This window comes from Cervus elaphus, chromosome 24, assembly GCF_910594005.1.
Source record: "Cervus elaphus chromosome 24, mCerEla1.1, whole genome shotgun sequence".
NCBI classification, from domain to species: domain Eukaryota; kingdom Metazoa; phylum Chordata; class Mammalia; order Artiodactyla; family Cervidae; genus Cervus; species Cervus elaphus.
In genome coordinates, this window is record NC_057838.1 from 49047953 (window position 1) to 49602569 (window position 554617).

General features: G+C 40.5%; 2 protein-coding genes, 1 long non-coding RNA gene, 1 other non-coding gene and 2 pseudogenes across 6 annotated transcripts; 2 read left to right on the forward strand and 4 right to left on the reverse strand.

The window, feature by feature from the left end:
- Nucleotides 1-22507: 22507 nt before the first annotated feature.
- Nucleotides 22508-22614, reverse strand: LOC122683401. Its single transcript, XR_006337738.1, has one exon. It is a non-coding gene; the product is annotated as a U6 spliceosomal RNA (small nuclear RNA).
- A 60674-nt stretch (nucleotides 22615-83288) lies between these two features.
- SNTN (sentan, cilia apical structure protein) lies at nucleotides 83289-97606 on the reverse strand. The gene is made up of 4 exons (XM_043886436.1): nucleotides 97480-97606; nucleotides 95990-96024; nucleotides 87685-87824; nucleotides 83289-83482 (listed from the first exon to the last, which is right to left on the reverse strand). Exons 1-4 carry the CDS (start codon nucleotides 97587-97589, stop codon nucleotides 83324-83326), a joined length of 444 nt encoding a protein of 147 aa, XP_043742371.1. The 5' UTR covers nucleotides 97590-97606; the 3' UTR covers nucleotides 83289-83323.
- Nucleotides 97607-113275: 15669 nt separating this feature from the next.
- On the reverse strand, nucleotides 113276-397255 carry SYNPR (synaptoporin). 2 transcript variants are annotated; one of them, XM_043886751.1, is made up of 6 exons: nucleotides 397015-397255; nucleotides 396825-396890; nucleotides 232239-232363; nucleotides 164612-164810; nucleotides 119309-119500; nucleotides 113276-114947 (listed from the first exon to the last, which is right to left on the reverse strand). In XM_043886751.1, the coding sequence occupies exons 1-6, from the start codon at nucleotides 397030-397032 to the stop codon at nucleotides 114690-114692; spliced, it is 858 nt and encodes a 285-aa protein (XP_043742686.1). In that variant the 5' UTR covers nucleotides 397033-397255; the 3' UTR covers nucleotides 113276-114689. The 2 variants fall into 2 exon arrangements, with proteins under 2 accessions (XP_043742686.1, XP_043742687.1); XM_043886752.1 differs by lacking the exons at nucleotides 396825-396890; nucleotides 397015-397255 and adding an exon at nucleotides 273430-273728.
- LOC122683153 lies at nucleotides 186059-186648 on the reverse strand (annotated as a pseudogene). The gene has a single exon (XR_006337640.1). The product of XR_006337640.1 is annotated as a high mobility group protein B3-like (transcript).
- On the forward strand, nucleotides 212577-212689 carry LOC122683387 (annotated as a pseudogene).
- Nucleotides 397256-397312: 57 nt separating the features above from the next.
- LOC122683154 lies at nucleotides 397313-432591 on the forward strand. Its single transcript, XR_006337641.1, has 3 exons — nucleotides 397313-397522; nucleotides 416847-417081; nucleotides 432262-432591. It is a non-coding gene; the product is annotated as an uncharacterized LOC122683154 (long non-coding RNA).
- The last annotated feature ends 122026 nt before the right edge of the window (nucleotides 432592-554617 follow it).

Below are 554617 nucleotides of genomic sequence, written 5' to 3' on the forward strand. Positions count from 1 at the left end.
CAATGGTGCTTTTTATAAAAATGGAAAAAAGTAATTCTAAAATTTCATATGGAACCACAAAAGACCAGGAATTGCCAAAACAATCTTGAGAAAGAAGAATGAAGCTAGAACTATCTCACTTCCTCATTTCAAAATTCTTTACAAAGAAAATTAAAATAATATGGTACTGCATAAACATTGATGTGTAGACCAATAAAATAGAATAGACAGCCCAGAAGTAAATCTATTCACAGATAGTCAACTGATATTCAACAGGACTACCAAGAATACACAATAGGGAAAGAAAAGCTTCCTCAACAAATGATACTGGGAAAAAATGAAATTGGACTCTTACAACATACACAAAAATCAACTCAAAACCAATTAAAGACTTGAATGTAAGAACTGAAATGGTAAAACCCCTACAAGAGAACATAGTAGAAAAGTTTCATGACATTGATCTTAGCAATGATATCATAGATGTGACACCAAAAACATAAGCAACAAAAGCAAAAATAGACAATGAGGACTACATCAAGCTATCAATAAAAATCTTCCGCACAGCAAAGGAAACAATCAAAGTGAAAAGGCAGCCTATGGAATGGCAGAAAATATTTGCAAACTACATACCTGATAAGTGGTTAATCTCCAACATATATATGGAACTTCTACAACTCAATAGCAAAAACCCCCTGATAATGCAATTTAAAAATGGGCTAAGTACTTGAACAGACATCTTTCCAAAGAAGACATACAAATAGCCAAAAGATGTTTAATAAAATGCTCAGTGTCACCAATTATCAGGGAAATGCAAATCAAAATCATAATCAATTATCACCTAATAATAGTCAGGGTAGTTATTATTAAAACAAAACACCAAAGACAACAAGTGCTAGCAAGGATGTAGAGAAACTGAAAACCTTATACACTGTTGATGGGAATGCACAATGACATGGTCATTATGTGAAACAGTACAGGAGTTCCTCATAAAATTAAAAGTAAACTACCATATGATTTCGCAATCTCATTTCAGGGTATTTATCCAAAAGATTTACTTCTGAGTTGGCCTAATGACCAGGCCTTTAATCCTAACTTAAAATTCACCTCTTTGTGACACCAAGAGAGAGGGGGGAAACAATTAAATCCTACATTATGACATTCTTGTCACGCTCTTGTATATGATGAAATATTTAGTTTAGGCATAGACTAAATAAACTTGAGAGTCAAGGCAATTATCTGGGTTATTCAAGCTAAAGAATAATTTTACTTATATAATTGGGGGAAAAGTGATTTTAAGAAAAATTTTAATTACTTAGAAAAAAATCTGTAGTTCCCCACATGAAGGACAGATATTTGGAGAAAACCACCATCATATTTTTAATAAATATTCTTTGGGAGTACTTACTTTGTAATTATACCACTTGCACCATCCTCCAGAAGATGGCATGCAAGTTTTGTTTTGTTTTGGCATGCAAGTTTTTAACATACTTTAGCCAGTAGTTTTGGTTTTGCTAAATGATCTTGTATCAAGCAATAACAATGAATCACATCACAGAATAAGTTTTTTTTTTTGCCTTACAAATTGCAAATATAAACATTCAAACAATGTTTTCTATAACTAAAGACCATTCCCTTTCAAAGATACGCATGAATAGAAATCAATATCTTAAGTCTATGGGCTTCCCTGGTGGCTCAGTGGTAAAGAACCTGGCTGCCGATGTGGGAATTGCGGGTTCAGTCCCTGGGTTGGGAAGATCCTCTGGAGGAGGAAATGGCAACCCACTCTAGTATTCTTACCTGGGAAATCCCATGGACCTCTGGCAGGCTACATCCCATGGAGGCACAAACAGTAGAACACTACTGAAGCACCTTAGCATGGAGCATATATAAACAGCAAACAAAGTTTTGACTATGACTAGCCTATTCAAAGTTCACGCTGTATTGAATGTTCAAGACAAGACAAAACAAACAAAAGTGTTCTGCTATTCATGTTTGAAAAACACATGTTTATGAGAGTAAGAAAGGAATTATGAATAAAATATTTCATTTTTGGAGAATTTATTTGATTATTTTAAAGTATGCCTTAAAACACTTCCTGGGACAACTGGGAAGTAGCATGTTGATTTATCTGAATTATTACTGTGGTTCTTTACCTTTGTGGAAATAATATGGTCACTTAGGATGCTTTAATAAAAAACAGATGCCAGGCTCCCTCCTCAGATTAAATTAGAATCTCTGGAGGTGGGATCTAGGAATCAGCATTTTTTAAAAACCTACCCAGGCATTCCAGTGATACTTCAGACGTCAAAGTTCTCTGATATTACCTACTGTGGAGGGACTTCCCTATTGGTTCAATGGCTAAGACTCTGTACTCCCAATATAGGGGGCCTGGGTTTGATCCCTGGTCAGGGAACTAGACCCCACAAGGGGCAACTAAGGGTTCACATGCCACAAATAAAACTCCTGCGCCACAGATGAGACTGGGTACAGCAAATGAAATAAAAATTAATCATATATTTTTAAAGTAATCAAAACCATTAAAAACTTTTTTTTTTAACTACTGTAATTGCGTTCTCATTTGCTTGTGGCAGGCATCACTGATCAAATATGGCACTTTTCCAACCAGAGTTCACAGTCTTAAAAATGCTCTGGGAAGCTCTTGCCAATCAATTCAGAGTTGATATGAATCCTACTTGATATCAGAGTTATCAAAGGATATGGGACAGAGTGAGCTGTTCCGTGGAAGGCGACGGGTTTCTTAATGTGGTAACTAACTCCACTGTCTAGCATGAGTCAGCCAAACAACTGTTTTCAGCTACTTGTAACAAAGGACATTTCAGAGACTGTAGGGGATAATATCCATACACTTACCATATCTCCTTGGAAACCTTGTACCTCTTCTGCCTGAGGCTCCGCAGCTCCTACCAGCTTCAATGTGCTTCTGCTTCCTTCCACACGAGGAGGGCTATCCTTGGACTTTTCTTGCACTTCAAAGGGCCGGAAGTGCCTGGAAATTTCCATCTCCCTGGGGTAGTCCTTAACCACAGAATGAGGGAGAGAGAGAGCAGGAAAGCCCCGTCTCCCTTTCTTGGAGAGGGTAAAGCTCAGAGGTGTGAGGTCCCCTCGGCAGCTCCCCCGGGGGATCGGGGGATCAGGCTGAGACTGCCTCTGTGGGCTTTGGAGGGAGCAATTTGCTTGGCTTCCTCGCCTTCTCTCTTCTGTTTCCCTCACTTCCACCTTAGTTTTCCTGGAGTACTTAGTTAATAAATCTCTGGCTCAGAAATTTTCACTACTAGGTCAGTTTCTGGGGAATCCCTGCAACAGAGGCTGAAACCTAAGACTTCTAGGCTCTAGGAGCAGCTCTACAAACCAGGCTTTGCATCATGCAGAGTAGCCCATCTGGTGGAAACATGTGAGTTTGTGTGATAACAAACTCTGCTTTCTGGCACGAGTCAACCCAACAACTGTTTTCAGCTGCTGTAACAAGGGAAGATTTAGAGACAAATATGAGATTATAATCCTAAAGGAAATCAACCCTGAATATTCATTGGAAGGACTGATGCTGAAGCTGAAGCTCCAATACTTTGGCCACCTGATGCAAAGAGCCAACTCATTGGAAAAAGACCCTGATGCTGGAAAAGATTGAGGGCAGGAGGAGAAGGGGGTGACAGAGGATGAGATGGTTGGATGGCATCATGGACTCAATGGACGTGAGTTTGAGGAAACTGGGAGATAATGAAGGACAGGGGTGCAGTTCATAGGGCTGCAAAGAGTTGGACATGACTTAGCAACTAGACAACAACAACGAGATAATATCCCTGATCTTCCCAAATCCCCTTGGAAAACTTTATACCTTTCAGTCCATGAAAAATGTGGGACCTGAATAGACTAGTGATGTATGAGAAGAGGTAGGGTGTGCTTGCTGTATCAATAGATCTCAGATGTGTTGCACGGTGAAGTTATCTGAAGAGTTTTGTATAATATAGATGCCAAGGTGACACCTCTAGTGATTGTAATTTCATTAGTCTGGGATGTGGTCTGGACATTGGCGTGTTTCAAGCTCCCCAAGTGAATCTACTGTACAGCCTAAAAAAATCAGCCTCAGAGTACTGAAAATTCCCTCTGGTCAGCCTACTTTAAATTCACATTTCCAGGCCTCCCTGCCCCAAGTATTCTGAAACAAGTACGTCTGTGTATCTAATAAACAATTATGGAAATTTCGTCTGTATATAAAAGTAGAAAGAACAGTGTGATGAATACTCACTGAATCTCTGCTTCAATAATTGACTCACGGATGGAGGTTCCTAATGTGTAGGTGCTCTCTAAGCCACAGGTTGAGAAACATTGCAGATTGGTTGTAAAGTTAGCTTTTTAGATGCTGTGACTGCCACCAGGTATATAATAAATACCTGGCTAAGTCCACTGGGAATGTCTGACTTGGTCAGGGATGGCAAATCAGTTTCAACTTGCATACCTTCTTTGATGGATAAGAAGGATTCTGAGGCAGTCTAGGTTCAGCCGGCAAAGATACTATGATCAGCGCTTGATTAAAGGTCTTTAATCTTTAGCTAGCCACTGAGACAGTGTATTATACATGGTTAATAAAGCTTTATTTTAGAAAGAATGAGGGCGCTAACTGCCCAGTAAAACTGTATAGGTAGCAAACTATGCCCATTGTTTATAGGGTGAATGTAGCAGAATGCTCTAATAGGATTAAAATGCGGGGTTATCCCAGGTGACTAGTGGTAAAGAACTCACCTGCGAATGCAGGAGACATAAGAGACGTGGGTTTGATCCCTGGGTTGGGAAGATCCCCTGGAGGAGGACATGGCAACCCACTCCAGTATTCTTGCCTGGAGAATTCCATGGGCAGAGGAGCCTGGTGGGCTACAGTCCACAGGGTTGCAAAGAGTCGGACACAACTGAAGCGACTAACACACATACATAATTAATGTTTAGTCTAGATCTGTGTTTATGGTTTGAAAATACTTTCCTGAAAATGTATCTCTCCTATAAAAAGGTTTCACAGGTGATCTGTGATTAGCCAGGATTTGTGCTTTAAGAACATCGAGAATGTCTTGTTATGTAAAAAAAACTTATCACAGATCATACTTGCATACACATTTCCTTCAAGAAAGTATCATCTTAGGACAAACTACCAAATTAGTCTTTCAGCAAAGAGCTCAGATTCTAATGTCAGATAGCCTAGGTGGATGTTTAGGCTTTACTATGTTCTGGCTTTGTGACCTTTGGCAAATCTCAACCTCTCTGTGCCTCAGTTGATTTGTAATGAGGTTAATAATAGGATCTACCTCAGGGTGATTCTGAAGATTAGATGAGGTCATACATGCAAAGGCCTTAGAACAGTGCTTGACAGATAGTATTCAGTAATAGATAATGTTAAATTCTTCTTAGATAATAAACTCTTTGAGCTATTCTCTTATCCTTCAGCCTACCCTGATTTTCTATCCCTGCTCATCCTCCTCCTGTTAGATCTTCCAGTGTTTTTCTGGGCTTCATCTTAGTCTTCCCTTGCCCTCTGCTCCTTTCCCTCCCTTATTTCCCTTTAAACAGTAACACTGAGTTGTTGCCATTCAGTTGCTAAGTCGTGTCCAGCTCTTTGTGACCCCATGGACTGCAGCATGCCAGGCTTCCCTGTCCTTCACTATCTCTCAGAGCTGGCTCAAATTCAGGTCCACTGAGTTGATGATGCCATCCCAGCATCTCATCCTCTGTCGCCCCCTTCTCCTCCTGCCCGGAGTCTATCCAACCTCAGGGTCTTTTCCAAAGAGGTGGTGGCTCTTCATACCAGGTGGCCAAAGCATTGGAGCTTCAGCTTCAGCATCAGTCCTTCCAATGAATATTAAGGGTTGATTTCCTTTAGGACTGACTGGTTGGATCTCTTTGCTCTCCAAGGGACTTTCAAGTCTTCTCCGGCACCACAATTTGAAAGCATCAATTCTTTGGGGTTCAGCTTTCTTCATGGTCCAACTCTAGTGTCACTGTATCTTCATCTGCGTAAACACTTTAAATCTCCACCCTAAATATTTAAAAACAAGTTTAAATATAATGTTTTTTTTTTTTTTTTTAAAGATTTTGTTGTTGTTGTGGGCCATTTTTAAAGTCTTTATTGAATTTTTTACCATACTGTTTACATACCATTTCCTGTTTTGGTTTTTTGGCCACAATGCATGTGGGCTCTAAGGTCCCTGACCAGGGATAGAAAGTGCAATCCCTGCATTGGAAGGCAAAGTCTTAAGCACTGGACCACCAGGGAAGTCTCAATGGGAGCCAGGCAGTATAACATGATGGTCTGAAGTCAGAAAGATGTGGGTTTGAGGTTCAGGTTAACCATGGATTAGTTGTGTATTCGTGGATCATTTCCTTGACATTTGTACGCCTCAGCTTCCACATCTGTAAGATGGGGCTGAGCAGAGTACCAATCTCTTAGCATCATTTTAAGGATTAAATGAGACAGTCCAGGGAAAAAGGCTAAGCACAGAATCTGAGTCAGAGTAGAGGGTAGCCATCACTGTTCTTTCCATGAACACGGAGAAATCCAGAAGAACCCTGTCACTGCTCTTGAAGCATAGAAGCCCTAATTCTCCTTGCTGGGTTTGGCCTGCAGTCTGGGCTCTGACATTTCTGATTCCCAAGCATCTCTGAAAGCAAATAGTCATGAACAAGGCTTTCAGAGAAGAGAATAAAGTGGATTTGGAAGCTAAGTCCATCCAGAAAGACATAAAACTCCCCTTGCTACACTTCCCCCTGTGAGCTGTTGAAATAATTCTCAACTTAGGAGTGAGGCTACCATTGTTATTCTTTACTAGTTGATGGTGTTATTACAGATAAAATGGGGAGAAATGAATCTAAGTTGCCTGGTCCCACAGAGAGTTAATTTCTCATCCCTTGGACTGCCTTCCTGTTCTGGGGAGCATTCACTTAGGTGGTTTTCCCAGTGATGGCCCTGGCTGCCTAGCAACCATCAGCTCCAACCTTCTCTGAACAGCGGCAGGAGTTGTTCATATCAGTGCTATCAATTTTTTTTAAAGACTATCTCATTTTATGAAAAATTAAACCTCATAAAAATGCAGTTTCCCAATATATGTTGTTCCCAAACAGTGGTTGACAACTCTAATACAGAAACTGAATTGAGAACTGCAAATTCTTGAGTGGTTAGGCACATAAATGTAGGTGTCTTTTAAAAAATCATATATATTTTTTATATATAACCAGTGCTTTTGAGCACCCTCGAGTAATATAACCACCAGCCATCCTTCGTCCTCCCACCATGAAATGGGGATCATTATTCCTGTGTTTGCCCTAAAAGTAGATAGGTGATGGATTCTTCTGCAGTTCCTGAATGCTAATTTCTACAACATTGTTCTACAGCAAAAGTAGAACTCAATTCTATCTTATTTATATGTGTAGAAATGGATGGTGTGAATTTAAATTAATCAGAACACCGTGATGCATCAGAAAATCAATAAATTAAAAGGTCACAAATTTCTCCAAATGATTTTTAGGCTGCTTTGCAATCCTTCTGGGTTTAATCTTCTCTATTAAATTATCTCCAGGTCTACACAATTATTAAGCCAGTAGTGCTCGGTTTAATTAACTCCTGATATTAATCCTCCCATGGATGATTTGCCTGAGCTTTTTCTAATAATTTCTTACCTATTCCAGAAACGTGAATCTCACCCTACCCTCTTTGGCAAAGCAAACAAAACAACAACAACCAAAACCCCCCAAGCCCAAGCAAGCTGTCTTAGTGATGCAGTGTGGTAAGTAAAGAAGCATTATGAAAAGCTCAGCTCTTAGACTGGAGACACACCGCTTGAATTTTCTAATCTTCAGTGTTCCTATCTGTGAAATGGGGAATAATATCAGTAACCTATGGCAGAGTTGTTATGATCATTAAAACACAATGCATTTGAAGCATTTAACAGAAAGCTAGAAGATAATATAAATGAAAGTCAAGGAAAAAAGACAACTTAAAGTATTGCTTGTACCTGTGTGTTGTGTGTGCTTAGTCGCTCAGTCATGTTTGACTCTTTGTGACCTCAAGGACTGTAGCCTGCCAGGTCCCTCTGTCCATGGAATTCTCCAGGCAAGAATACTGGAGTGGGAGGCCATTTCCTTCTCCAGGGGTCTTTCTGACTCAGGGATTGAACCTGGGTCTCCTGCATTGCAGGCAGATTCTTTAGTCTGAGCCACCAGGAAAGCCCCTGGTGGTACCTACACACATAAAATTAGATGAACAGACATCTCAACATTCCTGTTTTCCCCCTCCACAGCTCTCTGTCCTCTCAGCCCTCCCTGAAAAAAGTGTACCTTCAGCATCACCAAGTGAACAGAAAACAGTCTGTCAGTTTCTCATTAAACATTCAGTATTCTTTTCTAAATGTAACTCCTTTGCATTTAACTTTAGCTTTCATTAGAGTGTTGTGAGACATACGTGCTCAGATAACATACTGAATATAACAGATTAGGAAAATCCATTTTTAATATTTAAGGGCAAATGAACTGGCTTGAAGTTGGTTAAATGGAGTACAATTTCAAATAGCATCGTCATAGGCAGGCATGAGCATGTTCACATGTGGTGGGTGGGAGGGGGGTGGCCCAGAGTACAGAGAGATTTCAAGACTGGTTCTTGGAGGTGTATGTCATCTGGTTATTTCAATGTCTCTGCAATATTTTGCTTTCTCTTCTTGTCCAATAAACAGTACTTGCTTTCCCTAGAGGGCTCTGGCTTCACAATCGACAGCATCAGAATAATTTCTACATCAGCCCTTTTGGATTTTGAGAGTGAAGCTAGAAAGTAAATACTGCTAGTGGCTTTTCATTTACTCAAAATGTCTACCCTTCGGTCCATAGTTTCCTTTTCCAGAGGATTTCACCCCATCTGGCTTCAATGTGCTCCCAAATGAATGTGCTTTTGGCATTGCCTTAGATATGAAATCATCATCTAAACTGTAATTGCACAGTTATTGGTCTAGGTACTAGCTGTGGCTATTAGGGCCCTTCTCTTCATCATCCACTTTCTTCAAAGCCAGGCATCAAGGTGATTTCAGTGATGGCGTTTGTGACCTGCCATAGAAGGCAGTGGGGACTTCTCCCTGGATGGCTGGGGCACAGAATTCATTCCCAATGTAATCCAGCAACTCTGAAAAGTTAATGGACTGACATTTTCTCCTGATTTCCTCCACATCTGCTGTAGGGGGTCGGTTCACAGCTCTTATTTCTATTTTTATAATGGTTTTTATGACCACCCTTTTCAGTCTTATGTTCTGCGTCAAAGTGCTTTACAGGGAAATGAAATAGACCTTTAAACCATTCTAGTCAGCTTGCTCCTGAATCTCATAAGGACATTCTTCATGATTATGAAAGTTGAAGATGCAATATATCCTGGGTTAGCATCTTCAGTAAAATAGATTGAGGATTCAAAAATGGGATGTCACTGTCCCATATATATATATACACAGATGAACTTACAAAACAGAAAGAGATTCACAGACTTGGGTGCCAGGGGGTGAGGTGGGAGGGGAGATAATTAGGGAGTTTGGGATCAACAAGTACACACTGCTATACTTAAAATGGACAACCAACAAGGACCTACTGTATTGCACAGGGAACTCTGCTCAATGTTATGTGTCAGCCTGGATGGGAGAAGGGTTTGGAGGAGAATGGATACATGTATATGTACAGCTGAGTCCCTCTGCCGTCCACCTGAAACTATCACAGCATTGTTAATTGGCTATACTCCAATATAAAAAAAAAAAGTTTAAAAATGGGATGTAACTGAAGTCAGCAGGAGAAGCATGCTCCTAAATCTGTATTTATCATTATTTGGGAGGTAGAAATTGCCAGAATCTTTACACTCTCAAAATCTTCTGTCCCCATGTTTAACTGATCACATAAATAGCTTTGGAATAATCTTCTTTGTATTTGGAATAATATTTGTTCTTTGGAATAATCTTCTTTGTATTCGTCAGTCAGTTTTCCATATTGAAAAGTCAGTGTTTAAAGGTAAGAGCCCATACCCATAGCTCTGTTTGCTCTACCACACTAAGGAATTCCCTTCAGTTTTTTATTATTGATGGGAATTAACAGACTTCTCTAAATTCCTGCCTGTCCTTTCAACAGATTTGACTAATTTGATTCTTAACCATTGCCAACTGTTAAAATAACTGGTTTGACTGACATTTTAACTAAATGAATCAATTGTTTTCACTGGTCAGCTAAAGTGAAACAAATTCTATTTCTGTGAAAGCCTGTCAGTTACTATAAAATCTTAGCTGTTTTTCCTGTGGCTACCCTTTCAGTTTCTCAGTAGTTATTAAAGTGGTTGATCCTGGAGGACTGTTTATTGCTGGGAATCTAGAGATTTTCCTCATCAATGTCAACAATAAGGACCCCATTCTTACCTGCAGGTAAGGAAATAAAATGTTTTCTTTTAAACTGGTCTTGAAAATTGAATATAAAATGTAGTCTCTGAAATTCATTAGTGAAATTTCCATTAGAATGAAATAGCTTTTCCTCTTTTTCTCCCCTGAGAAGGAAAAGAAAAAAGAAAAAAAAGTCAGATGTAAGCAATCTATTAAGTTTTCAAAGAAAAGGCTTTCTTAACAACTGAAAGCAAAGTAGTTTTTTAAAGCATAAAACCTATTGAAATTGCAATAGAATTAGGTATTAATGCAATATATTCTTAATATCTGATGAGTTGAATTCTCTCTTATTGCTCTCAAGGAAAATTCTGGTGAGAATTATCACCAAGAAGTTTATAAAACCATAATGAAGGGACAGCATTTCTAAAAAACTAGTGCTTACACTAGGGAGCTAAGAGCTCAGTGGTTTAGCATAGTCTCTAGAGCCAGATAGCCTTGGGGTCAAATCCTTTCTTAGACACCTTGGTATTTACTTCTGAAAGTTACTTACTTTCTTAAAATCTGTTTCCATATCTGTAAAATGGTACCTACCTCCTGGCACTCCTGTGAGGAATAAATGAGGAAACACAAGGAAAGTGCTTAGCATTGAGTCTAAACTCTAGGAAAGTATTCAATAAATGGGCTAACTCCAAGGTCCATACTTTCCACTTTCATCATACTACCTCTAGCCTCAACCCCTCTACCACCAAAACAAGTGGAAAACAACACACACCAAACCATTGCCACTCTGACAGTCTTCTCTTTTAAATCAAGATCTTTGAATATGGAGAATGCTATTTTGTGTGTTTCCTCTGCAAATTCAAGTCTGCACAATGAAGTCAACATCACACTGGATGAGGAAATTCCAACTGGGAAAACGGTTGCCAGGCAGCCGAAGATTACTTGGGTAACTTAACCTTTGAACTAGATTGAAGGAATGCATACTTTGCAGTTGACAAAGGTAGGTTGAGAGTGTTCTCAAATTCTCTCCCTTATTTTCTACTATTATTTGTATTATGTCTCATTCGCAAGACTGAATTCCTTGAGGGTAGATATCAGATTGTCTGCATTTTCAGAACACCTAAAGAAGCACATGGTAGGTCTTAATGTCAGGCGAGTGTATGCTCCTCGGTTCTTTGTCTCGTCACAACAAAAATTTGGAGTGACAGACATTAAAGCCCCCACGGCAGGTCACAGCTCTCGGGTCTTGGGCAGACCGTGTTATATATAGCTCTCAGTTCTCAAACGGACTGTGTTATAGCTCTTAGACAAATCAGTGTTACAGCTCTGTGTTACAGCTCTATTTTATTTAGATAATAGCAGGAAAATCCATCTTCGAGGTGTGAGGATGGATCCAAAGACGCAAAGAAAAGAGCGCCCCATCGCACGGGGTTGGGGGGAGGGAGAGATGGAGGGAGGGAGAGAAAGAGCTTAGGCACGCGTAGGGGAGAGAGAGAGAGAGCCCTCTGGCTCCTCTTTTTGTATGTTTTTTTCTTCCCCCTGGGCCTGGGCTGAGGCAGGAGCGCTGTTTGAACTGAAGTCTTCACTCCGGTCCTCGGACCTTCCTCTGACCTTCCTCTGCTCTATTTTCGCGGGCTTTTCCCTTCCTGTCTTTTAGCCACCACCAATTTGGACTCTTTTTCCCCTGGTGGCTCAGAGGTTAAAGCGCCTGCCTGCAATGTTGGAGACCTGGGTTCGATCCCTGGGTCGGGAAGATTCCCTGGAGAAGGAAATGGCAACCAACTCCAGTATTCTTGCCTGGAGAATCCCATGGACGGAGGAGGCTGGTGGGCTACAGTCCATGGGGTCTCAAAGAGTCAGACAGGCCTGAGCGACTTCACTTTCACTTTCCACATTAATATGCATCTCTTGCATAACTTTTGGCAAAACCTTGTCTTTTCTCCACTTGTGAGCTAAGTTGTGGGTCTTCATGGCTGCTACAGAAGGATAGCTCTCCACTCTTTCGATCTTCTAGCACATCTTTTTAGGCCTAAATCACTTCTCTCTCTGCTCCATGTTCACATTTTTGTGAGAGAGAATCTCTTTGGACCATCTAGAATTCATCACTCCCTTCTTGCCCAATCATGTTGGAGGTAGATCAGGTTATGTGGGATGTAAGACTTCTTGCGGGGCTGAACAGACAACAGAGGTGGTCTCTAGCACATCTGTAAGCTTAAGCCATTGTAGCAGATGCTGTCTGTGTCTTTCCAGGCCTTAACATTTTTGTGGCCTGACTTGCAGCTGCCAGGATCTGCATTTCTTTGCTTGAGGGATTATTTGGGGTCTGCCCTTCTCCTCCTCTGCAAAGAGCAGGTTAGAAATGTTCGAAAAACACTACCTATCCCCACAAGCTTTCAACAGATGACCAAAGAGAACTGATGTACAAATATTTCAGCTTTTTGCCCTTGGAGACACAATTCTTTCTTTCTTTTTGTCCTGATGTGGACCATTTTTAAAGTTTTTATTGAATGTGTTACAATATTGCTGCTATTTTATGCTTTGGTTTATCGGTCATAAGCCATGTGGGATCTCGGCTTCGCCCCCAGGGATCAAACCCACACCTCTAGCATTGGAAGGTGATGTCTTAACCACTGGACCACCAGGGAAGTCCCTGGAGAGAAAATTTTGAGTGCATGCTTCTCACTGGCTTCCAGAGTTCCCCAGTGGTATTAAACTGTAAGTTGCCCACAGTGGTAACCTGCTCGGTAATGACTGCACTTTTTTTATTTGCAGCCTTTCCTTTCCTGTCTCACTTCTCCCATCCCCCAGTGCTCCAGATCTGTTCCCACATAAACTACTTGCACTCAAATTCTCATCTTGGGGGCACCCCAGTCAGGGCAGGCACCATCCCCTCCAACCTGAATTTCTGCATAGATATCTTAACTGGGCTTCTGATGAGCAGAGCCGCTACAGTGAATTTGTTTAAAAGTCAAGCTGGGGACTTCCCTGGTGGTCCAGTGGTTAAGATGCTGGACAACCCCTACAGGGGGTGCAGGTTCAATCCCTGATCAGGAAGGTTCCACATGCTATGCAGCACAGCCAAAAAAAAAAAAAAAAAAAAAAAGGAAAAATAAAAAGTCTAATTAGATCTATATAAAATTATCCTGTAATTTTCCTTTGCCCTTGGAATGCAATCCAGTCTTCTGATCGCATCCCCAAGACCTTGCTTTCTCTGGCCCCTGCCTCTCCCTCCAACCTCATCCTGTTCCTTGTCTTCCTTTGTCTATTACACTACCGCCAAATGACTAAGGCCAAATGACCGACTGCCTTAGGATCTCTGGCCTTGCATTTTTCAGGACCTCACCCTTAGACATGATTTTTAATCACATCACAGTTTTCATTTCCTTATTGTTGCTGTTCCGTCGCTAAGTTGTGTCCTACTCTTTTTCATTTCCTTAAGAAAGTCTGTTTGAAATTCTTTTCTTGTTTATACTTGCTTAGTGTTGGCCTCTCAGCCCAGATTGTATATTCTATAAAGGAAGGGATTTAATTGTGGCTCATCCAGTATTCAAGACAGTTTCCAACCCATAGTTGGCATTCCATATATACTTGTTCAAACTGAATGAATGGATGGATGGACTGGGTGGAAGGAAGTCTGATAAGTTATGATCTCCTTACTCTGATTTCATGTATGATGTTCTCTCTGCTGGGAATGATCTCCATTTGCCATCCTTTCCTTATCTGACACATCCTTCAAGGCCTAAAATAAGGACTACCCCTTCTAGAAAATCTTCCCTGTTCCCCTAAGCCAAAAACAATTTTGTTTTGCTACTTACTAGTAGAATAACGAGGGTATTTTAGTGATAAACAATTACACACTATATCTACATTTTGAATCAGCTTCTTAATTCTAATGAATGGGGCATAATTCATACTTTATTTTTTCTATCACTATGTAATAAAGTAATTTTGAAAATGACACACGGGCCAGTTTGCAGCAAGAGGTGCTGTTTTGTTGCAGAGCATGGAACAGTGGTTACTACTTCTTGCCTTGTTGTGGAGAGAGCTGAATTCGCACGTGTCAGTCCTTCTCCAGTTAAAGCTTGTGACGGTGATTGGCAGTGTGCGGTCATTCTGGTGACTGTCTATATCTGTGGCATGAATGACAATGTACCTTTTTATGATCAGTATCTGATTAGGTGAGCTGAGACGACGGGTGGCTGAGGTAAGAATTTCAAGTGAGTGGAGAGCAGAGGTATTGCTGTTTATTGGCTCAACCAGACCCATGGTTGATCATCACGTTGACACTTATTGAGTCTCATATTATGGTTATGAGAAATGACTTGTTGAAATCCAGGTTTTCTGGATCTGACAGTAAATTGTTAAAAGCTTAAGTTTTGGAGTCACAGACCTGGATTGGATTCCTGGTTCTATCACTCAAGAGCTCTGTGATCTTGGGTAATTTACTGAAACCTTCTGATCTTCAATTTCTTTCTTTATAAAATGGGATGACAATAGTACTTGCTATTTAGGGTGGGTACTCTTTAGAATAAATGGGATAATTTATATAACATTCTCAGCATAGTGCTGAGCATGTGGTGTGAATTTCATAAATGCTGTTTATCACAGTTTCGTAATCCCTTATTTGAAAACCTTTTGCTCTGGCTGTATTTCAAGACAAAGACTTTTTTAATTTTAGAAAGGTAATATGGCATGTCTACTATATATTATGCAATTACCCACTATTCAAATTCATGAATATCTCTGCTGTGAAACACAGGAATACTCAAACTAAGTGGAACAAAGAAAGATCTGGCCTGTCAGGTTAGGTCAGGCTTTGATGATCTCAGTAAATTATGAAACAGTCTTGTTTCAGGCTTTTGGAATTTGGATATGGGATTATGGGGTTGGGTTTCTGTCAGTATGGCTCTTTTTATTATTTGAAGCTCAGTTTCCAAACCTACAATTTGTGACTTTCTTTGTCTCCCCTCCCCTATCCCAATCAAACTCCCAACTACATGTAATACAGTTGCCCCCCAGCCCACCTCCTGTTTCCTTATCTCTGATTGTCTAATGATAAATAAACCTAGTTTCTGCTAATTACTACTCATGTGGTTTTGTTTGGGCCCCAATTACTCTACCTTTCGAATGAAGATGATAATTGCACCTACCTTGTTGGAGAAGACTCTTGAGAGTCCCTTGGACTGCAAGGAGATCCAATCAGTCCATCCTAAAGGAGATCAGTCCTGGGTGTTCATTGGAAGGACTGATGCTGAAGCTGAAACTCCGATGCTTTGGCCACCTCATGAGAAGAGTTGACTCATTGGAAAAGACCCTGATGCTGGGAGGGATTGGGGGCATGAGGAGAAGGGGACAACAGAGGATAAGATGGTTGGATGGCATCACCGACTCAATGGACATGAGTTTGAGTAAACTTTGGGAGTTTGTGATGGACAGGGAGGTCTGGCGTGCTGCGATTCATGGGGTTGCAAAGAGTTGGACACAACTAAGCGACTGAACTGAACTGAACTGAACATAGCAATGCTTAGAATTTGTTCTGTACAGAGGGTTGGCAGTCACTAAATGATACCTTCCTTTTCCTTTTCTTGCTCCTCCTCCTCCACCCTGTTTCTCCAGGATCATAGTTAATCAAATACCTACCCTATGATGAATCCAGTCCTATAGCCCCTGGAGATGATAGGAGTATTCGCTACGGTCTTTAGCTGTAAGAAGGTTGTCTCTTGTTATGATGATATGATGAATACATATAAAGCAAAAAAAAAAAAAAGATTTAATATTAAATTATATGTGTGGTGATTAAAAGAATAATACACAGGACTAGAGCATTCAGGGGAGCTTCCTGAAGGGGCGAGGTCTACCTGAGTCTTTGAAGAATGACTAGGATTTTAGAGGGTGAAGGCTTAACAGTGAGCATCTGGGGCAGAGGGATCCCAGTGAAGACATGCGAGACTTTACAGAGATGGAAATAAGTCCAGTGTAACTACCGGGTAAAGGTTGTCTCTCTTGACCACACCATGTAGATGTTCTAGACTCGGAAAATCTTCAAGAATTATCTGATTCCAACTCACGCCTTCTCCACTGAGGTGACGTCCTTGATAGCCTTCTAAACAAGTACCCGTCTGGGTGGAGAAAAGAAATACTCCCAGAGAACGAGCAGTCAGATCACATTCATAGCACCTTTTGGGAAATGACTCCCAGATGATGCTCCAAAGCAGAACCGTCTGTCCCAGGATAAGTAGAGCTGTCACATGTGTACGTTATCTGAACTAGTGGATGTTTATGAGGAAAGTATTACCTTTTAAGACTATCCATTTTTAAAGCATTTTCCCCCCTCCTTAAAAGATAAAACAGATACACAGGCTAAGAGATGATCGCGAAAGACACAGTAATTGCAAAAGTCCAGTGTCATGACCTTGATGAACCTCCTGATACAATCCATTATGCTCTGAGCTTGGGTCCAATTGGTTCTGGACAACTCTTTGAGCAAGTGCCAACTGCTGGAACTTTCATCCAGGTGAGCACCAGGTGCTGCTTCTCCAGGGGTTTTTCCCGAGGAGATGGAGTCATTTCATGGCCACAGTGTGGTTGATGTGGGTGCATTCAGCAGTGGGAGCTGGGACACAGCAGAGAAGGGTCTGGAAGGCATTCTGGCAAGTCCTTCAGTGTTTTGCTACCGGACACCATCATCTCCTTATCATGAACACAAAATAATTGACTTCCTGTTTAGCTGTGGAAATGAATCAGAGGCTGAAATAGATGCTGATTTTCTCAAAGATAAGTCTGTTTGACTACATGTGCGATGATGGCTCATCCTTCTGGCATTGGGAGTGAGAGATCAGCTTCTTTCTCCACCCTTAAGAGGTCATAAACTTTCCACTGGCAGAGGGAGGACGTAGTAAGTTTTTTTTTCCCCCTTTGCAAGATTGAATTGTGCTTTGGGAGAATCTTCCTTCTAACTTCTAGTTTCCACAGGTCTATTGTTTTTTTTCTCTCCAAAGTTCCAACCCCTAAAAAAAAAAAAAAAAAAAAAAAATATTGATCCCAGTTGGATTGGTATAATTGTTCCTTAACCAAAGCATCACCAAACACTCCTTCTCAGCCAAAAGATGTGAGTGAGAAAGCCACTGATGATCTTTCTCATTTTTTGGTCCAAACCCACCCTAAATTTTCTGGAAAACTCCACAAGTTACAAGCTAAGTGTTTGCATATGTTGTGAATTTGTAAGATTAGCCACTGAGCCAAGAGGTTTCCTGAGTTGATGTTCATTTTGAAATGCAATGCAAAACTGTCATTTTAAGAAGGGAGTTTGGAGAAAGATGGCAATTTTGTAAACACAATGCTAACTAACATTTGAGCCTTTCCATATGCTTGCTCTGCTTCTGAACAACTCCTTCCACCTGTTGCCCACCTCTAATTAAGTTCTATATTTTCATAATTATCCTTTGGGTCTTAAATGTCATTTATTCCTGAAAGCTTTCCTTTACTATCTTAACTGGCTAAGTTCTCTTACATATGTTTTTGAGTCATTTATTTCTGTGTTTCAATACCTTCCATAGTGCTTGGTACATAGTGCGTTCTCAGTATAACTTAATGAATGAATGGATGATTTAATGAATGAGATATTCAGTTTAAAAATGTAGTTAAAACATTTTTAACCTGGGTCCCGAAAAACCTGGGCACTTGATGTCATGTTGGCCAATTCCACTTAATGCCAACTGAAATTCATGCCAATACTATTACATGAGGACTGTCTTCAAGTCTCTGTTGTGGGATCATATTGTTTATTGCTATATCCCTAATACCTACAACTGTACTTGGCACTTAATTAATACTCAGTAAATATTTTTAAAATGGTGAGTGACTTGTCATAATAGGAGTAGTTATATTTATTAGTATGCTTTATCGCTTCCAAAGTGCTTTCAAAACATTTTCTCTTTTAAAATATTTCACTCAAGATCGCACAATTAGTATGCGATGAAGACAGGCTATGATCCATAGTTTCCTTCTACTATGCTAGGATGCTTTCTCCAAAAATAAGCTACTCTGGAAGATCAAAGATGTCCCTTTGTTCCACCAAAATGCCTACTTCTGTGTATCAGTTTTGACCAGTGTCAAGAATATTCTAATGCTATTGTTATTAAATGAAAATGGCTGTGCCCTTTCATTTTCCAGAATGATCTATTACATAAAATATGTACATTAAACAAAAAGTCAGTCATTTTCTCTGAAATAATGTTGTTCTACAAGGTTGTAAAAGAATTGGATTATGAGGACTCAGACATAATTCCAGCTGGCCATATCTATGAAATGACAATTTCAGTATTTGATGACTTACATCCCTCCTGTACAGGTAAGCTTGATAAATTTCATGGAGCACTAACTGGCTTTTCTTTAGACTGTGCACTTTAGATTTTAAAATGTAAAAATTCACTATATTTGGGACAGTTCCATTAAACTAGACAAAGGAGAAAGGGGAGACTTAGATTCATGTTGGAAGTTATCATTAGGTCTGCAAGTGTTGTTCATCTCTTAGCACACCTTATGCAAAACACAATTCTTAAATGCAGCTCTGGCTAGAGATCCTTGGAGCTGCAAGTGGGGTGTGTTAGGGACACGCAGAGCCCAATCCTAATGCTTGTTACCGAAACAATTTTATGTCAGTAGTGTCTCAGTCCACTTCAGACTGGGTGACTTACACATAACAGAAAATTTTTTCTCACTGTTCTGGAGCCTGGCAAGTCCATATCAAGGCACCGTCAGACTTGGTGTCTATAGAGGGTCTGCATCCTGCTCTTAGATGTTTGTCTTCTCACTGTGACTTCACATGGCAGAATAGGCAAGAGGGGCTCTCTGGGGTGTATTTTTAAGAACATTAATCCCATCATGAGGGTTCCACCTTTATGACCTCTCCATCCTAGTACCATCACAGTGGGAGAATAGGTTTTAGTATATAAATTTTGGAGGAACATAAATATTCAGTTCATAGCATTTAGTAATGCCAAACACCTCTTATTTGGAAAGAGCCAGATAGTGGGTCACATGTAGTCCACACATATGAGTAATAGGATTTTCTTTGGGGGGGGGGGTTACCTGTATCATTATTTTACCTGATACAGGTAGAGCCATTTTTAATGCAAACAGTGGGACAGTGCCAGATTCCACAGCTCATTCCCTTTGTGAGGCCCTTGACATTTGTGGATTTAAGAGTCCTGGTGCTGCTAATTGTAAAACACCCTCAGGCACAGATTTAAATTGTGTGCTGTGGAGCCAGAGCAGAGTGCCTAGCTGGTGAAATGAGCTTAGCCAATCACCAGACACCTGCTTCTCTGCTAATTGTTGTACAAATGAGAACATACATCAAGTGGCTCAATGGGTCATTTATGTGTTCAACAACATGTTATCACATTTAAGAGTGAATTTGTAGCTGTAGCGGTAGTTGTGAAAATAAGGTTGCACAAGTTTGCAGATACTTCTATTATTAATGACCACCGTCTATTTTATATAGAAAGTATGGTAATAAGTGACCTAGGAGGTGGGTTGGCATCAAAGATATCCAAAAAGAAGTGAGTGTTTGGGTGGAGAACACAGGGTTACTAGTAGAATGTCAATGCTTGCTACGGGAGAGCCTGCAATATGGACAGTGCTTGTGTTTCATGTTTCATCTCTTGTGCCATCTCTAAGTAATTGGTGGTGGTCGCCTGGGTCATTGAATTGAGAAGGATTCTGAGGTTGCCTCTGAAAGCAGTGCAAAGAGTACTGTGTTATGGAATTAAGCAGGTGGCATCATGGCGCATCCACATGTTTTGCAACCAAAAGAAATTTATTGCTGAACTTTCAGCAACAGGTCTAGAGCTCTTTCAATGCCTCTTGACTCCCTGATGTAAGAGTTTTAATAGGATTCAGTTTACAAATGTCATTTGTAGACTTATGTGATCCAATTATGTGGATAAACGATCTGTACAGGGCAGGGACACAGCATGACAGTATGCCCAGAAGTTTTCTTAGGTCTTCTCTGCTCCCCACTGGTGGAGTTTCATTGGTTCATGCAAAAGCCTGTAACATAGCCCAACAAACCTTTTAGGAAAAATGCTTTTTCTTGTAGTTACTCATCCTGATGGCCTCACAAATCAAAATAGAATCTGCCCTTTTCACCAGAGCTGAGCCTTTTTCCAAGAAGAAGAGAAAAAAAAAATCTCTCATGGTAATAAAGCCACATCTCTGGTCCCCACACCCCAGTATATTCCCAGCAGCTGCTCATAAAGAATGCTTGTAACACTCCACATGTGGTTCAGTCTATTTTTATAGGCCAATCAATTAGCACAATTTTGAGTCTTTATGGGTGCAATAAAAATTATAGTATGGCAAAGCTATAAGTGGCATCTGTTCTTATGGCACATAAATGGAGTTTATTGAGGGAAATATAGAGGCTTTCACATAAATCACCTGTCTCCACGCAAAAGTGTTTCTTACTTTTTCTTGGTGGTCATACATACCTTTGAGATGCTGAGAAAGCTATAGACCCTATACCTAGGAAAACACACATAATATATACCAAAATAAAAGGAATGAGACAGATTCTCTGAAATCAAGATTCTATGGGTCCCAGATTAAATGTTCTTGTTTGAAAATGCATGGCATAGACTTTCAAGAGAGAAAAGATACAAGCATTCTTCAGAGCATAGTTTCTACAAGATGATCAACTAGAAAAAACTCCTTGGTCAAGAACATTTGGGAAGTGTCAACTACAAATTGGCACTTGCCATTGGCAGCTGCCATCCACCTCTGTAAGGATTAAAGCCGATTTTCAACATGCCCTGAAAGGAGTTCAGGGTGGAGAGCAGAAATGAGGCACTCTGTACTTAGGGAAAAGCTGGCAGGACAGTCTTCAGATAGATATTTCAGGAGCTGATTTTATGAACCCAGTTCCTGTATTTCCTCATATCTAGAAAAGCATTAAAATCCTTCATGGTGACAACCACTCCTTGGGACTAGCAAAGCTTCACAGGACTAGCAGAAACCTTCTGGAAAAATAAAAAAGTGCTTGATTGCATGTACTCCCCTTTCATCAAAATCACATTTATATTGACCTTGCCCCTGCCTCTTTGGAGCAGTCTCTCAGAGCTATCTGAGGTGCTGTTTCCTAGGCTGTAGTCCTCATTCTGCCCCAAATAAAACTTACCTCACAACTTTCATGTTGTACACTTTTTTTTTAAGTCTACAGAAGCAATGCATAGATGGAGATTCAAAATACAGAATGACATATCAGAAATCCTAAGAAGTTTTGCCATAAGGCAACCTTTTAATATTTGTTTAACTTGGCATTTTACCTTTGATTTTGGGAGATGTTGGCAGACTCAAGTCGATCCAATACTTGCTTAGTGACTTACTAGGGTTTGTGACCTTTGGCAGAGAACATGACTCTGTGAACCTCAGTTTCCTCTTCTGTGAAATAGAGACAGTAACACTATCGCTGAGTCAGCACCTTGCACAGTACAGGTTAATTATTACTTTATTTTTAATGCTAAAAATCTCCTGGTTTGAAATTTGCTGGCTTTTGTATTTGAATATTTTTCTTCTTTTTTGACAACTTTCTGATAGGTTAGTTTGAGCTTGGTCTGAAAAATAGAATTCCTTTTCTATAACCTGTGATATACAAACATCTGCCTGAGAGGAATAAAATTAAATAACTACATTTCACTAACCTCTTATGGGAAAAAATCTTGGGCATGATCTCGTTTTTTTTTTTTTTTTTAAATTTATTTATTTTTTTTTTATTAGTTGGAGGCTAATTACTTCACAACATTTCAGTGGGTTTTGTCATACATTGATATGAATCAGCCATAGATTTACACTTATTCCCCATCCCGATCCCCCCTCCCATCTCCCTCTCCACCCGATTCCTCTGGGTCTTCCCAGTGCACCAGGCTGGAGCACTTGTCTCATGCATCCCACCTGGGCTGGTGATCTGTTTCACCATAGATAGTATACATGCTGTTCTTTTGAAACATCCCACCCTCACCTTCTCCCACAGAGTTCAAAAGTCTGTTCTGTATTTCTGTGTCTCTTTTTCTGTTTTGCATATAGGGTTATCGTTACCATCTTTCTAAATTCCATATATATGTGTTAGTATGCTGTAATGTAAAAATATGGAACGCTTCACGAATTTGCGTGTCATCCTTGCGCAGGGGCCATGCTAATCTTCTCTGTATCGTTCCAATTTTAGTATATGTGCTGCCGAAGCGAGCACTGATCTCGTTTTTATACACTACAAAATAGAAGATTGAAAGTGGTGAAGAATCTGGGCCTCTGAGAAGTTAAGCTAGTTAAAGGCCACTCAGCATGTCATAACCAATCCTTGGACATGGGTTTTCTGAGTCTTTTTCCATTCACCTCCTAGGATATATTAAATGCGGAGTGTAGAAAGTCATAAGCTGGGTTGAAAGTAACACCCAAATAAACACTAATGGAAGAAATCATACACATGAAAGATATAATAAACTCTTGAATAAAATGTATATTAAATATTCATATATTATATATAATATGTATATATCTATCTATCATATAAAATAAAATATGGAATGCACCACATTATATATCTTTAACTAATTGCTTTGGTTAGCCTAGAACTCATGTATGTTCCTTAAGAATGCAGAGTCTGGAAACAGGAATCAACTGGGAGCATGGAACATCCCCCCATAATTTCAAATCCTCCCCTAAGACTGTTCCTGGGGACACATTTGACTGGTGTCTAGAATAAAGCCTCCACCACTGCAAAGCATTTATTTACTATTTAATTTTTCAGTAACAGTGATGATCATTGTAGAAACTGCTCCTGCCAATGATTTCAGCCCTGTATTCAAAGCTGTGCACTACTAATTTCCATTCCAGAAACTTCAGGAGGTAAGAGGTCTCTGTATTTATGTGAATATATATTCACAGATACACTTAAGAGCACTTAACATTACATTTAACATTCTATTCTTTTTTTCCTCAGAGAGCTGGTTGTTAAACATCGGCCAGCATATCATTGGGTGGAACCCATACTACTTCAAACCAGTTTATTTCCTTGGCAGGCAAATACATTCATTAGACAGTTGTTTTGAGGCGAGACTAGGAAATAAAAAACCCACATATTTGGATTTCAGTTCTTTGTGTCATCATGGAGTTTTGGACAAGTCCTTAACCTCTCTGTAAAATAAATGCACACTTATTTATATTCTAGTTCTGGAAATATAACACAGTTGCATCTTACAATATATGACCAGACAATTTCAGAAGAAAATGCATATAAAACTATCACAGGATTGATCCTGGTTTCTCCACCATGGACTTTTGCTCTTTTTTCAGAAGTACTAAAATATTGATTTCTGAGCAATGAGGAAGGCTCATTACCATAATTCCTTTCCTCCATTTGCATTCTCCCCATTCTGTGGTGGCCTTCTAGCTCTAGGGAGGTCTAGAGTCAATGGAACATTATGATGGGTCTTTATGCAGAAGCTAAAGAGTTGATAATTCTCTAATTATCTCTTAGCTTATAAATTGTGAATCTGGACCAGAGGGTCTGAACATTGACTTGGAGGGTCCCTGAGGGAAAAGATCCACAGCCTTCATGAGACCATCAAACAGATTCTATAATCCTCCAAAGTTAATGACAATCAATCTAGATTTTAAAATAGAGACTTGCATTTAAAAAAAAATAGACTATAGTTTAGTGCAGTTTAGGTTGACAGCAAAATTAAGCAGAAGATAAAGAGATTTCCCATATACCCTCTGCCTCCATACAGGCATAGACTCCTTCACCATCAGTATCCCCCAGCAGAATGGTACACTTACTACAGTTGAACCTGCATTGACACATCATTATCACCCAAAGTCCACAGTGTACACTAAAGGTCACTGTTGGCACTGTACATCCCATGGGTTTGAACAAACGTATCATGACATGTATCCACCATTATGGTATCACACAGAATACTTTCTCTGCCCCAATATTCTTATGCACCAGTCATTCTTCCCTTTCCCCTAAACCCTGAAAACCTCTGCTCTTTTATATCATTCTCTATAGTTTTGCCTTCTAAGACTGCCATTTAAAAATACAGTTGCTTCTCTGCTCAGTGTTATGTGGCAGCCTGGATGGGAGCGGAGTTTGGGGGAGAATGGACACATGGATATGTATGGCTGAGTCCCTTCTCTGTTAGTCTGAAACTATCACAACATTGTTAACGGGCTATAAAGTCAAAGTGAAAGTGAAGTCGCTCAGTCGTGTCCGATTCTTTGGGACCCCATGGACTGTAGCTTACCAGGCTCCTCTGTCCAGGGAATTCTCCAGGCAAGAGGACTGGAGTGGGTTGCCATTTCCTTCTCCAGTGGGCTATACCCCAGTACGAAATAAAAAATTCAGAAGAAAAAAAATACAGTTGCTTTATGGGAATCAACTGTTTTATGTCAGTTTCTCTTCCAACTATTCAAAGTTTTCTGAAATGTATATTTGGAAGGTAAAACTTTCTAAACATATTGAACACTTCTACATTTTCTTTTTTTTTCCTACGTTTTCTTAAGGAAAATTTCATACCTTAATGATGGCTGAAGAGAAGGATTTAGGTTTTTCAATTACAGCATCACTGATTTGGGAGGACTGGAAAAATTCAACCTCTTTGTTTTACTATGAGAAAAATTGGGGCTGGAGAGAGAACTGGGTCACACAGTTAGTAAATGGCAAGGTGATAGCTGAATGCAGACTTCCAAATTCCTGGTCCAGTTCTCCATTTAGTATTCCAGGCTGCTTTTGGGGATGGATTTTGATGACTGAGGTCTCCAGAAGTCTGAAAACAAGTGCTGAGAGTTCATACAAAAAGATAAATGAGTCATTCCTATGTGTACTATTCTCCAAGTAGCTGGCTTCTGACCTGCTCCACTAGAGAGAAGACTTCTAGGTCTTCATAAGAAAGCAATGTGATGTAACAGAAATACTATGACAGTCAGAGTCAAACAGAACTGGATTCAAATTCTGCATCAGCCACTGTCATGTAAATGACTTTAGGCTAGTCCCATAACTTTCAAGTATGTTTGAGTTCTCATTGGTAGAATGGAGATGGTAATAATTACATCATGGAGTCGAGATGATGATAAACTGATCATTGTAGGTATGTAAACTACACGATACATACTTAACAGTAGCCATGACAGCATTGCCAATAATAATAATGATAAAAACAACCACTGAAATTCATTGAGTGCCTACAATGTGCTAGAACCTTTTCCTTGCTTTTTAAAATTGACCCTTGATCTTCCCTACCACGGTAAATAAAATTAGGAGAGGGTTAGCGTTTTGAGGTGATACCCATTAGAGGAGACAAAAATCTTCAGAACTCAGTGGCAATTTGCTTTAAAGGAGGAAATTGGAAAGTTAATACTACTCTGAAAACCAACTCATCTCAGAATATCAAACATTTAGCCTGTACACCTTGAGGATTTTAAAAATCTATTACTGTGGAGGTCTTTTTTCATGCTGTGTTGATTAGCACAGAGGATTTGAGTGTTCCTTGAGGACTACATGAAGTTTTCCAGCTTGAAAAAATTATGAGAGTCTATCATCTTTAAAGTAAAAAAAAAATTCTCATATGTAATGAATACATGAATCTCTTATTGACAAAAAGATTCTGGAGAGAAGGAGGCATAGGCAAAAAAAAAAAAAAAAAAAAAATCCTTTATCAGAACTATCAGAAATGACTGAGGAGAAAACACATGAAAATTAAATCACTCTGGGTTGCAAGTCATGAAGAAAAACATGTTTGATTTCTAGTAGTGTTTTGATGAGGAAGTTTGGCAGAGTTACAGTTTCATAATTTCTCTATTTTAAACTTAGCTAAAATGCCCAAGATAGCTTTTAGTTTTACTGAAAAGTAAATTTTTCACCTATAGAAGAATAAGCTTCCCACTATACTTTGCCAGCTGTTAAATGTGAAAATGGCTCCCTCTTTGCCCAGCAATGTAAGCTGGAGATGGCAAGGTCATCTGTAACCTATTTTACATGGTCCTGTATCAGTCACAACACCCTTCTCTAATAGTGATGCTTTCACTCAGCAATACGTGAACCGTGAACTTCCAGATGTTCAAGCTGGTTTTAGAAGAGTCAGAGGAACCAGACATCAAATTGCTAACATCCACTGGATCATTGAAAAAGCAAGAGAGTTCCAGAAAAACATCTATCTCTGCTTTATTGACTATGCCAAAGCCTTTGACTGTGTGGATCACAATAAACTGTGGAAAATTCTGAAAGAGATGGGAATACCAGACCACCTGACCTGCCTCTTGAGAAACCTGTATGCAGGTCAGGAAGCAACAGTTAGATCTTGACATGGAACAACAGACTGGTTCCAAATAGGAAAAGGAGTACGTCAAGGCTGTATATTGTCACCCTGCTTATTTAACTTATATGCAGAGTAAATCATGAGAAATGTTGGGCTGGAAGAAGCACAAGCTGGAATCAAGATTGCCAGGAGAAATATCAATAACCTCAGATATGCAGATGACACCACCCTTATGGCAGAAAGTGAAGAAGCACTAAAGAGCCTCTTGATGAAAGTGAAAAAGGAGAGTGAAGAAGTTGACTTAAAGCTCAACATTCAGAAAACTAAGATCATGACATCCAGTCACATCACTTCATGGCAAATAGATGGGGAAACAGTGGAAATAGTGGCTGACTTTATTTTTCTGGGCTCCAAAATCACTGCAGATGGTAACTGTAGCCATGAAATTAAAAGACGCTTACTCCTTGGAAGGAAAGTTATGACCGAATTAGACAGCATATTAAAAAGCAGAGACATTACTTTGCCAACAAAGGTCTGTCTGGTCAAGGCTATGGTTTTTCCAGTGGTCATGTATGGATGTGAGAGTTGGACTGTGAAGAAAGCTGAGCACCGAAAAATTGATGCTTTTGAACTGTGGTGCTGGAGAAGACTCTTGAGAGTCCCTTGGACTTCAAGGAGATCCAACCAGTCCATCCTAAAGGAAATCAGTCCTAAATATTCATTGGAAGGACTGATGTTGAAGCTGAAACTCCAATACTTTGGCCACTTTATGCGAAGAACTGACTCATTGGAAAAGACCCTGATGCTGGAAAAGATTGAAGGTGGGAGGAGAAGGGGACGACAGAGGATGAGATGGTTGGATGGCATCACGGACTCAGTGGACATGAGTTTGAGTAAACTCTGGGAGTTGGTGATGGGAGGGAGGCCTGGCATGCTGCAGTGTATGGGGTCGCAAAGAGTTGGACACAACTGAGCAACTGAACTGAACTGAACTGAACATTTATTTAGCCCACGAGTCTGAGGATTGACTGGGCTGTCCCTATGGTTGTGGCTGAGCTTGCTCAAAATTGTGGGAATTTGTTGGCTTTTTGCTTATCTACCTTGGTTCAGTAGGAGTGACTGGATGATCCGGCTCCTCTCTCCTCCTCGGACAGGCTAATCTGAGCACTTCTCAGGGCAGAGGAAGAGATGCAGGAGTAAGGCAAGCCTGGGTACACAAGTGGTTTTCAAACTTGGTGGTGGCCGGTTTGCTTCTGTCGTCCCATCAGCCGAAACAAGCCACGTGGGAGGGCACCATAAGGTTATACAGTAGAAGAGCATGAACTTGAGAATAGTAAATAATTTGAACACATTAATGCAATCCACCTATCACACCCATGTTTCTTCTAAAAGATTATTTGGGAGAACTACACACTGGACTTAATAACAAGTAATTTTTTAAATGTATAGATTTGGCAAGTACAGATTTGAATCCTGGCTCTATCTTTAGTAGCTCTGTGACCTTGGGCAAGTTAGTACAACTGGGCTGTGGTTTCTTATCTATAACATTTGGACAGTGACAGTACATACATCATAAGACTGTTGAGATGTAATGAGATAATGTGTATAAATAATACCTAATTCTTATGTAACATTTACTATATATCAGGCTCTGTTCTATGTGTCTTACGTATTTCAACTTATTTAATGCTCACAACAATTCCATGTGGTAGATACTATTATTATTATTGCTGGTTTGCAGATAAAGACTGTGAGGCCCACAGAGGTTTCAGAACTTTCTAACGAGTTATAGCTGGTGAGAGTCAGGGCTGAGATTCGGAACCTAGGCAGTCTGGTTTCAGAGTCTGTACTGGGAACCATTATCTGATGCTAATCTTAGCATAATGCCTGTTAGAAAATAAACACACAATGTTTCAAACTATTATCTTTATAAAGTTATTGCTAACTGATATCATTTGACTCATGCCATGTGGCTTAAGTGGACCATCTATAAATCCACTTTCTGACATGTAGAGTTCTGCTTTTCAAACACATTGCATTATCCAAAAAGATTCAGGTGGACCCTTTGAGAAATCTATGATACTATCTGGAAGACAAAGACACATTAAGCTTTTTAAAATGGTGCAGCTGTATGACAAGAATGAATCTTAATATAAATATTATTGGCAGCTTTCTACAAAGTTGTAAGAGTGACCGCCATTGATGCCACCCAAAATTGTGTGACGTAAAAGATAACCAGTGCTGACATCCAGGTTATACAAAGATTCCGGATTTACCCACTCTCTGGAAGGATTGAACTCACCACACAGCCAGGCTACAAGATTGTGAAGCAATATAACCTCACTGATACCTCACTGTGGAAGGTGTGGACTGTGGCAAATATCATCCTTGCACAGCGACAGCCCTGGTAAGAAGAAAGCCCCAGGTTTTTCTCTTTTCTTTTCAACAGTTAAAAAAATCTATTTTTGGCTTTGCCATATACAAAGCATGTGATATCTTAGTTCCCTGACCAGGGATCAAATCTGGGCCCCTGAAGTGGAAGTAAAGAATCAATGGCAGTCCCTAGAAAGTCCCATGTTTTGATGTAATAGAGATGATGTGTTAGCTTTTAACTTATTACAATTGAAACTGTCAAATAATAACAATAATACTCATGAGATTAAAGAATTATAATAATAGCCAGCATGTCTCTAACACTTGTGCCAGATCCTGTTGTGGGTAATTTCATATCTTGATGTAGTTAATATTCACCTTTAGTCTTCAAAGTAGACAATACTATCATCATTTCTACTCTATAGATGAGGAAACTCGGGCACAAAGTTTGGGAAACATATGTGAAGTGACGCAGGGCTTGTAGAACTGGACTTACACTCAGGCTGCCTCTCATTAAGAGATGATGTTGACAACATAGGTAATTACCCATAATGTGTTTTTTCCACATCATAACAGGAGGAAGGGTGGAGCTCTAAATTATTGTCACAATATCAAAGGACTCTTGAAAGACCTTCAGAGTGGATACTGCTGTATTGATGATGGGGAATGTGTTTTTAATGACTGAGGTTTTGTCATCAGAGAAGAGAGGTAGGACTGAAGAATTTTTAGGTCCTCATTTGGCCTGATGATTCAGGGTCTACTTCCTCTTCCTGTACAGAGCCCCCTGGCTTGCTGCTTGGGCAGTAATTAGACTTCCTGAGTGTGTCACTGTGAGGAAAACACCAGGTCCATGGACATCAACAGTCAGAATGACTTTCACAGGGACTGAATTCCAGTCATGTGGGCATGATTAAGTGGTTTGATTGTCTCAGGTAGGTACCTATGAGAGTGATCTTTAGACCTAGGTACCTGTGGTAGTTTTTCCTGTAGAAGTTTATGAGCTCCTCAAATTGTATAGGATGCCATTCACTTGGAACTATCATCCACCTATTACAAATGCTAAGAGGCGAAAGCAGATAATTAAAAAAAAACAACTTCAAGTGACTCTGATCTTACAAACAGGGTTTCTAATTTAACTAAAGCAGGAACTTCTTCATTTCCTCTTCTAACTAATATCTATTAGATGTTTTCTCTGTGCACAACTTCCTGGGTTGCAAAGACATGTGCGACAATATATGGCTTCGGGTAGCTTAAATTTTTAACATGGGTAAAGTTAAATAGTATATAGCAGGTATATTGATGATATAGATAAATGTGACTTTTGAGTTCTGAAAAGGAAGATGGTTCTTTAGATCCCAAATTATAGGAATCTGTCATCATCGTTGTCACCATCATCATCACCTACCCTTTATTGAGAACCTACCTAGGAGATGCAGTGGTAAAGAATCCGCCTGCTAATGCAGGAGATGCAAAAGTTGTGGGTTGGATACCTGGGTCAGGAAGATCCCTTGGAGAAGGAAGTGGCAATCTGCTCCAGTATACTTGCCTGGAAAATTCCAAAGGCAAAAGGAGCCTGGCAGGCTACAGTCCATGGGGTCACAAAGAGTCGGACACAACTGAGCATGCAAGTACAATAAAAGGCAAGACTATGAGATCTTGTTTAGCCTCAATCCCAACCATGAGGTAGCTACTGATACTACTTTTTATAGGCAGAAGAATTTCATTTCTAAGGTTTAGAGGTTAAGTAACTTATCCAAATTTATTCAGCTAGAAAGAGGTAGAAGGATTAATTCTGGGCACTTAACCACTACTGTGTACCTTAAATTATCTCTCTGATCCATCAGCAAATCCTGTTGTCTCTTCTTTCAAAACATATCCTGAATGCTGTCTGGTTGTGCCACCATTGCCCCTTTCCTGGTCTACGGCAGTAGCCTCATAACTGGAATCTCCCCTTCCACTTGTGCTCTTTACAATCTACTCTTCACAAAGGAGCCAGAATGATTCTTCCAAAAGGCAGTTTACCCTCTTCCTCAAAACTCTCCAATGGCTTCCCATCACACTTGGCAAAAGCTCCAAGTTTGCTTCCAAGGTCTGCTGTGCCCTGTGTGATCTGGACCCCAGATCTTTGTGTTCAGCTCCTCTGGCTCTTTCCCTCTTATTTCAATCCACTCATGTGAATTTCTTGCAGTGTCTTCAACACACCCGAAATGTTTATACCTCAGAGACTTTGCCTCAGGCTGGAATGCTTGTCTTCCAACCACATGACTCACATTCTTACCTTAATCCTATTTTTACTCCAAAGTAGCTTGCTCACAATGCAGGGCTCACGGGTTCAATCTCTGGTCCACATGCCTTAGAGCAGCTAAGCCCTCTAGCTGCCAGTACTGAAGCCCTTGTGCCTAAAGCCTGTGCTCTGCCACAAGAGAAGCCACCGCAGTGAGAAGCCCATGCACTGCAATGAAGAGTAGCCCCTGCTCACCACAACCAGAGAAAAGCTGGTATGCAGCAGCAAAGACCTGGTGCAACCAATAATAAATAAATAAGTAAATAAAGATTAAAAAAAAAAAACAAAGACCAGATCTCCCTCCCCCTAAAGAAAGAAATAATAAATTAATTTTACAAACAGCAACATGGAAAAAGCAAGAAAATATGGCATTGAGTGAGAAAAGTGGGAAACAGGAAAGATCTATAGCACAATCAAAATCATGTCACCAAACACTAACATGCTGCAAGAATACATTCTTGCTTAAGGACATGTATCCAATATAGGGGAGGAGGAAGAAAATAGAGGGTTCAAAGAAAGCCTTTCTTTCATGACTTTCTTCTATTAAAATAGTTCCATCAATTTCGCTATCTCCTTTTTTTTTTTAAGAAGTCAATTAAATAAATTAATTTCATGCTTAGGAGTATACTTTTGTCTAGAACTGAAAACATTTTCTTTTTTCACAGATGCTATAATCACTGAATAGACATATACAAGTGAAGGAAATTGTTATAGATGTAAAATCAACACCATTTTGGTTTGCGGTGATATAATCTGGGTTGGTAGTCTGTTGTCTTAGGGAATCATGTACATCAATGCATGTCAGACAAGTTTGAAACATTTTGAAAAGATATAAAGAGTATAAATAAAACTATTGTGATGGGTACTGAAAGGAATTTCTTAGAAAAATCTCAAATAAACAGGACATTAATGAGAATGTTGTAATAAAGCAGTGGACTGGGCTTATTCTCTTATCTCCTTAACTGCAGAGCACCAATTTCCATATGACAGTGCCTACTATACAGTCGTGTTGACTTGCTTATTGCTTTACCTCCTCCTTTAGAATATCGACTGCGATAGAGAGGGACTTTTTATCTTCTGTGTTTAGACCAGTGCTTAGCACATAGTGTTAAATAAATATCCACCGAATGGATGAATTTATCCTCCCAACAATCCTAGGAGTGGAGGAATGGAACTCTCCCTTTTGCAGATGAGGAAAATGACATTTAGTCCCTTGTATCAAACAAAAGATCTGCCAATCGGAAGGCCCAAGGTTTTTATAAAGAGTTCTGATTCCAAGTTCTATGCTGTTTGCTTTACAACACAGCAATCTTCCTAAAATCATATTAAATAGAACACACAGCTTTATTCAACCTATAGAAGTAGCATTAAAAATGAATTGTTCCCCAGGAATTTAGCTCTGTTGTTAAAACATTTCATAAAACATTTTTAAAAGGTAGTGCTTGCAAATAGGAGAACCCTAGAGAATCTTTTGTGAATGTTGCTGAGAAAGTTATTACTCATCTAAGAGGTGGGCAGATAACCTTTCTAGGCTGACTGGCATTTGATCACTGACATTTTAAAATCCTTGATATTTTGATCTTTTCCCGTGTAAATCATAGTTTCCCAGTTCACGGTATTTTAATTAAGAAAAAGGTTGATAAAGGCCCCTAATTAAGGTCAGAGCATATTTTGAAGTAATCATATTGTTACTAAAAAATTTATTGTGCCTGAGTGAATGGTGCAGAGGAGGCCCCTAAGTTGAGAAGGAGGAAGCTTCTCCTCCTTTTAGGCTATGTTTGCCATTAAGCATAGATAGTTAAAAGATTCAAGGGATTACAATTTTTAGAGGCATCATTCTCCAGCTTTCCTTTTCTTACCATTTATGTAACTCATGAGCTTTCCACTAGCTCTTCCAACAAGCCCCAAACTCTCCCTATTGGCCGCACTGAATGTCACAATTAACCCAGGAATGATAAGGTGATTGGCAGCCAGAACCCACATCTGCAGAAACATTTCTTCAAATTCCAAATCCTAGACTCTTTATTTAATAATTCTAAATGATCTGTCTCTAGCCAGATGCTTCTTGCTGATTCTGTGTATAAATAGTCACATGACGTGGATGTGACGCTTCTTCCTCCCTCACTGCTGACAGGTCACGGTTGACATCTTAGACAAGAGTGATGAAGCTCCTCTCTGGACACCTTCTGTATGCCAGGCAGTCATTTTTGACAATGTTGTTGCTGGGACAAACGTCAACGGTTTCCAACTAAACTGTCATGACAGAGATTCACAGGATTTTGAAATGTGCTTTGAGATGGTTTCTGGTGAATCATTTTATTCTTTCTTGTAATCGTGAGCATGTGTCGAATTGATAAAACCTCTCTGACATAAATAACATAATCTTAGAAATAACTCTGTTTACAAAGATTAAACTATTTCCTATCTATGCTGCTAGGTGTCCTCAAGGAATCTTTTTCACTTCCATATGTCCTGTCTAATTCCTCCTATGGTGGAATAATCTATGACTTCAGTGATACTTGATAATGAAGGGACTTTGGATCAGCAAGATGAAGTTACAAGTAACTAGGTCTGCTATTCATGGTACTGGCTGAAAATAGCAGCCATTTCCCATGTGATGCTAATACTAGGATAGATGTTTTCTACTGTATTATTATTGGATTTTCACAGATCCATGTCAACTTCAGTCATATCTTAGGACATATGGAAGAAATTTATTGAAGATCATATATGTGCCAGGAGGAGGGTACACAGTATTGTACAAGACAGATGTGGACCTTGTTTTCATGGAATTCACAGTTCATTAAACTAGTAGTAACATCAACAGTTATAAAACTGTAAAGCATGGCAAGTTTTATTAAGGAAAACTACTAGGTATCATGAGAGGGAAAAAGAAGAAGCACTTAAAGTATGGAGGTGAGACCTGTTGTCATGCAATTGAAAGAATGGGACCATGGACATGGGTTCATGTTCCCCAATAACTGTACAGGCTGGTTCAGTGTCTGCTTGTCTCACTAGTGTGCATCTTCTTAACAACAGGGTCTCCAGGGCCACTGAAATGTGACTTAAAATTTAGTAGGAACTCAATAGATATTTGTGGTCTGACTGGCCTATTTGATATTGATCCATACTACCCTGAAAGTGGGAATAAAATCCTCTGAGTAGGAAATGAAGGAAGGGAACACATTTAGGCGGAATAATTTGATAATAGTGTGAAGCTTGCTGACCACATATGGGGATCACACTCAGGATCTTAACCTTTAGAACAAATTCTTTTCCAGCCAACTGAATTTTCTGCTTACTTGATTTCCATTTTACTGTAAGCCTTATATATGTATAAGGAATCAGAAAATAATAAAATTTATATTTACTTACATTTATCGTGTTTAAAAAGCTGTGTAAGGCAGCTTGAGAAAACCTTTCAATGTACCTTAAAATACTTCTAATTTTCGATTTCTCCCTTTTAAAGGAAATGTGAACAATCATTTTGGATTTGACCCAACTCGGGGTTCAAATACTCTGAAATTAATTGTGAAGAATCCTTTTAACTTTGAATCTGGAGCTAAACTGCAGCAGCAGTACCATCTTGTAGTGCACATAATTGATGACAACCTGAAATAATGGCAAAGCCACCAAGCCCAAGACAGGCACCACTGTTATAGATATTTATGTGACAAGGGCCAATATGCCACCTCCTCCAACCACCGGCTCTGAAGTAAGGAGTTATGGAATTTAATTTGGCTTTGTGTGTGGGAAATGTCCTATTGCAAATTCAACTTTCATCTAAAAAGGCTAAAAGGCTACTCAGGCAGTACCTTCATCCTTAGGCCTTTTCACCTGGGCACCACCCCATCCAGCCACCAGGCCACATTTTAGAATGTGCATATCTGAGAATCCACTGTATAGGGGAGAGAGAATTTGTTTCATTACTGGGGAAGCATAAGGATGCAACTGATTGTATCTAAATGATCCGAGAGTCCTGCCCACCAGAAAGACCCATTTGTTAATGAATTCTCTCAGTTAAACACCTCTCAAACTGGACACTTTGAAACATCATTCTCTAGGGCCATGTCTTTTACAGTAATGGACACCAATCCTGTGCCAGGCACTGTGCTCTAGGGCTTACATTCTTTGTTTCATCTAATCTTCAATCTAATCCCATGAAGTTGAGCAGACCCTTCAGTAGTTTGTTGTTTCAAAAAATAGATATATAAAGCCTCTGCAGAACTCCAGAATGATTTCTGAGTCACCCAAGAATAATGTCTGTTCAGAAGACTTTATGGTTAGTATATTTTACTGTCTTCTAGCCTTTGAAATAGAGGCATTTTAAAAAACAACATGGATGATAAATCTTTCCACCAGGATATTTGATTTTCAAGAAAACACGTTCTCTCACGCTGCACAAAAGTGTTTATTCTGCATCCAGAGGGTAACAGAGGCATAAAGAACCTCAGGTGTCATCTAGTTCAACTCCTTGACTTTACGGATGAGAAAACTGAGGTCAAAGAGGAGGGATGGTTTTATTCAAGTTTGCAGAGCAGTTATTGCATTGAGCTCAAGTCTTTAGATGCTTAAATTGGTGCTATCTCCAGGCATGTGTCTTTCATACTATCGCATGTGGTATTTAAAAATTCCTTGTGTCTGAGTCAATACCCTACTGTCTGTAGGACCATCACTCTATACTGATGCTATTATGTGTAAACAGATGCTCTCTAAAAACTGAAACTAATGCTCCATTTTCTCGGAAATAATTTTTCCCAGCAAAGAAAAGTTCTGACCATTGTGTACACAGCTATCAACACATACAAATCCAGTGACTGGTACCTTCCTTTCGTCTTAAGTCTGATGGCTATTTTCTTTGCTGGGTTAGTTTCCTGGATATGTTTCCTGCTTTGGAGATATGGAAATGCTACACGATGCAGTCAGAAAATGGCCAAGGAAGTCTCTGTGACCAAACCCATGTAGATGATTTTTCTTTCTAAGCTTCTGTGGTCAAGAGTTGAATCATCTGGGGTTTGGCAATCTTACTCTAAAAGCTTCTGCCTAATTTTGCCAATTTTGAAGGACACAGAGGAAGTATTTGGGGTACAAAACTCGATGGTGCCTTTCACCTTTGCTCAAACCTATACTCAGAAACAGCTGGAGAGCTTTCTGTAAAAAGCGCCAACAATATAGTTTTGGGTTCTATCTCAGAGCTTCTGAAATAGATTTTCCATGAGAATAGATTTTAAACAAATCAATTTGTAAGCAGACAAACCCAACGACTCCCCAGATTGTTCTGATACATGGGCAATGGTTGACAACTACTGGGAGCTAGCCCAGAGGCAGGTGAAGAAGCCAGGTACCCTGTCTATACTTGTTTTGAATCTATGTGAAGCTGGGCAGAGAGGCCAAAGAAATGGGTAACAAATGCAGCTGCTTTCATCATTATCTGAAAATAGTTCTTCAGGGTGCAGAATGCCATAGCTTCAAAAATAGAGTTGGATATGAATTTTTATTAGATAAGTAGAGACAATTTATGATTCAGAGTGTGTATCAAAGGTAGTGATGGTTAATGAGATCCGTTTATTATTCCCCACAGAGCATTTTTTTAAAAAATAGGAGTGGGAGAAGACTGGATAATAGTCATGTGCTGTGCAAAGTTGAAATTCTTCTTTTTTTGCCACATATTAGCATAATGAAGCTGATGTTTTGTCAAATTTTCTTTTTCTACAGAGAAATAAAGTATATGGCAGGTAAGATCCGGCTTGCTAGTTGTCACAAGATTATTCTGAATTGTGTGATTCTAAAAAAAGCCATTTGTCTGATAACTGCCCTTTATCTATTTACTTTTTGAATAGGAGACAGAAATCAAAAGGAAATGGTTGTTACTGGAAACAGAAATAGAAAACTAGAAGTATTAACAGTAAGTACATTTTTGTGATCCCTGCCCAGAAGAAGAAAGAGCACTACACTGTCTCTGTAACCATGGCCCCATGGAAAGTTCCTCCATATTAACATATGGTCAGTCTACTCAGGCATTATAAAAATGAGATACAATCCTTTCAATTCATCTGCTTCTGCTGGATTTCTGTGTATTAAAAACCTGGGATTTCAGATCCAATCTTGGAATTTGGCTTTGGTCAAAATTTGCTATACACATTTTATGTGTATTCAGCAAAAACAACTCTAGACAAATGGAAATCCAGCCTTATCCACCATTTCTTAAAGATAAGATCTAGATTTGAAAATAGGTTATTTGTTTCATAGAGCTGTGTGTGTTCTTCAACCCTGGCGTTCCTTAGCAGATGGTGAAATCTATAGCTGATCTCCTGCATGAGTTCACTCAGGCTGCCAGGATAAAGTGCCACCCGCTGGGTGGCTTCCACAGCAGACATTTATCTTCTCTCGGTTCTGGAGGTTAGAAGACCAAGATGAAGGTGTTGGCAGGTTTAGTATCTTTCAAGGTCTCTCTCCTTGGCTTGCAGATGGTGCTTTCTTCCTGTGTCCTCATTTTATTCTTCCTAATCTGTGTTGTCTGTGTCCTAATCTCCTATTCTTATAACAACACCAATCATCTTGGATTAAGCCTCATCCATGTTGCCTCATTTTTCTTTAGTCACCTCTTTAAGGTCCTGCCTCCACATTCTGATGTACTGGGGGTTAGGGCTTGAACATGTGAAATTTAGGAGAATCCAATTTGGCCCATAACACCTCCTATCCAAGTAAGAGACTTCACATCAATACAAAGACCTGAGTTCAGGGAGAGTGTGGTGGGCAGACTGTGGGATTTGGGACTGGGAGAAGATAAGAAGAGCAAGAAGTCTGGGGATGCTAGGTTGCTAGCCTTCTATATGCTAGAGAGATGAGGTAATTTAATCATCTGCTCAAAGTTCTCAATATATGTCAAAACTAATTTCATCAAGTTGACTTTATTGCTAACCTTTTGTGCTTTTTAAAAGGAAACCATTGTGTATGAGACTGTATTTGATGGAGAAGCTGTTGATCCAGGTATGGTGCTTGACTTATCTTTTGAGTGTAGCTCATTTTGTCTATTTGGATGCAAAACTGTGTGAACGGATTACTTATTCATTAGGCTTTGCATAATGGGACTCTGTCCTAAACCAAATCATTCAAGGGCTAGGCAGGTAAAATAAATGACTTAAAGGGACCTCCTAAGACAGTAAGTTCTATCATCAATAGCAACTGATACTTGGGGGACATGGTTATTACTCGACTCCATCAAAGTAGTGTATCTATTTTATGCACATTGAAACAGAGGCTCAGAGAGGTTAGGGAATATGTTAAGGTTCATACACCTTTCTTTCCTTTCAGAGAAAGGAAGGAGGAAAGTTGGTGGAACTTTTGGAACAGAGACCGAGTCTTAACTGTGGTAGAAGAGAGGCAGATGGATGGAGACAGGTGGGTACTTGGCTATAAGAACAGTGGAAGGACTGTCATGTGTCCACAGCTGGTGGAGGCTTGTGTACCAGACCTCTAGGTGCAAGAATGGCAGAGTGGTCTGCAACAGACCTCTGGGCTCTTCTTCTGTTCCTTTTATTATTATCACTAAAAATAATAAAAAATTACTATATGCCATTTCTTCTTTCCATCTAAAATCATTTAAAATGGTATTAATATTATTTAACAAACACCTATTTTAGCACTTTCAGTGTATCAGGCTTGTTCTTAAGAACTTTGTAATTACTAAGCTACCTATTTTTTATTCTGTTAAATATACATAAAATTTTCTATTTTAAGTGTACATTTCTGTGGTATTAAGTACATTCACACTGTTGTGCAATCAGCACCACTATCTATATCCAGGATTTTTTTTTTTCATCTTTCCCAACTGAAATTCATGGAACACTAGCTATTTTTTACACGTCTTTGTGTATAGTCCTATGATACTTAATCACCAATATAGATTTAACTAACTATGACCATAGTCAAGATAAAGAATTGTTCCCTCACCATAAAAGTGCTCTCTTGCACAAAAGAGGCAATGTTTTAATGCATATGGAATCACATGCTGTGTCACATTTTCCTTCTAATTCTCCTTTTGGTAACAAAGCAAAACTTGAGAAGATCAGCAACTCATCACTAGGTTGGCTATAGAGCAAAAGCTCAGTAAAGACTTAGTGGGATGAATAAATGCTTTGCGAGTTCATTATCATTCACTTTATCTGTTTGCAGTCCTTCTCCCCACAGTTTCTGGGAATGTGTAGGAATATAACAGCAGAACAGGTGTGAAAAGGTGGAAGAAGCCCCCCCAGACACCTGGAGGGGGCCTTGGCAAACACATACTGCCTCCCAGAGGCCCATCCTTCTGAAGAGTCTTCATTCTTAAATATTCCTATGCAAGGGCAGCATTCTCCTGTGTCTCTGAACGACTGCTTTTTTGGTGTCTGTGTTTATAACCCTCTGTACTCTTCCAGTTCAGTGCTGACTGAGGGCAGCAGTGAGGGGGGCGGGGTGTCAACCTTGAGTCTCTGAGTATGTTTTGCTGAAATTAGAGACTAAACTGATACATGTCCATTGTCTGACTTTGCCCAGTGGAAGATATGCTTGTTATGACTAGAGACTTTGTTTTGCTTACTGCTTAGCTCCAGCATATGCTTGGCACACAGTGGGGCCTCTATGAATACATAGTGAATAAATACATTTGAATACATAAATTCAGATCTCTTGTGTTTAATTCACATTACTTGTTTCTCCTATGACTATGGAAAAGAAATGGGAATTATCTTTAGAAAAGAATTTTCTTGGTTTCTGAAGTCATAAAAAATGCAGGATTTTTCTCAGCGTTTTTAAAAAGCACAATTGATCTCGCTTTTAATTTTCTTTTTATAGCACTCTGGAGAATGACCATCTGAAAACTTTACTTATTAATAACTTGCCAAAGAACTGTTGGCATCCATCATTTGAGAGCTATGCACTTAGACAGGTAGTTCTTAAATACTAGGAACTCTCTGATGATCCTCCTCCGTTGTAGAAGATACACTGACAGAAGAAAAGATTGTTGATGGTAGAGGGTAAATCCACACTTAACCCAAAATAGAGCTCAAGTTGGGATAACTGTTTTAAAACAAATCTTATTGCACACCAAGAGCAAAAGAAAGTGAAAGTGTTTGTCACTCAGTCATGTCCAGTCCTTTGAGACCCCATGGACTGTAGCCTGCCAGGCTCCTCTGTCCATGGAATTCTCCAGGCAAGAATACTGGGATGGGTAGCTAGTCCCTTCTTCAGGGGATCTTCCTCACCTAGGGATCCAACCTGGATCTCCTGCATTGTAGATGGATTCTTTACCATCTGAGCCACCAGGGAAGCCCCCACGAGCAAAGAACTAATACATATTTGAGTCAGAGGATAATGGGTGCTTGAATGCTCAGAAATATCAGCCTTCATATGTATTTATGTCCCTTTGCACGTGTGCACACATAAGATTTCTTTTCAGTACAAGAATACCTCACTTCCCAACAAGAGAGAGCACCTGAAGATAAACAGGCTCATATCTTACTCACATAGCTCAAATGGGTTGATCCTCAGGAGGTGCTGGTGTGGAAGACTCCAGTGAATGTGAAGTCTGGAGCTTGGACAAGTCACATCTCCTCTTACAAATTTGCTTTTCTTCTTTTAGAAAATGTAAACTGTCATTCCTGGCCCATTTCAATCTCATAGTTCTGTTGTGAGAAACAACATAAAACAGTTGAGATTCTACATTTGGCAGCTCTTTTTGAACTGTAAGCACTATTTAAGTATAAAATAGGAATCGTTTCATTAAGTCAAAATTGGCTGCTCAGAGAGCAATGACTTGGAATACAGAGATGGTCTTTGTATTTTTCTAAGCCAGTCTATGTTGGAATTGGTTGATAATTAGCTCCACAACTTCTGTGAAAGGAATATATTGCCTTGTTCCAGATGGCATGATAATTCTTCACCAGGGGAGAGACCAAATACTGTCTGGGAAAATGCCATCCCCTCTCCAGCAAGGCTCTCACTGGATCAGTTATGCTCAGATGGAAGTAGATATGTGACTCTCTATCTGCCATCACCTGAGTTTTTGAAGAAAAAAAAGAAGCATTTATAAACTTCCTTTTCAAAGTCTGGAATGGATCAGTTAGTACTTAATCTGTCTCTGCCCAAACCAAGAAAAATTGGAACATGGCAAGTTGAGTCTTTACTTTCTTCTGTTGAGCTGTTTTGGGTTTCAGTTTCAGACTGGTAGCTGTTGTTTGGTCACTAAATTGTGTCTGACTCTTCGACAACCCTATGGACTGTAGCCTTCCAGGCTCCTCTGTCCATGGAATTCTCCAGGCAAGAATACTGAAGTGGGTTGCCATTTCCTTCTCCTGGGGATCTTCCCGACCCAGGGATGGAACCCAAGTCTCCTGCACTGTAGGCAAATTGTTTACCACTCAGACATGGCCAAGAAAGAATGTCTGAGTTGGTGACCATAAAAGGAGGGTTGTTTGGGAGGAAGCTAAAGAGGGCTGCTTTCAGGGGGCATGACTCTGGAACCTGATCTCTCTATTGGGTCAAGATCAACTTGCCTCCAAACTTGAGATGTTCTTTTCTCCTGCGGTTTAATAATGATTGCATTAGTTTGCTGAAGGCTGCCATAGCAAATCACCAATAAACAGTGGCTTGAAACAACAGAACTTGATTCTCTCACAGTTCTGGAAGCTAAAATTCTAAAACTGAAGTGCTGGTGGTGGCCTCTTCCCTCTGGAGGCTCCAGGGGAGCATTCTTTCCTTGCGTCTTCCAGCTTCTGGGGGCTGCCCTGGCCTTCCTGGGTTTGTGGCTGCAGCTCTCTCCTCTCTGAGCCTGCCTTCATGTTGCTTTCTCTTCTAGGTGTCTGTCAAATTTCCTGCTGCCTCACTTTTTTTTTTTTTAATTGGAGGATAATCACTTTACGCTGTTGTGTTGTTTCTGCGGTACAGTAATGTGAACCCAGCTCTATGCATACATATATCCCTCCCTTGGAAGCCTCCCTCCCACACTGCCCACATCCCACCCTTCTAAGTCATCACAGAGCGCCGAGCTGAACTGCCTGTGCGACAAGGCAGCTTCCTCCTAGCTATCTATTTTACACATGGTAGAAACATATGTTAGTGCTACTCTGTCCGGACTCACTCTCTGAGCACATTTGTTACTGGATATAGGGCCCAGCCAGACAATCCAGGCTGATCTCCTAGATCCTTAGATCTCTAGATCCTTAACTTACTCATATCTGGAAAGACTTTTTTCAAATAAGGTCATCTTCAAAGGTTCTGAGGATTAGAACATGGACAAATGTCTTTGAGGGTTATCATTCTACAAAAGACAATAATTTTAAAAGTCTTTAATACAGTGTATATAAATTGATACACTCTTTCTGGTGAACAGTATGACAACTGTACTTTAACAAATATTTGAGTACCTACTGTGTGCCAGGATTGTTTCAAAGCCTTTAATCAATAAAAATGCAGATGCCTTTGACCTGGTAGTTTTTACTGATTGGAATTTTCTTACAAACACCCTTACAAAAGATCTACAAAAAATTTTTTTTGAGAATTGGTGGTAGCATTGTGTGTAAGAGAAATACAAACAATATCAAAGTGTCCATTCAAAAGGCATTGGTTGGGAAAACCATGTCATATTCAAATTCATATTACAGAATATATGTTGTGGCTGTTAAAAAGAAATAGGCCTATACTGATATGGAAGATACATAAAGTGATGATGTTGGGCAAATTACAGATTCTTATTAACATACATAAATAAAAAGTAAGCATCTGTGTAGATACATATGTTGGTGGGCTGCCACTTCCTACTGCAGAGGATCTTCCTGCTCCAAGCATCAAACCTGTGCCTTTTGCATCTCCTGCACTGGCAGGCAGATTCTTTACCACTAGCACCACCTGGGAAGCCCCAAAACTTTAGGGGGCAGTGACGAATCACAGGGAACTCTAGTGTTTGTTTGTTTAGAGAAAGTCTGGGGGAAGGAAATGCAGAGGATGAAGGAAATATCGTAGTTTTATAGTTTTATGAACCACTGAATTTTCTAACCTTCTATATATTATTTTTATTTTTTAATAATGTAAATAGGTATTATCTGGTGGTGAGAATTTAGGACATTCATTTCATTTTTTTAATACTTTATTCTGGGGTTTTATAAGAAGTCTGAGGCTTTTCTTTCCAATCAACTTGAAACTAGGCTTGGGTCTTTCTTATTGCCTGGGATATTTTCTTCCTTGATTTGTATAATTATTGTTGCTCTTCTGTCTGCCTTTTTCTACTTGTGAAACTGATTATTCTTCTGTTAGGTCTCCAGGATTTAGCAGCTAATCTCTTCTTTTCCGCTCATGATTTCTAACACATTGAATTATTGCTCTGCTGTTTCAGAGATTTTTTTCCACTTGATCTTCTGGGTCACTTGGGTCTCACCAGTGACCACTCAGTTTCAGCTAATCTACTGAATTATAGAAGTTTCAAAATAATATTTTTAGTTCTAGAAAGGGGTGTGTGTGTGTGTGTGTGTGTGTGTGTGTAGGGCAGGTGTGCACACATGCACATTATTCATGGAACCCAAGTCTCCTTACTATCTGTTTATGCTGCAATTGTCTATTTCAGTAGAGGTATGCTCTGAATATATCTTCTTCCTTAAGGTTCCTGGTTTCCTGGGGCTCTTGGGTCCCTTGGGCTTGTTATTTTCCTCTGTTTGCTTTGGGGCTGAGTTTGAGTTGCTGTGGAATTTTCTGAGACCATGGTGGAGCCACTGTTCTCTCTCCAGGCTAGGCTGATGGTACAGCTGAAGCAGGTGGTTCAGATCTGTCATGACAACAGAGCTTCCTTTGTTCAGAGACAGAGGACCTTCCTTTAGACCTTTTCAATGCTTTCATAGGTTTTTGGGGGTCAGGGAGACATAGCATGTCTCTATTGGTTAATGTCTCATTCTCTCTTGTGATGGAGGGGTGGGGGGTGTCCAATGAGCTTTAGCTCCAAAAACGAAATCTTCCCTTTCAGAACCTCTGCGTGTCCTGTGGCTCTCTTTTGGTTTGAAGGGGAGAACATCTTGGCTGACCTTCAATTACTTCCTCCATGCCTTACCCACACAACATCCATAGCCGCCCCATCCAGCCAAAGTCCAGCCTCAAGCAAGAACCCCAGCACTTCTACAGACGCGTGAGCCTATGTTAAAGGAGCAGAAATGCCCAGTTAAGGCTAGCCTAGATTGCCTAACTTTTAATCCACCCTCAGACATGAGAACTGCAACAGTGAATGAGAGTTGATCAAAGCCATTGGTTTGTTATACAGCTGCAGCTTACTGATTCCAGAAAGAGGTGGGATGCTTTCTCATTTTTACTTTTTTTAAAAAGTCAACAAATGTGTGTTGTTTAAAAAAAAAACAACAAAGAAAATATTTAACAGGTGGAAAAGAGAGATCTGATATAAATGCACTAAGATGAAGTTGTAGAACCTCAGAGTTAAAAATACTGGACTTAAAAAAGTACTGAACTTATTTTGTTTGACTATAGGGGACTACAATCAAAGTTCTGTTTCACAGCCCCTGACCCAAGAGAAGGCTTCCCTGGGGGCTCAGATGGTAAAGAATATGCCTGCAATATGGGAGACCCAGGTACAGTCCCTGGGTTGGGAAGACCCCCTGGAGAAGGGAATGGCTAAAGGGGCCAACAAACCTTTATTAAATAAATCACCCTTGAAAGAGTCCCAGTGAAATCTTTATGTGAGAGACTAATTAAGAATTTCCCCCATTGTATTTCCATTGTTGGTCCTGGGTCTGCTTAACTATCTTCCTGACAGGGAACTCACTATCTAACAGCTCTTTCTTTTGTGGCACAACAATAATTATTGGACTTATTGTGTTGAAGCAAAGAAGAAATCGAGCTGACAGTGTGAAATCTAAATAATTAAAAAACAGGAGTTTTTCCCTCATTAAGAAGCCCCCTCAGACAAAATGGGCATATTTTCACCGGCTGATAAAAGAGTTGCTATGGATCAGAACAGCTGCATAATAGCTTCCATTTAGCATTGTTACCTTAAATTCCATCCAGCTCCAAAATTACACTGCTTCATCTATAATAAATGATTTACTTTCAGTTGGAAAAAGCAAAATGATCCCTTTTGGATTAAAATTACCTACAAATGTAATTAACAGCATCTCATTTTGTTAGCTCATCATCTTAACTCTCTACAGATGTCTTTAAATAGGAAAAATTGACATTTTTATTGTGTTCTTGATACATTGCAAACATTGCTTACTAGTACACACAGTTACCGGGCCAGTCCAGACACTCTGTTGGATTGAAAACAAATTTAATTTGTGTTTACTGTAGTGAGAAATAGCATTAGATTTAAACAGTTCCTATTTCATGTTACATAGTATCTTAATATTCACCGACCTGCCTGAATGTAAGTAAGGCTCAAAGGCAGAGACTATCAGCTAAGTTCTCTCTCTCACTCATCCTTTTGGAAGAAGTCAATATGAAAGTCTTTATTCAATTTATATCAAATGATCAGTAAAATGATGCCAGTGATAAAGAAGCCGTCTGCCAATGCAGGAGATGTAAGAGATATGGGTTTGATCCCTGGGTCGGGAAGATCCCCTGGAGGAGGGCATGGCAACCCACTCCAGTGTTCTTAACCTGGAAAATTCCATGGGCAGAGGTGCCTGGCAGGCTACAGTCCATGGGGGTGTAAAGAGTTGGACATGACTGAGCGACTGACCACACACACACACAAACTATCTAATGTACAGTGTTTGAGAAAAGACTTCAATTGTATTGAATGTTTATCATAATAACTATTACTAACCAGTAGTCCTGTGGTTTTTCTTAGCTTTGTGAACTTTCTAGATCATCACACAATATACTGGATCCTCAAACTCTTCCCTACCAACAATGCATTCTCTTCTTTTCAGACAGAACTGGGCTGTTTTAATCTAGTCCAAGAAATAACTTAACTATGACAATAAACCTTTTTAGCTGACTTCAGAGGTCAAAAGCTTGTGGAGACTTGGTGAAGAGGGCCAGGAAAAATCCCAAAGACCCTGTTATAGTAGTGCTGGGCTCTCCTAGCTCAGGCTGTAGAGACTAAGGAAACCCATGGGCTGATGGCACAAGCAATTAATTGGATAAAAGCCAAAGTTAGCAGGCAGGAAGTGTAAGCCTGACAACTTAGGGGTTAAAATCATCCATTACTTATGGCTAGCTCTTCTCTGTTGTGTTCTAGCATTAAGCAATATGCTTGGCATAGTGGGTATTTAAAAACAGAAGAAGGTGAGATTTCTTATCAGAAACCAAAAGAATTTTTCAATCCGGGCCAATTGATAGTTAACTACACAGCAGGCAGTTTCCAGTTTGGGGTTTTCTTACACATCCAGTGTATTTTGGGGTATCACCATGATTTGCAATTATAGGTCTTACCTATTGCCCCTATTACTAATATGTCTCACATATTTGGCAAATATGCTGCTATTCTGCACATGGACCATGGCAGACATTGCTAATGGATTGCAGCACTGTATTTTTGTTGAGCATGGATGCACTCCATGGCAGACATGGAGATATGCCACCCAGATTCCCTTTCAGGAAGGCTCTGCCATCCAGCTGCAGGGAGTCTGGTCGGCAGACACTCCAGCTATTAGCATCTTTGAGGTCAGCTTCAGCTGCAGAGTATCCCCTGCTTGGAAGTCTAGTTCTTCCCAGAACAGATTTCACCTAGGGACTGAGCCATGTAAGTGGCTAGGAGAGGGAAGGCAGTGTGGTCATAAAGGCCCAGCCATTCCAGTGCTCTGCTGGTCAACTCTGATGGAAAAGGCCAGCTCCAGAGCACTGCTCATCTCCAACAAGAAGTTGGTTGAGGCTCTCTCAGGCTTGCTTTGTGCTTTATTTTCTCCCTCTGCCTAATCCTGCGTCTTTCCCTTCTCCTCATAGATGTCAATCCCTAATAAACATCTCATACTCCAGACTCTCAAGGTTTCAGGGTCTGTTTCCAGAAACCCCAACCTGGCAGTCGCCATCACTAGATTAGAGCTGGCATGTGGAATTAAGTCCATTTTCCGTGCCTGTCCTTCCTAAGGCCAGTGTTCACTGGTGATACAATCAAGATTCTCAGATCATTCCAATAATTCCTTAAAAACAGACAAGTTCAAATCCTTCTTTGGCCTGCACGACATGGAGGATACAGCTAGTTATTGCAGATCTGATTCATTTCAGCAAAAACTCATGCCTTCCTTCAAAGCATTCAAATAACAACCTTCCTTGTCTGAGACAGGGTTTCTCAATTGTGGCACTATTAATGTTAGGGGCTGGGTAATTCTTTGTTGTAGGGGCCTTTCCTGTGCTTATAAGATGTTTAACAGCATCCTTGGCTTCACCCACTAAATGCCACCAATAGCCACCTCCCACCAGTTGTGACAGATGAAGGTGTCATCAGACATTTCCAAATGGCTCCCAGGGAACACAGTCTACCTGGTTGAGAACCACTGGTTTCAGAGTTCTACCTTAGGAAGCAGCCTCCAGATAAGGGACATGAAACCCTTGTTGTCGTTCAGCCACTCAGCCGTGTCCAACTCTTTGTGACTCCACGGACTGCAGCACTCCGGGCTTCTCTGTCCTCCACTATCTCCTGGAGTTTGCCCAAGTTCATGTCCATTGAGCTGGTGATGCTCTCTAACCATCTCATCTTTTGCTGCATGTTTCAAATGACTCCTCTGTGGGCCTTGATGGCCAACTTGAGTTCTTTTCTCAGGAGAGAGAGGGCAACGGCTCTTTGAATAAGTCATCACCAAGCCAGAAGAAAGATGGGTAACTCCCCTGTTTCCTAGTTAACAGGTTGAATATCAGACAGGCCTGCTGTGCCAAATCTCAGACCCAGCCTCTGACTCTCTCACTCTGTTCCTTGAATAGCCTCTCACTCCAGGTAACCTGTAGGTGAGTATCAGTTTGTTTACACACCGAGGGAGGCTGCATTCCTAAGGCCCTTTGATATTGTTGGTTTTCTGTCTCTAGGATTAATTTGAGCATGAGAAAGGCAAAATCATTTACTTAAAACTAAAAATATGGGTTCATGGGAACCTCCAAAAGTTATTAGCACCTAAACATTGTTGAAACATTTGAGATCATAGGTGAATGTATGTATATGTGCATAAACTTATTTAAGTTTTCATTTTTTCACTCTTACCCAAATACTAAATATCCATTGAAGAAAATTAAAAATTATAGATCAACGAAGAGTAAAGAAACATCACTTGTAATTTTACTACTAGTGATAACTGTAATTAAGATTTTGAAAAGTAATCTTCCCGATCTCTTTCTTATAAATAGATAAAATATGAATTTCATAATGAAAATAGGATATTGTGATATGTAACTCTCTTTGTTCTGCTTATAAATAAAGGCTGAGCCAATATTTTCTGCATCTCCACTGTCTCTCTTTTCATTTTTTGGTGATTATTGTCCTTTCATTTACAATGAAAACTTCCAAGGGAGGGAGATTTTTCTTAGGAGGACGCTAATTCTGATTTTTGGAGGGATAAATAAGGGTTAGGATTACGAGCTATGCTGACCGTGTTCTCTGTCATCTCACTCCTGCCCACGGGTTCCCCACCTCTGCCTCCCCTGCCCCTCCAGCTGAACCTGGGGATGGAGTGCTAACTCTGACTCACTTCGCAGCTTTGCCTGGAGAAATTGAAGGCTGAATCTTGAAGGAAATCTCCACTGATAACATAAGAGCTGTTCAGAGGACTTCAAAATACCATCTCCAGCAGTCAGTACCTCACACGTTAATGCCGCTTACATAATACCTATCCATCTATAGGATTTACAAGGGAATAGAAAGAAAACTTCTCTCACAAAATCAAACTTTCTGTCTTCTAAGGTCAAGTTTTAGAGAAAAATGCTCTGGGCTCACCTTGTGGAGCATATATGTACCCAGTGGGGAAGATTGGCCTGAGTGATGCCTACAGTTTCCAGGAGGTGCTGGGGCTGCACAGCTCCAGATGAGGGCTGGCAGTGGTTTCCTATTAATTAGTGCTATGACCCTGGGGTCAATCCCTTCCTCTCTCTGGGCTTCCCTTTCTTCTTCTGTACACTTATTCCTTAAAAAAAAATAAAAAAAAAAAAATCAAATACTTACTTGGCTTACTTTGAGTCAAGCATAGTCTGGCGCTGTGGATAGAGCAGTAAGGCTACTGTGGTTCTGTGCCCTCAGGGAGCTTACTGCTTACAGCTGAACTGTCTATGATGACTGCCACGAGACACACATTGCTACTGAAGTTGAGATGTGGCCGGTTCAAACTGGGTTGCGCTGTAGCTGTAAAAAAAAACATAAGATTTTGAAGACTTATCATGAAAAAAATCTAAAGTGTACCTTCAATAATTATTTTTTACATCGGTAACATGTTGAAATGGTAACATTTTGGATGTAGGGCTAAATAAAACATATTAGTACAATTAATTTTATCTGCTTTTCACTTTTTAAAAATATGTTGCAAGAGCTTTTAAAATGACATCTATGACTCCCATCATCGTGGCGATTTCCTTCAGGATTCAGCATGTTACTGCACCCCCAAATGTTAATGTTCTCTGTTAAGTAACATGCTTAATCTTCCCATAAATATTCACTGAATACTGTTAGTTACCGGTGGGCCAAGAATCAGAACATAGGTTGGTCTAACTCCAGAGGCGCCTGCTCTTCATATGTGTGTGTGATCAGTTACTTTAGTCATGTCCAACTCTTTGTGACCCTATGGACTGGACTGTAGCCCACCAAGCTCCTTTGTCCATGGGATTCTCCAGGTAAGAATACTGGAGTGGATTGCTATTTCCTTCTCCAGGAGATCTTCCCGACCCAGGGATCGAACTGGCGTCTCCTGCATTGGCAGGCAGGTTTGTACCACTAGTGTCACCTGGGAAGTCCATACACATATTGAGAAAGAGCAGGCTAATAACAAGTTTTTCTTTTTTTTCATTTTAAGAGGCATTTTAAAACTGGCATTCATCAAATGTTTAACATGTGCCAGTCAGTGGTGTCCACTGAGCATGAGCACAGAAGCTATAACCAGACTTCCTGGGTTTAAATCCAAGCTCTGCCACGGGACCCGTGTCTCAGTCTTCCCATCTGTGAAATAGGAATGACAACAATAGCTCCTTCCTCAGGGCTGTGGTGAGGATTAAGAGACCTTATTCCTGCAACGGTGGTTGTTAAATAAAAAACATCTTATTTAATTCTCACCATGACTCTAGTCTGTCCATTTTCTCCTTGAGTTAAGCTTGTTGCCTAGGGTGGAACATGGCAACATGGTAACTAAGTGTCAGGGCCAGAATTCAAATCATGGTCTAGATGACTACAGTGCCTGTGCTGCTTCTTGGATTGAATCCATGTTTCCTGTCTTCTCAGAGGCTGACTTCCACTATCCTTCATCCGAATGTTTACAAATAAGTGTGAAGTGCCCCTGCCTATCCTCCCTCCTTTTGCCCATGGTCAGACCTTTCTCCTCCCCACAAATATGGTGGATGATGCTTTTGCAAATAGTAGTATCCAAGTCAAAGTCACCCAAACTTTAAAAATTCTATGTTCCTTCTTTCCTCATCTTTTTCCTGAATCGCCACCTGAGTATAACTATTATGTGGGAAAGACTCATGTGAAGCAAACTACGGACAGTTTGAGTGATGGAAAGACCTGGAATCTGAGTGGTGGTGGCTCAGCTCAAGTCATTGCTAAGCTATAGCAGAGACCAGAAAAAAAGATCATTAAGACTATTTAAAAAAAAAATGAAGATCTCATTCTAAAACTTTAATCCTCTCCCCAGAAAATGAGGCAGCTTGTATGGAGAATGGCAAGAATAGACTTCAGTTCATTTGCACAATTTAATTGTCTACTGCAGAGCTTTGCACACTTTTCTTGTAAAGCAGGGATCCCCAGCCTCTGGGATCAAATGTCTGATGATCTGAGGTGTAGGTGATTTAATAATAATAGAAAAAAGTGTGCACAATAAATGTTTTGTGCTTGAATAATCCTGAAACTATCCCCCTGCCACCCTGGTCTGTGGAAAAACTGTCTTCCACAAAACTGTTCCCTGGTGCCTAAAAGACTGGCAATCAGGACCGTAAGGGCCAGAGAGGGAGGTATCTTAAGCTTTGCGGGTCATTGCAGTCTTTGGCACAACCCTTCAGCTCTGCCACTGTAGTTCAAAAGTAGTTATAGAAGATACATAAACAAGTGGGTATGGCTATATTCTAAAATTTTGTGAATGCTGAACTTTGAATTTCATATAATTTTCACTTGTCTTCTTTTAATTTTTTTCAGTCACTTAAAATGTGAAAACATACGTAGGTCATGGACTGGATTCGGCAAACTGGCCACAGTTTGGCAGCCCCTTGTTTATTCTGTACCAGGAGCAATGTGCACAAGCAATGTGCTTTTACTCTGTCAGAGTTTACATGATATTTCTGAGCTCTCTCAATGTGGGTTCCTTGGAACACACTTTCATATTTTACCAAAAGTATTATCTATGCTCAAGAATGTTTGGGACAGATTGAATTCAAGCAGAGTTTCTTTACTATAGGACTTCTCAGAGACTTTAATTTGCTCATGTATACTGTAAATTTCCAAGAGGGGGGTATATGCCAAGAGAAACTTGCCAAGCTGGACTTACTTGACTACAGAATCTTTTTACAAAATGGAACACTGTTCACAAGTGGCGTTTCATGGAACACACTGTGAGAAGACTCTCTTCTCTTTCTATACGAGAAAATGAAGTCATTTGCCAAGGTCTCCCAGGTGCTGGACTGAAAGATTTGTCTGAAGCCGAGGTCTTCCTCCTTCTAGGGTCATCCTCTCTCTCCCAGAGGCCAGGCAGTGTTTTAGAAGTACATTCACTCTTTTGATACAAAGATGGAAATAATCCAGAGAAAAGTCCATTTAGTTATTTCCTAAAGCACATGATGCTACTTGTCATTTGGCTATGTAAACCCTGGGATGATTGCTTTGCTGTGTCTGTGACTCTCAGTCCTCTTAAACTCAACCCACCATCAGCTGCTGGATTCAATTCCAATTTCACTCTTCTTACTTGTATAATTGCTGCTTTAATAATTAACTGCAAAGCCCATCTGACCCTAAGCTCCTTGGGGTCTGTGCTCCCAGTGCCCCAAATGAGATGGGGAAAAGCTCCTACACTTTACAGCAAGGTGTGAGTTGTTTAAAAGCAAACATGAACACTAGGATTTAGTGGGCCAGTTTCGATTAGAATCAGAGAGCCTTTCAAGAAACTCATGTAATATGAATGATTCTTGAGCCCGCAGGTGCTAAAAGACTTAAGAGGAGAGTTGTGTCTTATGTGGGAGTTAGGGTTTAAAGTTGGCACATAAGGCAGAAACTGTGTAGTTCAAACTCACCCCTTGAAAATCTTTTAGATTATCAATAAACAGTCAAAAAGCCGTGACTCTATGTGTACTCAGTAGTATCTCAGTCTAAAAAGCTACAAAGCAATTTTCCCCCCTCATGTTTATCCACAGATGAAGCAGTTGGCTGGCATTTAAAGGCCTTGCTGGACAGAAACAATCTCGTCCTCTTTGGTGGTTGAATTTCCCTGAGAGACCTGCACCTCTGATGTGGCCTGTTTGCCCTGAAATGTCTTATCATTAATGACTTTACATAAATCACACTGGGAAAATGTGGTTTTATTTTTCATCTGTCCTCCTTGGAGGGTCCCAGATTTCTTTGAAGTCCATTTATCTCTGTCATAGTGTCCTTGGCATTGTTGTGGTTCTGTCCTCTCAAAGATCCTGGCTGGATGCTTTACTTACTCCTGAAAAAAGATCCTGAAAAGGACATGGGTTAAATGTAGCAGGCATGAGTTTGAGCAAACTCTGGGAGATAGTGAAGGACAGGGAAGCCTGGCGTGCTGCAGTTCATGGGGTTGCAAAGAGTCAGACACAACTGAGCGACTAACAGCAGCAACAAGGAGATATTATTCTGGATTGTCTGGGTTGGCCCAATGAAATCACATGTTCTTATGAGTGGAGGGGAGAGAGAGAGGCAGAAGAAGGAGAGCCAGAGAGAGGGCAGTGGGAGGCAGTCAGGGGTGGGCTCAGACTGACATTTCTGTCTTTGAAGATAGAGAAAGGAGATGCCGGCTGAGGGACAGAATAGCCTGCAGAAGCAGGAAAAGGCAATAAAATGCATTCTTCCTGGGAACTTCAAGAAGAGATACAGCCTAGTGAGACCCATTTCAGATGTGTGACCTCCAAAAATGTAAGGTAATAAATTTGTGTGGTAGAAGCCACTAAGTTTGCAGTAATTTGTTAAAACATTAACAGGAACCTAATGTACTGTCTCAGGAGAGGATGCACACTCTGTAAGGTGGAACCTGGGAGCCTCCTCAAGTTCTTAATAGTCATAGAATCTTGGGTAAATTACTTCATCCATTAGGGCACTTTCAGTGATTGGAACTTTCTATAATGATGAAAATATTCCAGATCTGTGCTGTTCGGTGTGGTGGCCACTCGCCCCGTGTTGTCTGTTGGGCCATTGCGACTGAGGAAGTGAGTTTTTATTTTAAATTTAGATTTAAATTCAAATAGTCTAGCGAGCAGCATCATTTCAGAGCCTTGATTTTCACTTATAAAGAGGAGGTAATAACAGAATGTAACTCATAGGGCTGCTATTTGTTAACGCATGTTAGGTAATATAAAATAATGTATGGGCTACTTTCAGTAAGAATGAAAGTATTTTGTATCTAGGTATGTGAGGACGTCTCATTTTTTGTAGGATTGGAGTTTTGTCTCACCTCTTTGAAAAACAGAGCAATTTGGAATAATCTTCCATGACTTTTCTCTTTGGCAGGTTGAATAAATTTGTTACTCTATCAATGTTTTTCATATGCCTGTTTCTAACCTTGGGTTTCCCTGGTGGCTCAGTGGTAAAAGAATCTGCCTGCCAATGCAGGAGACATGGGTTTGATCCCTGGGTTGGGAAGACCCCCTGGAGAAGGGAATGACTACCTACTCTAGTATTCTTGCCTGGATAATCTCATGGACAGAGGAACCTGTACAGTTATAGTTCATGGGGTTTCAAGAGCCAGACACGACTCAGCGACTGAACAACAAATCTATCGATTATTTTTTTGTACGCCTCTTTTTAACCTTTTAAGTCACATGAACTTCTTTTCTAACCATGTGCAACATTTCCAAATTTCTCTAAGGCAGAATCAAGGTCTATCCAAGTTAATAGTCATGTTTGGCTGCCAGTCACAGGAGGCAGGGCATCCATGGCTTGGGTACCAACTCTGGCTTCACGAGGTTCTCGGTCTTCCAGGCTCCTGGCCTTGTTCTGCTCCATCATCTCCCACACCTCATCCTCCTTCCCTTTCTGGGTACCTGCTGCATTTCCGAGGGTATGAATATCATTAGCTCTAATCTGATTTTGCCTCCCTATTTCTTATTCTGTAGATATTCTAGAATGAAGATCTTCCTTCTTGATAACACATTGCTGGCTCCTAGGGCCATGGTTTTTGCTGAAAATTCAGGTGCTCCATCCTTATTTCTCAACATATGTTTGAATTTTAACTTTTAATAGAAGAGACTAGGAAGAGAGGTATAAACTCTGGGTCTAGGACTGGACTTGACCTTGTCCTGATAAAAATATAAGTTGAGAGAGAGTAGTAAAGTAGTAATTGCTCTGTCTCTGTCTCTCTCTACACAAACATACACACATTCTGATATAACTCTCCTCCTGTATTGGTAGTTCCTTCAACTTGTTCAATATTTATTATGTTTCTTTATTGGATGTTACTTGTAATTGTCTGGATATTTCCCTCCATGTAGACACTTCAGAAACATTAATCGTCACATTTAATAAGATCAATAGCCTCAGTGTTTGGGGATTTGAAATGAAACATGACTCTATTGCTCACGCTGAAAAAAAGACTCACCTTCAAGAAATGGTAGAATTTAATTTCATTTGGCTGAGCTTGTGTGTTGGAGGATTGTAGGAAATATTTTGGAAATTAGATTTTGCTGATTTTCTGGGGAAAGAATACGCATTCTCTAGGGCCATGTGTCACAGGAAAGAAGTGATGCTTTTTGAAATGAAGACAAGCAGAGCCGTTCATCCTGGGCAAATCACAAACTATCAGGCAGCTCCCTGCATTCAATTAGATTTGTCACGAGTCTGGTCTAGTAGGAGAAGAATTTGTTATCCCCTGAAAGCCCTCCAGATTCTCTGGGTTTGTAGAGTGCTGAGTGTTCCTGAACTTTTAGGCCGAGAGGCTAGTTAGCCGCTTGGTGTCACGTGATAGAATCACACCTCCTCTGTGCTGGGCACTGTTTCTGCTCAGGGGATGTGCAGAGAGCTGGAAGTAGAGGTTGCCCATAGTCAATGCCCCAACAGTGCTGCTTTAGGGATGCCCAGCTCCCTTGCTTTAAGCAGGATAGACTCCAAGGTGTATTCTGCCTTCCGGGGGCTTCCTAAGGGATCAGGCTGAGGCTGCAGCTTGGCTCAGATACTGCAGCCTAATTAGCCTTTTCTCTTTCTTCTCGTGCTTTCCCTGTTCCCTCCTCCAGCACTCCTGGGAGCACTTCCTTAGTACATCACTTGCAGATGAATCCCTGTCTCAGGGTTTGCTTCTGGGGAATTTGACCTACGACAACCCGTGATCTCTGGCATCATCACATTGTTGAATTATGCTGTCATATGTGACAGAAAATTCTTAAGGCAAGGGAATCCCGAGGGCCAGATATCCTACTTGAGACTGGGAGAGGAGAAAATTCAGGGTGACCCTTTAACACTGCATCTTCCGAGCAAACAGTTAGTGAGAGGCTGCTTATTTCAACCCTGAGTCAGAAGGAGGATGTGACATCTTGCCTTTGCCATAGGGCCATTACATCATCAGAGATGGAGAAGTGACCTCTCAAAGGCAGAGAGGGATTGAGCTAGGAGCTTCACGGGCTTCTGGGGGTGTACCGAGAGCTCAGATTTACCCCACAATCAGGGATAACCCCATAAGGCCACAGTCTTTTCAATGAATGGAACCAGCCCTTCTCAGAAGAGGCCTATTTCCCTTTGATGAGGAGTAGCTTCAGAATAATGAGAGGGACTTCCCTGGTGGTCCAGTGATTAAGACTCTGTGCTCCTAATGTGTCTCGGTTTGATCTATGGTCAGGGAATTAGATCCTATGTGCCACAACGAAAAGATCTAGCATGCTGCAACTAAGACCCAGCACAGCCAAATAAATAAATAGTAATAATAATACCAATAATAATAATGATGATTGTACTCTGGGCCTGTAATGCTTACTGTGCATACCTGAATGCTGTCTGAAGGGCTTATATTCTACTCCAAAGAGCTTTTTACTTTTGAGTTGTTCAAGGAGGTCACAGACAGGAATAGAGAGATAGAGGAAAAACAAACAAACACAAAAACCCACTAAATCTTACTTCTTAACACAGCAACTTTAACTAGGAGATAAATTGGAATTGAAAGTATCACTGGTAACTGGCTGCCTGGAAGTTATCCCTGCTTTTAGTTCTTTATCCAACTTGTTCCAAGGTCTTTTCTGTTCCATAAATAGTCATGTTTTCCAGGATTTAGTCCCTGGCTGTGAGAGGCAGAACAATGCTCTCCAAAAATATCCACGGCCTAATCCTCAGAGCCTGGAATATATTACCTTAATGGCAAAAGGGTCTTTGCAGATGTGATTATGTTACTGTTCTGGAGATGGGGGGATTTTCCTGGATTATTTGAGCAGGACCGATGAAATCACAAGGGTCCTTATGAGTGAAAGAGGGAGGCAAGAAGGTCAGAGTCAGAGAACAAACTATGATGAGTGAAAAAAAGAGGGAAGTCAGGCCAGTGCTGGGGAGCAGCCATGAGCTAAGGGATCAGGCAGTTGTAGAAGCAATAAAAGGCAAGGGGCAGACAGATTTTCACCTAGAGCAGGGGTCTCCAACCTCTGGGATCTAATGCCTGATGATGAGAGGTGGAGCTGATGTAATAAAAGCACAAATAAGTGCACAATCAATGCAGTGTGCTTGTATCATCCTGAAACCATATCCTTACCTCGCAACCCATTCCGTGGAACAACTGTCTTCCATGAAACTGGTCTCTGGTGCCAAAAAGGTTGGGGACCGCTGCCCTAAAATTTCTAGAAACAATGCATCTCTGTCCACACTTTGATTTTAACCTCGTCAGGCCCATTTTGGACTTCTGACCTCAAGAACCAATGGTTACATACATTCATGTTGCTTTAAGCCACCATGACTGTGGTACTTGGTTATAGCAGCAATAAAAAACTCATCAACTGGCTCCTGCTCTTCCTTTTCAGCGCATGCTCACCCACGGAAAGCCTCCTGACTTCAGTTCCTAGCTGTATACCAAGGACTCTCAAACCTTCACGTCCTGTTATGGTTGGGGCATAGCTCTACCCAGACTCCAGGGACCTCCAACGTCCCTGGAGCTCTTCATGACATGACTGGTCGGCCAGATTGATTTGATGAAACCACATTTCTAGCAATGTGTGTTGCATGAGATACTTTCAATGGCTTTTGAGGATTTAGGGGGCTTCTTTTGGGGAAGAACAGCTTATCTGTATTTTTAAATTTCACGTGAATTCCAAACCGTGAATGGCATAGAGCTTCATGAATGCATGCGTGTGTGTGCTTCTTGACGAGTTTGTTTTCAGTGAACTGGTGGCTTATACGCTGTGCTGCTCCCACTAGAAATCTGGGTATTTCCCTCAACTCCTTACTTTCAGCCACCCTCCATATTCAGTGTCCAAGTTCTATTAATAACAATTGTACTTTGTGCATATCCCTTGCATCTATCTCTTCTCTCTTCTCCATCACTTCACCCTCTCTAGAGGAGGCCCTAATAATTGCGCACTGACCTCTGAGCAGTGGTCTTCTCTCTGACCTCCCAGTCAGTCCCCTCTCGGGAACACACTCGGGAAGGAGCTTCCCCTTCCACCTCCTTCCTTCCTGCCCCGCCAGGTTCTGTATGTGTCTCCATTTCCTGCACTTGTAAGCTTCTTGCCTCCTTGCCTGTGTTCATGCCCTTGCCTCTGACTTCCTTTCTATTCCTACTTATCCTTCAAGACAATGAGTTTGGGTCCTTCAAGAAGCTGATGCGAATATAGAGTTATATTCAATAATTTTTTTTTTTTTTGGTAAGGAGAGATGTTCAAATGAAAAGAAATTGGGAGAAGTTGGAAAAAATTGGGAGAGATGTCTGACCACAAAGCAAAGAGACAGGAGAGAAGGCTGAATGGAAGCAACTGAACTGCCACCTCGTCTAAGAAAGACTCAGCGGTTGTACGGAGTCAAAGGCCCGTGGAGCGTGGCCGTGGTCTCTAGGCTGGGATGGGTTTCAGAGCAGCAGCAGCTGCAGCCCTCGCTCAGCCACCCTCACTCTAGTGGAGGTTTGTCTGCAAGGGATGTTTGCATAACCACCACTGAGATCAAGCTTCTGTAATCTCTTTCTTTCCCCACCTATTTCTTTCTGTTGCTCTCTTAGCCTTAGGCAATCGCCTTTGCTATAACACCATTTACACTGTATTGTAATCCCTACTTACTTGTCTTCTCTACTAGATCAGTCAGTAAGTCAGTTCAGTCACTCAGTCATGTCTGACTCCTTGTGACCCCATGAATAGCAGCACGACAGGCCTTCCTGTCCATCACCAACTCCTGGAGTGTACTCAGACTCATGCCCATCGAGTCAGTGATGCCATCCAGCCATCTCATCCTCTGTCATCCCCTTCTCCTCCTGCCCCCAATCCCTCCCAGCATCAGGGTCTTTTCCAACGAGTCAACTCTTCTCATGAGGTGGCCAAAGTATTGGAGTTTCAGCTTCAGCATGAGTCCTTCCAATGAACACCCAGGACTGATCTCTTTTAGGCTGGACTGGCTGGATCTCCTTGCAGTCCAAGGGACTCTCAAGAGTCTTCCCCAGCCCCACAGTTCAAAAGCATCAATTCTTCGGTACTCAGCTTTCTTCACGGTCCAACTCTCACATCCATACATGACTACTGGAAAAACCATAGCCTTGACCAGACGGACCTTTGCTGACAAAGTAATGTCTCTGTTTTTTAATATGCTATCTAGGTTGGTCATAACTTTCCTTCCAAGGAGTAAGCATCTTTTAATTTCATGGCTGCAATCACCATCTGCAGTGATTTTGGAGCCCAAAAAAGTAAAGTCTGACACTGTTTCCACTGTTACCCCATCTATTTGCCATGAAGTGATGGGACCAGATGCCATGATCTTAGTTTTCTGAATGTTGAGCTTTAAGCCAACTTTTTCACTCTCCTCCTTCACTTTCATCAAGAGGCTTTTTAGTTCCTCTTCACTTTCTGCCATAAGGGTGGTGTCATCTGCATATCTGAGGTTATTGATATTTCTCCCAGCAATCTTGATTCCAGCTTGTGCTTCTTTCAGCCCAGCGTTTCTCATGATGTACTCTGCACAAAAGTTAAATAAGCAGGGTGACAATATACAGCCTTGACGTACTCCTTTTACTATTTGAAACCTATATGCAGGTCAGGAAGCAACAGTTAAAACTGGACACGGAACAACAGACTGGTTCCAAATAGGAAAAGGAGTACGTCAAGGCTCTACTAGATAGGAAGAACTTTTAAAACAAGGACTTAATCTCAGTTATCTTTCGATTCCTAGCTGTACCACAGGAAGTCAGGGCTTGTGAAAAAGCTTTACAGTCAGAGAGATATGTTTCTGAACCAGGTTCATTTTGCCTGATGCTCAGCAAGCCAAAATGTTGAGATGCTGATGTTTGTGGCAGAGATACTTTTTGTAAAGTGACCATGGGTGGAGACCAGAGACCAAATCTCCACCGCATCCCACTGGAAGGCAAGGAGCTGGGAGGAGGACGGCATTTATGGGATGAGGAATGAAGCAGCAGGGTGGATCTGAGGTACAGCATGGGGAAAAGTGATTGGGAAACAGTGCAGGAATCCTCGTTCTGCCACAGGCCTCTGCACAGGCAGTTAGAGGCACTTAGAACGATAAGATGGTGGAGTTTTCACCCCTCTGATGCCAAAAAGTCACGAATGGAGTGGGCACTGCCATATGCCCAGTTAGAGGGTCAGTGGTCCTATCCAGTCTTAACAAGCTCAACTGAAATCAGACATAGCTGACTCCAAGTTTCTGGAAAATAACTCAGGCAAACACTGTTTAGGCTATGTGCTATTTGGAGGGCATGCAGGTCTAACAATGACCTTGATTAGTGAAGGCAGGTAAAATGGATTTGAGTAACCATTATTCAGAGTTAGAAGGCATGCAGACATCATACCCATTTCACAGATAAAGAAACTGAGGTTTGCTGCAATGAGCGACTATGCCAGGGTTAGTGTGGGGTGCACTGGGGATCTGAACATAGGTTGCCTCACTTTACCCCCAGTGAAGAATGTAAGGGTGACCGGGAGGCATCACCAGCTTTTCTTTACCAAGTCATTCTGCTCTGGGATCTTGAAAAAGGCCTCCCAACAAGGAACTACATTGGTTCAAAATGAAATAGACTTGGGGTTTATCTAGATATTCTGAATAAATAAAAAACACAACAAATTTCAAATTTCTATTGTTTGCTTCTTTATGTGTATTAAAATCCCATTCTTCATTCAAGGTTGGAGCGGATGCTCTCGGTACCTGACCTCCTTCCCCTGCCCCTCATTATTTCTCAGCAGTCATCTCTACACATGGAACAATCCTGACTGTTGTGAGTGTCTGCAGTCTCTGCCTGAGGGTTTTTTCCCGGCTGCCTGAGCTTGCTTGGCCCTGAACAAGCCGACAGCACCATCAAGCTAACGTCTCAGGAGGGATTCTCAATCAGGGCTGAACAGGGAGCCTGTGGGTGGACACTCCAGCTTCCTCACCCCGCAGCTGGGATGACCGAAGCACCTGTGACACGGTCTCCCGTGGCCCCCTAGCAGCACTGAGTTCCACTGTCCGTAGTAATATCTGCTTGATAACACACCCCTCATCTGCTATCTTCCATTCCCTGTCTCACTCCCCCACTCCTCTACCCACATCACTGGTCACCCCACTTACAGTTAAGGGACTTCTGAGGCTGTATTTAATTTTCAGAAGGAAAAGAAGCACCTAACTCAGTTGGAAACATTTATATTACATACTTCGTCTCACTTTTTCTGAGCTAGCAGTGTGGCCAGTTTAGAGGGTCTCCTGAAATTGAGATTCACACGTAAAAACACTGTCTGGAGAAACCTTGGTGGTACCTCTCAGAGTTCTCCATAAACATTCCTCTTTGCAATAGCCAGTTTCAATGTCCTAGACAATGGGAATTTATTATGTTTTGGACTGCAGTGTTCCTAAATCTAGTTTCTATGTTTGTTGACCTAAAGTTGTTCATGTAGTAGTAGTACATGCATGCTCAGTCATGTCCGACTATATGACTCTATGGACTGTTGCCCGCAGGCTCCTCTGTCCACTGGATTTCCCAGGCAAGAGTATTACAGTGGATTATCATTTCTTCTCTAGGGGATCTTCCCAACCCAGGGATCAAACTCACGTCTCCTGCATTGCAGGAGGGTTCTTTACCACTGAGCCATTGGGGAAGCCACAAAATTGTTCATCATACTCTCTAATTCTGGGTTAGGCTGAGAGAGTCCAAGCTGCAAGTCTGCTGATTGGTTAGGTAATTCTTCATTGTGTGTCTGTCACCATATTAGGACCAGTAGGCCAGCTGGGGCATTTTCCTCTCCTGGGTTAGGCAGAAGCACAGGAAAACAAACAGAAAGTTGCTATGCCTTTTAAGGTCTGAGGTTGGAATTGGCACACCACCTCTTCCACCTTCACGCCATTGGCCAAAGCGAGTCAGACGGCCAAAGTCAAAATATAGGGAAATATTCTCAGCTCACACCAAGGCCACAGAAAAACTGTATATGCTGGGACTCTGCCATATTTTATACTCAGTTTATTATGAAGTTCTGTTGTTAGCATATTCATGATTATTGTGTCTTCTTGATAATGAGTCAAAGTCCTTTAATCATTATGAAGCATACCTCTTAATATTGTTTATATTGAACTGTTTTTAATCTATTATTAATATGGCTACTCTGCCTTTTTACGGGGGCTTCCCTGGTGGCTCAGTGGCAAAGAATCCACTTGCCAAGTAGGAAACGCGGGTTCAATCCCTGGGTCAGGAAGACCCCCTGGAGAAGGAGTTGGAAACCCACTTCAGTATTCTTGCTTGGGCAATCCCATGGGAAGAGGAGCCTGGGGGCAACAGTTCATGGGGTCACAAATAGTTGGACACGGCTAAGCAACTACCTTTATATGCTATTATTGGCACTGCACATATTTTCCCACAGTTGGACACGACTGACTAAACACACACTTTTAATCTACTTGGATCTTTATATTTAAAGTGTGTCTCTTGTAGGTAGCATGTAATTGGATCTTAGGATCAATCAGAGAAAGCCAAACATGGTAATTAACTAATCACACAGGATGTCCTGCTCCTAGGCAGCCTTATTTCTATCTTTCTTCTGCCAATGGCCTCCAATCAGGCGTGCCTATAGTGTTCCTTTTTTCAACTACGAAGTTTTCATTCCTTTTGCCTGCCTTTCAGTCTCTACCACATGCAAATGATGGTGGCCAACTCCCTTGCACAGCAAGCTCTGAATACATGGTCTTAGCTTGTGCATGGCTGGGCCACTTTTGGTGATTTCCATACCTGTTGCTTCCAGGTCAAGAAGCAACAGTTAGAACTGGACATGGAACAATGGATTGGTTCAAAATTGGGAAAGGAAAAAAAAAAAAAAATTGGGATAGGAGTACGTCAAGGCTGTATATCACTACCCTGCTTATTTAACTTATATGCAGAGTACATAATGTGAAATGCCAGGCTGGATGAAGCACAAACCAGGATCAAGATTGGCAGGAGAAATATCAATAAGCTCAGATATGCAGATGATACCACCTTTATGGCAGAAAGTGAAGAAGAACAAAAGAGCCTCTTGTTGAAAGTGAAAGAGGAGAGTGAAAAAGCTGGCATAAAACTCAACATTCAAAAAATGAAGATCATGGCATCCGGTCCCATCACTTCATGACAAATAGATGGGGATACAATCAGACAGTGACAGACTTTATTTTCTTGGGCTCCAAAATCACGGCAGATGGTGACTGGAGCCATGAAATTAAAAGATGCTTGCTCCTTGGAAGAAAAGTTATGACAAACCTAGATTGTATATTAAAAAGTAGAGACATTTCTTTGCCAACAAAGGTCCATATAGTCCAAGCTATGGTTTTTCCAGCAGTCATGTATGGATGTGAGAGTTGGACCATAAAGAAGGCTGAGCACTGAAGAACTCATGCTTTTGAACTGTGGCATTGGAAAAGACTCTTGAGAGTCCCTTGGACTGTAACAAGATCAAACGAGTCAATCCTAAAGGAAATCAATCCTGAATATTCATTGGAAAGATTGACACTGAAGCTGAAGCTCCAATACTTTGGCCACCTGATGCAAAGTGCTGATTTATCAGAAAAGACCCTGATGCTGGGAAAGATTGAAGGCAGGAGGAGAAGGGGACGATAGAGGACGAGATGGTTGGAGGGCATCACCGACTCATTGGACATGAGTTTAAGCAAGCTCTGAGAGATGGTAAAGGACAGGGAAGCCTGGCGTGCTGCATTCCATTGGGTCTCAAAGAGTCAGACACAACTGAGTGAGTGAACAACAACAACAGTGTTATCAGCCATACCTTTTCCTATGGATAGTTATTCACCACATGTATTTTATCATATAGATAGGCTGTATTGTGCAGTTTTGAGAATGTGTTAAGAAACATATTCAGAAAGATGACTTTTAAATAGCCGCATAATAATTCATCTTATGGACCTTTCTTCGGTTAACTCCTGCTCTGCTGTTTAGCCATTTAGCCTCTCTTTGCTTATCTGTAAAATGGGAATACTAATAGCAATCCTATAGGGTAGCTGTGAGAATAAAATAAAACCTAATCTGTGCAGCTTATAGCAGAATATCAGACACATAGGAGACACACCATAAATGTGAATTCCCCTGTCAGGGAAACAGAATGCTCATGGGAACTCCATCCCTCTTCCACTCCCACCCACCTTTGCTGGGTGCCTCTGTAGGATCCCAATCTTCCCCACTGCAGTCGAAATAATTCCATTGCCTAGGGAAGCAATCTGGGAGTCAGAGATCAGCTTTTTTGGCTTTATCCATAGGTAAGAGCTACTCATACAGGGGCTTCCCTCATGGTCCAGTGGTTAAAAATCTGCCTTGCAATGCAACGGACATCGGTCTGATCCCTGGTCTGGGAAGATCCCTCACGCCGTGGGCCACAAGTACTGAGCCTGCGCTCCAGAGCTCAAGCTCCACAACAAGAGAAGCCACTGCGATGAAAAGCCCACGCACTGCGACGAGGAGTAGCCCCCGCTCACCACATCTAGAGAAAGCCCAGGTGCAGCAACAAACACTACAGTCAAATAAATAAATAAATAACTCTTTTAAAAAAGAACTATTCAGAGAACTTGGTGATGAGTAAATATAAACCCCAATAGGGTCTCTTCCTGTTGACATGGCAACCTGACTACCAGCTGTCAAGCAGTCTTGTCAGGCTGCACATTTAGGGAACTTTACCACCCATACCTGATTAACAATTCTCAGCTCAGGGAGGGGAGTGGCGGATTTAAAAAAAAAGACCTTGTCCTATGGCCTCTTTCAACCTCCCCACCCTACCAAGCTAAACAAATCCCTCTTCGAAGCTTCATTTAGGGCGCACTTCTTACTGTCTTCCCCCATCCCCAGCAGCTGCTTAACCCAAGACTGCAAATAATATCTGCTTGAAGACCTTTTGTCTTCAAGTTTCCGCCTGGCTTGCTTTCAAAAGCTTTTCCAACCCAGCTTCAGCCCATCCTTTGCAGGCTCATTCTGTAAGCAGAGTTATAGGAGGACACAAAAGGCAAGAAACAGCCAGTTGTTAAAAACACAAGTGACTAGAAGACAGAAATCACTTCCTTTAAGAAGCAAGTTCCTGCTCTCGAGTCAGAGGTGATTTGGATCCCAGGTACCCTGGACATGTGGCACAGGGGGCCTAAGACATCTGATGCAGTTAGATTCATCCTCTTTTATCCCTTCAACTCCAGACAAAGGGTCTGACTTTTTCCCCAAAGGGTCAGACAGTTGCCCTAGGGTGGCTCTGTATGGTGGCACAGGTTGTACACTGCACAAAGCTGCCTGGAGGCGGGGCCAATAGGGGCTCCAGTCTGTGCATCACTCGCCACTCTGGCTTGTAGTCCCAGAGTGGGAAGCTTTCTATACTAAATAAAGGCTCTAAACAGGCTCACAGTGGCTCTGGTGAGGCTGTATTACTTTGTCAAACTCTATCATGGAGAAAAATGGATTTGGAGGTGGAGGTGAGGGAGAAGAGGAGAAATTTTTTTGCCTGGACCTCACATTTCCAAAGGGCATTTCCTCAAATTTAGACTTTTTTTCCATGAAGTCCAATTGAGTATCTAAATATAGCACGGAATTGGACAATAAAATAGCACACAGTCTTTACAATGTGGTTTGGGGAAGTTTCCATTTTGTAGTACAATAGACGCCTCTAGGTGTGAAAGAGGTTTCAGCCTCTCTGGGAGGCTCACCAGGCTTAGATGGCCAGTCCGAATTCCATCCTGCAAAATGGGTAGGGATGTGGTTAGGTGGTGGGTGTACTCACATTGCATTAGAGTGAAATTTGCCCTGTTGACTGTTTGTACTCTTTCTTTGACCCTGGAACCAACACTACTGTTAAAGAAAACAGGCCCAAAATGGAGTCACTTATGCGAAGCCAGCACTCACCAAACCAAGACTTCATTTAATTCAGTTTGTCTCTCTCAGAAATGGAATCTTAAACCAGTCAATTAGAAATTGCCAGATCAGTTTCAGTTAGGTCATCTGCCTGTAGACTCCTACCCTCCCCTAAAGGAAAGAAACCCTGCCATAACCCTTCTGCTTTTTGCCTAATACAGCTTCCCTGTTCCTGCTCCCTTCTGCCTATAAAATCTTTTGACTTTGTTAGATTTGATGTTGCTTGATTCATGAATTACTGAATAAAGTCAATGAGATCCTGAAAATTTACTCAGTTGAATTTTGTTTTTCAACACTATCTACTTCACTGCTTTTAGGCAAATCTGTTGACTTGATAGTTTGGTTCCTCCCCCTCCCCCAAGCATTTTCTCTGGTTGCCCTTTTGCAGGTCTTTTTGTGTCCTCTGCCCAAGGGTGGGGGTAAAGGTGGGTGGGTGATAGTGTGGACCCTGAGTCAAGAACAAGATTAATGGGTAAAGGCACCCATCTTCCTGAAGAGCATCCCAGCCTCATAAAACCAAAGATTTTGTTTTCTTCACTTTGGAACCTTCATTGCCTGGCACCTATTAGGTTGGGAGATCAACTGTCTTAGCTTGCCTGGAATTTTCCAAGTTGTAGTACTAAAAATTCCACATCTGGGAAACCTCAGTTCCAAGGAATCTGGAATGGCTGGTCACCCTACAAAGCTTTGCCAAACAAACAAACGGATGCGTAAAGGACTTCTGTTTTCCAAAAGTCCGGCCTCACTGAACAGATTGTGTTAAGTTTCTTTGAGGACAAGAGGCGAGAACAGGAGTTGGCTAGCTAATGACCATGCACCAAAGCTGGCCTGCTGTCTATTTGTTTTTGCTTTTCCTTAATGTCCTGAACACTAAGAATGGTTTCTCAAAATTCATTAAAAAATATCAAATGAAGAATAAAATTGTGTGACATATGAACATTTTGTGAAAATGAAGTTTGAGAGTCCATTAGTCAAAGGTTGTAGGGACAAAGCCCCTTTCATCCATTTATACCTTGTCCAGGGCTGCTTCCTTGATAGTTCAGCTGGTAAAGAATCCACCTGCATGGGATGCATGAGACAAGTGCTCAGGCCTGGTGCACTGGGAAGACCCAGAGGAATCGGGTGGAGAGGGAGGTGGGAGGGGGGATCGGGATGGGGAATACGTGTAACTCTATGGCTGATTCATATCAATGTATGACAAAACCCACTGAAATGTTGTGAAGTAATTAGTCTCCAACTAATAAAAATAAATAAATAAATAAAATAAAAAATTTAAAAAAAAAAAAAGAATCCACCTGCAATGCGGGAGACCCTGTTCAATCCCTGGGTTGGGAAGATCCCCTGGAGAAGGGAATGGCTACCCACTCCGGTATTCTGGCCTGGAGAATCCCATGGACTCTATAGTCCGTGGGGTCACAAAGAACTTTGAGTTTCACTTTCACTTTTCAGGGCTGCTTTAGTGCTAAGATAGAGCTAAGTGTTGTGACCGACGTGGCACAGCCTGCAAAGCTGATAGTAGTTCCTGTCTGGCCATCTGCAGAAATCATTTGTAGAGCCCCAGAACAGAAGGAGCTGCTTGGACTCATGAAGAGATCAGAGTCCAATGTTGGAGGGTGGGAAATAGTGGGATGATTACATGGCAGAGTGGCTGTACCTCCCAGGGCAACCGGACACTGATGGGGTGGCAGGACTGAAAACACCCCGGTTCTTGGCTTTCAAAGAAGCTGAACACTTTTGAGAGTGAAAGGGACCACTGCCAGCATGGACCCTGAGGACACTGGTGATGGCCATGGGGGAGGAAGTTTGGGGTGCTTTTTCTATCTTCTGGGTACCATGAAGGTCTCTGGGATTCTAAAGTGACTCCCAGAGAGGTAAATGCTCAATGGTGACTGAGATGGAATTTCTACCCAGCCTGGAGGGGGTCAGGAGTTTGATTAAAACAAAAAAACATCAATGTCCTACCTTTGAGCACGGGGGCTAAGACCATCATGTTCTATGAAGTATCCTGTTAGAGAAGGTGAAATGTTGGATTCCATACTGCAGGATCTGAGTGTCTGTATTACCTGAGAAGTACACCTAAGCCGAGCAGACAGGAAGAATGAGAAACAGGAGCTAGGAGAGAGAGAAGCACTTTCAATGTCCATAGGCTTGTCTGGTCTCTGTCCTCCAGTGATCAGTGCAAACCTAGCATGTAGTTGGTGAGAAATAAATGCTTAATGAGTAAGCAGTGTGCTTTCTGTCTTTCTGCTAGCCCTTTAGAACCTGACAGAATCTGATATGGATTGTTTCTAGCTTAGTATAAATTTAAATACATGTTATGCCTCCTAGATATTTACAGTTAAGCCTGATGTATATTCGTGGAGTAAAAGCCAATTCTCCCCTTCAGTTCAGTTCAGTCGCTCAGTCGTGTCTGACTCTTTGCGACCCCATGTATCGCAGCATGCCAGGCTTCCCTGTCCATCACAAACTCCCGGAGTTTACTCAAACTCATGCCCATCGAGTCGGTGATGCCATCCAGCCATCTCATCCTCTGTCGTCCCCTTCTCCTCCTGCCCCTAATCCCTCCCAGCATCAGGGTCTTTTCCAATGAATCAACTCTTCGCTTGAGGTGGCCAAAGTATTGGAGTTTCAGCTTCAGCATCAGTCCTTCCAATGAACACCCAGGACTGATCTCCTTTAGGATGGACTGGTTGGATCTCCTTGCAGTCCAAGGGACTCTCAAGAGTCTTTTCCAACATATGAACATATTGGTTGGGGGAGCAGGTGACCCAGAGACCCTTCCAATTCTCTTGAAATCAGAACCCCAGGTGTTACACAGACACTTACTGTGCGCCCACTAGGTATCAGGTTCTCGTGTCACAGTCCAGCTCTTTGTTGGACTGTCTAGTCCAACTGGACAGTCATGTCCAACTCTTTGCGACCCCATGGACTGTAGCCCACCAGGCTCCTCTGGCCATGGAATTCTCCAGACAGGAATACTGGAGTGGGTAGCCATTGCTTTCTCAAGGGGATCTTCCCAACCCAGGGATTGAATCTGGGTCTCCTATATAGCAGGCGGATTCTTTACCATCTGAGCCACGAGGGAAACACTTTAAATGAATTGTCTGGAGTCCTCACAGAACTGCAACGTAAGTATTCTTACTGGACAGATGGTGAAAATGAAGTTCAGAGAGGTCAAGAAATGAGCTCAAAGTCACACCACTACTGTTTAGCATTCTCAGCCTTCTAAGGACTCTGTCGAAAGGCAAAGGCTGGGGAGGTGGGGGTTAACCACCTGGAAGGAAATGTTTAGCCACCATTTTCTAGAAGAGTAACAGGTTGCTAGGACTAGTTGCCTAGCCTTTTCTTCTATACATTGAATCTTCAAACAGTAGCAATTACATAGCCGTGACAGGCTCAATGCTGGAGGAAACATATTAAGCTTTTCTCCCAATTGTTTTCCCAGTTATTTGCAGCTGATTTTTCCATCAATCATCTCGAAAGAAACGTAGATAAATCTCTACTTCATTAGCTTCATCTGAAGCCTGGGGAAGTTTAGCCAGAGAACTGCGTGATTTTGAGTAATCAGCTTTCTGCCTTAGCATTTCCTGTGTGTAAGCAAGTACCTGGATTAGATTCCTGTGTCTGCCCCTGATTTATATACAGGGAAGTCTGGCTCATGTGGAGTCCAGTTCAGCGATGTTTCCAGCAATGTAATGCAGTGTGAATGGAGGATTAATTTCTACCCCTGTTACTAGACCTATTACAGAACAGACTTCCAGATCCAACTATAAATCATAATGCAACGTAACCTATTCTCACCTCAAGTCACCTCAAGGACTTGAAGAGATGATTTGCCTGGGAGTTATTTACATTTATTGCTTCTTGTTTTCATAATGCCGAATACCTCCTATTTATTAAGGATTTTTAAAAAAACTGAATTGTTGTGCCAAAGCTCCCTGTGTTATCAGTTTATGGAAATAAGGAGCTTGTTTTTTCCTAGGGGGACATAGGGTTTGTCCAGGAGGGTACATCTCAAAAAAGAATTTGTAAGGGGCCCGCTTTTTATGATTTCAGAGTATTTTGGCATTTGTGGAATTCTGAAGACTCAGGATTCCTAAAAAATTAAATTTTTTTTTGGATATAGCCTACAAAACATAGACAACTTGAAAAAAATTAAAATGTTTACGATGACAGCACTATCAACATAGGATTTGGCATATTTATATGTGTAGTATTTTTTTTGGTGCCAAGCACTACCCATGGTGTAGTCAATCCTTTTAGTCACCTCAGGAGATGAACAATATTATTATCTAGTAATGAATATTATTATTATTATCCACATCTTATAGGTGAGAGAATGGGGACAGAGAAGCTAAGTAATTTACAGGAGGCTGCTCAGAGGGAGTAAGAGGTAGATGAGGGATTTAGATCCACGCAGGTAGTCTGAAGCCATATCTCAAAATCTTTAACACCACTCAGGGTAGTATATCCATGTCATTGTTCAAAGATGTTATATTAATGGCCATATATATGTTTACGTTGTTACTTACACTGTATATGGGCTTCCCAGGTGGAGCTAAAGAATCCTCCTGCCAATGCAGGAGACATAAGAGATGCAGGTTTGATTCCTGGGCTGGGAAGATTCCCTGGAGAATGGCAGCCCACTTCAGCATTCTTGCCTGGAGAATCCCATGGACAGAGGAGCCTGGCAGGCTACAGTCCAAAGGGTCGCAAAGAGTCAGACATGACTGAAGAGATTTAACCCACACACACTGTATATACAGCTTAGTGTTCCTCCTTTTCTTTTACTTAACTTTCATCATAAGCATTTCCCCTTGTCATTAAATTGCTAACAAATTTTTTTTTAAGCTGTGGCAGGCTTAATTGGCTACATCTGCAGAAAATGCATATTTGTACATTCGTAGAAAACAAAATATTGATGTCTCATTTCATGTCATGTTCCAAAATAAATTCCAGATGGATTAAAGATGTTTCAAAGTTCTAAAAGGAAAATTAAGAAAAGGTAAGTAAATCAGGCTCATCAGAGTTCAAACTGAAGTCCAGTTGGAAGCTCTGTGACTTGGGAAAATTACTTAACAACCTCTCTGAGCCTCTGCTTCTTAATCTGTAAAAATAGAAATGACATCTAATTTAGAGGAATGCTTTTAAAGGAATAAATGAAGAGTTTAACAGTGTACCTGGCATTTAACATGTTTCCAGTAAATGCTAGATATTGTTATACATAGAACTAGAAAACTTTTGTCCAAAATTTCAGGGAGTAAACAGCTCTCACCCTCGCCCTAAACACTGACTCTTAATAAACTAACCCATCTAAGTAACCAGATCCCCCCAGCCTCCACGCCATCATGGTAAGAGAGGTTTGTTCTAATTGGTATGTAGGGAGGAACTGCCTTTAGTCTTATCTGTGGCTCAGAGTGTGTTAAGTTAGTTTCAAATTAAGTTCAGAAATGCAAATGTTGTCTTCCCTTCTCTCAGCTTCTTCTCCTTTTTTTTTTTTTATCATAGAATCACAAGCGAGAGGTTGGAGTATGAGTCTGCATATTTAGAAAAGACACAAATGCGATTTCCATAACCAGCCTCCAGTCTTCAAGGGGAAAAAAAGCTGGCATAATTGCTAAGCAGAAACGGTGGATGAATTATATTTCAGAGCTGCAGTTTCCATTTAGCCCAACCCACTCACCCAAGTAAAACCAGAGCTGTTTGCAATTTAATATCAGGTCGTTGACACTTAACCATGTTTAATTTGTTTGACATCCTGGATGGTAAAATCTGCACGTAAACTCAGTGTTACGCTCTGCGTGTTTAGGTCTGGATGATAAAGCTGGACAGTGGCATTTCATCATAAAGTATGAAACAACAGGTGGGAGATTAATGAAGCAGTTGGCACTTCCAAAAGATTCTAGAGCGACTGTTTCAGCACCGTGTCCTAGGGTTCATAATCACCTTTGAGACATGCAGAGTTGGAACAATAGACTCGTCACCAATCTGTTGACTGCCTGACAGAGTACTTGAAGAGGTAGGAAAACCACTGTTAAGAACAGAGTCATGTGAGAACAATCTAAAACTTGTTGAATATTATTAGTGTGACAAGATATATAAGGAACAACGACAAGCAAACTGGGATAGGTTTTGTTGAAAGCTGTTTTTAGTTCAAACACTTATTTGGTTTAGAATACATATATATAGCAAGAGAAAACATGGAATATAAATACATACATCATATACATATACCACACATACACACATATGTAACATATAAATATACAAATAATTATAAATACATAAAAATATATCCTCCTATCCTCATGTTTTAGTTTTTCGGTTTAAGTTGGCATCCTTGGTTAACTAGCTCATCTGGGGACTTGTGTGGGTCCTTTAGGCATTTTGTGGTCTTATTTCTCCTGGGCTTAGATTTCTGTATGATCTCCTTCACACTCTTACTGAGGTTAGAAATGTCCTACTTGGGAACAACGCAAGTCCTCCTGTCACCCTCCCCTCAAGAAGTGTATCCCTTAATTATGTGCTTTGCAGAATTATAAAATGGCACTTGTTGCTTCAACAGGTACAAACGCCCAGTGCGATGGAAGACTATTAGACAAACAGTGGGGTGAGCACTAAGACAAACACACCACAAACATAACATCCCTAAAACAAATATCTAGTGCATGTATCTGCGGCAGACTTTGTGAGCTGTCTCCCAGAATCCATTCATTCCTTGTGCTTGAGTAACAGAATCCGCTGTTACTAAATCCCCTGCACTACAAAGTGCAATACAGCAAAGCACAGTAAAATGAGATCTGTCTGTAATCGTAAGAGCAAAAACCGAAATTAAAAAAAAAAGTGAGTGAAAAACAAACAAAAAATCAGATCATGGGAATGATGCAGTAGTATGTTTAGATAATTCCAGTTTTCCAAATGTTGTCACTTTTCTTCTTTGAGCCTTTGCACCACCTGGTTGGGAGAGTCAACTCCAGTTTTCTCACCTGTATATTGTGGACAGTCTGTCTACTCTGGAAGGGGTACCAGCAGCTCCTACTATCACTCGGTCTGGGGTGCTACATCACCCCTTGTTGCTTTCTCTTAGCCTGTCCACACTTCTGTAAACGGTTCCTTTGTTAATGCCTCCTCGGCTAGCCTGCTTGTGTGTGTTAGCTGCGCCATGTGGGGGCCGTGATTGGCACAAAAGCATGTCCAGTGGTGGGGAGTGTGCAGTAGAATTGGTCCCCCAAACCAGGTGTTTCTCTGGGCAGAGCCCTGCCTCATCTCCTCCCAGCATGTCAAAAGGGGTTGTCAAATAACAGTTGCATGAGTCTTGCAGTGTGTTGGCCAAAAATCAGCAGGAGAACAAAATGAATTGCAGGCTATTTATCACCAGTAGGCGATGCAATCAAGCCCCTTCATGATCTGTAATACAAAGTAGGCTTCCACAGGAAACATTTATTTTAGCTTCATCATTCCTTCCTCCCAACGATGTTTACTCTGCAAAATGCCTCTCATAATTTCCTATTTTTTTTCTTTTTTGGCAACTGCATCCTCTTGTCAGTATTCTCTTTCGTGCCAAGAGCACACACAGCCTCAGAGATTCCAATTTTTCCAGAAGAAATATAACTCTATTAATTACTCTGTGAAATGAGACTTCTGAAACTCAGCTATAGAACAAAATAAGAACCTGAGAAACATCATAGGAGGATGAATGAAAGATTTTATCCAAACAGATGCTAGAAAGTCAAAGTCAACATACTTTCCTAAAGGCAACATTCAGAGGCCACCAATCCCATCCATCCATCCTTCCTTTTGTCCACCCATCCATTGTATATGTATCAGTTGCTTGGGTATTAGACTGGGGGTCTAAAGAAGCAATAGTGAGCAAGACAGACCTGGTTTCTACCCTCCCAGAGCTTATGCTGCAAACATGCATCTTTATAACATCAGCATCAAGCACCAAGGCTGGCTTCATGGGTGTGACATACTCAGCGCATAATGCTTAGAAGGCTTCTTTACTTAGTTTAATGCTCTGCTGTCATCATTTTGAAATTTTTAATAATTACTGAGAATTCTTTATAATCAATGAGCAAAGTAGGCATTTAAAATGTGCTCACTGAATGAAATAATGAATGCCTGGCATTCATTAGGAGGTCAATAAATTCAAGTTAAGTGGGCATATCAGGAGGGACTATTGTCCTACCACCTTCAACTTCAAAAGTAAAGAAGGGGGAGTGGGGTCTTGCCACCAGGACCACTCCCCTTCTTCCCCCAGTCTTCACACCTCTCTAGGCCCTTGATCAAGTGTGGGTAGGACTTGTTTATTTCAAGCTGCTATTTATTTTTTTCTCTTCCTGTGCTATGAAAAATTCTTGGCATCAGGCAGCCTCAGGGCAGCACTATTTTTATGTCCCCAGCAGAATAATTAAATTCAGACTCAGTTGATTTTCCCCAGCAGAGAGGCTGTGGGCAAAACGGGATGAAGAGGCTGCTACAGAGGGCTGGTTGGAATGGGTTCCAGAGGGACTAGACACAATGATCTGAGTCACATTTACTGTGGATCCACATAGGGAGGAGGGAGCGAAGGCTTTGCTAAGATCACTCAATCAGACCCTTTTGCTCAGCAGGACAGCCACAAACCTGTCTTAGAACCTTAGAGCTGGATGCAGCTGTAGGAATGATCTAGGCTGGGGGTCAGTAAACCATAGTCAAGGACCAAATCTGGCTGGCTGCCTGGTGTTGTAAATGAAGTTTCACTGGACCGTAGCCATGGCCATTCATTTGCATATTGTCTATGGCTGCTTTCAAGGTACAAGAGTGAAGATGCTGTCACAGACCATATGGCCTGCAAGCCCAAACATATTTATTGTCTGGCCCTTTATAGAAAAAATGTATTGACCGCTGATCTAGACAAGAAATGCTCACAATGTATAATGTGGGTGCTACTAGTCTTCCAGGATTTTCTATTCAAAAGGATGTTGTGGTCAAATACATTGGGAAAATGCATGAACCTTACCTCCCCTCTTAGAACTTCACAAACCCCAACACCCTATCGCAACAGCCCCTGTCCACACTGTGTCCACAAGCACTGCACACTCTGACTTCTGTACATACCTATGGCTCTTGTCCTAGGTTCTTTTTATTATTAGTTGTCTTTGCCTCCTGACTCAGGGAGCAGGACAAACTGGGAGTACTGGAGAATTAATGACCTTGAAAGCAGACTTCAGCCAATGATGGACAATATAAGGGAGAGAATTTCTCAGCTTCCTTGCCTATTGTTGTGAAAACTCTTGAGACATGATCTACACTGAATCCCAGAGCTCCTCTGTGGGACCAAGTCCCCACTGCCCACAGGGTCAACCTGCTCATGAATGTACACTTTACTGATGGGCCTCACTTCCCCAAGTGGAGTTCTTTGAAGTCACCTCCCAAATGAACTCATTCTAATTCTTATCTTTAGGTTGTGCTTCTGAGGGAACTCAAACTAAGATATCTACCAATTAAAGGCTCTGAGAAGTCCTGTAGTAAATGTATACATGCGTACTTAATTTGGTTTTCAAGGCTTTTTTTTTTTTAATCTGGCTTCTACCCTTCCTAGCCTAATTTTTCTCAAGTCTCCCCCACTTAGCTCTTTTTTTTTTTTTTTTCAATTTCTGATCCCACTGTATTCTTAATGATGTTACTGTCCCCTAAGGTGACAGAAGAACTCATGTGTACTGAGAAGATACATGCCTAGCATAAGCATCATCTGCTACAGAGTGACACTCAAAGCCTATAACTCATATGACATGTGCCTAGATCAATGGGCATAGATGCTGGTTGTGAACATGGGTGTGTACATGCCAATGAGTGCAATCAACCCATCTTCCTGGGATACAGACGTGAGTAAGAGCCTCACTTCTCAGGCTGAGGTACTCCAGGTATAGTTAATAGGATTTCTGTGATGACATCCTCTTCCAGAGTTTTGGCATCAGCCTGGGGGCAGCTCAGGCCCGTTGAAATGAAGATCAGAACTGACATCGTGAGCAAGCTGGCTTTGTGTGTAGGCTCAAGGTGCTAACAAAAGCCCCCCTTTTCTTCTGAGCCCCATCACCTGCCTCTAGCTTAATTCCAGAGGGGTTTCCAGAGTCAAGTTCCCAGTTCATTCTTACATGCTCTCCCAGAGATTAGAAGTGATTTCCATTCTTCACCTCTCCTCCCTTTCTGACTTCAGGGAGGGCATGGGTGGAGGAAGTCCAGCATGGACAGTTCATGAGCGATGAGCCACACTGCTCTGGCATTTAATGTCTTCACTGTTCCAAGCATGCTTTTCAGGGGTCAGTCAGAGCTCCTCCATTGAAGACCAGAGTGTCAGGAAAATCGAAGTTCCCCTTTTCTCACTTTTAATTTCATTATTGATTTTCATTAAGCCCTTCAGAGGCCCCTGGTACCTCCAGCCTTCTTCCCTTCAAAGAGAGAGATTTAGAGAAAGCAGCCAGTTTCCAGCTTTCAGAGACTGCTAGAGATGCTGCTGCCTCATGACTGTCCTGCTCCTGAGGTCCTCTGCTCTTTACCCAGTGAAGGGTGCAAAGGTTACTTGGGATTAACCTGTTGTTTAGTCACTCAGTCGTGTCCACTCTTTGTGACCCTATGGACTATAGCCCACCAGACTCCTCTGTTCATAGGATTCTCCAGGCAGGAATACTGGAGTGGGTTGCCATTCCCTTTTCCAAGGGATCTTCCTGACCCAGGGATCAAATCTGGGTCTCCTGCATTGCAGGCAGACTCTTTACCATCTGAGTCACCCACTATGGACTGCAAATCTGCCTCAGGTCAAAGCATAGCCTTTTAGTGAAAAAAAGAACAGGAAACTATAATGCAAAGCAGATGAGGCAGGTGAAGTTGCTAAGAATATAAACATAAATCATCGAATTTTGAAAATGCTTTATCTTATTAAAAAAAAGGCTTCCTGGTGGCTCAGTGGTAAAGAATCTACCTGCAATTCAAGAGACACAGGAGTCCTGGGTTTGATCCCTGGGTCAGGAAGATCCCTTGGAGAAGGGAATGGCAAACCACCCCAGTATTCTTGCCTCGAGAATCCTAGGGACAGAGAAGCCTGGTGGACTACAGTCCACAGGGTTGCAAAAAGTTTGACATAACTGAAGTGACTGAGCATGCACATAAATGGCTGAGGTCCCCAAGTCAGTAAGACACAGAAGAGGTTGGAGTGCACCTTGGGGCTCTGCCCCCAGATAATCACACCTGGAGGTGGCTCTGAGGTCTGAGCTCCTCTGTCTTGTTGGACTGTCCACTCTATGTGGGGTCCACTGGCCCCAAGATAGTGGGCATGCTTCACTCTCTGTCTTTGATCTCGAGAGTATTCTCTGCATGGCTGATTTGCTGGTTCTGAGCTAAGTTAAAGCAAAAGCAATCTTAAACTGAGTGTAGATCTTCATTCTTAACAATTTTTATTAATAAAAGTACCAGAGTCTTTGTAATAAGACCCAGTTTGCTCATCTGCCAGGAAAGCACATCATGTTTTCTTTTCTTCAGCAAGACATTAACCTGTGTCCAAGCAAACATCTTAATGTTCCTCTTTCCCACCTCTTCTGTTTGAGAAGGACTCATTCATTCATTAATTTGTTCATTTCATATTCATCAAGCACCTCTTTGGTGCTATTCTAGGTGTTGAGGATACTATACAGACAGGCAGGGCTCTTGCTTTTAAAGATGTTACTGACAAGCCAGTAAATGGCCACATGAATTATGTGACTTATGTAGCACTTTCAAAGCTGATATAAATCGTAGCTACAGATTTTAAATCTACAAAGCACTGAGAAATCATCAGTGTTTCTTTTTTCTTCTTACTCTCTAGGATACCTCCTGCTTTCTGACATTTAGCCCTTTGTGTATTGGGCTTATACCACAGACTGCCAAGGTCAAAGTTAGAAAAGAGGAGTAGAAGAGATAGGATTTTAAGTGATTAAACTTTGTCCATATACTCACTGGCACTTGTTATGATTTTCTTAAAGTCTTGGTTAATACAAAAGATTATTTCAGAATGGGAAGGGATTTGAGAACATCTAGTCACAGAGCCCTTTCACTAAGTAAGGAAGAATCTGAGACATGAAAGGAGGAGAGCAGGAGCAGACCTGGGAGGAAAACTCAGGGTTCTATCCTCCACATCAGCACTTCCATTCCTCCACCTACATGTGCATGTTGGGAACAGACTCTTTCCCTTCCATGGCCTCCCTCCTGTCGTTTATACTTTCTTCAAGCAAAACCATGAGCTAAAGGTCACAAAGATTTTAAAATCCCATTGCCTTCCCCCAAAGGAAAAATTCCCTTCTTGAATGACATAGAAAGGCAAGGAAAAGGAAGTTATATTGTTGTTGCTTTCCCCCTAATGCTTCTTGATTCCCTGTGGATTCCGGAAATGTGAGCTGCTGCTGCTTCTCTTCCTCTACCTCCTCTTCCTCCTCATTTTGGAGAATAACGTACTGTGATCACGTATAAGCCTTAAGTCACGGCGATGCTCTCCTTTGGGTAGTTTTCGATCCACTTGCCATTACAGAAGGGAGCCGGACTGCGGCACAGGAGAGATGTGGGTTGGAAACCTGGGTTTTATCTGCCGCTTACTGCTCTGTGACCCTGGTAAGTCACTCGACCTCTCTAAAGTTCATCCTCTTTGATAAAATGGAGATAATAATACCAATCTCTTAAAGTTATTTAGGGAATTAAGTAAAAGGCCATCTAGAAATATTTGAGTGTAGTAGATGCTCTATTAGGGGGAGCCATGGTCAAGAATAATGATAACGACCATTTGTCCAGAATGAGACAAATTAGAGTGGATATGAGACATGTACACAGGCCCACTTTATATTCCTGATTTCTGTGCTTCCTTAACTCTCACAGTGACTTGTCTAAGAAAACAGGCCCCATTCTGACCCCAACTTTAGATCTGGAAAAATATGAGGCTCACTCAGAAAAGGTGTAGGGCTTTCTCAGGGCCCCAGAGCTGGTGGTGGCAAAGCTGGGACCAGAGTCCAGCCCTCTGCCTGGTTCTCTTCTCCAGGCTAGCAGTTCCTCCAGTGGCGTAGCGCTCCCATCCATACCATCTGAATGCTCATGTGAAGTGGAAAAATTCAAAACCACGAACAGCCTCTAATTAGTTAGAGTTCATGTTTTGTCACCAAATGAGTAAGAAAAACTTGAGCGTTCACGGTTCTTAGATTCAGAATTGTGGATGAAGTATTGAACACATGGGGCAGAAATGGAGTCCTCGTGCGCAGGAATGGAAACCACGCCAAGAGCCCACTTTACACTAGGCTTTGCTTATTTCAAAACTGCAACCCCTCTTCCCCACCAAAGGATCAAAGAGATCTGAAGCCACGTGTCCTAGATTGCAATTAGAGAAAACTGGCACAATGTCTTCCAGGCCTGAATTCGCTGGGTTATGGTTGCCTCTTGTCCATGGGCTGGATGGACCTTTGCCAGATTCTGGAAACTGGCCTTCCCGGCCTTTCTCAAAGCTCAGAATTCAGCTAAGAACTCTCTTCAGCTCTACCAGCACCTAAGGTCAGCTGATGTGCAGGACTCCTGTTGGTTTCTTTCCAGCCCTTTCCCTCTTTCTCACAAAGGGACTGTTTAAAGCACAATTCCTGGTCTCATACTGGGACCCTTTTTTAGATGCTGAAATAAAGAAAATTAGGGGTTCTAGGACTGGGTAGGTTTCTGTCATGCTCACCAAATTGCAAGCGTGCTCACAGCTCTTGTACAGGAAGATCTTAACTACATTTAATCACAGGAAACTTCCCAGGGAGGCTCAGGTTACCTCCTTTTACACAGTGACAATGCAAGAAAGGTTTCACTTGGAATAACAAAGGAGATTATTCCATCAGTTCTCATGTTTGCTGAGCCTGTGCCTGACAAGCAAATAACACTGCCCTGTTCATCCAAGTTATGGATTTTGTATCAGAGATTCTTATAATTTCCTCTGTCAGTCATTTCATCCCCAGCTCCTCCCTCCCTTTGAGAACCTGTCCATATACTTTGCAGGGTGAGTTCCCACAGGCCCTGCTGAGTGGGCATGTGACTTTCACCCCTGGTCACAAACAACTTGATCTGGAGTGGTCCCTACTTGAATTCAGCCAATCAGGTTCTTGTTCCCGGGGGTTGGAATTGGATTTCTGAGATGCTAGTGAGTGTTGGCTAAACATTTAAAGAGAGAAGTCAAGTCAGTGATGTGAACTTTGTGTTTGGCTTTTGGGCCAAGAATCAGGAAAAAAGGCTAGTCAAGAAGTAGAGATAGAAACAGAGGTAGAGGTAGAGATGAGGGAGAGACCACATGCAGACAGAAGCAGAGATAAGAAACCAATTCATTTAAGATACACTAAAAGCAAAACCTTGACTTTGCTTTCCATTGCTGTTTCCAATATTTTGTAGACATTCATTGCATACTCTGCTCTTTATTTATTTGCCACTGGGCTTTGTAGATAAATACAACCTGTGCTGTTTTCCTTTATGTGTGTGTACATGTACATGTGTATGTAATTCAGTGGGCTTTGTTGTTTGCAATCAAGGGATCTCATGACAGATTTGCATCCATAATCTCACCTGTGATGACCAGTAACATTTTCAAGATGGAACCTTTGCTTGAAGAGTAGAGATCATGGTCCTGGAACTAGAACCAAGAGGTGAGGTTTCTGTGGATCTAGTGTCTTAGCACAGTTGTTCAGTTGCTAAGTCATGTCAACTCTTTCTGACCCCAAGGACTGCAGCATACCAGGCTTTCCTGTCCCTTACTATGCCCTGGAGTTTGCTCACACTCATATCTTTTGAGTAAGTGATGCCATCCAGCCATCTCATCCTCTGTCATCCCCTTCTCCTCATGCCCTCAATCTTTCCCAGCCTCAAGGTCTTTTCCAAAGAGCTGGCTATTCCCATTAGGTGGCCAAAGTATTGGAGCCTCAGCTTCAGCTTCAGTCCTTCCAATGTCTTAGGGTAATGCTCATCAATTTGTCTGTCACTGATGCTTCTCAAGGTTTTGCTCTGCTTTCATTCTTTGCATTGGACTAAAATAGATTCTATAAATGATTTTCCCCTCAGAGGAGAGTAATTTCCCATCTGGAATGGAGTTTCAAAAATCCTTACGGGGAGCCCCAGGGTTGGAATGGCTCCAAGATTCTTCCTCACACCACTGGCCAGGGTCTCTTTTTTCCTTCTCTGAAAGGTGTGAATTTGACCTTTTGATTGGTCACCAAGGTTGTCATATCCATCTACTTTTGACTAAGATACAAAGGACTTGGATGGAGTGCAGCCCACAGATTCTATTTGAGGAATGCCAAATGGCTCTCCAGGCCCCGGTTGGTACCACACTCTCTCACACAGTGTCTGAAATGTGCAGTTATTTTTGTTGAATTGTAATATTATTGCTCACGATGAAGTCTAATATTAAAACAAAATTGACAATGCCCACAAGGAGGGCAGAGAACTCAGCAATCTGCCTGCTGTGTGACTTTGGAAAAATCAAAAGTTTGGTGCTTCGGTTTCCTCATCTGTGAGATGATAATACTAATACCAATCTCAGAGGGTTATGATGGGAGTTGAGTTAATATTTACGAAGTGCCTGGCACAAGAGTCAAGTCCTGTTGAATGCACATTCCTTCTATGAAAATGGTGACAGAGGGTAAAGTCTGGGGCTTTCCCTAACAGGGAAAACGTATAGACTTTTGAACTTAGACTAAGGTTTGGAAAGTAAGGAGGGCTAAGGAACCTGGTCTTGGTGTATTTGGAACACTACAGGATGGGAGAACAGGCTTCCCAAGTGGTGCACTGGTAAGGAATCTGCTTTCCAATGCAGGAGACACAAGAGACATGGGTTTGATCCTTAGGTTGGAAAGATCCCCTGGAGGAGGAAATGGCAACACACTCCAGTATTCCTGCCTGTAGAATTTCATGGACAGAGGAACCTGGTGGACTATGGGGTTGCAAAGAGTCAGACATGACTGAGCACACATAGGCACGTGCATACATACATACATACACACACAAAGGATGAGATAACACTTCTCCAGACCAGGGGTGGAGGTTCTCCTTCAGAAAGGCTCCCTTAACATGTGCCTCTGAGGCTTACAGTGTTGGGTTGGAAGGGAAAGGGGAGGTGGGGGAGGTAACTTAGGAAGCTACAATAATTCTGGAATAAATTAAAGTCTTGGTGAAAGTCTATCTCAAAGACTTAGGCATTGACTGATGTGTGTGTGTATAATTTAAACTCAGGAATTCAGGTATAGCCACAGGGAATGTGTCTCCTGAGGACATGACCATTTTTAGATCATCTTCTCAAGGAATTGTTGGTTAAATCATGGCCAGAATTTACAAAGATATTGGGATCTAGGGGGTTGTAAGTCATATATAGGTAGAATTCACATAAAGTAAAATTCACCCCCCTTTTGTGTGTGCAGTTCTAAGAGTTTGACAAATGTGTGCAGTCATGGACCCATCACCACGATCAAGCTATGGAACATCTCCACCCCGCTAAAAGTGCCCTCTTGCCCGTCTGTGGACAACTCCATGTCCTACCCACAGTCCTGGCAACCGCTGATCTATTTTCTTCCTCTTACAATTCTCCCTTTTGCAGAAGGCCAGTACAGCTTCTCTGACCTTTGATCCCAAATCACGTGATAACAACTTTTTCAGCCCTGTAGCCCTTATCACGATTATAATTATACTGTATAAGAAACGGATAAAATGTTCACAGTCTGTCTCTTCTGCTAAGACTCTGGCAGGCATGTCTGAGGGCAGAGATTGGTTCATTACTTTGTCCTTAGCGATACCATCAAGTAGAAGTGCAATACACACTGTTTGATGAATGAATGAGTGAGGGGCTCAGTGATTATAAGGGAAGTGCTCTAAGACATACTGACACAGCAAAAGCAATGCAATATTTGGTGGTATCAAACCTATTATATTATAAAGCATCAGAGATTATATCATATTATTTAAACATTCCTGAAGAGTGAGCACTGATTTCTGTAGTGACAGTGGGTCTGAATATTAGAAATCAGACTCACCCTAGGCAACCCCAGGTGCATGATCAGTACCTTCAATTGATCAAAAATAAAATGAAAAACTTTTAAATCATTTAACATTGTCTTTTGCCATTAATTTGCCTAACTATATATTTAAAGCTGATTATTGTGTAATTTTTACACTCCATATATTTTGGAGCAAATCTGACATTATACTGATGCTTAACAGTAAGACCATGAAATCCTCAAAATCCAGCTTATTCTCTGTGTGTTCGTCAAGTTCAGAAAGGAGGTCTTTGTACCTTGCTTTGGTTTCTTGTCCCTGTAAGAATGAAAAGTAAAAAGCCTAATTCATTGTGCTGCCTTGGTTTTATAGATAATAAGCAACAGTAAACATGTTATTAACAATATGCCATGTTGCTACCAGCACTACTAGTCAAGCACTGTGTTAAATCTTTTCATGGGTTATCTGAGTGCTAACAGTGACCTTATTGAATATGTATTATTTTCCCACCCTACAATGCAAGGCCAGAGACTCAGTGAGAATAAAGTAATTTGCCCCAAACTTCCCTGGTTGCTCAGATGGTAATAGAATCTGCCTGCAATGCAGGAGATCCCTGTGTTCTATCCCTGTGTCAGGAAGATCCCCTGGAGAAGTGAATGGCTATCCACTACAGTATTCTTGCCCAGAGAAATTCATGGACAGAACAGCCTGGCAGGCTAGAGTCCACGGGGTCATGAAGAGTCGGACATGACTGAGCAAATAACACCACATCATCACAGACAGCTATGAGCGTGGAACCAGGATTCATTGCATTGGCTACCTGATTCTGGAGTCCTCACTCAACCACTAAGCTATACTACCTCTCTACAAATACAGTTACTGTTATGCTTTCTAATTTTCAAATTACAATCCCTTTGTCATTGGAGGTATCCACTATGTGATCTACTGAGTTTGATTATCCAGAAAAATGAAGTAAAATATGCTAAAAGAAAGTATGTGCTTTGAAAGATTGTTCAGCGCTTAGCTTGATCATAAATCAAACCAAAGTTCATCAAACCTCAGAAACAGATTGAAGGAAAACCTGTGAAAAGCACATAAATGGAAAAACTTTTCAGTTCCAAGAACAGCTTGTGAAATATCTTCCCAAGTGGCATAAAAAAACATTAAGGTCATTTGATTCACTGCATTTAGTTTAACCCCAAACCCTCACCCATGTGCTGGCTGTAAAAAAGCTCATTGCAGCAATGACTAAGGCACTTCAGGAGTGATGATACATTCCTCTCACAGGCTGAAGACCTTTCATGTTTTCTAGGCTGCTCCTCAAGAGGCGACACCTACCAGTGAAGGTGAAAGGGCCTAAGTCTGCCTCTCTCAGAGCCAGCAGCCCTTGACTAGCGTGAAGCACACTGTTTACCCCCAGGTCAGAGACGGCTGGAGATCCTCTCTTCTTGCTGTGCATTTTAAGAGCACGGAGCTGATGGAGGTCCGGTCTTTTTGGGGCCTGACCTGCCATCTTGCTTTTGTATCTTCTTAGCAGTGCATTTAGGTGCTCAGTTTTAGTATCTCTGACTGACTATAGGGGGAGAAATAAGATCCCCCAAATTATGTTTAGGCTTATGAGGAAGGACATGTTCCTTTCAGACCCTGGACTCAGCCAAAAGGTCCAGCTCAGTTTCCCAGAGAACCCTGTGTGAGGATTTAGGAGGAGGCCCAGTTGGTTATGGAGACTCTTACACTGCACCTGCTTTTGGCACTCTCACGGGGCAGAGCAGGGAAGTTGGGCCAAGACAGCATTCTGCCATGACGCTGCGTGTCTGGCAGTGGGACCGCTCAGTGGGACCGCTGAGACTGAGGGGGGTAGGGATGAGCATTCCCCCCAAGCCCCTGAAATATGTCTTTACTCTCTTCTGGAGGAGAGGGTGGGAATGCCCTGTGATCTGGCTGAGTCTGCTGCTAGAGAGCCTGGAATCGGTTGCCTTTCCTGGGTTTAGTTTGCACTGAGGGGCACGAGGCTGAGATGTCTTTCCTGGAGACTTTGGTTTTAATTCTTTTCCTCTGATGCTCTCAGAGGGATAGTGGATCACATTAGGATGAGATTCATCCACTAGGTCCTCATTCTCACACTTGTCAAAAGCTCACTGAGGACTTGCTTAGTACATGCAGTGTTCTTTTTCTCTCTGAGATTTGTCATTTTTTTTTGGCCTCTGATGCAAACTGATGATATACAGTTTGCTCTCCCACCCTCTCTGTAAAGATTCCCCAGAACTTTGGATCTCTTGTCAAATCTTATCTGATGTTTCTGGCTGAAAGAAAATAGCTTTTTAAAAAAAATTTATTGCAAAAACAATATGTGTTTAATATTGGACATACAGGGGAAAAAAACCCAGAAGAATGTAAAAATAACCCTTTACCCTATTACCTAAAGATAGCTAACCTTTTACCCTATTACCTAAAGATAGCTAACTATTATTAACATTTCTTTTCAGTCATTTTTCTGTGTCTCACACGGGAGTCTCCGTCTCCCTTTCACACACACACACATGCACAAGCTCTTTTTCTACTTTATTGTGGAACAATGACAAATATAACCATATATATTTAAAGTGTACAATGTGATGATTTGATACATATGCATTGCGGAATGATTACCAAGATCAAGATAATTAACAGATCCATCTCCTTGCACAGAATTAACGTGTGTGTATGTGTGTGGTGACAATGCTTAAGACTTACTCTCAGAGACTCTGAAGTATGCAGTACCTTATTACTAACTAGAGTTATCACACTGTCAATTAGAGCTTCAGAAATTATTCTTCTTATAGCTGGAAATGTGTACCCTTTGACCTAAATCACCCCTTTCCCCCAGCTCCTGGCAACCACCATTCTGTTCACTGTTTCTATGAAACAGGCTTTTTAAAAAATCACTTATTTGTGGAATAAAAAAAAAAAACCAACCAAAAAACACTTCACACATACTCTTTGGAAATAATCCTAGGAAGCTGTACCTTTGACCCAGACTTCCCAGTCGATGGCACCTTATGTAACTATAGTACGCTAAAATATAATATACATATTTATATTTTAAAGGAACTTCTCTTTTATGTATTTCAGAATACACAAAGAACCTGAGAGACTGTTTCCTTTTAGGTTTTTTCTCTCTCTGCCTACCATTAAATGTTGGTGGTTTAGGTTCAGCATGAGGCCCTCTTTTCTTCTTACCTGTTGTCCCAAGGCTACTATTTTCTGAAGTTTGAACTCGTACTGCTGATAGAATGTAACGTGATTTTAGCTGATGTGAGAATAAATATTAGATAAGAATGTACAGTCATCTATGTTTTTTACTATCTTCCACTTCCACTCACTGAATTTGCATTTAGAAGAGTGATCAAATGTCTTTATAAAATAATTTTAAGTAGAGTGTTAACTTAAAAAGTTCTAAGTAAATTTTAATACAGGCTATAGGCAGATACAGGAAAAACATTGAAGATAGGGGACTTTCCTGGTGGTCCAGTGGCTAAGACTCCACACTCACAATGCAGAGGGCCTGGGTTCAATCTCTGGTTGGGAAACTAGATTCCACATGCTGCTACTAAGACTTGGTGCAGCCAAATAAAAATAAGTACTTTTAAAAAAAGTACTGAAGAGAGTATCAAGTGACTGAGGTTTGAGAAAGATGCCTCTAGATGATTTAGGTCCCTCCCTCTGGTCACTCACTTAATACAGATCTCTATTCTGACCATTCTGCTCACACATCCTATTGCTGTCTGAGTTTATCAACTTTAAAGTTTCAAGGACACTTTAAGCTTGACCCAAGCTGACAGAACTCATCACCTGCCCCCACCTCCCAGACCGCCTCCAATCTGATTCTTCTCCAGTCTTTCTCTTCCCTGAAAATGGATCCACCACCCATTTCTTCCCAGTCAGAACTGACATATCATTATTGGCTCCCCTCCCCCACCCCCTCCCACCCCCGTTCAACCCTCACAGCAGATCCTGTTCACTCCACCTTCCAAAGGCCCCTTATACGTGCCACCTTAGTCCAAACCAACATCTTCTTGTGTTTGGATTCCTTCCCCACAGTTCCTCTCTTCTTTGCCTCACTCCCCACCCTCATGGAGTCTCACCTCCTACTGCAGCTGGTGTGATTTCTTTCTCAGGAATTAAGAAACCATCCCTGGCTTCCTCATGCCCACAGGCTATGCCTTTGTAAGACACAACTTCTCACCACCTGCCTGGCTTCCTCCCTCACTGCTCTGACTTCCCTCCTGCTTCTCACTAATACTGGACCTCAGATGTCTCTGACATGCTTTACATCAGATTCCCTACTTGGAATGCCATCACTCCCCGCCAGCCCTCACCCCTAGATCACTCTTAATCTCATTTTTCAGATCACAGCTATACCTTTATTTTCCAGGCGCTCTTTTTTGACCACCAAGCCCAAAATGGTCCCTCTGTTTTACTCTTTCATGCAAGCTGTCATGGTGTGGCTCACATTTCTTGGTGCCTGTTAATTGTCTTACCTCTGTGAAACTCTTAAACTGGGTTTGTAGCAGATTTTTGGCAGTAGCTTTTCCAAGTCTACCATCAGGGTCAGAAGAGTTTCTGAAAACCAGAGCGGCGGTGGCGATGGCTTTTTCCAGATCTGAGCCCTTGCGTAGAGCTGTGACAGAAGAAATGTACAACCGTGTAGCCTAGGTTAGAAATGACCCTCCCAACCATCAGGCTCCTCCTTCCAGGGGAACCTGGGGAACAGCGCTGGAAGCTGTGTGTCAATGTGATCCTGACCTTTGGCTTTTTGCCACCTGAGGGTGGAATGCATCCAGTGTTTGATCCTGGACCTTTACACAATGGAGAACAAAAGTCCCTTCAGTAGCAAATAAAGTTAGTAGAATCAGGATGAGATTTAGCCCCTGCTTGCCATATGACCTTGGGAAAACACCTGAGCTCTCTAAGCCTTGATTTTCTGACGTGTAATTTCATTTAGTTAGTCAACAAATATTTACAGAGCATCTACTATGTGCTTGGCTTCAGTCCCTGGCATTAAGACACTTCACTGAGTAAGACAAAGTCCTTCTCTTGTGGAGTTTATATTCTGTGTCAGAGCATCACACAGGCCAGTGTGGTAAAGGAGAATGATATCCAGAACAAGTTCTCTGATATCACAATAGATAAGGGATCTCTTTGAATCACGGCCTCAGTCACAGTGATCTTCCCAGCTGGTTTCTCTGGTTTAAAGTGTGGTGCTAACTCAGTCCTTTCCAGTGGGGAACACACAGTGACACCTGAGAGCTACATAAGGTTCAGTGAAGAAAACTCTCAGCCTCTCTGTTCCCTCAGCCCTTGTGCATCCTCTATTATAGAACTTCTCCCACCTTATATTTATTGCATGTTTGATCATCTTTCTCTCAAACTGAAATGCAAGCTCCATGAGGCCACAGATCATATTTTTTTTAATCGCTATACTCCCAGTGACCAGCAAAAATGCCAGCTATGTAGTAGTTGTTCAGTCGCTAAGTCACGTTCGACTCTTTGTAATCCCATGGACTGCAGCATGCCAGGCATTCCTGTCCTTCACTATCTCAGAGTTTACTCAGATTCCATTGCATTGGTGATGCCATCCAACAATCTCATCCTCTGTTGCCCCCTCCTCCTCCTGCCTTCAATCTTTCCTAGCATCGTCTTTTCCAATGGGTCAGCTCTTCGCATCAGGTGGCCAAAGTATTGGAGCTTCAGCTACAGCATCAGTTCAGTTCAGTTCAGTTGCTCAGGCATGTCTGACTCTGCAGCCCCATGGACTGCAGCACACCAGGGCTCCCTGTCCATCACCAACTGCCGGAGTTGACTCAAACTCGTGTCCATCAAGTCGGTGATGCCATCCAACCTCCTCATCCTCTGTCGTTCCCTTCTCCTCCTGCCCTCAATCTTTCCCAGCACCAGGGTCTTTTCAAATAAGTCAGTTCTTCGAATCATGTGGCCAAAGAATTGGAGTTTCAGCTTCAGCAGCAGTTCCAATTAATATTCACGACTGATTTTCTTTAGGATTGACTGGTTTGATCTCGTTAGAGTTCGAGGGACTCTCAATAGTCTTCTCTGCAGGTGCCAATAAATGCTGTTGAATGAACGAACAGGAAGAAAAAAAGAGAAAAACAAAATCCAATAGCTTTTTGCCCAGGTAATGTGCAACAATTGTAGATTCAAAGAAAAATGACCAGTCTGAACACTGACTTCTGTATGGAGCACTTACTGTGTTCCTGGTAATTCCTGAGCTGCTCAGACACAATCAGAAGTGGCCTCTGCCCTCATTGATCTCATAATCTAGTGGGATAAGAAACAGTAATCAAGAGGATATGGATGCACACATATGGGTTTGTTTTATATATATATATATATAGATAATTGTTTCTCTATATACACATATATGATGCACATTTACAACAGATGATATATAAGGCAAAGAAGGTATAAAGACAGAAAAAAACAGAAAATTACAGAGTGGGTCTGGGAGAAAAAATACTGATATATACAGGTGGTCTTGAGGCATCTCTAGGTAGATTATTATTTAAGCTAAGACCAATATGAGAGGAAGGACCTGTCAGTAAAGGGTGGAATGGATCAGCCTGAGATAAGGGTGGTGTTCAGAGTTCCAGGCTCAGGAAGCCCCACATGTGAAGGCTCAGGTCAGGAGTATGGCACTAGAGGAGCTGAAAGGACAGTTGTGACCGAAGTCTAGAAGCTTAAAGTATTTGATTAGAAAAGTGGGTAGGGGCTAGGCCATGCTGAACTCCTAGGTGATGGAAAGGAATCAGGATTTTCTTCAATGGTTAAAGAGAAGGTATTGAAAATTTTAGTTTTTTTTTTTCCCCCAATTAAAGTCAAACGGAAGGACAATAGTTAAGAGGAATGGGTGAAGGGAAAGAGTGTGTGGACCTTCTCAATTTTTACTGTATCTCTGAACAGAACTCAGACCAAATGGTGAAGCTATAATTTCTGTCCATAAACATCTGCCAAACACGCTAATATAGGTATTGGCCTCCACTGCAGAATATCTTGGATGTTTACAGTTTTTGGCTATTATAAATAAAACTTGTAGGAACATTTGTATGCAAGTTACTATATAGACACGATTTCTATTCCCTTGGAAAAAATGCCCAAGAATACAATTGCTGGGTTATATGATAGGCACACTTCTTGTTTTTAAGAAACCATAGCGCCAAAGAATTGATGTTTTTGAACTGTGGTGTTGGAGAAGACTCTTGAGAGTCCCTTGGACTGCATGGAGATCCAACCAGTCCATCCTAAAGGAGATCAGTCCTGGGTGTTCATTGGAAGGACTCATGCTGAAGCTGAACTCCAGTAATTTGGCCACCTCATGCGAAGAGTTGACTCATTGGAAAAGACCCTGATGCTGGGAGGGATTAGGGGCAGGAGGAGAAGGGGACGACAGAGGATGAGATGGCTGGATGGCATCACTGACTCGATGGACATGAGTTTGGGTAAACTCCGGGAGTTGGTGATGGACAGGGAGGCTTTGCGTGCTGCAATTCATGGGGTCGCAAAGAGCCGGACACGACTGAGCGACTGAACTGAACTGAAACTGTTTTCCATAGTGGCTATACCATTTTACAGGTCCATGGGCTTCCCTGGTGGCTCAGATGGTAAAGAATCCACCTGCAATGTGGGAGGCCTGGGCTTGATCCCTGGGTTGGGAAGATACCCTGGAGAATCCTCATGGACAGAGGAGTCTGGTGGTCTATATATAGTCCATGTGGTCACAAAGAGTCAGACAAAACTGAGTGACTAAGCACACACATAGCAATGTATGAGGGATCCAGCTGTCCTTTATCTTTGCCAGCAATCAGGGTGGTCACTATTATTTTAGCCATGCTTATATATGCATAGTGACATCTCACTGTGGTTTTAAATTGTATTTCCTAATGGCTAATGATGCTGAACGTCTTTTCATGTGTTTATTTGCCATCTGTATATCTTCCTCAGTGAAACATTTATCTGTTCAGATATGTTCATGGATTTTGCTCACCTTCTAACTGAATTAAAAACTATTTTTGAGGTTTGAGAGTTTTAGTTTTCAAGATACAAGTCTTTTTTAGGATATGTGATATGCAAATATTTTCTCCCTGTCTTTATATTGTGTTTTTACTCTTCAATGGAGTCTTTTGTGAAGGAGAAGATTTTTTATTTTTATCAAGACAAATTTATCAATTTTTCCTCTCCTGAAAGATTTGCCCTAGGTATAATTAAACATCTTATAATTTTGTGTTCTACATTTAAATCCATGATCCATGTTCAATTAATTTGTGTGTAAGATATGAGACTTGGGTAGCGGTGTATTTTTTGTAAGCTGTGGATGACCAATTGTTTCAGTACCAACTCTTAAAAACTCTATCCTTACTTTGTTGAATTATTTTTGCACTTTGGTCAAAAATCAGTTGAGCATATTAGCGTGAGTCAATTTCTAGGTCCCTTATTCTGTTTCACTGAACTATGTATTTATTCCTCTGTCAGCCTCATACTATTTTGATTCCTGTAGCTATCTTGTAAGCCTTGACACTGAAGATTCCTCCCACTGTCTTCTTTTCCAAAATTATTTTGGCTATTTTAGGGTTTTCTCTTTTCCACATAAAGTTTAGAATAAGCTTATCTGTTTTCAAAAAAACCCTGAATTTTGTGGCATTTCATTGAAGTTAGAGAGCAACTTGGGGAGAACTGATATCTTCATGAGGTTGACGCTTCCAACCCATGAACACAGTGTGTCCTTCCATTCATTATACCATTTTATAGATGAAGACAGGATCTGATCTTGCTGAGGACATGCTAATAAGTGACAGTTGAATCTGATTTCACGTTGAAGACATAAGCCTCATGAAGACAGGGATGTCTTACCTGTGGAATCTCCAGCACTTAGAGAAGTGCCTAGCATACAGGAAGTGCATCACAAATATTTATTCAATAAATGTCTGTGGAATCTGTATCCTCAGCTTCTTTTGCCTTGATTTCCTCTTTGGCTTCTGATCCTCAGTCTCATTCTGACCCATGGCTTCTGTCTGCTGATCCAGTGGCTGGCCCTTCATCTAGCCTCAGAAAGTTCTCTGTGTCTTTGGGTTCTATGTGGAGCTCGTTCTCCTCCTACCTTATTCGGTTCTTCCCTTCACTTCTGCCACATCTTGAAACCCATTTTTAAAACTCAGATTGTCCTCAGTTACCCAAGATTTTCCTGCTCATCAAAACACAAAGGAGATGGCATATTTCTTGTAGCTCATGTCTGCCTTTCCTCAGTAGAGATGTATGTGTTTGAGTGGGTGGGGAGCTATACTATGGTAATCTTGAATTTAAGTGGCTAAAAAATAAACTCTGTGTATAAATAGTCTTGTTTTTAACAAACAAATTGTTTAGAGGAAACATCTGAATTCCTTAAGAGGTAATAGCCCTTCTGTAATTTTTGCCAGTTGAGGTTTTTATTAATAACTCGTAATAACTAGAGAGGGCTTTAATATGAGCTGTTCTACTGGGTCTGAGACTTCTCAGGGGACACAATAACCTCTTCCTCTCCTGAATGTGCCCTTCTGGCAGGGAGTGTGAACTTCCAAGCTGTGAGTGAGCTTGAAAATAATGACGGGCACTTTTCTTGTTTACTACGTGCCAGATGCCTTTCTAACATAATCTTATTTAATGCTCTGTAAAGCCAGAAAGGTAGGTGCTATTTGTGTCTCACTTTTGCATATTGGACACTGACACATGGAGAGATTAAGAATCTTAAGGTCACACTGCTCAGGAGTGGCAGGGGAAGATTTCAAAGTCTGTCTGCCTTCAAAGGCCACAGAAAGATCTGCCAGTTTGGAATAAGTCCTTCTAAGAGCATCGCCACAGAGGCTGTGGAAACCAGACACTTCCCAATCCGCTGATGAAGTTCAGTTCTGCCTGTATTTCAGAGGGAGACTCCATCTGGACTAGCCCACTTCTTTCCCTTCTCCTCCATTTTTTTAAACACAGCATGGATTTCCCCCTAACTGTAAAATAACATATGCTCGTAGTAAAAACAGAACAAGAAAAACATTAAAAATAAAAGATAACAAGGAGCTCCGGTTATCCTACCGATACTGGTGATACTTTGCAAGGCTTTCTGGTTCCCTGTTTTTATGGTAGAGTTCTTTCCTTAGTAAAACTCAGCGTGTTGCCTCCTAATTCCTGTCCTGTCTGCCTCATGGAGTTGTGAGCGAATATATGAAAGCATATTGTGAAGGGTGAAGTGCTATTGAAAATGCAAAGGCTCAATGTTTGTTTTTTGTAATCTTTTATCAGCTCTTGCCTTTGGAATGGAGGTGGTGGAGAGGGCGTTAAACCAGGCACTTCATGTCCATCTCTCCTGTTAGTTTCTATCTCACTTTTACCCTTTAATGATACTAATCTGTCTGTAGTTTCTTATAACCTTATCTTCCCAACAAGTTCTTATTGCCCGGTTCTGTCCTAGTTCTGGGGAGAGAGCAGTAAGCAATATTAAGAGAACAATCCTGGGGTTTGAGTTCTTAGGGACAGTAGTAATGAATGAGTGGATTCCATGCTCTGTATGCCAGCCACTCCTTTATGGGACATATATGATTCGACTCATTTAATCTTTACCTCTGTCCGTCCGCTCAGGTGGTCCCAGTATCATCTCTGCTTTATGCATGAGGAAACTGAAGCACAGAGAGATTAAGTAGCTTGCTGCAGGTCACACAGGCAGTCTGGCCCCTCACCATGATGCATACAGCCTCTAGACGTTGTTTTTCCGGCAGTGTATTCTCAAACCGTGGAACTGGGCTACATGCCCCTCCTTTGTGCTCTACTTCCCTAAACATAAACTTGTCTGAACCCTCACATTAAAACACTCTGTTTATCTGTCTCAATTTCCTTCTACATCGGTGCTGTCCAAAAGAAATATAATACAAGCCCCAATTATAATTAAAATTTTTCTAAGTAGCTACATAGAAACATTACAATAAAACAGATAAAATTATTTTTAAAATATATTAGTTAACCCAGTATGTCAAAATATAACATCAGCCTGTGATCAACATGAACAAAGTATTCAGATGTTACACTTTTTTCCCCTACTAAGTCTCTTACATCTGATATGTATTTTACACTTACAGCACATTTCTATTCAAACTAATTGCATTTCAAGTGTTCCATATCCAGGTGGCTAGTGGGTATCATATTGCCCAGTGCAGCTTTAGAATATAAGTTCCCTGAGGGCAGTCATTGCATCTTATTTATCTTTGCATTCATTCCCAGGCCCTAGCATGTTGTAGGCGTTAGCATATGTGTGCTGGACTGAACTGACTTGAACTTGAGAACCATCCCTGCCTCTTTCACCTCAGCTATTCTGGAACGTGGAACCCTAAACATGAAATATTTCATTTCGTGAGTTCCTAATATTTTAGTGTAGTAGAAACACAACTCTCATTTCTGTAAGGGATCAGAATGACCTTAGTTTAGAACTCCTACTATTACTTATTTTGCAAATGAAGAAGATCTACAGGAGAAAAGTGGTTTATTCAAGTTTGCATCAGTTGTATATGGCAGAACTAAAAACTGATCTCTGCTCTTTTCTTGCCAGATCAATAGTTTTCCCAATACTCCAGTACTTCTCAAATTTTTGACTCTAAATCTACTTTGGATGCTAGAGGGAAATACGTGTTCAACCGTCATTCCACCTACCTTCCACAAAAGGTCAAGGGCATAAGTAGCAGGAAAAGAAAATGTGGATTGGTACTGACTTCTATTCCATGATCTAGTCCTGTCTGATTTCACCAAATAAAGCTTAAAATTACCAATGAATAAAACAAATTCTGGCAAGATGAGCCCTATTTATCCTGTGTTTTCTTAAGGCATGAGAATAAATGTGACCCAATGGTCTACTGTAAGGAGTCTGATAATAGGAATGATGTGTGTGTATATGTGTGTGTGAGTGTGTGTTGGAGGGCAGTATGGATGATAGAATTACAATCCCCCCTTAACCTCCCAGAGAGGATTGTTATGTGAGAAATGTCATGCATATTCATCATGTCATGGACATGATATTTTGTCACTGACAATTATCAAAAAGTGCCTGAAGTTGTGAAACAGAAATCATGGATAACTTGTGCTACAATGATATAAAAATAATATTTTTGTCAAGATGAAGACTTATTTAAATAAAAATATTAAGTGTCTCCTTTGGAGAAAGAGACCAGCCATCTAAGAGGGAAAATAACTACAATATAGTGGAATCCAGCTGTACTTTGTTATTCTGTAAACAAGCCACATGTTCTGGAATAAGATAATGATCCAAGTATATGAGTGCATCTTTTCTTTCATTGTTATTTCCATGACAATATTGTTCCCTCTAAAGATAGTTTACCTATAAAGTGAAATTATAAAGGCAAATGTTTACACCTCAGGAGTTTGGCACACTATATTTTGCTCAATCAACAGAGGCAGTTGGGGATTGACTTCGTCCTGAGTACCACTGAACATTCATGCATCAGATGCTGATGGTCTTGCTCTGGATACACTGAGGATGCCACCTATGGGGAGCCATCTGGCCACGTGGGATGAACACTGAATTAGGAGTCAAGGATTCACGCACCTATTATAGCTCAGCCTTTAAATTTGGGTGAGTTAATTCCTGTCACTGGATCTCAGTTCCCAAATGTTTAAAAAGGACATTATAAATGTTTTATGATTTATCTATAAGTTTTCTTATATCACTGCCCTATTAGTTTTAACTCTTGGCATGCTCTTCTGGTAGAGAAGCAACGCATACATCTCCATCACCCCAGGCCTTACCTTTTATTGAAGCCAGCTGTTTGGATATTGAAATGCTGCCAACAAAACGAAAGAAACATAATGATTCAGGGAGTTCGGGTATTGATATCAGCATCAAAAGTAAGGTAATACACTGATTTAAAGATTATTTTCAGTAAATTTGCACTGAGTGTTCTGACAAAGCACCTGCTTGTCTTTCAAAATCCTTTCTCTCCTGTCACATGGTTAAGAAATACTTGGCAATGGCTGGCTTACGTAGCCTAGTCTTTTGTGTAGTCTTGTGAGCATGTGAGCAAATGCCCTCTACTGGAAAAAGAGAACTGACCACCTTCTATTCAGGCTTTTCTGTGCCCTTTCCTGTTTCTAGCCAATTAATCCAGAAATTATCAGGAGCGCCTTGGAAGCCTCATCTTGAAGCTACATCAGCCTGGGGCCCTAGATGGTGGCATGGAGTAAAACTGCCACAGACTTTGAATCCCTACTCTGAACTTTCACATGAAAAAGAAAAAAATATAACTTCTTTTCTGTAAAACTTAAGGGCTTGAAAGGAATTTGACACTAAGTAGTCAAGAGACTGTGACCCTTGGGCCCTCAAGTTTCTGACTTATAAAGTTAGGAAGCTGGACTCTGATATCGTGGAATTTTTATGGTCTTCTCTACGAGATACTCTTCTTTTTTTATAATTTATTTTACTGCGGACAATTTTCAAAGTCTTTACTGAATTGGTTATAATATCATTTCTATTTTATGTTTTGGTTTTTTGGGCCACAAGACTTGTGGGACCTTAGCCCCCTGGCCACGGGTCGAACTGGCACCCCCTGCATTGAAAGGCAAAGTCTCAACTGGAGCACCAGAGAAGATCCTCCAAGATTTTCCACTCTTGATTTTCTAAAAACTCTGCATCATCATTATTCTCTTCATAGGATAATGTGACCTTCATCCTATGTACACTTTGTACAACATACACTTGCAATACAGCTTGTGTTATTATTATTTTGCCACGATCTCCTCCATAAGTCTGTGAGGCCCTTGAAAACAAGAGTTCTGCAGATTCTCCATATCTTCTACCCTTGGCCCTGTGGAATACCTGGCACCTATTAAGTGTTCAACATTTTTTTTTCAACTAAGTAGGTTCCCTAAAGAGAATTACATAAGGAAGATATTTTTTCATTTATTAGCCATAATTCCACACATTCGAATGATCTGAAATCATTTCCTTCTCTCATGGATACTTGAAACAATATGTCATACAGCAAAATCACTACCAATTTTGATTTACGAATGTTTTTCAAGAGGCAGTCAAAGACATTTGTGTTAATTTTATCACCTTTTCAGTTTGCAATCAACGCTGCAAATTTGTTCTCTTTAATTTTCCAACTCAATTTACAGATGTATTGAAGTGGGTAAGAAGCACCACACTTGCACAATCTTGGCTGCCAGGTCATGGACGTAACTCTTTGGAAATATACCTGCAAGCCTAAGTGAAACTCAATAAAGGAGAGTCAACTGACCTTTTGGGCATGTTCTTAGGTGCTAAGGTAGATGTTGGGGCTGCAGGAGGATTGGGCTCCCCTTCCAAGTGGAGTGCTTGGTCCTGAGTACTGTGCACACAGCCACACATACTCTGGTCTCCTGTTGTGTGTTGGCCCTTCCTAAGCAACAGTTGCTTGCCCACTGTTACCAGTGTCATTCACTCCATGACAACTAAACAGTGGCTCCTGTAGAAGAGCTGTATTCTATTGTTTATTTGTAGGCAGACATTAAACCATGCATGCAGTCAACAAATATTTGAGTGCTTGCAGTGGGCCAGTCACCCTGCAAGGTACTGGGGACCCAATAGTGAGAAAATTCAGACATGGATCTTGATTTCAGGGATCTTAGTGGGAAAGACTGATATTAACCAGGTAACACACAAGAAGTCACACGTATGACAATACTGTGTATCCGGGATTCTATGAGATTGGCATCAGTCAGGGAAGTCAGGGAGGCAGCCCTAGGGAGTTGATGGTTGATGCTACTAAGTAGGAGTGAGGAGGACATGGTAACCCACTCGAGTATTGTGGCCTGGAGAATCCCCATAGACAGAGGAGCCTGGCAGGCTACAGTCCATGGGGTAGCAAAGAGTCAGACACGACCGAGTGACTAAGCGACTAAGCACAGCACAAGTAGGAGTGAAGTAGGTGAAAGGGCAGGGGACCCATGCTATAGACAGACAGGGGACCTGGTGCTAAACCCATTGACAGGAATGATGGTGGTGATCAGGAAGGACTGAACAAATGCCACAGTGGCTGTACCAAAGAAGCTGACGGGGAGAGAGGCTCCAGGTAAGGATGAGGAGAAGGCATGGTTGCTAGATTACACAGCAACTGACAGATCACGGTAGGGAATTTTCACCTTATGTCAAGAGACTAGGAAACCCTTTGTGAGCTTTAAGTAAAGAGGCTGATAAACTTAGATTTACATTTTGGACACATCATTCTGGCTTCATTGTTCATAATGGTTTAGAGAAACGAACAGAGTTAATTCAGGAGGCTCAGTAGGGAGGCTATTTCACTTGTGTTAGCTTAGAGCTCCTTCTGTAAAAGCTGGGGGATGTCAGCTCAGTCAAATGAGTCTGGGTCAGGGAAGACACGACCAGCAATTATTGAGATCACTGGTGAGTTGATGGGTGAGAGGAGTTAGATCTCAAAAGAGGCTAAGAATAGTCATTACTGTCATTACTGCATCACCAGTCACTGCTCCAGCATATGGCCATGCCACTCACTCACTGCCTGTTTCTCTTTATGGTTTTCTTTCTCTCTCCTTCCTCTACCTCTTGACTAATTTCCTTAGCATTTTTCATTTAAAGCAGAGGAAGAGAGAGCTTGATTGGCCTCCCTGATGACTGTTGCCCATGCTGGTCAGAGTTTTAATGCCAGCCTGCTCCACTGGTTGTCCATTAACCTACGCAATTAGCTCCCTTGGTTTGGGTGATGACCCCATGCCAGCTTCACTGCCCACATTAAAACAGACAGCTGGCTTCCTCAGCAGAGAGCTCTGAGAAGGTTTCTGAGAATCTGGATTTGTAGCAAACACGCCAGAGGATTCTGACGTGGACTGTGTTGGAGAACTGTTGGCAGTGGTTTAAAAAGAGATTCTAGAACAGTTTGAATTCCGACTCTGCCACTTACTAGCTGTGTTACCTGGGATAAGATCTTTCAGATGGCTAAGTCTATCTTCTCATTTGTAAAATAATAACTTGCCTTCTGAATAGAGCAGTGTCTGATACATGAGGAACCATCCATAAATAATAGTCACAGAGATGATGACATGGAGATGATGTGTCATCAGGGTTCTGGCAGGACCAGAGACACCCATGAAGGGATGACTTGGTTAGGAAGATAAACATGGGTATCAAGGCACCCAGAGACTAGAAACAATGGGAGGCTTACCACCCTTATCTTACAGGGGCAAAGAGAGGAACACAGGATGATGGAGCACAGGCAGAGCTGGATTCCTGGAGCAGGGGCCGTTGGACAGAATGCTTGGTTGAAGGGAGGCAGCCCGGGCTGCAAACCAGGAAGAGAATGGGGAAGAAATATCCCCCCACCCCGACTCCACTCTCTCATCTCCAGCCTCTGTCTCCCAGTGACCAAACCAATCAGGAAACCAGCAGGAAGGAAGCCTGGGAGGTGGAGTCTGAGGAATCAGCCTCCTGGGAGCAGAGAGAAGGGCAGAGACTGGAATAGGAGGGAAGGGCAAACGAATGGGCAAGAAGCAAGATGACGATGACCATGACAATGGTGCTGATCGAGGCAAAATACTGGGAACCAGGCTTATTGATAACTTCCTCCTCAGGACTGAATCAAACTTAGGATTCTCAAAACAAAACAAAACGTAGTAGTATCTACAGACAGTTCAGGTGATAAGATATCATCTTTCCTTGACTAGAATCTCAAAATATCATGGAGCATTTAGGCTATTTGCACATAATGTCAAAGCATCTGGAGGAAAAAAACATTTAAAAAACATCCCTTGGCCAGTCGAACCCTTTGACATACAAGGATGCCATTTGGGTGTGCTGAAGTAGGTACAGCTCGAGGAAAGGAAAAGTGTGGCTGGTAAGCAGGAGTTTGACAAACGACTCCATGCGGACTTAAAGAGTAGCGCACCAGACCACCTGCCTGATGGCTGTGGCCGCGGGGCTCAGCGGCTGAGTCAGCAGAAGATTAGTACTTTATAAATGGTGCTGTTTGGTAAACTGCCTGAGTGAGAAAAAATGTAATCACAGGAGAGTTTTTTTTTTTTTTAAATCAGGTTTGCTCTCACACTTTGTTCCATTCTCCTGCTGCTTATTGAGCCCCAATTAAATAGGGAGTCATAGAAGTCAGGTTCTAAGACATTGCCTTGGATGGTTCGGTTTATGATCTTTTCAGGGGCTCATTTCTTCACTGGGGACTCTGGAAGTTCAGCAACTCCAGGGATTACATTCTGTGGAGTTTCAGAACCTCTTGGATCACGCACATTTTTTATGCAGGTGTGCATTTTCCTGGCTGAACGGGCTGCTAGAGTCCCTGAGTCTCATAACCACTGTAAAAGTCATGACAATAAGCAAATGTCCCAGGGTGGTCATTGCCGTTGCTGTTTTGAGAAGAACCCAAAGCCTCACTCCAAGAAGAGCAGTGTGCGGGACTTTAATTTCTCACTCAGTTAACGTGACTGTTAAAATTTGTGTAGTGAGTAACTGGTATTGCCCTAAGTGTGTGATAAATATATTTTTTATCCTCAATACCATTAGAAATAGGAATTGTCATCGTTTATAAGTGACAGAATTGAAGCTTAGAGGGGTTAAATGACTTGTCCAAAATCCTCTGGTTAATAAATGGATGAGCCTAGATTCAAACTTAAGGCAGGAGGGTTTCAATCTTGATGCTCTTTTTATTACATCATGTTGCCTCTCACTGTATTATTTCATCATTAATGTTAGAGCTGCAGATCTTGTTTCCTGAGCTGACACCCAACTCTCTATAAATCCTGTAAGACATCTTACCAGAATTTTCTAGCACATATTAGCTTCTTTCTCTCTGTATCCCCAAAGCTCAGTTCACCTCTTTTCAAATGTCCCTAATGGTCTTTGTAATTAGTTGATGTCTTTCCTCCTTACTAAATTGTGAACAAATGTAGTAATAGTACAATAGAACAATAATAGTAATAAATAACATTGATTTAAAACCTTGTAAGTGCCAGACATGGTACTATGCACTTCCCATGCATCTCTTAGAACGCTCTTTAGCAGATTATGGCTTGTATTGTGCGATGCCTTACATGGATGAGGAGATCAGGGCTTGCTGAGAGCACACAGCTAATAAGAACTGGGTTCAAGCACACGTTTTTCTGATTCCCCAAGACTCATGCTCCCCACCACTCTTCCCTGGACAGGGACTATGTCTTAATTATCTTCGTATCTACCTCTCAGGGTCTAGTATCATGTTCAGGAAATGTTTATGAAATTGGACACCTCTTGATGACTGTGTGACCCAGAATCTGGAATGTGATGTCTGCTGGGGAAAGCTGGCAGGTATCCGGTACTGGGCGGTCCACAGTGTCCCCTGCTCCTTCCTTGCTTCATTGTCAGGAACCTGAGAATCAAATGAAATCCCCAAGGAGAGGGTGTCAGGCCCACTGAAAGAAGAAATGAAAAAGACAGAGTGTGTTTTGCACATATTAGGCCCTTAAAAATGATTCATCATTGTATACCACAATTTGTCCAACTGATGAGTATCTGGGTTGTTTTCAGTCTTAAACCATTATGAATAAAGCTGCCATAAACATTTTTATAACAGTATTTTTGTGCACATACACACTCATTCCTCCAGGTATATGAGTGGAATTCCTAGTCATAGGGTAGATTATGTTTAATTTTCTTAGAAACTACCCAATACTTTTCCAAAGAAATTGTTTCATTTTACACTTCCACCATCATGTATTAGAGTTTTGGTTTTTCTACATCCTCAACAACACCTGGCATAGTCAATCTTTTAAAAATTTATTTCTTTTGCAATTTCCAATTTGCATTTCCTTGATGACTAATAATACTGAGTGCTTACTGGCTACTGGGTTTTCTTCTTTGGAATACTACTCATTAATAAAAAGAGAACAAACTACAAATAGGCATAAGAACCACATACTGAATAAAGAAGCCAGACACAAAAAGAACATATATGCTGTAGGATTCCATTTGTATGAAGCTCAAGAACACGAAAAACAAATCTATGGTGATAGAAGTTAAAATATATGCATGGGGGAGTGGTAGGCACAAACTACTGGCAGTAAGACAGGCTCAATGATGTACTGTACAACAGGGGGAATATAGCCAATATTTCATAATAACTATAAATGGAAAGTGGCCTTTAAAAATTATACAAAAATATAAAAATTTAAAAATAGATAATTTTTATTTAACAAATAAAATAGTGGCTACCCTCTGAAAGGGACAGTGATTGTGAAATAGCTTGAGGGGATTTTCAGGGATAATGAAAATGTTTAATATCTTGATCTGGGAGGGAGTCACCTGGGTGTATACATAAACAAAATTCTACTTTAGTAAAGTTCATTAAAATGTTTGGTAAATGAGTTATTCGAGAAAGACGAAGTTCAGGAGACTTGGATCACCTCTGTTTGCAGCCACTATCGAGAAAGGCACTGATGGTGCTCTTTACTCACACACCATTGTGGTCCCCCAGCTAAGGGAACATTGACATTGAGTGCTCGTGGGGCGGTGATAAGTGCTCAGCTCTTATCTTCGAGCATTGTCACTTCTCCCACTAGGCAAAATACTCTCATTCTTAAGAACTTACTCCTCCAACTAAATGTGTCATCAATTCTGTTAGTAAAGATGCTCCTTTCCTTTTCAATAGGAACTTGATGGGAATAATTTAGTTTACTGAGTTCTTCTTCAATTTTGTTGTCACAAACTCTGTTAAATAAACTACAGAGTTAGGCCCCGGGCACTGGGATAACAGGTATTGATTTTTTTTCAGGGCCTAATCCAATTCTGTTATTCTATAGCTAGCTCTGTTCTTTTTTCTGCAGTAAAAGGAGACCAGCAACTTAACTTTCTTTCCTGCTGAGACAGTGTGTTATGTGGCCAGGCAATAGCAGTCTAACTTTGAGATGGAAAAATCATTGCAGCCTTTGACACCCTCCTTTTCCTTGGCTGAATTTGCCAAGCTGGTACAAAAAAACTGAGAGACCTACTTCTATAGCCAGATCTTCTTTTGTCAGCCATAATTATAGACAAGAAACACAAGGTGGTTCTGCTATAAATTTTATATTCTATCTCTGTACTCTATCATTTAATGAGTCTTTACTATGTTGTTGATATGGTGCAAGGTACATTTTTATTTATTTTAAAGTTTAATCTATCTCACTTATTTCTTTAAAAAATGTTACTGCAGTATAGCTGCTCTAAAATTTTGTGCTAGTTTTTGATATACAGCAAAGTGAATTAGCTGTGTATACATATATCCCCTCTTTTTTGGCTTTCCTTCCCATTTAGTCACCACAGAGCACTGAGTAGAGTTCCCTGTGCCATCCAGTAGGTTCTCCTTAGTTATCTATGGAGGCATGCTTTTATTTTATAAAATTATGGTAAAAAAACTAACAGAAAATTCACCATGTTAATCATTTACAACGTACAGTTTAGTGGCATTAAGTGTATTTACATTCTTATGCAACCATCACCACCACCCATCTCCATCCATCTCCATCTCTTTTCATCTTGCAACATGAAACTCTACCCCTTGAGCAATAACTGCCCTCTTCCCCTTTTCCTCACTGTAAGTATATACCACCTTTCATTTACCCATCCACCCACAAGTGGACGCTTCTCCCTTTTGGCTGTTGTGAATAATTTTGCTTTGAATATGGTGTACAAATACATGCCTGAATCCTCATTTTCAACTGTTTAGGGATTTATAACCAGGAGGGAAATTGCTGGGGCATATGGTAATTCCATGTTCAATTCTTTGAGAAGTCACCAAACTCTTTCTGAGGAAATACCATACTGTTTTTCACGACAGCTGCACCATTTTACATTTTTACCAACAGTGCACAAGCGTTTCTACTCTCCACAACCAATACTTTCTTTTCTCCTCCCTCCCCACTTTTTTTGATAGTAGTCATTTTAATGAAGTTTATCTCATTGTGGTTTCAGTTTGCATTTCCCTAAGTGTGTGATGTTAAATGCCTTTTCATGAGTCTATTGGGCATTTGCATATTTTCTTAGAAGTATTTATTCTAGTTCTTTGCTTAATTTTAAGTCGGGTGGTTGTTGTCTTTCTCTCTCTTTTTTTTTTTTTTGTTTTTTGCATTGTAGGAGTTCTTTATATATCTTAGGAAAGCTGTGTATATACTCAAGATAATCTTCATAATAATATGGAATAGAAGTGTCATTACCTTACCTTTGTAACTAAGCACAGTGCAATACGCACAGAAAAATTAACTTGCAATTCATTCCCCAAATATTTACTGAGCCCTTCTGTTAGTCTGACACTACTGAAAGTAATGAAGACACAAGAGTGGAAAGACCTAACAAAGAGCCCTGCCCTCCTAACAGCACACATTCTAGTAGGGAAACACACAATAAATAAAATAAAAACGTCAAATACAAAATACATGATGTTTAGAGAGCTTCCTTTAACTTTTTTTCAAAGCAGATCTGCTGGCAACAAATCCTCTTAGTAGGCATGGGGAGGGTGCCTCAGTACTACCAGGTGAGGTACAAGCCCAGGGTTCCTACACTGTCTCCACCACCACCACGGCAGGTAAGAGGAGTTATTACAGCCTGTGGAGGATCAAGGTCCTGGCCTACTCTTCAGCGTCCTCTGACATCCCCTGATGTGGGGGTTGGGGACCCTCATTACAGCCTGGAGAGGAAGGGAGTCTAAGCTCATCACTTGATCTCTGTTGGTGTGGGTGTAAGTGGGGCATAGCTGTAATGGTGCCCGGCTGCAGAATAATAGTTATTTTCTAAATATTTTCTGTCCTGCTAGGCTGTCTTTCCCCTTTCCCTTTGTAGATAGAGAGGGTAAGCTTTTGTTGGGGCTCATAGTGTTCGTGCCCTTGGTATTTTGGGTGAGTGGCACCTAGCGTGGGACATATGAGGGAAAAAGAAACCCTAGGGAATTCGGTGGCTTGTGCTTTGAGTCTTGAAGTCCCTCACAGTCTCTGTTCTGTCCATTTATTAGACTTGTTTGTTTTATATATAATGTCCAGGGTTTTCAGTTGTACTAAGCAGGAGGATTAGGGAAGATATGTCTACTCTTTCCTTCCAGAAATGGAAGTCCCTGAGTAATTTTAGAAACATTAGCTGATTTTAATACTTGCAGTCTAATTATGAACAGGCTCAGAGAGGTTAAGTAACTTGCCAAAGGATCCTGTTCTCGGACTTGAAACCTACAGTTTACTCACTCTCACCAAGCTTCCCAGCCTATAATGGCACCCACACTGATGGAATTCCATGCTTTCTGGTCAGTATCCCTGCTGCTTCCACATATGGTATAGATGGTTCCTCATTTATCTTGCCTGTCTAATAACTTTTATATCTACATTTTTAACTTTTTTTTTTTGGTATGTCCATGCTGTTGCAATCTCATAATCGTCTGCATTGGGATGGTCCTATCTTTCTAATGGGACTTTGCCACTAAACCTTCATGCTGACAGCCAGCACACACTCCCACAGATGGAGAGAGATTCAGGTGTCCTGAAAATACTATTAGTGCATGGCAGAATTTGACCCTCATATGCTATATATTTTACATATATATATGTATATATATATATTTTTTATTTACATATAAATCTTTTCAGTTTGTTTTCAATCAAATGGTTCTTTTGGATTTGTTATCCAGAAGCCTGCAGGCACTGGGGCCCCTAGACTGCTGATAGTACAAAGGGCTCCCTTGTCAGACCCCTTTCTTCTCTTTGGCTGGTCACTATTGGCAAAATCACAGAACAAAAAAAGGCCTGGCTGGTGAAGCTGCCAGCAGATGGCTTAAAGCTTTTAACTGCCTGTCCTGATGTAGTGGAAATTGAATTTCAGAATAAGAATGCTGGACATTTTATTGGTCTGGGCTTTAATTATCTTACAATGTAATGGGAGAAAAAGCGAGAGCCTTTCATTTTCCACTGGCGACTGTCATTTTGCAGACCTTTCTGATGTGTGCTTAAGGCAGGGGAGGAGGGGATTGGTTCTGGTGGTCACTGGAGCAGTCTGTGGCCCCTACATGAATAAAACATGCCAGGTAATTGCTGTGACGTGGCTGACACACACATGTAAAATCAATGCTTGTTATCCTGTCAATTAACGCAGATTTTAATTAAACAAGACTTTAAGCTCTGTGATTGTTGGAAATCCCTCACTGATGAAGAGGGTCTCTAATCTCTTTGGTTAATCCTTGGGTTCTTAATTTAGGATTTTAATGCCCACAGGGGGAAGAAATCAGGTGGGAAGGCTCAGCTCCATAAAATATGCTTCAAGAGGTTTGACAGACTGAAGGATTGTTCACCCTGAAGACGAAATGCTTGCTTGCATTTTCCTGAGATGGTAGCTTATGTGAGGAAAAGGCTGGCTTTTGAAGTCATCTGAAAGTGTTTAATGATATACATGCAAACTTTTAACTTATTTTTGAATAAATATCATATTTCCAGGCTTTAAACTAAACATACAAAAGGCATATAGTGAAATTTTCCTTGCTATTTCTGTGCCACATTTACCCTGTGTTTTTTCTTCCTTTCCCTCACAGCCACCTCCATCTGAATTAGTTAGAATGTCTGAATTTTTGTTTGTTTGTTTCAGAAAAATTGCATGAGTGGTTCTCATAGAGAATTGAGACTGTCTCACATCCTTTAGAGAACCAGCTATAGAAAAAACGAGGACATAAATCCTGAACTATAAAAGCAGGGACCCAGAGGAGACATGATAGACTGATGTTTCCCCCTTTTTCTTGCTACTGTGGATCTTTCGGAGGCTGTGTGCTGCCTGATTTCTAACAAGCCACTTTCTGTGTTTCTGAGAGTGGGAGAAGTCATAGAACTGCTCAGCTCAATAAATGGGAGTGTTTTGAGCCTTTGCTAATGTCCTGGTGGGGATCTAGACTGTCCTCTCCTGTTTCCTTTATTCTTTTTTCCCCCACTTAAAAAAAAAAATTGAAGTACAGTTGATTTACAATGTTGTGTCAATTTCTACTGTATAGCAAAGTGATTCAGTTATCCACATATATATATATATGTGTGTGTATATATATATATACACACACACATTCTTTTTAGGTATTCTTTTTCATCATAGTGTATCCCAGGATATTAGTTCTCTGTGCTATATAGTAGGACCTTGGTGTTTATCCATTTTACCTATAATAGCTTACTTACCTACTCCTGTCTTTCCCCAGGGAACTAGAGGGCTTGACCTTCATTCAGACCTTTATTTTTCTCAGCTTATGTCTCCAGCACATGACTTTTCAAATTCAGTGGAAGTTTTTTTTCTAGCCTGGTATCAGAGTTTGAGACTAATCTGCACTGAAGAAGTAAAACAGAATATGATATAAATCTCCACTGCTGCTTCTGTGTTGAAGAGAATGTGATTTAACCTGGAGAGACTTGAGTTCCCAGAATCCCAGCAAGATCTATTTTCTTTTAGCACTTTTGTTTTATTCTATTTTAGATTATGTTCTCATTGTAGTGTGTATATGGGTTTAAATATATGGTTCTGATAAAACTTCCCTTTAAAAACTTGAAACAGCTGGCAATATGTCTTCCTAGTGGCATGTTTGAAATTGTACAGATACAAATAAGCATAACCAAGTTGTAAACAGAAATAGCCAGTCTTGAGCCCAGCAGGGATATTGATACACTGAAGAATCTATTTGGAGGGTTCTAATTTCCGTAACAAAATCTATTTCCTCCTGTCTCTGAGTTTGGGAAGTAGGGTATCAGCAAGTTGCCTTGAACTCCTAACACCTGTCATGATGATAAATTGTTATATGGCACCTCTGCTTGAGAAAATCCCACTACCAATTTTAAGTTGCTAGGTTCTTTGTAGGATTCACAGAGCACAGAGTAGACCTAAAAATAATACCCAATAAAAATGAGCTGAAACCTCAGTTAACTTCCACCTGACTGTCACCAATACCACTGATCAGTAAGAATTCCTATCTCTTCATATTCTCTGAGATTACTTCTTTTCAAATATATAATTTAGGACAAGTGTTACTTTTTGAAAGGAACACATTTGGGAGCCATTTCTTTATAGTTGCGTGAATTAGAAGAGATTCTTGCTTCCAAGTAGCATGTTTGAAATTGGATGCATACAAATAAAGATAACCAAGCTGTAAACAGAGATTGCCAATGTCGAGCCCAGAAGATATTAATACACTGAGGAATCTATCTGGAGGGTTCTAATCACCCTAACAAAATATGCTTCGATGGGCCTTTTGTGATCACCTATAGTTTTCATATATTGATAAATGTCTCACCCTTCCAGGAATCCTCTATTCCATCCCTCATTTTCATCCCCTCCATGGTTTATCAATACTTGCAATTTGCTTACTTGTTACTTAATGGGGGGCAAGAGCTGCAGAGGGACAGGAGGATGCAATGGATAGTCCTTCAGATGTGGGCTTCAGGCCTTTCCCGGCTTGTGATCTGGGGGTGGTACAAACAGGGTAACATGAGTCAATACAGGTCAAGGGTTTCAGGGAGCCATTTCTGGGGCTCACTGTGAGCTATCTGTAAACATGCTGGGCATTTTTCAAAGGAGAGTTAAGATTCTTTTTCATTCTTGGCAAGTCGGTATGTTTTATCATCTGTAAGTTTACATATTTTATGAACAATCTTTAACATAAGAGTCTGTATAACGTATCACATTATATTTGTTCAACCACTATTTATTGAGTGCCTAGTATATTCCAGCCACTGTTCCAGGTGTTGAAGACACAGGTGGGCACCAATCTAGTAAACAAAGTTTCAGCCCTTAATGAAGTTTATATTCGAGTGGGAGAGATTTAAAGTACAAGTAAACAAATGAATACATAATGTAATTTCAGGTCTCTATGTAATCTTTCCCACTGGACTCTAAGTACATTGAGGCGCACTGTATTTATTCAGTTGTTTCTCCAGTCATCGCTAGACTGAAAGAACTTTTGGTACCTCAAGAGTCCAACTGTAAATGATGTGTTTTAATTTCCTTGAGCACTTTAGCAGGAAATGTGATAAACGTTGTCTACCCGACTGGGAGTGCTGTCAAAGTTGGTCTCTCTGTACATGAGTGCTGACAAGCCATTGTTCACCCCATATTAATGCTACAGGTTGGGGGTGATTTTCTCACAGTTAATGCTATTGATTGGAACAACTATCAGTTTTAATCATCATTATCAGCTTCTGAGCACTCTGACTAGGCAGATCTGCTATGAAATTTGCTAACTTTATATCATTTTACTCTATACTGGTGGCACAGGGTGGTAGGTAGAATGCTACTCCCCTCACTGGCCCCAAGATGCCCACGTTCTAATCTCTGGAACCTATGGATATGTTAGCTTTTGTGGCAAATGGAACCGAGGTTGCTGATGGAAATACGTTTGCTAATCAGTTGACCTTAAAGTCAAGAGATCATCCTGGATTACCCAGGTTGGTCCAATGTAATCACAAACTTCCTTAAAAGTGAAAGAGAGGGGCGCCAAGAGGAGGTCAGAGTGATGCAACATGCAAAGAACTTGACCTGCTGCCACTGGCTCTGAAGATGGAGAAAGAGGACCATCAGCAACAGCTTCTAAGAGACGGAAGAGACAGAAAAATGAGTTCTCTCCTGGGGCCTCCAGCAGGGAACAGAATCCTGTCAACCTTTTGATTTTAGCTCAAGGAGACCTCTATTGGGTTTCTCTATCCTTCAGAACAGTATGATAATAAATTTGTGTTTTTTACGCTACTAAGTTGTGGTAATTTGTTTCAGCCTTCAGAGAAAACAAATAGAGATAGATATCCTTATCTCCAGTTGTAGGGATCACAGTCTGAGGCTCAGAGATGTTGGGGCACTTTCCCAGGATCACACAGCCTGGTTTCAATGATGGAACCAAGAAAGGAATCCAGGTCTATCTGACTACAAACCGATGCTTACACTTGCTGCTGGAGTTTACACAATCAAATAACATTGATAAAACTAATGACAACATCTATCATTGCCTAAGAAGCAACCTAGGTCTTAGCTCCTAAGACACAGATATGAACCTCAGGTCTCATTTGAGACAGCTGTGCTTGAAAACACTTTCCTAGTGAGTGTGTGGCTCCATGCTGCCAAGTTCTGTGGAAACATATGTCATTACTCACTGTAAAATTTTCATAGAAGGTTTAAGAGCTCAGAGAGTGCAAAATTAACAACCGACTTGAAAAAAAAAAAGAGCAGCAACATTCAGGACAACACGTAAGCTAAGGAATGTATCACGTTCTAGAAGGAACATGACAGTGGAAATCAATCAGAAGAGACCTGAAAGTCTGAAGAGACCAGGGGAGAAAATATCCAGGATAAACGTCACAAGCAAGTTCACAAGCAAGAAGGGAAAATACTCGAAATAAGGAGAACTGCTGAGTTTGTATTTTTGTTTTTGTCTCATTCACCAAAAGAAGCAATGTTACATGAAATTGTTCCTAGTAAGCAGGGAGATGACTTGAGTTCGTATGAGCCAGTGAGTCTAGTTCACAGCATAAGCCAATTAGACTCTTAAGCCCCAAGAGGTCAGGTAATGAAAATATGAATAAAATAGCAGAAGCTCAAAGGCAAATCCTTTTTTCAGCCACCTGGAAACATATCTGACTCATTACAACTTCCATCATGAGTTTTCTTTGATAAACCAGGGGGCCTGGCCCTTTAAGGAAAATACGCCACTTGACTTAAAATATTTTCCACAGGAACACAGGACTTTCAGGAACCCTTTTATTTTCATCTTGGCCTTTTAATGTCCAAATTCCATGGCGTCTCTGGTGGCTCAGATGGTAAAGAATCTACCTGCAATGTGGGACACCCAGGTTCAATCCCTGGGCTGGGAAGATTCCCTGGAGAAGGAACTGGCAACCCCACTCCAGTATTTTTGCCTGGAGAATGCCATGGACAGAGGAGCCTGGTGGGCTAGAGTCCATGGGGGTCACAAAGAGTCAGACATGACTGAGTGGAGTGACTAACAGCACAGCAGTCCACGATTCATGGAGGTGCAAGGGGTCAGGAGGAACCAGGGCTCTTCTTAGAAGTACCTGCTGCCAATGGGCTCCGAAGAGCACTCAATTGAGCCTGAAAAGCCTGTAAAGCCTTAGACCCCAAGTCAAGCATGTTAAAAAATAATTCTTCATTCAACTGGACTATTCACAGTTTTTCATGACTTAATTAAACTTATTCAGTGAATTCAGTTGATTTTATTCATATTGGTAAATGATTCTGCCAAAAGCTACCCTTATATCTATAAGAGACTCAGCATCTCTATGGAGAGTCAAATGAAGCACATGCCTTCAGGCTGTGGCTTCAGATAAGTCCTCAGGTTTTGGAGAAGGCGCAGAAAAAAGGACAGGTGAGTAGACAGCAGGTGGCAGGATCTCAGAGCCCAGCCTTTTTACTTGGATGTGTCACCTCCTCCCTAGGAAATGAAGGCTCAGGAATATGCAGTCACATCTTGAAATACAGCTAGTGAGCAGAGACACCGCTATGCCAAATGAGCTCTGCTGGACACACAGACCTGAGGCCTCCTACCACACTGATTACTCTCCTTTTAAAAGGCCAGATCTAACTGCTCTTTTCTTAAAGCCAGAAGGAATAAAATCAGCTTAATGAAATCCCCATTGGATTACAGCAGCATTTTACTGTAAATCTGCAGTGGACTCTGGAAGCATGTCTCTACCTGGACCAGGCCAGGCAGTGCTTTCCATTGATCAGTGCCTCAATGTATTTTGGGACTGTTGAGGTTGGTAAAACAACATGGACAACAAAGGCTGGTTCTGAAGATTTCTCCACTTTGGAGAATTCATGGAAGTGTAAGAATCAGAGGTCACTCTGTCCCTCTGGATAGAGCTGAAGAAAGCAGACCAATCGAGCTTCTCTTTCAGGAAATCAGAGGTGGATGTGGGGAGAACTCATGCCATTCTCCTAGCCCACTGCCTGATGGGTGCTAGGTCAAGGCTATTTCCTATCTCCAGGATGTCCTCTGCTCTATCCTACAGCAACCAAGATTGGGATTGACATATATACACTACTGGGTAAAGAATAGGTTCTAATATACACACATATACACTACTTTGTAAAAAATAGATTCTAATAAGAACCCACTATATAGCATAGGGAACTCTACTCAATGCTCTGTGCTAACAAAGAGGGGACACAGGAGATGCAGGCTGGATCCCTGGGTCGAGAAGATCCCCTGGAGGAGGAAATGGCTACCCACTCCAGTATTCTTGCCTGAGAAATCCCATGAACAGAGGAGCCTGTCAGACTACAGCCCAAAGGGCCACAAAGAGTCGGACATGACTGAGCACAGAGACTAAATAAATTGTAAAGCAACTAAATCCCAAGTAAAAAAAAAAGAAAATACCTCATTGTGTCCTTCTTCTGCTTAAATACTTCAGTGCTTTCCTTCAGCTTCTTTAGGATAAAGACAGAATTTTTGATCCTGGCCCCCAAGTGGGATTTCCCACTGCCTCCTACCCAGCAGCAGCTAAACCCCTCTCCAAGCCCCCCCTCACACCTCACGCTCTACAAATCCATCCTGCCTCCTGCCATCTGAGAGTTCTGTGAGGCTCCTCTGCCTGGGATACTCTTCCTCGCACCTTGTCTTCACGAAACCTTACCGTCTTGAGGCAGATTCAAGCTTCTTCACTTTCCCCTAAGCAGCTCAAGTCCCTCTGATAAGCATTCTCGTGGAATCCTGAGTCTTTCTTTCTCACACACAGTGTAGATGGGGTGTGATTATTTTACTCTATGTGTGATTACACACTCTCTGTGTGATTATTGTAATCACACACTCTCTGTGTGATTATTTTACTCTATTTACACCCCAAATAGAGTGTCAGCTTCCTGAATTGGGGCATGCTTCTGTATTTCTAGCCTATCCCCAATGCTGTGCATAGCGGAGGGTACACAGGAGGCCCTAGAACTACAGAATCAATGAATGAATAGCTCTGAGCTCACAAAATAAGGACAGGGTGAGAGACTGGACAGACTGTGCGTTTACCCTTTGTTCTCTTATTGTTCAAGTTCAGCAGGTTCTACTGCTGTAATTCTCCATTTTCCAGCCAGCATTGTATGCAATAACTTTATTAAGGTCAAAGAGATATCACATACAGATTTATCCAACAGGATCCAGAAACAGTTTACAGATATCATCTAAGACACGCGGCTCTTTTGGACTAAAATGTTTCCAGCATCACAGATCACACAATGAGTTTATACATCAATAACGACTTTTATCTGGAGATACAGATGCTCAGCTTGCCTTCACTGTGGGGCCTTGGTGTTTCCATTGAGTTAAAACAAAGAGGCAAAGATTGATAATGCATACATCCTAGGAAATATTTAATGAGATGACAGACTGCTTCATGGAAGTCATTTTCAATTTATGGGTAACATACAAATCAGACTTTGTAAGTTGAGCTGAGACTTGAAAATTTTTAGTAATTGGATCTAGGACTTAATTAACTTTACAAATAAATAGGATTTAAACATTTAGCTGGTGGTCTAGGTTCTCCAGAATATCCTTGATAAACTAATATGGCAGCACAATATCTTGACTGTGGTGTCTGACACCCACATCTTCATCATTGTAAGGAAACAACACTCCACCAACACTCACAGCTATTGGGCCCATTGTTCATGGCCCATAGGAGAAAAGCCACAAAACACCATAGAAAGTTACAAGAATGTAAATATTTAGCTAACTAAATAGAATAGATATCAGGCAATTACCATCTACAACACTGAATATCTACTGATCAGGGAGGGAAAAAACTCCAAACCTTACTCACAATGCATTCAGGGTTAGATAAACCCGGAGAGACAAACCTGCAAATATACAAAGTAGTGAATATATTTCTTTAAACGTCCATTTAACAAATTCGTGATGCAAACTGGAAAATTTTCATACAGTTCAAATGTTCATTTTGTGAGGAAATGCTTTCATGCACTAAATAATATGAGCATTGATTCATCAAATTAAAAAAAAATACAGAGTAATTGTCTGAAACCAATACTTAGAGACTTCACAATCCTACAGGGCCTGCAACTAAAAAATAATAATACATGCACATTGTGATGTGCCAAACTGTCTTAGAGAAATCATTAAAACATCTTTCGCATCAAAAAGCAAAAGAAAATTCAATGCTATTTAATTTACTTTATGCATATTACATACTAGAGACTTTAAGCTACAAAATGGTTCCACTATCTCAACACGCATACAAAACAACCATAAAAGTATGTGTATATAACAAGGTACTCTCCAATTAGCCATCTGTAATGAATAATATATCTCCTCATGTCATCTTTAAATACCATTTATCACGACCCAGGCCTTTCTGCTTTAATGAGGACGACAGATCTCTGATTTACATTCAACACTCTCCACATTAATAATTGATTGAAACTCTTAAAAAATTCTTCTGCCACTGACACAGAATGGGGAGAAACGATTTTCAGAAGAATGCCAAAACTACCCTGTTACATCTGATTGGTAAAAGAAGCAGGGGCAGCAGACTGTTGGCCAAACTCATCTGAGGATGGCCCCAAACTCGCCTGCTGGTTGTACCCACTGCTCGACCCATAGCTGTCTTGGTTGTACCCGCCTTGGTTGTAGCTACTGGAGTGCTTCTCCATGGGGTCTGAAAGATATCTCTGGCTCGAGGAATGCCAGCCGGTCTCCTTGAAAACAAACCAGATGTTTCCAGCCCAGAGGATAAAGTTCAAGAATCCAAAGACCTGAAGGAGGATCAAAGCAAGTGAGTGGACAGATTGGAGAGAAAGCTCAGAAAAATCTCAATTTCAGAAAAATCCTTCAAACGCAAAAGGTCACTTTTCACCTCCATGCAGAGGCTTCTTCCAGTTTCTGGTGTGGTCACTGTTTCATTTAGAATATATGACTTTTCATGAAGGCTTACTATGTGTTTGGCAGACAGAGGATGAGATGGTTGGATGGCATCACTGACTCTGTGGACGTGAGTGTGAACAAACTTTATGAGATAGTGAAGGACAGGGAAGCCCGGCATGCTTCAGTCTGTGGGGTCACAAAGAGTTGGACACAACTTTGTGAGTGAACAACAACAATGGAAGGGCTTTATTGCATCTATTCATTTAGTCATGGAAGGTGCTATTATACTCATATTAAAGATGTGAAAACAGGTTCAGCAAAAAGATAAGGAGCTTTTTTATGGCCACATGACTGGTTAGTAGCAGACCTGGGATAAGCCCTGTTCCACCTGACTCCACAGTCTGACCCTCTATCTAATCCACCACTATCTCCCCAAATGAGGTAACCCTCATGGTGTAAAATATCTTTAGGGGACGTGGGGTTATTTTCATTTTAATGATGGACCATTAACTTATAAGGTTACCTTCATTTTAATGCTAGAGATACTGCTTTTCCATTTATTGAAATGACAGAAATAAAATGAGTCAACTTAAAAAGTACGGAGGAAGCAGTGGTATAGGTGGTGTACAGACAAACACATGCATGGTAGTGCACACAGAGGTTGTGCTTTGAATATTGTATATTCTGTGCATCTCAGTCAGAGGTGAATGCCCAAACAATACTCTGAAGTCCAGGTTTCAGAGAAGTATGAAACATTTTCTCAACAACTGAATGTGAGACTTGCCTCACATGGAATCTCCTCCCTCTCTCCAGAAGCATGCCCTTGGTGAGCCAGAGGACTGGGTGTCACTTCCCTGGGTCCTAAGTGTTTTATGGAAACTGAGCTGTTTGTTACTGTAAGAGGTCCAAAGAGAACAGTTGTTTTGCAGCCTCTTCCAAAGTGGGTCAGTTGACTGCGAATTAAGCACAGCCAGTTGTAGCAGCCCCCTCTCAGAGACGGACAATGAGAGTGTGTGACAAAGCTGTGATGACATTAAAGTATATGGAGTAGTCACTCCAGCAGGATGCTGAACAATCAGGATGAACTTGGGCAGCAGTCACAGCTCTGGAGTGGGCTTTCAGAAGTTCCTTGCTGCGTCCAAGTAATTTATCCCTTAATTGCTGGATGGTGGGACGCCACAGAGTCACCTGGGGATGGGAGTGGCAGGTTAGGGAGTCAAGATGAGGGATACTGGGAGCTTGGAAAACCAGCTCCAAGCTTCATGATTTTAGCAGCAGGTGGGTCAGGGCATAGTATCTGAATCTCAGCCTTGGAGCCATCCCTTCTGGCTTCAGAATCTGAATGGCCTGGGCTCTGCAACTTTTTGCTTTATGTCTTTGGGCAAGGCAGTTAGCCTCTGAACTTCAGCATTTACAAAATTCTATGAAATGAAGACAATTATTCCTTGGTGGATAGTTGTGAGGATCAAACAGGGCGTATGTAAAGCAGCTAGACAGTGCTGGACACTGATCTATAAATTATGCTTTGAATCACTTTCTAAAATATTTCCACGAATTGCATTTGACTTTTCCTGAGACATAAACTGAATCAGGCTTTTTGATAGTGAGGTCATGTTCTTGAGGTGTCAAGATCAAAACTGAGCATCTAGGGGCTTCTCTAGCAGGACTCCCCATTTCCAGTGCTTCCACTACAGGGGGTTGTGGGTTCGATTACTGGTCAGGGAACAAAGATCCCAAGTGCCATGTGGTGTGGCCAAAAAATGAAATAAAATAAATTGATAGCACTATTTTAAAAATATGATTGGACAGTCAAACCTTAAAATACAAAACAAAACAAATGACACTGCTAGACTCCTAAAAGATCTCACTGAAAATTAGTTTATCCGGACTTCCTTACCTTCCTCTCACCCTCCTCCCTTCCCTCCTTCCATCCCTCCCTCCAACCCTCTCCCAATCCCATCTTTCTTTTCTTCCTTTAATGTTAACCGAGATTTATTTAACATTGTGTGCCATGCTCTAGGCTCCTTGCTAAGGGAGATACAAAACATAAATGAGGTATTTATAGTATAATAGTTGCATGATCAAAATGAACTAGGAATCACTGACACAACTCTAATTTACACACAGGAGCCTTTAACCATGTGTACAATAACTAGGGTATTTTCCCTCAAGGGGGAGATCTTGATTAAATTACACCTCTGAAAGTATAGGTTGATATGAGTAGAAAAAACTATCGTGGAATCTTTTCAGATATGAAGGGATGGTTCTACCCAGGACTATAATTTTATCTGTTTTCTATTCCTTGATCACTTCCTTTCCCCTGATGCTACTTCATTTCTAAAAAAGAGATGCCTGAAAAGAACCTAGAAATCAGGGGAATGCAGCTTTAAAGTAAGAATGTAAACAAGGCATTGCCATGGGCCTATTTAAGGAGTGGTGATGTCTTATTCTTACATCATAGAGGTAGACATCTATCACTATTGTAATAGGTGTCTTACTCTATTGTCATCACAGAGGTATCACAGACTTCTTGGCTGGCACATTTTAGGGGCACATGGGCCCTTGAATCTTTCCTTGTCATTTTGTTGCAACTGAAGTCAGAGTTGGCATTTTTATTCTAGCCTAGATGTGGGACAACAGAAAGAGAGGCTGAAAGAGACAGCACATAATATGAAAAAGAATGGGAGAGGACATTTAAATGATCTGACAAGATGTATCAAGATTGCACTGGTGGAGAAACAGAAGTAGAAATTATGGATGATTTGTCACTTTCTGTTACTTGCAACCCAATCATCACACCTCATATAGACACTGGTACCAGAATTGGGCTACAAGGAACAGACTTTACAGATAAGGAGACTGTTTTGGTTTAGCCAGTTTAGGTGGAGTTTTCTGCCACTAGGAACTGGAGGACACTGACATGGATAACTTATGGATAACCTACAACAGCACCAGACCCACCCCTCCACACACATGACATGATTTGCTTTCCATCCATTATTCTTTTGGTTTTTAAGACATATGTCACATGGTTTCTCATTCAAAACTTCCAACGCCTTGTTGGAAGAGACATCAGAAGCGGGATTACATGGACTATGGAGGATGTCATCATTTACTAAAAGAACTAACAAACATACTGAATGATTTCATCTTTGCTCTCTTAGATTCTGAGATCAGGGTTATAATAATTTTCATTAAGCACTGCCTGTAAACAAACTATAGAAGCAGTAGAATATATTTTAACATATACCTCAAAGTATTCACCCACAGGTATGGCTAGAAATAAGTAAAAATTACTGTGAGATCCTAATAATAGTTTATTTCAATGTTATTATCTTATTAATAAGGCAAGATTCACAGTCAAATCATCAGCAGCCGATGAGCCAATCTTTTTCCCTTTTCATATGCCTTCTTAAATTCCAGAAAGCTGTAGAAACATAAGTTAACCTTGAAGGAAAGATAATTATTTTTTAAAGGTTGCTAAAGAATGTCGATCCTTCAGTGAACACTGTTGGCCCTTCTATTCTTTGTAACTACTACTTTTTGCTGTCATTATAGTTTCTGTCTCTCAGATATAGTTTCCCTCTTTGGAATAACACAAGTTCTTACACTCATGAAGTAAGAATCCAATTTAGTGGCTCTGCTACCTGTCAGACGTCCTGTCTCCCAGTAAGAGTCATATACTTGATGATAATACTGGACTTTGTTCAACTAATATAGCTCTGCTTTTCTGAAGTTATCAAGCAACTAAACCAAGAGCATGGAGAAGATTAAAAAATTACCATAACTATTATAGGTATTTTTTATTCTATGATTTCTCTCTGTACCTGACTGTGTCTGTGTATTTTTCTCTAGACAATCAACTGGGTATATTCTATGTGTGGCTTGAACGAAGTTTTCATCCCAGGAAACCTCTAAGCTATCAAATATTCCTTTTAACTTCTGGCAGACTTCAGTCTTAAAGTTCAGATTTTATATCTGCTTCTGCCTTAGAATTCTGACTTGACCGTCATCCAAGCAAAAGCTGTCTGAACCTGCTGGGCTCTTGTTAAGAACTCCGTAATTGGACACATTAAAGTCTATGGGTTCTGACAATAGAAAACTTGAAGGCCAAAGGATCATCTAGCCCATAGAGTGAACCATCACCTTTTAGACTAGACTCCATTCAGAGGCAAAACATTTCCCAGATGACTCCTGGGACACTTTTCTGATTCCCATGATTGGCAAATGAAGATCTGAGAGGGAAACATACCACAGAAGTGTTTAGGCTGGACATCACAGGGCTGTGGACAGCCGTGCATTTGTTGGATGGCTGTTTGCAAGCTGACATCAGTAACAATACTTCTTTGGGATCTGTAGCGACCTTGACATCAGACAGTCCTTTTGCCCAAGCTGATGAACCCACCAACCACAAGAACGAAAAGACTACAGTGACGATGAAGTCCTACAGGAACAAACAGAAAGAGAAAATAGGAAGAGAAAAGTGAGTTCTAGAAACAAATCAATTGGTTTGCCTTTTGAAAAATTCCAAGATCCCACAGCATTGGAACCACGTTGAAAAATGAGTAATAGTTATCTGATATTAATTTGTATCTCCAGAAAATAAATAATAATAGTAACACTAATGAATGATTACTGTGTTTCTGACAAGGGGAGGGGGCGACTTGTCCTAACTTTCTTTGTGACCCTCCCTCTCTAAAGAGGGTGGGACTGGGAGGCACTCCCAAGACTTCAGCAGATCATGTTCTAACATAAGACAATCGTGCAGATTTACTGTATTTATGTTTGACTACTAGAAAGATGTTGCATCCTATTTACCTATTTACCTACTGATCTGGGAAGGAAAATAGTATATTTAATATAGCAACAGGAATTATTTTAAATGAAAAATGCCTCAAGTAGAAAACCTGTTTCTTTCCTATCTGAGGCCATGGTGCTATCACTTACTCTGGTTAGCCTTCCCTCATGCTGTGACTGAATTACTCTCCATCAAGATCCTGAGGAGCACTTACATTCTAAAGATGCTGTTGTGGATATTTGTTAGGTGTGACTTTTGGAAAGGGTCCACTGCTAAGACTGAATCTTCTGAACAACTGGTCTCTTTCCATCCAGGGGTCATTGTAAATTATGTAACTCACCAATTGACCATTTCATGTTGCCTTTAGAAAACTTAGGGCCAATTCGTTACCCACTTATAATGTGTTTTTTTTTTAAATAAAGTCTGGCTATTTGAACCCTATTCTGAACTGTGTTTTATATACCCATCCTGCCTTTCCTGTCTTCTTTCCTTCTCATTTGTAATTAATTTCATCCTGAGTTTCATATGTCCTTCTAAGTCATTTGAAGGTGTTTCTGGAAAGAGATAGGGGTAAAAACAAAAAGGCAAACAAACATAGTATCTATAGTTGTTTCAAATCAGAAAGACCATTTGGAATAGAGAAACTCATGGGTTGGGGTTTGAATTAGAAATTGGAGGAATGGTTATAAATAAATAAGCCAGATTAACTGTATCAAATACAACTTCTATTCATGTTCAATCTGGTACCTTTATTCAATTACTCCTCCATCTACTCAGACAATTTTTGAGTCATGCACCAGGTCTTACAAGGGTTTACAAATGTAAAATATGGACTTTTCTCTCTTGAGATTACATAGTTATTAGTGGTCATAGACACTCTGTAATTCTAAGACAGTAGCTGGCATTATGCTCATCATAAATAGAAACAGTTTTATTGGAGTATAATTGCTTTCCAACATTGTGTTAGCTTTTGCTGTACAATGAAGTGAGTCAGCTATATGTACACGTATATTCTGTCCCTCTTGAACCTCCTAGCCCCATCTCATCCCACCAGTCTAGGTCACCACAGAGCACCGAGTTGAGCTACCTGTGCTATGCAAGAAATAGACTTTTAAAAAGGCTGTTAGGATGGGGAAATGCTGAAGAACAGAGTCAAGTGAAAACTCTCAGTTGGAAATTATAGAAAATAATAAAGTTTTCAGACTTATGTATTAAAATAACAGTAATACTACCTAAAATTTACTGAGCAGTTATCATGTGATTCCAAGTTTACATGTATTAATTCCAAGTGTACATGTATTAATTCATTTAATCCTGACAACAGATCTATGAAACAGATGCTAATCCTGTCCTCATTTTACAGTTGAGGAAACTGAGGCCCAAAAAGTTAAATAAAATTCTCAGAGTCAAGAGTTAGTAAGTTGGGGAGCCAGGATTCTAAGCCTGGCTGTCTGCTTCCAGAACCTGAGAGCTTCACTATTCTATATAGCTTTTCATGTCTGCTTTAAGGAATACTTGGCTTTTTTTTTTTTAATCTTCTTTCTTTACAAAAAAAAATTATTTGACTGTTCAGGCTCTTAGTTGTGGCATGCGAACTCTTAGTTGCAGTGTTTGGGATCTACTTTTCTGACCTGGATGGAAGCTGCATTGGGAGCACAAGTCTCAGCCACTGGACCACCAGAGAAGTCCCAGGAACATTTATTTTTTAATTTAAAATAAGTGCATTAAGAAACTTAAAAAGTAGTAATGAATCACTTTCGATATAAACTTTTTGACTGAAGTCAGGACCTATGTCCTTGGAGTTATTTTGGGAAGCCAATCCAACCCTTTCCCCGAGTACCATTTCATAAAGAGGGATCAGTATATTGTATACAATATCTCAATACTAATTAAAAGCTCAGAGTCTGTCTTCAGATTGACCTGGGACTGAATCCTGATGTTTTGACTTACTTGAAGCCTGAATTCTGCCCTCTGTAAATTGGGCTAATAACAGTATCTGTGTCATTGGATGGTTGTGAGAAGTGAAAATGTGCAGGCTTGCCTCTTTTCCAGAGTAAGATGTCAGCTGAATGAGGGCAGGTGCTTTGTCTACCTTGCCTATTGTTGGGTCTTGGCAGAAAAGGTGTTAGCAACATTTGTTGAGAGAATGAAAGAAAGAAAGAATAAATGAACATACAAAATAGTCTCAATCTGGTTCTATAAACTTTTATATAGGAGTTTACCAGGTGGTATGTAAGCTTGTATGTTTTTAAACATATTTTATAATTAGATCAAATAAAAAGAGCATGGCAATGTGATCAAGGCACTGACTGATTATATCAATAGCTGTCCCAGACAGAACTTCAGGTGCCCTATTTGTACCAGGATTTATAATTAGACCAAACAAAAAATGTCATTAGAATTGAGTTTTTCTATTAAAAAAAAAAAGCAGCCTCAAATGGTTTTCTATAACTAAGCAAAGCGTGACAACCAGGAGACTATTTCAAAATTCTAGCTTGAGTATCAATTAGCCTGAACGTTTTTTGGACTTTGGGTATAATCTAAGTTTTGAAGCTACATTCAGGGAGAGATTTGGGAGCAAACCTGACCCCCACTTTCTTCCCATCTTTTAATCCAGGGGTCCCCAAACTCCAGAATCTGACACCTGATGATCTGAGGTGGAGCTGATGTAATCATAATAGAAATAAAGTGCACAATAAATGTAATGCACTTGAATCATCCCAAAACCTTCCCTGCCCCCACCCCACACCACCATCCATCCTCCCCCTTCCCCATCCCTCCTCTCTCTTCCCCCACTCCTCCTCCTCTCCCCTCCCCCATCCCTTTTCCCCTCTTCCCCTCTTCCCCCGAGGAAAAACTGTCTTCCATGAAATCAATCCCTGATGCCAAAAAGGTTGGGGACTGCTGCTTTAATCTACTGAACCAGGTTCATTTTGCTCAATGCTCAGCAAGCCAAAATCCTGACAAGCCTAGGAGTGCAGCAAAGAAAAGATTTTTTTGCAAGAGAGCCAAGCGAGAAGATGGGAAAACAAATCTCACATTTGCCCCAGAGGGCAAGGGGTGAGATATTTATGGAATACGGCAGCAGAGCGGGTTTAGGCAAAGGGAGTGTGGGGAAGGGTGATTGAAAGAAGGTGCAAGAATCCTCGTTCTGCACAGGCATAACTAGGCCTAGTAGGTCTCCGCTCTTGGAGTTTTTCTAGCCCACTGATGTGAAAAGGTCAACTAGCAGACACTGGTGCATACCCAGTTGAAGGTTGTGGGTTCTATTCCATCTTCATCAGATTAGTTGAAACTAAACACAGCTGATTCCAGTTTCCTTCTCCTTGGAGGAAAGGTAAGTCTTAAAATAACTGTGATTACGGAAGGTAGGTGAAATGGACTTAAACCGTGGTTTCACTTCAATTGGCCAAACCCACCTGGAACTCGCTGTGATTCATGCAAGTCACCTCCTGGACACAGAACATGGTAGAGAGGGCAGAGGGTTCGTTAAAAACTGTCCCAAACTAGTGGCTGTCTTAGGAAACAGCTGCTGTCACGTGTGTGCTGTCACATTCAGAGTGTTCCCTGTATGCCAGGCACTCTGCTAACCACTTGCAGACGTCATTAACCCTGTAGCTGAGGTCCTTAGGTCAGCCCTGCTTTGCTTAAGAGGAAACTGAAGAACAGACAGGACAAATGCTCTCCTGATAACTAGTGCCTCACTTGACTGCTATGCCATATCATGAGCTTTCTTCAGTGCATTTTAGGAAGATAGCTATCTTAGTTGATGCTCTCTAAGCTTCAGTCATTTGGTACTACCTGAACAATTCTGATTTTATGTGCATATCTCTGGTGTTACTGTTCAACATTTCATTTAAAGCAAATTACCCTTTTTACATAAATAAGGTTATCTTAGAAGGAAATTATATGTGTACAATAAATGTTAAACCAACCAACTTTTTATAGGTAGAAGAAAACTGCAAACATAAAGGCTATACAGTGAAAATACTTTAAATTCTAGCTGGGGATGTTTGCACAAGGCTTTGGGATCTAGGATCTCTGTTAAAAAGGAGATTCATGAGTGTTAAAAGGATATTAAAGAAATACTAGCATGACCTAATTAGAAGGCTTAAACTAAATATGGAGCAACTTTTCACTCATCTTACTTAATGCCATGTTAATGGTCCACCTAAAATAACCTCTGTGCCAGGAGAGATAAATGCCTCGTACTTGAGAAGTGACTTTCTTCTGATGGTGCAGGCGAGGACCCAGTTTTTACAAATGCTATACCTCGTTTATCTAACAGAGATAAAGTATGCATGGAAGAAACTCAAGACATACATTTGTAACATCTACCGTTAAGTTACCAGGATGCACATAAAAGGTATCTTCTGCTAGCTTGGCTTGTGCTACTTCCTCTCATAGAAAGGAGAGGCTGCCATTCAAAAGGTGCTTTAATGTTTCCCCCAAACTCTCAGTGTATGTATGTGGCCCCTATAAGACCCCAAAAAGTAGCCAGAGCAGACATTACTAGCTCCATACTGTAGACGAAGAAACTGTGACCATGAAGGCTGAATGATGTGCCCATGGTCCATTAAGTGGTTTATAAATTTTGCTCTGAGCTACTGGTCTCACTTTTCCAAAAGAACATGGACACGCTATGTGGTTGTGTTTCTGCAGTATGTGCTAAGAATCTGCTCAATGATCCAAGAAAACAGCTTCCTCAGCAGAGGGAGCAGCCTGGCTTCATGCTGCCTGGGTGGTTTGTTTCTATTTTGTTGGTTGGATGTGTTTTTGTTGCCCCCAGTTCTCCTAATTTACTGTTAGCAAGCTCATTTTTACTAGAATGTAATTTAATATGTTAAAGATCCTTGTCCTGGATCAGTCTGGGGAATACAAAAGGGAGTCATCTTTGGTGACAGAAAACTTGGTATTTTAGAACCAGGTAAACCTGTCTGGCGGCTCAGTGGTAAGGAATCGCCCTGCAACACAGGAAATGCAGGTTTGAACCCTGGGTTGGGAAGATCCCCTGGAGGAGGAAACAGCAACTCACTCCAGTATTCCTGCCTGGAGAAACCCAAGGACAGAGGAGCCTGGCGGGTTAAAGTCTATGGGGTTGCAAAGAGTTGGACACGACTTAGGGACTAAACCACAATCAACGATAAGAACCTATCTCTATTTCTCCCTGATGATGGCACACTGCAGCTCCACTGGATATTGGTAAACACGGTCAATTTCACATGTCTGTTAGCAACTATTCACAAAATGTCAACTCCAATGACTTAATTATCTATCCTATTTGATGGCTTTGCTCTTTTTACCATGGCTGACACCTACATTGAGAGCCTACACTAGAAACTGGGTAATCCAGTGGGTCACCCTCATCCTCAGTATAGCTGGATTCACTTTTCTCAGTCAGCTTTCAGGAGTCCCAGAATGAAGCTGTGAATGAGGAAACACAAAAATCAAACAGCGTGAGAGAGGCTCTGATCAGGGAAGAGATTTGGACCTGTCTTTGAAGAGACAACTGCCGAGCAGTGGGCTGAATGGGATAACCTTCTGTTCTCTCACAGGTTTATTTCATTATTTCATTTGAAACACTAATAAAAATGACATCTGACTTCTGGAGAATGTCTAGTTTTTAACATGCTATGGCAGAAGATGCTTGTGGCCCAGTTGGTAAAGAATCCGTCTGCAATGCGGGAGACCTGGATTCGATCCCAAGGTTGGGAAGATCCCCTGGAGGAGGGAAAGGCTACCCATTCCAGTATTCTAACCTGGAGAGTCCATGGGCTGTATAGTCCATAGGGTCACAAAGAGTCGGACACGACTGAGCGACTTTCACTCATGGCAGAGATCATTTGATCTACATAATCACTGAGTGATGATGAAGTTAATTATACTCATTTACAGATCCAGGGAGGTTAAATGATGTGTCCAAATTGTCATAAGTAACTGAGAGTAGAATTTGGGCTGCATGAAAGTGAGTAGTTTTCCATCATGCCCTGCTGTTCTGAAGTTTCAGCTACCTAATTGTGGGAACACAGATATAGCAAGAAATTACACTAAGTTACAAAGAAAAAAATGACTTCTCCTTCACAATTCTCTTTCTATATGGACAGTAAAGGAGAAAGTCTCAGATGGCTGCTAATATGTCTCTAATACCTATTTAATAAACTTAATATCCACCTATTAAAGAAAATCAGCCCTAGGCTCAGAGCCGTCAGGCAAACAATGGTACTTGGCTGGAACACAGTACTGTTTATTTTCTATTGATTCACTTCTGGGTTTATCTTCTAATTATGTCGAATAACACTAGACTTCTATATTCAGGAGTGGTAGAGTTTTCTTCAACAATAGATTTTGTTGAAGTTAAAAAATAATTTAATTTAAAGAACAACAGTAAATAACTTGTGGCCCACATGACAGAAGAAGGGCGGAGAATGCCTGAGGTTTTGAAAGAACTGCATGGCCCCATTCTGGGCTGGAAACACCGAGATTCTAACCCAGTGCTATCTCATAGAAATAGAACGTGAGCCAGAGTTGGCTGTCACATATGTAATTTTATGTTTAATAGTGACCACATTTTTTCATAAAAAAGCAAAAAGAGATTTGTGCAATTATAGTAATACATTACATGCATTAATATAATATAGCTCAATATTTAAAAATATTATCATTTCATATATTATAAAATTATAGATAAGACAGTTTACTTTTTTTGGTATTAAGTCTTTGAAATCTGGTGTGTAATGGATACCTACAGTACATCTCACTTTGGTGTCAGCCACATTTCAAGTGTTCAACAGTCAATGTGTGATGGGACAGTTTAATTCCAGTCTACAATTAACAAGTGGAAGCACATTTACATTCAGGCTCCACTGACAGTGATGCCCTTTGTTTTGTTTTGGGTCACTGAGGTCACAATTTTTCTTGGAACTTGAGCCTGAGATGACGCTGGAAGCCATTTTTTAGCTTAGCTTTTACAAGGCCAGCATGCCTTTTGCATCCGTCCTGGCCTATAGGATTTCTTACATGGATTGAGGTGATAGCCTGAAACATTGTCTCAGTGGTCTGGTGGAGGGCTGAAGGAAGACCAATGACCAAAGGGAGCCTTAGGTTTTCAATACTGGCAGTCAAGGGAGAGACGGACCACAGGAACAGCCCTGCCAAATGGGAGCCACGTTTCAGCTTCAGAGTGGGGGCAAAGTTTGAGGTGACCCCTCTATTCTCAAGACATATGCCAAGATGGTGGCTGGTGAAATGGGATGACACAAGGAGTCCCATTTTACAGATGGGATATATTACTTAAATCCGCTTGAAAGATGCAGAGCCAAGATTCAGACCCAAGGAGTTTGGCTCCAGAATCTGTATGCCTAATCTATTATAAAAGCACTCTGTTGCTTTTAAAGGCCAGCGATTTTATTTACTCATGATAAAAATTAAGTTGCAGTATTTATACTTATGGCTGTCATTTAGAGATCAGTTACTATGTACCAGACACTGTACACAGTGTATAACCCATGTATAGCGCATTTAGTTCTCATAATAACACTTCAAGGTGGCTATTATTGACTCCACTTGACAAATGAGAAAACTGATGTTCAGAGAGATCAAGGAAGTTGCTGGAGAGCTCCCAGTCACTAAGTTGGCTAAGTTCTGCCTGCGACTATGGTTTGTTGAGCTTCAAAGTCTGTGTTTCTTACTGGAAGCTGAACCTCATTGTATTCCAAACCAGTTTTGATGGGGGGCTTGCTATGTGTCAGGCATGCTGTCGATGTGCTTCACACATTTCCCCTCGGTTCAGTCTTACTACAACCTTATGAAGTAGCATCAGCTTTTCCATTTTACAGATGAAGAAGCTTAGAGAAGGTAAGTAATTAGAGGAATTGGGCCCCAAACTCAGATCTAACTCCAAATTCAATGGATTCATTCATTTGCCCATCATTTTACTTGTCCCTTTTTTAAATCATCTGTTCAATACTTATTATTTTCCCACTCTGGGCTGGGTTCTGTTCTAAAAATGGGGTGTGTATGTGTGTGACAGTCATGTCTGACTCTCTGTGACCCTTTGGACTGTAGCCTGCCAGTCTCCACACCAGCCAAAGACCTGTTCTTGGCCCACCAGTGGTTTACATCTTTGCCTGCTCTGCACTATCTGGGTTGTTTCACATTACTACTGTGACAATACACTATCGCCACACTGTCAGCTACTCAGAACTGTGCAGAAAGAAAGATGCAGAGGGTGGGGATGCTCTTTCATGGAAGGTAGGTAACAATCAATCATCTGGTTCCATGTGTGAAGAATCTGGCTTATGCTGGAGAATCAGTGTAGGATTTCATTTCTTTTTCTCTTAAGTTAAATTTGATTATGATTGCCATACTGCACTTTTCCAGTCTGTTCCCAGAGAACTTTATCCATCGATTTGTGGTTGCTCAGATGTGGAACTGAACCTTCCTGCTTCTTGTTTCAAATGTTTCTTATGAAAAAAAAAAAAAAAGATCTCCTGCATTCCTCCCTATAGCTCAGTCATAGACAATTGATTTCATAATCTGGTTGCAAGAAGGAGGTGTTCTTGGCTGTTTGGCGTTTTTGGAATGGAAACAAGGTCTTCAGTAGCTTGCTGCAATGCTGTTGTAAATCATATGCTAAAAACACTCCTTACAACCTGCTCTGGTTTCCAATCGATTCAGCCAAAGCTTTTCATTACAAATAGCACAAACATTTCTGAACAAGTTAATAGTAATATAAGAAAATTAACTACTGTTTTAAATAAATTACTAGAAATAATAGTAACATTACTAGTAATAGATGCTATTGATCTAGTGCCTACTGTAAGTCAGGCCCCATGCTAAGACCTTTACAAACACTATTCCACTTAATCTTTACCAAGGATTTGTGAGGTAGGTCTTATATACAGACTTTTAGAGAAAAAAGTATTACCTAGTAGTACAGTCTAGTCTTTGTAATCAGGTAGCCCTGGGTTCAAATCTCAACTCTTTCTAAGTATCTCTGGGACCTTATTAAGCCTGTTTTCCGATCTGTAAAAAGGGACAATAGTGACATATATTTTCACAGGATTTTTGTCAAGAATAAATGAGTTAACTCAATAAAATGCTTTGCTCAGTACACAAATATATAATTTACACAAACATATTCTATACGTAATAATTGAATATATAACAGTCTAGAAAAATCCATTGGTATTATCCAGTGGGTTTTGATGGTAAAATAAATCAGGTGGTTCATTCACTTATTCAACAAATCTCTAGTAAGAACTGACTAGATGCCAGGTCTCAGGAATACAATACACTATCAAAAACAGACATGATCCTAATATCCATTCTTTTGGAGGAGAGAAACCTTATGTAACCACAGAAGAATTTGTAATTGAAAATGGTGATAATGGATTTTCAGGAAAGAGACCTGGTGTTCTTAAAACAAACAAAAATGCATGTGGGGCATTGATCAGTTTAGCGGGGGACAAGGAAAGCTACACAGACCTGGTTGTATCCAGAATTCTTTCAGGTTTGTCCCTTGGGTGGTTCTCCAAGCAGACTCATGTTGAATAATAAGCACACTGTGAAATGACTTATCTGGAAGGCCCCTGAATTAGCATGCAGAGGAAGCTTCGGGCTTCTCTCTGCTACCTGCTTAATCAAGGCCCAAGAAGGATGCATGTTCACACTGATCAGGACCAAGAGGGAAGCTGAAGTGTGAGGGGAAGAAGCTTGTTTATTGGGGACTTTGGGGGCCCACATGTCTGCTGAGGCTATCAGCTCTTTGCACTTGTAACTCTCTCCCTCTAAGAAGGCCAAGAAACAGAGTGAGACCCGGGGTAAAGAGACCTGAGATGGGTCTGTTTATATATCTAAATGTTGGCAGAAGAGTAGTCCTGCCTTTCTGGACCCTTGCACTCTACAGGGTTATAAGCCTAGGGAAACAACCAGCGCTGTTACTGTTTCTAAGTGAGTTGCTAGCGTGTGCAGAAAATGACACTCTTTCCAAATACTTGGATACTGGTTTTGACACATCTACCAATAAGTACAGAAACAAGTAAGATGCCTAAGTCTTAGGCTGCAGATGAGGCAACTGTTGAAATCAATTTAGATGTCTTAAAAATAATTGGGAAAAATCACATCTATAGAGTTAGTCAAGGATAAGTCTGGAAATTTGGAAATGATGCTTATTGAGCATCTTGCCAATTTTTTTAAATAAATTTTTCTGTATTATTTAGCATTTCTAAAATATTTTTTGATCTGCCATTGAACTAGCTAGATGAAATTTGTCTAAGGTTTAGACAATTAACCACCAGCTTTGTTTACTTGACAATAAACATCTGGGTACTGTAAACATTTCTGGAAAACAACAGATGTCAGGCAGCATATAGATGAAACATCTGGAGGAAACACAGTGTATAGGAGATATGACAGGAGGCCAGAAGTCAAGAGCAGCCATATTTGAACTTTACCACTCACATGTACCCTGGGCTACAATGTTCTTACATTGTAGGAACAAAACTACTCCATCACAATGATACATATATATGAATATACATAGATGCTTCCCAGGTGGCACAGTGGTAAACAATCTGCCTGCCAATGCAGGAGAGGTATGAGGTGTGGGTTTGATTACTGGGTTGGGAAGATCCACTGGATGAAGAAATGGCTACCTATCCCAGTATTCTTGCCTGGAAAATTCTATGGACAGAGAAGCCTAGTGGGCTACAGTCCATGTGGTTGCAGAGTTGGGCAAGACTGAATGACTGAGCATGCACACACATAGATAAACAGCTCTCTCTCTCTATGTGTATGCATACACACACACCTCACACACACTTTTTGAAAAACAGATAACACACAACTACGTTTTTTCCTCCATACAACGACACACAGTAGAGACACGAATGTTGAAAATACCAGGCAATCTAAAGAAATTTCCTAATTGGTCTAAGTAAATTTAAGTTGCCTCCCCCACCAACCTATATTTAAAAATGGACGCATTTTATAGAAAATCATTTCAAGTAAGCTACGCTGAGAAACTGTGACTCTGAAAATGACAGTAGACCTCTCCGGGGCCACCTTCTGAACCCTTCAGGTTCCTCTTTGAACTTTGCTCTGTGCTCTCTTGCTATCACTTTTCTTGAAGCTGGAAAGACGTGCATACCTTCCTTCTCCAGAATTACGTAATGTTAGAGTGGGAAGGAACTGCCGACGAGATAAATCCAGGCTGTCAAATACTCCTTTGAAAACATAATCCTATTATTAACTTACTATTCTACACTACTGAAATCTCCAGATAGGACATGGTATGCATGGTTGGAAATAATACAGTGAAGAAAACTTAATCACAGATTTAAAAACTCTCTGGGCTTCAGTGTTTACATCTGTAACATGGAAGAGGAGTGCCTGACTTACAAGGTTGGTGTGAGGGTTATAAATACAAATGTTAATCATGGGGACTGCAGTACTTTCACTGATGCATTAACAGTTGAGATAGTGACCTTGGATAAGAGGATGAAACCTTCAAGAGATATGGCCTGATTTTGTCATGGTCAGTGACAGTTGACAATGAGTTCAGCAATAATGACTTGCTTTTTTTTTTTTTTTAAACTCTATATCCTGGTGTTCTTTTAAAAATAGATTCATCCTGCTGAGGTTAAATTCACATAGCCAAAATTTTTTGTTAATAGTCTAAACTTTGGGCCAGTGGTTCTTTGTGGGGAGAGCATCAAACCTATTTGGTAACATCCAGGAATGTGTGTGTGTGTGTGTATGAGTGTGGGACATTTCATCTGGTGACAATGCATGATTGAAAAGAACTGGGATAATTGTGTTAAGATATGTAAGGCCATCTAAAGAAGTTCTGCCTGGAGAATGAGCCACTGCTATGATTGATGGACATGTTGGTCTTTGCTACATTCTCAGAAGGCACATAATACGAGCTATTTAAATTCTGTTCATATGTTGACCTCATTCACTGGAATGTAAGTTCCTTGGGGACGCAACAATCTTAACCACCTGTGTCCCAGTGCCTAGCCAAACGTCTGGCATGATTTCTCTTCTATATCCACTGAAGAAAAGAAGAAAGGGGCTTCACATTTGGCAGAGTAGAAATCATTTGGGTTTCAAATATCTCACAGTTCATAAATTATTTCAAAGGTATAAGAAACTCAGAACACTGGCTGCCTATAAAAAATTAAATGACTGGAAGAAGGGTTTGGGGGTTTGTTTTTTTTTTTTTGCTATTTTTCTTTATATCTATCCTCCTGTATACCCTTCTAAATAACTGAATTTGAAAACTTTAGCATCATTTTAGAATAGGCATATTTTATTGGATTTGACCTTCGGCAACTGTGAGAAACTTTCTGTTTAGGGGAACGATTATGATTATATTTCACACTTCCCTCCCACCGACATTTTTCTTTTTTTTTACAAGTGAGCAAGCGGTGTTAGCACAGTTAGGTTCATGAAAAGAGCTGCTATTTTTCAAGCATTCCTTCTGCCTTCCTAGAATTGAAGACCTATTATTCTGTCACATATCAACCCATCTGTCAGCCTGCAACAGATGGTTAAAACGAAGAACTTCTAAAATACCAGCGAGGAAATTATCCTGCACTTCACCATCCACAGCTTAAATTCAGCCTGACTTTAGAAAATTCCTTTGCCACTTGCCTGCTCATCATACAAAATGGAAGCGAAGGAAAATATTACATTTGCATTACAAATTAGAAGCCATTTCTTCAAAAGATGGTTATTGGATTCATCAATGTTGGCTTCACTGTGTCAGTTGGGAAGAAGACAGACCTGGATTTGAGTCTTGGTCATAGTTGGTTCTCAGTTGCATAGCCTTTGGCTGATTATTTCCCTTGTGGGTCTTTATTTCCTCAGCTGAAATAGTAGACAGTTAATGGCCTGTCTTAGAGAATTATTGTAAGAACTGAAAAAAGAATGGCTAATTGGTGAGACAATATCATGCACAACTAGGTACCCAATAAATCACAGGTATTATTTTTTTACCATCGGTTCTTCCTTCTGCTCTTATCCTGTTTCCCATAAGTTTATTCCAGATTGAAGAGTCTGTGTCTCTGGCAAGCACGACTTGAGCAGGTGCCTCAGGACAGAAGGAAGGCAAGCACGAAAAAGTGGCAAGGTGTAGATGAGTCTGAGAATGTGTCTGTGTGTCTGTCTGCAATGTGTGCTATGTGCAGAGTGTAACTTGTGGAAACACAGTGTTGTTTGGGGGTGTGTGAGGAGAACGAAAAGGGAGATGCATGGAACTGAAAAGTCATTGCCTTCTGCAGGAATCCCCGTTCTTTTTGTAAATCTGAGGGGACCAGGAATTTCTGTCCAAACCCTCCCCCAAAGAGTCATCATATATTTTCTTGGTTTTTGTTTCCAGTCTGGAGGAAATAAACATTTGTTGATTTGTACCCCGTTGAGGCATAAATATTAATGGATCATAACTTATGTTTCTTGCTTTACTTAGCTGATTCTACTTATTTTTGTCAGTTCTATCATATTCCCAACAAGGGATTGTGAGACTGTAACACTCGAAGATTTTAGCAGTGGGAGTTTTGGGGAGGAGGGCTTCCCTTTTCCCTGGTGCTATGCTGTTCTAAGTGCCGATGTGTATGAGAAAACAGCACACAAGACTGAAAGCTCTGAGAAGCAAGATGTGTCTGGGAGCAGGGCTTCTCTACCTGAGGTGCCGTGTACCACTTGGGCATCTAGCTGAACTGCAGATTCTGGTTCAGATGGTCTGGAGGAGGTCTGAGGCTCTGTTTTTGTAACAAGCTTTCATGTGGTACCAGGGCTGCTGGTCCAGGGACAAACTTTGAGAAGGAAGACCCTAGCCTATGTGGAAATTTCCCCCATAAAAGCTTCCCAGTCCTCTCCAGCATCCACAGCTCTCCACTCCTGTTCTCAAGGGCTTTCCCACACTATTTTGCACACATTGCTACCCTGTCACATTTTCATAGGTAGGTCTCATTTTCCCAATTTGATTTTAAGATAACTTTCTTATTTTCTCTCTTCTAGCATTTATTAATTTCTATCTGGTGTAGGCACTGTGCTGAGTGTTAACCTCATTCAATTCTCAGTGATAAGGTAGGTACTATTATTCCTATCAGGCTTCCCAGGCAAGAGTGGTAAAGAACTCACTTGCGAATGCAGGAGACATAAGAGAGACGTGGGTTCAACTTGGGTCGAAGAAGATACCCTGGAGGAGGGCATGGCAACCCCCTCCATTATTCTTGTCTGGAGAATCCCAAGGACATAGAAGCTTGGTGGGCTAAAGTTCATATGGTTGCAAAGAGTCAGATATGACTGGAGTGACTTAGCATAGCACAGCACACATTACTCCTATCAATTAGTAAGTGAGGCTATAGAGGCACAGTGAGATGAATAAATCACCCAGTGCCACCCCGCAGCCTTGACTCCAGAGCCTGGACCCTCAATCATTATAGCTCTGCTTAGATTATGTCTTACCGAAACTGCTGAATATATTTTTATAACTATTGCCTCACTGAGTCCAGGGTTCTTTCTAATAGATGCAAGCAGAGAGAGCAAAATCTATTATACAAATGAAGAAGAAACACATATGCTCTTTTTCCCTTTTTTTCTCCCCAAACTGACTGCTTAATGAAACCTATGAAGCTGAGTATCAGGGGATTAGGACTAATATTATCAGACAAAAGTCCAATAATAGGCATTTAGCTAAAACTGCACATTATTAGAATCTGGTCTTGAGCAGTTAGCTATGTGGGCACCATTTGACCTGTGGTATATTAAAATCTTATAATGAGATCTCATTATATGCCATATTGTATCCTGTTGATGAGAGGAAGAAATGAACTATTAAAAAAGTGAAGGTTCTACATAAGATATTCTTAGTCACAAACATGACCCTTTGCAGACAACTGTGCAGAAATTAGCTGAAGATATAATAATCTCATACCAGTTTGCAGAGCTGTCCCAAGTGCCACTCATAATATCATTTCTTTTTTAAAAGGAAAACCTTGTCTTCACTATTACAAAAATGAAACCAAACAGAGTCCTTTTTTTGAGCACAAAGAAAGCTGCACCCTGTTTTGGAGGTAAGTATATGATGTCCTGGTTCCAGATTTCAGGAACCACCCTCATTCCATTTACACACCATGGCAAACAGTATTGAACCTAGTGGAAAATTCTTGGTAAACAAACATTTTGCAAGTACTTTGACTGATGATTTGGAAAGAGTCTGAAAGGAAAATTACAGTACCTGTGAAAGTAACTATGTGCAGCTGAAGGTAAAGAGAAATCCATAGCTGCAATACTGACTTTTTAAAATATGTTGGAAATGTGATAGTTGAATCATGCATAACTGCAGATGGGGTCTAAGACTTTTTCTGTAATAAGAAAATCACCAAGAGTATAAATACTCTTTGATAAACCTTTCAAGTCTCTCACACAGCAGTGTCCTTGCTTCTGTGTATGCATAAGATGGTGGGCCTGTGTTTGGCGGGCATGTATGAGACACGCGAGCCCTGGAATTGCTTCAGTTCAGGGAGAAACTCTGAGGACCAGGAGGGAGTGAGGGGCAGTATATTGCTGTGTTGATGTTTCCTGGTTGAATGGAAGACTAAGTGTCAATAGGTTGGAAATGTTCTATGTTTTTACATATCTTTCTTATATATGGGCACATATTTTGCTAGTTTTTGCCTTTTTAAAAAATTGATCATGGAATGATCATATGTCAAGTGAACAAAGAGTGCTCTCCACTATGTTATGGGCTTGGAATGGCCGTCAGGTCTTTTTTGTTGTTGTTTGATTCTGTTATAGTGACAACCTACTACCCCTACCTTACCCAAAGGTTTAAAAATCTCAACTTAGTGCTCCCTTGAAACAGTTTGTGAAGTGTCAGCTTGGAGCCAAGTGACCTTAGGGGTCATTTTTTACCATTTCCCCAACTTCTTAGCTTTCATTCTTTAAAAGGGCAGGAGAGAGTAGGGGTTAATTGCCATACTTCTGAAGTCAGTTCTGGATTCTTCATGGCTGATTCACTGTGTGACTTTAGACTTTAGTCAAGATCCCTGAACCTTCTCAACCTCAGTTTTCCCATCTGTAAAATGGGACAATACCTATCTAGCAAAACTTTAGTAAGGATTAAAAGAGATGTCACACATGAAACACTCATCACAGGATGCCTGACTTTCTGTAGCTACTGAATAAAGATTAACTGTTAGAATTATCCCTTCCAGGTAAACTAGACACAGGCTAGAATTGTTTGACAAGGAGACCCACTTGTTAAGAATGAATTTTGGAAGTGAGATTGTGGATGCTGGATGCCAACCCACTTAACCAGAATTAGAGCCACCCATTGGCTTTCAAGACTAGAGACTGACTGAGTGTTAACTAAATCTAATTAGTTTTGATACCACTTTATTTTTATTTTTAGCCTGTACCGTAGCATACGGGATCTTAGTTCCCCAACCAGGGATGGAACCCGTGGCCCCCGCAGTAGAAGCGTGGAGTCTTAACCACTAGACTGCCAGGAAAGTCCATGACACCACCTGAATGAAAAGGCTGACATTGACTTTGGTTTCTTGAATGATCAGCAGCATATGCCCAGCTGCATTCCTCCCTCAGAGATGCCTGTACTGCACCATTTGCCTGGCTTTTTTGGGTATTTCTTTCCACCTTATACTGAGAACAACCCTGCCTTTTAACTCCCCCCAGGCCATGCCTGAATTAGGATTTGTAATGCTACGAGCAAAGAATAGTTATTATTTTTTGGAGTCACATTAACAGTTGCCCCAGGGCACTTAATTCCATGAATCTGGGGAAGAAATGCAATCTTGCTTACAGATACTGTTGTGTTTGCTAAACTACCTGCATTTTATCAATACACATACTTTCCACGAGGCAAGTAGTCTCACAACTGTGAGTTCTGTCCTAAAGAGGATTTGATGTACTTGGCTCAAAAATAAGTAGTGACATAGATTTCTTTTTCTAATATTCCCCAGTTTCTTCATTTCTAAATACAAAATGGATGTGAGGACTAATTTCACCTGTTATTCAAGATCACCTACCTCCATTGGGTCATATAATATTTACTTATGAATTTAATGAATGGGAAGACCTTGCAAATGAAAGTTCCTAATTCATTTTCCATAATTTTAAATGCAACAGTCCTCAACCCCACCCCACGCCAACCAAGTTTGGCATTCAAAACTAAAGAGAAATAGCAGAGTGTTCTTCCTTAAAACAACAGGCAAATTCTCCATTTGTTTTTGTAGCTAGATATGAGAAAACAACCACAAAAGTAATTTGAAATTATTTATTCATTTCAAATGAGAACTAGGAAAATTAACGAAAGCTAAATAATCCAGGACTATAAATGAATAAAAGAACCAAAAAAAAATCAGTAAACATCATTGATTATTCACTTACTTGCCACCATGTCTAAAGTGGGCTTCTAGATCCTGGAAATACAGGAGTGGACAAAAGCAGACAAAAATACCTATCTTTGTAGAGTGTGCTTTCGTGTGGAGGAGACGATGAGCAAGGTAAGTGAAGTTATGCAGTAATTTGGGTAATGGTGTTATTGGAGAAAAAATAATGCAGGGAAGAAGGGGAAAAAAGGATGTGGTGGGAAAGTAGATGCTGAAATTCTAGCAGGGATGGCCAGGGAAGTCTTACTAAGAAAGGAGGCTACAAGTAAAATCCTGAAGGGAATAAGGGAGCCAGGCATGTGGACATCTGGGTAGAATCTTCCAGGCAGAGAGAAGAGCAGGCACAAGGGCTCAAAGAGGGGAGAGAGACTGGTGGGTTTACCAATCTATATAAATGAAAGCACGCACTCATTCACTTGAAATGACTTGAACATTGTTTCTTCACCTTTTCAGGGTCAGAGACCTTTTATAAGGATGCGATAACAAATGTACATATATGGCTCTAGGGAAACTGGATCTGGAGGAAGGATGAGGAAGAGGAGTAGGAGACTGTGGTCACAGTTTCAAAAAAAAGTGACAACAGTCTCTGATGGCTCAGTGGGTAAAGAATCCACTTGTGATGCAGGAGATGTGGGTTCAGTCCCTGGGTTGGGAAGATCCCCTGGAGAAGGAAATGACAAACCACTCTAGTATTCTTGCCGGAAAAATCCTATGGACATAAGAGCCTGGCCAGCTAAAGTCCAAAGGGCACAAAAGAGTTGGACATGACTGAGAAGCTAACCTAACTCTGAATTAGGGGCGTGGCAGTTGGAGTCAAGCAAGATATAATCAGGAGATAGATTTAATGGGATTTGATTTGGAGGTGGAGAGAAAGTGTCATAGAAGATAGCCAAGTTTCAGGCTGGAAAAGTCAGAAGTCCATTTATTGGGGATTCAACCCTGAGAATCTCTGATTTCAGGTTATTTCATAATAGCAAATTCTACCAGCTTAGTACATTGGCTTGGTGGACCTACCCTGCTGGACTCAGTAAGTTCAGGGGTGCAGGCAAGTCAGGCTCTTGGATGGTCATTTAATCAAGACACAGGTTTGGGCTTGGTCTACCCCATAAAAAGTACATGAAAAAGTATCACTGTTCTCTTTGAATAGGGATGGTTCAGAAAAACCTCTTATTTATTCATTTCAAAATCTTTCAGATGGGAGATCTTCTGATGGTCAGTTCTGTCACCTTAAGTTCTTGAGAGTTCTCTTTGAGAACCCTTTTCTTGTTTATCCCTAAAATAAGGGAGTTTGTAAGGTCATACCGTCAAGATGCTTGCTCCCTGGAAGGAAAGTTATGACCAACCTAGAGAGCATATTAAAAAGCACAGACATTACTTTGCCAACAAAGGTTCGTCTGGTCAAGGCTATGGTTTTTCCAGTGGCCATGTATGGATGTGAGAGTTGGACTGTGAAGAAAGCTGAGTGCCGAAATATAGATGCTTTTGAACTATGGTGTTGGAGAAGACTCTTGAGAGTCCCTTGGACTGCAAGGAGATCCAACCAGTCCATCCTGAAGGAGATCAGTCCCGGGTGTTCATTGGAAGGACTGATGCTGAAGCTGAAACTCCAATACTTTGGCCACCTCATGCGAAGAGTTGACTCGTTGGAAAAGACCCTGATGCTGGGAGGGATTGGGGGCAAGAGGAGAAGGGGACGACAGAGGATGAGATGGCTGAATGGCATCACCGACTCGATGGGCATGAGTTTGAGTAAACTCCGGGAGTTTGTGATGGACAGGGAGGCCTGGCATGCTGCGATTCACGGGGTCGCAAAGAGTCGGACACGACTGAGCGACTGAATTGAACTGAACCGTCTCTTCTCACTCCCCTCATTCTCATCCACTGTCATGACCTTCCCTGAATTTCGGATCCATATCCCATTTCTTTGCTACTCTCCACAGATGGATGGATGTCTTACACTCCTCCAATTTAATTGGCTGGAAGATGAATTTCAAGTCTCCTTCCCTAAACCTACTTCTCCATCTGCAGGTATCAGCTTGGCTGAAGGCAGAATCTCCTGTTACATGGGGAAGCCTTCTTAAGCCCATCCTCCCTAACCAACCCTCCCGGCTTCCTTGGATGGTGTGGGGTTGGGGACTGCCAGCCCAGGCCCTGGATCAGACAGACCTGGTTTAACTCCTGGCTCAGCCATTCACCTGCCATGTTACTACCCTTGGGTCTCTCTTGACATGGGAATAAAAATACTTAGCTCAGGATTTCTGTGAGCTTTAAATGAGTCATGCATGTGAAGCCCTTGATTTTAGGTCTGGTACTCAAGAAAAGTTGCTCAGGAAAGAGTTGATGTTACGTTTAGACTCTTATTGCTATTCAATTGTTAACATAAACTTTTTTTTTTCTTTACAAATTTTTAACTTTTTTTTTTTTTTTTTTTTTTCCTTCCTGCATGGCGTGTGGGATCTTAGTTCCCTGACCAGGGATTGAACCTGGGAACTTCCCATTGAGAGCATGGAGTCCCAACCATTGGACCACCAGGAAATTCCCTACATAAACTTTTTAAAACACAGGTTTGCTAGTCCCTTTCTCCAGCTGAAAACTTTCATTTGCACAGATAAGTGTATGAGAATTCATTCTACCTCTGGGGGAGTTGGGGAGGGGGGAGTTCTTTTATAGACTGTAAATCTAGGCTCCGCAATTAGGCTCGTCCCACTTCTGATAACCTCTTATCCTACTAACCCACAGTTAAATATACTCACCCTCACTCGTACACACTCCTGGCTGCTCTCTTCTCTGTCTGATCCCTCACTCCACTTGTCTCCTCTTGGAAGAAGCTTCCCACTGTATTCACTCACGGAAGCCAACCTTTGTTCCCTGCTTTGACCCACTTCTCAAAGACAGCTTACCAAGTCTGTCTGGTTGAAATCAACCCCTTGTTCGTTCTTTCTTCTCCACTGCTTTTCCCTCATTTACTTTCTCCTTATCAGAGCCCTTGGCAGAGTGAACCAAAGAGCCTTAAAGCCAGGATTCTCTATACTTCAACTTTCTCAGAACCTAGCACAATGTTTTGCACATAACGATTTCCCAATAACTGTTTGTTGAATTCAATTAGGAAGATTTCAGCTTCTAAGAGCTAAGTGTAAACATCCAGACAGCATTTAAGCACTGCCGTTTCCCCAGCCACCTGCTGCTGCCTGGTTCACAGTTTACCTTACAATCGAGTGTGAGAATCCTATTTGCATAGCCATCTGTCTTACATGTTGCCAACAGGCCCGGATTCACCCAGTCTTTGCATCACTACACCTTACATTTAGTTCCCCACCAGTGAGCCTGTCTGGTGATATTTGCTACCTGACACTTTAGACTAGAGATTAAAAACTGGCTCGTCCAGTTTGACTCTCTAAAAAAAGGGTACTGGTTAGGGAGAGAGGGAATGTGCAAACTGGCCACAGGTTTCTGAAGCGCACCACTGTCTTGGTCAATATGTTTATTAATGATTGGGAAGAACATTTACATACCATGTTTTCTATGCATGGAATACTACGATCTGGCCTGACATACTGTTGGGCATAATGATAGCACAGTTTTAAGAAAATCAGACAGCTGCTTTTTGAAACTTGGAAAGTCATTTCAACTGAGAATTCCCTTCCTAATTTTGGGTGAGAGAAATGGCCAAGAACTTTCTAAAATTAGCACCAATTCCCTTATCTTTATACAAATTACCAGTTGGTGTTTGTTTCATGTACTCAGGAAAGCCAACTGGAATACAGGATATCAACTGCCAGTAACATTTTATTCTGAAAGGTCCACCTGATACAAAGTTGTGAAATCTCTAAATCTGTACAAGGATGATTGCTGCTGCTGATTTTGTGTCAAGGAGAATCTTTTTTATCTAAGGTAGGAAGAGGCAGTGCATTACAGTCTCAGGTAGGGATTTCTCTACCACAGTCGTATATCAGATGGACTACAGAATAAAGGAAGTGATTTCACCTAAAGTTAAAGATAGCAACTTTTCCTTTAAGATTTTTTTTGGTTTGTTTTTCGGATGTGGACCATTTTTAAAGTTTTTTTTTTTTTTTTTTAATTGAATTTGTTATAACATTGTTTCTGTTTTACCCTTTGGTTTTTGGCTGTGAGGCATGCGGGATCTTAGTTCTCCAACCATGGGTTGAACATGCACCCCCCTGCATTGGAAGGTGAAATCTCAGCTACGTGACTGCCAGGGATGTCCCAAAGATAGTAACTTTATTGTCCCTAATCTTTGCTCTGATATTATGATCCAAAGTGTCATAATAAAGTAGGTGTTCACTTTCATAATTACTGCACTAAAAATTATAAACAATTGGTTTTTATTGAACCAGAGTTTAGTATAAAATCAAAATAAAAATTTAATGGGAAGCCTCAGTGTCTTTCTTTCAAAGCTTAAGGTTTGAGAAATCACAAACTAAACTCATTATTTACTTGACTCTTTAGCAAGTTTCTATGTAAGATCTTCCTGATCTCTCAACAAAGAATGCTTACAGCTCAAGGTAACTCTACTCACCCAGAAAGCAGCAGGCCCAGATCTTTTGTCATGTTTCCATGTCTGATGATGTTTCCATGTCTGATGATTAAATTTTCTTTGAGTAAACTGACAACAGAGTCTGTTTGAACATTATTGTTGTTGTTTAGCCACTAAGTCATGTCCCACTCTTTTGAGAACCCATGGACTGTAGCCTGCCAGGCTCCTCTGCCCATGGGATTTCCCAGGTAAGAATAGTGGGTTTCCATTTCCTACTCCAGGGGATCTTTTGAACTTTGTATCTTCTCTAAAGCTCCCTCCCCCCACCAGCTCAATTCTAGCTAGTGTTAACCTTGCCCTTCTGTCCATAACCACAGTATGACAGAAACCCCAACTGTATCTTGGAGCCATGAGAACCACATCTTATCTGGGAAAGGTTACTTTAAAAAAAAATTCATTTTATATTATAGTTGATTAATAACATCGTGTTTGTTTTGGGTATTCAGCCACTTGATTCCATTATACATATACATGTATCTACTCTTTTTCAGATTCTTTCCCTATATAGGCTGTGTGTATGTGTGTATTAGTTGCTCAATCATGTCCAGCTCTTTGCGACCCCATGGACTGTAGCCTACCAGGGTCCTCTGTACATAGAGTTCTCCAGGCAAGAATACTGGAGTGGGTTGCCATTCCCTTCTCCAGGGGATCTTCCTTACCCAGGGATTGACCCATGTCTCCTGCACTGTAGGCAGATTCTTTACCACCTGAGCCACAAAGGAAGCCCTCCATATAGGCTATTTCAGAGTACTGAGCAGAGTTCCCTGTGCTATACAGTAGGTCCTTGTGGATTATCTATTTTATATAGTACTGCGTGTATGTTAATCCCAACCTCCTAATTTCTCTCCCCACTCCCACAATATGAAAGGGTACTTTTATTTATGATCTCCAATGGGTTCCTTTGCAGAGAGGACTCCTCGGTGACTGAGCAAGGCTAATGGGTGTGCAGATGCAAGCTGAGAGACAGCTACATGTTTGTGATAAAAAGGAGACCAGGGAGATCATGGAAGGCTGGGGTGGCTGGTAGGGGAGCTTCAAGAAATGTAGGAGACAGGTGCTGCACCTGGCAGAGGGTGGGCAAGAAATGGGGGCCTGGAATGAAGACCAAGCCTTTGATAAGGATTTTATTTATTTATTTGTATTAACTTTTTGTTGTGTGACATGCAATGTAAACCTCTCCAGCAACTCACAACATCTTCCATTGGTTGCATCCCTCGCTCAGGCACGTGGTTGCAGATTCTGTGAAGCATCAGTACCTGCTTCCTCGTGGGTTCTCAGTACACGTGGGCTGTAGCTAGTGTTTCCCGTGAAGGTGCCGGATGTTGCAGTGTAGGCCTGATGAGGAGTTTCACCTGTCACCCTGCCTCAAATATTTGAAAGTGCTCCCTTCCATTCTCAAAAGTGTACCTAGCAATCCCACTTCTGGGCATACACACCAAGGAAACCAGATCTGAAAGAGACACGTGCACCCCAATGTTCATCACAGCACCGTTTACAATTCCAGGACATGGAAGCAACCTAGATGCCCATCAGCAGATGAATGGATAAGGAAGCTATGGTACATATACACTATGGAATATTACTCAGCCATTAAAAAGAATTCATTTGAATCAGTTCTAATGAGATGAATGAAACTGGAGCCCATTATACAGAGTGAAGTAAGCCAGAAAGATAAAGACCAATACAGTATACTAATGCATATATATGGAATTTAAAAAGATGGTAATGATAACCCTATATGCAAAACAGAAAAAGAGACACAGATGTACAGAACAGACTTTTGGACTCTGTGGGAGAAGGCGAGGGTGGGATGTTCTGAGAGAATAGCACTGAAACAAGTATACTATCAAGGGTGAAACATATCACCAAGCCCAGGTTGGATGCATGAGACAAGTGCTCAGGGCTGGTGCACTGGGAAGACCCAGAGGGATGGGATGGAGAGGGAGGCAGGAGCGGGGATTGGGATGGGGAACACATGTAAATCCATGGCTGATTCATGTCAATGTATGACAAAAACCACTACAATATTGTAAAGTAATTAGCCTCCAACTAATAAAAATAAATGAAAAAAAAAATGAAAAATAAATAAATAAATAAAAAATAAATAAAAGTGCAAATAGTCATTATAAAGCCATATAAATATTTTAGATTTCATCAGCCACAACAGGGAAAGAAAAGAACCCAGGTTCCAAGAAGGGGAAAAAAAAACCCTGACATTCAACTAATGACTTTATTAACTGACGCACCCACCTGGCAGCTTGAAACCAAGTGCATCTTGGAAGTAAATGTTCTTTGCAAAATACAGTTAAATCTGTCCCAACTTTGGTTGAGGCATTTGTCCCCTAGTTGGCTATTGTTTTGATGTAAATGAAGACAAAAAAAATCACAGTACAACCCACATATTCCTTTCACACAGCCTCTGCCCTCACCCAGACTGACATGCAATAATGGGACAGCACAGCTGATCTGCAAGACAGGTTTGTTGCATATGTTGGCCTGTTTTCATGGACTTGGACATACTGAACAACAACGGAGCTTTCCAGAACAAGCTATGTGACTCCAGGCAAGTGACAACTTCTCTGAGCCTCTATTGTTAAGACAGCGCACAGAAAGCAGTGATTTCAAAGCTGCTCATAGCTCTCATTAAGATTATATTTATACTTTTACATCCTTAAAGATTAATGGAATTGAGAGGTTCACAGCATTAATTTTGATTTTTGGGGTGGGGAAGGAATGTTAAACAAAAGTCAGCCTGTCAACTGTCCTGACACCCTTCCTTAAGAACAGTTTTGTGATGTCAAAACTGCAGTGAGATATCATCTCACACTGGCCAGAATGGCCATCATCAAAAAATCTACAATGCTGGAGAGGGTGTTGGGAAGACAGAACCCTCCTACACTGTAGGTGGAAATGTAAATTGGTGCAGCCACTATGGAGAGCAGTACGGAGATTTCTTAAAATTTAAAAATAGAGCTACCATATGAACCAGCAATCCCACTCTTTAGCATACATCTGGAGAAAACCATACTTTGAAAAGATACATGCACGTCAGTATTCACTGCACTACTGTTTACAATAGACAAAACATGGAAGCAATCTAAATATCCATCATCACATGGATGGATAAAGAAGGTGTGGTATATATATACAATGGAGCACTGCATTTGTGCTAAGTCGCTTCAGTAGTGTCTGACTCTTTGAGACCCTATGGACTAGGGCCCACCGGGCTCCTCCGTCCATGGCATTCTCCAGGCAAGAATACTGGAGTGGGTTGCCACTTCCTTCTCCTTCCTTCCTTCTCCAACAATGGAATAGTACTCAGCATAAAAAGAATGAAATAATGCCATTTGCAGCAACATGATGGACCTAGAGATTACCATAAGTAATTTGGAGAAAGACAAATATCATATGACATCACTTACAAGTGAAATTAAAAAAAATGATATGAATGAATTTATTTACAAAACAGAAATAGTCTCACAGACATCAAAAGCAAAGTTACAGTTACCAAAGGGGAAAAGGTGACAGGGAGGGAAAACTAGCAAGTTTGGGATTAAAATATACATACTACTATACATCAAACAATAAACAAGGTCCTATTGTATAGCACAGGGAACTCTACTCAACCTTCTATAATAACCTGCATGGAAAAAGGATTTGGAAAAGATTGGATATATGTATATGTTTGACTGAATCACTTTGCTATACAGCTGAAACTAACACAATATTGTAAATTAACTGTAATATAATATCATATAAAAATAAATTAAAAAACAGTGATGTGACATCTGATGAAAACTTACGGAACAGAGTTCTGAAGATGGCAGCCACAGAGAATAAATGGGCATTAGGACTTGGTCAGTCAGAGCAAGCTCCTAGCTCTCGCCTAGTTGGTTTTGAGTTGACCATTATGGTGCCCATGGACCAGAACAGGATCCAGCTGGTAGCCATGGACTTTTGGCTAACAAATCTCTAGGAATTTTCTGAAACCTCTTCCTTCTCCCAACGTAAATATTCCCAGAGACTACAAGGAGACCCACTGATGCTATTTAGAAACTGCAATTAATAATATTCTACTCCCCTACCCAGAGGAATTGGTTGTCCACCTAATGGGCAAACCATCAGTTCTTTGCTGATTCCCAAAAGGGTCATTTTATTCATAGCATTATTTTTCTTTTTTATTCATAGCATTCTTAAAGCATATACGAAACCCAGCAGAAGAGCCGCTATTTTTATAATTACACCTTTTCATGCATACAGTTCCTGGAGTCAAATCAGCTTTGATTTAGGCTGATTTAATATAGTCTTTCTAATTTAAATCTATCCCTTCACTTTCTACTTAGCTGTTGTTCATTTTTAGATGGGAAAAATGTGTTCTTATTTTCTACTGTCACAAACCAATAGGATTCTGTGAGTCTAAACAAGAGTGATGAAGTAGCATTTAATTTCTGACCTCTTTCCCTAATTTGAGAGCTTTAGGGAAGGAAAGTATTTCTGTTTTGGAGAGATAAACTATTAACTGAGAGGCCAAAGGAGAATGGAGAGACGTAGGCTTAGGTGATGGTGCCAGCACAATGCTTTACTCAAAGTCAGCAGGCACTAATCTTTGTTGCAAGAACAATGTGTAAGATAGGAGAGAAGGCTGAATAATCTCAGAGCAATGAGGCAGCTAAGAGCACACACAAAGAAAGCATAGTTAGAAATGGAATTCTGATGAAAGCGAAGGCCTGTTAGAGTGATTTGGTTCAGTAAGTAGAGAAAACACCAACTGGAAAGACTTAAAGAGTTGAATTACAATAGAAAGAGTCATTTGTTCTGCTAACCCAGGACCTATGGTAACACAGAGAACTTTCAGATAGATGTATGGTTGCCTTAAAGTGACAGACAAGTGGATACGGGGGTTGGCATTCTAGTTAAAGGACCATGAAAACACACATCAGAGCTTGGAGTTCATTCCTTTAGTAAGCATTTACTAAATTCCTGCTCTGTCCCAGTTAATGCCGGTTCTTCAGAGATAATAAACTCAGTCCTACCTTCAAGAAGCATAGGAAACTTACACAGAAGCAGACAACTGAAAATGTGGCATTGTCCTGGGATCAGAGATGTGGACAGGGTCTCCCTGTCCAGCCAGGAAAAAGTTATCTTCCAGGGAATTTCATTTGTTTCAGAGAAATAAACTGACTTAATTTCCACTGACCCCAGTAATCCTTTCATATATATTCTATCACCAAATTACTTTATATCAGCAAGATTATAAAGTCTTGGTGAATTAGCTTTATTTTGTTAGGCATAACAGACAAAACACTTCTTTTATTTTATAAGCATTTGGAAACTATTTGAATTCTGCAGATAAACTATCACCAGTTCTCTACTTCTTATGGAGAAATTTTATATCTGACTCTAAGAGTATCGCTATTATTCAAGAGCAATTCTTTAGTTTTCTGATTACACATTTCCCAAATAATCCCCCACAAGCACAAAGCAGATAGGCATTGGTAAACAGTGGCAGAAAGAATGCTTCAAATGTTGATAAATTTGAATTTGCCTTGATGAAGCACAATGATAAATACTGCTTTTAAATGAATGGTATGAATTAAGGCCAAATCTAACATTTTCAGAAAGGAACAAGAGGATAGAGATGCTAGTGTACAATATTGTGATTCCATCACAAAATGCCTAATCAGAGGGAAACAAACGGCAGAGATACCTTAAGATCCTTTGGTTGGTCAGTCTTCCTGTACATTGTAGTATGCATGTTGTAGGCGGAATCTGAGAAGAGCTAGGTTCCAATATTTTGAAACAGCTAGCTCAGTTTTTTCTGAGCTGAGGGACTGTCTTAATAACAATGATGCTTATTGTGATTTCTGAAATGCTGTTGAAATGTAAAACAGCCCCAGTGGATACTTCCAATATCTAGAGACCCAGATCTCAATAATGCTATATTTCTGGCAGTTCTTCCTGCGTTTCTCTTGAAATACATATTTTCTGTGTGCAGCCGCTACTAACTACAGTTCCTGGCACACAGTAGGGATTCTCAACGAATACATGTTGAAGGAATGCAAACAATAGATCCTATTCTTGATAACCAACTTGCAAGATCATTAATCTCACTTTCATACCAACTTTAAAGAACTACAGCTAAGTTAGAAATAGCCCATGCCCTTCAGATATTTGATGTTTAGTCATGGAATTTGACAAAACAACATCTAATTCAAATACAAAGCAGTAATGCTTTCCATACAGAGAAAGATTTCACATAGAAGTATGGAGGTGTGAGGAAGGAGAACTCAGATACCTGCTGGAGGAAGGATGGGAACGATGAAGAAATACTGCAGGGAACAGTGTGTTGGAGCCAGATCTTTGAGGATGAGTCAGATTTTGATACACTGAAATGGAAGAGGAGAGGAGAACCTTCAAGGAGGCAAGTTTTCACTAACTGTTCAGAAATAGGCCTGTAAACAGCATGTTCACGGAATGGTGAGTCGTCCAGTTTGGCAAAATCATGGTATATATGGAATGGTAGGAGATGGTTTTGGAGAATAGGTGAAGGGTCATGGCTTAGGAGGGTCTTGAATGCTGGAGTGAGAAGACAGTCTTTCTATGAGATAGAGATGGCCCGTGGCATCAACACAGCTGTGTTTGGAGTGATGGCTGGAAGAACGGAAGTCAGGAGGTAGGGGACCACTTCATGAAGAGTCTCCACAAATACCACCTAATACAAATCGATTCTCTTCTTTCCACAGCCCTTCACCTAACCTCCTCCCCCACCATCTGTTCCCTATAACTCTGCCAGTCCTCTTGGTCTGAGGGTTTCATAAAGCTCAGAATAGAATTTTCAGCAGCCAGATCTTCTAACCAGGGACATGAATCCCATATAGTTTGGCCTTGTTTCTTTTCAATCCTGAATCAACAACTTACAGAATGGGTAGAGGGGAAGGAAGGCTGTGGGATACAGCTTAATTGGGGTTTGAAAGAAGCCACCAGATTTATGCAGGAACTCTTGGGAGGGACTGCAGCCGGCAGGGATGGACACAGACGCCTGCTGATCCTGCTGCTCCCCAACCATCTGCTGTCTTGCCACACACAGAACTGCAAGCATAAAAGACATGCCAGGATGAAACTATAAAGCATTTTATTATTTTAAAAAATCATCACATGTGACTTCTGTATGTTTGTTTTCTTCTTCCATCTGTGGCCAGAGCAGCAGTTAATGATCTTAAATTTCACTTACTGAGCCTCAGTGAGAAAGGAGACTGTCAAAGCGAAAGGTATGCAGAGACCAGCTCCGGGGCCAGGCTTACGCTGCCATGCGGGTTAATGTCCATCGTGGGGATTCTCCCCAGTAATTAAAGCCTGAGCTTCTGCATACTTAAACTTGGCTTGAATTGAATTTTTGCTGTTCCTTTAGTATCCCAAGTTTCAAAGCAAATATTTCAGTGGCAGCCTCCTTAGGGCAAATTATTCTTTGATTTATTTTTTTAGAAGAGAATATTCTCTTTGTAGATCTTTTTGGGAGAGCTCTTCTCCAATAGCATGAGACTGCTGGGTCTATGGCAAATTTAAAACCTGAAATCTAAAATTTTCACTGAGATCAGAGGTTCTTAGGGATATATTTTATATGGACTTAAAATATAGAAACTTTTGCCATAGAGGTCAGGAAAACAATTCATTTCTGGGTTTTTATCCTAAAGAAATTATTTAAAATACATGTCAAGATTGAAGTACAATCAATCACAGCTGATTATCACAGCATTGCTTAAGAGAGAAGAAAAATTCAAAGCCATGAATAACTCAAAATCCAACAATAAGAGGTTAGATAAATAATTCATATTATCTCCAGATAATGGAATATTATGCAGCCACTACAAATGGAAATAAAGAGTTAAATAATGATGAATATTAAAGTACTGTCAGAGTTATTCTGTATTATTCTTTCTTGGTCCTATGAATAAACAAACTATTTTTAAGCATTTACTATGTGCTTAGCACCTAACTTCCCTGGTGGCTCAGATGGCAAAGCGTCTGTCTACAATGCGGGAGACCCGGGTTCGATCCCTGGGTTGGGAAGATCCCTGGGAGAAGGAAATGGCAATCCACTCCAGTACTATTGCCTGGAAAATCCCATGGACAGAGGAGCCTGATAGGCTACAGTTCATGGGGTCGGTGCAAAGAGTCGGACACGACTGAGCGACTTCACTTTAGCACCTAACCATCATACTAGACATTTGTTGTTTAATCTTAGTCAATATCTTTGACATACAGGTTCTTAAAACTTTTTTTCTTTTAATAGAGGATGCAGAAATTATGTATAGGTCAAGATTATTTCATTGGCAAGTATGAAAAATCCAAAACTAGCAAGCGCAAAGGCAAATTCTAGAGTGTGATGGCTTCAGGTATGGCTAAATCCAGGTGTTCTTTTTTTTTTGGTTTGGTCACTCTGTCTCTCTCCACCTTTCTTTCTCTCCATATCTAGGATCTGCTTATCTCTACTCAACTTTATTCTTTTCACATATTTATTCCACATTGTGGGCAATGTGACCACTATCAGCTAGACTCACATCTTTCTAGCCTAGCAATTCCAGAGGAAGAATTTAACAGATAAATCCCAGAGGAGACTCTGACTGCCTGGTTTGAGTCCCCTGACCATTTTATGTTATCAGCAGAGGCACCATGATTGACAGTTCAGTAGGGCTGTATGAGTTAACGAAGGCAGCTGGAAGGCCAACAAAACTGTCTACTATCATATTTATCCTTACATTCTTGCTCAAGCCATTCCCCTAGTCAAAAAGTCCTCCCTTCCATCCAGCTAGTCTCTATTCTTTGTCAAGTCTCACAGACTCCATAAACCTTTTTTGATCACTCAAGCCAATAAACAGCACTTGTTCTTTCCCATTGATTCCTACACAATGTCTCTATCACTGGCAATAGTAAAATACACTTCTCTTGTGCTTTTATCATGGTGCATCTTTGTCCTGTCTTACTGACTTGACTGTCAGTTCCAACACAATGAGGGCTTGTGTATTTCATGTCACTACAGTCCCCGTAGATCTTGAACCTAGTAGATGCTGAATAGGCTGATAGATTTTTTTGGATTTTCATTTTCTTACTTTCAGGTAAAACCAGGGTGGTAGCAGCATACCATGGTTAAGAGTGTGTCTCTGAAGCCTCACTTTCTGGGCATCATAGTATAAGTTACTTAACCTCTGTAAATATGATCAAATGGGCACAGTAATATCTGCCTCAAAAGTGTTTGGTGAATTAAACAAGGTAACTACTATCTTATTTAATTTCTGGCCTCTGGAAAGTGCTCAGGAGTAAATGGCAGTTCATATAGCGGCATTTTAGCTTTCATCTCCCTAGCCTAAACTGCAATTTTTCTAAGTTCTTTTGCAATCATAATAATTTTTTTGGGGGGGGGTCTTGTAATTTCTGGATTGTCATTATTTACATATTTTTCTGCCTATAGATGTGGCTGGTCAATTGTGTAGTGGACCCACTGGGTCATGAATAAAACTGTAGTACAGGCTGAGTTGTTGTTGAAATAGTATATGGCTCAATTAGCTGTTTCTTGGACATTTCAGAATAAATACAGACAGATTCTAAGTTGCACATATCAGATAAGCAGGTGTTTGAGCAAAGGGGGACTCACAGCTTAGCCAAGCTCTCAGGTATTTTCAATTTATCATGTCCCTCATAAGGGATCCAAGCCAGATTTACCTTGAATCACATCCTTTGTCTTCCCAGGGCAAATTTTGAAGCACTTTTGAAGCACAGAGCCTTCCATGGCTCTGTGGCTTTGATTAGAGTCCTGCTAATAAGCAATGGAAATGAAGATGCCCAGCTGAGAGAAAGGGCTAAAAGGGCTGCAAAAAAAAAATCCAAGCTCTGGACTTTGTGCCAATTATTTGAAAGTTTAATGAACTGTGGGTATTAGTACAAGACATTCTCGAACTGTTGAAAGCCCCAGTGAATCCAGAGCTGCATGTGTGAGAGTCTGCTCGTTCTAGAATCAAAGAAATAAACTTAGCAAAGAGTAGGATATTTTTGCCATCATGGGGGCGGGGTGAGGTGGGCGATATTTCACCACTTTCCAAAAATGATAGGAGGAGGGTAAAAGTCTGAACCTAGTTTTTCAGTTGGATGCTCCCAAACAATCAAAATTTCCAAGTTTCTTCCTGTTACACTATTGTGCTCTTCACACTCTGCTATTTTCAGACTTACCAGCTGATAAGGGATTCAAGCACCTGTTCTCTGGAGCCTGGTTTATTTAATGGAACTGTGTTCTTTCCCTTCTTTCCCTAAAGTGTGAGAGCTGAGTGCTGGGGGGCAAGGTGTCGGGGCAGAGCTGAAGGGAGGGGCACCAAGCAACGACAGAGTGACCCATCTAGGAGCTTACAGCATCTGTCTCTAACGACAGCAGCTTATGCTGAATCTGGAGGCTCTAAAGAGCAAAAGACAATACCGAAGAGCATTTGATGTCAAGAGTGCAACAAGAAGCCTTCCAAAGCATTTCTCAAGGTGATAGTCAGTGGAGTTTGTACTTAGCACTTGTTTTTCAGCCAATGAGTCCACTGAAATGTAATGAACTCTAGCTACACAGAAAACACAGTATGGACACCAGGGTAGATGATGAAAATAATGGCTTGATCTACGAGCACCGATCTTGTCCTAAATGCTTTGTGTGCAATCATGCATTTAATCTGATTCATGACTTTACAGGCTGGGAACCAAGTTATCTGTATTTCACAGGTGAAGAAAGGCAGGTACAGAGAGGTTCTATAACACATCCAAAATCATACAGGTGACAGACGGCAGTGCTGAGATGAGGACAAAGCAGTCTTGGTACAGAGCCTGAATTCTTAACTGCTGGTCCCCTACTGTCTTTCCATGGGAAGGGTAAGAAGATCAAGCAGGGAGCTTGAGGCCAGGAGCTAAGTCTTACTCTGCACTGTGTCCTTAGAGCTTGGGACCCAGCAGGACCTAGGTAGCCATGATCATTACTCTTGAATCCAAGGAAGAGCTTTGTCTTGTAATCAAAAAGGAAAAACCACATGAACTTTGGCCTGATTGGAAAAACAAAAACTAAAACCCAGTAATATCTGAGCATACTAGAAGGAAAACTAGAACAAGAACAACTTATTATTATTTTTTAAATGTAGATAGCTCTCAAATGAATAGGGAAATATCTTAGCCCCCTTTCTTCCTGATTTTATACTATTTTGGGAGTCTTGCTGAAATGATTCGTAGCCCTGAGTTTAAACTAGTGCCCTGAGCTGCCTGGAAACATTTAAACTGGCTCTAATGTCACAGTTAGAGATGGATTCAGGAGCACCTGAGGTCTTCTGGGAAAATACAAGGATTCTTTCAGAGGTAACATCTAAGACTGGTTAAAGAATTGGGCATTGGCACAATTTTTCTTTCCAGTATGTCAGCTAGACAGAAGGCAGAGCTTGGAGAAAAAGACTACAAAGTTGTGATGTTCAGACTGTGTGTGTGTCTATGTGTGTGTGTGTTGGGAGCAGCCGAGAGAGGGGACACAAGAGGACCAACTGTGCACAGTTTGCTCTGGGTATCCTGGTCCACGGAGCAGACATAGTTCCCATTTCATGTTGTTTTTAAATGTAAAAAAAGAAGCACGCGGGAAAGGCACATCCGGGGCTTTGTCAAGTTTCCACTAGGCCCTGATTTTCCTGAGTGATGAGATCCCTGGAATGCAAGGAAATCTGACAAAAAAGGACAGGGTTCGGACAAACACTCTCTGCTAGTCTTCTGAAGTCACTGGCTCCAACACAGGACAGGAAGAGCTCTGGACCCTTGAATAATTACTCTAATTCCATTAGCAGTTCACTGCCTTTTTTAAGGCTACTGGACTACAGCTCATCTCTTCGTTTAATTAGTGAATTGGAGAAACGTATTTCCGACTATGGTGGGAATTAACAACCCTCATCTAAATTGTAATTAAGAATCCACTAATCATAAGAAAGGTGGGAAAGACCCGAGGGTGTAAAATCTGATCAAACGTGTAGACTGTGTGCTGGGAACATTTAAAGTGGTTTAATTTATCTGCCTTCATCTGTGGTGCTAATTCTGGAACAATGTATTTGTGATGCAAAATACACACTAGTTTAGGTTAGCAGTTCACTTAAGGTTAGGTCCATGCTTTTTGGTATTGCTAACACTTCTTGGTTTAAAGAATGAGAAGTGGAAACTAGACACACACACACACACACACACACACACATACATATCTTACAAGTCGGTGTCAGATTCTGACGGGTATAGTGAAAGTATAAGTCGCTCAGTTGTGTCCAACTCTTTGAGACCCCATGGACTATACAGTCCATGGAATTCTCCAGGCTAGAATACTGGAGTGGGTAGCCATTCCCTTCTCCAGGGTATCTTCCCAATCCTGGAATCGAACCGGGGTCTCCTGTATTGCAGGTGGATTCTTTACCAACTGAGCTATCAGGGAAGCCCTAACAAGTTACACATTTGGGGGCCTTCAAATGATGTTGTTCTTTTTTGTATCAAATACATTATTCTTAGAGTAGAACTTCAAAAACAATCTCCATTTATCTTCTCAACAAGCATCAGATGATCTGGAATTGTCTCTAATATTAGCCCAGCCCAACTGGGAGGGGGTACCTTGGCTTCTAAATGGAGGTATGCTTCCTCCTCTAGGTCACCAGAGCCCATCTACATAACCTCTAGGAGGTCATCAGTAGAAGAACCATAATTATTAAGTAGTTTTCCTCACCAGACTGAATGCTTTTAGATCTGTATATGCACAGTGCTTGGCCTGTTGAAGATACTATTATATTTAAGTGAAATACACTTAGATGTGAAGCATAATTAATATACATATTAATTAATAATATGATGAGAGAAGAGAAAGGGAAGAAAGGAGAGAAGAAAAGAGGAAATAGGCAGGGGAAATGGGAGGAGAGAAAAGAGGAGACAGGGATTTCTCCATAATTTCTGAGTAGCTCGGAGACTGTAATTATGATTTTTATTTCTGATGATGGCCAAGAAAGCGGAAGTTGATGGTGGGAACCTGTGCAAGATACTCTGAGTATCCAGCTCTGTGCCTGCCTCCTGTTCTCTCAGTGATGCCCTCAGCCTGTATTTGACAAAAAAGTGAAAGTCACTCAGTCATGTCTGTTTGCAACCCCTTGGAATTCTCCAGGCCAGAATACTGAAGTGGGTATTTCCTTTCTCCAGGGGATCTTCCCAACCCAGGGGTTGAACCCAGGTCTCCCACAATGCAGGCGGATTCTTTACCAGCTGAGCCACAAGGGAATCCCACAAAGAAGAGCCTTATTTTGTTTGGAGGTTTTAAAAAAAATAAACCTTCCAATCATCCAATAGAGTGGGGTTCCAGAAACAGAAAGGTTAACCGGATGGCTCAACCTAGCAGTTGCATCTTAGACACAGTCCTAATTCAAGTGTGATCCTATGAGACCTGGGGGAGAAGAAAGTGCCTGGGGTAGGGGGGTCTGGAGGAAGGAACTGTGAGAGCTGCAAGCCATGAAAGGAAGGTGTTTTTAATTCCCCTTTATGAGGCTAAGGTACCACTTAGTAAAGGGCAGGAGAAAAATTAAAATGAAGGCTAACAACAGTGCTGCAGTGAGATACCATGCATCCATCACGCATTGGTCTGCCTCTCTCTTTGCTGAGAGCTTTGCAGGCATTAACTCTTTCCCTTCTTACAGCAGCCCTGTGACTTGTATTATTATCAACATCATCCTATAGATACAGTTCTAGACTTTCAACTGATCAGCAGTAGGTCATTCAGGGGAATTAAAATCCAGGATGCTATAGTTTAGCCACTACCCTCAAGATCACTGGCTGAAGAATTTGAGTCCTTGTTCTGCCATGAACTTGCCTGACCACAGGCAAGGTCCCTAACCTCCCAGAGACTCATTTTCTCATGCCTGGTGCTACATAAAGAGGAGTTAAATGGAATCTGTAGAATGAAGCTGACTGTAATTGTGCCACTTCTCTCTCAGGATTCTTTGGGGGCTGATGGGAAATATGAAAACACTAGAAATGCATCAGGCATAAAACAAAGGTGAGTCATGGTTTGCATGCCAGCAAACATTTCGAGTCCCATAAACCACCTCTGGTCAACCTGGTCTCCTTCATGGGAAAAGGAAACCTTGAACAACACAGCTTCTTCCCTTTTCACAAAATCTTCGGGTGAATATTGATTTTCCTTAACATTAAATTGAATCTCTCGTGACAAGGATTCACCAAAATGTGGGGTGGTGTTTATTAGGTGCTCATTCTGAGAGCACTTTGTCAGCCCTGTAAGGTTAAGCTGTTTTTTTAACTGACTTTATATTAATATTAAAAACAAAAACAAAAAAACCCTAAAGCCTCACATTGTCACTATTTGACATGAGATCTGAAAATGGTCCAGAACATCCTGTCTCAGAAATCTAGGCAGGAGATTGGCTTTAAAACTGTACTGTAGGAAACATGACAAAATGATATAACCAGAGGTGACATTTCAATTCCACAATCATGCACCATTCAGGTGGCCACTTCTGCTTTCTGAGAATGGTATTTATTCATCTGTACAAGAAGGCGAAGGCACTTACTATAGTGACGTACAGTAGCTGGCTGGTTCTTTTGGTCTGATTTTCTTGCTATTGTGTCATTAACAATTATGTTTCTTCTAAAGATATTCATATTCTCATTTTCACTTCAAGGTGGGCAATCTTGTCAAGCATATTCAGTAGAAAAATATACCTTAAAAAATAGCCATTGATAACTTGGCTCTGGTCTGCCTGAAATTGCTCACACTGCTTGCAAATGTACAGGTATCAGTCCTGATAGTCTCTGATTTATAACAGCCATTGATCTTGGCATTTTAACGCTTGTTTCCTATTACTGACAGCCTCCATGTACAACAGAGATAAGCAGGAGAACACTCTAGTGATCCTTGCATCATGGCAGTCATTCTGTAACTCCACATGGATTCTGAAGGCAAATTGTAAAAATCCTCTATGACAGTCAAATGAGCAGAAAATTCTAGGGGATCTAGGGTTTGGTTCCACTACAGCCAGAGCAAGAAAATAACAGGAGCTGTCCAGGTGTATAGAACAATTTGTCTTACCCACCTATGCCCCTCTAAATTGGTAGCATATTGCCTATTAGGATTTTGCACCCTCTTGCATGGTAGCTGTGAATTCAGACCCTTGATCTGGGGAGACCTGGGTTCAAACTACCCTCTGACTATTAGTGATGTGACCTGGGAGAGTTAATTAGGTAACTTCTCTGAGCCTCCCTCTCCTCATCTATAAAAGTGGATAACAATACAAACTAGTTGCTTTGAATATTAAATCAACTTTAAACCGTATAAAAAACTCAATCAATACCAGTTGATAGTATTGTTATTATAAACTCCATTACCATCCCCATCACTTTCCTCCACTCCAATATTATCTATGCATGTTGTGTCTTGTCGTGTCCTAGAGATTACAGAAAATCCTGCACTAAAGAATAAAGGGGGGAAAAATGTGTTTTGTAGAAAACAAAGCAACAACAACAACAAAAAATAGCACCAAGGTCAGAGAGGAACAAGTATCGATCAGGAACTATCTTTTTTAATAAATAGCGTTGGCTTTTTAAAAAGTATAATTACTGTTAGCTCAGTATTTGAAGGTTTTCTTAGGTATGAACCACCCTGTTGAGATCCTGCTCATGCTGTGGACTGGCCTTAATCAGCTGACTCAGTTAAAGGTGAGGCCTGTCGTGGTGGGATTAGAAATGGAAAGGCTTGCCATTTGCAGCTGCAAACGGTCATGCTGACTGTCTACACTCATTTTGTCTCTGTGACTCTTAGGATTTGGGCTAACTTTTAAATTAACTTTCATCTGCTAAGTAATGAGCATATTGGTTTTTTAATATCACCGAAGTTTCACCTAGGAGCCTTTTCCTTTTTATTACTAGAATTATCTCTCCACTCTTCCCCTTCTTCTACAATCTAATAAAATAAAGCCTACTCAATGTAGTACACAATTCAGGATTTCATTATATCCTGCTTGATGGGAAAGACTATTTACACAGAGATAAAATAGCATGGCTTCACCAAGATCACTTCGTATGAGGAGAATGTAGTTTCATATAAAAAAACAGATCTTTTCCCACTTTACGGGCAAACCAGCTGAGTCAGTTTCTTCTCTGTGGAAGTCAAGAGTATTTCCTTAGACTTTAGAATTCTTTGAGAGTGTCTACATGTATCCAGGAATGGGTACATGCATGTTAGTTTTATGGTGCATACACACACACACACACACACGCACGCACACACATACCTTGACCTCTTTGGTGTATCTACCTGCATATCAGGGAGGAATAAGCCCAAGGTGGGTGATACTGTCAGAGATATTTTAAAATCATTAAGACCAGTAGCTCCAATTTGGGTACGGGGAGACATTTGTCCAGGGGCTCGAGTTCTGCTGATTTACTCTTCTTTTTCCACAGTAACACACTAAAGTGCTATAAAACTGATCTTTCCCTCAGTCCTTTAAACTTAAATCATGACATTTTACAAATAGGGGTTTCTCCCAGTGACCCTTCAAAACATGTTTACTTTAAGGCTTTGGTCTCTATAATATATAGATTCTTGTTGTTTAGTTGCTAAGTTGTGTCTGACATTTTTGTGATCCCATGGACTGTAGCCTGCTAGGCTCCTCTGTCAATGGAATTTTCCAGGCAAGAATACTGGAGTTGGTTGCCATTTTCTACTCCAGGTGATCTTCCCGACCCAAGGATTGAACCTGTGTCTCCTGCATTGGCACGTGAATTCTTTAACACTGCACCACCTGGGAAGCCCTAATATATAGATGAGAGATCTGTAAAATTTATTTCATTTACATACTCCTTAAAAGAATTTGTAAAAACTCCATTTGGATGAAGTTGACATATGATTTTTCTTTTTATTAAAAGTCTAAACAGTTGCAAGAATGCAATTTCTGGCATAAATAATGATATTTAAAAATATCCTCTATTGTATCCATTTTTAGATAAATTGTTAGTTGATACTCTTTATTACCCATTTAAAATTTAATAAACAAATACCTCTTTAACAGTTGGAAATTTTACATTTCTTTTTGTTCTCTTTGAACTTGTATTTCCATTATACTTCCTACACTGATTCACAGCTTCATATAACATGTATTTATTTTTTTATCTTGGGAAGGATTTTATCAGTCATCCTGTTGTATTTCAAAAAAATACATATCTAAATTTAAATTACTTTTGATTACCCATAACCCTAATGCTTTAAGGATCAAAAATTTCTTTTGAGTTGGGCAATCACTAAAAATATTATTAATGCACATAATAATCCAAAACAACATAAACGTATTATAAATGTTAATAATTATTAAATTTTAAAAGTAAAATTTTTACTAGAATTATATGGGCTTATTTTTTCTTCAACTAGTTTATGCATTTTTTTTTTTAGTTTATGCATTTTTGAGGGACATATATTATTTACTTCTAAAATAGGACATGATTAAGCATAAATTTTATTTCTAATTTTTGTTGTATAGATGTGTTGAGAAGGCTTGCTGGCATAAATGAGTAGATGAGAATGAATGGGGTTTTATTATAATGATGCCATCAGTTTCTCTGAATTTATTCTGAGTAATATGTTCCAGATCACATAGTGATCTGTCATCAAAAACTATTTTTTAATGATCTATCCGTTGATTGGTAGATTAAGACTTTCTATTTTACTGAAAGGAAAAAATTGGAAACCTTCTTACATGCAAAAGGATACATAACCTAGGCATTTGAATCGGTCACTTTTGTCAGTACAACACCAATACTTCAAATTGTCCATTTTTTTTTCAGCGCCTCCAATGTTTTGCAACCTAACAATGTACCACGTAGAAATATTTGGGATGTAAAAGAAGGATGTAAAATTTGGGATGTAAAAAGGTCCAGGGTCAGGAGTGGCAGCCATGAGGAGATACCCCATGTCCAGGGTCAGGAGCGGCGGTTGCGCTTCACTAGACTGGCTGCATGGAGAAACCCCACGTCCAAGGGCAAAGGAGAAGCCCCAGCAAGATGGTAGGAAGGGCAAATTTGCATTTAGAATCAAACCCCATTCCCACCAGAGACGCTCAGAGGGCTCAAACAAACCTTGTGTGCACCAGGACCCAGGGACCCCACAGAGACTGTGCCAGAACTGTGTTTGAGCGTCTCCTGTGGAGGTACAGGTCGGTGGTGGCCTGCGCAGGGGCAGGGGTTCAGGGTGCAGCAGTCTTGGGTATGGCATAAGCCGTCTTGGAGGAGGTCACCATTAACCCCACTGTAGAGCTGCCAGAACTTACACAGGACTGGGAAATAGACTTTTGGAGGGCACAACAGAACTTTGTGCACCAGGACCCAGGAGAAAGGAGCAGTGACCCCACAGGAGACTGTCCCGGACTTGCCTGTGGGTGTCCGGGAGTCTCCGGCAGAGACGTGGGTCGGTGGTGGCCTGCTGCAGGGTGGGGGCATGGACTGCAGCAGTGCATGCATGGGGTCTTTTGAGGGAGGTCAGCATTATCTTCATTACCTCCACCATAGTTTGGCCCCAGGTAAATAGCAGGGAGGGAACACAGCTCCACCCATCAACAGAAAATTGGATTAAAGATTTACTGAGCATGGCCCCTACCAACAGAACAAGACCCAGTTTCCCCTTCAGTCAGTCTCTCCCATCAGGAAGCTTCCATAAGCCTCATCCTTCTCCATCAGAGGGCAGACAGACTGAAAACCACAATCACAGAAAACTAACTAATCTAATCACATGGACCACAGCCTTGTCTAACTCAATGAAACTATGAGCCATGCTGCAGAGGGCCGGCACCCAAGACAGACAGGTCATGCTGGAGAGTTCTGACAAAATGTGGTCCACTGGAGAAGGGAATGGCAAACCACTTCAGTATTCTTGAGAACCCCATGAACAGTATGAAAAGGCAAAAAGATAGGACACTGAAAGATGAACTCCCCAGGTCAGTAGGTGCCAACATGCTACTGGAGATCAGTGGAGAAATAACTCCAGAAAGAATGAAGGGATGGAGCCAAAGCAAAAACAACACCCAGTTGTGGATGGGACTGGTGATGGAAGCAAGGTCCAATGCTGTAAAGAGCAATTTTACATAGGAACCTGGAATGTTAGGTCCGTGAATCAAGGCAAGTTGGAAGTGGTCAAACAGGAGATGGCAACAGTGAACGTCAACATTTTAGGAATTAGCAAACTAAAATGGACTGGAATGGGTGAATTTAACTCAGATGACCATTATGTCTACTACTGTGGGCCCTTAGAAGAAATGGAGCAGCCATCACAGTCAGCAAAAGAGTGCGAAATGCAGTACTTGGATGCAATCTCAAAAATAACAGAATGATCTCTGTTCATTTCCAAGGCAAAGTATTCAGTATCATGGTAATTCAAGTCTATGCCCTGAACAGTAATGCTGAAGAAACTGAAGTCAAACAGTTCTATGAAGACCTACAAGACCTTCTAGAACTAACACCCCAAAAAGATGTCCTCTTCATTATAGGGTACTGGAATGCAAAGGTAGGAAGTCAAGAAACACCTGGAGTAACAGGCAAATTTGGCCTTGGAGTACAGAATGAAGCAGGGCAAAGGCTAACAGAGTTTTGTGAAGAGAATGCACTGGTCATAGCAAACACCCTCTTCCAACAACACAAGAGAAGACTCTACACATGGACATCACCAGATGGTCGACAACGAAGTCAGATTGAATATATTCTTTGCAGCCAAAGATGGAGAAGCTCTATGTGAACTATGAACTATGCCTGATGAACTATGGATGGAGGTTCGTGACATTGTACAGGAGACAGGGAGCAAGACCATCCCCCAGAAAAAGAAATGCAAAAAAGCAAAATGGCTGTCTGAGGAGGCCTTACAAATAGCTGTGAAAAAGAAAGGAAGTGAAAAGCAAAGGAGAAAAGGAAAGATATACCCATTTGAATTCAGAGTTCCAAAGAATAGCATAGAGAGGTAAAGCCTTCCTCAGTGATCAGTGCAAAGAAATAGAGGAAAACAACAGAATGGGAAAACAATAGAATAGGACTAGAAATTGTGTCAAGAAAATTAGAGATACCAAGGGAACATTTCATGTAAAGATGGGCTCAATAAAGGACAGAAATGGTAGGGACCTAACAGAGGCAGAAGATATTAAGGAGAGGTGACAAGAATACATAGAAGAACTGTACAAAAAAGATCTTCATGACCCAGATAATCACGATGGTGTGATCACTCACCTAGAGCCAGACATCCTGGAATGTGAAGTTAAGTGGGCCTTAGGAAGCATCACTACAAACAAAGCTAGTGGAGGTGATGGAATTCCAGTTGAGCTGTTTCAAATCCTGAAAGATGATGCTGTGAAAGTGCTGCACTCAATATGCCAGCAAATATGGAAAACTCAGCAGTGGCCACAGGACTGGAAAAGGGCAGTTTTCATTCCAATCCCAAAGAAAGGCAATGCCAAAGAATGCTCAAACTTTCACACAACTGCACTCATCTCACACACTAGTAAAGTGATGCTTAAAATTCTCCAAGCCAGGCTTCAGCAATATGTGAATCGTGAACTTCAGATGTTCAAGGTGGTTTTAGAAAAGGCAGGGAACCAGAGATCAAATTGCCAACATCTGCTGGATCATTGAAAAAGCAAGAGAGTTCCAGAAAAACACCTATTCCTGCTTTATTGACTATGCCAAATCTTTGACCGTGTGGATCACAATAAACTGTGGAAAATTCTGAAAGAGATGGGAATACCAGACCACCTGACCTGCCTCTTGAGAAACCTGTATGCATGTCAGAAAGCAACAGTTAGAACTGGACATGGAACAACAGACTGGTTCCAAATCGGGACAGGAGTATGTCAAGGCTGTATATTGTCACCCTGCTTATTTAACTTCTATGCAGAGTACATCATGAGAAACGGTGGACTGGAAGAAGCACAAGCTGGAATCAAGATTGCTGAGAGAAATATCAATAAACTCGGATATGCAGATGCAACACCCTTATGGCACAAAGTGAAGAACTAAAGAGCCTCTTGATCAAAGTGAAAGAGGAGAGTGAAAAAGTTGGCTTAAAGCTCAACATTCAGAAAACTACGATCATGGCATCTGGTCCCATCACTTCATGGCAAATAGATGGGGAAACAGTGGAAACAGTGGCAGACTTTATCTTTTTGGGATCCAAAATCACTGCAGATGGTGATTGTAGCCATGAAATTAAGAGATGTTTACTCCTTGTAAGGAAAGTTATGACCAACCTAGACAGCATATTAAAAAGCAGAGACATTACTTTGCCAACAAAAGTCTGTCTAGTCAAGGAGATTGTTTTTCCAGTGGTCATGTATGGATGTGAGAGTTGGACTATAAAGAAAGCTGAGGGCTGAAGAATTGATGCTTTTGAACTGTGGTGTTGGAGAAGACTCTTGAGAGTCCCTTGGACTGCAAGGAGATCCAGCCAGTCCATTCTAAAGGAGATCAGTCCTGAATATTCACTGGAAGGACTGATGTTGAAGCTGAAACTCCAATAATTTGGCCACCTGATGTGAAGAGCTGACTCCTTTGAAAAGACCCTGATGCTGCATAAGATTGAAGGTGGGAGGAGAAGGCGACGACAGAGGATGAGGTGGTTGGATGGCATCACTGACTTAATGGGCATGAGTTTGAGTAAACTCTGGGAATTGGTGATGGACAGGGAGTCCTGGCGTGTGCTGCAATCCATGGGGTTGTAAAAGAGTTGGATGCAACTGAGTGACTGAAGTGAAGGGAACTGAGCTGAAAAGGATACTTTCCTTTTATAAAAGGGGAGTAGGTGATTAAGAAAGATATTTTCAGAAGCAGGCCATTCTCAGTAAGATAAATGTTAGGCAAATGTACATATGAAGGCTGAGAAATACATTTCTTTAAAGTTATCTACACCATGTACCCCTCCAGGGGTTGTGGCATCCCCCGAGGTGTCTATGTGTCTCTTACCCACTAGTTTGGTTTCACCCAGGAGAGTCCTTGAACTACTGTGTAAGGAAACAGGAAGTAGGGTGGTTTGGTGGTATGTGCATGCTAGGTCTTTTCAGTCATGTCAAACTCTTTGCGAACCCATGGACTGTCTGCCAGGCTCCTCTGTCTATGGGATTCTTCAGGCAAGAATACTGGACTGCATTACCATGCTCTCCCCCATGCGATCTTTCTGACCCAGGAATCAAACCAGGGTGTTTCCTGCATAGCAGGCAGATTCTTTACCATCTGAGTCACCAGGGTTGGTGGTGGAAAGAGACAAGATGGGGGAGAGAAAGAGAGATTGAAATTCAGAGACAGAGAGCTACATCTTCAAACTAAAGCACTCTATGACCAGTTTATCATATACTAGAGGAACAACACATTTCAAGTAAGTACAAGTCATGCTGTCTAAACAACCAGTGAGAAAAAAATGATCGATTAACTCTGTAATACTGGAGTTACCAATAAATCTGCAGCAAGCCTCACTACTCTTTCCATGACCTCATGAGATTTCCAACCATCTATTTCAGAAGAGTTTCTAGCAACTCTAATGATACTTCTCCAGTACAGGGGCACAAAATATATGACAGGCATCATATTTCTGTTTTAGATCTAAGGGATCTGGATGAAAAAGAACGTGATTGCTTTTCAAATACCTGCCCTGAGGACTCGGGTAAACCCTTGAAGCATTGGAAGAAAGAAATTAGAAACGACAGAAAAAATCATTTCATAAAGCAAACCACTTACGATGAGTGGACCCCGGTTGTTCTCTCGATACTTGTTCTGGAAGAAAATGTAAACGACAGTGGCGGCCAAGGAGTAGAGGAAGGCGAAGACAGCGACGGTGACGAAGAACTCTGCCGAGGATGAGGAGTCCCCAATCAGGGACACCTTCTGTCGTTCCTTCCCCTCGCAGGTGGGCACCTCGAAGGTCACCTGGTGCAACCTAAAGTATCAGAGATACCAGAGAGGGGAATCATTAACATGCCAAGGAGAGAACGCGAGAATGGCAGTAAGTGAGCTTGAGGACTTTCCTGGTGGTCCAGGGGTTAAGACTTCATCAGCAGGGGTTTGATCCCTGGTTGGGGAGTTAAGATCCCACATGCTTCGGGGCCAAGAAAACCAAAACATAAAACAGAAGTAATATTTTAACAAATTCAATAAAGGCTTTAAAAATGGTTCATATCAAGAAATCTTAAAGTGAGATTTGATTTGGGACCTTACAGTGGCAAGCCTCTGTGACACTGAGAACTTATAGAGGTTACAGTTGTGATTGTGGCAGTGGATACTACAGTTAAATATCATTCCACTGGGCTCCACAGTAGCTAATTACATTAAAGACAGGGAGAAGGGAAGGGGAAAGTGAACCTGAAATCGATGACGGATTAGATTATGACATTCTCTCCCTGAAATTCTCCAGTGCTTCCTTATCATACTTGGACTCATACCCTAACTCCTAAACATGACCCATCAGGGCCTGGTTTAGGGTCTTTTCACTGACTCTTCTCTTTTCCTCAATCACTCTGTTCCCTGACATTGCCCATGGCTGGTTCCTTTGCAGCACTCAAGTGACAACTCAAAATGTCATCTCCTGGGAGAGTCTTTTCCTGACTATTAATCTAAAATAGCTCCTTTCCCTTAGACATTTCTATGATATCAACCTGTTCAATGTCATTCATAGCACTCAATACCAGCTACATTGCCTTGGTGATGTATTTTCTTGTTTGTTTTTGTTTTTTCCATCTTTCCTGGATTTGGGATCTTGATTTTCTTCTCTGTAAATCACGAATCCCTGACTCTGGTTAGATACTCAGTAAACAGGACTTGGATAACTAAACGAACATTCTTGATTCTGTAAGATGATTGATAGACCCTAGTTTGACTGAACTTTGAGACTTTCTATTTTAAAGAATAAGATCTATCAGGATAGCATTCAGGATCATAGCAGCTTATTGTTGTTGTTGTTCAGTCGCTAAGTCATGTCCAACGTTTTGCACCTCCATGGCCTGCAGCATGCCAGGCTTCCCCATCCTTCACTATCTCCCAGAGTTTGCTCTAACTCATGTCCACTGAGTTGGTGATGCCATTCAACCATCTCATCCTCTGTCGCCCTCTTCTCCTCCCCTTTCTCTATTACTTAATAGAGAAAAATAAGATTTGGGAGGGTAGTAGTATAGGAGCCAAAATTAGGTTTCTTCAGAAATGCCTAAATCATTTCTTGAGTATTGGAAGGAACTTGGAAATAGAAATGAACAAGAGTAAGCAATATCAGTAAAGGATCATCTGGAAAAATAACCTACAAAAGTAACAATGATAATAAAACCATTGATAAACTCCCAACTTAAGCTTAAGGAGTATTTCTCTTACTAAGAAAAAGCTAATTCCTTTAAACAGATTTGTTGTGTACATTCCCCTAGATAATACAAAAATAATAAAAGAGTAATACCAATATAACTAACATACCCAAGCATTTATGTGCCATATACTATGTTGTATATGTATTATTTCATCTGATGCTCACAAAAAGCCTTATGATGTAGGCACTTAATTGTCCATTCCCCCTTTATACATGAACATACAGGCTTAAAAAAGATTAAATGATTTGTGCTAAACCACAAGGCTAGTAAATAGGGCCAGAAAATTTTAAACTGTTATGTCAATTTGCTTCTGTTGATTACTGAAAATATTAACTAGGATGAATTTTTTAAAAAGTGGAGCCCATGGACAACTAGCATAACTATAAGTCCTGCTAAAAATGTTTATTCTGGGGTCTGTCTCAGAGCTACTGAATTGAAACTGTTAGAAGTGTAGCCTAGTTGACAACCAAAACAGGAAACGCCAATCCCCCTTATGTCTCAGAAATCTATTCTTTTTCATTTACTCTTTGACTTTAAAAAAATAAATAAATAAAATAAAATAAAATACAAAACTGTTTACATTGTCCACTTGATTTTGCTTATTTATACTGAGCCTCCTCCTGTTTCTTATAAACCAGAAAAGTGTACAGCTGCAGTAAAACTCAGGGAAATAGAAGCATTCATCATGGTTATACTGTAGAGACTCTTTCTTTCCCTTGCCAGACATACTAAAATATTTCTCAGTAGTTGAGTCTGTGGGAATGCTGAAAAAGGAAATAAATTTAAAAGGTAATCATGCCAATTATTCTGGTAGAGGTGATTTTCAGATAATGAGCCCCCCCCCCCTTTTTTCTCACTGTTATGTAATGGATCATTCATTCAACTCATTTTTAACAAGAAGCTTTGTAGTTCACACAGTGTCTAGATTCTGGGGATAAAGTAGGGAACAAAGATATATGGGCTGGGCTCTGTGCATGTTGAACTTTGAGTTTAGAGGGAAAAAATGGCTTTTCTGAGAGGAGCCCAAGACTAGTTTGGGGATGAGGTGGTCAAGGTAAGATTCCTTGTAAAAGTGATTATTTAAGCTGCAACTTGAAAAGTGACTAGAAAACTGTCTAGACCAAAAGTGGAGAAAAAAGCACAATGAAATAGGACTTCAGAGCCAGTAGGATGGTTATAATCAAAATGATTATAAAACTGGAATGAGACTGGAATAACAAGATAGGATTAGAATAGGAAATTCCATAATTTGGAAAACAGTCTTGCAGTTCTTCAAGTGGTAAACACAGAGCTATGGCATGGTCCAGCAATTCCACTCCTACATATTACATATCCAAGAGAAATGGTAACATTTGTCTGTACTAAACTTGTACTAGAATGTTCATATCAGCATTATTCATAATAGCCCCGAAGTGGAAACAATCAAACATCTTCAGCTGATGAACGCATAAATAAAATGTGGTATATACTCATAGGGTGGAATAGTATTTATCAATAAGAAGGAATAAGTACTGATACATGTTACAGCATGGATGATCCTTGAAAACCTTATGCTAAGTGAAACAAGCCCGTCGCAAAAGACCATAGATTGCATGATTCCATGTAAAGAGAATGATCAGAATAGGCAAATTTATGGCAATAAAAAGCAGGCTAGTGTTCACCAAGGGCTGGCTGGTGAGAACTGGGGATGATGGCTAAGTGGTACAGGATTTCCTTTGGGGGTAACAAAAACACTTTAGAATTGATTATGGCGATGGAGCCTTATGCTGTTAAACATTACAAGTCATTCGACAGTACATTTTACATGAATGAATGCTATGCTATGTGAATTATATTTCAATAAAACTGTTAAAAAATAGAGATGAAAGAGCATGTACCAAGACTCTGCAAAAGCAAGGAGCACAGCACATGTAAAATGATGAAATATGGCTTGAAATTGGAATATGGCAGGAGAGAATATGAAAGTTGTAGGATGAGATGGAAAAGTAGCCAGAGACCCTCAGTGCTGGGTCCTGTGGGTCAGATTATAGACTTGGGTCTTTTATCTTTTTTATTTTTCCTAGTGATGACAACTTTAGGGTTTATTTCCTTAACTTTCAGATATAACATATAGTATGTTTATCATATTTTACATTATGTCCCTAGTATTTATTTATTTTATAACTGGAAATTTGCACCTTCTGAATGCCTTCATCCAATTCCTCCCTCACCCCCAGTAACCACAAATCTGATTGCTTTTTTCTATGAATCTGTTCATTCATTTTTGAAGTGTAAGTGACCTACAGCACTATATTAGCTCCCATTGTACAACAAAGTGATTTGATATTTCTACACGTTTCAAAATGATCACCATGATAAGTCTAGTCATGGTATTAAGATATAAAGATATTATATAGTTATTGACTATATTCCCCACACTGTACATTTCATACCTGTCACTCTTTTTTTTTTTTTTTTTTGCAACCTCTTAATCTCCCTCATTTAGTTCTCTCCTCCTCCCACCCTCCTTCCCTCTGGCAATCACCTGATTGTTCTCCTGTTCTCTATATCTATAACTCTGTTTCTGTTTTGTTATGTTTGAGCATGTTTTGTTTTTTAGATTCCACACATAAGTGGAAATCATGTAGTATTTGTCTTTCTCTGTCTGACTTATTTCACTAAGCGTAACACCCTTTAGGTTCATCCATGTTGTCGAAAATGGTAAGACTTCATTTCTTTTTTGGCTAACTTTCCATTACACACACATCTTCTTTATCCTTTCATCTATTAATGTGCACTTAGGTTGCTTCCATATCTTGGCTATTGTAAATAATGATGCAGTGAATATGAGGGTGCATATATCTTTTCTATTTGTATTACTATTTTCTTTGGATACATACTCAGGAGTGAATCTTTATCTGAAGACCAATATTGGAAAGATTCCCTTATAATAAACAACATGTAAAACAATAACAGGCAGGACCACATCACCTGTGGTGACTATTTAGAAACATGCACACCTCCTGTCCAGGTGTCAGGATCTGCAACGCTTCTAATACACCAGATCCCTCAGTTCACGTGGAGACATTGGGTCTCCAATTTTTGAGTATACAGAGAGCAGCAGGAAGGGGGAGAATAAAATAATTTTTTTCTATGCAATTCAGTGGAATACCAACATTTTCCTCATTGCTAACTTACTGTATTGATTTACAGTAAATGTTAATGGTGCTTAAGCACAAGGCAAAAAAAAAAAAAATCACTAACAAATTTGCTGTGCTTATTAACATCAATTATCTATAGCTTGGTACTTAGCTTGAAGCCACACGGGTAAAATCAGGACCAAGGGGAAACAGAAGTGAAGCTGTATGCTGGTGCCTGTTCTGAGGAAGGGAGTGGGCATCACTCATAAAGAAAGAGCATGTCAGCTGAAAATGGTCTGAGCACAATAATTCATGTCACTAAACACTTTGAATGCTATGGGATGGCATTTATTACTAAACATATATATTTAACCAGAAAGGTTCTTCTAGGCAACAGTTACATTTATACACATAAGTTTGTATGCTTTATTTTGGAGAGAGAGATTTTAGAGTCACCATATGTTTATCAGTTATAATAACCTTGGAAGCAAATATCATTCATTCAGAACCTAAACAATGGGGAAACTCTTCTGTACAGATAGTGTCAGTTGATGGAATCTGAAAGCTGATGGCCTACCTCTGTTCTTGTGAGGGACTAGTCAGGAAGCAATCGCTGAGACTGCAAAAGGACCAAATCCAATTTGTTGATTTCAAATGTCTAATGCCCTTCTCGGCTGGCCTGACTCAATCAAGAGGTACTTGAATTTCACTGGGTTTTACTACATTGTGCCTATCCACAAAAAAACCCCATGTGAGAGTAGATTTTTCCTTTTTCTTTTTAAAAACTTACCAACACTTAAACAGAGCCTTTTAAACATTTCACTCCTGCATCAATTAAATTAAAGGAACTGCTGGGCACCCACAGTTTTTAATTCTATTTGTAGGGTCTGAAAAAGTATTAAGCAAGTTGGTGTTACTTTATTAATAAAAATATTTATGACAACCAACAACAACATTTTTCAACCTCCAGGCATTGTATTAGCTTCTTTACTGCTCGTGTCTCACTTAAAGATCATAACAGCCTTCTCAGGTAGGTTCTATCTGCCCCCATTACACAGATGAGGAAACTGAGTCTTGAGGTAGGTAGTGAGCTTACTGGAGGTCAAACAGGTAGTGAAGGGCAGAGGTGAGTCTTGGATGCAAGCAGATTAGAAAGAGCTATACTAGTAAGTATGACACTTTCTTGCCTCTCTGCTTCAAAAATTACAGCATCCTTAGATTTCCAGCCAAATATTTGTATAAAAATGACTGAGCCAGCTTTCCCATGCCCTCTAATCTAATGGTAGACAGATAGTTTACACTGAATAAGATTCTAAACCAATATTCGTTCTGCTTCCACCTCACAGCACTTGAATTAGGCATCGTTCAAGGTACCCAGCAATGACAGAGTTGAATTCCTTTAGGCCGACCAACAGGAAGTCATTAAAAGCATCTGAGTTTCCAAATTTTGTCCTGGGTTATCCTAACATTTGCTTTATAAGTAAGCAGAGGGCAATGAACCTGACTGCCTCAGGTACTGAAATGATGACCATCATAGCATCTGTGGTTCTTTATAGGAGGAGAGTAAAGGACAGCACAGATTCATCTTCAGATAGCACTGTGCCAGTAAGGGCATCTGGTCATAAGACTTTTGAAATTGTGGACAGTATGTTTCACCAGGTGCGGAACAAAATAGGACTTAAGCTCCTAACATTATACCTGGGGGTGGTTCAGTGCAAGACAGTAATGACACATCCCAAGGGTGGTGACCCCACCCAGGAGTAAATGCAGGAAGCATTAAGGTATTGGGGAGAAAGTAGCTGCCACAGAATTTCTGACAGCCAGGATTAAAGTGGCCAAGCGGAGATCAGAGGGCAACCGGCAAATCGTGGTGCTGAGCACACGTCTCCTCACAAGATAATTTTCTGTAGCCCCTGTTTCAATCTTTGCACCAGTTGATAAAGACTCAAATCCTCTTGCTCTACTTCTTCCTCTCTTCCCACCAGGAAATACTGGTATTTGCCTGGTTTTTAGATTTTCTTTTCCTTTGCTAGTCATACGTGTGTATGTGTGTGTATGAGTGCATTTATGTGCACATTTGCAGACACCTCTACTTGCTCAGCCTGTATAATTTGCAATATAAATGACTACAAGATCCTGTGAGTTTACATACACTTTTAAACACATCTCATTTTTTCTTCCCAGCAACCTTCTTCGTTTACAGATGAGAAAGTTGGAGGTCAGACAACTTGAAAGAATCACCGAAGATCACCCAGATGGCAAAGAGAAGATGCAAAAGTCTGCTATGCTCAAGTCCTCTATTCATTCACAAGGGATTTGTTGAGCCCCATGCGCCAGTCATTAGAGAAGCTAAGATGGGATGGCAATGAGTTGTGAGGAATTATGGTTGTGGCATGAGGTGTGGCAATGAGGAGTGAAGATTATACAGAAGGTTGAAAGGGACAAGTCCCCTCTGACTGCCATTTCCCCTGGTTTTCTTACTGAACCTGAAGCATGGCATTTGGTGATGCTACTTAGGACAGTGATGGTGAGCCCACCTCTCCTACTGCTGGGTGCTGATCACCAACTGACAACTTCTTTGAGCACATACTAGGCCAGGCACCAAGCCAAAGGCTTTCGTGTATTATCTCACACCTTCAAACTAGATAAAGTGGGTACTATTTCCCTTCTTTTTAGTGGAGAGGAAAGTGAGGAGCACAGCGGTAATTCAACTTACTGAAGCAAGGCCTTCAAACAGAGTGTGTGTGTGTGCTGCATTGCTTCAGGAGTGTTCAGCTCATGGGCTTTAGCCCACCAGGCTCCTCTGTCCATGGGATTCTCCAGCAGGACTACTGGGATCCATACTGCCTTCCCAACCCAGGGATCAAACCTATGTCTCTTACGTCTCCTGTATTGGCAGGTAGGTTCTTTACCACTGGCGCCACCTGGGAAGCCCAAAACAGAGTGTACATGACCCCAAAGCTTTTACTCTTAATCTCCCACATGAAAAAAATACTATTCATTGTTTTTTATCACTCACCTATTTACTGACTTCCCACAGCAAGGCTGCCCTTTCTGAGAGACTTCTTGCAGTCAGTCATGGCTCAGATGGTTGAGAATCTGCCTGTAATGCAGGAGACCTGGGCTGGATCCCTGGGTCGGGAAGATTCCCCTGAAGGAGGAAATGGCTACCCAATCCAGTATTCTTGCCTGGAGAATTCCATGGATAGAGGAGCCTGGCTGGTTACAGTCCACAGGGATGGAAAGAGTCGGACACGAATGAGCGACTTTCACTTTTCACTTTCCCTCTCTCTATTAATCTCCTCTTTAGGTTGTTTCTTAGCAGGAGAGTGGTCATGGGCTGAATGTCGGAGGATCTGGGATCTGTGATATTCTGTTCCACGTTTCCTGGGCTCAAATTGTTTCTCAAGACTCACACATTGATTATAGCAAGGATTTCCTTTATGCCACCAGCACCTCTCAAAGTGTATTTTTATGCTGTGGTCAAAATCTGGGGAGTGTCTGACTTCATGGAGCCTTAGGTACAGGATCTATTTAGGGTGGAAAAGGCAGAAGACAGGTACAGTGTGAGGTCTGAGAAGGGTCTTGGGAAACATGCCAGTTGCAGTTGAGAGCTGAGAGGAGGCTCCAGCATCTGCTCTCTGGTTGCTAAAGCTGGACACAAGTTTGAAGTCCTCATCCTGCAAAGGAACCTGGAGAGACTCTGTCTGAGACACAGGACTCTGATCGGAAGCTGAAAAGGATCCGCTTACCTGGAATGCCTCTGTGGACAAAAGGGGTCATTACTAAGCGCTAACCAATGTCAAAGAAAGCAAAATGAAGACAGTTCAGGTTACAAATATCCTTTGAGGAGCACCTCAGGGATTTTAATGATGCTCTCTGTTACCAGGAAGGTCAGTGGACCCGCAAGTGGTACCCACACTCCTGTCTGCTAGACATGAGCGCTGATTTCCAGCTTCCTTATTTTCAGGTAAGAGGCATTGCTTAGGCAGCCAGAACCACTTTTGCAGATGTTTTTGCCCTAAGTTTGAATCATCTCCAAGACTTGCAAAAAAAGCACATCAGGAATTCACTAAAAATATTTTCATAAAAGAAGAAAACAAAACTAAGGGAAAGAAAAAACACTGTATATATTTCTGCTCTTAAACACAAGGGCTTATCTCCTTGATGTGACTCTGCATTAAATGAACTAAAGCTTATTGGTTTCCATCGGAGAAACTTTCTATTACTTTTTTCTGTTCTTTACCTTACCATTAGGGAAGATACTTTTTTTCTTAAGGAGAATATTGGGCAGAGAGAACTGAGCTAGACATTGGAAAATGCAATTAAGGTTATTGCAAAGAATACTCTTTTCTATATAATTTGCTGTGCTTGTTCACATGAAGATAAGGCTGGAAAATGACTGGCTCTCCCCGCTAGTATGTGCATATCAGTTCCATGGGCCAGAAAGATATTAATCCAATTTACTGAAAGTGCACTATGCTAGAAGGATCTTTTCAAATTTCATCCCCCCTCCACAAGTTTACATTTGTATAGATTCAAAGTAAAATGGTAGACTCCAAGGTGATTAAAAAGAAATGGATCTGTGGAAGCCGGGGCATGGCCTGGAGTAGGACTGAAAGAAGAAAAACTCTCTGAAACCATATAATGACTTGCAAAGAGGCACTGCCATTCTCATAAGCTATGATTTATTAATTTTAGTTTCTTCAAATAGAGTTTGAGTCATAGGGAACTCAGACTGCCACTACATTGTCAAATTAAAATAGATAATGAGGTCATTATCTGTATATTTCAGGGAAATTTTTTTTTCCCCTTCTTGTTTGCCTTCCCTGAACTATGGTGCTATACTCAAGTGAATTACGAAAGAAGTCTCAGAGTTTTGTTTTTTTTTACACTTGAATGTCCAGGCAACTGCCTCTCTCTGTCCATTTTATCTAGTTAGTATAGAAATAAACAATTTCAAGGCTTCAACTAAAAGATTTTTATATTTGGAACACATACAGGTCACGTGGGAGAGGACTGCAGAAATCCATCTGAGCTGACCTTTTGTTTAGAGTTTAGGTCAAACTGATTTGATTTATTAACAGTCAAAATATGCTATGTATAAAAGTTCAATCAATACAGAAATGATTAGAGAAGGAAAATGTATGGTTTCTCATAATTTCATTTAGTATTAACAACTTAAAAGATGGAAATCAAACAGGGTCTTTAAACTGCTATTTATTACCTAATAAGATGACCAGCAAATACCTTAACTTTTTAGGAAGAGCTACCATATTCTTAAGTCTTATAATATACCTAAAGATCCCTGGGTTGAATATTTTCAACCCAGAGATTGAACCCAGGTCTCCCACATTGCATGCAGATTCTTTACCGTCTGAGCCACCAGGGAAGCCCAATATACATACAGGATATATGAATTATCATATTGTATAGAATGTCCTATATTAGTGCACATCACATAATATTTTTCTTAATGGTCCTCCAGTGGTGGAAATTTTATTTCCCATCTTTAAACACTGAAACAATGCCTTGAACATGTATCTGTGGGTATCTGTGTATTCTTTGGATAAATTTCTAGAAGCAGAACTGTTGGGGAAAGGATTTGTTTATTAGTCAGGGTTCTCCAGGGAAACAGTATTAATAGGATATATATCATAAGGAATTTAAGGAATCTATTTTAAGGAATTAGCTCATGTGAGTGTAGGGGCTGGCAAGTCTGAAATGCACAGGGCAAGCCAGCAGCCTGGAGATCTAAGTAAGAGTTGATGTCACGAACTTGAGTCCAAAACCTGGAAAAGCAGAATTTCTATGTTGCACTCTGAAGGCAAAATTTTCCCCCCAACACCCCCCTTTTTTTTGTACAAGAAATCTCAGTTTTTGCTCTTCACATCTTCTACTGACTGGATGAGACACACTCACATTATGAGATAATATATTACATTTATTGTAAAGAAAGAAAGAAAGTGAAGTTTTTCAGTCCTGTCCGACTCTTTGCGACCCCATGGACTGTAGCCTATCAGGTTCCTCTGTCCGTGGGATTTTCCAGGCAAGGATACTGGAGTGTGTTGCCATTTCCTTCTTCCTGACCCAGGGATTGAACCCAGATCTCCAGCATTGTAGGCAGACGCTTTACCATCTGAGCCTCTAGGGAAGCTTTATTGTAATACTTGCATGTAATTGGCAATTGCAGTTGCTACTACTAGGTAAACTGCAAACAGTTTCCAATTCTCAAAATTCAAGGCAGAAGTCTAATTACTAAAGTTGATTTTTTAAAAATCCAAATGCTTTCAAAAAGAAGAATTCCAAGACCTAGAAATACAATGTGTTCTATTACTATACTGCTCTGTCAAAAAGTCACTCTTATCAGGCAGTTATTTGGTCATTTTCTTCTTCTGCCTGCTGTCATTTCATTCTTCACATAATAACAACCTCGTTGAATGTTCAGGATAGGGAAACTAACAGAATCCTTGCTGGGAAGGAAATTCAATATATCTGCCAGATTATAATAAAATAAGCAGGAATCGTTTATACGTATAGAACAAAATGCAATCTCCTTTAAACCACTGAAAAGCCTGTCAAGTGGCTGTGAAGTTGTAAATTTCCAGTTCTTCAGGTTGTTAATATTACCACAAATACACAAATTCTTTTTTGCGGGGGAAAAAGTCTAAGGCATAAGGAAACACTGTTCATCTTAGTTAACTAAAGACAGTTTGTCCAATAAATTTATCAGCTCAGGATGGAAACTGCTCTTCATTGTCAGCAAATATAATGTCATCCATGTTCCTGATGCTTTGCCAGCAACAGGGGATTAATCATACTTTTTTCAAGTTGCATTGAAACATGACATCTAAGAATTCATTTTCCACACAGCAACCAGAAATCTCTTACATAAATCAGAGCATTTCACTCTGTGGCATAAAGCTCTCCTTTAAGGCTTCCCCTCCCACTCAGGGCCAGATGTAAACACCTCATCATGGCTTACAGGTCTAACATCATTTGGATCTTGCCCACTTGTTTGCTATCATCACACCCACTTGATACGCTCTCTTTCCGGAACACAACTCCCCCGCCCACTGGGGCCTCTTAATTGGCCTTCAAGCTGTCCACCGTCAGCTTTATCTCTTCATTCAGATCCTCATGGCAAGTACCACCACCACTGAGAGACCTCCCTTGACCATCTAATCTAAAGGGCCTGTCCATCCCATTATCCTACTTCACTGCTTAATTTATTTTGTTTATTGCTCTAGTGCCTGTCTGAAGTCACACTGCTTATTTGTGAACCTGTGTTTTGCCTATCTCTCCTCCTAGGCTCTAAGTAGCATGAAGGCAGGGATCCTGTTTATTTTCGCTGCCTATGACGGAGTACCAGGTCAAATCTGGGGCAAAACACAAATGTATGGAAAATGGCTTTCTAGCATATTTAGTTCTAGTGGGAACGAATGGAGACACGCTCAGGGTGACCCCACACTGTCTATCGCTGGAAAAGAATTCTTGGGGACAACTTGGTGCCTCTGAAGTTAACAATGAAAAAGAGACCGTTTTTCACACTGCCCAGGAAAAGGCATGAGGTAGCTTCCTCTCCTCACCGAAGGATTCTCAGGGAATCCTTGACTATGTTCTGCTTAATCCCTTCCTGCTTATCCAAGCCATCCTCCAGAACATCTGTTCCCAAATACATCACCTCAATTTGAACCAATCTCCCATGAAAGACCATTGTATACAACATCTAGCAAAGATTCTACCAGAAAAGCTTTGAATATTTTAATGAGGCAAGTGATACTAAACTATTCGTTGAAGGGTCCAAAAAGTCTTCAAAAGGAAAAAAATAGTAATTAGTCATTGGAAAGATTTCAAACAAAACCAAACCCAAAACCCTTCTATGTGTGTGTTTTTTTTTTCCTTGATTCACAGAATGTTTAAATGGAAGAGAACAGAAGTGAAATCTTGCTTCTTTCCCTGATAATTAGAAATCAAGGTCTAAACCATGTGAACATATGCTGCAAATAATTCTTGCAACTAATTTCATATTCAATATTTCTATTTAGCTCCCTAGAAATACTTAATGTTTATGAAAACTCTAGATCAGAACTCCTCAAACTGTGACTCAAAGACCCCTGAGGATATATGAAACCCTTCCAGGGGGTTCATGAGATCAAAACTGTTTTCACAATAATACTAACATGCTATTTGTCACTTTCAATCTCATTCTCTTGCAAGTATATGATAGAGTTTTCCAGAAGGAAAACTGCTATAAAATGTAGCTGTTGTTATGATGGCTAATAAAATGCATATTTTTATATTTCATACATTCCTTAGCTTTGATCTCTAATTTTGTAATCTTCTAAATATCCATAGACATATTCCACACAAATGAAAAGCTCTTTGTAGTCCTCAATCATTTATAAGAAGGTAGAGGGGTCTGGGACTTAATGTTTGAGAATGGCTGCTCTAAATGATGATTTTTTTACTTTCCCCCAAATTTTCATTTTTCTTATGTCCATTTTTGATATTCAAGTTATATGGACATGCATGACCTGATATTGAGTACCTATCATATGCATGTCATCACACTAAGCAATCGTTTTTATTGTCATCAGCCAATGAGCGTGTAGAGTATGTATCAGCTTTCTGTCCTTGGCAAATACTCAGTAAAGGGCTCTTGTATGAGAACTGCAGATGATACTACCTAGATAGCCTCTATCCCACTGACTGTCCATGCCTCACCTAGAGGGCATATGCTTTTATCTCAGATTATGAATCCTCCCTGGTCTTTGACATTTCATTTTCATCCTACCTCAAATGGCCTCTTAGGCTACAGGTAAGAAAAGAGAGGTCAGACTTAGATGTTCCACTCTGATGATTATCCAATGCACTCATTCCCTGTCCATCCTATCTCTTCCCTGAAAGCGAGTCACAGACAGAGGCCTCAAGATGGGGACATTTGCAACATGAGATCAAGAGTTATTTATTTTAGTATCCCCATGGAGTAGACATCTGATGTTTCTGCTTCAGTTCAGTTCAGTTGCTCAGTCATGTCCGACTCTTTGTGACCTCGTGACCCATAGCATGCCAGGCCTCTGTGTCCATCACCAACTCCCAGAGTTTACCCAAACTCATGTCCACTGAGTCAGTGATACCATCCAACCATCTCATCCTCTGTCGTCCCCTTCTTCTACCACCTTCCCATCTTATGCAGCATCAGGGTCTTTTCAAATGAGTTAGCTTTTCACATCAGGTGGTCAAAGTATTGGAGTTTCAGCTTCAACATCAGTCCTTCCAATGAACACTCAGGACTGATCTCCCGTAGGATGGACTGGTGGATCTCCTTGCAGTCCAAGGGACTCTCAAGAGTCTTCTCCAACTCCACAGCTCAAAAGCATCAATTCTTCAGTGCTCAGTTTTCTTTGTAGTCCAATTCTCACATCCATACATGACTACTGGAAAAACAATCTCCTTGACTAGACAGACCTTTGTTGGGAAAGTAATGTCTCTGCTTTTTAATATGCTGTCTAGGTTGGTCATAACTTTCCTTCCAAGGAGTAAGCGTCTTTTAATTTCATGGCTGCAGTCACCATCTGCAGTGATTTTGGAGCCCCCCAAAAATAAAGTCAGCCACTGTTTCCACTGTTTCCTCATCTATTTGCCATGAAGTGATGGGACCAGATGCCATGATCTTAGTTTTCTGAATGTTGAGCTTTAAGCCAACTTTTTCACTCTCCTCTTTCACTTTCATCAAGAAGCTCTTTAGTTCTGCTTCACTTTGTGCCATAAGGGTGGTGTCATCGCATATCTGAGGTTACTGATACTTCTCCTGGCAATCTTGATTCCAGCTTGTGCTTCATCCAACCCAAGAGGTACTCTGCATATAAGTTAAATAAGCACGGTGACAATATACAGCCTTGATGTACTCCTTTTCCTATTTGGCACCAGTCTGTTGTTCCATGTTCAGTTCTAACTGTTGCTTCCTGACCTCATACAGATTTCTCAAGGGGCAGGTCAGGTGGTCTGGTATTCCCATCTCTTTCAGAATTTTCCACAGTTTATTATGATCCACATTGTCAAAGGCTTTGGCATAGTCAATAAAGCAGAAATAAGATACTTACCTAGCACCTATTCTTCCTTTTCTGAATAGTTTCTTGATTTTTCCAGTTTGAATGTCAGATATAGACCTGATCAATTGTCATGTTTCATCCTCTGGACTTAAAGACCTAAGACAGGCATATTGGATCCTACTTGAAAACAATGAGGCCAATACAGAAGAAATCATGTGGAGAAAGAGAAAAGGATTCTAGTCCCCTAGATTTAGGGAATGCTAGATTGTGTTCCTAGCATTCCTTGGCACATAGCAGGTGCTCAAAAATATTGATTCAATTAACTTTAATCTAGTTTCTTTACAAATGACTGAAGCATCTCAGATAAAAACCTTTTAATAAATAAAACCATTTAATCCTTTATCCTGAATAGGCATCAACTGCAGAAATACCCACTGGCAACTCAAAGTTTGATAAAATCCTTTTTTTCTCTCTTCTATTGAACCTCTCTCTTTGTGCTACCCTGCACTACTTCTCTAGATTTTTATTTTCATTCCAAGTGTCCTCTCGAGAAAGTAGTTGTTTTAAATCAGGATATGTCCCATGATTCAAGAACATTCTTTTCTGAAAGTACCTTTAGTTTTGCATTTCTCTGTTTAGTTTCTTTGATTTTTTAAATCTTAAGAAAGAAATTCCACACAAGGCCAAACTATGACAACCTTAATAGTCTGGATATCAAGCCAATGAACATGAACCAAAGTGAATGAGAAAAGAAAGATTTTCAATAAAAGGAGGATTATAATTAGGATTCAGTACTCAATTTGGCTCCTTCAATCAAGGGAAAACTTAACCTAAAGTTTAGATTTCCATCTAAAATCTATGCAATTATTTCAGAATCGCACATATATAAATATTCAGTGGGTCTAATGGTCTGTGATGAGTGGGCCAGTGTACTATAATTTGGCATCTTCAATTGGTTGAATTTAATAAGAAGACTATGCTATGTTTTTCCAGCAGTCATGTATAGATGTGAGAGATGGACTATAAAGAAAGCTGAGTACCAAAGAATTAATGCTTTTGAACTGCGGTGTTGGAAAAGACTCTTGAGAGTTCCTTGGACTGTAAGGAGATCCACCCAGTCATCCTAAAGAAAATCAATACTGAATATTCATTGGGAGGACTGATGCAGAAGCTGAAACTCCAATACTTTGGCCACCTGATGCAAAGAACTGATTCATTGGAAAAGACCCTGATGCTGGGAAAGATGTAAGGCAGGAGGAGAAGGGGACGACAGAGGATGATATGGTTGGATGGTATCACCGACTCTACGGACATGAGTTTCGGTAAACTCCGAGAGTTGGTGATGGACAGGGAGGCCTGGCGTGCTGCAGTCCATGGGGTCGCAAAGAGTCAGACACAACTGAGTGACTGAATTGAACTGAATAAGACATGTTAAGAAAAGCTTACCAACCAAACTCCCTTCTTCTATGGGATTAGCAGGGCTTCTTTCGAGAAATTTGAAATGAGATTTATCTTTTGTTCACTATTATCACTGAGTCCAAGAGCATACACACATACACACACACACAGATTGGCAGGGCACAGACTGACCATTCCTCAAATCTTGCCTCTGCTTGACTTTACTCTTTTTCCTAGCGGTACGCAAAATGGCAGCTTCATACCCACATCTCATCAACTCATTAACCCTGATCACCAGAAGCAAACATCCCTCCTTGCTCCAGATGAAAAATCTAAATTAAGTCATGTGTCTATCTCTAAAGGGCCTTCCAGGTAGCATGGTGGTAAAGAATCTGCCTGCCAATGCCCGAGACACAACAGAGGTGGGTTAGATGCCGTGTTGGGAAGAGTCCCTTAAGTATGAAATGGAAATCTGCTCCAGTATTCTTGCTTGGAAAATTTCACAGACAGAAAAGCCTGGTGGGCTCGTGGGCTACAGTCCACGGGGTTGCAGAGAGTCATATATGACTGAGCAACTGAACACAGCACAACACAGTCTATCTCTAATACAATCACTGAAGCCAAGAGGCTGGGTGCTCTAATTGGCCAGGCTAAGTCATGTGTCCTGTGTTTGTGTGTGTGTATGTGTGTGTGTGTGTGTAGGGGATAAAAGGAGATGGAGTAGAACTTCATGTGACCTTCATGAATGGGTTATTCACAGAAAGACAGAGTTCCAGTACTAAAAAACAGAAATAACAAATGTCTACTGGATGGGTATCTTCCTTAGCAGAGCATGTCTGGGTTAAAAAAAAACAAAAAACTCTGTGCCTCCAATGGCCAGTATTAAGCAGATGCTCAATACATATTTGTTGAATGAACAAAGAATTACATGTAATATTACATGTGCCTTACTCCATACTAAGGATCAACTCTGTGTACTCTCTAATGGGGATATTTTGCTGAACTCATGCTTATCACGTTATAGCCCCTTCTACCTTCATCTTTCCCTATTCTTATCATAAACAAGCTCATTTCTCTTTCTGCACTTTCCCACTTAAACTACTACCTAAAGTATTCCTCAAGTCTGTTTCCACAATGAAGCCTTTTCTGAGGATTACATGCCTCACTATATTCCCATCTTTGAGTTACCCGTGCTTCTGATTTCTGCACTTAGCCCTTCGTGAGTAAAGACCCCTAGAGTCAGGCTACCCGTGTTTAAATCTCCACCATTTACTTGTTTTGTCATCTTGGCAAATTTCTTAATTGTTTTGTCTATAGAGGGTGTGAATCACAGTATCTACCTCTCAGAGGTTGATGCAAGAATTAAATGATATGATACACAGGTCACTAGCACTGTGCCTGGTAGAGAGTAAGTGCTCAGGAAATACTGAATACCATTCTAGCTGAAGGAACAAATAGCTGTGTGCCCTGTAGCAGACAAAGGTGGTGCCCTGTACCATGCTGCTTGGCCCATCTGAGTTCAGGCAGCTGCTGGAGATGCTGATAAACATCCTACCTTACGCTTTCTCCTCTGACTGAGGGCCTCCCTTGGCCTGAGGAAGCCTTTTCTGCTGCAAGTAAGGGTAGTTGGAAGTAGAAGGTACAAGGTTAATCCTCTTGTATGCAGCTTTTAAGCACTGGGGGATAGAAGTCCCAGCCTCCCCGGTGCCTAGTCTTAGGATTCTTGGGTGTGTTCCACACAGTTTCTCAGAGGATCCCAGCAGGGTTGGGTTCGAGTTGCCCATAGTGGTAACCTGCATACTAATGCAATTTTTTTTTTTAATTTTTAAAAACTTTATTTTGTATTGGAGTATAGCTGATTAATAGTGCTGTGATAGTTTCAGGTGGACAGCAAAGGGACTCAGCCATACATATACATGTATCCATTCTCCCTTAAGCTCCCCTCCCATCTAGGCTGCCATATAACATTGATCAGGGTTCTCTGTTGCTATACAATAGGTCCTTGTTGCTTATTAATTTTAAATATAGCAGGCAAGTTTTTTTAGCTTGTCCCCCTTATCTGCTCACTTTCTTCACTCTTTTGCTTGTGCTTCTTGGGATCACCTCACACAGGGGCTCCCTGTGCCCAAGTCTGTCAAAAGGCCTGCCTTGGGGGGAGCCCAAAGTAAGACAGCTCGCAACGGTTTCAACTGTTAAAGTCATTTCTCAGGGTGTGCGTGCTAAGTTACTTGAGTTGTGTACGGCTCTTTGTGACCCGTGGACTGTAGTCCAACAGGCTCCTCTGTCCATGGGATTCTCCAGGCAAGTATACGGGAGTGGGTTGCCATTTCCTCCTCCAGGGGATCTTCCCAATCCAGGGATTGAATCCGCCTCTCGCGTCTCTTGCATTGGCAGTTGGGTTCTTTACCATTAGTGCCACCTGGGAAGCTCTAATTTCTCAGAGTATATTTCCTTAAAGCAGAGATCAAATTCTTTTTCTTTTAATTGAGATGTAATTGACATATAACCTTGTTTTAGGGTGTATAATATACTGATTTGATTTACGTATATATTGCAAAATTATTACCATAATAGGTTCAGTCAACATCCATGACCACATACAGTCACTATTTTTTTCTTGTGATGAAAGCTTTTTAGCAAATACAGACTACTGTACACCATTGTTAACTACAGTCACCAAGCTATACATTATATCCCCAGCACTTGCTTACAACTGGAAGTTTGTAACTTTTGACTACCTTCATTCATTTTGCCTATCCCAAACCTCTCACATCTCTATGGCTAGACATGTTTTGTGAACCTACCCCACAGAATTCCTTGCTGAATAACTGATATATTGTGAGACAATTTTTAGTATTTAGATTCAAGACAAGGAAGTCTTGTGATTTTCTCACCAGAGCTGATAGGTTTGATTTTCTTTTTGTATTCCTGATATGGTTCAAGTTTGGGATATATAGGTATGAAAGCTTGACCCCCTTTTGGAAAATTTAGCCTAGGAACTATAACTTGTGAAAATGAGCCATAAACTGGGTTTATTTATAAAAATAACTTCACACTTGTGTGGTGGATTTTACTTTGTTGAGGGATCACTGATCTACTGAGTGACTAGTACAAACATACAAAGATGTCAAAATATACACTACAAACTAGAGTTGTGTATTTTTTCTTAAGTAACAGAAATCTGTCAAACTCTGAAACTGAAAAAGTAGATGTCCTGGTGCAGAGGTGTAAACAGAAGTGGGGAAAAGAGAAAAGGCCTTTGTTTTCCTTCTACTAAACAAATGGCTAGAAGAAATTAGGGATCTAGTTAGATGAGGTTTCTTCTTTGCAATAAAATAGCTAGGCTCATGTTGGTTCTATTTATGACTTACAAACACTGCCATTTTCAGAAATGTTTAGGCAACTGTAGATTATATGAACAACAAATTGTTCTTGTTCAGTCGCTCAGTCATGTCCGACTCTTTGTGACCCCATGGACTGTAGCACACCAGGCTTCTCTGTTCTCTATTTCCCGGAGTTTGCTCAAACTCATGTCCATTGAGATGATTATGCCATCCAACCGTCTCATCCTCTGTCGCCCCCTTCTCACAATAAATAATGCTTTTTTTAAAAGTGAAAAAATAGAGACAAAGGTATACTAATAATGTGTAAAGTTACTATTGAAGACTGCATGAGGTAACCAATGCCACTGTAAATTCTACATAATAAATCAGGTCCAAATTCAGAGGCTTATAACAACCACCACCTACTTCTGCCCTTGTGTTTCTGGCTGGAGTAGCTCTGCTTCATGATTAATGTTAATTCTAGCACTCAGGACGAAGTGGGGGTGGCGTGTCTACCTGGAGGCCTTTTCTTGCTGATGGCAGACGCACAGGAAGGCAAACAGGAATATGCCACGTCTGTTAAGGATTCATCTGGACAATGTCACACCATTCTGCGCACCTTCCATTGGCCAAAGCAAGTCACCTAACAAGTTAAACATCAATGGGCAGGGAAATACACTCTGTCTCATGTGACCATGGTGACTGACATTGCAAAAACTAGCTTGGGGAAGGGGACAAAGAATTGTGACCGGTAAGTCTGTCTGTCGTGAGGAATAATAATAATGATCACACTGCTTTCTCATGTGCATTATGCCCCAGTATCCTGTTCTCCTTCGACTTACCAAACATCACCTTTATCCTAATTATTCTCTCTGCTTGAAATTATTTCCCCTTATATTTCTTCCACTTCTATAATGTAAACTCCATGAAGGCAATGTTTTGAGGGTCTATTTTCTTCACTGATGGTGATCTCTTATCTCTCAGATGCCGCCAGCTGCTTATATAATGAGATTTGAGTTCAAAAATCTTATTGATGAAAATTCATTGTATGTACACTCTTTTTTTTTTAATGTAATACTGTTTATTTAACTTCAGAAACATTTCAACATTCTAAACATACAAAAAAAAAAAAAGAACGTTGCAGATCATGTTTAGTACAGAAGGTTCTTGGACTTTCATTGGTGCAGTGGCTCTTGGCTTTGCTGACAATGAAGAGTTCTATGGTTTTTTCAAAGAAAAACTGTTTAAAACTACTGCACTTCAACTAAAAAGGATCCAAAACACTTCTCATGCCAACTGACCACCTCCCTATTCCACAGCTAAGAATGGCAGCGGGACGCTATGTCGCTATATACTAAAACAAGACAACCTGAAGCTAAATGCATGCCCACTGCAGGGTCCACCGGCCCAGCCCCACAGTGCAAGCCCTGAGCTACGGCCCCTCTGGAAGGCATCACCCCGACAGCCTCCATACCAAGCAAGGAGAATCAAGAGTGTGTCTTGGTTGCTTTGTTCTTTTTACAAACTATAGATATGTACAGTTGAGAACTCAGGATTTCTAGCCAATGACCATAGAATTAACACACCACCTTACAAATTAAAAACAAACAAACAAACAAACCCAGAAACATTTTTAAATGCCTTGTCACACCACAGAAAAGTGCACAGAGTGAGGAGAACACGAGAGCCTTTTCGTTTTAAAAACGTTTGGAAATACGTACAACTTTGATACAGTTTCCAGGTGCTTTGGACACCCATGGCCGCTTCATGTAAAGCAATGACAATTGCTAGAGCGCTTTGAGAGAGACTACGATATGATTGTGAGCCAACTGGGTATTAATTAAACCTAATGATGGCAACAGACACACCTTGGGTGAGAGGTGTGTCAATCACGGCGTTCCCTACTCTAAGGTATTCACAAGGCGAAAGAGCAACAATTTTTTTATTCATCCTCCTCCTCTTCCTCTTTCTCCTCCTCCTCTTCATCTTCCTCATCCATGTTTTTCCGGGCAACTTTAGCAGGACCCTTGGTGCCACCAAACTCCCCTTTAGCCTTAGAGTCTGCAATATCCTTCTCATACTCCTCCTTCAGCTTCACTGCCTTATTGCTTCTCACTGTCATTATTCCACATCTTGCTCAGCTTCTTTGCCACATCTCCAGTAGAGATGCCAGGGTTTGTAGACTTGATCTTTGGGTGGAATTCAGAGCAGAATAGGAAAAGTCCAGACTGGTCTCTTAGGGGCATTAGGGTCCTCCTTCTCGCCTCCCTTAGCTGGTCCATGATGCTTCGTTTCCCGATCACAGTGCACTTTATCTGCCTGTGCCATTTCATCAAATTTAGACTTCTCTTTCCCAGGTATGGTCTTCCACCTCTCAGAGCATTTCTTGGAAAATTCAGCAAAATTGACAGGGACCTCTGGGTTTTTCTTCTTATGTTCTTCTCTGCACGTCTGCACAAAGAAGGCATAAGCAGACATCTTGCCCTTTGGTTTCTTGGGATCACCTTTAGCCATCTTGACTGTATTGTTTGCTAGTCTGTATGTACGCTCTTAATACATTTGTTGATGAGATAACTTTGCTCAAATGTTTCAAACCACAGGATGTTTCAGTAGCAGAGCACTGAGACATTGTTCTGGAAGGACAGTAATCTGCATAAAACTTATTCACCAAAGGGTCTATTTCCCACCACAACACACCCAGGATTCAAAGCTTCAAATACCTTGGATTACTGACAACGAAGGCTAAATACTCCAACAAAGTATTTTTGGGTCCTGCAACATAGTTTGTTAATTGTACAAGAATTTTCCATGTGGTGTGCTTCCCAGGTGGCTCAGTAGCAAAGAATCTGCCTGCAATACAAGAGATGTGGGTTTGATCCCTGGGTCGGGAAGATCTTCAGGAGAAGGAAATGGCAACCCATTTCAGTATTCTTGCCTGGAAAATCCCATGGACTGAGGAGGCTGGTAGGCTACAGTCCACAGGGCTACAAAACAGTTAGACATGACTGAGCGAGTGAGCATGCACACACACATTCCATGAGGTAGGAAGACTTATTTGTTTCTCTTACGGAGCTCAGCTTATCTTCGGACATGTGAGGACTGAGCTAGAATCTCACATTTAGGAGGCAAATAATTACTCATTGTAGCATGGATTTCCATAGGTAATCTCAATTCATCATACCAAGTATTTCAGGTTTAAATCCAAGACACTTTCTGATATCAGAAAATACCTTGATATCATAGAATCCTTCAACCTGGAAACATTTAATCTTCTATCTTTAAACATTCAAGCATTTATTTATTCAGTAAACATTTCTAAGTATCCATTACCTGCCAAACATTGTAGCATGCCTCAAAACACAAATACCTAAGGAGCTTATACACTAGTGGGGACACAGACACATAAACAAATAATTACCATGGAATATGATCTTTGCTGGAAAGAAAATGTGAACCTTCAGATAAATGCAGCTCATGGCTGAACTAGGGATTCAGGGAGATTTCCTAGTAGAGATGAAAAATAAGTCAGTTCATGAAAGAGGAATAAGAAATTTACAAGGCAGGAAAGGGGTTGGGTGGGAAAGTGGGAAGAATTTTGTAGACAAAGGGTAAAGTTATAGAAGTGCATGAAAATAATAAGTTTGGGGAACTACAAGTCACTCTACAAACTTACCATCTCAGGGAGATAATGACTGATTGTGGTTTTTATGTTAAAGCATCAGCTTGAGTGAAACATAACTAACCATAATATAATACCACAAAATTCATCCTGGCTTTTAATATTTTTATAGCCTTTAGTATATTCACAGAGCAACCTATATCACTGTCTAATTTCAGAACATCTTCATCACCCCCCAAAGACGTCTCCTACCTATGAGTTGTCACACTCCATCCTCCCATTCTTTTCCCCTGGAAACTATTAATATACTTTGTTTCTACAAATATGCATATTCTACATAGTTCACATAAGTAGCATATTGCAAGTATATTTCATCTAAGCAATTCAGAAAATAATTTCTGCAGTTAATAATCATGTTTATAATTATATGTATTAGTGTGTGTGTAGTGTATTCATTTCCTCACCAGTATTTTCTGATTTTACTTTATTACTTTATTTTCTGCCACTTAGTTGTGTAATCTTGGGCAAGTTATATAATTTCTCTGATTCCTATTTTCCTAACACGGAGAGTACCTCTTTTCACTGAGTTCTTATAAACATTAAATGAGAAATGCATGTAAAGCTCTGAGTAGAGTGTCTGATATACAAAAGTACTTCAAAGGCTTAGATGTTAGCTTTTTCTATTTACTTTTACCATGAGTTAGGTGATACACTATGAGTATCTGTTGACAAAATGTAATTTTCACAGGTTAATTAAAGAAATTGGAAATGGAATAATGCAATTCCTAAAGTTCCATTTCACTAAATAAAATCAGCTTGCTCATCTTTCCTCCAAGCTGTAACTTGGTCCCATACCCACATGAGAAAACGGAAAAACATTGACAGACTTTCAGTTACCTTAATGCTCCCATCAATTCTAATTTCTGATTTATTTATTATTTGATGACTTCTTTCAAGGTTGGCCCTTTCATCTTTCTATAAAAAAGAAGGCATCCTAAGAAATGTAGTAGGTTAAAGGAAAAAAAAAACCTCCTGAAATATGTGGGCAATACAAATGATGAATAAACTATTTGAAAGCACTTGTCCAAACATCTTGCACTGGAATTTAAAGTCTAATTTACTTAACAAATAGAAGTTTTCTAGTGTTTCATCTTTCCCATTAGCTCTAAGGGAGTTTCATCCCTTATAGTGGTTTTCTGACTTGCACATTTTCTAAGGTAAACTCTAATGGGCATTAGCTGTGCTCTGGTTGACAAGCACTTATTCTTCTTTCTCTTATTAGTAGCACCTTGGTTTCTTTTGGGGAATCACATCTCTTTGAGAGACAGCATTTCTTCCTCAAAAGGAACAGTTCTAAGCCAAGGGTGTGTGTGTGTGGTCCAACTTAGACAACTATAATAGATTATTTTTCTGGATGTAGGCCCTTGAGTGGTATTATATAAGAATGGGATGAGGGGTTGAGTTGAATCATTTCCATAGCAATGCACAGATTTGACTATAAATTTAAGTCATTTCTTAGTTTCAACTGTATGTATGTCTTGAGTTGCCCCATTTCCTGTATTTTCTCGAGCCCAATTCCTCAGTATTTCCTTTCATTATGTGAACTTCCCTAAGACCTTCCAATAAATTACTTCACCTGTTGCTCAAAGGCAAATCGTGTTACTTGCAACCTCCAAACTCCTAGGCATACATAGTCTGTCTCCAGCCCCTGCGCACTCCTGGACCTTCCAAAAGAAGCAGGGCTACTTACAGCCAGTTTTTGTTAACTCATTTAATCTTCAAAAAGACTCATTATAAACTCCCTTGAAATTCTTATTCCATTTTTTCCCACTTTTTTTTTTTTTTTTACAATGTTGTGTTGGTTTCTGGTGTATAACAACGCGAATCAGCCATAATTACACATATATCCCCTCCTTCCTGAGCCTCCTCCCCCTGCTCCCATTCCACCCCTCTAGGACATCACAGAGTGCCAGACTGTGTTATACAGAAACTTCTCAGCAGCTATCCATTTTACACATGATAGCATATATATGTTGATGCTACTTTTTCCATCTGTCCCACTCTACCCCTTCCCCACTGTGTCCACAAGTCCATTCTCGATCTCCTATTCCTTTAAAGTTTCAGAATCTCTCGAGTGCTCCAGACCTTTCCTCCAAAGGATTTGACTGAAACCACGTGTGATGGGAGAAAGTGACATTTGATAATGATGGAGAAAAGCACAAAATCCTCTTTCCATCCATCCTTCAGTTTTTCAATAAATATCTAATGAGGACATACCTGCCCTGTTCTAGATATTATAAATACAAGAATTACTAGGATTGAGTCTTGTTCCTTAGAGAGCCTAGAGTCTAGTAGGAGAGATAAGACACACAGAAATAGTGCTAATGCCAACAGAGGCTGTGATAAGAGTTACAATTGAGGTAGAGATCAAGGGCTACAGGAGCACAACGGAGGGAAGATTAATTCAGGCTGGAAGGATTGGGGAAGATTTCAGGGGAGGAGATGAAACTTCCAGCCGACTAATCCTTCTGCAAGTGTCCAGTGGCCAATTATCTCCAGGAAATGGAGTTTGCAAAATTAAGCCTTGCCCGCAGAGGATCGTTTATTTTCTCTTAGCATGGCATATTACAGTTTCCAAGGTTTATGCCTTCTTGGGAAATGTACTAAATTGCTTAGGACAGGGACTGAGAACATAAGGATGTCAAACCTTGCTGGTCTGTGCCTAATATGTCTGGGGCCTGGTGTCTGCCTCATTTTAGTTGGTGGGACCAAGAGACGACTGACCGCGGTCTGGATTGGGGCCAGTGTGTCTCTAAGCAGTCTTTATGGCTTAAAATGAACTACCACCTCCACATAGCCACTTGGGCTTATTTTCTTCAAATGGGGACAGTGGCTACACCAAGCCTGCAACTTGTTCTCAGCTGCCTTGAAAACAGATATTCCTTTCATGTCCTTTTATTGCTTTCTTCTGTCCACATAATGCAGCCAACGTTCTTCATTTTAACAGAGAATGGATGCTCTGAATAAATCTGGGATGGACAATTGACCTGACAGAGCAGGCTTGAAAAACTTATTACTGATCATGGCCATGCTGCCAGGGGTTTTATGTGAAATGCCCCTTGCATGCTGCTAACCTCAAAGACATTAGGAAGCAGTGTTATTTGGACTACAAAATGTTGTATACCTTGGTGACAATGAATTCATCTACAAAGTCAGAAAGTATATAATTGAAAGAGATAAAGTCACTTCTTTTCTTTAAAGAGCCCATTTTTTCAAAACAACAATTAAATTTGGTAAAATAAGTAGCCCTGTACCCACTTTCACCTACCTACAAACTTCACATTGTGGACAGTGTTCTCACTAAGCTTTCACTGGACAAGAGCAAAGTGGGGGAAAAAAAAAAGGTTGGCCATTGCTTCTCACAGAGTCCAGAGAGAAAGACTTTGTAACATCATTATTTTATTGGACTCTCCTGTGTGAACACATTAGGGAGGGTGCTTCTGGGGCGTGCGCTATCAGAAGCTCCTTGGGAATGACATAACATTCCTGCAGAAGTTGGCAGAAAAGAGAAATAAGGCTTCAGTGGAATTCTAATGCTGCCCTGATTTTTCCCAGCCTCAGGGACCTGAATTTCCAGCTTAGTTCAATGACCCCTAGGATGTCCTGAAGATCTTTTCCTACTTGGGAAGCAGTGAAGACAGAAAAGGCAGAGGTCTTCAGCTCTATGGACCTTCCTTTGTTTCCAGGGCTCAGTGGAAAAGAGTCACTTCTGAATTTCATCTGACAGGGCGCAGGAGATTGCTGGGGCCCAATGAGTACAAATATATTTGTTATTATGAGTTGAATTGAATCCTCTATAAAAGGTATGCTTAATTCTTAACCCCCAGTACCTTAGACTGTGACCTTATTTGGAAAAAGGATCACTGCAGATGTAATTAATTAAAATGAGGCCATGCTGGAGTAGGGTGAGCCCCTGATCTAACATGATTGGTACCCTTAAAAGAGGATGGCCACATGAAGACAGAGACACAGACAGCATGCCACATGATGACTAAGGCAGAGACTGAGTTATGCAGCCATAAGCCAGGGAACACCACGGATGGCCAGCAAACTGCCAGGAGTCAGGAAGAGGCCAGGATGGATTCCCCTGCAAGTTTCAGAGGGAGCATGGCCCTGGAGACACTTTGAAAAAAATTTCCCATGGACAGTCTGATCTTAGACTTCTAGACTCCAGTACTGTGAGATGATACATTTCTGTTGTTTTAAGCCATGTAGATTGTTACAGCAGCCCTGAGAAACTCATACATTTGCTCAGAACTCACCTAGACTGTGTATTATTGATACCTATGACTAAGAAACTTACGGTCCACTCTATACCTGCCTCCTCCTCACCGCCCCCTGAGCATCTCCTAAGTTCCCCATGCACTCTCTCACCTCTGGGAGTGTGCCATCTTCCTGGCACGGCCAGAACCTGTGACCCCCAAGTCTGCTCAAAGTCTACTCATCATTCAAAGTCAGTTCAAAGGGAAAAGTCGCCCATTGTTCCAAAGGGAGTGAGAATAACAGTGTCTTCTAAAGTGCATCATTTGTATCAGAACTCTGCTTGCCATTTAGGTAGCTTTATTTATTATACAGTTACTTATTGTAACTCTTTAAAAGTTGAGACTCTGTTTGGTTCCTTTTACATCTCTGAGATGCTTGCTTCTCAAAATACAGTTCTTAAATTACAAGAATAAATTCAGAGAATCTTAGCACCCATTCCATACCGAAATCAGAATCTGCATTTAACAAGCTCCTGTGAGACTGCATAGATAGTAATATTTGAGAAGCAGACCCTAGAGGACCTTGACATACCAGCATACCATACACTGACTGAATGTATACTTCACATTGGCTACTTGGCTGATTGTTTAGCTGATTGATTAGTCATTTTGACAATTCTATTAGCAGTTCTGTGAGGAAGGTATTACCCTATCACATGGTTGAGAAGATTGGAGGGAAGCTAGATTGGAAAATGCAGGATGTATTCCCATATTTCCACCTCTCTGCCAAGTTCAACACAATGCCTACGTGGCCTACCCAGCAGTTTTTCAGGCAACAGTGGTATCTGTCCAGGAAGCTGGAATTTCCGGGGGACATCTGAGCATCTGTTTTCGACATAGGCTTTCTTTTTCTTCCACTAGCTTAACACTTAGTGGATGAACATGTGTCTCTCCAGATACTCTATCAAAAAAGGGTTCCATGGAAACGCTCATTTTGCGAAATGCTGCAAATTACACAGCCCTCTTGAACATTAGTGGTGGAGAGCACCTATCAAAGGCTTCATCCCATGACCTCAGTAAATATACCTACTCAACTTGGTTTAACTCAGTTTTCCCTAAAGTTTACTTGACTCCAAATTAACATTGTGTAACAGCCATTAATATTCTGTGAAGGGCATTCTGGTTTAAAATCAGCTGTTAATGACAAAGAGATCAAGAGAGAGATTCACTTCATGGATTGCTTTTTAATTGAGAGAGAGAGGTAGAGAGAGAAAGAAAGAGAGAGAGAGAGCTTGCTCTCCTGTGGTTATCCTTCAAAATGCAAGTTTTCTCAAAATGAGATATTAGCATGTGGCAAGAGCTAGGAATCAGCATGAGCTTCTGAACCACTGGGAAGAGTGGCTCATTTCTTTATGCATTATTTAATATCAAAACGTCCTTCCTAGAATCTTCTGTTCCATGCTATAACTCGAGACAAAGACCTTTGATAAAATTAAGTAGGATGTTAGCTCTGAAGCACAATGGGAAGATAAAGTGGCAGATTAGATCATGTTAACTTTTAAAAATGATCACTAAGGTCATGAGCTTGACACATGGGGGGTGTGGTATTGCAAAGTAGCAGGATAAAGCCATGCAAAAGACATTAATTACCCAACAGGGGGTTTCTAGGGAGAGGGAGGTGGAGGCTTATGCATTTGGCTACCAGGGGAAATCTCTTTTCAAGGATTCTTTTCCCCTTTGAGATGAAGGACTTCATTAAGAGCCTTTGTGCTTGGTGTGGACTCTTGATAGTTTCATGGGTAGATTTAGTTGGATTCCTGGTGCTGATGGAGAGCAGCTCCTGTTCCACAGAGCTTCTCAGGGTTCTGGCAAGTGAGGCCCCCATTTTCTGGAGTTTCTAGTCAAGGACAGGCATCCCTTTAGTGCAAATCCAGAGCCATGATTGATCACTACCTGCATGCTTACAATGGAAACAAAGGATGGGGTTTCCTAGGTATTTTCTTTTCAGAAAAGGGGGCATTTGAGGTTGGTTATTTGGAAGCAGCAATGCCTTCTTGAAGCTCTTTCTTCTTTTTAAAAATAATTTTATTTTATTTATTTTTGGTTGTACTGGGTCTTTGTTGCTGTGTGGGCATTTCTGTAGTTGTGGTGAGCAGGGGCTACTCTGTAGTTGCGGTGTGCGGGCTTCTCATTGCAGTGGCTTCTCTTGTTGAGGAGTACGGGCTCTAGGGTGTGTGGGCTTTAGAAGCCGCTGCCAGAGGACCCAGTAGTTGTGGCACACCACAGGCTTAGTTGCTCTGAGGCATGTGGGATCTCCCCGGATCAGAGATCAAACCACGTCTTCTGCATTGGCAGGCGGATTCTTTACCACTGCGCCACCAGGGGAGCCATGAAGCTCCTTCCTGTGAAGACATGGACACAATCACCTGAAATACTTCTCAGACAAAGTATGTGGCATCAGTGATACAAAAAGAGATGAAAGCAGGTAGAGTGGAAGTTCTAATACCAGTTTTCCTCTGAAGTCCATAGATATATTTTTCACAGTGCCCTTTGAGCTCATATCCCCATATTATTTGCTGCTATTCTGCCTGGCTTTATTTCAGCAGTCCCCTTTATCTGGAATGTCTTGGCTCCTATTTCTTTTTTAACAAATCTTTTGGCCACACTGCTCGGCACATGGGATCTTAGTTCTCCAACAAAGGATTGAACCAGCACCCCCTGCATTGGAACTGCCGAGTCTTAACCACTGGACCACCATGGAAGTGCCTTGGCCCCCATTTCTGCTGATTGAAATCTTACCCATTCTTTAAGGCTCTGTTCAAATGTCTTGTTTTCAGAGAAGGGTTTCCTGATTACCTTCAGAGAAACAAATGCTACTTTTCTGTGGCTTCTTTGGACCTTTATTATAGCATTGATCACATTTTGATTTCTATGATTCTGGTGTCCATGTCTCTGTCTCCGAGGTTCACTTTTGAAGATGGGGTTGGATTTTTCATCACACTTACTCCCCACCACACTGAACTCATAGCTGATATTCAGTAAATGCCAGATGAACAGGACCTCAACATTGCAAGAGAGACTACAATTGTGGGCAGGCAAAGTTTATCATTCAGTATGCTGATGTGAATTTAAGATAATATTCCCCTTACTTCTAGGCCTGGTGCTTCTTTCCTTGTTTCCTGATCTGTTTCTAGACCAGTATTTCCCAAACATGAGTCACTGGAATCACTCTCATGAGTCAGATCACATCTGTAGGCAACTTATCCTTTCATTTACTTAATATCCTTCTTTAAATTGATTCCCCTTTTCCTGATACCAACTCATTTAAAAAGCAGACCACTTATCTTGAATTAAAAGTCTAGTATCATAAGAAACTATTATGAACAACTATATAGCAATAAAATAGATAACCTGGAAGAAATAGACAGATTCTGAGAAAAGTTCAATCTTCCCAACTGAACCAGGAAGAAATGGAAATTATGAACAACCCAATTACTTCAATAAGCATTGAAACTGAAGGTGTTATAAAAAATCTCCCAAAAAACAAAAGCCCAGGACCAGATGGCTTCACGGGAGCATTCTGTCAAACATTTAGAGAAGAGCTAATGCCTATCCTTCTAAAACTCTTTAAAATAACTGCAGAGGAAGGAACACTTCCAAACTCATTCTAGGAGACCATCATCACCCTGATACCAAAATCAGACCAAGACAACACACAAAAACAGAAAATGACAGTCCAATATCACTGATGAACATACATGCAAAAATCCTCAACAAAATTTTAGCAAACAGAATTCAGCAACACATCAAAAAGCTCATATACCATGATCAAGTTGGGTTTATGCCAGGAATGCAAGGATTCTTCAATATATGCAAATCAATCAATGTGATATACCATATTAACAAATTGAAAGACAAAACCATATAATAATCTCAATAGATGCAGAAAAAGCCTTTGACAAAATTCAGCACCCATTTATGATTAAACTCTTCAAAAAATGGGCATAGAAGGAACCTACCTCAACATACTAGAGGCCATATATGATAAGCCTACAGCAAACATTATTCTCAATGGTGAAAAACTGAAAGCATTCCCCCTAAGATCAGGAACAAGACAAGGGTGCCTACTTTCACCACTATTATTCAACATAGTTCTGGAAGTCCTAGCTGCAGCAATCAGAGAAGAAAAAGAAATAAAAGGAATCCAGATCAGAAAAAAAGAAGTAAAGCTCTCACTGTTTGCAGATGACATAATATTGTACATAGAAAACCCTAAAGATAGTATCAGAAAATTACTAGAGTTAATCAGTGAATTTAGCAAAGTTGCAGGATACAAAATCAATACACAGAAATCACTTGCATTTCTATATACTAACAACAAAAAAATCAGAAAGAACAATTAAGGAATCAATCCCATTCACCACTGCAACAAAAAGAATTAAATATCTAGGAATAAACCTACCTTAGGAGACAAAAGAATTTGACACAGAAAATTATAAGACACTGATGAAAGAAATCAAAGATGACATAAACAGACGGAGAGATATTACATGTTCCTGGGTAGGAAGAATCAATATTGTGAAAATGACTATACTACCAAATACAATCGACAGATTTGATGTGACCCCTATCAAATTACCAATGGTATTTTTCATAGAACTAGAACAAAAAATTTCACAATTCATACAGAAACACAAAAGACACTGAATAGCCAAAGCAGTCTTGAGAAAGAAGAATGGAGCTGGAGGAGTCAACCTTCCTGCCTTCAGATTATACTACAAAGCTACAGTCATCAAGACAGTATGTACTGGCACAAAAACAGAAATATAGACCAATGGAACAAGATAGAAAACCCAGAAATAAACCCATGCACCTATGGGTACCTTATTTTTGACAAAGGAGGCAAGAAAATCAATGGGGCAAAGACAGCCCTTCAATAAAAGATGCTGGGTAAACTGGACAGCTACATGCAAAAGAATGAAATTAGAACACTTCCTAACACCATACATAAAGATAAACTCAAAATGGATTAAAGACATAAATGTAAGACCAGAAACTATAAAACTCTTAGAGGAAAACATAGGCAGAATACTCAATGACATAAATCAAAGCAAGATCCTCTCTGAGCCACCTCCTAGAGTAATGGAAATAAAAACAAAAGTAAACAAATGGGGCCTGATTAAACTTAAAAGCTTTTGCACAGCAAAGGAAACTATAAGCAAGGTGAAAAGACAACCCTCAGAATGGGAGAAAATAATAGCAAATGAAATAACTGACAAAGGATTAATTTTCAAAATATACAAGCAGCTAATACAACTCAATATTGTATTGAGTTGTACAATATTGTTGAGAAAAACAACCCAGTCAAAAAGTGGGCAAAAGACCTAAATGGACATTTCTCCAAAGAAGACATACAGATGGCTAACAAACACATGAAAAGATGCTCAACATTGCTCATTATTAGAGAAGTGCAAATCAAAACTACAATGAGATATCACCTCACACCAGTCAGAATGGCCATTATCAAAAAGTCTACCAACAAAAAATGCTGGAGAGGGTGTGGAGAAAAGGGAACGCTCTTGCAATGTTGGTGGGAATATAAATTGATACAGCCACTACAGAAGACAGTATGGAGGATCTTTAAAAAACTAGGAATAAAACCACCATATGACCCAGCAATCCCACTCCCAGGTATATACCCTGAGGAAACCAAAATTGAAAGAGACATATGTATCCCATTGCTCATTGTAGCACTATTTACAATAGCTAGAACAATGAAGCAACCTAGATGTCCACCGACAGATGAATGGATAAAGAAGTTGTGGTACATATACACAATGGAATATTACTCAGCCATAAAAAGGAATGCATTTGAGTCAGCTTTAATGAGGTGGATGAACCTAGAATCTATTACACAGAGTGAAGTGAGTCAGAAAGAGAAAGATAAATACTGTATTCTAATGCATATACGCGGAATCTAGAAAAATGGCACTGAAGAATTTATTTACAAGGCAAGAATGGAGAAACAGACATAGAGAATAGACTTATGAACATGGGGAGGGGGAGGAGAAGGTGAGATGTATGGAAAGAGGAACATGGAAACTTACATTACCATATGTAAAATTGATAGCCAACGGGAATTTGCTGTATGGGTCAGGAAACTCAAACAGGGGCTCTGTATCAACCTAGAGGGGTGGGATGGGGAGGGAGATGGGAGGGAGGTTCAAAAGAGAGGGGATACATGTATACCTATGGCTGATTCATGTTGAGGTTTGACAGAAAACAGCAAAATTCTGTAAAGCAATTATCCTTCAATAAAAAATAAATAAAAAAAGAAGTCTGGTATTACTTGCCCTTAATACAAGATAAACATACCTATGAATACAGTGAGAATAAAACCTTATTAAATTTATTATTTGATAAATATTTATTGAGCATCCACTCTCTATCAGGCACTGGACTAGCAGATGGGACATGACAATCAGCAAGATAGACATAGTCCCACCTCTAGGAGCTCACACTCTATTAGGGAAATGGAAAATGAACTGCTGAACAGTAAATATACCATACTAAAAACTATGAAGAAAAGTTATGACCAAACTAGATACCAAATTAAAATGCAAAGACATTACTTTGCCAACAAAGGTCCATCTAGTCAAAGCTATGGTTTTTTCAGTAGTCATGTATGGATGTGACAGTTGGACTATAAAGACAGCTGAGTGCTGAAGAATTGATGCTTTTGAACTGTGGTGTTAGAGATGACTCTTGAGAGTCCCTTGGGCTGCAAGAAGGTCCCGCCAGTTCATCCTAAAGGAGATTAGTCCTGAATATTCATTGGAAGGACTGATGCTAAAGCTGAAACTCTAATACTTTGGCCACCTGATGAGAAGAATTGACTCATCGGAAAAGACCCTGATGCTGGGAAAGATTGAAGGCAGGAGGAGAAGGGGATGACAAAGGATGAGATGGTTGGATGGTATCACTGACTCAATGGACATGAGTTTGAGAAAATTCTGGGAGTTGATGATGTACAGGGAGGCCTGGTGTGCTACAGTCCACAGGGTCACAAGGAGTCAGACACGACTGAGCAACTGAACTGAACTGAACTGAAAAGCTATGAAACAAATGAAGCAGGGCAAAGAGATGGAGAGGAATCAGGGTACTATGTAGATAAAGAGGTCAGGGAGGGCCTCTCTGAGGAGGTAATATATACGCAGAGACTGAAAAGAGCAAATTGGGTAACCATGTGGCGACAGAGGCTTAGAGAGCCCAGCAGAGAGCAGGTACTATGGTCCAGAGAAGGGAATCACTCTTAATGGGAGAGGACACGGGGGATTCTTTGAGTTACTTGTGATCTGGGACTTTGATTTTGATGAAATATATGCCACATGGTCCATAAAATTTCCCAAGATTCTGAAAGACCCTGAGCCACTGCTGCATCTGTGAAATCAGCCTCAGGAAACACTGTTCTCATACTGTTTTCAGCCCTTCCCTCCCCAATCTGCACCATGAAATCATTCTTTTCAGTATACACTTGACTGTCACCCTTGCCACATTGCACTGCACGAATTCATTCCCTGATGTCTTCTTTTCTACATTATGAGTGCTCAAGGGCACAGAATATATCCAGCACACAGCAATGATTAGAATCTCTGACTTTGGGGTTGAGTACTCCCAACTAGAGACCTCTTTCTCCTGACCCTGTTCAGATAAATGAAAATGCGTCCTATAACTTCTATGTTTTGGGGGCAGTTTTAACCTAGAATAGATGGGTGCCCCTGAAGTTTCAAAATGCGACGTGAATGTGCATGTTTCCAAGGAGAATTCACACTTTCATCACATTCTCAAATTGGGGAGGGGGTGGAGGGAAAACGGTTCCAAAAGAAGTAAAGAATTTCTCCCATAATTAAATAAATTACATTTATGAAGTAATTCTGAGCTCTTCATAGCACTTTTTATAATAAAGAAAAGGGGGATGGTATATCTTGACCTCTACATAAAGAGAGTCCATTTTTACATCCCTTTAATTCTTTTCCAGTAAAAATTCAATTAGTGTATGATTTTTTTCTGCTTCTTAAAATATCTTTTCCTTTATGATGATCCATGAAGATTGAAACCAGGTGCCAAGCACCCTACTAAGTACTTGAAAGTACATTAACTCATTTAACCTTTAGGGTGATTCTCCAAGTAAATCTTATTATCCTCCATAATATAGCAAAGGAAACTGAGACTTAGTGGTAAGATCAGTCCCAAAGCTGCCAATCTGTGCTGATAACCCCATGCTATATAGACCTCATCTTTGCTAGAGTCCTCAGCTTATGGAAACAAGCTTGTTTAATTCACTGTTTGGTTTACAAAACATCTGCAGCTAGAGACGTCAGAATTTTCCTTAAGCATTCAGTCAACACATAGATAGAAAGATGACTCTAAAGCTCACAGTTTATGTTCCCTTTGACTCAGGATGTTAATATCCTCCAAGAAGTAGGTCCTGCTTTTATACACAGACTTTGCCAGGCAGGTTAAATGACATCCCATGTATAACACTATACAAAGCCTTCATGAATATATATTACATTTTTGGGCAAAGAGAAAAAGAGTACTCTAACATATCAAGGATTCTAATGAAAACATGACCTACATATAAAACAAGAGAAATGTTGCTTTCTAACACCAGGAAAGCCAAATGTGTGCCAAACTGATATTTAAAGAAAAAGAAAAAATTGACAGACGATAAATAGAGCTAAGTGAGAGGCAGACTCTTCATGGCTTTTGGAACTCTGCTCTGAGCAGTTAAACTACAAAAGTGAGTTACAGAGGGGAGGAAGGACCATGTTCTTTGGCATCAGGTAGAGCTGGATTTGAATCTAGCTCAGCTATAAAATGAAAGTGAAACTTCACTACCTTAAAGGATAGTCAAGAGCAAACAAAGTCAGCACTGTATAGGTGGTCACTAAGCATTAACATTCTTTCTTCCTTCTTCAGAATTTCTCTTCTAACTTGTCAAAGAGCCAGAGTCACTGCCTCCAGTGGGCATTTCTTTAAACATGAATGTGCCTCTGATACAACTGACTTCCCAGGGATACAGGACCTTGCTGATGAATGATGCAAGGAGCCCTGGATCATTCTTCAGAATCTCCCTAAGAATCCAACTGACATTTCCAAGTATTGTCCATCCAGAAAGACCAATCCAGTGTTAGCTGTCCAAGCTAAGGAAAGACAGGAAAGAAATACTCTGACTGTGTGTGCATGCTCAGTCACTCAGTCGTGTCCGACTCTTTGTGACCCTATTGGACTGTAGAAAACCAGACTCCCCTGTCCATGGGATTTTTCAGGCAAGACTACTGGAATGGGTTGCCATTGCCTGCTCCAGGGAATTTTCCCAACCCAGGGATCCAACCCGTGTCTCCTGCACTGGCAGGTGGATTCTTTACCACTAATGCCACCTAGGGAGCCCAGGAAAGAGATGCTTTGAAATGGGATATCTTTTTCTAAGCCATCCAAGATGGGCAGCATGAGTTAGTACCATCTTCTTGGTGTCTTTCTAAATATCCAGTGCTAAACTAAACTGTCATATCCTTTGAGCAGCAAATTCAACTTTAGAAATTTCTGTTGAATAAATAATTATTAAAAAAATAACAAAACTATGCTGGCAATGTGTAAAGGATGTTGATAGCAGCACTCTTTACTTTGGTCCAATTAATTATTGGACTAGTTGTTGATTGGAAACCAACTAATTGTTCACCTGTGGGAACTGGTTAAGCAAGCTATATGGTCCACGTGTGTAAGAGGGGGTCCTACAGTCATGACGATGTGAAGAAAATACAATTTAAATGTTCACAGTGCATTAAACATAAGCATACGTTAGAAAACATTATGCTCAGGTTGAATTTATTTCGTGTGTGGTGCACTGGGAAGACCCAGAGGAATCGGGTGGAGAGGGAGGTGGGAGGGGGGATCGGGATTGGGAATACATGTAAATCCATGGCTGATTCATATCAATGTATAACAAACCCACTGGAAAAAAAAATAATAATAAAAAAAAAAAGAGATTAATATGGATATATTTTCAAACAAAATTTGGAATATGAGAACACATGTCATATGTCTTTTCATCTGTGTGCAACAATTATCCAAATTCCGAATTATCCAAATTATGCAATTCTCTGAATTATCCAAATTCTCTGCAACAATTTTTTTGTGTTGGTTTGGTAATAAAAACAGAAGTCATTTAAAAAATCTCTAATACCATTATCTTCCACGATACACATTATAGTGTCTCAACCTTCCCTGTTTTCTTTCCCAGGCCAAAAGCACATGGATATATCTGAATTATCCAAATCCTCTGCAGCAATTTTTTGTTGGCTTGCTAATAAAAACTGAAGTCATTTAAAAAATCTTTAAGACTGATCATTCACAGTTCACATTCTAGTGTCTCAACTTTCCCTGTTTCTTTTCCCAGGCCAGAAGCACTTGGATATACCTCAATTTCTGCTAACAGGAAACCTGGGAAAAAGAGCTCAGCTATATTTCCATTCTTCCATTTAAAGAAAGATTGCATTCATTATTCATATCCGGATGATTAAGAGAGAGAAAAGAATGGGAGAGAAGAAGCTGATTATGGTGATGTGAGGCTTCAAGAGAATAATTAGAACCATCCCACTTAGCACTGGGACAGCACCTCACATCTTCAAAGCTGTCTCAGATATTATCTAATTAAGCAAAGTATAGAGGACAATGACAACAGTGGAGGATTTAATCTAAGAAGCACGAGGGGGCCTTTGGATACTGAGGAGAAGAAATTAACAGAGGGGGCAGTAACAAGAGGGGCCAAATGAGAAGTTCAATGCAGAGTATGAGATATCAGAAGCTCATAGAGGTTTTGAGGGCTGAAAGCAAAAATCATAAATTGAAAAAATAGAGAAGGGAGGAGGAAAAGAATGATGAAACTAGCAGAGAGCTGCAGGAAAATTCAATACCACTACATTGTTTCTAGAACCTTACATCATTAATCTATTTAATTATGCTTCCCATATATTTGAATGCAGAATGATCCCTGCGACCCTGGGACTCACATAATTCCAAATGCATTAGATATTGGGCCTGCTAATCAGAATCCCTGCTGACATTTATCTCTGTACCAGGGAAAACATTATAAACACAATCACAGATGCACGTTCTTGGAGGAAGCTTTAGACCACTGTCAGTTCCTGCCCTGTGACCCAATTTAAATGCACTGAGAAAACAAGCACATCAGAGGCTATAAAAAGAGCACGTCTCAGGCATCCTAAGAGCAGAAAGTTATTCATCAGAAGCTCAAGGAAATGCTAAAATAGAAGAATGCTTCTTTGGGATGCTGCAATTCTTGGTTGGTCTGATTCTTACTAACACTGGTTTACATCTTCATTCAATTACTGGTCCCTAGTGGCCTTATCCTATAGTAAATATCAGTTATTACAATTTAGTAAGATTTATGATCTGTTCCCTTGAAGATATATCCCGGGAGGTGGGGGGAGGCGGCAGGTAGAATTTGCAGTGGGCCTTGATGAGGGGAGGAAAAGTCAGAAGAGGCAGTGCCAGGAGCCAAGGCCATGTATGTGCTGAAAAGCCAAGTCAAAGACAGGCGTTATGTCCAGTCCGCAGGTACCATAGGCAGAGATTTCTTAGAGTCGTTCCGTTTTCCATGACTTACTCTGTCACCTTCAGCAGGATTAAGGACAGGCAGTGAATCATACAGCCCCCAGACAGGCATATCAACATCTGCCCTTTCTTTCTTTTCCCCTGAAACATTTAAGACTGCAGTTTAAAATACAGCTGACAATTACCAAGCAGGAGCTTCCTTGCCCAGCAGTAATTCCCACATCGGTTCAGTGCAGTAAACACACCTGTGTACTGTGATTACACCTGCATGCCTTATTGACTTTTTCTCTTTTTTTGGTTTTGGCTTTAGTGCTTTACTGATCAAAAAGAATCAGATTCCTAGCTCTTTGCCTGGGATATTGCTCATTACATTTCAATATCTGATTTGAAATAGTGGGGGTAGTGAGAGTGGAGGCATGGCCAGCTTGTGTCACCAGAGTGGACAACAAGCACATTATGAGCATTTTTAGCCATGTTTGTAAATTAAATATAAAGGGCTTAACTTTAGCACAAGTGGGGCATTCAAAGGTCTCAACTAGTCCTCATCACGGGGTCTGCTTTCTCCGTCTTTTTCTCCTCCCTCCGTCTCTCCTCCCCTTCCTTCTATCTATTTACTCATTCCCCTTATGCAAAGCTACTAAAAATCTATGCTGCTATAGATCACCTGAGAGGATTCTGCCTAAGCCTTTACTTTTCTTTGCTACTCATTCCACACTGGGTCTGTCTCTCTTCAATACATTCATTGGAAGCTGACTCTGAAGTGTAAACTAATTTCATAATTTAAACAAAATGGCATTGGAAGATTAAAAATCACAAAGCACATTCACAAGAAATAGACATCGAAATAATTCCTGTGTGCTTTATGGCTTTTGGGATCTGACCTGTTATTCCTCTGTCTTCCCAGGCGATTGACAGCTACCCACAAGCCAAACAAAGGAGGGCAGGAGAACCAGTTGCCTTCACAACCTATGCCTTAGTTTCCTAAGGCTTCCATAACAAATTACCACTAACTGGGTGGGTTAAAACCACAGATATTCACTCTGTCACAATTTGGAGGGTCAGAAAGCAGAAGTCAGGTGTCAGCAGGACTGGTTCCTTCTAGAGGCTCTGTGACAGGAGTGCTGCCTCTCCCCCAGCTTCTGGTGGCTGCTGGCAGTTCTTAGCATCCCTTGGCTTGTAGAGGCATCATTCCAATTTCTGCCTCTGTCTTCACATGTCCTTCTCCATGGTCTCTGTGTGTTCTCCTTTTCTGTACTTAATAAGGATACTCATCACAGGATTTAGGGTCCACCCTAAATCTAGAATGATCTCATCTCAAGATGCTTAATTACATCTGCAAAGACTACTTCCAAATAAGTTCACATTCACAAATACTGAGGATTCAGGCTTGCACATATTTTGTGTGTGTCGGGGCGACACTATTCTACCCTCTACGCCCATCCTTGTTCTATTCTTCATCACACTCTCACATTACCAATGTTGAGGGAAAAAAACCCAAGTAAGTCCTATAACATGTACAGAGATACACTGAAGGACAGTACATTCAGTCTTCTTTGGAAGCAAAGATTAGAAACATCTTAAATGTCCATCAACAGGAAACTAGGCTAAATCAGTTTGGCTCATCTACCCAATGGAATAACAGGCAGCTACTAAAGACAACAAAGTAGGATTTAAATAAATTGAAATGGAAATACCTCCAAAATATGTTGTAAAGAGAATTAAGAAAATTATAGAACAAAATACATCTCACAAATCCATTCTGAAAAACAAGCTATAAACAACAAACCCACACAAGCTTCCTTTCGGGGAATTTCTCTGTTCCCATGCCAGTTATGCAGCTCTGAGTCGATCCCTTTTCCCTGCCATAAAGAGTAATCAGATCTAGACAATCACAGTATCCTGTTCTGCTGACCATTGTGACAGGGATGGAGGTTGCCTGAAAACCAAGCTAGGCTAGTCAGAAGCCTTCCATGGATTTTTAACAATTTTGACTTTAAGGAGAAACAAAATCTTGATTTTGGGCCCTATATTAGGTTTCTATGGCTACCAGAACCAATCACCAAATACTTGGCGGCTTAAAAGAACACAGATTTATTATCTTATCATTATGTAGATCAGAAATATGACAAAAGTCTCATCGTATCAACATGGCTGTGTTCCCTTCTGGAGATTCTGGGGTGAATGAAGGGAATCCATTTCCTTGCTTTTTCCAGCTTCCAGAGGCATCCACTTGTTTGGTTCACGGTCCCATTTTTCCATTTTCAAATCCAGCAATAGATGTTTGGGTGAGGTTTATCACATTTTTTTCTCTGTCTGACCTCACTTTCATGGTCACATCTCCTCTGACTCTAACTCTTCTTAACCCCTCTTTCATTTTTAAGGACTCTTGTGATTACTTTGGGTCCACCTTAATAATGCAGGATAATATTCCTATTTTAAGTTCAGCTGATGAGTGAGTGAGTGAAGTCACTCAGTCGTGTCTGACTCTTTGCGACCCCGTGGACTGTGGTCTACCAGGCTCCTCTGTCCATGGGATTCTCCAGGCAAGAATACTGGAGTGGGTTGCCATTTCCTTCTCCAGGGTATCTTCCCAACCCAGGGATCAAACCCAGGTCTCCCTCATTGCAGGCAGACTCTTTACCCTCCGAGAGACCAGGGAAGCCAATAGGTCAGCTGATGAACAACTTTAATACCATTTGCAATTTTAATCCTCCTTTGCTATGTCAGACAACACATTGACAGGTTCTGAGGATAAGGATTTACACATTTTTGAAGGGAGATAGGACATTATTTTGTCTTGAATCTGGAGCAAATCCAGGTCTGCCGATAGCTATCCTTCCCAACACATGCGGAAAGGCGACTGAGGGGACAGACACATAGAAAGAGGACAAGCTGAGCAAGAGATGAGAGAAACAAAGACTGCCCTGCTGGAGACCCTGGATCCAGCCATTCCTGAGGCTAGCACAACTCAGGTAAGTATGATTATATAGGCCAAGAGATTCCTCCTATTTTTCTTTTCTTTTTTTGAATTGGGCTGGTCTCCTATGCAATCTAAAGATCTCAGATATTTGCATATGTCTAGCACAGTCTTGAAAGAACAGCACAGGATAGAACCGGATTGACTGGTGTGTGATAGCTCTCATTTTTTCCCTTAGTATATCTGTATTATTTGAATATTATACAGTGGGCAGCTATTACTTTTGTAATTTAAAAAATGAAGTAAAAACAAGAGACTGTAACATAAAAAGTAAGTTTATACAGGGCTAGAAGGTCTAGTTAAAGAGCACAAACCTTCTAAGTTTCTCTTTCATTTGGTGCTTTTAAACAGTACCTGAGTCCATATGAGAGCTCATAATTACAAGTTACTTCTTAGGCCCTGATAACATGCTTTATCCTTTAAGAAGAGCTATTTAGATGGGAACCACAGATGTAAAAGGGCTATCTATGTTCAGAGTGCAAACAAAGAGCCTGCTGGCTCGTTTTTGGAGTTCTGACATGTCCCTGCCCAGGTCCGCATGGCAGGCCTTGAAAGCACAAGTCTGCACAAGAAAGCACAAGTTCTCCTTCTTGCCTCCTCAGACTATAAATATGTGCAATATAGTACATCAAGTGAAAAGAAAAGAAGCAGAAGCAAATGCCTGCATTCCCCTTAGCAAAACAAAGCGATAAAAGCAGGCTTGATGCCAGTTGCATTAAACAACAGGAAGAAAATCGTTTGTTAAAATATCACAATTAAGAGCTCTGAAGAGTTTTCCTGCTGGACCCAGCACAGTAGGGGTTAGTATGCTGGATCCAAATCCCCTGATCTTCTTGTTACACAGCCTGATGGATTGAGAACCCAACAGGCAGGAGGCATTTCAGTATCCTTTAGAACAAACCCTCTGAAAATCCCAGCCAAAGAGCAGAGGCACCGGCATTAAAATCTGGACCTTTCTGACACCAGGACCCAAGGTTCTCAAAACCCAGTCGGCATAAGAATTACTCAGGAACCTTATGAACCACCCAGATTCTCAGGGTCCATCTTCCAAAGCTCTGGAATCTAGAGATTTGGGGTTAGGTTCAAAATTCTATATTCCAACAAGCTCCTCACATAATCAGATGCAGGACAAACATATGCACAATACAATCTTTTTCTTTCTGTTGCAACTCCTGCCTTTTTACTTCTTTAGGTATCTCAGACTTGGAAAAGCAGAGGTTGAAGGATTCCTAACACATATTTCTTGCAGCCACTCTTTTCTCATATCCCAGAACAGAAACAACTGCAATTGGGAGGTATTTCAATGAGTAACTCTTACAGACCAAAAGTTAAAAAAAAAAAACAAAACAGTGAACCTCACAAGGAGAGTAAACAAAATTCACAATCCTCTAGAGATAAGAAATAAATTTTTTGAATATGTTAAATTCACCAGGCTATAAGTATTCAAATTTCAGGGCAAGAAAGAATCAAACTATTGATCAAACCTTTCCGGACTCATGTCAAGAAATTGCAGTGGGCTACATAATTTCAAAAAGTGAAAGTCTCTCAGTCATGTCTGACTCTGCGAACCCATGGACTGTATAGTCCATGGAATTCTCCAGGCCAGAATGCTGGAGTGGGTAGACTTTCCCTTCTCCAGGGGATCTTCCCTACCTAGGGACTGAACACAGGTCTCCTGCATTGCTGCCAGATTCTTTACCAGCTGAACCACAGGGGAAGCCCAAGAATACTGGAGTGGGTAGCCTATCCCTTCTCCAGTGGATCTTTCCAACCCAGGAATCAAACCAGGGTCTCCTGCATTGCAGGCAGATTCTTTACCAACTGAGCTATAAGGGAAGCCCATAATTTCAAACCCCTCTTTTATTCTGAGATATCCTAGTCCTTACAGGGTAGCTCCTGCATATTTCTGCTTTGTTTAGTTGGAGGGCTGGCCGTTTGGGACATTATCAACTTCTTTAAACCAGACATTGAAAATAGCAGTCTGGTGTTGCCCTTTATGACTAAGCTGGATTTGACCTTATTAAGTCCTAAATTAGTCAAAGTAGTACACTTTTTTTTTTTTAACTTTTCCATTAATCCCTCCATTCAAAACTGTCTGTTGAAACTAAACAACGGAAAATACCAGAATGAAGCCATAGGTGAGCAGGGTTTGGTTTAGATCCTGACTCTTTTAGCTTTTCCTACCCTTACCATACCGGAGGCCCTTTAACCAGCTCCATGCCCTCAACACTTCCACTCCATAGCACTTACTATTTTCTAATTACTGTATAATTTACTAATATACCATAGCTACTGTTTAAGTCAATCATTTCCTCAAGAATGGAAGCTCCAAAAAGTTGAAAATTTTTGTCAGTTTTGTGCATAGAACAATGCCTGGAACAGATACGTGCTCGTAAAGTGAGAGAAGGAAGAGAAGTCTATAGTAGGAAAGAGCAAAACCCTCATAGAAAGAAGCAGAAATATAATAAAAGATGCAAACAGACTGGGTCCTGATGGTGGTAAATGTGCTGTCCAATATGGTAGCCGTTAGCCACATGAGGCAATTGAGAACTGGCAAAGTGGCTAGTCTCAACTGAGACTGGATCTTGAAGACTTAAAACAGGAAAGAATATAAAAGATCTCAATAGTTTTCCAAACTGATTACATGTTGAAATAATATTTTTGACATAGTGGGTTAATTTGCTAAAATTAATCTCACCAATCTTTTCTTACTTTGCTACTGGAAAATTTAAAATGACATGTGTAACTCATATTCGTGTCTCCCACTGTATTTCTACAGGTCAGTGCTGTGTTGGGGTTTCTGAATCTCACCATTTCTTTTTCTTTGTTTTTCTGCTCTACTTATTTCTTTTAAACTAATTTCAGACTGACAGAAAATTTGCAAAAAAAAAAACAGCATAGAGTGTTCACGTATATCTTTTCCTCACTTTCTCCTAATGTTAATATCTCATATTTTTAACTCACCTGCAGAGATTATTCAAATTTCAACCATTTTTCTCTTAATATCCTTCTTCTGTTCTGGAGCAGAGGATCCCACACTGCATTTCGTTATTATGCCTCTTTAGTCTTCTTCAACTGATGACAGCTCCTCGTTCTTCCCTGTCTTATGACTGTGGCACTTCTGATAATTACTAGTCAATTATTTCACAGGATGTCTCATTTTGAGTTTGCCTCCTTTTTTCTCATGATTAGATTGAAGCTATGCATTTGCATCAAAAAGGGCCACAGAAGCAATTTTGTGATCTCACCACGGGGTCCATGCTATCATATTTCTGGTGATGTTAACCTTGGTTAAGGTGGTGTCTACTGGGTTTCTCCACTGTAAAGTTTATTATTTTGCCCTTTGTAATTTATAAATCTCTTAGGAGAGATATTTAAAATTATGCAGATATTCAGTTTCTCCTCGAACCGCCCTGCCCTGTTTTTAGCATCTGTCAGTGAGGATCTCATCATTTCTTAGACCTGAGGTTCTTCTTAGACCTGAATGGCAGCAGCTATTTCTCCATTTCTTTTGCACTGTGATGTCTTCATGCCCTGTCCACTCCATCACTGATGGGACTTGCCTGGCACTGCTGGTATTTGAGTTTACAGCCTCCTTGAAACAGGCTCATTATCTATGAAGCTGAGGTTCTCTTAGCCCAGTGTTCATGAACTGTCATATATAACAGAGTATAGCTTACTTAGACTTACAATCATTGATGTGAATAATTTAAATAATAAGTGGGTTCTACAACAGCAACTCCTGATACAAATTCCAGTGTGCTCTTATTCTTGGGAGACATTTATTTGACTGCTCAGAAGAGCTCAAGTTCATCTATATTGGTCACAATTCTGTTTCTGTACTTTCTCTCTTCAGAGGGTAGGGGAAAGGAGGACAAAGGTGGTAAAGTCTAGTGCTTTTTCATGGATGAGGTGCTGGGGTAAAAGACTGGGACCTCCATTAATTAGTAAATTTTGTCTGACCATACACTCGTGAACTATCTATTTACAATCAAGGAAAATGCAGCATGATTAAGATACACCTCTAATTTATAAACTTGGCCACCCAAGATAAAATCACAGGAGACATCCTTGATGTCTTGATAGTCTTCCCCCTCCATTTGCATTTGATTGACATTTTATTCATATTAGACACTTCATCTTTCGATCTTCTTCAATCACTTTCAGCATCATCACTAAGTCAGGCCAGCAGAGTTAGTGTTCAATATAACACATTGACTAATAGATGGATAACATATATTTGGAAGTGTTAACCCACAAAAAAGGACTGGAAAAGGTCAGTTTTCATTCCAATCCCAAAGAAAGGCAATGCCTTTCTAGAATGTTGTTAAGAAGATCTCCAAAAAAAAAAAAAAAAAAGAAGATCTCCATAAAGCAACACAGTTTCTCTCTGCTCTTCACTGACAAGGGCTATTCATTTTAGAACCCTTCTCAGCAAGGGTGGGATGTTGCAAGGGTGGGATGTTCTGAGAGAACAGCACTGAAACAAGTACACTATCAAGGGTGAAACAGATCACCAGCCCAGGTTGGATGCATGAGACAAGTGCTCAGGGCTGGTGCACTGGGAAGACCCAGAGGGATGGGATGGAGAGGGAGGCGGGAGAGGGGATCGGGATGGGGAACACATGTAAATCCATGGCTGATTCATGTCAATGTATGGCAAAAACCACTACAATACTGTAAAGTAATTAGCCTCCAACTAATAAAAATAAATGGAAAAAAGAAAAAAGAACCCTTCCTATAGCTTGAATACCCAGACCTACAGTTGGTAGATTCATATGAGATTTTAAATATCATCAACATATTACTTTATAAAACGTTTTCATTTTAAAAGTGAACTAAATTAACTCATTAAAAGGTCTCCCTGTCATATGTGTACTGTATACTTGATAGAACTTTGGGATCTGCATGTTATACAAGATTATTTTCAGTAAAAACCCACTGTATTCGCAAATTAATATGGTATATTGTGTAGGACATGGTAATTGTTTATAATCTACAGTATTGCTGGGCATAATGGAACTTGTTTAGTTGCTAAGTCGTGTTCGACTCTTTTGTGACCCTACGGACTGTAGCCTGCCAGGCTCCTCTGTTCATGGGATTTCCCAGGCAAGAATACTGGAATGGGTTGCTATTTCCTTCTCCAAGGGATCTTCCCAACCCAAGGACCGAATCTGCATCTCCCGCTTGACCAGAAAGTTCTTTACCACTGAGCCACCTGGGAAGCCCATAATGGAACTACTGAAAGCAATATTTTCCTATTATAAATTAATCAAAATACTATCGATATCTGAACAACCCACCACTGTCTTCAGACTCATCATCTAATTTCAGCCACTGACACCCCTTCGAGATTATTTATATAATTATAACATTAGTCACTTTTGTGTCTGTTATTTTGTTAGTTTTAAGGTAAATTGTCACTTTTTTAGATCTTTCATTCAGTGGAAATGACTGCTTTGAATTTTATGTCACAAAATGTGTGTGTGCTAAGTCACTTCATTTGTGTCTGATTCTTTGCAACCCTATTGTAGCCTGCCAGGTTCCTCTGGCCATGGGATTCTCCAGGCAAGAATAATGAGTAGGTAGCCATGCTCTCCTCCAGGGGATGTCACAAAATAATATATTTTAAATACTCTAGAATAAGATCTAAGCAAGTAACAGAACTAGATGATCAACTCTACCCACTTAAAATCATGGCCTGCTACAAAACAATGTTTAGAAAGTGACTTCGACAGATAAAAACTATTAGTACAAAAATATTAATAGTACAAAAATAATTTACATTGAAATTCTGAAAAAACATTGCTACTATAAGATGAGCCATGATATTTTGTCAACATTTGAACTATGAAGTGGCTTAGATTAGTGCTGTCCAATAGAAATATAAAGCAAACAACAATGGGAGCCACAGGTTTAATTTAAAATTTCCTAATAGCCTCCTTATAAAAGTAAAGAGACAAGTAAAGTTTCTCGGCCTTTTGGCTAAGATCAAGTGTAGTATCTGTTCTTATCAGTTTAAGATAATCTATTTAAACCAATATACCCCAAATATTACTATGTCAATGTCTAATCAATATAAAATATTATGAAATTTCATACTAAGCCTTTGACATCTAGTATGCATTTCATACTTTACAGCATATTTTCATTCAGACTAGCCACATTTCAAGGGTTTGTGGCCACAAGCAGTTAGTGTATAATAGCACAGGTCTAAGATTTTATTAGTAAAAAGTTTCAGGTATTCAAATCAATGAGATGATGCTCATCTTTCCTGTTTATCACATAGTATCTTTTGAACATCTATTATTTTCTAAGGCTATGTTAAACTCCTATAGTATTTTTTGAACAAAGGAATAGAGATGACAACATCGACAATCAATTCTGATTTAACACTGAATTTTCTACAACTAAGAATCCTGTCATCATATTCTGTTTTATCCAAAATAAGAGGTACTGTAATAAACACTGAGATAACAGAAGCTGATGAGGACAGCAAGGGCTCACATTTATTAAGCAACTTATATGTGCCACACATTGTTTAAATGTGAGAACTCTTGATTTATTTCTATAACCCTACAAGGTAGGTACTATGATACTTGGAACCACAAACTCCTAATATAGGTGGCACCAATGTGAATAGCAATTCTCATCTTTCATGCAGTAAAGATAATAGTGACTGATTATTTATTTAGAGCTTGCTATGGCTCAGGCACTATATTAAGCAATTAACTGTCATTACGTCATTAAAATTCACAAAACCTTTATAAAATAGGTATTATTTCCATTTTACAAGTTAGAAAATAGACTCAGAGCTTCAAAGACTGTAGTCAAGACGCAGTACTAACTCTTTGTTTATGCCATGCTATATACTATAATGTATAGTCTGTTTACAATGAACTCATTTGATAAAAAAGGTGCCTTCTCTGGGGGTTCCCTTATACACTTGGGAAGACAAGGCCTGCTTGCTGGAAATAATTGGAAATTATTTTGAGCACAGTCCAAATTGTGTGGTCCTGATAATAAGTGAAAACAGATATAAAGGGTTGGAAAATTCTGGAGCACAGCTTAGAGAAGAAAAGATACTTTTTGGTTTTTAAATGCCACCACTGCCCAAGTGGCACTTACATTAAGAACCCACAGGTATAATCATTATAGTACACAACTACATTCTCAATAAGCACTGCAATTCGTTAGGTACTTGTCCTTCACAAAGCATTTCAACATACTCTGGCTTATATGAGCCATATAATCACTTTGTAAGATGGGCAGGGAAGGAATACATTCATTTTACTGCTGAAGGAAAAAGAGACCGATTCACCCAGAACTGCATAGTAGCTTCGGATGATGTGACAGTATGTATTTCAGTTTCAAAAGTGAATTTAATTACATGAAAACATTAAGTAAATAATAGTCCCAGGTGGGACGTATATTTGGGAAAACCCATGATCAAAATATAAGAAACTTCCACTTTATATAATGCCATAAATTTCCTAATATAAATCATTATTTACAGGTTATATTACTTGATGCAGATTCCAACAGACAATTTGTACTGAATGTTTTGCTTGCTTATAAGAAACATGTAATATTAAATGTCAGATGAATGACATTTTAACACTCTTAGCATTCCATTTGGACTTTATATAACAATTCTTTATACTACTATCTTCTTTACTGGGCTGTGAACTCATTGAGGAGAATGACTTTATCTGACTTATCTTTGTGGTCCTCAGTGTGTTGAGTTATTCATTTCAATTAGGTTAGTTTATTGGAAAGAAACAGCAATCCACCTGAATTACATCAAGAAAACAGCATATTTTGGGGAAGGTACATACAGACTGGTTCCAAATCAGCAAAGGAGTACATCAAAGCTCTATATTGTCACCCTGCTTATTTAACTTATATACAGAGTACATCATGAGAAATGCTGGAATGGATGACGCAGAAGCTGGAATCAACATTGCCGGGAGAAATATCAATAACCTAAGATATGCAGATGACAACACCCTTATGGCAGAAAGAAAAGAAGAACTAAAGAGCCTCTTGATGAAAGTGAAAGAGGAGAGTGAAAAAGTTGGCTTAAAGCTCAACATTCAGAAAACTACGATCATGGCATCTGGTCCCATCACTTCATGGCAAGTAGATGGGGAAACAGTGGAAACAGTGGCAGATTTTATTTTTTTGGGCTCCAAAATCACTGCAGATGATGACGGTAGCCATGAAATTAAAAGATGATTACTCCTTGGAAGGACAGTTATGACCAACTTAGCATATTAAAAAGCAGAGACATCACTTTGCCAACAAAGGTCCATTTAGTCAAGGTGATGGTTTTTCCAGTAATCATATATGGATGTGAGAGTTGGACTATAAAGAAAGCTGAGTGCCAAAGAATTGATGCTTTTGAACTGTGGCATTGGAGAAGACTCTTGAGAGTCCCGTGGTCTGCAAGGAGATCCAACCAGTCCATCCTAAAGGAGATCAGTCCTGGGTGTTCATTGGAAGGACTGATGCTGAAGCTGAAACTCCAATACTTTGACCACCTGATGTGAAGAGCTGACTCATTGGAAAAGACCATGATGCTGGGAAAGATTGAAGGCAGGAGGAGAAGGGGACGACAGAGGATGAGATGGTTGGATGGCATTACCAACTCAAGGGACATGAGTTTGAGTAAACTCTGGGAGTTGGCGATGGACAGGGAGGCCTCGTGTGCTGCGGTCCATAGGGTTGCAAGGAGCCAGATACGACTGAGCAAGTGAACTGAACTGAACTGAGCATATGGCCAGAACTAGAAAGTCAGAAAGACAGGGGCAGGTCTAGGGAGCAACAGCTCAACTCACATCTCCCCCTGGGGTGAGGCATCCTGATGATGCCTCAAGATGTATTTAACTCTTTTGATAGGATACTTTCCTCCCTCCAACTGGCTTCCTTTTCTGATTCACTTTCTGCTTCCTTAGCGCTTTGGCTCAGAGAGAGCTCTCCACGGCCTCTCTGGCTTTGACTCGTCTGTCACTCCCTTCCTCTCTCCAGTTTCTCAGTGCAAATACCGTAAATAGGGAATCTGACTGGTCTACCATAGCTTTCTATAACAAGCCATTACTTTGTTTTAAAACAACAACTAGTGCATCTAATAGGTATCTCAACTTTACATGTCCAAAATGGAACAACTGATCCAGGTCCCACCATCTCCCAGTACCATCCTCCCATTTTTGGACCCTAAGCCTTGATTCCTTCTTTGCCTTGCCTTCTCCTCACATATTATTTCACAAAGCTAGTTCTATGTACCATCTCTTAAAATATATCCCAAATCTTTCCACTTTTGTCCCTCTTAATAGGAGAGGGAGAACCTCTTAATAGGGTTTTAGTGAAAACCCTATTGAAGCCACTATCATCTCTTGCGTATGTTAAATGAAAAATGTATTTTGCACACAGCAGCTAAAATTATGCTTAAAATAAATAAATCACATCATGTCACTCCTTTATTCTTAAGTAAAGGATTCCCACTACATCCAGAATAAAATTCAAGTGTCTTACATGGCCCATGAGGCCCTATTTCTTACCGACCCCTGCATGACTCACTGTACCTCCCCTCCTCTTTATCCACTGTTTTCTGCCTGCACTATTCTTCTACCTGTTGCTTTACTGCACCAGGTTCCCTCTTGCCTTTGTACCTGCTATTCCATCTTCACCTAGACCTTCCCAGGGTATACCCTTGTTGTCACTCACATCTCAGCTTAAATATCTTCTCACAAGAGAGACCTTGCCGACTCCATTCCCAGTTATTATCCACTGTATCACTCTGTTTAATTTTTGTCACTGTGCTTGTCCTACATGATCTTGGTCTTTTGCTTGCTTGCATGTTTCTTTTCTCTAGTCCTTGCCCTCACTACAATGTTAAGCTCCAGGAGAAGAAAGACCCAATGTAACTTGCTCTCCAGTACCAAGAATAGTTCTTGGCACAGTGTAGGCATTCAAAAACGTGCTACATATCTAGAGAAAACCATAATTTGAAAGATACAGGCTACCCAATGTTCACTGCAGCAACCTAATGGAAGCAACCTAAATGTCCATTGACAGAGGAATGGATAAAGAAGATGTTGCATATGCATTTACAATGGAATATTACTCAGCCATATAAAATAATGAAACAACACCATTTGCAGCACCTGGATGGACCTAGAGATTATATTTTAAGTGAAGTAAGTCAGATAGAGAAACTTGACAAATATCATATGATACCACTTACATGTAGAATCTAAAAAAAAAAATGATACAAGTGAACTTATTTATAAAACAGAAACAGACTTTGAAGACAAACTTATGGGCTAAATTAGGAGTTTGGGATTAACATATATACACTACTATATGTAAAAGAGATAATCAACAAAGACCTATTGTAATAGGGAACTCTATTCAATATTCTATATAGCCTATAGGGAAGAGAATCTGAAAAAGAATGGATCTATGCATAACTGAATTACTTTGCTATAGACCTGAAACTAACACAATACTGCAAATCAACCATACTCCAATATAAAATAAAAGTTAAAGTTTTAAGATGTGCTAAATGAATGAATGAGTCTCTCTTTGTTGCAGCAACTATTTATAGATTGTTGATCAATTAATCACTAACCCATTTAGTGTTAATCAACTAATCCATTTAGCTGGGATGCGTGGGGCCCCTAGGACCCAAACATGGCTGAGTCTGGGTTGGATCTGCAGCAGAAGACAAGCATTCTATACTCATCATGTTCACTCATGTCTGGCTTACACTGATTGATCAGATGAGTAAATGGACAAGTTCAAAAGTTCACCAAGTCTCTGAGGACTCCTGGTGATGTACAGTGAGATTCTGAAAGATGAGCTGAGTATGCTTTACTGTTTTCCCCATATTGTCTGTATCTCTTCCAAAAAGCATTGTAGAAAGTGATAGAGACACACTGTATATGTGGCTAGTAGCATTTGGTTGAAAATTGAAGTGATTTTTTAAAACTATAGAAATACAGTCATCTGGGTACTAGTGATGAGCCTGAGCTAGAAAGTAATTCACATTACATTTCCATTTAGTCTTGTGCAACATAAGGCATTCACAGTCATTTTCTTCTATGGCACTGTTTGTTACAATATGGGGTATTTAAGCTTTACTTTTTAAAATCTGCATAAAGGAAATGCTAAAAGTTAAACTTCTTTTTTTTTTTTTTTTCAGAGGATACTCACTATGCAGAGAGACCAAATTCCATTTCTAAAGACCATGGTAATCAGAGTAATAATTTCAGGTTTCAAAATGGTAAAGTTAAAGTCAGTCTAAAACGATGACTTAAGTAACAAAAAATCGTATTTAATGGGGTACAACTGACAGCATTCACTCTCTCTTAACAGTCACTTATGAAGACTGGTAAAAAGATCAGAGAAACCAGTCCTTTCTCATTTTGACAAGCAATAAACTAAACACACAGATAAATAAGACTAAATTCTTAAAAATTAACCCTGAAGACAAAATCTTCTATGGTATTTTTGTATCTATGAGGGCCCACAGTTGGCAAACGAGTTCTCTTTGCAATCACTTTTGGGCAGACTGCTTTCAATGCCAACATTTAATGAGGGTTGGTTAAGATGAGCACCATGCCATAAATTAATTTGATACGTGAATTATTAAAAAACTCAATCACACTGTGTAAATATTAACTTATCAATTTGGGCAATTTGTTCGGGACCCCATTGTTACTAGTAAAGATTAATAGTGCCTTAATTCTAATTATCTGCACTGTGACTCTGTGTGATGGTGATATTGGGGAAGGATTTCAGGGACATTAGTGCAGATTCCTGTAAAATCAGGGACTTGTCATGGGTACTGACAAGACATGCAATCTGTGTCTTGATTTCATCCATGTCTCAAGTACCCTTTTAAAAGCCTAAGCTCCACAGAAAAAGAATCTCTTCTCTTTTCATTTTTAAATTTCCATCATTGTCCAGAACCATGCCTGGGCCATACTGAGTATTGCATGGATTAGCAAACATCATCAATGTGCCCAATGTGCATTGGGCAAAAGGGGTCAGGGGGTGGAATCAGGCACACACGCTAGGGTGATATCAGATATAAAGAAAGGTGAGTATACGGCTCTTCAAAAATTTTTGCCAAGAATATAAATGTCTAATAATTATATAACAATGTGTTTATCTTCGCAAATAATTAAGTACATACTTTTATAGGATTCCATTGTTGGTGAGAATGCAAAGAACCATATCCTTCTGGTGAAAATCTAAACTGCTTTCTGGAGAGGAGTTTGGCAAAATTTCTGAAAATCTAAGACCTATCTACCTTTATATCCCAGGAACTTAATAAAGTTATAAAACTCTGTTAATTGCACATTGTATCAGTGAAAAACTAGAGCAATCTAAATATCCAACAGTAAGTGCCTGGCTTAATACATTATGGTATGGCTATGAGGCCAAATAATGTGGTAGATCCATAAAAGCTGATGTGGGAGGAGATTACAATTGTTTTTTTTTTTTTAAATAAAAATTTGCAAATAATATTTACACCAAAATCAGTTTGCATGAAAATGAGTACATGCAAAGAGAAAGTCTCAAATGATACACATGAAAGGAAACTCTTAAAAGTGATTATCTCTGAGAAGTTACATTAACAAGAATTTTGATATTCTACTTCATTAATTTCTGTACTATGGGATTTTTAGAATAGGAAAAATAATGTGTTCCTTTTTCTAATTAAAAAAAGCTATTTAAAAATGTGGTTATAAATAACAGAATGTGTCAGATGACGAATTGTCAAATGGTGGGAGAATGGGTGGAAAATGAACCCCCCGTTTTATTTATGTAGAGGTTGTTGAGCATAATTCTCAGCTGATTTCTAAAGAAACCCAGAGCAAGTCCATCTTGGAGAATATCTCAACTCTGCCCTTAAGAAGAATGGTTCTCTGCACTTTCTCCTTATTTCTGGTTTCTCAGTACTAGGTTTAAGGAGCATTGTAACTAACACTACTTCACTGTGATCAAAGATGTTCAACTTCCTCAATCATATCTGGGAAATCTCCACTCCCGAAATCCTGCTTCCAAGCCTTTGCCAGGGAAATAAGAATCTGCTGTAGCATTAAACTCTTCAGTGTAACTGCATTCTTAGAAAACCTTGTCATTTATGTGATTCCTTAACAGTCTCCCAGTGACAGCTGCTACTTTGGCATCCAGTTTTTCAAATTAAAAAGTAAAACATTCTACAAATGGTATGAGCAACAGCTCATTTCTTTCAAATTCCACCCAGCTACAAAAGGAAAAAGGGTGATCATGATAGCCCCAGCATGGGATTGTTCTGCTTTCAGAGTTTATTCCTGGGCTTGGGAAATCAACTAGGAAATAAATGCTGGTAATTCTGAGTCCCAAGGAACATGGTATCCCTAACAATTATTCCTGGCATCCTTCTTGCCTGCCCAACTTGTGGGCTGGTGGGGAGCAGGCTCAAAATTTAGGAGTGAGGAAAGAATCTTGGCTAATGTGGTGGTCTGTCACCTCAAGGACATCACTGGTGCTCCCCACAGTGTGAAAGGTGAAGAGTCTGACCTTTGAGGGAAGCCAAACCCCTCATGTCTGGTTCTGCTACTTCCCAGCTGTGTGGCTTTAGGCAAGTTATTCAACCTCAATGAGGTCAGACTCTTCACCTTTTATATATATGGATATATATATATATATATATATATATGTGCAGGTGCATGTATATACACATACACACATATATAAAATACACTACTACTTTGTAACTGCTACTTGGCCTAGGGAGGAAAAGCAACTAGGACTTCAGCCCTTTTTTGGGAGGACATGCTCAAAAGTACATTATGGGGGATAGGTAGTGAAATTGCTGGTTTGCCCATTACTACTAAATTTAACTTACTGCTTGTTTTTTTGTCACATTGTTTCTCATTCTAAGAGCAATATGTGTCACAACAGAAAATTTGGGAATAACAGAAAACAGAAACATCCATTTGTTTAGTCATGGTACTCTCCTTTTTTCTATTTTATTCTGTTAAGTAAAATAAATAAGGCAAGTGTTGCTTAAACCTAAGTGTAAATCCAAAACATTTTTTTTCTTAACTATCACAAAATGTGAGGCAATTGCAAATTGAAGTTCCACCTATTTATTTCTCCTTGGATCAGCAGTTCTCCAATTTCTGTGTGTCTAAGACTCATTTGGGGAGTACCGGCAGTCATGCTGATTAAGTAGGCCTGGGGTAGGATCTTCGAATTTCCATTTTAAGATTTCTACATGACATGAATGCAGACTGAAAGGGTGAGGGGGGATCTCTGAACCTGACTTTTTTTTTTTTTTTTTTGGAGTATAGTTGCTTTACAAGGTTTTGATAGTATCTGTTCTATGGCAAATTGATTCAGTTATATGTATACACATACTCACTCTTTTAAACATTTCCTCCTCACTTAGATCCCCACAGAGCACTGAGCAGAGTTCCCTGTGCTATAACTTAGGTTCTCTTTAGTTATCTATTTTATATATAGTAATGTTGTTGCTGTTTTTGCTTAGTTGCTAAGTGGTGTCCAAATCTTTGTGACCCCATGAACTGTAGCCCACAAGGTCCTCTGTCCATGGGATTTTCCAGGCAAAGAATACTGGAGTGAGTCTTCCCACCCTAGGGACTAACTCTGCTTCTCCTGCATTGGCAGGTGGATTCTTTACTGCTGAGCCATCAGGGAAGCTATGCAGTAGTACACATATTAATATTTCAATATTGAAATAGTGCCATTTGCAGACACACGGATGGACCTAGAGACTGTCATATAGACTGAAGTAAGTCAGAAAAACGACTATCATATAACATTGCTTATGTGTGGAATCTAGAAAAGTGAGCCTGACTTTGAGAGACAGTCTGCAGCCCTGACTCACGTCCAGGGCTCTGAAGTCCCACGGCTGGGACCTGGAAGAGGAATCAGGAATCCAAATGCTAGCCTCACAGATGTCACCACGTGCAGCCCCAGGCTCCCAGGCACTTACTTTTCAGCTCTGTTTGCCCAGCATCTGGCAAGCAAGGCAGTTGAGCATCTGCCTTCTTTTTGTTTGACTCCGTGGTCCCCAGAGAATTCAGTTCCTCTCATGGCTCATAAGATGCCATTCTTTTAGGGATGGATGGGTGGGGCTAGGGACCGACACCAGGTAAGGTATATGGTGAGACTTCTGGCCACCTGCTTGATAGCTCTGGGGGATGCAAAAAATGCTCTTACATTCCTCTGGGTCCAAATAGAAGGAAGCAGAGATGGAGGTTAATGGGACCCTGGAGCAGACACCTAACATTCCTGATAAACATGCAGAAAGGTATGAATAGGCAATTCAACCCCAATCCCCCAACTCCTGCCTCCAATCCTAGGAAAGGAAGCAGCTGAAAGGAAGAACTGGAACTTGTTTTTTGTAACTTCGAAAAAAAGCAATGTGTGTGTTCTTCTAGGGAGCAGGGCTTGTCCCAGGTAATGAGGCTCTGCCCACCACACTCCCCCATGCCTGCTCTGTAAAATGACACACAGGGAGACCAAGAACTACATAAAAGGCTCACCCAGCATACACTGATTTAATCTCTGCCACTTGTCACCTCCCTATGGGAGCTCAACAGAAACAACAGCCTTCATTACATAACCTACAATTATTTTCAATACATGCCCAAATCTAGGTTTTAAAAAGCCCTGTTCGGATTTTATGGGAATAGGACAAATATCAGAACAAGCCCTGTGAGGCTGAAAGAAAAAGACACATAGAGTAATTTTGTTGAATTTTTACATTTTCGTCTGCTCTCTCTGAAGCATCAGTGGCTGGGGCACTACCCAGGTTCTTGGCCGAGGTTAAGTATAACCATTCCTCTGGAATGGAAGTTAGGAAAGTATATTTCTGCTCTCATAGAGTCAGAGGTCTAACTAAGTCTCTTAAGAAAGCTTCAATCCAATTTGCACATTTGTAGATGAGGAAACTGACGTTCAGAGGGGAACTCTGTGCTGGCCATTGCCTGTTTGTTCTGTTCCATGACCTGCTCCTCCCCTGCTCTGCTCTGATTCTCAGGGGCCTGATTTCCTTTCCAACTGGCTTCCAGTTAGTTTGGGCCAATGGGAAGCTCTGGTGGGAGGCTAGAGGACAGGAACAAGGGAGAAGCCAGAATATCTGGCCACCTGCTTGATAGCTCTGGGGGATGCAAAGAATGCTCTTATATTCCTCCGGTTCCAAATAGAAGGAAGCAGAAATGGAGGTTAATGGGACCCTGGAGCAGAAACCTAACATTCATTAACACCTAACATCCACGCCCCCCACCCCCCAACCCCACCCTTTCTCCTGCTGCTTTGGGTAGCATGTCCAGAGTGGCTGCATCTCCACCTTGGTTCATTCATGCTCCTCTGATCACCTCCTCCATCTGTGGTCCCAGCTTTTGCTTGCTTGGGTAACCCATCTTGTGCTCTAATAAGACCAACTTCTCCCATTATAGCCTCTTGCCCAGGGGTGAGTAAACTTTTCAAAGGGACAGATAGTAAATCCTACAGGCTTTATGGGCCAACAGGGAAAGTCAAACTTTGTAGGTACTGTACACATACAATGTTTAAAATGTAATCATTAAAAAATATAAAAACCATTCTTAGCTTTTGAACTAAGTAAAAGCAGGCTATAGGCTGGCTGGACTTGGCTCAAGGGCCTAACTCTGCCACCCACGCTCTAGTCTTAGGGGTTGTGGTGAATTCCTGCAGTCTCTAATCTGTGAATTGCCTCCTGATATGATCGTAAAAGCCCTGCCTCTCTAGTTTCCTATAACTTAAAAAAACTGAATCACTTGGCACGAGGTCTCTTTTCCTGACTGTATGTGGGCAATGACTTGTTTCAAACTGTACTCCATGAGTGGAATTGTTATCTACTTCATATATTTCTTATTGCTTTCAGAAACGCATTGTGTTAAGTTTCCATTCAAGTTGACTCTGCTGGCTGCCTACCTATGTTTTGACTATCCTGGATGACATGCAGTGTTGTAAAACAAGTGACCCCTCCCAAGGGGATGCTCAAGCTAATGTTGGGAACAAGAAACTAAAAATGTTAAAGTTGATCCTCCTACTGACCAAATGCTGTCCAACATCACTGACAAAAGTGATGAAAAAAGCTGCGAAAAGCTGACAAACCAGGCTGGCTTGTAGATGCAAATTTCCACAATAGCTAAGGCATGGATGACCATGCAAATCTGATGTGTTATATACCACACAGGGCCTTGCCCACTGCTTCCACATGTGTTTAAACCCCCACTGTCCCTTCCCTGATTGCCTACAGCTGCCTTCTAACCAGCCTCCCTGACTCCCACCCCTGCCACACACTCCCTTAAGACTATTTTCAAAGCTGCAGGCCAGGTCTTTTAAAAATATAAATTGCATGGCTCCACTGCTCAAAACCGCCAATGGCTCCCCATCTTACACACTATAAAATCCCGATTTGTCATGTTCTCTCTCCACTCTGTGTGACCCAGCCGCTGCCCACTTCTTCAAGCCTATCTCCTGCCTCCCTTCTCCTCCTCCTTCCAACCTAGCAGTGCTGATCCTCGCTGCTTCCCAGACTCTCCCCAAGCTCAGATGTCAGGCCCCTGCACTGGCTCTCCCTGCCCCTGGAATACACCCTCGGGGATCTCCAAGAAGTGTGCAGCTGTCTCTTCCTCTCTTAATTCTTGCAGGTTTGCACTCCTCTGTCACTTCATCGGAGTTTCCCTAACCAGCTAATCTAACATAGCTCAGCTTCTCCTTCTGTCCACTTCATCGTCTTATGACTTCAGCATGGCCCACGCTGTTCCCTTGGCTTAGAACATTTTTCCTCTCCATTCTGTGAGTCTTTTAAAATTAAAAAAAAAAAATTACAATGTTGGGTTTAATTTCTGCAGGACAGCAAACTGACTCAGTTATACATATATATTCTTTTCCATTATGGTTTATCACAGGATATTGAATATAGTCCCTTGTGCTATACAGTAGAACTTTGCTGTTTATCCATTCTATATATAATAGTTTGCATCTGCTAAATCCAAATCCTTCCCTTGCCACCCCTCTTCCTCTCCTTTTTTGACTGATTTAAATGCCATTTCCTCAGGGAGGTCCTTCTGGATCATTCTATATAGGTAGGTGTCCTTTAGCCCTCTCCATTTCACATTTTTTGTACAATGTCCACTTTTTCTTATACACCACCACTACTGTAAGTGTGTGTGTGTGTGTGAGTGTGAGTGTGAATGTGTGTCCTCTGTCTACCTCTTTACTGTTTTTCTCCCATTCCCAAATGATTGTCAGTTTCATGAGGGAAGGGGTTATGTCCACTTTACCAACCAAAACATATCAAGTGCCTATACACTTCAGGGCCTTGTACACTGTAAGTGCTCAATAACTATTTATGGAGGGAATGAATAAATGATCCAATGTGGAATCAGTCACAGACCTAGGAGAGATGAGATAGCCTCACTGTATAAGAGACCACTGGTTGCCCACCCACATCTCTCTGGTACTCACTATTTCTGTATATGATGATGGCTTTCTAAAGTAAGCATCATGACCCCTGCCTGAAGGCTTTCACAGGCTCCAAGTGCATGCTTGGTCTGCATGCAGTGCCAGGGAGTTAATGCCTATAGGAGCAGCTTTGGATGGCCAACAGGAGTTATTAAATAACTACCCCCAGTTTTACCACATGCCAGAAGTGAATTATGTTATTCATGGTTTCTTACAAGTCTCTGCTGTGCCAGATGACCACCGGGGCACCTTGCTCATTAATCCAGTATTCACTGACCTCCTTCCCTTTCTTGTCTCACTACCCCATGACTTACTGGTATTTCCAGGGATCATCCGCCAAGAAAACTACAAATCCTTGTCTCAGCATGCACTTTTGGGAGAACCCAAACTAACACATCCTTCTATGGAATCCCTCACCACTATCCTTCTGGAGAAGTGTTGCAACAAAAACGTTCCCATCTAGCAGTTGCTCAGGTTGCCAGGGGAATTGTGGGATGGGATTGTGTGTGTGTGTGAATGAATTCTCTGATGTTTTAATTTAACCGGGTTCATGGCAGCAGCCACATTTTCTGTGAACTCTGCAGACAGGCATTCCCTATAAATGATAGCTCCTTTCTTTAATGTAGATATCTCCAAATAGGACTGTCCTTGTCCCTGGTCTATAACTGTACTCTGGGCCAGTTCCTTGCACCAAATTCTACTGATAAAATTAACAAGGACAAGACACAACTCAGTGAATACCTGATGTTCACCAGACTCTGTTATACAACTTGTATGACCTACTTAAGTGGTCGCAACCATACTACAAGGAAAGTACTCTTATTTCTTTCTTAGAGTTTTGAACCCTGGGTCCAGGGAGGCTATCACTTGCCGCATCTGCAGGGTGGCAGAGTCTGGATGTGAAGCCAGGGATGTGGCCAGAGATTCACTGTTAATTCTTTGGCTACACCATCTTTCAACCTCCCCAACTATCTGTCCCAGAGACCCCCCAGGTCTCATCACATCCACAATTTACTATAAGGCACAAAATTAACATGAGATACTATAGTTATAAAGTTTCTAAAATGTGTGTGTGTAAGTTGCTCAGTCATGACTCTTTGCGACCTCATGGGCTGAAAGAAGACCCCTCCAGGCTCTTCTGTCCATGGAATTCTCCAGAACACTGGAGTGGGTTGCCATTTCCTTCTTCAGGGCTCTTCCCCACCCAGGGATTGAACCCATGTCTCCTATATCTCCTGCATTTCAGGCAGATTCTTTACCAGCTGAACCATTGGGGAAGCTCAAGTTTCTGAAATTTTAGTCAAAAAAGAGTGAAACCATCTGGCAATGAGAAACAATAAACACATGTTTAAAAGTAATTGCAAATGCAGCATTTCCTAAACACAAGATATAAAAAAATTTACAGTTCTTAACATTTTTATTTTTCCCAATTTGGCCCTCATGGTAAAAAAAAAAAAAAAAAGTTTATCACCATTGCTCTAGGGTGAAGATCTTAGGGGAAAAATGCTTTTCCCCATGACAAAGCCAGCATTACCAGATAATGGCCTAAACTCCAGAGCTTTCTTGGCATCAACCTCCATCTGACCCTATGTTCCACAAAAGAGTGTGAGAATCAGAGCAAGTGGCCAGAGTCATAAAGAGTGCTTCTGTTCTCCGGACAGCGCTGGGCAGCCGTTGGCCAGCAAACAGTCCAGGTGAGCCTTTCCTTCAACACAGAAGACCCACCATCAGATTCTGCTTCAAGGATCACAAAGACTAGATTCACAGTCTCATTCTCCCTTCTACTCATGCCAAATAACCCTGGGAAAATCATGCTTGTGCCAGTGAGCCTTTTCCATTGTTCTGTATGTTGGGAGGCTTTCGTGCTCCCATTAGTTAAATGAGAGAGAAAAAAAAAAATAGAGAATGGATAAGAATACCTTCCAGGGCAAACCAAATAAGCATCAAAGAGTTAAAGAAAGTTAATAAATGTGAAATAGTTCAATATGTACTCACTCTTTTAATGTCTGCATATTTGGAGAGAGAAAGATGGGGAAGCTTCCATTCTGGGTAAAATATAACCAACATATTGTCTTGAGGGTAATTTTGCAAATTAACTAGAATAATTATCTTCCTCAGCTCTCTATTTTTAATTACCTTTTCTTGATAATGAAAGTAAAAACAATACACTAAAAGAGAACTTTATGAGTGCCAGGCCTTGCTTAAACTGTTTCCTGCATATGATTCATTTAATGCAACACCACTATGAAACAGGTAACACTGTCTCTGTTTTATAGATAAGGAAAGAGAGAGTAAGTAATACTCTTAAAAAAGACAGTAAGTAAATTCTTCAAAAAAAAAAAAAAAAGACAGTAAGTAAATTCTTCAAAAAAAAAAAAAAAAAAAGACAGTAAGTAAATTCCAAAGTTCCATCTCTATAGTTCAAGCTACATTATGTTGCTTCAGTAGATTCACAGTATAGAAAATCATAAAGCTTGTTGCAGAAAATCTGGAATATGTGGCCAAGTATACAAAGAATATTTGATGTACTCATAATCTCACCACCTAGAAATAAATGAACATTTTGATACAGTGATCATGACAGAATCTCTATAAATATGACATAGCTTTTGTTGTTATCCCAAATGAAAAGCTATGTAATTAATCACAAATGTGGAGAATATACTTGCAGTAGACTGATTATAGAGTACGACTTAGGCAGAATTTGGGGGGGACCTCAATGGATCACCTCCCAACTTTTAGCAATCATTTAATTTTCATAAACTAAGGTTGAAGTACATGTACTATGGCTGTCATTTGGAAAAGACCTATCATGCATAAGATGCCATGAATGAAGAAAACCAAAGGCGACTTCAACTTTGAAACCTGAACTGAAAACCACTAAAGGAGATGTTATGGACTAAAGGTTTTGACTTCTAACCAATTTGAAGCAGTGTTCAACATGATTCACAGTGGGAGGAAATAGGGATCTCTGTATCATCTATCTTTACCTCTCTATCTATCCATCCACCGACCCATTCACCCATCCACATAATTCACATAACAGTACTGTCTTAGGTGGATTGGTACTGGGAAGCAGACCCTGAGATCAAGATTTGAGTGCAACTGGTTTTTGGAAGATTCATCTTTGGAAACACCAATAGAGCAGTGGAGAACTGAGAGAGGAAAGGGAAAACAGGTAAGAAAAGGTGTGTTAATGAACACAGGGTGGAGCTCTCCTGCTGGGTACTTCTGAGAGCTTAGTGTGGTAGCCCATGAGAGGTGAGGAATTTGGGATATTTATTCTCCAACTCACAGTTGTCATTGGATGAGAGCAGCTCTAGGAGTCATTTACTCCCCAGCATTTCTGGCCTGCCCTGCATACTAACCAAGCAGGTTCCTGTGACTAGTGAAAGCCCTTTAACAGCCACATGGGTTTACAATAAAAAGTGTAGGTGTAGATGTGAATTGTGAGTGACTGATAGGTATGGGCAATGTCAGTATGTGCTATAGTCCTATAGTCAGCCAGTATAAACAACAAAATTGGAGTCATTATATATATACATACACATATACATATATATGTATATACATATATATAGTCTATATATATACATACACATATACATATATATGTATATACATATATATAGACTATATATATACATACACATATACATATATATGTATATACATATATATAGTCTATATATAAGCTATAGTCCTGTAGTCAGCCAGTATAAACTAAAACAAAATTGGAATCATTATATATATATATATATACACACACACACACATACATACACATATATACATGTATATATATTCATATATATAGTCTATATATATGCTATAGTCCTATGGTCAGTATGGTCAGTCCTATGGTCAGTCCTATGGTGGGTATAAACTAAAACAAAATTGGAATCATTATATACACACATATATACATATATACATATATGTGTGTATGTGTATATATAAACGTATATATATATACAGAGAGAGAGAGAGAGTTTTGTATTCTGCTTTTCTCCTACTAAAATGCTGGGAGCATTTCAGGTCCTTACATGTTATTTGAAAAAAATGACTTTTAGTGGGTGCCTATCACATTTTATTTAACTGATTCCTTATTTTTGGACACATAAGTTATGTTTAATTTTGAAGTACTTAGAATAATTCAACAATAAATATTTTCATACACATATTTTTCTCTATATCTCTGGTGCCTTAGGATAAATTAATCAAGGACAATTTTGTTAATTATCTAAAGCAAGGATTACCAATTCCATATCTATAAGAATGCTTGAAATTGATAGAAAACTTAATTTTTTTTTATTCTGATGGGTGTCTCCAGACATAAAAGTGATATAACAACTTAATTCATTTTTATGATGAATCTGCTCTTAGTCTCTATATTCAGTTGTTCTCAAATGATGGGAGATTTTTATACATTTATTATGGAAACCTTTATTGCTGTCTAGCCAAGGTGGCAAGTTTATCACCATGCCATCGAATGAGCTGATTACTTTCCAGAAGCAGAGGTGAACACCTCCTCTACAAAAAGGTCATTAATAACCTTGCTGTCTTTCTTCACAAACATCACCTCATACAGAAGTGAAGTCACTCAGTCATGTCCGACTCTGTGACCCCATGGACTGTAGTCTACAAGGCTCCCCTGTCCATGGACTTTCCCAGGCAAGAGTACTGGAATGGGTTGCCACTTCCTTCTCCAGGGATCTTCCCGACCCAGGGATGGAACCCAGGTCTCCCGCATTGCAGGCAGACGCTTTACTGTCTGAGCCACCAGGGCTTAAGGAAAAATGGTTTGATCCTTAGCATTTTGCATTTTACTTGTTTGAGGGAAAAATACCCCATTCTCCAACAGTCTGGCATGCTTTCTTTCCTATTGAAATATCTCATCATAGTATCTCGTGAAGTATCTCATGATACCATTTGTTCCATCCACTGGCCTTTTAGTTTTCACTTCTTGACTTCTGTGAAGTGCTGAGTGGTATCACTCATGCATGACATATCCCTATTTTCCACGCAGCCTACACTTGTCTAGTGGTCCTATCTCTTTTTCTTTTGGCTCTTCTTGTTCTCCCTCAGTTATTCCTCTCCTTCTTCATTTCTTCTACATGTGGACATCATCCATTGCTTAGCCCTGTGTGCCTACTCTTCTATTTCTCTTGATGACCTCTCTTTGTTCAGGACCTGTTTTTCACTCCACGATTATGACTCTTGGAGCTCCATTTGCAGGCTCCCCTCACTCCTTATATGGGATTTAAACATGAAACTTCTTGATAGAAAATACCTCAAACCTGGCATGATCAAACCCAAAGTAATCGTCTTCACTTTAAAATGGTTTTCCCTATTATTTTCTCTTTGTCTTTCCTTAACCTCTTTCCCCTATTTAGTCATGATCAGTGGCAATTCTCCTCTCTTCTGCTAGATCCCCTTTGTTGAGCAGTATGCACGCATTGCCTCAGTCATTCGACACAAAAGCCAAGGAGTTCCTCCAAAACCTTCAGACATGTCAGACATTCCTACCCCAACTACCACTGGCATAGGAAACTCTTATTACTAAATTACCAGGCATTCTATGCTTAGTATTTCTCTGCTTTGGACTCTCTTATTAGTTTATTAGAGGAGTATCTACCTGAGCAGAGGTGTTTGTAACTTGTATTACTGTATAGTTCTTAAAAACCGTTTAATACATTGGTATAAATGCCACGTCTGTGTGATTCACTGCCTGTGAACCGAGACATTTTTGTTTTGGACTAGGAGAAGTTCACTAGATCGATATATTAAGGATGTGTTCCATGATATATTAATCTTCTGAGATGTTCAGTGAGAAAGGCTTTCTGTGGTCAAATACATTTGAAGAAACATTGTGTTCTTGGTGATTCAAAATGTGTGTTAAAAGGGCAAAGTGCTAAGAAGTATTTCTTAAACTTATTTTATCAAATCATTTAATGATTCTCCAGCTCTTTCTCCCCCCTCCCCCCTATTCCCCATCCCTTTCCTCTGACTTTCTTTCTCTCTTCCTTTCTTTTCAGAAACTTTAAATATCTAGGGCTCTGTGGGAAAGATTTTGGAAAACACTGTACTTACTTGTTTAAGAAAGGTTTTTTAGGAGCAAATTTTTACCTTTCTCTCTATTTCCAGAGCCAGCACTGTATCTGGCACAAAATGACTGAACAAATGTCTGCTAACTTGAAGTGCACACAGGCGAGTATATTAATAAGAAGCCAAAATATTATGTTGAAAGCTGTTCTCAAAAATCACACCAGTTTTTTGGTACCAAGCATTTGTTAGTTTTACAGAAACGAATCATTTAAATTTTTATTTCAATTAATTCACTTTGGATCATAACCACAAGATGTCTGACTCGGGACAAATCTTGGTAGGTATATAGCCATTATTTTATAGACAGGTCTTATCTTTCATCATGAATTTATATAGAGATTGAAAGAATTATCTCAAGCAACTTAAGTATAGGAATAGAGATGTGAGCTCTGGGAATACCCTGGGTAGGCTCAAACACTGACTTTGCCACTTACTGACCAAGGGAAGGTGGGAAAATGTACCTGCACCTCAGTTTCCTCATTTGAAATGGTGATGATACCTGTACTCCCCTTACAAGGTCATTGTGATAACTTAATGAGATTAAACAGGTGAAAAGCTAAGCACAGTGTCTGGCACATGGAAACACTATTAGCTATTAATACCATTAAACATATTATCAGCCAGGATTGCATAGTTGATATGAAATGAAAGGTGACCACACAATTTTAGAGAGAATTTGAGATAACTCATGAAAATATGGATGGGGAGGAAGGAATTGTGTGATTGAAGTCTCCGTATTGATAAGACTCCAACATTGGGCCATTTGTAGCAGTTTGGGTTAGGGAGAAGAGTTCATTCTGGTTTGAAGCTACAACTTCCAGAGAATAACTTTTCCCAGGGTAGGGTGCTGGATGGGCATTTTACTTATTTGGGCATTTTGGAGGCTCAGGGAGAATCCTTTCTTTTTACCCAGAAATTCCTGGGAGATTGCACCTTTTTTAAAAGAAACCAAGAAGGAAGAAAGTTCCCTGCCTCTCTGTAAGAGGGCACCATTCCCTACCTGAATGGGTAGGCAAACGCCACGTCAATGCTGAGGTCACTTTCCGTCTTGTTGGCACAGTCCACACTCAGCCGTAGGCCTCCAGAATAGCCACCGCATGTTGCAAATGCAAAGATTGCAAAAAGCTGGGGAGAACAAAGAAATAATAGAGAAGGCAGCTATTAGAATGGTGTTGATCTCATGAAATACGTCAACAGGATGTTAGTGTCTACATTGAGAGAGGTTAGGATGACAATTATGGCCATCCAAGTATGGCATCATATATGGTTTAGGCTGGAATGAAGGCCAGGATGATGATGGAGAGTGGGATGGCTGGGTGCGAAAAATTTCCTGGAAAGCTGGAGTCATTTTGCTTGTGGAAAAATTAAATACAGGACAAAATATCTGCATTTAAGATCAAATATCTGTGTAAAGATGATTAGACAGTATCACCGACTCAACAGACATGAACTTGAGCAAACTTTGGAAGATAGTGAAGGACAGAAAAGCCTGGTCTGCTGCAGTCCATGGGGTCGCAAAGAGTCAGACACAACTTAGTGACTGAACAACAGCATCTGTGTAAAGAACTGTCACACTACAGAAGGTAGAGATGTAATCTTACATCAAAGTCTCTGGAAAGCTATACACTGAGAGATTAATGATGGGTATCTCCATGTGGGAAGAATTTCAGATGTTTCCTTGCTTCCTTCTTTTTGGTTATCTGTATTTTCTGCAAAACACATGTTTTGTCTTTTGGAATAATAAAGATTTTTAAAAATGCACAAAGAATTTTAGGGTTGATGGGTGGAAGAGGTGGAGATTACCTAAAATGTGTTATTTTGGAGCACAACATCTCAGTATATGTCAACCTCAAAGCATCCTTGGTGGTTTCATCTCTGTTTTACTTGCTCTTTCTAGAGGCAACTATTAAAAGGTTCAACTGATGATCAACTAATGTTAGTCTATCCTAGCATAAAACATGCATCTATGGTAATCAGGCAGTGAAAATTAGAAGCAGGAACTCAAAGAAGTCCTCCAGAGAAAGAAGATATACCTGGGAGGGTGAGAATGCCCTAAGATGGGAAGAAAACAAATACCAATCTTTGCCCACTTAGTTTGGCTAAATTCAAAATAATGTCTTGCTCATCTCTGTAATACCTCCAGTTATTTTAACTTTGAAATTCACCTTCTTCTAGTAGCTTGGGTTCCCATTAGCAACACCAGCTCACTTTGCATAGTGAGAGGAATTACTGTGTAAGGGTTTGTAGTCTAACATGTGATCTATCCTGAAGAATATTCTTAAGTGTATATGAGAAAAGTGTGTATCCTGTCCTTTTGGATGGAATAATCTGTATTTGTACATTAAATCAATATGCTATAATGTGTCATTTAAGACCAATGTTTTCTTATTGATTTTCTGTCTGGATGATCTCTCCATTGACATAAAAGGGGTGTTAAAGTCCCCTACAATTATTGTATTGCTGTCAATTTCTCCTTTTTTGTCTGTTAATATTTGCTTTATTTTTGATCATTTTCATTATGTAATGCCTTTCTTTGTCCCCTTTTGCAGTCTTTGTTTTAAAGTCTATTTCATCTGATATAAGTATTGATAGTCCAGCATTCTTTCTGTTCCCACTTGTGTAGAATATCTTCTCCCATTCCTTCACTTTCTGTGTGTATCTTTAACTCTGAAGTGGCTTCGAGGCCCAAGTGGGCTATTGTGGGTTTGCTGGTGTGGGGGCTGGACCCCTGGAGCAGGAGCCACCTTGGAGGGGTGCCAGGGTCAGATGGCAGTGCCTGTTGGTGGAACGTGACAGCAGCTGCTTTGGAGGAGCCAGCTGGGGCAGGCGGGATGGGCAGGGTCGGTCCTCAGGGATAGGCCAGGTTGGTGCACAAGGCATTAATTCAGTTGATGGAGAGTGACAGAAATGGTACACACCAGTGCTGGGTCCACTAGGTAGAAGGAAAGTTTTGGTTTTTTTTTTAATGTCACCTGCCAGTGTTTCTGTTCTGGAGAAAGTTCCACCACATCTCTACCCCTCCAGCACATGTCCTAAATTTAGTCAGTGAATCTCCTTCTCCCATGACACAGGTGCTTTTTAAGCTGCTGTCTCTGTGCTGAGACTTTGAGCAGTGAGCATGTGTGTGCGTACTCTCCAAGAACAGAGTCTCGGTTTCTAACAGCCCTCCAGCTTTCCTGGACATAAGCCCCTCTGGCTTCCAAAGTCAGATGTTACAGGGGCTCATCTTCCTGGTGCAAGTCCCCCAAGCTGAGGAGCCCAATGTGGGGCTCAACGCCTTTGTTGCACAGAGGAAACTGCCATGGCTGTGATAGTCCTCCCTCTGTGGATAGGTTCTCACTAGATCATGCTTCTGTTCTTTTGACCCAACTTGATGTGGCCTTTTCCTTATAGATTCTTAGTTTTAGAAAACCTGTTCTACTAGTCTTCGGGTCATTCTCAGTGACAGTTGTTCTGTAGGTAGTCCCAGATTTTGTGTGTCTGTGGGAGATGAACTCAGGATTTTCCTACTCTGTTATCTTGATCCAGAATCCACCAAGTTATTGGTTTTTAAATCCAGTAATTTAAAATAGAAACACAATGTATGACAAAACCCACTGGAAAAAAAAATAAATAAAATAAAATAAAATATTTATGACCATCAAAAAAAAAATAAATAAAATAAAATAGAAACAATTTGACCAAATGATATTATAGACGGAGTAAAAGTAAAATGTGTTTATCTGTGTTAATGTGTGTAGAGCACTTAGAACAGATCCTGGCACAGAAAAAGCACTCAATAAATGTGAACAAGAGTTATTACTCTAAATAAATGTGTATGAGATTTTGGTAAGATCTTGCAGAACATAAAATGGGAAGTTTAGACTTCCTCCCTAGCTAAATCTATATGACCATCAGCCCCAATGAACCAACATACAAGCACTCCAGAAAACCTTATCTTTTTCCTTTGTTAGCTTTCCTTCCTAGTTTATATCAATACCCATGGGACTTGTGGAGACATTTAGAAGGTATCCAACCCATCGTGAAATCTGAGAATGATATACACAGAACACCAAGGCTGACAGGACTCGGATCTGTATCCCTGTGATATGGATTTGCTCATGACCAAATGTTCTCTTTCTGTCAGCTCTTAGTATTGGTAGGAATAAGGAGGACATGATTTTAAATGTTCAATGCTTAAATCTAGGTTTCATCATACAACACTGGATGGCACAGTCCTTTGTGCCATGTCATGATAGCGTCTTTAGTATGATTTCTTCCAAAAGACAGAATGGAGTGGCAGCATCCAGAGCCCTGGGGTAGGATGTGGAGATCGCCCTTTCCTCATCTGTACAACAGAAGCATCCTCTGTGTCCTCCCAAATCACTGAGAGAAGAAAATGAGATGGAGTATGTATCTATGTGCAGTCTTCTCTGAATCCATGCGGATTTGTGTGGTATTTACACATGTGTACTTCTCTCGGGCAAGAGTCCTCAGAGCGTAATCAACACTTGTACATGAAAAGGTTAGGAGGAATTATCTGTTGTCGGCTTTATTAAGTACCTACAATGGGCTAGCTATCGTGTCCAGCACTTAACATGTGTGATCATATTTCCTTTTGACAACAACAATTTGTGTGTGAAGCTTAATAATCCTATATTAAAAGTGTGGCAGGATAGCATAAGATTTCAAACAGTAGTATTCTTTAAAATCCCCTGTAACATTAAACTGGAGTGATTTAGAGGTAAGATAAGACCCAAAGATAAGACCAAAGATAAGATCTTAGAGGTAAGACCCAAAGATAAATCCTTTAAATTCAATGCTTAATGGCTGCAAAGAAACTACTTTTGGCCTTTCATCTTATATTAAAGCGCCTTACATACAGTAAAATATTATTAATACTACCATGCAGTGAAGTTAAGATGGAAAGATAATTATGTATTGAAATTACATATTTAGCTCAAAATACTTGATGTGTAGAGGAAGGCATCAGAGTATTGAAACCACACACACCACTGCTTTTTCTTTTAACGTCTATCGAGCTCTGAAAACATAAGACATTGAACTTGAGTTAAATATGATACCTATGGGCTTTCTGGTTACCTTGCATTACCCACAGTCCTCACTGATTAAAGAGAAATCATACTGTGTGACTGATATGAAACTCATGTGGGGTTGGTGAGGATTAAACCGATAATGTCTGTACAACACTGGAAGAGTCAGGTCCTGCTGAGTGAATAACATTATAGGGATAGTTTGGAAAGTGAAATATCTGGGAGAGTGAAATTAACTCTTTCACAGTATATCAGCTAGGAACCTGGTCCTGTAATTAGGATACATCAGGACAGAGTGAGGAGAGGGAAATGGAGTCCTTTAGGGATCTGAAATTCCCTTAGTGTTGCAGAGAAATGTACAGTCAGATGGAACTTTGGAAATTTTGGAAGTTGGAAGTCCACCCAACAACTCTACCCTAGGTGGTAGACGGGAGCAGTTCCAGAGTCAGGCAGACCTGAACCTGAGTCCAATTTCTAGCTGCCTGACACCGAGTAAGATACTTAACTTTTCCCAACCTCATTCCTATATCCACTAAATCAGGACTAATTCACCGGCTCATTCAGCAACTGTTTAATGGTGTATTTACCAGGTGCCAGATGGTGGGAAACAGAAAGGTAAAAAGTTAGAGAAAAGACAAAGAAAAAGTAGGTCCCTGCCTACTCTGAAGTTTAATGCTGGATGGGGGTTGGGACAGAATTAAAAGAACATACAAATAACATAATTACAAATTTTGTCCTGGGGGACATCTTCCAGACCAGGGCATTATATCTGAGGATGTCACATTTATGCTAAGACCTTGAAGACGAAAGTGAGAAAGCCACAGGCAATGGAGGGTGGTGTGGAGAGAAGCCCCAGGGACTGTGGGCACAGCGTAAATGACAGCGCTAAGCAAGCAAAGGCTTGACAAGTCCAAGGAGCCAATGGAAGGTCAACGTGACAGCTGGACGGTGAGTTGAGGTTGACAGTAATTTACCTCACGCGGATTTGTGTACATCAACTGAGAGAACACACACAAAGCATCAGGCTCAGAGTTCTCAATAAACCATTAGAGTGTATCCCTCCTCTTCCTCCTCCTTCCCCTCCCCTCCCCTATCACCACACTACTGATGAAATTAAGAACTAGAGAAGAAGATCCATTTGCCTTTAACTCAGCAAGAGCAGAGTTGGAACTAGAATCCTGGTGTGTAAATTCCCTCAGTCAGCAGTCTTCTAATTAGCTCTAGAATAACAGGAAGAACAATTTTTGACCACATGGATAGAGAATTGTCAAATGGTCCATACTTCTTTGACCAGAGATGCATCATGGTGCTGCGGGGGCCTGAGGTTTTCCATGTTGCTCATTAGTGACTCACAAACACATACTGCAAACCTAGTGCTAAGGAGGATGGGTAATATATTCTCTCTTTCTCCTTTCCTTCTTTCTTTCCTTTCCTCCCCCCCACCCCTTCCTTCTCTCTTCTCTCCCTCTCTTCTTTCTTCTTTCCACCCTTGGTGGGGTGGAGGATTTTAGAATTGTGCAAGATGTTGTAAAAGAACATAGACTTTCTCAGCTTGACAAGTGTTGCTTAGAGAGGCCATGGATATTAGCGAGAAGATGGTCCCTATGTCTTGTAGATGATAGACTCTGAGAGACTAATGCTGATTCCTAAGACAGATGATATCCTCTCTTGGAAGTTGGAAGAGATGGAAAAACTTTGTGTTATGCAGACAGGATGGAGGGAGAATTGAAGGTGGGTCCTGGAAGGCTAAGGAGGGAGAAGAGTCTGAGAGAAAAACTCCATCTGGGGCCAGCTCTCTAGGCTATATGCAACATAATGACAGATTAATGACACTGTGTTTCTGTGTATGCATGTGTACATGTATGAGTTTGTACAAGCTTTGGGCTCTGTGTTCATCCTCAGCCAAACCTGTGCCTTCCTTTTGGTAACGCAGTGTACTTACTCACCTTCCTAGACATCAAGGGCACAGTCCAGCGGCAAAAGTTCATTTACCCAAATCAAGTGAAATTATAAAAGTTCACTCAGAATGGCCATCATCAAAAAGTCTACAAATAACAAATGTTGGGGAGGTGGAGAAAGGGGAACCGTTCTACACTGTTGGTGGGAATGTAAACTGGTGCAGCCACTATAAAGAACAATGAGGAGATTCCTTTAAAAATTAAAAACAGGGTTAGTGTATGATCCAGTGGTTGTACTCCTAGGCAGATATCTGGAGAAAACCATAGCTGGAAAAGATACATGTAACCCAATATTCATCAAACCACTATTTACAATAGCCAGAATATGGAAGCAACCTAAATGTCCATCAACAGAAGGATAGATAAAGAAAATAGTTATATATGAGTAATATTCCATTGTATGTATGTGTATATTACTCAGCCATTAAAAAGAATGAAATAATGCCATTTGCAGCAACATGGGTGGACCTAGAGATTTTTATACTAAGTGAAGTGAGTCAGAAAGAGAAAGACAAAAACTGCATGGTATTGTTTATATGTGGAATCTTAAAAAATGATACAAATGAACTTATTTACAAAACAGAAATACACTCACAGACATAGAAAACAAACTTATGGTTACCAAAGGGGAAGAGGAGATAGATAAATCAGGAATTTGGGATTAAAATATTCACATGACTATATATAAAATAGAAAACCAACAAGGACCTAGTGTATAGCACAGGGAACTCTATTCAATATGCTGTAATAATCTATAATGGGAAAGAATCTAAAAACTTTTATGTTATATATATATAACATATATATGTTATATATATATTATATATATTTATATATACATATTGTCAACACATATGTAACTGAATCATTTTGCTGTATACCTGAAACTAACACAATATTGTAAATCAACTATATTTCAATAAAAATTAAAAGAGAAAAAAATAGTTCTGTGTTGCCATCTTTCTAATTCTCCTCAAATAGAGCAGACACCTCAGCCTCTGGCACAACCTCAGATAATCAATATCAAAACCACCAGCCCAATCACTCACTTCTGTATAGTTCAGGAAAGTAAAATAAATCTCCTACGATGAACTCTCATTTCACTACTGTCTTGGATGATCTATGGCTCTGTTCCTAACAACAAAAATTACTCTCTAATGGGTGAAATTAGCCAGCAGAGATTTCCCTTGCATGCAGTTAATTAGGAATACATCCGGCTGAAAGAGAACAGAAGCATTGCCTTGCACTTTCTGGCTTAATAAGCATCCACAAACCAAAATTCCTCATAGCAGGAATACCTTTACACAGTTAACAATACCAAAGGTTTTCCCCTGGAAAGAGTGCAAGCAGCTCCCTCCTTTGAATTAATTGCACCACACGAGAAGTATCAGTGAAAGCTGTTATTAATCCTTCTGGTTAATTTGCAAGGCATAGTGGAAAGCAATAGGTTGGAGGAGGACAGGAAATCAGCCTGATTAATGACTCTCACGGGGACTGTGGTCTTCTGTGAAGTCAGGGAGGGGACATCTTCAAAGGTCTGATGCATAAACTCTGGCAAGAAAGATCCCTTGGAAGAAATAAGTGAGAGTAAGGAGCCTGGCTAGAAAGAGATTAGGTGATCGGGACCAAGTTGTGGTATTTCTCTTACCACCAAGCTGTGTGTGCTGGCAATCAGAGCTCCACAGATACAGATATGACTTACACAGCATTTGCCAATTTCCATGGTATAAATACTTCCTCCATGGCCAATTCTAAGCCACCAAAATAACATCTTTGAAACTTGACTGGGAAGAGAACCGCAGAGTCAGCTGCGCTTGAGCACACCACAGCGACCAAGGGACTTTCCTCGACTCTCCCCTGAAGCACCCGGGGCTGATTTCAGTGGTTCACTTCTCTTATTTCACATTTCCTCTTATTCCATATCTCATATTTCCTCTTATTTCATATCACTCACCTTGGGTTTATTTGACTGATTTCACTTCAATTATTCATTCATTCATTTGTTGTATACATTTAATCACTTATTATTTACTTACTGATTTAGTTATTGTAGGAAAAGCTGTTGATGCTCTGCTTAGGATCCCCTCTGCACTCCCTAAAGGCCACCTGCAGCGTCAGGGGGACAGTCCTCATATGCATCAAAGGCTCCTCCCTAAACATTCAGTTCTCTCTGTTGAGGACTATCTCAGGCAGCAGGGACACAGCCTGTGATTGTGGCATGGTGCAAGGTTCTGGGGATCAATTCCATGTCAGTTTCCAAACAATGTGGGATAGAAATTGGTGGACAAATCCCCCAAGTGTCCTTCTCTGTCTGCTCGGACATTTTGAGGTGTGTTTAATATAGTTTCTTTCAATGGGATTGAGCTCTATTGCCTACAGCAAATCTGCTCATGAATGACACCTGTGGTTGGAGTCTTCCTTTTCCTCTTTCACTTCCTCACTCATCATTGTGCTTCCTGGCATCATCTCTCAGGTCACCTTCTTGAGCCTACATTCTTGCATTTCCCAAAAGCAAGTCTCAGGACCTGCTTTTGGGAAATGCAACTGATATAGTTACCAAACACTGACCAAGTACCAATTGTTCTCCACGCACTGCAGTGGCCCTAGGACTGTATTAATGAAAGGACGGGTACCACTCAGCACACCTTAGCTCGTGCCCCTCAGCTTATAGCTAGACACACTCTCATCTCTGCAGCCTTTTCCAAATAGGCAGAGATCTTCTGCAAACAGAAAGTCTTCTTGGACTATGCTATCTACAGGAGGGCACCTGACCCCAGCCCACCCCCACTTTCACTCTCATTATTCACTTCTGTTGCTATTTACCTGAGCAGATATTTAAAAATCTGTGTTTGGCATTATGCATTCATCTGTTTATGTTTTGCCTGGCCGCTTCTCTGAGGAAAGGTAATACCCTTGTCTTTACTGATGAATCTCAGCTCTTGGCATGAAGTGGGTGCTCCTAAACACTTTTTGACTAAAATATGTAAATATATCCCCCTCCGCCACCTTTGGGCTTCCCCGGCGGCTTCCCCGGTGGCTTCCCCGGTGGCTTAGTGGTAAAGAATCTGCCTGCAATGCAGGAGACACAGGATACACAGGTTTGATCCCTGGGTCGGAAAGATCCCCTGGAGAAGGAAATGTCAACCCACTCCAGTATTCTTGCCTGGAAAATCCCACAGACAGTGAGCCTGGCAGGCTACAGTCCATAAGGTCGCAAAGAGTTGGACACGACTGAAGCAACTTAGCAAGCATGCACACCGCCACCCCCAGGAACTTGCTATCTATTTGGGAATGTGGACAAGTGGATGAGCAGGTATGGTAACACCTGCTTTTTGGTGGTGGCACTCACCGGAGCCCCTAAAGGAAAATGTGGAGTGTGTTTGCAGAGGAGTGGAGGGACATGAGGAGTGGAATCTTGAGGAATGGACAGCTAAGCAGATGCCAGGCAAGCATGCCAGGTTCAGCTGGGTAAGAGGGAGAAAATGAGTGTTTCAGGCAGAGAGAAGCAAATCAAAGACACTCAAGTGAACGAGTAAGGCATATCTGAGTCGTGTGGCTGACAGGATAGGAACAGACACTGAAAGATGAGAAGAAAGCTGAGGCTCCATTCAGGAGGCGGCAGGGATGTGCCAGGTCTGATGTAGCAAGGATCTCATGGCCTCTGGGCCATGTCAAGCCACATATATTCATTCACACATGCAGTCTATGGTTGCTTTCAGATTTCAACAAGAGAACTGAGTATGGACAATAAGAGACCCTATGGTCTGAAAGGCAAACCTATTTACTATCTGGCCCTTACAGAAACCCAGGAGAAACTGGGGTTTTAGATGGGGCTGGGTTATTGGCCAGGGAGGGGTATGACCAATTTGCATTTCAGAAAGGCCATATAGGTTGGACTGGAGCATGTGGATGGACAGAGAGCAAGTCTAGGTGCTAGAAGATGAGTAACTGATTTACATCCCCAGATAACCTGCAAACGCCATGTCAGCAGGACTACCGCTCAGCTCTCTCTGTACTCTTGTTGTGCCAAAACATGGTAGTGGCTCATAAATGCTATCAAGGGAATGAACACCCAGTGAAGGCGCAAGAGAAGATGAGAGGATGAAGGACTTGGAAATGTGTACCCTGGCACTGAAGCCCAGAGTAATAAACATCGTGATGGTTACAATGATGGCCATGAAAATGATGATAGTAATAAAAAATCAACCACACTTGATGCTCTGGGCCAGTCCTTTCAGTAAATACATTATTTATATGAATTTATTTAATCCTCTCAACAACCCCCTCTGAAGCGGAAAGAAACATAATCCCTCATTTTACACTTGAGGAAACTGGGTCAAACAGCATGCCAAGATTACATGGGTTATTGGTACGTGAAGTAGTCATGGTTTGAAAGTGGATTTGCCTTTCTCTAAAATTTATCTTCATCTGTCCCAACTCTCCCAGGGCTATGAAGGGTATGTCACTTGGCTGGAGTAGACTATAGAAAGATTAAAATCAATCATGGGCTTGTTAAGGCCAAGAATGCTCAGAAACCCAAGTAAGGACTAAGTGAAGCATTTGTAAGACAAAGCCCTGATCATGCAAATGGATGCCAGTGGCAGCTCACAGATCTTGCCTGGCATTACAAGACTTCGCTCTGCAGCATCACAAGTCATCATGGGGGAAGGACTGAGAATCTTGGATGGTAAGAATTCTGGAGAAGCCTGCCAGGAGTAGTTCTGCCAATTACGTTTAACAAGACTTTCCTACTAATTGTCAGCTACTCACGGTGGGTGGGGAGTCCCTCACAACTCCTGTCCATCATCCAGCAGCTTTTAAGTTAAGGACACCCAGTTCCTGCCTCTCCAGCTCCCTGTGATGAGCCATTCCCTCTTGTCCCTTCTCCTTTTATGGTCCGTCTTGGGTTGATAAGCCACTGGTCCTTAGCACCCCTGAGAAGCACTTCTGTGAACACAGCTGTTTAAAGGAGCTGATTACTCTCTAGTAGCCCTGGAAAAGCAAGGAATACATACTGTCAGGATATTTTCTGGTGCAGAAAGAGTGTTTGATTAACTGTGGCTTCCCTCATACCCCATGGGCTGCCCAGGCGGCCCTTAGCTGACTGATGGAACACCTCTAAAACTTAATGTTCCATTTCTACTCATTTTGACCCAATTCTTCTTTCTTTTAGTGTTTCTTCTTCTGTTGATAATGGGATTTTTCCAAAGAAATTGACCAAGTACCTACTCTGGTCATCGGTTTATGGTTACTGCAAACCTTCTGACCCAGAAGGTTTTTGTGAACAGCCCTGTAAAACCTCAGAAGAGACCTTCCTGTGAAGATAAAAACTGCAGGTCATCCCTGAAAGACAATATAATTCTATCTTATTTGGAAGCACTGAAAACCATTGTCAAAAAGCTCTCTCCTATGGAGCTGTATGCTTTTTCTTGTCATTGTATATAACTATCTGTGTTCTTCACCAGCTCCAATATCTTCCATGCTGCTTTCCATTTCAGGCTACATATCAAAAATTGGATACTATGCCCTTCTAGCTGTTTTGTGATTTATATGAAATCTTCCCAAGCAAAGGTAGCCTCATAAAACTGGCATTTCATACTATCACCTGAGGAATTCTGACCAGGCCCTGCAGATGAGTGTGTGTGTGCACGCGCGCTCAGTTGTGTCCGACTCTTTGTGATGCTGTGGATTGTAGCCTGCCAGGCTCCTCTGTTCATGGAATTTCCCAGTCAGGACCCTGCAGGAGAATCCAAAATTATCAATATAGCATAAAAAGTTTCCACTTTCATTTTCATAAACCTGCAACCTGGAGATGGATCAGTACTGTATTTGCATGTAGGTAACAGAAATCTTCATGCATAGTGGCTTAAACAAAAAGAACTTTGTTTTTCATACGTATTGAGAAGTCCAGAGCTAGGTGGCTATTGGTATGATGATGTCTGAGCCAACATCTCTGTTTACTGTGGTCTCTGTCTCATCACCAAAAATTGGCTGCTGCATTTCCAGAGACATCCTTAGCTACATGGGAGCCTAGGAAGTGAATATTTAGCTTTCCTGGGCTGCAGAGGGGAGGTCAGTAATGGTACAAGGACTGGGAACGGTTGTTCAGTCAGCCAGTCACCACTGTCTGCTCCATAAATGAATAGGAGAAAAATGCAGAAGTAAAACAAGCATTCATGGCATTTTATAAAGGCAAGATAGCATAGTCACGCCCATTCAGCATCTAGTCATTTCCTTTTCCCTGGACAGTACCCAGAGAGTTCTTTCTGTGTGTCTTATAAGCTAAATTTAACACTTGTTCACGAAATGAAATGTAAATTTCTGTTAGAATTGTATTTTCTCACATAAAGCCTGACCCAAATCTTTAAAGTAAAACACATGACTGAAATAGTGAAAATAAATTGGAAACAATCTTCATGCCTGTTAACAATTTAACCAAATAAATTTTAAGGTAGTCAATGAACTATTATGTAATAGTTAAAAAGTATGAAAAGTATATGTATAGAAAGTTATATGTAATCTCATGGAAGGCAAAAAAAAAAAAAGGGCAAATTGCCACGTATGACACATGTGCATTGCATTTTTGTAAAAAGAAGTATTTATACATATGCACATTTTTAATGGATTTGAAAAGGTTTTGAAAGGTTTTGATGTAGTATCATCAGTTGTTAACACTGAGGAGTGAATGATGGAATCAGAATCTAATTTTTAATTCTTTTTACATTGCTTCAATTTCTTCTAATAAGCATGTGTAACTTTTATAACTAAAAAAATATTTTATTAAAGCAAACTTACCATTACCAAAGGGGAGGAGGGGTGCGAAGGACAAATTAGGAGTATGGGATTAACATATACAAACTACTATACATAAAATAGATAAGCAATAAGGATTTACTGTATAGCACAGGGAACTATATTCAATATCTTGCAAAAACCTATAAAAGAAAATAATCTGAAAAAATATATGCAACTGAATCACTTTGCAGTACACCTGAAACTAACATAATATTAGAAATCAATACACTTCAATCAAAAATAAGATTTTATTAAAACTGTAAATTTAGACAGCCTCTGGATAACTTGAGCAAAGTAAATTCAGGCCTGTCATTAGATGGCTATGCTGTTTTTAACATTCATTTTGATGAAAAAATGTAACATCAAAGAAAATTCACTCTCTTTCAGAATTATCTTCAATAATACCTTCAAATTATTTATATTTTGGGGGGCAATGTAAGGGTAGGTGAGGAAACAGTGATTATGGGATTGTATGAAATGCTATATGTGAAATTTGAAAATTATAAAGTACCACAGAATTTAAAGAATCTTTTATTAAAAAGTTATTTACTTTTACAGAAAATGTAAGTGGAATCACATTTTTGACTTGCTCATTGATCAAAATATTTTGAAAAAAATCACTGTCTACAATCAAGGTAAGAATATTTCAAAATATGCCATGGGAACATATGGTTTACATATGTGTCAGACTTTATTGAGTAAAAGTGTTAACTCATCTTTTATCAGATTCAATGATGGTCACTGTGTTTAAAGGAATCAACTCCAATTCTCTCATAATCCATCATAATAGAATAACAAGAAAAAATGAAAAGTCCCTAGAGCTTCTCATCTAGAATGAAACCATTTCTCTGACAGCTGATTTGAGAGTCTTATGAATTAATTTCTTGCCTATTGTAGTGTATTTGAACTTGACATTTTTATGGAGAAATCTGATCTTAGATCACTGAAGAAAATCACTGATGGATATCTTAATTCCACATTTTTGCTGGATAGGAAAATTAGAGCAAGATAAACGCATGGAACACTGTCACTGTTCTGCAATTCAGTAACATGTATAGAACATGCTGGCATGAACTATTCCTTGCCAGAAGCCATGCTTTCATGATAATGTAGAATATTTAGAATTAAACAACAAACAAACAAACAAACAAACTAAAGTGGCAATCCTTTAAGTGCATTTTTTTTTTTTTTTTGCATTTTTCTTTTTAAGAGGAGGTTTTAGTTACCAGGTCTCTAAATAGAAACTAAAAGTCAAGTTTGGATTCTGTTCTGAATGAATTCAGTGTATTTGATGTGTATTCTTTAAAAACTGAACATTTCATGAACTACAGTTATATTTATATTCATCAAGCAAATTAGAATAATGCAGGATTTTGAGCGGGGAAGAAAAATCTTGATCCATAACTAACTGGTCACATTCAATCAATTCTTTTCACTAGACTGCATGGCTCAAAGTTTCTCTCCTCCCCTCTCCTTAAATTAAAACAACAACAAAAAATTTGTCTTAAACACATCTTCACTTTAATGAAAGACAAGCACAGGGTCCCATAAAAAGGACAGTGAAGGTTGATCTTTTCTGTTTGTTTTGCATGTTTTGTGCTTGTGGCTATTTTAAATAAAATCCAGGGCTTACAAAGTCCAAGCCAAGAATATAAACAGCCATCATATTTAAGTTCAGGAACTAAAAGGTAGAAACCCAGAATGGTCATAAAACCTTTTATTGTCAGAATTTTAAAACATGCAAATAACTATGTAGTAAGATTTGAAGATCTTTCTACATTTTACTTGCTTTGCACATCTTACTTACAAGTTGCAACTCTCTCCTATTCATATTTCAAGGTATTTGTGAAGTTCTGATAGTTCTGATCCTTGACCTGGGAATCAATGTCTGATCTCCCAAACATAATGCGTAATCATCAGATCACCTCTGGAATAACAGGGAGCTTGCTAACACGTGTTATTTTGATTATATATGAAGAAGCAAGCCTAAAATAGGCAGTTGAAAGGTAGCACATATTAATTTTAAAAAATACCCAAAATACTAGAAGAGAAGTTCTAGAGGAACAGTTGGAAGTATATTCCAAAGTAACATTTTCCCATTATAATCCTAATCATAGTAACACAACTGCTGCTGCTATCTAGGGGCTTCTGTTTGTGTCCAGCAATACATTTGTCTTTAATGACTATAATATGCTTTGCAGACATTATTTTATTAAAATCTCATAACTCTGTGAGGTAGGTATCATCATTAGCCCCATTTCAGGGCTGGGTAAACCATGGCTCAGAGTGATTAAACGACTCATCCAAGGCTACATAGAGAATAACAGTTTGCATCCATGAGTTCAAAACTATAGTAAAAGGAACAATTAATCATAAAAATCTAATTGGTCACTGTTAGAGGATACTAGTGAACAAATCTGCTTAAAGAAAACTAGTCACTGAAAGGGAAGCATCAATCTTTTATCTTGCCTTTTCTTTAAGAATGCCAGCAGGGCATGAATTGAGACACACACATAGAGAACAGATTTTTGGACACAGCAGGGGAAGGAGAGGGGGATGAATTGAGAGAGTAGGATTGGCATATATACACTATCATGTGTAAAACAGTAGCTAGCGGGCATCTGCTCTATAGCACAGGGACCTCGGCTCGGTGCTCTGTCATGACTGAGGAGGGTGGGAAGGAGACTCAAGAGGGACGGGATATACGCACACTTATAGCTGATTCATGCTGCTGTACAGTAGAAACCAACACAACATTGGAAAGCAATTATCCTTTAATTAAAAATAAATAATTTCTAAAAAGAATGCTACTAGTATGTGACCTTTTTAACAGTAGAGAAGAGGAAGTTTCCCATCACAGAACTATTCACCTAATAATGAAGAAGGGGTAATACAATTAGAATATCACCATTTTACAATCTATTATGGACTGACTATTTACATACACCCCATTCATATGTTGAATACCTAACCCCTGAGTATGGCTGTATTTGGGGTTGTTGCCTCTAAGGAAGTAATTTGAGTTAAATAAGGTTAAGGGTGGGACTCTGATCCCATATAGGATTACTGTTCTTAAAAGTAACACCAGCGGTGAAGAATCAGACAGAGAGAACAGACCTATGAACATGGGGGGAAGGGAGGAGGGAGAAGGGGAGGTGTATGGAGAGTAACATGGAAATTCACAATACCACACGTAAAATAGATAGCCAGTGGGAATTTGCTGTATTACTCCGGGAACTCAAACAGGGGCTCTGTGCCAGGCTGAAGTGGGGGGTGGGGAGGGAGAGGGGAGGGAGGCTGGGGAGGGATGGGATATGGGCATACCTATGGCTGATTCTTGCTGATGTATGACAGAAAGCCACAAAATTCTGTAAAGCAATTATCCTTCAATTAAAAAATTTTAAAAAATTAAATAAAAATCACATTTTGGACTTAGGAAAGATCATATGAGCACACAGCAAGGTGGCGGCCACTTACAGTCAAGAGAAGAAGCCTCAGAATGAAATCTATCTTGCAAGCATGTTGATCTTGGACTTGTCAGGCTTCAGAACTGTGAGAAATGAATTTCTAATTTTTAAGTCATCCAATCTGTGGTACTTTGTTATAGCAGCCCAAGCTAAGACACAACTCAGAACGAATTCATCTAAGCACTGGTAACTCTTAGCACAAAACAGAGGCAGCTAGATATTATGTGTCTTTCGCTGGAGAGGATCTCACCAATTTTGAAATATTCTTTGCAAAAACAACAACAACAACAACAAAACCACCTGGATTTGATCAAGTTTCTATGTCCAACTGCCAGTTTATAAAGAAATACAGGGCAAGGGAAGGACATGTGTAAGATGACATCACAAGGATGAAATGAGCAAAATTCAGACCTTGAGAAACTCTCCAGGTGAAAACATCCATTTGTTCAAGAATAACAGCAACAAATTACAAAAATGTACAGAGGAAAGGGGAGACACAGAAAGAAGAGCTTATGGGTTAAAAGGTCTTAATAGATATATCAAAAATCCAGATTTCAGGAAACTTAAATCATGAGATTGAGATATTTGGAAATTTATAGATCTTTGATGACACTGAACTATTGCTCATTTTTTAGATAGGTAAAATGGTATTTAGCATTTTTATTTTCAATACCTTTGAGCGACACACACCAATTTATTGTATGTTAAATGATATGATGCTTAGGGAGAGGGTAATTATTGGGAGTATAAAAGGAATACTGTTACTTATGAGTTCAAGTGATAAGAAAAGGAGGCTAATTTTATTATTCTTGTTTTTTTATATGTTTGAAATTTTCCATTATTAAAAATTTTTACAAATTGAGACCATATTATAAACTAAATATATATGTTGATGTATATAGTCAAAATTCAATAGTTTTAAAAATCTAACATATACCTGAACAGTTTTCAAAGTTTTTTTAAAGGGTATTTAAGAATAATCTTAAAATGTCTGAGAGGGTCATTTTTAAAACTAACAAAGTCTCATTCCATTTTATTATTATAATACTGCAGGACTTAGAGGATATATTCACTTTTCTTTCTTAATAATTTTTTATTGATTATTCCAAGAATCCATTTAGTTCTGCCCCATTATGAGAGAGCAACTTTGTCTCATTATGTTTTAATGAGACAAAAGATCACCACAGCCTAAAAGACTATACATTCCATATAAAGGACATTATTTCCTAGACAACAAGACAAAAATTCCCAACATCATTCAATAATGTCTTTCTATTGATTAAATTCAAAAAGTAATAAAATATATAAAATATTATATACATAATATTCAATAGATTGGCTTTAGTTTCTGAGTACTGATGTTGTTAAGTGGAGTTCATACAGACCACACCCATAAGTACAAACAATTATTATCCCAACTCCAGCACTGCAAATATGTAGCCATGTAGTGACTGTGGAACTAAAAGACAGAGTGACCTTTTCTAAACATTTTAGCTTCTGGCTCCCAAGTTAAACTTAAATTACTTTTTAACGCATCTAGCAAGGTTAAAATACCAGCAGACAGTCATCTTATTTGTTCATGGTATGCAAAGATGGTTATGCCAGAAAAAAAAAAAAAAGTGACACAATTCTAAAAGAAGAGATTTTCGTGGGCTAGAGAAAACTGAAAGATGTGGGAATAAAAATGTATGTAAAAACTGCTTTGCCAGTAGTAGATGCCCAATAAAAACGCAATTTATGAGTGTGAGGGACAGTTCTTCCTCTAAGAGACAGGAAGTAGACACTGGATGGGGCTCCAGGAAATTACACTGAGTTGGAAAGGAGGAAAATTGAGCAGACCTATGTAGAAGGGTCTTAATTTTCTTAGCAGATGGGTAAGTAAGTGCAAGCAAATAATGAAGGGACGTGAAGGAGGAGATTAGGAATTTGAGGAACTAGGAAAAGAAGTTTGACTACCTACTGAAGAGGCAGAAAGAAATGAACTAAAAATGAAATGAGAATTTAAAAAGGGCACAATGCCATAATGCTACTTGCCTTGCTTGGCAAGAGGAAGCCCTCTGAGGGCAGAGGCCATCTCTTGGTTATCTTTGCATCCCTTATACTGTAGCAGTACTCACATCATGTCTGTAAATTAAATAATCTTCTCAATTTGTGCAAGTACACCCAGAGCACACCTCTGGGACATATCAGATACACCCAGAAAGAAGCTAAAAAGGAGGACAGAATAGCAGAGTCAAAGTTCTTTGATAAAGGTAAAGACCAACATGTCAGAACTGTCATCAGGGTAAACACAATACTTAGGTCATAGTAGGCATTTCAGAGTAATTTATTGAACAATGGAAATACATCTCTCATCTCCTTCCAATCAGGGCAGAGCCCACAAGTTTATATTAAAGCACCTGGCTGGGAGGGGGGTGTCCACCAGAAGGGGTTTAAGTAAGAGTCGGAGGAGAAGGAAGTAGAACTAGAAGTTAGAAGAAAACCATCCACATCAAATTTGAAGTGATAAGGGAAAGAAAGCAGAAACTATGACAAAAAATAGGTTAAGAGTCATAATAATTAAAAGACAACATTCTGAGGTGTGGGATCATCTTGGAAGCTGGAATAAGATAATTTCCCATTCTGTTTTGGGAAAAAGGTGATAGTGGTCATCTAAGGTCACCTGATGGGATGACCTGGGGGAGCAGTGTTGGACCTCTGTTTACTCTTTTGGGAACCTACTGAAGGTGATGGACTTACTTAGGAGGCAAATTCTCATCTCCACATGTATTTAAAAATTATCATACAGAATTTGTGCATTCAGAGACCCTTTGAGGCTCCCTAATAAACCACATCCAGTGACCAAGGATCTCAGGCTCTTAAAGAGAAGCACAACTTACCAGGTGCCACAGCTGGTGACAGACCACCTATCAGTTCAGTTCAGTTGCTCAGTAGTGTCCGACTCTTTGCGACCCCATGAATTGCAGCACGCCAGGCCTCCCTGTCCATCACCAACTCCCGGAGTCTACCCAAACCCATGCCCATTGAGTCGGTGACGCCATCCAGCCTCTGTCGCCCCTTCTCCTCCTGCTCCCAGTCCCTCCAAGCATCAGAGTCTTTTCCAATGAGTCAACTTTTTGCATGAGGTGGCCAAAGTACTGGAGTTTCAGCTTCAGCATCAGTCCTTCCAGTGAACACCCAGGACTGACCTCCTTTAGGATGGACTTGTTGGATCTCCTTGCAGTCCAAGGAACTCTCAAGAGTCTTCTCCAACACCATAGTTCAAAAGCATCAATTTTTCGGCGCTCAGCTTTCTTCACAGTCCAACTCTCACATCCATACATGACCACTGGAACCTCCTACCAAAACCTGGCCTTCACATTCTTTCAACAGTTGTCTTTCAGACAAGTACTCTTTAAAAGGTACCTCCCTTCCCTGTCCCCTGCCAACTGAGGTTTCTGATTCCACTTCTTCCAAATTTCCCCAACACTCATCATAAATCACTTCTTTTAGAATTATGTCTTTATCTAATTCCATATGCACCAGAATCTGACTACTAGGAAAATGCTGGATCTAGACTTATTTGAGGCGGGGGGAGGGTGACAGGCTGCTTCTTAAAAGGGGGCTTAACCTGAAACAAAATCAATTCACTGTAAAGGTAAAGTATACGATGCTCCACAGTAACCAGCAACTCTAGAAGAGGCCGAATCCTTTCGGGAAACCTACTGGCACACAGGAGACCTCAGGACTCTGTGTGGCGTGGAATTGATTTCTAACAGAATAACCTGATCTCTGAGAAACGTGGTTAGCAGTGGCTGTGGCAGCAGAACTTTTGTGCCTGCAGAGCAGAGGATCCCAGCAGGAATAGCAGACCATGACCTCCACCCACTTCCCTGACGGCGTTGGATCTGGATGCTGCCCACCAGCACACTTTCCCTTACAGGAAACTGAAAGGCATGACCAAGAGGCCAACGGGAGAGCATCGAACCTTACAGTGTTTGGCTTCCTCAGCAGAGATTGGTTGGAAATGCATATTTTAACGGATGTACACTGAAGTATGCAAGCAACATCCTTTCCCAGTCTCATGTCTTCACCTCTTCTTGGTCATAATAGATGTGAGAGGATATCATCATTTGAAAAAGACAAGTCCCAGCTCATTTCCCATCAACACACAGTTCAGGAAGGGTAGCTCAGTGACCTCTGTTACCAGTGACTCTAAGGAAGCTGGTTCCCTATGATCTGGGAAAAAAGGGTAACTCAGCAACCTAAATTAGATGTTAATGAGTATAAATTCACAGCACTGAACTAGAGGTTTTATTTGAAATATGGCTTTTCTTGGAACCGTCTTTTATCCAAGGCAATTTTATCAGAAGTTTGTGAATTTTTTCCTTAAAATAAAACAAAAATTTCTAAATGTAATATTTATTGTCTACCTACTAAGTGCCAGGTGTGTAGGCTAGAGATACATAGATAGGCAGAGAGATAGACACATCTTGATGATATTGATACCGTTCTCTTGGAGGTTAAACTACGATGGGAGCAACATGCAATAAATGAAGAAACTCATCTAAAATTGTGATAAAGGAAATGAAGACATGAGCAGGTACAGTGATGGAATAACTGTGGAGCTTTCTTAGGTGACAAGGTGAACAGGGAAGACTTCTTTAAGGAGGGAACACTCAAGCCCTAAAGACTAAATAGAAGCTCACCTTGGGAGTAGTTACAGATAGATGGAGGGAGCATCCCAGGCAGATTATAAGATGGACCAGAGCATGCATATTGGAAGAATGAAATGAAGCTGTTGCAGCTGTCTTGTGTGAGGAATAGCATGAGATGAGGCTTGAGGCAGGACCAGGCAGGTCTTCATTAGGAGTCTGCATTTACCATATGACATCTGCTTTTTATTTATTCCAAGTAATTTATTTCCTGCATGCCAGACTTGGACAAAGTGCTTTGCATGCATTATCTCAAATGATCACCCCAACATGCCTGCAAGGTAGGCACTATCCTGGTTCTGCAATGGGGAAACTGAGGGTCATAACACGGGAATTTTTATACCATACAGAGTACCTGGTAAAGCCATGGGGCAAACCGCAGACTGTCTGACTTGAATTCTTAGCCACATCCAGTGACATTCTCCTGTTGAACATCATCTCTACCTTGAAGCTATCAAAGACAAGCAAAAACTGCCCTTAAATGAGAACCTGGAGGCACCCTGGCTATCTCGATCTCACTGAACCTTACCATCATATTCGGCAGATGTTGGGGTGGAATCCAAATCCTAAGAGAACCAATGGTCTGTGGGGTTCTCACCAAAGGATGAGAAGCGATGCTTTGACACAAGCCCAGGAAAAGGTCAGAACAAAGATGTAAAAAGGTGTCAGATTTGCTCAAGTAAAAGGAGGAAGCTGTGGCATATGGCTTTTATTGGCTGCTGTGTTTATGTTCCCTGGGAAGAAATGGTTGACAAATGCCAGAGGGAAGTGTTAATAGAAAGAACTGGATAATAGGGAGCTTGCTTCATGGGAAGCAAATATCTAATGATCATGATTATCATAATGTTCTCATTTCTTAATGCTACAAGTTCAGTGAAACACTGGGAATGAAACAACAAATCCATTTATGTGGTAGGGCATTAAGACTCTGGGTTTAATGAGTATTTAAAGGCTATGTTCCTTTTAAGGTGACTCCTAAAATCCACTGGAACAGTCTCCTCTGAGATATCTTCCATCTCAGCCCATGGTACCTCCTTCTGTCCCATCATCAAAGCAAAAAACCTGAGAACACTCCTACATTCCTCCTTCATCTCATCCACTCAGTCACCTGCTTTGTCGGCTCTGCATTCCTGATATTGACCAGAGCTTCTCTATTCACTTGCTACTGCCTTGGTCCAGGCCACCATCACCACCGGCTCAGAGTACTGGTGTGATCGCCCATCAACTGTACCTGCTTCCAGTCTCTCCCCAGGACATCTAGGCTCCATTTTGCTGAAAGGCCTATCTTTCCACAGTGCAAGTTTGACTTGCCTCCCTTTTCCCATTATCACTGCGGAATGGCCCTCCTTTGCACACCGGATAAAGTAGGCAAGGCCTTCTGTCTTCAGGCCTCTGCCTCCTCTCTGGCCTCATCTCTTATTATTTCCTGTGAACAACAAATTACTTACAACCCACGCTACCGAATTATTAGCCATTCTATGCCTGTAAGCCTTCACATATGTCTGTCTTTTCCTACAGTACCTTCATTATTTTTATGTTAAAGACTCAGTTCAAGTGCCACTGTCTCCATGAAGCTATTCTTGTATCACTCCTTTACTGATTGACTGGCTATGCCATGTGGACTGTGGGATCTTAGTTGCCCGACCAGGGATCGAACTTCTGCCCTCGGCGTTGGAAGTACTGAGTCTTAACCACTGGACTGACAGGGAAGTCTCTACAGCACTCCTTTATAATTTTGTGGCAGACAGAATGACGACCCCCCCTAAAAGATATCCACATACTTATTTCCTACCACATAATTATCATACATGATAAAAAAGAGTTGGCAAATATAATTAAATGAAGGAGGCTGATATGGGGAGATTATACTGGATTATCTGCGTGGGTTCAATGCAAGCATAAGCTCCCTCTCCTTATAAGAGAGAGATAGGAAGGTCAGGTCAGAGAAGATGATGTGATGACAAAAGCGGAGGTGAGAGAGGGAGAGAGAAAATGTGAAGATGGCTGAACCAGGCTACTGGGTTTGAAGCTAGAAGAAGGGGCCACAAGAAATGCAGGAGAAGACTCTGTAAGTTGCAAAAAAGCAAAGAAAGATAATTCTTTCCCACAGACTCCAGAAGGCATTCAGCCCAAAGACACCTTGATTTTAAGGATTTCTCACCTCTAGAACTGTAAGACAAACTTCTGTTATTTTGTCATAAAGTTTGTGGTAATTTGTGGTCATTGTGGCAGCAGGAAACTAGTACACATTCCCTGTCCTTCTTTCCCTCGACTGCAAGGGAAAATTGTCCCTTCTATCTTTAAGCTTCTATTGGACTCTTTACACTTTATAATTTACATATCAGTATCTCCTCCTAACAAGGATTTACATACTTAAAGGCAGAAACCACATCTATTGCATATTTATGCATGGGCACAGGTCTAGAAAATACATGGCCATTCATTCATTCATGCATTTGTTCACTCATTTTCTCATTCAAATGTATTATTTATTGAGTGTTTAACATGCACCAGACACTCTTATGTTTAGTAAATGTACTGAAGAGCAAAAGTAGAGGCTTTCTGTCTTCAAGGACCTTGCGGTTTGATGGAAGAGTGAACATCAGTGAAACCAGCCCCAAACAGAGTTGACTGAAGATGGTATAAAAGTGGATGAAGGGTTCTCTAGAAAGAGAACCAGCTTGTTAACTACTCAATGGCCACAGATGCATGATGAGTGAGCTGGTCTAGACCAGCAGACATACTACTCAGCTGAGCTCAGGCCAGCTTGCTGACCCACAGAATCATGAACTACATAAACAGTGAGGAGTCAAGCCATGAAGTTTTGGGGTGGTTTGTTATGCAGCAAAAACTGATAAGTCAACTCTGTGGTGGAGGGAGGAGAGAGGGGGAGAGAGAGAGAAGAAAGACAAAAATAGAGGGGAGTGCTATGTAAGTTAATCACAAAAATTCAAGGAGGATTGAAACTTGTTAGTAGATTTTATGCAACATTATTAATGTAATAATCTTATCATATATCAAAAACAAAGTTTTAGGGCCCCAAGTATCATGATTTTCACAAAAGGTGCATGCACAACTAGGATGAGGAGTAGACCAGGTAAGAATAATATTGAGGGTCTTGAAAGCAGAGAATGATTCACAAGAAGTTTGTTGAAATTTCTTCCACTTAGAGTAAACAAAGACAAGATAGGCAAGTGAATACAAAATTTATTGTGCTTAGTAATACCTAAAGCATCTAATTATGTAACCTTCCACTTGCCAGGCATGAACACTATCCAGGCAGTAAAGACTTCACCCTTCCTGGACTAATACTAGCCAAATAGTCAGTGTGCCCATAAATGGGCTTGAGCTCTGTGGGTTTGTGTAATTTCTCAGGGAATATTTTCTCTCTTTCTAAGGTAATGCAAATTCGAATTTGCTCCACTGAGATTTTTGACCCTTTTTTAAGTGTAGGAGTTTAATGACTTTCTTATTCTACAAGCTCTTTCTACTTCTTCCTGTTTTCTAGCTAATCAAGTCAGTTTGTTAGATGCCGGGGCACTTGAAGCTCTCTTCAATCTTATTTTGACCTAATTTATTTTAGTAGATGTAAGAAACTTCACCGTGGAACTCATTAAAATGAGCCTTCTGTGTCTCTCCTGCTATGATCTGGTGAGTTCTCACATGTCCTTAAGTTCTTAGGGGAAAAACAATGACCTATTAGGACTTTAAGGAAGAAAAATGAAACAATAAAAAAGAACCATTTTAAGTGGAAATATCAATTCAAGAGAATGAAGTTACGAGAATAAAAAAAACCTCACTGGAATTCCAAATTACCCCTGCAAGTCGGAGTTTGGATAAAGAGAAAACACTGAGGAGTATCTCAGAAGGCTAACTCTTGTCCTCAGAGGGAACAAGAAAGCTCGGGTGCGTGTCAGAGCCTCAGGCAGCTCCTGCAGAGGTGCTCTGAGGCAAGCTAGAGAAGGCATCTTTAGCTTGGAGAATGATAACTGCAGATAAGGAAAATGAGCAAAGGCCCAGGGCAATAAACAGTACTGACAGAACCCCCAGCTGGGCTGGCTATGCAACGCAGCCCAACGGAGGCCGCTGTTGAGGTGCCCCCCAGCAAAGAGGGGAGCTTACCTGGGGCTACCAATTTTGGCAGAAAATCCAAGGCTGTATTGGTCGGTATTTGTGTTTGGTCCTCATCTGGGGTGGACAGTCCCAATCTTGTAAGAGCTGAGAGGGGTTTCAGGATGGATTTGAGGAAAAGGACCTCAAGGCAGGGGAAAACAAACAAAACCAAAGAGAGAAGTGGCTACCAATGGGAGAGGGAAAGCGGGAGGGGCAAATATGGGGTATGGAAATAAGAGATACAAACTACTGTGTATAAAATAGATAAGCAACAGGATATACTGTATAGCACAGGGAATTATTGCCATTATCTCACAATAACTTTTAATGGAGAATAACCTGTAAAATACTGAATCACAATGCTGTATACCTAAAACTAATATAATATTGTAAATCAACTATACATCAATAAAAAATAAACACAGTTAAACAGATAACAAAAGCAAACCGATCCATACACACACACACAAAAAGAACAAAGAGAAATCAGCTGGTTGGAGAGAGGGTCCACCTGAGAAGTTGTAAAAGTACTGATTTGACAGAATATACCTGCTGAGAAAGCAAATTCTACATGGTTGTCTCTTATTTATTCAACAAACATTTACTGAGGGTCTACTCTCGGCCATACCATTTCTGTCCTTTATCGAACCCATCTTTGCCTGAAATGTTCCCTTGATATCTCTAATTTTCTTGAAGAGATCTCTAGTCTTTCCCATTCTGTTGTTTTCCTCTATTTCTTTGCATTGTTCGCTGAGGAAGTCTTTCTTATCTCTCCTGGCTATTCTTTGGAACTCTGCATTCAAATGGGAATATCTCTCCTTTGCTTTTCACTTCTCTTCTTTTCACAGCTATTTGTAAGGCCTCCTCAGACAACCATTTGCTTTTTTGCATTTCTTTTCCATGGGGATGGTCTTGATCCCTGTCTCCTGTACAATGTCACGAACCTCCGTCCATAGTTCATCAGGCTCTCTATCAGATCTAGTCCCTTAAATCTATTTCTCACTTCCACTGTATAGTCATAACGGATTGGATTTAGGTCATACCTGAATGGTCTAGTGGTTTTCCTTACTTTTTTCAGTTTAAGTCTGAATTTGGCAATAAAGAGTTCATGATCTGAGCCACAGTCAGCTCCTGGTCTTGTTTTTGCTGACTGTATAGAGCTTCTCCATCTTTGGCTGCAAAGAATATAATCAACCTGATTTTAGTGTTGACCATCTGGTGATGTCCACGTGTAGAGTCTTCTCTTGTGTTGTTGGAAGAGGGTGTTAGCCTTTGCCCTGCTTCATTCCGTACTCCAAGGCCAAATTTGCCTGTTACTCCAGGTGCTTCTTGACTTCCTACTTTTGCATTCCAGTCCCCTACAATGAAAAGGACATCTTTTTGGGGTGTTAGCTCTAAAAGGTCTTGTAGGTCTTCATAGAACCGTTCAACTTCAGCTTCTTCAGTGTTACTGATTGGGGCATAGGCTTCGATTACCGTGACATTGAACGGTTTGCCTTGGAAATGAACAGAGATCAGGATAAAGGACAGAAATGGTATGGACCTAACAGAAGCAGAAGATATTAAGAAGCGGTGGCAAGAATACACAGAAGAACTGTACAAAAAAGATCTTCATGACCCAGATAATCACGATGGTGTGATCACTCACCTAGAGCCAGACATCCTGGAATGTGAAGTTAAGTGGGCCTTAGAAAGCATCACTACGAACAAAGCTAGTGGAGGTGATGGAATTCCAATTGAGCTATTTCAAATCCTGAAAGATGATGCTGTGAAAGTGCTGCACTCAATATGCCAGCAAATTTGGAAAACTCAGCAGTGGGCACAGGACTGGAAAAAGTCAGTTTTCATTCCAATCCCTAAGAAAGGCAATGCCAAAGAATGCTCAAACTACTGCACAATTGCACTCATCTCACACGCTAGTAAAGTAATGCTCAAAATTCTCCAAGTCAGACTTCAGCAACAGGTGAACCGAGAACTTCCAGATGTTCAAGCTGGTTTTAGAAAAGGTAGAGGAACCAGAGATCAAATTGCCAACATCCGCTGGATCATCGGAAAAGCAAGAGAGTTCCAGAAAAACATCTATTTCTGCTTTATTGACTATGCCAAAGCCTTCGACTGTGTGGATCACAATAAACTGTGGAAAATTCTGAAAGAGATGGGAATACCAGACCACCTGACCTGCCTTTTGAGAAACCTGTATGCAGGTCAGGAAGCAACAGTTAGAACTGGACATGGAACAACAGACTGGTTCCAAATAGGAAAAGGAATACGTCAAGGCTGTATATTGTCACCCTGCTTATTTAACTTCTATGCAGAGTACATCATGAGAAACGCTGGGCTGGAGGAAGCACAAGCTGGAATCAAGATTGCCAGGAGAAATATCAATAACCTCAGATATGCAGATGACACCACCCTTATGGCAGAGAGTAAAGAGGAACTAAAGAGCCTCTTGAAGAAAGTGAAAGAGGAGAGTGAAAAAGTTGGTTTAAAGCTTAACATTCAGAAAACTAACATCATGGCATCTGGTCCCACCACTTCATGGCAAATAGATGGGGAGACAGTGGAAACAGTGGCTGACTTTATTTTTCTGGGCTCCAAAATCACTGCGGATGGTGATTGTAGCCATGAAATTAAAAGACACTTACTCCTTGGAAGTAAAGTTATGACCAACCTAGATAGCATATTAAAAAGCAGAGACATTACTTTGCCAACAAAGGTCCATCTGGTCAAGGCTATGGTTTTTCCAGTGGTCATGTATGGATGTGAGAGTTGGACTGTGAAGAAAGCTGAGCGCCGAAAAATTGATGCTTTTGAACTGTGGTGTTGGAGAAGACTCTTGAGAGTCCCTTGGACTGCAAGGAGATGGCTGGATGGCATCACTGACTCGATGGGCATGAGTTTGAGTAAACTCCAGGAGTTGGTGATGGACAGGGAGGCCTGGCGTGCTGCGATTCATGGGGTCACAAAGAGTCGGACACGACTGAGCGACTGAACTGAACTGAACTGAACTCTTGGCCAAGCATCATGACTCAGACATGAGGGAGTGACAGTAAAAGGAACAGGGCCTTGATATTCAACATCTATTTCAGAGTAAACAATTAAATGGGAATAGGATAAAACAATTGGCATTTCATATTGACATTATTTGAAAATACAGACACATGCGCACACACACATAACTACATACAAAACAAAATAAGAAAAAAATGGGGGCATGTTTTTTGAGGTTTAGTACAACTAGCTTACTGTGTGAATAAATATACAAATCAGTTAGTGGGTTCAGCAGAGCATGGCTGTACCAACTTACCACAAGAAATCAACATGTCTAGGAATTAGCACTTTTTTTTTTTTAAAGAGGGAAAAAAGAACAGTGATAAATCCAACAAGTGCAATGAGTGAGTTTCTTTTAAGAGTTTCTACTGTGTTTGCAAAATATAAAATATTAGTATTTTCTAACACCATCAGGTCCCTCTACTCTTTTTAAATTGTGGATAGAGCACTTAATATGAGCTCCACCTTCTTAATAGATTTTTAAGTGAACAATATATTACGGTTGACCATGGTACAATGTTGCACAGCAGCTCTATAGAGTTTAATCACCTAACTTGATGGAAACCTTATGCCCAGGTCTCCCTACTCTTGATATGTCCTAATTTCTATCACCAACCCATCTGCACATGGCAGACATCAAGGCTCACCATGACGAACTATATAGCTCTTAGCTCTGAGGAGCTGGAACAAAGAGGCTAAAGAGCTTTCAAAACATTACTGTCTTTAAAATCATTATTATGAAAAAAAAAATCATTATTATGAAGAAAATTGCCTTTCAATCACACTGCGTTATGTATGAACCAATTTCTTTTTAACTGACTATCTTAACTTATACTTAAGTTGACACATTTCTGGATAAATATTTGTGCTGCCAGGACTTCGGGGCCACACACATTAGCAAACCTTGTGTACTATATTGTTCTGCCATCAACGATGGCTGATATGCTGGGTGTTTCCTATTGTTTCCTGAATCATATTCCGTGTGTAGTTGGGGGGAAATGCAGCAGTGTGTGTGTGAGTAACAAAAACATAGCCAATTATGACTGTAGAAAATTTCATTGTTTCATTAGAGAAATAGCTGCAAGCAGAGTTTGAACAGTGTAATGTGAATTTTAACCTCAGTGTTATAAGATAAGAAAATTAATGAGGCTGTTCTACAGTTCAGAGGTGAACAGGGTTCCAATGGAGCCCAACTGTTTTCTAAGCTGAAACAGCTAACATAAAAGTTAGATTCATTCTAATATATTTCTCTTTTAATATATTATGTCTAATATTTTATTACTACAGTTCTTGTAGCATTGTTTGTGAATTAGTGACCAAATGAGAAGGAGGGATGTTATATCTTCAAGGTACATTTGCATGTTCAGCTGGTAGAATTCACTAGGATATAACTACAATTTCGAGTCAGTAAAAATAAACTGTTTCTGAATTTTAATCAGAAAATGTTAAGGGACAGGTATTAGTAATACAATACTTTAAAAGCCCATTCTAAAATTTAAAAACAAAGTTGCTTTGACAAATGCCTTTTGTTCCAAACTGTTTCGAAGCTGATGTTCCATGCCTCATCAATTCCATTTGCCATTACATTATTTATTCCATTTCATTCTCAGCACCATCATATTTAGACAATGGTAAGACCTTAAACTTAAAATAACCTCAACAAGTCCCTACACTGCACTCAATATCCTAGAGCCCTGACCTTTATTTTATAAGGTTTTGCAGAGACTGTCAAATAAGGAGAAGTCTTATTGTAGAGTCCATGTTGAATTCGAGGAGAGAGGATCTGTGTATCTTCATGTACCAGAGGTAAATCTCTAGTCAACTGAAATGATTTTTCTGAGCCATAGTTTCCCTACCTTGATAGAAAACTCAATATATAGCTAATAATTTCCTGGGGTTACTGTTAGTATCACATGAAATTATGCATGACTTTGTCAAGTTTTAGGAAGATGGAAAGGTGGTACCACTGGTCATCAAGTCTTGAACTGATTTAAAATTTTCCAACAGGCTGACTCTTCATTTTTAAGAAAACCTAAAGAGAAAAATCCTAAAATTCACAAATGTAAAAAATAGTTATGTACACTTCTAAAACATTTCTGGAAGTTTCCCTTGATACATTTATTGTTTAGTTTGATTTATAAAAATACAGTTTGAAAGAACAGTTCAGCCTCTCTACCTGATCTATATTTCTCCACAGCTCTTTCCATGACCTAACATTTTCTTTTCTTTCCTTTCTGTCCACCATCTCCACCTTGCTGAGTAACACATTAGACTGCTGTCTTTCCAGTGTCTGTGGAAGTTACTTGCACTTAGTAGAATCTTAAATGTTTGTTGAATGAATAAATACATGAATGAATGTTATGAGAAGTTACCGTTTTTGTTGTTCAGTCGCTAAGGCATGTCAAACTCTTTGTGACCCCATGGACTGCAGCACAACAGGCTCCCCTGTTCCTCACTATCTCCCAGAGTTTGCTCAAACTCATATCCATTGAGTTGGTGATGCTATCTAATCATCTAAACATCACTTCTAAAATATTCAAAGTAGCTTTTCCTTTATAACAACCAGTCTTTAGTTTCATAATTATGTCATTACTTTATAAATAATTTTAGGGTAGTGATCTTATAAAATTTCACTCAACAACTAACAATAATAATTACATCATATTTAGCACTGTATGTCACACACTTATATATACTATTGAGAATCTCAAAATAGCACCTCCCTCCCCCAACCAATGTTGAGAATTCTTTTCTCACTTCTTTCCTCACTAACAGAAGTAAGTCACTTAATTAAAAGTTACACAGCTAGTGGGGATTGGGAGCCAGAATTTGAAACCAGAGTTTAGATGGACCATTCCACTGGAGAGACAGTTTCTCCCCAAAGAAGATTAATTAAATGTAAAAATTAAATGTGATTTAATGTTTATCTGACAATGTCTTTACTGCATCCTTGTTCTGGATAAATACCTTAGGAAAGATACTCAATGTTAAATAGACCGTTGTTTTCTCTTGGTGTTTGAAGACATTGTTACATCATATATTTTGGCATTTATTGCTGCTTTGAGGAGTCTACCTTTAATCTAAGCATCATTTAAAATAAATTTCCCAGGTGATTCTGATGTAGGTGGTCCATGCCTAGAAAAAACAATTCTGGAAATAAAAGAGACTTAGAGCTTCTAGAGAACCTTCTTTCCTAATAGCTCCAGGCTCTTCTATGGGGTGACCCTCGATTCCATCCATGTGGAGAGTTGAAGTCATCCCCACTGAAGACAAAGAACAATGAAAATCAGGGAAATCAAACAACCGGTCAGTTCACATCACAACCAGAGCTGGAAGCCCAGTTTTTTAACATGTTCTAGAGCTGACCTTATAAATGTACATGTGAACCATGTGGAGATCATAAAAATGTGGATTGTGATATTCAGTAGTATGGAGTGCAACTGGAGATTCTGCATTTCTAACAAGCTCCCAGGCAATGCCAATGCTTGCTGTCCCCATCCCATCCTTTGAATAGGAAGCTGCAGAAGCAGCTGGTTGTCCCTCTTGAAACATGCCCAAGGATTTAAGCATATTTAAGGATGCAACACTCCTGGTCCCACAAGCTCTAATTTACCCCAAGAAGGATGAGTGTATTTCTTATTCTGTCCCTATTGTTGAGTATTTTCTAGAATATGAACCAAATGAGGAGTGTCCTAATCAGGCTTTCACAGGTTATCTGTGTTTTAAGAGCCCAGGTTGGGGTCCAAAACACCAACTTATAGTTTCAGAATCACCACTTATAAAATGTGTGATCTTGAATAAGTAGCTACATCTACGTCTCCTTTATCCCATCCTGAAAATACTAATAGTGATCCCTCAGGATGCTGCTGTGAAGGATTAGACTGTGTGGGATCCAGAGCACAGTGCCTGGGAAACAGTAAGCGCTGTCTAATTGTCAGATACGTGAACTCTTAGCATACTGCTGTCTGACCCTCATTCTGATATTCCTAGACTTAAGAAAGGAGTCCATGCCCTTCAGGATTTTATGGGCTCTAATCCTTCCCTCTTTGAACTTCCTTAAAGAGTCATTATAAGGATTAAAAGAATATGCATGAAACACTTGGAGCCGTACCTGTCACATAATTAGCACCCAAGATGGCTTAGCTTTTATTTTTAGCACTTACTACAATTATAATTAAGTCACTTTTGAGGGGCTTTTAAATTACCTCTTCCCCCATTAGACACGGAATCTTAGGAAAGTAGGGATGACATCTGCTTCAGTCACCTCCGTATCCTGCATCCTAACACCACACCTGGCACACAGTTGCTGCTCAATAAATACAACAGAAACATAAATGAAGGAGTGTATGAACAAATGAAACAGGGGATGGTAGAGAAAACATTCTTGCCTTCTTGAAGAGATCCACAGGGAGCAGAAAGGATTGAGAAACACTCTCTTAGAGCATAGAAGCAGTGGGAGAGAAAAAAGGCAACCATATTGGGAAACTGGTCTGGGGGAGGTTTGGAGGGGGTGTCTTCCAAATTCCCTGGAGAATGAGGAATTTATAAATATCAGTCAGAGCATGTTCCCGGAAAAAATATGAGTTAACCGAGTTTTCAGATAAAATACATCCGGAGCTGCTTTGAGGTAAATAAAATATGAGACTATGTATAAAACAGATGACGAATGAGAGCCTAGTACATAGCACTCTAATCAATAGTGTATTGATTAGGGAACTCTAATCAATGCTCTGTGGTGACCTCAATGGGAAGGAAATCCAGAAAAGGGGATATACGTATACATATAGCTGAATCACTTTGCTATACAACAAAACTAACACATATTGTAAAGCAACTATACTCCCATAAAATGTTTTAAAATGAAATAAAATACGATAAATGAGAAGCCTTTGAACTTCATACATCAGGGGCCAATGAGAAACTCAGAGAAGGCAGCAAGAGGTTTTCCTGAACTTTGATCTTCACAGAGGAGAAAACTGGGATCTGGCAGTCCGTCCGACGGACTTTTGGGATCATGTGAAGGGAAGAGAGGGTTAAGGCCACAGAATTATTAGGTCAGAGGTTGGATGAACCCCCCTTTTTCTAACCTCTCACAATGAATGGATTATGCCTGAACAGACGGCAGGGAAAGGGTTTTGAGGAAGTAGAAAGGGAAATACAAAAGAATTCTTTGAGCTGAGCTGATCATAGGGAATTGCTTTATCCATATTACATTTGGTTTTATTATGGTTATTCTTCACTGAAGATACTCTGTCTCTGCAATTTATAATATGAACATAAATCTCCCCTTGAGATGGAATTACCCAGGAAACCATTTCTAGACGACTTTAGACCCATCCCATTACTGCAGTCATTTTCTTGGTAGATTGGGGAAAACACTGCCCCTCACCTCTTGCACTCATCAAGGGCATTGAGTGAAAACTGAGAGCAGCATGGACTTTGAATAGAGAGGGAAGGAAACAATGATACTATTGTCGAGTCCATGTGGTCTCAAAGGGGTTTTCTCACAGCATATATGAAAGCGGTCTTCTCCAGAACTCTGGAGAAGGGACCTATTATTCCCATTTCACAGATGATGAGAACTGAGGCCCACAGAAGGCTAATGAATTGCCTAAGACCAAGCACATTTCTAAGCGGCAGAGCCAGGATTTGGATCTATAACACTTCCTCTCCTTCTAAGTTCAGTTCTTTAAGACAATGTAGGCAGAAGACAGCTTTAGTGATGGGCATTCTATTAGGGCAATATGTTTGGAATGCCTTTTATCTTGGCAAAAGTGACAAGTGTCTCACTAGTGACAGGTATCTTTTAACAGTTAGTCATCAGATAATCAAGGATGTGGGTCCAGGTTCTCTCATCTGGGAAAGCCTTACATTGATCCAAGCTCATGAGTAAATGTGAAGAGCACCACTGCAAACTACCACCTGTCTTTGATGTGTTCTTCACGTCTATGACACTTTTTAGATCCATTCAGGAGCTCGATGTTTCCTGTAGCCTCTAAAGAGGCTGAACTATGGTTAAACTAACCCCCAAATTCTTGGGCATACCCAATTAAAAACCTAGGGTCCAATCTCAGGCACCCAGACATTTGGTAATAACTCAGAACACATATTTCTCGTATGTACCAGATCCATAAACTGGTCTTTCTCCATCTGAAATGATTCTTCAGTTCATTGGGCTGAAAGAACAACTGAGCTCTGCTGTTATCACCTTTCTGCACTGAATTCACTATCGGCCCTGGAGAAACGCAACTCACCTTACAGGGCTTCACTTTTCTGACTTAAAGAAATTAAGGTTTAATATTTTACTGTCACTGTCAGATGGTTTGAGGACGTCATCTCTTCCTGCTGGGATGCTGACTCACAAAGTAGGTATATCTGACTTCAAAACCTGTGCTCCAACCACTCTGCTAGACTGATCTCTAAGGCTTCCTGTGGCTTTTGCCATGTATCACTCCACACTCCTTGAGCAGCTGAGGATGAGGATGAGGAACGGATGCTGCTGTTTACTATTTACTGAGGGCAAAATTTACTATTTGCTGCTATTTACTGAGGGCAAAACCACCCAGTTAACAAATAGTGAGTAAGAAGTCAAGCCTGTGGACCTCCATCTGCTGCTACACTGCCATTATTTCCCAAACAACCTCAAAGAGAACCTGTGTGCTTTAGACATACTTACCTTTATTTTCTCACTAAATTTTATCAATATAATTTTGTAGAAAAACTAGATTTTTGAGTCAGGACATCTGAGTGTGAACGTAGGTTCTATCCAGTTGTAAGCATTTGGGCAAAACGATTTTAAACATTCATTTGTTCATCTATTAAAAGGTTATGATATTTTCCATTTCCTCTTTTGTTGAATTCTGAAATTCAATAAGACAATGTAAGGCAAGTGAGCATGGTGGTAAAGTGCTATACAGAAAAAAGGAATATAGTAGTAAAAAGAAAGACTTAGAGATGCCTTACTTATCTTTGTTAGATAAGTTGCACAGAGTATTTGGGGAAAACCACTTAAGAATCTTAGGTAAACCATGCAGCAGAGTATCTGAAAGTCAGAAAAGTAGATGTGTTCAGGGAAGGTTCTATCACAACTGGTGGTGAGTACTCAGTTTCTTTTAAGAGGTTACCTGACTTACCTGGGGGTAAGTTTGGTTCTCAGTACTTGGTGGTGTGTTGGGGGGCAGCTGGCTACTGACATCTAGTGGTAGAGGCAAGGGATATAGCTAAACACCCTGTAATACATATACAGCCACGAATTATCTGGGCCAAACATCAACGAATTATTTGGGCCAAAAATGTCAATAGTGTCAAAGTTGAGAAATCCTGCATGAGTTTTAGAAGCTAGTGTATCTTATGTATTCCTGTGTTCTAGCATCTAGAGCTATACTTGGCATAAAGTAGACACCCAATATATATAACATGCTTTCTGAATGAATGAACACCCACAGAGAACTCAATGCCAGATAGAACTAATTCATACTGCCAGTGAAATCTTATATCCTCTAGGGACCCTCTCTATCTACTCCTCTAGCTTCTTTACTTTTCTGTTCTGTCAGAGCGTCTTTCTTTTCTCTTCCAAAGTCAGGTAAGAGTAAGAATAGCCTATCAGATCTGAGGATACCTGGGAGCGATAAATAATGCTTAGGAGGCACAACTGAAGGCCTTCCCCAACTACCCCCTTCAGAGCACTCCATTTCAGCCAGACAGTAATCACATCAGTAAATAAACGGATTCACCCTCGTTCCTTCACCGAGCCTGAACAGATAGGACCAAAAGCGCATATTTCCTGCAAATGTTTTTCCTAGAACAGTTCAATTATGCTTGTAGAAAGACACATCCTGGCCATGAAGGAGAAACTAGGTTTAGATGAGAAAATGGAAAATGAAGGCATTTAGTTCTAGGAGTGCAGATATTTTGTCTATCTGTTCATCACTGTATTTCCCATGCCTAGCAGGGCACCTGGCATGTGGCAGGCATCCTTAAATATTAGCTGAATGTAAGAATAGCCTGGTGAAGTCACACTCCAAGCCTTCCCTCAAATCTGCCCTCAACTAAAAAAAAATTTTTTTGGACCATTCAATTTCATAGGAAGGCAAATTGAATGTCATAGGTTTTGAAAAATTATATCCCTTTTCTTCCCTTATCCAAAACTAGATAAAGATATATGGGTTCATCATTGAGATGTGGACGTCAACATGGCGACTTAAACAGTGCTCACAATAATAATCTATATTGGGCATGAATGTTCTTAAGTCCATGTTTTACCAGAAATAAAACAAGCCTAAAATATTTGTCATGTCTTTGCCAGAAAGCCTACATGGAGACAATGTGTGGTACTTTGGGAGGATTTAAAGATTCTGTAAGCAGGGCTGAGGAAGTTACATGGTGACTATCAATAGAAACTTTTTACCCCCAACCTGCCAGTCCCCCCAGAAAACCCTAATGACACGATTACATACTTATATTGGCCAACCCAGAGCTCCCTAGTGAACTGACTGCCCTGTGTTGGTAATAAGCTTTCCAGAAGCCATAGGAGAATGTGTTTAAAGTTTCCCAGTAACCATTTCCCATTAAGACTTTTGGCTGGAATCTGTGTTAAAAAATGATCACTGTAAAATATATTAATTATGCAGATCCATTAGTCTGCAGAGTAGAGAGACTGAGGTGTTTCCATTTTTGATTCAACCTTAACCTTTAAACATTTAAATGCACACCAATGACCAAGAGCTTCTTCTGGAAGACAGAACAGTGCCTGTGCTCCTTTCAGGCTCAAAATACTCCCTGACTCCATCTTCTTAGACAAGTACGGGACAGGACCACCAGCTCTGTTTGTACACTAGCTTAGAAGGTTTGATGACAAATTCAAGCCTCATCCAGCACTCATTATGTCTTAACACCAGATGCTTCCTCCAAACTTAATAGATCGTTTTTAAGCTCTTAAGGATCAACATGATTAAGTATACACATCCACAGCCAAAGAAAAGGCAGAAGGGAATGTAGGTAAGATGAAATACAATCTCTATGTGATTTATATTGGATTTGGTCACCTCTGGGAAGAAACATCTATCTTGAAGATGAAGACTGACATATGATAACACTTAATAAAACTGTCTCTAAGTTTAGTTTGAAGGGGTGAGCCTATATCTGATGAACACTGTGGATGAAAACAATGTTATATTTTTAAAAGTGCTCATGTGATGATTGTTCATATATTTAAAACTCATGAATGCTGTTGGAAAAAGCAGATTGATTTAAAAATTTCTTTTTCTTCACTGGCTGTAATACAACGCCCTGATTAACCACACAAGTATTAATTTTCAAGAGCAAGGGAAAGAGGTATAGAGAATTTATAGTTACTAACCTTGCCTTTGACAAAAATAGCAGTCATTCTGGAAACATCTTATTGGGTACTGTACTCTGAACTCTTTTTTTTTTTTTCATTTATTTTTATTAGTTGGAGTCTAATTACTTTATAATATTGTAGTGGTTTTTGCCATACACTGACATGAATCAGCCATGGATTTACATGTGTTCCCCATCCTGAACCCCCCTCCCACCTCCCTCCCCATCCCATCCCTCTGGGTCATCCCAGTGCACCAGCCCTGAGTACTTGTCTTATGCATCCAACCTGGACTGGCAATCTGTTTCGCACTTGATAATACTCTGAACTCTTAATTCACTAGAAGTAACTCAAAAGCTATCACTAGTAGATGCAGCAGGCCACACCAAGAAGTCAATATTGTGTCAACACTTCAAAACTGAACTTTTAATCCTCCCAGTTTGGGATGGGTTGTTTTTGTTTATTTGTTTGCTTGCATTTTTAGATCCCTCTGGTTTTGGGTGAAACAGAGTAAGAGTGTCCTAAGCTCAGTTCTCTCTCTTCTGGCAACATTTTCATCAATCACAATCCTTTCTCTCTCATTGTGGGAAAAAATGCAGCATTTCACAGGTTCACCTTATGAAAGGTGTGCCCTGCCTCTAGCCTGAAAACCGCCAGTGGGGGAGAAATTTCAAACATATTGATTCTATGTCAGTTGCATTTTCCTCCCAAAAGATCCATTTGAATTTTATCGGCTTAAATGAATTTCAAATAGGGGGTTCAGTGCTCAGGTGCAAAAGAATGTGTCTGGGACCTCTGAATTTCAACTGTGGCATGCTTCTCATCATGCTTATTGGCAGCTGTTTTCATTTTTTAATAACTCAGGTGGTATAGATGCTTTGCAATGTTCTACCTGAAGGGCCACCTCCATGCTTTCCAGCTGACCACAAAGTGCAAGAAAATAATGCTGAAGGTGAATTAAAAAAAGGTGAGAATTCTACAAATCCTCAACAAATACATCAATTCAGCAGCAACTGCTTTTTGTATTTTCCCTCAGTGACAAACCAGATGCCTTGAAGTACTGATATGTATGTTATCATTGCATCTTTATTTTGACTCTATGTTCCAAAGAGTGAAAAGCAAAGGGATGGATTTCTTATGATCAATTTAAAAAGCTACCTTAATTTAGCCACTACTGCATATGCCTCTCCCTAGACTGGCTCCCTTTCGTCATATCCACATCTTTGTAGTTGAGTGGAAATACAATACACGTTCTCCAGTTACAAATACATAATTTGCTTGTAGTCACAAAAGCACAGTCTGAGAAGGAGGCTATGCAGTTTTAGAAGACAGAAAAGCACTAATAAAATATGGTGTGTTATTGTAAGCCCCTGCAAATCACTGCAGACTAGGAGCTGGCTGTAGATTGCACTGATGAAGTGAAACTCTGACTGAGGGGAACGATGAAGACCTTGACTCCGGAATGAGTCTGCCTGGCTCTGAGTTTCATCATTATCACTGTGTTTGTGCCTCAAATTTGCCCTCTATCTCCGTTTTCTTATCTGTAAAACGGGGAGGTAATGTGATCTCCATCCTGGGATGGCTGTGAAGACTCAAGGAAACAAGCCATGCAAAGTGCTTAGCACAGTGCCAGACATACAGTAGGCACTTACTGAATGGAAATGACGGCATTCTTTATCTTGCTAAACAGAATAAATGGTCTCATCGTGAAGTAAAAATTCCCTTTGTTATTCCCAATGTGGCACAGATTCCTACCCCTTGGAAGAGATTACAACATTACTGGGGGGATAGGGCATTCTGGACTTCTCCAAAGGGATGCTTTTAAGACCAGGCGTGCTAGTCCTCTGTCACACAAAAGGTCTTGATGTCTTCAAGACACGGATGCCCCATTGCTCTTCCTCTGTCACTGGATGTGAGCCTGCCTGGAGCCCTAACAGTTTTGTCAACTGGCAACCTGGAGGACAAGATGCTTTCACCTGCAGGGTGCCACCCCTCACATCTGCATTCATTCCTATTACTGAACAGCTTCAGAGGACAATCAAGTCTTTTTACACCTCACAATTTTGTACATAACCTGTTACGACAGCCACGTAAAGAGAAAGATGGCAAAAATATTAAGGGATCCACTGGGGGAGTGGGTGTTGGGAAGATGAAGACAGATGTTCAGCGCTGTTGAGTTTACTTAGCACTAAATGCCAACAGCCTAAGGATGAAAGCTTTCTTTTTTCAACAAATGATCAGCTAAGGAATGCTTGGTTCCAGTGAGGGTTTATGCCATCTAATACTGCTGGCATTAGGAACATGCCTATTTGACTAATAAGAGGCAATGTAAGTTCATATGGGTTTGGAGGATTTTGTTTTAAATATATAATAGCTTTTTTTTTTTTTTAATTATTGGAGGATTTTTGAGGGTGAACACAATTAACCAAAACTTAAAAATCTGTTTGTCAGAATGAGTGGTTTCATTCCAGCTTGCAAAGAGTGTGTGAGGGGCTGAATGCTCAAAAGGAGATGTGAGGACCACATTTCCAGATTCGTAGACACTATATTTCCATGAGCTGCTCCTAGACTACCTCAGGATCTGAATCATGGCTCTTATGGAAAAGATTCTATGCCTAAGAGGTCTATGCACACATGACGTTCCCAACTTAACTTTCAAAATCTCTGAAAAATAGAACCACCCCTCTTGCTTCTTATTCAATGATGCTTTAACTTTCATTATAAATATATTCTCTAATCCATTTCAACATGAAAAAAAGACAATGCAGATTTGTTGTCTGTGCAACAAAAAGAGAAGATGAAAGCCTCAGTTTGTTTCCATTAGAGCAATTACTTAATCATCTTATCATCTCTGTCTAGGATAATTATATTAATAGACTTTCTCTGAGATTTCTGAATTAACAACAAAGAATTCAGATCCTTTAATACTTTCTGGGGGAAAAAAAAAAAGCAGTTAAGCAGTTAACCAGGTAGTGCCTTTTAAAAACCATAACCAGCAGTGGTGAGCAGATAGTGGGTTTGCACTAGTATGAATTTAATAACAGCAACTTTTCTCTTGATCAGCATCAGATATAGAAACAGGAGAGCCAGGGCTGGGCATTTGACAGATGGTGGCACAAATACACAGTGCAAAGAAAGAGAAGCAACAGCCACTTAACAATTAGCTCTTTTCACAGAATTCTGGAGTAATGATCTGAACACTTTCCATAAATTCAGTTCTTTTCAAGGTGCATGTACCTAATCGTAAGAGAAAACTCATCCATCCTACTCTGGTTTAAGACCTCATGAAATCAGCATACCCCTTTTGGCACAGCACATAATATTTATCAGCTATTTATGGAGTTTAAGAAATTCTTGCTCTGACACTAAGGAAGAAACTTTAATTAAAATGGTATGCAGGCAGGTTATGGCACAATGAATATACTTAAGACATTAAACACTCCTGGCGTGAGGCAGAATGACATTACATTTTTATGAAGCCAGATATAAGTTTGCTTTAATAGTTTCCTTACTATGTTCAAAGACACCCAACACATTCTTGAACAACCAAGATAAGCATCAGACTACCACACAGCACAGCTCTTCGGTTTAAACAGACGAATACAAGCAAGCAAAGTAAGAGATAAAAAAGACATCACTAAAGATTTCAAAAAATGATATTTGGAAAGATAAGTGACTGTACAGTCTAAATCTATGCAAACACACACACAGCCAGCTGTAAATCAAGAGAGAGAGAAACTTACCGGAGCAAATATCACCATACACATTTACAAAAGAATTGATAATCCAACTTCCCTCTCCTGAAACAAAATAGAGGCTGTCTCATACTAAAAATCAAGCTTCTCTGTCCACAGCACCAGCCACTGGTCCCTCTTTTTATGAAGCAAAGGAGGAGAACGAGAAAATCAATGAGGAGGGTAAGGGAGATGTTATACCAATCAGGTAGCAGCTTCTGCTTTATTTGCAGAGAGATGGCAAAACGGTCATATTATTAGACAGTGACAACCCACAGGCGAAGTACAGCAACCTGATACTTCCCTCTGGTGAGAGGCTGCCTGCTTTGTGGGAGGTGGTTACCATCCCACACTTGGCTTTTTGCTCCCAACTACAAGTGCGGGACTGGCTGCTTTGAGTAAGCCGCCTGCATCACCCAGGGAGCACCGGCTCCCCCTTGACTCTGCCAGCCCCCTCCTCCCTTCACCCAGTGCTTAAAAACAAACTGGGAAATCAAAAGGAGCTGGGATTTTATTGTGTCTGGGGTGCATGGGGGAAGCGTGGTTTTAGAAAATCCTTATGAATAGATTTGCATAGATTAGGGAAATAGGTATTTGTTTTAAAAATTGCCCCTGTTTTTATGGAAAAGTCTGGGTGTGATGTCGGATCCCTGTTCGGGAAATTCATACCACAACCCTAAATAATGAGGAAGGTGATGGCATCAGAAGACAGGCTTTTCAGGCTCTGGCTACTGGGGAAAAGGACAAATGATGACTTCGTGGCTTATCTGTCCCAGGAGTGTGACTTAAAGTCTCCCTGGCAGGTTTCGAAAGCTTTTGGTGTGACCTAGGTCTGCTTTATCTACAAATGGGCCTCTGCGGGATGGGGTTGGCCCAGAAAGTGTGTACATCATCCCAAGACAGCATATTTGGAGGGTATATGTACTGAATTCGTGGGGAGGCTCCCGAAGGTTAGATGTTCTCCACGCAAGCTTCCTGAGGCCCTTCTCTCAGGGGTCTGCACCACAGTAAAGGAGGGAGAAACCCACAAGCCTCTTTCCCACCAAGTTCCTTACTTCAGGATTCCTCTGGGGACAAGAATAGTGTTAGGCTGGCCCAGGCATCTCTGCTTCATCTTTTGTGTGGTCAGTGATGGCCCAACCGAAGCTCCCTTCAGCTGGCTAGACTTTTTATTGGTGGTTATTAATTCAGAATCCGTCCTGAGTCTTTCCTTGGGTCCCTCTCTCTGTCTCACACACACTAGCACCAGCACCGCAACAAGCATCATGACAGTCGTCATCTCCTTCCTCCTGTTCTTCCTCTTCTACACACACAATAACAGCTCGAGGAGGTCGGGGGCCAACCAAACAACCAAACCTGATGAGGAGTCAGGGTTCCAGCCTCAGTCTTCCATTGTCTCGTTCTGTAACTTGGGAAGTATCTGAGGTCTCCAAGCCTCAGTTTGCCCTTTTTGAAACGGGCATACTAACACCTCACAGAGCTGTTAATGGAGGGCGATGGGGAGCAAATGAAGAATGGCTATAGTATTTCAACTCAGGTACAACTTGGGCTCAACATCCTCCAGTCGCCTGTCCCCACCTCCTCCTGTGATGTGCCTGCTCCTCACAGGTCACCCTCCAGGAGATGCAAGAAAGCTTCAGCCTGTAGGTGGCCCCTTTGAAATTCTGATAAACTCATTCCATCCCTTACCTGTACTCTCTTCACTGCCATGCCTTACCAACCAACTGAAAAACCACTGCATTTCAAGAAGAGAAGTTACACAGGGGAGTAAATTAAGCAAATGAACACAGAAAAAGCAAGCAAAAAAAAAAAAAAAGACTGAGAACCACCTGGCATTTCCATTAGCTTTCCGTAAGCATTTGTGGAATAAATGAATGAAAGGCTGACTAAAGGAATAAGGCCCCTTTGCTAAAGGCCACAGTTCCTGCCAGGCAGCTGGTGATCAGTAGTGTTCCAACGAGTTAAAGACACGCAGTTACAGCCACCCACCCGTGGGGCACATGCACACTTGACAGTTTCTTCAGGTGGACAGTGAGTCATTTTTATCAGCGTTTTGAATATTAAGAGCCCTACTTCCAGGAAAAGAAAAAAAGCTCTGTCTTCCACATAGCAATGCCAAACACTCCCTAAGTATTTGCTTGTGTCAGGAACTAGTCTAAGTTTCTGTTGTTGTTCTGTGTAAGTGGTTGTCATGTGTGGGCCTCACAGAACTGTGAGGAGTTACAATTTTCATTCTGGTTTAAAAAGAGGAAACCAAGATGCCAAGAATTAAGTCCAAAGCCAACAGTCAATAACATAAAGCCACGGTTTGAAGCCAGTTGAATGCCAGGTGCCAAAGCATTAACCTCTCTGTTAATAGACACCACTTTGTGGCGTTTACACTTTCATTTACTCAGGGTCCAGGGTGTGCGGAATCCACACATGGATTCCTGGACCCTGAAGTGACTCCACAACTCTTCCCAGTACATGTATTCATACCACAGAGACTGGGAAGCCCAGGAATGGAAAGAAGGTCTACCAAGCTGCCAAAGCCCCAACCAGGCTCTCCATTCTGTGTGGCCTTGACCTTATTTAACCCCTGGCGGATGGGCAGCGCAAGGCCCAGTTTCAGGATTGCCAGTGGCCTGTCCAGTGACCCTGGGTATGTCCCATCATTTACCCGTCTTTCAGGTTTCCTCAAGTTAAATGGAAGGGTTTCCAGTGAAATCTCTAAAGGGCTTTCTGGGTCAACGTTGACTAGATAAAGTTCTAAGACTAAGGGTGTGAGTCTATCCTGTTGCTGGGGTGAGCTGTCCATGCCTCCTATTTTTTCAAGATAAAACATCAACACTCTGGCTCCCCTGCCACCTCTTCCCTCCCCTTATGTCTCACCTGGATCAGATAGATCCCTAACTGTCCTCCCTGTCTTTACTCCTATCCCACGAAATCATTCTCCATGTTGTCCAGATTGAGCTACTAAGAATATAGATTAGATCACTCATTTGGGGGAAAAAAAAAATTTCCATTGTTTTCCAATTGGCTTCAAGTAAAACTCAAACTCTTTATTGTGTCTTCAAATCCTGATATGACCTGGCTACCACCTGCTTTTTTGTTTTTATCTATTTCCAACCCTCTCCTTCCCTACTCTTTGGTCACACTAGCCTTTACTGCCTTCTCACTTGCTGTTTCTTTTGCCTAGAACATTCTTTCCTCAGATCTTTGCCTGCTCTCTTCCTTTGTCACTGTTGGTTCTACTGTCCACTCTTTAGAGAAGGGGTCCCCAACCTCTGGAATCTAGTGCCTGATGATCTGAGGTGGAGCTGATGTGATAATAATAGAAATAAAGTGCACAATAAATGTAATGTACCTCAATCATCTCGAAACCATCCCTGCTCCAGCCCACTCCATGGGAAATTTTTCTTTCACAAAATTGGTCCCTAGTACCAAAAAGATTGGGGACCAATGCTCCAGAGGGTCCTTCTCCCTAACCACCACATGTAAAAACATCCTGATTCCCCAGTCACTCCCTTTCACACTGCCCTTTATTTTTGTTGTAGTGGTGATGGTGGTGTTGGGGTGTGTGTGTGTGAAATATGGGTTTTTGTACTTCTTATTGCCTGATTTGTTCTTATTTACTTGTTTAATTATTGATTATCTTCTTTTCTTTGAGATAACCTCTGAAAAAACAGGAAGTCTGTTTTGCGTAACACCATATTCTCTGTGTTTACGAGAATGTATGGCACATAGTAGATGTTTAATAACGTCTCATGCATGGATTGATTAATCAACACAAGAACAACTCAGTGTTGACAAAGAGGCAAAGAAACCTGCTTCTCAACAGAGCTTAGCCTTGAAAGGTAATGCAGGTGAACAGAGGTGACTGATTCACTCATATTAATGGACACAGACTGTTTGTACTTCCTCATCTGGGGAATCTTCTTGAAAGGTTGTGGACTTCTGCATTATGTTGATTTAAGTGGAGGCCATGTCAAAGAGGAGAGCTCCTTCTGTAAAGCGTCTGAGCAGATGTTCTATAGAAGCGTGGGTGCCAGGGTTCAGTTCTTCTAGACTCACATGGATATTTGCATACCTGACTCTCATCAGAAAACAAACAGTCCTGAGAGCCAGCCACTTAGACTGCCTTTCCCTCCATTCTAGCAGACAGCTGAGACAGTCGGCTACCACTCTCTCAAACATGCCACTGGAACTGACAAGAAGAAAGCAATATGCTATTGTTTGACAGTTTTTATTTTGAAAAAATGATATTAATATTGTCACTACTGCCTTAAAAATAACATTTATCATTATTAGACTATTCAAAATCGTGCAGTGTTCTCTAAGTTGGGCATTCATAGAGAAAGTAAAATAGATGAAAACAATCCATGATTCTCTGCAAACATCATTAGCAATGCTAATTTCCAATATGGTCAGGTCTTCAACTCTGGTCTTTCAACTGAGTGTGGCCTTCAGACAACTTCAAATGATTTTTTTTTTTCCCCCTGAACTGAAATGCTGGTCTCCCTTTTGGTGGATGTGCCTCCTGGCAAATGCAACAGTTCTTTTTCCTTACAGCTTCTATTTCCAAACATCTGGCTTCTCCAAAGGGGTCCTTTCAGGCCTGTTTGCTTCAAGTTTAGACAGTGGGAGGTCTAGCTTTCTAAGCATTTAGCAAACACTGAGAGGAAAATTCCAGCACCATGAGACTTTCTTCCTCCGCTGCTATAGGAGGAGCAAGGTAATCAAAGACAAGAAGGCTACTCTGGCCACACTAATAAATGGTCCAGGGTGTTAGCTAAGTTTCTTCCATTTAGTTCCCAAAACAATTTCAAATCTTTTGAGCTATAGCAATGAGAGCACTTACATCCAATCCACTCATGGAACAGCCTTGAAATCTTTAATTGTGCCTTCCTTACTCTGACTGCAAACAGCTCCTAGCAGGAGTAAAATGCAGTTATTTATTTATTCTGATGTGGATGTAGAGAGGATCAGGGGAGAAATTTCTAGACCTCTTTTTAAAAATTTTTCTTGAAGGAAAAAAAATGATTTCTTCCAACTTTATCTTTTTTTCTTTTTCAAATACCTAATGCAATAAAATAATATCAGTAACATTTGAACATTTATTAGGTTACTAGCTTTCCTCAGCCACATTTAAGGCTGGCAAATGGAAAGAAGTTGAACACAGATGAGCAGTGTGTGGAAATAAAAAAAGGTAAGAAATATAGTAGAATAAGGTTTGAGGAGCATTTGGATGTGAGGGTGGAAATGTAGCCCCAAATTATAGTGGGAGGATAAAGGCCACAAATGATAGTGAAAACTGCAAGTGAAACAGACAGAGAAAACAAACTTCTGGCTACCAAAGGGGAAAAGGAGGGGGAGGGATAAATCAGCAATTTGGGATTAACAGATAGACACAAGTATATATAAAATAGATAAATAGCAGAGACCTACTGTATGGCATAGGAAACTATAGTCAGTATCTTATAATAACCTGTAATGGAAAAGAATCTGAGTAGGTCTCTCTCTCTCTCTGTCTCTCTGTCTCTCTGTCTCTCTCTCTCTCTATATATATATATACACACACATATATGTATATAGACACACATATATATATAACTAAAGTTACTGCACACCTTAAACATTGTAAATCAACTGTACTTCAATAAAAATAAATTTAAAAAATAATAAAACAAAACAAAAAATAGCAAGTGAAACATGGTTGACAGTCTCTGAAGACCATGCATCTAAGCAGGATCACACCATGTTCATCTCTGTATCCTCCAAAGCAAAATGCCTGGCACAGAGCAGCCAAGCAAAGACGATTTGTTGAATGCAGGAGGACAGAGGACCTGGGGGCAGACACCGCACTGGATAGCTCCTGCATGTCCCTCCAGCTCCCCTTTCCCACCCGTTCTGGGTCCACCTAACTGGACCACATGGATCAATGCTCATCTCCGAGGCTTCCCAGTGGAGGGGCAGCCAATGGGAAGCACTGCCAGGAAGTCAGAGGGTGAGAGGAAACAGGTCTGGGTACTTATTCTCTTGGTCCCTGCTGATGTGTATCTAAGTTGCTTCTGCCTCTCTGGCAAATGCTATAGGTGCTGTGATGTTGCCTTCTCCATACACTTTCTCTGTCTCTCTTTCTGTCTCTCCCCTCCCGTCCCCTACACCCACTTGATCCTTCAGGTCTGGGATGCTAACAGCTCCTTTCAGTTGCTATCCTCAAGGTGCTGCATAGACACCACTGCTTTTTGCTTTAGTTAAGTTCTGCCTACTCCTTTTTTAAAATACATACATACATATATATATATATATATACACACACACACACATATATAAACCTCCTCCTTTAAAAAACAAAACTCCCCTTAATCACCCAGTTTGAGTGTGCCAGCTCTTTCTTACCTAGAACATCACTATACAAACAGGTGGATCTGAGTTCCAGTTCTGTCCCTTACTCCACGTAGTGTTTTCACTCTCCATCACCTATAAGATCAGTGCTTATAAACTACTGCAGAGTGTAAATACAGAGCAAACGTGATATCTAACAATGTGGGGACAGTTACATCTTAATACTGCTTGACAGCTTCTGTTTGTTTTATAGAGATTATCGTCTGGTTCTTTCATTTTTCCTCTAGAGGGAAGAACTTGTCACGTTTCAGAAAGGAAAGGACAGCCCATGCTGTGTTCAGAAAGACTTACCAGATTTTCCTCTCTTGAATATGAGAGAGGTATAGGAATGAAACTGAGGCATAAAGTTTAAAGTAAGTAAGTATTTGTTGAACTAGCTTTGAGTGTCTGCATTTCTGAATATTCATAGGAAATGGGTCAATCTACTCAGTCTACAGAGCAGGTCTTTGGAGAGTTGCTTCCTACTGACACTTCATGGAGGGCAGACTAGGAATTCCCTAATATTCAACCATGATCTCCTGGACTTTAGGCAATAACTCCAGTGTTATTATAAACTAGGTAATTTCTGCTTGCATTCCTACTCTAATCAAATACTTCAAGCCAATAGAGGGATTGAGTACCTTTAGAAACTTCTTCAATATCCCAGAAAAACTAACTCTAGAGGGAAGGGGACTCAGGTTTCATATATCACAGCTAAAACCTACTCAGGGCTCATGTTTTCAATAGGAAAGAATAATCTCAAACCCATGAGAACTTTGATATTTTCCCAAAGGAAGGACAATTACTCATCATTCTAAAAATTTCAGTTCAACCATTGTTCGTGGGGTGAATGCTATATGCCAGGCGTGTGCTAAGTTCTGTGGATTGTTGTTATTTAGTCGCTAAGTTGTGTCTGACTCTTTTGAGATCCCATGAACTGTAGCCTCCCAGGCTTCTCTGTCCATGGGATTTCCCAGGGAAGAATACTAGAGTGGGTTGCCATTTCCTTCTCCAGCGGATCTTCCCAATCCAGGGATCAGACTCAGGTTTCCTGCACTGGCAGGCAGATTCTTTAACACCGAGCCACCAGGGAAGCCCATGTTCTGTGGATAAAGTGGTGAAAAAGATAAACATGATCCCTGCCAATAGGTTCTGAGGATCTTTCTGATTTATCTGCATAAGTCAGGAACCTTGGAGAAGGAAATGGCAACCCACTCCACTACTCTTGCCTGGAAAATCTCATGGACAGAGAAGCCTGGTGGGCTATAGTCCACGGGGTTGTAAAAAGTCAGACATGACTGAGTGACTCAGCAACAACAACTGTATAGAGTACAGTATTACAGTATCTTTATTTGAATCACAGTATGTCTGGAAGCAAACGTGAAAGCAGCAGTATAGAGCCAACTGGGTTAGTTGGATACCTAGGCTAACTCTGTTGGACTTAAAAACAAAATGAACTTATAAATGTGCTCTCAGAACAGAACTCGTTTGTATATAGAGGACTTACTGTATCTGGAACAAGTGAGACTGAGGGGTGGAGATGTTTTAACAATGCAACTTTATATTTGTTTTCTTCCTATTAAGCTACCAGATACCAGCCACGATAGTAATAAACACAACAGATACCTGATCCCATATGATTGATTAGCTTTCACCTCTCTGACCTAGGATCTGTTGTTATTTTCATTTTATCAGTGAGGAAGCTAATGTTTAGTACAGCACAGAACTTCTCAAATAGGCAAAGCTAAAAGCTGTTAGAAGTAGGGTTTGAACCTAGGCTGTCTGACTCAGAAGTTCCAGCTGTAAATCTTACTACCAGCATTGCTAATGTGTGCAATTTTAGTGTAAACATACAAAGTGAGTAGCTGACCATCATTTCTCTGAGCTTATATTTACTGGAAAACAAAAGTGATGATGTAGTTTAATGGCATAATTTCTGATGATAACATCTGCTGTTCTGGTGTGAAAGTGAAAGTTGCTCAGTCGTGTCTGACTCTTTGCGATCCCATAGACTACACTGTCTATGGAATTCTCTAGACTAGAATATAAAAGTGGATAGCCTTTCCCTTCTCCAGGGGAACTTCCCAACCCAGGGATCAAATCCAGGTCTCCCTCATTGCAGGCGGATTCATTACCAGTTGAGCCACAAGGGAAGCTGTTCTGGTGTAGATGTTTAAAATAGTCTCACCAGACAGCAGAATCATTCTTCCTGCTAATATTGCATAGTATCCAATATTGCTTTGCATGTGTGTGTGCGCATGTGTGCGCACCCATGCACACCCATGTCCACCTCTTTGTGACCCCGTGGACTTTAGCCTGCCAGGCTCCTCTGTCCATGGAATTTTCCAGGGAAGAATACAGGAGTAGGTTGCCATTTCCCGCTCCAGGGGATCTTCCCAACCTAGGGATTGAACCTGCATCTACAGTGTCTCCTGCGTTGCAAGGGGATTCTTTACTGCTGAAGGTACTAAATACATCTTTGCTAAATCAAGAAGAGAAAATGAGCAAGCTTCCTTAAGCCCACATTCATAATTCTAACTAGACAAAGACTCAGCTTTATGTTTTCCTACCAGTTTTTTTTTTTTAAATAATAGAGAGAGCTCCCTCAGCTTACAAGTTTGGCTGTTCCTGACACATATTACTTAAAGCCTCGTGTGAATCCACAAGATTGATAGCTGTTGCTATGATGAAAGATTAAGACTTTATATCAGAAAGAATCCCAGAGGTCCATTTTTTACATGAGTCTTGGTAATGTCATAAGAGGGAGGGAATTAAAAACATGGAGACCATTTTCAATATTCTCGCACAGTCCACTGAGAAATGGATAGTAAACCAGGTCATGGGACACATGACTTCACTGATGGGTTCCCCACAAAGAGAGGCATCATGACCAATGTGTACACTTGTTGGGCCCCTTTTAGTCTTTAGAAAGTTTAGTCTTTCTAAACTTCAATTTCTTCACCTGTAAAATGGGAATAATAGTGATGATGCTAGCATGTTGTAAGTAACAGGGAAGGAAGCCTGGACGGTAATTATAACAACACAAGTGTCGTGTACTCTCTCTCACTGCAAATGCTTAAGGCCAGAGAGGTTTAAGAATTAAATGCCTGCAAAACGGCTTTCTGGTTTTCCTTTCCTTCCCAACAAACATGCCTCCAAAATCTACACCAAATTCCAGCTCTTAATAAAATACAGCATCGGTAGGAAAGACAAAGATGTCTGCATCTACTCCATGTATTTTACAAAATGTAGAATTTGTAACACGAGAGCCAAGAAGTTCCAAAAATTCTAGTCATGGGCTATCTGCCTATGATTCTGTCTGAAACTATTCTCCCCACTCTGCTCCCACCTTCCCAAACCTGCCTCAGTTTGGGGATGTGACTGGTTATATGAGGTACAGCAAGAGAATGGGGTCCATCAAAGAGACCTGAGGCTTTATTTCAATTTAAGGGCTTCTGAAATTTTTGAAAAACCTCTCTCTTTGGCCTGAGCATGTCTTCTGCCAGAAGTGTCTCTGGATTACTACGATATGGAATTTGGCCATTTGACTTAAAACAAACGGTCTTTTTGGCCAGTTCATTTGGCCAATCTCTTAAAATTAAAAAAGATCCCCCTCTCTGAGGATGTTTCCTGCAATCTTAATTTATATTTTACCCAACTCCTTGGATTCAGGACCACCATGAAAGATGCTGCAGCCATGGCTACCCCACAGGGCAGCCGAGGTGCCAACACAAGACTTCTTTGGTGAAAATATTCTGAGAACTGAAACTTAGAACGCTATACAGAGTAACCCTTGCTGTCTGTGCTCGGTGTCTGCCTCCAGAAACATAATACACAACCACACTTTCTGTATCACTTGATTATTTATTATTGCAAGCCTGCTTAGAACTATTCAATATGCCATGTGCACTCACACAGAGAGAAACCAGTTTTCTTTTTCAGCTGCGCATCTATTTTTTAAAATAGACTGCTTTACCAATGTCTCCCTTAAAATGTTAGTTTCTTCGTAAACATCCCAGAGTTGTTAAATGATACAAATTAAGAGAGTGGCGCTGAAGAACAGGACATTCTGATATTTCCAGAATGTCACTTATCACAACTCTAAGAGCAGCCCTTTTCCTCCCAGCTCTATGGAAGTGTGAGCACAGAAACTCCCTGGAAGAGTCAAGAAACACAACTTGTTCTGAAACGAGCCGGAGTAGTATAGCAGAAGTCAGCCTTATATTCTGTTTGAAAAAAGAAGAGTCTACTCTTCCTGTTAGGATACCACAACACTCTGGGGTGTGGGTCCTGGGGATCAAAGCCACTTAGAAGTGGGGTTCTTAAACCCGGCTGCGCATTTGGACACAAGCAGTTCAGGTGACAAGAGGAAGGACCTGTTTCAAACTCAGACCTCCTGAATCACAAATCAGAAGGGTCCCCACCACCTCCTCCCCAGTGGGAATTTGATAAGGCATGGGTGTTAGTGACCCCTGTACAGTGGATGAAGCCAGTGCTTGGAGTAAATAACCATCAGCCATGGTGCTTGTTCCATGAGGTGAGATCCATATTCAACCAAGACTCTGAGAAGGAAGAGGAGTCTCACCTCCAGAATGAAAATCTGCCTCTGGAATCTGTGTCATGGAAGTGGGAATGGGATTCCTCATACCTCTTTCTGTCTTAAGGTTTCCTCTTTCACTAAGCACTCTCTCACCCAAAAAGACAAGAGGGGAAAACAATACAAAAGTAACTACAACAATGACTATGGCATGTACTTATGTGCCAGGCCCTGGTCTGAACACTCCATATGAATTAACTCATTTTGTCCTTCTTAAAATACAACTAACTTAAAAAAAAAAAAGTCCCCCAATCAACAAAAATGCACCTTGAGCCACTTTCCAGAATCAGCCTGGATCCTGCCCACTCCCATCAGACAGGCCCAACCCTCTCCAGAACAAGCGGTCTTTGGGTGCCCTCTCCATCAAGCTTTCTACTGAAACAATGCTCTAAGTGCAAGTAGTTTGTTCAGAAGGCAATTCCAGGAAAGACAGGGAGGGACTGAGTTGGGGAGGTGAAGGCAGCTCGCAAAGGGTGCATTAATGAGGTGCAGGAGGCTGGCCTGGTTCTTTTCCAAACCCTTTTCAGCTCCGGCAAGCATTAAATCCCCTGCAATCCCACTGGAGGGGCTGAAGCCCTCAGGCTGAGAAGCTGGGTCCTTGAAGGAGGAGGCCAAGGGCCTGTGCTGGAGCAGTGAATGCTCGGGGATAGGGTGTGGACCTGACTCTGACTGCTCCAGAGCCTGCCGGGGATCTTTGAAAGGCCTGTCACCAGCAGGAAAGGAAATAAAAGGGAAGAAGGAAACCATGACTCTTCTATGAGGGAATCAAAGAAAGACTATGTTGCTTCTGGGTCTGTTTTTCCTGCATGATTTTTTCCTTTATGTTTGGTTTTTAAGGGGCTTGGTGATTTATGGACCTGACCAAGCTTCTCTTGTCAAGTGTTTGCTTTAATGCCTCGTCCCTTTGCTTGTGCTGTTGCCTCCAATAAAATGCCATCACTTTTCCTCTTGGATAAATACAACCCTACGTGCTCTTCAGAGACCAATGCAATTGCCTCTGCTACCCGTTTTAGTTTTTTTCATTGATAGTCTTTATTTCCTTTGGTCTAATTCACAGTTAGCCATCTTCATGTTTGTCTTTCCCTTTTAAACCAACATTTTACAAGTGATGTATGCTCACTAAATGCCTGTATTTTATATTTATTTTTTTTTAATGCCTGTATTTTAAATGGATGGAAAAGGTGACTTCTAAATAAAGCGATTTCAAGCTTTTTCCCTACGCTTTGCCTTCAGACCCAGGGCATATGATAGTGGAAGGGTTATACTGTACCTCTTTGTACAATTTCAAAATTCTGTTAGTTCATTCAGTGTTATGGATTTCTAGCATCTTCCTCTCTGTCCTTAATCAAGGCCCAATACTGTCTGATTGCAATGAGGGCTCAAGTAATGTTTCAGTAAGGAGGTGGTATAGATGAGGTGACAGATCCACTAGTGAGGGAACTAGAATCACCGAAGACAGAGTCAGAAATAAAAGAAGCACTGTTGACTCTGCCAAGAAGGACATCTTCATTTATCACCCGCTACTTCCAGGAGCAAATCTCCCCATATTCTTTGTTGAAAAGCCTCTTTCCCTATTGAGGATTCACTATTTGGTTTGGTTTGTGAACTCCTACTCATCCTTCAAAACCTAGCTTATTTGTCACCCCTTAGGTGAAGAGGAAAAAGAGAAAGAAGCTGATATTTGTGGAGCACTATTTCAGGAGCTTCCTAAGTGGTTCAGATGGTTAAGAGCAGGAGACCTGGGTTCCATCTCTGGGTTGGGAAGATCCCTTGGAGAAGGAAATGGCAACCCACTCCAGTATCCTTGCCTGGAAAATCCCATGGACAGAGAAGCCTGGCAGGCAATCCATGGAGTTCCAAAGAATCAGACATGACTGAGTGATTTCACTTTCACTCTACTATTTCCAGGCACTGTGTGGAGCACTTAGGTTCTTTTATTTTATTCTTTCAACAAAACTGCAAGGCAGGCTTTAGCCTCATTCTCCAGAAAAGAACAGTAGGGCTAGGCAAAAACCTACTTAATATGTGATGAAATCAAGTTTTGAATCCAAGTCTTGCCTAATATATAATTCTTTTCATAATAAGCTTTGAGTTTACATGTCCTAACTCAGGGTTATAATGAACCCTCACAATAAACCTGTCAATTAGGTATTATCCACCACATTTTACAAGGACACATGGATCTAGTGGGATCTTGTCTCCATTTTCTCTTCTTCTATTGTGACTGAAATGTCTGTTATGATAGGTGCTTTAATATTTCACAATGCTTTGAAAAAGTTCATAATTTATGTGACAAACTAACCTTTGGCAAAACAGGGCTGTGGAATGCTAATATCCTAAGCACACTAGCCCATCTAGATGTATTTTATTTATTTCATTCAGGTCACTCATATCTTTACCTTCTTGGCACCTGATAATGTGCTTTGGATGCAATGTGCCTTGGATTCTCAGATCTGGCTCTTGTCTTTTCTTGGATAGAGGCAAGACCAAGAAAAGCAGCCAAGGACATGTCACCAAGCTTCTGTATGCTAAAGTTCATGTACCTTACTCAGGTTAAAGGTTTCCTGGTCCTTGCTCAGAGCATAATTACTCTTATTCTACAAACAATCTTAATAAAGTGGGTTTTTCTAAGATGAGAGCATATTAGAAGAAGCCAAGTAAAATGGAACAAACTGTCAAAGGCAGGCACACTTAGAGCCCATGGGAGCAAGAGACAGCACAGAAACAATAAAAAGGGCATAAACGAGAACTTGAAAGCATAACATTCTCAGAATATTTTATATAAGGGTGAAGAAACCCTACTTTGCTCCACAAAGCTCTGAAGATGTCATTGCACTATGGCAAAGAACAATACTGTCAAAAACTATGTTATGTTCAAACGGTTTTCATCAACTCTATTTTAAAACACAAGGACATGAAAAACTTATACTTTTAAAGACTTCTGTTCAAAATAGTCTTTCTTTTAAAAAGGAACCAAAATTTTGGTTCTTAAACAGGCAAAACGTCAACTATCAGAAATCACAGCAATTAAGAAAGAATACTTCCCCCTAGGGGTTCCAGAGACTGCTACAGACCTGAGATGGTGCCAGCCCTGGTAATATGCAGAGTGTGCAAAAGTGCTAAGAATAATTGGAAATTTCATGGCTAAACTCCACTTGAGACCAAGGCCATTGGATATATCTTAGAGAGCTACTTTGCCTTGGCAATTTCAGGATCTTTCCATTGTTACCCACTTGCAGAGATTATAGAAGGCTTTATTGATTGGCTTGTGATATGCAAAGTATGGACCCAATTCTCTCAGTATAGTGAGTAATGAAATGGTTTGTCTTACTTTCACTTTGGCTCTCCTTACTGTGTTTTTGCTTTTCAACAGTGTTGTAACTACTTACATGAAATAACAAAGATATAAAGGAAAAGAATAAAAGCCCACATCCCTAACTCGTCAACACCTTAGTTCTTTGCATTTTTAAAATAGGTTGTCCAGTTCTTGTTCATATCTGTGGTACACTGATGCCAAAAAAGTGATGTTTATTCCTTTCACCCACACTCATTCAATGAGATTTTGTAGCTCTTCTTATGTAAGAAATAGAGTTCATTTCTGTGCTGTGTGAATCTGGATTCACCAGTAACTTTCTGTAGCCAATAGAATGTGGTAGAGTGAAGTTGTGCCTGTTCTCAGCCTGGGTCTCAACTTATTTTTCAGTTTCCACTCTCTTGGAAGTTTTCCAATCAAGCATGTGAATAATGCTGGGATCACTTGATGAATGATCTGGAAAAGACCATGGTCTAGTTACTCCCATTGTCCAGCCAACAGCCAGTTGACCACTAAATTTGGCCATGAAGTCATTCTAGACTTGTGAGTCTCTGGCTGACTTGACAGCTGACAATAGTCACAAGAGCAAGCCCTGCTGATCACCAGCAAGCCTGTTTAGCCACAGATCAATGAGAAATAATAAACGCCTACTGTTTTAAGCACTGAGTTTTATGTAGTTTGTTATGTAGCTATAGCTGACAAAATAAGCATGCACAGAGTTGATCTAGTAGTAATCATGTTATAACTCATGCTTTTTAATGGTCCTCTAATATTTTATATAATGGATATACAAAGATTTCTTTAAATATTTCCTCTATTACTGGATATCTAAATTGTCTACCATTATTTAGGAGAGGCAATGATGCAGCGCAATGAGCACATGTTATTGGTCTTCTAATTTGCTATAACAGCTCACAGAACTTAGAGAAACACTTGCCATTACTGTTTATTATAAAGGATATTAACAAGGATGCAAGTGAACAGCCAGATGAAGAGGTACATAGGGCAAGGTCTGGGAAGATGCTGAGCACAGGTGCGTCTATTCCTGTGGAGTTGGAGTATGCTGTTCTTCTAACATGTAGATGCAGCCACAAACCCAAGAGTTCTTTAAACCCCATCACTTAGGGGCTTTTATGGAGGTTTAATCACACAGGTATGATGAATTATTAACTCAATCTTTAGTCCTTTTCCAAATCCTGGAGGTTAGGGAGAGGGGCTGAAAGTTTCAAGCTTCTCATCAAGATTTGATTTTTCTGGTGACCAGCCCCCAACCCGAAGCTATCTCAGAGCCTGCCAAAATGCCTCATGAGAACAAAATTCATTCCTATCAGTCAGGAAACTGCAAAGCATTTAGGAGCTCTGTGTAAGACAGTCTGATCACCCCATCACTCGGAAACTTACAGGGTTTTAGGATCTGCATAAGGAACTGAAGATGAAGACCAGAACATATATTTCTTGTGATATCACAGTATCACACATTAAATATAAATAAGCAGATAGACAACAATCGATCTGAAGAAACCAGTGCTTAGAGGGAATTATGGTTTTCCTCAGCTTCCATTCATTCCATCTATATGGCTATTTTTGAGACGAGGAAGCACTGCAAGAAACAGTGTTCTACAACATTCAAACTGTCCTGGACCTTGTAAATCAGAAATCAGCAGCCTGGTGGTTTCCAAACACCAGTGCCTGGTGAAAACTAAGTGGGTGTACAAGAGTAAGCCAATGAACTTATTTAATATACAGATTCTCAAGAGCCAAAAAACTAGAGATTCTGATGCAGCAGCTCTGGAGTTGGGCCCAAGAATCTGTAAATTTTAAGATTTTGCTGGTGTGATTCTGCTATACAGCCAGTTTGGGGAACCCCTGCCTTATTATCCACCCTCTCCTCATTTTTCAGGTAGAAGATCAAGACCAAAAAAAAATGAAATAAGAAGCTCAAATTTCCTAAAGGAGTCAAGCACTGCCTGAGCTAGGATTGGAACTCGTACCTTGGGACTTCTTAGCCACTGTTTCATATGTCTTACAACTGGGAGAGTAATCTTGAGTTCATCAAAGGACAGAAATCTGCTGAGACTCTTGCTCTAAGCACTTACTTTTCCTCCCAAGGCCAGCCTCTACCTCATCCTTGCTGATACATAACATTATACACTAGGGAAATGATTAATGTGAATATATCTTTTATTCTTCACTGAGAATATATTCTCTGAACTGCAACCAAAGTAACTGACTTTCAGACAACTTGAAATATATCAAGAACTGGCTTATCTTATATATCAATACAGAGCTCAGTATTTTTTTGTTTTATTTTTAAAGGAGTAAATAAAATCAAGATAACAGATTCTTTTAAATTTTACTGTCTCTTTGAAACTTTGTAATACTTTCTTTTGTTTTAAGATAAAAAGCTTACTGCTCCATATGACTTATCCTTTCAAACAAATAACATAAGATTTGTTTGGTCTTCCAAATTTGAGGCTTGGGAAGACATTCTTTTGTCATGTGGTTTCCTTAAGAAATGCAGCTGTTGAGATAGATATCACAACAAGAAATTTTATTTTGGTAGACCTAGAAAGCACGATAGGCTTTTAGAGTTGTTTAAAACATTATTTTAAATTAATTTGGAAGTTGACTTCCAGCTCAAAGCAAGTCAAATTATTTACAGAGACAAAAAGAAAACTTCCAGCCCAAGTTAATTATCTGCAAAGTGTTAAGCTCCATGGTCTCAACAAAGAAAGTAAATCCTAGTATAATGATTAAAAGCTTAACACTTGAGAAGACAAGGGTTTGAAGGCTTCTCTCCTTTGAGGCAAGTGCCCTTGGAAAATACCTCAGCTTCTCTGAGCCCTAATGTCTTCTTCTATATAATGGGAATAATTGCAGCACACTTGTTTACCATATGCCGAGATATTTTATGGACTCTGTTTCTGTTATTTCATCTATTACTTATGATAACTCTATGCTGTAAGGGCTATTATTATTCCCATTTTACAGATGCAGGTACTGAGGCTCAGAGGGGTTAACTCATCTAGGTCATATGAACAGTGAGATAAAGCCTGAATTTGAAACTAGGCAGGATGATTCTGGAACCTAAGCATGTAGTAACTAGGCCAGAATGAATAGGTCTTTATGAAGTTGCTACAAAGAATAAATAAGATATTCTCTACCAAGTGCTTGGAAATGTTCTTGGACACAGTAAGAGTTCAAAAATGGTGGTTCTAATTGTCAGAGGAGTACCTTGAGATGAATTATTTATGTGGGGAGGCCTCTGCTAGAGCTGTAAGCTACCTTCATGTTTGCTTTTAATGATTCCTAGTGCAAATTCCTATAATAATAAATTAACTTACACCTGTCTCTTTTCATTCTTTTTCAAATTCTGTCTATTATAGTCTGAAAAATGCAGAAAAGTATTCACTGAATTCCACCATTAAGATGACCACTCTTTTGGTGAAGAGCTGTTCTTTCCAGCCTTTCTTCTATGCAAATACTTACTTTAAAAAAAAAAAAAAAACCAAAAGGTAGATTACTCTGCAAATAGGATTTAATCCTGCCTTCCTCTTCTGATGGTTATATATATCCTAAGTATCCCCCCATTCCATGTACTAGCCTGTGAAAACAGGACTTTCAAATGGTACATCATTTCATTTTATAGATAAATCACAGAGAGAGGCAGGCAGACTGTGCTTTTTCCCTCTCCTCCCTCCTAAGAGGATGGAGCTAATGCAACTAGGATCCTGCACATATACTAGTAAAAAATATCAGTGTTAAATATTTACACCCAGGGCTCTTGCCTTGTCCTTGGCTCCCTTCCTCAATGTGGCTGAAGGAAGAAGATACCAGCATATACATTTTTTCCTTTGATCCCTCTCACTGGATAGAGGGTGGTACAATGACATTTGGCTTTGGATTTATGAAGAGTGGGAGAGAAAATTCTCCCACATAAGCATAATGTCTAGTATACCTCAGGATACCCCTTCACTCTCCAGAGTCTCATATTGTCAAAGGGACTGTTACCACTGTGTACATTTTTTTATGTTTGTTAATAGGGGGATTATAAACCTGTCCTGGGCCACTGGTGTATTAAACTGAGACAATTCAAACTTGCTTTAAGAAAAACAAATAAATAAGGATTCTGGATATTTTGGTTTTCTTATCTAGTACAAACACATCTGAGGAAATAAGAATATAATAGTCATAATAAAATTGGAGTAACATGTACCTTTTTGCACATATCAACTTCTGCACCACCACCACCCCCCCACCATCATGTAATAAAATTCTAAGTTGGCTCTCATTCCCCCAACCCTGGTACATATGCTGTGTAATCCTCTTACCTTGAATGTGAATGGGACCTGTGTACAAGATGGAACAGCACTTCAGTGATTACCTATGTGGCAAAAGTGAAGAGATTTTGAAAATATAATTAAGGTGCCTCATCAGTTGACTTAAGGTCTCCAATCAAGTTGATTAACTTGATTAAGTTGGTCATCCCAGTTGGGTCTGATCTAATCATGTGAGTTCTTTGCAAGAGGTTCAAAAGATCAGAGAAAGAAGTCACAAAGATTGGAAAAAGCAGCCAAGAAGAACCAAATTGCAGTGATGTAGAGACCACATCACAGATAATGACAACTTCCCTATAGAGTGTAGGGCCTCAATCCTATAGCTGCAAGGACTGAATTCTGCCAGCAACCAGAGAGCTTGAAAGAGGACCCAGAGCCTCAGAAGAGTTTGCAGCTCTGATTCCACCCTAAGCAGATAACCCAGCTAATTGCTATCTCATGAGAACTGTGACATAATAAATGTGTTGCAGTAATGGAAAAGGAATATATCAAGTTGATTTGCTTTATTTTACCATAGATTAGTTTGCATTTTCTAGATTTTTAAAAAATTAATGGAATCACTCCATATATATTTGCCTTTTGGGTCTGGATTTTCACTCAGCATAATATTTCAGATTCACTCATTTTGTTGTATTTCAATACTTAGTTCCCCTCTATTCAGTGGATACATGTACTACCTTTTGTCTATACATTAAGAGACATTTGGTTAGTTTCCATTTTTTTGGGCAATTACAAATAAAACCACAAGTCCTGTGTGGAAATATGTTTTTATTTCTCTTATTTTAATTTTAATTTTCTTGATTACTGGTTAGAGTGATTATCTTTGCATATTTTATTGCCCACTACCTTCTGTCTTTTTTCTATTGGGTTAGTTCAAGATTTTTTCATCACTGATTTGTAAGAGTTCTTGCTGTATTCTGAATGCAGGTTCTCTGCTTATCATTATACATGTTGAAAATGTCTTTTCCAAAGGTGACTGTTCCCCTTTAACTTCATGCTTTTACTTTCTCCTTTCTTTCCCCTTTCTCCTTAACTGTCTCCTTTACGATATCCTTTGTCATATAAAGTCAAGTGGGACTTAGAAAGCATCACTACGAACAAAGCTAGTGGAGGTGATGGAATTCCAATTGAGCTATTTCAAATCCTGAAAGATGATGCTGTGAAAGTGGTGCACACAATATGCCAGCAAATTTGGAAAACTCAGCAGTGGCCACAGGACTGGAAAAGGTCCGTTTTCACTCCAATCCCAAAGAAAGGCAATGCCAAAGAATGCTCAAACTACCACACAATTGCACGCATCTCACATGCTAGTAAAGTAATGCTCAAAATTCTCCAAGTCAGACTTCAGCAATACATGAACCATGAACTTCCAGATGTTCAAGCTGGTTTTAGAAAAGGCAGAGGAACCAGAGATCAAATTGCCAACATCCACTGGATCAGCGAAAAAGCAAGAGAGTTCCAGAAAAACATCTATTTCTGCTTTATTGACTATGCCAAAGCCTTTGACTGTGTGGATCCCAATAAACTGTGGAAAATTCTGAAAGAGATGGGCATACCAGACCACCTGACCTGCCTTTTGAGAAACCTGTATGCAGGTCAGGAAGCAACAGTTAGAACTGGACATGGAACAACAGACTGGTTCCAAATAGGAAAAGGAGTATGTCAAGGCTGTGTATTGTCACCCTGCTTATTTAACTTCTATGCAGAGTACATCATGAGAAACGCTGGGCTGGAGGAAGCACAAGCTGGAATCAGGATTGCTGGGAGAAATATCAATAACCTCAGATATGCAGATGACACCACCCTTATGGCAGAAAGTGAAGAAGAACTAAAGAGCCTCTTGATGAAAGTGAAAGAGGAGAGTGAAAAAGTTGGCTTAAAGCTCAACATTCAGAAAACTAAGATCATGGCATCTGGTCCCACCACTTCATAGCAAATAGATGGGGAAACAGTAGAAACAGTGGCTGACTTTATTTTTCTGGGCTCCAAAATCACTGCAGATGGTGATTGCGGCCATGAAATTAAAAGACGCTTACTCCTTGGAAGGAAAGTTATGACCAACCTAGACAGCATATTAAAAAGCAGAGACATTACTTTGCCAACAAAGGTCCATCTAGTCAAGGCTATGGTTTTTCCAGTGGTCATGTATGGATGTGAGAGTTGGACTGTGAAGAAAGTTGAGCGCCGAAGAATTGATGCTTTTGAACTGTGGTGTTGGGAGGAGACTCTTGAGAGTCCCTTGGACTGCAAGGAGATCCATCCAGTCCATCCTAAAGGAGATCAGTCCTGGGTGTTCATTGGAAGGGCTGATGCTGAAGCTGAAACTCCAATACTTCGACCACCTCATGTGAAGAGTTGACTCATTGGAAAAGACCCTGATGTTGGGAGGGATTGGGGGCAGGAGGAGAAGGGGACGACAGAGGATAATATGGTTGGATGGCATCACTGACTCAATGAACATTGGTTTGGCTGGACTCCATGAGTTGGTGATGGACAGGGAGGCCTGGTGTGCTGTGGTTCATGGGGTCGCAGAGACGGACATGACTGAGTGACTGAACTGAACTGAACTTGTCATATAAAATATAAATTTTAACAAAGCCCAAGTAATTTATTTTAAAAAGTTTGTTTTCATTACTTGTTTTAAGAAACCCCTACCAGACCTGTTAAAAAGATGTTCTCCTAATTTTTTATAGTAGTTTTAGAGTTTTGTTTTTTCCCATTAATATCTTCATTACTTTTGGAGTTTATTTTTGTATGAAGGAAGATAGGAATAGAATTATTTTTTTCTCTAAAGAAAGCCAATTTCCTTAACTCTACTTATCAAATAGTTCATCTTTATTCCACTGATTTTCAATGTCAGATAAGCAATTCCCATATAAACGTGTGTCTATTTTTAAGCTTTCTATTCTGATGCACTGGTGTATTTATTTATTAATGAACCAATAAGATACTGTTTTAATTATAGTATCTTTGCAATAAGCTTCATATGACATTTATAACATTTACTCCTCTTTCACCCTCTCTTTCAGAATGATCTTGGCCTTTTTTGGATTTTACTTCTTCAGCTAAAATGGAGAATAAATTTACCTAAAAACAGTTGATGCATTTTTTGTATTTGAATTACACTGAATTTATAGACCAATTTGGAGAAATTTGCATCTTTACAATATTGAGTCTTCTCATCCATGGGCATTTTTTAAAATCTAACCAATTTTTCCTGTCTTCTTTTAGATGTCTTAATAACATTTTGCATTTTTTCCCATAAAGGTCTTATACTTCCTTTGTTAGATTTATTCCTATGTAGATATGGTCTTAAAATTTTATGCAAACCATTATAGCTATTTCCCTAGGAAAGTTTTAATGTGAAGAAACTGGAATTTCCCCAAGTGGACTGCTTTCAACAAAGCAAATCAACCTACTTCTAGTACTATTAATAAACTGATGTCTACAAAGATCTTTTCTCTATCTTGTGTTTAGCAAGTAGATTGTTGTGATCCTTATATGAGAATTCCATGTCTTTCCTGGAAAATCATCTTGTATACTCGGTATTCAAAGTATGGATATCCCATAAAGTCCCTGACCTGCTGAACAGGAACAGCTATTCCTACACACCTGATCTCATTGAAATCAGTAAATGTGGGAACTAAGGTTTTTAAATCTTTCCATTTTTCAAGAAAACTTGGCAATCCAAACTTTGAAATGAAATTTTGATTTTTAAACATTGGCAAATAATATTTAAAAATACTAAACACTATATAGGACAAACTATCAGGCTTGAGACCTGATACTGTCTGAGACATGAGACATGAGACCTGAGACATGAGGGCTGCCAGTTTTCAACCTCTGGGGTGGCTCTGTCCCCACAAGACTCTCAGTGTAACTCTCCTCCCTTGCACCACACTCCTTGAGCCCATGAGAGTAGGCAGGGCAGTAAAAAAGGTGCCGGGGAATTACTTTCTAGCTCTAAATATCAGACATCACAGAATGTGAGCTGTAAGTGATCTCAGAGTTTGTCGAGTCCTACTTCTGTTTTGATGGTTATGGCCATTTTGAGGTTAAGGCAGGGAAACATCTAGTTCAGGTTGACTCAGTGACCTAGAGAAAAGACTGAACCTAGAACTTAGATGGGCTGAGTCCACATCCAGTAGGCTTACCACTACTTACACTGTCTAATTACTTACAGAGCCTCCGAGGGGTAAGCTGGGACCCCTCCCGTAAGGCCTCCAATAAATAAGAGTTTGACTGGTGACATAAGACTGAGGTACAATTCCTTTTCAGGATGCATGTGGAGGAACTCTAGACAAAATAGAAAGAATGTACAGGTACAAAAACATTGCCCTTCAAGATGAAATGTAAAATATATACAAAGGGACTTCTCTGGCAGCCCAGAGGTTGAGACTTGGCCTTCCAATGCAAGAGGTGCGGGTTTGATCTCTGGTGGGGAAGCTAAGATCCCAAATGCTTTGCATACAAAAAACCGAAACATAAAACGGAAGTAATACTGTAACAAATTCAATAAAGACTTTAAAAATGATCAACATTAAAAAAAAGTCTTAAAACATGAATACAAACTATTAAGGTGCTATTAAACCAACTATTCATTAAATCTTAGTGGATCATGGGCCTAAAATCTGGGCAAATGTAATAAAATTTTCCAGATTACTGGGTGGAAAGACTGAGAACAGTGACAACATTCATACTTTAGGTGTGTTAGATACCTATCCTGAGTAAGAGTGTGTCTATGCAGCGAGACATACACACACTCATATAAAGTAGAATGAAGTATAATAAAATGCCAAGCTTCTTACTACATACAGTCATGTGAACTTCTTACTACATACAGTCATATAGTCACAAGAATAACTCTAAGAGTATAGATTACAGTAAGAGGTAATGAAATAATTAGAAATTGGTGACTTTTAAGTGTTTATTCTTTTTCTAATATAACTTATTCAATTCTTCTTTTTGACACAATAGATTTTTATTTATTGTTATTATTATTTCTTAAAAGGATGGTGACTGCAGCCACAAAATTAAAAGATGCTTGTTTCTTGGAAGAAAAGTTATGACAAACCCAGTGTGTTAAAAAGCAGAGATATCACTTTGCCAAGAAAGGCCTACATAGGCAAAGCTATGGTTTTTCCAGTAGCTATGTACGGATGTGAGAGTTGGACCATAAAGAAGGCTGAGCACCAAAGAATTGATGTTTTTGAACTGTGTTGCTGGAGAAGACTCTTGAATGGCCCTTGGACAGCTAGGAGATCAAACCAGTCAATTCGAAAGGAAATCAACCCTGAATATTCATTGGAAGGACTGATGCTGAAGCTGAAGCTCCAATACTTTGGCCACCTGATGTGTAGAGCCAACTCATTGGAAAAGACCCAGATGCTGGAAAAGACTGAGGGCAAGAGAAGGGGCAGACAGATGATGAGATGGTTGGATGAAATCACTGACTCAATGGATGTGAGTTTGAGCAAACTCCAGGAGATAGTGAAGGACAGGAAAGCTTGGTGTGCTGCATGCAGTTCATGGGGTCACAAAGAGTTGGACGTGACTTAGCGACTGAACAACAACAAGCTTTTTATTTTGTTAGCGGGGTATAGCCAATTAACAAACAATGTTTTGACAGTTTCAGGTGAACAACAAAAGGACTCAGCCATACATATACATATATCAATTTTCCCCCAAACTCCCCTTCCATCCAATATAACTTATTCAACTCTAAGTTTGTATGATTTAATAAAAAAAAAATGACCATGTTTAAAAATAACAACCAGCTCACAAAGTCCCTGAAAATTTGACCATTGGCTCCTGGAAACCAGGACAAAACTCCTGCACACATCACTGAGTTTAGGAAATTTTCACTGCTTAGAGAGAAAAGAAAACTTAACTACCTTACTCTAAGTTAGAAAGTGGTACATTTCAAAATATACACAAATACATAAGAGGAAGAGTTAAGCACGAACATGTTGGCTAAATAACATCATGTGCAAATGATACTGCTTGAATTACCATATATCTAACCTGAAAAGCTGCTGTTTATACATTCAGCAACCAGACTCTCATATTCTCCACCCAAAAAACATTTTAACGTCAAAAAACAACCCACCTCAATAACGGGTGGATTTGATCTTGACTGTTTCAAAATATTTAGTGAATAAATTTTCCAGTTTTTCATTAGCAGTAGATGGTTTGAAAAGTTTCTGTAATCACCTTGAATATTCACAATATTTCTAAACTGCAATAGTGAAGAGGCAGAAATAGGTTTTGTGTTTTTTGTTTCCCTCCCCCGACCCCAGCATTGCTGACATCTTATTATCATTGTTCCCGTGATGAAAGCACTTGGCAGATTTGCCAAGCAAAGTCTCCTTTTACACTTCTTCCAAATCAACAGACTTAGAACCCAGGCTGAGGTGAAACATTCATAGCTTAATGAAACTCCAAAGACTAAAGAATTCATCATATGGGTTTCTATTGTGTGTGTTTTTTTTAAAAGGTATTGAATGTTTAAAGTTTTTAAGAAAAAGAAACACAAAACTAATTACTGTCAACTATATTTTTTCAGCTACTTAGCCAGTAGAAAGCTGTTATTAAACCACTGTAGGCCTCCTTTGTTTTTCTTCCCACATAAGAATCATTATTCACAATATCAGCTTCATAACAGAGGTTGTCAATCAAGATACTCAAGTTACCGATGGGTCTCTGTGTTTATTTCTGAGATACATATTTTTTTTTCTCATGGAATTTATTCTCAATTGTCACTAAAAAAGAATAAATTAAGAAATGTCTTTATGTGATGATACTGCAGCTCCTTGCTTTTAAAAGGTCATTTCCTTTGTTAATGTTCAAGTCCCCCGTAACTTCCATAGCACTAGAACTGTTAGCATCGGAGCAGAGTGGAAAACACACTTGGTGTTGATCTTCCTTCCCAGTCCCTTAGATCCTTAGCTCTTTCCTAAGTAGAAATTTTTGTGAGCAGCAACTGCCAGCAACTTAACATATAACAACATACATAAGACAAGAGCTCATAGTGATTTGAACAGCGTAAGCCAGAAATATTCATAGTATTGCTCTTATAAATTCTAGTTTAGCAGAGCTGTTTTCTTTTGCAGTGGTACTTGGGCTCTATTTGTTCCAAGTATCTTGTCTTAATTTTTGTCCTCATCACCTGTGTCAGTGAAGGAATAGAAAATGGCTTTAGTGTAACTAACAAAACAATCTTCTATCTTGCTTTATTGGTGGGCCCAATAAGACTTATGGGCCCATAAGCTTTCAGGGACTCCTTCTTAGAATTTGTTCTCAATTATTTACTCATTATTTAAATTAAGACCAAACAAATCCAAACTTTTACCTCCAAAAGCTATCCTCTGAGCCTTTGACAAATTGTGGCAGAAAGATAAAGGGCCTATAGTTGTCACCTGCAGTCAAGACATTGTGAATCATGGACTATGACAGAAGGTAATACACATCAATTAAAGAGAGCTTAAAGACACACTGTACCTTGTTCCAAATTTCCTTTGTGATGAGAAAATGGTTGTTTAATGAGGAAGGTTATTTTATGGCTTCTAACAAGTGAGCAAGCCAATGTCATTTTGTGATCATTATCTAATTTAACCACGAATAGGATGAAGTATAATAGTACACTGATTTGCAGCATTTTCTCATTGCCTTGATTCAAATGAGATAAGATAATGATATAGACATTTGGAACTTTAAAGACACTAATAAATACAAAATCCTCTGTCAAAAAGAGGCAGAGAGCAAGTCTGTATATTTCAGATCGATCTCTTGCTAAAGCCGACCACCAAGACTTTGGCTGAGTAATCTATGTAAGACACAAATCTGATTCCATTCTCCCATACTTGAAATGATTCTGTGATACCTGGCAATCTTTAGGTCACAGTTATAAACGTTTATAGGGTGGCTGATACCACCCTATATTTAGGATTCTGCCTTAATCTCTAGCCTCACCTTCTACAACTGCCCAGTCCCCAATTCCCTTACTTCAGCCTTACTTAGTAACACTGGTGACTCCTTAAGAACAATGTACTGTCAGATGCCTCTAAGCATTTGCCGCACTGTCCCCAATTCCCAGAATACTACTCACACCTATACCTCAGTCCTAAAACACACCTCCAAATGTGTCTTTTCAAACACTTCTATCCATACTTCCATTGCTTACATTTTATTATGCTTGTGTCTTGATCCTTTAAATTCTCAACTACACTATACGCTCCTCTAAGTCAGCGTGTACCCTTTCTTTCTCTGTATGCCCATGCTTGTTACTAGGTCTATGCTCGATAAGACAGAATTGAATAGGGACTTACTTGGTGGTTCAGTGGCTAGGACTCCATGCTCCCAATGCAGGAGGCTGGGTTTGATTCCTGATCAGGAACTAGATAATGCATGCCACTACTAGAACCTGGTGCAGCCAAATAAATAAATAAATACCAAAAAACCCCCTGCATCAAATAAATGGGTTTTTCAGTCTGGATGTAGTCAGATAATAGCTTCAGAAGATTCTGGTTTTTTTTTTTTTCTCCCCAGTTTTGTGTGGTTTTGAAATTTTTATTTATTTTATACTGTAACTGAAGTATAATTTATTTATGATATTATGCTAGTTTCAGGTATACAGTATAGTGATTCAGTATTTTTGAAAATTATATTCCATTACAGATAATTACAAGATAATAGGTATAATTCCCTGTGCTATACAGTATATGCTTATTCCTTATCTATTTTATATATATATATATATAGGATAAGAAAATGTGTTATAAATATATATGATGGAATATTTTAAAAATTACTCAGCTGTAAAAGGAATGAAACGCTGATATCTGCAGCAATTTGGATGAACCTAGAGAGTACTTTGCTAAGTGAAATAAAGCAGAGAAAGACAAACACTATAAGGTATCACATATGTATTAATAAAAATTAATACATTTGATTGCATATGCAAACCAGAAATAGACTCACACACACAACAAAGCAAAAGGTAGAGGGAAGGGGAGACAAATGGGATATGGGATTAACAGAAGATGCTGCCTTTAAGATGAGTAGAGAGATTTCTCCGGTGCAAAACTCTTCACAAAGTTTCAGATTTACATATTCAACTGTCTATGTACTTCCTGTCCTCCCTTGAATGTTACAAAGACACCCCTATCTCAGCATGTACTTTCTCTGCTCTTTTATGGCCAAAACTTATGTCATTCCAATGGTTCTTCATAAATTGTCCAAGTCAGAAAAGCTGAGATCCACAGATTAGATTATGTTAGTTCATGGTGTCGCTCACTGAGTCTCCTCTTCTCCATCTCTCTCATTACCTCTCATTACTTTTTCTCTCACCTTTTCCCTCTCTCCTGCCAATGCCCCAGCCTAATCTAGTAACCCACTCATGCCTAGATGATTGCAATAGGCTCCTAATTCACTTTCTTATACTCAAGGCACTCTTGGACCACATATACTGTCCCCACTATAAACAGCATGGCATTCCAGAATGCAAATCTGACGGTGTTAACCCACAACCTAAAACTCTTCAACAGCCTCCTATTGATTTCAGGGGAAAGATCAAAATCTTTAATTGAGCTTCTGAATTCTACAGCGTTCTCCCTGCTCTGTGATGTTACTGCACAGCTTTATCTAACTCCGCTATCACCTTTTCTGTTCCCATCAATCTCATTAGCTTTAGAGTGCTTCAGACAGACCATGTTCAGTCTGTCTCTGGCACATGCTGTTTACATCTCCTGGAATCTTCTGCTGTGTCCCACCCACTGCTTGTTCCTTCTGTTCTAATCTCAACTTCAAAATCACTTCCTTGGGAAGGCTTCTCTGCTCTCCCACCCTTGCTCATATCATCCTATTATGTGCACAGAGTATCACATTATCTTATTACCCTTTTGTAATAACATATTTGCTCTTTAGTGCAATCATTTGATTAGGGCCAGCCTTCCCATTACACAAAACTATTGGGATTATGCTGTTTATCCACCATTACATCTCCCACCGTCCAGAGCAGGGGTCAGGCACACAGTATGTGCTCCATAAACATTTGTTCAACGATTGAATGAACAGGTCTAAGAGCCATAGGCCTGGAGAAGGATGCTGTTTGCCCCAGTTTGTTCATGGGAAACCTGAAGCTCACCTCCTTTTCAACCTTCCCATCTTTGATCTCAGATTTCCTAGACTTTAATTCTTCACCCACCTACACACCTTTAGATTAGTCATTTGCTGCTTTCCTTCCCCAGGATCTGGCTTGAAACTTTTCTGACTCAGCTTCCACACAGCATCAGTTGGGGTTCTTCCCTGCAAGAAGCAGAAGCTGACTGTGGCTGATTAAGCAGAAAACAAGTTCATTAAAGGATAGCGGGTAGCTCACAGAATTATTGGGACGTTTAGAGAACTGTGCTTAAAGCCAAATTTCTAGGAATAATGTCCCAAATCATGTTCCAGAACTAGCCTGATGAGAAGAATGCTGCTCCCCCTAGCACCGGTACTATGGAATGAGCTACTTGCAACACTGCAGCCTCATTACAGATGTGACACCCGTGGCAGGTACTCAGCCCTGCCAGCCCTGCTCTCAACACCAGGGAGCTCTCTGCTTCCCTCATCAGCTAAGCAGATTCCACAGTAAGCCTGTTCCCTCTGATTGCTCATTTCTGAGTTACAGTCTAGAGGGGGTGCATGTGCTTGGTGGAGAATTGTGATATGTTTCTGTATTCTTGTTGCACAAAACCAGCAAGTGGGAAAATCCTATAAACATACTAGCAAATTTAAAAGATGCTAGACACCCAGAAAACAGGACAGATGCCATCCCCCTAAAACAAGGCCAAAATTTCAGCATCTTGTTCAGTCTCTGTTTGATGGTGAGTCTAAGTTTATTTACTTTGTCCATTACAACTCAACTGACAACACATTAGGAGTTTAGCCCACTATGCTAAGATAGACAAGACCTAGCCCCTGAAAGATGTTTTCTTAAAGTCAGTTGCAAACTACTCTAGAAATTTCTATTTGAGATAGTAGAATGCAGCATTTCAGAGCACAAACTCTGGAATCCAATGGTTTAAGTATGAAACCCAACTTACTCATTTTATTAACTGCATGACTTTGGTGGACAAAGTATCAGAGGTTATAACAATAAGGACCATGATTTGCTTTTGCAGTATCTACCGCGTATCTGGCAAAATAGATATTCACTAATTATTTGTTGGATAAAGAAGTGCATGAATGAATGACATCTATACGAATCAGGATGATCAAGGTCAAGTTGGGTTAACAAACAACCTGAAAACCCAGTGGCTTAAAACAAGGAAGTTTTCTTTCTTGCATGTTGCTACCTGTCCACTGAAGGTTAGACAGGGTTGTTCTCTTTGTCATCCTTATTCTAGCATTTAACTGAATCAAGTTTCCATCACCTGGAATCATGCTGAAGCACAAAGAAAGAGCATGGTGAATTGTGCGTTGGCTCTCAGAGCTTCCACCCATATGTAACATGTACCACTTCTCATAATTTATTTACTAAAGTAAATTATGCAAATATACTTAATACCAAGGGAGTAGAGCAGCACTTAAAAGGGGAGCTGAAAAATATATGATAAACAGCAAAAACAATGGCCTTGACTTTTCTGAATCTCAGTTTCCTCATCTGTAAAATAAGGACCAAAAGATGTTGAAAAGAATGAGTGTGAACTTCAGGAAACTCCCATCACTCTGGTCCTTGTTTTACATCTTCATTAGGGTAACACAGCCGAGCCCAGGGATCAATGTCAGCACAGAGTCAAAGATAGGAGGCAACTTGCTGAAACCTGAAAGTGGGACTCAGAATGAGTGGATATAATACAGCAAGATATGATCTTGAAGCATCAATCACTGTGCTTTTATTCTCTCCCTTGATTATGTCCATCTGAAGCACCATATAGCCTCAAGGAGAGGCAATGTAAAGAGAACAATAACAAAAAATTGATGTTCAGTGTTTCTGAATTCCAAAATATGTTCTTCAAGCTAACATCAGAAACAATAGCTGTGAAACCATGACTTTTGATATGTAAGAAATGTTGTGGAGAGAAGTGCTTTTGAGAATCAAAATGGAAGCCTCTGAGGAATGAAGGAAGGAGATGGGGTTTATGCTGTGAATTTATCTGAACAAGAAAAAAGGAAACTGCAGATTGATTCATCTGTAGGGAGACAAACTAAGGGTCACTCAGCCCCAGGGGGTAGATGAGAGAGTAGAGGTTCTTAGAATTCTAAGAGAGGTTGGCAGAGTCACACAGGTGAGACTCCATGAAGAGGAGAATTGGATGGGGTCAGCAGGGAGACTGCAGAGGCTCTCTGTGGGCAGCCCAGGGGAAGTCAAGCCAAAGCCTACGAACTTCTGTGAGTGCATCATGTTGCCTTTCTCAGAAGACCAGTTAGCCAGTTTGGTAAAGATGCCTGTGAATCAATCAATAGAAAGGTGCCCTTAGTAAGTCCAGTGTCTTCGCTGACCCCAACCCAAGTGGAAACCCTCGAATGGCCATGGGGACACTAACCTTCTGAAAGACAGGTGCTGTTGACAGGTGCCCTAATATCTGTAGTTGGCTGGGAAACTGGAGACACCCACTGTGGATTACAGTTTAGCATCTGAGTACCCCTTCTACCCAGGTGGCTTAGCGGTAAAGAATCTGCTGCCAATACAGGAACTGTAGGAGACGTGGGCTTGATCCCTGGGTCAGGAAGATTCCCTGGAGGAGGGAATGATAACCTGCTCCTATGTTCTTGCCTGGAGAATCCCATGGTCAGAGGAGCATGGCAGGCTACGATCCATGGGGTGGCAAAGAGTCAGACGTGACTGAGCAAAGCACCCCTTCTACTCATTTCATTGGTTTTGATCCCCAACAAGACTAGATTGCAGCTCTGGATCCACCTCTCGAAAGAATGATTTATGCATGTGTATTCCTTTTTTTTCTCTTGAGCAAAGGTATTTTTGCAAAATTGTGTAAAATTACCAAGTAAGGCATTTCATTTGTATGTTATTAGAGCTGACAAGTAACAGCTAACACATTGAGCACTAAATCGTACATCAGGCCCTATTAAGCACTTTCGGTGGAATATCTTACAATGGTATTATCTCCACTTTACAGATGGGAAAACTGAAGTCAAGAGAGCTAACTGCCAAATCGGCAGCTGGGATGATCTGAATTTAAACAATCTGACCTCAGCATCCAGAGGCTTGAGCACTAGATGACCACCGTGTTTCTACCATATAGGGATAAACTGCTCATCATTTTTGTTACCTTTCATTCACCTAAGCGTTTTTATTTTTTTGAGAGCTTACTGTAAATTATACCTTCTATTAATCACATGCATAAAGAAACCACCCAGACATAGCATTACTACTTGTGAACCACCCTAGTCTGTGCTGCAACAGGTTATTGCTGCTGCAGCTGTGAACAGTTCTGGTGAGCTCCATGGAAAGCCAAGATGCAAATGAGACAACTCTGTAAGCCTGACCACCAGGGACGTGTGTAACTCTTGATAAGTAAATAAATCATTTAAACTGCCAGTGCTTCAGTCCTTCAATTGTAAGATCCTGGGACTAGGAACAGATGAACTAAGTCTAGATATCGTCTACTCCAAGGAAACTCAGAGGTGAGCTAACATTCCTTGGACTCTCAATTATTCAAGGACTGATCTTTAACAATTCAAAGGCACCATCCATTTCTACCAGCAGTAAAAATATCTAGACTGGAACTTCTGTGCCGGTCCTGACTTTTAACTGTTGTAGAGTTCAAAGCAGAGCACTAAAGCTAACAGAACACACTACCCCTCTATCAAGGAACTTTGCACCAACTTGAAGAAAGGAGAATTCTGTTATTCTAATGAGACCTGCTTGTGAGATTGCCCAGTTCCAAATTCTACACTCAGTAAAGCTTTCCTTTTCTTCTCTGATTTCTGCATCCTTGTTTCTTTTTGCCTCACCATCTACCTGCCTTGCACATCTGTCTTCCTTGCCTCTTTGAGAGGCAGCAGCATGCTCTGAAAAGAGAACAAGTGCCAGGCTGGGCTCTGGTCTGTCCAAGAGGAAAGACCTAAACCACATAAAGCTAAATCACGGTCAATTTCAGGTTCTGAATCCATCACACACTGTCCGCCTCCTAGAGTTGCTTGGAAGATTAACGATAACATATCCCCTGCAACTGGCAGGGTGAGGAATAAAAATGAAGCACCTAGAAAAGTACCTGGCACAGGTAAAGTACTGGATACCTAGCTCATGCTCATGCCGTAAAAGAATTGATTTTGTCCCTCCTTTTTCTCCTTCTCCTCCTAAGTCTATGTTTTCTCCACAGCAAAAGGAATAAATCTCACTGAAAACCCAAGGATATTGGTCCTGACAAGTACAGAGTATTGGTAGTAAAAAACAAAACAAAACAAAACACTATTAACCCATATACCTCAGGACTCAGATGTTATATGAATCCCATTATTGGTCTCCATTTATTTCCAGCAAGGACATGGGCTCTGGAGTCAAACTGCCAGCACCTAAACCCCAGCCCTGCCACCTAACTTCGTTATTATTGTTGAATTCAGCACATCAAATGTTACCCAGTAACACAGGATTCAAGCTATAGTGAGCCAAGTTTTGCGGTTTCTGTTACTTAAAGCTCTCTTCAAATACCATTTATTGTTTTCTATCCCTCAGCGCCAGCCACCCCCATCTTCTACCCAGCATCTCACAGGAAGGAATGACCTAACCACTCTCCCTGCTGACAATCTTGGTCTTACCAAACCACTCAGCCTGAACGAACCTCCTTAAAGGTTAATCTGATCTCTTCACTCTTGCTGAACACCCTTTATCTGCTTCTGATTGCTCTGGAGAAAAACTCCTGGCTTTCAACAGGTCCTGAACTTATCTGAACTCGGCACTAAACAAAAACCTCCTCTATCCTTTACGATCTAGCCTTACAGAACTGTTTTCACTTCCTTGGGTGGGTACCACACTCTTGCCTTCAGGGCTCTGCATCAGATATTCATTCTTGCACCCTGAATTTGGTACCACCTTCCTATCAGTCAATAGTTCACTTCTTCCCAGAACATTTCCTTAATCCTTGTTACATACCACCCATGTGATCCATAGTTTCAGGTGTTCTGGTAGACTACTGATTATGCCCATTGTTTTCTGAAGACCTCCCATAGATGGTCATGGACAGAGTCTGAGCCTCTCTTCTTCATCACTGTAGGTCAACCACATTTCTCAACTGGTAGAGGTGAGGGATCACCCACACTGCAGTAGCTGTGGTAGAGAGCCACTAATACCAATGCCGATATGTCCTTTTCCTTAGGAAAGTTACCAAATAACGGTGTGGATTACTGCCTACTCCTCTTTCTTGATATGCGACACCTGATAGGTCTGCAGCACATATTTGTTGAACGAATAACTAAATAAATGCTAGGACGTTTGTCAACACTGCTCACTAGTAATTTGTGACTCCGAAGAATTAGAGCAATGCCTCTCCCTTCTGCAGATTTTTTAATTCTGGCTTGAGAAGACAGATTAATCTTGCTTTACCTCCAAGGTTTATATGAAATGTGTTAAATACATAAAGCATATGCTCTATTTAAAAGAATCAAGTGACTTTTTTTTTTTTTTAATAAAAAGGAGGGCTTCTTCAATATTAAAAAAAATAAAATAAATATAAATATATGCTTTACATACTGATACTCCAAATTGTGACTTTAAAAAACACTAAAAATAAATTAATTAAATAAAAATGTCTTATGAAGCAAATGATCATAGAAGTTATTGCAGAACCAGAGTCCCTGTAGTACATAAAAAGCATGTAATTAAAATATCATTAAAATGATAGGTTTATAAAGTCTGTGATATGACCCAGTTCTAAGAAAAATCAGAAAGATACAGTCTAAAACATTCCAATGAAACCCTGAGGCGGGGATTTAAGATAATTGGTTTTCTTTTAAACATGAGATTCTGTCTCAAAAACTATTTTTCATGATTTTCCTCAATATATCCCATATACTTCATGTGTGACTATTATCATTGTTACAGTCCTTTGTTAAGAAATCTATTTTACTATAATTCTATTCACTGTAATTTCCTTAGTAACAGGCTGCTCTCTTTTTCTCTTAAAAACTATTAAAATGTCATTCACATTGTATTCTAGATGTGGATCCAGCTATTCCCAATAGCTATTCAAAAAGCATAATCACCATAATTACTGTTGACATCTAATTAACATTCAGCTTCCTTTCTACAGCATCTACAGCTGGACAAACCATCTATTCCAGGATAAAAACTAATTCTCTGTTGCTTTTTCTTTAAAAAATAAAACAAACCAGGATGCTAAGCACCTGGGCTCAGTGTTTTTGTTCTTTCTGTAGATGGTGGTTGGAGGGAGGACAGCTATCATGAACAACTTTCTAAATATTACCAACTGATAAATTGGACCTGGTCATAAGAAATTAAATCCATCCAACGGGTTATGGGATGGCTGATGTTAAGCTGCAATGTGAGTTGTGCTTGATTAAGAATGACTCCCAGAGTTTGCTAACGTGTGGTCTCGTGATGAGGCCTTCCTTGATCATCTTCCTATCTGGCTAACTTCATCCCTTGCCACCCTCTTTGTTCTCTCTTCATGATCCGCCTGGACTCCTTCCAGGTTCTAACATCCGGCTGTCTCTCAACTCTGGGACATCAACCATGCTACTCCTCTCTGTGTTCCTCCATTAGCATGAGGGCTCAAGGTGTAGGTCTAACACTAGAACTTTCAATTTCATATCCAGGCTCTCCATACCACAAGCAGTATCACCTTGAGCAAGTTAGCTTAGCCTCCAGGGTACCCATTTGGCTTTTTCATTTGTTAAATGGCAGTGGTATCCAACAAAGATACCCACTTCATGGGGCTATTGCGAAGATTAAATGAGTTAATAGGTAAATTCTATAATATACATATAACTGTTTACTGTTTTAGTCTTTCCTCCTGGCCAGAGCCTGCTGGTCTCAGATTTGAGGCCATTTTTCCTTCATATTATGATATAGTTTAGGTCTCCAAGCTCTGCTCACTCCCACAGCTCCCTGTATTTCCATATGTGCATTACCATTGTTACCAAAACCCAAGTCCAGGTGCTTGACTCACAGTGAGGCCAAATGATACCAAAACATTGGAGTTTGGAACACAGAAAGGTGTATCGAGAGCCACCCAAGGAGATGGGTGACTCATGCCTTAAAAGCCTCAAACTCCCCCAAAGCTTTCAGCAAAGCCCTTTTCTAGGAAAGGTGAGGGAGGGGTGTGGTGAGTTGTTGCAAATTCTGGTGTCAGAGCCTTTGTTCTTCAGGTCATGGTCAGATAACAATATTCCTGTAAATCTCCAACAAACTAATGTTATTATCTGTTCTGACAAGAGAGGGAAAGATCCCTCAGGTACAACTTTCACCCTGAGGTCCTGGTCCTGGCTGAGAGGAGGTAGGTCTCCATTGGCCCTCCGTCCAGGCCAGGTCCCCAGGCCCTGCCCAGCTGAGGTAGCCAGAAGGCAACCCAACTGCCTCAGGCCGCCGGAAGAGTGGGTCAAGCGGGGACCAGGTCCCACAGACTCTGACCCAAGCAGATGGCCACTGTCATTAGGTCCCAGAGGTGGGGATGGGGGAGAGGTTCACCATCGCCTCAAGGACTGGGCCCGGCCAGTGAGCGGCCTTGAGGAGGGCTCTGGAGCCCTGCAGGACACAGCCCCCAACCTGTTCCCTAGGCTCCCCAGCTCACCCGCCAGCCTAAGGCCGGGGAACAGGCTGCGGGGCTCTGGGGAGAAGGCCGGAATCTGCCTCTTACCTTGCTGTCCACCGGAAGACCACCTCTCTGACAGGGGGCGGAATCCCCTCACTAACCGTTGCTCCTTGACAGCTGGTTGCTTGTGGGCGGGGCCTACTGCTGGGCCGACCAATGGCTGAGCGGGACCTGCTGCCCGGTAACAACAGGGTGCCGGGTAAGAGTGCACAGTGACGGCAGCGTATTTGGCCGCACACTGTGACACCATCACGCTTGTAATGATTACGTCAGGAACCCTACGCTCTACTCACGAATACAAAACATAGTGTTTGAGCTGCCACTGAGTGCCAGTAACAGAGGGATACAGCAATGAATGAAAAAGATCCTTGCTCCAATGGGGCTCAAACTGTGATGAGTGTTTGGAAGTAGGAAATAAGTACATGCTCAAACTAAGAAAACAAACTCAGTTTAAATACTACAGGAAAAAATGCGACACTATAATGGTGGCTCAGAGGGTAAAGAATCTGCCTGCAGTGCTGGAGATCTGAGTTCAATCCCTGGGTTGGGAAGATATCCTGAAGAAGGGAATGGCTCCTTACTCCAGTATTCTTGCCTGGAAATTCCATGGACAAAGGAGCTACAGTTCACAGGGGTCTCAAGGAGTCAGATATGACTGAGTGACTAACATGTTCAGTTTCATAATGAGATAAAGCATGATTGAGTAGGATGCTCTATTTTTAGTTGGGTAGTCTTTTAAAAAGTGACATTTCAACTGAGCCCTGTTTAATCAAAAAGAGTCAGCTATATGCATACCTGTGGGAAGGGAGCTCCAGGCAAAGGGAACAGCTAGCAAAGGTGGGACTGAAGGTGGGACTGACCTAAGACTTGTGACCCTACTCCTTCCCTTTCCTTCAGTGAATGCACAAGCAGCCACCCCACCTGCTTCTGATGTCTTGAAGTCATCAGATAGGAGGGCGCCTCCCCAGCTACATCTACAAACAGACTGCCCTTTCTCCTGTTAAGGGGAACCTGCCAGAGGGGTTAATGCAAAAAAAAAAAAATGAGGACAGGCCAGAGTTTATGGAATCTGTCAGGTCTCTGATCATCATGGACAGAAGTATTACCAAAAAAAAAAAATTTTTTTTTTTGAGATGGGAACTAGAACTCATATTGGAATTTGATCCTGTGATTTTTATCACTGAGGGCAGTGATTCTCAACTGAAGTATATTCTGTACCCTTTAAACACCCCCAGGAAACTTGACAGTGTGTGAAGACATGTTTGACTCTCACAACTTGACGGGGAGTGCTACTGGTGTCCAGAAAATAAGTTGCTAACCATCTCATGATGTACAGTTTGCCAACCCCCTCACAAGAAAGAATTATCCAGCCCCAAATGCGAGTATTACCTGACCTAGATGGTGGTCTTCTTCAAATCTTTTTCCCTGCTTCCAACTGCATTTTTAACTAGGACAGTACTGGTCTCTTCCTCTGCCACAGTCCTCTTCCTTCACCAGCTGACACACTTCAATATATGAAATTAACGGTAAATAGCAGGGGCCGCAAGAGACTAATGTGTGTCTCTGAGGATGAGCAGATTGGAGAATATTGTGTTCTCTGGCGTCTCCTTTGCCAAGGATACTGCTTGCTTTATCTCCTACTGACCAAGAATTCACCCACTCTGACAGACTGATCTAGGGGTGGCAAATAGGGCTGCCTCTGCACTACAACTCTGATCAATTGATAGTGTCTGTTTGGAGCACCATTTTGATTCTCATAAGGATTCCCACAGCCACATTCAGACTTGCAAAAAAAGTGTAATCAACTAGTGATGTCTGCCACGAATGCAGGCACAGTATCCCTTCATGAAGGAACAGCTAAGTCTTTACTCTAACATTGACTTGATCCCGCAATTTGTAGTGCTCTGGACTAGATGCAGGACTCTACATAAAGTTCACAGTTCACACACTCAAACTCCACACCGACAACCTGAGTAAGTCAGTGAGTGGATAACGATGCTTTGTTTTCCCCGTCTCTTGCTATTGTCCTTAAGCCAGCTCATTTGTTACATGGTGGGAGGTAGCAAGGCCTGAGCACCAACACCCATGATTAGAGGAGCACTTTCTGGCCTCACTTTGGTAAAGTTCCACGTAGTGGTAAACACCAGGAGCATTATCATCCTTTTCTTCTTACTTCTAATTCACCATAGCAATGGCATGCTCTTAACGGAATGGCTCTTATCAAACATGTTATTTGATTCCTGGCATGCATGTTGAGTGCATGTCTGCAGGCCACTCATCAGCAAATCCAATCATCTTCTTTGGTGCTTGCTTTGCTTTTCATTTGTGGCACTCCCTCCCAGACTTCTTCATCATACCTTTATGAATGCATGAATTCCATCTTTCTATCTTCCCTTATCCACCTGTCTTATATAGGTTTTAAAGCATTGCTGGTTCTATAAACCTATGTCTCTCATGCTGGAATCTCTTCTTCATTAGCATCATAATTAAGCCTGCTGTGCGTATTACATCTAGTTCTTGTACCCTGACCTTGCCTCTACCACTGGTCACTCTACTGCCAATTTTGCTTTCTTCTGAACAAGCTCATCACATCACAAGCTCATTTCATCCATCAGAATATATCATGCCATTCTGTCTTGCTGAAGCTCTTACACACATGGCCCTATTCCTTCTCTTCCGGTCATATAAAGAGCATACTTAAGCCTACTTTTCATGACATTTCCTCCTTTTGTGTTTATTTTTTGACTGCTCTGCTTCCACTTCCCTCTCTATAGTATTTTCTTTGGGGGAATTACTCAAATACTTTTTGGGGAATTCCCTTATTCTATTTTAGGGAGCTACCTGTTCTGCATTTTGTTCAACAATGACCTAATCTAGTATCTGCCAGTGGGGCTTTAAAATCTGTCCCTATTTCCCTTGACAAACCTATTTTTAAATGACGGAGCTGACTTCTCTTCCCCTTAAGTGGAGGCTAACCTATGTGACTCTTTTCAAAGGAAAGAATGTTACAACAGGGATGGTGTGGATGGTTGCCATGCCCTCCTCCAGCAGATCTTCCCAACCCAGGACCGAACTCACGTCTCCTGCATTGCAGGCAGATTCTTTACCTGCTGAGCCACCTTGGAAGCCCCGGCTTCAAGCCTCAGGAAACAGCAATGCCAAGACTACTCCCAGATACCTTGTCACCCAACAAAACACCTTCCCTTCTCTTCCTTTGTTAAAGCTTCTTAGAGCTAACCCACCCCACCACATTTTCATGTTCAAGTCCTTAAGGTTTCAGTCTGTTCCCTTATTCTATTATTAGAGAATCATAAGCTGAGAGCACTTACAGAAAATTTAAAAAAAAAAACAAAAACAGGTATGAAACATTTAAATGTTACTGTTTGCCTTTTTGTCAGATTTTGAGTGTTGGTGGTCCTTGAGCTGGAGGGAGAATTCCCACCCATCACGCATCTTTTCAAACTTAAGACCTGACAGCCTGGAGATTTAACCAGGAGTGTTCTCGGCGGGTTAAGAAAAAAGGATGTTGTCAGCCTGGGAACTGAAGATGTTGGTTGAAAAGAGGCGATATCTGAACTAATATTGTTTCTGAAAGAGAAGCTGATTTAGGATGTCTCAGGAAAAGGTGATTGAAAACTTCTCCCACGCTCCCTCCCTCTAGATGGGGGATGTTGACTTGCCCACAGAGTTGGTTTTATCATTTTCTTCCTTGGATTTCTATAAAAACCTGTTTTGTCAGAAGGGAAGCTCTCGAAGTTTCATTTTTAGACTAATAGCTTTTCTTGAAAGAAAGATCTTGAAGAGTCTTGTGATATGATGAATCACTGAAATGAAGGGCAGAAGAGTCCTGTAATGGAGAAGGCAGGCCAGCCCCAGAATTAATTAATTGGGGATCTGATATCATACAAGGGACTGTCCAATGTGGGGGTATAATCACCCCAAGGGGGTAAGTATGCAGCCAGCAATAGCTGGTCCTGGGCAGTAGTTCAACCATAGACGGCTGGTTATGCTTCAGTAGCTATTATTAGGTTATTCTTAAGTAATAGCTAACTTTATTAGGCTGCTTACTATGGACTGGACACTGCTCTCAATGCTTTCCCTGTTTTCATTTATTAAATCCTTACAAAAAAATTAAAGGAAATTGAGGTAAAGTGAGATTAAAAGACAGAGGGTAGAGCTTTAGATAGATGTAAATGCATTTTTAGGGTTTTAATTACTGAAGCTGTAAAATAGGAGACATGTTCATCTTTACAATTAAGAGGCATTTTATTTTTATCCTAAGGGATGATTTTATATCTACTAAATAAGGAAAAGAGAAAAAAGAAAGAAAAACTGAAGTACAATATCCAATGCAGATGGGCTTTCCAAGTGGCACTAGTGGTAAAGAACCCGCCTGCCAATGCAAGAGACATGAGACACAGGTTCGATCCCTGGGTCGGGAAGATCCCCTGAGGAGTGCATAGCAACCCACTCCAGCACTCCTGCCTGGAGAATCCCATGGACAGAGGACCCTGGAGGGCTAGAGTTCACAGGATCGGAAAGTTCAGTTCAGTTCAGTCGCTCAGTCGTGTCCGACTCTTTGCGACCCCATGAACCACAGCACACCAGGCCTCCCTGTCCATCACCAGCTCATGGAGTCCAGCCAAACCAATGTTCATTGAGTCGGTGATGCCATCCAACCATATTATCCTCTGTCGTCCCCTTTTCCTCCTGCCCCCAATCCCTCCCAACATCAGGGTCTTTTCCAATGAGTCAACTCTTCACATGAGGTGGTCAAAGTATTGGAGTTTCAGCTTCAGCATCAGTCCTTCCAATGAACACCCAGGACTGATCTCCTTCAGGATGGACTAGTTGGATCTCCTTGCAGTCCAAGGGACTCTCAAGAGTCTTCTCCAACACCACAGTTCAAAAGCATCAATTCTTCGGCGCTCAGCTTTCTTCACAGTCCAACTCTCACATCCATACATGACCACTGGAAAAACCATAGCCTTGATTAGACGGACCTTTGTTGGCAAAGTAATGTCTCTGCTTTTTAATATGCTGTCTAGGTTGGTCATAACTTTCCTTCCAAGGAGTAAGCGTCTTTTAATTTCATGGCCGCAATCACCATCTGCAGTGATTTTGGAGCCCAGAAAAATAAAGTCAGCCAGTGTTTCTACTGTTTCCCCATCTATTTGTTATGAAGAGATGGGACTGGATGCCATGATCTTAGTTTTCTGAATGTTGAGCTTTAAGCCAACTTTTTCACTCTCCTCTTTCACTTTCATCAAGAGGCTCTTTTGTTCTTCTTCACTTTCTGCCATAAGGGTGGTGTCATCTGCATACCTGAAGTTATTGATATTTCTCCTGGCAATCCTGATTCCAGCTTGTGCTTCCTCCAGACCAGTGTTTCTCATGATGTACTCTGCATAGAAGTTAAATAAGCAGGGTGACAATACACAGCCTTGACATACTCCTGTCCCAATTTGGAACCAGTCTGTTGTTCCATGTCCAGTTCTAACTGTTGCTTCCTGACCTGCACACAGGTTTCTCAAGAGGCAGGTCAGGTGGTCTGGTATTCCCATCTCTTTCAGAATTTTCCACAGTTTATTGGGATCCACACAGTCAAAGGCTTTGGCATAGTCAATAAAGCAGAAATAGATGTTTTTCTGGAACTCTCTTGCTTTTTCGATGGTCCAGCAGATGTTGGCAATTTGATCTCTGGTTCCTCTGCCTTTTCTAAAACCAGCTTGAACATCTGGAAGTTCACGGTTCACGTATTGCTGAAGCCTGGCTTGGAGAATTTTGAGCATCACTTTACTAGTGTGTGAGATAAGTGCAGTTGTGCAGCAGTTTGAGCATTCTTTGGGATTGCCTTTCTTAGGGATTGGAATGAAAACTGACCTTTTCCGTCCTGTGGCCACTGCTGAGTTTTCCAAATTTGCTGGCATATTGAGTGCAGCACTTTCACAGCGTCACCTTACAGGATTTGAAATAGCTCAATTGGAATTCCATCACCTCCACTAGCTTTGTTCATAGTGATGCTTCCTAAGGCCCACTTGACTTCACATTCCAGGATGTCTGGTTCTAGGTGAGGGATCACACCATCGTGATTATCTGGGTCGTGAAGATCTTTTTGATACAGTTCTTCTGTGTATTCTTGCTGCCTCTTCTTAATATCTTCTGCTTCTGTTAGGTCCCTACCATTTCTGTCCTTTATTGAGCCCATCTTTGCATGAAATGTTCCCTTGTTATCTCTAATTTTCTTGATGCCATTGCTAGTCTTTCCCATTCTATTGTTTTCCTCTATTTCTTTGCATTGATCTCTGAGGAAGGCTTTCTTATCTCTCCTTGCTATTCTTTGGAACTCTGCATTCAAATGGGAATATCTTTCCTTTTCTCCTTTGCTTTTCGCTTTCTTTCTTTTCACAGCTATTTAAGCGACTTAGCAGCAGCAGCAACAGCATCCATTGCAGACAAAGCTATAGTGATAAAGCATGTGCATTAAAGAAATAATGTACATATATAATATAATGTCGGTACATGTAATACTTGGTATAGATTAAACACACAATACTTGTTATCTGTTACTGCTAGTTATTACTATTATCATTTTACATGTAATGAAGAGACAACACTTTTGAGCTGTGTGACCTTAGTGAAAGTGAAAGTTGACCAGTTGTGTCTGACTCTTTGTGACCCCATGGACTATACAGTCCATGGAATTCTCCAGGCCAGAATACTGGAGTGGGTAGCCATTGCCTTCTCCAGGGGATCTTCCCAACCCAGGGATTGCACCCAGGTCTTCCACATTTCTAGCAGATTCTTTACCAGCTGAGCCACCAGGGAAGCCCTGGTGTGACCTTAAGGGAACTTGAATAGCCTCTCTAATTCTCTGAATCTCATCACCCTATTTCAAAAATAGGCATCATTATTGTACCTAGCACACAGGGTTGTTGTGTAAAGTATTTAGCACAGTGCTCAGTACACAATAAACACTCAACAAGCAGAAGCTAGCCAATTTGTTACTGTTATTACTATCATTGCATATATTTTGCCAGCAGCACTGAAAATGTGTTCCATGCTTCTGGAAGAACACTAGGATAAATTCACATGGAAGTGAAAATTACTCAGTCATGTCCAACTCTTTGCGACCCCATGGACTATGGAATTCTCCATGGAATTCTCCAGGCCAGTATACTGGAGTGGGTAGCCTATCCCTTCTCCAGCGGGCCTTCCCGACCCTGGAATCGAACCAGGGTCTCCTGAATTGCAGGCGGTTCTTCACCAACTGAGTAAATTCACATACTAAAAAGTTATAAAGAGGTTATTTCCACTTCTAGAAATTTATTATAAGGAAATAATCCAACAGAGTTAAGAAGGAACAGGAAAATTGCCTTTGGTAGCATTAACTTCAATAATCTTGTGGTTTAGGCAAAGAAGCATAGACCTCCAACAATTCTGAATAACATGGAAACTGGGGCCAGAAGCCGGCATCCAGTATGATTTTCCCCTCAAGCAGCAGAAGTGTTAGATAATCAGTAGTCAAGCCCTGAAGCAAGTCTGGTTTAAACCTATTATTACCCACCGTGTGTGGGTTATAATAGCACACTGCTTTTCATATGGTGGTATAAACTATTAGATCCATATCTTGACGAAGATGCCTGTTTAAACTGAAGACTTTTAAATATAAACTTTGCCCCATAAACATGAGGCAACTGCAAACTTTATTTGATGCTAACACTCAGAAGAACTGCTCTAGTGGTTAATATTATCTTTTGGTTAGAGCACTGTTTAAAGCATAGTTATTTAAGACATTTTTATTTCTTTGAACATATTTTTATTCTCTCAGAGCTAAAATACTGGAGCAGTGACTCTGAACAGAATGAGACTTGGTATTCAGATTTCTTTGGTGAGATCTTGGCAGTGTGGCCTATAGCAATTTAATGTACTTACTGCCCAAGGAATTTTGGGGAGCATTTTCTCTTTAGAATAAAGCTGAATGCCTCCTTTGATCCAAAAAGGCTGAACATGATTTGCTTTAAAGGTAAGTGGTTTTGCCATGATAAAAAAAAAAAAATAATAGAAAATTGGAGAGGGGAGAAGGAGGGAAGGAAGGAAGGAAGAAAGAAAGAATCCAGCTATTTATCAGTAAGGTGAGGGATAAAATAAATGGTGGGATATTTGATCCTGTTCAATATCACACAGCTTTCCCAATGAACCATTTAGGTCCATATGTAACAAAACAATAAATGTTCAACACATATTTTTCAGTGATTTATAGCTGAGTCCAGATACAGAACAATGCATACAGAATATCATTTATGCTTAAGACTCCCACTCATACCATTTAGTTTCACAGAGACATATGCATATAGAGAAGTATAAAAAAAAGTCTAGAAAAATCAAAATATACTCACTACAGTGCTTGCCTCTGAGAAAGGAGGCCAGATGGGAAGTGGGATGTGAATAAAGAAAAACACCTATGATATTTTAGTATGGCTTTTTTTCCAAGAATAATTCATTCATACATTATTTGCGTTAAGAAAAGTCAATAAAAAAAAAATGTTGCTTACTGAGTGACAGCATGAAGAAAATGGAGACCTAGCTCATCACCACTTTCCAGGAAGAGTTTCCATTTGGGCTGGATATTATGGCTGAACCATCAAGCACCTGAAGTGTAACTGAATTCCTGGGATGATGATGAATAATACCACTTTCCATTTGTCCAGCACTTTGCAGTTTTCAAAGTACTTACCCCATACATTATCTCCCTGGAGGCTCACAACAGCCTTATAAGGGTGCTGCTCCATTCCCTAGATGATGGTCAGGATCACAGAGAAAAAAACAGACTTCCAAGACTCCATAAACACACACACACACACACACACACACACGCACACACACATTGTGCCATTTCCTCAAGGATAGTGAAGAACCTTGTTTTAGGGGTCCTTCTGTGTATATGGACATCCTTCTGGTTGGGCGAATGCAGGATGGAAAAATGTAATCTGGAGAGTTTGTGTACAATGGCGTAACCTGAGAATCTATTTGATTTTTGCCTCTGAAACCAGAGAGCAGTATCTTTTCTGAAAACTTGACTCTTACTGCCTGGAATTAGGTAATCTAATATTCCCCTCTGAGTATGCTAATGTAAGACCTTGAAGGAGGGACCTGCGGTACCATTACTGGGACTGATTCTATATCTTTTCTTCTCCATGATAGACTTATTATATATTAATTATTGATGGTGCATTTTAGTTAGAAAGTACAGTCGCTAGTCCTAATGGAGTTGGAGATGACTGATAAGATGAACTCACACTTACAAGGCTCTGCTCATCACTCACATCTGATACGAGGCAGCACAGACCGAGAAAGGGCAATAGACATGGTCCTCAAGGACCACGGAAGTTGGGCACACCTGAATTATTATTAATATTTTGCCTCTGCTATTTTCCAGCCATGAGACTTTGGGTACATAAACTTTCTTCTATAAGTTTCAGTTTCCTCATCTGCAGTTCAAGCAGACTCTATGACTCTGATTCCATTCATCTGGGTTCCCATCTCAGCTCTGCCACTAATCTCCCTGTGATTGCCACTAAGTCACTTATTTGTCTAACTTTGCTCATCTTTATGAGAGGTAATAACTGTACCCACCTCATAAGGTTGTTGCGAGAATTAAGCCAGTATGCATATATACACACACACAGATCTATATCTGGGTCAGGAAGATCCCCTGGAGGAGAGCATGGCAACTCACTCTAGTATTATTGCCTGGAGAATCCCACGGACAGACGAGCCTGGTGGATAGCAGTCTATAGCATCACAAAGAGTCAGACAAGACTGAGGAGACAGCACATATGCACACATCGATATGTATATAGTATATGTGGTAGATAAATTCTCACAGGAGTTTGAAATTATGATTATTGCCCTAACAGCATGCAGCATTTAGCAAGTCCTCAATAAATGGTGCTAATGGTGCTATTGCTACTAATGACCTTTAGAAAGATAATTTTTCATATTCAGATAAACATGAGGCCAGATTGCTGCATTCAGGGAGAGGTGAAAAGTGGTACTCAGCAGAGGCCCATTACTTGAATGACTAAGCAGATACAAATGTCCTCAGAAAGCCAAAATAAATGCCTATACGAAATGGTGAGTCATAAAAGTACACTGATGCCAGTTTTATGGACTTCATGTGTCCCAGTGAGGCGGAGTCTGCAGTGGCCTACGGTAGGCTCCAGGGAGGGACCAGAAGGGACGGGTGGGAGATTGGAGCGCCATTAGACCACTTTCAGGCCTGGGTGGAATGTTCAATAGAGATGGAGAGAAGCCTAGGAAGAGCCATCCTTGATGTTTTCTCCCATCAACAGGCCAAAAGCTTATTGTTAGGAGCAGGTGGGTTGTGATGAAATTCAGTGTATCTATTTTAATGATAATTAATTAATCTGTTCACAAAGTACGGAGGACTTAGTATGGCCCAGTACTATCCGTGGGACTAAGCATATACCTGGTAGCATAGCTGATATGATTCCTAGCTCCACAGGCTGAGGGGTGAAGGGGCAACATGAGACAGAGGGCAAAAGACTCTGAAGGAACACAGTAAATTGTGGAGGCACCAGGAAACCCAGGGAGCACAGGAGGAGAGAGGAGGAGAAAGGCGTGGGTGAGGAACTGGGAGAAGTTACAGGTGAGTGCTCCGGGCAGAGAGAACACTGTGACAGAGGCACTGCGGAGAGGTGCTTTTTTTAAGGAGAATTTACGAAAAAACATCAGGCTGGAGCCAGAGAACCACTAGGAATGTATGAAGGGATGAAGACTCTGTGTGCTAGGGTATGAAGACATTTTGCCCAAGTTCACACAACGGGATGTTTGCCATGGTTGTCGGACCACAACAGTGCTCTGTCTCCTCATACAGGGTGCTGCTGGCATCGTATTCCCACAATGACAAATGATATGTGTCCTCAGAAAGCAATCATCATATTATCTTCCAGGGATCAGCCAAGATCCCTTTCTTTTAGGTATACAGTCACATTTATCTCTAACCTTTCAGTTAAATCAAAACCCATCACACTTGAATTTCATAGCCATTCATCCCTTTCCGGGTTTCCTGTCTTTGAGGTATTTAACAGCCACCTGGGTACCATTTGGAGAATGTATTCTTGCTACTCTGATTTGTCAAATGCGCCATCAAGAGAAAGGCCTGATTGAAATTCTATCCAGTTCTGTTCAATCTTCTCACTAAGATTCAACATTGGGTTGCAAAACATATTTGTTGATCACAATCTTTAGAGACAGAACTATCTCCCTGTTGCCAATTTGTGTACAGAGTGGAAAATGCTTAGATGTCACAGCCTTCTCTCTTCATGGTGCTGGGACAGCATTAACTATCCTGTGAAAAGATGGAAGTCATTAGTGCTTAGTCCAATTTAAAGGGTTTCATAGGTTCCTAATGGAAAGTGAGAAAATACTGTGGAAACAGCATACAGCCCAGAGTGTGCTCGCCATTAACTGTAATGATAGTTCTTAATTAGTGAGCACCCACTATGTTCCAAAGAGCGTTTATATACATATCAACAGCTACCATAACACCAATCCTGCCAAATCAGAATTATCAGCCCCATTTTATACATGAGAACAGTGTGTGTGGGGGGCGGGTAGGGGGAAGAATGGAAGCAATTTGTCAAATAAAAGTGGCAAAGGTGGAATTTTCTCACTTTGGCCTGAAAGGGTGATAGATGTTAGGTACTTTTATCTGACTGGCATTCATATACTCCTTTTTGTTTCGTGGACATCATGTTGACTTTCTTTGGGAATCATCCCTCCTGAATTCTCAATCCACATGGTTCCAGAGGGGCTGATGGGATGTCCTGGCTGCAGGGTGGCACCATGTACCTACCTGGCCAGTGAGTATTCCCTCCCCTCCAAACTCTGCGACTGGCTCAGAGATGGACGCCTGACTGAAGGGAGCTAGCTTGCAGCTCACTCACCCAACTTGCAGCCCCTTCAGGGATGGCGTTAGATGTAGAGGGAAGCCCTGCCCAGAATCCTTTCCCTCTCCCTAGGACAACCCACATTCAATAGCTGACTACTGATGGGGACAGATCTGAAGGGTCATTCTGTTCTCAGGTCTCTTGCAGACTCAGTTGAAGTCTTTCTCTCGACACTGTGGCTCACCTTCTTCCTCTGCCCCACCCTACTTCCTCCCCCCAAGCATGGACCCAAGTTGTCTCTGATGTACTGAGCACGAGTCTCTGACTCAGGGTCAGCTTTCTAGGAAACCTAACCGTTCACACACAACAGTATATCTCCAAGCTGCCTCTCTCCCCTCGACCATTCACACCCCACAGCTGCTTCCATACCTCTTATTTCAAACCCCAAGCTCAGGTAGTCCTGTCCCCGCCCCTTTCTTCCTGCTTCTCCTGCTCCTCCTCCTGGCCCAGCTCTTTGATAAACCTGGCCTCTTTGATATGATTGTGTTCCTATATTCCTTCCCACTCTGTCTTTCTCTACTTACACTCCAATTCTGAAGCTGGGGTGATAAACAGGAGTCTTTAACTGGATGAGACAGACAGGAGAACGCACTAACAGTTGATCTAACCACACAGGACCATGGCAACACTAAAGTTCTCTTAACATAGTGGTAAACTTAAGTCTGGAAAAAAGGTGGGGGCTGCAGTGAACGATGGCACTTAGAGATTATGAAGTTGAACTTGTCAACAGAAAATTCTAAAGGTTAAGAGATGTGAAGCCCACCTATGAGAAAATCACATATTTTTGGACCCTTCCTACTAAATGTTTTATTAACACAACTGTGTGGGGGAAATAAACGTGTTTATTTGAAAGAAAAAAAAACAGTGATTGAAAAAAAGTCATTTACTTGGATACGAGGAAGGACATGGATATAATGAATATTGTAAAGGTGATATGCTTGCGTGCTCAAGTTGCTTCAGCCATGTCCAATTCTTCTAACCCCATGCACTGTAGCCTGCCAGGCTCCTCTGTTCATGGAATTCTCCAGGCCAGAATACTGGAGTGGGTTACCACTCCCTTCTTCAGGGAATCTTTCTGACTGAGGGGTTGAACCTGGCTTTCCCACATTGTAGGCAGATTCCTTACTGTCTGAGCCTCCAGGGAAGCCCTAAAGGTGGTATGCAAATAACTAAATTGGAGGAACCCTTTCTTACGGGGTGGGGGGCGGGGGGGGGGGCTGTTGTGAGGATTGGGTCAAATCATTATGTGAGCGTTAACGCTGTGTGTGAGTGGCAGACATCTGCTGACTTCTATGAAACACTGCATGATCTATTAAAGGACAGTCCCCATTTAGAGAGGTGGCAATTTTCCTAAAAGGACTCTCAGGTCAAATACAACCTGACCCCAGAGAAGTGGGAGTCTTGAAGGACAAGATCATTTGTTTTGAAAAATCCTAATTATCTGGAAAGAAGAGAGGAGGCCAGTGGCAGGGTCCCCGCTGTGTTGTCGAGGTTCTCCTGTGGCCCGAGGCTCACCATCAGCCATGGATGCAGACGGCAAGCTATCCTCCATGGCACAGCTGATGTGCTGAACTTGGGCAGACCCATGCTGTGTTCCACAAGCCCAGCCCCCAGCGCCCAGCAGGTTGACTGTGGCTGGCTGTCTGCTGCATCCCTTACGGCTGAGCCCAGGTCAGTCACCCAGAACGAAGGCTCACTGGAGCACAGTGAGTCACAGTTGGATTTGCATGTTAAGAAAAAAAGAAAAAGGAAGTAAATATAATCCAATTCTACTCTTACTCTCATAGAAGATAATTACAACTAAACAAGAAAATGAAACGTCAAAGTGCCAGGCTATATTATAATTAAACAAACACAAAGCAGGTTTCAGGGACATTAAGGATGCCATCGAAAAGATTCAAACAAAGCCTGTTAACGAGGAAGGCAGACACCTTGTCATTACTCCAGAACTCAGCACTGCCCCATGCCTTCTAAGACGGCAGGCCACAATGGAACACATGGACTCCTACTGGAGAGGAGTTTCTTTCTTTATTTTTGGGGTGAGATAATCGGGCTCAGGAGCTAAGGTAGAAGCCAAGGGGTCAATTAAACCAGGGTCCAAATGCCACTCAGTCCCTCAGTAGAGGCATACTCTGTGCCTTCACTTCTTATCTATAAAGTATGGATTAATAACAGGTTTTGAGAAATGTGGGAAGCCACCCACCATGGAGCTTCATGTGTAATAAGTATTCTCCACGTGCTAGCTGCATGCCACCACAATAATTAGTATAGATCATAGACGTGATGCATTATAGGGACCCCAGAGGTGTTGAACAAGATGAAATAAAGGTGAATAATCTAGCTAGTCCCAAGATATAATTTGGCATTCATCTTCTATGATCTTGACATGGCTAACGTTTGGCCTTGGGTCTCCCAGCTTTGATAGTCTATGCAAGACTTTCAGCTCTATGAGGTTAAGAACCATATTTGCTTTTTCTCCAAAGTTTTTTTGACTTACATATAACGTGCTTCAAAGGAGTCACTGACTGACTCCCTACTTAAAAGAGCATTAACCAGCTTATCACCTATATTTTCCCAAACTTGCAAGAGAGGGTTTTCTTTTATTTGGTCTCATAGAAAGTCTAACCACATACTCCCGGTTCTCAACCGCTATCTCATTTGAAAACATTTTCTAGATAATTTTTGGAAAAATATAAATGAGTGGCAGCAGAGAGGAAAGCCAGAGGTACTATCAGTGTTATTGGCTAGATTATCCGTCTATGTTTCTTCACTGGGAAGAGAGGAGTTCTAAAAGAAACTTCCAGTTTACAGAGTGACTTCATTTCCATACTTCCATGTGATTTTTTAAAAAAATTCTCAGAGTTTAAACCAATGATCTTCAAACTGTGGGGCATATTCTTAGAATGAAAGGTAGTGAGTGCAGCATTTTAACAGCATTGTCATTTAGGATTTTAAATAGTTCAGTTGGAATTCCATCACTTCCACTAGCATTGTTCGTAGTACTGCTTCTCAAAACATCGTGGTACAGACCAAAAAAAAAATTGATTTGAGAAAAAAACTTGGTTTGAGTGAATAACATTGAAACATGTATGTTACCATATGTGAAACAGATGGCCAGTTCAAGCTCGATGCATGAAACAGGGCATTCAAAGCTGGTGCACTGGGACAACTCAGAGGGATGGGATGGGGAGGGAGGTGTGGACACATGTACACCCATGGCTGATTTATGTCCATGTAAGGCAAAAACCATCACAATATTATAAAGTAATTAGCCTCCAATTACAATAAATAAATTTATATTAAGAACTTACATAATGCTTAGTTATAATTATTGCCATAGTTATATTTCACCATACTACTCTTTACTTTTACATTACTTCATGTTTTTTAATACATTTATTTTTAAAAGAAACCTTCTCTTACTATCATAATTAAAAACTTGTATCTTATAACCTAAGAGGAAGCCATTTGTGAAAAACAAACATTTTATTAAACTTTAGTAAAACTGTACCGCCGGCTCTCTATTAAACTGTCACAGAGGAGAAAGATGATCTTCCCTGGTGGCTCAGTGGTAAAGAATCTGCCTGTAGTTTAGGAAATGCGGGTTCAATCCCTGGGTCAGGAAGATCCTCGGAAGGAGGAAATGGCAACCCACTCCAGTATTCTTGCCTGGGAAATCCCACGGACAGAGGTGCCTGGTAGGCTACTGTCTACGGGGTCTCAAAGAGTCAGACACAAGTGAGCGACTGAGAATGAGCCTAAGCGTGAGAGGAGAAAGACAAGAAGCCAAGACGTGCGTCCTGCTCTTGCAGGGAGGAGGGCTGTCCCTACAAACAGCAGAGAGTCCTACCAGGGTCACTCATGGCCTCTTCCAGCCCTTGGCTCATGATGCTCCAGGAGAGCTGGACTGACTTATCTGCTTAGTAAACGTGGGAAGGGTAAAAAAAATCTTGGTTCAGACCCACTCCTTTCTCTTGGGAGCTACTGAGTCTCATGTTGTGCTGTTCTCCCTATCTCAGTCCTTCAGTGGTCTTCATGTGCTTGCTACTCTTGGATTTTATGACCAATTTGTTCAGAATGTTGGTGGGTAAAAAGTGGGCTATTTTATTAGAACCGAAGGTGAGCTGATCTGAAAGTCTTCAGAGAAAGTTGGTAGGAAATTATTTAATGGATGAGTAAGGCCAACAACTCCTTAGCTCTCTGATAAATCTGCACTTCTCTGAAAGTGGGAGGTCCAGTGTCTTCCACATCTCCTGATGTGAAGGATTTGTGGGGCTAAAACAAAAGATCTAACACTCACGTCACTGGAGTCCAAGAAGGAAAGGGGAAAGAGGCTACAGAGGTGAAAAAGTGTTCAAAAGAATTATGGCTGAAAATTTTTTAAATTTAGCAAGAGACATAATCTTGAATGTACTATTCTCTCTTTTGTGTGTGCTTGCAAAATTCTATACTAGCTTTGAAGAGAGAAAGAATTTGAAAGTGAATACCTTTTCCACTCTGTGATTTAATGTTACTTAATGCTATGACTTTTTGGGAATGTAAAGTCACATCATGAAATACTGTATTAGATATCAGTTATAATACTAATATAAATATCTGTAATTTATATACAAAATACATATGTAGTTATTACTTATTGAAAACATTCTACTAGACTGTATAATTTTTCTTTATAAAAGGTTTGATTTTATTTTTGTAGTAAATGTAATATAGATTCATAAATCAACTCTGAAGAATCATAACTTGAACCTTTCACTCTTTACTTTCTGAACCAATACTAATAAGACTTCTTAGATCTATTGAATATATTGTGCCTACGTATTCTAACAGCCTTTATCTTATTTTTCTCTAATTTCCATTATACTTGTTTATTAAAAGATTCAAGATTCCCTTGTCAGTAAGGGGAAAAAATTAGAAAACATAGAACATTCTGTATACTAACTATAATGCGTTACTAAGTATAAAACCATGGAATTAATGTTTTTGTTTAATAACATAGATTCCAATTTTCTGGAGCATTGTGACTTCACGAAGCAAGGTTTTTAAAGCATCTGAAATGTATTTCACTTGGTTTGCTTCATCCTTGCTGCTTGATTCTTTGAAAATTTTTTTCATCTTTTATTTTTACAATATACCAAAACATAGACTTTAACTCAAAGTACGTGATTTCATTAAAGATGATAGGTTGACATTACCTTGCTGAAATTTGCTATTGTCCTGAAGCTATTTTATTGTACCTTTCCAGGCCGTCAGTTTCACTTAAACCTGATAATTATACTTATAAAATAAGACTTCTTTTCTTACCTGAAAGTGACTTCTAACATGTGAGCAAGTTGCCCATAAAACCTAGAGTCATTACCTTTGTTTAAGCTTCAGACAACTAGGGAAGTGAAGTGAAATGAAGCTCAGTCATGTCCAACTCTTTGCGACCCCGTGGACTGTAGCCCACCAGGCTCCTCTGTCCACGGGATTCTCCAGGCAAGAATACTAGAGTGGGTCTCCATTTTCTTCTCCAAGACAACTAGAGAACCATTGGCTAAAAAGTTGAAAATAAAATGCCACATTCTGGGTAGCTAACTCAATAAGAAAACATTTTTCTGGTGCTTAAATATTTTCAAGTGCTCTTTGTTAAATAAATGTTGAAGTCATTGAACAGCAGATGCTTTTCATAAATGTTATCTCTATTGTGTAGCATCAGAATCTAAAAGCATTAACATTATTAGTCCCGGCTTTTCCTAAAAGTTTTTACTGACAATTTAAAAATGAACTATCACCTCAACTCACACAGAGCTAAGTAAGCTGTAGTTGGGAAAGGCGGACAGTTAAAAGTGAATGATAAGAAGGGAAAGTAGTCCAGGGCATGACTTTGTGAAAAACATTAAAATGAGGATATAATACTGACAACACTCTTCATCAAAGCATTTATCATGTGCCAGGGGCTGTGTTATGCACTAGGTATACCACAGAAAATAACACAAGTAGGGTCTTTGCTTTTGTAAAGCTTACACTGTAGTGGAGGAGAGCCTCAATAAAGAAAGAAAGAAAGAATTCTGGATAGTAACCAGTTGTATGAATCAAATAAAACGGAAGTGATAAAAAGAGAGGGGGGATGTATGTAGCTACTTTAGATGAGATGACCAAGAAAGGTCAACCCCATAACTTGGTACCTGAGCTAAAGCCTGGATGAGGAGAAAGACCTAGTCAAGTGATGAAATGAAAGGGAAGCGGAGTGGCAGGCAGAGTACTGTTTTCGGCTGATATTCAGCAAGTGTAAAGGCACTGGGGTGGGAAGTTTGGCCCATTCACAGAAACAGAAAGAGGCTCAGGGTGAAGGCAGAACAGTGATTAAGGTATAGAGGGGTGTATATTGAGGTACAGAGAGGGGCAAGAGGTTGTATCATGTAGGACCTTGCAGGCCATGAGAAAGAGTTCATATTTTGTCCTAAGTATAAGAAGAAACCATAAGAGGTTTCACAATGAAGTGACATGAACTGACTTGCTCTGTAACAAGATTGCTCCTGCAGCTATTTACTAGAATGGATTTTAAAGGGCAAAACTAGAAGAAGGTTCAGGTAGGAAGACTCATGCAGGGGAGGGGCAAGATAGGAGTAGCGGATTAAGAGCTACAAAATACTCTGTACGGGCTTCACTGGTGACTAAGTTGTAAAGAATCCGCCCGCCCATGCAAGAGACATGGGTTTGATCTCTGAGTCAGGAAGATCCCCTGGAGAAGGAAATGGCAACCCACTCCAGTATTCTTGTCTGGAAAATCCCATGGACAGAGAAGCCTGGCAAGCCACAGTCCATGGGGTCACAAAAGAGTTGGATACAACTTAGGCATTAAACAATAACAATGCTTTGTGTAAAATAAATAAGCTACAAGGATATATTGTACATCATGGAGAATAGAGTCAATATTCTATAATAACAATAAATGGAGTAAAACCTATAAAATATTGAATCACAAAAAATAAAAAAGAAAACTATTGCAGGAGCCCTCTTGAAAGATGGTGATGGCTTGGACTAGGGTGGGCGTAGTAAAGACGGAGAGAAGCAGTTTGATTTGAGACATGCCCAAAAAGTGCTATTGATAGCACTTGCTGATTAATTTGAAAGGAAATGGGGAGAAAAGGAAAGAGATCAAGGTTGACTCTTAGGTTTGTGGTGCTAGGTCCTAACAGGAGAAGAACTCTAGAAGAGCAGGTGTTAAGGTGGAAACCAAGAGTTTCTTTTGGGACATGTTAATTTCCTGATGCTTTTAAGACATCCAAGTAGATATGTTTGGTGGACCATTACATATTTAAGGCTGGAGCTGCAAGGGCAGTTCAAGGCTGGAGATAGGAGTTTTGCACACACTGACACCTAGAAAATATTTTTTAAAGTAGTTCCCAAGGAAATCACTATACTGACATTAAATATCATTTCAGGGATTAATGTGTACAATAGAATTTAACTGTAAACCTAAGGCTTCAGCCAAAACTGATGGTAGGAGGTTCCATTTATACCAACTATAATCAAAATATCATATAAGTATAGCAGGAGACCCTGAAGGACTTGAAGACTCAGGGTCTAAAAGTGATTTAATCATGCAAACAAAATGAGATTATTTAAATTTTTATTCAACAATGTGGCTTGCAGGGTATTTTCTGAGCTTCTGAATGCACTCTATACAGGATTCCTCAACTCAACACTAAATTTTTACAAAGTTCTCACTCATGAATTCAGAGCTCAACCTGATAGTATAACACATAAAATTTGAAAATTTCCCCTTATTTTGAAACCCCAAATGTGCCAAGAGATCCATCTTGCAGTCCCACCTCTGACCTAGAAACTTCCAACTATGCCCACAAATAATACAGAAAAAGTCCTGTGGCATCAGTCCACTTTAAAGATACCAGCGTGAAATGGGCACAGTTAAGTTCCAGGATAATGTTTGGGGTAGGTACAAACTTCTGTTTTCAGACATCTAGAGAAGATAATGAAGTTCTATTAAAATAAAGTGTCCAGTAGATTCTTTACTGGTAAACAAGATAGCTTATCAAAGTTTTTTTAAAAACTTAACCAAAGGATGATCAAAAGATTAGAGAAATCCCGGACACAGGAAGAGTCAGTCCCTTCAGAACATTCTCAAGGGCCAGCCTTTTCTAAATGAAATCTTGCTGAGTATTTTAATATCATTGTTTTCATCTTGGTCTAGATTCGGGGAAAGCTTCTCCCACAGAGAACTCAGAGGATAAAGAAGGATTAACACACCCACTTCATGATGACATCTACAGATGTACCACTGGTCTACACTACTCCTCCATTTCTAGCCACTTGCTTATTATGTGGGCTTTAACAAGCCAGAAAGAATGTGACTAAACCACAAGGACGAAGCCACATAAACCACTTTTGAGTTTTATCCTCTGCTTCACATAGGGAAAATTCAAATACATTAACGTTCCATCTATAACAAATCTCAGGGGATAAGAAAAGGACTTGGACAAGCTCTGAGTTTCTGAATCTTTGGATGCTGTGGATGGGGAAGGAAAAGCAATTTAGTTTTCACCGGCCTGCATCAACCTCAGAACTTCACACAATGATAAAGAAACACAAAGGGCATCTAGGGATTCCCAGGTGGTCCAGCGACTAAGACTCTGCACTCCCAGTGCAGGGGCCAAGGTTCGATCCCTGGGCAGGGAACTGGATCCTGCATGCCACAGTGAAGATGCCACGTGCTGCAACTAAGATCTGATGCAGCTAAAGAAATATTTCAAAAGAGCAAGAAGAGAGTCTAAAAAATGCTTTAAAGCAAGAAGTAAAATATAGTACTAGATGACTGAGAAATATCCCAATTATGAGCAAATTTAAAACAATGACATAGAATGCCTTGAGAGCAACATCTCTCTCACTAACCTTCACACCAATAGGTAGTAATTTATTAAATAACAACAGTCACAAAAAGAGAGTAGAATAGAAAAAGAGATCAAACCTTAGGGAGTTTGAACACCAAATTTCAAAGGAATGGATGGGTATATTCAATGGAAAAAGACAAGAATTGAAATGTTTTAAGAAAAGTAAAAATGAAGAAATATCACATAGGTCAGTTATTTGGCAATCAGCACTTGACTGTTTTATTTTCCCAACCGACTTTATACTGCTAATGCATGTACAAAGCTCTTTTCCATCAATTTCCCCCCAAACCAGCTGTCCCTCTTGGTACACTTAACCTCACCACCACCTTGCAGACTGCATTAGTCAACTCTGGCTGCCAGAATGCCACAGACTGAGGGGTTTAAACAGCATAAACTGACTTTCTCACAACTCTAGAGGCTGCAAGTCCCAGAGAATGTGGCCATCTCCCCGCGGCATGCAGATGACTCTCCTCTTGCTGCTCTGTCATGCGGTCATGATCACCCCTGTGCACACACACCTTTCTCTTCTTGTAAGGCCACCAGTCATGTTGGGTTTGGATCCCATTGTAATGGGATCATTTTCATTCAATCAACTCTTTAAAGACCTTATTTCCAAATATAGCTAAATTCTGAGTTACTGGGGGTTGGGGCATCAACATGTGAATTTGGGGGTGATGATATTCAGCCCACAATACAGACCAGAAGCAAGGATGCATTATTTTTCCTAATCTTGAAAATAACAGCATCTTGACAAAGCCTTGAAGTTTCTTAGACTTGAGAAGGCAGTCCCCCTGCTCAGGTCTGGGCTTTGAGTCTCTATCGACGTACGGCCATCACCTTTCACTGCAGTCCCTGCAGCAACTCTTTGCAGTCTACTGGAAGCAACACCACAGAAATAGAACAGCTCTTTCCAAAGCTACTGATAAAGTCCTTTGGCTGCATCTGAGGACCATTTCTCCATCCTGCTTCCTCTGGTTCACTGTGTGGCCCTGGACATTGTCAGCACTGCCTCCTTCTAAAAGCACATTCTTTCCTTTGGCGACCGTGACTTTCCACGCCAAAGGAGTCCTCATTCTTTCAGCCTGTTCTGTTTTCACCTTCTTTAAGAAAACTGCCCTTTTCACTTCAGCCATCACCTTCTACACAGGTGGCCCTGAAATGAGTTCCCCAGACCTGGACTGCCTCCAAGCTGAAGTCTCCTACATTTAGCACTAGGCTCTGCATCTGCAATTGCTGTAACACACTACTCTAAATAAAAAAGATAACCAACAAGGACCTACCATGTAGCGCAGGGAACTCTACTCAGTATTCTATATACATATATGTGTACATGAATCATTCTGCTCTACACCCGAAACCCACACAATGCTGTAAATCAACTCTACTCCAATAATGTTTTTTTAAAAAGAATCTGCAAAATCACATTTCTTTTCCCTCATACCAGCACCCTTTCCAGCACTCTCTTTGCTTCTGTGCAGGACACGCAGGCTTGAAGCCTGGCACTATCTTGGTCTTTCCTGAACGTATCCTACAAGTGCTTGGAGATTCCTGATGGGAGGTACAGACTGTGACAAGCAACTTAGATATTAAGTGAATTAGAGAGACACAGCCCTGCACCTGCTCTTGGTCTAGCCAGCCCTCCTTTTCATGTCCCATAGCTTGCCATTAATTTCCAGAGACCCTTCCTTCCTTCCTTCTACACAGCACTCAGATCCACCTCCTTTTTTTTTTTTCACTGCTCCATGCTGTCAAAATCCACATCCTGACACCTTGTTTCTCATTACATCCATTTTATCCCACTTGATGGGTGTGATCGTCTCCAAACTGATCACACGCCTCTAATCCCCACTTGACCTTCAGCACCTAGTCTCTCCAGAATATCCCTACGACACCAGCCCTAACCACCAGCCTTGTCACGGTCACCCCCTGCAGAAATTTTTCAGTGAATACACCAGCCCTCTGAAAACCAAAATTCAAACTCCAGAGCTGGGAAGGCTGGACAGACAGGACAGATCTGAACTCCTGCTTTGCCATGTCCAGGCTTGGTGTCCCCAAGCAAATCATGTATCCTCACTGGGGCTGTTTCTCATCTAAAATATTAGGACCAAAATTGCACCGGAGCTCATGGGTTGATGCTATGGCTAGGGCCACCCCCATCACAGGCTGTACAAGCGGATGCTCGGGAAGTACGCTGTGGGCCAGCCACTGGGATTCCTGCTTCCTGTTCAGTATCTCATTTAATCCTGCCTCTGTACACTCGTGTGACACTGGGCAAGCTTCTTAACCATTCTGTGGCTTGGGTGGTTTTTTTTTTTATTTTCAAAATGGAGCACTGTAAGCAGGAACTGTGATAATACATGCGGGTGACGGTGCCTGGCACGGAGTAAGTTCTCACTAACGGTCCTATGACTCCTGGTCGGCATCACTCGTTGTAAATCCTGGATAGGGATCGTAAAACTATGCATGTCCCAAGTGTGTCCATCTCCTAGTTCCTAGCCTAGACCGATGAGCTGCTAGCAAAAAGGAACTGTGTTTTCTATTTACCGTGTTTTCCCAGCAGTAGCAAACAGCACACAGAAAGCACTAGAAACCCTCGCTCAGTGAATGACAGTGAATGAATCACCCGGTGACAATGTTACCTATAAAGGTGCACACTCTTAATTTGAAAATGTGATCCAGAAGCTTCTGAGAGCGAACTTCTGTGGTTTATATCATACTTGGCCCTCTCCCTTTCATTCCTTTCTTCCAGCCGGATTACTGTAGTGATAAAGATTGCCTAAATTTATCCAAGACAATAAATATTCTTCTTCTCACCCCACTCCCAGATAAAATTAGCATTTTAGAAGGAAAAGAAACCTATAGAGGAACAAAGAAAACCCTTAATTTTGTCCCAGGGAAGCCTTGAAAAGATTTATTTAAATTCTCCTTGAATTCAATACATAATCAGAGATTATATATGGGTTAATGAGTGCCAGGAGTAAAACTAATTAAGATTCTGCCTCTTTTGCAGAAAATAAAATGGATTCAGCATAATTGTCTTCCAAATCTTTTATTGATATAATGACTAAATGCAAATATTTATGAATTATACAGACAACATTCAGTATCATTTAAAATAGCAAAGAGCTGTTGCTGCAACAAAGGATATCAGGGAGTAGAACATCAAAAGCTTCTCGCAGATCATTTGCTCACCACGTTTATGTGAGAAACAATCGGAGAATGATCTGTGTCCCTATTACAGACTCATTGCACTGAAGTGGTACCAAGGGTCAAAACATTTGCATTGCTTTTCAGCTAGATGGCAAATGCAATAAAAGGAAAATTTTGTCCAGAAGACAGATAGGTAGGTAGATAGACAGTGGCAGGCATTTTTGCCCTGGGTAACAGTTTTTCCTCAAGTTAATGAAAAGAGCACTGTGTATGTTTATTTCCTCTTTCAGCATCTTCTGGAGAAAATATACCCTGCTGATATTTTTGACAGCAAATTGTAAGGTTGACATACTTGTCAGGCGTTCTTCAGCTTTATTCCCCTATCGTAAACTTTCATCACACAAATTTAAGAATAAATTTCTCACACAAACCTCTATTTGGACACCTGACATGTACAATAGAGATCAGCAGAGCTTCTAGGGTGGAAGCTCCCTTTAAGGCAGGAGTGCTGAGTTCTGCCAACCACCTCCCACCACAACCCCCAGGTCAGGAAGCCTCCCTGTGGAACCCAGAGATCCACAGAACTCTGAATACCTCCAAACTAGATGGCTGTAGATCATTCCAAACTCTAAATTCTATTTTTCTGGGACATTCTGGTTGTCGAACTCACAGGGTGTCATTTGGTGAAATTATAAATTGCACAGTTGAACTCTCATCCATTGGCAAATAGCCTGTGCTTCAGCTCACAGTTGCTGGGTTGGAAACCACAGCCCTCTGCTGGCATCTGTTTACTCTGCAGTCAGCTAACCTCTAGATAATTTCTGTAATGACTAATCTTAAGATATTACTCCCCCTTCATGAACTTATGCCAACGGGTTTCCAGACTCTCCAAAGTAAGCGTTTGAATTTACTCCTGTGTTTCAAATGTCATTTCATTAAACCTGGTCCTTGTTTCATCTTATTCAGGTCACTTCAGATTATAATTCAACCACCTAATGTATTCATTTATCCTCTAAGCTAGTGTCATTTACAAGATTTATGAAAGCACCTTCTTTAAAGCAGAGCATCCCAGTTCCCATCTCATGCCCACAGAATCATAATCTCCAACATTAAATCCAAGCAGCTCTTTCTCCCCCATGTGTCCTTGGTAATTCAAATGTCTGGGAACCACTTCTTGAGGTCTTAATAAAAGGCATGGGTGCCGGTGCCTGGTCAGGACCAAGGACAGAAGCCACCTGAACTCTGGTTGTGTTAAATCCACAGTCTATGTTTGACAGCTCAACCAAGTAATTCACTGACTCTGTAACCCAAACTGACAACAAGAATTTCTCGAGTGATTTTTCCAAATACCTTACTGATATCCAGATATATCCATTCAAATGTGCTATTTTAAAATCTAACCTTAAAATTTTAAAGAGACAGTAAACTTCGTGCTTCTAGTTTACCTGCTTCCTTCTCTATGTGCGCATAAACGATCTATCTACTGGATTGTATACAGTTTGCCAGTGGATTGACATTAAGCCCCTGAATCTATAAGTCATACTATCTACTTAACCCTCTCATCACTTAAAAAAAAAAAAAAGCATCACCAATATCCAAAGAGAGAAGCTCACTTACTACCTTGCACCCCATCTAGATTACGCACACAGACTCATCTAGATTTCTGTCATTTCACTTCTACGTAGATGTCATATCCTTAGCAGGGATGTTTTTACATTTCTAGACAGATGGTCACTCTTCTCGACAGAGAAAATGGTAAAAAATAGAGGAGCTAAATATGGGAAAGCTTTTGCAGATAGTAACTCCAATATTATTACTAAATTCGTGGTGTTAACATTTTCTCATCCTTCCAAACCCGGGAACCTGCTTCTTCTGGGGGTAACAGTGCAAGCAGGAGTAAGATGGTAGTGGTGATAAATTTCCCTTAATATTTAAAGTCCTTCTCATTATCTTGCACAATTTTCATAATTGGTGCAGGCAATGATTCTATAGAGTAGGTTATCAAAAAGAGAACAGAAGGAAATATTACTATGTGAGCCTTAAAGCACCTGACTATTACCTCCTAGTCTCGATGCTACATAAAAGCAAAGACGGACTTACTCAGGGCTGTGTTATGAGTCTCTAGACATCACATGGCACTGAGTGGGGTTCAAATAATACTCAAATGAATAAGTAAATAAATGATGACATGAGTATGAAGCAGCTCACCTTGTTTAATCCTTATAATAGTCCCTGGAGTTAGCTATCATTTCCTATGTTCTAGATGAGGAAAAGGAGGCTCAGAAAGGTTAAGTGACTTGCCTAAAATCACAGAGAGATATCAGTGTATGAGCAACAACCTAAGCCCATGTATTTCAGCTGCCAGGTCTTGAACACACCTCATTCGTCTCTAAGCCATGGTTTCAAGAGAACTGAATTTACTTTGCTCTTCGGTCACCTAACAGCTGTATCTCCTGGGAAAGCCTCAGAAATGTTCAAAGCTTAATATCCACACTCAAAAGAAAGGGGAAAAAGTTGCTGGCTCTGCTTATCTTTTCTGACACTCAAAAGTAGAAAACGTTAAACATGAAAATTTATTGTTATTGTTATTATTATTACTATCTCTCTGATCTTCTTTAGGAGAAAATAGCTAAATATCTAAATATCATGGAGTGGATATTTCCTCCTATTACACAGAGGCTGTACAAAGGAAATTTTTTTTTTAAATTGCAGCACTGGATAGCTATAAAACAAGTAATAATTCTGTGAAATGATGCTGACTTCCTGTATTTTAAGTACACCACAGCATTACTTTGGATGGTATGAAAACCAAAAGTTGTATGTGCTACCATGTAGATGAGTGAAACATGAAGAGTGGAGAAATGTCTGTGTCATACTCACTACTATCCAGTCTTCATATTCAGGGAACTGTTTGGAATTCAGGTAATTCTATTGGTGCTAACAGTCAACAGTCACTTTCCTTAGGAATCACTCAGATAATGGCTCTGGCTGTCCATGAAATTTTGTCTTTTTCCTTGTCTAGCAAGAGGGTGAAGGTATAGAGCAATTTTTAGAATCAAATGACTGAAAGAGACAGGTTTCAGAAAACAGAATCAGTATATAGTCATCCCTCCATATCCAAGGGGGATGGATTCCAAGACACCTTTCTCCAGGCTTCCACACCAAATCCATGGATGCTTGAGTCCCTTGTATAAAATGGCACAGTCTTCGCATATAACCTATGCTCCTGTATACTTTAAATCATACCAACATTATAACATCTAACACAATGTAAATATGGGCTTCCCAGGTGGCTCAATGGTAGAGTCTGCCTGACAATGGACCCTGGGTTGGGAAGATCCCCTGGAGAAGGAAATGGCAACTCACTCCAGTATTCTTGCCTGGGAAATCCCATGGACAGAGGAGCCTGGTGGGCTACAGTCCATGGGGTCGCAAAGAGTTGGACACAGCTTAGCAGCTAAACAACAACACGATGTAAATACTATGTAAATAGTTGTAAATACCATGCAAATACTATCTAAATAGTTACCTGCACATGGCAAATTGAAGTTCTGATTACTGGAACTCTCTGAAATTTTTTTTTCAAATATACTGAACCAAGATTGGTTGAACCCATAGTCTATTCAATGAATTTGGAGGAGTCTAATGTGCCAAGCAAGGGGGAGAGAGCTACACAGTGAGTCTGGAGATGCAGCCAGGGTCTGGATAAATTTGGGTCCTATAGGCCAAACACAACATGCTGGATTTTATTTGCAATGAAATGGAAAGCCACTGGGAGGTTCAAGTATAAGTGACATATTGTGATTTTGTTTTTTAAATAATTAATCTAGCTGCTTAGCACAGAACGTAATTAGGACAGGGCAAAAGTGAAGCTAAGAGAAGAGATAAGAGGTCATTGCAACGGTCCAGCTAAGACAGGGGGGCTTCACGGTCTGTGCTGACATGTGGGAGGTGAGACGCCATCAGAATCATGTATAGGTTGAAGGCAAGAAGGAATTTGCTGATGGACAAGATGTGAGGTGTGAGTAGAAGCAAAGAAGTCTGTAAGATTTTTGGGTAAGGTAATTGGATAAAAGGGAATATGGTTACAAAAATAGGGGTAGCAGGGATTTTATTTTATATTATAAATATTTTATAAATATTAATGTTAAGATGCTTATTATAACTCTAGGCAGAGATTTCAGATGGCAGTTGGATATACAAGTCCTGATTTCAGAAGAGAGGTATGAACTGGGATATATATTTGACAATCTGATGAGACTAGCTTTTCATCCTTAATTCATAAATCCCCAGGACTGCTTAATTCTCATTCTTTGAGTGTGCTTCTTAGTATTTTCACCAAATCTACAAGTTACCCCACAATCTTGAAATAAATTCTCCACCTGTGTCCCCTTCCAATTATGAAAATAAGTTTCTGTCACTTGCAACCAAAGACCCTGATGCATATAAGTACCATCATTATCCCCATTCTGCAAATATGGACAGTGACGTTCACAGACATTAGGAAACTTGACCAAAATCATGAAGATAGTCACAAAGAGCTGGGACTTGAAGCCAGGTGTGTTTGTAAGATAGCCACCCCTCTAAAGTCAGACTATTACACAGCTGCTGCCTGCATGGTCTCTTTAGCAAGACATCTTCAAAGGCCTGGAGCCAACAGTGATGTTCAAAGTGACTTCCTGGTGGTGAGGGGGAGCTGGAGAGAGGCACAGCTGCAAACAGAATAGAGCATCTCTCCGGGAGAGCCAGCAGTTGCAACCTGAAACTTCTGGAGGCATCTCAAAGCCACAGGGAGTCGGCTCTTCCTCCTTTGGTACCACGCGGTGATTTGACACTGAGCCTCCGTCCCAAAGTGCAAACAACTCAACTTAGGGGTTAACTTTCCTAACAGAATTATTAGGAAGGGGCTACTTTTCTGTGGCCAGGTAGAGACATTCAATTCACATTCAAAGAGCCAGAAGTGGTTTGACTCTCTTGCTGGGAGAATCTGATAAAAGTCATCTCCAAGAAGCATTACTAGAGGATGTGGTCCTATGGATTCCTTACTGAAAGCCAGCCTTTCATCAGGTTACTACACAGAACAAGGAGAAGGGCGCTTCTCTTGTCGCTGCGTGTCCTCCCCAGGGCCCAGCACAGTGCTGGGTACTCAGCAGTTTAACGTGTGTGTACTGAAGGAAAACACGGAAAATACTTGGAATTCCCTAATATAAAACAGAAGGCTTTAAACATCCTTAGCATCATAAAACATGAGTGGAAGGACAGTAAACGATATCACAGGAATTCTATTGGAGACTCTTGAAGAAGGAGGGGTAGATGCTGACTTGCTTCCCTTCAGTGGTTCTATGGTCAAACTACTCGGTTACCGTCCGCGCTCAGCCAGGAACTAGCCAAGTCAGACTCCAGGAGTCAAATGGAGATTCTAGAGAGGCTGACAAGTGGTAGTCCAAAACAGGAATGATCTTTGCGCCTCAGATGGGGAAGCGCACCAAGGGACCAGGAAATGGGGAGTGGGTAAGAGTCTTAGAGCAGCAGGAGAGCTGAGGGCTGCTTATCCAGCAGGCGCAACCGGGGAAGGGCTAGGACGCAGGTCTAATCCCCGCCTTAGTCTATGTCTCAAAAGGCCCTGTGTGCTTCTTTAACGACTTTGTCATCACCGTGAGCTGTACACTCTCTGCTAGTCTGCTGGTCCAGGGAGGAACAAACCGTGACCTGCAGCATGGCGCAGAACCAGCTGAGCTGTTCTTAGCTCAGCTGGATCCACTGACCTTCAGCTTTCTCTGACGTGTGTATACAGCTCAATCTCTGGGTCGTAAGGTGGCCTGCTGTGTGGCACTTTTATGGCAATTGCTAACTGATGCACTCTCTATGATGGCTATTATTAGTGCTCATTTCTACAAATGAAGAAACTGAAGCACAGAGAAGCTTAGAAACTGCCTAAGTTCTCGCGGCAAGTGTCAGAGCTGAGATTTGAACCCAGACAGCCTGACTGCAGAATTTGTATTCTTACCTTTCCTATACATAACCTCACAAGAAAGCGAAACCCTTCTAATCTATAGTGTCAGCTGGTCTTTGTAAACACAACACATAAAACAGATCATCAAAAAGGACCCTACTGTATAGCACAAGGAACTCTTAGCAATATTCTATAATAGCCTAAATAGGAAAAGAATCTAAAAACAGAGTAGATATAGGTATATGTATAGCTGAATCACTTTGCTGTACATCTGAGATAAACACAACACTGTAAATCAACTATATACTCCAATAGAAAATAATTTTTGTTAAATAAACAACACAAAGCACGAAGAGCGAATAAGTGAAAACTGAGGACCTCACAGCACTCTATGCATTAAAACTCACACAAAAATCAGATTTCTCCATGCTACAATAATGCCTCTTCCTGGATTCCTATCATATCACCACCCCCAGTATTAAGAGGCCAGCCTCAGTCACCTGGCTGGATGCATTCACAGCTTAGGGTGATGTTAAACATTTATAAGTGGAGGGGATGGTTTCCTTCAGGTGAAGCTGTGATGAGGAGGACTGGAGTCATCAGTGAGTCAGGCAAGAGTGTGACTGCTGAGGGCCTGAATCATCCAACTGATCGTCTGCATTGTGATCCAACTCCTGGCTAATCCCCAAATCTCCACCCACTGCCGCATGAGCAAGGACTCAATAACCCATCACGAATGTCAAATACCCTGGAATGTGCTGCTGAATCCACAAGAGGCTCAAAGCCAAAGTCAGAGGTTTCATTTCAGCAGGAAGCCCATGGCATTCTTAATTCTAGGCAGCCTCACAAAGTCTCCCTCGCTGTCATGGAAGATGAATAAAGATGATTCAGCTCATTCCTGGGAAGACATCTCAACTCCTGTGTGTTGATAGCAACCTCGTACTCATCTGGATACACCTAACAATCTATTTGTGCCTTTCTTCCATGACTGTATGTTTCCTTACAATGAAGACTTCTTTATCGATTTCTATTTCACCCACAGAACCTTGTATATAGTAGAGATTAATAAATGCTTGCTCAGTTAACAAATAAATGTACATGCAGAAAGGGAGTTAAGGTTTTAAAAGTGCACGATGAGGACTTCCCTGGCAGTCCAGTGCTTAAAACTCTGTGCTTCTATTGCAGGGGGCACAGGTTCAATCAATCCCTGGTTGGGGAACTAAGATCCCACATGCTGTAGAGTGCAGCCAAAAACAATAAATAAATAAAAAATTAAATGGGCATAATGAATTAGGCCTCTTGTTTATCACTGTTATCATCAGTGTCTACCACAATGCCTGGCCCCTGATAGATGCTTAATAACTATGTGGTAATTAAAGTCTGCACTGGGAGGCACAGAACCTGACTTCGAGTTGATTTCTAGACTGCAGGGTCTTAAAAAGACACCCCATTTTTCCTGCAAACCTAGCTGCCTAGGGCATCTGTGGGTCTTATTAATCGACTTCCCCTTGTTCCATTAGCTCCCCAGCTGCTTTCCATAAATTCTCTGTTTACTTCACTTAGCTGGGGTTCAAACCCATTGCTTGCAACCAAAGAACCCTAACAAACAAATTAACATTTTCTTAAAATGTGGTCCACAGACCCTTTGCATCTCTAATCCTTGGAGCTTAAAGATACACATCCATAGGCCTCATCTTAGACCTTTGAATCAGCATTTCTGCAGACTTTGCCTATCTGACAAGCTCCTCGGGAGATTGTTTTGTGAGCTTCCAAAACAACAGGATGTATAACACTAAAAGTGTACAACACTAGAAGTCTGACAAATAGCAGTTCCTTGCCTACACCTGCATGTCTTGATGCAAGATTCCTCATCACCTCTTTCAGTTTACTTCATCCTCTCTCTTCCCAGCTCACCTCACTCCAGCTTCACTGGCGTTCAGTTCTTTTCCACCCCAGGACCTTCCGACTGGCTGTCCCCTCCATCTGGAACCCCCTCCTCAAAGTCTTTGCATGGCTGGCTCCTGCTCTTCATTCGGATCAGCTGCAACACCAACTCTTCAGAGAGCACATCTCACGTCACCTGAACCACACTGCCCTCAACCTTCACACTATCTTAGCATCTTATCAGTTATCGTACCCTAATTGATCATCACTTGCTTGGTCATTTGTTTTATTTAACCCCTACTTAGAATGCAAGTTGCATGACCACATGGATGAGGTTTTTCTTTTCTCTGCAGTGTGTGTGTCCAGTGCCTACAATGTTACTTATCACATAGCAAGTTCTTAGTTCAAGTTCTAATTATTGCTGAATAAAGGAAATCAAGAATATTAGATAATCCTTGAACACTATGCTACACAGGACATTACTCTAAAACTAGCCTGGCATTAACAAAACCAAATGTCTCATTTACCTTTAGAAATCTGTCATCTCAGTTAATATTTCTCAGTACATCATGTACCTCTCCCAAATTTGATCTTTATTGCCTAAAAGTGCAAAAAAACAAACAAACAAACAAAAAAAAACCCCACAGTGTCTACTTTAAATTTTCTCAGCTAAGACAAACGTGGCTTAAATTTCCTTAAAGCAAAAAATGACCAAGAATTCCTGTTCCTTGAAGCATCAGAGGAAAGCCAGATAAAATGAATTCCCAGCTACTGCAAACTCACACTCGATTTGAAAAGCACACCTGCCCTCTAGTGGAAGGATGTATTATTGCAGCTTGAACTCAAACTGTCAAACCCATTAGGCACGGAGTGTCCTGTTACCCCTGAAACCAGATGAAGTAAGCAGATGAAAAGACCAAGACCTCCAACAAATAAATGAGCCTATCTGTTTTGAGGGTTAAATTTCCCAAGACCAAGTAAGCAGACCGCTCAGAATTCTGGCCTGTGAGACACTGATCATATGTCTTCCTGCAAAATCAACAAAGATGAGGGATAACTGGCCACTTCAGGGCAATCTAAGAAACCATTAGGTTTAGAGGGAAAAATATGCAAGAAGGAAGCAAAGTTTCTCAGAAGAGGCACACAGTCAAGAAAGTGAGAAGCTGACCTCAGGGAACCCCAGTGGGGAACAAATGCCTCCTTGCTGAAACAGCAGGAATTAAAAGATGCCCACAAGCAGCAGTGCCTCAAAGAGAAGTCAGGAAATCACTCACTGACAGGCTCTTGCGCAGCTCCAACTTACAGATCGGGTTTGGCCCACACGTTGCCGAGGAAGCTATTAACCATGGGAGGCGAGGGCTCTCCAAGCTGCTCCAGCACGTCGTCTCTCGTGTGCACACATGCACACTTCTGAGTGCACGTGTCATTTCTATTTAGCACACTGGTGGATTTCTCACAGCCAGCCTGCCTCCTGCATCACCTGACCTGTCTGAAGCATTTCCATGTGTGCCTGATACCTTTGGGATGTTCTCCATGATGGTGCAACATTTCTCTTCCTTCTTCACCCCAAAGCACATGTGCATATGCACACACACACACACACACACACACATATACACACGCACATCTTTAGCAATATGAATCTTCTTCCTCCCTCTACCATGATATATTCTGCTGTCCCATTTGCAAAAAAAAAAAACAAAAACAACTCAGAACCTTAAATGAAACTCCTCTTGTCTCCCATCCCCAGACCTTGTAGTGGATTTGGTTAATGAGAAACTATAGTGAAACAGGTCCGTATTGTAAGCAAAAATCTCCCTCTCCCTTCGGAATTTAGTGTGTGTGATGGGGGATTAATCCACGTATTTTCCCTTCCTCTTAATATTTGGACGTACTAAGTATAATTGTAAATGTGGAAAGAGCCTTCTGATAGTTAAGATTCCTTTCCTACAATGATGTAGAAGGGCTACTGAAATGGAAAATCATGACATGTTAGCTCTTCCCACCAGTTTCAGCATGAAGGGACTACAAAAAAGATGTGCCTTTTAGAAATATAATGCCAGGGTATTAAGAAGAGCTTACAGTTTAAGCTTTCATTAGCTTAAATATAATTGGACAAACTCAAAGGCTTATTCCAATTTTTGGATTTCATCTTTATGAGAAAGACAAGAAAAAGAGCCAAAGTGAAACTAAAAGACAAGTCTCAGAAGGAAGGCAAAACCACACCATCTGATACCTAAGATAGGTACATCATCATCTGTACCTAAGATAGGTACAACTGGTTCACCTATGCACTGCCACCCATCATACAAAGGAAATTGCTTAAAAAGAGGCAGAAGATCCTTCAGTTCTCAGGTCAATGAAGAGGTCCGCAGAGATTCAGCAACAGTGTACTTACAGAAGGCATGGGTAGGTGTGGAATTCAGGCAGAAGATACACAGGTCTTCACAAGCCAACTCTAATCTTCCAAAAACTAGCCTGCCTCTTGCCAAAATTCAAACCGGAAATGTTGGAATTTATCTACAGCAACCACACGAAAATGTTTTTCAGTCACATGCTTGTATTTCATTATTGCCAAATTTCACCTTTAATCTACTACCTACTAGTCTGAATAAGAGTAATCATTAGTCAGGATAGTTCTTTAAAAAAATGGATTATTTAGGGCCATTGAGAAACTTCACAAAAGTCCTCAGTTTTGTGTTAATTTTGTTGCTGTTCAGTCACTAAATCATGTCTGACTCTTTGCGACCCCATGGATTGCAGCACGCCAGGCTTCCCTGTCCTTCACCATCTCCTGGAGCTTGCTAAAACTCATGTCCATCGAGTCAGTGGTGTCATCCAACCATCTCATCCTCTGTCGTCCCCTTCTCCTCCTGCCTTCAATCTTTCCCAGCATCAGGATCTTTTCTAATGAGTTAACTCTTCGCATCAAGGTGGCCAAAGTATTGGAGTTTCCGCTTCAACATCAGTCCTTCCAATGAATATTCAGGACTGATTTCCTTTAGGATTGTGTGGTTGGATCTCCTTGCAGTCCAAAAGACTCTCAAGAGTCTTCTCCAACACCACAGTTCAAAAGCATCAATCCTTCGGCACTCAGCCTTCTTTATGGTCCAACTCTCATATCCGTGCATGACTACTGGAAAAGCCGTAGCTTTGACTAGATGGACCTTTGTCAGCAAAGTAATGTCTCTGCTTTTTACTGTGCTGTCTAGGTTGGGCATAGCTTTTCTTCCAAGGAGCAAGAGTCTTCGAATTTCATGGCTGCAGTCACCATCTGCAGTGATTTTGGAGCCCAGGAAAATAAAGTCTGTCACTGTTTCCATTGCTTTTCCCTCTATTTGCCATGAAGTGGTAGGACTGAATGCCATGATCTTAGTTTTTTGAATGCTGAGTTTTAATCCAGTTTTTTCACTCTCCTCTTTCACGTTCATCAAGAGGCTCTTCAGTTCCTCTTCACTTTCTGCCATAAGGGTGGTGTCATCTGCATATCTGAGGTTATTGATATTTCTCCCAGCAATCTTGATTCCAGCTTGTGCTTTATCCAGCCTGGCATTTCGCATGATGTACTCTGCATGTAAGTTAAATAAGCAGGGTGACAATATCCAGCCTGACCACTGCTTTCCCAATTTGGAACCAACCTGTCCACTGTTCCATGTCCAGTTCTAACTGTTTTTCTTGACCTGCATACAGGTTTCTCAGGAGGCAGGCAAGGTGGTCTGGTATTCCCATCTCTTGAAGAATTTTCCACAGTTTGTTGTAATCCACACAGTCAAAGGCTTTAGTGTAGTCAATGAAGTAGATGTTTTCTGAAATTCTCATGCTTTTTCTATGATCCAACAACATTTCTGAAGTGATCTCAATCAATCGTACTTTTGAACACTTATTAAGGCAAGCTGATAGAACTGGTCAAAAGAGAAGCAAAGAAATTTAATACATTTTTTAAAATCATACTTTCTATTAATATGATCTCTCCAGTATGGGATTACCTTGTGTTTCAGCTGGTAAAGAATCTGCCTGCAATGCGGGAGACCTGGGTTTGATCCCTGGGTTGGGAAGATACCCTGGAGAGGGGAAAGGTTACCCACTCCAATATTCTGGCCTGGAGAATTCCATGGACCCTACAGTCCATGGGGTTGCAAAGAGTCAGACACAACTGAGTGACTTTTACTTTCACTTTCTTTCTTCAGTATAAGGAACAATACCATTAAAAATAACCTCTTAAAGTCATTTTTAGAAGTAAAACAGTACGTAGTTACATAGCAAAGTACTGATATTTAAATATAATTTATCTATAAGAAGAATAAAAAATAATAATAGCTGAAAGTCTATTTGTGACTTGGGTAAAAATTCCAGTAATAGGATCATAGAACGATTTAGAAGTTCTATATTTAAAAAGTAAAGCTCTCTTAAAACTGTATTAGGTGATTCAAAGACAGCTCTACTGATGAGAATAAAATTGATGCATCGATAGAGTTCAAATAAAATGGTCTCAGGAAATGATACAGTTGGCAAAGGCAGTGTTTCAAAATTAATATGTTAGGATAAAAATCTTTTTTAAAAAACATATGAATTTGTGCCTCCAGATCCACTTCCCACCTCTCTCTCCCAGGAGGTGACCTGGGTAGACCACAAGCATGTGCTCCCTTGGGCTCTGGTTTGGGTTGGATTCAGCCAATGGGAGCCCAGCACGAGATCAAAGGATGGGGAAGAAGGGGAGAGTGATTGATTCCTCAGCCTTGGTCCCTGCAAGGGCCCCTCAAGCAGGCTATGGCCCTCACTGGAGGTCACCACACTCTCATCACAACTCCCTTTCTCCAGGTTCCACAGGCGCTTCATCCTGCATCCCTCTCTGGGGCTACAAACCCGAGGCCATGTGGTCCCTCTACACCCAGCTGCACTCTTAGGAATACTTCTTTCGTAGTGAACCATCTTCTTTGTACCTGTTTCCCACTGGGATCCAAAGATATCAAAGAAATAATTAAGCTAAATATTAACATGATACTATTTAATATTATGGGGTTCCCTGGTGGCTCATTCGGTAAAGAATCCACCTGCAATGCAGAAGACCCAAGTTTCACCCTGGGTTGGAAAGACCCCCTGGAAGATCCCACTCCAGTATTCTTGCCTGGAAAATCCCATGGACAGAGGAGCCTGGTGGCCTACGGTCCATGGGGTTGCAAAAGAGCTAGAAAACACTTTCACTTTCATTTAACATCATAATTACATATTAACAATTTCCTCTCTATTTCAAAAAGTTTATACAATGAAGCTGACCAAAAGAAATTTTAGGGGACTTTAATATTAGAAGGAAAAAAAAAAAAGCAGAACTTCTAAAATGAGGATCCAGGGCATTCTGACTTGGGAGGTTAAGTGGCCGTCTCCTTACTAGCCATAAGATAGGTAAGGAGAAAGGAGGGGCTGCAGACAAGTGGACAATTGGGTCAAATGGAAAATGGTATATTATCTAAAGGGCTGGTGATACTTTTTTTTTCTTTTTTTAATGTTGGACTTGTTATTATAAGCACATTCTGTTGAATACAACAAGTTGGGTTATTACCTTTTATCAAAGTGTCAGGAGGGCAGATTTTAAAGAGAGCTAGACAATATGAGAGAACATTCTATCCATCCACAGAGTCTTTGAAACTGATTGCAAATGAATTGCCTCTGAACAGCATAGGAGCGAGGCAGACAGCTCTCCTAATGATGTACATCTGCGAGGCTTCACTTGGGGTTTGGCTGCATTTACATCACTATAAACTCTGCAATTACAGCTCAAGCCGTTTCCGGCACTGACACGAAGAATACGAATTGCAACAGCAGGTTTCCTGGCTTGGAGTTCCGCCAGGAGCCTGAGTCACCGTCCCCAAACATCTGTAGCACATTAAACTGTACTCTTGTTATCTCTCAACACTGAACAATGGCCTAAAGCTCTGACAAAACAAATGGCTGAAGTCTTTTCCAGAAACCCTCTAATGTGAGGCTGTGAATCACGAGCCTGTCCAAAAATCTTAGGGTCATTTACACTGTAGAAATAAACCCCAAATATCGCTGCTTTGTTTTTTTGATTGTCTGATCTTTATTTAAACTTGATGGATTTAGATGGCCTAAACTGCAGGTTGAATGTCTGTGTCCTCTGCAAAATTCACATAATAAATCTTAATTTCCAAGGTGATGGTATTTGGAGGTGAGGGTTTTTGAGAGGTTATGAATGGAGAAGGAAACAGCAACCCACTCCAGCCTCTTTATGGGCTTCCCCACCCCTCCTCTCATGTGAGGACACATGAAGAAGATGGACCTCTATAAACCAGAAAGCAGACCCCAAACCTGCCCATACCTAGATCCTGGGTTCCCCAGACTCCAGAACTATGAGAAATACATTTCTATTGTTTATGAGCCACCCAGTCTATGCTTGTTTTGTGATAGCAACCTGAATGGACTAAAAAGAAAATTCAAAATATAGCTGAGATGATATTAAACTTTACTTAAACTTCATGAACACCAATAGTCTGAAAAACAACTTTGTAGGAAGAGCAACAAAAAAGCATGGTGGGTCTTCATCCCTAAGAGAAGGCGTTCAGGCCAGCTGCACAAAGAGGAACTCAAAGTGTCTTCAAGCCATGTTCCCACTCCGGCTCCAACTCTCCATCTTCTCAGCTGCCCCTAGGAGCCAAGCCACCATCATTCTGGGGAGAACACTGCCAACTCTTCATCACTTGTCTTCTGACTCATGGCTGTCTTAGCATCTGTTCCCCTAGACAGCAGCCACACTGATCTTTTATCAGTATAAATCCAAGCATCGTTTTTCTTACTTAAAACCATGCAATGATGTCCCATTTCTTCTACAATAACATCTAAGGTCCTTCCCACGGACTAAGCCCACCATATTCTTTAACCCCTGTCCTTCTCTTCAGGTTCAACGCCAGCCTCTCTCCTTGTTGCTTTTCCTACTCCAGCTGTTTTTCTCTTCCTTAAACATGCCAAGCTTGTCCTGCCCTCTGGGCCTCTGCACTGACATCTCTCTTTGCCAGGAATGCTTTCTCCAATTATCCACAGTTGGCTCCTTCAGATCTTAACTTACCTATCACCTCCTTGGAGAGGCCTTTCCTTATTTGTAACACTTATTATTTAAAAACAAGTGCAAGAGAATAATAAGGGAATGTGACAAAGAACTTTATGCTTATAAATTCTACAGCTTAGAAGAAATGAATGAACTCTCCAAAACAACAAGCTACCAAAACTCAATCAATATGAAATAAACAATCTGGATAGTGCAATAACCATTAAAGAAATTGAGTTTATAATTAAAGAGCTTTCAATAAAGAAATCATCATCCCAGATGGTTTTGCTAGAAATTCTACGAAACATTTAAAAAATAATTAACACCAGTTTTACACCATCTCTTCCAGAAAACATAAGAGAAGGAAACACTTTTCAATTCATTTTATGAGGCCAGCATCACCTTGACAAAGACATCATAGAACTAAACATTGCAGACCCATATCCATCATGAATTTATGCATAAATCTTCAACAGAACATCAGAAACTTGTCCAACAATGTACATAAAGAATTATACACCACGACCAAGTATATACCTGGTCATTACTTGGTCACTGATCATGACTGTGTACATGGAATTTATTCTAGGTATGTATATTTGGTTCATCACTCAAAATTCAATGTGACTCATCACATAAACAAACTAAACAAATAAAATCATATGACTAGATCAATCAGTGCAAAGAAAGCAGCTGACAAAATCCAACAGCCATTTATGATTAGAAACTCTAGGCAAACTAGGACTAAAGAAGAACTTGTTCAGGTTGGCACAGAACATCAACAATAATCAATGCAGTGCGGTATAGGAGAAAGAATAGATGACTAGACCAATGGAATTGTTTAGAAAGCCCAGAAATAGACCTGTGTCAACAGAGTCAACTGACTTTGACAAAGGAACAAAGGCAATTCAGTGAAGAAAGCACAGCATTTTCCAACAAATGGTGCTAGAACAAATACATACCCATATGCAAAAAAAGAAAAAATCTAAACATGGATGTTACAGCTTCCACAAAATGAACTTGAGTGAATCATGCATCTAAAAATAAAATGCAAAACTATGTACTTCTAGAAGACAACAAGAGAAAATCTAATTGACCTTGGACTTGGTAAAAACTTCTTATATACAACACCAAAAGCCAATCCATGAAAGAAAATAACTGCTAAGTTGGACTACATTAAAATTCAAAAATGTTTGCTCTGCAAAAGACATTGTTAATAAAATGAAAAGGTGTGCCACAGAATAGGAGAATATATTGCAAAACACTATCTGATGAAGAACTTGTATCCAAGATATATGAAGAACTCTGAAAACTCAACCATAAAAATGTACAAAATAACCCAATTAAAAATGGGGAAAAGGTCTGAACAGACATCTCATAGACAGCAAAAAAGCATATGGAGAGATATTCAACAGCAAATGTCATTATGAATTACAGAGTAAAGCAGCGAGACACCACGGCACACCCACATGTGGTTAAAACTCAAACACTCGCAACACCAATGCTGATGAAGATGAGGAGCAACAGGAGCTCTCATTCACTGATAGTGGGAATACAGAAAGGTACAGATGGTAGGAATAAGGAATGGTACAGATGTGGGAATACAGAATGGTACAAATAGTGGGAATACAGAATGGTACAGATGGTGGGAATATGGAAAGGTACAGATGGTGGAAATATGGAATGGTACAGATGTGGGAATACAGAATGGTACAGATGGTGGGAATACAGAATGGTACAGATGGTGGGAATACGGAATGGTACAAATAGTGGGAATACAGAATGGTACAGATGTGGGAATACAGAATGGTACAGATGGTGGGAATACAGAATGGTACAGATGGTGGGAATACGGAATGGTACAGATGGTGGGAATATGGAATGGTACAAATAGTGGGAATACAGAATGGTACAGTCAAGCTGGAACACAGCTGGGCAGTTTCTCACAAAGCTGAACCCAATCTACCATCCAGTCTAGCAACTGTGTCCCCAGGTACTCAGCCCAACAAGTTGAATGTGTGTTCACACAAAACCCGCCAATAAATGTTTCATAATTGCCAGAAATTCAAAGCAATCAGGATATCATTCAAAGTTGAATGGATAAGCAAAATGTGGCACTGCCAAATGATGGAATATTATTCAGAAATAAAATGAAAGGAGTTCTTAGACCACAGAAGACATTGTTGTTATCACTGTTGTTTGGTTGCTAAGTTGTGTCTGACTGTTTTGGGGACCCTGTGGACTGTAGCCCACCAGGCTCCTCTGTCCATGGGATTTCCCAGGCAAGGATGCTACAGTGAGTTGCCATTTCCTTCTCCAAGGGATCGTCCCAACCCAGGGATTGAACCTGTGTCTCCTGCATTGGCAGGTGGATTCTTTTACCACTGAGCCACAAAAGACAGGGAGGGAACCTTAAATGTACATTGGGAAGTGAAACAAGCCAGTCTGAAAAGGGCACATACTGCATAATTTCAGAGGCAGTAAAAAGATCAGTGGTGGTCAGGGACCCCAGGAGGAAGGAAGTGAGGGATGAATAGGTGGAGCACAGGGAATTTTTAAGGTGGTGAAACTATTTTGTGTGTGTGTGTGTTAGACGTTACGTCATGTCTGAGTCTTTGTAACCCGATGGACCCTCTGTAGCCCACCAGGCTCCTCTGTCCATTGGATTCTCCAGGCAAGAATATTGGAGTGGATAGCCATTCCCTCCTCCAAGGGATCTTCCCAACCCAGGGATCAAACCCAGGTCTCCTGCATTGCAGGCTGATTCCTTGACATCTGAGCCACCAGAGAAGTCCTGAAAGTATTTTGTACGATACTATAAAGGTGTATACATGACACTATGCATTTGCCCAAACTCATAAGATTACAATACAGCGTGAACCCTAATGTAAACTATGGACTTTAGTTAATAATATCAAAAACAATAATATCAATCAATATTGATTAATTGTAACTCATGTATCACAGAAATGCAAGATATTAATAACAGGGGAAACTGTATCTGTACAGGAAACTGTATCTGTACCAGGAGAAGGGCTATATGGGAACTGTCCACACTACCTGATCAACTGTTCTGTAAACCTAATACTGCTTTAAAAGTAAATTTAAAAATTAACGGTAGAATCTAAGCGGTGAGTATATGGCTGTTCACCAAAATTGTTTCAACATTGCTGTATGTTTGTAACATTTTATAATAAAATATTGAGAAGGAAAAATTATGGTCACACAAAATGTACATACATAAATATGGACAGCAGTTTCATGCCTAATACCCATGAACTGAAAACAGGCTCGTTATTCTTCAGGGAGCGAATTCTTTCACAAGCTGAGCTCCAGCTATACTCTGGAGTACCACTCAGCAATTAAAAGGGCTGAATACTGATACACAGAACAACCTGGATGAATCTGAAGGGAATTAACCTGAGTGAAGAAAGCCACATCCCAAAGGTTATATACTCTAAGATTCCATTTATATAAAATTCTTAAAAAAGAAGAAAAATAGAAAAAAAGAACAAATGATTGGTTGCCAGAGGTTCAGAATAAGATGGAAGAAGGAAGTGAATATGGTTATAAAAGGCAATACAAAAGATCCTTGATCCTTTTCTATCTTGACTGTAGTGGTGGATACATGAGCCTGCATGTGATAAAATCACACAGAAGTATAGATACACACACACACACACAAACAGATACAAAGAAAACTGGGGAAGTCTTAAAAAGTGAGGAGGACTGTATTTGATGGTATCAGTGTAACTCTCCTGGTTATGATACTGTACTATAATCTTGATACTGGAAGACAGTTTAATCTTAGAACAGGGACTGAGTCCCCAGGATGAGCCCTGCATGGTCCAACATCTGGGATATATATTTCTTACACCTGCATGTGAATCCAATACAACTATCTCAACAAAAACACAATTAAAAAATTAAATGCTCTACAAAATTTGTTAATTTGCTTACTGTCCGTCTCTTCCCGGCACAAAGCAAGGACCACGTGAGCAGGGCACTGCCTGCTGTGTTCACTGACGTATCCCCATTGTGGATCCCTAGAACTCAGCAGGTGCTTCATAAAAATGGGTCTAATCCACGACAAGACAACATGTTAGCATGAACTGACTGTTAGGATAGAGGTGTTATTCCACTCATTCATTCATTCAACAGGAGTTTATTGAGCATTACCCAAGCATCCGACAGCGTACCAGATAACATAGACGAAGCCAAGAAAAGTCACCCTCTTCAGGGAATTAAACACATAAGCATGAGGCAAGGATTCTAGAAGAGGGACCGTCTGCCTGCCCTTAAATCATCCATAGTGTCTCTACTGGGGGAGAAAGGCGGGTACCCCGACATTCACTGGTGTGGTCACCCCACTTTGGACAGCAGTGGAGCTGCAACGTTGAAAGAGGCAAGTGAAGCCAGAAAATGAGTTGGAACGTGGTGGGATTCTGAGATGCTCCTGCCTCTGGGAAGCCTGTCTGAACAGAGCAGAAATGACGACTGGTCCCTTCAGTGTTTCTGTGTGGGTTCACAGCTGTGTGCCCTGGGACTCACTACTCAGACTCTTTGCGCTGCAGCTCTTCTCAGGTATCAGTGGAATTAATAACACTACCCTTGTGTGTATAAAGCTTTCAGATTAGGATCTGGTCTATGACTCTCTAATGGTCTCACGTATCAGACGTTGATAGAGATAAGCTCACATTTGTAGCCTCTGAAAAATATTTAGAATGCATCTGAGTTCAGAGGCAGACAGATTGGATACTTGGAGATTTACTCTAATGCCATCAACTTGATTTGTTATTTGAAGATGTTCAAAATAGCAGAGAAGAAATGATCAAGAAAGCCAGACACTCACTTTCAGGTCCTAAACTTTCCAACACTTATGACTTGCACTCTCATGAAAATTCTCATGCAGTAGTGAGTGGATAAGAAGCTAGATTGGTTTCCCATAGGGCCAAATGTCAGAAGAGAGCTTTCAAAGCATTTATTCATGGTCAGATTTTTTTAATAATAGACTTATTTCTTGGAGTAGTTTTAGGTTTACATAAAAAGTGACCCTCTCTCTACCACTCTCCTCCATTGTAAAAGACACCCCCCCCCCATTATGAACATCTTGCAATTGACGTGGTATAGTTGTTACAGCTGGTAAACCAATATTATTGACTATTAAAGTCCATAGTTAACACTAGCATTCATTCTTTGTTTTATATATACTATGGATTTTGTCAAATGCATGATGTCACGTATATACCATTACAATACATTGTACAACATAGTTTCACTGCCCTAAATATCCCTTAACCTCCACGTCTTTATGCCTCCCTCCCTTAATCCTTCTGGAGACACTGGCAACCACTGATCATTTAACTATCTCTATAGTTTTCCCCTGCCTAAAATGTCATATGATTGGAGCCACACAGTATGTAGCCTCTTCAGACTGGCTTCTTTCAATTAGCAGTATATACTTAAGGCTCCTCCATCTCTTTTGTGGCTTAATAGCTCATTTCTTTTTATTGCTGAATAATATTCCAGTATTTGGAGGTTTCACAGTTTGTTTATCCACCCAATAACTGAAGGCTATCTTGGCTACTTCCGGGATTTGGAAATCATGAATAAAGCTGCTATAAACATTTGTGGACTGTGTTTTGCATATACAAAAGTTTTTAACTCATGTGGTAAATATCTAGGGCACACTTGCTTCATCATAGAGTAGTCTAGGTTTAGCTTTGTATGTGACTAACAAACTGCTTTCTGGAGTAGAGACTATAAATAGAGACTGCCTTCCACAGTGGCTGTAGAATTTTCCATTCCCACCACCAATGAAACTCCAGGAGATAGTGAAGGACAGGGAAGCCTGGTGTGCTGCAGTCCAGAGGGTCACAAAGAGCTGGACATGGGGCCTAGAGACTGAACAACAACAATCATCAGTGAATGAGAGTTCCTATTGCTCCACATCCTCACCAGCCATTTGGTGGTGTCACTGTTTTGCATTTTAGCCATTCTAACAGGTATGTAGTGGTATCTCACTGCTGTTTTAATTTGCAGTTCTCTAAGGACATCTACTGTTGAGCATCTTTTCATCTACTCATTTTCCATTTACAATCTTCCTAAGCTAGGTGTCCACACAGTCTTTCATTGAGTTTTAAGGTCTTAAAAAAAAAAATACATCTTGGTTACTAGGCCTTTATCAGATATTTGTCCTATGAATATTTTCTCCCAATCTGTGACTTGTTTTTTCATTTTCTTAACAGTAAGTTTCACAAATCACAAGCTTTTAATAAAGTCCAATTTTCAATTTTTTCTTTCATAGATCATACTTTTTGGTGTTGTATCTAAAAAGCCATCACAAAACCCAGAGTCACCCAGACTTTCTCCTATGCCCTCTTCTAGAAGTTATATAATTCTGATCTTATATTTAGGTCTCTGATCCACTTAGACTAGAATTCTGTGAAAGGTATCAGTATCTAGTTTTATTTATCTATTTTTTTTGCATAAATGTCCAGCTGTTCCAGCACCATTTGTAAAAAGACTATCCTTTCTCCACTGGATTGCCTGGAGGCTAGATTTAAAAATAAAATTTTTAGGTTATAAAATATTAAATGTTTATGAATACCTAGAGGTGATCACTATTAACATTTTGATGAATATTTCATCTGTCTTTTACTCCACTTCATGTGTATATATGTGCATTTTGTGTATTTGGAACCGTATTATGTATGATCTCTACCCCTCCAGCCCCTTATCCTTACTCAGTGCTTTTCTGGGACAATTTCTGGTTTCATTCTAGAGCAGGAATTTGTAGCAGTAGCCACTGGGATATATTACACACACTCTCTTATAATCTATTTTTCGCTTAACCAAATATTGTCCATGAGATACTTAACCAAATTCTAATGGTCAGAGACTTAGGCTGTTTGCAATATTTCTATTTGTTGATAAATGAGACATAAGAAATGAAGCTATTGTGAACCTGAGTGCAGTCAGCAAAGTGACCTTTAAAGATGCCTAGGAGACAGGCAAACAGACGGCTCTGCAAAGAGCAATGGCCCAGACAGAAGGTACAAGGTCAGAAGGGTGAGGGAGTTTTATGAACCAAAAGAACACTTGAGTGAAGAATACAGCCTACTGAGCTCAGAAGAAGCGGTCAGAGGAATAGTTTTCCAAAGGCATGACCACTCCAAGGGCACAGGTCAACCAAACTCAAGGAAGGCAGAAAGTTCATGGACTTCTGGGTGTGGTGGGTTCTCTCGGCCCAGCCCTCCTTCATGCCCACATTCACTTGCTGCTCTGTCTCCATGGCACCAAACGCAACCCAGACATGACCACTCTCTCCCCTGGACTTGGTGTCCCTGAGCAATTTTTTTCCAGCTGACTTTTTATCCCAGAGGTTAGTGCAGGGCCCATATTGGGGGCTCAGTCTCTGTTCCAGAATTAAACTGTACTCCAGTAGCAGGATTTCTGAGCACCTCCTAGTGAAAATAATTTCACCAGCTACAAGAAATCAAAGGAAACACTCATCAACAATAAGCTGGGTCAGAAGCAACTGCAGGGAAATAGCAATTGTGAATCAGCCCAGGATTCAAAGTCTGCACAACAGGTTTATAGAAGCAAGAGAAGCGTGTCCCTCTGAGACAGCCAGCTTTCATTTTGAGTGCCTGGGACTAGTAAAGGGACCTCTAAACACCATCATCTGCCTACACACAGACACACACACACAAGACAACTGCTTGGAAATTACAGGCCATACTTTAACACAAGAGCTAATGAGAAGTATTGAGTTGGCCAAAATATTCGTTTGGGTTTTTCCATAAGACGCTGTAGAAAAACCCAAAAGAACTTTTTGGCCAATCCAGTAGCTGTGACCGCGGCTGGTATGTGTACCTACCTGGCCTCTCTTGACTACCTCCTTTGCCTCACTGGGTAAATGGCATTCGTCTCCCATTCCACCAGACTCTCCCTTGCAGCAACCATGCCCATCCCCTTTCCAGGTGGCCCATGTTCTACAGTCACCCAGGGCTAACTTTCTGATTTTAAGAGTCAAAGCCAATTCCGGGTGAGGTCTTACAAGCATATGGATTGCCTCTGACCACTGTTCCTGCCTGCATGAGGCTCTTACATGCTGGGAAAAAAAGATGTATTAGTATAAGCTATTCTGAATTCCACTGCTAAACCATTTGTAATTATATACTCCTGCCCTGCTCATTAAAACAGCTGTGAGCCAAAAATACTTTATAGTACTTGACTGAAATAGCACAGATTATTCTTTTTTTTTTTAAGTAATAATAACCCTGTTAAAACTCCAAAAAGTTTCATGTGATCCACCACCAGGTGTCACCAATTTCTCTATTATTATAGATCATCACTTCATTCTTAATAGAGTTTGTTTAGTAAAACATTGGAGCTTTTTTTTTTAAAAAAAAATTCGCCTTTGCACTGAATAACCATGCAAAATAAGTTAGCTGCAAAAGACAAAATTTAGTTGCAGATTAAATTTTATAACTGTCTTTGGACTAGTAACTGCTTTGAATGAAAAAGAGAAAATCTGATAGTAAATCAGATATTCCCCCTTTTGGTCTGAACCATCGTTTTGAAACTGAGGCCATTTACTTTGCTGTTCTGATTCAAAGATGACACCAGGCTGAGGTGGGGGCAGTAGGAACTTACTACTTGTCAAGTTTCCGAAAAGTCCAGAGAGAGAGTGAAACCAGCAAAGAGTTCACCAGATTTGAAAGTTTTCTTAGCTAAAATTCAGCAAAGGAAGGTTAAGATAAACATAAGTGTTAGTCGCTCAGTCGTGTCTAACTCTCTGCAATCCCATAGACTGTAGCCCGCCAGGCCTCTCTGTCCATGAAATTCTCCAGGCAAGAATAAACAAAAGGATGAGGAGAAAACCTGTTTTTGAGAAAGCATGAATTTCAATACGTTGTTTTTAGGACGTGGCTTATTACGCTAAGGCAGTGATTCTCAGTCAAAGATGATTTTGTCTCCCAGGGGACACCAGTCATGTCTGCAAACATTTTTGGAAATAGTGCTGAGCGAAGGTGCAACTGGCAGCTGTGAGCTGAAGCCAGGGATGCTGCTAACCAACCTGCAGGACACAGGGAGCCTTGACAATGACGGAGGATGCAGCCCAAAGCATCAGCAAGGCCAACAGGGAGAAGCTCTACTCACGAACGATACAGACTCCAGGAAGGACCTGGAGTCAGACAGACTGAGTTTCAAATCCTCTCTGCATCACCTGATAACAGAGTGATTCTCAGTTCAGTGCAGTTCAGTTCAGTTGCTCAGTCATGTCCAACTCTTTGCGACCCCATGAATCCCAGCACACCAGGCCTCCCTGTCCATCACAAACTCCCGAAGTTTACTCAAACACATGTCCATCGAGTCGGTGATGCCATCCAGCCATCTCATCCTCTGTCGTCCCCTTTTCCTCCTGCCCCCAATCCCTCCCAGCATCAGGGTCTTTTCCAACGAGTCAACTCTTCGCATGACATGGCCAAAGTACTGGAGTTTCAGCTTCAGCATCAGTCCTTCCAATAAACACCCAGGATTGATCTCCTTTAGGATGGACTGGTTGGGTCTCCTTGCAGTCCAAGGGACTCTCAAGAGTCTTCTCCAACACCACAGTTCAAAAGCATCAATTTTTTGGCACTCAGCTTTCTTCACAGTCCAACTCTCACACCCATACATGACCAAAAGAAAAACCATAGCCTTGATTAGACGGACCTTTGTTGGCAAAGTAATGTCTCTGCTTTTTAATATGCTGTCTAGGTTGGTCATAACTTTACTTACAAGGAGTAAGCATCTTTTAATTTCATGGCTACAATCACCATCTGCAATGATTTTGGAGCCCAAAAAAATAAAATCTGACATGGTTTCCACTGTTTCCTCATCTATTTCCCATGAAGTGATGGGACCAGATGCCATGATCTTAGTTTTCTGAATGTTGAGCTTTAAGCCAACGTTTTCACTCTCCTCTTTCACTTTCATCAAGAGGCTTTTTAGTTCCTCTTCAATCTCTGCCATAAGGGTGGTGTCATCTGCATATCTGAGGTTATTGATATTTCTCCCAGAAATCTTGATTCCAGCTTGTGCTTCATCCAGCCCAGCGTTTCTCATGATGTATTCTGCATATAAGTTAAATAAGCAAGGTGACAATACACAGCCTTGACATACTCCTTTTCCTATTTGGAACCAGTCTGTTGTTCCATGTCCAGTTCTAACTGTTGCTTCCTGACCTGCATACAGGTTTCTCAAGAGGCAGGTCGGGTGGTCTGGTATGCCCATCTCTTTCAGAATTGTCCACAGTTTATTGGGATCCACACAGTCGAAGGCTTTGGCATAGTCAATAAAGCAGAAATAGATATTTTTCTGGAGCTCTCTTGCTTTTTTGATGATCCAGTGGATGTTGGCAATTTGATCTCTGGTTCCTCTGCCTTTTCTGAAACCAGCTTGAACTTCTGGAAGTTCATGGTTCACGTTTGCTGAAGCCTGGCTTGGAGAATTTTGAGCATTACTTTACTAGCGTGTGAGATGAGTGCAATTGTGCAGTAGTTTGAGCATTCTTTGGGATTGGAAAGAAAACTGACCTTTTGCAGTCCTGTGGCCACTACTGAGTTTTCCAAATTTGCTGGCATATTGAGTGCAGCACTTTAACAGCATCATCTTTCAGGATTTGAAATAGCTCAATTAGAATTCCATCACCTCCACTAGCTTTGTTCGTAGTGATGCTTTCTAAGGCCCACTTGACTTCACATTCCAGGATGTCTGGCTCTAGGTGAGTGATCACACCATTGTGATTATCTGGCTCGTGAAGGTCTTTTTTGTACAGTTCTTCTGTGTATTCTTGCCACCTCTTCTTATGGGAGTTATAAAACCTTTCTAGGTTTTGATCTCTAATTTGTAAAATAGAGATGATGAAACCTATATTCCAAGGAAATAAGAAAGCAGCCTGGGACATCATAGTGGCTCAAAAAAGGTCAGTCTCATTTTCACATTAAGGTTAAAACCTTAAGGTATATATACTCCTCTTTTCTCTCAATTAGAAGAGTCCTCACAACTCCGTGAGGGATGTTTTACTCTTACATAGAAGTCTGTTCCTGAAATCATGTGTTTTAGAAGAATGCACCCAAAGGACCTGGAGGAGACTGACCAGAGCCACCAGCAAGGACTGACAGGGCCCCAGTCTGCTTTTCCACAGGGCACATGAGCTGCACAAAAGGCTCCTGAGGGGCTGTCCCTGATGGTCCCGTGGTTAAAAGTCCACCTTGCAATGTAGAGGATGTGAGCTTGATCCCTGGTCAGGGAACTACGACCCCACATGACACAGAGCAACTAAGCCCATGTGCCACAGCTAAAGAATCCACACGCTGCAATGAAAGATCCTGGACAACGCAATGAAGACCCGACACAGCCAAATAAATAAATATTCTTTAAAAAGGCTCCCGAGGGCTGAGAAGTACTTTACCGCCCAGAAAGGGTCACTGAGCTTTCTGACAACACCAGACACAGCTGAGCTGACACGTGTCAGACCCCAGGATGCCCAGCCAGCCCGAAGTGATGCCAAAGTGAAAGGGAAAGTCACTCGGTTATGTCTGACTCTTTGCAACCCCATGGACTGCAGCCTGCCAGGCTCCTCTGTCCTTGAAATTCTCCAGGCCAGAATACTGGAGTGGGTAGCTGTTCCTTTCTCCAGGAGATCTTCCTGACCCAGGGATCAAACTCAGGCCCCCCACATTGCAGGCAGATTCTTTACCATCTGAACCATCAGGGAAGCCCAAGAATACTGGAGTGGGTAGCCTATTTCTTCTTCAGTGGCTCTTCCAACCCCAGGAATCGAACCGAGGTCTCCTTCATTGCAGGTGGATTCTTTACCAGCTGAGCCACAAAATGATGCTAAAATCTCTGCCCGACGCCCACAGCCCTGGAAACAAGTTGTTACGTGGTCCCCCCACAGGCCATCTGATTTCAGAAAGCTGTGCTATTACTTCCCTGCTCTAATAAGGGGAAGGTAAGACAGGGGGCTGCTTGGCCAACCAAGGGACACCTTTGTGAGTAAAATCCAGTGGTGCTTGGACAGCTGGTTTCTAAGTCAAGCAGTATCCTGGTCTGGATCCTAAAAGTCCTGGGTCAGATGAAAAAAAGTGGTCTTATCCCTGATTGAGTCTCTATTATAGACACTTGAGTTTTAATTGAGGCATTTGGATATTTTTGGCAAAGACAAATATGACTCTAGGGTGACCATATAGTTTTTTGTTCACAGACACTGTTAGGAATGAAAAAGGAACACAGTGAATTCCTCCAGCCCTCAGGAGTGAACCAGGACAGTCCTAAGACTTGAGATCAACCTTACGAGTCATTGGGAAGTACTGCCCTCTCCTTACAAGTGAAGACCTGATCTGATCCAAGAAATAATTTGGACTGAGAACAAATAAATTCCATTTCCCAAATTATTACATCATGATGACTAGGGTAAAGGTTAGCAAGCAGGTTGGTTAAAGGATTAGACTATTTTAGATATATTTATAGATTTTAGAGCCTGTGTTCAAATCCTGGCTTGACCACTGAATGGCTGTGCCATTTTGGGCAAGTCACCTGTGTCTGTTTTCTCACCTATAAAACAGATCTGAGAAGAGAAGCTACTGTTGGGTTACTGTGATAATAAAATTGTAATGTAGGATGAGTGGCTAGTGGCTCACACATAGTAAATTTTTAATTATTATTAGCTATTATTTTTAACATTTAAATAACCCTCCACTGTGAATTGAGAGCTCTGAAGTCAGTTTGCTGCACAGCTCAAGTCTTTCATTTATTTGTTTGAACAGGCAGTGTATTTTTCTGTCTTTCAACAGACTCACTAATAATAATCATTACTTTTGCACTAAGGACCTGAGGACTGGCCCTGCTTTTCAGAACCGGGAGAGCTGTGATCATCTGCAGGTTGGATTTGACTTGTATTCAAATTATACAAATAAGAAATATAATGTGCCGTTATTATAGTACATCTTATTTGATAAATGTCCGACATATAGCAGTAAGTTTGGAAATACAGGTCCTGGCCTCTCATGGACATAATAGTAAGTAAAAGGTAGAAAAAAATGTAAAACCCTCTGCTTCTCATGTGCCGTAAGCCACTAACAAACATCACAGGCTTATTTAGTCATAGTGGACTCAGACTCCAGCTCTCGGGAATTCGGTTCTTCAGAGGTCACCTCAGTCCTGCGGTCATACACTGGCTCGCATGCTCACAGTGCACAAGCCTCCACAGCTTTCCTGCTCAGCCCTGGAGCGCGGTATTCTTCCCAGGATCGCTGGCTACTATTCTTAGTCACCAGCAATTTTGCTTTTATGCTCATTCTCTTGTCCATTTAAAAAACACATGATTGTGAGTCAAAGCTAGAGATAACAGACATGTTAGGGGAACAGGGGCTGGGAGCTCTCAACCCAGTGATTAAGTTTTTAGATCATGCTGATACATTATGAATTCCGCCTTTTAAATATAGACCAGTTTCATTTGATATGAATTGGGCTGACTCAGGCTAGGAATGCTAAACAGGTCACCTAATTGTGGTGAAATGTGCAGCCTGAATAAGAGATTCTGGATGGACCCAAAGATGGAGGGGGTGGATCTGAGCTTCTAGACACTGGGCTTAATGGGGAAAGTGAAAAGGAACTCCCCTCCACGTTTATCTCAGTTTTTCTGAGGTTATGCAAATTTTTTTTAATGGCTTAGTATTGAGAACATCGTGAATGATATGGTCTTATGACAGATATGAGACTTGTAGACTTTCATAAAAGTAATGCTAACACCTAGTGTTGGGCCCAATAAAACCTATTTTAGATTCAGCACAGGTGACACTCTACATTTGCATAACATTTCACAATTTATATCTTTTAAATTTGTTAACAATATTTAGTTTGTTCTGTTTTTTCCATCTGGGTCTTGCCTGGTTCTTTTTTCTCAGACTGCCCTTTTCAAAGCAAATCTCTTGACCTATTACATACATACAAAAAAGTGCGAAAGAGCCCAATGAATTTTTACAGAGTGAACACATCTATCGACTCAATTCCTAGATCGACAAAAAGAATGTTATCAGAACCCTAGAAGTCACACCCCATCCTTTTCCCAGCAAAGTCGGCTATTGTCATGACTTCTGAGACCATAGATTATTTTAAAAATTGAATTATCTACTATATACTCCTTAGTATCTGGTTTCCTTTGTTCAGTATTTTCTGGGTGAAATTCATCCATGTTGTGTGAACTTATAGTCTGATTGTTATTCTTGCTGTAAGCAGTCCAGTGGACAAATCCACCACAAAGGATTTGCCTGTCATGCTACTTATGAACATTTGTTGTTTTATAAACAGTCTATTATGAATATACTTCTTTGTATCTTTTGGGGAACATATACTTTAGAATCACAGTTACATTATATATAACAATATAAATAATAATATATAATATACATATATATACAATTCCATATTGCATATATGATACTCCTACATACATTCCATATGAACCTACATGTGTATTTACTTTATTAGATACTACTAAATAGTTCTCCAAACTTACCTGCATTGATACCCCCAACCATCAGGGTAAGAAAGCACTCGTTTTTCCATATCCATGTTATCTCTTTGCATTGTTTAGTTCATTTTAGTCATTTCAGTGGGGCACATTTCCTTTTATAGTGTATATTTATCTCCATTCGTCATAGCCAGTGGCTATTTTCTTCCTCCCAATTTGCACAAATGATCACAACCTTAACATAGCTAGTAATTAATATATATCCAGTCACTGAAAAAGAAAACAAAATGCTAAAAATAAAATGTCAATGGTTCATTTTATTTCTAGAAGGAATTTAATTTTCTAATGGGTTGAGAAAATATTACTATTATGTCTGATTTAGAAGAAGGGAAGTGGATCTGATAGCCATTTAAATTCAAGATATTTCCATATTACAACTCCTAGAACTAACCCAATGTAAACTTAATTAGAGTACAAGCACAACCCTTCAATTACTTCCATGAGTTACTGAGTCCAAGTCTTGCCATGAACTTCTGCTTTCTTCTAAAGATCTCAAAATTAGTAACCACCAGAACTCCCTTTCTTGGTGCTATTGAACAGAGTGAGACACCGATGGGTGATGAAGAACACACGGGTTTCCGGGCCTCACTGTGAGAAGGGAAAGACCAAGGGCCAGAATCTAGGCTTCCAGCCTTTAGTTTCACCATGACAGGATATCACAGGAACAGCCACTCAGTGATCTGGAGTAAACAAAGCGAAATCCCTACCTCTCCCACCTGCAGAGTGATGGGTAAGAGCTCACTGTTTGCATCAGACAGCTCTGCCCGAACTCCTGCACCACTGTAAGCTTCAGTGGGACCTCTAACACATCCCTTAACTTTTCTAAACCTTATCTTCTTATTAAAGTCATTGTTTCTACTACCCAGAGGTGCTGTGGAGACCAGAGATCATGCACGTGTGGCAGAACCGTAATTTAAGGTCCTTTCAAGTGTCTTCCTTTACTCTAGCCTGCCTCATCCCCATTCAGTTGGGGAGACATGGGTCACCATTTGTCCTGGGGTTGGAGTCCTCAGAATTGGATCAATGTATAAAAATGACAATTTCTCAACTTCTGGTTCCATCTCAGACACACAGGGGTAAGGAGACAAAATCAATCTCCTCTTTTTTTTTTTCCCCCATTTATTTTTATTAGTTGGAGGCTAATTACAATACTGTAGTGGTTTTTGCCATACATCGACATGAATCAGCTATGGATTTACATGTGTTCCCCATCCTGAACCCCCCTCCCAACTCCCTCCCCATCCCATCCCTCTGGGTCTTCCCAGTGCACCTCCTCTTATAGCCCCAAGACCTCCAGAGCCCTGAAGTGTTGTGGGGAGGGGGATGGAAAAATTTCCTCTGGGTATTGAGGGGGAAGTGAAAGTTGGCTGAGAAGGATAGGTAAGTGGACCTGTAACAGGTCCCAACATGGGCACAAGGAGATAAGTGCCAGATGCCAGCCATGGGGACAGTGCCCATGGGGAATAACAGGAGGAATGGACATCACCTCACCAGGTTATTGGGCCAGGGAGTCCAATGAGAACCAGTGAGGACCAGCAGATTGGTCTCTATCTGCAGGTGAATAAAGATCTGACTAAATGAATTTACACTGAGCACGGGAGGCCAGCAGAGGGTCTGCACATCTAAAAGGGTGGACACCCACCAAGTTGGCACCAGGTGGGCACCTGAGTAAGACTTCCTGGGTTTAGCACCCTCCCTGGGTCAACAGGAGGAATAAATTAGAGAGAGGGTGATTCTCAACATGACTGAATTCCAATCCTGGACTGATTAACATAATTTCTGAATCATACCTACCTTTGAAGTATGTGGATAATGTTCTGACCATTTGGTAGACTGTGCGCTCAAATTATTTTATTAAAGGACCTGCACTTCACTTCTGTTTCTTGTATACCCCCAAGTGAGTGATGCTGAGAATTATACCCATTACACATGAATAAAAAAAAAAAAAAAGCCTGGTACTAGTCAATGGTCATTACTATTATCTGTGAGATCTAGTTAACATCCTTTCTCAGGTCACCCAAGAATTAAGTTGTAATTGCAGTGGCTGTTCTGTCATGCTATAAATAGTTTCTACTAATATTGTACAGGCAGAGAATTATTCAGCTTCTAGTCTGCTGTGGCTACTGGGATATAAATGCAGACAACCTACCAGATGGCCTTATTAAAAAAAAATTCTGATTCGTATAAAACATTCTTCACCGCTATCAACCTGAGTTCATATCACAGAGATAACATGGGGAAAAAATACCTTGAGAGAATCAGAAATGCACAATCCAAGTTTTCTGAGCACAACACAAGTTTTCTGAGTCCATGGGAAGCCATGTGCCTCTCACTTGTGATATCTGTTGTGTTCTCTCGAGGTCCATGGAGAACAGCCAGTTACCCATCACCATCTGGCCAGGCTAATTCTGGGTGGCTGCAGCTGCAACCCAGAGTCTTGGTAATCACAGCTCCAGGTTCTCTCCATACTAAATAGCTCCCAGCTCAAGGGCCAGCAGATTCACTAGAGGCAGCCTCCCTCTTGAGCAGGAAATCCAGATTTCAAGGCACCGAACAGCACCCTAATCATTCATAAACCCAATACCATATGCTTCCTGTCTGTCCTTTCAGGAGTCTCTACTGAGCTTTCAGGACCAACTGCCTTGTCCACACATCTCACCTGGATAGAACCTCTTAAATGGACTTGTGCAGTAGGTCCTATAACTGCTCCTTCTCTTCTGATTTTCCAGTCTATAATATATCCAAAGCCAGTTCCACGTTAATCACTCAAAAGCCCCAATCAAGCTGCATCCACTCCTGGTTCAGAAACCTTAGTATTTCCACATTAGCTACAGGAGAAATGCAAACTTCCTGGCTTAGCATCAAGGATCTTATCATCTGGTCCCAGTCTTAGGAGGCAATGCAATGTAATGGTTGGGGTCACTGATACTGTTTCAAAGTTCAGATCTATTACTTCCTTAACATCCTTTTCTCAAGTCAGGTGCTCTATCAGTTTACTCATCTTAAAATTAGTGATACTTATACAACTGTTGTAGAGATCAAGTCAGATCAAAGTAATCTGCCTATACGTTTACACTGAAAATGCTCCTTGGAGGCAGGTGATAGTTGTGATGATTACAATGAACTTTTCAGTAGTATTACTTCTTGCTATTGGCCGATATTCCAGCCAAAAAGGAATACCTATTGAGGCAGAATACTGTAAGTGGTTAAGCATCAGGATTTTGCAGTCAGATTGGGTTTAAATGATGAGTCTGCTATCTGCTATGTGACTTGAGAAAGTTACTTAATTTTTCTGGATCTCACTGTCCTCCTCAGTAAAATGAAAATACTAATACCAGTCTCATGGGGAGGTTCTGAGTATTAAGTGAGTCAATGCATGTGAAAAACTTTTGAAACAAAGCACTTTTGAAACAAAGTGCTGAAGAAAAGCCAAGTATTATTTCCTGTCCTGTTTTGAACTTACTTTAATATACTCTTTGAACATACATACATTCTTTCATTTGCATCTTTTGTCTTTCCCCTCCCCCCATTCTAGAACCATCCTTCTATTTATAGTTGATCGGGTCCTACAGTCCTTAAATCCAGATCAAATACTCAAATGTTTCCTCCTCCAAGAAGCTTTCCCTAATGTGTTAGCAGGAAATCACCCCAGGAATAAATCAGTCTGTGAGTATAAATAAGTCCTTTCCAACAGAACTGAGGCATTCTCTTGTGGACAAAGAATGCTGCCTGCCATTTCCCCCATCAAGCCCTCAGCCACTGGAACCACCCTGACCATGTAGCCTGAGGGGATGCAAGATGGAGAAAAAAGGGAAACCAGTCCTAGATAGTTCAAGTGAGTGAAAGTTGCTCAGTCCTGTCGGACTCTTTGCGGCCCCATAGACTATACAGTCCATGGAATTCTCCAGGCCAGAATACTGGAGAAGCCTTTCCCTTCTCCAGGGGATCTTCCCAACCCAGGGATCGAATCCAGGTTTCCCACACTGAGGGTGGATTCTTTACCAGCTGAGCCACAAGGGAAGCCCTTTAGATAGTTAAGATGCACATCAAAGAAATAATTTCAATGAGGCCAGACTCATGAATCTTCCCATTCACAGAAAAGCACTAAATCATTAACTTGAGATGTCTGTTTCTTTGTGATTAGCAGTAATCTTCTGACTACAAGGTTTCTGGTTTGCTTTTGTTTTCCAGCAAAAACGCCTATATATCCTAGCTCCTCCCTTACCTCTCGGGAACAGCTCCTCAGAGCGCTCTGAGAGGCTGTCTCCTGGGTCACAGTCCTCAGTAAGCTCCAGGAATAAAATATACTTGTCAACTTTTAGGTTGTGCTTTTTTTTTTTTTTTTTTAAGTTGACACTGAACTGTGTATCATATTTGAGAACAGAAACTTAATTTCATTTTTTCTATCACCTCCTCAGTAAATGCTCATGGAACTGACTGTGCTTCATCCAGTTCCCAGCTGATTTGCCAAAGGACCCAGAAGTTTAGAAAACTGAAACCATAGAGTGAAGAGAAAGGTGTTGAGCTGTCCACTGCAAGATGAGCATCACTAATCCTTAAGTCAATCTATAGTACACGTTTAGCCCTTTCTTATTTCCTCTGGAGACAGCTTTTGAGTGTTTTGCCCTCAAAAGAAAGCTTGCTGAGGATGCAAAAGCTCTGCTGTTGCTTCAAAAGGAACCAGTGTCAAAAGCTCTGCCCTGACAAATGGCACAGTGGCTGTGCAGCTAGGGTCATGCCACTTCAAATTCTATTGATGTCCTTCTGTTCAAGCCTTTCCTGGATCTTGACAAAGAGGCCTCTTTGAGGTTAAAAGTCCTATTTCTCGCTCCTCGTTTTGCAGTGTCTACCTGAGCAAGCTCTTACTGGATCATCCTCAATGAGTGGCCGCTCCCCACTCTTCAAGGGGATGACTGTGCAGGAGAAATGCCCTGTGGACAGATGGCCCCTACAGTGTCTTTGCAGTTGCTTCCAGAAAAGATCACTTTTAAGGAGTATGTAAATCTTAGATGAGGACTGGTAAATCTCTTTACATCTGTGTCTATTCATCTTGGTGACAAGCTGCTCAAGGGCAGGGAAGACACTGGAATTGAGTGAAAAGGGGGCTTGGCTTTTGACCTCACACAGACCTACGCTCTAACACTGAAGAGGTCGAGTGTCATGGACAAGTGACTTAGCTTTTAGCACTTTAGTGTTTCCTTTGTAAAAGGGGGACAGGGTCACCTAACTTACAGAATCAGTGTGAGGATTGAAGACCTAAAGACCTATATAAAAATGACTTTATATGATCAGTAATGTTAATCTCCAAATACACTTACTACTTGTAGGGGCAGTACAGACCAATGGTCAAGCTCACAGATTTTAGGGGGACAAGGCAGATGTAGATCCAAGCTCTTTTTAATCCACTTCAAACTGTGTGACCTCAGGAGAGTGCATCTCCTCTCTGACTTTGTTTCCTCATCTGAAAAGTGGAAATACCACCACTTACCAGAAAGTAAGTGAGTTAAACCAGTGAGTTAAAGACAGTTAAACGAGAGTTAATGACAGTTAAAGTGCATTAAATCAGTGAGTTAAAGACAGTAACGTGCCTACCACAGTAACCAGTCCATATGCGGCACTCAAATTTGTATGTCCATCCCTCTGCTTCTATGTACTCATATCTTCAGCATCTTCACAGATGTTTGCAGTGATACGATGGGAACCCTAGGCACTGAAGACAGAGAATTTCCAAGAGCCCCTCCAACCAGTGTCGGGGCTACTATTCCTCCATTAGGAAGTCTTTCCTAGTATTCTGGCCAAGCAGGGACATTGCGAGGCAACCTCACCCCCCACTGACTGGTGTCACAGACCTACCTGGGTTAGGAACAAGGGTGGACTCCCTGGGTGACAGGAATAGCCACAACTTCAACCTCCTCAAGCTGAGAACTGCAAATTCCCTGGCAGTCAGCCTGGCACGATGGCTTTCCAGCAGACCCCCTTCCAGGGAAACCTCAGAGGGTTCACTGGGAGCTCTCTAATGTAAGGCACCAGGAAGCCTGCAGCTGATTTTATTCAAGGGGAGTTTTCTTTGTGTTCAGACTGGCTACCCATATGGAGACATGTTTGTAAATACACGGAGAACTTTTGTGTAGATACACAAGGCTAGAAATGTAAACTTTTCTCCCTAAAAGGGAAACAGAGGAAATCTTTTCCTGTTCCAGGTGATAAAGCAGAAGCACCTGCTGCTGTTCTTTAGTAGCTAAGTCATATCCAACTCTTTGTGACCCCATGCAACTGTAGCCCACCAGGCTCCTCTGTCCATGGGATTTCCCAGGCAAGAAAACTGGAGTGGGTTACCATTCCTTTCTCCAGAGGATCTTCCCGACCAGAGACTGAACCCATGTCTCCTGCATTGGCAGGTAGATGCTTCACCACTGAGCCACCTGGGAAGCCCAAGCACCTATATGTGCTAAGTAATGAACTGGGTACTCAGGCGACAGGCAGAGCAGACTCTGCATTTTTAAGAGACAAGCAAAATCACAGGAGATTTGGACACACATACTACTCAATCCTTCAGAGGCTCAAAATTAATTGCTTCTTTTTCTGTGCCCACAACTTGACTTTCATAATCTTTTTAACAGTAATCACATTGCTGTACTCCAGAAATAGAAATGGATCCTTAATGGAAGTATGTGACTCCCACAATTGTCAATACAGCAGGATTAGGGAGAGAGCAAACCACACTTTCGTCTTTGAACTTTTCCCCAGGACCCTCATTTTCTTGCATAAAATATGTTTTATTTATATACTAGGGTGATAAAAGTATTATAATATTTATAGGTCAGAAATGAAGTCATATTCTAACCAAATGAAAAGACTATACAAAATATTGATATTTAAAAGATAAATCCAAAGTATGTAAAATCTTGTCTATAACTGAAAGAAATTTCTGATAGGTATAAACTTCTAAATGTAATCTCAGTAATTAGGTTATTCTGAGTTAAGTATACAATCCATATCCAGCATGCTTATCCACAAAATGCCCTTTATTCTTCTGACTTTTCCATAATAACTGTTTTCTAGCACTGTTACTGCTCCTGGCTTTTGGATTACAATTGCTTTGAAGTGGCAAGAATTTCTGGAAAACCAATTATGGCATCCTCATTTTACAGAGGAGTAAACTTGAGAAAAACAAGGTCACAGAGTAAAGCACAAAACTACTATTAAGATTTCTGTTTCTCAAAAAAGTTTTTTTCTGTCTTTCAAAGTGATGCTATTTTCATGCAGAAAGTCAGTAAAAAATTAGTAATTACAATATCTGAAATGTACAGATGGGCTATTAGGGTCTATAAGTTCTGTTACACCAATCCGGGAATAATGGTTCCTTCATTGGCATTCACTAGCCATCTCCTGACTTACTGCTATGTGCCAGGCAATTTTCTAATTTCTGTGAATACAAAGCAGGACCTATACCTGGATCCTGCCTTCCTGATCTAGAGATGCAGAAAAGTTCTTGGATCTCAAAGTTCTCTGTATTATTTTTTTTTATCAGGGTGTGACTTTATTATGGTGCTCTGTAATAGAAAGTTTGAATATAATTTTCTCTAGTTTTATCTACAAATATCTCTCTGAAGGAACAGGAATATTTTCAAAGAATATGGTAGCCATACATGAGATCCTTTTTCCTTCTGTATGACCTCGACATCCTTTAAAAATAACTAGGCCTAGTTGTTTTGACTTCCCATTGACTTGTTAACTCCACTTTAAGCATTTTTAACCAGGAAATAATAAAAAATGTGCACAAAGGTGTATATCTGAAGATGTTCACTATAATATTGTCTATAAGATAGCAAAAGTAAAAGCAATCCAGTTTCAGTTCAGTTCAGTCACTCAGTTGTGTCCAACTCTTTGAGACCCCATAGACTGCAGCACACCAGGCTTCCCTGTCCATCACCAACTCCTGGAGCTTACTCAAACGCATGTCCATTGAATCGGTGATGCCATCCAACCATCTTGTCCTCTTTTCACCCCTTATCCTCCTGCCTTCAATCTTTCCCAGCATCAGGGTCTTTTCCAGTGAGTCAGTTCTTCCCATCAGGTGGCCAAAGTATTGGAGCTTCAGCTTCAGCATCAGTCTTTCCAATGAATATTCAGGACTGATTTCCTTTGGGATGGACTGGTTGGATCTCCTTGCAGTCCAAGGGACTTTCTCAAGAGTCTTCTCCAACATCACAGTTCAAAAGCATCAGTTCTTCGACGCTCAGCTTTCTTTACAATCCAACTCTCACATGCATACATGACTACTGGAAAAACCATAGCTTTTGACTAGATGGACCTTTGTTGGTAAAGTAATGTCTCAGCTTTTTAATATGTTGTCTAGGTTGGTCATAGCTTTTCTTTCAAGGAGCAAGTGTCTTAATTTCATGGCTGCAGTCACCATCTGCAGTGATTTTGGAGCCCCCCCAAAATAAAGTCTCTCACTGTTTCCATTGTTTCCCCATCTATTTGCCATGAAGTGATGGGACCAAATGCCATGATCTTAGTTTTCTGAATGTTGAGCTTTAAGCCAACTTTTTCACTCTCCTCTTTCACTTTCATCAAGAGGCTCTTTAGTTCTTCTTTGCTTTCTGCCATAAAGGTGGTGCCATCTGCATATCTGAGGTTATTAATATTTCTCCTGGCACCCAAGTTTCCTATAATTGGAGACTGATTAAACCAACTATGACGCAGCAATATGTTATAGTATTATGCCATTAATAAAGTAATCTTTTAAAAATATTCCTAATATCATAATTTTTTTCACAATATGTGGAAAAATAAGGCTCTAAAATAATATTTATAGCATTATTCTAATTTTGTAGAATTTTATATACACACTGTATGTTCTAAAAATAGACCTTATCTTTGGGTGTTGTAATTATGACATATTTATTTTCCACTTTTTTTCCTATATTTTCCAAATTTTAACAAGAGTGTCACTTGCGTTTGAGAAAAAAGCTGTCATTTAAATTAAGAATGCTATTATGTATAAAATAAGTTATACAACATGAGTCATGGGCTATTATAAAGCAGCCAGTATTTTATAACAATAATAAATGGAATATAACCTTTAAAAGTAGGCTTCCCTGGTGGCTCAGATGGTAAAGAATCTGCCTACGACGCGGGAGACCCAGGTTTGATCCCTGGGTTGTGAAGATCCCCTGGCGATGGGAATGGCAACCCACTCCAGTGTTCTTGCCTAGAGAATTCCATAGACAGAGGAACCTGGCAGCTACAGTCCATGGGGTCACAAAGAGTCAGACACAACTGAGCAACTAACACTGTAGTCTGCAATCTTTAAACATTGCAAATCACTATATTGTACACTTTAACTTATATAATATTATACATCAACTATATTTCAATAATTTTTAAATGATACCAATATGCCTTCTATTAATATAACAAAAGTTATCTTAATAAAAACGAAATTTCCTTCACAGAGATGCATATGACAGAATCATTTAACTTTTTTTGTAATTCTTCAATTAAATCAGTAATTGCCAGGAACGAGTACTGCATTACTGTGTTCTAGCTAGACCACTGTTAAAAATGTAAGTTACGAGGAAGTGTATTCCTTCCTTACTGACTGACAGAAGTATAGTAAGATTGACTATGCTTGCTTTAGAACAGCAAGTATAGTCAATCTAGAAAGTCACTCAGTCTTTGCCACCCCATGGACTGCAGCTTGCCAGTCTCCTCTGTCCATGGAATTCTCCAGGCTAGAATACTGGAGTGGGTAGCTTCTACAGGGGATCTACCCAACCCAGGAATCGAACCCATGTCTTCCTCACTGCAGGTTGATTCTTTACCATCTCAGCCACCAGGGAAGCCCACAGTCAATCTCGATGTACGTAAAATCTGTGTGTACGTGCATCTTTGTTCACAGGCAAAGAAAATCCAGATGGAATTTCATCATCATGTCAAAATCTATACACTTACAGGGTGAGTGATTTTGATACACACTTTATTCTTTGCCTTTTTAATGATTTTTTTATGACTGTTAGATTTATTTCCTATTTGCACAGCATTGGGATTTATGACATTGCCAATAGAAGGATTTAGAGAACCATGGAATTCTATATCTGAAAGGGACTAGGTTGTTCTATCTTCTTTTAAAAGTGAGGAAAGTGAGGCCCAGAGGAGGAAGGCTACTTTTTCTTAAGCTTTATAAGGATGGAACTGCATCCCTGGACTCCTAACTCCCACACAAGGGTCATTCATATGCTAAGTTTAGACAAGTATCAAATTGAAAGTAATGCACAGAAAATTGGCTTTAACACAGGTATTGAAGGTAATTTTTAGATAAAAATATCCTGCTTGATGACATGTACACACATACATATACACAACTTTAAATTCGGACTGCATTATCCACATCATCTACTTTTACCTTTGAGATTACCTGTTTTTACAGCTACTGCACTGGACACTCCCATGGAAAAGTTGATCAGGTGATTTCTTCACCATCATTTTCCTCTCTGTCAGTCAGTGGTTGTCAGGGGTATAGACGAAATTTCTCAAACAACTGCTATTCTTTTATGAATATAATTCATCTCATTTCTCCATATAGTAAGATGTGAAGGGGAAAGCCAGAAGTTAGTTAAAAACACAAAGAAAGCTAAAAGATCTCTCAATAAAACTAAATCACAAAACAACAAAAAATACTACCTCCTTCCCTTGGCTTCTGCTCACACGTGCACACTCCACCGTACACATCTGATTTCTGGCAGCATGTGGGAAGGACACTTGCGTTAAATGTGTATACGTGTATGCTGGATGACCTGCAGCTAGCTGGGCCAGAGAGCGCAAGGGTCAGCCCAGCAGCTGCCCCTCTAACACTCTGGTCTGGACGTGTTTACCTGAAGCAGGAATGACATTCATGCCATGTGGTCCACACTGGGCTCCTCTGTTGGTTCTCCCACAGAAGCCTTGGGATGGGCTCAGTGTTGGGCACGTGAATCCATCAGAGCCCATGGGGCAGGATGAACCTTTCATTAAGATGTTAGAACAGGAGTCGACCTTTTTTCCACTGGACTTGGACCTGAGAGGACATACACTAGGGCTGCCTAGCTATCTTGACTTTGTGAGCAAGAATCTGTCTGACACAGAAAACAAACTTATGGTTACCAGAGAAGAAAAGGCAGGGGGTGATGGGGATAAATGAGGAGTTTGGGATTAGCAGATACAAGCCACTATATATGAAACAGATACAAATAAGGTGCTACTGTATAGCACAGGGGACTATATTCAATATCCTGTGATAAACCATAATGGAGAGTAATAAACAAAAGAATGGATACATAGGTATAGCTGAAAGACATATGCTGAGAATTATGAAAAATTAAAGGAAATGGAACACTCTTGAATTGGATGAATTAATATTGTTAAAATGGCATACTACTCAAAACAAGCTACAGATTTAATGTGACCCATATCAAAGTACTGATGACTTTTTTTTCACAGAACTAAAACAAAGAGTCCTAAAATTTATATGGAACCATAAAAGACCCAGAATTGACAGAGCCATCCTAAGGAGAAAGAACAAGGCAGGAGGCATAACCCTCCCAGACTTCAGGCAATAATATAAAGCTACAGTCATCAAAACGGTGTGGTACTGGCATAAACACAGATACACGGATCAAGGGAACAGAACCGAGAGCCCAAAATAAACCCCCATGCTTACAGTCAATTCATTTTTGACAAAGGAGGCAGGAATACACAACGGAAAAAAGATAGTGTCTTCAATAAGTGGGTATTGGGAAAGTTGAATAGCCACAGGTAGATCAATGAAATTAGAACACACCCTCACATTATACACAGAAATATACTCAAAATGGCTTAAAGACTTAAGTATAAGACATGACCCCATAAAACTCCTATAAGAGAACACAGGCAAAACATTCTCTGACACAAATCGTACCAATGTTTTCTTAGTTCTACTATCCCTTATATTTTATGGATACTCAGGCCCTCATTCTTCCTATTCTTTAATATTTTTTTAATATATGGTTGAAGATAATCTTCCCTTTCTCTTTGCCCTTCAAAGTCCTTTACTCTGAAGTAAAGTAAAATCCTTATTATTTTTCCCTAATGTGAGCCATGAACCATGCCCTTCTCAAATGTGCTATCAGATCTCTATTAGTCCCTTAATACCAACTGCAATTAGACCAGAGCCTAGTTTTTTTTTTCTTTCTTCTTCTTCCCCTTGAAAGTGAACTTTCTAAATAGACTTTCTCCAGGAATCTTATCAACACATGATGTCTCACTTCATCTCAATGTGTGACCTCTTTTAAGACAATTTAATATATTAAAAGCAAAATTTACAGACCTTGTAAATTGAAGGCTGATTATCTGCACAAGAAAGGATTTTCATGAAGAATTCCTTCAACTTAGAAGAAAATTATTGGCAGAAAGGCTCAAGTGAAGAGATGACAGGGAAAGGAAAGACTGCAAAACTGCCAGCTAGAGGGCTGAGGAAGCTGCTAATTAAAGGGCAATGAGAGAGGAGGATGAAACATTTCTGAAATAACATGTCAGTCAAGAAGAAAATACAAATAATTAGTATTCGACTTCTCAGGAAACAAACATATCAAGAAATGAAGACATTAAAGTGAACGTTAAAGTGACACTTTACTAATGTATTAGCAACCATCTTTAAAATGATTTATCAAGAAGAAAACTGATTTCAATAGAAACTCCTTTGTCTTACTGGGAAATCTCAGTTGCATAAAACAGACAATGGATAAAGCACAAGACAACTTTAAATTCACAGAGGGATCATAATGAGAAACCTCACCCAAAATAGACACTCTCACTGAGTACAGGTCCTAGCCAGACTAACTATTCAATATTATGACAATTATTATTATTATTATTATTATTATTGCCATGTACACTCTTCACCATGGAGAGTGTACATTTTATGCTTCAGGAGAACAAGCACAATAAAAGTGAAGACAGTTGAAAAGCCTCCCTCCTTTCTCCAGATCAACTGAATGAATCTGCCTTTCTCAAGTCGAAAGAGCTGACGTCAAGCCTGTGACTAAAATTACCTGTCCCCTAAAGTTCAGTCTTTCCTTTGTATGGAATCCATCTGAAGTTGGGCAGAGAGAACCTAATCCTTTTCAAGGATGAGGGAGAGAGCGTCGATGGATTTCTTGGCATTTCGAAGTCATAATTAAGCGTATTGAGTTCCCTGCTACTTTGATCTTTATCATTTTAATTAACTCCTTGGCAAATTTTAAGGGGACAGCTGCAAATTAATTTTATATTGTTTTACATCATTGGTAAATCTGATAGACAGGGGCTGGGTATAAGTCCCCAGGAAAATGTCAGTCTGCTCTGCCGGCGAGGAATCGTCAGGTGTGAGGAAAGAAGTCACCTGCCTTTGGTGCAGCATCCTATTCACAACAGCAGCCTATTTACTGTTTGCAGAGTAAGGAAGACAGGCTTGCTTTACATTCAAACATACTGACAGGGAGCATATTGAGAAACCTCACTAACAAAAGATGCTTTCTTCTCTGCCCCAAAGGTTTGCTCCTCAGGGCTGCAGTAAGCTGGCACCTGTTCTTGAATCCACACTTCAAATCAAGAAGCCTGACATTCAATTATGAGATCAGTAAGACAGCAGTTCTTGCCTCCAGGAATTTACAAAGGATAAAGAAGGTACAAATGTTACTTTCATAAGATGCTGTAAAAGGAAACACGCTTTGAGAATCTAAAGGCACTTAGGATAAAAGAGGGGAATTTGAAAAGTTATCTGGGATGGAGACAAGGCATCTGAACTGGGCCTTGAATGTTGGGTGAGACATGGCAGGTGGAGATGCAGAAATTGGGTTGAAATAGCAGTGATGTTTATAAGGTCATACTGAACATTTTACTCTCAGATTTTTTTTCTGAGTTCAGAATTACAGGGTAAAATATTTCCAAAGCCCTTATTTGTTTAATTTTTTTTTCCATAGATCAATATGAATCAGTCACAGATTCTATTTATTTTTTAAATCACCTTAATCTGAATTGTTACTTAGTTGCTCAGTCATGTCTGACTCTTTGTGACACCATGGACTGTACTGCACCAGATTCCTCTGTCCATGGAATTTTCCAGGCAAAAACACTGGAGTGGGTTGCCATTTCCTTCTCCATAAAGCCAGTATTACTATATGAAGATTTTTCAGCTTTTTATACTTGATGATCTTCACTTCTGAAAATATACATTTTTGAAAGTGAATTCTTTATTGTACTCACTGTTAATTTCTAAGTTTAGGATGATGACTATCTGTTACATTCACATTTAGATAAAAATGTGTTTAAAGGAATAGGATAAATTATGCACAGTTATTCAAAGTGGCTGCTGAATATTATTGATGCTTTATTTCAATAATGAAAACCAATACATTAAAATTTTTGGTAAAAAGTCATCTTTTACTGAAAAATGTACTATATGTCTAGATACGCTCAAGGCTACTGAAATAAAGTGGTGCACAGGATTGCATAATAAACTTGGGGTCAGACCCATAAGATTTAATTCTATCCCAATAACTTACAGTCCCATGGCTTCAGACATCAGGTTCACTATATTTGAACAATAATAGGAAGAGATTTCTGCTATGAATACAGAGCCTAGTTTATGATGGGAAACACCAACCTCACTCATTAGGGCAGACAGGGAAACCATAAGTCTCCCCAAACAGAGGAAGACATTTCTTTCATGAAACTTCAAATAAATAAAAGAAACACTCTAAGAATTTGAGATGGTTCTATACAGATGGGCAAAATTTCAAGAGGGGAGAAAATGATGAAACAAGGGATGCTGAGAGGAAGAGTGTTCCAGGTGAGAAAATGACTAGTTCACTTATTCATACATCCATTCATTTAGGGAATATCTGGGTGTCTACCACGAAGCAGGCCCAGCTCTAGCTAACAGAATTGCAGAGGTGAAGTTCACAGGCAGGCTTATCCTCATGGAGCACGTATTTAAGGAAAGCTTATGGTAACATTCCACATTAGAGTGAAATTAATTCATTAGACAGACCCCAGGTGAGCTGCTGCTGTGAAGACAGGAACTTGACAAAATCCAGAGGCATCAAAAAGCTACATAAATTCATGACAAAACCATCCATCTGCTGGTTACTGCTAAGCTTCTATGGAGAATTTTCTAAAATAGTTCAACTCTCCTCCACAAATCATATGTATTTAAGCATAAGCCTACGGCAGTAAACTTGGAAGGGTTGTATAAATTACAATATGTCATTTCCAGAAGATTCATACCACAGCCTCAGGACAGAAAGTCACTTACTTTGCTGAAGAAATACTGTTGGACATTTTAATTGTTGATAGATACAGAATAGAAATAAATTTATCAAAATAGTCAGTGTTGGTATATTCATCAAACTCAATATGAGATGGTTAAACCATGCCCTCTATCCATTTCTTCCTACCAGTACAATTAAAAAACAAATAGCTAAATCATTGTAATGAAATCTCTTCTAGATTTTGTTCTATGGCTTGAGCTCTCTTTTAAGTTAACCAATAGATACAAATGTATGCCTTTTTAAGTATAAATATTTAAAAATAACTGCTCAAAATTTACACCACTTGGAGGGCCCCATTGTACATTAGGTACTGTGCTCATAAAATAAACACATTTCTTATCTAAAGGTCATTCAAAACATTATCTAAATGTCCAGATTTATTTCTCCAACTTGTCACAGTAACACTACTGAAAAATAAGGCTATGTCTGCAAAACACCAGATTCATCAGAGATAATGAAGGAAAAATCAGTATACACTCCGGCCTTTCCAATGAGGGAGTGAAGCCTCAGAAATTGACTTGTTTAAGGTCACATGAGGGAAAAGAGATTCAAGGCTGGATTTTCCAATCTGGTTCTCTTCTCACTAAGTCATATCTCACTTCATTTAATAGAACTGTTTCCAATTCACCACAGCTTACTTTGCCAATACGCTTTGCAAAAAAAAAAAAAAAAAAACAGTGTCCAACCACAGTTAACATCCCCAGCTTTGAACAGGTTCCACAGAGGCAGAGTCTGAGACAGAGACAGGAGTGCTCCTGATTTACGGGGGAAGTGCTCTCCAGGAAACAGCAGAAAGTGGAAGAGGAGACAGCAGAGAGCGGATGAAGGGGCGACTCAACGATGTGGTGTCAGCTAGAGGGCAGCTCTGGTCTGACCCCGCCAGGTGCTCTCAAGTGTAAACTGTGCCAGACCCGGTCCCACCCTGAGGCAGGGGGCCCAGTCTTTTGTGTGCCTCAGTATTAGGCTATTACCAGCTGTCGGTTTCCCCGGTGCAGAGAATACGTTCCTAGTTTTGGTGTCTTTCATTCAGCCAAAGGCAATTTTCTGGATAAGGGACGGCTATGACTTAGCAATCAGCATTCACAACAGCTGTGGGAGGAAGAAGGCCGTGCGCAGCACGGTGAAGGGATTTGGGCAGGAGACTGGTGCAGTTATTTTCTCCTTAAAGCACACCTGAAGGCTGGTACCAAGCTCATGGATACCAACACCATGCCACTTGTTTTTTTTTTTTTTTTTAAACCAAGATATCTGAGTCAGCAGGTTCAGCCTGACCTTACCTTAGAATGAAGATGGATGGATGGATGAAGACAGAGAGGGAGGGAGAGAGAGATACAATGTACCTTCTGGATTTCATACTCAGAACACAAGTAGCATTTTAAAGCAGCATTCTAGGCAACAGATTTTATAAAATGTTGCTTGCCAAAGTACAATTTGCGAGACATCACTTGAAGGTGAGTCATATCCCCTCCTTCTTCCACACTCCATTTCTGTATCCTAACCAGCTCTTTTGTGAACAGTTCTTCTGAAACTGGCAGGGAAACTTGGAACAGTTATCAAAAATATATCCCAATCACTCTTGAGCACCACAAGTGAAAAACATATCCCAATTCTGCAATCAAGGACACTCATCATTTGCTGCTAATTTTAATACCAAGCACCTCTAATGATTAATGAATTCAACCGTGCTACATTCAATACATGGAAGGGGCTCTTCCTGCTACACAGGAGATGGTCTGAAGAGGAGTGTCCCCCAACATCTAAGTGGCAGTCACCACCCACAGAGACACCTCATTTGTGCTTATTTCTCAATTATTGGGAAACTACTGCCACCATTCTCCTGGGATCCTGTGATTCAGCACTGATAACCCACTGCCTTGGGATGCTGCTTTCTTAAAAATGTTGCATTTTCTCATACCTGAAAAAAGTCACTCTCAGTGAAGTAGAGATAGCAATCCTTTTCTCCCTACTCATTGACCCTTCTAGTAGAATCTCCCTCCCTCCCTCCAACACTCCCCAGCCTCTGTATGCTACATGGTCCTACTCCTCTCCCCAGATCTGGTGATGGGACCCTAGCTTAGCCATGACACAAATGAGGCCAAGTTGCCGTTCTCCATCTTTGGAGAATCTGTGTTGAGCAATAGTGTTGGATGCTTGCACTGTGTGGCTGAAATCAGGCTGGGGGCAGACACTGTCTTCCTTGCATACAAAAGGCAGAGCAAGACACCGATGGTGCAAGTCAGAGAAGTGGAGCCAGCACACACAGAGGCACATAAAGCAGAGAAGACAAGGATGTAGCAAGACAGTGGAGAAAAACTCTTCTTGGATTTTCCACCTCCCAGCCCTCCCCTTTCTCTCCTCATTCATGAACACTGATGAACCTTGCCTTTGGATAATCCTGATTCCTTCCAATATATCCCATTTCCCCCTCCCCGAGTCACTTTGAATGGGTTCCTATTCTTTGCAACCAAATGATTTCTGCTTAATGATCTCTGATAAGGATCAGACTAGACCACACGTGTGTGCATGCACTCAGTCGCTCAGTCATGTCCAGCTCTTCGCAGCCCCACGAACTGTAGCCCACCAGGCTCCTCTGTCTATGGAATTTTCCAGGCAAGAATACAGGAGTGGGTTGCCATTTCCTACTCCTGGGGATCTTCCTGACCCAGGGATTGAACTCCTCTCTCTTGCGTCTCCTGCATTGGCAGGCAGATTCTTTACCACTGTGCCACCTGGGAAGTTTATATATATATATAAACTTAGCCAAAGTAAAGTAGAGGATTCAGAAACTGTTGGAAAAATATCTGTTGAGTATCTATGTCAGAACTTGCTAACTCCCCAAGACCCACTGGCTTCTCTAGTAACAGTTCTGTTGGAGGTATCCACATGCCCATCTCCAAACAATGTGTTCCAGCCTCTTCAGAAGTAACAGTTACAGCCAATTAGTGTTCTATACTGGTCTCCAGCATCTGACACTGGGATTGACCTGCAGTTGCCAATGTTGGTAACACTGTATTCTCTACTGCCTCCCACTCCCTGTCCCATTGTTCAATTCTCCTACTGGTTTTGCTGGAATTAACTCCCAGATAAACCATGTCATCCTTACTTCAGAGTTTGCTTTGGGGAACTCACATTAAGACAGGAGTTAACTTCCATGAGGCCACCCTTGAGTAGTGGGGGCTGGGAGCCAAAAGATTAGTATTTCCCCCCTTTGTCCCCAAGGTAGTTCTGAGATGCATGCATGATGGTGGGTCAGGAAGCTCTGTGAGTTACTGGCTATGACTCATTTCCCATCTCCATTCCACTTCCTTGGTCCCTCATTCCTACTCCCTGGCATCCCTTCCCAGCCGCCTTTAACTTATGTGCTGCTGTCAAGGGAACCCAGACAAGACACTGTAAAACGAGGACACTTGGGCAGACTAGAAAATTTCATACTATCTATGGGTGACTGATACAGTGGAGTGAAGGGTGTGAGACATGTGGACTTGATCACTTCGAGGTCTTGTGCATGTGGCTGATACCACAGCCGTGATATACCTGTTTTACCGCTGTTGCTCTCTTCATCTCAACACCATGCTCTTACTCCTCTTAAAGGTACACTTGCATGCTAATTATACTGCTCAATAGGCCATTTTTCAAAACATTCCCAGACTATCTTGCTAATCTTGGAATAAATAAATGTCTCAACACCATTTCTTAATAATGAAACCTTGAAGAAATTGATTTATCTGCATCACATAACGCTAAGCAATCTATGTCACTTTTAGCCTGCTTTCAAATAAAATGTATATCTTCATTAAAAACAAGTAACTATTATTATGAGATATTCTCGTGCTAACAAACTAGTAAAAATTTTAACAACTGTCATCTTGCTTCATAGCAGGAGGCAAACAGAAAAGATGATTAGTTTACCTTCTTATTTCAATCTATAACATTGATGTATAAAGTTCACAAACATATGGAAATGCATAAAAAGCATAAACTAAAGAACTGATAAAGTTCTAAAATTTCAGCGTCTAATAAATTTTTAGAAGGTGGCTTATAAACTCACTGCTGTCAACTGTATAATACAGAAAAAAATATTGAAAAAATAAATGTAAAAATGAATCTTTTAGGACTTCCCTGGCAGTCCAAGGCTCTGTGCCTCCCATGTGATGTGACCAAAAAGAGAATGTTTTAAAGAACAGAGCCACAGTGAATATATTCTACAACATAGTAGCCAGTTCCTATTAAGTATTCTACTGAAGTTTAGCACATTGTCTTTGCAAAGCAGATAGATGGACCAATTTTCTGCACATGGGCTGTCCAATATGGTAACCACTAGCTCTTTAAATTTAAATTAACTATAGATAAATTATATTAAAAATTCAGTTGCTCAGTTTCAAGTGATCCATAGCCACTTGTGGCTAGTGACTGCTGTGTTGGACAGTGAAGAATAGAGCATTTCCATTATTGCAGAATGCTCTGGTGGGCAGTCCTACTCTACATAAGTCTTCAGAATCCTCCCCCTTTAGGATTCTTTATTCAATAATTCCTCAAACTACAGACAACCAAATGGTACTTGTTATGAAGAGAATTGAGATTACACAGGTTGACTGAGAAATCCAGGTCTTCTCAATGCCTGTCTGGGACCCAGAGCTGGATTACTCACTTACCCTATGCTGCTAGTAGGTGCCAAGGCCTCCCCTTATAATTTTGGTCCAAGACGTAGTCCATATATTTCTATGCTTCCTAGATATTTAGTGAAAATAAATTTTCATTCTATCTGAAAGATGGTAAAAGGAATCCTTAAACTCATGAATCCCATCATTTCAAAAATCAAGTAAGAGTTAATTTCTGAACACCAAAGTTCCCATTCACCCATCAATCAATGGCTCCTGAGAACTTTCTGCACAAGAGGAACTAGGCCAGGTCCATGGAGGCACAGAGACAGTCTCCAGGGTGCCAGGACTCTGGTTCAGTGAGAACAAGCTGCAGACTGCAGGCTACATCCAGAAGTCAGCATGCTCTGTGTATTCTCCAAAGGCTGGGCCTCCTGGTGTTTGAAAAAGAGAAGACAGTTCCCACATTCAAACTTCCCAGGCACGGCGCCAGAGTCCTTATTGCTGTCTTCTTAAGAACACAGCAAGTATATAGACACTTTGGGCCTATGCTCCTGCTCAGTAACAACTGGCTTCCACAGGCAGAAACGTCAGCATCTCTGGTCACAGGGGTTGCCTCTTACAACAGCTTGCTTCCTGCTTCCTCACACATTAGCTACCTGGCCCCCAGCAGACCTGGTTTGCATTCTGGCACCAATGTTTACCAGCTTGATGGCCTTGGGAATGTTCCCCAGGTCCTTCCAAGACAGACTAACCAAGATGGGAGAGGAAACTGAGTGTTGCCCCAAAACAAAGCAATAAAACACAAGGTTTACAAGCTCAAAGAGCGGCATCTTTACAGCCACATGGTGGTCAGGTAAAAGGTGGTGGAGACGTTCCTGATAAACTGAAGAGGCAGGGAGGAGCCAGTCCCTGGTTCTTTCTGAGTATTCGCCATCATTTACCTAGGCCACTGTGGTTCTGATATCTACAAATAAAATAAGATAAAGCAAATCAAAACCACCCTTTCATTTATCATTTTGTCAAGGGAATTTATAAGAAATGCCTTATAAAAATACTTGCCTTTAAACTGCAAAGAGAGCGCAAGAATTTTGCTCTGCTGCCCCCAAATAGAATTCCCCACCAAACAGAGGCAAATGAGTTTTAATAGTTCGGTCAACCCACCACCTTGGTGAATTTTGCCCTGGAAGGTACCATCAGCCTGGCTGAATGGTTGGGCCTGTCCTGCAGTCGGTTCACTTAAGGCTACAGACAGCAGCTCTATTGGCTGGAACGGTTCTTCTCACAGGCATCTAGTCTCTGGGGGAGAATGGGAACTCTTCTCCCTCTGCAATTGCTAGGAAAAACACACTGGGTCTTTCTGAAGCACTGAAGACCTGGGTTCAAAATCCCAGCTCTTCTGTTATTACTATATGCACTGAAACCATATACACTTAAACTTGTTTTTCTAATCTTCAGTTTTCTTGCCTAAAGAAAGGGAAAATGATGCATGCCTTGTAATAGAGTTGCTAGAATTAAATGGCATGCTTATTGAAAGCATTTCACACAGGGCCTGGAGCTCAACAAGTACACAATGATGGTTAACAACTGTTATTTTAATTCCAAGGGGCCAAGGTGGCCCAAAATAGCCATATGTGAGGCAGAGGCAGAGTGCATCCATAATGTTATCTTTGTTAATACCAAGTGTGGTCAGGAATGTGATCCTGGAAATACAGGAAATGCCCTTGGCATCTGGGGACGGCTGAATTCATTTTATTTTATCAAAACAGCTTTCTATAACCACAGGCCAGATACAACCCAGGACTCCTCAGGTGATGCAATAACACCCATCCACTCTGCTTTTCCCATAAAAGAATTATTAAAGTTCCAAGTGTCTCAAATTCAAAGAAGGTAGGGTATAAATCTGTATGCATGAGTCACTACAGACATATACATGAGCTTCACATTTCAAAAAGGTACCAATGCTTATGAGCACCATTTAAGGTAAAATAATAATGTTACTTATGATTAATAAAGTTAATATTATAAATCAATGCAACTTGGATGACAATTTTATATTATAAAATTATTTATATTATTAAGGATTCATAACATCAAAGTTAGCTTTGATATGCTAAAAATTATAGAAATCTATTCTTATATAATGATTCAGAGAAAGGAAGGCTCCGTATTTCCCTCTCTACTCAAGTCAGAGTACGGCCATCTAATAATTTCCAAATAGTGGAGTAGTACAATGACCTAGAAAGATGAAGGCAGCAGCTTATATAAAAGTCCACGTGAACAGCCTCATGAATTTGGCAGTCTCAGCTACTGCTTTAAAAATCCATTCTGTCCATTAAAATGTTTCCAAATGAAAATGAGAACATAAACCATCTTATGAAAAGAGATGCACTCTCAGTGCAAAATTAAAGTACAAATTTAATCAAGATTACATTTGTGTCTATGAAATTGGAAAACTTTTAAACTGCCAATGCCCACAATGGAACCACCTCATTGGAGGGCAATCAGGCAATTGTTTCAAATACCTAAAATGCCTAACCTTTCGAACCAGAAATTCTACATCTAGAAATAAAGTAAACAATAATAAAGATATAGTAAACATTTATCTTTAAGAAGGGAATCTTTGTAGGTTAAAAATAATAGCCATTTTAAAACTATTAAGATTAGAAACTAGTTAAACAATTTCTAGTAAAGGTACACAGTATAATATTACACAGCCATCAAAATTGCGGAGGAAGGTATTTTACGTAGTGGCAAAGCAGAAAACAAAGCCTCGCCTATTCTAAGAACCCATTTGTTATGGGTTGAAGTGTATGCCTCTGAGATTCACATGTTGAAATCCTTACTTCTGATACCTAAGAATGTGTCCTTATTTAGGAAAAAGGTCATTGCAGATGTAGTTAAGATGAAGTCACACTGGCGTTGGGCAGGCCCTAACCCAATATGACTTGTGTCACATAAAGAGAGAAGTCTGGACACAGACATACGTGCAGGGAGAACAGCCTGTGAAGACAGAGGCGGAAATGCAGGTGATACATCATCTACAAGTTACGGAACACCAAAGATTGACAGCCAAACCACCAGGACTGAGCAGAGAGGCATAGAACGGATTCTCCCTCACGGCCTTCGGGAGGAAGCAACTCTGCTCACACCTTGATCTCAGACTTCTGGTCTCCAGAACTCTGAGACAATAAATTTCTGTTGTTAAAGCTACCCAGTTTATGGTATTAAGTAATGGCAGCCCTAGGAATCTAACATGTCATTTTTCTTCCCCCCAGGGGGAAAAAAGGTACATTAACATTAAAATGTCTGAAAGAATATTTTTTGATATACTAACCTTAGCTGGGTTAGTCTCTCAGTAAAAGGATATTGAGTAATTTTGATTTATTAACTTTTGCTTATATTTTAATGATGTGAAATTACTAAACAAATAATTTATGCATAAAAATGGTTGTAAATAGAACATCAAAAGAAATCCACTGCCCAATACAAATATACTTAGTATCACTGGGTCACAGAAGGCATGGAAGAGGCAGGAGGTCAGATAGACGTGGCTTGAAATCCTGTCTTGGTCACCTATCAGCTCTGTATTTTTGGACAAGTTAACCTAATGAGGTCATTGTAAGATCTGAACGAAATTGTGTTACATAGCACTGATTTAGGACAGACGGGCACTTGACAACATACAGCCATTCAGTGAACTCCCACTATTTATGGGGGCTTTGTCTTTCTTTAAAATAAAGAAGTATGTTATTCCTTTCAGAAAAGCTTCACAAATTCATGGTCACCTGGCCAACGCCTGTAGACCTGGGGCTCCAGTGTGTTTGGGACAATGATCTAGGACTTGGTGATCCAGTCTAATCACTCTCTCCTTTCCAACCACATGTGCCAAAGCATACTCTCCCATTAGCATACACCTGTCTCATGCATGTGTTCTTCATGTCTTTAGTACAAAGAATGTGTGTGTGTGTGCATGTGTGTGACAGACAGTAACACAAGAACACCTAGGAACATCTAGAGAAACAAAAAAATCTCCCTTGTGAAGTTTTCCAGAATTTCACAAATTCTTGAGAAATTTACATTGGCAGTAAAACCTATTCTAGGGGAAAGAAGGAAAGGAAATAAAAGTGTATTGAGTGCTTGCTATGTGCCATCACTCTTTCCAAGTGTTATTTCATTTAACCAACACAATAATTCTTTCTGCTAATTAGTATTATTTCTACTCATATAAATATGAAAGACCCAGAGAGGTTAAAGTGACATGCACAAAATTACATAGTCTGTCAGTGTCATAGCTGACACTCAAATCTAGGTATTCTTTCTGTTACTAAATGAGGGAAATGTAATAAATAAGCCCAGGCATTAAAAATAAAACAAAAAGCAGCCAGCAATTTAAAGTAATAATAAAAGTATGAATATTTGTATTTCAAATTTATCATTCTTGCTAATAAACAGTCTTTCCCCCAGAATACCTAGTGTTTAATGCTACAATTTCACACTTATTCTTAATTGTGTTTTTTTTTTTCTGAACAAGGAAGCATATGTCTTCTAAAACAGATTTCAAACACATATAATCATGTTTTGCTTTCAGTTGCTTCATAAATAGAATCTGTGATATGATTCTGATGACAAAAGTTCTTATAAACAGTCTGGTCAAAAGATTATGAAAAATGAAAATATGCCTTCCCCCTTTCCTCAAACGGCAGGTGTAGATGAAAATTAAAGGTAACGCATCAGGCACTGCCCCTACAGTAAAGAGTCCCCAGATACCTGAGCTTCAGTTTTCTAAATTTGGGACCATTTAATATTTACTGAGCCCTCTAATGGGAACTTTTATACATGTTGGCTCGGCTTATTTCATAAGTTATGTATTCTAGATGTTATCCTCATTTTACAATTCAAGAAGTTGAGAGTCAGAGACAGAAAGTAGATGTCCAAGGTATTTCAGTAATGAATTTATTTTTATATGTAAACATATGCTTTAGGTATGTTAAGATCCCTAAGGAACTTGAGACTCAGTTCCTCAAGGTCTATGGTTGAACCCAAGCAAGTGTGGCTTCAAAGTCAACACATTCCCAATCACAGTCACGATCTCTACTCATGAAACCACTCTCTTTTCTAACTTAAACATCTCCCAAGATCTCCAGTCTTCACTCAGAAGATGGGTCTGTGCCTAATAATTTTCTGGTATCACTCTTTGCTTTAATCTAACCATTCTGCCTTCTCAGTTCTTCTGGATCTCAGCTTCAGGAACGATCTCATGGGTAATGCCAACTGTCTATCAGGTGCAGGCAAAGCCATCAGGTGAATTAAGGGCATGAAAGCAGAGCCAGGATGTCTCATGGCAGACCAGATGGATATGTGGTCATTTCTTGTTAAAGCCATTGGGGGTATGTCTTCTTACTTGGCACACAAATCCTTCAGAGTAACAATTTCAAAGGATGGAAGCTCTCTCTCTCTCTCTCTCTCTCTCTCACACACACACACACACACACACACACACATGTTTAAACAGGCAGGCAAAATTGATTTGCTCTTCCTGCATCCAGGATGGAATCTGACTCAAATAATTTATTAGGCAACCAAAAGAATTTAAGGGTTCATCCTGCTGCTAAATATCCGGATCCTTTCTGAATTCTATAGAACTCCTTAAAAGTATGTTTCAACAACACATTGCTGAACCTGTATTTCATTATGCAATGGATCAACAAAGATTTTGTTAGAAAATATACATAAATCAGTAAAAAATTTCTCAGGGATTAGGAGTATTTTTGAGAACGAGAAAGGTTCTTAAGAAGGTCTGAGCATCCTAAGTCATTATGGTGGTGAGCATTTAAATTTTGCTTTGTGTTCTGACAACATGAGATAGTAGAAAGAAACCTGAACTAGAAATAAGAAGAAATTATATACACCCCTACTGTCTTCAATGGGGAAATCATTTAAGTTCAAGATCTACAGGTAATGAGCAATCACTATTAATAGGAGGTAACATGGAAAAACGATTAAGATCAAGGAGATCATGAAAGGTAATTGACACCCCACCAACGTGTTCTCAGGGATTCATTTCTTCATTCTCTATTCTCCTTCCTCCCTTCTCTCCCTCCTGACTTCCTTCATCCAAGCCTTCACTGTGCTTCATGCTTAGTCGCTCAGTGATGTCTGACTCTTTGCAACCCCATGGACTGTAGCCCACCAGGGATCCTCTGTCCATGAGATTATTTTTTTTCAGGCAAGAATACTGGAGTGGGTTGCCATTTCCTTCTCCAGGGGATCTTTCCAATCAAGGGATTGAATCTGTGTCTCCTGCATTTTCTGCATTGGCAGGAAGATTCTTTACCCCGAACCAACGCCTTACTAGGCGTCTACTGCCTGGGTGTTTGGTGGGATTTACAAATGCTGTTGGAGGCATTCCTATCATGTGTCAAGCACTGTATAAAGATGCTTAGAACGTGCTATGAATAAGACAAACAAGATCCTTGTTTTCCCAGAACCTTTAGTCTGGTTGAGGAGCAAAAAATGCGTAAAAAACAAAAAATGTAAGTCATTAAAGAGCGTGCTCTGGTAGCCATCAGAAGGCTGACTTCATCCAGAGGGACTTCCCTACTCAGACAGTCCCTCTCAAAAGAAGTGATGTCTGAACTGTCACCTGAAAAGAGGAATTTGCCAGCTAAAAAGGGTTCAGTGAAAACTGTGTGTGTTCCAAGCAAAGGAAGTGGCATGTGCAAAAGTGGCAGGTGCAAGAGACTATCGCCAGCCCTACAAATATCTGATAAATGTGAAATGTGCACAGAGCAAGAAACAGGCTTTTAGTATGAGAGCTAAAATGGGTGAGGGTGGCATCTTTCCAAGTTTTGATGATGCATCAGTTTCAACAGGCAGCATCATTCTTTCTTGTGGGTTCCAGAGAGACCACAGAGACTGGGGCAGAAGCTCAAGGATGCAGAGTGGCAGGGAAGAGCTCAACCCCTCGGGGAGCAGAGATCACTTCACACTTCAACCTTCACCCGTGTATCTCATGATATCCAGAGTCACCCGATTGCAAAAGATCACTCCTTTATCATCACCATCATCATGATCACAGTTATTGTTTACTTCTGGATGGCCTTTAGTTTACAAAGTGTTTTACACGCTTGCTCTTCCTTAAAATTTCCAAAATTGTGAAAAGGTAGGCAAAGGGTGTTTTCCCCCAAATTCAGTGAGGAAGTGAGGTTCTCAAAGGATGGCTAAGCCAACTGAATGAATGAGAATAATCACACATACAGACAAAGTCAAAGACAAGCCTGCAGAAAAAGAAGGCTCAAAGGAAAGTCATGGTTCTGTAGATACATTCCTTAGAGATTTTTCACTATTTTTTTCTATTACCATAAGACTATTTTTTCTTACCTGGATCAGGAAGACATGTGAATCCTCTGGGGAACAGAGAACTAGAAGTGACGTTTCCAGTTGAGAATGAGTGCAGGGTTCTTTTCCTATTTTTATCTGGGTGATGCCTAATGGTCAGGTATACCTGGGTATTACGGTCTGGTTAGTAATTGCCCGTGGTTGATACTATAAGGACCTATAGACACAGGAGAGTCTTGAGAGTTCAGTTGGATACAGGTAACTCTTTCAAGAACAAACAATGTCTATGGATTACGATTTCAGAAAGATCAGGAAAACTGTCCCCTCACACCTCACCAAAACATTCCTGAGAACTAAGTTCCTACAATTCTTCTGTGAGACTTGTTCCTTTAGGTTCAAACTTGGCCTCTCTGGAAACTTCTTTGAATGCAAATATTCCAAAGAACAATGCCCTACAGAGTCACTTATGTTTTGGTAAAAAGAAAAAAATCTTGGACATCATGATACAAGGGGCTGCTGCTGCTGCTAAGTCGCTTCAGTCATGTCCGACTCTGCGACCCCATAGATGGCAACCCACCAGGCTCCCCCGTCCCTGGGATTCTCCAGGCAAGAACACTGGAGTGGGTTGCCATTTCCTTCTCCAATGCATGAAAGTGAAGTCGCTCAGTCAAGTCCAACTGTTAGCGATCCCATGGACAGCCTACCAGGCTCCTCCATCCATGGAATTTTCCAGGCAAGAGTACTGGAGTGGGTTGCCATTGCCTTCTCTGGATATAAGAGGAGAGGGGCTCAAAAGAGGCACATTCAAGTATATGATAGATTTGCTATGTCAGAATTTTGCCAAGACTCTAACTTGCAAGAGGTTGCCATAATGCTCTAAATTACTTTCTGGTGGATTTCTATTTCCTCCTTTCCATCAGACCCGGAATCATTCAAATAGTTACCATTATCATCATCACACTACCATCATCATCACCTTAATATCATTTATTGAGCACTTCTGATAGCCCAAGTACTGTGCTAGGTGGTTTATGTGAATTGAGGCATTTATGGCAACATTTTAAAGCAGGAACTATTATCAGTTTCATTTTATAGATGAGAAAAATGCCTAATAAAGTTAAATAACTTTCCCCAGGTTATCAAGCTAGGAAAAGGATAAAATAGGGATTCAAAACCATAAGTAGTAATTTTATCTTTTTTTCTGTATTTGTGGGGCCAAATATCAATTGTCTTCATAGAACTCAGAAAAACATTAAGTGACAAATTCATTAGTCCACTGGGGAGTTGCTCTTTTAGGGAAAGTGTATCTATTGATTCATATTCCAACTGCACACATGACTTTTGTCACTAACTGAGAGGCTAGAAGTTATAATTAAATCCAAGTTAATGTAGCTTTGCAATTACATCACACCCTCGTGGCAGATTACTGATCATAATTTAAATTAGTTGCATGTTAGAATTCCTATCCTGTTTATGCTTAGGAGAAAAAAAAAAGAGCTGTCTGACTCATGCACAGGTATTTTTTAAGAAAACAGAAAAAAAAAGACCATAAGATTAAATTCTTGGCTTTATAATCAAACTCTTTTCCAACATATTTTAAATGAAAAGATACTAATGCTTAATTTGAACCTACTTTACTTTGATTAATTAAAAACAATAGAAAATAAAACAATATCAAAGACAATTGATGTCTGTTGAGATAATCTCTAAATATAAACACTCTGTGGCATTTTCAGAAAAGGCTTTAAATACATATCAGAGTGGGTGAGATAAACACTGCAAAATAGGATAGCATCTGCCTTTTACGTTTCTTTGAGGATTAGGGATAAGCTATGGCAGGTGCCTGCCACATGGAAGGGAGCAGAACAGTGTAGCATTTAAGAGAATACAGTTTGGAATGAGAATGCTCAAATTTTGGCTTTGCCATTTCCTACTGTTTTTTCCCTACTATTTTATCCTTGATGAGTTATTAACATTCCCTGAACTTCATGGTGAAATGAGAACATAAGCCATACAGATTCAATATGATGATGCATGGAAAGCAGGGGAATGCAGTGCCTCATATGAAGCCTGCATGACAGAGGTAGCTACTGTTTCTTCGCAAGAGTTAAAAATGATAACTATATTACATTATGTTATGTTATAAACATGTTTAATGTGCTATCATCAATAACATGATCAGAAATGCTATTCATATCAAGCAAGCAGTATGATGTTAGGAAAACAGATCAGAATTTAGATTCAGGAATGACGATTCAGAGAGCAGGTGCTTCCATTTAAATCAAGGCACTGTATACCTTTTACATCAGACATATTGCATCTCTGGATTAGCTGGCCTGCTTTGGGAAGGCAGAATGGAGATATGGAATCCAGGGGTTGTAGCAGAAATGATATAGCAAAATGGGGGATGGACATAAAAGATTATGAATTAGAGGAATCAAACAAGCTGACCCAGCAGCTAACTCTAAAGGGGCAGAGTCTGGACCTGCCAGCCATCAAGTATTGTTTGGGGGAGTTGAAGTACCTTGGATGCTCTTACATATGCACCAATTCTAGTCCTGGACCTTCTGGGGTCCCTCACCTGCCATCACACAGAAATCTACAGGTGCAAATACAGAACCTTGCAAATGGTAAAAAGAAGAAAGAATGCATTAACAAAAATGTTTTAAAAAGAAAAAAAGCAGGCCAAAGTTCTCCTGGCAAAGAATTGACGTAGCAAAATAAGAGTGATAAGTGGAAGGCAGGATTTCACACCAACTTAGTAAGTCTGAGAAATAAGGTAAATTAATTTAATTTTTTTTTTTACTCTTCAAATTATGGCTTAAGAGATTCTTCTGGACCTTTAAAAAAAATTTTTTTTATCATCGGAGAGTACATGAAACAGACCATCAGAGTCAGTGCTATGTCCTGAGTTTTGGTTTTGACCCAAAAGATACTGAAAATGCCCTTGACCTCACTGAAGTAGAGATTAAGGATTTGGAAGTTTTGCCTCAAGGTCTTTGAAATTGGCTAAAGCTTCTTCCTTGAAGGTTTAACTTTTATGTTTTTAAACTTCAAATCTATATCCATGAGCCCTTCCTAAGCAAAGGACACATCAATAAAGTGCATGCTTCCCTCCAACGCAATACATCTCAAAGTGGAAGACGTCTTTAGAAGTAATATTGCTTCACACGGTCAATCCATAGGAAGTCATTTCAAATATGAATTATTTTTTAAATTACTCATGTACACAACTGTGAACAAGGGATATATCATGATTCTTTCCGCAGAACACAGCTTTCCTTGACACTCTCCTCACTGAACCTCAAATTACACCCTTTGGGTAAAAAATATCAATGTCATGCTTATACAAATCACACAAACACACACACATATTCACAAAGTTATGTTTTGTTTTTTTTTATATTTACAAAAAAAATTACATGCTATCCATTAGTCTGAAATCTGAGTGAATACATTTTCCATGTATTGATTAGAAGAAGGAAAATTGAAAGCCACTTTTTTTCCCAAATAGCAATTTCATCAAATAATAAGAATGAAACTCATTTTTCTGCACTTAATAATTTTATCAAACACAATTGCACATGCTGACCTCCAGGTCAACACATATTAATTGAATCCACCTTTACAATGGCAGTATAATATTCCACAGCATGCATGAATCATATATTAATGATTTTCCTATTAAAAAATTTACTAATTGTTTTGGTCTTTCCCCTACAAAGGACATTATATTAAATAGGCTTGAACACATACACTTACTTTACATACACTTTTACTTTTACAGCACAAATATTGAAAACTGAAAGGACCGTTGTTCAAATACATTGAAGACTACCAGCTTCTCCAACAGAGAAGCTGCTCCCCCACAGAACAGGAGGAACAGGGACGTTTTTAGTGCTCTGTCATGCTCAATTTACACTTTTTGCTTATCACATACAAAGGCACCTGTGGGGAACACTGAGACAAACAGAACAAATTTTCTTCCGAAGCTAGAACTCCCTCTCATTGTCACCATTTTCCACAGGGAACAGAGACTTGAGAGTGACTCTTCAGCCATGGCATGCACAGAAGAGAAATTTCCCTTTCTCCACCATGATACACCTTCTCACACCTTCTATCTCCCTGCTCTCATTTGTGAACCTTAGCTCATTCAAAAGGTGGCAATCAACTAACTTATATGACCTTTCAAGGTTTTACTGGTCCCTTATTCAGGTTCTCTAGCACAAACGAGAGCTAATCATTGATTTACAAGCAAAATTCTTCTTCCATAAAGAGTTAGAGGCCAAGAAGATCAACTATACTTCAATTTAAAAAAATTAAGTTAATATATCTCTCACACACACATCAAGAAGAGATAACTATAAGTATGATACATTCTTATGAATAAATGAACGAATAAGATGTAATGGAAGCCCAAAGAATGGGGTGAATCATTCAGTTTGGGGTAGAGGAGAGGGAAAGAAGCAATTATGAGAGAAATCTTCACTGAGAAGGTGGTATTTAAGCTGAGGTTGAAAGACAAACATTTGTATTTGGCTTGGGCTGTGACGGGACTCCATACAGAATGAACAAAAATAACAGAAGCAGTAAGAAAACAGATGCTTTGGAGTTTTGGGGGGGCCTTGTATAGCTTAGGTGGTGGTCCTCTAACTTTAATGTGCCTAAGAAGAACCTAGGAAGTTGCTAAAAAAAAATGCAGATTTCTGGGCACCCATCTTTCCAATATTTTTATGTGATTTCCAGAAATCTGCAAAGAAAACAAAACCATTCACACTTTGAAATATACTCACTGAGGGTGTGCCTGGGGAGTGACATGAAATAACATCGTAACAGGACTGAAGGGAATACAAACTAATGTTTCAGGTGGGGTGACAGCGACAGTGTGAAACCCTGAGAGATTGTGTCCGAAATGATGTTTGAATTTTGTTTTGAGAGACAATGGCTTGACAATGCAGCCTTTACACTGAGCAAAAAAAAAAAAAAAACCCGCTCTTCGGCAGAGAATGTTTGTTGAATGGCTAAATGAATGAGTGTGGACAGAAGTCTGAGAATGTCAACTGAAAGCTGCCTGGACTGTGAGTCCTGCGTGCTTTAACCTGGCTGTGAGGAAAACAGTTTGAGAAAAGCCTTCCTTGAACCCCTAGTTCAAGCCTTCCAAATGCTGTCCTGATGCTACGTCCAGATGATAGATTCATGCATTTTAATGCAGGTTTACAAACAAGGCAGATGTGATTACCCTGATCAACCATGTAAGCATGTAACACTGTTGTGTTGCCAAACCCGGATACTGGCCCTTGGAGCTAAGATCTGGGAGGACAGAACACGCTCTTACATAACTTCCTCGCTCCTCAGTGATAGGGCCTGTGATTAATGCTACATGACGGGCTTTGAACTTTCTGTTCAGATAGACTCGCTTGCCTTTCAGAGCTCCTAGCAAGAGAGAATGTGTGACCCGCAGATTTCACTCTGAATAACGATCATCCAAGCCGGCAACACTAACAAAGCTCTGTGGCCCCGGGGGTAGGTTTTCTGCGCCTTACTCCTCGGCCAATAGATAAGCTGCCCTAGGACTATCAAGTTATTTTTTAAGGGGACAGAACATGCGAGCAATACAACTTCCTAAAACCCAGGCGCTGAAGAAAGCTCCAGAGAAGGCTGGGAGGTTCTAGGAGAAATCAGAAAAGCCCTCGAGAGCGGAGAGAGTAGAGAAACTCTGAGACAGGAGGAAGAAGTCCTGCTTTCGACGCTACTATCTTTCATAGCTTCTCAGCTTCCCTCTCGCTGGAGCGTGGATCACAGCGCTTGCAGTATCCCAGGAGGGGCGGAGAGCTGCTGCCGCGCTCACCAACTTTCCCAGCTTGGCCAAGCCCTCTCTGCTACTTCGCTCTGCCCCAGGTCCCTCCTCTCACGCCCTCAGCCCCGCGAAATGCAGGTGTGCAGCCAAAGCCCAGCGGCAGCGCCTGCATCTGCGCTCCTCCGGGTCTCCCCAGGAGGCTTCTCTCCTCAGCCCCTGCGCGCCTGAGAGACGACACCTCGTCTAAGCGCCTGCAAAAATTCGTCCACGCTCCCGCCTCCAAGCCGGATCCCTCCATCCTGTCCCCGCCATCCTGGAATGGCACCTGAGGAGTGGGGAGGATTGAAGGAAGCGGCTGGCCTCCCAGGCTGGGAGCAGAACCGAAGCGAGAGCACCCCACCCGACCTCTCCTCACCTGCGGGTTCCTTCCCCGCACACAGCCCGCTACTCACCAGTTCTAGGGCTCGCAGGAAGGCAAGGGGCTCCTTCAGCGCCCGGAAGGTACCTGCTGAGGCCAGCTGTGGACCAAGAAGGCGAGACAGAGAGAGAGAGCGAGAGAGAGCATGAGGAAGGGGCTGGGGGACGCAGCATCCAGACCCCGGGGGTCGCGCGGCATCCCCCGCGCTGCCCAGTCAGTCCTACCTGGCTCACGGGATCCATAGCTCGCCTCGCTCCGGCTGCTCACCCAGCGGCGCCTTGGAAAATGAAGTTCGAGGGCCACCGCCGTCCTCGGCCCCGGGGCCCAGGGCCAGAAGCCCCTTTGCGGAAAGGGCGCGGGGAGCGAGGCGGTGGAGAGCGGAGTGCCCCGAGCGGGCGCGCAGAGGCTGGGTTCTGGAAGCCTGCGCGTGCGGGCGCGGCGTGCGCGGCCGGCCAGGGTGGGAGGGGCCGGCGGGGAGGGGGCGCGGCGGAGGCGGGGAGCGGCGGAGGCGGGGAGGGGAGCCCGCCCCGCGGCCCGGGGGGCGCTGCGATTGGCCGGCTGCGGGGGCGAGGGCGACAGGGTGGGCGAGGCCAAACCGCGACCTTGGAGTCGCGTCGCCGCGGGCGCGCCCTGTACCCTTAGGCTCCAGGGCAACTTTGGGGCTGTAGGTTTGGAAGAAGCCGGCTGGCACCCTCAGCAGGATGCTCCCCCGCCTGAAGACCTGGGTTCCAGGTAAGAAGCAGGCAACCCACACCGTAAGTGAAGAGGTGTGTGCGTTCTGGAAACTTCTGGACACCAGAGACAGACCGCTGACCTGGTCATGCCCCGGAGCCTTCATGGAATGTTCTTCGCGTGGCCCAGCAGTGCCAGGTGGTGGGAGAGATGTAAGAACAGGGTGAATACTGCCCATTCTCTCAGGGATAAGCGGGGGGCCAGGCCAAGGCGAAGGGGGCTGGCGGGGAGACTGGAAATGCATGAATCATAACAATATGGGGCAGTGTGCCGGGCAGGTAATCCCGTGGCCACTGTGTCAGGTCTGGAGCAAATTACTACGCCTGTAATTTTGAAGTGGAAAAAAAGAAAAAAGAAAAAAAAAGTAGAAAATAGATTTCGTCAGGCTGAATTATACAAGGTAACATAGCTCATGAGATGCTAAACAGGGATTGGAATTCAAGTTTCTGTAAAACTCAATGCTGTTTCAACTGAGATCATCTGCCTAAAATACAGTCCTCAAATTAAGCTCCCCAAATCCATCATAAATAGGACTGAGTGCTCCCCATCCCACCTCATACACTCTTCCTCCCTTAGTGTGCTGAGCCGGCCAACAATAACAACAACAACAACAAAACAGTTGAGTTCTTCCAGAAGTTGTCTTATAGGCTTGATAAACATTATTTCATTAAATATTAACAAAACCCCCCATGGTTTAGTAGTAATAGATACTATCCGTAGTAGTTAGCAGTAGTAACTACTATCGTTCTCATTTTTGAGATGAGGAAATTGAGACCCATGAGGGGAGTGTGGAGAATGAAGCCAGAGTTTAATTCAAAATAGAAAAGGAGACTTGCCTGATAGCCCGGTGGTTAAGACTCTGCCCTTCACTGCCATGGGTCATGGGTTAGATCCTTAGTGAGATCCCTGGGGGTCCAAAATTTTTTTTCAGTTAAAAAAAAAATAGGAGGAGTCTTTAGCACTCTGAGGCTTTCCACCCCGTAGGTGATATGTCACCTTCCTTCTCACTCCGTTTGGACTGGGTTCCATGTATCAAGTGGTCTCCCAGCAACACAGAGAGCCCATCTGTTTACTACAAAGATTTGCCAAAAAGGTTTGGAGTTGGGGTGGGGGAAAGAAGGAGAAAGAGTAATTAATTTTCAGGAGTTGAGGAGAAAGATGGAAATGAATAGCTTGGAGTCTGAGAAAGGGAGGCAGCAGACCAAAACTGGGTAAAAAAGAGTGGCCAGGGTAGATGACCCCTACCCATGGATTTTGTTGGAGAAAAACTAGAAAGTTAATGAGTCAGAACTCCAAAGGGCTAGTTGCACCATCTGCAGCCAGCCAGTTTTGTTCCTACTGCTCTTCCTACATGCAGATAGAGTCTAAAACAATTAGAAACAAGTTATTTCAAAAATAAGTGGTTATGCAACTGCAGATATTCAGCTTGGGTCCTACAGTTTTTGTATATGATTTTGTGTGTGAGGTTACTTAACCTCCTCAAGACCTCTGGTTTTTAAAAATCTGTCAAATGGAGCCAACGATGTCAATTTAACTGGTTGTTTTGAGGACTCTATGAGATTTTGTGGGTAAATCTTGAGCAGAGTCTGGCACATCATAATATCTCCAAGTGTATTAGTTTCATTTCCAACTGGTAACACTGTTGCAGAAACAAAGATGAGGCCTCCAAGGCCCACTTAAGAGGGTGGTCGATGGTGGCACCATCTTGGTACTCTCTGCAGTATTCCTCCACTATGTATCCTTGCCCTTTTGGACTCGGGAGCTGCCATGTTACTTGTTTTGGCCAATGATTGTGAGCAGAAGTTATGATTGCCTTTCTAAGCAGAAATTGTAAGAACCCCTTCATGACTTGCCATGTTTTTAATTTCCTTCTACCATGATGAATCTGATGTATTCATTGCAAGGAGACTATTCTCACAAGCTGGGTCTTGGCATAAGATTGATGTAGAGCAGAGCTGCAGTTGGACCTTGATGGGCATGGATTTGAGCAAGAAAGGCATTAAGAGTTGCAAGCAATTTAGATATTGAAGCCTGTTGTTACTACTAATACAATACAGGGTTAATTATGCTGATTGAGTGCACACTAGTGTGCACAGCTAGGAAGTAGCTGAACCAAGATTCCATCCTGTGTGACTTCATTGCCTTGCATCATTGCTCTTTCCATCATAGTCAAGTAGCTTATGAGGTATAACACCTCCTGCATATGTTTAATAATGATAATTATCATAATAGCTTATACCAACGCAGTTCTCACTACATGCCAGCCACCATGCTGAGTGCTTTAAATACCTCATCTAGCATCACCGCCATCCCCTCTTTTATGGGTAATATATCCAGGTTAGAAAATCATATAAACATGTATATCTCTTTAGACAGAGAGATTGATTTATTTAAAATACCACCCACTTGCACTTCATTTGAGCTGAGAACTTGGCGAAGATGAAGTGTGATCACTGAGCCTATTCCCCCAGGCCTCTCTTCACACCCAACATTCCTCCTTGCTAATATGGTGGCAAATTTTCCAAGTCCTCCAAACACCAGAATCATGGCAAATGGCAATGTAGTCGCTTAGACAATTGCATATTGTCAGAGGATGCTTCTCACGTTCCAGAAATGGATGAGCTGCCAACAGCTGCATCACCAAAATAACCCTGAGTTCCATATCCTATTTACAATGTTAAATAACTTTGTAAACTTTGGGGCTAGAACCTCTATATTCGGATATGGAAATAACATTAGGTTCCTTAAAGAACTGGATTGGGAGCAATAGGAGAGATGATAAAAGACTGCCACAGTGTTACTGTCAGTGACTGAGAGTGACCCCTTCTCTGCCCCTTGATGGTGAAAAATAATTTCCCTTTTACTGTAACAAATCTCTTAAAATGATTCAACAATCCTGTTAACTTGGTGGAGAATAAATGATCCATTTTAGTGGCTTATATTGATTATATTAGGACTTTCCAGGTGGCACTAGATTAAAGAACTCATCTGCCAGTGCAGGAGACATGAGACCCAGGTGTGATCCCTGGGTCAGGAAGATCCCTTGGAGGAGGGCATGGCAACCCACTCCAGTATTCTTGTCTGGAGAATCCCATGGACAGAGGAACCTGAAGGGCTGCAGTCCGTAGGGTTGCAGAGTTGGACATGACTGAAGCAACTTAGCAGTCAGCATTGATTATACAAATCAAATAGCTTCCAAATTCTTCTTTTGTTTTCATTTAGGAACCTATAGTTATGAAGATTTCCTTTGACATGTCAAAACAATTCATTACTGCAGTAGTTTTGATAAAGGGCATTGTGGGCCCTTCCCTCCCCCAGGAGACATTTAGCAATAATTGGAGACATTTGAAGTTGTCACAGCTAGGGAGGGGAGTTGCTACTGGCACCTCCTGGCATCTAGAGGGTAGAGGCCAAGAATGTTGTTCAACATCCTTCAATGCAGAAGACAGCTGCCTGCAACAAAGAATCAAACAAAATGTCAGTAGTTGCCAAGGTTGAGAAACCATGACTTAGTCATTGGACAAGTAAGGACTGCCTGCCAACATGTGTTATTATTTCTATGTCAGCTGTAAACAGCTTGACAAAATCCCTGCCTTCACAGGGCTTACCTTATAGTGAGATATACCATAAACCCAGTTTGAGCAAGCTCAGTATTTGATAAGACACGCAAATAAAATTTTAAAAAAACTTTTTTTGAATCTCAAAGAGAGTGAATTTTGAATCAAAAACTACAAAAAACAAAAACAAAATCCTACAAAGTACCAAACTTCTGTAGATGGACTTGAGTTATTCAGGCAAATTAAATCTCATACTCAGGGAATAACATACCTGGGTTTCAGCATTCTATGTCTCTGGCAAAAAAGAAAAATTAATTTAAAATTTTATCCATAGCAACTTAATGCAGGAGGAAATACCATGTTTTATGATATTTAAAGTACTAGAAATAAGTAATGTATGGAAGCCATTCAATTTGTTATATATTTCACCCTCTGCTTGTGCTGCTAACCTGATTTTTCCAAATCTTTTCGTAACTAGTGAGAGTGAAAGCAAAAGCCAATAGCATGTCTGTGTAACATTTGTTGGTGTGTTTGGTTTGCATAGAGTCACTGGTACACAGGACGGGAGACAGTATGGAAACATTTTCAAGTTCTCTAGTTTTACAATAAATATAGGATTATATCTCCACACAATGATCAGGTAAAACCATCTTCACTTACTTATGTCTCAGTCTTAAATGGCTGCAGTAACATCTAATGATGTGTGTGTTTCTATTTGGCTTAAAGTTTCATGACAATATAAGATTCCATAGGCTTCCTATGGAATTTTTAGCTTTCCAATGGAGTCATTCTTAATTAACAATAAGAACTGATATAAAATTTCAAGGGTAGATGGCCAAGGTGAATTCACATCACAAAATGCTTTTGCTGTTTCTATTTCTACCTTTGTTTTTTTAAAAAAAAAAAAAACAACAGGTATCTGTGTCCATATGACCAGGCTTTAACACATGGACATTAGAGGACTGAAACTCATGTCAAAGAATTCATCACTGACCACAGGAATTAGTAGTAATGGTAATCATAATAATGATTGTGTGTTAAATAGTAAGTAGTTGCTGGACAGAATGCTAAGCACCCCTATGGGCATAACAACTCATTTAATATCCTCATCAACCATGTAAGTATGTACTACTATTTCTTATGCAGACAAGAAAATGCAGGCTCCAAGAAATTAAAAATCTCAGCTAAGCTTTTATGGGTGGTAAACAGCGGAGTCATGATTTTTTCTCGCACCCTCATAACTTTTCAAGAAAAAGATGATATGCAGTTTTCTGTTGCAAATTTGAAAAAGTCACAGGCTTTAGGCAAAAATATTTTTCTTGCTGAAACATAAACAAAATTTCTCTGCAGAAAGAAAGTAAAGATGGGCACCACTGTCTACTGCTACTATGACTGCTACTATTGGTATTCCATGAACACAAGTAGAAACATTCCTCGCCTCTAAAAGGCTCAGTCATTCTAATTATTTTCATCTTTCATCATTAGCTGTGTTGTCCAAAGTGCTCATCATTTTTGATGTTCTCCTCGGATCACTCTCCTGTTTTCACAAGCTCATACATCCACTGCAGTTTTTCAATGAGGGAAATGGAGCCCAAGGAATGGACACATTTTGCCTACGGTCTTCTTCCCCACGCAAGAGTCCAATATAAGAGGTGATGATACAAGTTCTGGAAACAGATCGACTGAATTAGTTATATCCTGGCTCAATCACTTCCCAGTTGTATGACCTTGACCTCGTAAGTTCCTTCAACTCTTCTCACTCAGTTTGCTTATCTGTGGAATGGGGTTAATATCTATACCACCCACATCACATTGTAAGAAAGAATAAATGAGTTAACACAAGGTAAGCACGCAGGAGAATCTAATACAGAAAACTGCTGAATGGCCAGGAAATATGACCTACCCCCATGGTAAGGAGATGGTCTATGATATTTGTACCTCAAGTAATTATATAGTCACTACTTACAGTAAACATTTTAGAAAAATCATTCATTTTCTTCTCTTTTCTTTCTTCTTTTCAGAATTCTGTTTTATTTTTCACTCAAATTCTTCTCTTTTTGGTTAAGAATATCAGGTCATTCAAAACATTTTTAGGGGACGTCTTCCTGATATACCTCCTGCTGCTGCTGCTAAGTCGCTTCAGTTGTGTCCGACTTTGTGTGACCCCACAGACGGCAGCCCATCAGGCTCCCCCATCCCAGGGATTCTCCAGGCAAGAGCGCTGGAGTGTGTTGCCATTTCCTTCTCCGATGCATGAAAGTGAAAAGTGAAAGTGAAGTCTCTCAGTCATGTCCGACTCTTAGTGACCCCATGGACTGCAGCCCACCAGGCTCCTCTGTCCATGAGATTTTCTAGGCAAGAGTGCTGAGGTGGGCTGCCATTGCCTTCTCCAGATATACCTCCTAAAAAATAGCAATTCAATATGAAAGTTTTTTTTTTTTTAATTTCCTTGATTTTGTAAGTGGAGTTTTGGAAGGAAATTTTTATGGTTTTCTTTAAAAAATAGTTTTATTTGGCAGTGTTTGCAGTCTCTAATAATTTTATTCTTGTTTTAAGAAAGAAATATTTACATATAAAAAACTTACAGATGATGAAGATAGTAAAGATCAGATGGATTCTCTCATATCTTTATTAAAAGCATGTAATCCAAATTGTACTGAATCCTTTCCATTTTAATAGATTCTCCAGATGGTCTGTAGACCTTGTGTTGCAATATGACAAAATGGCTTTTGCATCTGCTCTGAACGAGGCAAAAGAAAACCTTACCCTGCTCAGTAATTATAAGAATACATTTACTTATTCCTTCCTAATCTAAACCTTTAAGTAAAAAACAAATTAAGTCAACTATGAGACGTTAGAAAATTGACTTCTTTGGTCCTTCATGGTCATATGCTCTGTTGGTCTGGGTTCTTTCACATGGCTTGACAGCTGTGCGAGGATTCTGCTGGAGACACACAGAGAGAAGCACACATTTAATATCTAAAATTAGGTTTTACTAAATTATATTGCACTGCACTTTACACCTGCTTGGCAAATAATACCCAGAAGAAAGGTACAATTACATAGGCTGTCTGCCAGAAATAGAAGACAGGTTAAAAAAAAAAAAAGGAAGGAAGGAAGAAAAAAAAAAGAAGAGAGAAAGAGGGAGAGAAGACAGAAAATGAATGCATTTCCCCCCGCCAAACCATGATCAACAGATACCATCAACAGCCTCATTGTAGGTTACTTCTTTTGAGAGTTTCCTATGTTCCAGGCACTATGATAAGCTCCTTATAACACTATGAGTTAGTTATTATGCATATTTCACAAATAATGAAACTGAAGCATGGACAAATTAATTCCTTGCCCAAGTTCATACAACTAAATGGAAGTGAAGCCAAATTTGAAGCTAATAGTTCTCGAGAGTTTGAACTTATTTTATACTTTCTTATTATCCGAAGTATAAAATATTCATCCTTCAGACCATAACTGGAAACTAGAGATATTGATGAGCCTTTTATTTCATTATCAACCCCAATTCCCTGATTAGATATTAGGGAACTGATTACCCGCATTCTCATCTTTTTTTTTAAAATTGTGATTAGAACATTCGGATAACCAGTCTCCCCAGCACCTTTTGTTGAAGAGACTGCCCTTTCCTGATTATGTAATCTTGACAGTTTTGTCGAAGATCAGGTAAATGTGTACACCTTTGTTTATTTCTGGCTTCTCTTGTTCCATTGGTCTGTGTCTGTCTTTATGTGGGTACCAACTGTTTAATTGCTGAAACTTAGTGATGTATTTTTGAAATTAGAAAGTATGGTACCTTCAGCTTAGTTCTTCCTTCTAAAGATCATTTTGGTTATTTAAAGTCTTTATGGTTCCATATCAATTAAAAAAATCTTTTTTTCTGTTTCTGTGAACAGTGCTCATGGGCTTAGGGTGATTGTATGATTGCTTTGGGTGCTGTGGACATTTTTAACCTTAGTAAGGGTTCTAATCTTTGAACACATTTGTCTTTCCTCGTGTATGTCTTCTTTGATTTCTTTCAGCAGCATTTCATAATTTTACCTCCTTGGTTAAGTTTATTCCTATGCATTCTACATTCTCAATCTTTATATGTCTTTTTCATTTCAGTTTTACTAGTAATATTTTTTGGAACATCGTTTGTTTTCAAGAAAAGCACCGTTCTCATTTATTTTCAATATATCCAAAATATATCTTAGTGTTACAGGACATTAAATGCTATAATAACGTGATAGGAACACAACTGATATTTTACAAATTGAGCTCTTGTTTCATAAAAAGACATGGAGGAACCTTAAATGTATATTTAAACATTGGGAGTCAATATGAAAAGGCTATATACTGTATAATTCCAGCCATATGACATTCTGGAAAATGTGAAACTATGGAAACAGGAAAAACAACAGTGGTTTCCAGAAGTTAGGGTGAAGGGAGGGATGAAAAGGTGGCATATACAGGATTTTTAAGGCAGTAAAAATACTCCGAATGATACCATGATGATGGATACATGTCATTTTACATTTTTCTAAATCCATGTAATATACAGCACCAAAAGTGACGGTAATGTAAACTATGGGTTTTGGGTGATTATGACATGTCAGTATAGCTTCATCAACTGCAAAAATTATATTACCAAGATAGTAGAAATTGATCATGGGGGGGACTCTGCTTGTTGGGGGGTGACTAGGGGGTATATGAGAAATCTCTGTTCCTTCCGCTCAGTTTTGCTGTGAACCTGAAACGGCTCTAAAATAAGTCTTCATTTAAAAATATGATAGATCTAGCAATGCTTGGTTGACATCTTGAAGTTTAAGAAAATGTTAATAACTATTTGGTACTATTATTTCTCTCGCCAAGGACCTATTATGCTCAGTGGTAGAATAAGAAACGGAGCGTGTTTGTGAAAGTTTTCATTTATTGAAATGAACATTGGAGTACTTTTTCCTTAGCATGATCATTAAATTAACCAAGAGAAAAATGTAATTTTATCTGATGGTTTTTAATCTCTATATAACAGTCAATTAAAGGTAATCATTTTTTTTTAATGTGTATGTTTGTGTTAATGGAAAGTTCATGGAGAGAAAAAGATTAACACTTCTGGTAGCCGGTCTTTAGTTTACAGATGTTTTTATGAGTAATACATATAAAATTTCACATAGTTTAGAACTACTTAAAGTAGAAATCCCTCTTTTCTACCTGCTACTTGCATTGCCCAGAGGAATATACACTCTTCTTGTATACAGATACATGTTGTTTAGCTGCTAAGTCCTGTCTGACTCTTCCACAGTCCCATGGAGTGTAGTCCACCAGGCTCCCCTGTCCATGGGATTTTCCAGGCAAGAATACTAAAGTGGGTTGCCGTTTCCTTCTCCAGGGGATCTTCCTGACACAGAGATTGAACTTGCATCTCCTACATTGGTGGCTTCTCGGGTGACACTAGTGGTAAAGAACCTGCCTGCCAATGTGGGAGACATAAGAGATGTGGGTTTTAAGAGATTCTCCAGTATTCTTGCCTGGAGCTTCCCATGGACAGAGGAGCTGGTGGGCTAGTCTATAGGGTCGCAAAGAGTTGGACACAACTGAAGCATCTTTGCCTGCACTCACACACACCTTGTGGATTATTTACCACTGAGCCAACATACATGCATGTTATATATACATACCAAAAACATAATATACACATTATATATATTTCAAATAGTATACATGTTATATTTTGTAGAAATGAGATAATACCATATACATTGTTACACAACCTAAATTTTATGATGGTCACTTTTCCTTGTCATTTCATACCAGTCTGCTTCCTTTCTGTCTTCCTGCTGGCTAAGATTCATATGTGATGACAGCAGCAGGAGCAGCCATCTTGGAGCCAGAGATGAAAGTAAAGTTTGGAAAATAATAGAGTGGTCTGACCTCAGATGTGTTATAAGGTAGTATAACAGAGCGTAGCTGAGCACAGTCCTTAGCACATGGCCATCACTATGTGCCATTACTCTGCACAGTTTCCAGGCAACAAGTCCCACTCAGCTATTAATAAGTGCCACAGTGGTCCCCGTCCACAAGCAACCAACTGTCAAGGAGTGACAGTTAGTGGTCCTGCTCAGCCATTGGTCAATGCCCTGGCCCTGCCCACAGCAACCAACTGTCAAGGAGCCACCGTTAGTGGTCCTGCTCAGCCATTGGTCAATGCCCTGGCCCTGCCCACAGCAACCAACTGTCAAGGAGCGACCGTTAGTGGTCCTGCTCAGCCATTGGTCAATGCCCTGGCCCTGCCCACAGCAACCAACTGTCAAGGAGCGACCGTTAGCGGTCCTGCTCAGCCATTGGTCAATGCCCTGGCCCTGCCCACAGCAACCAACTGTCAAGGAGTGACCGTTAGTGGTCCTGCTCAGCCATTGGTCAATGCCCTGGCCCTGTCCACAGCAACCAACTGTCAAGGAGTGACCGTTAGTGGTCCTGCTCAGTCATTAGTCAGTGCTCCAGTGGGCCCCACCCACAAGCAACCAACTCTCAAGGAGCAACTTTGGTGAGGGGATGCAGCCAGCTGTCAGGGAAGTGGCAGTCATCAGGCAGAGAGTGAGCTAAGAGTTGGATCCCACACTTGCCATGTAGGCCTCCCCCAGAAAATGGCTGGGGGCTGTGTCTTGCAGGGCTCCAGAGCCCTCGCCACAGCCGCCCACTGCCCAGGCCAGGTCTTGAGGTGGAAGTGAACATCACTGTCAGCCCTGTCTTAGGGACCTAGTAGCAGCTGTCTGCATGGAATGCAGTCTGTGGGACCTGCCCCTGCCCATTTGGTTGGCCTGAGGAGCCCAGCTCATAGGCTGGCACTCATCTTACACCCTAGCAAAGTAATGCTCAAAATTCTCCAAGCCAGGCTTCAACAGTACATGAACCATGAACTTCCACGTGTTCAAGTTGGATTTAGAAAAGGCAGAGGAGCCAGAGATCAAATTGCCAACATCCGTTGGATCATCAAAAAAGCAAGAAAATTCCAGAAAAACAGCTACTTCTGCTTTATTGATTATGCCAAAGCCTTTGATTTGCTGTGGATCACAGCAAACTGTGGAAAATTCTTTAAGAGATGGAAATAACAGACCACCTGACCTGCCTCCTGAGAAATCTGTACGCAGGTCAAGAAGCAAAAGATAGAACTAGACATGGAACAAGAAACTGGTTCCAAATCGGGAAAGGAGTATGTCAAGGCTGTATATTGTCACCCTGCTTATTTAACTTATACGTGGAGTGCATCATGTGAAATGCTGGACTGGATTAAGCACAGCTGGAATCAAGATTGCCAGAAGAAATATCAATAACCTTGGATATGCAGATGACACCACCCTTATGGCAGAAAGCGAAAATGAACTAAAGAGTCTCTTAATGAAAGTGAAAGAGGAGAGTGAAAAGATTGGCTTAAATCCCAACATTCAAAAAACTAAGATCATGGCATCTGGTCCCATCACTTCATGGCAAATAGATGGGGAAACAATGGAAACAATGAGAGAGTTTATTTTTGGGGGCTCCAAAATCACTGCAGATGGTGACTGCAGCTATGAAATTAAAAGACACTTGCTCCTTGAAAGAAAAGCTATGACCAACCTAGACAACATACTAAAAAGCAAAGACATTACTTTGCCAACAAAGGTCCATCCAGTCAAAGCTATGATGTTTCCAGTAGTCATGTATGCATATGAGAGTCGGACTATAAAGAAAGCTGAGCACCGAAGAATTGATACCTTTGAACTGTGGTGTTGGAGAAGACTCTTGAGAGTCCCTTGGACTGAAAGGATACCCAACGAGTCCTAAAGGAAATCAGTCTTGAGTATTCATTGGAAGGACTGATGCTGAAGCTGAAGCTCCAATACTTTGGGCACCTGATGTGAGGAGCTGACTCATTGGGGAAGACCCTGATACTCGGAATGATTGAAGGTGGGAGGAGAAGGGAACGACAGAGGACATGGTTGGATGGCATCACCAACTCGATGGACATGAATTTGAGTAAGCTCCAGGAATTGGTGATGGACAGGGAAGCCTGGCATACTGCAGTCCATGGGGTCGCAAAGAGTCAGACATGACTGAGTGACTGAACTGACTGAATTGAGGAGCCCAAGGGCAGTTAGGTTGGGCACCTGGCTCCTCCAATGATTACAGCTGGACAACATCTGGGGACCTCACCCTGAGGGAGCACCCTTCTGAGACCTGCCTCCTCTCAGTCAGGACTGGGACCTCAGAGAGTGAAAGGGCCAGGGGATCTGGCCCTTTTTTGTCAGAACAGAGAATAACATTTGTTTGGTGGAGACTTACAGGGACATTGTCACCTGACAGTAATCTGACTTCAAGAACAGGTATTCTGACACCAAGAAGTTGGCAACAACTAGCCACCCTCCTTCCTCACCTTTCCTATGAAAGGGCTTTGCTGAAAGTTTTCAGGGAGTTTGGGGTTTTTAAGACATGAGTCACGTATCTCCTTGCATGGCCCCCTGTACACCTTTCTCTCTTGCAAATTGTGATGTTTTGGTATTGCTTGGCCTCACTGTGCATCGGTCACACATACGTGCATTTTTAGTAACAGTAGTGCTTTGTTCACATCGCTATGTTTTGCAGTTTGCTTCAGGAGTTGTCAGTTTATCTTAAACCATGCCCTAATAAAATGCCTTTCTTTGCCCAATTCAAAATGATGTTGACTCTAGGAAGGCTTTCAGATTTCTACCATCTTTAGTCATGTGCCAATTACAAGTGGTCACTCTTGTTCCTTGTACTTTAATATGTTTCTTTTACCACTTATAATCCTCTGGATTTATTATAGTTATTTTAATGTATTGTCTGCTGTCAACATAAGAGCCTTACCTCATGTTCCAAACACATTAGGTGTCCCTATCATGTGCTCTTATAACATCCTGTACTTCTGTTCAACAGTTATGCTTAAATTTCTTTTCCAGTATTTACTTTCACACTAGATTGTACAACCTCCACATGGGCAAAACTTTGGCTGCCATTCTTCTGTCTCCAACTCCCACAGGAGATCCAGCCCAGAATAGTTAAGTTCAGTCACTCAGTTGTGTCCGACTCTTTGCAACCTCATGGACTGCAGCACACCAGGCTTCCCTGTCCATCACCAATTCCTGGAGTTAACTCAAACTCATGTCCATCATGTTGGTGATGCCATCCAACCATCTCATCCTCTTCCATCCCCTTCTCCTCCCACCTTCAATCTCTCTTAGCATCAGGGTCTTTCCCAATGAGTCAGTTCTTTGCATAAGGTGGCCTAAGTATTGGAGCTGAGCTTCAGCACCAGTCCTTCCAATGAACACCCAGGACTGATTTCCTTTAGGACTGGTTGGATCTTCTTGCAGTCCAAGGGACTCTCAAGAGTCTTCTCCAACACCACAGTTCAAAAGCATCAATTCTTCGGTGCTCAGCTTTCTTTATAGTCCAACTCACTTTCATATGTGACTACTGGAAAAACCATAGTGTTGACTAGATGGGCATTTGTTGGCAAAGTAATGTCTTTGCTTTTTAGTATGTTGTCTAGGTTGGTCATAGTTTCTTCCAAGGAGCAACTGTCTTTTAGTTTCATGGCTGCAGTCACCATCTGCAGTGATTTTGGAGCCCCCCCCCCCCCCAAATAAACTCTCTCACTGTTTCCATTGTTTCCCCATCTATTTGCCATGAAGTGACGGGACCAGATGCCATGATCTTAGTTTTTTGAATATTGAGTTTTAAGCCAAACTTTCACTCTCCTCTTTCACTTTCATCAAGAGACTCTTTAGTTCTTCTTTGCTTTCTGCCATAAGGGTGGTGCCATCTTAATATCTGAGGTTATTGATATTTCTTCTGGCAATCTTGATTCCAGCTTGTGCTTCATCTAGCCCAACGTTTCTCATGATGTACTCTGCATATATGTTAAATAAGCAGGATGGCAATATACAGCCTTGATGTACTCCTTTCCCAATTTGTAACCGGTCTGTTGTTCCATGTCCAGTTCTAACTTTTGCTTCTTGACCTGCGTACAGATTTCTCAGGAGGAAGGTCAGGTGGTCTGGTATTCCCATCTCTTGAAGAATTTTCCACAGTTTGTTGGGATCCACACAGTCAAAGGCTTTGGCATAGTCAATAAAGCAGAAGTGGATGTTTTTCTGGAACTCTCTTGCTTTTTTGATAATGGATGTTGGCAATTTGATCTCTGGTTCCTCTGCCTTTTCTAAATCCAGTTTGGATATCTGGAAGTTCATGGTTCACATACTGTTGAAGCCTGGCTTGGAGAATTTTGAGCTAATGCTAGCGTGTGAGATGAGTGCAATTGTGTGGTAGTTTCAACATTCTTTGGGATTGCCTTTCTTTGGGATTGGAATGAAAACTGATCTTTGCCAGTCCTATGGGCACTGCTGAGTTTTCCAAATTTGCTGGCATATTGAGTGCAGCACTTTCACAGCATTATCTTTTAGGATTTGCAATAACTTAACTGGAATTCCATCACCTCCACTAGCTTTGTTCATAGTGATGCTTCCTAAGGCCCATTTGACTTCACATTCCACGATGTTTGGCTCTAGGTGAATGATCACACCATTGTGGTTATCTGGGTCATGAAGATCTTTTTTGTATAGTTCTGTGTATTCTTGCCACCTCTTCTTAATATCATCTGCTTTCACCATTACACATACCATTTCTGTCCTTTATTGTGCCCATCTTTGCATGAAATATTTGTTTGTTGCATGAATAAAGGATTTCTTTAAAGGTAGAAAATATGGATTCCTCATATTTGTAGTCCGTTCATTGTTAAACTCAGTGTCTGTCACCTATTAGGTGACAAATAAATGTAGAATGATTCAAACTAATTTTTTGAATGGGATAGTATTAAAGAAGATGGAATAGCTTAGAGTATCAGTTCTGTGAAGGGCAGTAGTTGGGTATTTTTACTCAAGAAGATCCTTACAAAAGGAAGATCCTTATCTAGCAGTGTTTCCATCTGCAAATATTTTTCAATTCCTTTGTACCTGAGAAATGATCATTAGAGACAGTAATTTAAGAAATGAACCATAAAGGAATGATGAGACTTTCCATATTTTAAAAGCAGTTGTTTGAATATTCCTTTCAATATGTACACTCACAGCTACCTTTCCATGGTCAAGCATTTGTGAGGAAAATCCATCATTAGTTAATTTCCTTATTCATGAGCAAATCATGTATTTATATTATTAGGAAAATGGAATTTATGCTTATAATTGGAGAATAGATTTAAATATACAAATGGATTTTAGTCATTTATTATTATTATTGTTATTGTGTGTGTGTGTGTGTGTGGGTGGGTGGGTGTTAGTCGATCAGTCATGTCTGACTCTTTGTGACCCCGTGGACTGTAGCCCAGCAAGCTCCTCTGCCTGTGAAATTCTCCAAGCACGAATGCTTGTGTAAGGAGCCATTCCCTTCTCCAGTGGGTCTTCCTGACCCAGTGAGTGAACCTGGGCCTCCTAGCCTTTTAAAAAATCTTTTCACAAATATTTCACACAAATAAAATAATCTAGAAATTGAAGATTGACACAGTGAAGATATTTTTTAAAAAATAGCATATTTGGTACATTCATTTTGAGTGCTAAACAGTTCCGCTCAACTCCCCCATATTAAAACAGGTTCAGTATTGTTGTTGTTATGCCACTAAGCTGTGTCCGACTCTTTTTGACCTCATGAACTGTAGTACGCCAGGCTTCCTGTCCTTCACTGTCTCCTGAAGCTTGCTCAAACTCATGAATCCATTGAGCTGGTGATGCCATCTAACATCTCATCCTGTCACCCCCTGCTCCTCTTGCCAATATTAAGTTCTCTAAATTTTAAAAATATTACATATTTTCCATGGCTGTTTTTATATAAACAATCACAATAAAATGCATGTCTCAAGAATGGACTGATTAATGTCATCAGCAATTTACAACATGAAATGGAAATTTGTTCAGTTCCACCCAGGCCACTCCTTTTGCTGCCTGGATGTCACATTATCATTGACCGGCACCTTCCTCTTTATAAAGACTCTTCAAGGAACTCTTTCCCCCTACTTATGACTTACATGTAAAATCATGAGTTACATTCTGTGCTCATTTTATGTTTGTTTTCATGAAGAATGATTGATTATTCCATGGTGTGAAATAATGAATATTCAAGTGACAGGAAATCTGAATTTATGAAACCATTTCTGAAGTTATTAACCACATCAGAATATTTTTGCTGAAATGAATGATACTGCACAAATTGTTGGGGTTAGCTTTGCTTTGCTTCCCTTCCCATGACCCCTTTAAAGTTTATTTGATGGTGTTGGCGGGGGTGTTCCCTCAGGCCCCCTGAAACAAACCTCAACCATGACTGGATGCTCTTTTAATAAAATGTTAGATGGTCATTCGTAATTGTCTTCATTGCAAGATGTCAACTTGTCTGTCCCACATAACCATCAAAATGGCAAAACCGAGTAAAAGTTTCCACAGTTTCCACCACTGGCTTTAACTTCTCCACAGTTAGGTAACCCAGGATATTTCTCAGACGGGAGCCAGATGTCAGCTCACTTCTTCCAACTGCTGGGACAGCGTTTGAGCTCCAGCTTCCTGCCTGTGGATTTTCAGCGAAGTCGGTGCACTTCTATAGCATCACCAGTTCATGAAGCAGCCCAGGAGAGCCCAGGACCACATCAGGATTTTCATGGGCCCCAGGAAGTTTTGCCTTCATGAGCCCTTTCTCTACAAAAACATTAATGATTGTATTTTGTGACTCTCTTGGTATAAAGATGAACATAATCCAATCTGGATTGTGTTTCTTCTACTGATTTTAAAATAAGTGAAGCTATCTTCATGGTTCCCTAAGTGTTGTCCTTCTTGAGCAGATTTGGGAAGCCATACTTCATAGATGTAACATGTACAGTAGTCTCCTATGTACGAACCTTCAAGTTGCAAACTTTGAAAGATGTGAATGTGTGTTCACGTGTCTAATCACATAAGTTAGTTCACATGTCTGGTGTACATTGTCACATGCTTATATCTTCTACAGGTGGTTGCTTTTGTGTACTTTATAGTACTGTATAGAGTGGGATGGCTCAGCCGTAAAGAATCTACCTGCATGCAGGAGATGTGGGTTCGATCCTTGAGTCAGGATTCCCCTGGAGAAGGAAATGGCAACTCACTCCAGTATTCTTGCCTGGAGAGTCCCATGGACAGAGGAGCCTGGTGGACTTCAGTCCATAGGGTCACAAAAAAGCCAGACAGGACTGAGTGGGTCAACAACAATGACTGTACAGAGTACAGCGTTTCAGTGTCGTTATTTGAAGCACAGTAGTCTGGAAGCAATCGTTGGGTTAGTTGGATACCTAGGCTAACTTTGTTGGACTTACAAACAAAATGAACTTAGAAATGTGCTCTCGGAACAGCACTCATTTGTATATAGAGGACTTACTGTATCTGGAACAAGTGAGACTGAGGGGCGGAGATGTTGTAACAATGCAGCTTTACATTTGTTTTCTTCCTATTAAGCTACCAGATACCAGCCACGATTGTAGTAAACACAACAGACACCTGATCTCTTCCACACTTGAATGTTGTACTCAAAAAAGGGGGGATGTAAAGATAATGAGAATAATGTAAAGGTCAATGGTACTTAAAAAAAAGAAAAAGAGAAAAGAAATCACAAACGCTTGAATTTGTTTATGTGACAAATTCTCCTCTTTTCCAGGCCACATCCCACTTGGGAGAACACTGGCTGCTCATGTGTGGCTTGCTAAGTGGTAGCATGTTTCCCTTTCATGTTGATAATGAAGACAGAACAGTCCTTGTTCACTTGGGTGGGGCCCTGCCTGCTTTAAGTGTCTGCAGCACGTGTGCACTTGGGCCAAATTGGATAGATTCTGTGAGCCGAGGCTCAGTTTCCTTGTTTGTAACAAAGGTGTGGAAGAGATGGTCTCTCACGTGCCTACTGCTCTATAACAACTGAGGGAGGCAAGGTAGAATGTATTTTTAAATATTAATGAATTTGATTTAAATCAATTAAGTGGACACAGACTGTGAGTAAATATTGTTTCTTAAATGGAATGTCTTATTCCCTTAACAATTATTTCTTAAATGCCTGCTTAGAATAAATGCAATATGAAATACTGAGGTTGCAAGAAGAAATGCAACAAGCATTGTCCCAGCAGTGCAGACGGAGTGTGAAAATCTGGTGATCAAATACATTGTCCTCTTCTCTACATGTTAGTGTACTGAACATCACAGAGGCCAAGATTTTTATTACTGACTGAAAAATGAAAACAGTCTTTACATTGTATCTTAGGATTAAAAAGTTTAAAAAAAAACAAGACCAGAAAGCACACCTTTAGAAGTTAAAGAATGTCATTGAAAACCAAACTGCCACTATACCCTGAACACTTGAAAACACATTTAAATTATTTCTGTGAATTTGAAAGACTCCTGTGTTTTCCATCTAGGAAGGAATTTGTTCTGTCAACAGGCCAGTAATGTGTCTTGCATTCTGCTGAATTTTTAATATTTTTGTATTTTGTGTTAGAGAGCAAGGGTTATTCTCAAAGGTTGGAATTGAGTTTCATGTTGAATATCTAAGTACCACTTATATCTCACATCACAGAAGAAAAGAATACTAGACCCTGTTTAGTATTCAGTTCTGGAAACATAAGGAAAAAACACACTCCTGCTATATGCTGATAGGTTGTTTTGGCTTATAATAAAATTACTTTTCACTTAGAGCACTTTTCCTCTTAAAGGCTCATAGAATTTCAATGGATGCTTAAGGGACATGTGTATTTCTGTCTGGAATAATTTTTTCAAAAAGGTTATAAAGTTAAGAGTGACATTTTCATGTATTATTATTTTGCTTCAATTCAAGCATCGTATTGATGCTGTGTCTGCTTATTGTCCCATATTTCTTCCAGAGATCACTGAGTTCCTTCACCTTTTCACCTACTCACTATCAGATCAAATCCCTACCCATGTTTTTCTCAATTCATGGAACGTCTGGGTCTTTTACCCTCAAGCAACAAGTTCTGGCTATAAATTATGAAGAATGTAGTGTTTTTTGTGCACTAATCACAGGAAGAGACAGAATAGTGGAGTACCTGGATCCTGGCTTTAGAGACTGAAAGACCTGGGCTCAGGTCTTAGGTGACCTGTACAAACTGTGACTTTGGGGGAAATTACTGAATCACTCTTTGTGTCTGTTGCATTATCTATAATATTGGGATGTATTACTGTAAAATATACCTTACGTGGTTCTTTGAAGATGTGGCAGTTTGAAACATCCCCCCGCCCCCAATTTTTACACATTTCTCTCATCAAGGAGTAAAGTCAATATTTCCTCCTATTTAAGTAAGTGAAAATTGCTCAGTCATGTCTGACTCTTTGTGACCCCATGGACTATATAGTCCATGAATTCTCCAGGGCAGAATACTGGAGTGGATAGCCTTTCCCTTTTCCAGGGGATCTTCCCAACCCAGGGATTGAACCCAGGTCTGCATTGCAGTTGGATTCTTTACCAGCTGAGCCACAAGGGAAGCCCAAGAATACTGGAGTGGGTAGCCTATCCCTCCTCCAGCAGATCTTCCCAACCAAGGAATTGAACTGGGGTCTCCTACATTGCTGGCCAATTCTTTCCCAACTGAGCTATCAGGGAAGCTCCTCCTCCTGCTAATCTAGACCTTACAGTCACTTCACCAATGTCATGTTCTGGAGCCTTAAGAAACTAGCAGCTCCACTTACTATATCTTGGGATGCGTGTTCTAGGAACCCATCCACCACGGCAAGAAGAAGTCCTGGATACTCATTAAAATGAGTGGTGTCTTGTTGCCCTTGGCCATGAGCTCCCAGCTGGCCGCCAGCACCAGCTTGCCAGCCATGCAGTGATACATCCTGAAGGTGGATTCCGCAGTCCCAGTGAAGCTACTCCAACTGACACACCGAGGAACAGACATGGACCTTCTCTGCTGATTGCTGATTGAGCTCAAAGCTGGTCAGTTGAGTAAGTGATTTTGTGGTTTTAAGCCACTGTGTTTTAGAATGGTTTGTTTTGCAGCAATTTTAATTGGAAAAAAGATTAAATGAGATACTGACATATTCACAGAGGTGAGCAAACAGTAATCACTAAAAATTATCTCAAAAAATTTAGAAAAGGCGATTAAACTTGCACTTCAATATCCCAGAGAATGTTAAGGTTAAAAGAACCTTAGAGATTATCTAGTTGAGAGAGGACTAGCTGGCGGTCCAGATGGCTGACAGTGTATTGTGTTTGGTGAATACGTTTTTGCTGAATAATGAATGCTTGTCTAAAAATGCATAAGAGAAGCAGTTTGATAAAATCATATCCACACCAACTGCATTTGAGACACTCTGGTGGTGTTCTTCTATTTCTTTTATTTGGCTTAATTGTGGCATGCAGGGTCTTTAGTTGTGGCATGTGGGCTCTTAGTTGTGGCATGTGGGATCTACGTCCCTGACCAAGGATCAAAACCGAGCCTCCTGCATTGGGAGCCTAGAGTCTTAACCCCTGAACCACCAAGGAAGTTCCTCTTCTGTATTTTTAGCATTGGTTCCCACCACTCAATTAGTTTCATGACCCACCGTAAATGCTGATCTAATGTATTTAGAAATAGAGCTTTAAAAATCTTGTAGTTCCATATTGTAAAATAATTGTAGAGAATGCTACTATAAGTCATTAAGTTGTTTTTTAACAGGTTAAAATGTGTTCATCAGAATTAATTTACAGTAGTCTGTAGGAAGGCAATGCAGTTGTTCTAAGGATGCTGTAGTTTTTAAAACATTGAAGTTTCTTTGGAGACTAGGCATTTTTTCCTTAAGAGTTTATAGAGTGGTCATGTTGTTTTGCAGTTGTACCATACTTCTTTTTTTACTGTAAATTTATTAACTAAATCTAGTGACTCCCTTATTCACCATACTTGAGTCCAAATGACCTTTGACTGCTATTAAAATTTATATTTGAATTTATCCTGAAAGAGTGATGATTTGAATGTCTAGGTCATTCATAACATGTGCCATAAACTCTGAATGCAGTGCCCCCCAAAAATGACTTACTGAATGTTTTCCATGGCTTAAAATAACTGTAGGATGACTTTGAAGGAACCATTCTTTAACTACATATGTAAATTTTGATGCTGTTCTCAGGGTCTGTGACCTGCATGCTTGACTGCATGCTAGAGTGTATGAAGATGTGTGACTTTGTGCAGCCCTTTGAATCATGCATCCTTATTCTGGTTATTGACACATTTTTAGGAAAGTTTTCTGTAGCTTTGTGGTGAGAAAAGTTTGCATATCAACTTTTACAGAAATGATGGTGAGAGGGTAATTATCCTTAAGATACATTGCAACATTCCTTCTCACTGGAAAAAAAAATCTCTTTGGCAGCTTTATGCTACACTCAAAAGATATTGAAGACATCTTTTCATCCTATATTCAGAAATTGTTGAAATAAAGGCTACATAAATGGAGTTCTAATTAAATGTAATGGATCACAAAACATGGCATAAGGATAAAAAGGCAATTTTATTATAAATGATAAATATGTATTATAAAATAATATAAGCTCTTGGTTTAAAAGAAATCTTTATATAATTGCATCAGATGAAGATTTTTAGTCTCTAGAGCAAATCACAGTTAATCATTTCTACTAATATCCTGGGAACACTTAGAACATATAATATTTTTATGCTAATGCAATGCACACTGCTCACATCCTTCTTTCTTTTGCCTTTTTAATTTAAAATTTATCTTGCAGATCTTTCACATCACAGTGCATATACTTGCCTCATTATTTTCAACAGATATATATTACTTCATGGTGTATTGAGAGACTCTCTCATCCCACTAACTCAAACAAGGAAGACATTCAGTTATCTTTATTTTTCTTTAGTTCAGCTTCATTTTATTTTAGGATTCTATTCCCCTGCGTTCAATTCAGTTCAGTTCAGTCGCTCAGTCGTGTCCTACTCTTTGCGTCCCCATGAATCGCAGCATGCCAGGCCTCCCTGTCCATCACCAACTCCCGGAGTCTACTCAAACTCATGCCCATCGAGTCGGTGATGCCATCCAGCCATCTCACCCTCTGTCACCCCCTTCTCCTCCTGCCCTCAATCTTTCCCAGCATCAGGGTCTTTTCCAATGAGTCAACTCTTCGCATGAGGTGGCCAAAGTACTGGAGTTTCAGCTTCAGCATCAGTCCTTCCAATGAACACCCAGGACTGATCTCCTTTAGGATGGACTGGTTGGATCTCCTTGCAGTCCAAGGGACTCTCAAGAGTCTTCTCCAATGCCACAGTTCAAAAGCATCAATTCTTCGGTGCTCAGCTTTCTTCACTGTCCAACTCTCATGCCCATACATGACCCCTGGAAAAACCATAGCCTTGACCAGACGGACCTTAGTTGGCAAGGTAATGTGTCTCCTTTTTAATATGTGTAGTCCAAACTTAATCTCTGCCAATTCCAAGTCTGACATTTAGTGGAGTTCTATGAGGCTTATGTAGAACAGAGGTTGTGTCTACAGAGTCTTGTCTTTGATTGTTGAGTTTTCATGCTGACAGATGCTGAGGTGTATTTGTCCCATCTGGTCCTCCATCTCTGATCCATGTAGATCTCTGATGATCATCCCTGAGTCCCACCCCAGTCCCATTATATCCTTCGAATCTCCTACGCCCATCTGTGCCACTATCACACATAAGGGATTATTGTGCCATGCTGTGGTTTGGGGGAGATATTGCAGACTCTCTCAGGCCCATCTTTTAGTTGCACCAGGCAGCCATTCCATCCTTACTCTTTGAGCACTATGTCAGGATACTCTTAAAAGGGAGATGGGGATGGGGGAGGTTTGGTCTTTTCCAGGCATTTACCTAAGAAGCAGATTTTCTTTTCTCTAAGACTCAGCAAAGTAATCTGGCTTTTGCTACTTCCTACCACCAGACTCATCCTTCTGTGGAAGCTCCTTTCCACCTTTTTTATTATACAAATATTAAGTTAGTTATATAATATGTAACAACTTATATACAAGCTCCCCTTCTGACTTCCTTACTTTCCCAAGCCAGGAAGTTTTTTATCTATGGAGAGACAGATAAGTTTTTTCTCATTTACTATACAAGCTTCTAAATATCAGGGTCAAGGCTTTTGAAACTTTTTGAAACTCAAAAGCCAAATGTGTTCTACTTGTTTGACATTTGCATTCTACTCTGCCCTTTGATTTCTGAAGCAAAGCATGCAGTACACCAAAGAGGAAAGAAATGAAAGCAAATAGCCCTCCTCAAAGAGATAATATTGCTAAATGTTATCTCATATATGTGTATTTATAACTCTTTATAGGTAGTAATATATTATCACAGCTACAAGCTACAATAAATATCCTTGCCCATATAGCTTAAAAACTTATGTAAAAATATAATATTGACAATAAAAATCCTAACACTGGAATTCCTGGAAAAAAGAGCAAGGGCAAGTGTGTTGTAAACGTCAATGAACATCACCACATCTCCCCTCCGGAAAGGCTACAAGACCACAATCTTGAGTACAAGTGCCTGTTTCACCTGCTAGGTTTTTATCGCCTATTTAAATTTTTCCCAACCTGTTAGCTGAAAGTATTATCTCTTTATTTTCTGATTCTCCATGTCTCTAATTAAAAGAGAGATTGAGTATATTCTCATAAATGTTCAGGCCTTTTGCACCTGGTGTTCCTTCAATTGCTTTTTTCTATTTGTTCATTTTTTGAGAAAAAAATCAAAGTATAGTTGATTTACAATGGTGTATTTAATTTTTGCTTTACAGAAAAGTGACTCAGTTTTACATATCTATATTCTTTTCATATTATTTTTGATTATGGTTTATCATGGGATATTGAATATAGTCCCCTGTGCCTTACAGCAGGACCTTGTTTAACTATCATGTATATAATGTAATAGTCTGCATCCCTTCAAGTGCTTACAGTTTATGGACGTGAAAAGATGGTGTTAAATAAGCCTAAAGTGTTTAAGTAGAATTTTTTTTCAAGAGTTATACATTGATTGCTTGATATTTGTTTTGGGAGACAGATTGTATAAAATCTAATGCCGCTACTGCTTCCCAGTCTTTTCTGCATTTGACCTCAACTGAGTAACTGTTATACAGGGAGGGTTAGGAGCAAAACAAGTCTGAAGGTGAGAAACTGAGTCACCAACACAGAGGTAATAATTATGCTCCAAAAATGTTATGGTGTCTCCACTCTGCAAACACAGAGCTAGTTCTCATCAAAATGGCATTTAGTCCAATGGTTACATGATAGAGTCATGTGAGACAGCTTACAAAGCCGATGAATGGCCCTTGAGCATGTGTCATTATGCAAAATTCCAATAACTAATTAGCACAATGGATTTTGGTCTCAATTCAAGTGCTGCAGAACATCCATTTCATATGTCCCATGCTGTCACTGCCTCAGAGAATTTCCATTAGAGTAGATTTGCTCCCAGTAAGAATGCCACAGAGAAGCTAAGACATGTAAGAATTTTAGGAGCATTGAATGAGGACCGATTGCCAACTGTGTGATTATTTTTTCAACCCCTTAATCATGTAACATAAAATATCTGACTTCTTTGTCTTCAGATCTTTTCCACCTCTATTTCTTAGATTTTCTATTCGTTGTTGTTATTGTTGTTGTTTAGTTGCCAAGTCGTGTCCAACTCTTTTGCAACCCTTTGGACTCTACCCCAACCAGGTTCCTCTGTCCATGGGATTTCCCAGGCAAGAATGCTGTACTGGGTTGCCGTTTCCTTCTCCAGAGAATCTTCTTGACTCAGAGATCAAACCTGAGTCTCCTGCATTGGCAGGTGTGTTTACCACTGAGCCACCAAGGAAGCCCTTTCGGCTTCATACTTAGCTATTCTTTTTTAACAAAATCAGCATCCTGTCTCCTAGCTAGAAAGTACCTTACAATCTGAGTAATCCCATACAACCACCACCCTTTTATCTTGATAATAGTTGTTACCATGTACTGAAGCCATACTATGTGCCAGGCAATGCTGCCAGGTCATTATCGTTACCCTTTTTTTTAAATAAATAGAGCCTCACACTCAGAGAGGTTGGAAAACTTGCCCAAAGTCAACATTCAGTAAGTTGCAAAATCAGCATTAGCAGATTCTGAGGTCTGATATATTCTGCAAAGGAAAAGGAAGGACATTTTTGTTATGAGATGATGGCATTTCTCAGAATAAATTTTGCTGGATCTGCCACTTAATTGCTAGCAATGCCAAGGCCTCTCTGTACATTACTCTGCCTCTGTATACTTAGCTGTCCCTTCTATGCTCTGACTACTTCTGTTTAATCCCGTTTAAAGATTATAAGGATGAGTAAGGAAGCCTGTGCTGTATGACCCTTAGCTTTTCAAATGTGGAGAAAAATGACTTCTAAGGAATGGAGTGGATTCCTGCCTCCTCAACTCATTTTTTGAGCACATTTTCCTTATGGAAATGGCTATAGATGAACCCATTCCTCTGCCTTCTCCTTCTGCCCCCAGAGTCCCGTGACCCATCAACTAATCATAGTTAAGCTAATATATGAAAAGAACTTGGAAAGAGAATTAACCTGGAGGAGGGGCCTAGAAATAGTCCAAATGTTGTACTTAGACCTGGAAGATGGAGCCCTTTGGAAATATCTTAAAAAGACAAGAGTTTCAGGAAAGCATTACTCTGTAAGTGTAAATTTGACAACCTTCTGGGATAGTACCTTGGCTTGACTGTCACACTCCACAGCCAGTGGTATTAGTGACTGAATTCTATGCTTCATAATTCAGCCTCAAGCAAGCCTGATGGTCATCAGGTCCCTCATTATCCTTATCAGAAGTAAATATAAAATTTCATTTTCAGGGATTTTCAAACAGGGGTATTAGCTTTCATACTATCTGAAGACTTTAGACTGAAGTGACCTGTTTAATGTAATTTCCTCATTTTGCAAAATGTAAGGTTCATAAAAAGGAAAACAGTTTGCCCGGGAGCACACAGAAAAAAAAATTTTTCTATTCATGTTATAATTCCGAAATAATATTTAGAAGAGAATTTCAGTTAAACATTTGTGATCCATATTAGTACATAAATGTTATAGAAAACTCAAGTATCCCTGAGAAGCATTTTTTCCCTTGTCATAGCTAACATTTACTGAACTCACTACAATGCCAATTACAGTATTAATCCTTGTCCTCACTGTCGTTTAGCTTTACAGTAACACTGGGAAGAAGGAAAGTGTATAAATCCCCATTTTATAGGTGAGATAAGAAAGTCTCAGAGATTTCAAGTCATTTGTCAGTGGCTAATGTACAGATCTTTATCGCAGTTTTCAAATTCCAAAGTCATATAGGCTCTTAACTATTGTGATGTGCTGAGCCCCTAGACCACATTTGAAATATTTAAGGGGAATTAAGGTTCCAACCTCAGAGGGCTTGCCTGTACTCTTCCTTCCACTTGGGATACTCTTTCCCTGAATATCCGTGAGGTTTAAACTTTCACTGACCTCAAGTCTCTGCTCAAATGTCACGTTATCAGTGAGGATTTTTCCAGCCACTTTGTAAAATACCCAGCCATTGTACTCCCATATTTCTGATCCCCTTCAGCCTGCCTCATTTTTCTACATAGAATGTATCACCAGACACATTATGCATGTACTTCTGCATTGTAACCATCTTTCCTCACTAGAAATGTCATTTCTGTAAGGTCAGGAACTTGAATCTGTTCCCTGCATCTCCAGTGCCTGGAGGAGTGCCTTCTAGGAGGAGATGCTCACAGAATATTTGTAGCATAAATGAGTGAGTGAATGAATGAGTCAAACAAGTTCAGATACATCTCTATCATCAGCCTCATACAATATATTTCAGGAGAAGTTGGGGGACTCCAGGAAGTCTAATTTAAAAGGTGTCTGATTGTCTTTTAAAAAATCCAGTACAATAAAAGAAAATTTAATTGTGTCAGTGGCTGGTATTAAAAGCACAGGAGGGCATCCGTTTTTCTTCAAGCCCTGACAGCTGGGAGAAGAATGTACAAGTCTGCTCTCCTTGTCTGTCCTTGCGTTCCCTTCTTCCTTGCATAGCTCTGTGTATTTAAATCATTGCAAATACTCATTCTGAGAAATGTAGAAGCAGCATTTTTTTTCCCTTTTCATAAGCCAACACTTATTCCTAGTGAGTAATGTTTAGCAATGAAATGTCTTTTGACGCTAGTACTTATCAGTGTTTCTGAAATATACAGTATAATTAAATTACTTAGGGGGTGTGCTTTAATCAGGAGCAAATTTAATGAATATTCAAGCTGTTCATTGTTAAGAAATGAAAGAAAGATTGTAGGAATATTTTTATAGCCTCAAAAGTCATCCAGAAGAGGGTGCTAATGTTCTTTATGAAGTACACACACAAGCACACACAGAGACACACACTAAACAAAGCTTTCTTACATAAGTGATCAAGTGATAATAACTCTATACATTGAACATTGAATAGAGAATTTATAAACACAGGCAGTTCAAAAGTAAAAATAATTGCCTAATGATAGCACTGAAGTTTTTAAAAACTGGGACAGTTTATAAAATCTACCTCAGTTTTGGACAGATTAGTTAACAATTAACCATATCACCACCAAAAATAGCATATTTTCTAGCACTCAAAACACCCACCAGAAATAATAGTGATATTTCATTAAATGACTCACCTCTATCAAAAGATGAACAACAGGAAAAAAAGTTTGCTTAAATTATAGCCAATATCTTTTAAATAAAAAATCACACCTTTTGTTTGATTTGTTGCATATTCTTCACTCAAAGGCTTTTCTTTTGAGGGTAGATGAAGATGACTACTAGTTATTGCTTAAATCTGATTCCAGAAAAATCATGTTATAGTTTTTATTCATCAGCTCTAAATGAAAACAGACTTTTAACATTGACATCTTTTCTGGTTCACTTACTCAAAAATGAAATTTCAGAAAGGATGAAATTTTTGTGAAGTAAGTAATTCTCAAAATTCTTTGTACTTGTGCTTTGGAGGTATTCGTTGAAGACAGCCATGGCAAAAACCCTTTTCATTTCTGTTTCCAATGTGCCCTAATTTCTCTTCCTTCTGCTAGGTTTTCTGAGCTGCTGCCTTGATAGTTCAGGCAATTTGTATCTTGATGATTTCTCATTTCTTTGAAGCAGAATAGTCATGTGAACTGTAAATTTTCTTGAGCAAAATAAACGGAAGTAGGAGGAGGTTTTGATGTCTGCCTCAATGAGTTACTTAGAATACAAATGAGAAAAACCATTCCAACCCAGAAAGCTACTTTCACGTTCCGCTATTAGCTTCTAGGCATAGCGGGGTTGAGCGGGTATATGCATTACACAAAGCTCAGTATATGGATGGTCTTAAATGAAGTTCCCTTTAGCTTGTAGAACAGGACTCTGATTGGAAGGAAACAATGCCTCTGCCTGAAAGAGGAGTCTATTTAGTCATTCACATACAAAACGCACATGCCATTTTCCAGCCAACATTGACAAGCCAGCTAAAGTGGAGGAACTCAGGCAGATGGCAGAGTGAGAGAACAGTGCAGACACCAAGGAGGCCTGCCACTTCATCTGCCCTTATGCTGAAAGTCACTGCAGCAACTTAACCTGAATTCATCAGCTTGGGTGAGCTGAATCCATCCCTTGACTTTTGCTCTCAGATCCATTCATTCTCTGCCCTTCTCTCCTTGGTTGTGTGTTGGAAGATACTGCATTTCCCAGGTTGTCTTGCTTTCAGCTTTTAGATGGATTTAGCTAATGCAAGGCTCTATGTGGAAGCCTGGAGAACCAGAAGGGAAAAAGTCAAAATACCTACCCCCCTGCTCTGGTTCAGGTGGCAGCCCCAGTGATGGCTGCAACACCTGTGTGGCTCCAGTTCCTGGAAGATTGTTCACTCCTTCCACGGTCTCAGTTCTCATCAGAAAGGCCCACCAGGGACCCTGAGCTGTGATACAGCCACTTCCTACTTTTCTCGCTCCAGCCCTAGGCTGATAATGGCTCTCTTACTTTTGCTAAATGCAGAGTTACTTCATAATACTGATCAGTTCCCTAGTTATTCTATCATCTGAGTCCTTTGTACTGGATTCCTTTGGTTTCAAATACTTAAAAGCTCTCTTTTTACTGATATAGAAGACCATCTTTTGTGCTATAGGATATTTGGAGAGGACACACTGTTCTACTTTAATCCAAATATTTTAATGCATAACTTCTTTAAACCAATCTGGTCAGGCAGTGAAAAAAACAAAGATATGTTTAAAAATATATCTTCACCACCAGTTGCTGCCTTGCCTCTGCACACACACAACACCCATATATATAACTCTGAAGAACTTACCCCAGTATGACAGTTCTGGGATGGCTATAGTTAACACATTTTTTGTATTATTATTTAGCTTTCACATGTTTATGGATTATTAAATGTATGTCAGGAAAGAAACAACCTTCAAGCTCCACTCTTGAAGAAGGTGTAGTAAGAGACAGAATTACAGATTTAATTGTTTATACCGCACCACTTTGAATATATTATTCCATTGTCTTTAATTCATTGTTCTGTATTCATCTGTGCAGTGGGGATAGTAAGGGTATTTTTTCCCCATCAGATTGTTATGAACATTAAATGAAAGATACTTAAAATACTGCCCAGCCCACAGCAACCACTCAAAAATATTAGCTCTTATTGTTGACTGAAAGTCTTTTTCAATCGAATTCCTTTGTGAGAATATGTCTTTTAGTCTCTGGTAGCTTAGAATTTTTCTTGTTTTTGATTTTCTTTTTTTTTTTTTTAAGTTCTCTAATTTGTCTCATTTTATTTTTATTTTTTTTTCAATTATTTTTATTAGTTGGTGGCTAATTACTTCACAACATTGCAGTGGGTTTTGTCATACATTGACATGAATCAGCCATGGAGTTACATGTATTCCCCATCCCGATCCCCCCTCCCACCTCCCTCTCCACCCGATTCCTCTGGGTCTTCCCAGTGCACCAGGCCCAAGCACTTGTCTCATGCATCCCACCTGGGCTGGTGATCTGTTTCACTATAGATAATATACATGCTGTTCTTTCGAAACATCCCACCCTCGCCTTCTCCCACAGAGTCCAAAAGTCTGTTCTGTACTTCTGTGTCTTCTTTTCTGTTTTGCATATAGGATTATCATTACCATCTTTCTAATTGTTTTTGATTTTCTGAAGTTTTATTACAATGATTCTTTTAGACATGAATTTGTTTTTGTTTGTCCTCAGTGGATCTTGGGATGCTCTTTAAGTCTTAGGATGCCTTAGGTGATTGTTTTTTTTTTTTCAATTCTGGAAAATCTTAGCCATTTTCTCTTACAACTTTAGGTCTCCCACATTCACTTTACTTTATCCTAGAACTCCTATCAAGCATATATTAGACCCCATCTTCCTGTTTTACATGCCTCAACTCCTCTTGTTTTTCTCTTCCACACTCTAGGTCAGTTCCTTAGATCTGTGTTCTAATATATACATTATTTTTCTGTATGTATTTGTACTGTTGTTCAACAAGCTAATTGATTTTTAAAAATTGTGATAATTTTATGATGGTCATTTAAAGATTTCCATTGTATCCTTTCTCCTTTTGCAAATCTGTTTTTTATACTGTTTTGTGCTTGCTTTATCTCTTTTCACTTTACCTATGTAAACATTTAAAAAATAATTATTTAAAACCTCTTTTAGACAGGTCCATTATTTCTTGTTCTTAATGTACAAATTTTTCTTTATGTTGCACAATCTTATTCTCCATCCCAGTAATTCACTTCCTTCCATGGAATCATCATCGGGTGCTCATCTTTAGCTGAGATTTAATTCCCCAGTTTCCTGAACTGTGGGATTCTCCTAATTGGGTTAGGCTGGCTTTGCCTCTTCTGAGAATTCATGGATTTCAGTTATTCGAGGTCCATTTTTTTGTTAATTTCTCATTTAGGAACACACTGATGACATGAATTTGGACCTGCTCATTCATGTGATAATGGGTTTGAACTTACTGGGTTATTTTCTTCTAGACTCAATCCTGCATATAAGGCAAGCTTCCTTGCTCCTTCCCCCACCTGGCAGGGATGGTGTCTGCCTGTCCCTGTGAATGCTGACTTGTTGCAGATATTGAAACTCTAGTTCCGTGTGTGACTAGCATCTGTGCCCTACACTACCTTCTCTGCACAGGCATCCAAACCCCCAAATGCAGCTACTAGAACCTGTACCTGCTTCTCATAAGACCCTAACACATTTTCACTTAAGCCCCTTATCTTCTTTGATTTTGTGTTTGCATTTCTGAAAGTGAGTATTTCTGTCTTCTGGTTTTTAATTTGCATGTATGCACCTTTTACTTTCTTATATAATATTTTATGAATTCAGAATCTATTTCGGAGTGGAGAGTCCTTTCCTCAGTTTTATTCCCTATATTGACTGCAATGAAAGAAAAAGTGCTTGGTGATTACAGAAAGATTCTTTCATAGAGTGTCGCCTATGCAGTCTCAGAACCACCTGAAAGAGGGTGGGGAGATAGTCCACTACCAGACAGAAGAGCCTGCTACCCTTAGCTGATCATAAATCTGTACGGAGTTCATGAAATGATGCAAAGGATTTATTTTCTCATCAATAATGAATTCATTTGGCATGCTTTTGGCTGGAGGTAACAGAAAATTCAACTAAAATTGGCTTAAACACTAAGAAAGACTTATTCTCTTATCAATGTTAGAACTAAAAATGGGGCCATTTCAGAGTGGGTGAACTCAGTGGCTTGACTTCATTATTGCTCCAGCTTAAATTCTTCTTATATTTCTTGCTTTCTCCGCATGGTCATGAGATGACAGCAACAGTCCCCAGCATGTCCACCTAAATATATACCAAGATGGAGGAAATGGAAGAAGGGAACTTATTTCTTCCAAAGATCTCTCTTTTTAAAAGAAAGGAAGAATTTCTAGACGTCCTTGTGGTGTAACCCTCATCTCTAATTAGCTAGAAATATGTTGTAGGCTTCTTCTCAAACCAATCACTGGCAAGGGAAATAGACTTACCCCAAAGGGCAGACATCACGTTAGACTGACTTTGAGGTTGGTATGAGTCCAGGCATCCCTGAAGTACAGGTCTTCCTCACAACTGAACAGTATCAGAAATTTCTTACCTTGGAGATCAGGAAATAGCTCTCGGGCAAGGTCAGGTGCTCAGAGTCGACATTAAGTCCAGATCTGGGCTCTTTTCCTCCTGTGTTTGCCGATTCTGTTTCCTGTCCCAATCCCAGCCCTGCTAAGGCACAAGCAGCCTTTGACACCACCACTGTTTCTGTCTCTGCCCTGTAAGACTGATGGTGAAACCTCATAATCAGTGCTACCTTACAGCCTATGGAAAGCCTAGACGTTTTAACATCTTCACACCGAACCATACATGGGCTAAATAGGGTCCATACTCATCCACGTCCTGCTGTAGAAATTCATCTTTCAGAAGTCCATGGCATTGTCTAGAGGTGCACGCATGGGCATCATCGGATGGGGACAGCATAAAGTCTCATGGCATAGGGGAATGCTACCGCTGTGGGAAAATTAGCTGGTGATGTACTGGTAGGACATGAACAGGGCTTCCATGTGGTGCAAACTAGAGTCCCAGCTGGAAAAGGCTGCATGGCCTGCATTATGAGTAATGCCTCCAAGACACTGTGGATCATGGACCTTTTAGCATGTTTCCTTTACAGCTATCCTCCTCTTGGTTCAATCACTGGACATGTCCTGGGTTATGAGACAGTGCCTTCTAGAACAAGTACCCTACAGTGAGGTCACTTGTATTTATCAGTCACCTCACTTAATTTCTCCACCTCCAGACCCACCGCCACACCTTGTTTATCCCTCCACACAAAAACTATCCCTTCTTTTATTTCCTTCTAGACTTCAGGGGACCATACATCCAGAGCACAAATCATAAGCCATAGGAAAAACTGTTTCTCTTTCAACGAGTGCAGGAAAAACTCCCTTTAACATTGTCTGTATGATGAGAGAAATCATTTGTTTTTCTCCTAGAGTGTAGACTAGGGAGGTGAGTGCCCTGTTAAAGTGGGATGAATGCTTCTAATACAAAAAAGTGAAAAATATAAATGAGTTAAGTTTTTAGAATAAAATTGCACATTTGTATCCTGTTAAATAAATAAATTCTTCTGTTGCCAGTATTGATTGCTTTGCAAAATATGGCCTTAATCTTTTTTATATTTAAAAAAAAATAGTTTAAAAAAACTCATGAGCAGTGAGGCAGTAAGATATAATGGTATAAATAAACACCTGCCTCATCTCACATAGGTCTGTATAGTCAAAGCTATGGTTTTTCCAGTAATCGTATACGGATGTGAGAGTTGGACCACAAAGAAGGCTGAGCAATGAAGGATGGATGGTTTCAAACTTTGGAGGTGGAGAAGACTGAGCATCCCTTGGACAGCATGGAGATCAAACCAGTCAATCCTAAAGGAAATCAATCCTGTCGATCCTAAAGGAAATTCATTGTAAGAACTGATGCTGAAGCTGAAGCTCCAGTACTGTGTCCACCTGATGTGAAGAGCTGGCTCATTGGCAAAGACCTTGATGCCGGGAAAGATTGAAGGCAGGAGGAGAAGGGGATGACACACGATGACATGGTTGGATGGCATTACCAACTCGATGGACATGAGTTTGAGCAAACTCTGGGAGATGGTGAAGGACAGGGAGGCCTGATATGCTGCAGTCCATGGGTTACAAAGATTCAGACATGACTTAACCAACTGAACAGCAACAACATGTACATATGACTCCGGCCTAATTAAACTGAATCTCCTTAGCCCAATAGGGATAGAAAGAAAGAAATGAGGTTTTTAAGGAGATAAGTCCCTCTCATAATATTTTTCTATAAGTCTTTTAAGCGTTTAACCATTGCTTAACAATGGTAAGACACCTGCGCAACAGCTATTAAGAGGGAGAGAAGGTGGATTTGAAGGAAAGATGCCAGAGTATTAGACGAAAGTGTCCACAAGGACACTTTGTGTTGAGTCCACATCTATAGAGAGCTGGAAAACACATACCACAGCTTACACTCAACGGACAGGAGCCCACACTTTACAACCTAATTCGTGGTCAGTCCCATAGGAAGGTAGTCTGTTTCCCTTCATTCTCTAGAACAATGTCTCTCAATCTTGGTTTTGACCACACCTAAACATCTAAACTCTGAAAGACTTAAACTTTTTGAAAGTTCAAACTAAATTAAATATTATGATTAAAAACATAACAAAGCAGTGATAATTTTAGAATCCAGTCTTTAAATATACCATAACTTCCTTCAAGGTACAAATATACCGAATTATCCTCTACCACCTTTGAAAACTCACTGTTGTGAAATAACATCCTCACTCCTTTGCTCTCTGAAATGATGCCTTTAGGGGACTGTTTGTTTCACTTTGATCCCTATTAAATACAAATAACCTCCAAGAATGGTGAAACATATAACCTCATCAGTCACTAAAATTAAGTGAATAAATGTCAGATCTCTTCTTATTGGAAATCACAGAATTCATTTAATAGTACTACAAATCTGCTGGTACCTAAAACTCCCTGTTTTATAGCTGCCTTTGTGTTTAACCTAACACAGAAGCTGTTTTGTGTGTGTGTGTGTGTGTGTGTGTGCCCATGCTTACATTCGATACCACTGGTTTCTCCCGTTTAAAAATCACTTCAAACTTATACCTTGACAGATGGAAGGAATAATGGTGGGGAGGTAAGTCAGGGGAGATGGAGACTGGAAAAGAAGGAACTGCTGAGGAGGAAAAGGGGCAAAACCAGCAAGGCTAAATAATGTTGCCCCTTCTCCGTGGCAGATTGAAACTGACTCACAGGAAAAAAAAATGGAATTATTTGTTTAAATTGTGCTTTTTTCATTCTTAAAATGAAATAGAGTGGCTTCGAGTTAGGGCAAGATGGTGTAGAAGAGTTTCTCCTTGCTCCTCCCCACCCGATAGAAATATAAACCCTGGAAATAGCACAAGCTTGTAAGAGGAAGGTGAGATGGTTTTCTCAGGACTTAGGAACAAAATGATTGCAGGGTGTCCCCTGACAGGGGCAGATGACCCAGACCCGTTGTATCCTAATCCCTGACCTAACAAGAGAATGCAGCTCAGGTGGCATTCTTCTTCCCTCAGGTGGAAAACGAGTGCTGCTGACAACATCAGCATAAACTGAGCAGACCAAAGTAACACCACAGAGGCTCTGAAAATTAAACTGCCATTGAAACCACAACCCACAAAGTCACCCAAGACTGTCTATGACACCTAAATGGATGACTGCCTGTTAAAATGGAAGATTTCGATGGGACCCAGAGTTCTATCATAATAGACAAAATGAAATAAATGGGAAAAAAATGAAAACAAATAGGCGAAATGTCCACATTACAGCTTGAAATCATGTCATCCCGGTTCAGTTCAGTTCAGTTCAGTTGCTCAGTCGTGTCTGACTCTTTGCGACCCCGTGGATTGCAGCATGCCAGGTTTCCCTGTCCATCACCAATTCCTGGAGCCTACTCAAACTCATGTCCATCATGTCAGTGATACCATCCAACCATCTCATCCTCTGTTGTCCCCTTCTCCTCCTGCCTTCAATCTTTCCCAGCATCAGGGTCTTTTCTAATGAGTCAACTCTTTGCATCAGGTGATCAAAGTATTGAAGTTTCAGCCTCAGCATCAGTCCTTCCAATGAATATTCAGGACTGATTTCCTGTAGGATTGATTGGTTGGATCTCCTTGCAGTCCAAGGGACTCTCAAGAGTCTTCTCCAACACCACAGTTCAAAAGCATCAATTCTTTGGCACACAGCTTTCTTTATAGTCCAACTCTCACATCCATACATGACTACTGGAAAAACCATAGCTTTGACTGGACAGACCTTTCTTGGTAAAGTAATGTCTCTGCTTTTTAGTATGCTGTCTAGGTTGATCATAACTTTTCTTCCAAGGAGCAAGCATCTTTTAATTTCATGGCTGCAGTCACCATCTGCAGTGATTTTGGAGCCTCCAAAATTAAAGTCTCTCACTGTTTCCATTGTCCCAAGAACCAGGAAAATCACAACTTGAATGAGAGAAGGTAAGCAGCAGATGGCAACATCCATGGAAATAAATCAGAATTGAAATTATCTGACCAGAATTTTAGAGCAGTCATCATAAAAATGTTTCAGCAATTGATTATAAGTTCTCTTGTAATAAATGGAAAAATAGAAAGTTTCAGCAGGGAAATAAAATTATTTTAAAAATGGAGATGATAGAACTTGAGGATACAGCAGCACCAATGAATCATTCACTGGATGAGCTCAAGAGAAGAGTAGAGATGACACAGGATAAAAGTGGTGAACTTGAGGACACAGGAGGACTCAGCCAATCTGCATGAGAGAGAAACTAAACTGGAAAAAACAGTAAGGCATATTGTATAGGGATTGCTCTATGTCATTTGTTACAATTACATGTGAACCTACAATTACATCAATAAAAACTTCGTTAAAAAAGGAAAGAGCTTTTTATTATCCTATTAATAATTGAAATTTTAACTACTGTATTTTACTCTCTCCTGTAAAAACAGCATCTTTTATGAGAAACAAGCCATCAGCACAGACCAGCTGGCCCAGAGCAGAACATAATGCACTCTGTTAACAAGAACTCCGACTATAGGCAAGTCACCATTTGCATAGATATTGAAAAATACATTTCAGAGCTTAGAAGATCGACTTTTCTTGTTTAACAGTTCCACAGAGGGGCAGCTCCAGACTTTCTATGGAGCAGACCCTCCTTAGAGACCGCTTTTGTTCATTTTATAAATTGGGGCGAGTCAAGCTACTAGAAGACGACTACATCAGAATATGAATTCTTTCCTCCCATCTGCTGTTGTGTTGACCCTGAAACATGCAAGGCAGAAGTTCTTGGTTCTGTGGTCCTAAATCTTCCCTCCAGTGGTATCCAGAGATCTATCTACCATCTCCAACCAAGCTTTTGTCAGAAATAAAGTTGACATTTTGATCTTTAATTACCAAGGATTTCTGAACTTAGGTAAGAAGAAGGGGCTTGAGGTCAGCCTTATGATTGGAAAGTGGAGCAACCACTGCCATTGGCCAGCATTACTGTGGACTGTCTCTACACAGCAAACACTTGGAAAAAATGGCATATGGGGAAGGGATAGAGTAAATGCAGTTCGCAGAACAACTATCGAAGCTCCTGCCATTGATCTCGATTTCGTGTAGCATTGTCCTTTTCAGTTTCATTGATGATAATGAAAAATGTTTTGATATTTCCAATCAAATTTAAGTTGGAGGAAGGTATATTTCATGTAGAGTGAATAGCATGTTTAAAAATTCAGAATCAATTTCCCAGACTCTATTTAGGATTTAAAAGAGTTCTAAATGGAATTTAATGGTGGTAGTGGTATTAATATGGGGGCAGAGGCAAAGAGTAACAGAATCATCAGGGCCTACATGGCTGAGGATGTAGGGTCTGGACCATGTAAGGCCTTGTGTGGGGACCAAAGAACATGATCCTTACCTTGGAGTTGACAGGGAACTGATGATACTTACTTTCCTCTTATTTGAGAGGAAGAAAAGAGAATTTTAATTTGAATCTCTCCTCAAGGTTTAGCGATTTGCTTCCCAAATATGCACTAGACTTATGATAATGCCCACATCCATTCCATGCCTCTCAGGGAGTTAGAACATTGGTTTTCAAGTTCCGGTGAGTTTAGGAATTAGCTGAATTCTCTGTTAATCATGCCGATCCCTGGACCCCACCCTTGGTTGAGTTGCTCTTGAGTGGATTCTGGGAAACTGGGTTAATTCTGAAGACCCAGGTCTTTGGCTTATACTTTGAAGAGGACTGCGTGTGATAACAGTGTTAACAAAGCTCCGCTTACTCCTGTCCTATGAACAAGAATATGAATGTACTTTCAAATGGAATTAACAACTTTGGCCATAGTCTCCACTGCTGCTGCTGCTAAGTCACTTCAGTCGTGTCTGACTCTGTTCGACCCCATAGACGGCAGCCCACCAGGCTCCCCCGTCCGGTCCCTGGGATTCTCCAGGCAAGAACACTGGAGTGGGTTGCCATTTCCTTCTCCAATGCATGAAAGTGAAAAGTAAAAGTGAAGTCGCTCAGCCATGTCCGACTCTTAGCCACCCCATGGACTGCAGCCTACCAGGCTCCTCCGTCCAGGGGGTTTTCAAGGCAAGAGTACTGGAGTTGGGTGCCATTGACTTCTCCGGTAGTCTCCACTAGAGGGTGGTAAATCAAAATTTTGAGTTTTGAACAGAACTTGTTTAAATTGTGTGATTTTTTTTTTCTTTTTTCTTATTTTTAATTGGAGCATAATTGCTTTACAGTCTTGTGTTGGTTTCTGCCCTACAACAATGCAAATCAGCCTTAAGTGTATACACACACACAGACATATATATATATCTCCCCTCATCAATCTCCCTCTGTCCTCACCCCCATCCCACCCCTCTCGGTCATCACAAAGCATGGAGCTGAGCTCCTTGTGCTATATAGCAGCTTCCCACTAGCTGTCTGTCTTACACTTGGTCGTATATATATGTCAGTCTTTTTTTTTGTTTTTTTGAGAATCAGAGTTTAAAACATTTTTTAATGTGGATTTTTTTTTTCTACATGGAAATGTTAAAAGAAAAAGATTTCTTTGGGAAACTGTTTTGCCTTCTTTTTTTCCCGCTAGTGTAATCAAATGACTTGCTCAGATTAAAATATTTCCTCAGTTGCTACCTAGTTGTCATTCTGAGTGATGCAGTTATAGGATGTTAGTGTTAATACTTCCTGTTTTACAGATGAGGGACATAAGCCCCCAAAAGAAACTAGATCAAAGCCTCTACAACTGTAGTAGCGTTAGGAATAGAACTCAGGTGACCTGACCATCAATTCAACATCATTTTCTAAAAACCATCTTATAAAAAGTTTAATTTTGGGAATGCTGAGGATGGAGAAGGGAATACTGCATTATCAAATTTTAGTTCCTTTAGCTATAATTCCAGTAAGAGTCAGAATTTGAGATATTCATTTGAAGCAGCCTTGGGAGCTGTATGAAGTAACCTTGCTTTATGACTTTATAAATCTGGTGTCTCCTCTGTGGATGAGGCTCCCCACTTCTCTTTTTCTTTTTTTCCCACTGAATTAGACCAGTTCTGAGTTATAACTCATGGATTTGTCTCTTCATCCTGTGTACATGGTTTTATTGTTCTTTGTTAAATGGTGGCAACATAGCTTCGAAGTCAGGACAACATGAATTAAGATTTAAAAAAATAGCAAGTAAGCCTCGTCAAATAAGGGAAATAGATATAAATGTTCCAGTAATTCAGCCAGTTTATATTTTAAATGGTCTTGGCTTTGATAAAGAAATAATGTGAAAAACCTATGATTTTTTTTTTTTTCTGACGCGAGGCATTTGCTTCACTGAATGGCTTAGTGTCTGATGAAGCCACGTGCTTGCTTTTTGGCGTGTTTCTCACCCCCAAGACCTGCTAAAAGGAAAACTGGCCTTTTCATAGAAGGATGAGGACCACTTTCCTAGTATTTGACCAGCCCAACAGTGGTATTAATCCCATGAGGAAATGGCAGTAGTGTTATTTCTTTGTTGTGATGGAAGTAATTTCCTAAGAGACTTAGAACTGGGGTATAGGAAGGAGTCACTAGGCAGTAACCTAACATTTTCCCCTTTTTAATGGGAAATCACCAGTCGTTTTATTAAAATGGTATCTTCCAAGCATCCCACTTACATTAAAGCATAGGTCATAAAACCCTAAATTCGCAAAGTGTAAGCCTTACTGTTATAACAAAGTCTAAATTCGCCAAGCTCCTAGTAAGTGTCAGGCAGTGGGCTAAGAGTTTCATCCATCAAATCTTATCTGTCCCTCATAACAACCTTATGAAGTAGGTGCTCTCATTATCCTCATCTTACAGATGATGAAACTGAGACGCACATGGACTCAGGAATTTATATATATATATAAAACTAGAAGTCGATGAGTCTTTACCTAAATCCAGACAGTCAGAGTACAAGTGCTTGCACATCACCAGTCTGCTCTCCCATGCTGAATATATACACAGCCCTTGGGATGGCAATACAGAGAGAAGTGTATCCAGTGAATGCTCATGTGTAGAACCCCATTTAAGGTTGAAACATGATATGTATGTATCCTCTCGTTAAGGTTAAGGTGTTCTTAGTAGGGGAAATAAAGGTTAGGTTAAGGTGTTCTTAGCAGGGGAAATAAGGGTTAATTATTGGCCACACCTTCCCTGGTGGCTCAGAAGGTAAAGAATGGGCCTGCAATGCAGGAGACCTGGTTCCGTCCCTGGGTCTGGAAGATTCCCCTGGAGAAGGAAATGGCAACCCACTTTAGTATTCTTGCCCAGAGAATTCCATGAACAGAGGTGCCTGGTGGGCTATAGTCCATGACATTGCAAAGAGCTGGACGTAATGGAGCAACCAACTCTTTCTTTCTTTCACAACCAGTAGGAATAGCCTGCAAAAGCTGAGACAGGGTTAATGTCTAGGATAAAATTCAAGCCAGACTGGATTTTCATGCTCTATTTACTGTAGCAGACTGGAATCCTTCCTTCAGAATCTCTAAAAACAGGAAGAATAAATAGCAAATATGTTAGAAGGAGCAGAACCTAGACATGTGGTGCATATTCACATTAGAGACAGGTGTTATTTCAGATATATCTTAGATTACATTTCTGGGGCATGAAGGCATATGCCTCAATTCACAAGAGTTTAAAGCTCTATCTTTACAAAATTATCCAGAGTGCTCACTGAAATGTGCAGGACGGAAAAGAAAAGCACTAAAAGGAAAGAGAAACACAAAAATTTCTACTCCAAGGGGGCAGTGATGTATTTGGGCTAGTTGTGTACTGGGTGGTCAGTGTATCACAGGTGGCTTCTGAGATGATGCAAGATGGTACACGAACACATTTTTACAAAGAAATGTTAATACTTACATATTAAATGAGTGTGTGTGTGTGTGTGTGGGGGGGGGAATCTGGCATTTTAAAGCCAGTGATTTTTATGGATATTTCTTAGGACAAGTCTGGGTTTTAAGGAGTGAGCAATCTTAAAATTGATTAGAACAAAAATACTAAGTGAATAATATTAATAGTGATAGATTAATAGTGATAGAATTTTGAAGGTGTTTGTAAGAGAGATTGAAGTTGGGAAACTTTAGTATGGCAGAATCAGTGTATCATAAAGGTTTTAGATATGTGGGCCCAAATTCTGGTTCTGATATGGACCAACCATATGACCAGGAATAAACCATTTCACACATATAATTCAGAGTAGCTTTGACTGTAAACTGTGAGGTTTAGACCAGATCGGAAAGGCCCTTCCAGGGACCGTGGACCCATAAAAGACCTTGGTATTGCCACGAAGGATCTGAGAACTCATGTACTCAGCACTGACTTAGACTGAGTCAGAACATCCTAATGGTAAGCATATGACTGGTTTACAAAAACATAAAAATGCTGTCATGATTAATCATGAGTTTAATTAACTTGAACTAATTCAATGAAAGTGCTACTGAATGCATATGTACTTGAACTAAATGTACATTCTCCAACAGACAGATACTACAAGTACAGTTGATATTTTTTATATCGTCACACATCCATGCAGATTTTCCCTGTTAATATAGTTTAAACTTCCACACTGTGGAAGAATTACAGCTGTTCACACCACAGGGAGGTGACTCAAGAGATCACAAATAGAAGCTCATTAGTCCCCCTGTTACATGATAGTGCTGAGGGGAAAATACCCTCTCTTGATCTTTTACCTGACCTAAAATATCTGCACACAGAAGAGACATACTTACTCTAGTGACCTTATGTACCTAGGCCAATTTCAAAGAAGTAGATTTGTAGATAACTCTTTTTGATGGAAATTACCTTAATGATAACAGTGGTAATAATGATTAAATTGCACCTGTGTATTTAGTATGTAATGTGTGTGTGTGTATACATCAGATGTTGTGCTTGATACATTATGCATCTTTAATCTTTCAGTGTATGAATACCCTTAATTTGTTGTTTTTACTTTCAGTGTATGAATACCACTAATTTGTTTTACATTACTTTGCTGACAAAGGTCCGTCTAGTCAGAGTGATGGTTTTTCCAGTAGTCATGTGTGGATGTGAGGGTTGGACTATAAGGAAAGCTGAATGCAAAAGAATTGATGCTTTTGAACTGTGGTGTTGGAGAAGACTTTTGAGAGTCCCTTGAACTGCAAGGAGGTCAATCCTAAAGGAAATCAGTCCTGAATGTTCATTGGAAGGACTGGTGCTGAAGCTGAAGTTCCAATACTTTGGCCACCTGATGTAAAGAACTCATTTGAAAAGACCCTGATTCTGGGAAAGATTGAAGGCAGGAGGAGAAGGGGATGACAGAGGATGAGATGGTTGGATGGCATCACTGACTCTGTGGACATGAGTTTGAGCAGGCTCTGGGAGTTGGTGATGGACAGGGTAGCCTGGCGTGCTGCAGTCCATGGGGTCACAAAGAGTCGGATACAACTGAGCGACTGAACTGAAGTGAATTTGTTGTTGAAGTCTGATAGGTTGAGGTTTTTGCCCAAAGCTACAAATCCATAAGGTCCTAGTACCAGGATTCAGATCCAGAACTTTTTGGTTCTAAATGTCACCTATTTCTACTATGCTACCCTGTTTTCTGATATAATGAAAGTGGAGAACTCTAAACAGACACATAGGCATAGGAAAAAGATAAGTCAGCAGAATTTTCTTTGAAGAAAGATAAAGGCTCTGAGGTTAAAAGAAAAGACGAAGCAATCATATAAGACTCATTGGTGGGTCATGTTAGGATTAGGCCAAAATTGAGACCGAGTATTAAATTTTCACAGCTAAGGTCCCATTACTGAATCTCCTGCCAGTTATTGAAAAGGCTTTCTCAAAAGTTAAGCTACTGAGATAATGACAGGATTCTGACGGCCATCCCCATACTTACAGAACTGTTCAGACTTATTTTTTCTGCAATGTCAATTGACATCATCCAACAACCTGGCAGTTTGAGGGACTGGACTGATATTGAAAGCTTTTGACTGATTGCTTGAATCAAACATTGTAATCATGGTATTTCCACAGTTGTTCTCCTATGTCAAGGAAATACCTGCGAGACAAGCCCAGTGGAAACAGAGTTAAATAATATTCTGGGGACATGATCATCTGCAGAATAGTGGAACATGGTTTGCTTGCACTCCAGCTATGGTGAATGGAAAATAAAAGAGACTCATTCATCCATTTATTCAAAATACATTTTGAAGAGTTCCTATCATGTAGAGGTTACTAATTACTAAAGAATGCCAGTGAATGATATAGGAATCAGAGTCAGAGAAGTCCAAATCTTTATCCCTAACCTATTGTCAAGACTGATTTTATGATTCAAAGCGCATGATTCCTTCTGGCCAATGTTGTCTATGTTTAACAATCATTTACGGTACCTTAGTTATTAGAACACAGGATGAAGAGCCAGGAAGGAGTGATCAAATCCTAATGTTCCTGCTTACCAGATATGGGACCTTGGATAAATCAAAGAAGCTCTCTGGGATTCAGCATGTATGGAAATAAGAATATTTCAAGTCAAAGAAAAATCTAAATAATGATCCTTTCCCCGTCTTATAAAGAAAATTTCCCTCTCCTCCAAATCTACATGAGAGAATCCCAGGGTTCGGGGAGGCTCATGAAGTATCATCACTCCAAGATGTATGCAATCAAGCTATTGTCTGGTATCCTAGCGGAGTTTTGGGCTTCCCTGGTGGCTGAGACAGTAGAGTCTGTCTGCAGTGCAGGAGACCAGTGTTTAGTCCCTGGGTCCGGAAGATCCACTGGAGAAGGGAATGGCTACCCACCCCAGTATTCTTTCCTGGACAATTCCATGGACAGTGGAGCCTGGTGGACTACAGTCCATGAAGTCGCAAAGAGTCAGACACAGACTGAACAACTTACACACACAGCAGGGTCTCATGTGGGCAGAAAGCAAAAAATCTTTTCCTGTTACCCATGCAATTCCAAGAATCGCCACTTGGTGGTGCCAGATGGCTTATGCTTGTTTATTTTCAACTGGAAAAACTTCCAGGCACAACATTTTTTTTTTCCCTTCTATATTTACAAGGTTACCAGGGAGTTCTCTCTTCTTTGCTGTTTATAAATATTTTCAGTCAGGGTTTAATCCATAAAAAGATACTGAATGGGAAATCTGAAAATCTTGAGAGGGTAGTAAACTGAGGAGAAAATAAAGGAGAAAGGAAATAAGGAGAAAAGTAGAGGGAGGGAACAAATGTGATACCCAGCAAAGTGTCACAAACCTCAGATTCAGAAAGAAACTCAAGTAATTGGTTTTTTAAAAAACATTTGGCTGCATCGGGTCTTAGTTGTGGCAGAGGAGACCTTCGTTGCGGCTCACAGGATTCTCTCTAGTTGTGGAACGGGCTCAAGTGCCCTGTAGCGTGTGGGATCTTAGTCCCCCCACCAGGGATTGAACTCACATACCGCCCCCACCATTGGAATTGCCTTTCATCATAAGTTAAAGAGGTGGTATGGCCACCCTTGGGCTTTTGTTGGTGGCTTAGTGGTAAAGAATTCCAGCTGCCAATACAGGAGATGTGGGTTGAACTTTGGGTCGGGAAGATTCCCCTGGAGAAAGAAATGGCAACTCACTCCAGTATTCTTGCCTGAGAAATCTCATGGACAGCGGAACTTGGTTGTTTATGGTCCAGTTCAGTTCATTTCAGTTGCTCAGTTGTGTCTGACTCTTTGCAGCCCCATGGTAGCTATCGTCCATGGGGTCGCAAAAGGGTCAGACACGACTTAAGGAGTTAAACAACAAGAACAACAATGGTTGCTCACAGCTTCAACTCTCTCATCTATAAAATGAAGATACTGATTCCTTATCTGCCTGGAGGAAAGCGGGGCATGCTGGCTTAGGCTAGCTTCCAGCTCCAGGACCTCAGGTTTCTGTTAAAGGGACTGATCAAATTGACACCCTGTTTACCTATTAGGATCCTTTCTCTCCCCACAGGAGGAAGATTCTAAGCAGAGTGAGTTTATCTGCCCAAGGTGACAGTCACATGTTCAAGTTCAGAGACTCATCATAAATCCCGTGTGCACTGTTGAGCCACTCACCTGAGCCATCTAACGTTCCTTGTGACCTAAGACAACGGCCTTCTAGATAGCCTCCCCTCTCCCTCCCTTTCTCTCCAACTGCCTGTGTAAACTAAATCGTGCACTGTTCTTCAAATCTTTCAGTGGTTACCCTTTGCATTGAGTAAAATCAAAACTCCTTCCTGTGGATGCCAAGGTCCTCCATGATCTGGTGTCTCCCTGCCTGTGGCATACAATGCTGGTTGGCTATCCAGTGCTGTTGTCACTGGGCTCTTCTTTCTTATGAGCAGAAATCTGATGCTATCAGTGACCGCATGAGCTCATCACGAACTCTCAACTCTCTGGACTCATGTGAATTAGGAGTAGCCAGACAACCCATTTATGGATAATGAAATATAAGGGGAAGACTTCTGGTGAAGTCTTTCTGGGAAAGCTTTTTCCCCCCATCATTTTAGAAAAGGACAAATTCAGCATGTATGTGTCTTTCACCCTTACCCATTTTCTTCCTACATTAATTAGGAATGGAATGCCCGCAGGGAGAGTGACTATTTCAAGATCATGAGGATACATGCTCCATATAGAGAAGCAAAAGATAAAAGTATTGAGGCCCTGGTAGCATGGAATGTGATACCAGCTTGTACCACCTACCTCTTCCTAACATGATAAAAATACATGTATATTCAGTTAAGTGACTGTTGTCCGATTTTTGTTCCAAGTTGCAAAAACTATGTAATGTTCTGTCTCTCTGATTTTATTTTTTATGTTACTACTCATCCCACTTTGTACAGATGTGCTCTGCTGTGCAGCCCAGATCTTCCCTTTCAAACAGAAAAATCTCTTTTTCTACATTTTAGGAAGATTGTTAAGTGACAGCATTTACCTCTTAGACTTGACCGTAACTCTGTGTAGGTTTTTATTGGCAGCATTTATATTTTGTCAGGGGCTTCCCTCATAGCTCAGTTGGTAAAGAATCCACCTGCATTGCAGGAGACCCCAGTTTGATTCCTGGGTCGAGGAGATCCACTGGAGAAGGGATAGGCTTCACACTTCAGTATTTTGGGCTTCCCTTGTGGCTCAGCTGGTAAAGAATCTGCCTGCAATGCATGAGACCTGGGTTCGATCCCTGGGTTGGGAAGATCCCCTGGAGAAGGGAAATGCTACCCACTCCAGTATTCTGCCCTGGAGAATTCCATGGACTACAGTCCATGGGGTCACAAAGAATCGGACACAACTGAGTGACTTTCACTTTCACTTTTCATGTTTTGTTAATCCTATTGCATTTTAATCACCATCTAAGAATCTTCTTAGGGAGTGTAACTTTCAAAGGACCTGTGTCTCCTCCAGGCTCAAGCAATAAATCTTCCCTGTGCTTGTCTGGAGCCTCTGTGAGGAGTGTGGAGCCTAGGTTTCAGAAAGTGGAGACACAAGATCTCTGAGTCATCACATGGGGTACAGCAGCCTGAGGAAGTGCTTGATCTACAGCAGATTTTGTGTCATCAAGAGATACATTTTTATGTGTTAACCACTGAGGTTTGGGAGTTATTACCCATGCCTAAAGCTCGCCTGCCCTACCCAGGGCTTGGACCACACAGATGCAACAAAACCTTTCCAGTATTCATTTTGAAATGTCTTTTGCTCATCAAGATAAAAAGAATGTGATTGTTCTCTTATTAGCCACCTGTAGAGTCCCTCTGACCCCTTGAGTTAAAAATCACAAGACAGAAGTTGAGGAGGCCTTTGAGAAGAGAACCATTTTGAAATTTGAAATAGACCCTTCTCCTCAAACTCGAGGCATAACATCAGTTCTTCCTTCCTCTGAATCAGTCTTTCTAAATTTTCATGATGTTGTGCTATTGCTGGATTCTGCCATTTATCACCTTCCTTTTGGGTTTGGCTGAGCCATGAATCATCTGAAGACTTTGCGATACACTGTTCTAGGAGTTGAGCTCTTTGATCTAGAAAAGCCAAGGTCATGCTTACAACTGTTCATTATTAGTTCTTTTATTAGGAATAATATTTTGCTTAAAGGGTTTTCTATAAAATGGTAGAAGCTTGACACACAGTGTCTATTAAACAAGAAGTTTTTACCATAAGGAGTTCATTAAATTAGAGTTAAAGACCAGACACCAGAGAAAGGAGTGCCAACTAGTGTGGTGACTCCAAGGGGAGGGCGATGAGGCTGGTTCTGTGAGTATTCGAAAGCTGCCACCTGGCTTAGCCTCTGCCATGGGCAGGAAGAGCTTCCGCTGGGGTCAAGAAGGTGGTGGCTGCAATGACTTACGGGAGCAGAAAACCTACAGGAAGGACCCAGGCCCTTCTCTTTCTTCCTGCCTTTCAGTCTTTCTGCCACACTTGCTATTGGCGGAGTCTGATGGAGCAACTGGGAAAGTAGAAAAGTGCTTTGTTCAGTCTCAGCCCCAGAACCACACGGCAGAGTGTAGAAGGGCCACCTGCAAGCTGAGAGACCATTACTGAATAATCAAACTGTCAGTTATTCGCCACATGATGATTCAGTTATCCTCGGTTCTTTCTTCCTGTTTAACTACAGCAGCAGTTCCGCCAGGAAGACATAATATTACTCTCTCTAAACAAATCCTTAATTTTGGTGACTTTTTTCCTTTCCCAGTGTAAACTTTTTTTTTTTAATTAATTAATTTATTTTTTCAGTGGGTTTTGTCATACATTGACATGAATCAGCAATAGATTTACACGTATTCCCCATCCCGATCCCCCCTCCCACCTCCCTCTCCACCCGATTCCTCTGGGTCTTCCCAGTGCACCAGGCCCGAGCACTTGTCTCATGCATCCCACCTGGGCTGGTGACCTGTTTCACCATAGATAATATACATGCTGTTCTTTCGCAACATCCCACCCTCACCTTCTCCCACAGAGTTCAAAAGTCTGTTCTGTACTTCTGTGTCTCTTTTTCTGTTTTGCATATAGGGTTGTCGTTACCATCTTTCTAAATTCCATATATATGTGTTAGTATGCTGTAATGTTCTTTATCTTTCTGGCTTACTTCACTCTGTATAATGGGCTCCAGTTTCATCCATCTCATTAGAACTGGTTCAAATGAATTCTTTTTAACGGCTGAGTAATATTCCATGGTGTATATGTACCACAGCTTCCTTATCCATTCATCTGCTGATGGGCATCTAGGTTGCTTCCATGTCCTGGCTATTATAAACAGTGCTGCGATGAACATTGGGGTATGCGTGTCTCTTTCAGATCTGGTTTCCTCAGTGTGTATGCCCAGAAGTGGGATTGCTGGGTCATATGGTAGGTCTATTTCCAGTTTTTTAAGAAATCTCCACACTGTTCTCCATAGCGGCTGTACTAGTTTGCATTCCCACCAACAGTGTCCACAGTCATCAAGACAGTATGGTACTGGCACAAAGACAGAAATATAGATCAATGGAACAGAATAGAAAGCCCAGAGATAAATCCACGAACTTATGGACACCTTATCTTTGACAAAGGAGGCAAGGATATACAATGGAAAAAAGACAACCTCTTTAACAAGTGGTGCTGGGAAAGCTGGTCAACCACTTGCAAAAGAATGAAACTAGAACACTTTCTAACACCATACACAAAAATAAACTCAAAATGGATTAAAGGTCTAAATTTAAGACCAGAAACTATAAAACTCATAGAGGAGAACATAGGCAAAACACTCTCCAACATAAACCACAGCAACATCCTCTATGACCCACCTCCCAGAATATTGGAAATAAAAGCAAAACTAAATAAATGGGACCTAATGAAACTTAAAAGCTTTTGTACAACAAAGGAAACTATAAGTAAGGTGAAAAGACAGCCCTCAGATTGGGAGAAAATAATAGCAAATGAAGAAACAGACAAAGGATTAATCTCAAAAATATACAAGCAACTCTTGAAGCTCAATTCCAGAAAAATAAATGACCCAATCAAAAAATGGGCCAAAGAACTAAACAGACATTTCTCCAAAGAAGACATACAGATGGCTAACAAACACATGAAAAGATGCTCCACATCACTCATTATCAGAGAAATGCAAATCAAAACCACAATGAGGTACCATTACACGCCAGTCAGGATGGCTGCTATCCAAAAGTCTACAAGCAATAAATGCTGGAGAGGGTGTGGAGAAAAGGGAACTCCCAGTGTAAACTTGATCTAAGGCTCTATTACCTCTCGCCTTGACTTTGGCAGTATCTGTCTAACTGGTTTTCTGAATTTCACTCTGGCTTTCTTCGAAATTACTGATACTTATCCATTCAAGAAAGGTTTGTGCAGCATCTTTTATGCACCAGGCACTGACCCAGGCACTTTGATTGCAATAGTGAACAAACCAGATGAAACCTGTCCTAATAGAGCTTTATTTTATTCACTCTTGTTGACACAAAGTAGCAAGATGGTTCTATTAAAATAGACTTTACATTGGATAGCTGCTTAAAACCCTTCAGAAGCTTTTCTGTTTCAAATAGAACAAAAGCCAAACTCTCTCCATGACGTATAAAGCCTAGTATGATGTGATGACTTCCCACCTCTGCAGACGCTGTGCTGTCCCTTTCCTTCTCTGTGCTCTGGACACATTGACCAAATTTCAGTTTCTTGGACAGGCCAGAATTTTAAGTAAGTGTATTCCTTGTTAGACATATGTCTCCCCTACTAGACTATGAGTTTCATAAGAGCAGGATTGGTGTCTGTATTCTAACAAATAATGCACTGCCAGATACTCTATAAATATTTGTAGAATGAATTAATCAATTAAAAGCTCCAAGAAGTCAGTTTAATGTTGTTTGATCCAACAGTACCCAGTCTTATTTGGCCACAGAATCATTCTTCATATAATACCTCTCAACACTCCTTAAGAGCTTGATTTTGTTAATACAGATCGAGGAACACATACTTTCAGCCAGATCCTCTCTGGCTTCTTGTTCAACTCCAATAAAAACATTTTTTAGCCACAGAGTATTTAGAATCAAGTTTTATTCTCTCAAAATGCAAAGAAAAAAGGATTTATGGGTCCTTTTTTATGAGACCCCAGGAGGCATCCTAAGTTGGAGATAAAACTATGATTGTTGAATTCTAAAAAGATTGGATTCCAATGCCGATTCTCATCTGTGAAGTGAGATTACAATTGAAGTGAAGATTACAATTCTGACATTCAGAATTGTTGGAAAACACGATGAAATAAAACACAAAAAGCATCTGATATGATATGTGGCACAGTGTAGGTTCTCAGTAAATATAAACTCTCACATTCCCACCTATCACCTTTTGTCCATCTAGTGGAGAAATACTTAGCCAACAGTCTGCAGAGAATACTGAAGAGATACAGACAGCATAATCTTGGCACACATTTTATTAATTACTAGTGGACAGGATTATCAGGTGATGCACTTTTGTAATTTTTTACCTCTATAATTTGTTCAGCTCTCCAGTAAATGTAAGACATGGTCCTGCCCTTGAGAATTTTAAAGCTAACAGGAGAAAAACAACCAAGCCAAAAGAAATAGCTAGAAAGATGAAGATGCTAATAGGAAATAAGAGTTATAAGAGAGGAAGCATAAGAATGGACACGTCTGAGGTTCTCTCATGAAGGCATGGATCTGCAGTTCCTCTTAGGGAGCCTCCTATACGGAGCAGTTTAACAAGTGCTTTTGGATGGAGTTGGGGAAATCCACCCCCAAATAAAGTGAAATTTTGATTTAACAATGTGTTCTACCAAGATCACGGCACGTGTTATGGTGTCTGTCATCATAAAAGCCCCAACTAAAGAAAGATCCAAACTATTAGGTTGACCAAAAAGCTTATTCAAGTTTTTCCAAAAGATCCTAAGGAAAAACACTTCCCATGCCCCCAATACTTCTGCCTGCCCATAAATACCCGACTCTGACCCACTTCCAGCCTTTCGCCTTCCAGGCGGGTGGTGGGTTTGAAATTTGTTCTTCTGTCTTCTCTCTTCACTGTCTTTCTCTTAAATGTCCTTTTTGTTGCAAACCTCAGGGTCTGAGCTTTTGGGTTTGCTGAGCCCTGGACAAAACAAAGCTAGTTCAGTAATACTGGGAAGCCCAAATGTCAGGCTACTTTTTCTTCTTCACCAAAATTGAAAATTGCTTAAACACTCAAAAGTCTCTATCTTCTACCAAGGCAGTTGAAAACAAAAGAGAACAAAATCACAGCAGGACTAATCTGTGGAGACATAGGGCTGGTGGGAATTCAGCAGAATACTGTTTCTGCAAAAGGCTATCAACTTGGGTTTCCTTGGAGAAAGATGGGAAGTGAAGGAAGGCACTGTGGTCCCTGCCCTACAAGCCCAATTTGTGAAAGTAAATGAGATGAGAGTCTGGGGAAGAGGCTGAAGGGTAACAGTAAGAGTTTGTTGCATACCGAGTGTGAGGTATCAGTAAATTACCAGCAAGATGTTAATTCTGAAGTTAGGTTACCAAAAGTGATGTTCATCTACAAGTAGGATAAAATTGAAGTTTTTAAAATGAGTTCTGCTGAACTTTATAATTTCCCAAGGAGACATGGAGGAAGGAGAATGGGCATATCAGATGTCCTGTACCCATCTCCTTGCCCAAGCAGCTCCAGTCTGTTTTCTTACTCTTAATTCTTCTCTGAAAAATGTGTTCCACTGCTTTAAAAAGACAAAGTTACAAAACTAGGTGATTTGAGGATTCTCCAGAATCTAAATGTGAATTTATAAAACTGGGAGTATTTCCATTACAAAACAAACTCTGGCTAAAGTTCCCCTCAGGTGGTTTCCTTCTGGTATTATAGTTTTTCTTATATGAGGTAGCATTTTTTCTCCATTGAATTTCTCAACTTTCCTATGATCTTTTGCTGACTACAGATTTCCTGTGATTTATAGAGTTTTTCCATCTTCAAATGCAAAGAGTGTAATCAATCTGATTCCAATCCCAAAGGAGGGCAATGCCAAAGAATGCTCAAACTACCATACACTTGAGCTCATTTCACATGCTAGCAAGATCCTTCAAGCTAGACTTCAGCAGTATGTGAACTGAAAAGTCCCAGATGTATAAGCTGGTTTTAAAAAAGGCAGCGAACCAGAGATTGAATTGCCAACATTTGTTGGATCATAGGGTAAGGAAGAGAATTCCAGAAAAAACATTTGCTTCTGCTTCATTGCCTGTGCTAAAGCTTTTGACTGTGTTGTTCAGTTGCTCAGTCCTGCCTGACTCTTTGCAACCCCATGGACTGTAGCCCACCAGGCTCCTCTGTCCATGGTTCTCCAGGCAAGAATACTGGAGTGGTTTGACTGTGTGGATCACAACAAACTGTGGAAAATACTTAAAGAGATGGGAATACCAGACTACCTTACCTGTCTCCTGAGAAACCTGTATGCAGGTTCAGAAGCAGCAGTTAAAAGCAGACATGGAACAGTGGGCGGGTTCAAAATTGGGAAGGGAATACGACAAGGCTGTGTATTGTCATTCTGCTTATTTAACTTCTATGCATCCTTCCAAGATCATGGCACATATTACTGAGTCTGTCATCATGCGAAGTGCCAGGCTGGATAAATCACAACCTGGAATCAAGATGGCAGGGAGAAATATCAACAACCTCAGATATGCAAATGATACTACTCTAATGGCAGAAAGTGAAGAGGACCTGAAGAGCATCTTGATGAGAGTGAAAGGAGAGAGTGAAAAAGCTGGCTTAAAACTCAACATTGAAAAAAACAAGATCATGGCATCTGATCCCTTCTCTTCATGGCAAATAGATGGGGAAAAAGTGACAGATTTTATTTTCTTGGTCTTCAAAATCACTGCTGACAGAGACTGCAGCCTTGAAATTAAAAGATGTGTGCTTCTTGGAAGAAAAACTATGACAAACATAGACAACTTATTAAAAAGCAGAATCGTGACTTTGCTGATAAAGGTACATTTAGTCAAACCTAGGGCTTCCCTGAGAGCTCAGTTGGTAAAGAATCTGCCTGTAATACAGGAAACCCTGGTTTGATTCCTGGGTCGGGAAGACCTGCTGGAGAAGGGATAGGCTATCCACCCCAGTATTCTTGGGCTTCCCTTTGGCTCAACTGGCAAGGAATCCGCCTGCAATGCGGGAAACCAGGGTTCGATCCCTGGGTTGGGACGATCCTCTGGAGAAGGGAAATACTCCAGTATTTTGGCCTGGAGAATTCCATAGACTATATACTCCATGGGATCCCAAAGAGTCGGACATGACTTTCACTTTCACTTTTCACTTAGTCAAAGCTATGGTTTTTCCAGTGGTCATGTACTGATGTGAGAGTTGGACCATAAAGAAGGCTGAGTGCAGAAGAATTCATGCTTTTGAACTGTGGTGCTGGAGAAGACTCTTGAGAGTCCCTTGACTAAAAGGAGATCAAACCAGTCAATCCTAAAGGAAATCAATGCTGAATATTCATTGAAAGGACTGATGCTGAAACTGAAGCTCCAGTACTTTGGCCACCTGATGTAAAGAGCCTGCTCATTGCAAAAGACCCTGAAGCTGGAAAAGATTGAAGGCAAAAGGAGAAGGGGATGGCAGATGTGATGGTTAGATAGCATCATCAACTCAATTGACATGAATTTGAACAAACTCTGGGAGATACTGAAGGAAAGGGGAGCCTGGCCAGCTGTAGTCCATGAGGTCTCGAAGAGTCAGACATGACTTAGTAAGTGAACAACAACAGATGATCTATTGACTTGATTACAGCTTTCAGTATTAGGTAGAAATTTTTCTATTAAAAAAAAGTCTAATGAAGAGAGAGAATCTTACATGGGATTTGTCAGATGAAATGTAAACAAAATTCTAGTTTAATGAATTTGCTAATGAGTCATCTTTAACATTGAATTTTTGCTGGGATCGTGTGTTGGGCATACAAACACTTGAAAATCTACAAAACAGCATATTGTTGGGGAGAGGCATCAGCTAAAACACCTTTCAGATATTTACTAAGAAAATTCAAAGGAAGCACATACAGCAAAATGGAAAGAAACAAAGGTTAAAAAGAAATAAAAGGAAGAGGGGGAAAACAGGAAAGGAATAATAAACAACTTACAGAAAATCAAGACAGATGGCTTTTTAACAAAAACCTAAGGTGATTTCACCTTCCTCTTCTCCATCATTATTCAGCCACCTCATGTTGTTCAGTCATCTGAACAGCTGATTAAAAGGACAGCAATGGTGATTGTGAAAATGACTAAAAAGGAAGGAAAAGAGGATGAAAAATAAGTAAGGTTTGTAGGAACCCAGACCAATCAATCTACTTTAGTCGCAGCAAACATAATTTAAAGCAACCTTCAAAACTGATCCTGAGATACAGAGAAAAGAAGGAATTCAAAGGAGAGAACTTGCATAAAATGATTTTCATCAGCAATCTGTTTCCCTTAGATAGAATGAAATTTCTCTTGGCCCTGATCAGTCTTAATTTCCACGAGGACTTAGCTTTCAGCTAGATTACTTGCTCCTGAAGGAAAGTGATCACTAAAAATAGCCTTTGCTTTATTCTCAGCACCCAGTGTATAGTTAGGCAGTGTGGGTGATTACAGTACTTAACAATTAGTGCTGACCAGAGACGTATAAAGAAAATAATTTTCGTTAGTGAATCAGGTGCAACTGAACTGAACCTATTTTAATTAGTAAAATGGTTTCCACAATGATGTTTGACTTTTTTTTTTTTTTTCTCAGTAAAAAACAGTGTCCTGTTAGGGGGAAAAAACATTTCTTAGCTACCATGAGTTCTGTGGAATTTTCTAAGCCCCCTTTAATTGCAGAATCTGAATGAATCCAACAAATGTCTAACAAACATCAAGCACAGGTTTTTAGACAACCCTGAGCAAGATCAATACCATCCGTGTCTTGTGGAGCTTCTAGTCTACAGAAAAGAGGGATATTAAGCAAATAAATAGTTATTCAGTTAGGGCTTCCCAGTTGGCTCAGTGGTAAAGAACCCACCTGCCACTGCAGGAGATGTAGTAGATGTGGGTTCAATCCTTGGGTTAGGAAGATCCCTTGGAGGAGGAAATGGCAACTCACTCCAGTATTCTTGCCAGGATAATCTCATGGATAGAGGATCCTGGCAGGCTATTGTCCATGGGGTTTACGAGGAGTTAGACACAGCTTAGCGACTAAACAGCAGCAACAGTAAACTTGGGACCATGGGATGGACACTTTCTTAAGAGCTCCTTGAGCACAAGGAACATTCCTCTATTGTTTTCTGACATTTAACTCTTGACATGTAGGGCTCAAGTAATAGAATAGATCCCGTAAAGAATGAAGGAGGCAGTTTCAACATGGTATTAGTTCTGCTCTTCCTCTGTTGCAGTGTTCCCTTTAAAGAAAATTCTGTGGTCAAACTTTTGGGGGAAATAGTAGACTATTTCTGAGCCTTTATTATTCTGTTGAATCCATATTTCTTACCAAACTACTGCATATCAGTCTCAGACTGATGCAAGGGGTACGGAATGACTATGAAAGACATAGTCCCTGACCTCATGTAGCAACCTGGACTGTAATCCTACAAGAGGAAAATAGCCTTTATAGGACTTATCAGGATTACTTGAGTACAGAATACTTTTTCAGCAGAGCATCCCAGGACATTGTTTGAGAAATAACTTGCCAGTCTTATCTAGAAGAATCAGTACTAGTCGTTCCCCAAATACTTAGATTGAGTTTTTTTGAAAAGATACTTTAAAAAATGCCAGGCAAGTCCTTGTTTTTAGGAAGACAAACTAGATGACATGTGGTAGGATGCCCCTTTTAACTAATGAAAAAGACTGTATGTGCCCCAGAGTGAGAAATGATAACCCCTTCTCTGCTGGATTTGAGAGCAGCATTAGGGAGTTCTTGATATAAATGTAGAAACCCACATCTTTCCTCACATCAACTCTGGAGATAAGTCAGTTAATGTTTTCCAAGTAATTTAAACCCCATGCCAGTTTTGCAATAATTAGATCCTGGTATGACATCTATTTGGATGCAGTTTTTATTCAAAGAAGAGTATCACTCTAGATGTGAGGCTAATTAAAACAACCATCTCTTGTCTTCTGAAAACTAATGTACTTGTGGAATTAAGATTTGTACATGCTCTCACTACGTGATTCAATTGTATATGGGCCACAGTTTGAAGAAAACAGGAATCTAGAGTTTAAAAAAAGGAACAGGGGATACAAATTTAAGAGAAGGGTCTTCAGTGGCAGGGAGGACAGAAGAAAACCACTCATGTATTGTTTCTGGCAAATCCTTCCCTTGATATAAACTTTCTCAACCATCAGGAGAACCATAACACCCTTATTCCTGAACCAAACTTTCCAATGGATTGTCACCACCATAGTTAACATGCTTTTGGGGCTTGTGGTCCAATTTTTCCAGTTATTCTCCTGAAAGGATGTGCAGCATCTTATTTCAGATGAGTTTCTGACTGCAGTAGATATTACATTATGTACTCCTGCCAGGCAGGAAACAGAGCTATTGCTCATAGTCTGTAAATACAAAGCCAGCTTTTGCAATCAGACAGAGCTCACTTTTCCTCAGAGATCCACTGAATGAATACGATACAACTTCTCTTTTCAAGCATCTGTCAAGGGAAGAACATACAAACGCTCCACAAAGGGGCTACAGACAGTAGTGTGCATTCAGGAGACAGAAGTGTGACAATTATTTCACTGTTTTGTAAGAATCGGCTGTAACAATGACTGGAGCTTAACAGCAACTCCAGAATTTCAGAGGCATGCCCTCCACCACTGTGAATGAGAAGAAACACACCACATCGAGGGCAGTTCTCTGTCTTTCATTTTAGATACCAGGTGGTACATTAAAAGGTAGAAGAGACTTCTTTCTGGAATGTTTGTTCAGAGAGGCTCCAGCTGCATTGATTTCAGTGATGCACTTGTCTATCCAGGTACATTACTGTAAGCATATGAAGACACCTTTTCACTAAGCTGTGCTAGAAACAGTGTTCATGCTAGAGTGTGTTCATGGATGCAAAACTGCCATGGCCCCTGTCAATGAGGAAGGAAGGTGAGAAAGGTGATGTGCAAACAGTCATCACAGATAGAAGATGACGGGAATGCTATGGACAGTGTTGTGGGAGGCTAGGAAATGGAGAAATGATCCTGTGAAAAGGTCTTGGGATGCAGGGTGTCGGGGAGATGTCTAGATAATTCAAGAAGTTGATGAAGACTCCTAACAGAGGAGAGAGAAAGATGTTGTGGGTTGAATTGTGTCCTGCCCCCCCACCAAAAAAAGATACGCTGAAGTCCTAACCCCTCATACCTTTAAAATGTGACCTTATTTGAAAATAGGGTGACTGCAGATGTAACTGGTTGAGATCAGGTCAAACGGGGCTGGGGTTGTTAGTTAATCCAGTGTAACTGTTGTCATCATCAGATGAGGAAACAGACACACAGAGAAAATGGCCATGTCGAAACAGAGCTAGAGATTAGAGTTGTGCTACCATGAGGCAAGGAACACCCAGACACCCCAGAAGGCGAAAAATCAGGGAGGATCCCCCTCTACAGGCCTTAGAGGGAGCGTGGTGGCCCTGCCAGCACTTTGATTTCAGACGTGTAGCTTCCAGAAGTGTGAGAGAACAGATTTATGTTGGTTTAAGCCTCTCAGTTTATGGTGGTTTGTTACGGCCAGCCCCAGGAAACCAGCCTGTGAAATAAGACTGGTGTTTAACCAGTTGGAGTTCAGATCAGGCCGGAGCACACAGGGCCTGGAAGATAATGTTAGAGGTCTTTCTCTTTGAGTTAAATAAGCATTTTGAAGCAGCGAGGCAATAATGACTGGGTACTGTGTAAGAACCTGTGTGCTTTTATGGCCACCTCAGAGTGGCTATTTTTTTTCATCAAATGTGTTGGAAATATGTGAGAGTTAGTTAGACAACATTACAGATCACTGACCTTTCAAAACAGCTACCCAGATAAATCAGTGCATTCCTCCAGCTACGCCGGATTATAGGAATCATGCTTCTATTCTCTGTTCAATAATACTGGACACCTAAAACCCCAGTTTCCAAATGGTGTTCCATGGAACACTAGTTCTGAGAACACATTTTAAAAGTGTTCCATGGTCCAAGAAGATTTGGAAATACTGAGCTTCTTTGTGTTTCCTCTTGCAGAGTCATAATGAGTATTAACATGTTGAAGTCTCTGGAAAGTTCTACAGTAAAGAAAGAGTTGAACCCCAATTCCCAAATATGTTTGATCATGCAGTGCCCCCTAAGTCAAACGAAAACTAGGAATATGTGAAACTACCTGTTACGAGCCTAACACATGCGCTTTTGGACATGCAGAGAGATTAAAAAAAAAAAAAACTTTCATGCTCTCAACCCACTTTTGAAACCAGGGAATTCTACCCAATTCCAAGTTGAGAGCTTGCTCTGCTGTTACTCTGTTCCCTGAGAACATAGCCTGCTGGGGAATAGCTGCTGACAACCTGTGAAGCCCAAATCTCCTTTCCTTTGTCTTCTCCCATCTGAGCTTCCCTTGAGGAATCTGCCCTCAAGCAGTTTTACAAGCAGAGGGTGGGGAAAAATGTCTGAACAAAAGGAATTCTAATACTTTCTCAAATGGCGGGTTCAGATGCAATTTGAAATGGGTAGCTCCAAACTTCAAAATGTTGGCCTTCATTACCAAGGCAAATAACACTATACCTGGTAAGGATTCAAGGAGTCATTTGGTACAAAATGCTCATTTTGCTCATAAACTAAGGCATGGGGCTTCCCAGGTGGCACAGTGGTAAAGAATCTGCCTGCAAAGCAGGAGATCTGGGTTCAATCCCTGGGTTGGGAAGATCTCCTGGAGAAGGGAATGACTACCCACTCCAGTATTCTTGCCTGGAGAATTACAACTAACACACACACACACACAAACTAAGGCATAGATAGCCAGAGACAGCACCAAAGCCACACAGTTGAAGGGATAACATAGCCAGGAGGAGGTCAGTGGTGTTTACTCTCAGCCCACCTTCTCTTGAAATATGCCATCTGGGGCTTATAAAAAAACTTACACAAACTCCTGACACAGCATTTGATCCCAACATTAATAGGTAATATAAACATCACCAAAAAGAGAATCTAATTCAGGAGTCTCAGTAGCACATACCTTCTCTGAATAATGCTAATCAGTGCAATAAACTCTAAAAATAACACCCTATAAAGTTTTATGTTCTCGTTATCCATGAGCCATGTAAATGGTTTCCTTCATTACCACAAAATAACCCCTTTGACATTTTTATGTATTCATAAAAGTTTTCTGTTCTTGGTTAAGGATTTTTTTTCCCTTTAAACAGAAAATATTAAGAAAATGACTTTGAAAATACCTGCTTTGGGGTTTTTTACTTCCATCTCCTTCCCTTCTGCAATCTCTGGTTGCAAATAGAAAGTATCTTCTAATCAGTACCACCCACTTAAGAGAGTAAAGTCATGTTCTGCTGTCTACGCTCCACCACCCAGGCTGCTATGAGTCCTTATCAGTGCTTTTATGGAGGTCAGTTTGCACTCATTCCGTCACTGCGGCCCCACACAGATACACGGTTCTGCATTTGGGACTCAGCACCCAGGCCGCAGCCTTTCGGACAAGGTAACGGGACGGCAGGAGGGAAGATGCCTCCCTCTAGGTGGCGCTGCCTGGGCAGGCGTTTCACTGGGAGACGCGCCCGGCCTCTCTCCAGGTGTGCGCTTCTTCCAGCTGCTCAGAGAAGCGCTGTTCCTGCGACACAGCCCCTTCACCCAGCCCTGCTTTTCTGCCTTGTACTGCCCTCAAGGAAGGGCAATTTGTTCTGATCCTGGAGCATAGCAAGCTAAGGGAACCCAAGGTGATTCTTCAGTAACCATTTTTCCTTTCTCAGGAATTTTTAAGGATAATTTAGGGCTCCCTGCAATTTTCTCTTTTACTAGTTAGTTTTAGAACCTAATCCACACACAAAATGTAGACTTCCAGATGAACTTTTGTCAAGATAAAGTAGGAGTGATGCTGTCTGGACACATCTCCATTTACTCAAGCCCATCTGCCTTCTACTGGCCCATTTTGCTTCCGTTTAGACAGCATGTTTTTCCATCCTATTTGGGCCAGTCTTAAAAGCACATCTAGGTCCTAATGTTCTCTCATCTCAGAAAGCAGATAAATCTTTCAAAATGCTTGGAAAGCTGCCTACAAAATGCTGCCACTCCTCTGGCAATAAACACCTTGAGGAAGTTACAGTCAGCATTCTTTTTCTAATTCAGGCAGAAGCCCAATGTAGGGCAAGAAGGAAAAATTAAAAAGAAGCAAGAGTCTAAGTCATGGGCCCACTACATATTTGCTGAGGGACCTTGGGTAAATTTCTTCTTTAGTCTGAGCTTCAGTTTCCCCACCAGTAAAATAAGAGTGACAATATTGACTGAAAATACTGTTGGGAAAGGAACTGAGGCTTGACAACATTTGCATTTAGTTTCTGGCACATCAAAGCTCTCAGCATGTGTACCTCCCCTTCTCATCTCTGGCTCCTTTGAACCTCAGAATTCAACTCCATGTAACTTTAGACATTAAACGCCAGCTGTGTATCTAAAAGAAAGTTCTTTGTGAAAGTTTAACCTAAAGGAAGTTGTCATCCTGAGTGTGTAATATCTAGACTTAAATACAGTATCATTGAAAGAATGCATTGGGGAAAAAATACAGAATAGACAGCAAGTAGACTCCATAGAATGGCATAGTGGGGGCTACCTATGTCCATGAATAAGAATTTAAGAAAATAAAAATACTCAGTCCGGCATATAGGCCATATTTATTCCACTATTACCTATAGATGTAAGATTTGTGGGGATGTTGGACAGACTCAGGAAGAAGTTAAATGTAGTGGTTAACAGCATACATTTGGAGTCAAATACTATGTATTTGGAGTATTTGGAGTCAAATACGGTTGGAATCCCAGCTCTGCCACATTCTAACTATGCCTTTTTAAGCAAGCTATTTAACCTCTGAGTTTGAGTTTTCTCATTGGTAGAAAGGGGATAATATAATAGTATTATAGTGTGGAGTAATAATAGTATTAATGTGTGGAGTTGTCTTTGGGAGTAGTAAATACTGTAATGAATACATAGTGCTCAGCCCACCGTCAGTCAAATAGCCTGTGTTCAATAAATGCTATCAATTATTATTGTTGTTCATGTTATTTTCCTTTTTTTTTTTTTTGAGACACTTAAGGTCAAGTCTGATTCACTTGTAATCAGGACTTTAGCCATTCAGTCCCCCAAAATGCATAAGAGGAACCCAGTGCTTGGGAACAGAAACAAAAGAACATCCTCCCTGGTGAATGTTCCTCCTCCATTAAACAGTCTGGGAGTGCTGTGGGGACTGTCAGTAGGGAAGGACAAAGCTGAACTGTTTCTGGTTATCAAGAAACATACAGAAAGTTGAAGTCTGTACTCTACAGCCATCACACATGAGATGTGAATTTTGTGAAACTGCTTATTTTAGCTCGATTGCCAGCTTTTCTTCTATGGCAAAACTAAGAAGCTTAATCATGTTACCAGTGGGGAAGCTTTTGCCTTTGTCCTAGCCAGTTGGCTGGCATGACAGCTGAAATAACAGCACTTCCCATTCTCTTTAGATATCTAAACAAGGTAGGAAATCTAGGTCTTTGTGTTAAACAGCAAGTATTCAAAAAGAATCCAGCAGATGTATGTGTAGTTTCCTGGGTAAAAGAAGAATGCCAGTTTTTCTTTATTTCATGGAAGCATTGACAGCAAGTTCTTCATCATCCTGATGCCAGAGATGAAACATCTCAGCCCCAGGCTAGAGCAGTGCAGGGGTTTAGCAAGTCAGCCCAGACCAGTGTGGTGTGGGATGAAAAGGAAGGGGAGTGCTTGCTACATTACTTGCTTTGTGTGAATACCAGTTGGGAATAGAATATTTGGGGGGCAAAGTTGATGAATGAGGTCAAAAACTCAAATGGATAGTTCTTGATAATCATGGACTGGGAGTTCCAGGAGTGAATAGCTGAAAACATTCTAATAATTCTACATATTAAGTAGCAGGCATATATGGATATATGCATGTTATTTAAATAGTAAGTGTATGTTTTTGTTTATGTGTGTGTGTATACAGGGCTTCCGAGGTGGCGCAGTGGTAAAGAATCTGCTTGCCAATGCATGAGACGCAAGAGATGCAGGCTCGATCCCTGGGTTGGGAAGATCCTCTGGAATAGGAAATGGCAACCCACTCCCGTATTCTTGCCTGGAAAATCCCACGGACAGAGGAGCCCGGAGGGCCAGAGTCCATAGTGTCAAAAAGAGTCAGACATGACTAAGTGACTGAGCGTGCATGCTTGTGTGTATTTGACGTAATGAGGAGGCTACTATGAAGTCCTAAAGTACTGTGAAACTACAGAATTTATAAGATTCAAATGAGAATGCCTCTGGGTTGGTTTTGTATACAGATGTTTTTGACAGCTTTATTCATAATCATCAAATGCTAGAAAAACCAAATAATTTTCAGCCTGTGAAGAGATCAACAGAACATAGCATAGCTATTCTGTGGACTGCTCCACAGTAAGAAAAAAGGAACAAATTAATAAAGCACACTCTGTGGATGCATCTGAGGAGCATTGAAGGAAGGTCGAGTTGACAGGCTGCATCTGATCTTCTGGAATAGGCAAAGGACTGATCGGTGATTGCCAGGGGCCAGGGGTGGGGGGACCTGTCTACAAAGGGGCGTGAGAATTCAGGGAGATGTTATGTATGGCTTACAAGCCATAAGCCAGTGAAAGTGGCAAAAACTGCCCACCTGAGACCCTGATTTTCTCCTTCTTCCACTTAGGGTCCCCATGCCCCAGGCCCCAGCTGGATACTTCTGATTCCCTTATCGGGACTTCTTCCCAGTTTCAGCAAATTAGTGACTCAACTCAGAGGCTGCCCAGATTTCTGGGCACTCTCTTTCCCTGAGACTTCTCCCTGTCTCCATATGTGAAAAAGTACCAGCAAGAGAAACCAACCTCTCACAATGGCCTGTACTTCTAGATGCCTGCCAGGCCTTAGGCACTAGGCACTACAAATGCCCTTGTTTGAAACAGCAGAAAAACTATTGAAAAAGATCAGCCTCTTTGCTGGAATTTCCAGAATACATCAAAGGAAGAAAACAAGACTAGAATAAAGGCTCAGGTGTGAGAGAGACTAATAATCCACAAGGCTGCCCAATGAAAAATCCATGAATTAGGGAGGACTCAGGGTTAAGTAACAGGAATCAACTTGAATTAGAGTGGTAATATATCTCCATGTATTAGTCTGTGCTCTGTATGCATTTCCTTCAGCTTCTAGAATGCCAAGGATATTGTCTTCCCTCTCCTTGTTAATACAGAATAACTGCATCTGACTTTCCAGAGTAAGGTGTCATTATCTGCACTATTACTGTCAGGAACAGAAGAGGGCACCCTAGGAATATTTAAGTAGCAGAAGCCATAGCTCTAACACCCTTTACAATATTACAATGAATACCTTTTCTCAAACACAGGAAAGCAAAGCATGGTCTGTTTTGCAACTAAAATTATTCTACAAATCTCCATGATTGGGGATAAAGAGCAGGAATGCCCAAGTCATCTCTAAGAAACAAGGCGAAGCCTAAAATAAAACTTAGTATTTGTCAAACATGATATATTCCCAAATAATTGAATCGAAGTGTCACACTGGTTTAGTGAAAAAGGGTGCTCAGTTATTACTTTTGTTTAATGAGTATGAATAAGGAAATAATAAAGTTTCTATTGAACACTTTCTATATGCCAAACATATGTCTCTGAACATATTTAGTATTATACAGCAGGAATTCCTGGTGGTCCAGTGGTTAAGACTCCATGCTTCCAGTGCAGGGGGCGTGAGTTTGATCCCTGTTGGGGAAGTTCTACGTGCCTCTCTGTGCAGCAAAACTAATTTTTTTTTAATTAAAAAAAAAATTGTATTGCAACTCTGAGGTATACATTCAACCTCCCTCCCCTCAACTCCAGTAACTAAGGGATCATTTTAACTAGCCCCTTTTCTGGCTGATCCAAATAGTCTCTTTCATAAGGATAGATCTGAAATAAGCAGGTAGATTGTTTTTCAAAAAACTACATGGAATTAAAGGATTGAGATCAAAGAGGAAGGAGAGATGTAGATAAAGAGAAGATGAAAAGATAGGATCGTGGTGTGGAGAAAAAGAAGGTGGGGGAGAAGGGGGGAGAAATGGAGAAGGGGGTGTGAGGAGACAGAACAGAGCAACCAAGAGAAAGCGGGGGATGGGGGCAGGGGGAAGCGTCTCCTAAGCCTTCAAAAAGATCTTCATAGATCTGAGTTGTGAATGTTCCCTTTATTCTCATACACACAACAGCCCAAATACACATATTGCTGAGAGGTTCCAACATGGGCGTCAGTGTCCACGCCTAGCAGTGAACATTTAGGAAGGAGCCACATGCGCTACTGGAAGGGGAACCATCCAGGGAGGGTATTGATTGAGCAAGCTTGGGAGGCAGGCTTCACAGAAGCAGGCTTACCCATCTCCAGCTGTTCATTAGTTAATGAATATGAAATATTGACTCAAGGATGGCCCCACAGGTGTTCAGGAAAACAATCTCATTTCAAACCAGTCAATTGCACAGGACTGGAGGGTAGGTAGATGGGGGAGGGAGAGAATCCTTTCCCCTTCCCCCTCCCCCATTTACATTTCCCTGGAGCCTCAGGATAAGCTGGGTCTTTGGATCCACATACTTCCCTTATTCTGTCCTAGGTCGAGGAGGTCCTGAAATAAAGACGAAAGAGCACATTCACTGCCCCCTGCTCTTTCTGAACACTTCAGGACAGGGGCAAATTGAGTCCCAAGTTTGGACAATTGTGGTAGGTAAAACTCCCCACTCCCTTTTTAAAAAATTAACTCTTGTGAATTTATTTTAAAGTGTATTTGAAGAAAAATAAACTTGCATATAAAGCCCTCAATTTTAGAGCTGTTAGAATAATGTCAGAGGAGCCACTTAGTTATAATAGAGCAAGTAGTGTGTAGATATAACTGTAAATATTGAGAACACCGTGTTAATGGCTACAGTTTGAGAAACAGATTTAAGGCACATGAACTAGACGTGTTGGAAAAATGAATGGGTGAGTGGGTGGATGAGTGGGTAGGTGTGTAGATGAATCAGGAGTGTTGGAAGTGTAAATGGTGGATGGGTGGATGGTTGGATGGTTGGGCCGTTGGATGTAGGATAAGTGTGTGATATAAGATGTTCCCTTAATTATTTGCTCTAGCAAAGTGGGTTCTGTTTGACTAAAGGGCAGTAGAAGCGGAAAGGAGTGCATCTACTTCTGGTCCAGTGCACCTCGACAAATATTGGGTGGTGCAGTCCCTTCACAAGTGAGCTGGCAACGTATGTTAACTAAAATGTTTATTTTCCTTATGATGTCAGGATCTCACCAAAACTGCTGAGAATGTGGGCTCTGGAGTCATATTTCCCTTGTTAACCTCTAGCTTTTAATGTTGACCTTGAGCAAGTCACCTTACCTTGGTGCATATGCCCCCTCAGCTGTAGCGCAAGGCCAGCCTGAGATCTTGACCTGAAGTGTTGCTGGGAAGTTTACAAATAAAGGCGGCCAAAACAATCAACATATACAATCCAAATTGACATGACTTGATGGATGATTTTATTTCGATGGAATTAAATTGATGATGTTAAATGTAAATGTAAAAGAGGTCTGTGAAAGCACACACTCCCTGTTTCCTCCATGCCGTGAAGGTGAAAAGGATGGACCTTTGTGTGTGTGTTACTCAGTTGTGTCCAACTCTTTGCAACCCCTTGGACTGTAGTCCTCCAGGCTCCTCTGTCCATGGAATTCTCCAGGCAAGAATACTGGAGTGAGTGGCCATTCCCTTCTCTATGGGATCCTCCCAGCCCAGGGATTAAACCTGGGTCTCCCGTTTTGCAGTCAGATTCTTTACCGTCTGAGCCACCTGGGAAGCCTGGACCTTTGTGAGGTTGCAGAATTTAAATACTGGTTTTTGAAATGAGAATTTCATCTTGGGAAAACTAAAACCCTAGATCAATGTACTCAGCCTGACTTTGACTCCAAAACAGGAATTCACGTCCAAATTATGTCCACTTAGCTGTCACCTCTTCAAGGAGGTTTACCCAGATAACCTGGCAGGAAGTAGCTCCTGCTTTTATCTTTTCACAGCATTTAGCAGCTATGAAATTTACTGCATTCATTTCTTTTTTCTTCTCCTCCCTCAGGAAAGTTAATATTTTGAGGGCAGCGACCTCTGCCTGGTTCATGCCTGGAGCATTGCCAACATGCACTAGAATCTCAATACCTTTATTGCCTGCCTGATATGGGTGGAGGAAATGTGCTTTCTGCCTTCATCATCCTGCTAAGAAAAGGTTCCTAAGCCTTTAGGGTAAAGGACCTGATTAAAAACAAAAAAATCATCTTTATGTTCAATTTAGGATTTTTCTGATTTTCATAAGATTTAGTATTGATTATAGTAGAAAAGCTGTAAAACTGTTTCAAAATCTCTTAGCCTAGAAAGGTTTAGAAAGTGAGATGGGCCAAAAGATGTGAAGCCCTTCTACCTGCTAGCAATATCCTTTGAAACACTTATGTTTCAAGAGGGGAAATTACCCTGTTTTCCCTTCACTGTCACTGTTAATATTTGCTAAAGGAGATAGACCCATTCTTGGTTCATAGGTGGCTAAGTACCCGTGTTTAGAACTTATAATTGAGAGAATAAGAGCTTAATTTCTGAAATTCTTATTTGGAAGGTGTTAATTTCCTTCTACTGAACCACCATTTATCTTGTTCCGAGAATATATCCTGCGTTTTGCCAGTAGGGGTGTGTGTGTGTGTATGTGTATATTTGAGGGTTGAGGAGCTTTGAAAGAAAGAATGAAGGGAGAAATGGATATATTCACAGTTTTAAAAGTACCATAGTTGAAAATATTTCCATGTAACATTCTGGAAAAAGGACATCATTCATGTCAGTCCATTCAAGGCCCTAAAAGCATAACATGCAGTTGTATTAAATAAATTGCTTTAGAAAGAGGTTTAGAAAATAACAGCTCTATATTTGGTTCTTCTTCATTTCAGGGACTTACTTGAGTCTTTAGCCTAAAATAGATATCTAGTCATTTCATTTATTTTACCTTCTAAAGCAAATATCACAAGATGAAACATTAATTTTGTGTTTTCATAGTTGTGGTAAAGGATGAGAGGGAGCTGTTTTCCTTCTTACTTAACCCTTCTTCCCTCAGGCCTGATTCTGGAGCTGAATCCAGACAATATGTTCCAAATTGCCAATCACATTCATCTCTGTGTGGGATGCTTAAAACATGCAAATGGCTCTGAAAAATGTCTCTCATCCTACAAAGATAAATGAATGTATGCGTTGCCATCAATTGCAGTGGAAGTCAAAGGAGGACAGAAAGTGTTGATAAATGAGGAATCTTTGCCTTGCCCCATAGACAAACATTCTATCGGGAGACACGAGTGTTGATGGATGACATCAGTCTCCTGACTGTAGGCACACCTGTAGCCTCCACGGCAACCCATCTTCTTTAGCACTGCTGGGCAAATCATCCTGAAGAATGGCTTTGTTTACTTTCATGTGCAAACGCCTTCTTTGGCTCCCTATTGTCCATTAAGGAAATAAAGCCCCACTTTATCATCTCAGTGTTCAAGGCCCCAGTCAACCTGGCCATCCTTATTACCCACAACTTCTCAATGTGTTTCTTATATTCCAAAGTCAGCTACAAGGGATCATTATTACTTGAGAATGTATCAGAATCTCTGTAGTGATGCTTTCAAAAGGGAATCAAAGCTGTAAGGTATATAATCTCTTCATAGCCAATCGTGAAAGTCAAGTATAAAGTGAAAGGGGTCAGTCATCTCATGATATCATATAATTGTATCAAAAGTATCACATGCACACTCCAGCCTTGATCCATTATCTGCTTGTGTACATTTATTCAGCTAAGTCACTTCAATCGTGTCTGACTCTTTGCAAACCTATGGACTGTAGCCCCCCCAGGCTCCTCTGTCCATGGGGATTCTCTAGGCAAGAATACTGGAGTGGGTTGCCATGTGCTCCTCCAGGGCATCTTCCTGACCCAGGGATCAAACCTGTATCTCTTATGTCTCCTCCATTGGCAGGTGGCTTCTTTACCACTAGCGCCACCTGGAAAGCCCCAATCCATTGTCTATTCACTTAGCAAATTGCTGTGATTATAATTGACAGAGCATAAGATATAAATTACTTATTTTTTAAGTTTTTGTTTCATTTTTGAGCTAAATCTCCAATCAAATTTTCCTCCATTTACTTAGGAAATTTTGGTTCCCACTTGAAATGGATTCCCTTTAATGACATAGCAATTTCCTTTTGCTCTTGCTCCTATATCAAAATATCCCAGACTTCTCTATTCTTGATGAAATGTGCATCTTCCTTATCCTTTCAGGAACAGCTCAGATATTATTTCTTCTAAAAATCTTTCCTAACCTCCTTTAATAAAAAGGAATCTTTCTCCTCTAAACACCCAGCAGATTTTGTTTGTAGCAGATTTTATTTGTAGCAACTACAGAACATGTCAGATGTTGCCCTGAGGTATAGATCCTTGACTACATAGGCTTGGCCAAGGATGGGTTCCTTCATTCCTACATTCAGCTAGTATTTGAACTCTTCTTGTGTATGAATCAGTGCTCTGGGACTGGTGGGAAGATAACATTGTAAACAATATCTATCTTGAATTCTATTTATTGAACAAAGGGTAAATAAGAAAGTGAAGATTTACATTTCCTTTCTGTGGACTTTCCAAAAAACAAAAGAAACAGTTACAAACTTTCATGTCACTTAATGGAACATGTAATCCTTTTCACTGTGAACCTCTACCCAAAAGGAAAAAGTGGGGGATGATGGCTGCCCTTGCAGGGGACCGGAACGCTGGCCAGCTCCTCTCTTGTCTTAGCCTCGCAGCGTGGTTGTTGATAATCTGCTGCTCAGTCTCTTGAGGCCAAAAGAAAAGAATTCAGCAGCTGGTGCTCTGATGGAGTGGTGTCAGATGGAGCCACAGGCTCTTTCCCTGGTGAATCCTCTAATTAGTTTGGGTTAGTTTCTGCAGAAATGGAAAGTTGTTTCTCAGAATAACATTGGCCTATAATTCACAAGTTGATCCAACTTTGTTTCCAAGATCCTTCAAGGAGAGGATAGAGAAGGTGGTTCTTGGCTGAAGTCTCTGTCACACTGATCAGTGTTCCATGTCAACCTTTGAAGAGAAATCCAGAGTTTAAATTGCTAAAGAACAGAGAGTTTCATGGTCATGGATCACTCAGTGACTACTGAGGCCAGTCACGTGACACGAGTGTATGAAGTGGCCTCCATGTTGCAGTGAGGACTGACAGGTGAGCTGGAGATTGCACACCGCTTTTAACAGGTTCAGATTCAAATTTTTGGTAAACGTGTGCTTAACACAACATAATTTGGGGTTTGATAGGGCCAAGGGATGCCACTTTGCAGGTCCTAATTTAGGAAAACAATGAATCTTTGTTTAAAAATTATTTTTAGTTCCTTCCTTCCTTCTGTCTTTCCTTCTTTCCTTCCCTTGGTATTTATGGCTGAGGCATCGTCCCAATATCTCTCTCTGCTGACACCAGGGTCATTTGTCTTATTCAGTTCTTCTACTAAAGCAAAGGAGAAGGTGGCTAAACCCCCAGGGTGTGTCTCCAGCTGTCTTTTGGGAGGGGACTGTAGAGAAGATCTGCCTGGGTCAGCATGCAATCTCCTGTTCACAAGGAAAGGAGGGCTCTTCTAAAGGGGGAAGCTACAGGATACCTCCTTCCTATCTATCCCAGGACAAAGTTCATGATAGTTTGAGCAGTTTGTCACTGAAGGTTTCAGGGAACTTTATCAAAGCTCTACTGAGAGATTAAGAGGTTGGAAGGAGAAGAGATCTGAAGTGCTGTAACCTAATTACTCCCTTTCCTCACAATGCACAAGGGTAATCCTTTGTGTGAACTCTCTTTAATCAGGTTCTTAACTTGGCTATACATCAGAATCACCTAGCTTAAAACATATAGATACCTGGGTCCTAACTCCTAGAAATTCCAATTTGATAGGCTTAAGAGAGCCTGCTGCTGTTTAGTCACTAAGTCATGTCCAACTCTTTTGTGACCCTGTGGACTGTTTCCCTCCAGGCTCCTCTGTCCATGGAATTTCCCAGGCAAGAATACTGGAGAGGGTTGCCATTTCCTTCTCCAGAGGATCTTCCAAACCCAGGGATGGAACCCTAGTCTCCTGCAATGCAGGCAGATTCTTTACTGCTAGGCCACCAGGGAAGGCTGATAGGGCCTGAGCATCAGGATTTTCCTGATTCCAGGGCACAGCCAGGGCTGAGAAACACCAGCCTTGACCTTCAGATGCGTGTGTGTGTGTGTGTGTGTGTGTGTGTGTGTGTGTGTGTGATAGATGAGGGTGGAGGGTGGCCTCTGGACCTTCTATTCACCTAATGCCTTTCCTTCCTCACTTCACACTGCATTTTCTTTAAGCTATTTGCATTTTCTCTCTAGTGTATGCCCCCCTTCCTACATAAATAAACAAATCCAGCCCCTCTTTTGGACATCTTTTCTATGTCTAGCAAAATTGGCAGCCTTAGGCATCCCTTGAGTGTTAAAGCTTCTGCTTCAGTTTTAGATTTTGCAGCATTTTTCTCCTTTGTCACCAAATGTCATAAATGTAACTGTAATGACTGCATAGTGTTACCATGTTTACACACGATCATTTATTAAAATATCCCCTCACACTTATACATTTTGGTTACTTCACACTTTGTGATATTACAAATGAAGTCGCCTTATTTAAATATGTTTGCCCTCTTCTCTGATTATTTCCTTAGGGGATCTTCTTAGCAGTAAAAATTATTGGTGCAAAGATAATAAACATTTTTAAGGTTCTTGGTACACATGGCCAAACCACTTTTCAAAGGGGCTGTATTTACTTATAAAACCAACCAAGATTATATTCTCTAATTAATTCTTTCTTTGTCGCTGAGATGGGTGCATATCAGTTGCATGGGATAATTTAAACAGAATTCAGTTAAGGCCTAAGTTGTAGGCTATACCATTCAATAAGAAGTATTAGTTAGACATGCTGTAATATTAATAAGCATTTTTGTGCTTTCCAAAAGGAGCTACATTTTATTTGTTTACTTAAAACACTTCATTAGTTTACTATATTCTTCAAAATAGTAAAAATCTTTGTTTTTTCATCTTGCATAATTTCCATTATAAAGTGTAACAAAATGGAATATACTCGTGCATTATAAACCAGGTCATACTGTAGGACATACTGTGGAAAAATCATCTTAGAGAGATTTTGAACAATATAAATTCCTGGATTCCTCGTATGGAAAACTTTCACTTATTAGATGTGAGCCAAAGTCCAAGCATCTGTATGTTAGCAGAGGTTGCCCAGGTATGGCCAGCCTATGTTCAAGCTTGAATACCACTGTACTGTGTTATGAGAATGTCTTCATGACTCTCATATACATACATATATCATCATCCTTCTTAAACTTGACACTTCTTATTTATAGCCAACAATTCAAGATTTGACCATCGTGCTCCTTTTAAAATGATAATGGGTTGATGGACTGTCAAATGGTTATGTATTAGAATTCATGGTAAGATTAAAGTGTTCTTGCAAATGAAGTAACTATGGAAAGAAAACAATGGACATTTGATTATTCTGTTTAATATGTAATAAAATATCACAAATATGTTATAATTATAAGGCATAAGATATTTAACAGAGACCAGAGCCTGTTAATAGAGTGGTATACCAGTCTAGAGTGAGCTGTAAGTGTATTGTAAGCATCGATTTACAGGTTAAGAGCATTGATGAATTGGATGCAACCTTGCGTGTTCCTTTTGATCATGGGAATGGCACACCATTTCCCAAGTCATACTTCTTTTTATTATGATATACTTATGTGCATTTGTGTGTGTGCACACCCATATTAGAGAAAAAGTGAATGTTATCTTTAGAGTACCTATATATTATACTACAAAGAGCACCTGTACTGAGAAATGAAGTTTGGGAAATGGTAACTGAATTAGGATATGTACTGTTGCAAAGGGAAATACATTCAAATCACCTGATGCAACAAAGAGGTTTAAGAAAAGAAAATAAGAAGATCTCACATGAACCAGAAATGACAGCATCACCACTGGTACGTAGTAGACTCTTGCTAAATTTTGGTTGTTGAGATGGTAAACACGTCTTTGAAGACACCTGGAAATCAGAATATCAAGTTGCCTAAAGTTTACAGTCTGTCTTGTAGGTGAGAAATGAGCAAATGAACGTCAAGATTCTGAGTGGAATGAGCTTCTGTGTTTTAGGCTAGCAAATGGGAACAGCATTTGGAAGATTTTTTAAAAACCTAGAAGAGTGAGATAGTTAAAGTAGCAGTGATTTCTCTGTGATTTTTGAATGTAGACAAACAAAATGGATCCCAGATGTACATCTTATTTTTCATTTAGACCCTGTTGTTTGAATCCCAAGTAGAAGAAAGACTTCTACTTGTCAGTAGAAGTACCTACTGGTGAATAATTCAGAACTGATCCAGCAGGGCTGGATAAATCACAGATTGGAATCAAGATTGCAGGGAGAAATACCAACAACCTCAGATATGCATATGATGCCACTTTAATGGCAGGAAGTTAAGAGGAACTAAAGTGCTTTTTGATGAAGGTGAAAGTTGGCTTAAAACTCAACATTCAAAAAACAAAGATCATGGCGTCTGGTCCTGTTACTTCATGACAAATAGATGGAGGAAATGTGGAAACAGTGTCAGATTTCATTTTCTGGGTCTCCAAAATCAATGTGGACAGTGACTGCAGCATAGCCACAAAATTAAAAGACACTTGTTCCTTGGAAGAATAGCTATGATGAACCTAGACAATGTATTAAAAAGCAGAGACATCACTTTGCCAACAAAGGTCTGTATAGGCAAAGATATGGTTTTTCCATTAGTCATGTATGGATATGAGATTTAGACCATTAAGAAGGTTGAGCACTGAAGAATTGATGCTTTTAAGCTGTGGTGATGGATAAGATTCTTGAGAGTCCCTTGGACAGCAAGGAGATCAAACCAGTCAATCCTAAAGGAAATCAGCCCTGAATGTTCATTGGAAGGACTGGTGCTGAAGCTGAAGCTCCAGTACTTCGACCACCTGATTTGAAGAGCCAACTCATTGGAAAAGACCCTGTTACTGGGAAAGATTGAGGACAAGAAGAGAAGGGAGAGAGAGAGGATGAGGTGGTTGGATGGCATCACTGACTCGGTGGACTCGAGTTTGAGCAAACTCAGGAAATAGTAAAGGACAGGGAAGCCTGGCATGCTGCAGTTCATGGGGTCACAAAGAGTTGGACATGACTTAGCAACTGAACAACAACAACAAAAGTATTTTTTTAAACAACATTAGGTTTTTCTCTTTAGAAAGACATTACTTAATCTTCCTCTGAATGTATATGATCATTATAAAAAAAATCATTCTAAAAATAGTAAAAATCTCTTGCTTCTCAAATATGCCACTCCCAGAAATTATCACTAGTAGTCATTCAATGTATGTATATACATACATTCTATGTGCATATAGATTTAGTATTGATGGGCTAATACCATATCATTATTCTATAATCTGCTTTTCACTTGACATTGACATATTGACTCCATTTGTATCGATAAACATATATGACTGCAGAACTTTCCTACAGCTGGACCATAATTTGACACTAGCCTTTTCATGGACATTGCTTTTCCTCTTGAATTCTTGCTATTGTAAATATGTGCACAGTAAGTTGTAATGCATATACATATATCTCCCTGTCCTTGTATCCTTAGGCAATTCTTAAAAGTGGAATTTCTGGTTTAATATCCAATTAGTTTGTGCCAAAGTCTGTGTGGCAGGCAGAATAATGCCCCCTTCCTAATCCCCAGAGATGTTGACACCCTAAATCCCAGAACCTGTAAAAATGTTAGGTTACATAGCAAGGAGCAATTAAGGTTGTAGATGAAATTAAGGTTGCTATTCAGATAAATTTTTAAAGGGGGAGATTATCCTGGGTTATTTGGATGGGCCCAGCATAATCACAAAGCTTCTTAAAAGTAAAATACAGAGGCAAAAGAGAAGGTCAGATGTGAGTACAGGCGGAAGACACAGAGAGATGCAACTTTGTAGGCTTGAAAGATGAAGGAAGGGACCAGGAGCCAAGGAATGTGGGCAGCCTGTAGGGGGAAAGGGCAAGGAAATGGATTCTCCCCTAGAACGTCAAGAAAGGAACATAGCCCTGCCAACATCTTGATTTTAGTCCTGTGAGACTTATGTTAGATCTCTAACCTACAGAACTGTAAGGTGATAAATTTGTGTTGTTTTAATTCACTGAATTTTTGGTAATTTGTTTTAGCAACAATAGAAAGCTAATGCAATCTACTACTGCGATTGAGTTACAGTCAGCATCATTTCTAAACTGGTTTTTGTTTTGTGTTTCACTTTAGCATGAAAGGATGGCTTCAGGGATCTCATGATATCATGAACTGTGGGCCACCTCAAAAAGGGCCTTAAGTATCATAAAGGGATAAAATTTGGGAGGTTTATAAGTATGATTTTCTAAATCTCACACAACTAGTTGAGTGACAGTTATAACTCATGTCAGTTATAACCCATGTCACTGCCTTTTCCCCCAGCATGCCTCCCCTGCTGTGGTAGACAGTGGATGGCTTTATTGAACTGCCAGTGACAACTTTCTTTGTCCCAAAGCCTCAGTGCTCCTCCACATGTGACATGATGTTGTCCTGCTCTGGCCAATGAATGGAAGTTGGCCAGCACACCCTCCTTCCTCATTTTTCCTACCGTGATTAAAGGCATGAAAGCTAGATCTCCAACATCCAACTTCCAATAATTAGGAACCATGAGAACAATTAAGACCATGAGAATATCAGAGACACTGGCTCTGCCATCACTGGGTCCCTGAACCAATGTCAGATATCTTGTTATATAAGAAAAGTAAACTTAAATTCTTGTTAATTGTTCATCTTATCATCTGTTGTCAAAGTATTCCTAACAGATAGAAACCCCTTCTATTCTTGTTCATACCTTACCGTGTTTCTCTCTTCCAGTCTAATCTTACCCATCCTCAGTCAACCTCCCTCCAACAAGTTTCTTTCTCAATACGGCTCATGAGAATTTCCACCTCCTCCCAGCCTCCCCAGCACCATCCAAGCTGGTTGGTGTTTTATGTTGTATGTTTTTCTGACCACCTCATGTGTGTCAGCCCTGGCTGCTGTCTAGAGCGGTGCTGTCCAGTGGAACTCTCTGCCATAAGCGGAATGTCTGTATCTGTACAGTTGGATATAATGATCACTAGCCACATGTGGTCACTGAGCACTTGCGTGTGGTTAGTGTTGACTGAGGGAACTAAAATTGTATTTAATTTCATTTTAAATAGCTACATGTGGCAAGTGTCTACCATACTCATCAGCTCAGCCCTAGAGTGACGGTTCCTTAAAGGAAACAGTAACGATTCATATATTTCTTTGCTCCAGCAGAGGGGTAGACGGTAAGTACATAGTAAATCATTCTTAGATAACCTCTAATTATTCCACACTGCCCAAAACTGAAGGGTGAATCAATATGGTCAAATAATTCCATTTTGGAAAATCTAGAAATGGGGATAAATAAAATCTGAAACCATGTTTTTTTAATGTTAGTAATTAATTCGAAATTTAAGAGAAAATAGCTCTGGTAGCCCACATGCACGACAAATGTTGGCCAGATGTGACCAGAGGCCCACTAGCTTGAGGCCTGTGACCCGTAAGATAAATTTCAGATTTTCTCCAACATGGGAGACCTGCTGGCATCCCAGGCAGGACTCCTGCTGTCTCCCCACAATGGCTCTAGCAATCTGGGGTCGCTCGTGTTTCCCCAAACATATCCTGCACTCGTATGCCTTGATGTCTTTGTTTCTGCCGTTCTTGTTGCTTCTAGGCACCCTCCCCTGTGCATGCCTCAACACCTTTGTCTTCATAGGAAGTTGTGTCCAACTCTTTGCAACCCCATGGACAATACAGTCCATAGAATTCTCCAGGCCGGAAATCTGGAGTGAGTAACCTTTCCCTTCTCCAGGGGATCTTCCCAACCCGGGGATTGAACCCAGGTCTTCCACATTGCAGGCAGATTCTTTACCAGCTGAGCCACGAGGGAAGCCCCAAAACCCCATCTCAGGGGTTCACCTCAGTCATTGTCTTTCTATAAAGTCTTCTCTGAATGTGCACAAAGCTGTATCAGAGCGCTTTGCACAGACAGCTGCTATTTAATTTCTTCTGTGATAATTAGAGTCAGTTACCGACCAGGCAGCTTTAGTGATAATTACGGCCAGTTTCCAAGCACTGTGCTTGTGCTAGGCGACTTGTACAACTAACTGTGCTAACAAGGGTGTCAGTCTCAGTTGCAACTTCATTCTCTGCAAAGAATGGATAATGATGGTAACTACCTCCTAAGCTTCTGAAGAATAAAGAGACACAACATATCAAGTGCCCGGTACAGTGTGTGGAGCACAGTACCTTCCCAGTTTGTCCTTTTCTTCATTTCTTACCCTGGATATAGAGTGTGCTCTTGTGATCACGTGATCTGTCTTAAGTCTTAAGTCAGACCATCCCACTAAATTTGGTGGAAAACCCATGCAACTATTTTAACATGAAATAGGAAGTAGGCAAAACAATTTTATGTCAAATTTTCCAGAGTCACCAGGGTGTTAAAGCAGGGATTTAAACTTAGGTCTGTTTAAAATCAAAGTCCAACAATGGTAGAGCTCAGGAGATGGGCTGACCTCCCATTCCCCAGGCTGGGAAAGAAAACCAAGATTGGCTGCAGGACTTGACAAGGGTTACACTGCCCGAGCAGGGACCCCAAGTCCAAGTGCCCTGAATGCAGGACCTTCTTCCATTTTAGCCAGAGGCTTCTCCCTGCCTAAAAAGCAGTTTGCATTCAGGACCATGCTGAGGAGGGATGGTACTTCTGAGCGGCCTTTGTTTTTCCTTAAGAACCGTCCTTGGAATAACAGCCTGGAGCAGACCCAAGGGTCATCTTGCAGGGCACTCGGGCTCTGAAGATGCCACAGGGCAAAGGGGAAGGGCCACTGACCTGAATTCAAAAATGACAAGCAGGCCTCTTAGGAGACTCAGCTGAGCTCTTCTTGGTTTCTTCCTGGGCCTTTGAAAAACCTGAAATAGTCAGAAAGGTCTGTCAAAGAGCAAGATCTGAGCTTCCCAGAAGAATACCTTCATTTCTTAGAACAGCATTCATAAGGCTGTGAGGCCTTTGGCTCCAAGAATTAAGAGTGGTAGAAAGTCACATTAAATCCTTTTTTATTTCCTTGGAGGGAAATGGATTTATTTTTTTACTGTGGTAAGAGTACTTAACCGGAGATCTACTCTCTTACCAGGTTTTAAGTGCAAAGCACTTAAAAGTATCGTTACCTGTAGGTGTGATGTTGTAATACTGCACATCTCTAGAACTGATTCATTGTGTATGACTGGAATGTTATACCTGTTGAGAAGCAACTTCATGTTCCCCTCTCCCAATAGACCCCAGAGACCACCATTCTACTCTATGTTTCTATGAGTTCCACTATTTTATAGATCCTTCATGTAAGTGGAATTATGCAGTATTTGTCTTTCTGTGACTGGCTAATTTTGCTTAGCATAATATCCTCCAGGTGTATCCAGGTTGTCACATATAGTGGGATTTCTTTCTTTTTTTAAGGCTAATAATAGTCCACGGAGAAGGCAATGGCAACCCACTCCATTATGCCTGGAAAATCCCATGAATGGAGGAGCCTGGTAGGCTGCAATCCATGGGGTTGCACAGAGTCGGACACGACTGAAACGACTTAGCAGCAGCAGCAGCAGCAATAATAATCCATAGTGTGTATATACCAATTTATCTTCGCCCTGCCATCTGTCAATGGACAATTAGATTGTTTCTATATCTTCCCTGTTGTGAATAATGAACAATGAACATGACATGACTGATAATCTCTTCAAGATTCTGATTTCCATTCTTCTGGATATATACCCAGGAGTGGGAGTGCTGGACAGTATGGGAGTACTATTTGTTAATTCGAGGAACCTAAATACTGTTGTCCCTAGGGAGCATAACACTTTACATTCCCACCAACCATGGACAAAAGTTGCAGTTTCTCTACACTTACTGCCTTCTGTTTTTTGATAAGTGGCATCCTAACAGGTATGAGATGATAGCTCATTTGGTTTGCACTTCCCTGATGATTAGTGATATTGAACATCTTTTTATATATCTGTTGGCCATTCGTATTCTTTTTTAGAGAGATGTCTATTCAAGTCCTTTGCCAGTATTTTAGAATGAGTTGTTGTTATGCTATTGAATTATAGGAGTTGTTTTTTTGGTTATTAACTCTTTACCAGATGTGGTTAGCAAATATTTTCTCCTGTCCATGGGGTCCATTTTTCATGCTGTTGATTGTTTCTTTGGCAGGGCAGAAGGTTTACAGTTCAGTGTAGTTCCATTTGCTTCTTTTTGTTTGTGTTGCTGGTGCTCTTGGTATCATATCCACAGGAAAAATTGCCTAGGCTGTCATCATGAAGCTTTCTCTCAGATTTTCTTTTAATGATTTTATCAAAAATGAAAACACAGTGTATCAAAATTTACAGGCTATATATAGCAAAAGCAATACTAAGAGAAAAGCAATAAATGCCTACATTACAAAAAGGAGAAAGATGTTAAACAACTGAATTTTATACCTCTAGGAACTAGAACAAGGAGAAAAACTAATCCCACAGTTAGCAGAAGGAAAGAAATAGTGAAGATTGGAACAAAAATGAGTGAAATCAAGAATAGGAAAATAATTTAAAAATCAATAATAAAGCCAAGAGTTGGTTTTTGAAAGATTAAATTGATAAATGCATAGTTGTATTAACTAAGGAGAATGAAGACTCAAAATAAAAATTGAGATGAGACATTACAATGCCACGGAAATAAAAAAGCTCATAAGGATCCACCATGAACAATTATACTTCAACAAATTTGTTAACTTGCAAGAAATGGATAAATTCCTAGAAATGTACATGCTAATGAGACTGAGTCATAAAGAAATAGAAAATCTGAGCAGACAAATGACAAGAAGATTTAATCAGTAATCAAAAAACCTCGCAACAAAGAAAAAACCAGGACTAGATGGCTTAGTGAATTCCACCAAACATTTAGAGAAGACAGGAGAGAATCCAGATACTCCTGACCACAGCCCCCTGACTGATGTTCATGTGTTTGCCAGCCTGGCCTCCTTTCCTGGAGGGTGAGCCGTGTCTACACTGCTGCTTCCCCAGCATCCAGCAGCGCACGAAGTGAACATACAGGAACTAGAACGTACGTGGTGCTCAGTCAGTGAGTGAATGAAGAAACCATTTTTCCACGGGAGGGGAGAAAATTAAAGGAGTCTTCTCACTAATAGCAGCACCCTTACTCTTTCATCTTTATTTTTACACCCTCCACCAAATGCCCAGACAAATCTAAGCATAATCACAACTGCACTTGAATAATTCTGTCATTTCCAGGTAAAATCATTCACACCCAGTCTCAGCCTCATTAGCCTGGACTTTGTCTGCCGGGCAGGGTTCTCATGCTGACAGCTCTTATACAAGACAGCGGGGTCCTTTGGTGCAGGACCTCCATGGTTAAGAGCTGCGGAGAGACCCCAGGAGTCCCGACTCAGAGGACCATGTGTTGTTCAGAGTTCTTCCAAGAGAGATGAAAAAGGTAACCACAGTTCCTGGGAGCTGTAAGTTTTTGCTAAGAGTCTGAAAAATCTCTGCTTTGAGAAGCAGACATCTGACAGGCACTGCAAAGTCGGCAAATCTAATTTTAGACTACCTAGGAGGAAAAAACAAAAAGCAAAACAGGATCCCAAATTCAGCTGCAGTGGCTTTGAGGAGAATTCAGAGGACCTGGCTAAGCACAAGTGTATACGTGAGCTATGATTAGGCAGGCAGCTCCTTCTGACAGCAGCCCAGGCTTTGCGGAACCTCTTTTACCTCCACTGGGAATCACAGCAAACCAGAACTAAAGGGAACTTGAATTGTCCCATCTGTGCATCTCATTTCACATGAGCAAGCCAAAGACAGGAAAGAAACCACTCTGCAAAGAGACACTGTTAGGCATGGACACTTGCCTATTGGCTCATGGGTACCTTTGTTCCCGCTAAAGCAACTGGTTGCATGAAGACACTGGCATTTGGTAGCCTAGGAACTTGAAGTCTACCAATCTACTAAATGGCCTGACATTTGAAAAGTTTGATCAACTTTCCCAAGGAAGAATCAGTCTACACAAGGTTCTAAAATTTCTTATATTAATAGAATCTCTCATCAAGCTTTCTTGTTCAGCCAGCATTAGTTTAAAAAGAACATTAATTTATCCATTAATTTTCATTCAGACTCAGTGCTTGGAAATAGCAGATAACTTTCACCTTATATGTTCAGTGAGTGGCAATACCCTTTCTCTGAGAAATATTCCTCTCCATATCCTCAGAGGACTTCTGTATACCCACTCCCCAGGCATATTTGTGTCATGTGACTGTTTGGCTACTCACAGTTGGTTGGACCATGGGTGATATCAAGCTGGACCAATGAGATCCCCATTTGTATGGATTTTGAAACCTGAGAGGTTTAGGAAATTCACAAATCATCTGAGCTGCTCTCTTAAATGGAGGAGTATAGTCTGGAGTGTTGTGAGGAACACTTAGTTATAAACATGGAAAAACAAAGATAGCCAGTGAAAGGGAAAACAATGAGAGATGGAAAGGGGGGCGGGGGAGGGAAGAAATGAAAGGGAAAAAAAAACAAAGGGACTGAAGGAGACAGCCAGAGGCAAAGATACCATAGAGCAGGGGAAGGTTGGGAGTGAGACAGAGACAGAGAGAGATTTAAGAGATTCAAACTGCCTGCTTCACATTTCTTTTTCAAGTCATTTAAGAGGCCCAGCTGCTCTGGAGTTCCATGTTCTCACAACATTAACACAGTGTTCTCGCAATAATTCCCCCTTTTTATAATTTGAGCTTTTGTTGTTTTCTGTTAATTGCAACGAAGAGTTTTAACTCTAAACAGCTTGGCACTCATTCAAACATCAGTGCTGGTGAAAAAGCAAAAAGGGAAAGAGTGCAAGCCAAAAAGTGACACATGACGGATTATGACATATTTGGAGACTGCACGGGCTGTTTCAGAGCCTTTCAAACACTACCTAATTATCTTAGGTTAATAAAACCTTCACATCAAAAGCGATTCAATTCAGCTCTGCCACTGGGAATGTCAATTAAAAAAAAGTTCTTTTGCTAGAACCATACGATGGGTCTAGCAAGTTAATGTATCCACGTTTGAAGGAAATGGAATGGAGATAGCTAAAGAGAGCTGCGTGGTTCGTTAGCACACTAGAGCCCAGCCAGAGGTGGTGAAGGCTTCATTGAGAAAGTACCTTTGGTTTCCAAAAGTGGGAAGTAGGTGAAGTCAGTGGGTCTCAGCCAGGTGGGGCAGATGAATGGGATTAACCCATTGCATCATCACTGTGTGCTGTATATGGCAACATCTGTCTGCACTGTATACTATTTAGTTACGCTCCTGGACTCAACCTTTGTATCCTCAGGGCCTAAACACATCATTCAGTTTCATGCACCCATCTATTGTTTCTACCTTGTGTTTTCTCCACAATGCTCATAATTTACTCCTCCATAGATCAACCCTGGTGCACTTTCTGAGGCTCTGCTTGAAACACGGCCCACTCTGGTGTCTTCCTCAACCCATGCTGGACAAATCGAGTCACCTCATCCTTGCTTGCCTCCATTTCACTTAGTACTGATGTCTGTCACCTGCCAGGGACCGTTCTAAATGTTGGGACCAGAGCCAGAAGCAAAATCCTTGTTTCATTGGTGCTATATTGTATTTTGAGAGACAGCAGGCATATACATGAATAAATACATAATTTTCAGTACTGATGAATATTATGAAAAAAGCAATGTAAGGTAGTAATTGATAGGGGAGAGAATGGGATCTTAGTCTAGTAATTTTCATATGTTAGAACTAGTTGTCCCTGTGACTCTTGCACTAACTCGGAGCTCTGAGAAGCATCGTTGCCTGGCACATAGCAAGTGCTCAGTAAATTTGTAATAAAAGTGGGATATGTGAAGGCCACAAATCTAGTGTTTCACAATACATGGAATGCTGTTGCAGATTTTACAGACAGTAAGAGAGCTAGAGAGTTAACCAATTTCCCAGTGAATGAAGGGAAATTATTTTGTTCCCTGAAAAATGTAAGTATCATATTTGTCTCTGACTTCACCCGGGAATGTAATTAACCGGAAAGCTCTCAGTACTGGTACCAAACATCGATATTCCATTTCTCACTTTCACAAATAGCTGCTTAGACTTGGCCCCACATTCCACTTTCACTGGCTTCAATTATTTAATGCCGCACTTCCCCGGCCAAAACCTGCTGTTTATTATCTATGTGTCTCGCATTAGTTTTTCAGCCACCAACCCAGCTAGGTTGTAATTTTCAATCCAGTACCCTGGGGTTTGTTGTCTGGCTTCCATTTCAAATACTGGTTAATTTGGCTATGGAGAACCTTGAGGGGCTGAACTGCTTGGCTGGAATAGGATGCAATTTGTTGAGCAAGAATATCCGACACATTTCTGAATACAGGCATAAGGATGTAAGTAGAGAAAATGCTCAGTAAGTTGGAGCATAGCATTAAAGAAGCCAGACTCAGATTTGGACGGCAGCAAAGGCTTTGGAACCAACTAGAGTTCTGTTTGAATATATATTTTTCAACTTACTGTTAAGGTGTTCTCAGATAACCCAGTCCAGGTTCCTTCTCTCAAACTGAGGAAATTAATATCTCCTTTGCAGTGTCACTGCAACAATCAAATATAGTGTCTACAGAACACCTAGCAGAATATCTCACACATAGTAGGTATGTATAAAGTAAAATTAATGGACATTGATCAAAGTGGACAACATTTTTATAATAAAAGGAAATCTATGTTCAGTAGACTCTCTAGATCATATCTCAAAACTGACTGTGTCCAGTCATAGGCAGCATCATATCCTGCCACTCATACTCTTGGTATCAATAGTTTGAGACAGGTGTTCAAGAACACAAAGCCTCGATTTGAAACCTGCTTTTACATCTTCTAACTGGGTGACCCTGGACAAATTACCTTGCAGTGAGTGCCTCTCTCCTCACCTATAACCTGGAAAAAGTCGTCGGGTTATTGAGAGGTTGAGTAAATACATTCCAGTTAGTAAGAATAGGAACCAGGAGCACCAACGGCTAGTTGCAGCGACACCAGGATCAGAACGAGGACCTTAGACAAAGTCACCTAACTCTCCTGCAGCTTCACGTTTCCTGTGGGAATCAAAGGAACTGGGATGCAAGGTTTCTAATGTCGCTTGAGATGAAGCTAGGTTTACTGCATCCCGCAGTTTAGCACTGTTAGAGAAACCTTGAGTGACTCATTCATTCTCTGTCGAAATGACCTGACCACTTTGCACTGCTCAGAATTTCTTGGATGGGTAATAGCCTCATCTCAGCTAGAGGGACAGTTATTTAAAGGCAAGGACAGTGCTCATTTTGTATTCCTTCTAATGCCAGACTGTGGGGAAAAAAAAAAAAAGCTTCATTTTTATCTGTTGCATCAAAATAGAATGCTTAACAATATTTACTTTTTGGTTAGAACAGAAAGAGACAGAGACAGAAAGAGGTATTGACAGAAGTGCATTCTTGTCATTCTTAACCACTCTGAGATCCTCTTGTAACTCCAGATTCACAATGTACAATGCTTTGTACAGACTTACCATCTTCCAGCATGGAAGGCTCAGGAATAAACAAGTAAACCACAAGTAAACCTCACCTTAATATATTTTTTAAAATATGTTAATTTTTTAAAACATTTTAAATCTCTCTATGATCATTAAAAAAAAATCTGTTTGGAATCCTTAATAAAACAATGTTATAAACCCACCTTTTCTTCTTTAATTATAAAAGGCTATTTCAAGTCATATAATTGAACCACTGACAGATTTAATGTTCTGTTTTTTAACTTATCTTAAGCATCTGACAAAGCATGCTCCTTTTTTGTAGACCCCTTTTTTGTTGTTGTTTATATCAACAGGCCTAACTGTTTTGCTATGACATTCTTGTCTTTCTTCTCAGTTGTTATTCCATAAACTTGGTAGGAGGCATAAAGAGAAAGCTTATTTGGTATGTAGATGTTGGGAAGCCAGCTAAGCTCACTCATTAGCCTTGAGACTCAACCTTCATTAGTGGAATTCTTTGGTAGCAAGCAACAGAAGTTAACTCTGGCTTCCCAGGTGGGGCAGTGGTAAAGAATCTGCCGGCCAATGCAGGAAATGCAAGAGATGCAGGTTTAACCCTTGGGTCAAGAAGATCCCCTGGAGTAGGAAATGGGAATCCACTCAGTATTTTTCCCTGGAAAATTCCATGGACCGAGGAGCCTGATGGGCTACAGTTCGTGGGGTCTCAAAGAGTCAGACATGACTGAGCGCACACACACACACAACATGAAATAGAAAAAACAATTTTTTTAGAAGGAAAAGTGTGGAGATCACAGAATAAAAAGAAAAAGCTATGAGTCAAGTGGTTGAAACAGAGACATGCATGTGTGTGAGCTCAGTCACTTCAGTTGTGTCTGATTCTGTGACCCTAAGCCCACCAGGCTCCTCTGTCCGTGGGATTCTCCAGGCAAGAGTACTGGAGTGGGATGCCATGCCCTCCTCAAGGTGATCTTCCTGACCCAGGGGTCGAACCTGCATCCCTTATGTCTCCTGCACTGGCAGGCTGGTTTTTTACCATTAGTACCACCTGGGAAGCCCAAACAGAGACATAATGCCCCATAAACCCTAAAATATTTGCTAGTCAGCTTTTTACAGAGAAAGCTTGATAATCCCTACTCAAAATAATGGAAGTGGATAGATAGTATTTTCAGGAGATCCTGATGGAATGGAATTATTTTCCATCCTTACATCTCTTATTTCAAGTGTCAAATTCCTAGAGGACAGAGTCCAGCTGACTGAACTTGTCACACACCCAGACCCTTCCCAGGGTTCCTTGTCTGACCTTCCCGCTGCTGCAGTATCCAGCACAGTGAGGCCAGTGCCTCCGAGTAAAGCCCAGAGCTCTTACTGAAGGATGGAGGATAGGAGCCAGGCAGGCAGAAACAACAGATGTACAGTACACACACTCCCACACAGCAGCCGTGCGGCGATCCAGGCTCGTGCTTCAGTAAAATGAAAATATATGCACATACTGAAAGCCAGGGAGCTTCAGGTTGTTCACAAAGAGTCAGAACCAGAAATGGTAACTTCGAATTCCAAGGGTCCAATACATTCCATTTCTCCTAAGTCCCAAAGGCGTTAGCAATAGCTCCTGAGGGTAAAACCAAGCAACTGCACTAAACAGGCCTGACACTGATAAGTAAAATACGTCACCTCCTGAGACTCAGTTTTCCCAACCTTCCCTGCCTACCTAGCAGAGCTGGGGTGAGGTTCAGTGTCGGGAATGGAATGGGTGCTCCTTAAATATTTGTGAAATGATTGAGGATCTTATATGAATAAATGGCATTAGGTATGGGAAATCATTAGACAAGAGTAAGGCATGATTAAAAACCCAAAGCAAGTCATTTATGGTAGCGTTTGACTGTCTCCAAATGCAGTTTGCTACATTCACATATTCTTTGCTTCTCAGTCATTTATTTCTATAGCATATAAGTATCAAGACTTCCCTTTCCCTCGCCCCCAACCCCAAACCTGTCCTCATATCTCATGGGTGTAGCCTACTGAGGTAGCATGGCAAACTTGGACACCAATCCAACTTGTAGATACAAGGAAATGATACTGACTTCAAGATACTTCGTGCCTTCATGGAAGTAGACAATGCCTTAAGATCAGTTCATTGGTAGAAATTTTCACAAAACTTTGCACGAACTAGACTCCTCTGAATAGCACAACTTTCCTCAAGATGCTCACCAAGGTCAGCAACACTTCTATCACTATAGCAACCCACTTTCACAGTATTCAATGATGGCTGTTAATCTGATGATTTTGTATTCCTCACCAGAACTCCTAAGACCCTAGGATGTGCAGCCACAAGACTAATTAGTGCTTTAGGTCCAGCTAGTAATAATAACAATCATAAATCCCTAAAACACTGTCTTAAGCATCGTGTTAAGACTGTATTTCATTTACTTGGTAGAAGGCACTTGGCATCATTTAACAAGTGGGAAAACTAAGACCAAGACACATGCAACAAGCTGACGGTCACAGAGCTTTTAAGTGCTGACACTTGGAGTCAAGTCTAGAGTGGCTCACAGGAGTCCTATCAGGGCAGTGTTTCATCATTTAAAGTCATCAGCGGTAACAAAGAAAAGGAGAGCACTTACGTTATGTAGATTAGGAGGAAATAAAGGAAAGAAAGCAATAAAGTATTCCTATTGAGATCAGTTCTCTTTACCTTAATTATAAGATAAGAAAGCACCAACTATAGATAGAGAAATGCAGAAGGTTATAATTATACCACTCTAATATGCAGACTTAATAGGGCAAACAAGTGAAGGATGTTTGACATCTGTGTCCCATGCCTCTGCTTTAAGCTAGGTATTTAGTAGAACTGACCCTAGGCCTGGACTACTAGTAACTACTGTTTATCACTTTTTAGCACGGTGTTCTTGGGTTCTGAAAGACGGAAGGAGGGTAGGAGAGAGTCTACCAGTTGACACAAACAAGGTGACTTCATCTGTCTGATAACTGTGTCCTCTCCTCAAGTCAATGGTATATGGATAGAACTTGTAGATTGAATAGGAATATCCAGGAGGAAATGTGAAAGACTTGATCCTGGCCTGAAAAGAAAACCACTTACCCAGCCAGTCACAGGATGGCATGACTAAGCTTGGCAGCTGAGCAATGGCCTGGATTGGTGGCCTTTCACCCACTCTATGCCAGAAGATAATTAGTCATTTAGAAGCATGGATTTACACTCTCACAACTTTCGTATTTCTCTAGCCCATATCTTGATTTTTTAGCCAACTGCCTCCTTGATAACTCCATTTGAATGTCAATTTCAACATGCCACAATGGTATGTTTTTATTTCCTTTAAAAACTTGGTCCAGTTTCCTCACTTGTATAATCAGCAGAACCACCCTTCTAATGGGTCAGGCCAGAAATCTTGGAATCCTTCCTAATTATAATTATTCTATCAATAAATCCTGTCAATTTCACCTCCAACATGTATCTTGAATTCATCTAATCCCCAAGATTTCTACTGCTAGCCCCTGAACTATGCTACATCTTCACCTTTCTGGCCCTCTGAGGGAACTTCCTCTTTCCATTTTTAATACTTACAACCCAGTGGCAAAAGGGATCTTTGCAAAGCATAATATCTGATCCCATCATTCTCCTGCTTAAAAGCCTTCAGTCACTTTCCATGGCTCTTAGGAGCCAAAACCCTTCATAGTTTATATACTTCTTAACTGTGCCTGCCCTCTCTCTCTTCCTTAGGATCATCTAGGAGTATTTGTTTTCCTTGAGTTGCTTTTTACGTAGGACCTGCCTATGTACCCCTTTATCTGCCAGTCTGACTCCATCTCACCCTCCAGGCTCAACTTCCCTTACCAGGAAGTTTTACTCTCCTTGTTTCTTTCTCTCACACTGCCCCATTCCTCTTCTTTCTAGCACTTATTACAGAGATACTATTTGCTTTCTTGTTCAATATGTCTCCCCCGTCAGGCTGCAAGTTCCTCAAAGATGGGGAGAACCTCAACTGTCTGATTTACCCCTGATCTCCAGCCTTGAACACAGTGCCTACCACTCAATAAATATTGAATGAGTTAATAATGAATGTCTCAATCTGCCTTTGATTCTTTATGGTCTCTGCCATCTCATTTATGGTTGCACCAGTGTGTTTCCTCATATTATCTTCTTAGAGATTTATAATCTGCAAAGCCCTTTCACTCTCTTTGTCATTTCTGTGATGAAAGTGGAGCAGATGAGTTTATCGCTTAGATACAACTGGAAAAAAAATAAGGTTCTGTTTGTTTAAGCGACTTACTTAAGGCTTAAGAGCAGTAAGTTTGTGGCAGAACCAAAACTGGAACCCAAGAATTCTGATCTTTCCTTTAGCTCTCTTAAGCCTCATTAAATGCTTTCACTTGTCTCTCTTAAGGGATTAATTGTTATCAACAAAGATTTCAAAATACAATGAAATGTAGAAAAGGATATTCACATAGAGATAGGAGAAAGCATAGTTCTATTTAGTCTCATTTGCATTGTTTATCTATTCAGGTAACAAGCAAATAAGGCTCATTTATGCATTCTGCTCCAAGCAAAGCTAGACAGGAAGGCCTATCTCTGGAATTCAGAAATGAAAACTCTTTTCGGGTTTTATGAAGATTTATTACAAGTGAGACATTATAGTGGGTAATAAAGCGAGCTTCATTGACTGCAACAATGATGAAAAGTAATTAAAAGCTGTGGCCATACTAGATTTTAATTAGTGTAATGGACATGTCTAAAATGCAGGTATATCCATTTTTTATCCTCTGAGAGTTCCATATTCTTGAAAGCACTAATGTGCAAAAATGTATCCCAAGACAGAATGGCTACATGTAATGGATCATTTTAAAGATGAACATTATTTTAAGTTTTGGCTGAGGACAGTTAATATTTTCAGAAATATCATCTAGGTCATTTTTACTGAAAAGTTTGTTATCATAGGACCACATAAGCTCCCTTCTTCTTCCATTATCTTTCTACAAAAGCAACTTATCCCTTCTTAATTTGTAGGAAAAAAAAAATCATGTCTGAGCATGGCTCTTCAAATATCACAACTGAACCATTTATTTTTATCTTTGAAGTTAAAATCACATATGCAAAACAAGGTGCCTCCTCACCAGGCATACTTCTGACTTTTCTAGGGATACTCTTATCCACAAAAATAAATGTTTTTGCTCAGAAATGTATGAATGAAATTATTTAGTTACCCATTATGATTAAGTTATAAAATGTAGGTTGTCTGTAAAGATGGATGACAACAGTTTCTCCCAGGCTTGTCATGTCAGTCCTCCCCTTGGAACCTATTCTCCCTCCTTGAATCTGAGCTGGGCCTACAGGTTGCTTTGACTGAGAGAAGGTAACAGAAGAGACAAGGTGAATCATGAACAATGAGACTTTAAGACTCTTGGCAGCTCTCGGTTTTGTCCTTTAGGGATCTAGGTCCCATGTCAAGGAGCTCAGGTGATGCCACTAAATGATTCTTTGGGGGAGAGAGGTCCAGCCAGTCCCAGCCATTCCTGCCCGCCCTGCCAAGACACCAGACACATGAGTGAATCTTAGATGTTTGAGCTCTTGCTGAATTCCTAGATCAATGAAGCCACACATGTGACCTCAGCCAACACCACATAAAGAAGGAACAAGCTGTACCCGCTTGCCATGCTCTAACTTTAGAGTCATAAAAAAGAAATGGTTGTTGTTTTAAGCCACCATTCAGAGGTGGTATTTTTATGCACATGAAACACCAAGATAATCACATTTATCTCTGTTCCATGTAGACGGATGCAGAGCTGGTCGGTACAATACACATATATTGAACAACTAATATGAGAGCTGTGGGTACCCAATGGCTGATACACAGTTCTAATCTTTAGGTAGCTTCCTGTCTGAAGAAGGATACAGAATCAGACTCACAGAATTACAGCATCATGTTTGAAGGGCTGATACTGAGCTGTGTGGCTGAGTACTATCCAGGCCAACCTACTAAATCAGAAGGGAGGACAGACACAGTTGAGCTGAGTCTTGAAGAAGAAGAATTAACCATATATATAAAGGAAAGAGGTTCTAGAATAAGCAATTTAAAAGAGAATGCTGGGCAGTGGGGGATGTTGGGTAGGAAGTACACACAGTAGGGGAACTAAAAGTACTCAGGTGTGTATAAAGTGTGACGAGAAACTGGAGGCGGTGAGAGGGGAACCTGGGGAAGATGCAGAATATGGTTAACTCTGTATCATTATAAGGGCTCGGTCTGTTCAGCATAGGGAATAGACTGTACATTAGCCATAAATCAGAACTAATTTTTTAACACGAGTCATCAGGTTGCATACATTAATGGGATCCATCTCTATCATTGAGATAGCTTGGACTCTTAGTTGTAGCAGAATCTCAGTTCAAAGTGTATTATGCAAAGCAGAATATATAATTTTTTGGACTATGTGGCAGTGAAGGAAACTGAGGCAGCTCACAGATTGGAAGAAGAGCTGGGACTCAAAGAACAAAACCAGAAACCCCAAATCACCAGGACATACTCAACACAGCCAAGACACATTTACTTACTATCGCTTGATCTCCTCCCCAGGGGCACCTACTGAAAAACCTTTAGCTGTTTCTTCTGCTTATTTCCTTATCTGTCTAAAAAAGAAAATATGCGTACACTTCTTTTTCTTGAATTCTGAAATTCAAGCATTGTCCACTCACTTCCTCTTTAGATGGATGATGTTAGTTTTATTAGATTTCATTTCCCCTACTTCTACCCCTTTCAATATGATTACATCACAATTTTTGATTAACTGCACTTCAGTGCTTTTACTATTATGACTGTGTAAATATTTCTCACTGCTCAGTGAAGTAATGTAACCATAATTACATTTGATCTCTTATCCCACTTTTTCCTCACCTACATTAAAATTAACTGCTTTTCATTGCTGTTTTATGTAAACTGAAGAAATCTCTCCACACTTTTTAATAACTCTTCAAAACACTTTTCAATACATTTTTTTAAAATGACAAACTTAAAATCTCTTAGTTTCAATAGTTTCTTGAAGACATTTGTCCTTGTGCCTTAAATTCTGCTTTAATCTATCCTGCCATCTCTCTAGCACAACTTGAACCCCAGAATTTTTCTTAGCTAACATTCTGGAAATTTCCTTAATCTGGGTTTGGAGGTCATCTTCTCTGGATTCCTTTCCTCTAGCTTAGTCCATTCTTTCATTTTGCTGGAACAGAGAAGAAAGGGTGCATTGAAGGTTAATTATTTTGAAATAGGAAAGTCTTAAAAGTGTCCCCTTACCATGCCCCACCCCTGCATCCTTATATTTGATTGATAGTTTCAGTTCAGTCACTCAGTAGTGTCCGACTCTTTGTGACTGCATGTACTGCAGCACACCAGGCTTCCCTGTTCATCACCAACTCCCGGAGCCTATTCAAACTCATTTCCATTGAGTCGGTGATGCCATCCAACCATCTCATCCTCTGTCATCCCCTTCTCCTCCCACCTTCAATCTTTCCCAGCATCAGGGTCTTTTCTAATGAGTCAGCTCTTCACATCAGGTGTTGAAGTTTCAGCTTCAGCCTCAGTCCTTCCAATGAATATTCAGAACTGATTTCTTTTAGGGTTGACTGGTTGGATCTCCTTGCAGTCCAAGAGACTCTCAAGAGTCTTCTCCAATACCACAGTTCAAAAGCATCAATTCTTCAGCACTCAGCTTTCTTTATAGTACAACTCTCACATCCATACATGACTACTGGAAAAACCATAACTTTGACTAGATGAACATTTGTCAGCAAAGTAATGTCTCTGCTTTTTAATATGCTGTCTAGGTTGGTCAAAGCTCTTCTTCCAAGGAGCAAACGTCCTTTAATTTCATGGCTGTAAGCACCATCTGCAGTGATTTTGGAGCCCCCCAAAATAAAGTCTCTCACTGTTTCCATTGTTTCGCCATCTATTTGCCATGAAGTGATGGGACAGGATACCATGATCTGTTTTCTGAATGATGAGTTTTAAGCCAACTTTTTCACTCTTCCTCTTTCACTTTCATCAAGAGGCTCTTTAGTTCTTCTGCACTTTCTGCCATAAGGGTGGTGTCATCTGTGTATCTGAAGTTATTGATATTTCTCCTGGCAATCTTGACTCCAGCTTGTGCTTCATCCAACCTGGCATTTCACATGATGCACTCTGCATATAAGTTAAACAAGCAGGGTGACAATATACAGCCTTGACGTACTCCTTTCCTGATTTGGAACCAGTCTGTTGTTCCACGCCCAGTTCTAACTGTTGTTTCCTGACCTGCATATAGATTTCTCAGGAGGCAGGTAAGGTGGTCTGGTATTTCCATCTCTTGAAGAATTTTCCACACCTTATTGTGATCCACACAGTCAAAGGCTTTGGCATAGTCAATAAAGCAGAAGTAGATGTTTTTCTGAAACTCTCTTACTTTTTTGATGATCCAACAGAAGTTGGCAATTTGATCTCTGGTTCCTCTGCCTTTTCTAAATCCAGCTTGAACATCTGGAAGTTCATGGTTCCCATGCTGTTGAAGCCTGGCTTGGAGAATTTTCAGCATTACTTTGCTAGTGTGTGAGATGAGTGCAATTGTGCAGTAGTTTGAGCATTCTTTGTCATTGCCTTTCTTTGGGATTGGAATGTAGACTGACCTTTTCCAGTCCTGTGGCCACTGCTGCGTTTTCCAAATTTGCTGGCATATTGAGTGCAGCACTTTCACAGCATCATCTTTTAGGATTTGAAATAGCTCAACTGGAATTCCATCACCTCCACTAGCTTTGTTCGAGCAGTGAGAAATGCTGAAATAAAGGAAAACAGTCTAAGGAGACTAAATAATAATAATGTAGTCATTAAGCATGGTCAAGGACCTTTAGTTCTTTTTGACTAGCTTTGTTTGATTGATAGTTAAGAAGGTGTAAAATTCTAGGTTGAAAATAACTTCGTCAGAATTTTGAAGCTATTCTCTCAATGTCTTTTAACTCTCCCTGAGGCCTTTCTGATTATGTTTTCTTTAATATGGATTATATCCCCACCCACTCTGGATAATTTGATGGTCTTCTTTTCATCCCTGATCTTCTGAAATGTCATGATGACACCTCAGCATGGGTTTGTATGTCACCATTATGATGTGTTCCTAGTAGGGTCTTTGAATCTGGATACTCATGTCTTCTAGTCCTCGCAAACTTCATAACATTCTTTTTTTTCTACTGCCTAAACTTGAAACAGTGAATTTTATGCTTTAATTGATCACTGTATTGCTTATTGCTTTGCACTGCCCTTTAACTTCTTCATATGTGTCCATATTGTCCTCCTACACTGTAAGTTTCCTTACTCTGAGAACTCTGTCATATCTTCTCTTGGCCTCACAATGGATGGCATATTCTATAGTAAAGACACTTGTTTAATGGACTGATACTAATTTACTTAAAAAATCTGAATAGAGCAATCAGAGGTGCTTAGTCATCTTATCCAACCTTACGTAATTTTTTTTTTTTTTAGATTAAAATCTAGGTGTGCTTTACCCCAAAGTATGTGGTGTTCTTTGATTATTTTTGTAGTAGATGCTGGTATTTCCTGGTCCATATTCTCTCAGCATTTGCCTCCACACCCAAGGTTACTATAGTAAGTGAAATAGTGTCCCCTCTAAATTTAGGTCCGCCAGAAATGCAGAAGGTGACCTTATTTGGAAATAGTTTTTGCAGATGTAGTTGGTTAAGGAAGGAGCTGTGACCATACTAAAATGGGGCAGGACTCTATGATCTTCGCCCCCGACCACCGCACACACACACCATGTCTTCTGCCTACCTTTTGCCTGTGGAAAACTTTAGTCAAAGAATAAGTTTAATCAGAGAAGTGAGAAATGCTAAAACAAAGGGAAAAAGTCTAAGGAGACTAAATAATAATAATGTAGTCATTAAGCATAGTCAAGGACCTTTAGTTCTTTCTCAAGGGCTATAGATAAGATTCTGAGCCATATCCTGTGAGCCTCTAGATACCAAAACACCAGATGGAGAAGTTAACTACATGATGACCGGACTGTACCCAGGACTTGAGCTGCCTCAATTCTGAGAACTGTCTGCAAAGAAATGGGAACAAGTACATCCCGGAACTAAAGATTAACTGTACCTAAAACAACCAAGATGATGCTAGTCAAACCACTGATGACCAATTAGAAGATGACTGTTAGAAATGATGTGCTGTTTTCTCATGTAGCCCCCCTACCACTCTGTAAAAGCTCTCACCCCTTGCTTGTCCGGGCCCGGGGAGGGTGGAGTCAGCCCTTAGACAGGTGTCTGCACTCCCCACCCCAGTTGCCAGGATCTGAAATAAAGCTAATTTTCCTTTCCACCAACCTGTCCTGTTTACCGGCTTTGAGTGGCTAGCAGCCAGACCCCTGTGCATACCTTTCGATAACAATACTAGGTTAGGGTTGTCCCTAAATCTGATGACCAGTGTCCTTACAAGAAGAGAGGAGGACACACAGAGACAGAAAAAGCAATCTGACAATGAAGGCAGAGATTCCAGTGATGTGTCCACAGCCAAAGAATGCCTTGGGTTGCCAGCAACCACCTGAAGCTAGAGGAGAAGCAAGAATGGTTTCTTCCTTGGCCTTCAGAGGGAACCAGTCCTGCCCACACCTTGATTTTGGACTTCTGGCCTCCTGAACTATGAGAATAAATTTCTGTTGCACTAAACCACCTAGTTTTGTGGTAATTTGTTAAAATAGTCCTAGGAAATGTACATGGTTACTTATTGTGAATCTCCATGACTTTATCCATGAGTGATATGTTTGTTTGTTTGTTTTCTGTCTTTGGAAGCACATTTGGCTTACATGTGAATAAGCCAAATATCCCTGGAAACTACCTTCAAACAGTGGCACAATTATATCTTACCCTCCTCTGCAGCCGGGGTCCTCAAGTCTGAATCCTCTTTGGTTCATCCCTATCAGGGTCCATCCATTCTTTCATCTTGTGAAGGGTCTTAGATGTAGATATCTTGGGACCTGCAGATACAATTGCTCCTTATACTAACTCTGAAAATGTGTCCGTGTTTTCAGTCACTACCCAACTGCCACAGTCTGGAAAACCAGGTGCCTTCAATTCCTGAGCTTTTGGAGAGTCTTCAGTGCAATCTGACATCTGAGTAAAGAACTACTCTGCTTGGTGATTTACCATGCCTACATCTATCTTCTGTTGTCATATGTAATAGTTTGAGAGTTACATGTTTAATTTAATCAAAAGTGGTTTAATCCAAGATGGAGTTTGTATTTCTGTATTCTTTGAAATTTTAGGGGCGATTTTCAAAAGGAGGAAGTTAACTTTATGTCAAGTTAATAAGTAGCAAGGTGACTGATTTATAAGGAGATAAGTTTTACACTCTTTGCGACCCCATGGCCTGTAGCCTGCCAGGCTCCTCCGTCCATGGGATTTTCCAGGCAAGAATATTGGAGTGGGTTGCCATTTTCTTCTCCGGGGGAATCTTCCCCACCCCAGGGAACGAACTCAGGTCTTCCACATTGCAGGCAGACTCTTTATCCTCTGAGCCACTAAGGAAACCCCAAGTTTTATATTAATTAGAAATATATCAAAACTAAAAATGGGAGCAGTTTAAATAAAATCTTGTTCCTGTCTTACTGATTTTTGCTTGCGAACTTTTAATCATAAGGTCTTACAGGGCAGGGAACCCACACACTCCTATTTTTCACACTGCTTCTAGCTATTTGGTAAATATTATATAAGGTATTAAGAATGAATAAAAAAACCCACACATGCTTATACTTTTCCTCCAGGTTTAAACTTTGTCACAGGATCATTTACACTGCAACCTTTGCAAACCAAATTTTCCAGTTTATTTCTTACCCATGAATACTTCTGCAGTTTGCAAAATGGAAAGCTGACTTCATCTCCTTGTTTCAGAACTAAACTCAGCAATTCTTCAGGAAAACAGACAGCCACTGTCTCATATGTTAAGTCCAAACTATCAGTGACTCAGTTCTCTATAAAAAGCAATTCACACCTCCCTTCACCCCTCTCAAAGTCCATAAACAAGAAGAGCTTCTGAAAAAGAAAAGAATTTCATGAGTTTTCAGGATGATCAGATAAGGGATGGCATGAGGATAGCACATGAGACCTGATTCCCAAGGGGAGCAGATAATCTAGCAGTCATAGGGCAGCCAAAGAGATGTCCTGTAGAGAAAGCAATCTGTGTCAAATACATCTGGCAATCCATGAATAAATATCCCCATCTTGAGGATTCTCAGAGTCTATTAAAAGCTCTGAGAAGTCCTGTGGTAAATAGAAACAGCTCAATGTGGATTAACTAAAGGATCCCAAAATATGTTTGAGAATGTAACTTATTTTTTTCAAAATGATAATCTACCTCTCCAAGACTTGATTTCCTCTTCTATAAAATAAAGATAATAGTTTCTAGTTCAAAAGGACATTTTCAGTATTTAATATGATAATTTTTAAAATAGCATTTTACTGGTGCCTGGTTGATGAAAAGCCTTTGGTAAATTTTAGATGTAGTAGTTTGTTGAATTGCAGTTTACTTGTGGTAGTTATGGGTTATATTGTTAATATAATATCTTACGGAATATGCCTTGGGAAATGCCATATGAGAAGTGTCTCAATATTTGTACACTGCAATCAATGAAACTTGGTAAGTAAGCAGTTCTGAGACTATTGCAAGGCTCCCACAGGATCAAAGTTTCCAAATGTCCCCTAAAGTCCTCTGACTTAGTTGTTTAAGCATGCTGTTTGTGCTGCTGGATTCTGTTGATGTCCAGTATGACCTGGGTATCAGAAGAGTCATGAAACCATCACACTGGGATTCCAGGGATACAACGTGAATGTGTGGAAAGAACGTCAGTTTTGGAGCCCGAACACATCTGGGTCACAATCCTAGGTCTACTCCTTGCTCTCTCATAGATAGTTTACTTACCATCTCTGGCCCTTTCTCTGCTAGAAAATGAGAAGAATGAATCCTCTTTGATCATGTGGTTGGGTACATTGTTATTGTTCAGTTGCTCAGTCATGTCTGACTCTTTGTGACCCCATGGACTGCAGCACACCAGGCTTCCCTGTCCTTCACTGTCTCCCAGAGTTTGCTCAAACTCAGGTTCATTGAGTCAATGATGAGCAGATGAACTTGGATTATTGGTGGAAAGTGAGTGATTTAGTACCCGGTCCCTATGGGGTTAGTTTCTTGGATATTCTGGCCTTTGTGTTACTTATGCAGATGGCCCCTGCTCTGCTGTTGGAATCCAAAAACTTAATCCTACTGGTTTACACAGAAGCGTAGCAATTGTCTGTTGACTGTACCTCATGTGACCTCCCCAGCTTGTGTCTACTGAGCTCAACCCCATAGGGCATTATCCATGAGGATCCAAGTGCTAAAATCTCACCACTTTAGCACAGCTCTGAGGTGGTTATTCCATTTGTGGAGGCTGACCAATAACAGAGAGGGTTGGGGAACATCAGAACCTTTTTGCACAACCTGAAAAATTTATATTCTGACTCCAAACATAAGACTTAAAGAAAAAAAAGAGAAAAGACTTTTATATACAAGCCTTATGTCATTTGACATACATAACAGCCCCATAAAGTAGATGTATCACTTTATTATCCTCTTTGTACAGAAAGAGAAACAACTTCAAAATTGGTTTAGGATTTCCCCAAGGTCATATTTTTCGGTGGAACTAGTGCTGGAATTAAGTCTTTTGAACCCAAACAATCCATACCAATAACACATGAACTACTACGACAAAGACCATCTTGGACTGTTCAAGCCTGTCATTTGCATATCACATTTCATCCTGAAAACATTTTTGAGGGGAAGGTAACATCTCCCTTTCATAGATAAAGAAAACAGAGCAGCTGAGAAGCCCCAGAGCCACTTAGGATTTCAACTAAGGTCTGTTTGACTTCAAAGCCCTTGTCCTGCACACTAAATGAGGCAAACTCCAGAGAGAACCTTTGGATCTTGTTAATGCCGTGAAGGCCTTTGGTAATCTGTGCTCCAGTAAACTAGCACCCAGGGCTGCAAATGAGTTTTGATGAATATTTACTGTATACACACATCTTGTGGGCTGTTCTCTAAGTACAGGTGTCGAGGTGTCTGGGAAGACTGGCAGAGTGAGCAGAGTTTCATCAGGAGTGAGTCAGCCAAATCCCAAAGCTCTGTCAACAACTGAGTCAGGGTTCGACCAGCCCCTTTGGTTTTCTGAGTTCCACTCTCAGGCTTTGTTAGTTGTTCCACGCCCTCCCGTGCACAGGATACTCTGCATACTGGGCCGCTTTCTTTCCTTCATTTCTTTTGGATCAGGACTAGGCAATGAATGGTAACAGTTAACATTTCTGGAGAATTTACCATGAGGCAGGCACCATGCACAGTTCTTTATCATTCTGTTGAACATGCCTAAGTCTCCAGGGGGATTACTCTTAATTAACCCAGTTTTTTCAATGAGAAAACAGATTTGGAGATGCTTTGTAACTTGCAGAAGGTCACAGAGCATGTAAAGTGGTAGGGGCATGATTTAAACCTTGCCAGTCTAATTGCAAACTGCAGACCTTCTGCCATTTTGCTGGACTGCCTCTTCTTCAGAGAGAATGAAAAAAATATCGCATTAAAAACCAACCCATAAGAAACACTAGTTGCCTTGTCATTTATCCTCAAATACTGATTCCAGTAAAACTAGAGAGGGGGACCAAGAGCGGTTTAGATGACTTTGGAAGCACATACAGAAGTGAAATTGGCAAAAATAAATTTTAAACACGTTTCGCCTCTGAAGGCTCCAGCTCTGTGTCTTCCTGTGTATTACAACCGCCCAGGGGAGATGCTGCAGACACATCCATCACACACCGCTTCGTAAGTTCTTAAAAGGCTCACTCTCAGGCTGTCCAGACAAACATGAGTAAATAACCCACCTCACCAGGGACAATTGCTTCACTTCATGTGAGATCTCTCTGTATATTTCTTGCTGGATTATCTTGGTTTTAGAGTCTATTTGTTTTCTGTGGCTGCTATAATAAATTATCACAAAGTTTTTGACTTAAAACAATACAAATGTATTATCTTACAGTTCTAGAGGTCGGAAATCTGCAATTGGTCTCACTAAGCTAAAATCAAAGTGTCATCAGGGATGCATTGGCTTCTGATGGCTCTTAAGAGAATTCTTTTTTCTTTTTTTTTGTCTTTTTCAAGTTCTACAGGCTGCCCCATATTCCTTGGCTGTGATTCCTCTTCCATCTTCAAAGTCAACAGTGACCAGTCCTATCTTTCTCATGCTGTATCACTCTGACACTGACTCTGCCACCTCTCTCTTCCACATTTGAGGACCCTTGTTAATGTCAGCTGAGTACCAACTTTGGCATGTAACATAACATAATCCTAAATTCTAGGAATTAGGATATGAGCGTTTTGGGGGGACCATCCTTCCACCTATCATGTGGAGCTGTTTGTAAATTCTGTCTTTGGATGGAATCCTTCAGTAGTGTGAGTAGTGAAAACAAATGAAAACCTAAGCTACAAAGATTAACTGATTTCAAGGAGATGTGATGTATAGTGAAACTTAGCATTAACAGCATCCTTTATATTTAGGAATATTTCAACATACAAAGCATGTTAACTCATTAATCTACACTGCAAAACTCTAAGATAGTCACTACCCACAACATTTTAGGGGTGAAGTAATCCAAGACCCAGAGATAGCACAGGAGCTGTGGCTTAGCTGGGTGCAAACCTAAGACACCATACTCTCCATGACCTGCTCTCTGCCTACGACACACAACTCTTTCAAAGAAAGGTTCCCACCTTGTAAGGTGCATTTACTGACAAAGGCCATTTACTGCTAAGACTAAAAATGCTGAGGAACTAAAGCATTATCTTTAGGTTCAGGGCGTATGGGAACAGATGCTCAAGGCATCTTCAACTGGAACATCCCAGGTCCAGCCTTCTAAGCTTATCATATGGATGGGTAGCTAAGGTAGCAGGTTTCTCCTGGTTTCTTACCTTCCCTGAATCCTGGGTCTGTTCTGTCTAAGAATTGGGTGGCAAGGAGCTCACAGCCCCAATTCCCTTTTTCTATTTGCCAGTTGAAAACAAACATCCTAGTCTTCCCATTTGCCACTCCTCTGCAAGACAGTGAAACCAGTGTAACTCACAGTTTTTACAATGAGAACGTCATGGAGAATCCACGATGTGTTGGTCACCCTCATAGAATGAGAGAAAATATCTTTTAAAAATCCTAGATTGGACCCTAGTGTTCTTTCCAAAGTACCCATAGACTCTGAATTGTTAAATCTTTACTGATAGTAAAGTGAGTATGTGTGACTTCTCCTCAAATATATCTGGGTCAGAATCCATCTTTACTGATTACAAGCTGTGTAATATTGGACAAGATGCTAAACTGTTCTGGTCCTCACTTTTCTTATCTGTGAAATGAATATGGCAGTATTTTCATCCTAAAGTCAATGCAAAGATTCAATGACACAATGCATGCAAGTTTAGCATAGGCTGCTCTGAGTGATCAGTAGTAATTACCACCCTTACTGAGCTAATTGGTTCAGTAAATATTAAAAAATTCCACAATGTTAAATTGGTCAGGGCAGCACAGAGATGGGATTGTGGCTGCCTAGTTACACAAGTCTTTGCTTAAATTCCAACTTCTTTATTCCTTGAAGGATGATTGACACATTTTACCTTCACTGAGCCTCTTCTCAAGGGAAAATAATAGTGTCTCCTTCAAAATGTTATCACTTTAGGAGATAAATGAAATGATATTTAGGTCTTAGCATATGTCCTAGCATATTATAAATACGCAACAAGAGATGTTGCTGTTGTTGTTCAGTCACCAAGTCATGTCCAGCTCTTTGCAACCCCATGGACTGCAGCACGCCAAGCCTCCCTTTCCCTCACCATCTCCCAGAGTTTGCCGAAGTTCATGTCCATTGAATCGGTGATGCCATCCATCTATCTCATCCTCTGTTGCCCTCTTCTACTTCTGCCTTCAGTATTTCCCAGCATCAGGGTCTTTTACAATGAGTCACCTCTTCTCATCAGGTGGCCGAAGTATGAGAGCTTCAGCTTCAGCATCAGTCCTTCCAATGAATATTCAGGACTGATTTCTTTTAGGATTGACTGGTTTGATCTCCTGTCCAAGGGATTCTGAAGAGTCTTCTCCAGCACCATAGTTCGAAAGCATGAATTCTTTGGTGCTCTGCCTTCTTTATGGTCTAGCTGTCACATCCGTACATGACTACTGGAAAGACCGTAGCCATGACTATACAGACCTTTGTCAGCAAGGTGATGCCTTTGCTTTTTAATACACCATCTAGGTTTGTCATAGCTTTCCTTCCAAGAAGCAATCATCTTCTAGTTTCATGGCCGTAGGCACCATCTGCAGTGATTTTAGACCCCAAGAAGAGGAAATCTGTCATTGTTTCCAACTTTTCCCCTTCTATTTGCCATGAAGTGATGGGACTGGATGCCATGATCTTAGTTTTCTTTAATGACTGTTAAGCTGGCTTTTTCATAGTCCTCTTTCACTCTCATCAAGAGGCTCTTTAGGTACTCTTTGTTTTCTGCCATTAGAGTGGTATCATCTGCATGTCTGAGATTGTTGATATTTCTCCTGGCAATCTTAATTGCAGCTTATAACTTATCCAGCCCAGCATTTGGCACGATGTGATCTGCATATAAGTTAAATAAACAGGGTGATAGTAAACAGCCTAGTTATACTCATTTCTCAAGTTTGAACGAGTCAGTTGTCCCATATAAGGTTCTAAGAGATGAATGTTATTAATTATGATATTCTCTTAGGACTTCTTGGTTGTAACTTAAAAAAAAATAGGAATTTTATTGGCTTATGGCTTTAAAAATCCAGGCATAGAGCAGGCTTGAGTTATGCTGGACTTTCTTTTTTTTTTTCCATTTATTTTTATTAGTTGGAGGCTAATTACTTTACAATATTGTAGTGGTTTTTGCCATACATTGACATGAATCAGCCATGGATTTACATGTGTTCCCCATCCCGATCCCTCCTCCTGCCTCCCTCTCCATCCCATCTCTCTGGGTCTTCCCAGTGCACCAGCCCTGACCACTTGTCTCATGCACCCAACCTGGGCTGGTGATCTGTTTCACCCCTGATAGTATACTTGTTTCAGTGCTGTTCTCTCTGAACATCCCACCCTTGCCTTCTCCCACAGAGTCCAAAAGTCTGTTCTGTACATCTGTGTCTCTTTTTCTGTTTTGCATATAGGGTTATTGTTACCATCTTTCTAAATTCCATATATATGCATTAGTATACTGTATTGGTCTTTATCTTCCTGGCTTACTTCACTCTGTATGATGGGCTCCAGTTTCACCCATCTCATTAGAACTGATTCAAATGAATTCTTTTTAATGGCTGAGTAATATTCCATGGTGTATATGTACCACAGCTTCCTTATCCATTCGTCTGCTGATGGGCATCTAGGTTGCTTCCATGTCCTGGCTATTATAAACAGTGCTGCGATGAACATTGGGGTATGCATGTCTCTTTCAGATCTGGTTTCCTCGGTGTGTATGCCCAGGAGTGGCATTGCTGGGTCACATGGCAGTTCTATTTCCAGTTTTTGAAGGAATCTCCACACTGTTCTCCATAGTGGCTGCATTAGTTTGCATTCCTACCAACAGTGTAAGAGGGTTCCCTTTTCTCCACACCCTCTCCAGCATTTATTGCTTGTAGGCTTTTGGATATATGCTGGACTTTCTAGATGCCAATAATGATATTATTAGAAGCTCTGTTAATATCTCTTGATATTAATAAAGCTCTCTCTCTCTTTCTATTTCTTGGCACCATTTTGCCTTGGTACTAACTTCACTCTCAAACAAGCCTCGCATATGATGGCAGGAGCCTACCAAACCCTTTAGAAAGAAATCTGCTTCCAATATTTCCAACAAAACTTGTACATTGGCTATCACTGAGCCCACATGATTTTTGTGTCTGTCCCAGAACCAGTGTGTGACTAGGGTAATAAAAATGCTGATTGGCCAGGCTTGGGTCACGATGACTATCTCTGGACCTGAAGGAAGTGAATTCCAATTGCCAGATCTGCCTGAATTAGGAGAGGTGAATGGGGATTCCCAAGTAAATGTATAAAAAACAATTGATCCTGCACAGGCAAAAGAGTAGTTATTCTTCATCATTGCATTATTATCACATTATTTTAATTTTTTAAAAAATCCAACTCTAGCCAAGGAATAAAGGGCCATCATATTGCCACCTAATGTGAAACCTGAGAAAACTTCTCATGCAGTACAATTTTGACAGTCTGGTTCTTTGTGGTGGCTTAAATTTCCCCATTAGTGGGTAATGTTTAAGCCAACCAAACAGCAAGACTGTGGTGGTTTTAACATGTGTCCTTCAGTTCCTTGACATTTCTCCTCTCAAGATTTGGAACTTAATTCCACTCCCCTTGAACAAAAGGATTCACTGGACTGAATGAATCCTGCAGATGAACAGAATACGCGAGGAATGATCATGTGCGACTTCTGAAGTAAAAGTCACTCAATTGTGTCCAACTCTTTGCCACCCCATGGATTCTCCAGGCCAGAATACTGGAGTGGGTAGCCTTTCCCTTCTCCAGAGGATCTTCCCAACCCAGGGATTGAACCAAGGTCTCCTGCATTGCAGGTGGATTCTTTACCAGCTGAGCCACAAGGGAAGCCCAAGAATACTGGAGTGGGTTGCCTATCTGTAATTCAGCAGATCTTCCCGACTCTAGGAATCAAACCCGGGTCTCCTGCATTGCAGGTGGATTATTTACCAAGTGAACTATCAGGGAAGGCTTGATACTGACTTCTGGGTTAGGTCAGAAAAGACACTGCAACTTCCTCTTTGCTCTCCTTCTTAGAAGATTTCTGGGGGGAGGTCAGCTGCCATGCTGTGAAGACATGCAAGTCATCCGAGGGAAGTTTCCATGTGGTGGAGAATGGCAGCTTCCTATCAACAACCAGTGAGAAATGAAGGCCTCCAGTCAACAACCAAGAGAGTTCACTATGTTGGAAGCAGGTCCTCCAGTTCCTTTCCAGCCTTCATGCCTGCGGCACCAACCCACATCCTGACTGTAACCACAGGAGAGGCTCTGAGCAAGAACCAGCAATCCAGGCCTCTCCCTGACCCTCAGAAACTGTGGAAAATCACAACTGTGTGTTTCTGTAAACCACACTAATGGTTAAGGTAACTTGTTACACAGAAATAGATAGTTGATACACGGACACCAGCGTAAAGAAAATTGGAGTAATAGCATGAGATAAGTATTAGGAGAACTTTCAGGAGATGTAAGTTTGTATTTTGGGCAAATTAAGCATCAGTATCTTTGCACTAATGACTTAATTTCTCTGAGCTTTAGTTTCTCCAAATGTAAACTGGGAAACAGTACATTCCTGCATGTTTTACAAGAACTAGTGATGATCCAACTATATAATGTAGGCATCACTTAAGATAGTAAAACAAACTGCAATTGTATCATATCACAGTATGGGCGGAAACTTTTAAATGATTAATTGTGTAAAATATTGGGGATCTTACAACTGTAAGGGAATGTGTAGTTCATTCCCTTGTATTTTTGGCATTTAAGATTTGCCTTTCAGTCACAGGATCCAAGAACGTTAAATGAATAGTCGAAGGTCACAGAGAAGCAAAGGGGGAATGCAAGGTGGAGAAAAATCACTCATCAATCATTTTTAACCTTTATAACTCTCATGGGCTGGCTTCTCCTTGAAGTAGGCTCTGAGACAAAGTTGAACACGGGAGATGTTTTTAAGGAGGGTGCTTGGGACAAACCCCTGTTGGGGAGAAGGAAGCAGAGTTGGGCACAGGGAGATGTGGGGCTGCCATGCAGGTCCAACGCCAGCCTGGGCCAACCCCACAGGAAACTCTGGAAACAAAATGACCCATCAAAGCTGTTCTGCCTTGGGCTGACTTGGTCCAGCCTTTACACAGTCACCTTGATCCATCACTGAGGGGAGCTCATGACCTTGGAGAAGCCAGCTCTCTCTGCAGCTGAGGCAAGTCCTAAAGGAACTGGTGAGAGAAATCTGTCTGCTAAGGGCACTTTCAGCAGCTGCAGCAACAGCTTGCAGAGGGACATGGGGGGCTCATCACGGTGCTCGCTGCAATCATGATACATGTGCCTGGCACCTCACAGGCAATTAAGAACTAAGAGCCACTAGCTGGCTCTGGCTCCAGGCCACTCTACAGCATGGCTGTGATCTCTCTCCCTGTAACCATGAGGGAACTTCATCCCCTGCAGCCTCCAGCTGCAGGGAGCCCCAAGCTGAAGCCAGCGGACACAGGGCAAACCTCAGGAAACCCACACAATCAGAGGAGACCGTCCTTTCAATGTCCTCATGTTTGCTGGGCAGTGAGTCTTGTTCTTAGCAGACCATTTCTAGGAGCTCTAGATTATGCAGGGATCTCGCCGGAATGCCTGGGGTCTGGCGCAGAAGAGGAAGACTAATGTGTGTGCTGCCAGGCACTGTTTCCTTCCCCAGGTTTTCTTTCTTGGTCTTCGGTTAGCACAGAGCTGTCTGCTAGCTGCAGCTGACTTGTCAGTGATGGTCTACAGCCCGAGCCAATAAAGCAGGCAGCTGCTCATGGTGGAGGTAGAGTTCTCCATCAGGGAAGTCTCAGCCAGCTCCTCCAATTCAGGCAAGGACAAGCCTACTAATCCTCAGCCACCGCGCTGTACAGAAGAAATCAGGTCAAATGAATATCACAGGCAGCCTTGAAGGAAAAGAGAAATGACCAGAGCTGAGCCTCAGGGAAATGTGAAAGGGGAGGATGGCTGATTTTTCTTCCCTGGAAGTGAAGGGTTTATAGACAGACTACACTTAGGAGCCAATTAACTCCCCCTTCCCTCTGCCTTTCTCGGGCACTGCCAGGAATTTATGGGTAGAATTTGAGTGATTGTCCTTTTGTAACAAGTTAGGGGCAGCAGTAAGCGCACCAGCATTGCAGGGACTTTCATTCATTTATTCATTTAGCAAATGTGCTGCACTAAGCATAAGGCTTCAGCAGGAAACAGACAGCGGTCCATTTTCCTAGCCACAGACTATGATGTTACAGGTCCCATATCTCACAACTGAAATTTGCCTCCCATGTTAAGAGCATTGACCTCAATTCCCTAATCTTCACCACCACCGTTTCATTTTGACCTCTTCACCTCCCACCATGGGTCTCTACCCACTCACTATTTATTTGTTGTTGTTTACAGCATCTTAAACCCCATGTTTGTTGCATGCTAAACTGTAGAACACAGGCAGCCTTCTACCCTGTCTCCTGCTTCATTTCTTTAACTAATGTTGTCCTTGAGGGTCACCCAGCTTCTTGCAACCCTTGTTCATCAGCCGCCAGGTTCATTTTCAGACAGATCTGAGTGACAGAATTTTATTATTTACTCTTCAGCTAAAATCAATTTGCTCTCTCGCAGCCTGTCTCCAGAGTGTGTCTCCCACTTCCTTCCAGTCTCTCCTCCAAGTGTCTGTCTTTCTAATTAGGATACTAACTTCCTTTTAGGTCCTTGAATGTGCCAAATTCTTTCCACCTTCACTGTTCACTTTGCTTGACATGCGTATTCCTTTGGTTCATAGGGCTGTGATGAAAGCATCTTTCAGGTCTCAATTTAAATGTCACTTCCTCAGGAGAATCTTTTGTAAATCCTGACATTATATTAAAATACTGCATCTTGTGACTCCTTCCTCTCAGTTTATTAGACAGGTCAGTGAATGGAATGGTTTCCAGGTGGTTTTTGATACCATCTTTGGGGCTTCACTAAATAGACCTGGTTCCACTTCTTTTTGAGATCCCTTCCATTATTTGAATAACAGGTTTGTACCCTGTCTGGCTTTTTTGCAGTCTGAACATCCTCAGCTCGTTCTGTGTTCCACTGCAGATCAAAGCATCAGCATGGCCTCTATTGTCCATAAGGCACCTTTCATAGTTCTATTTGATTCAAGCTGGTTTTGAACAGAATGGAATTTAAAGCATGGGAAGAAAAGAATCCTTGACAGAGGGCCAGCTGTGAATGAAAGGAGCAAGGATGGAAACAATGACAGGAAATCAATATAGTAATATTGCCAGAAACGGCTAAGTATAGAAAAGCCTCACATTTATGATATTTATATCCTTCTTACAAATACCAAAAGACATTTTCCAGCCAGCCCTTCCCCCAGGAGGTCTAAAAATTCCTCTTGATACGGGGTGAGTCTGTATGTAAAACTGGCATTATTAAATAATAATGGCTTAGAGCCTTTTGTAACTTCTTTACTTTTAATATTTGTAAAAGTGGTGAAGTCAGTCATAGTGCCTGGGTCCTCCTCCTGTCTCTTACCCTTCTTTAGATCTAGAATCTTGCTTTAAAGAACCATTTCCACTCTGAGAGTTAGTTTCCTCATCTGTTAAAAAGAGGATGATAACCCCTGTGTTGCATGCATGCTCAGTCACTTCAGTTGCGTCCAGCTTTTTGTGATCTTGTGGACAGTAACCAGCCAGGGTCCTCTGTCCATGGGATTCTCCAGGCAAGAATACTGGAATGGGTAGCCATTCCCTTTTCCAGGGCATCTTCCTGACCAAGTGGTTGAACCCAACATTGCAGGTGGATTCTTTACCACTGAGACACTGGGTAAGTCCAACCCCTGTGTTAGTTGCCCATAAAAGATCAAATGATATAAAGCAAGCTAATGCAACATACAAATATAAGGTATGTTTAGGGAGATGATTTTACTTAGGGAATAATAAGAAACATGTTTTAAGTGAACCATCATGTTTTAATTGAATGTAGCTCTGGGAAGGATTTAATGTAAACTTTAAGCAGCTCACATTTTCACAAGTGGGATGTTGAGGGATATTTCTAGGGCTGTTGATTTGGTTTCAGAAGGCAGCCAGTGTGTGATAAGATTAGCAAGTAAGATTCTCTGATGGTGAATTCCAGTTTATGGAGGCAGACGTCTCACCCCCAGAAGTGTGACTTTTCCTAACACACACAGAATCAGATTTTGGACTGAGAAATCCTTTAAAGAGTTGCTTTATTTCCATGTTGACATGAAAAGCCCTCCTTTCTATAGTTCAAGGAAAAAATGGATACAACATGATATTTGGGTAGTATATTTAGTGGTTCAAAGCAAGCCTTTGAAATCAAGTAGACAACAGTTCCAGTCCTAGCTCTGTGCCATGTAAGTTGTATGATCTTGGCCATGTTGTCAATTAAGCCTAGTTTTCCTCATCTAAAAAGGTGACTATATATCTCTCTCTGTCTGTCTATATCTATCTTCATACAGTGCTTTGGCATATAGTAGGAGCTCAATAAATTAAAGTTGTTTTCTTTGGTTTGAGGCAGAACTAAGGAAATATCTCATGCAATTATAAATACTGCAATGTAAATTGATATTTACTACAAATGTCTAACTCAAGTTCTACTACGAAAGAGTCAAGAACAAAAAATGAGTTTTAATACAAGGATAAAAACAGTTCTAATCTGTAATAGGAACTCAGAGATACCATTTGTTAAAGTTGCCCTAAAATACACTCTGAAATCGATGTCTTAATGGATTTAAACCCTTGATATTGTTGTTTGAGCTACTTGGCAGAAAAATGATACAGGAAGCATTTAATGTGCCCCCCACTCCCCCGGGCCATCTACCCAATGCCAGATCTCAAGATGCAGTCGAAATAGTCTCTATGCTCCCCCTTGCCCCCCTTATCCTTTCCCACATGACAGCCAAAACCATCCCCTTAAGACACCAATTGGATCCAGTTACCTCATTCCCAACAACACTGCCATGTTGCCTAAAATCCTTCTATGACTTCTCCTTACACTTAAAATACAGTCCAAACTCCCTGCCATAGTTCATAAAGTCTGTCTGACTTTCAAACTTCTCCAAACTCATTCTGTGTCAAGGATCACGTTGCTCACTGTGCTCTAGACAACCCAGATTTAGAATAACACTTAGAACAAACCCAGAGTTTATCTCTAGCTGGAGCATTCCCCTGCCCTGTGCTCATCTACCCTGATCCCCAAAATTCAGGTCTCTATTTAAATATCCCCTCCTTCAGAGAGGTCTTCTCAAACAAGCTTTTCTAAGACAGCTGCTAGTCCCTCACTTTCTATCAAGGTACTTTGCATCTGTCTCAAACACTTGTTACAAACTGTCATCATTTGACTTATTTACATAGTCACTGACTTTTGGTTTAGCTCCTCTTACTGAATATAAGCTTCATGAAAACAGGAACCAGCTCTTGAATCCAGAACACTAAGTATCATATGGTGTTTAGAATATAGAAAAACACTTGATGAAAACCGTTATGTGACTAACAATGAATAAATCCAAGTTTCACCTGTTTTTCTTAATGGTAGGTCCCTGAAGACAACAGACCGGCAGATTGATCACCGTTTGGTGGTGTTTATTACTCAATGTTTATTCACTTGAGAGAAAACACTTGCACATTACAGCCAAGCTTTCTCAGAAGATTAAAAGAAAAATTGAGGTTGTGCATGTGGCTTGTGAATTGCTGCTGAAAATTCTCAAAGTTAAACCTATTGGATTAATTTCCTCCTTTCCCCCCTCAGCCAGGAATCCAGAGGAAGGAAGGGGCAGGTCTAGGTTTTGAGGTGTGAAACCTATATAGATGAGGGGTGTGGTGTCCATGTGTCCATAGAGGCACTCCATTCACATTTACCTTCGAGAGATCAGGGATCAGGGTTGCCGACAGTCTCTCCCCTTTATCATTCCTCAGTAAACTCTCTTGCTGTCCATATCTCAGAGAACCCAAGCTGACTCAAGGGGCCTTCTTTGAGCAAAAAAAAAAAAAAAAAAAATCATGAATACAAGTTTAAATACACATCTTTTGTAAACAGTCTTTATGGAGGTGGAGTTCCTTGAGACTTAAGCTTCATTAGCACCAGAGCAAAGCCTCCTCTGGCAGAGGTTCCAGATCAAAGCTTCTCGAATGTGGCTGCACATTAGAATCACTGGGGATCTTTAAAAATACTGATGCCTGTTTCCCACCTGGGTCTAGAGTGTGTCTTTGGCATCAAGGTGAATGAAAGCTCAAAGGATGATTCTGATATTGGCCAGGGTTGAGAACCACAGTTCTTCTTGGATGCTTGGAGGGCAGGTGACCCTAAGAAGTTCTGATTCTTGAATTTACTTGTTTTGAAGATAGGACAGAATTCTGCTGCAGTGTTTATTCTCCTAACCAGCAATGTGATGCTGAACAAGACCCTTACTATCTCTGAGGTTTTCTACATAGACCTGGAAAGTTGGAGTTGTATTACGTATTTCACTGAATCAAAGGAAGCAATGAGTATTATAACACGTGTGAAATTACTTTTTGAGTTATTAATAATGGTGATGCTGTGTGGATCTTGGCAGATACAAGTGCCCATATAAACATGGCATGAGAATAAGGAGGTTAGGTAGAGAAATATACAATTTCCTGATCACTTAACTCATAGAGAATATTTACTTCTTGGAGGTAGTGATCATCTTGTGTGTTCGGTGGTATTAGTAATAGGTAATGACAGCAATTTTATAGGAAGGCAATTAGTTTTTCCTAAAATGAACTAGATTGGTATTTCTTAATTTCTCTTGAGTATTTCACCTGCATCAGATTATCTTGGAGGTACTGGCTTAAAATGTGGGTGCCTTATTACACGCCAGTCAGGATGGCTACTATCCAAAAGTCTACAAGCAATAAATGCTGGAGAGGGTGTGGAGAAAAGGGAACCCTCTTACACTGTTGGTAGGAATGCAAACTAGTACAGCCACTATGGAGAACAGTGTGGAGATTCCTTAAAAAACTGGAAATAGAACTGCCATATGACCCAGCAATGCCACTCCTGGGCATACACACTGAGGAAACCAGATCTGAAAGAGACACGTGCACCCCAATGTTCATCGCAGCACTGTTTATAATAGCCAGGACATGGAAGCAACCTAGATGCCCATCAGCAGAGGAATGGATAAGAAAGCTGTGGTACATATACACCATGGAATATTACTCAGCCATTAAAAAGAATTCATTTGAATCAGTTCTAATGAGATGGATGAAACTGGAGCCCATTATACAGAGTGAAGTAAGCCAGAAAGATAAAGACCAATACAGTATACTAATGCATATATATGGAATTTAGAAAGATGGTAACGATAACCCTATATGCAAAACAGAAAAAGAGACACAGATGTACAGAACAGACTTTTGGACTCTGTGGGAGAAGGTGAGGGTGGGATGTTTCGAGAGAACAGCATCGAAACATGTATATTATCTAGGGTGAAACAGATCACCAGCCCAGGCTGGATACATGAGACAAGTGGTCAGGGCTGGTGCACTGGGAAGACCCAGAGGAATCGGGTGGAGAGGGAGGTGGGAGGGGGGATCGGGATGGGGAAATACATGTAAATCCATGGCTGATTCATGTCAATGTATGACAAAAACCACTACAATATTATAAAGTAATTAGCCTCCAACTAATAAAAATAAATGGAAAAAAATAAAATAAAATGTGGGTACCTGAATCTACATAAGCTGTTTAAAATAAGGATGAGGGAAGGTGAAGGATGGGAGAAGAATCTGCATTTTTAATAAGTGCTGCAGATAATTCTTAAGCAAAACAAGGGGCCATGTCACTTTTGCAGTGCATGCAGCTGCTGCTGCTAAGTCGCTTCAGTTGTGTCCGACTCTGTGCGACCCCATGACGGCAGCCCACTAGACTCCTCCATCCCTGGGGTTCTCCAGGCAAGAATACTGGAGTGGGTTGCCATTTCCTTCTCCAATGCATGAACGTGAAAAGCGAAAGTGAAGTCGCTCAGTCGTGTCTGACTCCCAGCGACCCCATGGACTGCAGCCTACCAGGCTCCTCCGTCCATGGGATTTTCCAGACAAGAGTACTGGAGTGGGTTGCCATTGCCTTCTTTGCAGTGCATAGAGCCTGGTTAAAATGACAATGCCCTCTAATTCCTTGTGAAAAATGCATTTCTTTACAAATCTATCTTAGCACCAGATCTAGCCACTTGAAAGGACCTCTTGATAGCAAATTATTTGATCGAGTAGAATTGATTTTGCAGGTTAAAATGAAAATAATTGTGAAATGGGTTTAAGAATTCAGTGGATACAGAAATAAGCACTCAGCAGACGTATTGTGCTATTTAAGGATATAAATCTAAAATTCTTCATTATGTAGCATTGATTCAGAATAATCAGGAAAATGAATAACTGTTTTTATTGCTTCCTAGCATGTGACACAGTAAATCTAATTCCTGTTTTCACCATTTCTCACGTGAATCTTGAAATACCGTCCTAGCGGGTCTCTTCCTTAAGTTTTCCCCACCTAGTATGCCCATCCCAGTACTGCAGAGTGGTCTTTCTGGAATCCCCAAATATTCCCTACTTCATTGCCTTCAGTGCTCATTGCTTCTACTCAAAGTGTAGTCTGTGGCCCAGAAGCGTGGGTATTACCGCAGAGCTTGTTAGAAATGCAGACTCCCCAGAGGTATTGGATCAAAATGTACCTGCCTTCTAGCAAGATTCCCAGGTGATTTGTATGTTGTTACAATGTGAGAAGCCTTCATCTACAGCGTAAGGTACAAGCTTTGCTCCTTGTGATTTGGCCCCTGCTCCTCCCTCTAGCTCTGCCCCCTGCCTAACTTCCCTTCTACCTTCAGCAACTGCAAACCATCCATGTTCTGCAAATGTACTCTGCTGTTCCACTTACTTGTACTTTCACACTTGCTGTTCCCACAGCCTGGAACGTGCCTGGGTATTCCTCCTCCATGTAGTCCCCCTGATCTCCCTGAGGGAGTTAGTGACTTTCCCCTTAGACATCATTCTGTATCATCACAACATGATGTGATTGTTGTCTGTTTGCTTTCCTAAGTTGTGGAAAATTTATTTTGAATCTTTGTATCCTCTGCCCAGTGCAATCTCTGGGATAGAAATGTGACTCAATCAATACTTGATGAATTGAGTTGAACACAGGAAATAAGTTGCTCAAAAGGACTCGGTGACTTTGAAAATCAGGGTCTACTGCATGTGGTTATACACTGCAGTCTTTAGTTGATTCTTACCCCCTTATGTTGTGCAGTAAACCACCATTACATGGCAGCTCTGTTCAAGATGAGGCTTGGTCTCTGTACTAGTCAAGCGTCAGTGACGACAAGTGACAGAAACCACTCTGGTTTCTTGGCTGGTTTTTGCCAAGAATAGGAACTTACTCTGAGAATAAAGAAATGACTTGGGAAATATAACCAGGATTTATGAAACTGGCCTGGAACCAAAAATTTAAAACCTTTCATGACTTTCTCTTTATTTCTCATGGCTGTTTTCCTTTGTATGCTAGTATTATTTGTATTCTAGATGCAGACAGATTTTATTTGTTCCTTGTTACATACAAATTTACAGCCACCCCATGGTCCCCAAATTTAGATATCACTGGTTCAGCCACTCACAAGGACAGAGAGGATTTACAAAATTTCCAAGGAAGATAATCAGATTGGCCCAGCTTGGGCCAGTGTTAATCAATTGACTAACCAGCTGTGCCTTCGGATAAGGCTATACAGTTCAAAAATGACTGCTAGTGGCTTATTTCTGTGGCTGTGTGCATCGTAGTGTCCCCTGAAAGATGGAATCATACCCCAAAGAAATGGTGTTCATTATAGTAATATTATGTAACACACTGTCTTTGTCTGCTTAGTACTAAGTACTAAGGAAGCCCGAGTCATAGGTTCCATCCCTACATGAGCAGGGGAAATTTGCTTGGCTGTTTGCCAGATATCACATAGTCTTGAATTGTTGTCTCAAAAATGCTTAAGAGTCTCCCTTAAGAGTCTCCCTTATTCCTTTCCTGGTCCAGCTCCCACAAACTATAGAGAAGGAATGAAGAATTAGGAGTAACAGACTCCAAGAAGATAAAGACCAAAACCCCAGATGGACTCTGACTTCATTGAGGGCAGGAAATGTATCTTATTTAACCTTTGTCATCCTTTCCCTTCCTAGGAACTAAAACACTTCACGGGCCATATGAATCTTCTGGGGCCTCCCTGGTGACTAGATGGTAAAGAATCAGCCTGCAATGCAGGAGATTGAACTCAGGTTCAATCCCTGAGTTAGGAAGATCCCCTGGAGAAAGTAATGGCTACCTATTCCAGTATCCCTGCCTGGAAAATCCCATGGACAGAGCAGCCTGGGAAACTACAGTCCATAGGGTCGCAAAGAGTTGGATATGACTGAGTGACTAACACTTTCACTGTTTTTATTTTTTTTTTTCATGAATCTTTTGGTGAGCTGAATTAAAATGGACTGGACCAAGCCATTTTTATTCAAGACACACTGATTAGAACAGTATTGAAAGTAGTGTGTAAACAGAGTATCATGAATTTTGAAAATGAAACAGTTACCTTATAAATTTTGATTTAGTGGCTTGTTAATGAATGGGACCTTACTTTATTAGGAATATAATTGTGATTTTGAATTCAGGTACACTGCAGTTTAGATTGACTTTACCATGTACTAGTTTTGTCTCTAGGCAAATTATTTAACACATCCAAGTCTCATTTTAATCATCTAGAATGGAGATGATAATAATACCTATCTTGTAGGATACTTGTGAGGATGGAATGGGAAAATATGTATATTGTGTCCCTGGCCAGTGCTTAGCATATAATGAACATTCAACAGTTGGCTATTAATGTTTTTACACACCAACTTCAAACATTGGCTAGCTAAGAAGCTTTGCCAAGACTCTAGGTACCCAAATGAGGGGGTTAATACTTCTGGGTTACCTCATAATCCCAAAGCATCCATGATGGCTTGAATACAATAACTCTTCAAACCTAACTAATTTGCCACTAGGGAGCTTAAGAAAGATAACACTTAATGAGAAAATGTACAACCAATCTGCATGTGTTTGTACTAGGGCCTGCCCAGTTCCCAAGGGACAAAAAGTCCAAGCCAATATTAAAGTGTTTTAGAAGCTAAAAGCCTCACAGAGTAAAAGCTAAGGGCAGAATAACCAATTTTCTCTTTCAGTATGCTCCAAGCATACTGTCTAATCTCCTCTAAATCACCTTGACTAAAACCTTGCTACTGTTTAAGGCAGGAAATAAATACCATCCTTTGTAATTAGAAACTCTGGCATTCCAGAAATCTTGACCAAGCTCTCTTGGCTTATTTTTTAGCATCTATCAAATAAAAGGTCCTCAGTGCATTCTTCAGTCTTTTCAATTATGTCTTCAAAACAGATGCTCAAATTGCCAATAGGGATGTCTAAAACCAGAAGCTGCAGTCTGAATGATTTTTTAATAAAGAGTAAGGAGGCAGAGAGAGAATTCACCAAACTGAAAGAAAACCCAGTGACAACTGGCTGTATAATATTCTATAAGCAAGTTCTATTGAAAGATCCAAAGTAATTTGGATTGGGTCAATTTACTGAAAGTAAATAAAATATGAACCAGTCAACTGCAACATAAATTGAAACATTTCTAGTTCATCCACCCCATGCACATTCATTCATTTGTGTTTTGTCTGTTTCCTCCATAAGCCCTCAAGCTCCATGGGGCAGAACCACAGTGTATCATTTTACTGTTGTGAATCCCCTACCTAGTACAATGCCTGGCATATAATAGGCACTCAAGAATGTGTTGGTAAAATATGGATTATTTTGTGTTAATGGGAATATAAGTTTCTGTCATAGGTTGTGTTCTCTAGAAGCAGGTGTTGAGTCAGAGTTTGGGGTACAAGATTTTTACTGGGTATGAACACTACTGCAAGGGAGGAAGAGATCCAGGTTGGGTAGAGAAAGAAGTCAGTTTGTGTTGCAGGTCTGACAAGACTTGCCAACCTGGCAGGTTTTACCTTGGAGGTTTTGGTGCAAGTTTTGCCTTTCAGAGTGTCTTGATCACAAAGATGGTAGCCCTTTATATTACCAACTTGCTGAATCACTCTCAGCAGGCTTCCCCAGGAAGGACATGACCTCAGGTAGGAAAGATCTCTGCAACTGAGGGGTGCCTTGAAAGAGCCAAAATCTAGGGCCTGTCTGCTGATCCTGTTCTCCCACAGCTAGGCAGCAAATCCTTCCTTGAAAGAGTAGCTGGGCGGTGCATCTTCATGTATGCCACGGTCTCTGTTACTTTTCTCTCTGGGTAAGAAGTCTCTCTGTTGGCTGACCACATTAATTTATCTCTAGATGAGAAAAGAGAGCAATAATGAATCTCCAGATGTGTAAGAGAGTTCCCAAAGTGAATTTGGAGGTTTACTCAGAGAGAGATGAACTTTACTTTGTAATAAAGTAGGAGACTTTTTTTTCCTATTTGCTGGAGGTTAATGAGTAAAGGTCAGGAAGATCCCCTGGGTCAGGAAGATCCCCTGGAGAAGGAAATGGCAACCCACTCCAGTACTCTTGCCTGGGAAATCCCATGGATGGAGGAGCCTGGCAGGCTACAGTCCACGGGGTCGCCAAGAGTCGGATATGACTGAATGACTTCAGTTTCAGTTTCAATGAGTAAAGAATGAATAGAAACAGAAAGTCAAGAAATTGGGCTGAAGACTGATGCTTGTTGTTTGAATTAGCAGAAATGTTTGAAGAATTTCAGTCCTGAAACAGAAATTAATTTTAAATGATCTGCTGCATCACTTCCCACCTTCAGTGACTATTACTCTGTTCCTTTATTAAAAAGTATGCTTCCTAACTACAAGTATCTGTTTAACCCATTGACATACATTCAGATGGTCAAGCTTTACATATTTTAGCTTAAGAAAACTTGCAATATATTAAAGTTAAGAAAGTAGGAGATGTAGCCAGAAGACATAGAGAAGATATCCAACCAACAGAGAGTCAGTCTGTGAAAATGAATCTAATCAGGATAACAGAACTGGAGCTGCCCCAACTGAAACTGGCAATTACCCGGTTTGATAAGGCTCCGTTCTTACCATCCCTCCCAGTGTGTGAGTCCAGGGGACATTGATCAATGTGATAGGCTCACCTGAGCCAACTAATCAAAGGTTCAAACCCAACATAGACTGAATACATGTGAGCCTGTTTCCTCCTGAAATTCTCTCCAGAGCCCTCTATTAAGAAAGCCTAATTTTGTGCTCATTGTAAAGGAGAAATGCTTAAATTTCATCCATTATCACAAAGTGGGTACTGAAGGGTGAATTGTGAGCTGAGAGGCAGTATATGGATAACTGGCACATATGTAGTTTTTTTTAATAATCCTCATCATCCCCCAATAAGGAAGGAATAAAAGTTACTCAGATTTTATAGCTGAAGAAGCTGAGATTCAGATAAATATTTTTTTTCCAGAATCACACATGTAGAAAGATTCAAATCCAAGGAGAATGATTCCAGAGCCTGTGTTCTCACGGGTATGCTGTGCAACTGCTCATATATACATGCATGTGAATTGCTTTGTGTGTGTGTGTATAGAATATAAGTATTATTGGTTAGCTCATTGTTGATTGAAGAGTTACCTCTTTTTTTTAGGGGAGGTGGATGTACCCATGAAGACCTTAAAAATTGTCTCCAAAATGCAGCAAAGTATATGCACCTGGCTAGCCAACTTGGCACTAGCTCCTCTTTCCCAGTAGCTTCTCCTCTTTCTTCATGTGTTTGATGTTGTCCATGGCTGGCAACACCCCAGGAAATAGTTAGAGACCAGAATAGAGGCTCAGATCACCATTCCATTTTTTCTCTTCAACTCTCAAGAAGCTTTTATAGCTCCTTTGGTCAAAAATGTTGAGATGTTGAACATAAAAAGTATCACCGTTTTGAAAAATTTCACTTTTCTAGAACTTCAAGGAGAAATGAAAGAATGTCTTTTAAAATTCCAATCACAGACACATCAATAGTTTTGTTCAATTTTATTACTGTCAGAAATGTTAAAAGTACTAAAGAACATGAGATGGGTTTCTTGGAGTTGAGGATCTCTGAGCTTTGGTCTAAAATCTCATTCATCACTCAATTTATCACTTGGTCCTTGGACACTTGTATCGTGGTTTGCAAAGCTCATGAAATGATCGTTTCCACACTTACTGAGTCTCTCTCCCTCATGGATATTGCTCTACAAATATCAATAGAAGCCGAAAGCTGCCCTTGGGAAATAGCTTTTATGGGGCATAAAGTGAATGTCAAGGTCCCTCAATTCTCATGGCCACTTTTTGCTTTGACATATGTATTAAAATAGACATTTATAGGCACAGGGCTTCTTTTTCTATATTTGCGGGGACTGAGTTCTCTTACTTCTACCTTAATAAAATTGATTTGTTTTTATATAAAAGCATCTGTATAAAAACTTAATCAGCTCTAAAACTTTGGTGACAATGTCTTTATAAATGCAGCACACACATATTACCAAAAACCTAAACAATACAGAAAACTATAAAAAAAAAATCCATCCACATTTTCACTACTTAGAGTCAGCCACCCACAGTTAATGTTTTGGGATGTTTCCTCTCAGGCTTTTTCTTTCTAGGTTTGGAAGTTTAAAATGGTTATGATAAAGCTCTCAGTAAAATTTTAGTTTCTGCTTTTCTACAAAGGAATTTAACCTCCTCTGAAATTTTGTATGGAATATAACATACATGTTCCATACATACATACAAACATACATAGATACATACAGGCTACCTGATGTGAAGAACCAACTCGTTGGAAAAGATGCTGATGCTGGGAAAATTGAACGTGGGAGGAGAAGGGGATGATAGAGGATGAGATGGTTGTATGGCATCACTGACGTGATGGACATGAGTTTGAGTAGGCTCCAGAAGTTGGTGATGGGCAGTGAAGCCTGGCATGCTGCAGTCCATGGGGGTCGCAAATAGTTGGACTTGACTGAGCGACTGAACTGAATTGAACATACATACAGAAGAGTGCTCAGTTCATACATGTACAAGCTGATGCATTTCCACAAACTCAAACTTGCCCATGTGACCAGTATCCAGGCCAAGAAACAGAAGGTCATTCCTATGCTCCCATTCCCAACCCGATCCCATCCCCTGCAGTTGGTACCCTGCTCCAGGAGCAGCCAGGATCCTGATTTCCATCCCCATTGATGAGTTTGGTCTATTTTACAATTTTATGTAAATGGAACCATACAGTATGTACTTTATCATGTTTGGCATTTTTTGCTCAACAATTTATGTGTGAGACTTACTCAGGATATGTAATAGCTCTTAGTTCATTTGCATTACTGTATATAAAGAATTTTTAGAAGATATATGGGTGGGAAGAGTGAAGTTGTTTATCCTAGTTCAGGAAACTGATCTCTGCCATCTTCCAGTGATGCTCTGTTACTCAGAGTTATTTTTTTGAGGCGCTCCAGAGTGACATTTTATTTGAGTGGAGGGCCAAACAAAGGATAGCTTGTCAGTCTCTCAGTCGTGCCAGACTCTGTGCGACCCCATGGACTGTAGCCTAAAATTCTCCTTTGTCCATGGGATTCTCCAGGTAAAAACACTGGAGTGGGTTGCTTCTCCAGGAGATCTTCCCAACCAAGCAACCAAACCCAGTCTCCTGCATTGCAGGCAGATTCTTTACTGTCTGAGCCACGAGGAAAGCCCCTAAACATGGAAGGTAACTTTCATGATCATCTCCAAAGATGATGTATTATGTGTATTTCCAAGACTCTAAGAGTCCCTAAGTCAGAGATAGTTTTCTTTCTTAGAAAGATGTGTTAATAGCAGAATGTACAGAACATTGGCATTAGGTAGAGAAAATGAATTCTGAAGAACTTCCTTTATTCTAGATGTTTCCAGGGTGTGATCACAACTCAGATTTGTCTATTGATGAGACGGTTTGTTTAATGATTGGTTACAACAGCAGTGCTGCTCAGGATGTGACTCTTAGTTCACAGCATCAGATTCAACAGGAGCCCAGTCTCTTTAGAGTTAGATTATAATTAAAACCACAGTGTTTCGTAAAATGCTCCTGAACCTTTGTGCTATAATGCCCTTCATGTTTCAGCTAATTTGAGGGGGCATATGTTACTTGTAACAGAAAATAAACCTTGACTACAAGAAAGTACAATTTCAATTTTGTCCCAAAAAAGACTGCTGCTGCTTCCTGAATGAGCACCTCAGCGGGGAGGTCTTACCTGGTGCATTGCTCCGGATTCTCTGATCTTCTTGTATCAGCATCTTGAATATAAAGCATCTCTGTTCAGTTGCAATAATAATCACAGCAGGGGGAATATTTACATGTTCAACATAACTGCCTGGAAGAATGAAGAAGATAAGATTGTGGTTCATGGAGAAAGTGTCCATAATTCTCTCTTATAATAGTTAGAGACATTTATCCTCTGGAGTCTAATCACATCAAATTGGCAGATAAGCCTGATCATTAGGTTATTTTGAGTGACTTTCTTTTGCTAGTACCAAGGCCAGTGGGAATCCTTTTCTTAGAGTTGCAGATGATTTAGAGACATAACAAATACTTGCAACAAATCTGTCTCCTATATCTGATTTACCTCTGCTTTAACCTGATTGACAGCTGACACAACTGCACTTCAGCTCCTACCTGGACATGATTATGCAGAGGTGAGGTTGGGTTCTAGCCAACTTCACAGGTAGGTGTTGATGGCCCCTAAAAACTATGCATTGAATGGAAAATGAAAAGAAGCCCTCCTCCCAACCCTACCATCTGTGGTCTCCTTGAGAGCAAGGATCCAGACTCTATATTTAGAGTCCAGTAGCGTGCCTGGATTATTCAAGGAGACTCTCCATGGGGCTGATGACATATGATGTGGTTAATTTTTTCTTTGCCTTACAGGGGGTAGGAATAAAATTAACAAAATATGGCTATTAAACTGTCTGGGGCTCCACCAAAGAAATTAAATTAGACATAAAAAAGGAATGAAATGTGTAATATTTGCAGGATCCTCCTAAAAAACTCTTTCGTTCAGAAAACATGCTTACTTGTTGTTGAATGTTTCCATTAAGATAGGTTATCTGAGTGGAATTTCACCAATGCCATTAATGCCTAAAATTTCTTCTCTTGATACAGTAATTTTTTAAAATGGGGGTCAGAGGTGGGGCAGTCTGCCAATCATCTGGTGTCCTAATCCACCAGATTGTCCAAATGACTTACAACTTAGGAAGGACTAGTGAAAGGAAGGGACATCCAAGATGACTTGGGCATTCAAAACAATCACACCTTCATCACAGGGTAGGCAACAGTGGCTATAATATCACAGTGATGACTTTTCATACAAAAGACAACTTGGAGACAGAAAAAAATGCAATGAAGAAAAGTTTAAAAATACTTGATTACTATCTAGCTTGTCTATTTTTACATATCTGGTAATTGTGTTTGAAAGAATCAAATTAAGGCTAATCCATGGAGTTTAGTCTTATTAAGTTCTAATACATTTCTTTAATTTCTCATTCACTTGTTCTACCAGTTCTTTAGAAAGTATCTACTTCAACATCCTCATTACGTAAATTAAAAAAAAAGCTGAGGCCAAGGAAGGTAAAGCAGCAGCATCTAAGCTAGCAAATGTCAGAGACAGAACTTTAACCCTGTCTTCCTTATTCTCAGGCAGTGGTGCCTTTTCCTTGCATCATAGTTCTACTTCAGGCTGACCCTTGCTCTGTCCAATATATGATTTAAAAATCCTGCAAATACAATTTTTCAAGTGATTGAAAAGCTCACTAAGAGGTAGGATATTGTACACTGAGTGCCTTTTCCACCATGTCTGAGTCATTCTCTAGACGTAGGTTAAGTCCTGGAACAGTAAGTTTCCTTACTTCCAATACAAAACAGGCCATGTCCCAGGAAGAAAAGCTGGAGGTGGCCCAAGAGCCTTGATCATCATCCATCAAACTGAAGCTACACTAAAGAAACCATTTCATACCAAGAAAGGAACTGTTTTAAACTTTCTAGAAGGTTAAGAATTATATATTTTTTAGTTTTTTGCCTCAGAAAAAGGGTTCCTTACCATAAATGTGTAATTTACACTTGTTTCATGCATATTATGTTTTTCATTCTGTTTTATCAGTATCCTTTGGAAATTTTCCACTGATTTTGACCCTGGTCATTATAGTGGGAAATCAATCATGGGGTCCAGAGTCCTGACTACAACTTAGGTGAAAGTCCCAATAACTGATGACAAGTCTGTCCCTCCAATAATTTGGATTGTGGACAACCACATATAATGAGGTGGCTAAGACTGAATGACCCAATGGAAGAATCCTGGAGAGTTCCTGCCCCCAATCCCACTGAAGATACTTATTCCTGTCTCTCCCAAAGCTGGGATCTTCACCTCTTCCTTCAACTCATTAGTTGTCCAGTAACCCTCTTACTTGTCTGACTATTTATGTGTCTGTTGCTTAAGTCAGTACATTGGATTGCTGTTGCTTGCACTCAAGGGACTCCAGTCTTGCTCAACTACTGAATAGGGGTATGATCCTGAGCAATTTCCTTCCTCTTTCTGGGTCTCAATATCCCCATCTATATAATGGGCATGATAAATCACATTGGATAATCTGTATACATGAACAGATAAGGGAGTATGCAAGAGATGATGAAGACTTTTTTTTTAAAGATCCACCCCTATTTTAAACTTTGAGCTAAATTCAGAGGACTACAATGATAAATGAGACACACATGAGTATTAAGACTCCACTCTATCATTCTGGGCATCTAACTTTTCACGTCACTACCATAATAGAGCCAGTATTGCCAAATTTCTGTTATTGAAATAAGGAATTTTATTGTATGGAAATAATAAGGAACCACAGAAGGGCTCACAGAGTGAAATGTCTTGATTGTAGATATTTGCCACAACTAGTCTCTTGGTCCCTTGAGTCTTCCTGGCACCAGCGATGGAAGGATAGGCACATTGTTGCTGACTTGAGGATCTGGAGCCAGTGACTTTCTTACCCTAGAGCAACTCCTGTCATGCATCTCACACCCTTGAACCTTCACTGATCAGTATTTGGCTCAACCAGGGCAGCTGCTAGTGAGTTGGCATTATTTAATCCTAGCATTGACATTCATGATATCTTACAGGTGTTGAGGCTCTTATACACAGCTTGTACTCAATCTGAACTTAAGAAATAAAAACAGTACAAAGTGCTCTCATCACTTGCCTCCAAATTGGTCATTTTTACTTTTGTTTATCAAGCCCTAAGTGACATCCACCCTGGATATATGGGTGGAAGTAACAAGATAGACAGAGGCTCCTTTAAAAATGTGGTTTATGGCACACAATCACCCAACTCACTTTTAGACCTTCACACATCTTTAGACTCAAGAGGGAGAATCTATACAGTTAAGCTTTCAATTCTGAGTTAATAGGATGAGTCAAAACATATGAAACACCATAGTTTACATATTTTATCTCCTTTAAACTCATAGGAACCCAGTGAGGTAAGCATTACCCTGATTTTTCTGTTGGGCAATCTGAGACATAGTGTTTATCAAGAGACAGAAACAAGATTTGAATCCAAACTGTCTGACTTCAACCTCTTAGCTTATCTTAACCACTCTATTTTTCTGCCTTTTACCTCTTGTTTTTGGTAATGGGAAGGAGAGGTTAGGAAATAAATAAGCTAAATAAATAGAGATAAGATTAATAACTGAACTTGTATGCTCTATTTGGCATGATTATGTAAGATCCATTCCTAATAAACACTAGAAACATTCCTACCTGAGTTTAAGCATAAATATTAGACTGAGAAGCTGAGATCTTGGGAAGTCCCTCCCAAGAAATAAAAGTCACTTGACTTTGTCTCCCATTTCTGCAACTTTAGACATTCAGCTCTCAGTTATCCACAGTAACACTTTGAATTCCAGATAGTTTCACAGCAACACTCAGAGAACTTTAGAGATGAATTTCTCTCATCCTCATTTCCCTCTTGGTACAAATTCTATTTAATACTGAATTGTGAAAAAAAACTAAATAGAATAGCAAACAATGTACTCCTGCTATATCCTACCAGGAATTAAATAGTTGAACAATAAAATTGTGAGCAACTGAATTGCTACTAGTCAATTGTACTGGCAGAAAAAATAATCATTCAAACCTTCAGATTAGAATAATATGAATATACAAGAACAGCTGGAGAAAGTCCTTCAGAATTATCACCATACTTCCTGTTGGGTTTTCTTGAGGCCTTCTATTTTGGATCTTGGGCTCCAAAATCCCTGGATGGTGACTGCAGCCATATAAAAGACACTTACTCATTAGAAGGAAAGCTATGACAAACCTAGACAGTGTATCAAAAAGCAAAGGCATCACTTTGCTGGCAAACATCTGTATAGCTGGCAAACATGACTGCTGATTTTTCCAGTAGTCATTTATGGTTGTAAGAGCTGAACCTTAAAGACAGCTGTCAAAGAAGTGATGCTTTCGAATTATGGTGCTGGAGAAAACGCTTGAGAGTATCTTGGACTACAAGGAGATCAAGCCAGTCAGTCCTAAAGGAAATCAACCCTGAATATTCATTGGAAGGACCGTTGCTGAAACTGAAGCTCCAATAGTTTGGTCACCTGATGAAAGAGCGGACTCAGTGGAAAAGGTCCAGGTACTGGGAAAGATTGAAGGCAAAAGGAGAAGAGGGTGGCAGAGGATGAGATGGTTAAATAGCATCACCGACTCAATGGACATGAATCTGAGCAAACTCTGGGAGACAGTGAAGGACAGGGGAGCCTGGTGTGCTGCCGTCCATGGGATCTCAAAGCGCTGGACATGACTTAGTGACTGAACAACAGCAACAACAAAGTCATGGATCTGATTTTCTTCATATATTGTAGTTATTGCCACTTAGCAAACACCAGCTCTGTGCCAAGCAATATGGAGAATTGCATATGAATACCATTGTGTTTAAGAGAATAACAAGAGGTAGATAGATAATAAGTGCTTCTATTACTCTGGGAAATTGAGGCACAAACATTTGCCCCAATAAATGGTACATTCAAGATTCAAACTCAGGAAAGTCTAATTTCAAAGCCTCTATTCCTAAACCCTGTGCTCGTTGAATTCCACTCTTCCAAGAAAGGAAGCACTGCCAGGTTTAGGAATCATTCCATTGGATAGGTTCAGTGTCATGCACTTTACAAATATTCCACCTCCCTCACTCCTACTTATCAGGCAGTAGAGGAAATGTATAAAAATAATCCAGTCACATTTGTCAAACATGATCTGTTTTTCATGAGTGCAGTAGAGACTCAGTAGATTTCCACTGATATTAGCTGAAGAAATAATCAATTCCACTGCAAACTCACCTTGTACTTACTATCATTTCATTTGCCCTTGTAGATGATTGGATAGACTGTTTAGGGACCTAAGTGTTCATATGATATAAGGCCAATATTGACAATGTGCTAGAAAGCTGAGGCTTTGTGAAAGTAAGTGGAGTCTCCTTATGTCTGTGTAAACTGGGTGACTTGACAGGGCATAGTATTAGGAACTTCAGTTAGAGCTAGGATACTGAGGGGCAAGAGATCTGGAGTAAGCAAGAGACTGTGCTTCACCAAGACTGACGTCTCAGTCCAGCCTCTGTCTTTCATTTCATTGGGATACAAAGTGTTTTTTCCCTCTCTTCCCTGTACATCAATGTCACAGCAGATCCAAAACAGCTAGACTCAGAGTGAAGAAGCCCAGTGGGGACACTGTCTCCACTGGAGACCTGACTGCTTGATATTTGGTGAATTGCATCCTCTCCACAGACTGTAGCTTAGATTTTCCTTCTACGCATTTTCTAAACAAGCAAAAGTAACCATCTCAGCATCTGTTACATCAGGAAGACATTGTTTTACTCAAATAAAATAGTATTTATTGCAGAAAACAACAATAGCAACAAAAATAAAGTAGCATAAGCATACAATATGCTTCAGCAGTGCTGAATCCCAGCTTGGGACTGTCTTCAGTGACTATTGGTATGCCACCTTCCCTCACCAATTTTTTTTTTTTTTTTTGCCATTGGCTGCTGTGTTGGTAATTGAGTCTTTTAGTCAACTATTAAAAAATTGCCCAAAAGGGGAGTTACGAAACAGGTTCTGATGATAGAAATAGATAGTGCTCATCTGGTCTCCAACAGTTTATTCAGATTTCCTGTGTCTTCAGAATTGAAAAGCTATCATTAAAGTGACCCTAAAGGGACTTCTTAGATTAGCTACACAGAGCTGAGGGTGCAAGGAAATTTAATGAACTAAAATTCCAGAAAGTGATAAGACGATCCTAAGAGAGAAGAAAACAAATAGTTATTTTATCTCTTGTAGAACTGTGGGAGAAGGAGAGAGGAATCTGTGAAAACATGGACTAAGATAAACCAGCCAAACATTTAGCAAATTTTATTGACTGCCTGTGGCTGCATGCGAGCTACTAGGAGAGAAGAGAATGCTAAGAGGCCTCAACTATGGAGAAGTTCTGCACCCATCCATCAGTTCTTTCCCATAGGCTTTCACTAAATGCTGGAGGGTATGATGCTGTGGATTGGGAGTCATGCAGGAGAGCTGACAGAAAATCATTCAAAGGATTCCAGACTTTGAACAAGTTGGTCCTCCAAAGACTGGGAGTAGGGCAGGAGGGACAAGAGAAATCCCCCAATACACAGCGCTTAGAACAGAGAGAACTTACGTGAGATCAAAATGCACAGAGAGACTATAAAACAAAGGTTCAAGATGACTGGCAGTACTCAGATCTCAAGTTCTTCTGAAGGGAAAATCCTTCAGGTGAGCTTGTTATTGTTCAGTGTCTGACTCTGTGAGACCCCATGGACTGCAGCACACCAGGCTTCCCTGTCCTTCATCATCTCTCAAACTCACGCCCATTCAGTTGGTGATGCCATACAACCATCTCATCCTCTGTTGTCCCCTTCGTCTCCTACCTTCAATCTTTCCCAGCATCAGGGTCTTTTCTAATGAATTGGCTCTTTGCATCAGGTGGCCAAAGTATTGAAGCTTCAGCCTCAGCATCGGTCCTTCCAATGAATATTCAGGGTTGATTTTCTTTAAGATTGACTGGCTTGATCTCCTTGGCAGTACAAGGGGTGCTCAAGAGTGTTCACCAACACCACAGTTCAAAAGCATCAATTCTTTGGTGCTCTGCCTTCTTTATTTTACTATATTCATGTGAGCTAAATATAATTAAAGTTACATCAAAGCTGAATAGATGAGATTGACTCAGCTTCCAACATAATTAGCCCCACAGAATAAAGAACATACATTTTCAGGAGAAAAATATTTACTTACATCTCTGCTGGTCTTTTACACAGAGTGTGTAAGACATAGTAGAAAATGTGGGAGTTTTGAAGAAGCAAGAGCATCTGATTGATGGTCAGATAAGACAAAGACTCAGAGATGACTCAAGTGTCGGTATTATAAGACAGAGAATGTAAAATAAATGAAAAAAAATAATGATGAAAATAGATTAAAGATCTAGAAGATATGGTGGACAATGTGAGTGAATGGATGGGGAATTTTAGCAGAAACTAATGAAAAGAGCCAAATCAAAATGTTAGAAAGTTAAAAAAAAAAAGATGTCAGAAGTAGATAATTCATTTGGGTTTAGCAGAAGACCAAATACAACAAAGGCAGGGATTGGCAAGCTTGAAATAGGTCAAGAAAAGTTACCCACATCGACCTAAAGAGGAAAAGAATATAAAACATATCAAAAATGAGAGCAGTCTGTGAATTGCTATCAACAATTGTCTACCATATTTGTAACTAGAATCCCAGGAAAAGCAGAGAGACTAAGACAGAAAAAAATATTTGAAGATTGATGAACATCAACCCACAAATGTAGTCAGCAAGATAAAAGGTACTTGTTACTAGACGCAGAGAGGTTAAACAGCTAAAAAAACAAAGGTAAATAAAAAATTTTTAAAGAAGTAAAGTGAGAAAAAGAAATACTGGCAATTGGGAGGGTAGAAAAAGATAGATCATGCAAACATTTAGCATAAGAAAGCTGTAAGGACTACATTAATATCAGACAAGGTCGACTTCAAGAAAAAGAGTATCACCAGACATAAAAGCAAATTAGCTAGTTAAAAAAGGTCAACTCATCAAGAAGTCAAACATCCTAAATTTGAATGCATCCAATTCCAAACTTTAAGATATACAAAGCAAAATCTGATAGAACTAAGGAAAGAGATAGACAATTCCTGTCTCATGAATTACCAGAAGACAAAGACAAAAAAAAAAAAGTCCAATATGCATAGAGAAAATTTGAACAGTTCTATCAACCAACTATAACTAGTAAATATTAATAGAGACTCCCCTGGTGGTCCAGTGGTTTAGAGCTCACCTTCCAATGCAGGTGGTGAGGATTTGATCCCTGGTTGGAAAGGTAAGATCCCACATGTCTCACAGTCAAAAAACCAGAACATCAACAAGAAAAGCAATGTTGTAACAAATTCAATAAAGACTTTAAAAATGGTCCCCGTTTAAAAAATCTTTAAAAAAATACTATAAGACACCGTATCCAACAACTACAGAATATATGATTTCCAAATGCACATGGCACATTCATTGTAAAATATATTGAGACTTCTTTATGACTCAGTAGTAAGACTGAAATTCTCTTACAACAACAATATTATTAGAAATTATTAAGATATCTAGAAAATACTCAGCTATCTGGAAATTAAACAACACCTTTATAAGTAATCTATGAATCAAAATGGGAATCTCAAGGGAAATTAAAGCATATTTTGACATAAAGTAAAATTAAAACATAGTGCTGTAAATTAAAATTTGTGCAATGCAGCAACAGTAATGCTTAGAGTAAGATTTGTAGGTTTCCAGTGCCTGTATTAGTAAACAAGAAAGCTCTAAAAGTAACTAGTAGTAAGAAGGACAGATTAAATTCAAAGATAAGTAGAAGGCTCAACCAATCCAATTCTATAATCTTTCAGAAGAAGAAATTGATGCTGAAAGTTAAGTTATTCACATGAGGTCACACTACTAATCAAGAATGAAACCAGAACTTTAAAAAATCCATTTCCTACAGATGATCTGACTCTTCTCTTAGCTCAGCCTTCTGTTCTTCCATCTTTCCTTCCTGTGAGATTTACAGTTCTGCCCTTAAAGGACCCTGTTTTCTTCCTGTAACAGGCAGCAGAACCCATTCAACCATCTTTGGGAAGTGAGGAAATATCTTTATTTCTCCTGATTTCAATCATGAGGAAGCTACTAGTGACCAAGAATAGAAAGTATGGATTTTTACTACTTCTCTTTCAACTTCAAAACCCAGCACAGCATCCTAAGCTGTAATTGGGAAATCTGTGGGCCCAGCACTTGTTCACTCTTCTCCTGAGGGTAGCCCCCCTGATTTTCCTCTGAATAATCCCCCAATCCACTTAGAGTCCATCCTATCGATGTGGTATGGTTAAAACTCATCTCTGGCAATAGACTCATTTTGACCTTTGGAGAATTCCATCCTCTGCCTCCTCATACTGACCGCTGAGATTGGATCAGGAATGTGTGCATAACCCAACCTGAGCCATGAAGATACGATCTGGGCTCCTTTTGCTAGGGCTTTTGTATTGTTGAAGGATAGAGGCATAGTTTGTCTTTTAGCTAAACTTAGAAATGGTAAAATGTTAGCTTTCGCCTTCCATGGGTTATATGCATGAGAGTGAGCGACGCTAATAGGAAAGCTGAGCTGAGAGCAAAAGAGAGAAAAATGCTGGCACTGGATAACACTGCTAGTACTCTGAATAGAGCGTAAATATTTGCTTTTATTTTTAAACTGGCTTTTTAAGTTGCATTTTTTTAAAGTCCTATTCAGCTAAAAGAGTCCCAACTGATGAAAAGCCCCCCAAAAGACACTGTCTTAGAGACATGTAAATTTCTAGACAGCACCCAAACTCTGGAGAGGCCTGGAACCAGCTCTGTTCTGAGGATAGTGAGTGGCCTGCCCAAAGCCCAGCCAGAGGGCCTGGGTTACACACGGAATGTAAAGGTAGCCAGTGAGCTGGAGGAACTGGATTTTTGCTGTCACCAACTTTAATTATAAAACTCAGCAAGAGATGGTTGGTGTTCCGGACTGAATGTGTGTGTCCCCTCATAATACATCAAATTTAGCCCTATCCCTCAGTGTGATGGTATTATAAGATGGGGCCTTTGGGAAGTAAGTAGGATTAGATGAGATTCTGAGAGCAGGGCTCTCTTGAGTGGGATCAGTGCCCTTGAAAGAATCACAAGACAGTTTGCATCACTACTTTCTTTCCACCATGGGAGGATACCGCAAGCATTCGGCTACCACCATACTGGAAGAGAGTTCTCACCAGAACTCAGCTATTCTGGCTTCAACTTCCTGAACTGTGAGAAATCAATGTTTACAAGCTATTCAGTCTGTGGTCCTTTTTTTTAAACTTTTGGTAGCAGCCTGAACTGACAAATATTGTTGGCAATAGGACCTATAGCTTATAGTATTAATTAGTTTTTTCCCTCCTAAAGATGAAGGTATAAGATAGATTTAGTTCTCTAAGGTAGAATTAGGATGCAGGAGTCATGGTAACTACAAGTGATGAAGCTGCAGGATCCATAAGGAAGCAGAAGTCATGAAATACGGAAAACAAATTGACAGAGGAGGGAAGGAATAGCAAGTCCAGAGTGCTTGACACGTTACCATGTGTGAAATAGATAGCTAGTGGGAACCTGCCGTGAAGCACAGGAAGTTCTGCTCAGGGCTCTGTGATGGCCTGGGGGGTGGGATGGAGCAGGTACGAGGGAAGTCCAAGAGGGCGGGGATATATGTATACACATGTCAGGTTCATTCACTTCATTGGACAGCAGAAACTACCACAACATTGTAAAGCAATTGTACTCCAGTAAAGCAATTAAATTTAAAAAAGAGTGCAAGGCAGACAGAAAATTAGCAAAAACAACAAGACCGTGTGGTCCATGGGAGAGAGAAAAATGGAGAGAGATATAAGCTCTGAGATAATACTAAGTGACTTTCAAATTCCATTTCTCACCAGACCGAACTTCAGCAGTTCTTGATTTTGGATTCTCCTAGTGGTAGGGACTCTGACTTTCTGTGGTACTATATTCTCAGCTCAATGCCTGTGTCTTCAACTTTTCAGTCTTGAGCTATCTTTTTAAAATGTACTATGACACCACTTCCTTGCCTTTGAAGTGGGATAAGGATAGTTCTGGCTTCACTGGATTGTAATAAAGATAAACTTAATTCATGTAAGGGTCTTAGCATAGTAATTGGCACACAGTAAGTAATCAATGGCAACCCACTCCAGTATTCTTGCCTAGAGAATCCCATGGCGGGAGGAGCCTGGTAGGCTACTGTCCATGGGGTTGCAAAGAGTTGGACAAGACTGAGCTACTTCACTAACTAAGTAATCAATGGGAGCCTTTTTTCACTCAAATTATTATTTTTTTATTATTCATTCCAATATATGTTGTGTCTCTAATTTTGATAGTCCTCTACATACTAGGGATATAGTGATGAATGAAAACAAGACCCCTGCTCCATGGAAAATAAAACAAAGCAAAGCATCTAAGCCATGGAGGTTACATGTTATCTTTCTTGTATTAATTATCCTCCAAAAATGCCCTTATGGTAGTTTACTACTCGTCTTATCTGAGTTGTTTTCTTTAAGACTCTATTCCTTACATCCAAAAATGTGTAACCAAAACTAGCAGCCTGGTAGAATAGAGATGATGAGAATCTAGGGATGTGCCTCTGTATCTAAAATGCGTCCTTTTGAAATTTTCTCAAGTGCTCCATATCCTAATTAGCTCACATGGAAAATAAACACAGTACGTGAAAAATAAGTCATGGGGATTTTTTTGACCTCACTGGAAGAAAGATACTAGTTAGACTTAAGAAATTATAGTTATTTATCCATGTTGCTGTCAGTATTATTTCTACCATTCATGATTTAAAACTCTAAGTGGATTCTTTACCACTGCACCACCTGGAAAGTCCCTAAAGCATACACATTTAAGAAAATTTGTGAAGTATAATAACAGAAGCTCAGAGTACAAAAATATTTTTCTTAATATTCTTGATTAAGAGGGCAGACTCCCAAGGGTTGAGACATCAGGGGGAAAAAAAAAAAAACAGCTCAGGTGAGGTATTAATAGAGAAGGTATTAATGAGGTATTAATAGAGAAATCTCATCCTTTTTGTACTAGAAAATTGTTATTCTCCTGTCTTTATTTTTGATGAGCTGACCAAAATCAGAAGTTGTATTTCTAGCAGAAAATCAGTCATTGAAAAACTGTGACTCAGATCTCAAGAGCCAAAGAGAATTGTGCCTATTGTGACCTTTAGTTTTCTATTCCATTTCATTAACTTATGTCTGAAAAGGATGAATGAGAAATCATCACCAAGTCTAGACTGAGTGCCAGCATCTGTCATAAATTGTGGAAAATAATGTGCCTGACTGCTCTTGTTTTATAACCATGCATCATCAAAGCCCAGTAAATGGGCATGTCAGACACCAAGTTCACTAGACAGAGTCACTGATACTTCATGAGACCAAACAATACCCCATACTCAGAAGATCACAAAGTACCATTTCCCAGAGGAGATGAGCGTCAGACCTGGGATCGGGAGAACTCATGTGCTGCTTGGCTGCCCTTGGCTCTTCTTGCTTATGGACAAGCCATATTACCTGTGAAGTCTCTATCCTTCCTTTGTAGGTTGAAGAATAATATCTACTAGTTGTGAGCTTCAGCACCAAAATAATAAGGTAATCATGTCTGGAAAACAGTAACTCAGCAGTGAGTATAAGATACAAATAGATTGGAAAGCACTGTACAAAGGGAAGATATATGAACTAGCTGAGTAGTTTCCATAAAAGACTTCAAAAATAGTGCTAAATAACCTGTATTTTAGCCATAGTGTTAATTTCTTGTTGAGCTTTATACAAATTCCCTAACAGCTGTACCTCAATTTCCCATATGAGCTACAGATGAAAATGACAGACTGCAGTCACACACACACACACACACACACACAAACACACACACACACACACACACAATGTACCCACACAAATGCAAAATTTCTTTTAAAATTCCTGTATTCAGTCATTCACCCAACCTTTCAACAGATACTTTTAAAACTTCTGCTGCCTGCCCAGCACTGTGCTAGAAAGATGGAGCAAACAACAAGACCCGGAGTTTCTCCTCTTGGGGTTCACACTGAGATATATTTGAACAAAAGAGTCGAACAGCATGTAATGCCTGGTGACAGGGAAAGTATGTGGGTTGTATGTGATTGCACTGGGAGCCCCTGCCTTACTTACATATTTCACTCAGAAAATCTCTTGAACCCTAACATTTCAGTGCTCTGGCTTTTCTAGGTAAGAGTCAGTAGCATCATCAAAGGCTCGCAGTCTCCTTGAGCTCAGCTGTCTGCTGGGACTGAGAGTCACAAGTGACATCTCTCACTGCAGATGACACTGCCTGTCAGAAACAATTGCATCCTTGAGAAAGGATGAAGAAAATGTCCCCTCGCGCTCTTACGTGAGTGCGCCAGGTGTCATTGTTATGCAGGAGGGGACTTTTCTAATCAGCAGCTACTGCAGACCTCCAAACAGCCTGGAGAGCAGCAGACCCATCCATCAGATGGCTGGCAAACCTCCCTTCTGGAAGAATGTCTATTCTGCCCCAGGGAGGGAATGAGTCCTATTTGTACCCACTAGTGCACAGACCTTTCTAAAGAAAAGGTGCATGTGTAGGATCTTACTGTTTTGTCTGTCCATAATTCATCAACCCCATCTTTAGTTAAATATTCAGGCTGTTTCAAGGAAATCACTGTCCCCTGACATGATTTGTGGGGGAGCTGGGCAAAGACCTAGCTCTAGAGTAACCTATCCTTTTAAACAAAGTGATAGCTAGAGAAATGGGGCCTAGAAATAACCTAGCCTAGAAATAACCTAGGCCAAGTCAATATCTTCAGTAAAATCTCACCCCTGTACTTTGCTTTAAAAAAAAAAAAAAAAGAAAGAAAGATATAAGGCATTCAAGTCCCAAACTTGAAAATGAATATAAGACTGAACTTACTTGTAGCCATCTTCACTTTAAGCCTTGATGGCCTTTTCAATAAAATGAGTATAATCATAGGGCCTATCACATGTGGCTGATGGGAAAATTAAATGACATAATATAGGTAAAGAGCTTAGGAACAGAAGAAAAAAAAAGGTTTAATTAGCTTTAGCCATCATTGAAATATACAAATTATGTTTAAAACGTTGAAGGAGCCCCCGTTCATCAGAGTCCTACATTTCACTGCATTTGAGCCTTTCAGAAGAGACAGGAGGGCTCTAATAACTGACTGCCATGGCCCATTGGGTGTGAAACTAAAACCTTTTTCTTCATTCTCAGTTCACTATGTTTCTCTGCACTGGAGTAGATCACCAGCAGGAGCTCCTTTATAGCCTGGGAAAGGCTAGACTCCTCCATTAGTGGAAGGCTCTCAGTGTATGAAATACCAGCATGTGATTCTAAACAATGGTGATGTACATATGAGTATATATGATTCTTCACTTTAACAATTCAGTTTACTTCAGGCAACGTGGTCCAGTCACGCAAGGCTGAAAGATAAGCCTCTTTTCATTTTGTCGCTATACCTCTCTTATCTATGTGGTAACCTTATTGTCATGTAATTTTAAGTGACCCTCAGGCTTCACTTCTTCTATCCCATGCTGGGTCCATATCACCAGAAATGGAATTGATGTGTAAAGGAAAAAATGTTGCAATATCACAAATCAACCACTTACTTACTAGTTGAATACATTGGGTTTCCCAGGTGGTTAAGTGGTAAAGAATCCACCTGCTAATACAGGAGGTGCAGGAGACGTGGGTTCAATTCCTGGGTCAGGAATGTCCCCTGGAGTAGGAAATGGCAACCCGCTCTAGTATTCCTGCCGGGAGAATTCCGTGGACAGAGGAACCTGGTGGGCTATAGTCCATAGGATCTCAAAGAGTCCGACATGGCTGAGCAGCTGAGCACACATAGACACAGAATGCCATTCCTCAGTTTTTTCCCTTTTCTTTTAAAATATGCTTTGTGGCATTTAATATATACCACAAGATAGAAAATACAATACAAAGAAAATTATGTACTTATTCCCCAGTGCATGCATGCTAAGTCACTTCAAATAAAACATTACTAATGTACTTGAAGGCTCTGTTCATGTCATTTTTTAAAGTGGGTCTACTTGAATTACAGAGAAACAGAAGACATATTATGGTGGGAATTTCATTCATTTCCTTATAATAACATAATCCATAGAGAGTACCTCTTAATATGAAGGCATGAAGGATTTTGTCTACCACTTCCAAGGCAGAAGGCTTCCTGGCTCTACAAGCTATACCCCTCTTCTCCAGATCTCCCTTTCTTCAATGGAACTTAAGAAACACTCTGAGCCTCCTTCTCCCTGGATTATAGAAATTGCAGCCTGAAACCCTGCAGTGTGAGTATTGATCTGATGGCAATTTCTCCAGCTACAGCAGATCCTGGTGAGACCTGGCTCAAAATGACAAATCATCCAACAATAGAACTGAACTTAGAATTTAGGTACCATTCAGGTCTGAGCTTCTAGCTGTAAATACCCTGTGTTCCCTTTGGACTTTTCAAAAAGCAGCGTGTCAGCTACTTCTACAGAAAAAAACTTTGACCTAGGAGATTAATGTGAAAAGGCATATTTTAGGGCTGGATTAGACATGATCCCTACCTCTGGCTTTCAGGAATGAATATCAGTCATTAGGTATTGAAGTTGTCTGACAACTCTTTAGTCACACTCAGTCTTTCATCTCAGCCAGAGCATAAGGAATAAGTATCAGTATTTAAATGGAGAAAACTGTAGTTATAGTCAAGATACCACTGGGCTCTATGGTCTTTAGGTCTGGAGAGCAATAGTTTACTGATAACCCACTAAAAACATTTTATTCAGTGCTATCTGATACATCAACAGAAATGGTAAACTTTGTTAATCTCTTTTTTTAACTACAATTTTCAGTTTATTAAGTTGACATTTGATAGTGTGCAATAGCATCTGTGAAACCATTTTATAAATTCAACATCCCCCTACCCAAGCAAGGACTTGTTATTGTTATCAAAAACAGTTTTAATTCACTTCTGTGTGGCAAATCATCTTGGATCTTTCAGTGCAAATGTCCTGTGACCAAAAGAGAGGAGGAAGGCAGTATGATTTTTGAGCCCTGGGGAAGCCAGTGAAGCAGAAATCTATCTTCTTGGATATACATTTCCATAAAGGCAACCTCAACTATGATTGTTAAGTGAGCCTATGCCTTGCCAAGAGTCCCTAAAGGCAACATACTCTGCTAAAAGGGATGTAAACCATCTTCTATGATAATTTGCCTACTAATTAGTTTATTTGTGATAAATAATCAGTTGTATGTAAAGGGGCTTAAGATGATGGTACCTCGTTAGTATCTAACCTCTTCAACTTTACACTCATTTATTTAACACCCATGTCGCTGTCAGGATGCTAGGCACTGCTAGGAATGTAATTATGAAAAAGACACATTCCTCAAAGTTAAATAAGCTATGTTCTAACACAATTTACTCTTGAACAACATGGGGTTGAACTGTGTGGATACACTTATATATGAATTTTTTTCAGTACATATGTACACTAGTACTACATGATCCATGGTTAGTTGAACCTGAGGATGCACAATTGCCACATGGAAGGCTGACTATAGAGTCATATGTGAATTTTTTACTGCAAGAAGTATCAACACCCCAAACCTTGGATTTGTTCAAGGGTTACATCCAAAGTCAAGAACACAAATGACTGTATTCAGACAGGGATGTCCTGAAGGCTATTAGGGATTCAAAGGATAAGGAGATAGATTATGCAGTTGAGGACTTAAAAAACAACTTAATTGGGTGTGTTTATATGACACAGACCCTGGAGGTTGGGAAAGATCTTGACAGGTGACGATGAAAGAGAAAAATATTACAAAGAGAACAAACACAAACAAGATGGAGGTTTGAGGTGTGGGATACTTTTAGGAAAAAAGCAAGTAGTCCATTTTAATTACATCACAGATACCCACTGGGAAAAGCAGTGAAATGATGACAATGTCAAGAAAACAACAGTAATCACATGATAGTGACCATGAGCCCAATAGCTAACATCTATTGAGCTGGGCATTGTTCTTTCTATTTAATAATCATAGACTAGGTGAGAAAACAAGCACATTTATACAAATTATATATTATATCCATGTAAAACACATTTATGTAGATATAATCATCCCTCGTTTGACTTTCCTGATGGGTCAGTGGTAAAGAATTCTGATACAATGCAGGAGACACCGGAGAGGCAAGATTGATCCCTGAGTCGGGAAGATCCATGGAGAAGGAAATGGCAACCCACTCCAGTATTCTTGCTGGGGAAATCCCATGGACAGAGCAGTCCCTGGCAGGCTACAGTCCATGGGGTCACAAAGAGTTGGAGATGACTGAACACACACGCACACACACAATTGTTCCTTGTTATCCATGGAGAGATTGTTTCCAGGACCCCCAAGGACACCAAAATCCATGGATGCTCAAGTGCCTTGTATTAAAATGGTGTAGCATAAAATGATGTAGTATAAAATGGTGTAGTAAAACCTATGCACATCCTTTTCTATAATGTAAGTCATCCCTATGTTACTTATAATACTCAATACAATGTAAATACTATGTGTATAGCTCCTAGGACATCACAAGTTCAAATTTGGCTTTTTGGAAACTTCTATAATTAGGAGATATATATATGTATTTATCATCTGTGGTTGGTTGCATCCCTGGATGCAGAACTCACAGATAGGAAAGGCCGACTGGACCTTCTTTATTGGTGTCAGTTTTTTACTATGAATTCGTTAGACCTTGTTGGTTCATAAACAGAACCCGCTCATTAAGGGTGATGAGAGACTGAGGAACGAGTCAGGCCACTCCAGGTTGGCAGGTGGAAGGTCTTAGCAGACAAGAAACTTACTTACAAGGCTTGTCTTGGGTATCACAGAGGATCTTAGGGTTTCTGTGGATTTGGGGGTCTCTATCAGAGGGTGAGAAAGTAGCTCTGAGGTCTTTAACCTAATAGGAGGGAATCTGAATTCATACAGCAGATTAACTGCATCCTTTCACATTATTAAAATTCTGAGTTACCTCTGTAGGAGATGCAAACATTAGACAAGAAGGGAAAATGGTCACAGATAATTGAAATGGAGTCTGAGAACCGGGAAGGATCTTGAAGGATAGTGGTTCGGCTGAAAGAGTTTAAACATGGGGAGAAACCTGGAAAACACAGCAGATAAACCATGGAAGGACCTGAGGATACTCATTGGTTTAAATCTATTTTTTTAATTTATTTTTATTTACCATAACTGGGTAAACTAAAAGCCATTATACTGTTCTTACAGATAGAGAAACTAAAACTCTTAACTTGTAACTTTCCAAAGGCCCCTCAACAAAAGGAAGTTGGAGCTTGCTTACATGGCAAGCATGTGGAAATGGCAGAGAGGTCAATTTCACTTAAGCAGAGGGAAGGACAAGTAATCATAGGAAGTAGGAAATGGGCCTCTACTGTGTGTAGTGAGCTCTACACCTTTGGTGGCAAGCAAGTTCAACTCAGATTCCTATTGGGCAATGATTCAGAGGAGGAGACTCTATCACACTGTTGGTGGTCACAACATTAGAACATATAGTTCCTCACAACCCTGAGAATTCTGTCATCTGGCCTTCCTGTGTCAAGAGTAAAATTAGGTCTCCTCCTAACATTCAGATAAAAGAGTTCTTTCAAAACTTCCCTTAGGGGCCTGAAATTCTAAGAATTGACAGAAGAACATTTTCCACATATTTCTCCTTTATCCCCACTACTATAATGTTCTTTCTTTTTCTTTTCATTCTTATTTTCCCTTGTCCAAATTGCCTGCTTCCATATCTGCTTCCTTTCCCCACATACCCCGCCCTCCCCACACTCTGCTTATGCTCTATAGGAGACCCATCCTATGATGGTTTTATTTTTCTCTTTTCAGTACCCTTTTTAGATTCTTTCAGTCAATGCATAGTGCCAAGGATGCAGGAAACAGCCTACAATGGGAGAAATAATGCCGTCGAATATTGTTAGAACAGTGCTCAAAACTCCTTTATTCATAGAACTCAAAGCCAAATTCTGCTATTTTCTCCCAGCAGGATAGCAGGAATATTAGAATATTAGGAATATTAGAGCAGGAATAGTGATCAAGCCCTGCTGTGATCTTACAGTTTAAAAAAGACAAAGGGGTAACTGGAACCAAGAAGGAAGCACAGTAACACACAACCTTTCCTCAGATCTTTTCTACAGAAACAAGCACTCAGATGGTCATTCCTTCCACCCATTCACTCATTTCTTCACCAAGTGTCAACTGACCATCTATCAATTATGTAACAGATTCCACACCAAAAGAATCAAGTAAGACTTGGAAGAACAAAGCTGACTCAGAGGGGTTGCAGGAGGGAAATAGCCTCTAGCAATAAATTCAGAGATAAATGTCATAGAAAACATCATGGTAGAAAAACTGACATTTGCGGCCACTGTCTGTTAGCCATAACAGACATAGTAACATGATAGATGTCATAACTTGGATTCATTCAGTCCTTCCAATTCTGCAAGGAAGATGTTCTGAATCCCTGTTTATAGACAAATTATATGAGATACAAAGAGAATGAAAGATAAAAGAAGACAATACACCTATAAGGTCACATGTGGAAATGGAGGGGCCTGGATTGGAATCTGTCTCTAAATTCTATGCTCTTGGCATGAGAGGTGCAGTGAAGTGGAAGAGGATGATGTCTATCATAAATTTCAGGGAAATTTATTTTGTTTTCATCATTTTTGAGAGGTGAATTCCAACAATAATTCCCCCTGTTTGATGCCTTGAGGAAGCAGAAATGCAAGATGAGAAATAAGTGCAGGATGGAGGGCCAAAGAAAAAGATTAGAGAGCAGGAGCCATTCCTGATTCCCTTTTCCCACAGCCCCTCCATCATATGCAGGGATGCAGGTATTAGCAATGCCGTGCTCATGACCTCTCTGCTTGTTACATCTTGTTTCTCTTGCTTGACTATTTTTCCTAAACGTAAAGGGAGGCAAATTCCGATTGAAGCTCTGATTTTTGTCAAATCCATATTTAAACTATTGCTGATTGTTTTAATTCAGAGTGGCACTTTTCTGAACCACAATTCTAATAGGTCCCACTAAATCCTACCACTGGAATAATCTTGAATTTATACACAGACAGAGCTTGTCCAACAACCCAACCTGAAATTAGAGACCTTGGTTTCTATGTCTTGATTTCCTGTGTTCTAGCACTCCTGGGTGCAGAGATTTAAAAAACAAACAAACAAAAAAACCTTCCCTGAAAGATACAGTTGAGAACAGTTTGGAAAAAATTGATGGAGCATGAGAGGAAGCCATGTGGCAGCTCAATATACTTGGCCAAGATGTAACATTCTTTTTTTTTTTTTAATTGAAGTGTAGTTGATTTACAATGCTGTGTTAATTACTGCTATACAGTGAAGAGATTCAGTTATATGCATGTAACTTTTTAGATATTCTTTTCCATTATGGTTTATTATAGGATATTTAGTATAGTTCTCTGTGGGAGTAGGCAGTACTCCCACAGTGGGACCTTGCCTATCCATTCTACCTGTATAAGCTTTCAAGGTAGCATTCCTAGGGGATAGTTTCAGGTGTGGTCAGTGAAATCCATCTGCAGGAGGCACTGGATAGGACTGGTGGAGCCTCCAGTATAGAGGCTTGACTGATGGCAGGAATGGGAAACAATCCAAGTCTTGTTCGAGTCAGCACTGAGCTCTGTCAGATCCAGCCTATTAAGCTGTAATGGGGACTGAAGCCTCAGCCCAGTGAGGGACTGCAGAGAGAAATGAGGAGAGGCCAGTTCCTGGCTGATCAGCATTTCTCCCCAGGAGTTTCGGTTTTGTTTCTCGATAATCCAAGGAATTCAGAACTTGGAGGAGCTTGTTTGGGAGTGGGGAATAAAATATCAATGGCCTGGTCAACAGAAAACGTGGAGTTGGAGAACAGTTCTCTTGTACCGAAAGAATATTTTGCTCCATTTTTGGCTGCTAACCCAATGAAACAGTTACTGATTCAAGACATTTTCGGCTGAATTTGCATTATTAATATTCTCTCCATAACTTAAGTTTTAGATAATCAGCAAAACAATAAATCAAGGCCCAGTTTGTGGCCTCCGCCAGTCTCTGTGGGCTACATACTCTCACCGTGTCCTCTCTGAAGCTACTAACACGGCATCCCGAAGGTGGAGTTAGTAAGACCGAACACGTTACATAACCCATAGGGTCTATTGAGGTCCTGCAGCAATTAGGAAGCAAAGTTTTTGAGTACTTACTGCTTTTGTTTTTGGTTCAATTTAAAGTTTGTATAATTAAAATTTTAATAAAGGCTGTGTTTAACAACCAGCTTAAAAAGCTCCTCGAAATTTAACAATCAGCTCGCAGAAGCAAGTGCAGGCCAATTCCAGAACAGCGACTATTCTCTCTTGCACAAGTAACTTTCTCATTATGTGGAGAATTCTCATTACATACTTAGTAAAATCTAATATTCCAGCATTTCTTTTTCACTTTATTGTCTGTTTCCCCAGCATCTATAGAACAGATTCCCACAAGGGGTGCAACCTTGATGTGTTTCATTGGCTTGTATCCCCAGCACCTGGAACAGCCAGTCGCTACAGTACAGTGCTCAATAGTTATCTACCAGAAGCTAAATAAATAGAGAATATATAGTGAAATTAATGTGAAAAAGACAAATCAATGAATAGAATCTGGTTTGGGAAACTTATCAGTCGTTTCAAGTGATGAAATTCATGAGGCTATAAACATAGGACAAGATAATCAACCTTATCTAGAATTAAGGAAATGTTTTTATTACATTACTATATAATCTGTCCATAGCTGGGGACTATTTCTCACTTCAAGATAATGCTTATTTTGAAAGAGAGATGCTCAAATGTAAGGGATTCTGACCCAGGAGGCCCGTGACTGTATTTTTTAACAAGTATCTTAGATGACTCTGATTCTGGTAACTCAGGGACCTCTTCTTTGAGAAGCACAGTTAACTGATGGAGTAATGTTCTTAACTCTGGCTGAACTTAAGCATTAACTGGGAGAAGAGGGGGCAGAAGTGGGGAGGGTGGAGGGGTGAAAAGAAGGAAGGGGGAGGAGAAGAAAGGAGGAAGAAAAGGGGAGGGAGGGTATTAAAAATAGGGACACTGGCCACTATTGCTTCTGCTCATACATATTCATCAAAACTATTTTCCCTGAGCTTATTAAGGGTCAATTCTGTGTTTGTGTGTGTGGTTCTTTGCTCTCTGATGAAATCTAAAGCCTAACATATAGCCAGAGTCTAACCCATAAGAAAGTAACCCTAGTTAGCAATTCTTCCTGTTTTATCTCTGTAAGTATCAGTTCAGTTCAGTTCATTTCAGTCACTCAGTTGTGTCTTACTCTTTGCGACCCCATGAATCGCAGCACGCCAGGCCTCCATGTCCATCACAAACTCCCAGAGTTCACTCAAACTCATGCCCATCGAGTCGGTGATGCCATCCAGCCATCTCATCCTCTGTCGCCCCCTTCTCCTCCTGCCCCCAATCCCTCCCAGCATCAGGGTCTTTTCAAATGAGTCAACTCTTCGCATGAGGTGGCCAAAGTACTGGAGTTTCAGCTTCAGCATCAGTCCTTCCAATGAACACCCAGGACTGATCTCCTTTAGGATGGACTGGTTCGATCTGTTGCAGTCCAAGGGACTCTCAAGAGTCTTCTCCAACACCACAGTTCAAAAGCATCAATTCTTCAGCGCTCAGCTTTCTTCACAGTCCAACTCTCACATCCATACATGACCAGTGGAAAAACCATAGCCTTGACCAGACGGACCTTTGTTGGCAAGGTAATGTCTCTGCTTTTTAATATGCTATCTAGGTTGGTCATAACTTTCCTTCCAAGGAGTAAGCGTCTTTTAATTTCATGGCAGCAGTCACCATCTGCAGTGATTTTGGAGCCCCCAAAAATAAAGTCTGACACTGTTTCCACTGTCTCCCCATCTATTTCCCATGAGGTGATGGGACCAGATGCCATGCTCTTAGTTTTCCGAATGTTAAGCTTTAAGCCAACTTTTTCACTCTCCTCTTTCACTTTCATCAAGAGGCCCTTTAGTTTCTCTTCACTTTGTGCCATAAGGGTGGTGTCATCTGCATATCTGAGGTTATTGATATTTCTCCCGGCAATCTTGATTCCAGCTTGTGTTTCCTCCAGCCCAGCATTTCTCATGATGTACTCTGCTTATAAGTTAAATAAGCAGGGTGACAATATACAGCCTTGATGTACTCGTTTTCCTATTTGGAACCAGACTGTTGTTCCATGTGCAGTTCTAACTGTTCCTTCCTGACATGCATACAGGTTTCTCAAGAGGCAGGTCAGGTGGTCTGGTATTCCCATCTCTTTCAGAACTTTCCACAGTTCATTGTGATCCACACAGTCGAAGGCTTTGGCATAGTCAATAAAGCAGAAATAGATATTTTTCTGGAACTCTCTTGCTTTTTTGATGATCCAGTGGATATTGACAATTTGATCTCTGGTTCCTCTGCCTTCTCTAAAACCGGCTTGAACATCTGGAAGTTCCTGGTTCACATATTGCTGGAGCCTGGCTTGGAGAATTTTGAGCATTACTTTACTAGCATGTGAGATGAGTGCAATTGTGTGGTAGTTTGAGCATTCTTTGGGATTGCCTTTATTAGGGATTGGAATGAAAACTGACCTTTTCCCAGTCCTGTGGCCACTGCTGAGTTTTCCAAATTTGCTGGCATATTGAGTGCAGCACTTTCACAGCATCATCTTTCAGGGTTTGAAATAGCTCAACTGGAATTCCATCACATCCACTAGCTTTGTGGATGCTTTCTAAGGCTTTCTAAGGCCCACTTGACTTCACATTCCAGGATGTCTGGCTCTAGGTGAGTGATCACACCATTGTGATTATCTGGGTCATGAAGATCTCTTTTGTACAGTTCTTCTGTGTATTCTTGCCACCTCTTCTTAATATCTTCTGCTTCTCTTAGGTCCATACCATTTCTGTCCTTTATCGAACCCATCTTCACCTGAAATGTTCCCTTGATATCTCTAATTTTCTTGAAGAGATCTCTAGTCTTTCCCATCTGTTGTTTTCCTCTATTTCTTTGCGTTGATCGCTGAGGAAGGCTTTCTTATCTCTCCTGGCTATTCTTTGGAACTCTTCATTCAAATGGGAATATCTTTCCTTTTCTCCTTTGCTTTTTGCTTCTCTTCTTTTCACAACTATTTGTAAGGCCTCCTCAGACAACCATTTTGCCTTTTTGCATTTCTTTTCCATGGGGATGGACTTGATCCCTGTCTCCTGTACAATGTCACAAACCTCCGTCCATAGTCCATCAGGCTCTCTATCAGCTCTAGTCCCTTAAATCTATTTCTCACTTCCACTGTATGGTCATAAGGGATTTGATTTAGGTCATACCTGAATGGTCTAGTGGTTTTCCCTACTTTCGTCAGTTTAAGTCTGAATTTGGCAATAAGGAGTTCATGATCTGAGCCACAGTCAGCTCCCAGTCTTGTTTTTGCTGACTGTATAGAGCTTCTCCATCTTTGGCTGCAAAGAATATAATCAGTCTGATTTCAGTGTTGACCATCTGGTGATGTCCATGTGTAGAATCTTCTCTTGTGTTGTTGGAAGAGGGTGTTTGCTATGACCAGTGCGCTCTCTTGGCAAAACTCAATTAGCCTTTGCCCTGCTTCATTCCGTACTCCAAGGCCAAATTTGCCTGTTACTCCAGGTGTTTCCTGACTTCCCACTTTTGCATTCCAGTCCCCTATAATGAAAAGGACATCTTTTTTGGGTGTTAGTTCTAAAAGGTCTTGTAGGTCTTTATAGAACCGTTCAACTTCAGCTTCTTCAGCGTTGCTGGTTGGGGCATAGGCTTGGATTACGGTTATATTGAATGGTTTTCTTTGGAAACGAACAGAGATCATTCTGTCGTTTTTGAGGTTGCATCCATGTACTGCATTTCGGACTCTTTTGTTGACCATGATGGCTACTCCATTTCTTCCAAGGGACTCCTGCCCACAGTAGTAGATATAATGGTCATCTGAGTTAAATTCACCCATTCCAGTCCATTTTAGTTCGCTGATTCCTAGAATGTCAACATTCACTCTTGCCATCTCCTGTTTGACCACTTCCAATTTGCCTTGATTCATGGACGTAACATTCCAGGTTCCTCTGTAAGTATAAATACTACTTAAAGAATGAGTTTATTGAGCTAAAGAATTATAAAGCCATGCTCCTTAAATGTATTTCAGATTTTTCACCTGTTAAGTTGACTTTTTCCATTTTCTATTCTGAAATATGTCTACACATGAAAAACGCGAATATGTACATCTTCAGCTTTGTAGCAATAGTTGCCTATGGTTCTTATGAATGTGGACTGCATGGGATGGGATCCTAACTCTTCCCCAAGCCAGTCCTGTGATAGTGAGTAGATTCTTTAACCCCTTATGCCTCAGTTTCCCTCACAGGGTCGTTGTGAGAATTAAGCAACTCAACCTATCTGAAGTCTTGGAACAGTACCTGGAAAGGGATGAGGGTTCTGTTAGTGTTCCCGTTAGATCATCAGTCATCAGGGGAGTTGTGGCTGCACAGACGCGTATTCTCAGAGGAAAGGAAAAATCAATCAACTGGTTTTTTTAAAATGGCACCAATCTGCATGCATCAGCACGGGCACTCCCTAGCCCTTGCCGACTTGATGATAAAAAAAACTGTGATTATTTACATAAACCACATGATGGGTTACATAGGTTCTCAGCAACTCTGCAAAATAAGGTCTCTTAAGATCTTCATGAGACTGAACTTCAGGCGATCTTTTATTATTCCAGAACCAGTCACATCGCAGCCAGCACCATCTTTCAAATGATGTCTCAGAAATGGGGGAAGTGACACTATTTTCATTTCAGATCATTCACCAGGTAATGGAAGCAGATTCTAAAAGGGAACTAGGGTCACCAAAAGAAATTCTAAAGGCCATTGGTATGGCAGTGCTGTGATGATCCTAGACACAATTGATAAAATTCTCCTGTATTCCCCCCAAAGCTTTAGGGTTTTTTGATAGTTCAGTTTACAAAGTAAAATAGTAATTTAGTTTATCCTAAACAATATAATTTGGCTTCAAATAGATCTTATACTTTATATAAATAGTTTTGTACTAAATGTATTTCTGCTACTTTGTGGGGTTTTTTTTGCCAAAATTATGTTTTTGAGAATCATCTTGCTGATTCATGTAACTGATTTATTTCAATCATGTTTATTTTCCATTTGTATGAATTGACTGAAACTTATTATTTTCTTTTTGATGAATATTTGGGTTGATATCCAGTTTTTGGTTATTACAACCAGTACTGGTATAGTCTGTATTGTATATACCCATGTGTTAAAATTATAAAGGAAAGCAAGAAAATGATAAAAAAAAAAAAACAATAAGTAGTGTTTCTTCTTGGAAGTGAGAAAGGGAAACTGGCATTAGAAAGAGAGCTGCAGGGCCATCAAAGGAATGATAATGTCCTGCTTTCTTAAGGTAGATGTGTAAATAGAAGGGTTTTGTGTGTGTATATATATATATATATATATGGAGAGAGAGAGGGAGGGAGAGAAATACATCCACGAAGTATAAATATACTTTGAAAAACCTTTAATTTTGAGGTAATTTTGAGATAATTCATATTGTTGTGTAAAATAATACAGAGATCCCATATAGTCTTTCCCCAAGTTTCCCCCAATAGTAACATCTTATGTATAGTACCACAACCATGAAATTGATATTAGTACAATCTATAGGTTTGATTTGCAAGTTTTACATATACTTATTTGAGTGTGTGGGGGGTTTCCCAGGTGGCACAGTGGTAAAGAATCCACCTGCCAAGCAGGAGACACCGGTTCGATCCCTGGGTTGAAAAGATCCCCTGGAGAAGGAAATGGCAACCCAGTCCAGTATTCATGCCTGGGAAGTCCCATGAACAGAGGAGCCTGGCGGGCTCCAGTCCATGGGGGTCACAAAAGAGTCAGACATGAATTAGCGACTAAACAGCAAATTTGAGTGTATGTATAGTTACTTTATGCAATCCTTTCATAAGTGTAGATTCATAAGATTAGTACCAAAGTTAAGATACAGAACTGTGCGATCATAGAGTTCCCTCATGCTGTTTTTATAACCATAACCACCTCCTTCCCTTCTCCTCTCCCTAATCCCTGGCAATCACTAGTATGTTCTCCATCTCTATAATTTTGTCATTTCAAGAATGTCGTTTCAGTATTTCTAGAACAAATAGACTGCCCATTATTTCACGAGCAAAAATGTCTTTATTCGAGATAAATAAAAAATTGCAGTCTTAGGTCTGCAGGCTGAGCCATATGGAAGTCCACCCCCACCTCTTCCAAACCCGCCCAAGAGAGAACTCTCTTTTAAAAATGGGAAAGGAAGTTGGGAGGGCGGCAGAAAGCAAAGTGTTCTTTGGAGGGATGAAGAGTTTGAAGCAGAATGGCTTCTCAGTGGCTAAGTTGCAGCATTCTGTCATTGGGTGAGCTCTTGCCAGGCAAGAAGAGGAAGTCTTCTTTCTTCCTGTGGTGCACGAGAGCGTCCCCTTCTGTCTTTTTGACTCTGTTTTAATTGAGGTTTCTGTTTATTAATTTCTTTGTGTCTGCTCAGTTGCTCAGTTGTATCCGACTATGCGACACAATGGACTTTGTGACCTCAATGAATGAAGAATCTCAAAAGGCCTTCTGTTCTTCCTTTTTTTAAAAAAATTTATTCCTTTTAATTGGAGGCTAATTACTTTACAATATTGTAGTTGTTTTGCCATACATTGACATGAATCAGCCCTGGGTGTACATGTGTTCCCCATCCTGAACCCCTCTCCCACCTCCCTCCCCATCCCATCCCTCAGGGTCATCCCAGTGCACCAGCCCCGAGCACCCTGTCCCATGCATCGAACTTGGACCTGGCGACCCATTTCACATGTGATAATATACATGTTTCAGTGCCATTCTCCCAAATCATCCCACCCTCGCCCTCTCCCACAGAGTCCAAAAGACTGTTCTATACATCTGTGTCTCTTTTGCTGTCTCACATATAGGGTTATCGTTACCATCTTTCTAAATCCCATATATATGGATTAGTATACTGTATTGATGTTTTTCTTTCTGGCTTACTTCACTCTGTATAATGGGCTCCAGTTTCATCCACCTCGTTAGAACTGATTCAAATGCATTCTTTTTAATGGCTGAGTAATATTCCATTGTGTATATGTACCACAGCTTTCTTATCCATTCATCTGCTAATGGGCATCTAGGTTGCGTCCATGTCCTGGCTATTATAAACAGTGCTGCGATGTACATTGGGGTGCACGTGTCTCTTTCAATTCTGGTTTCCTCGGTGTGTTTGCTCAGCAGTGGGATTGCTGGGTCATATGGCAGTTCTGTTTCCAGTTTTTTAAGGAATCTCCACACTGTTCTCCATAGTGGCTGTACTAGTTTTCATTCCCACCAACAGTGTAAGAGGTTCCCTTTTCTCCACACCCTCTCCAGCATTTATTGCTTGTAGACTTTTGGATAGCAGCCATTCTGACTGGCGTGACCTCATTGTGGTTTTGATTTGCATTTCTCTGATAATGAGTGATGTTGAGCATCTTTTCATGTGTTTGTTAGCCATCTGTATGTCTTCTTTGGAGAAATGTCTGTTTAGTTCTTTGGCCCATTTTTTGATTGGGTTGCTTATTTTTCTGGAATTGAGCTGCAGGAGTTGCTTGTATATTTTTGAGATTAATTCTTTGCCAGTTGCTTCATTTGCTATTATTTTCTCCCATTCTGAAGGCTGTCTTTTTACCTTGCTTATAGTTTCCTTCATTGTGCAAAAGCTTTTAAGTTTAATTAGGTCCCATTTGTTTATTTTTGCTTTTATTTTCATTACTTTGGGAGGTGGGTCATAGAGGATCCTGCTGTGGTTTATGTCAGAGAGTGTTTTCCCTATGTTCTCCTCTAGGAGTTCTATAGTTTCTGGTCTTACATTTAGATCTTTAATCCATTTTGAATTTATTTTTGTGTATGGTGTTAGAAAGTGTTCTAGTTTCATTCTTTTACAAGTAGTTGACCAGTTTTCCCAGCACCACTTGTTAAAGAGATTGTCTTTTCTCCACTGTATATACTTGCATCCTTTGTCAAAGATAAGGTGTCCGTAGGTGCGTGTGTTTTGCTTTGTTTTTTTTCTTTCTCTTGTCGCTGTTGTTCACTCGCTCAGTCATGTCCTACTCTTAGCGACCCCATGGACTGCAGCATGCCAGGCTTCCCTGTCCTTCACCATCTCCCATAGCTTGCTCAAACTCATGTCCGTTGGGTTGGTGATGCCACCCAGCCATCTTATCCTCTGTCATCCCCTTCTCCTCCTGCCTTCAGTCTTTACTAGCATCAGAGTCTTTTCTAATGAGTGGGCTCTTTGCCTCAGGTAGTCAAAATACTGGAGCTTCCGCTTCAGCATCAGTCCTTTTCAAGGTTGATTTCCTTTAGGATTGACCGGTTTGTTCTCCTTCCAGTCCAAGGGACTCTCAAGAGTCTTCTCTAGTCTTTTTCAAAAATTCTATAGAAAAAATGGCTTTCTTTCATCCCTTAGTTTTTGAATTGCCTCAGTACCATTTTTTCGCTCCAAGTACATCCTGAGAAAGAACAGCAGGCCAGGAGACAGAAAGAAGGAACCTTAACCAGGTTGTTTAGAAAAACATCTCAGCCTTTTAGAGAGGGAGGCGTGGCATCTCTGCTGAAAATCCCCTTCTCGGCTCCCATTAGGAGTGCTTATCCAGAGTTGTAGGTATTGCTCAGCCCTCTGTTGGTCAAGAACAGACTAAGTCCAGCCAGACTGCCCACAGAAGAGATTTGTGTTTTGCTTTTGCCCCGCCCGCCACCCCCCCCCCCCCCGACCTTAATCACCTTTGAGCTTCCTGGGTAGCACAGCTCTCAATCCAGTTAGCTCAGTTCAGTCGCTCAGTCATGTCTGACTCTTTGCAACCCCATGAATTGCAGCACGCCAGGCCTCCCTGTCCAACACCAACTCCTGGAGTCTACTCAAACTCATGCCCATCGAGTCGGTGAAGCCATCCAGCCATCTCATCCTCTGTCGTCCCCTTCTCCTCCTGCCCCCATCCCTTCCAGCATCAGGGTCTCTTCCACTGAGTCAACTCTTCTCATGAGGTGGCCAAAGTACTGGAGTTTCAGCTTCAGCATCAAGAAGCTGTGCCCAAACCCAGTCAATGCAGGCAGAGATAAATGCCCCAGGCCACAGGCTCCATGATTCAGGCAGTACAGGATGCAAGCCACAGAGCAAGAAGGCTTACATTCCTTGAACTTTCTTGGGTCAGAATTCTGTCTTTCCAAGTCATACACTCTTTTAGCAACACCAGTATTTCTACCTGGTTTATAAATGAAAAAGTGAAGTCACAAAAAGGGGAAGAAATGTGTCCAGAGTCACTATAGATGAAAGTGATAAATCATTTAAAGTACCAGTGAATTAATACAGGGAGTTTAATACCTGGGAATGTGAGCCAGGAAATGGAAGAAGCATCTTTAAAGACCTTTAAAGCATCTTTATTTTAAAGATGAGGTATCTTCAGTCCGGATAGGTAAGAGTATTATCCAAAACTGGAACCCCCAATCTCTGAAAAGTCAACACTTTCCCCCCTAAACTCAGAAGTCAAGCCCCAAGGTCTAGGCTCATCATCAAAAACCCAGGTGGCCTTAGTTATACAGCACTGGCCACCTTGAATTACAGCTAGGTAAATCTTTTGAGGAACCATATCTCAGTTCTCCTAATACATCAAGCATCTTTCTGTCAGAAAATAGAGCAACTTCAATGTTGACTAGATTACCCTATAATATTAGTATTAGGAAAGTGTAATGATGCGAGTTATCAGATTCCCAGCATAACAAGCCTGCAGGTCCGAGCCATTCCGTTGACCAGCTATCTGCAGCGGCAGACACAGAGCAAGTGCCTGAATAAATGTTTGTTGACAGAATAAATGTTTGCTGAGCTCAGGTTGAACACTGCTCAAAGATCTGGCTTCTCACAGATGTTTTCACTTGCTTGTGGGCAGAAAGCAATATCTGCCACCTGGACCCCTGGACTTTCCCCAAATGTTTGGAGGACACTTGTCTGGGGCTGGTTTGTCTCAGTGAGTAACATGTGCTCTGAATTCTTTTGTGCTGAATAATGATCTCATATGATCTATTTTCACAGATAAAAAGCAGTATCGATCATTCTATTTTAGGGTTGGGCACAGAGGTTTTGGAGTAGAAACTGGTACAATGTAACTCCAGAGAAGATTAATTCAAATCCCCATGGAAATATTTTGCTTCTAAATTTGCTCCTAAAAACAACGTAGGGAAATCAAATGTGTGGGTCAGGCAGGGTTGTAACAATGAGCTCTAAATTAACCAAATGGCAAAAACAAGGTCTAAAGCAAAAAGTTAAATATGGGACACTTATTCATCAAGGAGTGACTTCAGAGATGCCCCTTCCCTTCCCTCCCCTCTAAAATGAAAACGGTTGAAAAGTGCTTACCTTTACCCATAGCTGAATAAAACAGCTAAATTTGCATCTCCTCAAAGGGATGCTGCTGCTGCTAAGTCGCTCCAGTCGTGTCCGACTCTGTGCGACCCCATAGACGGCAGCCCACCAGGCTCCCCTGACCCTGGGATTCTCCAGGCAAGAACACTGGAGTGGGTTGCCATTTCCTTCTCCAATGCATGAAAGCAAAAAGTGAAAGTGAAGTCGCTCAGTCGTGTCCAACTCTTAGCGACCCCATGGACTGCAGCCTACCAGGCTCCTCCATCCATGGGATTTTCCAGGCAAGAGTGCTAGAGTGGGGTGCCATTGCCTTCTCCCCCAAAGGGATAGTCGTGTTCAACTCTTTGCAGTCCCATCAGCTATATAGTCCATGGTATTCTCCAGGCCAGAATACTGGAGTGGGTAGCTGTTTTCTTCTCCAGGGATCTTCCCAACCCAGGGATTGAACCCAGGTCTCCTGCATTACAGGCTGATTCTTTACCAGCTGAGCCACCAGGGAAACCCATAGAGGGGTAGTCAATGAAAATACCATTTACCTAATATTTCAAAGAGATGAAATATTAGATAAATATTTAACATTTAAAATACATTTAAGTATATTTTCAGTTAGCAGAAATGCCAAAATTTCACTTTAAGCCTTCTTTTTCAAAACCTCTAAAATGTGTTACCCATTTTCCTACCATCCTAAAAAACAAACAAAAAAACCCACAAAACAAAAACCCACAGCATTTTTGTGCTGATTTGGAGCTTAAATAATGATAATTTGTTATAGGGCTGTGCATAACAAAATAATACTCACCAGTATTCCTGGCTCATGCTTCCCTTAAACTTAAGTGGCTTCAGCCTGCTGTCCTTTGAGCTGACCTTTCTTTGCTGTTTATGTCACTTCCTTTGATGCCTGTGGGTTTATTTCTGGTGGTCTTGCCTTTTGGTCTATTCTTCTTGCCTCTCTCTGCTCATCTATTGAAGTCTGGGAATCCAGATCACTTGGTGTGTTAGAAGTGTTCTGAACTTAATAGCGAACAGGTTCTAAATGGAATATTGAAGGGCTCTCCTGTGAGTAAGGAAAGAATTACATTGCCTTGATGATGAATATTTTCATTCTTGAGTTCATTCATTGTCTTGCGTTCATTCATTGTCAGTCCCAGGAGAATGTGATCAAATCAGCCTCAGATTAGTTTGCTTTTATTGTATTTTGTAAATAAAATTTATCTTGTCATTCATCCTTTAAAAATATCTAGGTCAAATTATTATGCTTCTGAGTTTTACATGGAGCACTAAATTATAAATACAGAACACTCTTGATTTGGTGAGGCAGATATTCTTATTCCATGTTTTCAAGTAATGAAGTAATGACTCAAAGGTTAACCAACTTGCTGAGAGCAGGCAGAGGGCTGGATCTAGAGCATAGGTGTTCAAACTTGACTGTATATTAAAACACCGAGGATGGGATCTCATCTCAGATTTTTTATATCAGCATCTCTAGACATTGAGGCCTACCCTCAGCATTGTTTAAAAACAGCCCAGGTTCCATGTTCAATAGCATCAAAATGTAACAAATACCAAAGAATAAATCTAACAAAAGATTGCAAGACTATTTACTACTAAAAACTACTAAAAAACTATTAAACACTATACAAGAAAACTGAAGTAAATATACGTTGTACATGAGTAGAAAAAAAGACAACATTCTAAAGTTGTCAATTTCCCCAAAATGATAAACATTTTAATGCAGTCCCAGTCTGAATTGCAACAGGTTGTGTGTGTGTATGTGTGTGTAGAAATAGGAAAGTTGATGCTAAAATTATAATGAAATGCAAAGAGCCAAGTGTAACTAAGACTATCTTGAAGAAAAACAAATATGTAGGACTTACGCTCAGGCTCATAATAAATTTTGTTTTCTATCAAAATTAAGCTAGTGTGGTACTGGCGCATGGACAGACAAATAGAACAAAATAGAGTCCAGAAAGAGACTTTCACATGTGTGTGTGCTGAGTATGTGCTAAGTTACTTCAGTCGTGTCAGACTCTTTGCAGCCCTCTATAGACTGTAGCCTGCCAGGCTCCTCTGTCCATGGGATTTTCCAGGCAAGAGTACTGGAGCAGGTTGCCATGCATTCTCCAGGGTATCTTCCCAGTCCAGAGATCAAACCCAGGGTCTCTTATGTCTCCAGACAGGTTTTATTTTATTTTATTTTATTTTTACTGTTAGTGCATCTGGGAAGCCTTGTGGCTCAGATGGTAAAAAATGTTTCTGCAATGCAGGAAACATAGGTTCAATCCCTGGGTCAAAAAGATCCCCTGGAGAAGGGAATGGCTACCCACTCCAGTGTTCTTGTCTGGAGAATTCCATGGACAGAGAGCCTGGTGGACTATAGTCTACGGGGTTGCAAAAAGTTGAACAGGACTGAGCAACTAACACATGTATGGTCATTTGATTTATAACAAAGCAAGACTAGTGAGTTGGGAAAGGTAAAGGAAACTGGGTCAACTGGATATCCTAATGGGAAAAAAACAAACCATGTATCTTGGCCCCTATTTCACACTATTCCTAAAGGAGATTAGTCAAGGGTGTTCATTGGAGGGACTGATGTTGAAGCTGAAACTCCAATACTTTGGCCACCTGATATGGAGAGCTGACTCATTTGAATAAGACCCTGATGCTGGGAAAGATTGAGGGCAGGAGGAGAAGGGGACGACAGAGGATGAGATGGCTGGATGGCATCACCGACACAATGGACATGGGTTTGGGTGGACTCTGGGAGCTTGTGATGGACAGGGAGGCCTGGCATGCTGTGGTTCATGGGGTCACAAAGAGTCGGACACGACTGAGCGACTGAACTGAACTGAACTTCACACTATATACAAATGCTGATTCCAAATGGATTTCATGACTAAATGAAGAAAGTACAATAATAAAAGTTTTAGAAGAAAAAGTGAAACAAGTATTTATGACCATAGAGTAGATAAAAATTTGTAAATTGACACTATAAAATGGCAGTAATCATAAAGAAAAATATAATAAATCAAACTATTAAAATTAAGAACTCTGTTAATCAAAACAGAGCAATAAGAAAGTTTAAAAGTAAGCCCTAAAGTGGAGAAACATATTTATATTACATAAATCTATCAGTGACTCATACCCAGAATGTATTAAGAACTCCCACAAATCAGAAGGAGAAAGACAGACCATCCAATAGAAAATTAGGCAAAGGACTAGAGCAGTAAATTTGAAACAGTGGTTTTGTAAAGGATCAGTAAACACAGGAAAAAGGACTCTACTTCGTTATTCATCAGGGAAGTGCACCTTAAAACTACAAAGCAATATGACTACATACTTACCAAAAAGGTGAAAATGATAGAGATGCTCAAAACAAAGTGTAGATGAGAATGCGGAACAACCAGACTCTTCTACGCTGCAGGTGAATGTGGACAACAGTGATATATTTCCTTTGGAAAGCTGCTTGGCAATAGTTACTAAAGCTGAACTTTCACATTCCATATGACCTAGGAATTTCACGACTTAAAGAAATATATCTCAATGGAAATATCCCTGTGTACACCAAAATATATCCTCAAAAATGTTCTCAACAGTACTATTCAAAATAGCCAAAAACAAGAGAAACCAGTTGCCCAATAAGATTAGATAAATTTTGCAAGTCATACAAAGAAACATAATAAACAATGAGTATGAACATATGAGCGTACCAACCAGTATCTCAAACCTAATGTTGAGAGAAAGAAACCAGACAGCAGAGTATATTCTGAAAATGCCAATATGTAAATTTCCAAAACAGCCAAAACTCATTTGAAAGTCCAGACAATGTTTCCCCTTTGTCATTGGTAATTACTGCATAGGGGCATAGGAGGAGCTTCTGAGATACTGATGATGTTCTGTTTCTTAACGTGTGTATGCTAAGGATGTGGACAGTTCTCTTTATGCTAGTTTTATTCAGCAAAAAATTAAAATGCACCAAAATCACTCCTGGTGAGTCTAATAAGTTGCCAGTTGAAAATCCATTTATCTAGAGCTCAGATCCGGTTTCTTCCCTCCCTTAATTCCTTCTCTCCCCAGATTCATGCCCACATGTCGTCCTCTCCCTGATTTCTCTGGCTGCAAAGTGTCAAGCACTGTTCTAGGTACAAAAGATACAGAGAGAAAGACGCCATTTTACTTGCCTTTAAGAAGCTAAATGTTGTCTGTAACATCAGCCTGCCACTTGACAGTAAGATTCACCTGTCTACACTACAGTTATTAGTAGTGAAGGTACTAAGATGAAGTTAGTATGATTCCAGCTTCAAGAAAAAGCCCCATGACCATCCTGAATAATTACAGTGCTAGTTATGACCACTTTGGCAGACTCAATTGCAACAGATGTTTATCACCTAGGATTGCACTGGGAATCATTTGACCCCAGGTGTAACAGAATTAGCAGAATAATGGGCTGAGTTGCACAAAGATTTAGGATACCTTGATGTTTCAATTGTATCTGATATAAGGATCATTCTACTTCCAGTGGGACAATTCTATTCCCAGTCAATACCACATATTTTCTTGAACACAAATTATGATAATCCTCATTCCCTTGGTCTCTCTTTTGCAAGCAGTATATAAAAGTTAGGGTTTCTTCCATTTATTTTTCTTCTTCCTTTCTGAACACTCTTGCTCTGAAATAAATAAAGCAAGCAATGTCTCTGCATGATCTAGACTTTGTGTTTCCAGATCACGTCTCCAAGCTCCTATCTTTGTCCTCAGGCACTTCCAATAACCAAGGCACCAGATGACACAGAAAGTCAAAGCAAATCATCTTTATCTTCACAGCACACTCTGTCTTTTAAGAACCTAGCTATTGATTACTTGACCATGGTCATTATTCCAAGGTTTGCCTTTAGAAACAAACAAAAGATGATCTAACCTTGGCCTGAATCCTGCCTTGAGTTCGTACTCCCTCTGATGGATGTAACCAGAATCTAAATAGTTAGGTGGCAAAAGGCTCTGAGAAGTTACCAATGGCTTCAGCTTTGGGCACACATCCCTTTCTGTCTATGCCTCCTTTATAACCTAAATGAATCATCCTGACAAGAACACTTAAAATATTTTCCAAATGGGAATGCTCATTATTTCACTGATTCTTGTTCACCCCACAGGTCCCAGACTATATGTTACTTTCTAGGGTAGCCCTCCTGAATGTTCTGGAACAGTTTAGGCCCCGAGATTAAAAACTTTCACAAAATCTGTATAATTATCCTTCACAGCACTTAGTTCAATTGCAACTAATCTATTTTTCTGATTGTCTCATTCACTGATGTATCTCTAGCACCTTGTACAATGCCTGTCTCACAGTAAATGCTCAGTAAATATTGTTGAGTAAATGATTGAACAAATGAATAAAGGTGAGCCTTGTGAAGAACGGATGCTACTTTTTTCATTGTTGGGAGTTTTTATTCTCTAAGATTTTCTCTTGCTTTAGGTAAAGTACATCCCAAATTGCTCTGTCTGTGTTAGGGATGAATGGCATCCATCATGATTGACTGCAGGGTTGTTAAAACAACCGCTGGACCCTACCCTCAGCTTCTGAGAGTCCAGGGTAGGCCTGGGATTCTGCATTTTTAACAAGTTTCCAGGTGATGTTGAGGCTACTGATCTGGGGACCACACTTTTAGGGTCATTGACCTGATAAATGGAATATTAAGTTAGAACACAGTTAGGCTTAAAAAAATAGTTGGATGGATAAATGAATGAATGGGTCAATCAGCCAATCAGGACAAATCCATCACTACATCAGTAGCATAAAATCCTGATAAAA

What these genes read in the sequence shown, in the direction of transcription:
- SYNPR (XM_043886751.1), bottom strand. An exon ending in ACAACCGGGGTCCACTCATC is followed by an intron (nt 119,501 to 164,611) that starts GTAAGTGGTTTG and finishes TTGTTCCTGTAG; the next exon opens with GACTTCATCGTCACTGTAGT. An exon ending in CCAGCCTAAACACTTCTGTG is followed by an intron (nt 114,948 to 119,308) that starts GTATGTTTCCCT and finishes ATCCTCCTTCAG; the next exon opens with GTCTTTGGATTCTTGAACTT.
- SNTN (XM_043886436.1), bottom strand. Translation starts at nt 97,589, where the DNA reads ATGTGTGGCTGTGTGCACAGTACTCAGGACCAAGCACTCCACTTGGAA. An exon ending in ACAGCTGGCTTCAATAAAAG is followed by an intron (nt 87,825 to 95,989) that starts GTAAGGCCTGGG and finishes CTTCTGTCACAG; the next exon opens with CTCTACGCAAGGGCTCAGAT. An exon ending in AGTTTAAGAGTTTCACAGAG is followed by an intron (nt 83,483 to 87,684) that starts GTAAGACAATTA and finishes TCATTCTTACAG; the next exon opens with GGACAAGAAACCAAAGCAAG.